General features: G+C 42.2%; 4 protein-coding genes and 1 long non-coding RNA gene across 34 annotated transcripts; 3 read left to right on the top strand and 2 right to left on the bottom strand.

The window, feature by feature from the left end:
• Positions 1 to 62,132: 62,132 nt before the first annotated feature.
• GRB10 (growth factor receptor bound protein 10) lies at positions 62,133 to 211,564 on the top strand. Of its 2 annotated transcripts, none has more exons than XM_052786984.1 (17): positions 62,133 to 62,264; positions 99,691 to 99,788; positions 123,899 to 123,992; positions 152,055 to 152,271; positions 155,166 to 155,307; positions 184,714 to 184,870; positions 190,710 to 190,825; positions 193,652 to 193,726; positions 196,860 to 196,997; positions 197,609 to 197,719; positions 198,776 to 198,874; positions 201,925 to 202,002; positions 202,670 to 202,786; positions 203,653 to 203,719; positions 204,746 to 204,833; positions 207,540 to 207,633; positions 208,429 to 211,564. In XM_052786984.1, the coding sequence occupies exons 2-17, from the start codon at positions 99,738 to 99,740 to the stop codon at positions 208,573 to 208,575; spliced, it is 1,791 nt and encodes a 596-aa protein (XP_052642944.1). In that variant the 5' UTR covers positions 62,133 to 62,264; positions 99,691 to 99,737; the 3' UTR covers positions 208,576 to 211,564. The 2 variants fall into 2 exon arrangements, with proteins under 2 accessions (XP_052642944.1, XP_052642945.1); XM_052786985.1 differs by lacking the exon at positions 62,133 to 62,264 and adding an exon at positions 62,494 to 62,589.
• LOC128141814 (uncharacterized) lies at positions 105,318 to 106,110 on the bottom strand. Its single transcript, XR_008235182.1, has 2 exons — positions 106,032 to 106,110; positions 105,318 to 105,943 (listed from the first exon to the last, which is right to left on the bottom strand). It is a non-coding gene; the product is annotated as an uncharacterized LOC128141814 (long non-coding RNA).
• A 6,053-nt stretch (positions 211,565 to 217,617) lies between the features above and the next one.
• DDC (dopa decarboxylase) lies at positions 217,618 to 297,954 on the top strand. 7 transcript variants are annotated; one of them, XR_008235296.1, is made up of 15 exons: positions 232,960 to 233,459; positions 239,351 to 239,587; positions 249,067 to 249,180; positions 249,859 to 249,978; positions 255,958 to 256,092; positions 259,531 to 259,674; positions 267,879 to 267,945; positions 270,060 to 270,154; positions 271,992 to 272,059; positions 276,717 to 276,793; positions 280,591 to 280,610; positions 281,345 to 281,443; positions 288,759 to 288,860; positions 290,267 to 290,411; positions 293,064 to 293,152. XR_008235296.1 is itself a non-coding variant. In XM_052788094.1 (15 exons), exons 2-14 carry the CDS (start codon positions 239,387 to 239,389, stop codon positions 293,277 to 293,279), a joined length of 1,458 nt encoding a protein of 485 aa, XP_052644054.1. In that variant the 5' UTR covers positions 232,968 to 233,459; positions 239,351 to 239,386; the 3' UTR covers positions 293,280 to 293,306; positions 297,877 to 297,954. The 7 variants fall into 7 exon arrangements, 6 of the variants coding, with proteins under 6 accessions (XP_052644052.1, XP_052644053.1, XP_052644055.1 ...); XM_052788094.1 differs by lacking the exon at positions 290,267 to 290,411 and adding an exon at positions 297,877 to 297,954 and having other exon boundaries at positions 232,968 to 233,459; positions 293,064 to 293,306; XM_052788092.1 differs by lacking the exons at positions 232,960 to 233,459; positions 290,267 to 290,411 and adding an exon at positions 217,618 to 217,765 and having other exon boundaries at positions 293,064 to 297,520.
• Positions 297,955 to 298,080: 126 nt separating this feature from the next.
• On the top strand, positions 298,081 to 341,459 carry FIGNL1 (fidgetin like 1). Of its 4 annotated transcripts, none has more exons than XR_008235295.1 (3): positions 298,893 to 299,040; positions 301,475 to 303,948; positions 341,193 to 341,459. XR_008235295.1 is itself a non-coding variant. In XM_052788068.1 (2 exons), exon 2 carries the CDS (start codon positions 301,483 to 301,485, stop codon positions 303,556 to 303,558), a length of 2,076 nt encoding a protein of 691 aa, XP_052644028.1. In that variant the 5' UTR covers positions 298,081 to 298,156; positions 301,475 to 301,482; the 3' UTR covers positions 303,559 to 310,522. The 4 variants fall into 4 exon arrangements, 2 of the variants coding, with proteins under 2 accessions (XP_052644028.1, XP_052644027.1); XR_008235294.1 differs by lacking the exon at positions 341,193 to 341,459 and adding an exon at positions 323,415 to 323,460; XM_052788068.1 differs by lacking the exons at positions 298,893 to 299,040; positions 341,193 to 341,459 and adding an exon at positions 298,081 to 298,156 and having other exon boundaries at positions 301,475 to 310,522.
• Positions 320,228 to 392,675, bottom strand: IKZF1 (IKAROS family zinc finger 1). Of its 20 annotated transcripts, none has more exons than XM_052788074.1 (9): positions 392,654 to 392,675; positions 378,594 to 378,647; positions 370,679 to 370,798; positions 342,692 to 342,751; positions 340,313 to 340,573; positions 334,410 to 334,577; positions 332,305 to 332,430; positions 327,713 to 327,847; positions 320,228 to 323,457 (listed from the first exon to the last, which is right to left on the bottom strand). In XM_052788074.1, exons 2-9 carry the CDS (start codon positions 378,631 to 378,633, stop codon positions 322,751 to 322,753), a joined length of 1,617 nt encoding a protein of 538 aa, XP_052644034.1. In that variant the 5' UTR covers positions 378,634 to 378,647; positions 392,654 to 392,675; the 3' UTR covers positions 320,228 to 322,750. The 20 variants fall into 20 exon arrangements, with proteins under 20 accessions (XP_052644034.1, XP_052644033.1, XP_052644032.1 ...); XM_052788073.1 differs by lacking the exon at positions 392,654 to 392,675 and adding an exon at positions 391,964 to 392,142; XM_052788072.1 differs by lacking the exon at positions 392,654 to 392,675 and adding an exon at positions 391,352 to 391,459.
• Between the last annotated feature and the right edge of the window lie 50,741 nt (positions 392,676 to 443,416).

The following is a 443,416-nucleotide window of genomic DNA, read 5'->3' as shown; positions in this document are numbered from 1 at the left end:
CCGTGTCAGCTGAAACCCTGCTGTCCCCAGAGCCCCCAGGCTCACGCAGAAGCATTAGCCATGTCTGAAAAAGCGTGGTGTGTCGCTTCTCTGTGCCTCACCCCTCCCAGGCTCCCCCTCCACAGCCGGTGAGAGTCCACGGCTCCCCTCTCTCCTCTGCAAATACTGCTCACGCATCAATAAATATTTTCTTCTCTTCAGGTCTTGACTCCCAGCCCAGCTTCATCCCTGGGTCTTGCGCCACGCCTTTTAAGCCAAAGACTGAGGTTTTCCTTAGAAACTCCCTCCCTAGCTTCCCCTGCTCTTCCTGGCAAGCAACCGGCTCGGCTGCCAGGATAACCCTGGCTCCTTCTGGAAAACAACCGAATGAGCCCGGCTTTCTTCCTCCTGGAGGCGGCAGGTCTTTCCAGCTGCCCCGGATGGCTCAGGCTTCCTAGAGGGATTTTTTGGATGCTCAAGCAAATCTTACAGGGGGAAGGAGGAGTCACCAACGGAGCAAGGTCAGGCGGCCGCCTTTCCAAAGCAGCCGGGTGCAGCGTGCCGGCCTCCTGGAGCGTGGTGGGGTCTTTCGGGGCGGCCTGAGAGCGGCTCTCGCTGTCCCGCAGCGAGTGGGTTCACTGGCGATGGCCTTAAGCCCTTTTTACACACGCAGTCCTAGAGCCAGCTGGGATCTGAGCTGGTTTCTGGAGTAGTTATGGTCCTAAGGCATCGTTTGACAGAAGACAGTGAAAGGAGCACGGTGAGAAGCTGCTCATACTTGGTCTCGTCTAAGCACAGTCCCAGTAGCTGGGGGTTCGTGAAGGAACAACCGTAAGTGCACTCCGTGACCCGGAGCAGCCTTTCTCCTGCCCTACCACGGGCCGATCAGTTAAAACCCCGCCGTGGTGGGTTTGCCTCACAAATCAGCTCTCCTGAGAGCGTAAATCTTGCCCTCGGATCGTAGAGAAAAGTTTGTCAGTGGCACAGCTCGCATTTTGCTCCAGCTGTATATGGATTGTTTGTGAGCTGTCATTCCCTTTTGCCAGGCCTTGCCTATGTGTTTGTCATTAGCTTGTGAGCTTCCTAAAGCAAAATGCAGGGATGTAGAGCTGGAAAGGGTCTTTTCACTCTGCTGCTGCAAGCCACACTTACTGTTATCCATTCACAGATCATCGCTTTTCCAGCACTAAGGTTTGGATCCTTAGTAGCAGCTGAAAGGCTGTTTCAGTCCTTCCTTCCCTTTTTTAAGCCTAGTCAACGTGTGTTCATGGGCAGTTTATATCTCTTCTACCCTTTGGAAACGTTGGAGAAATGCTGCAAAACTTGCAAGTTGAAAAAAGGGCTAAACATTGAGTTTCATTGACTTCATCTTCAACCACAGTGAGCTCCCAGGTGTGGCCCTGCCTCTCCTCTGCAAGTTCAAACCTTATCCCTACGGCAGGCAGCTGCGGCGGCAGGACCGAAGGGGTGTTTTCTCCCTTACACCAAGATCTGAGCTCGCTTGCAGCCGTGTAGCCGAAGAGCATATTTGCGCAGCAGAATAGCTGGTAGCTATTGTGGTAGAAATGGGCTCTGTAGTCTGCTCAGCCTTACAGGTAAGTACCTGCCTGCTTAACAAGCTGTTGTTTTGGAGCAATTTTTAGGATCATCTTGTATTACAATAGTCCAGGCTTAAAAGCTTTGATGTCTCTGTGATAGAAACTTCTGCTCAAGATGGGGGTTTTGCCGCCATTATTATTCTAAAAGTGCATGAAGAAGTCCTAAAAGGTTTGCTTAGGTTTTTGACCTGTAAGGTAGTTTTTTGATAGCCTTGTTCATCCCTGCTGAGAAGACTAATGAAGTGGATTGGGAGATTTCTCCACCGTTTGCTGAAGAGTCAAGGTCACACATTTTTTAAGAAAGCTTCTCTCTCAACTTCTGGGAGTTCAGTGTGTATAAACAAAGAGCTGGGCACATTTGGGTTCACCTGCATGATTGCTTTGCTAGTGGTAGTGGTACTCCACAGGCTGTCCTGCGACAGGGCGTAGGTGGTTGGCTTTCCCCACGTCCTCAGTGTTCACATCAAGTAAGACAGCAAGAAGCACACCTGAAAGTCTGAGCTGGAAGAAGAAAAAAAAGAGAGAGAGAGAGAACCTCAATCTCTGAGCTAAAGTTAAAATACATAAACAGCTTTCCTATCTTTTATGAGATGAGAGAAGCGGTCGGGCAGGTAGACTGGATATTTTGTAATGGTTCTCTTTAAGGCCTTAAAGGAGTTGAATAGAAGGCATGGTCTTATATCTCTCTTTCTTTTCTAAGTATACTGAATATAATAAGTGGTTTTATCTGATTAAAGAAGAAAAATCCTGACAGAAGGGGAAAAGAGGTATCATTTTCCAAGGGAATGCTCCCTGCTGGTTTTTGTAGCCCCTGAACCAGGCTGTAAGCCTTTGGACATGATAAACTCTGTGACCTCCTCATGGGAATTAAAGGTGGTTTCATTTTTTTTTCTTTTCTTTTTTTTCCTTACTGCTCCAAGCGATATGAAGCTTGGCTGGAGACATTAAAGGACATTAAATTACTCAGTTACCAGAGCTCACTTTCCTTCTTAGAAAGACTGCTTCCCTTTTTTTTCCAGCTTGATAATTTGTTGCTGCTGTCTGGAAAAAGGTCAGGCTTGCTCACATTGTACAGCATTTCTTTTAGGTTTCTGGGTATTTTCTTAGATGGGAAAAGGCTCGGTGCTGTCACCCTCCATGCTATACACGTTCTGTCTTGCACTGAATATTGGAAAAACCTCTTATAGTTGCATTAATAGGATTGAAGTCTATTTGTAGAGGAATATGGCTCCGTAGAGCGTTTGCAGAGGTGATGGCTGTATCAGATAGAGACGACATCTTAATTTCTGGTTGTGGACAAATCCTCTTCTTCTGGAGTAAAAGCAGCCCCTGCTGAGTCAGCCTTTGCAGCCTCCCTGGCCTGGCCTGAACTTCCCTAACATACTCCATCAATTCTACATACGGCAGTGGCTGAGCTAAAGCAGGAGCTCTTTCCAGGCGGAGGGAGCAGCGCGATAGCTTGGGTCCTTTCCTTCTAACACCAAACAAGGAATTGCATCAGGAGGAGGAAAACTGTGGTAACCTGCGTTACCCCACAGTCCCACCGATCGGCGCAGGTTGCTCCCAAGTGCCTTAGTGCCCACCTCCGCAGTGGCTCGGCCAGGCGTCTGGTCAAGCAAGCCGTAAGGCGGCTGAAGGCCAGCAGATGCTGCTGACGGGGCCAGCTAGCTGGGCAGGGCTGCCAGGGTTGCCGTGGATGCTGTCTACTTTCCAGCCTGGGTCAGCGCCGCGGGATGCCCTGGCAGTCCCGTGGCTCTGGGGAGAGCACACGGTCCAAAAAGGGGTTTGCCCAACCTGACATGAATTTTCAGCATAGGTGGGTCCTAGGAGATGTGACCTTATGAGGGAGGAGCTGGATAACCGTGTGCCTCTTCTCCCGTCGCTCCATCCTGCCTCCAGACTCTACATCTCCGCTTGCAGCCGTGCCGCTCTTTGGTCTCGGGTATGTTGACTCTTTCCTCCACCTCCTTCGGACAGTGTCCCCCATCCTCCTACCCTTCCCACCTCAGCAGCCTGTGCCTGCTCCTTCTGCAGCACCTTGCACTGGTCCAGCCAAGCCAGCAGGGATGCCTGCCCCACGCATCAATAAAACCTCCCTATTTAAAGAAGCGCAACGAAACCTCCTGGCTTTTTCCTGGAGTCTCTGGCACTTAGCTGCAATGAAAGCAGCTCTTGCCACTTTCCTTCCCCCCATACTCCAGGAAAAGCGCTTCCCCCCGAGTGACCTCCAGCACTCAGGGACATGCTCCCTTGCAAATCCACACCTCCTGCCACGCACACGTGCGAACACACGTGCGAACACACGTGCGAACACACGTGCCGTGCCCCTGCACATCCTCCCTCTCCGCACAAGCCTCGGGGCCGGCCGCAGGGGTCTGTCCTCGAGTCCAACCGCGGCACCGATCCTGCCCAGGGCTGCCCTGGTGCCTGGGTCACCTCTCATCTCACCGGTGGGCCCTGACTCCTACCATCACACTTTCCCCAGGATTGCTGGAACGGGGTTTCCACTGACTCCGGATGAATACTCGTACTTCTCGTGTGATTCAGGATCAGGAAAATACTTGAGCTTTTGAAACGAGATTGAGAGGTATGCTTCATCTCATCAGCCCAAGTAAATAAAAAGTGCATTGGGAGTTATTCTCCCAAATTAATGAGCTTAATTTAAACCTCTGCTATTTTAAAAGTACATATTTTAGGTTCTCTGTTTCTTTTCCAGTTTTGGAGTCCTTTCAGTGCAATTGGGAAGGCTCAGAACTACCATTTCAAAAATGAAAGTTGGGCTTCAAATGATATCACTACATCCAGGAGATGGGCTGAGAACAGAAAAAGAAAAAAAAAAACCCCAAACCCATAACGCAAAACTCGTGATGAGATCCTGAGCTGTCGACATCAAATACTTCAAGCTAATTAGAAGACCAGACGCGTCTAGCCCAAACGGATATTTGATTTGCTGCGTACCATCGCAAAGATATACTCATGGGTCGTTTAATCACTGCTTCTGAAGCAAGGTAGAGACAGTAGTAACTGCAGGCAGGCACGGTGGGTGGTGGGGATGGGGACGGGAACCTCTTTCTCTTTGTTGACTTTCAACAGAGAGGCCACCGGGGAGCACGATGGGAGTCGGGAAATGCCGTTCCCATCATCTTTCACTGGCACTTCTCGCATCTTTGATAACCAGGGAACCACACGGCTGAGCTTTTTGCGGCACTCCTGTCCTAAGGCATTTTGGGTGGGCCTTGGTGCTGGGTGTAGCCTGTGCGTAGGGACAAGGAATGGTGGTCGGGCTGGAGTTCCCTTGCATGGAGCATCTGCCCAGACCTACTCCTGGTGGCGGGACCACGCAAGTTTGCAAGCAGCAATGGAAGAAGTCGCCACACAAGAAACACGGAGCTCTGTGGCGCTTGTATCGGCTTGGTTTTAATCCCAGCTCTGCTCTGCTGCCCCTTCCTCAAGTCCACGGAGAGCAGGGAGATGCTCTGGGGTAGGTGAGGCACTTCTGCCTCAGGAGGAGGTTGGGAGCACGGGCAGGGGCTGGGCGTCTGGTGTGGGACAGGGCTCAGGGCCAGGCACGGGGGCTAAATGAAGTAGGAAGAAGGTTTTCCACCCCCCAAGACAGTAAAGTGAGAAATTAAACCCCCGCGTGAGCTGAGGAAGAGTGAAGTGATGCTGGGCTGGGACAGGACTGGGAAGCCACCGGTTATGCCCCAGCCCTGAGCGAGCCCCCCCTTTCTTCCCTGGGGAAACACAGGGAGGGGACGGGGATGGGGACGGGGACGGGACAGGCGGTTTGGCGCTGGATCTGCGCGGCACCGGCCCTCTGTCCCTGGCAGCTGTGCCCTGGGGGGGGCAGACGGGACCCCTGGCCCAAGGGGGCAGTGGGAGAGCCAGGGGGGAGCGGTGGGAGGGGAATGGTTCCAGCGAGGGCCGTGGGAGGGAGGCAAGCCCCAGCGAAGCACTATTTTCAGTCCGTACTGTCAGGCAGGATTTGTTCAGGGACAATATATTTCCCCATCGTGACAGCTCTGGCAGACGATGCAAGCGTGGCTGATCCGAAGCCCTGCTCAAGGGCTCGCTTCCTAATTAGGAAGAGAATTTAGGAAGAGTTCTTGCTTTTTTGTTGTTGTTTACCAACACCCTGGTGGTCACCTTGGTAGGGCAAAGCAGTTCTGCAACCCGGAGACCTTTGGTAAAAAACCTGCCAGAAGGCGGCTGATGGAGAAAGTATTCGTGGTACGAATGGTCACAGAAAGACTCTGTTTGCACACAAAGGGATGCATAGTCTCAGAGCTGACAAAGGAGACAAAAAAGCAACGATTTTTGAAGACGTAGCCAAAGCAGAATAGTGAACCTTATAGAGGAAGAAGCCATACTCAGAGTGCAGGAACGGGAGAGACTCAAGCAAATTAGGAGGCAAATGTAAGTAAAATACAACTCTTTTAAGGAAGGTGCTTTATACACAACCAATAATTAACTTGTGGAACTTACTGCCCCAGCTGCTATTATTGAGGTCAGCAGAGAAATAAGATTCAAAAAGGTCCATGAATAATAAAAAACACCAAGCATTACACTCAGTAGAATAACAAATTACAAGGGATATAAATCACCATGGTTGAGATCATAAATAACAATAAATTGCCCAGTGATTAGAAGGCAACTTTTGCTAGGGGCAGGTTCCTTAGTAATTGCTCATTTTAGCACTTCTTGCCCTTTTTTTTCCTCTGAGCGTGTGGTGCTGGACGCTGCCTTGACAAGAGAAAAGGGTTTAGATGGCAAGCAGGCATTTTCTGTGCATGGTGTATTGTAGTGAAGAAATCCAGCTTCTTCTCTTAGATAAGAACTATTTAAGAGGGAGTTTCCCTTGCAGAAACACTACAATAGCAGCTGAAAACCTGCAGTATGCTATTGTAATCTGTAATGTTGGGAAAAAGCTTAAAATAAATAAATTTTGAATTATTTTAGTATTTTTAGCCTTCCCAGGTTAGTTCCTAGTTTTTGTCGTAATTTTGTTTGTTTATTTGTTTCGGGCTTTTTTAAGTAAGTCATAAAACAATTTCAAGATGAACGCTGTGCCTAGACTACCGTATTTTTGTGGCACCTACTTTTGGCTGCTCTGTCAGACAAGCTGATTTATAGATTGGATAAATGCATGTTGCTTCAGTTGACACACCAGAAAACCTAAGTTGGAGCTATTTAGATTCCAGCCCCTTGCTAATAGAGATTAATACAGTTCTCTCAGTTAACATCTAATTTCTGGGCTGCCAAAAAGAAAGCAATCTGAAGCAGCTAAGAGACAGTCGTGGAGCTGAGCTGGGTACAAATTGAATCAAGGCTTTCAGAGCTCCTCTCGCTGAAGCGTTGCTCCCTGGCTTGCTTCCTAGCAGGGTGCAGGGCAATGTTACTGGCACAGGCGCTCTACAAAGGCATTTTGTGCTGCTTTCCTGTGCTGAGGTTTTCCATATGCTTTCTCCATGCTCAGTAATTAAGGAGGGCTCAGGTGGCACCACCTCGCTGCCCTTGGGATGAGGGACGTGTGCTCGGGTCAGAGGTTTTGTAGCTTAGGTCTATCCGTATAGACCAGTGACTATTCTGGTACCACTCAGCTCTGCAGGGCATCTCTACGGGGTTTTTGGCCTTTCAGCACGCGTAGACCACAGTTCTTCGTGTTAACAGTTTTTTTTCCTGTTAACGATTCATTACTGCCGCCTTCTTATTTTGAAGAAAAGGCAATTGCATTACTTTTCTGTCTCCCCCCACCCCAGCACCCCCTGAAACACAACACTTCACCCTTCTGAGTATCTCTAACCCTTTCCTCGAGCTCCGCTTCCCACCAGAGCAGGCTGAAGCCAAGCTTGGCCATCTCCCCTTCGCTGGGCAGCCACGTTGTTGGTGTGGTGAAAACCAGACTGCTGCATGACACCAAAGCTGCTCCGAAACGGCGTCTGCCCATTCTCTCCATAGGAAAGCATGATCAGTCCTGCCCCAGAGAGAGAGACTAATAATACAGTCTCCACTGTTTTGGACCAGCTGCTTTCCTAAAATTAAATGCATTGGAGTGCCTGGCGTTTCTTCTGAGGAAGTGTTTATAAATGTTAGGCAAGGACTTTACACCACCGGTTATCATTTTGCAGGATGTGCTAATAAGGCAATGCTCAGTAGAGCGCCTATATCACTCCTGCTGCACAAGCAAAACTGGTGGCAACATTCGTCTCCTCGGAGGGAAAAAAGTGAACGACCTGGTGGCTTTAGGTTCAGATAGCAAGGAAACTAGAAAAGATGTACTTGCGCTAAAGGCAGCCTGCATCCTAACTCTGTACTGAGGGCATGATTTTCAGTTTTTCTGTAGCATTTTTCATACCTGCCCTATTTTTCATACGCAAACACACATATTTACTTTTTGGAAAGGTGGGATAGTCACGATCCTTTAATGACTTTTTGCAATTCAGGCCAGCGCAGTACAGTACTGTCCTGGCGCAGCCCTGGCCAGAGCCAGCAGCTGGCTCCTGCGCTCTTCTCGGTGGGAAGGGGACGCAAAGGGGACCGGCTGCGCTCAGCGTGGTGACCTCCCGGTGCCACCTTATGAATGGACAGCATGTGCCCACGTAGTATTTACCTGCGAGCACAAATGTTTAGCAAGAGGCTTTGGTTTGCTTTACGTAAGGTTTCTGACTCACCACAGGGCACTTATCAGCATTTACCTGATTATTCGGTGTCAAGTGGTTCTGCTAACTTTATTCAGCTGGGTTCTTCTCAGGGCAGGACGGCTGTTCCCATCCACTGAGTCCTTGACAGAGCAGTTAAGTCAGCATGAGCCAGCCTTTTTTCTGGGCCTCCAGATAGCGACAAACTAGATGAAAAATAACAGAGCCTTGAGACCAAAGGGACGAGACGATTATTGAGGTTAATGATGTCTTGGACTGAATCGACACAATTTCAGCAGATCGCAGGAGGAATTTATGGTACTGGGGGATGAGACTCTGCGCCCGCTAAGGCAACTGGGCATTCCTCCCACGACGGTATTATGTGGCCCGCTGTGCGGAGCACGTAAATCCGCCGCTGGTTTTCCGTGCGAGGAATCCCACGCGGGACCGAGAAGGCTTGTGGCGGTCATTTCCCTGGCCCGCTCCTCCTCTTCCAGGATGGCCGGCTGTCGGCGGCACCGGCGAAGCGCGCGGAGCTGCGGCGCGCACGCCTGCGAGCGTGTGCGAGCGTGCGCGCGCGCTTGGGAGAAGGCGTGCGTAGCATTTACAGAGATTCTGTCCCAAACGCTTCCTGGGGCCTCTTCCCTCCTCTGCCGCTGCTTTTTGGTGCAGCTCAAGAAAATCTGCCTTTTCGCTGTTGGCTGAAAGTTATTAGGGATATTGTAGCATACGGCACTGCAAACCAACTTAGAGAACATGTAGAGACAAAACACCGTCCACAAATCAAGTAAAGGGGGTGCTTTAAAATGATACAATTAAATACTTTTTTTTCCTAACTGTTTTTAAATGAGGTTTTCTCCATGACAGAGTTTTGTTGGAAAAGGACTCACTTCAGCTGTTGATTGCAAACAGATTACCCCCAAATGCTCGCTTGCTTGTTTGCAGACAGAACCTCATTCCCCCCCTTGAGAACAGGTAAACCGGCAAACCGCTCACGATGACTATTTGCTCATCCTCATTTAAGGCCTGTAATTGATACGCTAAATGACGTGATATGTTTCTATTCCCTTGGTGCTGTGATTAGATGACTGTATCTCTTTTAAACAGAACAATAATGAAATAATGACTAGTGAATAATAAATCCTTGTTTGCATGCTAATATTCTGTTGAATATCAGGTGCGGTATAAAAAGTGGCTATTCCCCAAACAATTTGCTCAAACAAAACCCTTGTTCTGAATTCAAACACTGTTCCTGCCATATCCAGTCATCTGTAGCCGGAGGCTTCGCAGAGAAAGTGTGTTTCAAGGAATGATTTAAATGAAAATGGGCGGCTGCTTGGATCATAAAAGAGAGAAGGTGTTCCAAGAATGAGAAACAGTGTGGAAAAAGGGCCAAAATCACAAAATGTAAATTTGTGCTTTTAGGAATCGTTCGCTACTTTTCAGACAAAAGGAACCGCTTATCTGCCGCTCGCTGGGAAGCGTGTCCCCAGCTCTGGGAGAAGGGGAGGTTGTGAGTTTGATGGGAAGATGATCGATATCGTAGAGGGGGAGCTCCAACCCGAGCACGTACTGCGTCTTCGTCCCTGGGTTCAGGCTACGCAGGGCTGTGCCTGCATCCCCGTGCTGCTGGCAGGCCAAGGAAAGGCTCCAGTGCAAGCCCAAGGACCTGTGCTTCTCCAGCAGGACGCGAATTCTGCACCAGCGTGGCCTGCGAGGATGGAGATTAAGGAGGAGGGTGACTTTTAAAAACCATTACAGAATACGTGCACATGCACGAGCACCCCGCATGTAGGTAGCAGATACGGCGTGCCTATGGAATGCGGGTGCCTGTGTGCGCGCACGTGTGTATAAAGCGTCAGATTGACAATTGAAGTTGGTTTCTAAGAAACCGTGTGTTTCTAACACAGTTTGGTGATGTGATAAGCCTGACTGTTTGCTGAGGCTGAAGAGTTAAAATAGTTGCATGCTGTGCAAGGGATTTTTATATCGTTATATTAATCTTAAATTAATTTTAATAACTTTGTTATATTTACTTAGGTATCTATCATCTGCTTTGTTTGCTTCATTGGATTACCCATTATGAGGACTAGATTTCCCTCAAACGTGGCGATACGCACGTTGCCATAGCTACCCCGGTCCCGGCTATTTTTTCTGTAAAGCAGGAGTTCTGAACAGCCTTCCTGTTCCAGCATCTGAAACGGTTCGCCCATAATTTTTGTATTCACGTGTATCTTGCGTTTAAGACTTCAGGAGTCTGTGTTTCATTTGCCTCTTGAGAAATAGTCAGGACCTTCATCTGAGGACATTTAAACGTCACTTAGGTACAGGAGGGGACAGAAGGTGTTTGGAGAACACCTTTGAAATTAAGAATTCACAGAAGGGACGGTGAGGGAACCCTGGGGAAGGAGAAGTAAAAGCCCTCCTCTGCAAGAAATAACTAGTGGAAAAGTAAAGAGGAAAGGCCAAAAACTAAAATGCAGCAGAGGTGTAAAAGCCCAGCGGTCAGACAACTCTCTATAAGGTGCCATCCACCAGGAAATCCTAGAAACAGGGGGGGAAACACGTACAGCTTGCTTGTGTGTGCTCTCCCGCTGGTGGAGGACATCACTGGGACTTGCTTCCTACCTGGACCAGGGAGAAATCCGACCTGAGGTTCAATTTCTCCATGCGAAGCCTCACCAGAGAGAATCCTCTGGAGATGTTCTCTAAACACAAAGGGTCTAATACTGTCTGTCTAGAATGGTCCAGGTGCACACCGCGGTCCACGTTCACCAGCAACCCTCTGATACTTGTGCTCAGGTGAGACTCTAAGGGAAAACGGAGGGGCGAGCAGGCGGGTAGGTGAAGGAAGGTGTGAGGAAGAGGTTTTGTGACTATTGTGCAGACAGGGCAGATGATGAAATTTTACTGCCTTGGCAACTACCGTCTATCCCATCTGTCCTTGTGGCCACAAATCACCTCTAAGCAGTCCTTCTTACATGGCTGCTGACGTTGCTTCACCTAGAAGCCAACACAATTTATAGCTCAGAGTTTCTTATGCAATGTTCATACCAACGGGCTGACTGAGAAATATTGTAGAGCCAGTGGCACAAATGCAGAGCGTGGTGTCAGGCGGTGCACCAGACTTTCCCTATTTGTGCTGGACGAGCGGTGTAGACATAGCCTAGAATTATCACCGTCCTCTACTCCATCGACATCTCTGGTATTTCCTCCAGGCCCTGCAACTGGTAGCACTGGATTCTTATTTTACCTGGCATCTGTTGTTTCCTTCAGACCAAATGGTAGCCAGTGTGTCTCATACACTTTAATATCATATTAGCAAAGCCCCAAAATATGTTCGAACACTGGGAATGTGGTTTCCTAAGGTTACACGTTGTCAACTATTTTAAAGCGCAGTTCAAGGTTTTTGGGTGAGGTAAACAAAATAGGGGGGAGAAGAAATTTCTACCCAAGTAGGACTTTTTAGCTTTCAGTCTGCCTGAAAATCCTTGAAGTTGGTTCAACAAATAGGGAGGAAACAGGTGGCCCTGTGAAGCATGCCCTGCCCCTTTGCAGTGACCGAATGCCTCACCTCAACCAGCCCCAACTGTTTGGACTGAAGAACTGACAGCTAACCTTGATTTCACATTTCGTGAAATGCCAAGTCCAAAGGCTTTTATTATTCAACAGTTCGTCTAAGCAGAAGGGTGTGACGCTGCAGAAACTGAGATTTCAGACGTGATGAGTATCAAGTTACACCCTTATCGCGCATTGAATTACTTTATGATTTCTAACAGCACAGGGTAGGCTGCCCGGGATGTGCAGTAAAATCTCACCATTCATCAGCAAATACTATAAATGTGACCTTATGTTCCTCGAATGAGCTGTAGATGCAGTTCACATTTCCCTGACCCCATCTGTCACCCATCTCGCCTCTCCCGAGACCTCTCCCAGCTCCCTGAGGGCTCCCTTTCCAAGTAGGCAGGTCCCTTCACTTCTTTCTCAGTTACCAGCTAATGATCTCCTTAATTCCATCTGCAGGCTATACCTTCACGCCAGCTGAGCACGACACTTGCCTTTTACATGCTGTGGGACCGCTGCCTGGAATTCAACTCATGCTTTGGGTGGGCATAACTCGAACAGCCCTTTCTCTGGAGACCCTGGTTGCACTTTGGGCTCGGTGTCTCTGCATGCCAGCTTTTGCAAGTGACAGTTTCCTCCCTTCCCTCTTCCAGGAATCAGGCCCTTAGCAGATCACTGTCTTTCAATTGCTGTCCTCTAAGCTTTGGCAAACAATCCTGCCGCTGGGCTGAGGAGCATGGACCGAGGAGTCACCTTGAAGCTGTAAATCTGTTTGAGGGGATGCTGCTTAGTTAGGGCACTGCTTTGATCTTTCCTGCACCTTTTTTTAGCAACCACTCATGATCTAATGTTAATCATTCAGATAAGGATACTCTGCCACACAGATACACTGAGGTTATATTATATGAAGCTAAGTAATACATATTGAAGTTCAAACTTTGTGCTAAGATGCTGACGATCAAGTTATTCACGTCAAGGACACCTTGACCTGGTAGCCTTAATAGAGACAGCTTCCCTTTTACCATGGGCACGATGCAGGCAGCTGTGCTCATGTGCCAGGTCCTAATGATCTTAAAGCTTTGCCCAGAGATCACGAGTTCTCCTTCATCTCCCCCAGGCACAATCTTGGCCATTACCCGCCACCCTACTTAGTCAAATGCCTTCTGGATATCAAGATTCAAAGTATACAGAATGTGCATCAAAAATCTGTATCCTGCCAAAATGTAGCAGAGACTGACTTCTGGAATCTCTTCTATACAGCCATCCTCATCAATGTGTTTGAAAAACAAAGGTAAGAAAGCAGTGGTGCCTTTCCCAGCCACTGATGACCTTTTGTCAAGAAAGCTATTGCCTTCCCTTTTTTACCCATGATAATTTCACGTCCGCTTTTCTCCCACTCTCCCCTACTGGCATCATTTCCTTTGAAACCAGTTGATCTTGCTGTTACCCTCTTTTTTATTTTTGTTCCCGTACTTGCAGCCTTATAGTACAGAGCACCTTACCTCTCTTTTATGCTCAGGAGAGAATCCTTGAATAAGAAAGGATTAAAAAGCCTGACCTTCCATTTCTCTAGCTCCATGGATTTAAATCTGTTTATACTGGTGGGGTCTCCAGCACAACGTATCTGCTACGTGTTCAGAGACTTTGCTCATCTCAGTCCTCACTTTGTAATCTGTATTTTGAGAACTAGCACTTTGCCACTATCAAGAAACTATGCTTAAATAGGGAAATATGATTTATTTTGAAGTTCAACTGTATGGGATATTCAGCACTAAACTGTTTAAGAATGATTCTGTTTACCTTAAGTTTTAGAAACAAAGAAAGATATTCTTCTTGTTTTCTTAAAGTAGCCCATTGTGCAATTCAATTAACTGCTCCAAAATGGAATAATAACATTTAATTACACTGGGATACACCGAACTCCCAGCACACTTGTTTAATCAAAAGTAAATGTTGTATCTGCAGAAGTTTTTTAACAACGTGTTATGACTACAGCATGTGATATGTTATTAAACACAATAGAGAAAGTAATATAAAAACATCTGTTCTGTAGAACAATGATATTTTAACACAAATATCTTTCTATATTACCAGACTGCTACAGAAAATGAAAAACTATAATAAATATGACTGAATTATCCAATGTTTTACCTCCTTCTATTTTCAAATTTGGCTTTGGCATCTTTCAACTTTCAACTACTGACTGCTCAGCGTGGTATTTAAGTTACCCAAAGACATATTATATAATTTATTTATATAAGTGGTTCCAGCAATATGCTGAGTGTTGTTTGAAGCACAGTGATAAAAACAGCTCTCACCACAAATTATTTACAGTCTGGATAGAGGCATGGTCCAATTCCCTCACAGCGTAAAAGCTCAAGTCACAAACAGCCTTTTAAACTGCTGAGGATTGCACCGGTTTCCAGAAATTTCACTCAGTACTGGCAGGCTGACTGTGTGCCTTTTGCCCCAAATGCCTGCCGTCGACAGCAGTGTTACGCGGCGTTACCTTTCACTCTGCCGACCCGACGTCTTCAGGCACCCTCAGTCTCTGGCTGATGGGCTCCAGAACTGGGCAAAGGTGATTTGGGTTGTGACTCACCTCGTGTCCGGGTCTTGCACGCTGGAGTGCAGGAGTTTGCCTGCCCAGGAGCGGGGCAAGGGACCTTCTCCACTCCTTACACCAGTGAGGAAAGCCTGTGTAAACCGTGAGGGGAAGGGACGGTCCCTGCCTCAGAAAAGGAGCCTTCCAATAAGCACCGCGAATCACATAAAACACAATAACATGGCGGTTGTTAATTAAACCATTATGCAAAAAGGGGTTGCTTCAGCAATTTACTTGCATCAGGCATTTCTAAAATATATGCTGTCCCACCCGGATTTTTCATGAGCTGCCATCTCGGGACATGTCTCTCTTCCCAGCTGTGCAGGGAAGATAGCATTTGTCGTGCGGCAAATCAGAAGCAGACGAGACAGAGATGATTCCTGCAAGGCAGCTTAAACAGGTTATGGTACCTCACGCGACACCACGAGCAAGCCTAATCACAAGCAGAGCTCTGCACGAAGCAAAGCTTCAGGATCACTGCTGCTTTATTCTTACATGAACCAAGTATCAGCTGGCACTCACCAGCTATCTCTCTCTCCGAACAATGTTTAATTTATTGAATTGTTTCATTTATCACAATCACAAGGGTGCTTTAAAGCTTGAAATGTATTATGTCACTAAGAAATGCATGCTCAGAGAGGGCAAACTCTCCTGCTGTTGCTGTCATCACCACGGTTGTTAAACAAAATGGTCAGAGTTTTAATTGTTCTCCTAATCGTTGCATCCTATCTTGTTTGGGTTAGGGCAAAATGCTTTATGGGCTGGTTGCTGTTCCAAAAAGTGTCAGAAATCAATCATCTGCTGTCTCACTGTGGTCTAGGGACGCGGACCCTAAGGAAAACAAACCACAAGTCACCTCTCCATCAACACACGAGGCTGCTGAGCTCTTCGGCTCCAGTTCCCCAAGTGCTGGGAGGAGAAGTGGGCCTGGCACCACTGGCGTTACTAGGGCAGCCCTCCACCTCGAGAAGACCGACAAACACACGACCCCAACGTGTGCCCCTCGTCCTCTGCCCACCAGGGACCGGGATGCAACGTGAAGAGGACCCAAAGAACAGGTTAGTCTTCTTGAGGGCACTGCCCGAAAGCTGAAGATGAGGCCATATTGGTTTTAGATGGCAGCTTTCCAGAGGGAGTCGGCATGGGTTTTATCTGGCCAACTGCCTCAAAACAAGTTGCTCTAAATCAGTCCCCTGGAATCCAGGCAATGTAAACCTTTCCTGTCCCCAGCACATGCCAGCATTCACAGCTGCTGAGATGTGGGCATACTCCTGCATCCCAAAAATAAATCGTGATCATAGCCGATATACCCAGCCCTGCGCCCGGGGCTGCAACTGTCTTAGAGGCCAGCTGTGGAGAATGCGAGGCACTTAGACGATTAGGAAATGCAGGCTATAGAAGGGAAGAGAACACAGCAAAATGTTTCTCATAACTTGTGAGTTGAGAAGCCAGGGAGACAATAGAGACGAGTTAAGACAGGGCAAGCGCTGAAGTGGACAGAATAGAATGGGTTTGGAGGGCAGAAGGCACTGATGCATGGAGGTATCTCCAAACCATTGCCCATGTCTCCTCCGGGTGGCTTTGATGGGGCTACGCTGAATTACACCACCCGGAGGCTCTGACCCGTGGGGTCAGGTCAGCTGAGAAGGTTTGGGCGATAATCTCTTAGTCTTTACGAGAGCCGAGAGAAGAACGGGAGAGTGGCACCCTACTGCAGCCAGGCGAAGTGCCAGGTCCTGTGAAATGCCCACTGGAGCGTCCCTTCGCCTCTAATGTGGTGTCTAGGGACTTTGATCGCCGAGTCATTGGAACTTAGGAAAAATGAAGGAGTGGTGAATAGTGATTTCAGATGGACACGGCTCAAACTATGAATGTGACAAAAACTGCCTTGTAGCTTAAAGAACATTTCAATTGCAGGAAAAAAGAAATCATGCCCACGGCTCCGTATTCAGCCCCGGCTGTCCTTTGATCCCAAGAGGCGGGATGATTGCCAGACTCCCATTTTATACTGGTAAGGGCTGAAGCTGCTCAGCACTTCACAGAGGCAGATCCTGTGGCTGTTTATGAGGAGCATTTGCAAGTAGTGATGATCTTAACCACTAGCTGAAAGAACACTGCAGTCTGCCACAGTCCCAAATGCATCAGATAAAAATGGTAGTAAAAGAAGATGATTTGCTGGGACTGACTGTGTTTAAATACTCAGTTCTCCAACAGAAAGGAAATCTGCATAAAATACAGCTTATAAACCGATAATATATCCTACATGAATAGCCTAGACACCTTTTGTAAAAGACAAATGGTTTAATTATAAACTGATGCTGCTCAGAGTACATTCTCCTATCTTTACTACTGTGATTCTTGGAGCTGAGGGTGTGTGGTTATTCTTTCTAATTTTCATTTTGGGTGGAAGATAATTCTGTTCAGAGAAGAAACAGAAAATAAATGAGGTCAGGGAATTTAAGAGAAGACATCACACAGCAGCTTCCCTCCTCCTCCCAGTTGTGAAATAAATTAAGTAATAGGTCCTCTACGCTCAGTGTTCACCTTTCAGAGCTAGGGGTGAGTGTTACACAGACAAGACCACAGGAAACTCCGTCTCTCTATAAAGTAAAGAAAATGACAGGGCAGGTTGCAAAATGCTGACACAGGCAGTAACTTGCTGCTCAGAAAAAAAAGACATGGTCAAAATGTGCTGGATAGAGATCATCGAAGGGATGATTAGTCAGTTTATGAACAGCCTGAAGTCTAAAGGCCGTGTTCGATGATGTGCCCCCTTTCACGTGTGCCCTGTTGTCCGACTTCTCCCAGACCTGTTGTCTAACCACATAAAGTACTGCTTTTTTTCCCCCCACACACCTAGACTGTATAATTGGCAGCCAGTAAAAACTTCCTGAGAAAATAAACCAAATCTCCATTTCCAAATGGCATAAGAACCATGAAGCTTAACGGAGGATCCTGAGAGAAGAATTTAATTTCACTGCATATGCTTAAATCCATAGTCTGTTTAAAACATGGCTTTTAACCACAAAAGTAAACTTTAAAATATTTTTCAGTGGGAAGGCCCATATCCTAGTATTATATGTACCAAAGGGCTGTGTCACTTGAGATGTGACGTGTAGAGCTATTTATACATTTGGAAATCAAGTATAGATCAGGAAAAATTGAGCCATTCAAATTAACGGCAGCATCCGCCTTTTTTTCCTGGGTATAAGTGACTATGTTAGCACTGTGTGCTGTAAAGGAATTGTTCGGTTCACTGCTGCTCAAAGACTATGGCACCTTGTCTTATGTTTGGTATTGTCAGTAACTTTGAGTTCACCCTTTCGGTACCTCAACTTGCCTACCAGTAAATCTGAAATAATTATACACAGTCACTGCATACATTCAAGCAATGGTAGAACAGTGATACTTAATAACATTTGGGGAAAGGCACCAAGCAAAAACCCCAGGGTCCAGCCATGCTGGCAGTCTGCAGAGGATTTTATTTAATCCCTGTTTTCATTTACTCGGTCCACTTGCCGTCTTATCCGCCAGTCTCGTACCCTTCCCACATCCCCGGCAGCGCACGACGTCTCCCCTGCCAGCCCCGCACGGGGTCTGGGCGTGCGGACCCGGCTGCCGCCTTTCCTGCCCCAACTACCCGCAAGGATCCCTCGAAATAATGAGGTGATTACACTGAGAAGGAAAATTCTGGCAGAGCCACTGCCGTTGTACTACCCCTAAAGAAAGAGCCGCCTGGTGCTCAGCTGCCTTGCCCCTCCTAGCGCGACTAGGTCAGTCCACTTCAGACCCAGCTTGTCCCTTTCTTCAGGCCCCGTTTTGGATAGGACCAGGTGAGCTTGCTGAGGTTTGGGTACTCATTTGGTTTTTCACTGGAAGGTTAAGAGTCTTGGGCTCATCACGACCGGCATTGTAACAGGCAGATAGAAAGAAAGGCTGACCACAAAAAAAAAAAACAAAACAAAAAACCACTGGCCTCTTGCACCTCTGGGTTTGCTTGGAGGACGCACAGCTGCTTTAGGCTCCTGCTGACTTCACAGATGGGGCGTGTGATGAGGTTCCTCCATGAGGGACTCATTCACTGAAACACCTTAGCACCTGAAGAGAACAAGTCAGGCTGATCAGCTCTACCTGACACGGAGACAGAACCAAGAGGGTAACGTCGCCTGCGCATGACATACTGCCCAGTCTGAAATGTAAGACTGCACAAAGCAGGAGGACGTACTGTGAGTCTTATGTTCACATGTGACACAGGATTATATCACCATAAATTATTATGGCTTTCTTTTTTATAGTTCTGACAGGTATAGATATGAGTACACAGGACGACACAGGTCATTGAGCTTCTCTGCATTTGTACGTCATAGATGTTCATCTCCAAAATCTCCAAAGATTATCCGTTTCCTCTTAGACCATCTGCAACATCCTAGAATAAGCGCAAAAGCCTTTTAGTTAAAACCTAACATAAAAGCTCAGATTCTGCAAGAGGCAGAACAAAGACGACCCTGATCGTGGCGTTGAATATCTAGCACAGATGATCATCTTGGCTTCATTTCAGGAGGCTCTGAGTGTACCATGCAATTAGGCAAACTCTTACCCATCACATCCCAGCACTGGAGCTCTACCGACTTGTGTCAGATGCAGATGATGCTCTGACCCTGCAGACCAGCAGCCTCCTTCGAACAGAGCAAAACTAAAGCATGGCACTTTTCTTGTTCTCCCTGCCGTAGTTTTAGGAAAGATAAATTTCAAAGCAGATGAGAGTAAATAGCACCATTTTGTTCTTGCTCTAGATGTGATAGCTGCTCTTTGCTTCTGTGCTAAGCAGCTGAAGTCTCGTGGGATGGTTTCTGAGACACAGAAGCTGGGAGCTGAACGCAGCAAACTGGATTGGCAGGCGGCTTGGGAGATTTTGTCCTTTCCTAAACTGGGACAACACTGGAGAATACAATAGGCATCCTATTTCCCTTAGCAATAATCACATTCCCATGTAAGGGCAAAACTATTCAGCCCTTCAGCATTCATAGTTTGTTCAGTCAGGAAACATATTATTGCATCATTTTATGAGACACCTGTCTTATAGTCCATTTAAATATTAACAGCAGCGCCATAGAATTTAACTGTAATAGTTTTATTATAGTAAAGTTCTGGGTAAATCTTGTTACAGTGTAGTGTGGATGTCAACAAACAGAAAGAAAGTATGAAAACATGAATTTTATACAAAAATTGCAGAGTGATGTGCTTCGGACAAGAAAGCACGAAAAACTGAATTTTATACAAAAATTGCAGACTGATGTGCTTTAGACGCCACTGCATCTTTATGGCACAGGTAGCAGTATCAAGTGGTCCTTCATCCTTCAGTGCTGTGCTATAGAAATGGTAATGCTTATTGCTTCTGAAGTATCTTTTTTATGAGCAGATATCAAAGCATTTGTCTAGGACTGCAAAAGGCCTTTGCAGCATCCTTCTGTAGCCGAGGAAACCAAGGTACAGGCGGCACCTGGAGCCGGTTGCATCAGCGGCAAGAAAAGCGCTGCAGAAATAGCCCGAGCACCCTGGCACCCGCTCCCCAGCACCCTCTTTTATCCACTTAACGGTGCTTGCTATAAAAGGGACAGCACACCGCGTCTACCGGCGACTTATATCCCACGCAATCCCATTAGCTCTGCTGCCTGGCTCCTGACCTTTGTCGGCAGAGTACGCCAAACTGGGGCTCTGCGAGCCTTCCTTAAAAAAGCCCCGTACTTCACTCTTCCCCGCTTCAGCCCGGGCAGGAAGCTGCAGTGCAGGAATACCGCGCCAAAGGCTATGCCGGCCGCTTTCCACGCCTGACCCTCGCATCCCTGTTCCTTGTGGATAAGGCTCCAGAAGCCTCCGGGTCGGGCTGGGAGTCTCCAGGCTTTCTTGGGGGCTTTCCAGTCGGTCCTGGGTTTAGCTGAGCTGGGAAATCTGCAAGAATAGCTTTTGTCCTGCCGCTGCTTTATTCCTGTTTCCCAGCCTCGCTGAAACAAAAGAGGCACGGGCAATATTTTTGGTGTCGCGGATGAATAAGATTTTCCTGGAACAAAAAAAAAAAAGGTCAAATTTGGTTCCCATCACAACTCCTGCACGTTTCTAGCTCGTGGGCCCCTGCCTAGGCGCAGCTGCTTCGTGCTCCAAAGCTGGCCATTGCCTTTTTGCCCAGTGTTAGTCCTTTGTACAGTAATTCCTTTAAAACACCTAAGCAAATAAATGGTTTATGTTAATTTTGTGGACCCAAATCAGTGATTAATGCCATAGACATGAAAGACAGAAAACCACTGAAGACTCAGTCTTGGGGTTTCCTCATGTTCCTCAAACAGTCCCAGAAGGCAAAGCTTTCAGACTAGAGTAGGGGGAGATATCCTGGGCCAGGTTAAACCATCCTTAATGTGCTCTGCTCACTCCAGTGGAATCCAAATAGTGCAGCCTGGAACACAGTAAAAATTGAGCTGGGAAACAGTGACTTCAATTGAAATCTGAGAGTTCATAAGCCAGTCAATAAATTACAAATTACCCCAAATAATTGGTAATAAAGTCTTACCTATACAGTACCTTCATACACTCTCTGTATGTTATTTCCTAAAAAAAAAAAAAAAAAAAAGACGCCACTTTTAGAAATAATTCAGAGAAGTCTTTATTTAATATTAGTGCTATTTTTCATGTGACTCAGTCTGTAGTAAATTCAGGCTTTTGTCATACTATGCATCTGTCATACAGGCCTTGAGGGGGAAAAGAAAAATTATGGTAAGTTCTGGAAAGACAAAAGCTGCCTGCAGTATGTTTTCCATACGTCATAACAATCCTTAAAGGGAAGGAATACGAGAAGGAATATGTAACTGTCTGGTCTCTATTTCTTGCCTTGCTAGAGTTTATACCTGGGTATGGTCCCAGACTAAACAGTGTGTGGGAATTGGAGGGAAAGAGGGAATTCCAGCGTTAAGGAAGGACATGTTTTGCAGAAATCTGGGGAGGGGTTGTTAACAACGCTCGGTGTTTGAAGCTGATCAGGGGCTTCTCAGACTCACTTCCAGGACAGACACTCAAAGTTTTTTTACAGTTAGAGGGGTCTGATAAACGCTGTTTGGGACCATCCCAGGAACTGGCTGAATGATGAGGAGAAGTTTTACAAATGTATGTGTGAATAAAGAACCTTACAGCTGCTTGTAAGGTAGCAGCTCTTGTTGCTTGAGCTGTTTGTAGGGTCACAGTATTTGTTCCTTTAAAATATTTATCTGATCTGAAATTCTAAGAGGTGGCTGGTTTACTGGCTTTTTTTTTTTTTGCTAATTGCTCTTGAATGTTATCTTGTTAAACTTTTTCAGTCATCTAGCCCAGGTGCTACAATTATGCAGTATAACCCAGCGTGATAAAGCCAGTAAATAACCATTGCAAAGTAAATATGGGCAGACATACCGTTCACCCAAAACAGCTAGCAAAGTTTTGCAACAAGTGACATTTACAGGCAAACGTAGAAAAGATCTCTTGACTGGTGTACAGTCCAGAGAAAAGACAGAATGTCACAGAAATTTATGCAATGCTGGCTTCAATGATCTTAGTAACTTTTCTTCCAATATATGTTATTTATACACTGTTTATTGAAGTTGGCCTTAAAGTAGAACAAGAACCCATCAAGTATATTCTGTACCTTACAGAATTTATATTCTGTCATTAAAAAACAGTATTGATACATACTACAGTGTTTCAGATCATAAAGTTCAATTCTGGATTAATAAGGAGCATGTATCAATGTTATATTATACTTGAACAGACAAATTTAAAAGGATTTTCTTTCCACACAAGACCAGTGTCACATTTAATACCACAAAGGTCTCACACGTGTCAAATATGAACTTCTTTAATTTCTGAAAAAGCTGTTGCTTAATAAGTTGTTTATACATAGTTAGGAAGACAAAAAGGGGAGACTATGGAGCTGAGTTCTTTGTAACTGCTCTGAGGCTGAAAAATGTAAACAAATAAAAAAATAGAAGTAATAATCCAGTTCAGTTGTGTCTAATGGCAGATAATGTTGATGATAAGTACTGTAATATGTTCTGCCTTCTTATCTGGAAAGACCACAAATAATGACTAACTACTGATAAAAATAACAATTCCCTTCGCAGACTGGCTTTTCCCCCTCCAACAGTGTGTGGACTCTGTGAACAAGAGCCTTGTGATGATGATGGCTTCTGAGTAACTTAAGTGTTGTCTTGGAATAAATTTTTAATTTATGACTGTGTTGATTACCCTGGCTGAAGGGGGAAAACTTGGAGCTCCCAAACCCCCACCTCCTCTGCTTTTTCATCCTCCGATGTTTTATTTTCCCAGCAGTCCAGCTGTACTCTCCTCATACTGTGTGTATTGTTGGGATTATCTTCAGCCATGTGAACTATAAACACGGCTCACTGCAGCCCAGCTAACGGAGTGGCAGAGGGCCAAGAAGGAAAATCATCCCCTTCGTCTGAGAGGCATCTGGAAAGTGGACCCAGGAAAGGTCTTTCCCTCACTGTGCTGGAAGACCTCTCACACCACAATGACAAAGTAAAGCCCCCAAAATAATGAAGCAGATGTTTCTAGGTGATGGGATACTCACGGGGAATCATGATGACCACGAGGATTTCTTCCTCTTTTTTTTTTTTTTTTTTTTTTTTTTTTAAGTTATGAGGGAAAGACAGACTTGTGCCCATTTCCCACCGGACATAGGGATGTGCTTCAGCAACACATTTTCAGAGACCAAAAAGCAGAACTAGGGGCACTCAGTTTCCAATCACTGTGAATTTGTGTCTCAGGTTCATCACATGTAAACATGGAAAGCAAATCCTCCCACTGGTTTGTAATGTGTCCTTGTAGCTGTAATGTCCAGTGCTGAGCTTAGTGCTACAGAGAAGTATTTTATTTTACTGAAGTCTACTGAAGAGTAAGGATAAGGGCCACAAAGGTTTGAAATCGCTTAACACTCCTGTGGAAAACTAACTCTCTTTAAAATTATTGGGTAGTAGAGACCAAAGTGGGAATTAAGAACATAAAGAGCTCTCTGTATCTGTGTCTGTGGTGCTACTGATATAATAAGGAGTACCAGGGCTAGTCCCTAATTAAAAGAGAATAGTTGTCTGATTAATGGGCAGCACCAGATGGCATCAATGGAGGTGCCTTTTTTAGCTTTACTTAGCCATTCTTCAAAAAAATGCTTATTTCAGGCTGTGGTGAAATTCTCTTCCATGGGGTATCACCTATAAATGTATGCTCCCTCTGCAAATTCCTCAAGTGCCTGGGAAGTGACGTTCAGAATGGAGCAGCTTATTAACCTTAACGGGAGCTGTCATTAGTGCTCGAACCGTATTTTTGCTTCCTTATGTCACATGCACTTACTCTACAGTTTGGTGAAAGAGAAAGAAGGGCTTCACCTCCAGCCCCGAGTACTGATGCGCTGCGCAGCCATGCAGACGCCGGAGTCAGCAGTGTCGGAGCACGTGGGGGAGTCCTATCTCCAACCACCCCCGGCACGAATCTAAACTTTAGACTAGATTAAAGGTCAAACTTTGCTTCTGCCTTTTTTTTGACTCGGAGAGGCAATGTCCTTGGGCAAGCAAGCTATTATGTTTTATTTCATCAGTTAGTGGAAAGCAGCTGTACTGCTTAGCATAATTAACGAGGAGGTCAGACAGTAATGCTTTGTATACAATAGTGTTATATGCGGCACTAAGGCAAGTAATTGCCCATAAAAACGGTATCTTGTAAAAAGGGAAGGGAAAATCCACCTCCCTTGAAGAAAAAATTAGGAGCGCAGTACTTCCTTCTAATCATCGCTAAAAATATTCCCCCTTCAGGTCCTTCAAGGCCAGAAAATCATTTACTAAAAATATTCAGGAAGTAATCCACAGCAATACTCACTACTGTTTACTGAAAGTTTGCAACTGACTGTTGCAAATATACATGAAAAATATCCATGTAAAAGGAAGGCAATTGCATGCAGTGCTGTATTTACTACCCCCCTGGTGTGTCCAAAGGTAATTTAAAAGATATTGCAAGTTGATGTCCCAACGGTTTCCTGTATGTTCTGTTGTGGACGACATTTGTTCAGCTCTTCTTTGACTGCAAAATAATACACTTCTACAGGCAGGTGGGAGAAAAGCCATTGGTATATGCTCAGTCATGATATGACATGGGGCATCGACCGTCTCTCTAGGAAGCCCGTTCCAGTGTCTGTAAAGAAATGCTTCCTAATGTCCAGTCTGAACCTCCCCTGGCGCAGCTTTGAGCCATTGCCTAATTTGTCTTTGATCTTTTTTTGGTAGAAATGCAAGGTGGCTTCTGAAGAACCCAAAGGTGGTAAAACTGAGGATTTGTGAGCAGCTGTCTGATTCACTCCACTGAAGAGGTAATATTCGGGTCCAGTGAAAGGCCTCTGGCTCACTACCCTGAGCATCTTCTTTTTTTTACAGCAATGATAGACGGTAACACCAAGTGTTTCTCCGATGTCCCTTTACTTAAGAAAGCTGGTTTTCTCTTTGCTGTAAATGTGACACCTGCAGACTGTTCTGCCAGACTTTCTCATGCTGGCTAGTAACCTGCCTGCGCACAAAGGTATTCAGCAGAACTGGAGGATGCCAGGAACATAATGTATATTACATAGGATACAGCTTGTATACAAAACTTCAGTATGGAGCCTTGCTCTGTGTGAATGCTGTGGACCAAATGGCAGGCAGCACCTTACTCCTTTTACAGTTTCACTGATTTTGGTGAGGATGTTCCCAGTGCAATATTGATAAGTGCAGGTGATCCGAAAAGATCTGGTCCTATATAAAAATGTGAGAGCCCCGTATGAGAATGTATATTAATATACAACTTCCTCTGGAATATTCCAGTTTATACATTTTGTTTGTATGTATCAGATGGTACTAGCTGCAGGTGAACCAAGCTGTCTAAAAGTAAGAAACGTAGTCCTGTCTAGTCTGTAGGGGAGGTCTTCCCATGCTAAGGTCCTCATTGACTATAGAGGCAATTTAGACAATCATTTTTTATTAGATGCCTAATCTTTGGGTGGCCAAAGCTGGTTGAGATAAATCCCCTCCATCCTGTCGGTAATATTTTACACATACACACATATATGTAAAAACATTTACATATGTATGTATGTTATATATGTTTTAACATATTTATGTTACAGATATCTTTTATATATATATTTCAGCATTTATCGAAATCCGTGTAACAAGGTATTTCCCATGTAGTATACTACTGCAAATGTGGATATACCTGGCAAAACTTGTAACACACATTTAACAGTGTTGGTTTTTTTTTTTCTGATTCTTCTTTTGATCTACAGAAAATTACCTGGTATTTAGAACTAAAAGGAAAAATAAGATAAAATAAATAAAATAAAGTAAAATAAAAAGTTAACTAGTGCTGACTGGCTTTGAGAAGGGCTACGAAGATGTAGACCATAAGCTACACAGCAGGAAGGTTACCGTCTCCCCGTCCCCAGTGCAGGGAAGGCGGCTGTCCCTGGGCAGGTTTTTACATTCGCTTTCGCATCTGCGTTACCCTGACCTCTGCTCACCTTAGCTGGGACACCAGCTCGAATGGAAGGAGCATCTGGAAGGAAACACACTTGCCATGATGTGCTCTGTGAATATTTTACATTAGAAACACGCTTTTATTTCACGGCTGTTTTGGCATGTCAGTGACTTCCTTGGGGACGGTAGAATCAAGCTGGTGCTTGGGTTGTGGGGTTTTTTTGCTGTTGAAGCCTAGAATATTAGGTAAAATCTTCAGGTGCGTTTTTCAGTGCACTGAAGAGACATGCTAATACTTTAACCTAAGACACAACATTAATAATATCCTTATGGCTGGCACTCGGACTCCCTCCTCGCAGAGACAAATGCTACCCACACATTCCTTCACCCGATACACAGACAGTCATAACTTGGTGATTAGCGTGCTTCCAAGGCCTACTGAGATAAATCAGAGAGAAGCGCCACATTGCTGTATATAGACTAATAACTTGAAGCAAGTTAGGAATGCAAAGAAAGCCGTAGGAAGGGATATTTCTAATGAACAGCGCTCTGTCAAAGATAACAGCAAGGAGCACGAGTGACGGATGGCACAAGCAGAAGACAGAACGCAGGAGAACCAGGGAGGAATCTGAAGCCCAAACAGCCGAAGATATAAAGGCAGTTTATAAATTCTCAGCTGATTTTGCCATCTCTGAGACGTGACTAATGCAGAGACAATGACAGCATGTGGATGTCTCAGGGAAAAAGAAAATGCTGCTGGGAGGAGAAGCAGAGTTTGTAATTTCTGAACTGAAAGACAGCAGTGACTATTTCTTTTTTTTTAAATTAAGCATCATTAACACAGGGACACTGCTGATTTTCAGAAGCAAGTACTCTCCTGGGAGTGGCAAAAATTGATAGCACGTACGAGCAGCGTCCCTACAAAAAAGCAAAATTGCCACATAGGAAAAAAGGAAAAATCAGAGCATTCATTTGGCCCTCGCAGGACATCTGAACACATGAAAAGGATAGTTAACTGTCTTAAGTATAGAATAAAACCGAGTTGTATTTGGCTTATCTACAATAATGCAAGGCTCACAAAACGAGGGAAAGAAAAGTGTTGCTTTTATATAGGGATTCCATATTTTGTTTACATCCCTATTGATTTGAAGTGTTTTCTACTAGATTTTCCCTTCCCAGAAACAAGGATATATAAAACATTTCCTATAGATTTATTCTGATTGCTGCTTCATTGATTCTGAAGCTGAAATAATGTGCCCTCCAAAACCACTAATATTTCTATTGTGACCAGACATGTCCAGAGTTTTACAATCCTAATTAGTTTCACAGTTGTCTTCTTGTTTTCCTGTACTCCCCCTCTGTCTGCTCATCACCATCTGCTGTTGTCCACGGTAAGATCTTAAAGGAAGGACCATCTCTTTGTTCTGCCTTTACACAGCACTTCACAGAAATAGCTCATTATGGGAACCCAGGCCTGAAATTCCTAAACACCATGGCAATAAATGCAGTGGACAGAAAGAATAATGAGTCTCAGAAACAGCAGAGAAATGCCCAACTCCGGGCTTTTGGAGAGCATCTCCTGCTTTCTGAGTCTATCTTTTGTTCCTGTGCCGTTTCTGCTCAGCCCGTTACAGGAATTGCTAGAAGAAGGAGTTAGATGAGCACACAGAGCTTGATCACAATGCAGGCAGAATTTGGGAGGAAAAGGCAATGATGGATGTGGGAAAGGGAAAAGAACACCAGAATAAGTCCTCTTCCAAACTCACACAAGGGCAATAGGGAAACATGACCTTTGTCTGTACCTGTACTTCAGACTGTCTGTTTGCGGGTTTGGTTCTGTTTTTATCAAGTTAGAAACATTTAAATGAAGACACGTTAGATGCCAGTCTGTCCCAATACAGAACTTTCAGTGGATGTGGTCAGTGGCTGCATACTGAAATGGAGCATTAGCCCTAAGGATCTGCTCTCCTCCTCCTTCAGCAGCTCCTTCTCTCTCCAAGAGCAGACAGTAGCTCGGCGTAATACTCAGTGCATGCCACCTACTTACTGCTCCTCTGCCCCTGTTTCCCACAAGAGCTTTATGTTCGTTATTTATATGTACTAAGAACATAAGACACTGCTTCATTCAGTAACTGAAAGAACTGATTATGTAGGAACAACAAAACAAAAATATCATTTCAGATGCTAAGTGATGGGTGACCAGAACTGGCAACTCTGCAATCGAGCTCTATTGTAAATTTGTGTGTTTTGGGGTCAGAGGGATTGCTTAGATTTATGATGAACGATATGGAAAATCTGAAAGAAACGGATACTTCTCCACTACTGCTTAACAGAAAAGGCTAAACGCAGCGGAGGCAGGTTAGTTCAAAGGCCTTGCTTGGATTGGATGTGAAATGTGATCGAACTGCCTCCAAAATCTAAGATTTGTGCCTATTAGATACACAGCAGTTTGGGAGACAGTGTCTTGAACCTCAGTGAATGGGTTTTGGCACTTGAACAATTCAACATAAAATGGTGAGACTAAATATTCAGGAGGACTGGTCTTTCAGAATGCCTTAACAGACATTCATTTTCATAGCTGTTCCTCTTAAATTGTGGTCCGTGGTGTTCAGTTGCTCATAAAACTCTTCTGAAGTAAATTGCATTTTCAAATAACGCTGAACTTGCTATTTATAAAGGTTTATTAAATTAGTTCAATTAATGCTTAATCAATTGTTATAAAGTTCATCAAGTCAGTATGTTGCTTATATCCACGATTCATGCCCGCTTTCAGCATTCTCTCATAAAGTACTTACTCTACAGAGTATGTTCTTTTACAGGACCATCATGTCAAGCCTGTAACATTCTTTTAACCCTATAAAAAGTCTCTAAATGCATCATTACTATAAAATATCACCTTAATAGGAATTTATTTTTAGTGTTTTGGACATCCACCTTTTTAAATGAGTGTCCAAATCTGTCAAATTATTTTAAAATTATATGACCGATGATGTAAGTTACAGCCCTGTTTTAAAGAACTAGACCTTATCCCTGCAACATGTGCAGTCTGTCTTAATGTAGGAAATTGCCAGGTGCTTGAGCAAATGCTTAAGTCATACTATTTAGTTATTTAAGGTAACTTTAAAAGACCGAGATGACTACTCAGAAGACAACAGTGTTCCCAGGGTAGTCTCTAGCAGGGGTAACACAGCAGCCCATTGTGCAGGGCAGCAATTAGGAGTTGCAGCGCTGATTGGGATCCTGGGGCGCATTGTTCTTCCCAATTTTCAAGTCATTCCACCCAATGGGCAGATGCTGGGGAAGTCATAGCAGAGATTATCAGTTCGGGGATGCCACTTCAACAGCCAGCCACGGCTAAGTGTGGGATTTGCACTCGTCTGGACCCTTTGCTAGAGGAAATAACTGCGTTTGAGAGGAGAGGAGAAGCTAACTACGATGAACACACGTATTTGGTGTTGTGTTTGGGGAAGTAATTGCCGGTGTGCCTCTGGCACCTTGGGGGAGCCATCTGGGCTCACATTCCTTTCCCTCCTGACACCCTGTAATCACTGGGGTAAAGACTGTCATTACCTGCTCCCTGCAGAAGTGTTCCCAGGACGTTCTGACCTTGCACCTAAAGCCTATAGATACTTGAAAAACTTCAGAGCAGCAGTAAATGGCCCAGAAAATGTTTGCGAGCAGTCTGGCAGGCCAGCTTCAGGCAGATTCCCGGGAAGCTGAACGCCTCGGATACCCACCGGTCTGTGCTGGCGGTTCTCAGAGGTCAGGGTGTTGCGCTCGGTGGGGTGCGAGAAAGTAGGAGTTGGAAGTGAAAGGCCTCCAAGTCCTGCCACAGGGAGAGCAGCTGGTAAAACTGATCTTTTTTGTGAAGTAGGGCCCCAGTCAGCAAGAGAAGTCAACAGTCGGCGCCCTGTATTGAAACGCTTCTTGGGGAGCAAGTTTTGTTGAGCGATATCAGCATGTTCAGACCATCTTCCTCCACCTGGGATGTTTCTCTCTTCCCCTTGCCGCTCCCTTGGACCAGACCAAATTAGGGTCACCTGTGTATTCTCCTTCCCTACCTTTGCCTTATTTTTTCTCCCCATTACAGCTGCCGTAGGCATTTCCCGGTAGCAGCGTCATGACCGTTGCCTGTGGGGTTGATGCGTGGTCCTTAGCCTTCACCCTGCGTCAGGCTCCTCACCAGGTAAGGCGGGCCGGTTAGTAGCGCCTGCTCCCACTGCCGAGGGATGACTCCCGTATATCGCAAGAATAAAGCAGGCAGATCGCAGGGAGGCAGCATTCGGGAGCGCGGTGACCTGAACAAAGACCAGGAGTAGCGGCACACGGCTAACCTGACCGCGTCTCCAAGTGCGGTGTTGCTGTGAAGAAGGCACATGAGAGTCCTTAGGTGGATGAGCGAGCTGGGGGAGACCGAGCTGGAGCAGGGAAGAGAGATTCCTGTGGCTGCCTGAGGCAATACAAAGACTGCGGCTGAAAGACTGAGGATTTACACTAGAAAAAGGGCACTGAAAGGTTGGAAAAGGTCAGAAAAGGGCAACAAGAATGGCTGGGAAGACTTTGCCTTATAGCAAGTGACATAAGGATGCTGATCTGTCTAACTATTTAATAGTGAATGTAATCAACTTTGGGGGCAATTTACTGAAGAACATGGTCAAATCTAAATCACCTGGTATCTTTAAATCAAGCTGGCTATCAAAAACATAAGAGGGCTGAAAAAGGACTTGAAATGATGAAATAACAAAACGATGTCCTATACCCTGTGCGCTGAATAATCCAGCGATGTTTATACTGGCATTTCAGAGCTTAAACACGCTCTGCATCTTCATTAAGTGCAACACAGCATTCTTAGCTAAACCAATACCTGCGAGTTGAGCAAATTCCTTATGCTTATAAGAAAATATCTCTAATTTCAAGCCAAAACTTATTTTTTGTGCCTATGTTTTGCAAATTTTTCCATTTGCTGTACAACAGGTCATGAGGAGGCAGGGAAATTTGTGATCAGGTTCCTATATGGGTGTATAACAGTACAGTGGTAATGTATTTACTTGCAGCAGATGGAATGAATATGGGAGAACATCTAATGTGGTAATTGACGCTAAAATCTAAGGCATTAATTAAATGTGTGTTCTACTTAAGGAGTCAACTGAATGATGAGTGACAATTAAAAATGATGTCTTTATAATTATTCCAACTCCTATTTATGAAAGTAGAGTGTGACTGCATATTAAAATATGATTGAAGGTTTTATGACTCCTCATTCTTTCACAGTTAAAACGTTTGCAATTATTTCTCCCTCAGATTAGAGCAATGCATAGCAATGTAAAGTAAAACAGCGTAGGCTTGATTCTCCAGTCATTTACACAGGTTTTATATTGGCATATGGTGACTCCCTTAAGCAGAGCACTCCTCAGTTAGTTAGGGTGATTTGAATGGACAATTAAGCTCAGCATGCTGAATACTCCAAATTCAATATGAACATCTGGGCATGCATGTATGGATCAATGATTCATTTTTTAAAATAATATTTGGTCAGGTTTGGAAAGTCTGCTGCAGCTGTAAGGGTGGAGATTTCTCCTTCCAGACAAAGCAGTGGGAAAAATCCCTTTCCTTTGCAGGGAGCGAGATTAGCCCTTTCATAGAAGTCAGGGTCCTTTCCCTCAATCTGCGTGTGTCTAATGTATTTCTTTGAAAATACTTAATTAGTACAGCAGATTCAAACTTTGAAAAAGGGCTGCATACAGCTCTCTGGATTAGGTTGACTAGAAGTTGTAATTGGTTGCAATACCAAGAGACGTTCTCAACCCAAATCTCCTACACTTCCACAATGACTCCCTAAGACATCAGACACTGGAAAATTCCCTTCTCTCACCAAGTTTTTGAAAACTCCTCATAATTGCAGACAGAAATATTTTTTTTTCTTGTCCAATATGTGACCATTAATAGTCCTCATTTTCGTTTATTTTTCAGAAGTTGTATTGCAAATGTTTTTATTCAGCAACAGAAGTTTGATTTTATATTACACCCAAGAATCACAGGGTAGAGAAGATGAGTCCTTCCTTTATTTGAACTTTATTTTTATTTATTTCTGCTGCGCATATTTTTTTGCCTTTCTTTTGCCCTCGGTACTTGTTGTGGATGTGCCGCGGAACCACCGGTGCGTATCTTTGAGAAGGCAGTAAGCTCAAAGATAGCTGGCAAAGCCGTTGATTATTTTTACTGCAACTCTGAAAAGAAAGAGAACAAAAACAGTGTGTGTGTGTATGCATCTACACGTTTATATACACACACACTAGAGATAAGTATTCAGTGAAGCTTTAAACCCGGTGCCAAGCTTGAGAAGCTGGTTTTTTGCACTGGAGTCTCTCCTAGCACCCAAGGCAAAGGACTGTCTCCCTTTGGCTGCAGAGCAGCAGCACGGCATCCTCGCAGCCCCTGCGCTTGCTGCTGCCCCGGGTGGAGAAGAGGTTGGCCAAAAGCCTGCTGCATCTGTCTGCTTTTCTTCCTCTGGTACTATTATCAAGCCTCTCTTTCCAGTCTCCACGGCTCTCACCTCTTCTCCTATTTAAATCTGCTCAGCATTTTGCAGTAAACATGCTGGTGTCCCTCCCCTTGAGCCTCTCTGTCGGGTCCCCCCCTCTGCTCGACACTAGTGCCTGCTCCCCAGTGCTGCTGCAAACACCCTCGCTGCCTGCCCCGGGCCTTACACCCTGCCCAGCTCTCCTTATTCTTTCCAGGTGCTACGCAAGCATTTCTACGTTTTTATGTTGTGTTTCTGTCTGGAAAACATCTTCTCTCTTCCAGTCCATCAGCAGGTCTCGGACATCTCTTTTGTGTCGATTCCCCCAGCCAGCCGGTGCATTGCAATAGGTTAGCTTTTCTATTTACCTTCTTCGATTAGTTTTTATTCTGCTCTGTATTGGATTTTAGCAGCCCATAATTTGTGAGTATTTAGAATTAGATATATTTTTGTAAGCCGTTTGAAAAACAAGGATATCAAGCTTCCAGATGGCATAAAATACTGGTTTCTGGATTTAGTACTTCTCAAGATAGAACCTGTTAAAATCATGCCTGACTGGAAGGGTGGAAAAAAAAGCAAGAGGGCAGTCCAAGTGCTGTGCTTCTGGGTTTGGGGTTTTTTTTCTTCTTTTTCTTCCAAGTGGGCCTGTTACAGGTGACAGTTACATGGAAATAAGCAGAGAGAGCCGGGCAATCAGTTCCCGTATGCAGAAGATACATCCAGAAGGTGGTTAGGATGTGCACAAGGAACTCACCAGAAGCTCAGAGCCTTCTTGATCCTCTTCATGTTAAACAAGGTGAAACGAGATGGTGGAAGTGCTGACATTGTTATTAGTGACATTAGTTTTATTCACACATAATGCAAATTCACTAGTATAATCCTATTAATGATAAACAGCTGTATAATCTAGGACTTTTTTAGTTCAATAGATGTTCATGCGGTGAATTATACCTAAGTGCCAGAATAAGGTGATTTTTAAGGTCAGCTCTCCACAGCCCATTCAACCCTTAAAACAAATCTTTATTTTTTTATTAGTGCCACTCCATTTAGATCTTTTCCTGCTTCTAGCTTCCTTCTTACTTTATAAAGCTACCGCTCGTCAGCTTATCTCCCCTGCAAAGCTCCCCACACCTTTAATCTGTTTAGCCCATGTGTCATGGACTTTCTCCTTTTTTAATAGGTGGAATTCAAATATTGTCACCGACAGCCTATCTTTCTCTGGGAAGATTACATTATCTCAGGATCTTATGGGCAGAATTATGAATGGGGCACAAAATCCACATCACAGCTTGCTCCTGCTGTGGAGGCTTTCCAAGCGCTGCTCCCTGAAGATCTCTTTGCCCCAGAGCAAAGGCCTTGGTATCGTGCCTGGCTTTCCTCCAGCAGAAGACCATCGATGAAACAATATGGGAAAGAAAAGTCTAATCTGAAAGTTCCTATCTGGGGAGGGGAAAAGCACTTCTACCACATATGGCAGGCGTCCAGAGGAAGGCAGGTCTTGCTAAATATCAAAAAGAGTAAAGCTGCAAGATTTTGGACACAACGGAGAGTAAACGCTGGGAGAAGTCCATCCCTGGGCTGGCTACAATATGACAGTGCATGGAGGAGAGAAAGCCACCGACTGGTAATCCCACCGAGCAGATGTCCTACCAGAGAAAGTCCCTTATCTCTGCACCTGCTGCGTCAAAAACTCCTCTGACAGCTCAGCACCGAATGCCCACAGGAAGAATCACAACAATTCTGTCTGCCCATGCGCTGTGCGTATACCAGGCCAGATGTGAACCCCTGCCCCAAAGCCCCAGAATATTGTACACGAGCTACACGACCCCAGAAGCACGTGCTGTCGCACAGCTGGCAAAACAAAGCATGTATACAGCAGTCTTTCATTCAGCGATCTTATTTTATAATGTTGACAGAGAAATGTCTCCGTGTTCGTTTGCAGGTCTGCTGCCAGTATTGTGGTGTTTATATTACAGATGCATTTACACAATATTTACGTATTAGTGCTGTTTTCATTAACCAGCTTTTCCATCCAGCAGTTGGCAATGAGGCTGGCACCCAGTGGCTGTAGATTTAAATGGAACTGTCGTGCTCTTTGAGGAGACAGGTACATACGGTTTTGGTGGATGTAAAGGCCAGGTAGTAAGGTAAGTATGTAGTAGTTACGCTTATTTATCTATGCCTACATCCTAGGCTAAGGGAATCTTAACAAGTTTAAAAATCTATAAAGCCTGATTTTTCTGTCTGGTGGCAAGTCAGAGAATTGCTAACTTTGAGTAGAGACTTACCACTTCCAAAAGTTAGACGTGCTGACAAATTACTGCTCTAAACTAATAGCAGTGTTGAAGACCTCTCTGCTAACACTATCAGATAAATACATCTACAATCTCTGCTTCCCACATTTGACACTTCTTAAGGGCTTGCCTACACAACAAAGTTGTTCTTACATTGATTTTAAAAAATGTCATTTGGTTTATGAGTGATTTAGTTCAACCTAGTTTAAATAGGTTCTTTTGAAAAATATGTGTTTATATAAAATATTGCATTTATGCAAGTATAAAAGCTCTGCAGAAACCAACACCATCCAGGTTCTGACTTGGATAGAAATTGGAATGTTGTACATTTTCCAGTCTTGGACTCAGATGAAGGTTTGTGCTTTGTTTTGTTTTTTAAAAGAAATTAAAATGTCTCTAGGCATTTTAAATTAATGCTAAATTAAAAAAAATATGATTGATATATATGTGTGTGTGTGTATAAAACTATATATATATATACACACACACATATATATACACACATCTTACTTCTGTTGGCATAACTAGCGCTTTTATTTAGATGTCCTGATCTGCTTAGAGGCACTTTCACTGAATAAAATGAAGAGAATTATGTGCTATATCTGAGACACTCCCTCATATAATCCTAGTATTTCTAGACTGAAGCGCTTTCCTCCGTGAAATACAGAATGTTTAACAATTCCTTATCATTGATAGGGTTGTAACTGATGGGACACATGCTTTCTCTGTTGCCCATCCAACGTTCTAACACTAAAGTTAAATAAGAATTGGCACAAATGGGATTTCTCTTGTTCTGTGATGTAGAAGAATAGCCAGTCATGGTTTGTATAAATTACTTCATAGTCATAGTTACATATGATATAGTTTCCTAATGAGGCCAATTCCCTAGGCAACAGCCCAACCCTGTAAATGTCTAAGCCCAGGAATACAGCCAGCAGGATGTCTAATTCAGTTGAATTCAATGGAGGTGATCTGGTACTCATAATCACCTCACCTCCATGAACTGTACGCCTGTTGTAAGTAGGGTATTCAGAAAGAACAAACTATTTAAATACTCCTTCTTGAGTGAATTATTTCAAAACTTCCTCATTTTGCCTGTGTATTTTACCATCCATGTTTTGAAAAACATTTCTCTCCTGAAATTCAAAACAACCTTCAAGAAAAACAACTAATAAATTATACTGAAGAAGCCTTAAATGTATTTAATACAGTGCTTTGTGGTTTGAGTAACTAGAGAAGTCTGCTTGTGACCATTTTATGTTCCTGAAATAAAAATAAGTTTCAGTCTTTCAGATCACAGGTCACACAAGCTGATCTACTTTTCTTTTGGCTTGCCTATCCGTCTTTCCACCTCTTCTCCCCCACATCTCTATTCATCTGTGTGCAAAGCAGTGTAAAAATACTTCCATTGCAAATCAGTGGAATATTTTTCTTTTGTTAGTCCTTTCAGGCAATTTCACATGCACTTTTGCATGTGTCTCAACAGATGTATGTATTGCAACTCAATCAAAAGTTAGGCCTAATTGATTTCTTACAAGAAGGCTGGACAGCAATGAGATAACTATGCGTGGTGATGATTTAGCTCATTTTACATGCACTGTATGTCTGGGGCACCACGAAGTTTGCCTGTGTCCTGACAATATCCACAAACCTGAAATCCACCATCTACTGGAGCTGATAATTGCCAGTGTAGGTCACTACAGTGTTATTGTGAAGACCTCAGTGAAATGGCCCCGAGATGGAGGGAAAATAGACTTTGAAGTTATTTCTGTATCACTGCCTTCCAGCCATGCCCGGTGCTGCTCAGCCCATCCCTGTGCAGGAACCTGGAGTCAGAAAAGCTCTGCAAGGCTAATAAAAAAAGCAATCAATTTTTACTCCTCCTAAAGGACAATGCAAAGCGTATATGCCTCCAAACCAAGCTTTAAAATAAAGTAGACAGTGTGAGGGTTTCACTGGGTCGTAAATGTGTGATTCATTATAACCTGGCTTACGTGATAGGACAGAGCTCACCTATGTGTTGGTTGCACTTTCGTTCCCAATGAACCCACCGCAGCATGTAATATTAAACTGCTAGGCACACTAATGAAAAGAAGCTTGAGGAATGTATGGGTACATTGCTCCCTCTCTGTCAGAAAACTGCCTAGGAAAATGAGGTCAGCTATCTGCTCAGAAATTGTGCTTGAACATGAGGGAGCCTAGATTTGTTTCTGTAAATTACAGGGGGGTTGGCCTTGCTTCCACCGAAAGCGAAGGAAAATTCCTTATGCACTTTCATTAAAGTAGGGTCAGCAGCTTTAAAAAGCACAAGGATACAAGAAGCATAGGGACTTGCTATTTGAGCTGAATACTAAAGTTTCTTTTAAGTGTATGTAGCGTTCAGTTGGGTAATGGTAAACGGAGGACTGAAAAACTCACCTGTTTGGTTTTGCCTGAATTATCCTTCCACTGCCTTGCATTGACCCTTGATTATACTACTGACAAAATCATATGATTCGGTGGAGAGATATTATCTGATATAAACGTATGTTATCAGGAATAAAGAGAAGGGACTTTCCTTTAGCTGTCTAGAGGGACTGGTAAGGTTTTATGCTCAGAGTTTCAGCATGATTTTGAATCTCCTATTCTGGACATTTTCTTTTCTGCTCGGGTAGATTTGAACTGCCGTTTAGTAACACGGGGAGGAAATCCTCCTAGCTATGGCTAGTGTCTCTGCTGGACCATCGCTTTTGTACATGAACTCCTTTTAGCTAATTGTGAGCTGGGGATAAAAATAAATAGCTGTTGAAAGAAAGCCTCTACGATTAACGCTGTTTGGAACCAGAATATCCTGGACCTGCTCTCTCCTGTGTAACGTGTGAAAAAACCTGCAACTTGCTCCCCCTTCTAACTCCTATAAAGATAAGAAGGAACGAAGTATCTTCTTTTACATAAAATTTAATAGGGGAGGTTAGGGGGAGTTCTCCAGCAGATACAAATGGAAGATGCTGTTGAGGGAATGCCCTTCCACCTAAAGGCCTTTAGCGGGAAGTTCCGAAGAATTGCTACAGAATCTAGACGGCTAACTACCGAGGCTGTCTGAGGACTTAACCACAACACAACAGAAATGTGTAAAGTCTGCAGGGTCTAAGAACTAACCATCATACAAGGAAGAAACTGATTTCCATTTCCCCCATTTAGCTTTTTGGGGTAGTCTGCCACTGAACTGTGAACAAGCCTGAGAAAGCTGGGACTCTTCCATCTCTCGTGTTTAAAGTCATGCTGTCCAGCTCCGGATTTGGGTGGAGAATGAAGCCTCTCATTCTGGGGCAATTCATTGATGGCTGGAAGACATTAAAGTTGTTGACATCTGTAAAGAATTTCAGAAATTATGAGGATATATAGTGATGAGCAACACAGAGACCACATCAGACCAGAGCTTCATGGTCACCCAGGAGTTGCGTAATTGAGGAAGATACATGGATTCTTTCCAGAAGATGTCAAATCTAGTCCATCTGTACTGAAGCAGGACTGAAAAATGTGCACTGTGTTCAAGCAGCCATTCAAGCAAAAACTCAGTCAGAATTTCCCTTTAACAGCTCGCTCTGATGCGTAGTTCTGCCTTTACCCTGATGGGCTCCTTTACACATCTACAGCAGTACATTTTTCCTCGTTGTCTTTAACAAGGACAGACTTAAATCCACATATTAAATCCCACCTTCCTTGCGCTGATTCTTTTATTATTGTATTTGCATTCTTCCACAGCACTCTCCCTCGCTTGTCTTTGTTCTCTTTCCTAGGCAGGTGGGAGAGCTAATTAATGAATACTCTTATTATTGAGAGGTAGAGACATGTAGCTGAAAAGCAGGGCCATTACAAGTGTTCAGCTGAGGTATTGTAGGGACTGGGTGGGAAATGCTTCATCAGAAGCCTGGGACCTCATAGGTTTCAGGCAACAACGGTTTCATCCTTGGGTCCTGCTGTTCCAACCGCTGTAGGAGTTCCCTGTTGGATGTCTGGTCCCCCATGGTGAGCATAGAGGGATTCTCTGTTCTGGGTTTGCAGGAGCCTGTGCTGTTTTGCAGGATAAGAGAAGGCTTTTTTTATGCTGAGCTGCTACTCTTCATGCCGTATTTTGATTGCATCTCACTTCTTTCCTGCGCCTGCCCCATGCACTGATTTGTTGATTGCAAAGCTACCATCGTAGCTTGCCTGGTGGCTTACATCCATGTAAATGAGGCATAAAATCCCAGCAAACCAGGCTGCCATAGATTTATCGATGTCTGATGAACACATTGATGAGCATGGGTAACGAAGACAGAGGAAAGCAGTGACGAGACTGGAGAGAGCTTACAGGGGCCAGTGTTGCACAGGTGTTAATTGTGGCATCATGCTTTGATTGTACAGCAAATTATGATCTCTCTTTCTATTACTATAGTGAAGAGTTTCCACCTCTCTCCCCGTGGTTCTTGCATTTTTTTTCTTTGCCATGGGTCCTCTTTCCTGCATAAAAGACATTAACTAGAAATCAAATTCCCTTTTTTTCTCCAGAGTGAACTGGAAATATGACCACCTGCAAACCCATCCGTTTGGGGGGAGGGGGGGTTTACAATCATATTTGCCTGTCTTTCTAAATTTTGTTTTCTTTTACACAGTGTCATGAATAGGACTTGCACAAACAAGGAGCACTGACTAACTAAAGAGTAAAGACGCTGAAACCTAAAATATCAAGAGAGCTGTCAAATGTAGTGAGTAAGTGGGGAGGAGTAGAAATTTTCTTCTAATCTCTTTCAGCTATTGTAAACACATCTCACTTGCAAGAGCACATCTTATCAACAGATGTTGGCTGTTCTTGTCTTTAATAGCTGCTGTCACTTCAGCTTCTAGCAGTTCCTGCTGCTGCAGCTCAGTCGTTAAATGGACACTTCCCCACTAGCTTCTTACTGCTCCAGGGGGGTGTGGGGGGGTGTGCTTTCTTTGCAGCTTCGCATCCCTGCTGCCGCGCTCGCACCGCAGCGTGGGTGTGCGTAGGTGGCGGGTGTAATCCCTCCGTGCTCAGACTGCACCGCTGACTCAAGAGACGAAAACTGTTGTCTCCCATCTGGTCCCAGTCCCGGGCGGCCGCAGGAGAACTGTGTGGCAGGTGCGAGTTAAAGAAAGCTCTTCTCGTGCTCAGACAGGATCCCCTTTTTATCCTGCATAAACAGTGGCGAAGTGTTTTTCTCCACATCATCCTCGCAATTCCTGCCTCTCTACTGCTCTTCTTTTCCTACCCTTACCGCTGCCTCTTCTTTCTCCCATGGGACTGGCAGAATCTCAGGGGAAATAAGTAAAGCTTTCCTAATATAGAAGCTCATCTTCTCTGAAACCACTTCTCATTCTGTTAATGGAGTTCTGGAAATGTTTCAGTTCTCTCCCTACACTAATACTTTATTCTTTTCCTCTGATAGCTGTCCAAGCACCGGTGTCATCAGTTTTCCTAGCTTTATTAGCTCGTTTTGCAAAGAAATGCACAGGCAGTCTTACAAAATAATAATAAAAAATTGGCTGGAGAGTTTTATAGCTATGTACTCTCTTTAAAAAAATAAATATGCATCTAGAGACGTCTTTCTGAGGCCATTCCTTTGCTGGGGTTTTACACTTCACAAATATATGTGCTCTACAGACAAATATCAGTGGAAGATAACATAGGGTGCTTAATAGATTTACACATGTTCCTTCCCCCCTCCTCTCTTACCCTGACATATGTTTGGCCCAGGGCTCTTCTTTCAGACCCTTTCCACCTTTGTGGATGTGACATCAGTGCTGAATATTTGCAAATCCACTCTTAAAATTTTATATAACAAAAGCACGAAGCGCCTGCAAATCCTCCGCGTGGAAGGGAGTGCTTTTTCTGTGCCTCCCTCCCCCACAGTTACACTCGTTCTGGGGAGAAGGCAGGGAAGCGCAGAGCAGCAGACGTGGAAACGCTCGTGTTCTGCAACGAGAATAGGGTTTTCCACCCGGGAGAAGGTGCGGATCTGCCGTGCCCAGCGCTGGCTCTGCAGGGCGCAGCAGAGACGGAGGGAAGCTCAGGCACCCTCCTGTCCCCTCAAAACACCAGCCTCAGCCTGGGAGGGGGGGGGGATGAGCAGGGAGCCTTCCGTCCTCAAAATAGAGATTGTGGGGAGCAAGGAGGCACTCGGCAGGAATGCTTGGGAGGGTGGGAAGTTAGTGGGAAGAGGAAGAGAAGTTCTTCAGAAAGGTGGCATCTGAGGAGGCTACAGCCGAACACAGAAGTACGGGCGGCCGGTAATAGGAGAAATGCCCACAGTCACCCTCGGAGAGAGCTAGTTATAGCGAGCGTATGAAGCAGGCTCAGTAAGCGCATGCTCAAAATACTCCGCCTGCATTTTGGAGGCATCCACTGCCGCCGGCGACCTTCCTTGTGCTTTACCCTGGCTTCCCAGGGCACACTTTCCTGCCTATCCTTTTCCAGACGCAACACTCGCGAAAGTGAGAACGGACTGGGATAAGCACCACGCAAGACACGGACAATTGCTGGCAGGCAGTGCCCTGTCTAAGTGGCTTCTCCCAAATGCACAGGAGCGGGGATAGGAGAAGAGTCACCTGGGATGGGCTTCCATTTCACACAACCTCTTCCAGGGCAGATGAACGGGCGTCCCAGTCAGAGGGTGCCCCAGACCAGTACATACGCTTTCCAGGCAGGTTGTAGCATCTGGCCTGCTGGGTATCCCGTCCCTTCACGACCCACGAGGATGCCAACAAGACAGTGGCTTATCTGCGGTAGGGTCCCCCCAAAACTAAAAGCGAGGGCAAGAAAAAGAAAGCGGATCCCTGCTAGCGCAACTTGGTTGTATGAAGTGTGGTTTGGGAAACGAATTGGTCTTGATAGAGGCTAGCTATTCTAGCCTCATAAATTCCGAGTGTGGATTTGGTGATAGCTGTGTGCGCAAAGTGCAGAGACGGCAAAAACCTGAGCCAAAAAAGTATGTTCTCCAGCAGGAACACGGAATTAAGGTGCTACTTTTATGCTGCATTTTTATTAGTGGCATCTCAAAAATATCACTTTCAGCATGCCTTTTTCACTTCTCCCACAGAAGCATGAAAATTAACATCAGCTAACAACATTTTCTATTGCTCTAGAGGAAATGTTTTTGGGAGGTGTTTATGCATTATTTGTCTCATTTGCTTTTTTTTTTTTTTACATTACCAAAGTCCAGTCATAATGAAATTCCTGGGTTTTTTTTAAATTTTTTTATTTTAAGGCAGGATTTAATTCTTTCCCCCCCTCCCAGAGTTTAAGACACACACACACCCCAATGAGCAAAACACAAGACCCTTCACGCAGAGTCACTTCCCATCAAATTTCACACTGGGCATGACATGCCAGCTCAGATAAAATATAGAAGTGAAAGCCACGTGGTCCGGCACACAGCTCCCAGGCGCAGACAGCCGGCTTGCCCCCGGGGCGTCTTGAGAACATCTTCACCGGCCGGGTTCTGCTGCGCGCAGAATAGCTGTGCTGCTGGTGGAGGTGAGGCGGGCTCACGTTTGGGGGCTGCAATCCATTCCCCGCCTGTACTTTACGCCGAGGGGGAGGTGTCTGAGCTCATGTCTCCTGGCTCTGGAGAGGTCAGAAAGGTCCCGTCCCCACCACCTCTGGCCTCACCTTCCCCCCCAGCGCCGCTCCTTCCAACCCAAGGGGGCTGAGGAGACGTTGCCGCTGCACGCCCGGGTGCACGCACCCCTGCAGCGAGCGCCGGAGGAGAAGGCAGGCGCGAGTCCTAAGCTTCTGCAGCCCTTCCCCTGCTCCCCAAAAGCCCAGGCCACCGCACCTGCCTCCCTGTACCCGCTCCGTAGCTACACAGGAGCCACAACTAGTTGTTTTTCCCCCAGGCTGAAGTGCTACCACTTACAGGTACCTTATGCAATCCCGTACGTGAGTTCGCTCTGCCCCAAGCAGGAACCTAGTCAAGGTGAAGGTCAATTCCTGTGAAAATATCCTATGCTGCTGCTTGGTCTATCGTTCAAATTACTCAAGGTCAGTTTTTATTTAATCATGCTTCCTTCCACGATTTTTTCCCTCCAATATTAAAAAAAGGCAATTAGATAACGAAGCATATGTAGCTTGTTTTCTTGGATTGTTTCTCAGCTTTTTCCCTAAATTGTCACTGCCCCTTTGGACTTCGGCAGTGGGGTGGCTGCCAGGTTTCCACAGCGATGCAAACAAATTCTATGCAATAAAATATCATCTCTACATAATTTAAGCCCCAAATGTACATGGTGACAGTTTTATGTTTGAATAATATGAAAATCCGAGATATTGGATGTGAGTATAATTTAGGATCGAGAGCTGCAAATATTTCTGTGCCCTGGAATCCAGTTAAAATGCACCGTTGCACATGCTGTGTTTTGGTGGTGAAGTATTGCTTGCCTCTGATTGCTGCAGGGCAAGAGCTTTATTTTCCTAACCCGTGATTTAGTGCTTTCCACCCCCTGTAAAGTGTAACTAACAATGCCCTCTATGTGAGCTCTGCTAGCTGAGGGGACAAGGGGGAGATGGCCGCAGTGGGGAGACGGGAAGGGGAGAGAACAGAAGGGGAAAAAAAAGGGATGTCTGCAACGGGCAAACACATCCGCAACTTGCCTTCTTAAAGAGCTGACAGCTGGATATTGGGCCAAAACCCCGATTAGATGGCGGCGGTGGAGCTCCGCTGGTTTTGAAGGAGCTGAGCCAGCCTGAACCAGCTGAGAAGCTGGCCAGCAGTCTGGCGTTTGGTGCCCAAAGTGGTTGGAGCAGGGGAGGTTGGAAACTGTACTCCTCACGTACCGCGGAGGGGCCTGTGGGAATGATGTTTGCTTTGGCATGGAAGTCGGTCAGCGTAGACCTAGCAGGTCCCGCAGTGAAAGGCTCCTTTCTGCTCTGAGTGATGGTAACTTCCATAAAGAGAGCAAATTCATTCGGAGATACGGCTTAACCCACATCCTTCTTTAATTCATAGGTCCTTGCGCAGCGCAGACCTCAAGGCGAGCCCGTGTGGATACTCTAGTCCCTATTTTCATCACTGGATGTCCTGTGTTTCCCCGCAGGGCACAGACCTCGTGGTGTTTTCCCTGGATACCTATTCCAGACTCCCTCTTTAGGTACCGATCAGCAGAGAGAGTCTGTGTCAGGAATCGATAAACTCTGATGCATTTGCAACGTCTCCTTCCACAGCTGTGGGTCTGGGTTAGGGAACAGGAGCTGCTGCATTTCCTCCATCTTCCCTTTGCCGTACAGAAAGTCCCCGAGAGGAAGTCTGTGCTAAGATTTTCCCATTTCTGGCACGCTTTCTGAAATCTGCTCTCTTCTTCCCTCCTGCCCTCTTCCCTTTTCCCGTGATACCGGCTCTGGCTCTGTCTGGTTAGAAAGATTATCTTCTCCCAGCACGTGAAATTACGAAGTAGCTGCGAGGAAAAAGTGGAGGTAGATAAGAGAGTTCTCTCACCACAGGCAGCCCGGTGCAAAATGTTTCAAGCAGCGCAGGAAGGCCTGAACGAGGGAGGGATGCAGCAGAGCTAACGTCTCAGGATCCACCCCACAAAGGCCACCTTCGTTCAAAAAGATGACTAATGGGGCAGAGGACACGTGGACAGGGAATGGTGCCTGATTTCTGTTCTGATATAATAACCAGAGGATATCAAAAAGGAACAGCAGGCAACAGGTTTAAAATAGACAGCGATACTATGTCATGCAACTCATAATAAGTGGTTTCCCAGTTGAATCACAGAATTTTGTGAAGGCCAAAAAATTTGTACGGGTTCAAAAAGTGATTGGCAAATACATTAAATTAAAAGAAAGTAACTCTGATGCAGGAAATCCCTGAGGCACAAAACCTGGAGAACAGGGAACGGCTGAGGGAAATACCACTTTGTGTTTGCCCTGCTGCTATGCTCTCCCATAAGCATCTACATACTGGAAATCTTCCCAGGTAGGACACAGGGCTGGTGGGCCTGGGGCTGACCCAGTACCCGCACTGCTATGTTCAAAGGCCCAGCCAGTCAGGTGCTAAGTGCCACCAGACCTGCAGCACTTTTCTCTTCAGGAGCTCTGAAAATAGCAAGCTAGACCAACTTTCTAACAAGACCAACTACTGCCATGGAATTGGCAATTCCAGATACTCTGGACGGAAACTCCGAAGGCATTTTCCTTCCAGGTAGAGAAAAATGAATGCCCATGATAAATACTGACTGCACTTACCTACAAAACCGCATCTAGTTGATGCATATTTAGTACGAGAGAGTCCTGATACATACGCGATTCAAAGGTACGATGGATACGCCACCGGTCCTGGAGAGATACGTCAGTCATTCCTCGTTCACTTCGTCTGGGCTCATGGTGTGCTGACATTCCTCACCTCGCTGCAGCCATGGAAAAGCATGACAGGTAAGAAAAAGAAGGCATTTTGAAAACCAGCACTGAATGCGTTTTGTGTGGCAAAACTCCAAAGACAACTTTTTCCCATTAGCAATTCAGAAGGGTGGTGTTGGTATGGATAAAGGACACACGCTCACCGTGTTCTGGGGTGGATGCTGATCCCTGAATGATGGCACTGCTTACTTCTGATGCCACATGATCTCTCTTCCAACTTTATTACAACAGACCCCAGAAATCCTGACCCAGAACACATGTCTATCGTCTTGTGGAGGCATTTCAAGCTGCTGCAGTACCTTGGTTTTGTTGCAGGCTCGTTAATGGCAATCGCCTCTCGATTGATATTTGGTGATGTTAAATGTGGCAACCTGAGCAAGACTCTGGGCTCTCAGTTAGAAACGCTTTGTCACCAAAGGAGTTTCTTTATTCAGGTTAGCTGTTATGTCACAGCACACCACACCGCGATACTGACAGGGTGCCATTCAGGCTTCTCAAGATCTTAGGAATGTGAGTAATATTTACCATTTAAAGGCCATGCTAGTAGCATGTCTGTTTTTTTGATAGCAAAACCTCTGCAGTTCTGTCTTACAAGTATCTAGGATGTCTTTTTAACAAATGCAGAGCAGACACCACAGCTTACTGCTCACGGTTTCTTCTAAATTATAGAATCTATGTCATGATGTCAAGTCTGCTTGTTAGGAATAATTGGAAATATCTCACTGCTATCTGTCTGGAATAAACATCTCATGCTCTGAATGCCCCTGTGTCAGCTAAGGAATATATTAATATTGAACCTGTGAACTTATTAATTCCCAGCTGAATGAGGATTTACGGCCTGATAGCACCTAACGGTGGAACAGATCATTCATCACAACAAACCGATTATGAACATTTATGGGAAAATGGGACAGCATACAAAAAGTCTAGATCCTGTTACCCTCCCTCACATCCAACCCTCCCTCGGCGAGCAGCCGTAACACCTCCTGCCTTCCAGGGCTACTCCAGGTGCAGTGATTGCTCAGTGGAGCACCAGTAGCATATTTACAGACAGGGGACCAGCGATGTGTTGCTTCCACTCCCCAGATTCTCTTGCTCCAGCTCCCTAGTTCTGGATACGTAACACAAAACAGAAGCTATATTAACCCCAATTCAGCATGTTTGAATTGGCAAATGTTGTGTGAACTATGAGCTGTTGCTTTAGGTTTTTGGGGGACCTACCTGAAGTTCCTGAAGCTAATGGGGACAAGGAGGGAAAACTGCTTTCTTTCAATGGATTTTATGTGATTAGTTTCAATGGGATCTTCAGAGATTCAATTCACACTACTTGCAAAATCACACTACTGCATGAAGAAACACCAGACTCAGAGGAAAAATGTATGACTGAATTAATGTATTTATTTAGTGGGTCTCAGTTCAGTGTTGAGGTCTGTTTAATTTAACTACATGTTCGCTCCCTTCATCCTTTTTTCTGGTTATTACTAACTGTTTGTCACACACCCCTTTTAAGAAGGTGACGTCAGGTTCTAGGACTTTGTACACCTTAACATAGACATCTATGCAGCTGGTTTACCTGACGTGGTGACCATTGCTCCATCAGATCTGATATTAAACCTTCAGAAATAATCTCGTCAGACTGATCTTTCTACCTATTTGATTTCTTCAGTATAAATTATATACCTAATTGTCACAGTAGTTTCTGGACACTTCATAACTATAGTATACTAGTTATCCCTGTTAGCTTTGCTATTGTATATAAGAGAGTTGGAGCCTACCTCTGAGAAAGAATTAATTAAGAAGAGAGATGAAGATGTCTTAGGGACAAACTCTCAAATACCGAGAAGATGTCCTGACGCACAGTCTTTTATGCAAATTAACTTACCCCATTCTGGGATTTCAGTAATTCTTTGGATCTTGCCGAGTGTGATATGCGAGACTGCTACTTGCTTAAACTATTCTGTAACAAATCCACTATTTGGTTGTTTGTTTTTGTTTTCATTCAAGTTCTCACTGCTCTGTAAGTATAGAAAATAAAAAAAATCCATTAATGTGGTTTGAGCATGAGGATTAGACTGGATGACTACATGGGTCTAAAGGTGCAAAGATTTTGAATATTTACTTTTTTTTTGAGTAAAACCCATCCAATCTATTTTAGTTTGGTCAAGGATGGATCTGATCTCATTTCTACTTATATTACACAGGAGTTTATCCACCGCTTCAGTGGGCAGAACCCTCTACTATGGTCAAGAGTAGTATAGTAAAGTTTATACCAGAGTTCCCATTTCAGCTTGATTTTCAAATCTTTTCATTTTATGTGTCTCTAAAATCATGATGTGGTATACCGAAGAGCTGACTCCCTGCAGGTAATAAACTATTTTGCAGAGTTTTATTTGGGGGGAGAGGGATAAAAGGTACAGGACTTGAACTGTAACTGTCAAAGAAAATGGGAATTTTACACTGGGATGAAGGTAGACTTAATTGAGAGACATGAGGGAAGAGGAAGGAGTGAGAAAAGGGAGAGACATCTATGTGTACTGGGAAATAAAAAAAACCATGTTGTATAGGCCAATACTGCCGTGAGAGATAGAGGATAATGAAGAAGTTAGCATTTCCTTAATCCTCCTGGTCTTTTTTAAATAAATCACTGTTTCATATGGTGAGTCTCACTTTCTTCACACCCATTTCCATCATACAGGATTAAGTAACAAATCGGTTGTCTTCTCAGGAAGAAATGTGCCAAAACACACACTAAATCCATGAATAAAACTATGAGACACAAGTCGTCTTCTTACTTCAATCTAGATATCCTCTATTTTCTAAATTTGAACTTGCTGTCTTTGCCTGCACAGTACTGTTTTCTGGAAGAGCTTGGATTTGTGAACATCACAACACGTCCTAAGCTAAATTTTGTTTTCCTCTAGTTATGTTCTGTTTCACTACTGCTCAGAATTGCAGCCATCTCAAGGTAATATCTCCAGAATGTTTAAAAGACAAGTTAAAAGCCTGTACTAGCTTAAGATCCTATAGCTATCTTACCCTTCCAGCTTTTATTTCCATCTGAGTTTTCATCCTTTCTCTTTTTCATCAAAACCCGAAGATGGGGAGCAGAAAACGTCTTGTGGTAGAAAGGAGAAGCAGCAGTTCTGTGGTACCTGTTCTCTTTGATCTCCTGCTGGTTGGCCACTCATCACAACCGCTCACACGGCACCACGTATCTGTCCTTCTGCCCCTTCTTGTCCTCTTCTTCCCAATGGCAAACTGCCCTTCCCTCCACAGACCATCTCTTCCACCTTTTCAGCTCATTCTGGTTACCTTCCTTTCTTACCAATGTAGTTTCGCGGCTCGACTATGCACATGTTATTTGCTCTAGAAACACAAATTGATGCGTATGGTCTACCACGTGTTTACATTGACTTTAGAGAATTTTGGATGTAATCCTCTCCTGCAAAGTATGGACTGTAAAGCAATATGTTATTTCTTCCTTGTTGGTTCTAGAGTGTTCCATGTAATACTGCAAACTCAGTCCTCGCCTTGCACACAGCATTCAGAAAGTTGCTGAATGTTGCTTCTGTACTGTACATTTATTGACTGAAACATTTGAGTTGTTGCTTTTCACACTGGTAATTTTAGAGCACAGATGCCTAGCATGTTTACTCACATACCAGGGCTCACATTTAATGAGCAAAATGTCAAGTATATTGTTATCCACCATAAAAACTGTGAAAAATATCCTTGCCATCTGCAGTGTGCCTTCTGCTTCAGCCTAAAAGACTTTTACAAGCAATTATATTAAATTAACATTAAAGTCAATATTTATAAATGGAACCACCTCTAAAGGGCCGGATCTTCTCCCCTCCCACACCCCCCGTTCCTCCGGGAGTTAACGAGCTGGGGAGGAGGCTGGGTGCAGGAAGGGGAGCCGAGCCGCGCTTGGCTCCTGGTTGCAGTCAGCCGGAATAATCTCTCCACGCTAAGGAAGAAGCGGAAACAGAAGAGTGGCACTAAACGGTATTGACAGTGTCCGAGGGCCAGACCCCGTGCTGATGTCAGTCGGCGTAACTTCATTGTCTTCACTGAAGTGACGCAGCAAGCATAAATCAGCACGGCTCAGCTGACTTACGTAGCACGATGTTTGATTTGTGCCAGCTGAGGATTGAGCCCAAAATAACATTAATGAAATGGATGGTGGATAGCAAAGCTGAAACTGGGATTTGATAGACTGCCACAGAACAAGATAGCATCTTCCAAGAAAATATTTGCTATTTCTCCACCAAATGTAAGCCTCTCTGGGGCAAGAACCAACCATTTGTTCTAACTTTTTATGGTGCTGAGGACAACGGAGATCTCATCTGTCGCTAAAGCCTCTAGCTTGTCCTGCAAGAATAATAAAATTAATAACTACTACAAAAATGTCCTTTTCCAGACAGGCTATGACATTTTTGCTCTTGCAAAGCCTTCCGTCCCAGCACGATTAGTGTGTTGCAGGACTGAGATTTAAACACATTTTGAAAAAATGCTGTTGTCCACTGCTGTTATCCCAACCTCCAGAAGCAGCTGAAATTCCAGCCGGACCTTTATGGGGCAGAGCTGACGAACCAAAGCCAGAACATGCTCCCTCGGAGAGGCGAGCAAAGATAACTTTTGCCATTTGTTCCAGCTGTTCTGCCAAGTCGCCCACATGCCCTCGGCTCCACCAGGCTCATCTGAACTGCAGTCTAGCACGGACATCATGAAAGCTGGCCGCTCCCACGACTGGAGGCTAATGAAACAGAGAAAGGTAGCATAACCATATAATCGTCACTGCCTTGCCTTTTCCCTGTACACATGTTGAACAAGAGGATCAGGGAGAAAATTGCTGCAGTAATTAGCAAACATAGCATAAATATTTATCAAGGAAACCCCAGGTCAAATGGATTTTAAAATTTTTATTTAGAGTTGTTTAGATGTAAACATATTTCCTTAATTGGACTTTAAGAAGGGCACTCACATGCTTCCTTTTGAGCATTTTTAATATAATCATCTCTTGGGCAATTAGGCCACTCGCTAAGCCACAAATCTTATCTTTCACACTGGTGAGTCATAAATAAGGACTGAGTCACAAATAGACCAGACAGACAAATGGTGGCAGGAAGGAAATAAGATTGGCTGTGAATATATTTAGGCTGGAAATTAGAAGATGGCTGCAGACTACCTGAGGAGTGCAATTCTGGTACAGTTTTCTAACTGGGAGGAATTGAGGGGAGAGAAGTAACTTAAATTGCTTTACCATTTAGCTTGATAAGCTCATGAAAAGGATTGTACGCTAAGTAGGAGAATTTCTTAAGACTGAATTGGACAATAGGAGCCCCCAAGTATTCAGCTTCTGCCTGCCATGACTATCTGCAAAGTAGAGGGTTAGCGGCCTGATTACCCAAGTCGTCCCAGCCAGTGCCATTGCTATCAGTGGTCCTTAGGACTCACAGCAGGGACTTACAGCCCCTTACGGCAGGGGCAGATGGCCCAGGTACAGCCATGCCAGTGTCATCACACATTCAAGGCTCTATTTAATGCAGAATCTAGCGTTTGCATTGTGAGTTTGCAGCGGTGCGGCTTTGGTGCAAAACCCTCCTGTCAGAGGAAGGGAGAACAGCTTGACTTCTTACGATTGCATTCGAGGTCAAGTTCAATTATGGGTTATTCAATGATGGGCTGCACCTAATAAGATGGAGATCAGCTAATAGCTCTATCAGCTAATGAAATGTTTTCCACTGTTTGACCAGCACAATGACTTTCTGTCGTGCAATCAGAGTTCCTGGGAACTGTTGTAATACAAATAATGGGACTTAGGATGTTGGGCTACTCTTTACTGGCTTCTGTATTTTTCAAGGACAAAGGGAGACTGGGATTTTTGCTGGTCATGGAAGACAATTTACTTGCTTCTTTTGTGTAAGTAACACTGAATATGCTGATGTACCAAATAATATAGGCTGGAAGGGTGTCTGAGTACATGAATGCTATCTGTTAAATGAACAAAGTCCTATGTCTGTCAAAGCATGGGTTTCACTGCGCCTTCCAGTTCCACACTAGCTCTGTTCTGCACCAGCAGCCTTGTCTCTAAATGTGATCCTTGCTTTGCTGTGACATGGTGTGTCTCAAAAATGTTGTGCTTTTAATCAGTCCCTACAGCACGGATGCACATCGCGTACCATATTGGCCACATCAAGTGTTTTTACCGGTATATCCAGGGCACAGCCTGCTCCCTCTTGTTCGCTTTCCTGCATGCCCTTTGGTCTCTGTCCTATCACATGATACAGGTACTGGTGTTTCCCGAAGATATTCATGCTTGGTTATGCAGGAGGAATGCATATGACATGATCTTGAAATTATATAGCCATATATGATTATCATGTGATACCAGATGACTGCATTTTCTTACGATGAGGGCCATGTTCCCCGGCCAGTGCTCTGCGCATCTGAATGAAAGGATCCTTCGATTGCAAGTATCAGGGCTATCTCACCACAAGGTTCAGTACTAGTATTTTAGGGTCAGTTACTGCTTGTTTTCTGCAAACTTACAATTAGGTGATGTTTTACTGTCCTGAAGAAATAATTCTATTTCTTGCTGTTTCTTAACATTTGGTCAGTCCACACATGGCAATAGAAAGGTGCCCTACCTCATTGCCTCAACGTGTGAAAAGGCTTTAAGTAGACAAAAACCATAAAGACCTCAACGTATCTCACTTCAGTTTTCTAGAAATAAAGAACAATTAAAATATTAGTATGTAAGAAATTAAAATAAAAAGTGACTTTTAACTATACAATATGCGTTGCAGAGTTTACAGATGAAGAAATCAAGTCTGACTTGAACTTGCACTTTGACCTCACTGGGACCAGACTTGCATGCTAGTATATAACACAGCCTGCTTTCTTGAAAAGTGGCCTGTCAGGGTATGAGCGTCAGCATTGAAATACATTCAGATTAATACATTAATTAAATTCTATAAAGCAAAAGACCTTTTTTAAAAGTAAAGCATATTTGTTGTTTGCATACTAACTTTCTGAACTGCTAGTTGAAAAAAGGGATTTGCCTCTCCAGAAACTTGTCTTTTTTTGTCTCCTATGTGGTTTGCCATTGGTTCAGCTTTCTTTTTCTCCTTCGCTAACCTACATGGTGAAGATCATTCTAAAAGGATTTCTGTTTTGAAAGAGTCAACTTTCAAAAAATCCCTGAGAAATCACCCTTCCATAAGCACGAAACGAAATCTTTGTGAGCTGAATCCCCACTTTAAATCATGCCAAAGTTCCCAAATCTAAGTGCTATTGTGAGCTTTGCAAACCATGCCACGTATCTCACACCACACACACCTGAAGATAACGTTTGGCTGATACGTGTTTTTCTAGCTCCAGTTCTACAGTGAGTTTATACCCACTTAAGATCTGCTGTTGCGGATATGTGCTGTAATTTACAGCAGAGTTGTTTGCTGTGTGCCCAAAGTTGTTCGCTGTGTGCCCAAAGTTGTTCATGCTAGAGGGTTTTCCTTTTGATCTCACTGTGTATAGAATAAGGTCTGAGGAGCATACAACCTTTCTCCCACAATCAAAGTAACTTATTTATACCGTCCCCCAACATTTGGGCGGAAGTTCTTCACATTTCAATATCATGACTGTATTGGTTAATATATCAGTGTAAGAAGCAGGAAAATCTTCCTGCTTTTTCCATTGTAAAAATGTCTCTTTCATTACCGAAGAGTTTGCTTGGCCCTGTCTAGGGAAGCATACTGACTGCCTGTTCGTGGGGAGTTTCATGGTCTCAGCAGTTTCCCCATATCCAGCTGTGCTGCAGGGTATAACGCCTAGCCGGCATTCGCTTTCAGAATTTCAGTTCCACTTTAAACAAGTGCTTAACTTGTCCAAGAGGTGCTTTGTGTTGGCAAGTAGTTCCAGGAGTATCCGGGTACTCCCGGTGGGCTCACAGGGTAAGCCTACAGAGCACAGCCCAGAACTGAGCTGCTCTGGGTCCTGGTCCTGCTACACGCTTTCTTCCGTGACTTGGGAAAGTCTCTTTTTGCCAATGGCTTTGCCTCTAATTAGCATCCCTTAATTTCACATGCTTGGTGTTTGCATGCCAAGCTTGTGGCAGAACGCTGGGATTTTAGAGAAGCTGATTTTTCTTCAGATGGAGAATGGGATCTCTTGGAAAACTGTGGGCATGGGAATGGTGCAAACATAACTTCCACATGCATCAGTTCCCCCACGTGCTAAAGCAGAGAAATCCTACTCACTGTGCTACCAGGGCACTATAAAATTACATTTGTTACTGTTTGTAAAAGGCAGCAGGTTTCTTAGATCAATACTGCTACTGAAGTACAAAGTAATAGTACTTCTTGAGGAGGAAGAGGATTGCCTTTTGAGTTGCCATCTGCTCCTGGCCTGACTCCAATTGCTTCCTGGTGAGTAATCTGAAGGCAATTTTTTAGAATCAATTTTCTATCACATTTTCACAATATGACATATGTAGCTCTGGTCTTAAAGAGGGAGGAACAATCCACTAGTAGTCCGCCTCCCACTGTAGAAGCAAATCCTCTAAATTAGAGGATAGTAATTAGACAGATTCATTGATTTGCTGTAAATATCCTTGCTGTATCGTCACCCCATTGTGGTTCACAGAATGAAGTCTTTTTTTTTTTTTTTTTTTTATATGGCATTTTCTAAATGATCTCATCCCTGAGGCATGGGTGAAATAAAGGTCAGTTCAAATGCTTCCCAAACAATAACCAGTGTAAGAGGATCACCAAATCTTTGGGGGGAGGAGGGAGAACCTATAAAGCGATCAATGTAAAGACGAGAAATGTGTCATCTGCCATCTCAGAACAAGGGCCGCGTGGAGCAGAACCCACACGCTTGAGGTGGGCACGCGCTGTCAGAGGAGCCACGTTCCTGCTTCACGGGAGCATCCTCACTGGAGCCCCAGTCCTGCTGAGCCCTTCCAGCCGTTCAGCAGCACGTCTGTGTCTTCTTCATGGGGTAGTGTGTGTGAGAAAGGTGCTTGGTCACGGAGAAAGGACTGATCTTGCCTGGTAGGTGTAATTGTCCCGAAAGTCTTTTCTGCAAAGATATTTTCTGTTCACTTTCACTAATCTTTTTCAGCTCCAAATGGCTTACGGTATTAGGCAGAAGTGCACCTTTATGCTACTAAGTTTAGAAAAACAGAATAAATCATAGCTAAGTCTTAGGCTATTGGTGACAAGCTTGCCTGCCCCAAACTTCCAGCTATAGACGGTGAGAAATTCCTGAGGAGCGCCAGTGGATCTCCTCTCACCCGCTGCAGTAGCTCCTGCGAGACTCCCTTAGACTTCTCACTGCCTGTGGACCTGCAGTGCTGCTGAAGATGAACGTCTGGGCTACTATGTTGTATCACATCTTTGTTTTTCTACGTCACACCTGATAAAGCATGAGAAGAAAACAATTAGGGGCAACTCGACCTTAGTAACTTTAATTACATTATCTGATAACCAAATGAAAAATCCTCCAAAATTTACTTCTCAAGAATGTTACAAATCACACTAAGAATATATGCAGATCGTTTGCATACATCTGACAATCACAGAAAGGACGTCCTTTGACAAAGAACAGCCTTCGCAGTTTTGAGAGGAGAGGAGATCTGCCTTCTGTCAGGATAGCAGCTCCAGGGCAGTCCTTTCTGTTTTGAAAGATTGCTCTCTTAACAAAGGATGTATATCACAAGGAACAATTTGTCCTCCAAGTTTTTCGCTATAATAAAGATACGGTAAATGCCTGCTTCTGGCCGGACAATCTGAAGTGCAAGTCCCATCAGGATTTGCAAATGAGGAACGCAGCCTCTGCTGACAGAGGCATTCTCTGAGCACACCTACCAGATTCAGCCTAGTACAGATAGTGGGAAAAGATGACAGATCTGGCCATCTCCTTCTTACAATTAGATCAGATGAATCTTATCAGGTGGAGAGAAAACATAGTTTAAAATCTCTTCTTTGCTTGAAGTGGGATACCCTTCCAAAGAAATTGGCCCTCTCCCCAGGTTGGATGATATTCTGGCATGAGATTCTTTCAGTCTGTCTTTTTAAAACAGTTTTGCATTAGATCATTAACTGAGAAGAGCAGGAAGTTAAAACAGTACATGACAGTTAAAACAGTACTTTGGAAACCTTTCTTACATTGGAGAGTGAAAGTCAGGTCTCTCCTGTCCTAGAAGGGTGTGCTAACTGCCACGCCTCAGGGTCATTCTAATGCTCTCTCCTTGGCCGATTAAATATTTTTCCAAACAAAAGGAAATCATTTAGACAGGAGAAGGACTTCTTACTCCTCTTGTATAGCTGAATAAATAGACAAGGCTTGTAGAAAATGTAATTTTGAATCACTGCAGACACAACTTGTATTTTAACGCAAGTTCTCAATACCCTGCATAAGCAGCCTACCCACTGTTTGCTGTGGATGGAGCAGGGGTATCTCCTCCTGCCAGCTGATTTCCGAGAAAGGTTTGGCTTAATTGGCTAAGGAGAGTTTGTAAGAGGTTACAACTTTATGACAAGGGATTAATTTAGATGAGAATGCAGTGTACATTTGGTTTGGTTTGCTGATTTTTCGGTAATTCCTGCACCAGGAAAGCAAAATATGACCTCCTTTGGAAACAGCAGTCTAAATACAAGAAGTCCGGCCCAGACTTGAATTGACTATTAGACATCTGCGTTCTGCTCACTTAAAGCCACGTGATGGGAATGCTCTCAAAACTCCACATTGGCCTGCACTGGAGAGCGGCGCGAGACGTGACGTGGCTGCCGTGGAGCGCGGTGGTGCCTACGGGACACAGGGAGAACCTGCCCAATGCACGCCCCAGCCCTGCATCCCTCCCCGACGAGCCAACAAAAGGCACGCCGACACCTTCCCAGGCTGCGCTGCACCGAGGGGCACTTCACTTCGGAGGATGCTGGGATCTACACGCAGCCCGGCGCGCAAACCGAGGGAAGATCTGGTTTGGGTCCAGTACAGCTAGATAGCTGTGTCTCTTCTCTCAGCTTGGTAAAATCTACTTCTGTGTAATCCCTTCTTGTTTACATCGCTGAAAGGTTTCTGGTTTTCGGATGGCACTGGCTCGATGATCCTGCTACGGCAGTGGTGAAAATATGCACCTAAAAGCTTCAGCATGCAGGGCAAGTTATGGCATTGAAGATTTTCTTGTTGTCTTTATTCTTATTTTATTCCCACCCTGGCCTCCCCCCCCCCAGGAACCAGGAAAAGACTCAAGATGAAATCACGGTCGCGCTAAGCTCCCTAAGAGTTTTGCCACTGACTGTAGTGTGGCTGGATTTCATTCTGAGTCACAGCTCTCATTGCGTTCTCTCCTCCTCTGTGGCAAACCTGTGAATGAGCACTACATGTTTTGAATAAATCCCGACTTCTCATGTCAAAAATGAGAATATATAGTATAGCTTGAACTGACTCTCCTCCTATCGCAGTATAATTTTGAATTTTTCTTCCCATCTAGTGTTATCTGGCATCCTAGTTGAAAACTTATTATGCATCTGGAAAGCAGCTGACACTGATTTGGAAAAAGTGGAACACTTTCAACATGTCATTTCGCTTAACATCTTTGATGTCCCTTAAAAGTACCCATTTTCTTTATCACTTTATCGGAACAGAGAGAATACAGCAATTTATAGTTATTAATGTTGAATCAGTCAATGTATTAATTGTGGGGCTAGCACTAGGAACAGATGTGTTTTTGTAGAAGGGTGGGCTGAATGTATTCATCTTTTTAATGCTGCTTCTCTTTGGATGATCAGTATCTCTTAAAATTCCCTTCTCTCTACCACCTTGTGTAACTGCTCTATTTTGTACAGCCCAGAAAGAGCACATCTCTCTCACTGGAGCTTAGGACTCCATCTCAAATTACAAAATGTCCCTGACTATTCAGCCTTTTCAATAAGCTGTAAATAGAGATATAACTTACCTAGCAACAAAAAGTAGATCTCCACAATGTAGTCTATGAACACATTGAGTTTATTCAGTTATGGTCATGCCATAGCTCTTCTTTTTCTGTCGCTAGTGTTTTAGAGACCGACTATAGAAAAAGTCTTTTCTATACGCAGCTAATGTTAGGAAATCCTCTCGATAACAACTGGGCAGAAGATGAACTATCTAAACTTCTAAAATTAATGTACTTGATGCAGTTTCTGCTGGGTCAGGTAAAAACCAGAATTGAGTGACTACTGGGGGAAAACACATAAAGTTTTGAAAATGTCAGTCTTTTGGTGAATATTGAAATACAATCTGTAACCTTTAGCTCATACGGCTGCATTTAGTGAACGTTTTTACAAACATGTTTACTTTCTTTCTTGGCGCTTTCCTTTCCCCTGTCAGCTTTCAACCTCCACCATACAGTGATATAAAAAGTAGAATGGAAAAGAAGGATGTAGATGGAAAGGAAGGAGAATGTTTCCCCACCTCTATCTTAACATTAAAAAGACATAGTTTTTTTCTGGATAGCTTTTAAAAATATTTGAAGCATTTGCTTCAGCTATAGTACAAGCAAAGAAATATTAATTTCCAGTTGGTTTTGTTCCGGATTAAGCCTTATTAAAATTCTAATGTGTTAGAAGACTTCCTGTCTATTTAAGGTGAAAAGCCTTGTCCATGACAAAAGAAACTTATTACCATTTCAAAGGTTGGTCAGCATTTTTGCCTATATACCTACTAGGTAATAATGACCATGTTGACCCTTTTTTGATCACTGAAGTCTTTTATCAGTGCATTCTACTAGTTAAAGATGATGCTCAATGCCGACTTTCATATAATGCTTTCATGAAAGTGCCTTTGAGAATGAAAGCAGTGGCCAGATTCTGATCTCTCCTCTTCAGATCTTCTGCTATTGGATTTTCATTTCCTAAATCAACGTAATAGAAAAGAAAATTATGCCCGTTCTCAGAATATATATGAAATCTAAGAATGTTTCTAAAGAAAACATCGTATCTACTAGACAGTTTTCATTAGTCAATTTAATAAAATTTTAAAATGACCTTTTTCGCTCTTGGAGCTAACTGAATTGTGAGCTCAGTGTCCTTTGGATAAGTTCCAAAAAGGAAAGTCACCCTGCAGAGTTCAAGTCTCTGCGGAAAGCAAACCAAGTCCGCTGTACTTGAACTCCAACAGCCATTTATTATTAGGTCTTGAGTCTTAAACGTAGCACTAAACAGACAGAGAATGCCTATGTTCTGCTTATATTTCAGAGCTGTTTCTGAAGCCTTAACACATGAGAAACTTACGTTAATGTCAGTTTTCTGAGGAGTAAAAATGGCAAAGAGGGCATTTTCCGGGCTTTCCTGGTATTTTGAGAGTAGTAAATTGGAGACTAAATTGATGTCCTAAGCCCAGTTGTCCCACAGGCTCCGAGCTCGGCAGTTGCAGGGTAGCGAGACCCTCTCCAGCTAGGAGGGGACCGCACGCCCTGTCCTCTTCTCCCCCGGCGCGCCGATCCCCCGAGCACGGCCGGGGAGTCCCATTAGTTCTTCCATCAGAGGTCAGCGGAGTCGGTCTTCTCTAACCTGAACCTTAACCACTGCAAAGAAGGAGAAAACGGGGAGCTGGGACAAACTTCTCCTGGGCACGATTCCCTGGCACCGATGTCCTGAAGGCACCGAGGCTTCTGCGCTGGTGTTGGCCTTTACTTTTTGGACTGTCCTTGAGCAGGAATAATGTTTACGCAGTCGCAGAATGTTATTGCCGTCATTATTTCTTGTGTGCTTTTTCTTGCAGAAAACGACAAATTTTTTCCTCTTAGAGAAAATATTGGCATTTTAGGCTGTTATTTTCATGATATGGCATACTGTAGGGTTTTTTCAGAGATCTGTTAGTTAAGGGAAAAGAAGATGACTATCATAAGTATGTCCTTCACTGCCATTGAAAGGATGAGTTGCTGCTTCTACATTTAACAGTTTTAATGGTGCTATTTTGGATAAACAATTTTATGACAGTACAGTTTTGTCTTGAACGACACAGCTGTAGTCTAGGAAACTAAACATATCTTTCCTAGTGTTTTTCTTTGTCAGAGGAGTATTTTCAATACTCATGTGTATCTATTTTTTTTAACCCACCACAAAATGAAAAATACTATACTGTTAAGAGATGGGCAGTCTCTTATTTTTGTATGTATTAAGAAAGAAACTTAAGTACAGACACATGCTTAATAATAATCCAATTGAACTTTTCATCATTGTCAAAGGCATTTGTAGAGGAATCCATCTACTCTTCTGATTTCCATACAAGTCAATTTAACGTCTTCAAAACGTAACATTAATGGCACTCAGTGTACACACCGTAATCCTTTAAAATAATGTACATGGCAAACGGATATGTTCTCATGCATTAATAATTTAAAAGTTAATTTTAGGTACTTACTCAATATGATTAACTGATGGATCAGCAGTCTTGCACAGAGAAACAGTGAGCACACTTAAAGAGCATGCTGGAAGACAGCCAGGTAGAGCCGCCTGTGCGACGGTTCAAAAATACCTGGGCTTTATCCCCCCAGTTTCCCCTTCAGCGTCGGATGCAGCGCATCGCAGCTGTAAGGGTGGTCTCTGGTTTTGAGATTAAAGGTGCGAACTGCCTTTGAGGTGGAGGCAGGAGGACTTTTGGGGAAGAAGGGGGATGTTTTGGAAGGCGGGAACCCCTGCGACGCAATCCTGGCGGTGGCTGGCGGGCCCTGCAGCGCCGGCCCAGTTATATAACTTCTCTCCTTTCACTTCTCGCTTTTTGAGGACACCCTGTGATGCCGGGCTGTAAATCGATATTCCAGGGTGGAAATACTACGGATGACAAAGTATAACCGTTTCATTGTGCAGCTAAAGAATGTGCCGGGGCGAATAGCATTAAACAGTACGTAGGAGAGGCGTGCGTTGAAGCCCTCGGCCGTGCCTGTGGCAGCGGGCTCCGCGAAAGCAGCAAGAACCGGGCATCTATCGCACAAACCCCGGTCAAATCGTACAGGTACATGTATGGCGACAAAGAGGACGGAGGCTCTCTCTTCGCAAGGAGCCACAGGGAGCGGACGAGGGGCAGCAGGTACAAGTTGCACGAGGAGAGGTTTCATCTTGATACAAGCAAGAAATTTTTTACAGTGAGAACAATCATCCACCGGAGCAGCGTCCCCAGCGCCGTGGCGGAGTCCCCATCACCGGAGGTTTTCAAGATGCGATTGGACAGGGTGCCGGACAATCTCGCCCAGACTGCCTTTCCCACAGAAGGCTGGACCCAGTGATCTCTGGAGGTCCCGCCCAACCCGGGCCGCCCCATTGTTCTGCACAATCTGTACGGGCAGAAAGTTTCTCGTGCGAGCACGTGGGGCTGCGATGCCAGCCCCGCTGGGCCTGGGAGCTGGCAGGCAGCAGGTGCCTCCTCACCTCCGGAGCCATCTCGGGCAGAAATCTGATATACCACCCGCCTCTACCCTTTCACCGGACGGGAGCCTTCTGCTAGCGCCGGAGAGGAGGCAGCTTCTTTCTCCTCCGGTGAGGTACCAGCACTCCGAGGCTGGACCCCCAAAACGCACGGTCAGGGGGAACGACGGCTCACAAAAAGTCAGGGCGGACCAGCTCGGCGATGGGAAAAGAGGGGTGCACTGGGGGGGGGGGGGGCTGCGAAGCGACGGCACGGGGAGCGAGCTCCCAAAGGGCCGGGCTGCGGCGGGCCGGGCGCGAGCGGTGCCGGCGGGCCGACGGGCAACGCTCAGCACCGCGCCGAGCGGCGAGGGCCGAGGGGAGCACCATCCCGGGGAAGAGGCCGGGGGTCTGGCGGCACGAGGAGCGGCGAGCGGCACGTGCGTCCGAGAGGGTGAGGCGACGCGCGCGAGGAAACCGGAGAGACGGTCTGAGGCGTCAAACAGGGCGAGGCGAGCGGCGAGGGCAGGGCGAGATCGGAGCCGGGCTGGGAACGCGGGGACGGAGAAGGCGGGCCGGTAACAAAAACATTCCTTTAAATACAGTAAAGAAGAGCCACGGAGGGAGAAAGAGCAAGAGCGAGGAAGGTGTCGTGTTACATTTCAAAATATATTCAGCTCGGGCGCTCAGCCGCAGCGCTCCCATTAGCGTACACCCGTCCGTCCTAGGAGGAAAAGCCCAGAGATTTCTCCCGCTTCTGCTTGGGCTCGATTTCCTTTTATAGCGCTGACGACTTTCTTACGAGAGGTGTTTTTGCGTCTGGCGGACCGAATATTCCTCTCCCCCCGGGAGCCTGTACGCTCCCGAACGGTGTCTCTTAGGGAAGCCCGCAGTTTCACTCCTTTTTATTTGGTTTTTTTATTTTTTTTTTTGGCAGTCCCAAGCTACTTGCAAACAGGAATGCTTGGAGCTACGGCGGAGCTCTGGCGATCCGCGGAGGGAAATGCCCGAGGTCCCACGGCACAGAAGTTAGGGGCAGCGGTCCGTGGGAGTGCTGGTGGCAGCCGGCGGGTCCGGGGGGGGGGACACGACACGCGAGGCTCCCCGAATAGCCCCCCCCCCCCCCCCCCCCCAGCGGGGCTGCAGCCCGCTGGGCGCTGCCTGGCGCGCAGGCAGGAGAGCTGGGGCACCTTCCCCGGGCAGTTTTGTGTGGAAAAAAGCGGGAACAGGGTGGGCCGACGGCGTCACCGAAGCCCACGCACGAACCCCTCGCGCTCGTGGGTGCCCCCGGCGGCTCTGTTGGCTGGATTTTCAAGAAAAAGCAGCCTGCTTCTCTCCCCCCCCCCCCCCCAAAAAAAAAAGTAGCGCCGGTGCTACCTGTGGGTCAGCTTTTGTTACCGGGTAGGAAGCCCCCCCCCCCAGCCTCCCACCCTGCCGCCCCCAGCGCCCCTCGCCCCGTGAGGGCAAAGGAGAGGAGGGGAGGGGAGGGGAGGGGGCCCTGCCGCCCGCCCCCCGCTCTCGGCGGGCCGGGCCCGGGGCCGGGGCTGCGGCTGCGTGCGGCGGGGGGCGGGAGCGGGGCGGGGCGGCGCCGGGAGTCAGCTGGGCGCGAGGCGAGAGCGCGGCGCCGTTAGCACCGGGAGCCGGCGGCGGCGGCGGCGGCAGCGCGGGCGGGCAGAAGTTTTTCTCCGCAGATCCCCTCCCGCAGCCCGGGGTCGCCTTGCGGAGGCGCGAACGTTTCCGTCCGCGTTGGGTGCGTTTTGCCTTTTTTTTTTTTTTTTTCTTTCTCCTCCTTAACTGCGTTTATTTTTTTTAAATTTTTTTTTTCCTTGGTTTTTTTGAGGCGCGTGGCTCCCGCAGCTTGCCCTCTCCCGCCCGCGCCCCTTCCACCCCGCCGCCCGGAGGGACACCCCCCCCCCCCCTCCCGCCTCTCTCCCCGCCCGCGCTCCCGTCCCCTCCGCCGCGCACGACCCCTTCCCCGACCCCCCCCCCCGTCCCCGTCCCCTCGTCCCCGCCCGAAACTTGGCGGGTCCGCGGCGCCCGGCGGGGAGGGTGCCGGCCGGCCGGCCGCCCAGCAGGTAAGGAGCCGGGGACCGGCGGCGGCGGCTGCCTGTGGGGAGCCGCAGCGGGGTGTGTGGGGGGGAAGGCCGGGCCGGGGGAGGGCGAGGGCTCGCCGGCTCCTCTGTGGCGGAGGCCGGCGGGAGGAGGAGGAGGAGGAGAGCAAACTTCCTTTTCCTGGGGCCGCGGGCGAGCCCCCCGCGCCCCCTCCTGCCGCCCGGCTGTGGGGAGCCCCCGGAGCCGGACCGGGGAAGGGGGGGTGTGTGTGGGGGCGGCCGTTTCCCCGGTCTCGGGGCTTCCTCGCCGCGTTGTGCCGGCTCGCCCGCTTCGCGCCCCCTCTCCTCAGCGGTGCCGGGAGCCGGGCTCCCCCGTCGCCCCGCGCTGGAAGGGGGGGAAGACCTGGCGGTGCTGCCGAAACTCCCCCGCGGTTGCCCCCGGTGTGTGTGTGTGTGTGTGTCCCGCCATCGCCGTTGAGCGTTTGCGGGAGGGCAGTTGGCAGAAATGCCCCCCCCCGGGGTGCTGCCTCCTTCCTGCTCGTCTGGGGAGCCGCGGGGGAGCCGGGGCCAGCCGTGTGAGGGAGGGCAGACCCGCCGCCTTACCCCCCCCCCCCCCCCCCGGCCGTGCCGGAGACCCCCGGCTAGCCCAGGGCACCCGAAATGGGGGATGTGGGGTGGGGGGGTGTGGGGGGGTGCTGGGTTTCTCCTGCCTCCCCGGCGGGGAGAGCCGCGCACGCATGGGTGTCTCATTGTGTAACTGCGGTGCTGCACGCTGGGGCCGAAACTGTGGCATCTCTCTAAGAGCAGTTTGCAGTTAATTGGTTTGGCAGATGAACTCCTGAAAAATCCTCTTGCCCGCTTCTGTTGCTTAAGTGCCAGCCCCCCCCCCCCCCCCCCCGCCTTCCCCCTTTCCCCCCGCTTTCCTTTGAAGCGTCACATAACTCTCTATTGCCAGCAGGATGGAAAGTGCTGATTCAGCAGCCTGGAGCCCCGCTCCATCTGAAGTGGTGGTCTGCCTGAAATGTTCCCATTTGTTGAAATGGGAACATGTGTTGCTGGTATGTCAAAGCAGCATTGATCAGGTCTTCTAAAACAGCCCTGAAGAATGCGGTTTGCTTTTCCCTTCGCTAAAGAAGAATGAATTAGGTGTTGGGCGGGGAAGTGAGAGGGGGGTCGGAGGCACCTGGGTAGCTGCCACCTGAAGTCATGCTTCCGAGGGACAGCTGAAGCTGTGTTGCCTCCTAAGGGTGCCGAGCGATTACTCATTTTAACAGAGGTTTTGTAGGACGTGTGGCAGTGATGCGCTAACACTCCAGCTCGATCTGCTCCTGCGTCTAGAGACTAGTTGTACTTAAAGCTCTAGAAAAGGTACGGAGAAGGGCAGCAAGGCTAATCCTAGGATTAAAAGGAGTGAGTTACGAGGACAGGTTAAAAAAACCCACCGCGAATGCGTGGAGATTAGAAAACCTGCATGGAAAAAGGAAGTACGATGGAAACTTTAAATGGCAGCTCTGGCTGTGCTTCACGATCGTTTTGGGGCTGGGGAAGGGTGCAGGGGGTCAGCAGGATGCTCTTCCCGTGCGGCGTTAGTCTTCCCGGGGGGCTTGCCTCACAGTGCAGCAGAAGAGGGAGAGCGTTCCAGAGCCGTGTTCCTCTGGCCGTCTTTGTACAGTTATATGCTAATGTCAAGGCTGTTCGGGTTTTCTTTCCCCAAAGCCGAACTCTTTAAAATTCAGCACAATGTAGAGCAAACAACAAAGCCTGAAGAGCAATGTTTGGTAGCCTTGTTGCGAACGGTAAACTGACGGAGCAGCAGACCCTGACGCTTGCCTCCAGTGATCATTTTGCCGTGTTATACTCTGATTTATTTTCTTCGCTTGGACTTTATTTGTTCTTAAAGTAGGTCTTGTTTGCCCTGGCTACGTATTAAAGATCTTGTGGTACTTCCATGGTTTTCCTTGGTTTTGTTAATCAAAATATCCCCTCCCTTACCGCTGCGTGAGTTGGCTTTCATCCTCCGATACAGCCACACCTGGATTTCAGTAGTGTATTCCTGTGTTGTTTACTAGGTAGTCCAAAAGCGCTGCCTAAATGCAAAATGGATCTCTGCGTTTCAGTTCCGCTCAAGCGTGGACCGTGCGCTCTGCGAATAAAACAAGTATTTGCAGCCCTCTATCTTGCGAGCACTTAAACGACTCCAGCGAGAATTGTCACAAAGGTTTTTTAGAAATCTTTGGTCGCGTCCTCAGCTGCGCTCAGGGTGTAAATGGGCAAAAAGTATCTGGATCTCTCTGGTGAAGGGATCCTTCCAAGGCGGGGAGTTCCCAGCTGGCAGAGGAAAGGCATAGCTGGGTCATGTGCCACTTCTGCCAGCAGCATGAGAGTGTTGCGCTGGGAGTTTGTTTTCCGACAGCACCGAACTAGCAGATGTCCCTCTAGACTGCGAGGCACCGGCAGCTTCCCCGGGCGCGCGCCGCGGTGGCAGCGGGCGAGCCGGGGGGCTCGCGGGTAGCGTGGCAGCAGGTGGGACCCTGCTGTCGCTCCTCTCCTCCCTTCTGCCGTGCCCCCGCGCGCGTCGTTACGGAGGTTTGCGGCGACGGTGCCGAACGAGGCCGGATTTCTAGGCGAGGCTCTTGCCTAGGCCAGCTGAGTGCCGTCTTGGGAACGGCGTGTGTGGGAAATGCGCTCGGGTGCTTCCGCAGACGCCTGGGAGCCGGAGGTGGGGAGGGAGAGGCGAAGGGGGATGCCTTCCCATGACCAGCGGGACGTGGTTTTAGGATGCGCTGAAGTATTTGCGCAGGTAAAAATTTCACTGGTTACGGCGAACGCTGTGGTGCAAAAACCTTACCGGTTTCTGCCGGCCTTTTTACTCTGAGCCTCTGGGTGAACTTTATTAGTGGCATCAAGGCGAAAGCTTTTCTTCCTTTTAAGCCAGCGTTTCTGTCCAAACTAAGACTAAGAAAGCCTGCTTTTCTTTGGATTTGTCTCAACTGTGAGGGTATTGATGCCAGTTCACAGTGCAGCATTTCTTACGTGTGGCCACCTGGCCCAGTGTTTTCACAAACGAGGAAGATAACTCTTGAGACCTCTGCCTCTGTCAGGCTGGCATGAAACTTGCCAACTGGCTTGGCTAGCGTGATTGCATAAAATTCCTTCTGTAGGAAAGCAGGCTAAGAAGTTAGGATTGTTTTTCTTGGAAACTGGGCCTGCTCGTGGGCATGTCCAAAATATACCCGTCGTGACTCTCCACCTGGGGAGATCTAGGAATGGAGATCCTTTTCTGAAAAGGTGAAACTCCACAATCTGTTTAGGAATTACGAGGAATGAGGTTGCCAAGGAATCCCTTTATAAGCATGGAACTTTATTTACAGGTTTGCTATCCTTGCACTGCCTGCTGGTCAGGCGAGCACTTTGCGACCTAAACCTGGATGTGGCAAAGTAGTCTTGTTTCCCATCGCTTTTTCTCCCAAACCGGTAGTTGTTATGAAACGTAATATTATCAAGTAAGCAGATGTTACCTCGTTGACTTTTCTTTCTTTATACTTGTTGAGCTCTGCACTTCTGAACTCTAGTCCCGTGCCAGGTCTTTCCTATTCTCGTGCCGTCTGTTGAATTGGATGATCTTTTTGTGCAGCAGTTCTCCCGTTAGCTCAATGTGGCTCCTCTGTTGCGTTGTGGATGTGCAGAGGACTATCCAAGGAAGCCAGATTCCACTAGGAGTGCAGCATAAAAGAGAATTGTTGATCAGTATGAGGCATCCTGTCTACAAACAGACTGTTAATCTCTTCAGTGGTGGAACAATCAGAATAGCCCGACTTCGAGATGTGGTTGGATACGCTCTACAATCCCTTTGCTGGCATGCTTTATTCCCCTGGGTACTGTCTCTTCAGCAGATGCGAGAGACAGACAGGCACTACATTTTTCATACAGGTACACTCATCTGAAAGTGGTGGTGTTTGTGGTTTCTAGCAGCTTTTGGACTTAGGATGTGGAAGGGAGTGCTGAAGATGGAAGGATTCATGAAGTGTTGCCACCAGTGCCAAGTTATCCTGAAACTCTAAGATTTCTTCACATTCACACGGATGTGCGTGCATTGCCTGAAAACTCATCTCCCCCTTTGCTTTCCTAGGGTCTTTCATCAGTCGCAGATGGATCAGTTCATGCAGAGCAAGCAAATGGACCTGGCTAACAGGACCAAAGGCATTTCAGGCTCAAGCCCTACTTTAGAGTAGCGCCCTTGTGAACAGTTCTGTCTTTCCTGGTCTCTGTAACAGAAAAGACCAGCGATTTCTGTTTAATGGTGAGCAGCCAGTGCTGCCAATGAACTTGAAAACTTGTTGGAAGACACTCATGAAAGCATGAGGTCTTGAGCACTGGGTGAGCCATTTTCTGTTAGGAGAAGGCGGTGGCTACGTGGCTGCTTGGGTTTTTACAGGGAAACAACCCATAGTGGGAAGGACCAGAGACTCAGGTGTGGATTGAATGAAAGTATAGGCGGGGTGAATCACATGGGTTCTTCAAAACCCAACATTAATGCTCATTTACAAGCCAAGAGAGCTTTTAATGAAACCCGCTAATTGTATCCCAGTTAGTTAACCCACGGGGAGATGCAGATTACCACTCCTGAAAGGCTACAGCAAAAGCTGGCCATCATGAAGATTGGTTGTTCTAAGTGGGTGATCTTTTTAGCAGAGTAGGAGACCTTCTCCAGCAGCATGGATAATACAGGATGTGACTAATACTGTAAGTTAGTGTGAGGGACCTTTTCCTTCCTGAAGCCTTTCAGAAACCTTTGATAAGTCATTTTTGGTAAGTCATTATATCTTTGGGTATCAGATGATAACTTTGGAGAGCGGAAAATGGTAGAGGAAAATGCGTGTAGTTCTCTGATGTATGGTATGAAGTAAAATTACAGGTTGTAGATTGCTAGACTAGAGCTGGCATAATCTAGGCACGTAGCATGAAAGTCTGCCTCGTTGATACCGAGAGAGGTGAGGCGTGTCTCTCTCGGAGCTCTTTGCAGCTTTCAACACTGCTGGCTTTGAGATAATGCTGGTTCAGGTATGATGGGATAAGGCTTGTTTGCTAGAATAGTTTGACCTCTTCTTGGAGAAAGGATCGGCAGTGAGAAATTTCCCCTTTACCACATGAAGGTAGGACAGATTTTGCTTATTCTTTCCTGAAGTGAGAACTGGGGAGAGAGTGAGGGGAGTTGCAAGTCTTAATTATACTGCACAGTGTGTTTCTGAAAAGAGCTCTGGGGCTGTGGTGATAGTCGTGGTCCTTGGGTGCAGCGGTGATGAGTGCCCTGGACGTGCTTGCTGGGAACACCACGACCGCCTCCGCGTTCTCTTCTTGCGGGCAGATACTGTAGAGTATCTGAGAGAGAAACACGGTGTCCTATTTCTGTTGTATTCTTTTGTTGGACACCAGGGGAAGGCTGCAAGAGGTTTTCCCATTATCTTACCCTCCTGCTGCTAAGCTGTCATCCTCAGGCCAACAGCAACAAGTTGAGCAGCGATGTTGATCTTAATGTCCAACAGTTGCATTAATGATTACAATATTAACTATTGGACAGTTCTGTGGCTCCAGCAGTACTATTCAAACAATGTATTTCTTAGCGAGTCTGTTTCAGCTTTTTTGGAGGCCAAACCCAAGGAACATGGGCAAATTCCAAAAAGGCAGTTTTACGCAGGCAGGTCATGATGAATGGGGTAATTGTAAACACATGTTTGGTTAAACCACTAGCAAACCAGCCTCTGATTCTTCCCAGCCTCCATCAATGCCAGCTTCTACTAGTTCTCAACAGGACAAAAATAGGAAATGACTTTCCTGGCAGGCAAACTGTAGAGGAAATGCCATGCCATCCTGTTGGAATAAACCTATAGCCCAGTGGGAAGGAACTCTCCTGCTGAGCAGCGGTGGGGATTTCTACATTTGTTCACAAAGTAAACTTCAGAGCGCAGTCTTTGCGCTCCCTTCACGCTTAGTGCTGCAGAATTTGTGTCAGCAGAGAAATCGGAGAAACCGAGCGGCTGCTGTGAAGCCGAGCCTGTGGTTGCTGAAGGCTGCAGATAAGTAAGGGTGGATAATACTCTATGACACCAGTATCATTCTTCCATTATGCATCCCTGGTGAGAAAATCAATAAGCAGGGAGAATCTCTAAGTCCATAGACTCTTTTCATGGTGGAGATTAGCACTTGATGAACACTTGAAAACTTCTTTCAATGCCCAGGATCTAAATTCTGCCTTTCTGATGACTTGATCAAGTGGCTGCAGCTCTGTCCTGACTCACGTTGTTGGTTTGTAGCACAGACGTAAGTTTTCAGAACCTCTTTTCTTCCTTTGATCAGCTTTATTTCTAGGTCATCTTCAGGTGCTAATTTTGGTTTTGAAACCATGGGGAAGGGAACCCTTGAAATGTCACGCAAGTCTCTTTCACTGCACATGCTCCCGTTACAGAACAGTTTGACACTTAAACGTATTCTTGGTCAGGGAGTTGCAACTGGACTCTGTCATATGTTTGGAGAGTGCTTCAGATTTCAAAACTAACTGGCAGCAAGGATTTGGATCCTTTTCTAGAGGAGAAACTGCTAGAAAATTTTCCCAGATCTTTATTTTAATGGAGGACATGGAGGACGGTAGGACAAGGTAGTTTTATATTAAAAAGGGTTAGAGCAGGAGCTTTAAAGAGCTGAAATAATAATGGGGAAGTAAGTAGTTTTTTTTTTTTTCAGCCCCCCCCGCTTTCTTCTTTCTGTCTTTTCCATGATGTTCATCTCTGCCAAACTACTAGGTACAGATTCAGATAGGAGAATGTTCTCTCTGCTTAAATGGGAATTGGGAGAGGGGGTGAGAAGGACTGGGGGAAGGTAAAATCTGTGGGTTGGTCTTGCTTAGTGTACTGTTAACGCTCTGAGCATCCTTGGAAAGGAATGAGGAGCTTTTATTATATCAAAGCGCAAGTGTGGAATTGAACTTCAAGGAGCTGGAAAAGCTAAAATTTCAGAAGCTCGTGATATTTTTGTCTTGTGCCAAAGCCTTTCTTAAAAGGCCTGCTTTCCTGTCTGGCTCAAATGTATTAAAGTCCATTTAGGAGAATGTTAAGGGAGAAATATGTATTGCAAGGCCATTGATTCTTCTTGAATTAATGTCTTGTGGGTGATCATTCTTCATTCTAATGGCTGCTCGTGCTGACATCACCCGAGATGTCAGGGGATTATGTCAGAATTCAAGCCTTGATATTTTGCAGAACAATGGCTCAAGTGCTGGCAGACACTTTCTCGGTGGGTCAGGTTGCTTTTGCTTTTCCTATCCAGTTCTGTGATGTTCCAGTTACTGTACATACTCACAGCAAGGAATGTAGTAAACAATTTCCAAGAGAAGGATATCCGTGCAGCAATTGCGAGGACAAAGTACTACTTGCCGCTGAATCTTATGCTAGAGGCAGATTTGCCATCAGCATCTATACTCTAGACACAGAATGCATGCATTTTTAACACTTAACGAAAAAGCTCACCAGCTTTAACATTGTCTTCTTCTGTTTTGTTTTGTGATGAAATATTTCATTCCAGGAATCCTGAAGTCCAAAAAGTTGAGGCCAAAAGTGTGTGTGTGTGGGGGGGGTTGTTTGGTTTTTCTTGTTTTTCCTCCCTGGCTGCTGGGCACCTAACCTAGTTTTAGTTTTTATTTTTAAATGATGGTTCTTAATGAAGGCCCTGTAAGGGGAAAGCAATCAAAATATCCCATTATTGTGCTCTAGAAATGATCAAAATAGTGTGTCACGGATTATACATGATTTTCATGAACTGATAGCTTTTGATATTATTTACTGCTAGGCTATTATACCATTACCTATAGTCATGACATTTAACATTTGAGAGGTTTCAGAAGAGGCTTTGGGGTTTGTTTGTTTGGTGTTTTTTTTTTTTTATAAAAGGCTTCAGGAGAATTGAGCAAGAAGGCTACGAGATGAGCCGTAGGAGTGCAGAGCAATTGCTATTTGGGTTGCTGGCATCTCTGAAGTGTGCTCAGGCTTGTTTTGCATTTGGCGTGCATTTTTTGTTCTAGAGCTGATGCTGAAAAGGTCAGGAAAAATCTCTGTGGAGTTCCTTGCTAGCAAAGGTGGATTACATTGCTAACACGTAGAAAGTCAGAGGAGCATGCAAAGACTGTTGCAGCTGATGCTGTGCATGACAGGGTGAGTTTAGGTGTGTGATGACACTTCCAACACCTGCTTGAGTTCTTGTTGGGTACCCTACCTCCCCGAGTGACCTTTGGAAAATAGTACTGCTGATACAGCCTTCAGTAGGAGAATGGCATTGCAAGATGTCTTGCTAGTCTTAGCCTTAGCTAATTTTGGCAAATGTATAATTTGTCCTGGTTTACTTGCAAATAGTTCAACTCTTTTTCCCAGGATCAGGAGAAGTTCTCATGGGTGTTTGGAAAATGGGTGATTTTGAAAAGCGAAGTGAATGGAGTCCTGTGCTGTAACAGCCTGACTTTCAGTTTTGCTTGTGTTTGTCTCTGAGAACTTCTTGGGCCCTTCACGTCCACCAGTCCAACTCTTCCTTATGAGGGCTGTTCCCCAGGTCTCTCATTTAAAGTTCAGATGAGCTAAGGTGATGTTTCTTTAGGTGATGTGAAGCAGCCTATCAGGTCAATTTGGCAGTGCTCAGTACATTTTCTGGGAGACAGCTAGTGTGCAGCCATCAGTGATACAAGTCACTTTTTCCTTTTTTAGAGTGCTAAAATACGAATTTCTGTTGTGAAAAATCTGCAATGCGAAGAGGCTTTTCCCCTGGAAGAGAGGCAGGTCTTCATTTCTCGAAAATGTGGGCCATGCTAAGAGCTCACTGCTACTGAAAGGTGTAATTTTTGTCAGAGTGTTTGAATCTCTTACCTTGGGCCAACTTGGTTGTTCGCTACACATGTTCGTGGCTGACTCTCTAACCGGGTAGAAAGCTGTCCTGCATACTTGTTTTTCTGGGATTGGTTTTCTTCTGGGTTAGAGGATGGGATCAGCTCTCGGAAGCATGTGGTGGGGCACCTGAGGTCAGGTGCCCTTCCAGGGAAAGGAAGAGAAAGAAATGGGAAAGAAAAGAACGGGTCCCCTCTCCTTTCGGTGGTAGCAAACTGCCGGGCCAGCTTGGCTGGGGAAGCCTACTGATTTTTCTGAAGACCCAGCATGGGGTTTTTTCTCTGTGAATTCCAACAAGTATTACAGAGCTACACAAGCAAACAAGCTAAAGACTAGACCTGGCTTTGCAGAGCATCTCCAGAGCCTGCCTATATTTGCAAGGTTTACCTGTTGAAGGGAGTTTTCCACAACGGGTGGGGGGATTGGGGAAAAGAACTTGTGTTAACCTTGTGTCTGATCCATATGCTGCCCTGAAGTGTGAATCTCAGCAATGGTGTCCTTATTAATGGCTTTTTTAAATTTTTTTTTTTTTAAGAAAATGGACATGTGTTGTTGGGTTGTTTTCTTAAAATGAATATGAAACGTGTCAGTGGTGGGTGGGGTTTTTTTATTGAGCAACTCAGCCGTGACAAAAATGTTACTATTGGTCTTGTACATTTAAAGATAAAAATAGCACCTTGACTGTTTCAGAAGATTATGTAAGGTATGTGTAGCTGTATCTTATTATACGATCGTCATAAATCAGAGCAACTGAGGAAGTAACTAGTAATAAATCCATCATTATTCATATTATGAGAAATATCGAGCATAATAGCTGTTTAAAGTTATGACAGTGCTATGAGGAACACTGGAGATTTGGTTGACTTGCCCTGAAATGTTGTAAAACATACTTGTTTCAGGCCAGTTACCCGCTGAAATGTTTTTTTCCGGGAACGTCTCAGCTGTTCCCAGTCTCACGGTCCCAGAGCTGCCTGCGAGCTGGTTCAGCCACACCGCTCTGACGAAGAGGGGTTTCTATAGCCAAAGTCAAATAAAGGCGTTGGAGGTGACTGCTCTTGTGTCTACTAGGAAATGGTCTTGGTGGGCAGATCTCGCCCATAAACTCCTGTGACTCTTGAGGAGCTGCCTTGGATAGAGCTGCAAATTTCTCAGCCTTGCTAAAGCTAGTATGCTTTAGCCTGGGGGGGAACAAACAAACAAACAAACAAACCACCCTGCAAACTGAAAACCAAAATAGGTTCTTTAGTAATTTCAGTTGTTATTCTTGCCTGTGGTAAATGTGGAATCATTTTGGGGGCAAAGTGACATGTCATGGCTTTCCTTCATTTTACCAAGCAGAGCTTGGGAAGACCTGGAGTTCGAGTTCTTGGGTTCTGGATTGCATAGCAATGACTGGCATTTCTCTTCAGAAGCACTTCTGGTTGTTTTTTTCCATAATTCTAACACAAAAAAGGTTGAGCTAATTGACTAGCTCAGTCTTTCTGGCTGGGTACCAGGTCCCTTATACGTGAACTCTTGGATGGACTGAGGAAAAGACCTTTTCTGAGCCTTCATTACAGGGGTCTGCCTCTGTCTAAAACCAGTTTCTGTCTTTTGCAAAGTCATTTGGAGAGTGACAAAACACGTATTGAAAGTTCTCCCCATACCCTGTGTTTTACTTCAAGCACTCTATACCAGCTGCTGAATGAAGTTCAGGTTTTATAACAAACGCTACTCATAATGCTTCAGTTGCTTTGCATAGCTGTATTAGGTTTTTGGGCTGTTGAGATCAAGGAAGTAATAAGTGAGAAAGAAGTAGTTTTATGGGCATGCTAACATGGTTGCGTACAAATACCAAATTTCTTCCTCTTAGGATATCTGGCCAACTGTATGCTTGACTTCAGCCATGTCGTATCTGTACTGACTTTGGCAGTAATTCAGAGAAGATTCATTCAGCCAGAGAAGCATCCATGGGACTACTTATTTTTTTATTTTAAATTTTTTATTTATTTTTTTAAAGTGTGTGGGGACTGAAGCTTTCTTCCTGTGCGCAACTGCGGCTTGTCTAAAGTCAATGTTTGAGTACGGATCTACGTTCAAGCTGTGTGGTCAGAGTGAATTTTTGCCTAAACCTATGGTTGAGCCATAAATCGTCGCACTGTGTGGGCAATGATGCTTTCATCCATCCAGAGCTGGTCTTAGTTCACCTCTTCCTGCCAGTATCCTCTAATTCTGCAATTATAACTCTGTGAAGCCAAGCGAAGAAGCGTGTGCTTTGTGCGAGGAGCTTGCAAACTCTCCTAAATCCTGGCTTGCTGCGCAGAAAGGCTGGAGGTTCCCAAAGTGGCTTTCTCTGTTCCCCCTCCTGTCCGGTGGCCAGGGCTGCCTCCCTGCAGCTCGCTCATCAGCAACATCACCTCCTGCTTCCAGCAGCCCTGTGGCCACGCTGTCTCCCCTCCCAGCTTCCCAAATACCCCATTTCTCTCTCGGGGGTGAGTGGGGTGTACGCATCTCACGGTTGCGACAACGGCCCGAAGTCCCCAGCGGTGACTCGAGTACGGGGAGCTGGAGTTGGTGGTGAGCACCAGTATTGTGAAGTAGAAGCAGCAGCGTCTTGAAAAGGTCTGCCAAGAGGGTGACAATGTGGCAGTAGGACCAGTTTGCCACTTGTGCTTTGCACTGCCTTAGCCTGCTGTACCAACACGGTGAGTTAAAGTAGGTTTTCATGGTAGAGACCGTGTCTGTGGTGCAGAGTTTCTGGAATATCTTGTGGATATTAAAGACTTGCTCGTGAAGGATCTTTGATGAGCGTTGACGTTGTTCAGTGGTACGCTATAGTTTGGATCAACTATCTGGCCTATACCATAGATAAAGCCGACTATTTACGTGGCGTGGGATGATGAGGGAGAAAGTGAAAGGAAGAATGTATTGCTTCTCAAGGTCAGGGTGACGAACATCCTTCTGCAGGTCAGGATAGGGCATCGTCAGCATGTTTTCAATTGAAATTTATTGGTTTGGTGTACTCTGACTATTTTTACTATATTATACAGCCCCTTTGTGGTGTCTGGGAGGGCTGTATCTCCTCTGTAGTTCAATGCATGCCGCATCCCACGCGAATTCAACGCTTCGCTGGTACCCCCGGGACCTTAGGACGAAGCCTTTCCGCAGCGTGATGTGTGCGGGGCTGGACTGTGTCAGCGTGTGCGATGGGAGCTGTAGTTCCAAGCGGGGCCGCGGGGCTCGGCGCTAGCGTGGAAGCTTTGCAGGGTTGTGGCTGTATGCAGAGCTGAGGGGCTCGGAGGAGAGAGCTTCAGGTTGTGTCTTCCTCCGGTCTTTTGGGATCCTTTTAAAAGTACTGCTGTTACGGGGTAACTGGTGCTACCTGCCACCCTAGCCATGTCGAACGAGGTCCCTAGAAAACCAGTGGACTGAAGGGACTGCATTAAAAGTGGCTTTCACCCGAGATGCTGCCTCTGAAATCCATTAGCAGTTTAAAATTAACCAAATACTTTAGGTAGCTTAAATGAATCTTAATGACTTTCTGCCACTTTTATTAGAAGAGTCTGTTTACAACCTTGTTGCCTTAGTGCAGCCTGGATTGCAAATGTTTTGGGGTTTTTTTTTTTATCAATGAAGATGATTTTGCAGCACAGCTGTAATCTCGCTAAAGGTTTGTCTGGTCAATTAAGAAATAACAGGATTTGTATAAACCAAAGCAGAGCAGCCCAAAGTAGCTATATCTTAAAACTGACCTAACCTATAAAGCTTTGAATTATGATGTCATCTTCCACCAGGGAGCAAGTCTCCCTGCCCTTTTGCATCCTGTAAGAAAGGACTGAGCCATCCCGTTGTTAGGGAGCAAAAACTGAATGCAGATTAAAGACCTAAAATTTAACTAAGAATGTCACTCTTCCCTGGATTTTGGATGTAAAAAAACACCAACTAAAAATGGCTTTTGTTTTGTTTTTATTATTGTGATACCTACTGTAAAAGAAAGATGAGAAAACACTCCAGTCTATTTTTGAGGATTTGATTGACATTGCCTAAGTGACTGCTCTGCTCATATGTGTGTTTTCCAGCAGTGGAAGGGAAGGGGAGAGGGAAGGCTACTTTAAAGGAGAGAGTTTGGGAGACGTAGTGAGAGCCTAGAAGAGAAGGCACAAACAAGGGCAATATTGACACAACTCTCAACTTTTTAATTGACTTGATTTACTTTTTTTTTTTTTTTTCCCCTCCCTCCCAATGCACCCACTTCTCAGCAATGTGAGAGGAGAAGGAATCAAACTGATTTCCATAGCCATGTAGGTATTTCTAGTGTGATGGAGGGAAAAGGCAAAGCAGGCTGCTCCCCCACCCCCCAGGTGAAGAAGGTGTGGTGGGTGGGGGAGTGTCTTGGCTCACAGCATGGCTAGATCATGGCTCTGAAAATGATTACTGATATGATTATCTTTTCGGAGTAATGCTAACATGTTCTGGGACCTGCTGTTGGGTGTCTGTATGGGAAAAGCCTGCTGTTTCTGGGGCCTGTGTTTTGCCCATGTGATGGCTGTATTGCTCTGCGTTTGCTTCCGCGTCACAGCTTGTGGAAATTAAATTCTCAGAGATGATGACTGCCTCTTCAAAGGTGGAGGAAGTGTTAGGAAGAAAAAAATCGTGAGAGGACAAGTATTTATACCACAATGCATAGTAAACATCCCACTTGTGATACAGGTAGCTAATTCACGTCTAAAACTTGGCCTGACTTCAGTCCTGGTCTAAACCACAAGTGTTACTTTTGAGTAGATGTTTATTTGCTGTGTCCTGTGGTCTGGTGGCCATTTGGACAGCCGGGGATTCCAGGGTTTACCGCACGGTGAGGCGCCTGAGCAAAAATGCTTCTGCCCTGAATGCAAACAGTGTCACATCTAAACTCCGTGAAATGGCAATGCCTGCTCAACTATCTTGACTTAAAATGTCTACGCCTATTGATTTCATTTATTTTCCCTTCTTTTTCGTTTCCCAGCCCTCTCATTCTTTAGGAGTGACTAGTGCTTTGCCTTCGTGGACTGTCAGCCTCGTACTCCCAAGATCCCGGTATCTGCAGTTGTAAAGATGCAAAGTGGGGAGCGGACAGGGAGGGAAGGGCACTGGTGCTAATCCTGTAAATCCACAGCGGGCCCCTCCTGTGCATGGAAACCTGATCTTAACTCTTAGATCCTCCTTGCTGTTGCTGTGATATTCACATATAATTCCTGCTTCTTAAAACAAGAGGGGGTTAGATCTAGTCAGATTTAAGGAAAACTGCATGAACTAGCCTTATAAATATTTATCCCTGCATCAGCATCTTACTCTGGGATACTTAAGAAAAGATGGCAAATGACAGTCTTTTTGATACTGTACGATATAAAGCAAATGCAATTCTAGAGCCTCCTTTAAGCCTCTGTGGCATGCTTAAATATCTTTCAGTTGCACAGTTAAAGGCTAAAATAAATCTTGTACCCAGGAGCAGTGGATTTGGGAGACTTGCGAAATGCCTGTCCCCAGCTACTTCCATTGATGCAAATGGTGGCGACTAAACTGTGGCGTGTGGGGAGGTGAACTGGAGAGAGAAAATTGGCTGAATAAAATGATAATGCTTGCAGTTATGTCTAATCGGAGTTCGTTTCCTGTAAATACTCCCAGAGGTTTTACATAGTGAGAACAAATCCAGTTTGGAATATGCTGGTGGGTACAGCTCAATGCTTACAATCCATGAGCTAAAAAAAAAAAAATATTGAAGGGATTGAGGTTTTGGTTTTTTTTTCCTCCCAAACCTCCAGAGATGCTTGCTACTGAGTAAGCATTAATGCCAAGCTGCAGAATGATAGGGTTGCACCTTACAGTACCAACTTCAGTTAGTTGTGCTGGGGTAACCATGTATATATGATCCTCTTCCTTGCTCTTCTGGAAGAAGAAATTTCTCCATTCCTTGTACCCTTCAAAAACCTGACAGCCAGCAAAACCTTAAGATTTTCATCTACAGCTCATAGATTGTGGCTAAGCACAAATATTCAAGACATTAGAGTCGAAGTGTTGTTTCTGCTATTTGTCCTCTAGAGTGAGACTGGAGAGCAGAATTCCCAGCGCTGCTCTCCACAGGGTGTTGGCCACGTGCCTCTCTGTTGTCAGGTTCTAGGTTGTAGCGTTAGGACATAGTTGGATCCTTGTATCAACAGAGGCAAGTACATGGGTTAGACTTTTTTAAAAAGATATTTTAACACGTGAGGTTTGCAGTGGGTTGGTTTTGGTGTTGGGTTTTTTTTTTTTAAGACATTTCAGCTCTGAAGCTTACAGTTGGCATGTAGCTTGTTGGTATTCTTGCTTTGGGTAATGTCCTTATAAGAAAGAGATGAGACAACGCATGTGTGTTAAGCTTATTTTTCTTGTAGCACAGCCCTAGATTTGGAGAGGAGACTTCAGAGAGGTCAACTAGTCAATGAAAAGCTGGAGTACAGTTGTGTTTTTGACAGCAGTTTGGTGACAGTGATGGGGAGAGTCCATGTACTCCCCAGACAGTCTGTCTGTTGACTCATTGGGTTTTTTTTTTTCCTTTTAGCAATTTTGACTTGGTGTTTTGCTTTCCTTTTTCCCCAGTGCCTTCACACCACACCCTCTCTGCCACTCCACCCAGTAATGTTTTCCTAAATCTTCTTTGTTGCTTTTTAAACCTTTCTGTTTCTTCTGAAAGTTGCGGGCATGGAGCACAGATTCTTCACTCTTTCCTTGTAGCAGGCTTTCATGTATTTGAAAGTTACTGTCATGACCCTTACTTTCTCTTCTTTTGGCTGAGCTCCAGTTCATTCTGTTTTTTCTTTTTTCCTCCCAGATGTCATGTTTTTCTAATTCTGTGATGTTCCTATTGCTTTTGCTTGGATTCTTTCCAGTTGATCTTTTCTGAAATTTGCTGAAAACTGGATACAGCGTCATGCTGGAAGCTTTATCAGCCATGAGTGGAACAGAACTGTTGCTTCACGATTCTCACATATGTTCATCTATACATTCCTATATGGTATTTGCCTCTTTCTCAACAAAGAATTTTCCAGTTTCTAAAACTTGCTTTGAATTCAGTCTTCCAGCAAGCTGGCAGCTTTAAGTTAGCAGCTTCCCCAAGTTTAATGTGTGTCATTTTCTCCTTCATTATCTAGAGCATTAGTATTAGAATAGTGTGGGACCAGGGCAGATCTCTGCCAGAGGTTAGTCAGTATGTGAGGCTATTTTGTGAGTCTTTCCATTTTTTGGACTCTGAGCAAATGATAAGACAGTGCAGTTATCCAGTCACTTTCAAATCTGCTGTAAGATGACTGTTTGCATTGATAACTGTATGACAAAGTTTTTGTAACTTTTCATAAGAATGCGGTTTGAATCTTTTGACATGGTTTTGCTAATGTCAAGATTCAGTGTCTACTGCTTCGATGTTCCTAAAATGTATTATTCTGCCATAGCAGGAAGTTGAGTTGGTTTGACCTGGCTTATTCATGAACAATCAGTTTTTGTTGAGTTCAATTTTTTTTTTCTCTCTCCTCTTGGTGCTAGCAGATGGGTTTAACAGCAGTCCACGTGCAAATAAGCAACAACTGTCATTCTTCACGTTCTTCTTTCCACTCCTTTCCCTTCCCACTTCTGTAGGATATCACTGTTTGCCATTCTCCAGCCTCTGTTACCTTGTCAATCTGCTGTGAACTCTCAAAAATAACTGCTAATGGTTTGAAGCTTTAGGAGAAACCCAAACTGTTCAACGTGTTCGTGACTGAATTTCACGAAAACCAGCTAATTTGAGAGAAAGTTGATTAATCTAATTTTTATTGATTCAATCTAATTTTTTTTCCTCTCCTCTGTCCTATCATGACTAGTATTAGGGCTTTTTTTGTTTTGTTTTGGCCTTGTTACCTGTAGCTTTCTTGAGAAAGTGATGAGTGGACTGACCTTTCCCTTAATGATTATTTTATCGCTGTGGAATTATAGAATGAGTTTTTGATATTTTTGATGTCTCTTGCTTCACCTTCACTTATTCTGGTACTGCAATAATTGTCTTCGGGCAATTGCTCTTTTAGTGGAGTGCAGATGAATGGACTTTGCTTGACCTCTTTAGCTAGTGAGGGAGAACAACTAACTGTTGCTTGCTTTTGGTCATGTATGGGCAACAGCAAAACTTAAAACATCTTGGGTCTGAGGATTAACTGGAAGCCAATTAAAAACTGGAGATGAGAGAGAACGAACAGTCAGTGGCAGAAAGCTCTTCAAATACAAAGGCAAGTTCTTTCATCCAGAATCAACCCATTGAAACAGTTAATGGGCAAATGCCAAAAAGCCGAATCTTCACCTCAGCTGGTTTTGTCACATTTGGGTTTGAGAACATCATGTAGTTGGTGCCCCTGATCAGCTCTGCCATAATTCAGAAGCCATGTGAGGTTTTATATATGGTGCTTCTGCTGCTCTCCGAGACTAAAATAGTTTAAAATAGAAAGTACTGAAATATACCAATGAACCCAAAATGGCTAGATAATCATATGATAAACTAGAGGCTTGGTCCTGTGTCACCACCAGATCTAGAAGTGTGTTGGATAAGGGGATGTTTACAGAGCGGAGACAGTGAACAATGCTAATACTGTTCACAAAATAAGAACCCCTCTGAAAAGGAACGTACAGTTTCGAGAACAGATGGTCTAGTGGTAATAGACACTAACAAATTTCTGTTGGCTGGCAGCCGACTTTCAGGTTAGGATCTTGTCTTGAAAGCTCTCTCGTAGAGTTGACTTCCTTTCTGCAAAGTACTTGGTAAAAGGGCAGAGTAAATTCCTCACGGGGAACTTGTTCTTCCCGGTCTAACAAAGACGAGCTTGTGGTGAAAGCACAAGGTAAGAGGCAGTAAGCTCGGGGAGGCAGGTAGGCTTTGTTGGAGCAGCCTGTGGCTACTTCAGATTTTGTTCTGCTCTCTGTGCTCCAGAATTAGCATGCTGCAGGACGGTTGTCACCCCTTTGATGGAAGGTGGGAAGACTGACTTGGAAAGATGCACAAGTCTTGCTTTGATCATCTCATTTCTTCCGCAGAAGCAGCATATTGTTTGTGAGACAGAGCTTACATAATCCTCCTTCTGTGTGTGTGTATAAACATATTTAACACAGGCCTTTTGTTTCTTGACTGGTTTAAATTTATCCATAGTGTATGTGCAGTGTGGAAGGGGACGGAAGAGGGATGAGTTACAGCATTTTGGATTTCTCCTCTCCTCCAGTTCCCCAGACCTTGTATGGACTCATAACAAGCAAAACAGAGGTGAAATAACCCCATTCTTCTCCTCTATCCATGCCCTACCTTGCTAAGAGCAAACTGACTCTTCTTTAACTAACCAGTGGTATCGCAACCCTTGCTCTTTCCTTCCTGGGTTGATTCTCTTGTTGCACAGTAGCTGGTAGACAGGCTTTAAATGCAGAATTAGCATATAAGCCTGTGCCACTTTTGGCTGGCTGTTAGTGTTTAAAGTCTTTAAAGTCACCCACTAAAGACAATGCAGAAGAACAAAAGTCGGCCTGGATATGTGGCGTGTGTGTTCTTGTTTAATATCGGAATTCCTGGTATGGCCAGGGACGCATGCCAGCTTTGGCAGTACAGGGCACAGTTCAGATACTTAAGTACTATACTAAAAATAACGGGACTATTTTAGACTGGGACCCAATTAGGGAGAGAATAACTTGCTGCTCTGCAATCAGTAATCTGAAGTAGCAGGCAGGCTGCAATGTGCAAGTAGACTCGGCTGTTTTGCTTGCAGAGTTGCCAGTTTTGGTGCTGCTTCCTCGCTGTGTTCCTTAGATGCTTTTTCAGAGGTTAAAAAAAAAAAAAAAAAATCCTCCTCTTGAGGCAGACTTCGTGTGCTTTAGTTCAGATTTTGATATTGAGGTGTTTAATAGCATTACAGCTCCTAATCCTCCAGCAGTGGCTTGGGAAATTCCTAGAAGGCAGGGAGCGGGAGGCAAGGAGCCGTGCGGTGCCCTCTCCGTCGCAGTCAGCAAGCTTTGTCCTGCCCTGCGGAAGGGCAGCAAGGGTGAATCTGGGCAGCCGAGAAGCAGAGGGGCTGGTTTGAAGGCAATCACTTTGCCCCTGGTTTGCCGACTGGGGTTGGAGGAGAAGGGAGTATGGCTCCCGAAATGTGCTGCTGCTGCTTGCTTTCCTACGTCAAGAAGCACAGTGAAAATAACTTGCACGTTTAAGCGCCTGAAACAAAGCATTACTTCACACTTCAGTAGTTTCTCTCTGACGGTTTTATTTTTGGTGATGCTGCTTGCTCCCACTTTCTATTAGGTCGCCCCAATTTCAGTGAAGCGGGTTAGGGGAATCTGAATTTCTCCATGCGCAGGGCATGTGGGGCAATGGGGAAGGAGCAAGCAGGCTCCAGCATCCAAATCCTCTGGTCTTGGAGGACGTTTAAGTGGTTGGCTGCATTTGGTCCCAGTTCTCTGCTGCCCATCTCAGTGGGGCTGTGGGTGAGGGAACGCTTTATGGAGCCTTGAGCAAATGCTGCTTTGGATAGGCTTGTGCTGATGCTTGACATGAAAGCTAAATGCACCTAAAACTTCTATTTTTGTAGACGTCTTTCTAGCACGCTATTTTGAGAACATGAAAAAGCCAGAATCTTTTTGGTATTGTGACTCTCGTGCTATTTTGAAAGTAACTTTGCGTTTTATTCAAAAAAGAAGCTAAGAGATGTTCAAGGCCTTGTTCAGCTGTGGTCTCTTAACAGCTTTCAGTATGGTGTTGGGCTTATGTCGTGATTTCGAGAGGACTTCATCAGATTTGTGCAGGAAGCTTCATGTTCTTTAAAATGTTAGATTTCGATTTGCTCTTGTCCTGGCCTGAAATGCGAAGGAGGAGACTTCCTAGATGCCTATTAGGAAAACGGCTCCTTTCGTATTCAGTGCTGAAAGGTATTGCATCCTGGATGTAGTAAATTCCCATGGAAATAGTGGGAGAGGCACCCTGGCGAAGCGCTTCATGTTTTGTGTTGTAGAAAGCCAGCATTTAGGCATGTGCTTGTCAACTCGCAAGCTACATGTATTCTACCTTCTGCATACTGCAGCAGCCTGCGGGACTTGCTGTTAAAAGTAAATGTTACATGGAGGATGCCTAGCAACTGTAGTTTTTAGGTCTGTGCCAAATTGTTAAAGGTGCAAATCTGTTAAATTGATGCAGTGTTTTCTGGAGCGTGGCTGTGCTGAGATTGTGCTTCTGGTCCTCTGTGATGTGGCTGTCCCTCCAGCTCTCCTTCACCATCCCCGTTAGGTTAACGTCTAGCGCCCACAATTGAAAGCCAGGAATATTAATTTTAAAAAATATATTATGTTAATTTTAATTGTGAACTTAGTTCATAGGAGAGGGCTGTTAATGAGCCTAGCTGAGGGGCAAGTAGTCTCCTGTCTCTGGTGGGGGACGTTACCTGGAGCAGAGGGACCTGGGGCCAGCAACTGGGAATAGCGATGTCTTGAATGCAGTGCTCGTGGCTTAGAAACCCGCCTGCTGCCCCTGCCTGTGTGTGGGGTCTGCTGGATGACCTCCAAATCCTTTTCGGCTGTCTCGGTTTCTCTGTTTGAAAGTGGAGTTGGTACGGGACTCCTTCGGGGAAGAAGGGCAATAATCTGCCTAAGAGTGAGCGTGGTTTTGGCTGTTCCTCTCTCAGTGTAGCTGTAATGAATCGGACCGCAGGTTGACCAAGAATAGTTTTACGTGTCTCTGGGCCGTCGGTAGCAGTTGCTTAGGTAGAAAGCCTGCAAGGAGTTTCTCCTCTCCTTGCTTTTAGAAGGGCTTTTAGGCCCTTCTGCTTCATGGTGAGCTGTGCTGCAGTTCTCTGGAGTGTGCATCTCCATTACTATAGTCGCTATCCCTTGATAAGCTTTCTCCAGTGCTTCGCCTAAATTATTATTTTGACACATTGATAGGTCCAGTTACCCCATGGAAATGATTTTCATGTTACCTACCCACTTCAGATCTCTTACCTACCCCTTTCTTTTGAGAGGGAATGGTCACGCTCTGGGCACTTCATGCATGTGCTCCATAACGGACTAGATGTCTGTCGTCTTCTCCTTCACCTGTCTCTCTTCTCCACGCTGAATGATCCCGGTCTGTCTTGTTTCTGCTTTAGGAATCCATCTTCTCTACTCTCTCTCTCATTCTATCTTACCCTTTCAGTGTCATAACAGCCCACAGTTTTGAAAAAGCGCATGTGTCCTGGGTTTAATGAATTGTCATGATTCTGCTTTGCTTGCAGCAGTTCCTTAATTCTTAATACTGTATATCCTTGTGAGGTACCGTCTGCTTTCCCCTGTCGTCGTTCCCCCCCCTCCCCCCCCTTTCCTAAGATGATATTTTCAAACAAGACTTCAGACTCCTGACACTTACTTCAGCAGTACACACAGGCAGGGTCACTTTTCTTTTTGCACGTTGGCTTGAGTTTGTGGAAATTAAATCAGCGTTGCCCTTTTGCTTGCCCATTTGCTCGTGATCATGAGATCGTTCCACTGTGCTTTGCGTGAAGCTCCAGCTCTGACTGCACACGTCATACTGCCAGCAAGCTTTGTGTCATCTCCCTGTTTGTCCAGTTTCAGAGAGCTTATGGATTTGTTGAGAAGAATGGCCACCACAGTCATTCTTGAGACTCCTTGTATGGAAAAAATTCTCTGTGTTTTCCTACCCGTAATTCTTATCCTTCAGCTGAGTGTTAAGGGGGAACCACTCCTACAAACTACAGCAGCTCAGGTGCTTTTAAGAGTCCCTAGTTAGAGCTAATGTCCAGATGTGTCTTTGTCCATATAGTATCATAAACCTTGGGTAGGTGTGAATCATAACTTCTGCAAAAGCTGTACTGACTCTTCCTCATGCCATCTTATTTATTATTCATGTCTATGTTATCTGGTTTTAACTAGTTCTTTCAGTAAAGAAGTCACCCCCTGATTTTTCAGTTGCCTGGATTTACCTTGAACTCACTGCTGAAAACTGATGTAACTTACCATCTTTCATGCTATGTCCAAATCAATTTAGGTGTCACAGGGTATATACAGCAATTAATAGCTTGGCAGTTTGATGTTTTCCTTCAGAAATCTTGGCTGAATTCTTTCTGTTCTAGCAACTTATTACAGTCTTTTGATGCTCTTCTTAAAATGCCGTCTGTCAGCAGTTCTTTAGCATATATGCCTGGTGAACTTTTGGAGGTTGGCTTACTGATTTAATTTTTCTTACGAATGAACATAACATCTCTTAAGGAACTAAACCAAAAATGATCCTTATCTTTTCTTCCTGTCAAGAAACCTTGAAGATACTTGCAGCCGAGGTGAGTTTTGGGGTCGGGAGGGTGGCTAGGTGGGGGAAGACGTGATTTCCTGTATTTTGCAGTAGAACCGATAGCAGATGCCGTTCCACTCTGGTCTTTGGGTTCAGCCTTATGTCCAAGTTCACTCTGGGCATTTGTTTGAAGGTAACCATAAACATGAAACTGATCTTCGCTATCCTGCCTTCTGGGGCTTTCGCCTTAGGTTATAGGGAGTGCCTGTTGCAGCATCAGTACGTCCTGTGTTTCATTTCTAACTTCAGCGTCCCTCCTCTGTGTTGCCTGTTCTCAAGTTACTGGGACACCGAGTTAACATCTTGAAGTACGCTTGGCAGAACAAAGTCAGAGGAATGTACTTCTTGGTTAGAAAACTTAGTCTCCAAGTTCTGCAGCAAAAAGATGAATACAAAATTTCCACGCCTGAGCACGAAGTTTCAGGAAAAGCCTTCCACGAGCAAAGGAAAAGACCTGGGAAGCTCTCGTGTATCTTTTGCAGCGTTCCTAGCACGTAATGAAGTGCTGCTTTCTTGTCTGGTCTGAGAACTTGTTTATGAAACCTAATATTGCCCTGTGAAACTCAACACTTTGCTGCTTAATACTACAGCCTGAGCGATGCTCAATGAGGTGGACAAGGTGCTTTCTGTATCGGCTGTTTCAGGTGTCGTGAAGTCTAAATCCAGCGCTTCCTTAGCTGGCACCTGGAAGCTTCACCTGCTGCCAGGGAGGGGAAAGAAATCACGGTGTTGTGGCACAACCATGTAGCAGATGCATCCTCCAAAAAAATAAACAAAACAGCCGAGTCATTTGTTTGTTCTTTTTCTTCCATGCTGCTGGCCAATCCCAATACCCTTGTATTTCACACAGGAGGGAGAAGGCAGACAATACTGTCTTTTATTACTCGTACCCTGCAGGACACGATCTTCTTCACAAAATACGGGCGGCGTCTGTCTGTCTCCACTTCATGGGAAAGATTAACAGCAACTAAGGTCAACAATTAAGGTTGTGAAAACCTTCAAACGACTGCAACATCTGCTCTTATACTAGAATAAATAAAATAAAGCTGGAGCTCTAATTGCCAACAGAGTACGTGCTCATATCTGTTTTGTAATTGTGGGCTTGTGAAACCCATGCTGTTAACCAGTTCCTCGTCGACCAATACAAATGACCCGCAGTCGGTGCCCGTAGTGGTTTGGCCAAGAGCTCCGTGCTGAAAATGAGGCTGCAGGATGAGAAGTGGGAATTGTGCCTGAAATCTGGGGCGGTGTGAACCTTGCCGTGGCAGCGGTGGTCGGGTGGCTCCCGCGGCAGCCGTGGGACGTAGCTGGTGCCTCACCTCGGCCACGGCGTTTGACCCCCTGAACTTCCCAGTCCATTTCAGTGTCACATAAAACCGGTTTTCCTAAACTGCTGTTGACTGTAACTGGTTTTACTCTTGCTTTGAGACAGAATAGGGTTGTTGAGGGGTAATTTACAGTGTCTCAACTGACTTGTTTTTTTTTTCCATAAGCTCCTTACATTTAATGGCAAGAGAACACCTCAGTGTGTTCTGAGCTGGACATTTCTAGAGGTGGGCATTGAGGCAGCACTGGCAATAACTGACTTCTTATAAAGCCTTTTGCTAATATATCAGGAAAAATTTACAAATTAAAGAGAATGTCCTGAACTTCACTTTAGGAGTATTCATTCAGATAAAGCCATTTTGGTATAAAGAAGTATTCTCCTATGAATGGAATAGAATATTTCAGTTGGAAGGGACCTACAGTGACCATCTAGTCCAACTGCCTGACCGCTTCAGGGCTGACCAAATGGTTAAGGGCATTGTCCAAATGCCTCTTAAACACTGACAGACTTGGGGCATCGACCACCTCTCTAGGAAGCCTGTTCCAGCATTTGACCACGTTCTTGGTAAAGGAAATGTTTCCGAATATCTAGTCTGAACCTCCCCTCACACAGCTTTGAACCATTGCCACACATCCTGTCACTGGATACTAGGGAGGAAGAAGTTTTCCAGTAAGTAGGAATCGCATATTAACTTAATTTTGTCTGACTATACAGGGCAATTTCTTAACTTTGCTGATCATTTGATCTGCAGACGTGTTGTACCTTCCTTCCAGAGAATGAAAACCTCAGTGCTGCTCAAGTGCTGGGAGCTGGAGCCTAGTCTTTCTTGGTTTTTTGGCCTCTTTTTTGGTCTTTCATGGGAATGGTTTGTGTTCTGACTTGGTGAAAAAGTGGAGTGATTCTGCTCCTTCTGGGGCTTTTTTCTGTGCTTAAAAACTTCTCATGGGGCATTAAACCTTAAAAAGCTTAACCTGCTAGACAGAGATCTGTATCAAAAGACTGTTAGGGATCTATCATCAAAGTCTGGTAGAAGACAGCCGTGCTTTTCTATCCCTCAGACCATGGGAGAAATTCAGGTGTGTTGTTCCTTGGTTTGCTCAATTTTTCTCCTTCCCCATCTATTAGTAGTGGTTTTCTACTACCCCGCGCTTCTTTACTCTAGCTGCAAGATCTATTCTGGCCAGTGCTGCTACTTGCTGTCATGGGAAAAATTATATCCACGTTATATACCTGCCGCTTGCTTCACTGTTCTGAGTAGTCCCACCGAGACTGACCAGAGTGCTGTATTGGGCAACGTGGTGTTGCACTTCAGCAGGAGCGGAGTATGAGGGTATGCCTGTAGTTCAGGAGACAACACTGGGGAGGTTTACAACTGGGAGCTTCTCTGGGAACCACGGCTATCTTCATCTGCCATGGAGAGAAGAACGCTTCTTCCCTATGGAGCAGCCTCTTGAACCAGGCTCTTAAGAGGCATCCAGCTTCAATGAACTTCTGCTTCTGTCTTGTGTGTTGGAGGGAAGCTTTTTGGGTTTGTATAATGAAGAGGTTCTCGTTTAGTTAAACGAGTCCTCATGAAAATTGCGCTGCTTATTTTAGGCTATTGACTTATATGAGTTATTGGACTAGAAAAGATGCGTAGGCAAAGATGTTGCAGAAAACAAATGGGATAGTTTCCAAGCCATAGTGTAATTTACCTAAGACCAACAATGCCATAAAGAGGAGAGAGTATCAGACATTGGTGGCAAATTCTGTGGTACTGCTGCCCATTTGAAGAGGGGGGGAGTATTGGAGATCTGTAAGCATCAGAGCCTTAGGTGGAGGAAATACTCACCCTCTTCCAGTGACAGAAGGTAGCATGAAAGCCCGTGGTAAGTATTTGTGTAAAGCAGGCAGTTGCGTAAAGCCATCTCTTCGTGCAGAACTGGATTTTAATAAAATAGTACTGCTAATTAGTGAGGCTGAAACGAAAATCGAGAGTTTTCTGATGCATCTGTCAAACTGATTGTATTAACGATGAGTGAATGCTTTTATAGATCAAAATACAAAGGAACAAAAAGGAAACTTCTGAATTTTGATTTCATCATTAACAGTAGCAATTGGAAATATCCAATTTCTGATACTCAGAGAGGCTTTTGCAAGAGAGCTTATCTACTGCTTTTTTGATAAATCTTTTGTTTTATTACACTGCAGTGTATTTTGGGAGGGGGAGAACTTTTTGGAAGAGCAAAGCGCGAGCAAAAAATCTCTGCTTCAAACAGCAAAGGAAATTCAGGGAAGAGAACTAAGCCAGATTTTTTTATTATTTTCATTTTTTGTGAGGTGGAGCATTCACAGTGCTGAGTTCTGCCATGTCGGCTGAAGGAGTTCTTTTTTGCATTCTGTACCGCTGCTAAAGAAGCGCTTCATCTGCTTATTGAGTTCACATACACATATGTAAGTGCGTGCATATGACATGTATACGTACACACACGGAGAGTGAAAGTAAACCCTAAAAGTTGCTGGGAGAAGCCGAAGCTTTGTCAGGATTTGCTTCTGCATTACAGAGGTTAAAAGCCTGGGGATATTGTGGGACTGGTCCGGCATGATCGTCGGTCTTGTCCAGAGGTGCTGAGAGTCTGAAGTTACGGTGCTGTGTAACTTCACAGTTGCACTAACTTCACTCTAACACAGAAGTTACGGGGAGGGATCCCTCCGGCTGGTTTTGTGCCTCTGGATCACGGATGTCTAGGTCTGAGCCGGTTTTCTAAATTCCCGTTGTGGTCAGCGGAGAGAACCGGGTGCTTCGCCGGGTCGCGTAGGTTGGAAGGGGCCCCCCGAGGGCGCCCGGTCCCAAGGCTGGCGTTCTCTGACCTCCTCGAGAGAGCCGCCGCGGAGCGAGACGAGCTGCGCCCGAGGACCGCCGCCGCTTCTCCTCGCTCCGCTGGCTGCTGTGACGGTGCCGGGGCGCGCGTTCCCCTGTACGCGGGCTGCCGCACGCGGTACTTTGCTTAACTTCCTTCGCGCCCTGTGACGGAGCGGTGCTCGGCTCCGAACGTAGCCTGGGTGCCCATTGGTTTCCGCGGGCAGCGTACCGCCGGCCCGCAGAACGGCGGTGGGCGCGGGGACGCGCGTGAGCTGTCCTCTCCATCCTTCCTGCTGCTGCCAGCGCCAGCTGGGCGACCTCGGGGGTGGGAGAGGGCAGGTGGGACCCGCGTGTGGGTTCCAGGCCTGGAGTACGGGTGTTTTCTGGGTTAAAGTACACCACTAGATAGGGAGGGCACCTTGGGAACATCTGGAGCCTGCACCCTTTGAGAAGAAACGTTCCCCTTCAGCGGCTCTGTAGTCTGAAGGTTAACTAGGGATGTTTTTCCTTTAACGCATACCTGGTTAACCTTCAGTGCTGGCGACGTTCACCGTTTCGTGCCTCTGTTAAATAGTCTTGCAAGGCCTGAAACAACACATTTCCTTCGTGGCATCCTGAAAGAACAGGGAAGTAGCTCTTAATGTAGGTGGCTTGGCAAAATATTCTAGTCAAGTCAAGTATTTGGCCTGCTACCCAGCCTTCGATATGTAATCTTTGGGTGCTGCCAAAATACCATTCTAATTAAGTTGACATAGTCTATGAAGCCTGGGTGGTATTACTTCAGTTTTCTTTCCTGTGCTTTTCAACATGTGTTTTGAAAGGGTCGATGGAAGCTGTGACACTTGCAGACTCACCAGAGTCTTCATTAAGCTGGGATTTTGGTCACCTTGTGACCTTCAGGATCAAAGGAAGGAATATTCTCTTTATTCCTCTCTCTGCAGGTGCAAGTTAATAGCAGTAAATAAATGTACACTAATGCACGTGGAACATGTGATCAGTTGGCCAGACTTCATCTTTCCGTTGAACATTAACTCATTAACCCTTCTACAAGGTATTAACCTATTCTGTAAGTTTATTTTCTGTTTTGTTTACACTGAGTCGGAAAAGCTATGCCCTGTTTGTCCCAGGGTGGTATATTTGTAATACTTGCTTTTGAGTTGTCAGCTTGAAACTGTTTTTCAAGGGCTGAAAAGCAAAAGGGGATAAGAAAGACTTCTGCATTTTCTGTCTCTCTCTCTCTCTCTCATTTATTTTGGTTTTTTTTTTTTTTTTTTTTTTTGTAAAATTCCCAGCCTCAGAATTCAAGAATAGAGCACCAGTAACATTCTAGTTGTGTCCTGGAAGTCAGTCAGGCGCTGCTGCAGCACTGATTGCCTGCTGCTAACTGTAAGCCACCCCGTGGATTTGGAGCTTGTGTGTTGCATAATACCAGCAAATGCATCCGAGATTACAAAATGGTCTCTCTGCTCTAAGAAGAGGTTGTTGTGATTTGTTAGTAAGGCAGTGTTAAAATATACAAGGTATCTATGATATCAGTATCTTAAAGCTGCAAGTAGTCTTCTGCAATTGAGTGTGCTCTGGCACTGCTGGTGCTTCGTTGCATACGAGTGAATGAGTGCAGCCTCCAAACTGCCTACTCCAGGCTGGACTGGCACAATTTTTATGTGCCAGTCACTCAAGGGTGTATGTATTGCTTTAGGTTTCTTTAGGTTATCCTTTGCACTTGTTGTGCTTCTTTATTGTATCCCTCTTGAATAGATGAGATTTTCTGTTTGTCTCCAGAGCCACGTAGTATTTGTTGGACTTGCCTCCTTGCACTCTTTGCAGCTAAAGCAGAGTTGGCTGTCATCTGCTTCCTTGGGGTTGATGTAGGCCAGGGCTCGCTTACATGGTTGAGTTACTCATGGCTTTAACGAGTTATCGCTTACCAGCTATACTGTGGTAACTCCCACCGTGCTGTGCATGAGAGGTAAAACGGGTTTGCTTGTTTATTTTTACGACTTACTACTGTTACTTCCTTGCTCCTTTGCTGCATTTCAGCTGATTTTTGGTGTCTTTATCGTAATTGTTTGAACAGTTGAATTCTTTAGAATAAACTGTATTTGGGAATATGTCACGGCAAAATTCTTTGGAGGGTGAATTAACATACTGTTGATACTGGGGAATGCGTCTCTGCTCACAGCATGTAATTTTTTCAGAGGCTAAGCAGAAAGGCTTTCTTTTCAGTGTTCTAACTGTGCGAACAAGAGGTATATTGAGACTAACCTGTGCGCTTAAGTGTACCTCTTATGGTATCTCAAAAAGATACCATCTTAGTAAGTAGCCTGCTGTTTGAATTGAAATGTCTAAACTTGCCTTCCACCTTCAACCGTTTATATGGTATTAGACAATGTAAATAAACAGTGCTTGTTCACTAACATAAATTATAGATAACTGTAAAAGCCTCTGTCAATTGATGTGCTTTAAAAACGTGAACCTTGCTGTCTAAATAAAAGCTTTTAATAATCCTAGTTAATAACTCTTCAAAAACAATCTTGTACCAAGAGAACAGCAAGTGACACGTACACTTTGTTAACTATCAGTATTAAACCTTGTAAATCATCAAAATGAAAAACCTGTCTAACGTCCTTGCTCCGCAATGATGTTTTTTTTAAATCCAAGAAAAATATTTTAACTCACCTGAAAACTTTGGATGCCAGGAGAGACCTAAGGAGGGATGTGGATGGTATTGATAGATACCTGCCTATAGCTTTCTGTGCACGAGCGTGGGTTTTAGTTTTGAGGTCAGTATTATGGTCAGCACTCTGTAGCCAGTACTGTGTTACAAAAACTAGCAGGTTCAGTTAGAAGCTTTACTGAGCCCCCTGCATAAATCTTAGAGAAGGAAACTTCCTTGTAAAAAGCATCCAAGCAAAGAAAAACAGGCTGTGAATAACTGTATTGGTTGATGAATGGATCATTTGGATGAAACAGACTTAAAATGCTTGAGAAACTGATCAGTAGGTCATGCGATAAAAGATTGCCTTTTGTTCTTTGTTTCTTTTTTTTAATATATCTTTGTCTCTTGCATCAGTCAGAAGGGGAGGAAAGGCTTCTGCATGCTCTGGAAGATTCTCCTCCAAAATGGAGTGTTGCAGAAGAAACAAGGGAACAGAAGTTGGGGACAGGGTATAGGTGCTGTAGATAGCTACTCTGTGTGTTTGAGAGTACCTCTGTCACTCCTCTGTGTGTGTGTGTGTGTATGTTTCAACTGTTTGCTCTTCTAACTCTTGTTGTTAGGAGGCTGTAAAAGTTACAGCTGTGGGGAGCATCCTACCATCTTGTCACCTTAGTAAAAGGAAGTTGAGTGAGCCGGGTAAATCTTTCCAGGGTAATGCTTAGGGATAGGCATATAGATTAAGCTGTGGTTTCAACCAGAATCTGTAACAATCTGGCTTCCTTCAACAAAAATGCATTGTACAAAGGCTGATGAACTTGCTCTATTTGTATAGGGGTTGGGTAGAAAAATGTCTCGTGTGTAGTTTAGTCTCTGGGTTGGGGGTCTAGAGCCACTGGCTTTCAAATTCCACCCCTGTGCAGTGCGAAGGACCATTCACAGCAGTGGCAGGTTGAAAGCATAAAGGCTTATTAGTGTTGGATGCAAAAAGCAATGTTTTGGTAAGTGTGCAACAAAAGCGGACTTTAGCTGAGTCGGTACCACAAGGGGAAAGTAAGTGCCTTCTAGAAAATGCGACTTTACATTTTGTTTGGAGACTTAACCAAATGTTTACCTTCTGTGAGGTGCCTGGAAAGCAGTAATTCTCAGGGACATGCAGTAGGAAAGGCTTGCCAGCTCCTAATGGAGTAAACAAAGAAAATGAAAGCTCACAGATTGCCTTGGCCAATGTAGTAGTTTTCTGCCACCGGGAAGGGGTGATCCTGTTCCCTTCCCCTCTTGCTCATGCTCTCCTGCCATTCACATTGTGCCAGCTGAGCTGGTTGTCAGATGTGAGTTTATTGCACTTGCTTCCTTAGCAGAAAACTAACCCAGCAAAACAAATGAGTTAATTAACACAAGTTGAACTTATTAAGGATCATACATGGCACAAAAGGGGGAGAAGGAGGGAGTGCCATGAAGTTTCTGGGAGGAAGTGGAGGAAGAAAGCAGAGCAAGGGCTGGTGAAGAGTGGGATGTCTGTCCTGTTCTTGGCAGTAACAAGCTATTAAATCATCTTAGCTGTTGTATAACTTCACTCTAAGTCTTCAGGTTGGATAAAAAAAGCCTAAAATAACAGAAGGAAATAATTATTTAGACTGCTTCCCAAAACTACAAAACTTTGGATTCTGTGTTATGAGAAATGTGACTAGATGGGGGGGGGCAAGAAAATGACAACACAGAGGATAGAGGCAGTATTTTTTCGGTTCTCTGGAAGTGAACAATGTAGTGAGGAAGTATATATACAAAATTAGAGACCATTAGTCACAGCATTTTCAGCTGCAGTTGTCCTTGGGCTGCCTCACTATGTACCTCTTGTCCCGTCATGTCATGCACCTATGGACCTGCCCTACTTCTGCACATGGCTTGCTGATGGGATTGTCTGCTGTGTACTACATAGGTCTTTATTTCAGTTTCTGTCTAATTAACATTTGTTTAGACTTGGGTACAGTCTGTTAAGTTGTCAATGTTCCTGCTTCAAAGCTATGGATTTAGCTATTAAGAGGTAGAAGAGGATTTTCAGTGATCAAGGGAGATAGTGAAACTGCAGAGTTTCATAAATATTTCCAAAGTTCATTATATGTTTGTTTTTTAAACTGGAATACTTCCTTCAGGGACAAGGGGAAAAATCCTTACTTAAATGGGCTAGGCGCAAAGTAACTATTTTTCTCCCAGAACTTTATCCTTGCTGTCAGCGAGGCTGCCCTGTCAGGAGGTGAATATGAATTCACAGGCTACGAGTCCTGAGGAGCCTTTTCAGAATTTTAGGCAGCTTCAGGAAACCAAAAAATGCTGAACTGCATATATTTAATTTTATTTGGCAAGACTTGAAGTGGGATGGCATCAGCTCTTCTGTGCTTCTTCTGAAGTATGTATCTGTTTTGGCTTTCAAAAGCCTGAATTGCTGTTGCCAAGATTCTTCACTTTCTGGCAAAATTACAATGGCAAATGGCTTCCTTTACAAGGTGTAATATTTAGACTAACAGCTTTGCAATTAAGAATGGCAGAGAATTATATTCCCTTTTTTTATAAGACCAGATTTTTTAGTATGGAATCGTGGGAGTGTTTGGACGTAACTGAAGTGCTTTTGATTGATGATTTATATTTTGAACAGTGCTTTTCATTTTAGTGCGCAACACTCACTTGAAATTTTAACTAGAACAATGCTTTGTTTTCAAAGATGTTCAAAGTATTACTGTAGTTAGGCAGTTGCTCTGTATCATAGACTTGCAAATGCCTTTTGGGTATGTATGTGTAACAAAATGTGTGTGCACATACCAACTTGTGCAGGGGAAGTGGGAAGAAATTGGGAAATCTGCAAGTATTCTTAAATAGTACCTGCTGCTAATCTCAGTAGGCCATCAGGATGTCAACTATCGTGTCATTGAGTCTTCTGCGGTTGGAGAGTGATGGTGTTCTGGAGTGTTTGGGGAGGTGTTCTGGAGGCAAAAGAACTTGTTTGAAGGGAAGTCGCCCAAGTATTAGTTTTCAGCATGGGAAAACTGGAGACTTTGGGTGTGGGGAGGGATGTTCAGAGCTGGGGAGAGAAGCAAGCGTGTCTGGAGCAAGTCAAATGGGGAAGTGGACAATAAAAGGTTTGAGATGATGAATCCAGTCCTCCGAGTGCCTAACAGAGCAATGCTGTGTTGTTCCTTGTGCAGGAAGCTCCCAGTATTGGTTTGAAGTCAGAGTGTTTTGGCTGTATTTGTTTGGCAGCCTGCACTAATGAACCTTTGAGTCCTGCTGACCAAATGATCACCTTGGGGGTGGAGGGCATTCTCAGTCCTGACACCTGACACAGTCTCTACCTGAAACCACCACCAAAAGAGGGGAAACTGCCTTAGAAATCCTTATACGTACTGATTGCTAAAGCTGTGATGGAGTCTGGTGGCAAACACGTGTGCTGCTAAGGGTGCTTTAGGATCTAGTCTCCTTGGTCTGGCCAGCTAGGCGATCTGGTGGCACTTTCTTTCCAGCCCACGTGGTCAGGCTTCCTTCTTGCGAGAAGTTGTGTGGATCTTGGCCTTGCATAGAAAAGCACATCTGGGTCCTGTGGTTTAAATGCAGCTGGGGACACTGCTAGCTGTCAGGTCTCGCAACTACAGAAAATTCACTGGCATGCCTCATGCTGCTTGTATCCAAGTCTTATTTCCATTGTAACTATGGCAATCGGAGTAGACTAGTAAGAAAGTGTAAATGTATGTGTCCTCATGCCCTGTGTTGGTGTAGAGGGTTGCTAGATGCATCCATTTAACTACCTTATCTTGAAGCCATGCTTCAGTGAGAGATACATATATATATACACACACACACATACGTGCACACACATATATATATGTCTGCAGAAAAAAACCAAAGCCACTTTCCTAGATGCTATGAAGTAGTGGGGAGCCTGGAGTCAGGTGGGTGGGCAGCTGAGATCTTGCAGGTGGCTCTTTGTGTGGACCGACAAGACAGGGTCTTTTTTCCCTGGCTCTTCAAGGTGTTAAATTGTAAGTCCAGTAGAGTTGACCCAGAGAGTCCTGAAGGTGACTTAGGGGAGAATATTGTATGAACTTAGTTGGTTTAAGACTGTGTTCTAATTTCTTCTAAAAATCCAGGTTTGGTCTGCTATGCCTCATGCAATAGTGTGGGGAGAAATGAAGTGGTGACACTGAACGTCTGAGAGAATAAAAGATATGTAAAAGAGAGGAAAAGATTTTTAACCTGTATGTTAAACCTGAAGTCTTGGGGAAAGGTCTTTAGGTAGGTCAAGATTTAAGGCTATATTGAAGCTTTTTCCCCCTCTTTCATCCATAGTAGTTCAGTTACAGAAAGCAGAACATTACAGAAGAAAAATGATGAAATGCCCACGACTGGAAAGGGAACAGTATTCAACAAATTTGTTAAGTTACCTTTCATAAAAGAGCATAACTCCAGTTTTCAATAGCTCTGGAGCTTGTCTTGCAACTCTGCCAGGTTAAAATCTTTTCTTTTTTTTTTTTTTTCCTCCTCCTGTTCCTAACTAATCTGCAAGCGATTGCGTTTTAAAAATTATTTTTCTCTTGAATTTAAAGACTTTGACAGATGGCACATGTAGAACCTGGAAAACTTCCTGAATTGGCAGAGTGACCATACCCCTGCCATCTTCCTACTGCAGTATCTGTAGGTGCGTAGGCTGTGTGTGCTTCCAGAGTGCTGGGTGAGATACCAGAGATTCCTCTGCTGGGAATATGCAGAGAGCAAGTGATAAATCAAAAAGCATACCTGGCGACAGGTTTAATTTGCAGTTAATAGATAACTTAATCTGCTGCTTAGGTGGGTAATTTGATTGTGACTAGAAACAACTGATTTGGAGCAGCAGTAATCTCCAGGGTGCATACCTGCGACGTTTTCCATGTGGGATGAATATCAATCTTTGTTTAGATGATGCGAGTTGGTTTAACACTTTTGAGAGATCGAGACGTCAAACCTGTGCCTCACAATAGACTATTCTTTAGGCTAGAGACTATCATACCGAAAACAAATCTTAAGACCTTTGAAACTTGGTTTATCGTGACTGTCCTCCTTTCAGGTACTCTGTCCAGGGAAGACCTCTTAAGCCAATAAAAGCACATGAAGACGCTTGGTTTTGAATGTGCACAGGCTGTCTGGCTCGATGCTGCGTGACAGTTGTTCTCGCCACTGAATGTCCTGAGTTTTGTAGCAGTGATTGACTACAGAGCTTGTTTTCTATTTACAATCCTTTGGAGCTTCCCTCCTCCACCTAAGGCGTTTCAGAAAAGGGCAGTAACTTGGCACTTAAATATCTCTTTGCGATTTGTGCTGTTTAACTTGCACGGAAAGAACATGTAAGTCTGTATGCAGTTACAGTCTCTGAAGAGAACTGACACACTAAAAATCATGTTTAAAGACAATAGCAAAGAAAAGCTGATTTATTTTTTCTTTTTAAATCCTAATTTTTTATCTGCTGAACATATGAATTGGTATAGACTTCTGTCCCTATAAAATTTATTACTTGTTGATGTGGTACAACAGGGCCTTCGATCTTAAAGGTGAGCAAAGGCTTTTTGTATTCCTGGGGTAGGACTACTTTGATAAACTGCTTTTAGACAGACAAAAGAGATGTGATCTTAAATCAGTGTTAATGTGTGACTGACCAGGAATGATATCATCTAGAGATTATTGCTTTCCTCTGTTTCTGCGGTGTTAACAAATGAATACTCAAGAATGTAGCAGTGAAGCAAATGGGTCTTGATAAATTATGCAGTCTTGACTCCAACTATTGTTCGAGGTAATTTATGATCTTCCATTGGCGTAGTGGGGCTGTGGCATAAACTGCAGCACGCCCTAGAGTAGACAAATTGGTCTGGTATTGTTTAGGAACATATTTAATCTATCTTGCTATAAGTGAATCGGTGCCTTTTGCTGAAACATCTAGAGAAAGACCAGTATTTTGATACTCAGTCCTAGATAACCTACAGATAAATTTAGAGTAGTCATGCCTTTTCCTGTTCTCTAAATACTGAAGTGATAATAAACATAAAACTGCTGCAATATAAGGCTGAATTCTTTTCCCTTATCCCTTTACCTAAATTTTTTTAATCTTGGTGGGTTTACAGGCTAATAATACAGTTCTCTTTGTTCTCAATGCGTTGTACCAACTTCAGAACATCTATTCCAGTGGCTTGCCTAATTTCACTTTAGGCGCACTTACAGAAGACTGTACTCCCCAAAGTGAAAAACTTTTTTTCTTTTTTTTAATACATCAGCCAAGATAAGAGGTTTCCATAAATCTGTGCTTAATTCTCCCAGAACAAACTGGGTGAATGAGGCAAATCTTGCCCTGAAAATGAAATCTTCAGATCTGTCTTAAAAATATGCTGCAAACTTTTAGGTGTAGAGTAGGAGTTAGATGGCTGTAGACAACTGCTTAGATGTTTAAAGACTAGCAACAGTACAAGTTGGGTATCATGCCTACGGTTAGATGTTTGAGGTGGTCTTCACCCCCTCCCCCCACAATGTGAATCCTGTAAGATTTTGGTTTTAAACTTAAGTAAATGCTATGGGAAAAAAGTATCTAGAATAAACAACTTGATTTATACATATTGGGTTAAATAGATTTTCAAACTTGCTGTTGCTAAAAACAGTTTCCTCCCAAGGTAACTGGCTATATGAATTGATCCCAGAAAGTTGCTACCTCAGGAAAACTACAGAAGCCCAGTAACTCCTTCCTGGAAGGAGGCTCCCAGGAGTTTGCATGCCTTTCTGATAGAGGAGGAGGCTACCATACCTCAGCCAAACTTATCCTGGAACTAGATAAAATAAAGCTTCCTCGATGAGTGCATGGTTTACATGGACCATAGGCTGCAACTCCTCCGGGAGCAGTTTTTCCAAGATGTCTTTTACCCTTGTCCATGACTTAACTGTCCCATAAATCTTGCTGGGAGCTTTGGTTTGGTGACAGTTCATGCCTGCTAGAGAGCTGTAAACTCAAGACTTTTGTTTTGAATACATAATTGATAATTAACAGTGAACAAGACAGGAGCTCGCTTGTGGTGGGAGTAAAAGGTCTGGCTCTGCTTTGCAGTCTGCTCGCTCTCCCCCAGGCACCCTTTTTTTTTTTTTCATCTGCTCAAAGGTGGCATCACTTGTCTTATACTGCAGGGATATCTCCAGCTGAACGCCACTGGTTGGGAGAAATGCTGGGACTAGCAAACAGTGCTTTATATATTTATATGCTTTTGTTTAGTTTTGTTTCCTTTGTTATGAAGCAGCAGGTAAAATCAGTTTCTTGACATTGGCTTAATACTGCCTTCTCTTTTATCGTTTTTAGTTCTTTGGCCATATGCACCTCTAAATTTGTTTGCAGTAGATTTCTTTTCAAGCTCTGTCTGGTCACGGAAGTGATGCTTAAAAGAAACACTCACCTTGCAAAGTTGCTGCTAATAATCACTTAGAAGAGGAAATGCAAGACTGGAATGCAGATTTGCATGGGACACCCTATTTGCTATATTGCGTGAGAACAAAGCCATGAGAGAAGGCAGGCGGGAAAGGGTAAAGGGAAGAAGTTGTTGTGTAACTAGGTGTTGAAGGCTAATGCTGCATAATGATCTCAATGATCTTATGGGTCTTTTCCAACCTAAATGATTTGATGATAAGTGGCTGTCATCTTAATTAACTCCCAGATGTCAATGTTTTCTTTCCACAATTGAAAACATAGCCTCAGTTGGTGAGAGCCAATCTTCAAACGGTTAGGGTCTAGGTGTGAAGAGAGGTTTCCTTTTTTGCCTGGACTGTGGAAATAAAGGAGAAGCCATCCAGCCTGAGAATAGTGATGTTGGGCTTTTGAATGAAATATCAGGTCGAACGTGTTTTCTAGGCTACAGACAGCAAATGTGCAGATTTGCTACTCCAAGTTGATGCAAATCCTCGTCACCTCATCTTGCTCTTCTCCATCTTCCCCCTCCAACTGTTTTCAATAATAAGTTGATGAAATGTCTTCAGTATGGTTTCTGACAGTTTGTTTGTACTCTGCAGGTCCTGTGAAGCAGTAGATGTAATTTGAAGAAAATTTGAAGGAACAAATGGCTTTAGCTGGCTGCCCAGACTCCTTTTTACATCTTCCTTATCGGATAGTAAGTTATGAAACTGCATGTTCCTGTCAGCTTGTAGCATCATATTGCTGTGTGCTAGTGATTGATTGTGCATTCAAACTTTTCATCAAACTGCTAATAGCTGTCTGGCAATTCTCTGGGTTTTGCTAATGTTTGGGAACAGAGCCTCTGTTACCATCCTGTGTTCAAGCCCTGCTGCTGAAAAAAATGAGTCACTAATATATACTGATTAAGACTTGATATCTGTCCTCAAAATAACCAGTTCATATTTGGGAGAAGGCACTTGTTTCCAAAAAAAAAAAAAAGGCAAGCTACGATACCAGTGAAATGCCTTGCACCAAAAAGTATCAATGTTTGCTGAATGCTATATTTGTAGGAACAAAGGCAGAGATTTTTACACTTGGTTAGATCTTATGTTTGTTGAGTCATTGTGCTGTATCTAAGCAGCCAATATGGCATATTACAAAAAATATATTAAAAAAACCCTCAGCTCAATTTAAAGGTGCTAGGCAAAAATGTTAGAAGTTAGAAGCTTAGAAGTTTTTTGGGTTTTTTGTTTGTTTTTTTTCTCCAGGCAGTTGTGGTTGGCATAATGCGTGCTTTGTATTTTTTATGGAACTGCAAATTTGCTGTTTAGGACATGACCTGTTTTTTGCCTTTTTCTCTCTTGTTTTCATAGTGTCCTTACTCCCCTAAGGATTCAGTTATGATTTTGGGCCCTGCAGATACACAAATAATTAAACAGAGTATCATATGACATTGAAACCTTTATCTCCCAAGAGAAACATTACTAGTAGTGATTACTACAGTCATGCTACTCATTTGAAAGAAAAGCAAAAAACCAAACAAAAACAACAACAAAATCCCCAAGACACCTCTATAGGATTTATACATCTGTTTCGTAATATGTCAGCTTAGTTTTTTCCCCAACAGGAAACTTCAAATTAGTTAAAAGACTAATGTTGGTATATGCCAAGTTGTCAGTTCAATGTACCTGAATGCTTTTCCTGATAACAGGAAAAAATAACAGTTCCTTTATAACTGCTTTTGCAGCTATAAAAATAGAATGGACTATGAGAAATCGGATGTCCTGAAAATCTGTTACTATACTTGGATCTATGATTTTAAAAGAATATGTGAATAGATGTGCCTGGACTTCATAATTTTGATGCACTGTGAAATTATGCTTCCAATTCATTTAGAGCATCATCTGAGTCATGATGTGAAGCTGAGGGAGAGGAGAGCTATGTAAGAAAACTTGACATTGTAGGCAGTCATTTTTGAGCTGCAAGTTCTTCACTGGATGTCAGACTTTCTCATGAAAATAATGACTTTAGTGGTTCATAAGCAGTAAGAATGTGAATTTTCCTTGGTACTTCCCCTTGCTCTTGCAAACCCTGTAGATGATACACTTTAGTCTGGGGCAGTCAACAGACTAGAAGTGTCAAAGCAACATGGGTGACTTAAGACGCTGGGAAAATGACTTCCTGTTAATTAATTATTTTTTGTCATAGCTTACTGGGTGTTAACTATCCTAAGTGCTTGTAACCGGTTTTAAGACTAGCTTTGGAAGCCCATTCACAACTACTGTGCCTTCTGTCAGAAGTGAAGTTCGCATTAAAAAAACCCCTGAACATCTGTTTTTCCACCCCTACTAAATCTGACTTAGAAGCTTTCATCAACTTGTCTTTCAAATTTGGCTACAGTGCCAGTATTGTGTTGGTAAAGGGCTGAAAGAAGGTTAAACTAAATATGCTCTAGATTAGAGTGTGAAGCAGTATTCTATTTTTTTCAGTACATTTTCTGACTTAATATGAATGGAAGGCTATAGAGAACATTCCTCCAAAGTCCTCAAGGTTGGGACCTTAATGCTGTAACTTCAGTGTTTAGGATAAATTGATGCATTGGAGTTTGGGATTACATTCAAAGCAGACAGCAAGAGAAATGAGAACCTGGATAAGTGAATATGCACTACAGAATATCCTCTAGGATGCCTTGTTGCCAACCCCCCTCTACTCTTCCTTTTTTGGGGGAGATGGGCAAGGTATAGATCTCTGACTTTCTTACTGGCCTCTTTGTTTGCAGTGTTTGCTTTCAGAAGCCTTTGGGTCTTGTTTAAGAGTTTTGTTTTGTTGTTTTTTTTTTTTTAAACTTTCTCAGGAGTTAGCACATAAACCAGTCACACTGAGTGCATTCTCCTAGAAACAATCTCTAGCTTTGTGGAAAAAAATCAATACTACCTTTTAGTGGCTTTCAGGAGCTCTTTCCAAATTCTCAAACTCTTCAATAAAAATCCGGCAGTGAGAATTGGCAGTGTTTGTCTTCTGTTCCTGGAAATTCAGAACATAGTCCCAGAATTTCTCAGAAAAAATGGGATGATTTACTGTGTTTCCGTTCTTTTGCAATCTGTAGTCACAACAGTGTTTATGCACAGTGACTTGAACTCTTGGGGAAGATTTAGTTCTTTAACCCTTTGATGCATGAATTGTACAAGTCACAGTGACATAAATAACAAAGGATGGGTTTTTTGCCTCAGTTTCTGAAGATAAAATTCTGGGCATGTGGGAATGTTCTGTTCATCTTCTATTTTCTGCCTCCTGTTTATTTCTCATAACCAAGATGCAGGCATGACTTTAATAATTAATAGAGTTTTTTTTCAGAGAGCTGAATTCTTATTAGAGAAAGGACTTGTTCACATCATACTCATAGTCTAAATTGGCATAAAATGCACTGCAAGCACTTGGTCACAAACTAGAGAGAAAATTGAAATTGCTTTCTTTTACGTGTACAGAGCTGTGGATTTCAGGATTGATAATAGTCCTCTTGGCCAGATAAAAGAGCAGAATATTGCACATCATACTTGAGAAGCATTGTGCACTTCTTCAAGAGTAGTGAAGTAAATACCTAAGAGAATTAATCAGTTAGAGGCTAGCTACTCTAAAAAAAGCCTCCTTTTATGATGTCAGATTTGTGGATGTGAAGATGATGTACTGCTGTTACAACAGCCATGTTTCTTTGCCTTCAGCTGGAGGAATCGTTAGGCACAGGTTCTCCAGGTTTTAGTATGGCAGCTTTGATCCTTGTTTTCCACAGTAAGTTGGAAGACACCTTTGGAGGTAGTCTGATCCAAGTCTGTGGCATATTGAGGTTATACTTGTTTTCCTAGGGTGCTTTGTCTCGGTGTGTGGGGGTTTTCGGGAGACTTGCTTTTTACATTTTCGGGGGTTGTTTGCTTTGGGTGGTTAGGGAGGGTTTCTGTTTTAGCAGGAGAAAAAGAAAAAGATGTTGTTTATATTTAATTCAGAGTTACCTTGGTGGATGCCATAATCCTCATCCTTATGAAATCCAGAAGCCTTCTACGTGAATTAGTCTTATTTCTCCCACTTTAAAATTGAACAGTCTGATACTCAGTGTTAATATAGGTATACATGCTGCTGTCCATGTTTGCATGAATAAAATGTCTTTTGTCTTAAAAAAACCACAACATGAAAAAAAAAATCAATTGCAGAATTTGTGTCCAAGTAGACTGAAAAGACAGGGAAGGGCTGTCAAGACCTATGTTTTGGCCCTCGTCTGCCTGACACTCTCTGAAAATCTTCATTCACGTAGCTATTGACAGTGGTTTATCAAGACTATGGAGATCTTTCTTATGATTTGTAGTGGGTTGACCCTGGCTGGATGCCAGGTGCCCACCAAAGCCGCTCTATCAGTGCCCTCCTCAGCTGGGCAGGGGAGAGAAAATAGAACGAAAGGCTCGTGGGTCGAGATAAGGACAGGGAGAGATCGCTCACCAGTTACCGTCATGGGCAAAACTGACCCAACTCGGGGAAATTAATTTAATTTATTACCAATCAAATCAAAACAGGATAACGAGAAGTAAAACCAAACCTTAGAACAGCTTCCCCCCACCCCTCCCTCCTTCCTGGGATCAACTCCACTCCCGATTTCTGCTCCAGTGTGGGTCACAAGCCCTGCCAGCAAACCTGCTCCAGCGTGGGCTCCTCTCTCCATGGGGCCACAGGTCCTGCCAGGAGCCTGCTCCAGCACTGGCTTCCCACGGGGTCACAGCCTCCTTCGGGCACCCACCTGCTCTGCCAGAGGGTCCTCCATGGACCGCAGGTGGAGATCTGCTCCCCCGTGGACCTCCCTGGGCTGCAGGGGGACAGCCTGCCTCACCATGGTCTTCCCCACGGGCTGCAGGGGAACCTCTGCTCCGGCGCCTGGAGCATCTCCTCCCCTCGTTCTGCACTGACCTGGGGGTCTGCAGGGCTGTTTCTCTCACATGTTCTCACTCCTTTCTTCCAGCTGCTGTTGCACAGAAACTTTTTTCCTCCTCCTTAAATACGTTATTCCAGAGGTGCTATCACTGTTGCTGATGGGCTTGGCCTTGGCCAGCAGCAGGTCCGCCCCGGAGCCAGCTGGCGTTGGCTCTGTCAGATATGGGGTAAACTTCTAGCAGCTTCTCAGAGAAACCACCCCTGTAGTCCCTCTGCTACCAAAAGCTTGCCATGCAAACCCAATACATGATTTTTAAGATTCAAAATAGACGGCAGCTTAATTTATTCTCATTAAGCTTAAATGTACAAGGATGCTGCTTGTATAGAATTTGGCCCGGAATCTGCGTTCCTCCTGCTAACGGGGCAATATGGAAGGACCAGAGTGCACAAGCAAGCTTTTAAAGTCCTTGGGCATAGCTGAGTAAAAGAATGCCAGAGGCGTTATTGCATTGCGTCATTCTTCTACATATTGTATGAAGAAATGAAGCTGAAATGTTGCTACTGTCAATGCAGAAAGTCATCAGATTTGTGAAATATGGTGTCAGTCAACAGAGATTTTGTTGATGATGCTCTTAACAGTTTACATGTATGTGGTGTAGAGGGTTGACGGACTGCAGCAGACATAAAGTACAAAGCAGTGAGAACATTAGTGAATGTTTTTTCAAGACATGTTGCCTCCAATATAAAGTTATGAAATCTGTCTCCCTGAGTGCAGCCCGCAAATGTTTTTTACAGATAGAGCTGATGCTGCTTGGTAGTCTTTGTGGAAAAGCAACTGGAGCTGGGTTTCTAGCCTCTGTCTATTTTTCTTGGAAATAAATCTGTTTAAAAAATTGTCACAAGCAGTTGTTTTCACAAACATTGAAATAAAAGTGTGGTGCTTACCTCTTAAAGAGGCCATTGGAAGTGCACTTGCCCCAGCTATTGAGTGTCATCAGGATATTGTATATGAAGCAAAATAACGTCAAAGAAATTTGTATCTCGCACTAAGCTTTTATACAATTGATCACGGTTTCCCTTCTTACAAGAAATACCCATCAATTACTTTTTTTGCTGTACCAGTTTACCTTTCTACAATTCCAAATGAAAGTCTGTACTTAACTGTTTGCACTTCCACTTTTGTATTCTAATCCACACAGAAGTTGGTTGGCAAAACATGAAGTGTTTTTTGAAGGTGAATGTGAGCAAGAAATTTCAAGTGGCTAGGTCCACATTTCTCAATTATGTAAGATTTTTCAACCCACCAAAAAAAAGGACTCAAAGCACTCTCATGGTCAATCATACCCTTTACTACTTACGTTCCTAATAACAGTGGTGAGGAAACAATGTAGGTGGTGCAAATCAAGTGGAGAAATTACAAGTAAAGCAGCTTAATTTTGCATCTTCCTGTTAATGGTTTCATGCTCATGCTTGAACAGTAGACTGAACCTATCTTTTAATGTTGTTAATGTCATTATTACATACAAGCATTCTCTTAAATTTGTCCCTTGATTTAGTTCTAGTTTTCATACATGTTTAGATCTACACTTCACTACTTTTTTACTTAAGAGAAGGCTGAGGGGGCATCTTGCGAATGTACATAAGTACCTGAGAGGAGGGTGCAAAGAGGACGGAGCCAGGCTCTTTTCAGTGGTGCCCAGCGGCAGGACCAGAGGCAATGGGCACAAACTGGAACGCAGGAGGTTCCCTCCGAACATCAGGCAACACGCTTTCACCGCGAGGGGTGGCGGAGCGCCGGCACGGGTTGCCCGGAGAGGTGGTGGAATCTCCGTCCTTGGAGATTCTCCAACGGCGTCTGGACGTGGCCCTGGGCAACCGGCTCCGGGTGGCTGTGCTTGAGCGGGGGGGTGGACCGGGTGACCTCCAGAGGTCCCTTCCAACCTCGATCATTCAGTGATCCTGTGAAAATCAAAAGCAGTGGACCTCTTTAGGTTCTCACTTGCATGCAACTTTGAAGATGCCGCTTCCAGATTGTAAAAACACCCACGTTGATAAAAACAGGCCGTCTTCTGGTGTTTTCTCACAAAACTTCATGAGACCATTCTGAAGTAATGGTAACAATCAACTTAGCAGACTATAGCACCAAATGAAATCCTGTATATTTTTTTCTTATGAATGGGATCTTTTCCAAATGAGTAAATATTTAACAAGCTGTTTACCAACTGGTTATTTTGGAGAACTACCAGTACGAGTGTTTTCATGTTAGTAACAGCTCTCACTTAACAGAAGAGAGAAGTTGATGTACCAGTCCTAAGACAGCTTCATACTTCAAATGTCTGTGTAAATATAAGAGAATAGAAACTTGAAACGTAGGAGAATGGAAGTCGGGGTTTTTGTGTTTTTTTTTTAAATTGGCTTGGTTATAGTCAACTGGAATTACATTAGTGATAGGTTGGGGGGGGTGTTAATGAACCTTCCTCCTACAGATGTTCTGTGCTCTACATATGAGTAAATAATAACCACTGGAGAAGATTATTTTGTTTTTTAAGAGGAAGATAAGATTGCTGTGCATTTGGAGCTGTCACTTTTCAAGAAAGTGCTGTGGCTCGGATAATTCTTAGTGTTGCTGTCCATGCCAGTTGGCTCAGACAGTCCTTTTCTATCCTTGGAAAAGACCAGTGATATAATGCTGTCTTATACTTAAGTATTTCCAAGAAATATATCTAGATACAGACTTTGCTGAAAGTTATGCCCAACAGATTTTCTTGCCTTACACAGTCTAAAGGGAGACTGTGATCAAAGGAAGGACAGTATTTTATAAGCACTTATGATTTCTTCTTTTTTTAAGTTAAAAAAGGAGGGGAAAAGAAACCCCCCAAAACAACCCCACAACCAAAATCCTGTGATTCTGCATGAAGCTGTTTAAGTGTGATCAACTCAGAGGAGAATTTTTCTGTTTCTAAAAAGAAATGGTGGGTACAGTTTCCAAACTTCATTGTTAATGTGATGTCTCATGGCAGGGATCATTTTGTTTCTACACTTGCAGACCATCTAGTTGTAATGCTGTGGCTGAGTCCTGAACTGAAGCTGCTGATTCAAACAAGAACAGATAGCCTAAGTTCACTATGACTTCGGTGGTGGATGTGCCACTTAGTTTGTAAAGCTAGGGATAAATACATCGAGTCCACCTAGCACTAGCTATGACTGAAAAGGATCTTCACCTGCTTCCTTTGCATCCTCTACAAATTTTTCGTTCAGTTTCTAATACAATGCAGTCTGAAATACTCTTTCAGAAGTCCTCCCTAGGTTCCCACCAAACTCTGCTACTTTTCAGGTGTGTCTTGCATTCCTAGCATCGCAGGTACGTTCCCTTCATGGAGATGCGGGATGGAGAGCGCGGCATAGAACAAGGACTTTGTTCTTGAAGTATTGGCTTTGCTTTTTCAGGATGGAATTTTACCAAATTGATTAGCTTTCAGGAATCCTTCATGTAGAAAAGGCCAGATTATTGGTATTAATGGCCTTTTATGCTAGATAGTATTGATATTTTAATCGAGGCATTAAGATACAGTGTTTTTCTTTCTGGTTTTGAAAGAACAACAAGCAATCAAAGGTAGAACACAAATGCCCAGCAAAGCTTTCAGGCTTTACTGCTATTTTAAGATAGCTTTGGCTTGCGTACTGCTAAAACCAGTGTGCATATTTGAAATTCTAGCCTCTACAATGAAAAGACAAGCCTTCGGAAACAGCCAGTGGTTTTGGAGCATGCTTGTCCTTTGCAAGCTGAATGTTAAACAATGACTTAAGACTCTGCTACACACTGGCTGTAGCTCTTGATGTCTTACACACTGGCTCCATTTTTTGACATAATTTTGGCAAGTGGGGGAACCTGGCAATCCTTCATGCTAGAGGCCTTAGCTCTAATAAAGCGCTTTAGTTATTAGCACAAGTAAATAGTTGTCCATTTGTGCTTCATTAATGCATATTAGTCATACAGTAAATACTGTCATGCTGGCAAGTTCCCCAGAATACTGAATACTTCTGCACAGTTCAGGAGGGGGTTTCTGACAAAGTGGTGTTGGCACCTTTCTTGAAGAAGTTCCTGAAGCTATTAGTGTAGGAGAGTGACAGACCATTATTTCAGCTCACGTGGGTTTTTGTAAAACTGATACTTCAGTGGAGGCAAAGAAGTATTTTTGATGAATTTTATGCTGCTGCAGTAGGTCCTTCTCAAGTTAGCAGTTAACTTTTCCACAGCCTTCAGCTATATCTGAGGGAGGTTGCTTTGGGCTGTGGGGACTATGAATGAGGTGCCTACTTTTCTAATGAAAATAATTAGATATTCTAAAATCCCATAAGATTGTCCAATATTGTAAAATTGTAACTATATCTTTGAAGAACCTAGCATGTGCAACGGTATGAGGAAGTCAAAAGGCAGCACAATGATCCATGATCTGTTTTGGTTTCTTGAGAGATAAGACCTTTAATATAAACAGTATAAAATTGTGAGCTGAAATTTCAGGTATGACTTGTTCTTTGGAACAGCCAGCATAGATTTACCAGTTGTCTTTTTATCCTTCGTGTGCCTGGCGATGACTTCAGGAGGACTCGCTCCATAATCTTGCCAGAAACTGGGCAAGGCTGACCAGCTTCTGGTTCCTCGTATCGTCATCCTTGCCCATTTTGAAGATAAATGTGATTTTTGCCTCTGCAGTCATCAGGATTTTCCTCTGATTAGTGACTGACTTTTTGAAGATTAAGAGGGAGTAGCCTCGCAGTGGTATTGGCCAGCTTCCTTAGCACCTTCTAACGAGTCCCATCTGGTCCCAGGGAGTTGGTCCAGTTAGCTTGTGTGATCTGTAGCCTTCCTTTGCTGTGAGTAATGGTTCAGTCTCCCAGATGCCAACACTATGCTCAAAGCACTGGGAGGTGCGAGGACAAGCTTTACTAGGAAAAATGAGGTGAAGAAATCATTGATCTCTTGTGTCCTTAGCTGCTGGGTCCCGTGCACAACTGAGCACTAAGTAGACTAATATTAGCCATCCTTTTGCCCTTGCTTACCTGTAGAAGCATAAGCATTCCTTATTTTTTCTTGGCATCCTTTGCTTGCTCCAGTTCTTCTGCTTGGGCAGTATCTCCGTATTCTTTCCGTGTAACCGCTTCCTGTTTTGACCTTCTTGGCATTTCAGCATTTGAGCTGAGGCAGGAGTTGCCTGTCCATTCACCCTGGCTTTCTGCTGTTCCCCTGTGACTTTCTGTATGACAAAATGGAGCATTTTTGAGCTTTGAGGAGGCTGTCCTGGGAGATCAGCTTGTTGTCCTGGGCCTCATGGTCCTTCAGAGCAGTCTCCTATGGCAACCTGACAAGCAGATCCTTGAGGAAGCCCAAAATCTGCTTTCCCACAGTCCAGGACTGTAATTCTGCTAGTAGTCTTGCTCCCTTTGCTTACTCTTGTTACCTTCGTCTCAGCATGGCATCAGGCTGCCATCAACCTCTACCTCCCCAGCTGGTTCTTCTTTGTTTGAGTTGACTTTGCTAGCTTGTCGGTCAAGCAGAGTGCTTCCCCGGTTGGCTCACTGATGACTTGTGATGTGAAGTTATCTTCAACCCACTCCAGAAATCTTTGTAGCATCCAGCTGGAACTGCACTGTTTGCTTGTGAGTGGGTCAGAAATGTGATTTAGCTGATCTCCAGTTTCTCCCCATCCCATGCACTTGGCTGCAAAAATGGATTTGTTTGGCCTAGGCAAGACAGGTACTCTGAGCTTTCATCTTCTCCACGATGATGGGTGCCTCTTTTGGAAACAAGCATTGATGTGGAAAACGAGGGACTTGCCAGTGTGACAGAAACCAAGGAGAACCTAGTGGTGCTAGCCAGGAGCTCAGGTGTCTCCTGGCCCACTTCTGTCCTTCGCGGCTTCCCAGCCAAGCTGTTGTACTCAGTCTCCTGTCATGGTACCCTCCTCCTCCTCCTGTCTTCCCTGGTGTTCACTCTCTCTCCCAAGGTTTACATCCCGGTGGGCTGTTTCCCATGCTCCCTTCTCTGAGGAGACCTACTGCCAGCTATATCTTCCCCAGAACCATCCCTGGGGCAGCGTGGAGAAGCTCCCCCTCGCTAAGTGCCTTGTGAACGTCCACCCTCGGGTCTGACTGGTGCTGCTGTCCTTTGGTCACAAGTGCCCCTGGCTCCAAGTCTTCTGCTGGGGATAGGCATGAGGCACTGGAGTCCTGGCCAGATGTTGCCCTTTCCTCTCCACTGGGGGCCCATTGCAGAAGAGATGCCGCCGTCCATGCCCAGTGCACAAAGAGGCAGTGGTGGGCCGGGAAGTAAGGGCTGACACAAGCTTGAAATGGACGAACTGTTTTGTTGGTTGTAAAGGGACTGTGCCCACCCTGGCAAGGCCAACATCTCCCTTTCCTACCTGTGGGTTTTCTGGCTCTTCCACCCCTCTGGCAGAGCCCTGAGCTGCCCAGGATTTCCTTGAGTGGTTGTCTGCGGGCCGATGGAGAGTCGTGCCTGGGGGAACTTGGGAGAAGACATTTTGGCCCTCCTGGAAGGAGGTCACTGCCTCTTTCTGGAGGACGTCTTGGCAACGATGATGCCAGGAGGCAGTGACTGTACCTGTGGCTGGTCCACCTCCGTGGGCTCTCTTTCCTCATTGGCCTCTATGGGCTCTGGGTCTTCTGCCACCCAGTTGAGCGAAGCCCTTTAGTCCTGCACAGTCCTTCCGCGTGCTTTTACCCCGTTCCCCCGCTGCGTATCCTTCTTCTTCCAGAGCCCCTCTCTTGGGCTTGTCCTTCCCGCACCAGCAGGGAAGCAGAACCCCTTGGCAAGGCAGGAGCGGTTGCTGTGGTCGCACCGCCTTGACCACTTGTCGTGGCCTGTTGGAAAGATTTCTGAAGCAGGTAACTCTAGGATTGTATGTTACATAGACATTCTTCAGTGTCTCGTGTTATTTGTACTTGTTAGATCACTTCAGCTAGTCTCCTGAATGTAGCAGATTACCCATTTATTAAAGCAACTTACAGCACGTTTACCCACCCACACACGCACACTCAATTTATGTGAGATTTTTTCCTGCAAATTCATGACAGATTCAGAATTTTTCAAACCAAATATTAGTGTCAATATTGGAGGAGGTCACCTTAAGCCTTTTATAGCTGGAGGCACTTGTAGAGCCTGTTCTCGAAGGTGAAGGCAAATTAAGACTTCAGAGTGCCCATTTCTCTACTTCTGACCATACAGAAGTGTAAGGCAGTGTGTTGCAGGTTTGGGAAGAATGCCTTCCTACATGCGTGCCGATGAAACTTCTGTACGAAATATGGTGGGTTTTTTGGTTTTTTTTTTTTCTGACATGAGCAAACGGTTAACTAAGTGTGCCAGAGATGTTCTGAAAAAGGCATCTCTTGCGATGTGTTTTTTTCTGGAGTCCTTTACGTCCTCAAAATTATGACAAACTGCTGGCTGTTGAATATGAATTGGCTGGATGGTTTAGTCGCAAACCATAACTGCTATGCTGGATGAGAGCAGGTTGGAAAAATAGTTTTCTGACACCATATCTTTTCAAGCGTGACTTGCCCTGGAGATTAAAATAAACCCAAACCCACAAGACCAGAAACTTCTCATCAACTGTCCCACTAGTGTCTTCTGGAACATGTGTTACTAGGATGCAAGATTACACACATGCTGTCAGTATTGTGGTGGTGTGCTAATGAACTCCAGGTAATTTGCCACAGTTAATTTTCTTGTGTTAGCTAGATGTAATGGTCTTCAGTTCAACTGTATCCAGAAGGTGTCTTGTTCCTCTCACCCACAGCTTGCTTCTGAAGCCTAGTTCAAAGTTTTTCTCCTTTCTTCTTCATCGCATGATTCAGTTTTTTATTTGATCTCTGGTTTGACTTTAATCTCGGCAGGAATCTTTTCCACTAGCTCTATTCCACAGATCTGCATTTTTGGGTTAGAAAGAATAGCTCAAAACTGGAGGAAGCAGTATAATAAATACTGATTGTGCGGTAAAAGTTACCACCCTGAAGCCTGGAGTTAATCACCATCTCAGCTGAAGCACGGTAGCTGCTCATGTGCAAGCCCCTTGAACTGCAAAGTAAATAAATCACATTCCCCCCCACCCCCCATCTTCAGCAGTGGTTTCAAGGAAGACAAAAGAAGAAAGGTGTTTTAAAGCTGCTTTAAGACTGAACAGCAGTTCATCTGATTGCATCCTATCTTCCTCGGAGTGAACAGTAGAAATCCATTGTCAGAAACGTTCTTGTCGTTAGTAGCTGTAGCATTTCAGCATTGCTAAAGCCAGCACGATCAAATATTGTGCATAGGGCAGTATTATAACTGTGGGATTTCTTGAACTTTTCTTCTGGCTGACCAGCTTTGCAATCTCTATTGAAATCTCTCCCTGTTTGGAGACCCCGTACCCGGGCAGGTCTTGTTTGGGGTGGTTTGCTTGTTTTGTTTCATGTGCTACCTTGGCAATTTTTGGCACAACAGACCTTTCCTCTCTTAGCATACTGATAGTTATGAAAACTCCTTGATCTGTTGAGGCATTAATGTAGCCCAGTATTCAGAGGATTTGTGCAGCATTAAAGTAGCTGCTGTTACTAACCACGTTGAAGCATTGCAGTGTCTGCTCTGATGTGCTGTGGGTAACTCTGTTGGATGTGTCCAGTAGGTGTTGGCAAAAAGTAGGGAGAAGCTGTACAAAATGAAGCGGTCACTCAACACACGCTGTGAACAACTAGTTATAAAACAAACCAAAACGAAAACCTTCCAAGCACGAAGAGGTGGTTGACATGCTTGCTTTTAGCAAGCAGGTTTTTTTCCAAGCGCCAGTTTGTGCAAAAACTAAAGATTTACACTTTGTAATTGGGTTTTCCTGGGACAGCTTGCAACTTCACATGTAACCTGTTACTATTTAAATGCAAATTGCTGAGCTTTTGCAAATTTTCTTCCTTTAGAGAATGTTAAGTCAATAAAGATTTTCTGATAAAGCCATCTTCTTGATGCAGGATAACTGGTAGAGCTACCTGCAATTAGTTTAGCTCACTTTCCTCAAGGAGGGGAAAACATGGCAGCCACCACATTTAGAGAGAGATATATATAAAACCATATATATTAATACTGGAACAAATGTAGCTAGCAATTAAGCACATTTTATATTGTACCTAGATTTTTTAAAATCAGACAGAGATAGGTAAAGTATCCAGAGCATTGAGAGAAGTTCTCAGGCTACAAAGTACCTTTGAGCTGCTTGGATTTTAGTATAGTCAAACTAGTTACTTCTTTTTTGTATTCTGATAAGAACTCTGAAAATGTAGAAAATACTGTAAGTTTCTTTCATTTTGAGAAATGGGGATAAGACACCGGCACACTGAAATATCCAGGACAACCCCTGTTGTTAGTCTTAGCTTAATTTTTGTTGTGTTTTCTTTCCAACTGTTGTGAATTGACAATTTGTACGTAAGCAGCACTGCAGCATAGTTTGTATTAGAAATATTATCCAACCGGTGCTAACACTTGGGGACAGTGACTCTATGAAGTCTAATAGAGCATCACTGTTGACAATTTTTTTAAAATTTTTTTTTTTTAAGGAAAACTTTGGAACATCAGTGTGAAAGGTGTAGTGATGTGACTTTCTTAAAACTGAAGGTCAAATGAGATTCAAACATGATTAAAGAAAGAAATGCAGAAATGTGGGCATCTTGGTTTATTGATAATAGTTGGTGTTTGTTTTTTTTCCGAGGGCTTGCAAAGTAACCTATTACTGCAATGTAAGTAGTACAGAAGAACTTTTTTTTTTTTAAGTACCCGTATATTGTAGACTATTTCTTACACCATCATTTTCTTCACATAAATTACGTTACTGATTTGCTCTGAGAGTGTGGAACCCTGCCGTTTGGTTAGGGGAGAGCACAGTGGTCTGTTCCAATACAAGATCTGTTGCTGGGTTGTTAATCATGAAAAGGCATGATTGCTGTTCTTTAGACATGTGTCTGTGATTTCTGTGGTTTTTTTTTAATAGGTTATGGAGCTGTCAACTGAGGTGTATAAATCTTTGCCCCATGTCTGAGATTCTTAAATATCTTCTTTTTGGTAAGGCTTGCTGTTCTGGAGATGTGTAAATAGAGTTAGTTCTGTATCTAGCTGAAGGCAAGTCACCTGAACTACAACTATCCTTGTCTGAGTTGGGTAATTAGTTCTGGGGCAGATTGCACCATGTAAGAGGTAAGCGGTCCTTCACCTAAGCAGGAAGGTGTGTGGTCATTAATATTTAGGATCATAGGTTTGATCAGACGGGATAGCCATTTCTAGACGTAGTTAATTACTTATCTAGTGCCAAGGATCGCTCTTCAGGGAAGGAGGGGAGGGGTATCAAGCACACCCTAAATTGCAGCAATTGAGCAAGTTGGCTAGAAAGTGGAGAGATAAGGTCCGTATCGCTGATAGTTGAAGCAAGTAAGGATAGAAAAGTAGTCTTGTATGAAGTTGTTCAACACGACACTTGAAATTAATCAGATTTTCAGTTTGAAGACCTGAAGAACAATTTCATTAGCAATCTAAGAGTTACTTTGCTTGCTGGCGTCTGCTGAATTTTAATGGTCTGTGTGAGCACAGTGGCTCTTGCCCCACAGAAGGTTTGTCATTTTATCAGCTCTGTCAAGGGCTGTGAAGAATCATCTTCGCCTATCGGCGTTCAGACCCTCAGTTTGAACCTGAACCATCAAGAAGACAAAAGGGCATAGCACTATTGCCTTTAAGAAAGCAGACCCACATTCAGATGGGATAAATTCCTTTGCTCTGTGTTCCATGCTGCTTTCATTCCTTTGTTAGAGTTTCATCAGTCTTGAGTTTTCAGGGCTGCATAGCTGTAAGGGTGCATAGACTTGAATGTAATTTAGGTTTTCTGCCTGTGGTTGCTGCTTCCCAAAGTGTAGAGACTTGAATATCTATTCTTAAAGAGAATGTGCTTGTATGGAAATAGAGGTTCCTGCAGCCTGGGTCGCATCCTGTGTTCCCTCCTCCCTCCCCTGGCCTGAGACACACAAAGGTGTTGCAGCAGTGCCGGGTCCCAGAGCCCACCAGGTCATCCTTTCAAGCGCCGAGCCTGCCAGGGTGAACGCGGGCGCCATCAGCCTGCCCTGGGACAGACTGTCCAAGGCGGTTTGCAGAATGTCTCCCGTCCGCTTGGTGCAGGGGTGCTGTCAAAACCTGACTCCCAAAGCCAGTGCTCTTGGAAGCAGCTGGCCAGCAGCTCTGCTATAACTGGAGCTCTGGTATATCGGATGCCAAGTAGAACAGACGAGCTACCTTGTATTTCACAGGTCTGAGCGTGGGGAGGGCAGTGGGTTGAAAAGGATCAAATATCCTGTACCTGCTTTCTGCGTGTTACGACTTCCCCCCAAAGAGCACGAAGAACGTGTGAAGACTTTTTATTTTTCTAGTGCAAGCTAAAAGAAAATTTTGAAGGCGCTTTCTCAGAATGGACAGGTGTGTTAGCAGGTGCGTGAAATGCTGAAATTTTCCATTGCACCTGGGTAAAAATATTCCCATTATATTTCTTTTCATCTTTCTGGTGAGGAAGGAATATAGTCTGACTATGCACTTCAGAAACCTGGACAAAACGTAGAAAGTGACCCTGGTAAGGATTCTAGAATAGGATAAAGGTTTTATGAGCGACAACACATCATTATGGGTTGCGTTACTCCCTTAGATTGTGTGAGCACCATCTAGTATGGTAGTTAACACCTATGGATTGCTAAGTTCATTAGAGCCTTGCTGTGCTTTTAACTCAATTTAAGTAGTGTAATCTATTAAGTATCAGCTCTTTGATAAGAGAATGATGCAAAATCTCACTGAAAAGCCTCTTTAAAAGAAGAGGAATATGACATATTACTTTAGTTTACTTTATACTTTCTCAGGGTAAGAAAATAATTTTTTTCTGTTTAATTCCTATTGGTAAATACAATTCTCTCTCATAGAAAACAGATTTTTCAGGGACTTTATTGATTCAGTCAGTATTGACCAAAACCAAAGAGCTTGGAACATGCAGTAAATAAGGGTTTTGGTAGCTTTGTCAGTGGCAGTCCCTTGCCAGTGAGAGTGACTTGCTTTGGAGGTAAGGCTAACTTACAATTAAGTACAAGCTAAAGATACATTATCAGGATCTATGGGCACCAGCAGAAGAAACAGAATTTCCATATAAGCGTGTAATTTTCTACTGTGAAGAATTTGCTAATATAAACTTCATTTATTCAGTGGTGTTTTGTTAGAAATGAAAAGGAACCTAGTTTATGTTTTAAAAAAAGAAGCAAAAGTTACTTGATCAGAAAGTAACTGCTTCATTTTTCATCAGAAAGTAAGTGCTTTCTAGCTGAAGACAGCTCTAAGAAGTGATTGTTTTCACCAAGAACCTTGTGCGTTTGGGTTTTTTCTGTATTTCAAGTCTTGATTTTAGCTGTAAACTATGTAAACTGTCTCTAACAGCCACGGTGGTTTTAGTCTCATTAAAAATAGAACAAAGCTTTTAGTATTTCTAAGCCTGTCAGTTGGATTCCCTCCTTGCTAGCTGATTAAAAGACAGCAACCATGATGCATTGAATTTTCTTCTACCATAATAAATGGCAGTCTGGTCCAAAAAGTGCACACTGTGCAATACACTATCCATTTTCTCTGTGCAGAGTACTGGGAGACAGCTAAATTCTTGCAGAAGCGGTTAGTTTCTAAGAGAGGACTGGATCTAGTGAGAGAAATTTAATTTGACGTAGTTCTTGCCAAATTCTGGTTTCAGTAGTGTTGAAAACCCTGCTAATGCCAATTTTGCTCAGACCAGCCTAGAGAAGCTCAATCTGTAATGCTAGCGTGTATGCGTGCTGTAAAGTGTATTGCTGAAGCTGTCAGCTAGCATGGTATGCTCACTCCTGCCTTACTGGAGAAAAGCCTTTTATGAATAAACTGCTGCTACCAGATACTGTTGGAGGTTGCTAATCATGGTCCAGCTGTTGCCAGATTAGATTTATTTATTTCCTGAGGGGCCAAAGAGCCACTTTTTTTGAAAGAAAGAAGCTGGCTAGTAGCTAATTGCAGGTTTTGGCATGAAACAATACTGCCCTGCAATTGCAGTACAGTATTGCAATAGAGTGCAGTTGCAGTACAGATAATGACAATCACATAACTGGCAATACTCCTTAAAATGAAGGTGAAACACCTTCAGAAAAACAACTTTCCGGCTCAGCTATAGCAGTATATTGTATAACCATATCAGTCCATGTATTTAAGAAAGCTTTTTTTTTTTCCCTTGGTGTAGGAGAAGAAACACTTCACTGACTTGGGGTACACGCTATGGGGTTTTGGTGTTGACAACAGGGTCCAAACCCCCAGTTTTTTGCTGAATTGAAGGACTTTCTGGTCAGTGGGTTACTGAAACCCAGACGGGGGTCGGGAGAGAAGTTCCTCCGCCAAGGTCAAACTGGCAAGCCTTTCTGCCTTCCCCTGCATCATGGGATGTAATATAATTCCTGTGATTCATTTAACAAATTCCCTGCTGCTGCAGAGACATAGACCACGGACGCAGGTCTGTCTTGTCTGTCCGTCTCTCTCATTTTCCTTCTTTCTTTGCTAATTCCTGGTATGTTGTGTTTCTTGTGGCTGTTGTGTGGCGGGCTGGTAAGTCTGCTGAGGATTGCATGAATGCGTGGATAGCAGTGGGTCTGTGCGCCCTGTCAGGTTATCGCATGGTTTTGGTGATTTGCAGCACTGAGGATCACACGTACTGCGGTGTGTTGGGAGGAACCTGCTGCTGCCTCTGCTACTCCCGTAATCCCAAGCTGGGTTTGTTTGTTCCTGGTCTCTAGGGTTATCGCTCTCGGTCTTGATAGCCAGTACTGTAAAATCAGGAGGATTCCTGCAGTTAGTGGCTTTGCTACTTCAGGAGAGAGAGACCGACTTTTGACAAAGCTAAGTGGCTTTATTTTAAGCCCTTGTTTGTACAAGCTCTCTTAGCAGTGGGAATGCTAAAATTCTAGGTTCACGGTTACTCTGTTGACTTACTGAGCCTTTCACTTGGCTCTTACCTAGTCAAATGACTATAGTTAAGAGGCAGGAAACCTAGTTACAGGTCTTTAATTATGTAATATGTGGGTTGTCTGAGAATGCGCTTTAAAGTTTTTTGCCTGGTGTGCAAAGCCTGTTTTTTCTTTATTTCTGTGACATGTTAAGTGCTGGCCCAGGGAAGATGTGATTGGAGCTCTGGAAGACAATAAAAAAATATGAACTGTGTTTGAGTAAACTTGAAATCATTTGCAAAGCAGGGACTTTGGACAAACCCAAGAGATGTGCTCTTCCCTCATGACTGTACTTGGGACAAATTTCATCAAGCTCTGGGGTGTTAGCAGGCTGAAAATGCATTGTACCAAACAGCTATCTGGTAGGGGACTGTGCTGCTGTATTTAGCCACTAAGGCGGCCAGTGACTTAAATCGTTTAAGAAAGGAGTGTCATATGCATTACTAATTGATCAAGACTGTGAAGTTTGGATTAGAGCTTGAACATTGGTCTGGATCTGTCAGGTGGATTTCCTCCTGCAATAGCCTATGTGTTTGCCTTCACAGGGCTAGGAGTAAAATTGAGTGACAGAACAGAAATTCTGTGGATGGCTGTGGGTACCAGTAAGCTATAGGAAAGTTTACTTAAATTAATAGCTGCCTACTTGACGCTTACCATAATTGAGTCTGTTCTCCTCCTTGTACATTTGATGCTTTAAGTAAACCAAAGCTGCAAAATGATGGTATAAAGAAGCAGCATAGCTTAGAAAACAATGCAGAAGGTTACTTTACATAAATGCAAATAGTCTTTTGTTTGGGAAGTGAAGGATCATATGAAGCAGCCCTCAGAAGAAATGCTGCCTAATCTGTTTATTGCCTAAGGAAACTCCAGAAGCATGTTAAGAATGGCAGTACTGGGTCAGATAAAGAAATGTTCATCTACCTCTGTGTCCTTTGTCTGAGAGCAACAAGTTGCAGCTACAAAGAGAGTGTGTAATTTCTCAACGTATTTACTTCCTGCTTCTGGAGCGTGGAGCTGTGTCCACTCTTTCACAGCCCCTGGTGGACACCTCGTCAGTGAATTTTAATAATTGCTTTTTTTGGAAACCACTTACAGGTGAACACTTCGCGATAGTTTCCTCGGTCTGCGCTGGCAGCAGGTACTTCATTTTGCTTTACACGAGTTGCCTGACCAGAGTAAAGCTAAGGTGGCTCAAGTAATGACTTAGCTAATTTTCTCTTCATGCTCGGCTAGTTTTTGGACACCTCCCTTGGTGTGATAAAGTAGCACCAGCAGGTAGGCAGCGAGCTCCTGGCAGGGCAGGAGTGCCTCTGTGCAACCTGAGGCGTATCTGCCTCGATAGTCTCCTAAACCGCAGCGGGGCCCATCGGCACGTCTGACTTGACTTTCTGTTGTGCTGGACGGTGTACAAACATCAGAAGTATGTCATGATCTTAATTTGTCGCTGTGGGACTGCTGGCATGAGTACGCGTGACTCTTGCTCAATTGAACCTTTTGTTCAGGGGCATGGCTGTGTGGGTTTGCAGACAGCTACAGTAAATCCAAAACCAGGGACTGTCGTCTTGGTGGTCTGGACGTCCTCGGTCTGGCCGTGCTCCCAGGAGCTTCCGAGAAGCTGTGCTGCCACTTGTAGCCTTCCTTCATCTCGTAAACTTCCAGCAAGTGCTGAAGTTGGAAAAAGTTGAAGCCTTCAGTAGAAGGGGATTTCCAGACCCCTAGAGAAGGCTACTCTGTCTCTGCTCATGGCAGGTCTCTTTGTTTGCAAAGAAAGAAAGAAGGGAAGTATAGATGCAACTTTATTATTTGTACTTTTGGATCTGCTTCCTCCCTCCTCTAAGCCCTATTTACTTGTAAGATTATCCTAAATGACTGACTGGATAACCTTCGCTGAAGGGACCAGGGTGAGAGAAGCAGCAGGAGTAGAGTGGGAGCAACATGCTGGTCAGCCTAATGCTGTCTCCTACTGATAAATACTCTTCTGAGCTAAACTGCAGGTGGGAACTGTAGCACTTGGAGCTGAAGAAGTGATTAAAGAGCACGTGCAGACAGCAGAGCTGCTGTAGTATATGGCTGTCTGATTCTCTGATTAGAGCACCAGGTTTAATGTTTTCTTTGATAACTGAAATGCTTATCATGCTAGCACAAACAGCAGCAAACATTGTATGTCATAGTTGAAGGAGTGCAACTTGAAAGGCTTGGTTATAGATTGAAAAATAAATCCAGATTGTCCTGGTTACTGATATGTAGAGATAATGCTGTCTATGAGTGGACTTTGGCTCTTAATGCGATGCAAGCGTGTTGCACTTTGCGTCATGCAATGCAGGTTTGCAAAAGGACACTGAAATCTAACCTGTAATGATGGTGTGTTTGGCTATATGAAATGCAAATGCTTTAACGGACTGTAAAAAATTAACACTGCTTCAGATCCTTCTAGCACTCTTGCTAGTCACTCGATTAAATCATCCTTGGTCGCAGACGCTGGCTGACAGAGAAAATAGTACATGCAAACAAGTCAGCGAGGGCTAATGCTCAGCTAGCTTCTAAAAATACTATAATAGCTGGATGGTACAGTAAGTTAAGTAACATGCTTTAATTTCATATTGAGAGCATTTATTGGAAGAGGAGGGAAAGCTGGGGATTGAAATGCGGAGCAAACACATGACTTACCGGGAGCCCGGTTTCAGCGGCGGCGGGGGGGTCCTGATGGACCAAAGCAGCTGCCCACCTTGCTGAGGGCATCGGCCACGGCCCTGAGCCGCAGCGCGACAGCGAGGCCGCTGGCACGGAGCAATTATATAACTTTTTTTTTTTTTCCCCCTTTCTTCTTTTAACCTTGTTCCAGTGTCTGTCTGATCTCTGCTGCAGCTGGCCAAGTGCCACTGTTTGTGCACAACGGACACAAACAGATTCTGGAGGGGTCATGTGAAACTACCCCGAGCTCTTTAAATCGCACCGCCCTTACCTTTTCTCCTCTGCTGCCTGCATTGCTTTAACAGGTGTGGTTTTGTTTATGCATGGCTGTTGCTTTACTTTAGCACCTGGGTTCTGCTGGCCCTCAGCACCTGGAGAAAGCCTTTGGTTCCATGCCTTGCTCAAGCCGCAGGAGAAGTCTGCAGACTTTCTGGGCAGGGGTTTGCACCTGAAGAAACAGGCAGGGGCAGCAGCTTTGTGAGAGCAGCACCGGCAATCATTTGTCATTGAAACCTCTGCTGCTAAAAACTTCGGTATATCTTACCATGACCTTGGCTTAAGCTTTGTGAATGAGGCCTGTGGTTCTCAGCATCTTCTGTACAGCTGTAAGGTGATTCCAGAGAGGATGAATCTTATTCCTGTAAATTATTGGCAATTGCTAGTTAAAAAAAAAAAATCTGCTTTAATTGAAAAGTTATGGGCTTGCAGCCAGCTTGTAAGCCTGAAATAAGGTCTTCTCAGTTAAGCGTTCACATGTTACTGCTGTGGGAAACCCAAAGGTAGAGAGATGCATTTTGGCCACATCTCATCCTCTGTTACTGCATAGTACTGCACAAATCTTGCCTTCCACTAGGGACTTCTATGTCTCGGGACAACTGAAAACACATTTAGGTGTGTAACAAATAGCTTATAAGTGGTTTTTGTGTTCCACCTTTCATTACTGTTGGGATGCCCTGTTGCTCTTGCCAGCCGAAAGGCAATACGCAACTGCATCCACACGTTGGATGTCAGGACTTGTTCCCGGGAAGTGGAACTGACGCTGCTAAACTGCGTCAGCAGGGTTTTACCTGCACGATAAAAATACGTGATTTGGAATTGCATGGGGGGAAACGCACGAGGAAAGCTCTGCATTAGGAGGAAGGATGTTCTTCTGCTTTCTTCTTCATGCCTGTGATGTTCACCTCTCAGCCTTTGTACTAGGTTTGAAATAACTGAAGAGCAATTGACTTCAGCTTTAAGTTTTGACTGAAACTTTTCCTAGATAAACATCTCCTCCCCCCTGGTGTCCTTGGAGCCTTTGAAAGAATTATGCTAAACTTTCTGGGGAGCAGACTCTTAATTTTGTATGTGCTTTCTGCTTCCTGCAGTGGCCTTCTCGTGCTGCAAGTCCCAAATTTCCTGCCTGAATTTAAAACTGAGATGTTGTGGGCCAGGTCAGCGCTGGCTGTGTGGTATCCCAGGGAAAATGAGATACATCCAGTGAAAACGACTAGTGCTCCAAAAGTGGTAATAATGTTAGGATGCGGTTCCAAGAGATTTGACAGAGACAGGAGCTTATGAGTCGCTTGTTCCTAACACGTATTCAGTTAGCTCCAGTGGAAGAGCTAACAAATGTTGCCATGTTTCAAGAAAGTAAAAACAAGTACAGTCATGCTGACAGGAGGTCTGATTTTTTTTTTTTCTTGATTCTTAAGAAGCAACTAAAAAACTTGTGTGAGATTAGCTAGATGTGGCTCATGAAACAACAGCCAGTGTCACAAAAAGCAGTGGCAAGGGTGTAAAGAGCTGTAAGGGGAAGTGGCCAGTATGGAGGCAGAAGGCTGAGTGGTCTCAGTTGTATCTGGCATAGATAGATGGATGCCATATGTATCTTATCATATATTGTTTACTTGTAAAAACCTCCCTTGGTCATACCACTGTTGGCAGTTCTTGTCTTCTAAACGCCTGTGGGCTCCTGAATTGATCCCTGATGGTGAAGGCACTCAAGAGTGGTGCTGGAGTATTTGAATCAAAGCTCAAGTTATCTGCTGTTTGAGACAGTCTCTCTGAATAAGAGATAATATAATTTATTTCATATCCTGTGTAACTATATACAGTTCTTACACCCAAACACTACATCCATTATGGTTTTGAGCATTGGCTTATATTCTGTAGCTGGAAATGTTGGGCTGAGAGCTCACGGTTGCACACAGTTGAATTGCTACTCACTGCGTGCGTGTTATTGCTCTGCCATTAATTACAACGTCATTTGCTGTGAAGGTGGTTCCTATGTTTTCGACATAAATGCGGATCATGCTGTTGTGTATTTATCCCACACTTTGGGCAGGAACATGTATACAGTCACGTATATCACTGCTACAAGGTTTATGGGCAGTGATATATTAATGTAGTCAACTGCATGCACTTGCTTTTGTTTTTCCGGTATATGCAAAGGTATGCCAACTTTGTAAAACTGTGTACCTGCTCTAAATTTCCTTCTTATACTTCTAAAACTCAGTGTGACTTATCTTGCTTTTCTTATTATATTTTCATTTTCCTGCTTTCTCCTAGTCGTCTTTTTTGGCAAGTTCTGTGAGAAACAGTGGTATTTTAGACTTAGCCAAATTCAGTCTCTGTTAAAACTTCTTGAAACCTGATCTTGTGAGAGTTCTAGTATGAAGGAAAAAAAAAAAAAATACAGGTTGGCATCCAGAGCTATGGATGTTTATCTAAACTGAACTTCTGATTCCTCTTGAGGTTTGGTAGTTCACTACTGAATCTGTTTCAGTCCAGTTAATTAGTTACAAACCCCTAAGCCACAGACTTGGAATTAAAGAAAACAAAGCCCCAAGCCTCCACATAACTTGATGCAAGAAGAAACTTTTGTTAAACCAAGATGTGCATTTATATCACTGTTTCCCAGTTTGAAATGCAAAACTGATGTACAGATGAGCCTACAGCATAGTTATTGCTTCTGGATTCGTGCCACCTGTATTAATGTGTTAATCTAGTGTCTCCCTGTAGTCCCCCCCTCACTCCTGACATTGGTTTCTCCTTTCAGAGGTATGACAGGGATTTTTCTTTTTGTATCAGTGGTTTGGCTCTGTGCAGTGTAGCTTATAGGGAGTACAGAATGCCTTTTTTTGCTAAGAATTCCTGCTCTTCTGTTTTTAGGACAATGTAGATCAGACTTCGGCTCATGGTCGGCGGGATCTGGTGGAACCAGGTTTCCAAGAACCATCTAACCGCATCTCCCTGAATCACCAAGGTAAGGAACGGTGGGTGGGAATCCAGGCTCCTCGGCGGAAAGCCAGGGCGCTCCATAAGCAGAGATAGTTTTACCTCTATGTTGCTGTTTCTCCTTCTCATTTAAAAAAAAAAAAAAAAAAGTAGTTCTGGGTGGTTGGAGGAGGAGACCTGAGAAATAGTTTTTTGTCACAACTGTCCTGTGAGCTGTGGATGAAGACAGTGAAGAACTTGTGGTGCATCTCAAGCCTTGTAGCCCAAACTAGGATTGCTAGCCTGGGTGGCAGGTACGTTCTCCTGGTTTTAGGAGGGGGGAGGAGAGAAGTACTGAAATTGAAGTCAACATCTGTAATGTTAAATTTGCATTTGAAAAATCTTTGATTGCTATAAGAAGGGTTCAGGGCTCTGGCTCAACTTTAGGAGGAAAGAAAAGTATGTTTGCTTGCTTTGCATGATGGAAATCAGCTCATTCTGGGAAAAAAAAGTCCTGAACTAGACATTGTAAAATAAATCTTAAAAGTCTTTCTTTGCCAATATCTGTCTGTTCAGATACCTAAAAAAAGACAGTTACTATTATAGCAGGGACTTTTTAGCTCAGCTTTATTTTTTTGGCTTTGAAATAATTAATGATGGAGAGTGCCATCTTAACCAGTGAACTCCCTTGCTCTCAGGGTTCGTGACGGCTTAATTTGGAACCAAGTCCTTGAAGGTCATCTTCAAATGTTTCTTCAGTGCAACAGCTAATAGTATTGCAGTCAGTGCAAGGCTATGGAAATAAAAAAGATCGTAAACTTGTTACTTAAGCATGTCATATTTGGTAAATATTTTAAGTTTTCCTTTCAAAATCCAGCTGCTTCTGTTTGCCAAGGGCAGCAAGACTAGAATTTTGACTTGTAGATCCTGAAAACTATTTAAGTTTCATAAACAAAACCCAGAATGTAATAAGGATTGTATTTTAATTCACTCCCCTCCCCAAGTCTTCCAGTTTTTTAAAGCTTTGCTTTCAATTGAAGGTAACATGTTGCCATGTTATCCAATATAAAACTTCTAGTAGCGCAGGCAGTGTGTTGTGGCATGCTTGCATGCTTACAAAACAGAGTTTATAAATGCTATTTTTCATTCATACTAGAATGGTACTGTTACATTAATTTCACCTACCTTGGGATGGGCAAATCCTGGAGTAGATCTATACAGGTGACTTCTTCTGAACCTATTTGTAAATGCCCCCCTTTAATCAAGGGATTTTTTGGGGAGGGAGTGCATCCTGTGAGGTCTAAGTTCATGCGTGAGAGTATGTGAGGCTGCTGCTTATGAAGTCTGAACGTTTATTGAAGAGATAGGTAGTATTGCATTTTGTAGCCTGACATTTTCCTTATAGAGTAACACTTCATTTTCAGATCCTCCTTTTCCTCTATCAATATTGTAGTACTGCAGAAGGATCCATACAGTGTTGCCTGATGGGTGGCTCTGCCTCAGCTACTTTGATACAAATGTCTGTATGCAAACTGGTCCAAATTAATTTAGGAAACAGCTATCTTTAAAGAGAATGCTTTTTGTAGAGTTACTGGCTGTTTAAGGCCTGTTTATAAAGAAGGACCCTGTTAACGGTTTTCCCAATAGTTTCTGAAATAAAGATCTCTTTTGCACCCACAAATTTTGGGGGATTTTTTCCTACGTCAGCTGACTGACAGCAGTCAAATCCAGTATTTCTAGACTCTCTTTGATTTTGTTGCTGAAGTAGGTATTTAGCACATTATTAATCTTGCTTACCCCTGTGACCATGAAGCGCTGTTACGTTAGTGGCGTGGATTAAGAACTGAAACCTGAATGCCCAGAAGTGGTCTTTGATGCTGTGCTGGGCTGTAGTGCTTCTGTCTTTTTGCAGTGTTGGGGGGAAGTAACATGCCTTACAAGCATGATACCTGCTGCTTTGGTATCTTCTTGAAAGTGGAAGTGACCATAAGCGTGATGTTTTGTCATGTCTTGTGTGTTTGTTCCATCCAAGTGTGAGCTTGGACACTCTTTCATACACTCTTTCATAGAATATGAAATACACATTCTTGTCCAAGAACTTGGAAGTGCAAGTATTTTAAGAGCTGCCACATATTCCGGTAACTGATTAATGAATAGTACGTAGAAAAATATAATATGAACAGCTTCAGAGGGAGTTGTGACATGGTCTGAACTAGCTCCCATGCAGTCATATTAGTTACACAATAAATAGGAAGACTAGATTATTAACATAAAGTGGGTTTTTAAGTTCTCTGGCAGCCGTTTGCTTTTTTACTCTTACACTAAACTGTATTATCCCTTACTTTCTATCAAAGCTTTGCCGGCACTGACTTTGATGAAAGGACTAAACCTGTATCCAGAAGTAACTTGCAGGACCACTGGTTGCATTTCATAAATGAATCTGTTTGGTGGTATGTCTTGATTACATTGATGATAAAGACATTTGCAACAGACCGTGGCAAATTTTGCTTCCAGTTATATACAACATTACTTGCTGACTTCAGCTTACACTGCCTAGCAGATCTAAAGCTTTTGCTCCTGTGTTTCACAAGACTTTTAAGGAAAACTGACAGGCTTGCAACAAAGGTGTTTTAATACATATTTAACATGAGCAGAAATTGTGGAAGAATTAGAATTGGCTAAATATTTCATGTGTTAGGTGCTCTCTGCCTTTTTCCCTTTAGTGTACTGTGCCTTAAATGCTGCAGCTGAACTTTGAACAACCGTACTTACTACATTATTTTATGTATACACTTCCAATTCATCCCTGACCACGTTGCTCTGTGAGCGCAGCAGATTTGCCAGTTTCTGTTGAACATTAACTTATAGCCCTTTGCTTTTCACTGGGAGAGCTTTGGTACGAGCACTTGCAATTCTGAACCAGACCTGGCTTTCCACAGCCTATGAAAATGGTGATTAGCTTCCTCCTAGGCATGTGAGTCCCTTCAACACAAGCTGGCAAAAGAGCATTCAAGTGGAGACTGAGATATCCCTGCCAACTGTCCCTGCGTGAATAAGCTCTTTCTTGTGAAGGGTGTTTCAAGTACATGTTTCCTGCTGAATCACTCTTTTTACACAAGCAGATGCTTTATAACTGTTCAGCTTTTTATTTTAAAAGAATATCTTGTAAAGATTGGGGAGCAGAGAATACTTTTTGTAAAGGGAGGAATCTCTAAAATAGTCAGGTTTCATATGAAACATACGTAAAAAGTTGAGTGTGGATGGAATAGTATTTTTTCCTAGAAATAGTTCAGTAACTGCTTATGTGTAGGTATGCTGATAAACTCGCTTACCTTAACAATAAGTATTTTTCTCTAAGCCATTATTTAGTATTCACTTTTCAATGATTCTGCTAGTTGGGCAAATTTTGTAAAGGTACTAAACGCAGAGAGCAGGAACTAGGATTTCTCACCTCTATTCCCCAAAAGCTACTTCATAAATTAAATGCAACAGGAAAGAGCAGGCTTCATCCAACTGAAGAATACTAATATCCCCTGATGTAAAGGAACAGATACGCTTCAGCTACCTATTGAAAGTTATAGAAAGTTAACAACAGCCAGCCAGGATTTGGCATTTAATTAACAGCAAGTCAAGTATTTCTCAAGCAGTCCTTCCAGAAGCTGTAGTAAAGCTTCTAGGCATGGAGAAGAAAAATGTCTAAACTGTGGCATTTTCTGAAGAGTTCAGGAAGGAGATGAAGCAGCAATCAAAACAATTATTTACCATCTTTTAAAACACCAAGAGAAGGAGGAAGTGAGAGCTTGCATAGGATGGGACAGGTATTGTTATTTTTCTAAATTTTTTCCCTTCAGGAGTGGAGTGTGGAGATGAAGGAAACTGTAGCCGCCTCAGCCACGTCTCCCTTTGCAAAATATTTAGCACTCACAAATGTTCAGTATTTTGCAATGACAGGTTCTCTGCAGTGTGTAGCCTGCAGCGTCCCTACCCTGTCCGGTAGCGAGGGGCAGAACTGGGGAGCATAGTGGCGACTGTAGTCAAAACGCTTGCATCCACATGGCGATGCCATTCTGAGGCCCTTCGCAGAGGCGGTGGGCTCCAGCACTCGTCGTCCCTGTCCCATCCCAAAGGAGGCTGCTGGTTCTCCTCTCTCCCCGAGCACCCTGGCAGCGCAGCCTCCGCTCCTCCCGGTTGAGCGCGGCACCGCGCGGTGCCGCCCAAGTTAACCTCCGGAGTGTCTCAGTAGCAAGACAAGTCTCTCCTATGGATTTCCCTGTGCTGCCTGGGAGTGGCCTTGCCATATGAAGCGTGACAGCAAAATACACCATGCTACAGAAAACCGTAAGCCCAGCTGAACTTGTTTACTGTCGGACTTCGGGGGGGGTTAACCTGCCAGCCCTGCTACCGCTGTTTCTCATCTTGCTCTGGGTTTTTCTTTGTTGAGGCATGTTTCGGAGCTCATTTTTCTGTTTGTTTTTCTAGCAAGCAGCAAACAGTCCCAACTCTAGTCCCATCCGTGAAGCTTATGGGCAGTACCTTTTATTGGTACTTGACGTGTAGTTTTTGAGATTGTGCAGCTACTTCTTATTCAGGATTTCGAAGCCAGGCATAAATAAGATACATTCTGTCACCTTGACTTTCAGTGGAGGCATTAGATATGCAATTCTGGCACTTTCTGTGTGTGTGTGCTTGCGGGATGATGGTTGGTGTCTGTACAAATGTGTTTTGCCATGGGTCTGTGACGAAAGACTTATCTTCCTTTTATTAATGCACTCGCATGCAGCCTTCCTCTCCTGAGGCGCTCCCAGCTCTCGTTGGACTTGATGCTTTTTGTCGCAGCAGTTCGCAGACAGAGCCGAGCCGAACCTCTGACTCCATAGCCAGGTAGCTTTGGCAACAGAAGGAAATGGTGATAGGAGTTGTTTTAGCCAACAGCTGTCCTTTGTCAACAGCCAGCTCATCCTTTGGTCCTTCTTGGTTGGTCACGGTAGGAAATCTTGCTTACAGTGAGACGATGAAGATGCTGTGGTTGCAGATCAGTTGGCGTTAGGTTTCCCACCTGTACGTACAGACGACTTGTTCCCACTGCAACTGGAGGGATCCAGACCAGCTGCCAACTTGCATCGCACTGCAGCCTGCTCTTGAGGTAGATGCTCTCCTGTACCTCACTGGCTAGTTACTAATACATTAACTTTTGTAGAGATGCTAAATCTCAGCAGTGGTGGAAACTACCCTTCTAGCACACTGCCTGGGTCCAAAAAATACAAGCCCATGCAAATATGGACAGACTTTTGCATGAGTATAGGCTTAGATGAAGTATTATGATGCCTAAGATTTAGCCCAGAGAAGTAATCTTGTGTAGCACTTTTTCTCCCCCACTGTTGTTGTTACTTGCTTTTAGTATCTTTTCTTTTGTGTCTGCCTCAGGACAGGCACGTGAGGTTGAGGCGATTTCGTTATTCATTCTGTAGCTAAGGAGGAGCGTGTTTAGTAACAGCCGGTGCTCCTTCCGATACGCTTCAGTTGTGGGATCTGACTGGGATGAGTCGGTTATTTGGTGTATCAGAACTAACCCATGTTTTTGCAGAATCCAGCTGGTACTGAATTGAAAATGTAGAGTGAAAAACAGATAGTCTTGTTTGCATTGCAGAGACAATACTGCCAGACATTCATGAATTCTCATGCTTTGTATAAATGTTGTTGTCATTGTCCAGCCTTAGAAAAAAAACACCATTAGTGCCAAAAAGATTTACACTGACTACCCTTACGCAGAGAGCGGAGCCCCTGCTTGCTGCCTAGCTCATTACAGTACCTTTGTCTTGTTTTGGAGAAGGCTTCCATTATATTTGGTGATGAATCTTGTTAGCAGAGCTACTAGGAGGGCACTCATAATAGCTCTGTAGAAGTTTAACTTCCCTCATTATATTAGTTCCCAAACCTTTGGGCTGACAGAACTCTGGAAAAAAAAAAAAAAAGACAAAAAGAGAAGACAAAATAGGTTGGTGTTTAGTACAGATAATTTCAGAGATTTGCAGCAAGCTACAGGAGGACAAAATAGACCACCTGATTGAGTTTAGCAGGAAGACTCTGTATATAATAAGGCTCCTAATGAAGATTGAGTGAAATCAGTAAAATGAGAAGAAACAGACCAAAAATCATTTAAAATGTTGCATGTTCAGAGAAACATATTTGCAGGTGACAGATTTTCTTTTATTAGGTTTTTTTTTCATGTATCAGCTCTTTAGTATCAGTTTCACAAATCTTCAGTTTTGGACATACTTAAAATTAAATGTGTTCCTCTGAAGCCACCTGACATGAATAAAAAAAGCTCGAATATCTATCTCATAGTTGACAAGCATGGGATTTTAAGCTGTTTATAATTTCTCAGGATTCAGTGTGTCCTTCAGGTAAATTTCTCTGAGAAGGTAGGATTCAGCGCAGGGAAGGAGACCTCTGTCTTGGTTGCACAGGGGGCAACATGGTTTGCCTTGGGGCCTTTATACATTGGAATTTTACAAGTGGAGATGTAGAAAAAATCGAGGATTTTAAAGTAAGCCTAAAGCAAGAAGTATTACAATATTAAAAATTAATCTTCCCTATTTACATGGCTGGCAAAGTAAATTTTAAGTCTGTTTTCTTCCGTGGCCTATGGAAAAATGGTAAATTTATTACCAGGTTTGCAATGAACTTCTTGCCACGTTGGAGGGGAGATGGTTACTGGGGCAGAGTGGTTGCACTGGGCGAGCAGGTGGAGCTGGGCTGGGGAGTTGGTTCCTTGCTCAAGATCGTCCATGACCCGTCCCTCTGGGACTGAGGCTGTATGGGTGTATGACGTCTGAGAAAGGGGTTTGGTTGGTTTAAAGGGGTTTGGTTGGTTTTTCCTACTGAAGATAGAGGGATTGTGTTCCTCCACCTTCTCTTTCAAGATTTGTATCTCCAGTTATCATGGGCAGGGGTGGGGTGGGGGGAGTCGAGTCACAGGGTGTGAATTTAGGGTGATTAGAAGCTCGATGCTTGCTGTTACTGTTAAATTCTTGTCTAAAGCTTTGGGAGGGGAAGGTGTAAATGGGGCCCCTGGGCGGTGTGATTCTGTTGCTTCTTTCCAGATCCTCCTCAGAGCAAGAGGGCATTTCCCTCCCTCACCCCTCACGCCTTACCTGTTGGAGAACAAGTTAGCGTAGTACTAGTGTAAGCCTGAAGTGATGACTCTTTAAGAAACCCACCACAAATCAAATAGGGAGAGGGGAGGCACTGTGAAGAAGATTGCGAAATCCAACGTCCTTCTGAATTCACTTTTGTCCTTAATATTGAGGGATGTGCCTTTCCTGCTACCAGGGAAGCAGAGCTAAGGCGTCGCTGTCGGAGCAGCCGCCGTTGGCATCCTTTGGCCAGGTAATGGAAGGGGCGGATGGGGATGCCCTCCCTTCTTGTGGGGGGGGCGAGCGCTCCTGGGCACCCCGCGGAGGACTTTCTCCCCGTGCCGCAGCCGTGGCACCAGAACGGGCCGAGCAGAAGGGACCGCGGCCGGGGAGGGAGGCGGGTGCCCTGAGGCGAGGCGATGCCGTCGGCCACGCAAACGCTTTCCGCGCCGGTGCGGCTGCTGCCGTCGCGTCGGGGCCGGTGGCCGCTCGCCCGGCGCCCGTCTGCCGGCAGCCGGGTGCGACGGCCTCGCCGGGGGCTGCTGGGGGGGGAACGGCACCTCGCGTGGGGGAAACCGACCTGCGAGTCCTACGGCGAGACGATGCCGTTCGGGCTTTCGGGGTTTGGGGCTTGAGCTCGTGAGCCCAACGCTTCTGTTGGAAACGGCATGCTTGGGGAAATTCAGTGCCTCAGTAAATACCTACTCGTGATGAGGTGCTTCTCCTTGGTACCCGAGCTGAGTTCCTTTCTTATGGACTTACATCTTTCGTGAAGAAAAAAAAAAAGTCCAAAATCCTACAGGTAGCACGCTCTCTCCTCTGTAGGTGTATTTACTCAGCAACTTGTGTCATCCCCATCCTCTCTGTAAGCAGATTGCTAAAGCAACCAAGTGCGATAGATTCCAGTATTTTTTCATTGCTTTGTCTACTGATTTATTTACTGCCCAACAAGTATGGGGAGACTTGTGGTCTCAGGTTGTCCTCTGCCTCCTAGGCGGCTTATTTCTTCCGTTTGAGTTAATGAGCTTAGTTATCCCAAATGCCCTCTTCTAATTTAATCAGTACAAGTTAACTGTACAATCTTGGGATGAGCTCATGTGTTTTCTGGAATAACTTTTATTGCCTTTATGCTTTCTTTTGTAATCTGACTAAATTTGTACTGTCGAGATGTTAGGAGGGTGGAAGGATGGAAATTAATACTGTCAGCAAAGGCTGTTGTGATAGGTTCTGGATGACATTGTTAACACGGCTGAGTTGAATTCTTGCCTGTGCCACTCCACCATCTTCCTGCACATCCTTGGGTTCTGCATATTCTTCCCTGTTAGGGGGGCATGTTTCAACTGTATTTGGTTTTATGTAAGAAGCTTTTGAACCTTTCAGTGAAGGTGTTATAGCCAAATGTCAAAACATGGCTGTGGGCACTTAAAAATAGTCTCAGTACTAATGAGCTTTCCAGCTAGGAAAGTTGATTTATTACGTAGCCTAGTTTTTAATCATGCCATAACAATGGCAGTTGTTCAGTAAAAACAATGTCTCTGCAGCATCAGAATATTAACTTTGAATTCTGACACCTTAACCAAAATAAAATCCTAAATTTCAAAGGCAGTTTGACATGTAAAGGGGAAGGGTATATTTAAAGATGGAAACAATCCATACTTACTGCAGCTGTACTGCCTGTTAGGAAATAGTGCTTAAAAGAATGTTTTCAAAAGTGTAAGTATCTCTAATTTTTGAGATAAAAGTGCAATGTCACTATGCAAGGTCAGCTTTAATGGAGAGAGCACTGCCGTTCAGTATCTGATTACATGGAAAGCTCTAGGGCACTAATCTGGTTTCGTGACTGTTGTGTTCAAGTCTGAAATAAAGCCATTCTGCTTATTTGGATATTTAAGGGTGTCACCTGTAAATAGATCAGAAATTGATTGCCATTTTTCTGCAATGCACCTAATGTTTGGAATTACTGTGACTGATTGGGGGGGGGCTGTTTTCTTTTCTAAATCTGTCTACTTTGGTAAAATCTGTATCAAGAGCACAGTGTTACTTACTGTACATCTCTGTGCTTTCTGAAGGAAACGGGGGAAAACAGACCCCCTTTCCTATGAAACTTGCTTCCCAGAGCGTGGTGGCAGTGGTGTGGCAAAGCGGAGGCAGTTGTAGTGCCAGAAACTGCTCCCTGAATTCTTGAGACTGGCTGGACTTGAGCTTCGCAAGAACAGCCTTAGTTCACCAGTACATTTAGCAATTTTGAGACTAGATAAAATTCTTAGGGTGTCCCCCCCTGCAATGAAATCCATTTAACTCCTTCAGATAAAGCCCTGAGTTACTCCCACCCTTATTTAAAGCACACTGAACTGATTTGTGTCCTGTCTCTGATCAGCCACGCACCTTTGATCTCTGTTGTGATGGCAGATAATTTCTAAGGGCTGACACAATGCAGCCCTCTCGTCTGCAAACAATTCTGGGAGACGTGTATTCAAGTTTTAGGTTTTGGGGTTTTTTGTTTTCCCCTGACCTTCAAGGTTATATTTTTGGTCTCTATCAAAGTAGTGAGAGGGCGGAGAACAGGCAGTACAGCTCTTGGTTTCCTTCCATTGTTTGTCCTAAAGATAAAAGTGTCCTAAGCCTTGGTTTCTGTCTCTTCTTTCCAGTGCCTCAGGTGGAGCAAAATATAGGTTAATTTACCTTTTTATGAGCTCCATCCTCTAAGCAGAGCTTTTATCATCTTAGGAATGAAGACAAAAATTCACTTTGCTCCTCTTTTAAAAAAAAAAAAAAATTAAATAAAAAAATAACCAAGCAATGACTAAATCTGTAACATTTCCAGGGGTAAGAAACAGAATGAGGGCGAGGTGAGACTCATTCACAAGAGTGAAATGGGGCATATTCGTAATACAGCAGTTCACCCGGCAAAGGCTTCTGTTGCTTTAGGATTCCTTCCGATTCAACAACTTGATGCCCTCCCTTGTCTGTTGTTAGCTGGTCTTAATTAGAGGAAGAATTATAAATGCTAAACAAAAGTTGGCTTTGTACTTAAAAATCCAATGGATTTTAAAAGTTGGCTGACACTATTACAGCGAATTTAGGTTAAGAGGTCTGGACAAGTATAGAATTAGTTTAAGGTTTTAGTATCCTTTTCTGCATACTAGGACAATTTTCGGGAGCTTAAGTACTGGAAAACTGGGATTGTCACATGAAGATGTAGCACATCTTACAGTTGAGAGGAAAATGCCCAATTCAAGTTATAGCTTAAACATCATCTTTCTCAGAAATGCCTTTTCTAATCTGTTTATAAAAGAGATTGGTTCTGCCAGATGACTGGGAAGTTGAGGACTGCAAATTTTAAGATTTTTCCAGCATAGGAACGTATTTCCTTTAGTCAAGACAAACAAGTTGCACTGGAATGTGCTCATGGTCTGTATCAGCAAGTACAGCTTAACTTAGTTATGTCAAGAAGAATATATACTGTGGTATATCTGAAAAAATGGATGTCACTAAAAATACCTGGCTAATAAATTTCTGTGGTGTTGGATGAATGTGAAAGTAGGTTTTCTTAGTGGCAAAGTTGTGTTTATTTAAGTATCAACATGATTTTCTACGCTTAAAAAAGTGATTAAAGGTTCATGACTGAGGTCAGAGTTAAGATAGGAAGAACAGTGTAAAATGGTACATGGTTTGATTACAGCGACGTGCTGGTTCTTTCTGTAAGCCCTGCGTCTCTGCAGAGAGTACTGCCCGTACCCACAGCCCGTCCTCGCTGAAAGAAGGCGATTTGAAGGCGACGAGTGACCTCGGCCCAGCTGCCTGCTTTGGTAGCAGGGTCTTTGTTGGGTGGACGGTTCCTTTTTCACTCATTTTGGAAGTTGCGTGGGGTAGCAAACCTCCGAAGTCTGCACTGCGGGGTTGCACAGAGACTCTTACGCTCACATGCAAACGAGTGATTGCGGACTATAGCGGTTAATGATGGCAGCAGCAGACCGGACTCCCATGTGTTGTTAGTTAGCCATCCATCTGTACCTCGGGCAGCTATCAGCTGCTCCCAATAATTGGACTCAGCCGAGGTTTTGATGAAACTGGACCACAGAAATTGTTGCAGGACGCTGCTAGGTGTGCGTTTTTTCAAATGAGTGCCCAGAAGCGGCGATAAGCTCTCCACTCCACGACCCCCCCCAGCGGGAGTTGGGAAATACTTGCTGAGGTTGGCCGCTGTGCCTGTGCAGAGCGGGGCAAAGCGTTAGAAGCACTCATTCAACAAATTAGTTGTTACGTGGGATGAAACAAATCACTGTAGATGTCTACCTACATTTTCCCCATCAACAAAATGAGGATATTGCTATTGCAAAACTTCCGTCAAGTATATGGCTGAGATCTGCTTCATAGTGTGCATGCTATTTTCGAAGATGAAGTCCTGCTTTGTTCATGTCATTAAGTTGAGAGCCAGTTCTGAAGAGATGAAATCAAGATTGAAACGTGAACATGCATGAGATTTGTATCCTAATATATTGGGTAAACCATAGACTGTTACTTTGATATGGTGGGTAGTCTTTCTATGCATTGACTTGTTTGTATGTAGCATATGACATGGAAGTGGTGAAAAATAATGCAGCTTCTAAGTACTATAAATGTGCTTCGATTGAAGGTGCATAATTCTTGACTCACAGTAGGGAGGGCGTCAGTGAATTAAGCTGAAGGGTAGTTGATGCTTTCTCTTTGTGTGCATGGGGGTTGAAATCAAAGTTGGGAACAGTGACTAGCCTTGCAAGCTGACCTTGGAACATTTACTTAAAAAAAAAAAAATTGGCATTAAATGTGGGATAACGAGATAAGGGAAAACCACTTGAGGCATAAAGCATGGTGAAAAGCCATGGAGTTTAAGATGGTTTTAGTATGTAGCTGAAGTGAAACTATTGAAAGAGATGTAATTCATTTTCATTACTGTAGGAGCCGAGATGTCTACTAATACAGTATTTATGTTTGTGGTAATATCTTTCCACTATTGTGTATCTCTATAAACCTTCTGTTTAAAAAAAACCAACCAAACAAAGCAAAACAAAAAAACCCTCTCAACCCTCCCTCCTTGGGCCAGGATACATGTCTCCTGCTGTGTTAGGCTGGTGAAATACAAAACAGAGAGATCTCTTTCTGAAGAGCAAGTTTAGAGATTAATCTGGCAGATTGTTGGCTCCAAGGCAAATTGAGACTATCGGGGAGAAATTTGTTGAAGGCAGGGCTCGGGTGAATGCCTCCTTTCTTACAGTGGGGGTGTTTGAGCAAGAGGACTTGGTGATCGCAGCGCTGATGACTTTGCCCTGAAAAAAGATGTCCTTTCAAGTAGGCTGTTCTCAGACCATTTACATTCCCCAGGGTCTAGTGTCTCCCAAGGGTTTGGTGGTACAGCTGTGCTGGCATACTTCCTAATGTACTTGTAATAGCAAAAAAACCCCACTTTCTCCGAAGGAAGTTTATTCTAGTTTGACAAGTGAATTGAAATGCAGCCGTAAAAGCATTCTTAGACACTTATACTGGGCTAGAAATACAGATATTTTTAACAGGAAAAACAGTTGAAATGTGGAGTCATTTCTACTGAACTGGTTGTGAGCAACCTTTCCTTGTATTTCAGGCAAACGTGCAGACCTATACAGAGTAAGGGCAGTGAATTCAGGAGGTTAACGTTGAATGTTGCATGTGTCTCAGCTCCAGCCTGAAATGAGTCTTTTTGATCTTTGTGCCATACAAACACAGAGGAGGGCTCAGACCCCCGCCAACAGATCTGACACAGAAGGGATAGAGAAGAAATGCTTTCGCACTATTAAGTTGGTGGTTTCAAATCTGAGAGGTGGAAGAGAGATTTTTAGTGCTGTGGGTTAAATAGCTTTTAAATAGGCTTGGAAGAAACTTAAGGGTTAATCTACCCCCAAAACCTTTGTGGATATAGTGTTACCACTATGGATATAGCATGGGTTTGTGATCCCTTTGCAGTATTTTATACTTGTAATGGGTCCTTGTATATCGATTCAGTTGTCCTGGAGAAATGCTGCTGTTTAGCATACCTCACTTTATTCACTGACCTGATAGAAGCAATGTGAGTGCTTTTCACACGTTAAGGAATGCCTGCCTGAAAAACGTCGGTCAAAATACTTGACATGTCTCATGCAGGCATCTAGATTACTGCAAGATACATTTTATTGAGAGCGTGTGGGAAGAGAGAGTCTGTTAGTGCATCCTCAGTTTTGGAGGGGCCAAAAGACTAGCTAGTGAGGGCAGAATCGAGGGATGTTGTTGACAGAGTGGACATGTCGTGGTTTAACCCCAGCCAGCAGCTGAGCACCACGCGGCTGCTTGCTTACTTCCCCGCCACCCAGTGGGATGGGGGGAGAGAATCAGGGAAAAAAAGTAAAACTCGTGGGTTGAGATAAGAACAGTTTAATAGGACAGAATGGAAGAAAATAGTAATGATAATAGTAACAATAATAAAATGGCAATAATAATAAAAGAATTGGAATATACAAAACAAGTGGTGCATGATGCAGTTGCTCACCACTCGCCAATCAATGCCCCGTTAGTTCCTGAGCAGGGATTTCCTTACCCCCGTCCCTGGCCAACTCCCCCCAGTTTATATACTGGGACATGACGTCACATGGTGTGGAATATTCCTTTGGCCAGTTTGGGTCACTGCCCTGGCTGTGTCCCCTCCCAACTCCTTGTGCCCCTCCAGCCTTCTTGCTGGCTGGGCAGGATGAGAAGCTGAAAAATCCTTGACTTGGTATAAACACTGCTCAGCAACAACTGAAAACATCAGTGTGTTATCAACATTCTTCTCATACTGAACCCAAAACATAGCACTGTACCAGCTACTAGGAAGACAATTAACTCTATCCCAGCTGAAACCAGGACAGGACAATGTAGAGGTTAATATGGTAGAAAAGAGCGTAAGTGGCTCTCAGTGAAATGGTACCCACTGTGGTGAAAGAGGAAGATGGTAAGAATCTGAAATTTATTTGAATCAAGTACAAAAGAAAGTGTTGCCCTTCAGCTGATGCAAGATAACTCTCCAAATCAGTTCACTGGAGGTTGAAAGGAAGCCCATGTGGGATGTCCACTCTGGAGGACTGTTGGGGACGGAGAAAACTTTGAAGCGAGTTCTAGTGCTTTACATAGTGCAGAAGCTGGTAGTGCAGGTCTTTCCTGTTCTCAAGCCATATGTTGGGGTTTTATCCATTTTATGATTAGAGTTAAGAATGTATTGGTGCATAAAACACATCAGAAAACAGGAAGAACCTTCATTTATTTTCTACTATTAAAACTTTAAAATATTTTTAGGTAACTGTACATTCTGATGTTATGCTGCAGCTGCTGTGGCTTGTGCTTTAAGTTGTACATTTGTCAAATAAGGAAACAAAGTCTGTGCTTGTTTGTTTCTTTTTCTAGTCAGATGGTCCTCAGGTTCCTCTAAGAAAAGATTGAGGAACAGCAACGAAAGTATGTTTTCATTCCAAAGAAAATTCTTTTGAATTTTTCAAAGAGGAGTAAAATAGCAAAAGATAATACTGTAGTGTTGCATTATTTATGGTGCCTCTAGCTTTGAAAAAATCTTGCGGTGTTAAGACTGCCCCAAAATGAACTGGAACAGTACATTTCTGTAACTCTGATTTCTTACATAGTCTGTGAAGCACATATACTAAGCTTGGGGCTTGTATTAAGCTCACATAATAAGAGGGAGGAGAAAAAAAAAATCATATTTCATAGCTTATTAAAATAAGCAAGATCTGCAGAAAAACAACTCTGTTGTAATTTGGTGTCAGTTCTGCACTAAAATTTTTCACCACAGTGCAGCATTGTAACAATAAACCTCAGTCATCACTGTCTTTGAACTTATCTGACTGTGATAAGTAGTACAGTATTTATTTCTGCCTTTATGTAAACACGGTGCTGCAAGTGGTTCATGACAGCACTTCAGTATGGCAAGCTGTGTCATGTGAGGATACTTTAGAAATGCATAATTTCAAAGCAGCTGACATTCTTGCATTGAGGATGAAGAAGGTTGCGGCACTTTTCTTAAAGCCAAGAAGCTTCAAGGGGAAGATCTGAATTTGTTAATTTATTTAAGTCTCTTTGTGCCTATTAAAAACAACAAGATTCTGTCAAGCTAGTTGTATTTTCAGCTAAAAAAACCCAGACTTAAATGGGGCAAACCAGCTAAACAAAAAAAAAAAAAAAAATTAGCATGAGAGGTAGCTAAATTTGGAGTTCTTAACAGTAAGCAGCTACTTAAGTAATCAAAGTATATAAGGTGCTACTGACCAAAGCAATTAGTATGTAATTTCATTAATGGCATTAGGATTGCAGTAACAATATTGAAGTCTTTCTGTCCAAATCAAGATTGCGGGCAGTTTGTGACATGTACAACATGAGGTTAGAAGCAGTGCAATGTTACGGTATGTTACAGCACCGCTGTATGAGTGGATTTGTAACTGTGCAAGAAGGTGTCTTAAACCGGCTGTATATCTTGTTAGCACTCCTAATTGGTATACATTGCTTGCTAGTTTATGTATACGTGCACTTGTAAATTTTTATTAGCTTGTGTGTTTATAAGCATATATATGAAAAAAGGCTTCATGGGGGCTGCTAATTTTTTTGTTTATCTTTGCGATTCAGTTATGAGCTTGCTGCTATTCGACAGCAAAAGAGAATTACTCTTTTTGTATATGTTTTTGTGGTTTGTCCTTAAGTGGCTGAAAAATCCTGGAGAGCTCAGGCAGAGTAAAATATTGCAAGTCCCTCCGAAATCTGAAGTGCTGCAGATGACTGGTTTCTAAACTACAAGGTCTGCAACTCAAAGGCAAGTGGATGCTGAACCCAGGGACCACAGTTAGGTAGCTTCTATCCTCGAGAATTAACCATAAAGATTCTTCAGAAGACGACAATCAGTTTTAGAGACTAGGTAGAAAAAATAGGCATCGGAGAGTGAATCCGGAATATACTAAAGTCCGAATACAGGTCACCTCCAAGGCTAGGGTAGCATCACCGAAGAATCATTCGGTCAGGTAAGCGAAGCAGTGCGAGCTTGCTGCTGGGACACCAGTGGGTGTTACTGCCGCAGTGGCTAACCTGGCGTCGCCGACGTTAAAAAGCCATCGAGAGGAGTCCTTCAGAGCGTTAAGGCTTTACAGCGACACTTTGGCCTACCTTAAGCTCCGTCCTGTTCACGCGTTGCCTCTTTCTAGGTCTATAAATACGTGGGCGTGCTTTTGGCGGAGGAACCAGTCTTCTCTGCTTTTCTGGGCTGTACTTCAGCTGTGAAATGGAGCGAGGTCAGCAGGTTGTCGAACCTCTTGCAAACACCGAACCTGTGCCCGTGGGTTTTCGGGGCGTCTTTCCGAAGAGGAGCGGTGGGGGTGATTTCGGGAGCCGCGGTGCAGCACATCGGGTGCCTGCAAGCTCGTCGGAGCGTACTGACGACATCCTCGTTACGCGGGGTGAAGGAGATGAAGACCGCTCCATAAGGAGCGATGGTCCGTTAACAGAGTACCCCTGGGGGAAAACGTCTTGTGTCCCGCGTCCAGCGTTGTTTCGTGAGCGAGCAGGGAGGCGAGTTTAGGTGGGGGCTCGGGGTCCGCACCCACAGCCTGGCCAAAACCCACCAGGTGGAGAAGAGCAGCAGGCTGGCTTCCCAAAACCGTGGGGCACCCCGAGTACCTCAACCAGGAATGCACACACCTTGTGAAATCAGGCGTGGGGGTCTCGTAAGGAAAAAGGGCGTCATCGGCGAGTTGGTTTTGACTCGCGTCAAATTTTCTGCGTCGCACGCCGGTGGCTTTCGCTTTTGGGTGAGCCTGATACTGACTGACTTTAACCGGTGCGGCTTACCTGCGGGGTGTTAAATCGTGGAGGACCGTGCTTCCAGTAGCTGATTTAAAAAAGGAAACTTGAATTGGTGAGTCTAGAAGAAACATAAATACATTTCTGTTTTTCTTAGGCCTAGGTGAATTTAGGCTGATGTGATCGCTATTCATTGAAGATTTCAATGGTAAATTCAGATCGGTTTTTCTTTTGTGTTGTTGCTGGTCTTGGGTGATTGACTGCAATGGTTTGGTTTCGTTTTGGTTTTTTTTTCCCCCCAGGGTTCGAGGGGTTTGGGGTTTTTTTTCCAGGTTTTTGGGGGGTGGTTGTTCTTGTTTGCTTTGGGTGTTCAGGGTTTTGTTTGTTTGTTTGTTTGTTCGTTTGTTTTAAAAAGGTTGGCTTTCGGGAGGTCTTGGGGCCGGTGCAGTCACGGCAGAGGGAAGTGTCGCGGAGCTTTTATAAATGACTGCGGTGTGGGGTACGGATGCCTTCAGCAGTGGCTCCACACAGCCATTTGGGATGCGACTGCAGCAATATGCTCCGCCATCTGGGGATCCATGCGGCAGGACTGTGGCGTTCCCTTCTCATGCAGCAGAGGTTCGCGCTTTGTTACAGCAGTAATTCCTCACAAATTTTCCACCCTTTGCTGGCAGGGCCAGGGGAGATCTCCTTGTTCCACACCCAGAAGGACTATGTGATTTTCTGACACAACAGCTAGGCTCGTGTGAAAGGAGAGCCTAAAATAGAGAGCAGACTCAATGACCAAGTATCTGTGCGCCGATGAAATTAAATGCATGCCCCAAAACGTTGTTCCCTTAGCCAGGCAAAGAAATGTAGGGAAAGCTTATATCGAGGTGCTGCCAAGGCAATAAGAGGATATCTGATGGCCGCTGCCTCCATCTATGAAGCGGAGGTAAGGTAGGCAAGCATTCTTGTTATTTGTCAGGTGCCAGGTTTGAAAGTCCCAAGCTGGGGGCTCCGAGGGGGCTTTTTTGGTGCGGTGTTGCAATTCCAAACAACTCTCCCCCAGTTTAGTCTCTTGTAGATAATTTACCAAAATGACAATTGGAGTTAATATTAAACTATTAAAGCAACTGGTAAAAGAAGCCAAAATTACCCTGGTGTTAAAGCATTTTACTTTTTCATAGGACTTCGGTTCTGTTAACTAAACTCTGACTAGAAGTACCTTAAATATGAAATATTCCTGTTGTCTCCTTTGTAAGTACATCGGTCACAGCTAGGTAACTATTATGTGCTGAAAACGCAATCTTTAATTAACTCGGAGGAATAGCTGATTCATTAATTGCTGTGTGCAACTTTTGGAACTTGTATGACATCCTCTTAAACATGCTTTTGAAGCCAGCAATAAACCTGTTCAAAGCAGATTTTAAAACTCATGCTTTAAAGTTAGTAGGATTAAAGGTTAGCCCAGGTATCAAGTGATGAGGTATATGCCTAATATAATAATAATGATGATGATGATGTTTCAGCATCAGCTCTGCGGACCCATCGCTTCCTGAAGAGAAACGCTAACGGACTCCTTAGGTTAATCCAACCCCTTTTCACTTGAGAGCTTTGTTTAAGTTGTCGCGGAGCAGCTTTGAAGTGAAACCCCGACGCAAGAAGCCTGGGGTTTGCTGGCCGCCAGGCAGAGACATCCCAGAGCAGGCAGGCAGTGCTCTCGCCGGAGCAGGCAGGGTGTTGCGGGCTTTGGCTGGAGCTACGCAGCGGCACGTTAGGAGGTTACGCACGATGTTTCCCAGAGCGGGGATAAACCTTGGGCTTTCTTGACAGGATGGGAGGGACTAATCCGTGCAGTGCTACTTATATCGATTTGCAGGGATTGTTCAACTGGGATTATTCAGCTGGGTATTATGGCGTTTAATCAGGGAGGGAGAAAAACAGGTTCCCTGAAGGAAAGCAATAGATACTTTGACTGTGTTTTAAACTTTGCCTTTAATAGCTTTAGACTTGTAAGGCACGTGGTAGCTCTTCTTGTCTGTCTGAATTTTTAACTCCTTTTTGAACTGTGACTTGTCTATTAGTGTTGTTTGTTTGTGTATATTTGATTTGCACTCTTTTTTTTTTCTCTGAACGGGCAATGAGAAAAAGATATCTAAGTAAAACTTTAGAGAAGCATTATGAGTAGAAATGTGTATATAGGAAATAGTAGAATAAATTTTGAAAAGTAATAATTTTCATTCACATAAGCATAAGGAAAACACAGTATTCTACAGCTTTTTATTCAGTTTCCTTAATGTAAAAGTATGTAATCTTAATAAATATGCAACTAAACCTGGCCTTTGCTGTGTCAAATTGCAGCTCTCGCTGATACAGGATATCCTCTTAAAGCCATTCACCCATAAATATGACTGTCTAATATAAGATGCAGTCTGCCAAGCATTTACCATGTGGCCAGCAGACAGTATTTCAATTCATCTATCCATCGCCATCCAATATTGTGCTTCCTGAGTTCTGACTTGGAAGTACCTTAACAGCTCAGTAGGTTAACATGGTTTTCCCCATTATCTGGAAAGCTTAAGTGGATTTTCTGTTTGGTTTTGTGTGGGCTGCACGGGCTAGGAGCCGTTCTGCTGCCCAGGTGTTGCCCTGACCATGTCCTCTTGAAGGATGTGGCAGTCTTTCTGTAATCATCATTTGGGATGTGTTGCCAGAGCCTGCCTTCCTGGTTTTGCTGTAGAGGTGATGCATCAAGATTGAGGCATCCAACTAACCTTACCGGGAAGAGAAGACTTGAACAGGGAATCCCTGAGTCCGTCAGTCTGCCTGTGTCTCATGCATTTACTCGTGCTCACTCTCTTTCTCTTTTCCTTTTTGTCCTGACTAAAGAAAGGGCTACAGTAAGGCTATAGGTGCATGACTATTCCTTGCACAATTACGACTTAAGCTTTAGGTTTCCCTCTGTTAGTATCTCCTTTTGGGTCCGGAAAATCAGTCTGGCCGGCTCACCCTGTGGTGTTACCGCATCCTTCACCGATGCAACTGCTCTGTCCTTCTCAAAGGTTTCTTGAGGATTAGTCTGCTCCAACCCCAGGTTTGCCCTGGGAAGGAATACCCCACTCTGCCCTCTGTGGTGCCGCTTCTCTCCTCAATTAATGTTATTTTCTATCCTCTGAGTAACTTGGGCTCTTTTGGGTTTTCTTCTGTCTTGATAAACCCAACCAAACAAATGCTTTCCTTTTAAGGTCTTTCTCAGTCTTTTTCTTCAACTAATGACCTAAAAGTAGGTGACAGGAGAAAATGGTACGGGGAAACCACTGAACCTTATGGTCATAGAAGATTGCTGCAGATGTTACCAGTTTCTTGAAAATGAATCTTCTGACTGGATTTTGTAATCAACTCAGGAATGACAATTTCCCAGAAGTCTACTTAACCTCGGATTCTGCTTTAAGCGATCTGTTCACTCCGTATTTACTATACAGCAGTGGTTCTGCAAGCGTTGGCCTGCAAAGAGGGATTTGAAAGGCTGGCAGTCGCTGGTAATTGCTGTTATCAGGAGCTCTGCCATAGGTGGTGGCTGGACAAGGGTGCGTGGTGTGCTTCCCAACAGGAGCCGGCCAGTCCCACCGGCTGTGCAGTCGCATGGGATCAGCTGGTGTCCTCTTTGACTTTGGGTTCAAACTGAACTGATGCTTCTTTTAGGAACGTATGCTTTTTTCCTACTTTTTTTTGGTTTTTTTTTTTAAAGCTGCAAATTTCCTGCTAGAAAATGGGTATTGGGAAGATTGAAACCCAACTCTGTGTTCTGTAAATGGGATATGGCAGTCTGGAACGGGGACTGGCCATAACTTACATATTTTATATTTTATAGTTGTAATAAAGCTGGTATGTATATGCATAATCATTCTAGATGTTTTATTAGACGTTTTGCTTGGGTTTCAACCCCTTTCTCATAGCGATGCCATTAGTGCTTCAACACCTGCGTGTGCCTTGGAGTAAGCGAGGGCTCAGTGGTGGCGATACCCACCTGCAGCAATCGTCTGTCGAGGCAACCAGCGTCCCTCCACGCCACAAAAGGAACATCGTGTACAGTTCCTGGGTTAGAAATGGGAACATGCGTGATGGGAGGTGCTTCTGAATGTTGTCTGTGAATCATTGCAGCCTCATCAAAGGGCAAAACCGCTAAAATCTTTGTCAGAGACGTGCTTTACCTCAGTCTGTCTCTGGAGTTAAACAAACCCTCCTTATCTGCTCCCCTCCCCCCAGATGCCTAGCTTTCATCATCTTTACTCTTTATGATATCAAGTGTTAGGTGTGTGAACTGGACAAGAACTGAATTTTCCATTTTTTAGCCCTTTATTTTTTTTCCAGCAGAATTCCTGAAACTTGCTTTATGTGGTAAGGACTAGTCTGAGGGTACAACTTTATGCCTTCCTGCCATAGGGCACCTGTAGCCGGTTGCTCCTGTTACTCAGTAATGCTTTGATTTTTTGACTTAACACCTTTCATCTGTAGCTTATTCATATAGTTGTCACCTAGCAACATTAATTTTGTTCATTTCAGTTTGTCTTCTATTTAAAGAAATCTATCAGGTGTGTTTTAAGAACGTTTCTGGAGTCCAACCACGAACCTTTAGTAAAGAGGTGCTTATAAAGTGAATTCTCTCCAGCATCTGTAATTAATGTACATACATTTGGTGTTAGCCATCCCAGCCTGACAGAAATGGGAATAGAAGCGTGTGGGATTTAAAAATTACCCAGAGAATACTGGAGAAGTTACAAGCTCCCTGTTGACTTCTCTGTGTGTCATTTCAGTATGCTCAAAGAGCGTAGATACCTGTCTCAATTTCATGCTCTTTTACTAACCAGCATCTCTGCTTCTTCTCCTTCTTTCCACAGCATGGTCCATTTAGCATTTTGGAAGCTGCATATGCACTGATGTGACATTTTGTAGGCCAGCAACCATAGTTACAGTGCAAAGTAGAGGATTTCACTTAAGCCAATGAACATCAGAAAATAATAAAGGAAAAGATTCTTCAGAGTCCCATAAGGGGACTTACAGGGTACATAAAGTTCTGGAGTTTGGGGTGCAGGCTTGTCATTTTTAATTCAGACTATGACCACTCTGGAGTTGGTGATGTCTCTGGGACACAGAGTTGGGTTTGTGCCTTCACCCGAAATGAACAAAAAAACCTCTAAGCTTCTAGTGTTCAACCTAGGCAATCTTCATGTTTTTATAATTGGGTCTGGCAGCAGACCTGGAGAACAGTGTGAAAGCATAGGGTTTGCAAATTTTTTTTATATTGTCTTTTTGTTTCTTGTGTAAAACTACCGTCTGTATGTAATTTTTAATAATGTAGGAGGGGAGAGATTGCATAGAACTGGAGCTGGTATTGGGAACTGGAGGGTGTCATTCAGCTGCAGCATAGCTGTAGAGGTCACTGTGGCATTTTTAAAAAATTGTAAGAAATCTGTTTATTATTGTCCAGCTTCTGTCGCATGTGTCTCTCGGAGGTCTAGAAGCTGCCAAGTACTAAATGCATGCAACCGTAGGGGGGGCTGTAGGTAACTGTTTCAGTGTACAAGAACTGCAAGTCCTGATAGGCAACTGGTGCCTGTGGTGTTAGTGGAAGCTGAAACGGTATGGAGGGAGGTGAGACATTTGTGTAAACATAGCAAATGTAGGTAGGGGCTCAGAGGGAGAAAGTACCAGAGGAGTGTGAGTGTTACCTAGAGCAGACTTATTTGTGCATCATTACAACTGTGTGTTGTCAGCAATGGTACGTTTTCAAAAAGTTTTAGTGGTTGGAATTTCTGAAAAATCCTAACAAAATGGCATTTGGACACAGCGCTGGAGGTTCATGCTGCAGTGCCCTTGTGCAAGGCATCCCCCTTAATAAGCAGTTATCTTGTAAAAGGAGTTTGTATGCATATCTCACTGTCGTAATCCTTACCTGCATTTTTGATCATAAAACATGAGATTTCCACAATACCAAAAACCTTGCAAAACATACTTGCATCACCAATATGAATCAGAATAACTTATATGTGGTTTTAGGAGATTTGAAACAGGATATTGAGGAGGATAGCACAAGTATTTTAGATGTTCCTTTTTCCCTTTTAAATTCTGGTCAAGTCCTTCTGTTTTAATGTAAATGTATTTTCCCCTGTATTACCTATAATTTACATAGTGTTTCACTGCATCATCAATGCAGCATGTTAGGGTATATGCAACTGTACGTTCCTTTTCATTCACTGTTCCCATCTGTCTCCTTGAGGGTTAATTAACATGTGCAGGAGAGCCTGCTGACCACTTCGATATCACCCTCTACTGAGCTAAATTTGAGTGAAATCTTACATTAGTTATATCTCAGCTTCTTAGCTTTGTCAAGCTGGATCTTGAACGTGCTGCAGTGAAACTCATTTTGGGGAACCGATTGCCGGAGTTAGGCTATCAAACAGGGATAGGTGATCAATCAACAGCTGCCTTACTGTAATATCAAGCACTAGTTTATATACGTGCTGTTAGAATTCATATAGTATCAGGCTTACTTCCATGGCGACAGAGAAGTGGTATAGCCTTTTTCTAAATCTTCAGCTGAATTCCTAGTAGCATCTGAGTAGCACTCGCATCAGTCTTCTCTGTGAACTGATATGAGGGATAATGCTGGATAATTAAATTCTGAAATGAGCAAACAAGAAGGAAATTATTTATGTATGTATACAGTTTTAAAAGCCTCTTAAATCACAGCTCACTTAGGTGCTGTGATGTTTTTCATAGTATTCCCTATGAACTGCAGACCATATGTAAAAGGGAAGGGTGTTTGCTGGGGTGCTATTTGGAGACATGAAATGTGTCCTGGTCTGTAGCCCAAAGCTGCGATTCTTTCCATGTTCAGCTTTTTTTTCAGTAAACAGAATTTCTGCAGTGCAATGAGCCCCTTGACAGCCATGGAAACACCTGCCTTCTTTGGGAGGCTGGCACGGATGAAGCTGAGCAGGGCTCACTTCAGCTTTACGTTGCTTCAGAATATGCGTGATTCTGCTTAGTCCTGTTAGCTGGGCTTGACACGTGAAGGCCAACAACAACCAAAATAAGTAAATAAATTAGGATCTGGGGGATGGAGAAGGGCTAGAAGCAGAAAGACAAGTGGGACATGGTTAAGCACAGATAAAGTTTGCTCAGGCCTAATTTAGGGGTTATGATCCCTCCTTATGGTATGCTTGAAAACATTCAAATGGTATTCAAAGTGCTTTTGTTTTTGTGGAATGTGATAGCTTAGCTCACTGGCTCAACAGAGGTTTTATAACAAAAGTTTTCTTCTTTCCTTGAATTGAACTTTTAAATTTTTTCTTGTAATTGAAATCATGACTTACTTTACCAAAAATATTACTTGCAACATCCAGTGGAGCTGGTTTGTGAACAAAGCCAAAGTTTAACATGTTGTGGGCAAAGAAGCAAATGAAGTTCAGACGGCTGCCAGTGCGTGCACTTTGGTTCTAGTTTGGGAAAGAACATTGCTCGCAGGCGTACCAAGTATTTTCTTACGGTATAAGAAGTCTACAAAACTGCCAGTACCCTATCCACCACCAGAAGTATGTCAGAGCTAGGTTTTGCCAGTGTTTGCCTTTAAAAATGACTTTCAAAAGCAAAAGGCTGCTTGCATGTTTGTGCATGGAAGAAGTGATAAGCTAGCCTCTATGCTGTTCAATGGAGAGAGAAAAAAACCAGACCTCAAATATACACTTTCATACTCCTTGATCTTATGGCAGAATTCAGTGCAGATTAAGGAAAATAGCCTTTTGTATCCCTGGAAGCATATGTCTGCAAGATAGCTGGAGAGCTGGAGGCTCCTCAGCTACTTGCAACTCAGCCTGCTATAACCTACAAAGGTGGTTTCTTCCAGGTCAGTCGCAAAATTTGTGTGCGCATACTTAGAGGACCAGTGTGATGCCATACTGGCTCAAAGCCCAATGATTTGTCACTTTTGCTGTTAACTAGCAAGCCTTCTCAAAATCAGTTTTGTCAGCTTTTTTTCCTCCATGTATGATCATCTTGATAGAGGCTGGATCCTGCTGGTTGGTAGACAAAGATACTTTGAAGGATTGCACGGTATATGAAATATCCTTCTGAATAGTATACCTGCAGATGGTTAAAGTGGCTTAGAAATCCCATGGATGGCTTATTTAATTTTTATTTAGTTAAGCTCTCTAGAGAGCCATCAGAAGTAACATACTGGATTACTTGGCAGGCTGAGACATCTGCTGGCACTTCTGAGGTAGGCTGCAGCAGTGAGGTTTCCTATTGCAGCATGCTGAAATCTCTCCAAAACATAATGGTATTTAGTAGTAAATGCTATTGTATAGAGATGAAATTGTATGAAATTCAAGATTGCAGGCTTTGTCTTCAAAAAGCTTAAGGATCTGCGCTCCTGCAAAAGTTTTATAGCAAGACTGAGGGCTATTATTAGCAGTGCTGCACCCGCGGAGAAAAGGAGCTGACAGAGGAGTGAAACCAGATTCTGGACTTCAGTGCAACATATGATTAGGAAAACTCTATATGCACCTTGTCAGTGCCTGTCCTGTTGGAAATTGAATTTAGGTGTGTAATTGATATGCTTAAAAGCCTGCTAATGGTAATTCAATGCTTTAAACTATGTACTTGGTTTGCTTAGTATTTTGCATGAAGTGCCTCATTTTATGCATATTAGACTTCATATTACACCTTTGTGCCTATTTGATTATTCAGGGATAGCTTGAGCTGACTTTTAATCATTCCTCCCATGTTACAATCATCTGAAAACTTAATGATCTTGCACACTAATAGCTTTGTCTAAGTTCTTAATAAATTAGCACCCTCGGGGACCAAGCCGTACAGACTTCCACAGAATGTACGCCTTGACTTTCTTCCCTTTCTGCTTTTCACCCTGCTAAACAATTGCTGTTAGTTGCTGTAATTTACTCCCTGACTCTGTGGCCAGGGTTTGTCTTTTATGTCTCCTTCATCCAACCCCTAAGCTTTTACTTGACAGCCATCTGACACCCTACAGCTTGGTCTTCTGGTACTTTAGATGAATGATAAAATTCAAAAGCCTTGTAATTCAGCCTCTCCCTCTTTATACTCCTTCTGCTGTGGTTCCCTTGTGATTGCTCAAGAAGCATTTTTGATATGTCCTCTCCAAACAGGATAAGAATCTGGAGGATGGAATGAAATTTAAATTGCAACTCTGTCTCAAGTTCCCTAAAAATAGCAGGAAAATTATTGTAGACTTTGTCCAAGCAAAGCAAAGTCTAGATTATTGAAAATGCATGAACTAGCTGACAGAGAAAATGGTGTAGCTTAGTGAAGGTGAGTCTTAGTAGTAGGGTAGTGGCTGTTAAGTACAGAGACTGAGGGAAATAACCATAAAGAAATGAAAGGAAGAAACCTGTTTGTGGGTTGATTTTTTTTTTTTTTTTTGTTGGTTGGTTGGTTTTTTAACACATGTTCAAACCTAGAAATTCTATGAGTACTTTTTCAGTGAAGGCTAAGTGGCTTTTACTTTAGTAAAGGGCCTACCAACTTTCAGTGAGGAACATAGTATTTCAAGTCATTAAATAGAGGTCGGACGTAGGTACATGACCAGCACCTATTTAATTCTGAGCAGATCTTTGGTTCATCGAACACTGAGAAATGGGGTCATCAGCATCCAAAACAATTGCCATGTAAATGCCGTGTTCTGATCCTGTTACGGTTATTGAGGCATGTTGTTGGTGGACAGAAATTGAGTGGTGCTGTTTTGGATTATATCCTCAAGAAAAGTAATATTGGTACAGTATTGTTTGTGGTCTCTCAAAGAAAGTATGGTAATTGGTTACAAGCTGAATGGCTGCTCCTGGTGGTTCATTTACCTAGAAAACATGGCAAAAGAATGGGTATCAGAAAATATTTGGGGTGAAAAGCATATTTCGGCTGCATAGCACTGTGTAAATGTTTGCTAGCTCTATTGCTTGACTCTGCTTTCCATCCGTGTCATGAAGAGTTTTGGAAGATGCAAGGTTTGCAGGCAGCAATGGTATATTTTACCAGGCCAGTTGATAGAGCTGGAAAACAAGGGCACATTTTTGGATGCACAAAGTTGTGTTTGGTCTGAAGTAGCTGTTCAGGCAGTGGCTGTGCAGTAACCAGAAGCAGATATCGATGTGTGTGTTCGTCAGCCCGCTGAACTCCTGATAGGGAGTGACGTAACTTGTGGCTAGGGAGTAATTACAGTACTCTGCAATAGGAGTTCAGAGAGTGGTTAGTGCAAAGGGCTCCCGGAGTTTTGTTGTCTTGCAGAGTAATTACGATCATTAAGGAGGAACGAATGAGCACAAGTTACTTACTGTGAGGTAAGGTGGCATATGTAGAAAGGTTGGGGCACTTTTTAGGGACTGATGTTCTTCCAACCACCCCCACCACATCCCTGGTTGATATACTTCGGGCTCTTTAAGGCAGGGGTGTCTCTGTCACATTGCAAGAGCAAGGATACAGATCTTTTTACAAAGTCCTTGGAGTGACAGTTAAAAGCTTGCATTGCCCTTCAAAATACCGTATCTCAAAAACACGCAGAAATACAGACAGGATTTTTAACAAGCTATAATGATCGCTTTTCGACATGTACAGCAGAGGACTGTGTCTTTCACCTATTGACTTGACTGCAACACTGTCTTTTTCCTTCTAAATTACTGGATCTTGCAAAATGTTTATTACTGTGTTTGACAGTCTGAACTTGATACATTGACAAGCTGGACAGAGGTATTTGTAAGTGCTATGCTTTTGAAATGTATGTCAGTTTATTGGTAAGTGGTGCTTCACATTAGCATTGGCAGCATTAAAAATCCCACCAAATTTTGGTTGTATATATGTGTGTGTGTGTATATGTATATATGTATATATAGTGAATACTGTAGTAGAAGAATTTCATTCTGTGTCAGCAGCTTTTTGCCAAGAAGACAAAATAGATGTCCACTGCTGGCTATTATTAGCTGCATTTTTCTGCTCTAAAATCAATAAACTTCTGCTACAAAAATTTGCACTGTAAAAATATAACTATAAAATTATGTGATAACTTTACTGAAACTTAGTCTTTGGTCTTCCCAGACTTCCTTTATCTGGGACTTCCAGATGTGTTACTCTGCCTTTATTTTGTCTTTCAGATGACGATGTGGACCTAGAAGCTTTGGTAAACGATATGAATTCCTCATTTGAAAGTTTATACTCTACGTGCAGCATGCAGTCGGAAACCACTCCGCTCCTTCAAAATGGTCAGCTCAACCGCAGTCAGTTGCCGTCCTCAGGATCTGGTGGACTGCAGCCCATGTCTCCAAGGCAGAAGGTGCAGCGGTCTCAGCCAGTGCGCATTATGGCAGTCAGGTAGGAACAAGGGACTTGCCTGCCTCTTGTTAAATTGTCTTGAACTAGCTTCAAAACAACTACAAAAACAATTTTAAAATAGGAGATCGACTGCAGTAGGAGCCTAGTAGCGTTAGACTGGACTTTTGCGTAGATAAAAAAAGATGTAGCAGGTAGGTGAAGGACATGTATTTTCCATGTGTTTTGTAAAATGCAAAAATGTCACATTTTCACCATTCTTTTAATCAATGTTTGATGTACCTGTAGTAGCAGACATGTGTAGAAGCGTATCATTGGTACCAATTTGTAGAAATGATGTCCATATTTGGATTTATTTCCAAACTGTTAAAAACTGTTCTCTCAGGTATGGTGCCTACTGACAGCTTCTTGGTTTTATAAAACATAAGAGATCACGTAGGTAGATGAGGGTGTATTCAGCTAGTTTTGATATACAAAAAATACCTCTCTGTGGAGGTTTCCTGAACAGTCCAAGACAAACAAACAAAAAAGGAGCACATCCTAGTTATTTAACTGTTCTTCCTAGAGCACTTTCAGCTCTTTCACTCGAGTGCATTATGTGAGTCATTACAAAAAAAGAAGTGTTTAAGTTGTCTCGCCGTTGTCAGGATGAGCGCTTGAATTCAAGCTTAAAGTGGAATGCTCTTGGAGGTGACGGGAGAGTCTATAGGTGATGCTGAGGTTCTTAAAATCTTCGTTTTGGGCAGCAGGAGGAAAGGAGCTCCTGTCAGCCTGGTAAATTGCCTGAATTGGAGAGATTTGGAGTTTTCCTTTCCTTCTAGTTAACAGTGTCTTCTCCAAAAGAAGTGAGAAGTAATAGTAATAAAAGAAAAATCCCAGATGCGGAAAGGGTTGCTCCTGATTCTTTACACTGGTGTATTTCCTATAGGAATGGTATTCTTAAGACAGGCAACTTTCCTATGTGAATGGGTAGTATGCAGTAACTGCAATACAACCAAGTCAGCTAATGATGCAATCATTTTTACAAGTATCTCATGTTTAACTTTGAATAGGGCTGTACAAGAAAATGCACTCTAGAGTACGATAACTGTCGATGTTTTGTAAATATCTCAGTCAAAACACTTCATTTAAACTATTTTTGGCATTTCAAAACTTAGCAACTCTTTTTTGAGAACACTCTGCCTTTCTGAACTCTGTACTTCCATATGCACAAGAACATTGTGTGTTTATCGTTAAAGAAAATAATGGCGAAACTTTCATTCAGGGTTATCTAGAGCCCTCTCCCATAGAGGGGGATGGCTGTGTCTTTTTTGCAGCCAGAACAGAATGGTCGACTCTGGTAATTCTCTTAAGAGCACAGTTTTACGCGTGTATCAGCCATGAAGTAAATGATGCACTGCAGCAGTATAGGCAGAGCAGAGCACAGCATAGTGAATTCTCATTTTAAGAAAACCACGCCTTTCTAATTGTGTTGAATCTGTAGTTCCACTTCTTATAATGGAGGTCAGTCAAAAACTTGCAATACAGAGCACTGTTACACAGCTGCTGGTACGACGAGTCTGCTGGGCTGAAGAAATCTTGCACCGTCCTTTACCCTATGCTGTAGGGAAGTACAAAAGGGAAGTACACGGGCAGCACAAAAAAAATCAAGCAGGTCAAGTAGTTGTTTGCACGGCTCATAGTTATGGTCGGAACCTGCTATTTATAGCAAAAACCCAAATCTGTAAGGCTCGTTCGTGGAACACCAGGGCAACTAAATTGCAGGGTAGAGTTACCTGCGGAGCAGATTTCCCAGTACGTTATTTTATCAGCCCCCGGGTCCTGGCACAGGCAGAGCCGGCGAGCGTGCCCCGAGTGGGACTCGCTGCCAGAGGCAAACCCAGCGGTTGTCTCCCAGCCGGCTCTCCTAAGAAGGCTCTGCTTGCTGAAGGCGTGGGGAAAAAGCCAGAGCAAATTGAGTTTTTAATGATTTGCATTTCAAATCCAGGAGCGGGTTGATGTCTCTGGAAACTTCCAGGGTTGCCACTAGATGGTGCCTTCTGCAAAGGCGTTGCAGGCCAGCCTGCTTCAGGGTCACCCAGCGGGTCCTGTCCTCGCTGGGGGTCCCCTAGCAGTAGGGCAGCCTAAAGCAGCCTGCGTGGCCGTCAACAGGTCCGACGTCTTTTCAGGCTTTTTCCGTGGCGCCTGGTAGGCTTTAGTTTTCCTTTTGTTGATGCGGGCGGTGCAGGTGCATTACAAACTGGAACTCGAGCCTCTGTTGGTCCTGCGTAGGCTCGTGAGGCGTAGCTCAGGAGATGCAGATCCGTCTGAAGAGTCACCCTTCAGCTAGCACAGGGTGGGAGGGTGTCATTGCAGTCTATTGCTCAAGCTGAGTCTTTGCATTTCCATTTCTCCAGGAAATGCCGAGTTGCTTGGAGATGGAATCTGGTATTGTAATGAGGTGACAATATTGGTTTCGGTCTCAGCTTTACCGGGGTAAAGTCAGTCTCAGGGGCTTTACAGGGGTACGCCTTCGTTTGCAGATCGGTGTGGAATTTGGCTCCAAGTGACTGCCATTGTGTTGTCCTCTTTCACGTTGGTTTGGAAGAGCTTAACTGACTTTCTGGCGCACAGAGCTCAAGCTTGTAAGTTAGTGCTTACAACAGCGAGCACAGACAGATATTTCTATATATTTTATGTGCACAGTTACCTCGGTTACTCACCCAAGTAATCAAGTTACAAGCAACAAAACAAGAATAGCTGCCTGGCTGGTCATTTTTCACATGCATTTACCTACTTTGTGCTTGCAATTGCCGTAACTGTATGGTAGCTGCTTAGAAAAAGAGTGGTTTTGATTCCTTTTCTTTAGTATCATTATCACAAATGGTGGGGCAGGAGATCCAGGTCTAGTGATGCCAGTTTGCTCCTCTTAATGCTTAGTGCTTCTATGTTTATAGGCGTCTTCAAGAAGAAGAACAGCAATTCAGAACATCATCTTTGCCGGCCATCCCAAATCCCTTCCCAGAACTTTGTAGCCCCGCAAGCTCTCCAGTGCTGGCCCCTGGATCTTTACCTCAGAGTCAACCTGCTAGTAAGCATGTGAGTATGGGACAAAGCTTTGGGTCATCCATTCGCGTTCAAACCAGCAGTGGACTATTTCGTTTTGAAGACAGAAAGAGAGTTTCAGGATACGTAGAAACACTTGTAGGCTTTGTCTGTGAGTAGGGCAGCGCTGGCCGAGAGAGTGTCTTCAGACAGGCTTCAGACCTTTTTAAAAGGTTTGTAAGAATGAAGTGTAAAAATAAAGCAAGTCTCTTTCAGATACGTGCCTGTTGTGAATGAAGCAGTAATGCCTAATATCTTCCGGATTTTGTTATCCAAGGTAATGACTTAATAATTCAGAAGTCAAGTTAATTAGCTTAGAGTGGGACGAGGATCTGTGTGTGTTATACTGCGTGTTCTAGGTGTCACAAGGACACTGAACAGCTGTTTTCTTTAAGGACATGGTGCTGCTTTATTTTGCTGATCTTCATGAAGCTGCTCAAAAAGCAAAGTAATGTTTTTAGAGCATGTAACTAGGCACAGCTCCTTGTAATGGGGGCTTAAGGGGAGCACTGTCCCACGGAAAGCTGGGTGGCTCTCTGGGTTGTTGGCAGTGAAGACAGCACAGACCGAGCTCTCCCATAGTCCAGAGTGATAACCTCCGTGACACTGCAAACAGTTTTTCTTTCCTATTGTATTCCACTTTCTGAGAAGTGACCATCCTGTTTTCTGTCAGTCCTTGAGCATGGTTAAAGAATAAGGCTGGGCTCAAAAACCTTTGTTTTGTATACTCTGCTGACTTGCGTGGGGATGAAAAGATAGGTTGCTCTTACTGACTGTTGGCTTAGAACAGTTCTGTGCTTCAGTACCCAAAAATACGATGGTGTTCTGTATCACTGCTCAGTTAGTTTGTAAGTAGCTCCTGCATCTGCTCTGACCGATAAAAGGGTTTGGGTGGACAGTTCAGCTACAAGCACTAGACCCTAATGTACGCCCTCGCATCGTCTGTATTGCTTTGCATCGCCATAAACAGCAGTCTGCTTTCTTGGAAGACACAGTGCATCTTCATTGGTTTCGCTGTATTTTTTGTATGTACAAGACAGATAACCAAATAATGCCCTAGGAAAAAACTGAGTCATGCCGTCGGGGATTTAGCAGGACCTCATCAGAGGCCGGGGTCCCGGCTGAGCGGAGAGGCTGTTTTGCCAGGGCAGCGCTTATCTGACTCTGGGGAGCGACGGCACAAGGCAGGGGCAGTTCTGCCTCCCGGCGCTTCCCAGCAGGCCAGCGGCATAGCTGCCTTTCTGAGACACGCTGGAGCTGCTGACGAGCCTGCGCTCACCTTACCAAATACTCCCCGGTTCCAGGGATTCTTTGGCTTTTAGCTTTACGTTTTACTAAAATTGACCAAGCCACCCTAAAGATGGCTCTGTAAAGCCTTAAGAACCCTAAATGATCTGTGTGTCAGTTTTCGATGGAGTTTAGAAACTAGTGGTTGAACAGCACGTAAATATAAAAGTGAACAATCTTTTAGTGTACATAAGAAGATGGCTATGAAGAGAGAATAAAAGTAGATTTTTTTTTCCTAAATTTTACTTTAAAATTAGGCAGAATAATTTTGTTAAAAAATTATAAAGTTTTGACAAGCCTTTTGAAAGCCTAAAATGAAATAAATATTTATATTGCATAGATATGCTTGCTGCTGAAGTTTTTAATCAAAGACAATCCATTATAGTGGTAAAACCTTTTAGGGTATGAGATGAGGAGGTAAAGCATGTTGGACAATAGTGGCTGCTTCTGTTGATGCAGATATACCGTTCAGTTTATCGACTGATTGGAGGTGGATGAGAAACACTGGCTCGGGGTGAGGGAAGGATAGGGAAGTATTATTTTCCTCTCTAATGAGTTATTTTCCTCTTTTTAATGAAGGAATAGAGGAACAGAACTGAAAAAAAACCCTCTAGTTTTAAAAGTATTGATGGACAAAAGTAAGAAAAAAAAAGAGTAGGTTCAGTTTCTTCATGAAGGAAGAAAACTTTATTTTTAATACCTCAACTCTAAACATGGAGTGTTGTTGGATAACAAAATAATCTGTCTGTTCAGCCTCCTCATAGGGTGTTAGTTGTGTTTAATCCAGTTCTAGTTCCCTTCAATAGAGTCTGCTAAACATCATGAGTAAAAAATGAGTAACTTAAGAAATGCTATACATCTTTCTGACTTCATCCCATTAAAAAAATGTAAAGTTTGGGAAGTTGAGTAAATTATTTTAGGACATGCTCTTGCTTAGATAAATGTCCATAGATACAATATAAACTACTGGATAACAAAATTAAGTGATGAGCTTAGTTAAAGGACTGCAACAGCTCATTTTAATGGCTGGCAGTTAGTGAAAATGAGCTGTGTTTTAAGAAAAATATAAATACAACATAAAATGCAAGCCACGCTTAAACATAATGATGCTTAAGGTTCAGGTTCTCTGCTTGCAGATTGTAAACAAGGATTAACACTGGAGATGGGAATGAGCCATTCTGATTACGCAGGATATATGAGGTGTTAGTGAAAAGTAATTCCCTTCGTGCCTCTCGAGCATTTGCGGGTAAATAGGCAAATAGCAGTTGCAGCCGGCAGTGCTGCAGCTCTGGTCGCGCAGGGCATCGCAGCACACGCGTGGCGTGGAGGAAACGTTGCCTTTGGTCGGCTGGTGTCCCGGGACGGAGAGGGACCCCGGTTAATGTCGTCTTAGGGAATTTCGGAAAGGAGCACGTATTTTGTTTGCTGACTGTGTGAAGCTGGGATGTCCGATACGACTTCATAAGAAACAAAATGTCATTAGTATTGTTTCTCATGGAACAACTCAGTCTTATTTTTTAATAATCTTAAAATACAGCTCTGCAATGACAAAACCTAGTAGTGGTCATGCAAGAGGAATTTAAAGAACCGGTCGTGTTAAACACAGAAGGGTCTCATGACATATTGCCAAACCTTGGGCATAAAGAAATGCCAGCTCGTTCAAGTTTCGCTAAATTAAAACTTCTTCCCGTTATATTGTTCCCTATTGGAAAAGGATGCCTGTGTGAATGAAAGAGTGAGCAAAGGAGCTTTCAGGTCATAAAGCTTGAATTATATTTGCGGCTGAAAAAATGGATGTTGTCTTTTCTCATATGCAAAATTTAATTCATGTAGCTGGAGCTTAAGACATACATTTCTTGTTAAGACGCTTCTGATCCTTTTCCTTATTTTTTTCATGCAGTTGCCACCGCTTTTTTTTAATAAGCGGTTCGCAACATCGCTTATGCACTGCTCTGCATTTGTTTCATGCTCTTTCTTGGCTCAGCAAAGAAAGGTAAAAGCCATAAAGCAATGAAAAATAGCTGTAATAAACCTTTTTTACTTTTTTGCGGTAGATTTTTTTTGTTTGTTTTCTCATGATGATGAAGCATTTTCTTTGTCTTACTCAAAAAAGTGCACATATCAGGAATAATTTCTTTTTCTGATGTATTTTCTGAGATCTGCTGGGTAATGGTACCGATTTCTCCACAGCAGGAAGCAGTATGCCACCTCTAGCTCTGCTGTCAATCAGGCACTGAATACTGCTTTTAAAGCTGATGGCTGCAGGAGCATACTGCAGCTGCTCCCCAGAAGACAGAGAACAGTGAGAAATAACGGGTCTTCTGTACTAGCACAAAACTAAAAACATGTGTAGGCAAATGGGATAGTCATTTAATGGGAGCATCGATATATCAATCTGGGAGGAAAACCAGCTTATTGAAATCATTGAAGATTTTGGGGTTTTTTATTTGACTCTGGATAATCTTCTCTGGTTTAGAAAAAAGCCTAAATTAAAAGATTTTGTAGATGCTTTTCTTCTTTTTCTTTTAAGCACATAGGCAGGTTGAGTAACTGACACATGATTTAGTAGTAAAAGACTTAGAAGAGAAATAACTGTGAACCTTTAGGTTACGTTTCAAAGGCTGTCCTGCACTGGGCAACCTCCACAGTGGTGGGGTCTGGGCTTATACAGCTGTGTGACCAAACACATCTGGCGGTAGAGGTTAAGAAATGACTTGTAATTAAACAGGTATATGCTCCTTGGGAGTTCAGCAGTTCTGCAGGTGGAAACAGCCCACTTTGAACTAAGTTTTACAGTGAGCAATGTTAGATGTCAACCTGTTGATAGTGAACCGCCCGTGGTTCTGTAAAAATTGGCACCACTGAAGTTTGAGTAATGCGGTCAACCAGGTGGTTGCCCGGTACCTGGGCGAAAAGTACCAACTAGCTGTGCTGTTGAGTCAGTATCTACTTCAGCTACTGGTGCGGTGAGCGAGACACCCCAGAGGTCTTGTGTTTGGAGAAAGCATGACCCTTCAAGCAATAGCTGCCAAGGAGCTCTCCAAGTTCTTGAGTCAAGAGCAGCACTGTCCGTGAGCTTGGGCAGGAGGAGGCTGACGGTGCGTGCCCAAGCGTTCCCTTCTTCATCCTGTGCCTCCCTGTCCTCTAAGTACCACCCGTCTGCCTCTCGCCATGGAGCCCGACCGCGAGCCGGGAGAAACTTCAGCAGACCCTGTGAGCATGTAAGCGCTCCCACTTTCCGTGCTGGGAAGGGCAGGTAAAGGTGGGAGCAGGAAGGACATTTTCTGGGTGACACCATGGGGCATTGCAAGACCATTTGATTTTTTTTTTTTTTTCCCCGCTTTCCCCCACATCTTTGTTCGTAAGATGCATGCACACCTACAAACACGAGATCACCCCACATCTGGTGGGGACAGTGATTGTGGGCTGGGAGAAGGGACAGCTGAAAGTTTTTAAAGCATCATTTGCTTAACAGGATAAATATGTTTGTCTAAGGAAAATGGAAACCAGAAAATTACACCAAACCAAGACCAAACATTTGTCCAAAAGATTGCTAAAAACATCAGACAGCTAGGTTACCGCTAATTGAAGTCCATCTTTGTGTTGCTGGTATAAACTAAGAACTGGTTGGTAACTTAGGTTATAATTTCTGGTTGTGTACAAATATTTTGGAAAAAGCATGCAATAATTACATCTAGGTCACTGCAATGCCACAGGATATTAGGCTAAAGTATCTTGTGTGAGTCAATGAAGCTTTCAACTGTAAAAATAGGGCAAATTTCTCACATCCCCCCTCTATACAGCCCAGGCAAACTTCCAAATAGCAGTTTGATGTACCAAAATTATTTACTCTCTTCTAGCAAATTAAATTCACAAATGGGTATGAATTAATGCCATTCTTTTTTCCAGATTTAGTTACCCTTCAAAGGAACTCCTGTAAAGAGACTTCTTAGTTTTAATTATTTTAATTACATGTTATGATGCACATTTTTTTATTTTTCTTCCCAAAGAACTTTTATACTGGCTCTTTTGAAGACAAGAATGTTGATTTCTGGAAGAGCAGCTGTATAAAAATACAAACTTTTGTATAATGAAAACTTTATGTACTAAGTTAGATTTTGCAGGTGTGACAGCAAATTTTGTACTTAATCCTGCAGTCGAATAACCTTTAGCAACAAGACATTTTGAAAAAAGTACTGACGTGAGGTTGAGTCAACAGGATTTTACTTCTCTAAACAGGCCAAATCCTGTAGCTGGATTAATCTGGACAATTCCTTAGATCCAGGTCCAGGCACTCCCTTTGGCCCAACTTTAAAATACAGGTTTTCATGGGTGTCTGCCATGATATATCATGTTGTTTCTCTCAAATCTTTCTTTGAAGCAAGGCTATTGAGCTAAATAACTAAATCATACATAGATTGCTCTGTGGCATGTTTAACTCAGATGCCTTTTTTTAAGAAAGTTGCGATTGTGTTTGGAAAAATTGGGGAAGATCAGGCCTCCGCTGCAGGGCTGCGATCTAACTGTATGAAAACAGGCCTTGCGCTTCCCTGGGTGCCCCTCTCTCATTTGGAGAAATAACGCTTTCCCGAGCTAAATGAGCTAAATTTGATGGACAGTGCAGGAAAGACGTTGCATTACTTGTCCCCTGTGTCACGCGAACATGTTGTCCCATTACTCCTGAAGAAATCGGGGGGGGGGGGGGGTGATCTTGCACGGTTTTGAAAGTCTCATTTGCTCGTTACTGAAGAAGAGAGTAACGAGTAACTAAAGACTAACGAGTCTGCTGGACTAAGCTAAGGAGAGGCAGTCCTCCGCGCCGTTAGCGCTGGGTGGTCGGTGGGTCTGCAGGCTCTTCAGCTGGAGCCCCGCGCAGTCTGCCGGGGACCGGCATCGGCACGGAGTCAAAGCTGCTGTTTCTCCTCCCTCGCGCCCGTTACAGCGAGAAGCTTGGTGGTAGAAAGGAAGGAACCTCTTGGTTCTTGCTTTTGGAAAGCGCCAGAACAGTAGTTACGGGCCCAACATGAATTACTGGAAATACTAAGGGCATCTCACGCTCAAACCCGAAAGTATGTTATTTGTTGGGATTTTTTTGTTTTTAATGACACAAACCTGGCCCCGCTCCCGGGAGCGTTTTGGCTCCCTACCCGTAAGCGATGCTCCGAAGCGATGCTCCGGCAGCAGGAGCGTGCTGGGAGGAGGGCTGCGCGGTCAGGACCAGCGGCAGCGTGCCGGGGACGCGGCGCCCGGCCGAGGGTGGTCCGGCACGCTCTGCGGGACGGGGCCGGCCAGACCCAAACCTGCCCTGCTGCACACGCGCTGGTAGCCCCGCCGGGTGCTCAGCCACACAGTAATGCTTGCAGTCGTTTTAAAAAGCTGTTTTACGGTAGTAACGCCGTTGCAATTAACCTTTAGGACTGCCTTGTATAAATACCGAGCAGTCTGTAGCATATGCTGCGGTAGCTTTGCATTAGCCTATTCACACTAGATTTTTGCGCGTGCATCTTAGTTACGCGTGCCCTTGCACGTTTTTGTTGTGCAGCGTTGCTCTTGCTGTGTTTTATTAATGGCACAGTGACAATGTAACTTAGCTGTTCTATGCTTTGATCAGGAATTGACAGAATTGAGAAGCTGTCGGGCTGAGAGTGCAGGGAAAAATGGGAAAATGTAACGTGAGAGAAATTCTAATTCTCTCCGTGCCTGGCGAGGCAGGCAGGAGTGGGTTTGGGTGTAAACACCAGTGCAGTAGGGGATTAAAAAAAACCCAGAACTGTGTTGAATGATTGTAATTATACCGTAAGTGAATGGTTGAGATTAATCAGAGATGTCATAATTTTATACTGACAGCCTTTAAGGAGTGACTCAACATAGTGCAAATAGCTATGCTGAGTCTCAGCTCTCCTTGCCGTCTGTGCTGTCTGGACTCAAGGTGTGAGTTGTCGCCAACTTCAGACGTTTTGGATGAGAAACCTTGTGGGACCCCGCTACCCAGTAGGACAGGTGCAAGAAAGCACCAACTCATAGGTGAGAGCCTCCGCTGCGTATCCGACGCGGCGCCGTGTTGCTGCCGGCAGTCCGCAGGCGAGCCGAGCCCGAGGTCCTTTCTGAGGTGAGCCGAGGCAGCCCTTGCAGAGCTGGGCTGGCACCCACGGCTGAGCTGGGGGTGATCCCCCGGTGGGTGCTGTGGACGTGCCTAGTGCAGGGCTGGGAAGATGCCCGATTTTTTTGCTCACCCGCCGGCACGCGCTTCTAGGGACGGAAGGCAAAGCCAGTGTTTAGTTTGTTCGTTTCCAAACCCTCAGCGCAGTGGTTGCTTAAGTGTCAGGAGTAATGCTGTTCATTCACAGCAGGAAAAAGGCTTCTTTGGGCTTGCTGTGATTACCTGGACAGTGAACTGTGCCCACGTCCGAAGTGGAAATCTGTTTGAAACGTCTGTCTTCGCTTAGGTGGTGTTTGTGTCTGGACGCACCGGGGAAGAATGAACTTGCAAGTTCATTGGTGCGGTAATGGGATGTTCATGCATTGCCCCAGAGCTTGCAGATACGGTTTTATTACCTTTCCTAAACAGAGGGGATGTTAGTTGGAATTTAATAACATTTTTGCGTTAGAAGAATACCGCTGAGTTAATTAAATCATTGTGGGATGAGTTTCAATTCTTCGTGCTCTTGATTTATAGTCTCCTTATTGCTATCAAATTCTTACTGTAGTATTCTTTCTCCTAGTAGGAGTGCAGAATTACTGTACTAAAAAGTGATTTTGTTTAATTAATGTAAGCACCTTCAGTCTTTGCTTCAGCCTGGCTGTAATCTGAACATCGTTTACAAAACTTACACAAAAGCGAGTTTAATCCGGACTTGTTAAAAGGCAAGCCATCACTGACTAAAAGCTACATGTCATGTTTCTCCGTTGGCTATTAGGATTGCTTATTCTCTCCAGCGGTAGACCCTGCTGCTGCCAGGATTACTGGAGCCGGTTTCTCCTGCTGCATTTCGGGAAGCGACAGGGTTGGAAATATCGTTGTTATGCTTCATGCCATAGGTGTTTGGTTTTTCTCTATTGCTGAAGGGGAAATGAATAGCAATCGGAAGCAAAATGGATTGACTATCAGCTGGGAGTTCGGATGTGAGATCCCATGTTGAGCACAGGATGTTTCCCGGGAACGTGGCTAAAGCAACTTTGTCTCAGCAGACATCGTACCAGTGAAATTTCATTAACAGCAAAGCAACAACTGTTCTGCAGGTTTTTATGGAGAAAAGGGGGTGCAAGTGGGAGAGACCTTTAAAAGCTGCTTTTGTTCCTCACCAAACAGGTGCCACTTTAAAGCACCCAGACCTTTCCAGCCGCCCCTTTTATCTGCCTAGATCCTTGTCTGGCCAGAGCGAGGAACTGCTCTGCTTTTCGGGGATATTTAGATACGGACTACGAGGTCGCCGCTTGACCCCGCGCACACCCGATGTCACCAGCGTGCACCCGTCCAGACGTCCAGGAACGCCGTGCCGAACGGCCCGCGGCGTCGCGGGAGGCATGGGGCTCGCCGCAGCGTGCTCCGCGGCCGCAGCGGGCCCGAGCGGCAGGAGACGGCGTCGGGTGCCGGCCCTGATGTCCGTGCCCTGCAGCCGCGGGGAAGGTTGGCTGCCTCGCCGCGCCGTGACCTTGCACGTGTTCCTCCTCTTGCCTTTTAGGTTCACCTTTAAAAATCACGTTTCCCTGCCATGCTTACCGGAGTAGGTAACAAGAACAGGAACAAGCCACCCCGAAGGAAAAAATGTTACTTAAAAAAACCCTAAAGAACAAATAAGGTGCAAAACATTATGGAAAAGAGTATTCTAAGCTAAACAACAGCGTCCTGATAGTAAAACACCAGGATTTAATTTAACAATTTGCCCTTGGGCTTCCGTGAGCCATTTTTGAGCTTGTTCTTGCCTGCAAACTGTTAAGAGCAGCTAATTACTCTGAAGTAACTTGCTTGTCATACTTTTGCTGGTCACGATTATTTTCCCTATTGCTCACTAAAATCCACTGAAAGCAAGCCAACCACAGTATTTCTAGACCATATAAATAGCTTTACAGATGTTTGCAGCAATTCCCATTCCCCGAGTACTCAGTTATGTAGACCAAGCTATAGACAGGATCTTTGGTCAGCGTCAGGTATCAGGGACACAGTTTTAGCACTGAAAAATACCTGTTGTGCTTCAGGTTATGAATGCTCTTTACTGAGTTGTCCCAAACTCCAGAGCAGTGTTATGTTTAAGTGCTTCAAGTATATGTGTGTCTGTGTGTGTGTGTATATATATATATATGAATATATATAGGAAAAGATCAGAAGATTGCTTGCAAATACTGTCACACACCTTGTAATGGATTTATGGAGCAGCTTGAAAAGAAATAGACATTAAATATATAAAGATCACCCTCCTCTTCATTAGGCAAAGAACTGAAAACTAATGTTACAGGAATAACAGCATCTAGTCATGCAAATAAAACCTTGTATTTGATATTCTCAAAGTATTTTTCTGCATTATGTGCTGGTTTGTTCTATGCATTTTTTTTTTTCCTTGGCTGACCTTTGAACTTTTTTCTTTTACAAACTGGCTTGGCAAAGCTTTGTAAAGCTCATCCAAGTGAATCTGAGCCTTGCCTCTTGTGTTACAGCCTTGTCAAATGAGCGTCCTCTGATAAGCAGACTCAAGTCATGTCTGGCTGAAAGATGTCCTTGCTGTGCTTGAAGCTAGTGTCATTCCACTTGTAGCATTTCAAAGGTCCTAAATATATTTGAGAACCTACTATTAATTTCCTCTTTTGTCTACTTCACAAGAGGTGCCAAGGCTGGGTTTTACTCCTGAATGTGGATCCAGTCAATGTTTTAAATGCTATTTGGTGAAAGTTTTGTTTATGCTTTTTCTTTATCTTTGAGAATACTAACCCATCGTGGTTTGCATCCTAGTCTGTTGGGATGTTTGGTTGGTTTTGGGGGGGTGGGGTGTTGGGGTTTTTTTGACTGCACAGATGGAAAAGGTAATCCAAATCATTCACTGTCTGCAGAGAGAGGCTGTCATGCCAAGGGGAGTGGAGTGCTCGTCAGCTGGGTGGGCAGGAGAGCACCACATTCAGCTCCAGAGATAGAGAATGTCTGTTTCTAACCATTTGTACAGTGTGACACATTTCTTAATATTTTCTGGGATATTAATAAGAAAGGAAAATCAGGAGGCAGCCAGCTATATTTGGGCAAATGTACCTTCAGTGTAATTTCCCTTTGCTCTCAGTGAACATTTAGTTCTGCGTTACACTGCATGCAAGTTAAAAATGAGCATTTGCTTACAGGCTAATTAAGGATAGCTTAGAGCAGTACTTAATTGCAACACTTCAAGCAATACAGAGGAACTTCAAGCCGATCTGGCTAACAATAAATTAACTTTGTGTTCTGCCCAAGGTTGCGCTAGCTGCTGTGTCTGTAAGGTTTCATTGCTGCCTGCCCTCTGTTGTGCGCATGGGATAGCACTTGGGCAATCTCCAGAAGTCACTTTTTGTCTAGGAGAAACCTTTAAGTTTTAAACTGTAGCAGGAAATTCTGCAGGAAGTGAGGCAGGGCAAGGACGTGATGGAGTCTTTTAGTGAGTAGGGAAATTGCTTGTGCAGCAGATGCTGGCTTTGAGTGTTTCTAGCAGTTCATCCATCGAACAGATGTCCAAAACGGGTCTAAGTTGAAAGACTGCTGTATTGATGTATAACCATTAAATTGAAAGAGCTGAATGAACTTTACAGAAAGCTTTCTGTATGTTACTTTCATGCCGTAAATAAAGAAGTGATCTAGTAGTTCTGAAGATGGTGAAATAAGTTTTGCAGCACTGTAAACACGCTCGCATCAGTTTCTCCTCTTTGCCTCTTTCTCAAGCCTTCTCTAACGTGCAGCTGTAAAAGCTGTGGTGGTGAACTGACTCTTGTCTAGCAAAGTGGTTGAGGATGATGTGCATGCGAAGGGCTTGTTTTTCTCCTAAGCCAGAGTCTTGGAAGTGCTAATCACCCTGCATTCAAATAGCAGCCATTAAGGAAGGGGGCACCCTAATAAAACGCCAGCAAAAATAATATAGAAAATGCCTGTAGTGTCAGACATGATTCACAGTGACTGCATTCCATTATGAGTTTGCAGCAACCTCTGCTTTCTACATAACTGAGTTCATCTCTACTGCAATTATGTCTGTTTTGAGGAGTGTCTGGAGGTGCAACTTAGAGGCAATATCTGAGTATGAGGACTGATGGAGTGTAGAGGAATTAGTTGCTTTTCTTGGTGGACTGCTTCGTTACTCTATATTGAAATCTGTAAATGTAGGGAAGTAGAAACTAAATTTTTTTCTCTTGTGTGACAATATTTAACTAGGATTTCAAACCAGTAAGGTCTCACCGAGTTCAAGAAATGCATTAGAAATATTTGAAGAGAAGGTATTTAAAGTCTGAGCTGATAGCAGCTCACATTGCTTGGCTTAGACTTGCGTGTCAATGCAGAACTCTGACCCCGATATGAAAGGACGACTTCCATTATTTGTGTACAAACCCACTTCTGTTGGTGTAAAACTTTTGCAAGGCCCGTTTTCCTGCAGTGACTTAGCAGATCTTTTGAAAGGTTGTTGAAGAGCATTTCTTTATGCTGAGCAATTCTCCTTTTTTACCATGACCATAATAAAGTATTTTGGGGAGGACATACTTGACTTTGCCTAACATGGTTGCAAGTTAGCTTGTATGCTGCAGCTAAACTACCAATATCTGGAATTAAGTACCCGTATTGATTGCACATTGAATTATGAAAGGTGTGCATTATTGCAAGACAAACTTGGAGGTCTTTACGTACAACAGACAAGCAGTAGGAGTGGCCATGCTTTTCATACTGTTTGCTATGCAGTGGCATTTTTTTTTTCGCTGCTGGAAAATGGCATGCAGACTAATGAACATACCCAGCATAGTTGTTTTTCCCAGCTATAGGCAGCCCTTTCTCGAATCTCAGCTTGCAAGAAGTAGAGATGAAAATCTATAACTTTGGAGGAGGATACTGGGATTTCTTGCTGAAGATAATCTTCACCGTTTTGTGGCTGACTTGGTATCGTGAATGCTGGTATCAGGGGTTGGCTCAAACTCAGATGTACAAGTCGCACATAAGCTCTGACACAGAGTTGGGTTTAATCACCCTTAGGTTATCAGACCCCTGCTGTGTCCTTCTGCTTACAGACCTCATCAAGTAGCTGCTTGCTTCATGTTAAAAACAACTTAATAACAGCAAGTGCTTTTTTGGAAGGTGTTGCATTCCACATTTTGCTTGATTAGACTCATGTCTGACCAAGGGACCTTTGCGTGTGCTCTGCTCCTCCCCACCCAAAGTTACGTTGCTCCATGCAGGAACAAAAATTTCTTTACAGAATTGTATCTACTTGCTTTTAAGTTTATTCTGTAGTAAAAAATACCACTACTGAGCAAATCTTAGGTAATAGTTTTTTTACATTCCCTGGTCTCTTTATTATTACATGTAATATTAGGCAACCGCTTGCCAGAGTTTTTCACAGTGTCAAGAAATACGATCACCTTTAGACAGCATTTGGGTGGGAATTATTTCTGTGAAATACGGTTCCATAAAAATTAAATCTCTCATTTGGGTTGCTTGTCTGGCTATCTCCAGTCAGTGGTGAGATAGAGGAGTACCTTTCCAGTACATTTATGCCATCTTAGGGTAGCAAAACTATAGAAGATGATAAATTGCACTGAAGTGCCTCTTTTTCTTTCTGTTGACCACAGTGGGAACTTGAATGATTAGTGAAGACTAGATGTGCTTTGACTGAGGTGGCTAGTGACAGCTGACATGACTACCACCTCTGTGTAGAGGAATGCAAACCTTAAATGAGGTAGTGATCTGTGATGGAGAAGATCCTTTCCTTCCCCTGAGTTACCAAGCTGGTTTATTAGGACCAAATCTGGCCTTGTTTCTAAGTGGGAAATTTTTGTTGACCATTCGCCTGAACAGCCAACCTCCTCATCAGTTACTCCTCCTGAAAGAAACAGTAGAGTTTATTTATCTGGAGAGATGCTGGCAGCTGCAAGGCTGATTTTTTTTCCATCATCTGTTAAGGGCCTGTGAAAAACGATCCATTTCTCACCACATTCTTGTTGTGCAAATTAAAGTCAGTGCTCCTCCACACGTCTCCTTAGTGTTTCAACTTCAGTATGCAGTGTTCAGGCATCTGAGGTGGCCATTTTCAATAGATAAACATATACAAGATTTGGGGAGGGAATATAGACTTGCATGGACAGATACTCTTAGCCATTGGTACATGATACGCAATAGCGATGCCAATTCTTGTGAGATTCTTGGGGTTTTTTAGGAACAAATGGGAATCTGGCAGCGGGGGGGAACATCTCCCAAGAGCCAGTAAGCCCATAGGGGAGAGTAATAGCAGGAGTTTCCAAGGTGGAGGGTTGTGGAATTGGACAACTATTTCAGAAAGTGTATGACCTCTGATCTGCCTGCTGATTTTGTACTAGGGAAAGCTACCCTCAGCTTTTGTTTTAAGTAGAAAACCAAATGCAACAAACGTTAAGTTGGTTTGTGAAGAAGGAAGGAGGGTTAATTTCCCCAAATTAATTATCTTCACAATGGACAGTCAAAGTCATTAGGATGTCTCTCTGATGTTTTAGTTTTTAACTTTTTTAAAGCTGAATTTGTCATCTCCAGGTGGTTTCCATGTTGAACTCCAGAATGAAGCTACCTGGTAATTTATCTAATCCAGTCTGCACACATGGAAAATAATGGTCTTTACAGGGAAGGTTAAGCTGTTAAGCTTAACACAGCACTGCCTGTGGAATGGAAATGCATTATATGACACCTAGAACCAGATGCACCTTTTCACTTGTTCTTTACATGCAGTTTTCATGGCCTAGCTTGAGTAAGTTCATGCACTAGCTATTTTGTTACACTTTAAAAAGTGAAATTCATAGAGTGGGTAGGTTGGCAAAGCCTCAGTTGATGTGAGCCAAGCAAACTTGGGTTGTTTTCTGTACAGCTGGGTGCACTGAAAGAAGAACCTGCAGAACTCTGGCAACAAATCCACAAACCCACTTATTTCTTACAAGTTACACTTTGGGTCTGATCGGTGTCTGTTATGTTGAAGGGTGTATGAGCAACAGTTGAACTGAAAATAGTTTCAGTACAGAGTATTTTTTGTTAATATCCTGCAGCTAGCCAAAAATTTTTACTTTCGCCATGTGTAATCTTGTGCAACAAGATGGGGGAGTTGTGGAAGAAGCAAATGTTGTGACACTTTTCTACATTGTACAAAAGGCAAGATAGATTTTTCTCCAATAAGAAACCTTATGGTGGTTATGCTGAACCACCATCTAAAGACACAACCTTCTGAAGCTGGGAAAGGCAATAAAGTTTTTCCCGTGTGTAGAATTGTCTCTGTGTGAATGAATGAAGAATGATAGAGTGACATTTGCTGAAGTCAGCAGCTTTGTGTTGGACACAGAGTTAGAAATGCAGTAATAATTATTAATAGCTAATAATAATTAATTATCATTGCCAGTTATAATTATTAATGCATTATGGTTTTGATGGACACTTTTCACTTGAAAATAAATTAGTTTTGACAAGAGCAGCTGTGTCTTTAACCTAAGAAATTCTACATGGTGATTGAATGGAAGAAGTAGGTGGTGTAATTTGAAATCCATAGAATGAAATTTGAATACAAGTTACCAGTTTACATAAATGCAAGACTGCAATAAGCATATAGTCTAAAGGAAGCAGATCTTAATATTCAGATTCATACCAAAATCAAGCAGGTGGGGGGGGGAACACTGTTTACATTCCTATTTATTTAGAGAGTACAGTTTTGTCCAGAAGGGACTATTAAATTATTATGTTGCCCGGAATTCTAAACTGAGATGTTTACCTATTTTCTGTTATATGTTGATCCAAGTTGTACTTTTGTCCTTACTTTTGCCCTTTAAGCCTAGCCTTCTTATATAGCTGGGTCTATTTGCCAAGCGCACAACATTTTAAAAAAATGTTTTATTTGGGATGGGAATAGAACTAACACACTCGTGGAAATAGAAACTTCAGAATAAGAAAGATGTCTAAAGGTTGATCTACCTTCTGCCAGTCAATCTGGAAAAAAAATGAGCTTGTGAAAAGACAAAATAAACCTGACATCAGTGTCTCTACATTCTCTTTCAGTTTCTCTGTGATTCAGTTTAAGAAGGTTTCAATGACCTAGATTTTTCTCAGCATAATTATTAAAGAAGATCCATGATGTAAACACAGAGCCATCAAAATTTAAAAAAAAAAAAAAAAAATTGTCATTTGTGCCAGGATGGAAATAAAGTTGCTGGTATCTTTGCATGGTGGATTTCTTTAACTTATTGCCAATAACTTAGGGAGAGGGGGAAGGGGAAGAAGGGAGCATACTTGAAGGTAATGACTGTTACTTCTTATCTATAATACATAAAAATACAGAGTCAACTCCCTTGTCATTGCCTTTCCGAGTCTTGGAAATGGTTGATTTCTCCATGATCAGCTACAGCAGTAAGGCCACTGTTAAAAGATTTCCCATTTAATACCATGCAGAATTGGTTTCTAGGGAGTGTCTGTTGTCTTAAAGAAAAGATTTACCCAATATTTGGTCTTTTCCTCTGGGGATCTTTTTCATATTCATTTGTCTACGCTAAACAAAGGAACTGGGCATGTGAGCTATTTGAATATAAATGTCTTTCTAATACAGCTAATTATTTTAAATGTTTAATAGGAGCCTCATGGAAATTGTTGCATAAACTTTTCAATTAGAGAGAAGGCTCATTGATTGCATTTGTGCAAGATGTTTAATTGGGTGGACAACACAGAATAGATACATTTGGAAATTATCTCAGATTACCTACTTTTAGGGGTATGCCTATAGGGAAGAGAAGGCTGTGCTTCCAATCAACTTCAAAGATAAGATAGCTTAATTGGAAGCTGACTGTGCCTTGACAGCTTCGGCGCAGCAGTGACTTCCATGCAAAATAATCTGAAGCAGATGCTGAATGAAGAAGTAGCATTTTCTTTCATGCAAGCTTTGGCATCAAATCCCTAGCATTATGTCATCTAGTTCTATATCAGGAAGCGTTTTTTTTATTGTCACATGGGTTTCAGCACACTACCTCATATTTAGACTTAAACAGCTAAGTTCATCGGCCTTTGACAAATGGACTTCAAGTGTTTCTGAAACACTTAACTTAAAGGCAACTTTTCCCAAGCCATGCCACAGTGGTTCAAATACTGATGAAAGATCCTAGGAAAAGACCTATTTAGAGTTCCTAAACCGTGATGAAACTTCACTAGATTTTTTTTTGTGCTTTTAGTTAGTATCACGGTATTTATGTAACTCCGCACTGTTTGTATTAGAGATTACAGGCTAGAGAAACGGGCTGCCAGAAACCTCATGAAGTTCAACAAGGGCAAGTGCAAAGTCCTGCACCTGGGGAGGAACAACCCCCTGCACCAGTACAGGCTGGGGGCCGCCCAGCTGGAAAGCAGCTTGGCAGAAAAAGACCTGGGGGTCCTGGTGGACACCAGGTTGAACATGAAGCAGCAATGTGCCTTTGCCACGGAGGCGGCTGACGATGTCCTGGGCTGCCATAGGCAAAGCGTTGCCGGCAGGTCGAGGGACGTGATCCTTCCCCTTATTCAGCACTGGTGAGGCCATGCCTGGACTACTGGGTCCAGTTCTGGGCTCCCTGGTACAAGAGAGACATGGATGTGCTGCAGAGCATCCAGCAAAGGGCCACAGAGGTGATTAAAGGACTGGAGCATCTCTCCTGTGAGGAAAGACTGGGAGAGCTGGGACCGTTTAGCCTGGAGAAGAGAAAGCTCGGGGCATCTTGCGAATGTACATAAGTACCTGAGAGGAGGGTGCAAAGAGGACGGAGCCAGGCTCTTTTCAGTGGTGCCCAGCGGCAGGACCAGAGGCAATGGGCACAAACTGGAACGCAGGAGGTTCCCTCCGAACATCAGGCAACACGCTTTCACCGCGAGGGGTGGCGGAGCGCCGGCACGGGTTGCCCGGAGAGGTGGTGGAATCTCCGTCCTTGGAGATTCTCCAACGGCGTCTGGACGTGGCCCTGGGCAACCGGCTCCGGGTGGCTGTGCTTGAGCGGGGGGGTGGACCGGGTGACCTCCAGAGGTCCCTTCCAACCTCAACCCTTCTGGCATCCCGTGATTGTTCTTAAACTTTTATAATAGAAAAAAAGGTTAAAGGCATGATGATTTTTAAATATATCATCTGTGTTATGTCTTTAATATTAAGTTTGGAATTGTGAGGATAAAGCTCACTGTTAATTCATTTATAACTACTGAGTTGCTAAGAAGAGTAATCTTTTTACTTGCCTAGTGTGTGCCAGCATTATCAATGTAATCCACTTGCATATCTTGTAAGAATTCTGTTAAAATTTACTTTAGGGGGGGGATTTCTGTGTTGAACGTTTGAATCTTATTTGACCATCAATAGTACTGAAATTAAGCAGTGGCAATCAAAGTATACCTAAATATCTGTTCTACTTTGCACATCAGCAAAAATAGAGAGGAGCCTGTCGTCTGATTTATAAATGCTGAGAATCTGGACCAGACCACTTAGAAGATGATCTGTTCTCATGGGAAATCCTCAGCCTTGGAGGCACTAAAAATGAAATCACTCAAATGCTTATTCAACTAATCATAACGGATAGCACAGCTTTAGAATAAAAGATTACCAGTTGGCAGAAAAGATGATGGAAAACATTTAAGAGCTGTGAAATGAGTTCTATATGATTCAGTGAAGCTTTGCACTGAAATCTGATAAGTGGCAGTGGAATACTGATAATGATGCAGCCACAAAGGTGAAAGCCTGGTCTAGGAGTATGATGTGAATCGCTGGGGGAGGAGGGTGTATTGATGTCAAGGTAAGAGGAGCTGCTTTCAGACAGGCAGCTGTGTTGGTCAGAATAGAAAGCAACGCTCACGTCTCCGCGGCGTGACCTGGGATGGGAGATGCAGAGAGCTGACGTGTTAGTCTTCAGGGATGGGCTATGGAGGGGAGTTGGAAGAGAGGAAGGACGGAGCGGTGTGTGATACTTCAAATTAGGCTGCTGAAAACAGCGTGGAGAACGTGAGAGAGGAGAGGCTCTCGCTGTTCAGAGGCAGCGATGTGGCCACGGGTCCTTTAAAGCAACTTGTGTGCGTGTCTTCTGACCGTCTTATTCGTTGTAGCTTTAGCAAAGTAACCTTCTTTTCAAAAGTTGGAATGAAGGCTGCAGACTTCCAGCCAAATAATACCATCTATAATGAGCTAACTACTTTGCATTTGAGCCACTGCTGCTCCAGGAATTAGTGCTTGGAAACCTTGGTACACCTAGACGATAGGGGAGAGCTTCTAGAGGACATTGTTGTGAGTAAGATTGTATAGAGGACCATTTACTTGCCTTTGTTTCTCAGCTTTTGGTAAAAACTAGTTGAATCCTTTCAGTTCCTAATAGGCTGTGTTCAGATACTAAGCCCTGTGTTTCTATAATGTCAATGTATTGCTTGTTCGGCATCTTTTTAATTAGTGACATTTTATTTAGTCCAAATTAAATATGCCAGATGTAGCTGATTTAGTGGGTAACAATGATGAGTGAGGGGAGGGAGGGAGAGCTAACATTATATAGCCGTCTGTTCTCAGAGAAGTTTTGGTTGTTTTTTTTTTTTTTATTTCTAGTTCCACAAGAGAAGTTGGAGTGGTAACCATGGCAGCAGGGAATTTGTCCCTGTAAGCTAAGCAAAGGGTTGGTTTCTGTGGGGGTTTTTGTGTTTGTTATTTTGTTTGTGGTGCCCCTACTAGGAGAAAGGGGTGTGCAAAATAATCTCGAGCAAGCCCTGGAGAGGGAACTCGGAAATAGATAAGTTACAGGCGCTTGCCGTGGAGTTAAAAACTCATGCGTTGGTCCTGCCGTAGCATGCATGGATGGATGGGTGAAGCAGAGCAGTGAGAGATGTGAAAATTTCTTGGTGACTTGGATCTCTACACTAGGTGTTTTGGGGTGGGGTCGTTAGACACTGTATGCTAATAAATCTTTTGTAGGGTTGTGTTTGGGTTTTCACCAATATTTTTCTCACTTTTTTTCCACTGAAAATGAGTAATTCTCAGCAGGTTGGAAGGGAGTGAGATTTGCATGGGGCTAGCTGCATTCAAGAGAGAATATCCGGCTTAGTCATGGTGACATAACCCCAGATTCTGCATCAGCCCCAGAAACTTTTTGATGTATCATTCCTGAATTTGGGGAAAGCTATTGTTTTCCTCTGGTATCTAAATTTACCAAAAATTAAACGGCAGAGCAGTTTTAAGGAGCAGTTTCTTATTAAAGCCATTGCTGAAAATGAGAATTATACACGCCTTGGGGAGAGGATAACGTGAGACCTCTTCTCCCATTGACATAACTTTTCCTGGGCTAAGATCTGCAGGGGGTTAATTCTGGCCACACAATCGATGCTTACACAGTTGTGCAGAAATACTCTCCCAATGCAAGCAGCTCTGTTAAAAGCATTTATTGTGTGCGTGTGACAAACTGACCCATAAAACATCCTGAACGTTGCAGGCAGCAACAATTAGCCGATACTTGCTGCTTGAAATCGCCAGCTTCCAGAGCCGGTAGCTTGGGAGACGGGAAGTTCAGCAATACTGCTGAATACTGTACAGCGAGGAGGCAGCTGACGGCCGGGCATTAGGGATGCTTTGCCATGCTGCTGTAGTCAAGCCTGTCACCCACTCGTTATAAAGCACCCCTCTTTTATTGTCAGAGCAGTATGAACTCAGCCCTATTGGGAAAACCTATTGTGGGTTGCGACCGATGCTATCGGAGTGCGGGAAATTTATATTTCCAAGGTGTGCTTGAGCTTTTGGGATTTTCAGCACCTGGAGCCTGTTAGGCTGTGAGTTTCAGAGTGTATTTATACTTCAGAATCCCATCATTAAATGGTCATAATTCCTTGAGTGCCTGGAGGTTATAGCCAGTCTTCATTAGGAGTCTTTCTCTGTGTTTTGCCTTTTTTTCCATTAGCTTCCATTACCTTTTTCACTGCCCTAAGTTGCTCTCATCTTCACACTTCGGTTGGTTGTAGCCCTGTATTGTGTCTCCGTGTGAGATACCATACTTGATTCTTCTTGATCAAGCTACACATATTAAGTTCATGGAGTTTTTCTTGAAAAGTTTCATTTTTTGTTTTGGTTTCCAGCTTCTCCCTCTCTCCTGGTAGCTTTGGTGTAACTGCCTGGTCTGGGATGTCAGTGTTGGTTCATCGGGATGCGAAGGGGAATAAAGGGACTCTTGCAAAGACAGATAATTGATTTTTTTTTAATTTTTTTTTCCCCCCAATCTAGTGCACCTCTATGTGTTGTGAAAACTCTTTTTATCCTTCTGTTGTCAATTCTGGCAAGGCTTGTCAGATCTAGGAGCTGGGGCTTCAGCTAAGAACTTGTTTTCATTAATTTTTTTTTAATTTATTTTAGCCTTCAGGGCTGCAGAGAAAGCCTTAGGAACTCTGTACTTGCAAGCACCAGGGAACAAACTCACAAGTCCTTAAATCCTTGGCTTTTTCACTCCTTGTGATTACTTTTTTGGGGAGGAAGGAGGAAGAAACAGGAGTGGGAAGAGGGTCTATCTTTGTCTTCCTCTGTGCTGCATTCTATGTTTGTAATTTCTGTCCAGCTCTGCATCTTATGCTTGCTTAAATTCCTTTGCTACCAGACTAAGTAAATTGGATTGCAGTTGTTAAAGGCAAATTTCATAACTACCGGTTCTTAAAATAACGTGTTTGGTTTGTCATGTCTGGACATTCCAAATACAGCTTATTTGGCATCGTCCCTGATTGTTGGACTGTTGCGGTTTTATTTTATTTCTGTCATTATATCAACCACAGTCAAAATCCTGAGGTCCATTGTATCAGATAAGAGACAGTCACTGCCCCAAAGGTTTGCCCGTGCATTAAAAATGCACATCAAATACTAATCCTCAGTTTCCAAAGGCACCTTTGAAAGTGGTCTCTGATCCCTTTCCTAATAATACGTGGCTGGACTGGCGCATGCAAATGGAGGGCTGGAGCCAAGTCTAACTACGTATACCACCCTTAATGGTATTCCTGTTTTCTGCTCTGTAACCTCTCTGCTCCTTTCCCCTCAGAAGAGCGTACGAGGGCAGGGGAATTTTGTGGACTGCCCATGTAGAAGTTGTAGTTGGACAATAGTAAGTCGGAGCGAGAAGCCAATTGTACATTGCCGGACCCTATGCTGAAATAGCTTTCTGGCTCATAGGGTGGCCTGGGCACTCGGACGGCAAGTGCTTCAGCTGCAGTTGCCACAGTGTCCTACTGGGAAAGAAGGAGCCATGCAAGTCCTCGGGACCTGCACCATTTTTCTAAATCCTATGGGAAGCTGCTCCCTGGAGCCTTGTTGCACTGTCTGCCAAGCTTCAAATTAATGTGGTTCTTGTGGTTGAAAGCCTGTGCAGCAAGGAAGATGTGGTAATAATTCCTTTTCTACAGAGTAATTTATAATGGCAAAACAATTTAAAATACTCAGTAACTAGCTTGGTTACTTAAGAATTTTAATCAAGAAATTATTATGGTTTTTCTTTGTATTACCCTTTCTAGGGTTGTTAGTGACTTAAATTGTGTTTGCAAGAACTTTTCTACTAAACCTTTCTCTTGGAGCAAATTCAGACAATAAATAATGCATTCTGTAAGCACAGCTGAGGAAGATTGCAAACTATCTAGGCATAAATTGCACAATAAAATATATGAAAGATAAAGGTTAATGCCAGCAACACCACTTAATGTCTCTCATTACATAATCAAAGGAGCGTAACAGTGCCTGTAACTATTTTTTTTTTTTTCTGCACATAAAGGATCTCGAAACTAGAAAGGATTTTTGCATGAAAAGCAATTGCTGTTGGGAGGAGCTGTGTGGAGAGAAGGGAGCTCATTTACAGACTTATAATCAAAACTAATGGGAAATGCGGGGTGGGGGAGGACGCAGGCGAGGAAGAAAATGTAAGCTGTCGGTGCTGTGACCACAGGAAGAGTCTGGACCCCCAGATTTGGGACTGGGTGAGCTGGCTGTTGCTGGGCTATGTTCCCACTGGTGTGGACTGGTACTGTGTCAAAGCCTATCCAAACTGCTTCCCAAGCTTTCTCCATTCCAGCATCCTTCAAATACCCAGAAGCTTCAGCAAAATTCATAAAGGCCTATTGTTACTCTTAAAAGGATTGAAAATTAGTCTTTCTCCTTTCTTTTACCTAAAAATGAGAGGCAAACAAGGAATCGAGTGGGAAGATGTGAAAATGTCAAACGGGTCAAATGATTTATCTGAACATGTGAGCATTAAACCAAAGTGGGAAAGAGTGAAACGGCTTTTGGGGATACTGTCACAAAAACAGTGCGTTGTCTGTATATAGGCATGTACCACTTAAAAACTGCATTCTGCTATTTATTTGTAAAATATGGAAATTATAGGGTAGCAACTTACAGTTTCCAAACCTTCAGCTTCTAAGTATGTGAGCACACGTTGGAATAAATGTTTTATTCATGCAGGCAGTGGTTATGTCTTGAAAATGTGCTCTGTACAGTCTTTTCTTAAAAGTACATTGCACAGTTCACACCGTTTTAAGTAAACAGCTGAGATTTTTGAAGAAGCTTCGATGCAGTTGCTCTGCAAGCCTAAGCCTGTACAGAGGGCATTAGTACTTTAAGTTTTGAGAAAACAGAAACAGTTGATAAGTATAGACTTCATCCGGTGTCTCCGTAACAAATAGCCATTTTCACACGTAGTTTTGAATGAGAGGAGGAAAAGCTTTGGCTTGTCTTTACGATATACGGGTTTTGAACTTTAATAGTACCCTAAATGTGCTCGCTGTATATGTTCCTTTAAGTGTGGTTTGTGTATATGCAACATCACACACTTTGCTTATTTTTTTAAGCTCAAATGTCAACAATTGCAGTGTGTAATTATGCCAATAGTGCAGAGAGACATGTTTGCTTGATTAGTCACCGCGGCCTGAATTCAGCCAATATAGCTTACGGCATCCAGCTGAAGTCCAGAGTCAGGAGCCTAGATTCCCTCTGCAGCTAGCAGACACACACAAATACCTTTGTCATGCGCTTTACATCTTAAGTTACCCCATCTCTCTCCCTTAGCTTAAGAAGGAATTTAACTCTCTAAAATTACCTGGGGTGAGCGTGGGCCTGTGCGTTCATCCATGACTGGTTCGGAAGTGCTAACCCTCCAAATATAGATGCTGACTTGAACCCAGCGCTAATCCTGCCCTGCCCTTCTCTGCCCACGCCGCTGTGATTCCCAAAACCTGTCTCGCTGGTGCGACCCTCACAGGGTTCATGACTTTAGCATTGGTGTTTGATGACCACTGAACATACGATGATACTGTGATTCCCCTTCAAGTTATTCCTCTGACTCTTGGAAATGGGTTTAGAATTCAATAGCCCAGCAAAGAGGGACAGAAGCAGGGTTTTCCAACATGGCCAACTTAAGTCCTTTTTTTGTTTTTTGTTTTTGGTTTTTTTTTTTTAAGATTGCTGTTTTGAATATGAAAGTCAAAGACTAAGATCTTGATCTTATAACAGTTGTTCTCCTTTGTTGTTCATAGGCTTTCAAATGTGTACCTAAATATAGTATATGCCAGAGGAGAGAGTTAATGTTGCTATGAGAACCTTAACCTCAGCATTTCCTAGGGTTTTATGTTTATATGTAGGGAAAAAAGCAATGATCAAATAACTGAGAGTTGTTTTTCTTTTATAAGAAAGTACTGTCTGATGCCTTGTATATAAGTGATCCTATCTGCAATGTATTGCTGTTAGTGCTGCTGTTTGAAGGGCTTTTTTCCTGCATGAGCTGTGCAACAGAGGAGGCAAAAAGAGCCATAGGGTTGACCTATATATTTATTTCATTGCAGCACTTGAAATTCCCGTGTCTTATAATGCTGCCGGGCAAGTAAGGGGGGACGGGCTGGTGCTCCAGTGTGTAGATGTGGTTGACCGAGTTGCTTGCCTGTCAGGTGTGCACAGAGCGTGCTTAGAGGCTTTTATTTATCAAAGGTTTGCAACTTTAGGAAGCAAAGCCTTCCTTTTTTTGTTACCTTTTCAACTAGGCAAATAGCAGTTCCAGGGTAACCTGCATGCAGAGCTTGAGTCTTCAGCAGCTTTGGGTTGACTGATCCTAGCTGAAAGCGTCCCCGTTCCTCCAGTGACTCTGGCTCTGCTCTTGTGAGCCCATGAGCTTTGAGTATAGAAAGCTTTCAGAAGAATGCTCTCATCAAAACAGGGTTCCAGTGAAAACAGCAAGTTACCTGCGTGGTACGTAGGTGCCCTCTGCAATAAATCACTCCTCCTGCTTGCATAAGGTACATGCATTTCAATTCAATTTTCTTTCTGTTTACCTCACTGATGGTACAGTTCTCATGTCTGAACAATCTTGATGAGTGAAATGGGATGAAAGTCAAAACTTGCTGGACTGATTTTCAGTCTGTGCAGCTCTTGGTAATGACTCTTCAGTGTATTTTAATGGCTTTCTGTGATGTCTCTGATCTTCGAACCTTATAAAGTGAATCTCTTGAAGAACTAGTGTACTGAAACCTTTTATCTATTAGATTTCAGTCAGAGGGCCTTCTCAAAATGGGTACTCTCTCCTTATACTTAGTTTGGAATCATAATCCAGGATAACAAAGGTTGGTTTGCACTGATACAAATTACACCGTGATTCATTTCCGTTTGTAGAATGCAAATTTGGATCTGTTTGATGCTGAAGATTTTCAGCATAACGTCATTTAAAAGCGTGAATTTTTATGATAATTATATATAGTCGTAGGTTTTCTTTTGCAGAAAAAGGAAAAAAAAATAGCACAAATAGAAAGTGGAGAAGTAATGTGACCGTGACACAACTGGGTTGGGTTTTTTTGTGCTCATTCCTAATAATGTTTGCATTACGTGATGCACACAAAATACTGCAGTGAGGCTGAGGAACTAAGGCTGGAAGATGAAACAGCCATGAGGGTACTCAAGATACACAACCCATTATATGAAACCACTGAAGTGATGAATATTAATGTTCTTTTAAATTTTTAATTTTTAAGTCTTTCTGTCTTTCAAAAAAAGAAAAAAAAAAAGCTTGGGGGAAGAATTCTTCCCAGAACAATGGTGCAGTCTGTTATCTGCTCCTTTGCACTGTAAAGCACTGAATGTTCAGCCAATATAGTGCTCTGGTTGGCTTAGCATTCTTAACCTTAATTTTGAATAGAAGGTGCCTTGTGCTGCTGACGTAATTAGGGCCTTTTGTAAATCACTGTTGCAGGCAGTCTGCTGTTGCATTTCACTGCATTTCTTGGAGGGATGCAGGGCAAAATGTCAGACTAACTTTCTGAACCCATCTTCAGGCTAGGTGTTTTCATTATTGGAGCATTTCGTTCAGAACGAGTTCTTCATTTTCCTTTGTAGATAATAAGCCCCAAATCAGTTTTGCAAGTGAAACAGTGTTTCTGGTGGAAGAAGTTTGAATAGGGAGCCCTTAACATCTTAAAGTAGGAGATGCTTTCTTGAATAAAAGACAGGGCAGGGAGGGGGGCGGGAAGAGAGATGGGAAATGTGAGAGGGTTGGATTTGACCAGTTGACTTTAAATTAAGTCCCCTCTGTGATAAAGGAATATTGCAATCTGCCTCTTTTGTCACGGCAACCGTCAGAAAGCTTGAGCCGAAGCTTTGTCGTCGAGCCGGTTCCGTATTCGTGGTTACGTGTCATTCTCCGCCTTGCGTGGGGGCATAAAATCCCGTTACCTTTCGCGTAAGCCTCTTGGGGACCGTTGCACTCTTGCCTCTGCAGAGGCATGGGGTTTCGCCTCACTTCGGTCTCTCTCCCGTCCGCTGGGGCAGGGTTCAGCTCAGGCCATTACATCCCCCGCGATGCAGTCTTTTATATCCGTGATGTCAGTGGCGATACGTGGCCTTGCACTGTCCTTGATGGCAAACACAGCACTATTAATAGTCAGTGAAGTTAACTTGAGCATTTCTGCGTTCACGCTGTCCGCCCGCTGCACTCCAGTCCCTGGGCTTTAAAGGAATCCTTAATCCCCCCCACCGCTGACCGGCCCTGCGAATGAACGTACCCACGTTTGTAACGTGGCTCCCGTAGTCACGGTGGTGTGGGAATAGTGGGGGTGCGGGGCCCGACGGGCCGGAGGAGGGAACGTGGCGTTCCACGGAGCCGCGCACCGGCCAACGGCCGTTGTGCATCCCGTACCCGCTCTGGGGTGCTGTGGTACTTCAGGGTACCGGCTCAAACTCTGGGCAAGGAGGGGGAAGGTGGGACGCGTCCCCCTGACCCCTTCACTTCGTACTGAGGGAGCAGGGCCTGAACGAGCGTCGAAGACTGCTGCAGCCTTCTTCCAGCGGCCGAACTCCCTCAAGTCTTTCCGTGCTTGGGAGCAGGGAAGAGTGTGGCGGTTGTCTTAGGGCTCTCTCTTTTCCACCTGCAAGGGCTTGAGAGGGACCCTCGGCAGAACAGCGTTCCCTCTCTTCTGGGACTTGGCGGCCGCAAGGATCAGGTGCGACCTGCCCTGTTTCGCTGCCTCCTTCCCTGCAAAGCCGCAAGGAAGGAAAAGGGGGGGGGTTGTGCTCCAGATGTTGCAAAAGCGTCGATTCGTCTGGCGTGTGCCTGGTACAGGCTCCCATGCGAAGGCTGAGGCAGAGAGCACGGAGCTGTGCCTCTCCGTGACTGATGAATGAATGAATGATGTCACCAGGTTGGTTCCTGAGGCAGGAAATCCACCCGAAATAGTTCAGTTTCGATACGGAAAGTGGAGTTAGGTGCACACAGACTAAGCCCAAAGTAGAAAGGAGTTCTTTCACCGCCACCTTTTCGGTCATGACGCTCCTTTCCAGTCTGTTGCGATGAAAAGCAGTTAGAAAAAAAAACAAAACCGAGATTCCGGCGGGTGTTAGTCCCTCCCCATTCCCCGCTGAAAGCAAATACAATAGCAACTTTCCGTCTTGTGGAATACTGGCGTTCCGCCGTGCTCGCACGCCCGGGGAGGGAAGGCGAGAGCCCTGCTCCCCCGTTGCAGCCCGGTGTGGGGCTTGGGCTGGGGACCCCGGCCGTCCCCGCAGCCCCGTCCCGCTCGTCCCCCGGGGGGCTGCCGGGGGTGGGAGCGAGCTCCGTGCAAACTCTGCTCTGCTCTGCAATGGGTGCTCGTTCCAGAAAACAGGCTCGGTTAGGCGTCGGCAGGAGCGGGAGCGCAGCTGTGGCATCGTACAGCGCGCACACCGTCCCTCCCCAGAGCTGCAGCCGCCGGGATTCCCCGCTCCTCCTCTCCTCCCGACTTCGGGAAGAGCTGGCTCAGCCCTGCTGTCAGACGGAGCCGTTTCCTGAACGCGCGGCTTTGACTCACTCGGGCCGGAGGAGGCTTTAACTCCTCCCTCGCTGGGCTTGAATTTGGACGGAGACGGGCCGGGCCGGGGGGGGGGGGGGAAGCCGGGCGCCGGTGGCTCGGCGCTCCCCGGCGCCCCTCGCCCGGGGCAGCCCCTCTCCCGTCCCGTCCCGGCGGGAGGAGAAGTTCAAGTGCCGAAGTTGCCGGCGGATGACCTCAGCCGCTGCCGGGCCGGGCGGGCTCGGCGCCGGCGCCCGGGGAGGACGCGTGTCTGCGCCGGCGGCCGTTCGGCTCCCCCCGCCGTGGAGCTGCGCGGCTGCCGGAGGGGTCTCCGGCGCCCGCGGGTGGCCGCAACGACAAATTTCCTTTGTGATTTCTTTTTTTTTTTTTTTTTTTTTTTTTTTGGGGGGGGGGGGGGCGGGGGTAATTTGGAAGTCTGATAGTGTGTGGGAAACGATTACATCAGTCGGAGGGAGGGCTAGGATTGGTCTACACGGTGTGGTTTGATTCACTACCGCAAAGATTGCGTGTAACCCTTTGAGTGGAGCTCCGGCAGAGTTGTTTCCCTCCCCAGAAGCAGTCCCCGTAGCCGGGGCTACGTGACAGGTACGGCACCGCCGACCGCCGGCACCCCGGGCGCCCAGCCGCCGGCCGGCTGCCGCCGAGCCTCGGCGGAGGCAGAGCCCCAACCCGCTCCCGAGAGGCGATCCCCGCGTACAATGCCATCTTGTTCTTCCGACTGCTGCCTCTTACGTGCCGCCGAGGTAAGGCTTTTCCCTGCCCGATTTCCCTCCGGGGTGGGTTTTTGGTTTTTTGTTTTTTTTTTTTTTTGTTTGCTGTTCGATTCGCCTCCTCTCGCTAGGATGCGACGCGGGGCGTTCGCAACGGGGAGTTGGTGGAAATCTCGGACCCGCGCGTTAGCCCGGAGGAATAACGTTGTGGCAAGCGTCTCTCGCCTGAGCAGAACAATGCAGAGAGGAAAGCATCTGTATAGTGCTGGAGGTGGGGAGAAGGTTCCTGACTTGTTCTCTCACCTCCATTAATACTTAGGGGTGGGCAGCGTAGGCACGTTCGGTTGCAAACTACCCTCGAGCCGGAATCAAAAGAGAAGTCGGGACAGGGAGAGAAATGTCCGGACGGTGCTAGCTAATCGATCCGCCAGCAAACTGCAAGCGGGACTTCCCCGAGCGAAGCAATCAAAAGTTAGTGGGGAGCAAGAGAGCCATTTTCAGTCTTCAGGGTCTTGGCCTGCTCCTCTGTAAATGTTCGGAGGCCTCCGACGGGACCGCCAAGGAAATTGTGTGTTTGACCGGGTGTCGTTTCTCTCGCCCGCTGTTGCCGAAGCGCTCTCTCGATACTGTTTCACGTTCGCTTACCTGACGCGGTTTCATACGGAGCCTGCTCTCTCACTTTCTCTGTGTGTGTGGTCATATTAACCCTGCTGAATCTTTGCTTAGTGCAGGGAGGTGTTGGGGAGGGGGGGGGGGGCGGGAAATAGGGCAAGGGGGCCTCAAGAGAAAGTGTTATAAAGTGAATCATCCATGTCATTTGTCCTGGCTGCCAAGGTGCTTGGAACCATCACGCCGAGAGGATGCTTTTCTACGGTAGCTGTGTGGTTTGCCGATGTTCAGAGCTGTTGATCTGTAAGTGTACCCTTTATGTTGCAGGATGTAAAAGTCTTTAGTGAAGATGGAACAAGCAAAGTGGTCGAGATTCTAGCAGACATGACAGCCAGGGACCTCTGTCAGCTGCTCGTTTACAAAAGTCATTGTGTGGATGATAACAGCTGGACTCTAGTGGAGCATCACCCTCACCTAGGATTAGGTAGGGAACGGTCAAAGGGGTGGCATGGTTACCTGGGAACATAAAATATGTGTAATTCGTATTAATGTGCTTCCAGCCGGAACGTTTTCTTTCCACTGTTTTTATTTGTACAATTAGCTGAAGTCACATACGTGCTCTTTGTGTATTGCAATTTGATGTGTTAAGCGTTTAAGCCATTTTAAGTCCTCCTCTCATTTCCCATCCTCTGGTTTTCTGTTATAAAAAAGAAAAATAATTGTCTAATCTCCACGCTGGCATTCTGTTGCTACCTTGCTGTGTCTGAAGCTATTGCAAATAAACAGCTTAGGCAAATTAAGCTTGATCCTTAGAGTACCGGTCCTGTGAAACAGCTCAGCTCATCACCAGCTGGGAGACCTGGGCGAACAGACTCAGCTTTGCATACCTACAGTAATGCTTATGAAAGCTAGGCATGCTGAGGGGGGGGAGGGGGGCGGCTAAACTTGACTTCAGGCAGGGAAAAAATGGTGGCACCACCTGCAAATCCATGGGCAATTTCTGGACCAGAGGTGGCATCTGCTCTCCAGGCAGCAGCTCTTCCACCTGATTGAAATTAAGGTGTCATGGTTACAGTTTCAAGAAGGCAGCAAGAGGAAGAACTGTGGGGAATTAAATAACACCGTGAATTGGTTTAATTACAGTACCTGAAAGGATCTCATGTTATTCAGTCTTGCTCCTCCTGTTATTTTGTGGCACTGATTAGTTGCAGGGTTCTGCTGTGCAGCTTGCAACTGCCTATTGCTCAGATACGCTATCTATAATTCTGCGTAGCATACAATAACGCTTTAGAAAGTGTAGCATTTGGAGTATTAGTCGATATACTTCACGGGGAATTTTTTTCTAGAAAATAGAGGAAGACAGATTAGAAGCTGTGATCACCAGCACTGGAATTGTGAACGCTCTCCTAACGCAACTAACAGAGGGGGTTTTTTTATGTCTAAAAATGTAATTCAGAACCCTTACAAATAAAAAAAAAAAGGAAACAGTTTGCTGGAGATGTACTGCCCTAAACGGATACTGTTAAATGCAGATAAATTCACTGCTCTACAGAGTAGCACGCAAAAAAAAAAAAAAAAAAACCATAGGATATCCTGATTATTTAATGGTTTTACTGGTTGTCTCTCCCAATGCAGAGATATGTGAAAAAATTAACATGAAACACTCATTTGTATATGCCTGTGATATACTTTCAGTTCTGAGGACGTAGGACGAGGTGAGGAATTAAGGTATAAATTACAGAATCTTTATCTCCATAGCTTAATACGCCACATGCGCGCTTCTAACAACCTTTACAAATTTTCAGTTTTATCAATGCTCATTAAACTACCAGGCTTTTTCTATATTCTCTTTCCCATCATTGCTGATTACCAAGGTATTGTGTAAACAGAAGCCTTCTCCTTTGTAACCAACATCCTTCTCCTGCCAGATTCATTCAATGATGCCACAATTCAGTGTTTGTGACATCACAATAGCTTCCATGGTGACTAATTGTGCTGTCAAACTCTGGTGTGTGACATCTCTGAATGAATCGGGCAGGAGGCTGATTAGGAAATCAAAAGCTTCTGTTTACACACAAATAACTTGGTAATTAACAATGATGGGAAAAGAGCAAGATACTTATCGGGCTGCATTTATATACATGGGGACCTGCCTGCCTTGGACCTCTGTTTTACACTGGAGCACAAAGCGGGGCCCCGGCTGTCCCCGAGAAGCGGGGTGTGCAGGTTGGGGCTTCAGCAGCCACCAGACTTTTTTGGGCAGGGACTGCTCCGGGGCTGTCCTCCGCAGGCCACGCAGTCGAGCTGTGCGAGAAGTAATGCAGCCTTTGAGGGCGTAAAGCGGACAGACAAAGGAAAAAAGCATCCGAAGCGTCAAAAAAGCTGTAGTGGTACAGATTTCACGTATTTGAAAGGATGTGGACAGAAAAGGGAACAGAAGAGTTCATTTAACGGGAGACGACAGCAACGTCCAATTTCTTGCATTTGGCGGCCAAAGTATGCACTGTGACATATTCAATAAACTTTAAATACCAGCTTTCACGTGTCCACCCAGTTTTGGTTGCAGTTTGAATTTTTTGTTACACGGCTGCTTATTTCTAGCTTCTCAGTAGCTTAAATGCTTCCCTGTATTTCAGAGACTGTCAGATCAAGGTAGTAATCTGTCTACACCTTAGGTGAAGCTATCATCAGGTGTCTGACGTTCCATATTTTTCCCTCTAGAAATAAAGATTGCTAGTATAAATATGAAACAATGGTGAACAGATACTTAGCGGTGTAGGGAAAGAAATACAGTTTAAGAGCAGTGAGAATTCTGTGTTTCCATAAGACATTATTTCTTACTCAAGACATGCTTGCTGACTTAATGCCATAGGTGGTAATCTTGAAGCCCACCAAAAGAGGTGAGTTCCTTCATTAAGTTCACTATCTTTCCCCCGCCCCGGTCTTGGCCGATACAACTTTCCAAAAGAGCTGAGCTTGCAGAACCAGTTCATCTTTTTACTATTGGGCAGACTGAGGACAAGAGCAAATTTTTGAAGCCAGCTGCATATTTATCATTGTGGTCATCTTCTAGGTCCCAGTTTTTAAGGAACCTACACCTGACTGCTTACTTTGCACACGTAGTCAAGTGTATTCCAAATAACAAGTGTGCTTGCAAGTAACTTCAAACGGCTATTGGACCGCACAAAGTACTTATGTTCTCACTGGAGGCAATGGTGTGACAATTTACCATCAGACTTGCTTAGATTTGACGTGTGGAAGTGGTTCCTGCCGCATTGTGCCACTAGTACCTTAAAACACTTTGTGGTCAAGATTTAAGCAGTCTGTGAAACTTGGCTTGGTCCCATTATTTCATTTGCAACTAGAAATACACCTAACCTGCTCATAAAATGTGGTATTCTCCCTATGGGCTACTCCATGCTTAACTATCACCAGTTTACGATGGGGACTGAGATATCTGTATTGGACATTAACAGAAATAATAATAATAATAATAATGATGATGATGAAAACAGACTGTCATGATAGGATGTGTCTGGACAGTGAAAGAATCCCTACCTACAAACCTCATTTTTCCAGCTGCAGAATTGACTGTACATCTTACTTAATATAGTTGAAACAGGAAAGAAAAGTAGTAGGGCTCTGAGATATATATGGGGTTAGAAGAAAGAATTGCTGCATAGTTTTATGCATAGATCTTCTTGTTTATATGTACATTGAGTTTGATTTGCCTTAATCTGAACGAATTAAAAATGGAACAGTTAGACACAGCGCTTGCTAAAATACGAAAGCGGTGTGGGCTATTTCACACTTTGGTCCACCCGTCATTTGTAGTGATTCTCCAATTGGGAACTTGGGGCCATGCCTGTGAGTTGTTCATGATGAAATCCAGCTCCTTTTCCCATCTTGTATCACTTCTACAGTTCTGCAGAAGTTCAGATAATAATACAGGGCAATTGGGTGTGGCGGGGGAAGTCTGTCTTGTTCTTCTAAGTGTGTAGAGGAGACTGAGTTGAGCCTATCAGATAAACTAAAAGGAGACATTTCTGGTCACTTCAGCAGCAGTGCCACTTGAAGACAGACTGACCTATTGAACTTAATAGACTGACATCTGTCCTTCTAGTTCTGTAGCAGGAAACTCAAAGCAGGACTGAGGTTGAGTTGCTGGTGTGTCAAGTGGCAGTTCATCCCACTTGTACTAACCAAGTGCAAATTACCAAGGACTTTCCAAGTGGACAACTTCATAGAAGTAGTACCGAACTGACCAGGACTAGCTTCCTTTGTACATGCACGTGCTATGAAATGCTGCACCTTTTCTTCAGGATGGCTTTCACCATCAAAACGAAAATGTAAACATTAAATCAGCGGGAGTATCACCACACAGTCTCAAAAGGGTCTTGATTTAGTAAAGAAAGAGATCTAGGTCAGTTGCCTAAAGCATCTAAGAAACAGTCACTGGGTATATTTAAACAAACTAACGGTCAAAATGCAAAACAAATTGATAAATGTTCACCCATAACTGCATTTCCTCAGGCAGGACAGAATGAACAGGACGTGGTTTGTCCCTGCCCTTAGGCGAGCAATCTTTAGTGCATTAGGAAAGCGAAGACCACAACTTTGTGCGATGACAGAAGCGGGCAGTAGCAGGACGTGGGCTTTCGGGGTTCATACGGTGATGAAGATTCATACCAACATAGTTAAATGTTCTTTCAGAGGAAGCATAATTTAAAAAGCAGAAAGGCCCTCCACCCTCACAGGCCCACCATCCTCATCACAGTGTGGAGGAGGTTTGACATAACCAGTTGCCTAAAACCCTGGCAGCAGCAATAGACCAGCAGCAATACCTGAAACTTCATCTGTGAAGCCCCTAGATAATGTGGAGGTCTAGGTGATGAATGCTCAGGTGGTGCAAAATGTCCTTAATTAACTGCTACCAACAGCAGTATTTTGTCACGTGCATTAGTCGAAGAACTAACACCCTTAAAAGCGGTGTTAGGGCTGATGCACTAAGAGGCAGCTCTTTATTTGAGAGCAGCCCAGTATGCAAAATCTTCAATGTTAACCCCTTGAAACACAACCTGTAGCAAGGCTGGACGTTGCAGATGCACGGTAAATGCTGAAGTCATCAGTGAGCTGGTGATGACTGACAATCTAAATGCAGGTGAAAAAGACAATGGGATCACACAAAGATAGGTTAAATTTTCAATCAAAAAAATTACATTAATCTGCTAAGTTGAATAATTCAAGTGATGTTCAAGAGCTTGCTACTTTTTGAGATGCCAGTGACTGCTTGCTTTCTGTCCTGAAAACACCCCAAGAGAACTTGGGTGGCAGCCTGATATTTTTAACCGTGGGAATGTGAGGATGCAGGAACATGAAGTGGGGAAGAGAGTCTCCGAACTTCTTTGGCCAGCAAGTCACACGCATTTCGGATAGAGCTTTGCGAAAGTTATTTTTTGTTTGACCTCATTTTTTTTTTCCCTATTATATAAGGGATGAAAATACTAACTATTAAGACTTTTGAAAAATACCTGAATATTTTCTCAGAAACTGTGGAAGATTTGCTGAGATAATGAGTTCCTGAAGTAGTGCACACTTAGCCCAGTTGCCTTCTTTCGAGTTCCTGCTTTCAGTGAATTGGATTTGTTAAGCTATCTGTTCATGCTTTGATGTGCCATTCTTTTGACCATAGAAGTGGTGGTTATAGGGAGTTACCTTGTAACCAAATCTAGAGCAGAAAATTGCCCTGTCATGTGTACAAAACATTTGTCTCTGTCAGTATTCCTGTAAAGTAGATCCTGTGACCTCTTTCATAATAAACCCCATTGTCTAGCATCTACAATAAAGGCCTGAAGTTCACCTTGAAATGAACTGGTTTCATAGAGTGTGATCAAATAGGACACTGTATTTCTGTGATAGTTCAAGACCTAACGGTGGCCTTTCTGCAGCTTTTTTCCCCTTAAATCTGTCCACCTTGCCAGTTCCACAGCGTACAGCCAGCACCAAGAGGTTTGTGTGTATTATTTAAGCTACTGCACACAAAAAATCTTACATTCTTTTCTTTCTGAAAAGTCTGTGCTTATGAAACCCTGATGTAGGAAATATTTGAAGAATGCTGCCATGTAACATTCGATTTTGCAATGCTTACACCCTAGTTCCTTTAAATGCCTCATGGCAGTATGGTTTGAAAGCTATAATATGTTTTGTTAACTTCTTAAAAGGTAATGGAATTACACTGGGTTGTTTTACTACTGTTCTTTGGGAGTTGGTCTCGCTGCTTCTGCTGGTTGGCTGTGTGATGACATCATGTTCTTTTTCCACAGAGAGGTGCTTGGAAGATCATGAGCTCATAGTTCAAGTCGAGTCCACAATGGGAAGTGAAAGTAAATTTTTGTTCAGGAAGAATTACGCAAAATATGAATTTTTCAAAAATCCCATGGTGAGTCTCATTACTTAGTTGTTTACACCACAGAGAGAGGGATGGATTGCAATAACATTGCTGGGCGCTGTTATGTCTTTAAACATCTATTTAAAAAAAAACAAACCAACCAACCAACAGAATTCTTTCCAAAGAATTTTAACCAATGTTTAAATTCCTTGTACTGTCCTCCCAGCCTAAAAACCCCAAGTGTTTTCAAGTTACCAAATATACTTGTTTCAAAATGGCTATTGTTATGTTGGAGAGTGACCAAGACAGGGAAATATTTGTTGGTTTAAGAAAAACAATCAGAAGTGCAATTTACTCATTATCTTCAGAGTTACTTGATTTGAAGCAAATTGATTGCATAGCATGCAGTATCCAAACCTTTTAATTTCTGACAGTAATAATTTAAAAAAAACCCCTTTGGGTAACCCCTAAAGCCCTTAACTACATACAAGGAATTTCCAGTTTATTGTTACATATGTTGAACAGTGTCTCACCTGTGGCTGTGCTTTACTAGTGTGCTCTGCCTTCTTTACTGATCACAGTAACTCGCCCTCTCTATGGCCCCGTGTATAGCCATGCTTGAAAAGTATTGTATGTCATAGCTGTACTTATTTCTGGATTTGTAAGATCCTTTGAATGTTGTAGTTTTAAACTGTTTGCAGTGTAACTGCTTATTTGGGGATGATTTTTCACATTTTACCTAAACAGTTAAGTTGGAACAGGCTGTTGACATGAACCGATGTCAGCTGGTGTGACCTATCTAGGTAGCTGAAGGAGGATAATCCAGAGGTGGTTTAGGTGAGAACAGATTTTGGGTCAGTCGGGCATTTGTGGTGCCAGAAGAAAAAAGAAACATGAGGTCACACGGAAAGCTCGTTGCTGAATTTACCGTGGATGATACATTCATTCCTTTCCTCATAGGCGTTAATGCACAGTTGCTGCATCCTCACACGTGTGCTTGCACGTACATTCGTCATCTGCTAGTGCTTGTTTCGGAGACTGTGCCTCGACTTACTGTGTGAAACATTTCTGTACATGAAGTGTTTGTAATTTTTCACTTCTGTTGATCTTCCCATCTGATAACCTAGGAACATCTGAGTGTTGTACAGAAATTTTGGTATCATAGGAGCTAGCACATTGGATTCATGTCGTATACTTTAATTAATAACAGAGCATGGGAGTAAAACCCAGAATGCTTGGCATTCAGTCCCAGGCTCCTGCAATCAGAGAATAAATCATTCCTTTGGTGGTGTAAGAATGCGAAGGCTCCCTATCCGTTCCATTAGCTGTTGCCATATGGCACTGTTTCTACTCAAGAGAGGCTGGTAAATGTCAGCTTTCATAATTCATTGTGCAACTTACCTGGCAGAAGGGTGATTCCTCTTCAGCCCTTCTCTTTATGCCCCAAATACTGAAATTTACATTGCCTGAAGAGCGACGAATGTTCTGAACTGGAAACGTTTTTGTTGTGATTCGTCTTGTTATAATCAGTCATTGTTTTATTTCAGGCATTTCTGCATGTCTTCATGCTTCGTATAATGTTTAAAAACTTGAAGAATGACTTAATGTAATTGCTGTGTATAGTAAATTCAGTGAACCAAATTATACAGGCATTTTAAAACATGGCAAATGAAAAGGGGAACTGGAGGAATAAATCTGATGTCAAGTCATCGATTTAACAGTGAGAAAACTGTCTGACCTTTGTCATGCAAAGATTCAGTACGAATGAGATATTGTACCGGATGCCTGAAATCGAAAAGCTCTGTAGAAGCACCTGTTTGCATGTTTAACAGCATTTGCTTCTGTGTTTGTGGGATGGGGGAAAGGAGGGAGATGTCTGCTTTGAGATTGTTAAAATCTAGCACGTGAAGCGGGACATACGACACAGAGCTAATTATTGCACGTGTGTCCTCCTTCAGTTTTTATTATTTCATTTCATGGAATGTGTGCTGATCTATCCTTACAAGAAAAAAACACTGGGCTCTGTTATGTTACCCTGAAATATAAACATGTAGGGGTAGATTTTGCAAAGGGCTTTTCTCTTGACAGGTTGAAGGGTTTCAAGCCCTGAGCATAACCTGTCTGTTGAACAACCAAATGAAGCATCAACAGTCACACGTGAGCTCTTTCTCACTAATTAAGGTCTGTGAATGGCACTTCGTTTGGAGCCTTCTGAGGGACGGAGCAGGTTTAGGGTCAAGCAGATACAGCACTGAAGCACTGTATTTTGGATAGAAAGAGAGTGCTATCAGAGGTAAAGGTGTATGTACTGGAGATCCTGCAGCACCCCCGCCTGAGACTTCTTCTAATGCACTTGCATCCAGTTTACCCCTGTGAGGGTAGAGAAAACTTGTTATTCCTCCTGCTCTGCATCGTCCGCACGGCAAGTGGAGTTACAGAGGGTTTGTTTGCTGAACAGCCTTTCTGGACGGAGAGGGAAGCCCAGAAATTTGGTGACAGAATATGCAATAAGCAAGGAGTCACTGCGTACCCAACCGCAGGACCATTCATCCTGTCCTTTCCTAGAAAGTAGAGGCTGTTAGAGATCCCCAAGAGCCCTCAAAAGAAGGGGAAGCGATGGGAAAATGCACTTATGAAATGCTGCATATCAGATATTTTAAAAATCCACATTCTGTCTGCATGGGCGTTTGGTGAGCAGAAGGAAGGGAAGAGCTACACTTGAAAGCCCTAGTATTACTTTCTGTGTCAGGGGATCTCCAAACTGATTTAAGAGTGATAGTTTCAAAAAATTAATGACTGGAAGAAAATTCCACTTGTTCTATGTAAAAGTGTTCAAATATAATGTGACTTCCAATTGTTTTCTCTTTCTGTGTCTAGAATTTCTTTCCAGAGCAAATGGTTGCCTGGTGCCAGCAAACAAATGGCAGTATCCCACAGTCACAACTTTTGCAGGTACTGTAAGTTATCCATATGGACAAAGAAAGTTTTGAAGCTGGAGGGGAGAGGTTGAGAGGAAGGAAGGGAGAATTCAAAGGTCTGGAAATAGCTGGTCAGAGAAAGATCAGTGTAGTAAGTTAGCATATGGTACTAAAGTTCAAAATATCTGACAAAGATCTTCTCACCCAGTGGCATTGAGGTGTAAGTTACAAACACAAAGTATTCACAGTTACGTTCACACATATTTGTTCCACTAGTATTCGACTTACTCTGTGGGTGTCTGGTTTGGCCACCTAGTGTTGTTCCTAAAACCATCTCAGCAGATGTATTTCTAGAAAAACAAATATACCTCATAAAAAGCAAAACAGAAGTACTCTTCTATACTCCACATCATAGCATAGGAGAAAGTGTAAAAATGTGCGTGTATATTAGAAGACGGGCTTGAGATGGTGAGAGGTATTGCTTTTGCTTTTTATGTCCCATGTTTGTCCCTGGCGAGAATTGACAATAAGGACCAACTTCCCCATGGTTCAGGCAACTAGCTGCTCTTTTATAGAGAAAAATAATAATTCCCTAAGAAGTAAGTGCAGGTAGTTACAGAAAATTGTACATAGTAGTTGCAGAGTAATCCCATTTAAAGCTCCCCAAGTTAAATTACAGGGGTGTATACCTTATGCATATGTGTTGGTAGAGCTGGGCAATCTGCATGGCCGTGGCACATGCACTGAGTTTATACCGAAGTTTTGATGTCGCTGTAGTTTCTTGCTTGCTCATGAAGGAACTGTGGTGGTGGCACGGTTGGTTGGCCTCCAAGGATGGTGCTGAAGGGTGGGCTACCTCTGTGACAAGTAACTCGTTCACTTAAACCTCTCAATTTAAGCACTCCGATCTGAAACCCTGGAGTCTAAATCTTTTTCACTTTAGTTGTTTTCTCAAATGGGGGACATTCAACGCATGAGGCCAAATTAAAAACACAGTTTATTAAAAGAGTACTATATTAAGAATATAAGACTGTGATGCCTGGAAGACAGTAGCACAAGTTACAGGCAAACTAAAACGCAGAAGGCACAAATATATGAGAAAGTATACATACAAATAACTGATTTTAGCTTGACTTCTGTCATTTTGCATGTTTGCAAATACGCACTGGCTCTCTTTTTAAATACAACAAGTTTCCACTGACTTCTGAACCAGTGCACTCATTTTGTCCTGTAACCACTTCAAAATCCATTAAGTACTGGCTCCAGGTTCACTGAGAAGAATTTAAAACACCACCATCCACTCTCAGATGGGAAGCGAAACAAAAATCAAAGCAGTTTCTGGAATTAAAAATGAAAGTCACTTGCAATGATGTTGCAATTGGGAACCAAAACTGGTGAGAACAGGCATTGCCACAGACCGGTAGGAGCAGAGGTGTGCACACCTTGGACCCTTTTTTCCCGCAGTGTAAGTAGAAAATTGAGTTTGCTTGTTAACACAGGCAGCGGGACTCCCTAAAAGAGCAAGATGTTCTTGAAGACAGAAAAGTTTTGAACCTAGGGTAACTCAAGCAGTAGGGAAAGGAGAACCTGACAACCTTGTGAGATACAAGAGTTTGCTTCTGGGAGGGCCCAGTTAGGTACAGTCCTGGAGAAACATAAGTCACAGGGGTTAACAGCGTGAGAGGGTGGAGGAAGGAGGATGGGTACATTCTCCTTGGTTCATTGTTTAACCATAAAAAACAGTCTTCCTTCAAGCGTTTATATTAAATACCCCTTTCCTTTTAAAAAACACACAACCATTTTTCATTATTTCAATGACAGTTGTAATTTGTTGAAGGTAAACTTTCTGCAGTCTAGCAGTCACTAAGCGTGTTGCATCTGAGGCCACCTCAAAGATTGAGCAAGTACACTGTTTTTAATTACACATGAAATAGGGAAGAATATTAAATATCATCTCACAATATCATATACTGCATTAAGAACTAGTATTTTTAGTCTTAATAGCATTAAAAACAGTGGGAACTGTTTTCCCTAGGATCAGCCTGGCTCAGATATGCAAAAAAGCTTGCATCTTAGTTTACTTTTGGTTTATCTAGCTGGACAGAAAGAATATATTCTCCTTTTGGTCTTTCCCTTTCACAGTTGAGAAGTGGATTCATAGTACGAATAGCAGGAAAATTGACTGTGCTTTTCCATTCTGTTAGTTGAGATGGGAAGGAGGACTGGGAAAAAAAATTAGGTTTTAATGCAACTAAGAATTCTGATGCAGGGCACTGATTTTTTGTTTTGTGTCCTGTGGCCATTGTCCACCAAATAACACCAGAACACAACTTTCAAGAACTGCAGAGGCATCTAAGCCAACCGGGTTTATGCATTTTTCTTCCTACTATTGAATTTATTAGTTTGGCATTTAACTTACTGAGCAAGCCCTCTGTCATTTAAAAATCTGGCCCATTGTAATAAGGGAGCAATCCATCAATTTGCTAACCATAGTTAATACTTCCTTCCTTTGATGTATTGCAAATCAAACAATTCCATATGTGGTCCCTCTAATTGTGTCAAGAACTTAAATACTTCTGGATCCTGAAGTCTAGTATAATTGCTGACACTTATTTGACTGCTCTACGTTTCATTTCCAGTTAAATATTCTGTTGTTTGTCATAACTCTCTTGTCTTGGGACAGGTGCATGTGCTATATAAGACTTTAATGTGGGAAAGCCTGAAATAGACTGTTTCCATTCTAAAATCTTGGGATAAAGTTGCGGATTTTGGCCATTGTTTCCAAGTTAGATTAGTTGCCAGAATTGTTGTGACAAGGTATTATTTTAAGAATTCATAAGCTTACTTTGTGTCCCTTCAGGCCAAGTGCAAGAAGAATGGGGATGCAGAGAAATGGTTAGCCTTTTGGAGATCTAAGTATTGACACGCAGAACAGGAAAATGCCAGGGGCAGGGGGAGTTAGCAAAGTAGATGTAAGGGGAGGAGCAGGAATACCCATTTTGGTCACAAATCAGTTCAAACATCTATGTCGGTTTAAGGATAACGTGAAACTGCACCCCAAGTCAGCAAAGTCATTTGCCGTTTGCTTCTCTGTTCTGCAAATACAGTGACAATTTTATGATCCATACATAGGACACAATCCTCATTTACATTTTCCTCTCCAACAGAACTTTTTAAATTCCAGTAGCTGCCCTGAAATTCAAGGTTTCTTGCATGTGAAAGAGCTGGGTAGGAAATCATGGAAGAAATTGTATGTGTGTTTGAGGAGATCAGGACTTTATTGTTCTACAAAAGGAACTTCAAAGGTAAGGTTAAAAAAAAAGTTGCACAGTACTAGCATGTGAAAGCATTTTCTGCTTTTACGGTGAGTATTTTTTGCTCTGGTTTTTAGATATCTGCACACAATGTTCCCTGTTTTTTATCGCATAGAAAAGGATAAACAAGCCATGATCAAATGACAGTCAAGCCCTGGGCTCTCAATGCATGAAAATAGCTATATAGCATTGTTATATAATAAAACCAAACTAGCCAGACACCACCATTGTGGCCGCTGAAGTCGTGCTAACAAGGTTAGCAAGAGAAATGCTCTCCAATCACATGGTTCATGAATTTAGTTTAAATGATACCTTAAACAATATTGTATATTATCTAACTTTCAGATTTCTCTGGAGCAATGTAATAGGCTATGCCACTTTTAATGTGATGTGTGTGAATAAGTATTTTGTCAGCTTCTTGTACAAAGCACCTTCTGCTAGTAGGCTGATATTTAAAAGGTGCCGTGCTGTGTCCACTGCAGGCTGCCGGAGTGTTCATACTGTGCCCTCTGTTGGGGGTTGGTCTTGAGAGACTGCAGAGCTTGCAGCAAGATCTCCCAAAATCTTACACTTACCTGTGATAAAACACATTATTTCCCCAGGAGCCAAGACATTTGCAATTGTTGGCTGACCTAGAAGACAGCAACATCTTCTCGCTGATAGCAGGCAAGAAGTTGTACAGTGCACCTGCGGAGTATGGATTTTGTATAAAGGTAATTCTTCTCATTCAGTTCCTCCAAAGTTCAAGACAGTGTTGGTATCCCCAGCCCCCAGCTAAACGGGATTTGTATGTAAAACTCTGCAAGCATTTCTGTCATGAGGACTTGATCTTTAATGTCTTTCGTTTGGCAGGCATGTCCTGCGAATCTTGCCATCGTTTTATGTGACACTTTTAACACTTTATCTGGTGCTCCTTTGGCTTGGGAAATTTCTGGGCAAGATCAGCTCAGTGCTGAAGCATGGTGTGCCTGTGAGGTGGCCTTGGTTCACCTCACAGATGAAATTTTTTTTCCAAGTACTCTAACTGAATAGGAAGGTTTCTCTGGACAGGAGCACCAAAACTATACAGCAACAAAGGATCAAGCTTCGATCGGGTGTAATTGTACCATTATTGTGGGCCAGAGGTTTGCATTTATTTAAAGAAGAAGATGATTGTCTTGGAAAATGGAAATAAGACTAAGCACTTGCCTTTGAGGATTTTAAAAACTGTTGTGCTGAGAGATAGTTTGGAAAGTATTTCAAAGCTCCATGTAATTTTCTGAGAAGAAAATAAGTCTGGGAGCGGGTTTTATTGACAGCAGTGAAGTCGTCTTTTTCCTAGCAGCCGAACCAGAGCTGGACAACATGGGTTTGCCTCAGGGAGTAGAGACCAGCTACAGGACAGATCCCAAACTGGTGGAAGCAGACCTTCAGTAACCTTCAGTTACGGAAACTTGGGTTCTTAATCTCAGAATGGGGGCTCATAAAGCTTCTCATAGTTCTAAAAAAAAACCCAAACCCAAATGCCTTGGTTCTGGTTCTAGCACGGCCTAAGGACCTTGTTCCTGTAAACTGCCAGAACTGCAGGGTATTTCAAAGCAGACACTGATGTTTATCTTAGTGGACCCAGCTGAGAAAGTGATTTCTTTCAAAGCATGCTCAGCCTCTCCTGAGCTTTAGTTCAGGGTGGTGTGAGCTTTTTCTGGCCAGTTCTTGGACTAACACCGTACCTGTCTTTACTCTGTTGCGTTTCTACTGAATATAGCTGACTTCCCTCTAATACTTTATAGCCCAACAGAGTGAGAAATGAAACAAAGGAACTGAGGTTGTTGTGTGCTGAAGACGAGCAAAGCAGGACGTGCTGGATGACGGCCTTTCGACTCCTCAAGGTACCTAATCTCTTCCATGTGAACAGAGCTACACCTATAGTTAAGTTGCACTCATTATTTTGTTCATGAGGAAATACCTATATGTTCTTAAATGTCATCTGCCTCCAAAACGATACAGCTAAGAGCAAAATGCCAGGTAGACTTGTCCCTCCTAAGCTTTTAAGCACAGGACTGAGCTCAGTTCCTTCCACATATGAATCAACTATAATTTTAGTTTTGGAGCCAAATTCATGATATGTGAATGAATCAAAAAAAACGCTTAACAAGGTATTCGCAAATTATCATAAAGCTAAAGAAAATGTTTTGATAACGGTAAGTGGTTATCTTAACTAGAAGAGAGCTCTATCTAGAGCCTTTGCAATTTTTTCAGTTTTCTTAAGGTTCTATTAAAAAAAGGAAATAAAAATAAGCAACCCTACCTCTGGGTGAAAGTTACTCATATGTGAGAGCAAACAATGAGATTTCTTCATAATATTATAGGAGGCTTCACAGGTTTTTTGAAACAAAATCACCGTGGAAGCAACTGAGGAGAAAGTTGACTATTTTGCGCTCTTTGAAGCAGAGAACTCACTGACCTTCATAGGGAAATGTGCAGAAGTTTTGGGTTGGGTTGGTTTGTTTTGGTTTTAAATCTTCGCTTGAAGATGCTGCCTTGAAAACTACTGTGTTCTTCTCTGTACCTTACTACGTCCTCCCTCGTGTTAAAGGGAATATACACATATATAAAAAAATGTACAGATAATGTGTTACCCATGAAAATCCCCCCTCTCTTCTGCGCGGTTATCCTACCCTCTAATATTCTGTGTCAAAGCGTAACATACAAAATGTGATAAAAAACAGAGGCATGCATGAAGCCGTACTGCGGTACTTGATACTAGATACACGTCCACCAAAATAGGATGGAGAACCTTGAGCTCAGTCACCTTTGGCTCTCTCGGTAGCAAACAGATAATGTCAGATTTGGAAATGAGGGCACGGCTGTTCCCTCCGGCCGCTGAGGTCAGCGCACCAGCGTCCCGCTGGCGGCTGCCGCCTGCCCGGCTGCGCCCAAAATGGGACGCATAACCCGGGGGCACGGCGAGCGCTCCGTCTCCCTGTCCTGAAGGAACAGAGTCGCCGTTCCTGCCGAAGTAGCAGCCCACGTCAGCAAAGCCTTCACACCCCTCTCTGCCAAAATGCCCTTTTCCCCACCGGTGTTTCACACCCACCTGCTGAAGGAGGTGCATTCCTGCAGCACGCGTCCCAGGAGCTGCAAGGGAGCGGGTGCGTCAGGAGGAGTACGAGGTTTTGTCGCTCTCCGGTCCACGTGTGGCGTTGACTAGGAGAAGCCACAGATACTCCTATTGCTGCAGGACCATTGTTGATTCCTCCCTTCCCTTTCAAAAACGTTTATCATCTCGTTTGTTTATCCTCAAGATATGAGAAATGTTTGCTACCATTGCCTGTTCCTCTCCCTGTGCAGACTGTCCATCACGCAAAACCCTGTAAGCGTGGGGAAAGCAAATCAGACTCCCAGGGCTGCGGGTGTGAAAACGCAGTGCCTGTTCTCCATCTACATTAAGTGGTCACCTTCCAAACCAGAGCACATCTCTTTGAATGCTCTCCAAATATTATCTCATTTGTTAATTATAAGAGATTGTGCGTTGCAGGACCAAAATTCCTATTTTAAGTTGCTACAAAAGCAGGTGCACTAGCCATAGTATAGGCCAGGATGCAAGAAGCAATCCCAGTTACAAGACGCATATTTGATTTCTGTGGAGCTGATACCTCTGTTGGCTATCGTAGTCTGCTCTCCGGTTACTTGACTTGACTCGTGTTTAATACACGCTAACAATTATGGTAAGAGTCTTAGTCCCCAAGCAATTCTAAGTGCTTCTTCTCAGCTGTCCTTTACTTTCCCTACTTACACAGAATTTTGCATTGTGGGGAAAGTGCTCAAACAGAGGATCAGATAATTGTAGTGAATTGTGCCTTGAAGATACCACTTGTTCTGAAGAAATTAGTTACACTGGTCGAGGCACTAATGTTCCCAAATGGCAAGAAAAATACTTCACAGTGTACAGAATTGGCTATTCTTACCAAATATGTAGACATGCGTCTTGCTGTGACCGTTCAGAGGAATCTTTCTTTGCAGTGCAACCTGTGCCAACAATGGGACTGTATGGCAGGAATTTCTGTATACTGGCATAGAACATTCACCCTTAGGCAGCTAACACTAGGGGAAAAAAAAGGGTTTGTTTTTAAGGAACACTGAAAGATGATTAAAGGTGTATAGTCAGGGAAAATTAAGGCTGTGCCTCAGGGCTGTGGCCGTGACCCTCCTTTTTATTAACCTACTGATTTAGCTTTCCATACTCATATATTACCTTGTTTACAAAATTATATATACCATTTCAATTAGAACATTCAGTAAGCGATGTTGCTATACTTCAGCACTGTGCCCCTAGGGAAGGCACTGAGTAGGTGTTTTCCTACCATCCTAGCTACTAGTGTTGCTAAAGTTTATCACGTTCAACAAGAAGCATGACTGGAATTCAATCACCTTATTTTTGTAAGGATGAGAAAAGTACCAAAAGTGTTATTTCCTGCTGAAATTTATTAAAACAGGTAGTGAATTAGAAAGGTTCTTATTTTTTATCATTATGAAAACTGAGTTTGAATGTCTTATGCAGAATTTTTTTTTAAGTTCACATTACTAGAGGGTAAAAAGCGGGGGAGTTAATATGTGTGTTCTGACCTCGAGTGAAAGCTTGTATTCTATAAGGAAAACATGGTGATAGCTGAGGGTGGCAGAAGTTACCTGTGTATTTCACTCAGGCTTGTAAAAGTGCTGTCTTTTAAATAAAACTTGTCGTGCATATTTACTGCTCGATTGCCACGTGCCAATCATTATTACTTAATGCAAATTGCTTTGGGACAGCTTCTGATCATGAAAAAAATAAACTGGTGGCACCTTGCTCCAGTGTAAGTAAGTGGTATTATGAAATCACTACGTTTTTTTTCCTAGGGTATATATTTGAATAATAACATCCTTGCATTTCTGTTGGCAGTATGGAATGCTACTGTATCAGAATTACAGAATTCCCCAGCAGAGAAAAGCCATGCTTCCCCACTTTTCCACTCCAGTAGTAAGTAATGAACTTTACCTCATTAATGTATGATGTTGGAAAAGATACATTTGCTTTTGCATTTTAAAAGTGGAAAATTTTACGCTAAGAAATGTAAATTGAGCATTGTGTAGCAAATCATTGTAAAGTTCACGTTTCACATGAGTATAGTTTACGTGGTTGGCTCTCCATTATCTTAGGCTTACATGATCCACATGATTGAAAAATCTTGGATACGTCAGGCACTTTTGAGATGTACAGTACTGAGACATCTGGCTGTCTCTGCAGAAGCCAGCTTAGGTCTGGCAAAACTAACACGTAAATTTCCTAAAATATGTTGGGCCAAGAGCTGACTTTTTAGCTATCTAAAAGTGAAGATCCTATATTTGGATCCCAACTGGCCCTGAAAATGACTGGAGTATAGCAATAGGGCAAATGGGCAACTTGAGCAATACAGATTTTATTCTCAGCCTTTGAATCCTTTCCCTCTCCTACGGCCTGAAAAGAAAAGCCATCCATTTTTGTGTCTGTGAATCTTTTGGAAGGGGGAAAAAAAATGAGATGTTTTTTCTGTGCTGTTGAAGGATAACTTTGGACAGTCTTCTGAAACCAAAACATTCTGAAATGAAACTCTCAAGCTGGTTTTTTCTTTCCCTGTTTTTTGAAACAAGTGAAAATTCCTTTTCAGAGAAGTGTATCTGAAAACTCACTAGTAGCAATGGATTTTTCGGGGCAAATAGGAAGAGTTATTGAAAATCCTGCTGAAGCACAGAGTGCTGCCTTGGAAGAAGGACATGCTTGGAGGGTAGCTATCTTCTCTTTTCTATTTTTGTAACTAGTAAGTGTCTGTTGAGAGCCAAAACACAGAGTGTGCTATGATGTTAGTGCAGTGCTGGTCACAGTATAGCTTAGCTCCGACCTGAAGCAATCACACTGCAAGCATGCAGATCTGAAAGTCAATATCCATCTTTAGCAAAACTGTCACATTCACAACAACCTTCTACCACTGCTTCTCTGTCCCCCTAGTGTCCAGAGGAAGGTTGAGGGGGAAAGCAGACCCACCAGAACTTTACTGCCAGTTTGCAAAACCAGTCTCTGAGGAGGAATATGTCAAATTAAATGCTTCCCCACATGGAAGAGGCTGGGGCTCTGACTAATGGCTTGCTCCCAGTAAGTTTAATTGCAGAATATACAAGAGGCAGGACCTCTTGCAATGAAAACTGATGTAACTTGTTTATAGTGTCTTGTGGACAGACAGCTGCAGTACAAGTTTTCCCACATGCTCGTCTCTTAGGGAATAGGAGTCATTACTGAAGCACTAGCTGGTGCTTTATGTACGGGAGGGAAATACTGCTTGATTTACTGAGTGCCTGGTGTTTTGCCTGAGCAGAAACATATCAGACTTTTCTTTTTTCTGTCTTTTTTTTTTTTCTTTTTTTTTTTTTAGATACTGAGCTTTCATCATTAACATCTGGCTTGTGTTTTAAGCCAACTGAAATGAGCTGCTGCTTGTAGATTAGCCCCCTTCAAAGTTGCATTTCTTTTTCTCATCCTTGCATTAAACTTGCCCAGCCCCCAGTTTCCTGTAAATTAAATCTGTATTGCATGTGCAGTAATTCTCTTCTGTTGAGGCTTTAGTGTGGATTTAATGGTAATTCATTTTCTCTGTAGAAACGTAGCACAAGAATGAACATCTTGGGTAGCCAAAGTCCACTCCATCCTTCCACACTGAGTACAGGTAAATTCTGCTGGTTTGTAAGCATAGTATCAGAGGCCTCTGTGGGTAAATAAAAGTTACATTTCATATAGAGACAGAGTGCAGTTGCGTAGTATTAATGCCTTGATGTCAAATACAATGCTTACCAGTAGTTTGTGTCATTAACATGCTTACCCATACAGACACAGTAGAAGGGACTTGTTTTCCTTTGAAAGCACGCTCAAGCTTTTCTTCAGGATTAATCTTTTGAAACTCAGGTTTTATAGAGACTCCATAAATCTTTCTGTTGAAAACAATCCAGAAGTCAGTTCTTGGTTTTAGACAGGGAAAGTCAATGAGTGATCTGTTAATCTTAGAAGAGTAAAAATGAGGGTCTTCAAAATAGCATTCAATCCATAATAACTGAATAATGTAAAATACAGATGCCTGTAATGTGAGTCCTGAACATCTCTCTGAGATTGTAAGTTTATCAAAATAATAGGAAATTGTTTATTAATATCCTGGACTTCTTAGAGGAAACACAGCTATTCTCTGTTTCTATTCTGTATTTCTATTCGGTTGAACAGAATTTTAAAATACTATTTAAAAAACAATCAAATAATAAACAGAAAAATATTTGGGGGTAACTCTACCCTTGAAAGCACAAGCTAAAGTGCTTTTCATTATCGAGAGTTAAGGGGACTTGGTTCTGACTCATTAGCTTATACATTGTATTCTAAGAATTGTTTAGTCCCAACATTTTCAAGAAGCTATGAAAAGGCAATATTATAAGAGATTTCTCTTGTTAACCTAGTCGTACATCTGCAAAGCAGAAAAATACATGGAGATAAGGCCCGTCTACTTGGTATATTAAGTAGATGCAACAGCTGGTGCATTTTTTTCATATTTATTCATTTTTTGCATAGATTGATGAAAGATATTTTATATTCTGTAACAAAACTATACCCACTTTTAAAATGTTTAAATAATTAGTGTGTGGAAAAAAGTGTTGCACGTGTTACCGTTTTTAACCATCCTCTCTTTCCCTCTTTTCCCTCTCGCCTCCAGTTATTCACAGGACACAGCACTGGTTTCATGGAAGAATCTCCAGAGAAGAATCTCACAGGATTATTAAGCAACAAGGGCTTGTAGATGGGTAGGTATTCCTGTTGCTTAGTATTCATGATCTGATGGTAAGCGTTACAGACAAGAGCACAACTTCTGCTATAAGGTTTTACAGGTTTGTGAGCACTTCTGAGAAACCTGATTCTTGAGCAGTCCCATTATAACCTCCCTGGATTTCAAAAAGTCAGAGTTTGTGTTTGTAGGAGTGGGTTCTAACTCTTAATTTGAAAAATAAAATATTAAGAATACACTTAAACTTTTTTCTTTTTTCCAACAGAGGCAATCAAGTTTTAGAGAATGTTAGAATTTGAAAATAATTAATTCCTGTAATCTGCATTGAGGACATATTTTTCAGGCAAAGCTGTACCTAGCCACTTTGCCACAAATTTGTAATCAGCTATTTGTGCTCTTTCGCATGAATCAGAGCAGTTAGTGATGATTTCTCACTATTTATTTCTGTTCTAGAGCAAAGAAATGAAAGTACCTGTTCCAGTGCTCTCTAAAATGTCTGTAGTTGAGATTTAAGTACGTTCTGAGCATCTCTGTTTCCTGTATTTATATGTAGTTACAGTTATCGAAGGGAACTTGCTTCAACTGCATTCAGCAGTTCTTTATTTGTGGGATGGGAAGGGCGTAGTTGCCTTCAGTTCACTAATCTCACTGCTGTCAGGGTTAAGGTAGAAACTTCCATGTTGGCTTCTCAGGAGACAGTCAAGTTCAAACCTTTCTTCGGCATTATCTGGTTCAGGAGCATCACAAGTCTATGTGAAGAATGAAATACATCAGAGAAGTAGAAATTGCTAGTGCATGTACATATTCATCAAGCAGTGGGTTTTTATTGTTTGGGGTTTTTTGCTGGGCTAGGGCTATTGGCTTTTAGCTTAGCAGGTCAAATAGAGAAGAGAGGCTGAGAAAGCAAAGGAACACTGCTGACTTGTTGGGTTTCTGGTTTTCTCACACTACAGATCTTCTTTACAGTCTTGGGCTCATTTTGACTTGTTGCCTTAGGAATCTAGTGGCCCATCCTCCTTGGGGTTTTCATAAATGTGTTAATGCCTTTGAGGTGGTGCTAAACTTGTGCCTAGCCAGCTTACTCGCTGTGGAAGGTGAAGATTGGTTAGTCTGGCTGTGGTGAGGTCAGTCAGCGGTGGCAAAAGAGCCATGTTACTTACGTGCTCTGAGATCTAAAGATCGTGGTTTTCAGGACAGAAAAGTCTCGCCTGTGTTTTCCTGCTCTGTGTGTTCTTGAACAAAAGCAGGTAGAAAGCTAACAGATTTTTGATGGCTCATGTAAGATGTTCAATGTATATATGCAGCTGATACCGCTACCATTTGACTGTTCCTGGAAGCTATTGTTGAGGATGCATCTGTCTTTATAGTCGTTGTTTATGCAGACAGCCTGTTGCTTGCCAGAGGTTGAGTAAACACTTGCAGGATCAGTTGTGCTGAGCTTCGCTTTGTGCCCCCAGCTTATGATACCATGCGTTATCTGAAATGGCTAGATGAAATACGATTTAGAGATATCTGCATGAACCGCAGTAACCACAGGGCAGGTAAGGTCTTTCTCCCTGAGACTGATCCTAATGTGTGAAGTCTTTGGTCCCTTTTCCACACATCTGGTCTTGCTAGGACTGAAAAGGAATGTTCAAATACCATGCATGGTTTCCGCTGATGGCAAGACATGCCTGTCTCCGAGTATTGGACTGACCCTGGTTATGATGGTGCATTTTTGTGGTATTGACATTTCTCAATCGGTTCTGAGGAGCTGCAGTAACTTCTTTTGGGTTCACAAGACTACAAGTAGTTCTTGCAACTCAGCCTTGGAAAAGTGTGTTCCTGGCTTAGTGGTTAGCAATTAAGAGGGCTTGAGGCCTGCCCCAGTACTGTGCTTGGCCATCTCACAAATCCCCTAGTGATTAGCCCTGTGAGCCTTATGCCAAAGGTATATTCTTGTTTCCTGTAGCATGGAGAGGTTCTCCTTCCTTAGTTCATAAATGTCAAGGGGAGGAAACTTTTTGGCTAGATTTTTTTCTCCTCTTCTAAGTACATATTTAACCATTTCAGTTAGGGCTTCAATTTTGTGGGTCAACTTAAAAGTGACAGTTGTGTAGTGTATGATGTTGCTAGCTATACTTCTAAAGTATATTCTTTTCCAGTGATGGTAAGGGAAAAATAGTGTGTCTGTTTCAGAGGAAAAATCAGTGTCTTATTTTCCCCATCTTGATAATGTAGATGCTACTTAACAACTGATAAGTCGTTTTAAGAAGGTATTGAGCTGTTTCTGTGCAATTGCAGCCATTTAAATTAAATGTAATTTTGCTAACACTGGATTTTTGTAAACTGATGCAAGATACTGGAGAGTGGGAACAGATTCTCATGTATTACTTTTCCATCTACAGAAATCCAGCTTTGCTTTGGAGTTAAATGGGAACATTCTCTTCATGAGAGTACATATCAGTAATGGAAAGCTTGACTAGAGAGACCCTTAAAAAAAGCCTCATACATACATTCACGGGGAAGAACTACTGTCATGTATCTTTCATTTCTTGTTTCTTCATCTATAAGTGTTGCATAGCCATGGTATAAAAAATTGAAAGCAAATTGCCAGTTATGGAATCGCCTGTTAATGCAACTAAAGAACAGTTAGGCAATAGCACAAAATAATGTAGTAGTTCTCATTATGTATGAAGAAATGGATTGTGGTATTCAGTGTGTACTTAAAAATGTTCTCTCCTAGACTGTTTCTTCTCCGGGACAGCCAAAGCAATCCAAAGGCATTTGTACTTACACTGTGCCATCATCAAAAAATAAAGCATTTTCAAATCTTGCCGGTAAGTAGATTATTTTTGATACTGATCACAAAAAAAGAAATTTTAAATCATAAAGCTTTGCCAACATCTGAAGAGAACTCTTCTTAATTACTGATGTAATTAAGAGGGATGTTTCCATTAGCAAGTGTATTGGCAAGTATTCTTTAGAATTGTCAAATCTCTGATTAAAATTCTTTGTTAACATTGCCTGGAAAACTAGTGTAAGTCACTTAGGTATAGAAGTAATGCACAGAACTTGTTCTCTGTGACTGACAGCAACCACAGCGGCAGTTGTCTCCCTGTCACTTAGGCAAACATAGAATAACTTAGGGAAACTTTAAAAAGTTTTATTCTGGAGGTCACCCAATTACATTGAGCTTAAAATAACATTACACTGAGATGTCGAGAACCTGTTCGATTTTTATCTTGATCAAAAAGACTATCAGAACTTTAAGATGATGTACACCTCTTGATTGGTCCAAACCCTCTTCCCTTGCTTCACCTGCCAATTTTACAAACCGCTAACAAATATTCTGGGGGTATTTTTGTTTTATGTAATGAAGACCAGTGCTGTCTCTACAACTTTCAATTACTCTGCCCATGAGCTTTCACTTTCATAAACAAAACATTTCAAGCTGGGTTAATGTATGTTCTTTTCCAGTGCTGTGCACGGTTTCATGAAGACCTCTGGGCACTAGGGTGTTTGGGCAGTGCCCACCATTTATCTTACATCACACAGTGGTACTGTTTATGTTTTGCCGCGTTTGCGTCTCTTCATGTGCAGTCTAACTTGAAAACGATGTTTTGTTTCCCCAGTGTGAAGATGATGGACAGATATTTTTCAGCCTGGATGATGGGAACACCAAATTCAGTGATCTAATCCAGCTTGTTGAATTCTATCAACTAAACAAAGGAGTCTTGCCCTGCAAACTGAAACACCACTGCATCCGAGTGGCCTTATGACCTCAAATCTGACTCTCACTGAAGACTGGATTTGCTAGAAGAGTAATTGTAAGAGAACGTTGACACTGGGGAATTGGCAGATTTGTAAGTTGGTAAAAATAAATAAAAATATTATGCACCTTGGGACTCTGAAAGGGATGGATTCGACAGGTGCCAACAGACCAAGATTGCTGGTTTGTCTAACACCTAAGAGTGATTGCTGCTGAGTGTCCCAGCATCCCAAAAATGGGGGGAGGGTATGTAAAACCATGAGTAAATTTGAAACAAAACTGGAAACTATCTTGGCTGGGCCACTTAACAGGAACAAGTGTGAAGAGAAATCTTTGAAAAGAACTCTTGCCCTGGAATAATCTTGACAATTAAGACTAGTGTGTTTACTTTTTGTATTGATCACTTTTTTTGCACTCCTACTTTGTTTCGGATATTGTATGCAGCCTATATTAGGAGCTGATGTGGCTTTTAAAATTCATGCAGGAGTTGGGTATTAATCTGCACCCTAAAATGTATGGAATGCTTCAGCCTAAAAGGATCTAGAAGAAAATCAAGAAGTGTGTGTGTGTGTGCGCGCATGTGTCTCAAAACTTCTCTGGAGACCTGAGGTTTGATGATCTGCAGATGTCTTTGAAGAAGCAATGAGGATACAATTTTAAAAGAACATACCACCATATACATACTCTTAAAGCTGTTGACTTGTAGCATTATGGCTGTAGTATGTTGATGGCATATTAGTGGCATCCAGTCATGCAAAGACTGTATTAGATTCTATGCACAAATTTTTATTATTGAAGTGGTGGTTTGTTTTTTACAGCCTTTTGACTGTTCTCCTGAGGAAACTTACTGTTACTAAATAGAATAGGACTGAATGACTACACTTGTATTTGAAACCACCATTTTTTGTGAGAAGATTCTTCTGCGGGTAGTCTTAGTATGACAAAATAAAATAATAAAAAAAAAACACACAAAAAAAAAAACAAACAGTGGTTTTAGCTTTATAGCTCCTTGAATTTTCAGACTGTTTCAAAGAGCTCTTTCCATATAGTAAAGCTACAGTGACACAAAGCTCTCCTGGGGAATAGGGCATAAAAAGAAATTAACCCCTTCTGCTTTCTGTAGGGCCATGAAAGTTTACATGGTAAGAAAGAACATACTGGGAATGGAAACACATTTGATTGTGAACTAGCTGCTGGCAATATCATCCGTCAAGGTAACTGGTGATCCCTGTGTTACACACGCTAAAGCATGCCAGTACCTATGGCAGACAAGCATGTATCCTGCTCTGGTGCTGGTCTGTCATCAGAACTACTTTACTGTTAATGTTTAAATCAGTTATTTAATGTTTACACAATAACTCTTTCTGATGATAAATCAGTATTAAAGTTAGACAAGTCCCACCTTGATCCTCCAATTGCAAATACCATTCTTTCAGCAACGCGGTTGGTGCAGGAACTGTTACTGAATTAACTTCCCAGTACTTCATGCAGTTAGCCACAGTGAGAGGTATTCCACCCTGGGAACTTGCAGAGCGTAGTGCAGAATGGAGCATTCTTAAGATGGTAAATGATTTACGCAGGCTAGTTCATCCTTACTAATATTTGCCACTGGGTTTGAAATCCTAGCCATCTGAAAGGGTAAAGAAGGAAAACCAATCCTACACCTTTAGGTCTTCATGTAGTGTTGAGAATAGCTTAAGACAAACCATAACCTGCCTGAGTCGTCCATATCAGCTTATAACTATGTCAATGGTATAGAAACACTGTATTTTAGTTTACAGAACACATTTAGTATTTTTTTTTCCATTTAATGTCTAGATATTAAAAATGAAGAAACTTGATTTTGTTTTTAGTAGAAGCTTTTTTTTTTTAATTGTACATAGTGAAATGAGTGTTCCTGCTTTCTAGACAATGTATTTTAAAACCTTGAAATTAAGCTAACTTAAGTCTGACTTCACTTTGCATGCTTCTATTTGGCCCCTATTAGGAGAAAAAAGATACTTGTATTGACTACATTACCAGTTTAATAAGACCATTTATGCTGTAGTTTTAAGTTTTTCTGTTTACATAGCTTAGTGACAACCATGCATTTTTCCCAGTAGGCGGATAGTATTTGCAGTGTTTCATATTTATAAAAAAAACCTTGCATCTTATTTAAATTGAGAATAAAAGTTTGACTATGAATCATGATTTTTGTATGTAGATGGTTGACTTAGTATTTTGTACTTTTCCCAGCTAAAGTGAGCTGTTTTGAGAAAGTGACCACCTTCAAAGTGGCAACAATCTTACTTAAGCAGATCACTGCTTTGTCTTCTTTCTGCTGGAAAACAGTCAATACCACCTTAGTTTTCCAACAGATTCAGCTGGCTGCCAGCTCAGAATACCAAGGACTGAAGGACATTTGACTCTTATTTTTGTATTTAAATGACATGAATGTAAAGGGGATGCTCAGGGTTGTTTTGGAGCCTGTTGAATTTTTATCTTTTTGCCTGTGATTTTATTTTCTAAATAAATACTTCATGTAGCAATCTTGAATATGTTGAGAAGGAAAATGCCAAACCATTTTGGTAATGAGGTTACTAGTTAAGTTATGTTACGATAGGTGTTAAAGTACAAAAAACTTTTTATTTGTTAATTAATCTTGAAGAAACACGTGCCTCAGTTTAGATGTTTTGTCTTATCTTTTCTGCACTAAATACCTGACAGTTTGACCAATCAATGCACCTTTCCAGTGGCAAGACTTGCTTATCATAAATTATATTGTCACAATGCAAGATTTAGTGACTGTAAAATGGAATAAAGTTTAAAGTTTCAGGGAATGCAAAAGGTATTAACTTAAGAGACAAAACCTTTATTCAATATGCTTTGCTTCATACTGTAAATAGCTTTTTGGCTTGTGAACCTAATTGTAATCTTTCAGGTATTTTTGTACAAATAAGGGACTGATATTCTGTTTCTTGTAATTAGAAATAAACGTTAATACAATGCTATTCATTTTATATTGGAATTAATGTCGTCTTTTGGATACATCTGTACACCAGGTATGTCTTGCCTTAATTCTGCGTTATTTGGGGTGGGTTATATTAAGCAGCCTTTAAGAAGAGTTAATAGGAAAACAGAATCTCCAAGGTATCTTTATTCTGGCTGTTCTGTCTTATGATTTAAGACAGACCGTCCTTTATTTAAAAAAGAACTTGTTCACCCCTTTTGTTTGAGGAAAATTATTGGGGATATTCGCTATGATATTTACAGTATTCATTTGGGAAGGTTGCTAGAATCAAATCAGGAAATATACCATGAGCATCTTTTGGGTCATAAAGCTATAGCTCACTGAAAATGTATACTCTGCATAAAGCACTTTATTGGCCTGATAGCTGTTGGATCAGAAAACTTCTCAATAGTACTTTCAGAAAGCAATTATTTATCCCTGTAATCCTTGTATTCAAGTGGTCCATCAGCATTTGGGTGGAAAAGCACATCTGCATAAAATACGTTTTTGCTTAAAAAAGCCATTTTGGGGAGGGAGAGATTGGTGGTTCTTCTGGTAGATAGAATAATAAAAGTTTGGAAATGTTTCTCTTTTTTGTTGGACACAATCCTTCCCTGTTTCTGCCTTGCTAATTTGTAGAAGCCATCAAATGCATTCCACTTCAAGCCTTAAGTCACACTCTGGCTTCTGCATGCTGTGTTTTCATGCGAGTTGGTAGTGCACTGGGGCATGAGTTGTATGTTAGCGTTATGAAATTCATTCATAGGCACATAAAGGCAGAGTACTTATCTTGGGCTTTGATATTCCCCAACATTTTTCTATTTGGAGGTGCATGTTGAAGTACTTAGAGTTCACTATCCTGCATGCAGCAACTTACTCTTTCACTGAGTTGAACAAAGGGGACTGCTTGCTTACAGAAGGTTTGAAGATGCCTGTTTCTTGCTTAGCTGAGGAAGCTGTGCTAACATTGATACTGCCCCCCTCTGTAATCATTAAAATTTAGACCATAATTCCATACAAACCTGTCAAAAACAAACAAAAAAACCAACCCCCAAATGCTACCTTACTTTATTGTATATATTACATTTGGAACAGACAAGAAGATGGCGTGAAAAAGCAGCAGCATGGTAAAAAGGTGCTGGTAAGCCTGCCTAATGGCAGGGCAGTACTGCCTGCATGTTTGTCCAGACTGCCCACAACGGTGGCAAGTGCGAAACGATACCTGTGAAATCTGGCCCTAGACGTTAACAGCAGGTACCTGTGCTGTCAGAACGTCACCAGTACAAAATTAGTCTGGGTCGGGAATGGGTATATGGTACAGATTTAAATTAATTGCCTGATAGAAGGTTTGTGCTGCTTTTACATTAGTTGCAGGACAACAGACGTAATCAGACATCTGATCCCACATGAAGCCTTCCAGCATGAAGTTCACCTGGCAAAACAGCTTAGATGCATTTGAACCTGAGAGTAAATTTGTATCAGACTAGTGTTTACAGCATGTGGTTGCAGCACTTTTATCCTGATACACAGAACCCTAAAGTTACATTTATTTTAACACCAAATCGCTGCTTCAGCCTGTACCCGCCAAACCAGATGAGAAAAACATCACCAGATGAGCCATTTCCCTTCAAGTAAGTCGAACTTTAGATGACTTCGGGTTTGTGTTATTGCTAATTTAGTGATGCTTTAATCTGGTTTGCTAATGTCCAGCTTGTATATTGGTTTGTGTCTCTGGCATTGTTTGTCTAACATCTTGGAAACTTCAGTAACAGTATCGGCAGATGGAGAAAAGAGATATCTTCTTTGAAATATCCACATTGCCTTAATTTGGATTGCTTCTGCATCCTAAATCTTACGTCTTCCTTCCTTAACTTGGAGCACAATTTAATTAGTATTTGAAAACCTAATATAACCACAACTATGTCCAAGAGCTATATGATTTTCATTAGATATTGCGATTAGTCACATCTGAGACTTCAAAATAAATTAGTTCATGTAACACTCACATTGCAAACTCTTAGCCCGAAGACATTCTGCTCTAATTGCTCATCATTTTGCACAGATACTAGCAGATGTTTTAGTGAGAGAGATCGGATCATCGCAAGACACTGAGCTGTGATTAACAGGGTCTTAGGACACTTGTTGGTTACCCATGGTTTTCTGCTTTGCTGTAATCAGGTGTTTTCCATGTGATGGCTGCAACAGTCTGGTGCCCCAATTGGACAGGAAGGTGAAATTATAAACACAGCTGCCAGCTCTGAGTCAAAGTACAGCCTGGGTTTATGGGCTCTGAAGCTCAGCTCAGCTGCAGTCAGAGGTATGACTCTTAAGAAAAGAGAGCTCAGAAGAGCTAGACTGGGAGGGAAATGGAGCGGAGAAAAGAGTTACTCTTGGGCGGTATTGTCCAAGTGATGGTTTGGGTGCGACTAGGAACACAGTGAAGACAGTGGTGTGATGCCCGAGTGCTGCTCACCAGTCCCTGAGAGTCAGTTTCCCCTCCTCTTCCCTCAGACTTGTGAAGACACTTCTGCGTAAAGACTCCCATTCTATTTGCCTTTTGAAACCCATTCTCCAGAGGTGTAAGGATTGGCATTTTGGGTTATCAAGCAGAGAAATAGCTATGGAATTGGTGTTCTTACAACCTGCCCGTTTTCCAAAACAGCCTGTCCAACTGCTGCCAAGAGAAAAGGAAGGTAAAAGTATGGTTCTGCCAACAATGATGAGAATGGTTAAAGCAAATGGCTAAGCTCAGTACTGAAAATGTACAATTTAATTGCCCCACAAAGAATGCTAGATTCATCCTATTTTGAAGTACCTAGAGCGTTTGACCTGCTCTAAAACAGAGCGCTTCAGAGAAGAGGGTACGCCTGAGAAGGCATTGCATCCTCTTGCTTGTATGCACACCTTCACAAAGAAAATCCTAGAAGCTGCTGTCCTTGAAAGGATAAGGGAGCAGGAACTCCCAGGACAGGAGCAGGAAGGGAGGCTTAGGATGCAGTAGAAATGGAAGAGATACAAGGAAGAGCAAACAGGATGGTCAGAGAACAATCAAATATAGTAAGACGGTTCAGCTAACTAGAAAACAGAGACTGAGGGTAGTATAATAGACTTACAGAAAAACATAGGCAGGTGAGCAGAATACAAAACATTTAATTGCGATCTCTTCCAATACAAAAGTCGCAGAGCATCACCTGAAGTGTGCAGGGACCCAGTTCAGGAAAACCAGAAATAATTTCTTCATAGACTGCTCGTGTAAGCTGTGGCGTGCTCCACCACAAAATGTAGCACGTGGCAAAAGTTCACATGGGTTCACAAAAGGCTTAACCATCATGATGGAGAAAACTCAGCTGATGGACGTTAACTACAAAAATACTATCTTTCGCTCTGGAAGTCCATGGGCCATGTGTCACCAAGTGCCAGGAGCAGTCTTTAGGGGAAGAATCATTACTTGACAGCCTGTATTTGTACTCTTTCTTCCCTACAAGTCCACTACTAAGTATTAGACAAGGGCTAGAGAGATTTTTTATCTGATCCGGTGCATGTGTCCACATGAGGGCCAGCTCATACAGAAACAACTGGAGGTAGCACTAACAACTGAGGAAGGACCAAGAAAGCCTGCGCTACAATCAGCCGCAGGCTCGCTTAGGCTGAATTAAGGCTGCCCTTAGAGGAACAGCCATGTAAGCATTGAATTTGCTCCTTACCACCCCAGAAGGCGATGCCTCCAAGGCCCGCAACAGCTGTCCCTCCCAGCTTGCTGCCGGGACGGTTTGCAGGGGGCACGGGGGCTACTTGGTTCAGCCAGAACAAATTGAGCAAATTCAATTTGCCCATTGGGGCCCTGAAGCTGTACAAGGGTAGTGTCCAGCTTCCTTTGGCCCCGAAGCAGGGTGATAAATGATGGGGACTGAGCTGAGGTAATGCCTCATCCTCTAAAATGACCGCTAGGCTGGGAGTAGATGCTGCTCACTCGCAAGGCAGGAGCAAGTATCCCAAGACTTGCACAATAAATGGTTATCTCCGGGCTTTGTGTTCAGCTTTGGGCCCCTCACTACAGGAAAGACATGGAGCTGCTTGAGTGTGTCCAGAGAAGGGCAGCCAAGTTGGTGAGGGGCCTTGAGCACAAGTCTTATGAGGAGCGGCTGAAGGACCTGGGGTTGTTCAGTCTAGAAAAGAGGAGGCTGAGGGGAGACCTTATCGCTCTCTACAACTACCTGAAAGGAGGTTGTAGTGAGGTGGGTGCTGGTCTCTTCTGTCAGGTGTCTGGAGATAGGACAAGAGGAAATGGCCTCAAGTTGAGGCAAGGGAGATTTAGGTTAGATATTAGGAAAAATTTTTTTACTGAGAGGGTTGTCAGACATTGGAATTGGCTGCCCAGGGAAGTGGTGGAGTCACCATCTCTGGAGGTATTCAAAAAGCACGTAGACAAAGTACTCCATAACGTGGTTTAGTGGTCACGGATGATGGTTGGACTCTATGATCTTGAAGGTCTTTTCCAACCCAAATGATTCTACGATTCTATTTTTTTGTTTGGCGGTGCACAGGGGCCCGTCGTGAAGGCTCCTCCCGGGTAAAACGCAACCTCTCCTCCCGCTGCGTGGGAGCCGAGGAACACGAAAGGGGCGCGCGCCTGCTGAAGCCCAGCGTTTTTTCCCCACTGAAAGCTGCGGCGCAGCCGGAGAGAGAGGGCTGTGCCGGGCTGGGCGGGCAGGCCAGGCCCGAGGGGTACCGGGGCGGCCTGCGAGGCTCTCCCCGTCCACCCACCGCCGGTCGGGCCGGGAGGGAATGGGAAGAGCAAACGCTGGCCCTCGCCCCGTGACACCCCGGAGCCTCCCCGCTCCCCAGCGGCCGTCCCGGCAGCCCACCTCAGAGGGTGGCTGGGCGCGGGGGCCGGCCGGGGGGGTCTCCCGCCACGGCGAGCGGCTGCCCCGGGGCCGCTGCCGCCCTGTGAGGGGCTCTGAACCCTTGCCCCCAGCAAACGGGAGCTTGCGACGGTGAAATCCCGTTTTGCTAATTCCCTGTCTCCGTTTCTGACCGGTTTAAACCCTGGAGTGAGTCAGGACAAAAGAAAAAAAGAGTAAAATCAGTCTTCCGAAAGGAAAAAGAAGTAAATAGATAGATATGTCTGTCACACGAGTGCGGCCCAGCTGAAATAAAGCCTGGACTTTGCCTCATTCCGCAGCTGAAGGAAGGCGGGCTTGGCGCGCCAGAGAGCGGCAGGCAGGGAGGGCCCCCTCTCCCCTGCCCCGTCCCTCCAGCCCTCCGCCTCCTCCGCCTCCTCCGCCTCCGGCGGCCGGGCCGGCAGAGGGCGGCCACGGCTGGGCCGCAGCGGGGAGCGCCGGTCGGTGGGGTCTCGGCGTCCTGCGTTAAACAAGCGAGGGTTTGGGGTTTGTTTTTTGGTTCCTAACCCCCCCCCCCCCCACACACACCCCCACACTTTGTTCGGTTTGCTTTGTTTCATGTCGGCAACCGAGCGGGGCTGCACCCTGGGCCTCGTCCCCTGTAAAACCGCTCGAGGCGAAGGCCGGGGGTTCGCCAGCCTCCTGCGGGCCCCTCGCTGCAAATGGCGGCGCTGGCTAACGGCCGGCGGGGCCGCCCCGAAGGCAGCGCGGTGCCCTCCGCGTCCCGTCCCGTCCCCCGCCAAGGGGAGCACCCCTCCGCTTTGTGACCCTGAGGGTCTCGGCCCTCGGCCGTGCAGGGGGCAGCCGGCCAGCCTCCCCCCCGGCCCTGAGGCGGCCGGAGGCGGGAACCGGCGGGCGGCAGGCCGCGGGGTGCCGGGGCGCGGGGCTGGCCGGCTTTGGCGTGTCTTGTCCTGCCGGTTCTGTGGTGCGAGCGGCCGGGATCTTCGCCAGCGTCGTTCCCTGGCTTCGAGTCGGCGGTGTCTTTTCACCCGAGGCTCTGCAAGTGAAACGTCCCGCCTGAGCCCGGCAGGTTGCCGCTCGCCCAGTTCACAAGTTCTCCCTTCTTGCCGTGTCGAGAAAGAATGACTGACGAAGCTAATGAACATAGCGCTACGCGGGGTTAATGTTTAACGAAAAAGTGCAGGGCAAGCGGAGAAGCAATAAAGACCAGACAGTTACTGGAAAAATCCCTAGACGTTTCATGAGGTTAAAATTCCTTGGCTCTGCCTCACAGGACGGGAGGATATAAGGGAACTACAGAAAACACCGGTTTCCAGAGTACCTGGAAAAGGAGTGGAATCTCCAAACAGGTAAGGATAAGCTCACTAATGCCTGAAAGTGAAGTTACCGCTGTACTTTCACCAAATAATGCGATCCCACAAGTCCACGTAATTCGTTAAGTATTAAGCTAGCGAGCGTTTAGAAATGCAGCGTAATACGCCAAATGTAATTCTATTTTAATTGACGTGTGCTTAAGCCAATTTTGTTGAAATAGTCAAGAGTTCATGAAGTATTTTAAAATCAAAACTTCGCAATTCACAACACCTATAAGAGAATCTCTCCTTAACCGCTTCTAAAGATTGACTTGAGGGCACTGCTGGTGAAGTGAAGCAGTCTGGAGGAATGGCAGGACCTCTGAATGATGGCCTACTGGGCAATCTTGGAGCTGAATCCCAGCTGACAAGGGAAATTTATCAACCTTTTCAAATTTGGTCAGGAAAAAAAGTTCTTATTGGTTTGAAAATTCAGTTCTCCTGTTCCTGTAGCTTGGTTTCATGGTAAATGTGTCACACTGGGCTTGTCCTCTTGTAAAGGTCCTGTTTACGGCACAGGGACTAGAGCAATCCACATATGTTGACATTACAATTTTATGTGTGGCTAAATGTAGAACAGCAAAAATTATTTCAACGCTGGTGGGATTCAGAGAGCAAGAAGATGATGAAATTGGAACTATTGTTCACGGAGGTATAGTTGGAAAAGGAAAGGGGAATAACATGACAATTTTTACCATTTACCATTTATGTTTCGTAAATTTACCATTTATGTCAATGGTAAATAAAATGAAAAAAAAAAAACCCAAAACCTAAATACCCTAATGAAAGTGTGATGAAAAAAATTTTTCCAGTATAACTGTGATGCATGCTGAAAGGTTTCCTTAGGAGCGTGACACTTGAGGGAAGAGCATCCTGGAAGTCTGACATTCGAAGTGTGCATCCCCCACCAGTAATGCAGACTAAAAGCAAAGTGAGGAAACTGGAATGTCTGTTGCGGGAATAGGGGATTTACTGAGACCAAGGGGGTGGACTGGATTTTTAATTATACAGCTGTGTCCTTCCTGCACACATAATGGGGTAAAACTGTTGCTTCTCTGGTAAAACAGAGACTGTCATCTCGCCTATCTGTCCCATACTGTAAAGTTAGTAGAGTGAAATAGCAGGACAGGGCTAGGTGGAAGTTTCATCTGTTTAGAAGATAATATAAAAGCTCTGTTAACAAAGAGGTTGCTGAAGCCTCATGTTTGGGAGTAAGGAGACAGAACAGGGCAGTTTTCAAAGGTGGCTGCAAGCTGGCATATCAGTCTTGTGAAAGTGCAGAAAACTTGAGATGTATTTTGCCTTCCCCCTTTGCCAGTCAGCTGCCTTCTGTTGAACTTCTGTTTCGTGGGAAGCGTGCAGTCCCAAGACGAGTAGGTGAGGGGATGGATAGTGGCATTTGAGATGGTGAGTTGTTACACTGCAATGGAAAGAAAATTGCTAAAGGTTGTTTGAAGTTGTCAGAAAGTTTCCTGGGATGGTCAATTGATACACATCCCTGGGAAATTTCCCTGTTGCTTCAGTCTTTCCCATATTCTCCCGTTAGTATATGTTTCTTACCCTGTTCCTTCCATTACACAGCAAAAAGTGGTCGCTTCATTCTTCTGAGGCACCCAGAATGATATATTTTTTTCAATCACAGATAATATATTGCATTATCAGCAAAAATGTATGGCCAACAGTATTTTGTAATACTATCATTTGTAAGTGAAAAAAAAATCAGTCCAACCTATACAACAAACTCAACCTTCTTCCAGTGTATCCTAATCACAATCCTGTTATTCAGCTCAACTAAGTCTGATGCCTCTGCGTGTACGCAGGCCTCCAGTGTTCCTCCAATGAGTTGTCTCCCCATCTGACTAATGCTCGTGCTGGTTACATGTTTTATCTCTTGGCAAATATATCTTTCCTATAGAAAACGTTTTGAATGCAACAACTGTTTTGTTGTACATTTTTCAACTTCTTTCTTGATCCTGCACAGATTGTATCTCCGTCTAGTCACAAACAAACAAACAGGAGAAGAGATCTTATGGTAAATAGTTATTACTTGAAAGGTAAATTGGGATTTTAGTATCAGTTTCTTTGTCAGAGAGCTGGCAAGAGCATTGCGCACTTATAAGGTTGCTCTTACAGTTTACAGCTAAATAATACTATAACATTTTTTCCCCTCTTGCTTTTGAAAGGAACGTTTGTTTGCAAAATTCAGGGAAAGTTTGCTGAGCTCTGTGAAGGTGTAATAGATTTTCGTTTTACCCTTCCTGGCTATATGTTTTCAGAGGAGCTGGGTGGTTTATAGGGAGTCAAATGTAGTTTGATGTTGTTATTTGTGTATTACGTCAGACATATTACTTTATTCCTGATTTTATTCTTTGCGGTTTCAAAGGCAGACAATTAGAGAGATTCTGTCTCAAAGAAGGTGATGACTGATGTGAGGATTAACGGCAGGCAGCACATGATGTTTTTTTCCAGTGTTTCTCCATCAGTGAAATGTCGTGCTGAAAGTCTGGATGTAGGAACATGGGGTGACCTGAAGGCAAAGATGTGCAACTGCAGTACTGTGTGACCTATCAAGCGGTCTCTATAGAGGATATATATCCCAGTCTGTTAACATACAGCCTATCTTTACAAGACTGGATATGAAGCAGAGGGGTTAGGAAGGTTTTGAAGTGGTTTGAACAAAGATAAAGTGGAAAGGTTTCAGTCACTGAAAGGCGTATAAGGAGAGAGGACATGGGACTCTTCTGATCTTGACACTGGAGACAACTGAAGCCATAGTAGCAGTAACTCTGCATTCCAGTAGAAGCTGGAATACATGTAACACTGAGTGAGGTTTATTATTAGCATTTCAGAGTTTCAAGCCAGTCTTGCCAAACTTGGGTTTGTGACATTCCTTATGCTTCAGAAAATTCTTCTTCTTATATACCAAGTACCATCTACTGTCTGATTGCTAGGGTAACGTCAAGCACTGGTGTTAGCAATACTGTCGTGTAATTCGGAGTTCAAGGGATACAGTAACATCTTAAAATGCATAGAAGGATGCTACAAAAAGGAAGGGAATAATCTCTCCCTGCTTGGTGGACAGGATGTAAAGTAACAGGCTGAAATTAATGGAAAAGAGATCCTAGGAAAAAAATGCACTGGAGTTTATTGTTTAGGAAGGCTGTAAATTCAGTGTCAGAGTAATGCTACTGTTAAGTTGCTTATAACACCTCCCTGTGTTCTGCCCTCATTTGCACTCAGTTGTGCTGCTGACAAACTGTTTAATTTAAATGAAAAAAAACCTCACAGTTTTTAGATTTTCTTTTCTCTGACACATGACAGTGCACGTACAGTTAATGTGGAAATAACAGGAAGCAAGCATCATTACTATGACTACTTAGTCGTGTAAAAAAGCGAGATGGGAAATTACAGAAATACTACATATGGCACTTTCTGCTTTTAAAAACAATCTGAGCTCAGAAAATTAGAAACAGTCCAGCTACTCATAGAACCAGGTATATGAATTTCAAGGTGAATATACATTTCCAGATACATTGGGCAGGCTGAAGGCTGCTGAAATGTCAGCATGCTGGGGAGATGGCTGGCAGACACCTTTTCATCTCAGACAGTACCGTAAAGGAACTGGTCTTTCAGTGGGGCTCATATTGTCCCTTTCTGTGCTGTTCCTTTCAAGGGATGGAGAGAGAATGAATGCAAAGGATTTAGGAGGAGGTGACATTTCTTTAATGGCATCCTGTGGGTGCATTGTATTGCAGAGACCTTTTCCTTTGTATTTCACTCTGATTAGCACATTTCTTTGTGCAGTTTTAAAACGCTTGGACAGTTTTCCCTGAAGAAATACATGTGCCTTCCAGCAGTTTTAAATTGCTCTTGATATGTTTGATATCCTTATACATCTGCAAACCCATCAGAATCTTGCTGAGTTCTTGACTGCAGTGTTTCCTGTGGTAATTATATTTTCTGCAGTTTTAACCACACATCATGTGAAAAAGTGTTTCCTTCTGTCTGTTTTTAATCTGCTTTTAATTTCACTGAGTAGTCCCTCTTGGGCTTTTGAAATTTGAAAAACAGAAAGAAGTTCTTTATCTTCTCCCTTTACTCTTTCTTTCCCTTATCCTTTCCTTGGCTTCCCTCATGTTGTTCTGTTTTCAAAGCTAACCAGGCTCACTCATTTGAATCTTCCCTAGAGGAAGGGTGAGTGCCTTTGAAGAGAAATCTTCTCTTAAACTCCAGGAGGGCAGTGAAGTCTTTTTGAAAGTGAAAATCTGAGAGAATATTGAATATTCCAGAACTGTTCCAACAATTGGTCAAAAGTCACTAGAATATTTTTCATACAGTTCACCAACTTGTTCTTATTGGATCCAAACTTCTTGCTATTCTTGATCATACTACTTATTAAACGGAGGTTTTCATTCAACAGTGCCACTGAGGTTGCTTAGCCTAAGTCCATTAGTTTGGCCCTTAAGATTTTTGGAGGCTGAATTCCACCCTCCCTCTGTATGCTGTGTTACTTCAGAATTAATGTTAGTGAGCTTCCTGAGACTCTGTACTGACTATTCAACATGTGACATTCCCAGCTCTCCTACCCTGTTCCTGTGTCTTTCTCTTTAATGGGATTAAAAAAGGGGGGGGGGGGGGGTAATGCGATGGTGGGATGATGTCCTTTCACTGCAAGCTTTCATATGCTTACTAACAAATACAAAAGGCCACAGGTAACACGGCTTTCATGTGTTTGAGGCAGCTGATGTAGAGGAGTCTACCAAGACTTCTACCAGGTCTCTACCTCTACCTCACCAGGAACTGCGATTGAGATGGGACATAGAAAGAATGGACTGGGAGGAATACTCACTGTTAGTGATGGCTGCTGACAGGTCTGAGATGGGAGATGATGAGTAAGCCTGGACTGTAATAAAAGATAAATTAACATCTAAGAGAACTTGTGGGAGAGAAAGAGGAATATTGTGTGTATCTTTTGTCCATGGCAATTGACACCAACTCAAGATGTTCCGTAAGATGATAATATTTTCTGCCCAAGCATAAAAGACCAGCTAATTTTACAGAATTTGCATAGGAAGTGGAAACACCCAGGGAACGAAAGAATGGATCTTTGGAAAGAAAGAAACGATGGCTAGAGAATATCTTTTTGAAACATCTGTCATGAAAGGTAGAAACTAGTAAGGTGTTAACAATGTCTTTATATTAAATATTAAAAGGTTAATAATTAAAAGCACCCTACTGATGATCTAAATCTGTGAGGAAAACCCCCTCATATCAGTAAGTTTCAAAAATACTGTGTAAATGAAATTTAATGTTACAATGTAGATGCAGAGGAAAGGCTTGATTGTAGGGAAATAGCTTGGAAATCTCCGTATGACTAAACTTAATGCTATTTAGTATTAAGGACCAATGATAAACTGGGCTATAAAGTCAAACTTCATAACAAATGTAGATACAGAATTATCATTGCCCAGAAATTTGAGTCCTGAGATCAAGTAAACTTTCTGGTATTCATTCACCTTAATTAACCAATTCAACTGATTAATTCAAACCAACCAATTACATAATAGAAAACATTTAGAAAGCTTTGTAAACAATAACAGCATAAGCATAGCTTTAAGGAATGTGCATACTCAAACAGAAAACATTTCACACCCCAACTAGGGTGCAAGTACAGGTATCCCTAGGCAGTCACTAGCTAGCAGCAGGGCCCTGCCACAGTCCTGAGTGGTTTTACCACTGGCGACGTGGCCTGAGCCAGCAGAAGAAACAGCCAGCTCTAACTGGATGCACACATTACACATACTCCCATGTTTTTCCTTTCTTTATGTTTTTTAGTGTTTTGATCGTTTCTCTTCTGGCATAATCTTCTATTTCTTCAGTATTCTTTTTCCTCCAAGGAAATTTATATTTAATGTTGGCATCTGTCCCTAGAATCCTTCTTTTTATCATGTCCTAGAATTTATTTAATTATTTAGTGATATCCTCCTTGTCATGTTTGTTGAGGATAATGACATACTACTGTACAGCCTTTACTCAGGTGGGTATGTAAACACATGCTTACATACGTTAAGCTCCTGTTACAAGATCTTTCCAGGCTCTTCCAAAGTCCTTTATTTGCTGGTTGCTAACATGTCAGGTACCTCATGCTCTCTCTCCTGTCTTCTGTTGCCTTGAACGTGCCAGAAATTTTTTCTTGGCACTGCTGATTGGGACGACAACTTGTCCCCTCCTGTGCCTGCCTCACCAGCTTTTAAATGGGCCCATATTGTGCCACTGTCTTTAGATACCGGGAGACCAGGTACGTAGGTGTTGGTTCCTGAGTAAGTGTTGCAGGACCACAGTTCTGAGACCTACCACACCTGCCGGGATAGGTGCCTTATTGTGCTAGGCTACTGAAAATAACATTTATTACGATGCAAAGTTTAAATTAAAATATAAAACCCAGAGCCTTACAAACGTGGTTTGTGTTAATGAAAGATAAGGCACACAAAAAAATTAGCATACATTATTATGACTGTATGCAAGTGTAAGGATTCTCTGTAGCTGCATCAGCAGCTTCGCCAGTTATAAGGCTGATCTCAAGAATATCTACCCATGGCACACAACTTTTGTGTGAATCCGTGCCCTGGGTTGTTCTTGCGCCTACCTCTACCGCCTCCCATTCAAGGTAATTGATGCATATTTCTATTTTACATCCTAATGAGTATGCTCTTGGCTTTGGGTGATTTTCTTTCTAGCACTGTCCAAGAATCTGAGATACAAACATATTTTTTGCCCATTTAATCTTCCTTTTTAAAAAAAACTTTTTTACCATTACAGTAATTTGTTACCATGTTGAATGTTGTTCTGTTCAGCCCAGTAATTACTTAGCTGCATACTAGTCCTTAAATGACTTTAAGATTGAATGGTGAACTACTCATTTGCTACTACTATGGCTTCCTCACATGTTTCCTTCCAAGGTTTAAAAAAAAAACAAACAGAAAAAAGAAAAAATCTGTCTTTGTTGCGACAATGTTTTCTTTATTTTGGAGGTTCCTTTGGACAACATTTTTCTAATTTTTCAAGAGCAGATTTCTTATCCTTTTAAATACATACTTCTTAAAAATACATTGTGCCCTCTTGGAGCAACAATTTTTGATGTAATACCTCTTTATGAGTAGTCATTTTAAGGGCACATAAATTTAGGTGAAATTTCATAGCTGGCAGAAGGAGTTAGGTATTAAAGGTGGTATAGGGAAGCCAGTGTTATTAATCTTACAAAATAAAAAACTGTATTACAGATCAGTAACCACTGTCTGTTAGCACCTTCTTTCTCACCTGTTCTTATTTAACCTGCTGTTGGAAATGGCTGTTAAAAAACACGTTTTAGTTACCTTTTTATTTAGAAAATCATCCCTAACTCTCATGTTTCATTGGTTTTGAAACTTACAGTGATCTTGATGTTCTGCAGGTTCTGTGGTAGACCTGTTGGCTTGTTTGTGCTGTTTTACTAGGAAAGGCATGTTTGCACACCTTTGATTTATCTTTCTTGTTCCTAGCATAAAGTGTAGCCTCCACAGCCTCGTTCTTAAAAACAACTTGTGATGGAGGCTATTTGCTGCACATTGCTTTTAAGTATTTCTTTTTAGTGTACATATGTTTGGTACATAAAATGCAAAAATATATGTGAAGAAGGGTGATCACTATTCTGAAGCTTTGAACATTATTACATCATGTTATTACAACATTATTACATTACAAAGAGTATCACATCTAATATAGCTGACCTTGCCACCAGGTATTGATTTGCCATCTTTTTGCAGTTTCTACTGCTCAGCACTACTCCATGTTAGAAGTGAATCCAGTACTTGTTTTCAGAAGAGGATTGGTCTTTTGAAAAAATACAGTTCCTACAGACTACTGGTAGTTACTTTAACAACAGAAGCCTCGGTAAGTAGTGAAGATGCTTTGAAATTACTAAGATGATGCATCAAAATTTTTTGTATCCAAAGCAGCATTAAACATCCTTTCGCTCAAGAAAAGTATCTGTAAAAGGAAACCAGAAGGAAAATAGAACAAATGTAGACCTAGAGGCACCATTCATTTATCTGAAAAGCAGCAAGAAGGTTATCTTTTCAACCAGATAGGAAATGGTATGAATATAAATGGATTATTCAGTAGGTATTGAACAGGACGAACATAGAGAGAAATATGAAATGGGCAGTGCTAGACGATGGTGTGTAGCTGAGCGGTGAGTACAGGAAGTTGCATCTTCTGCTGTAATTTGTACGTTATTCCCTGCTTCACTGCACAGTGCCTCTACACTCCTAGTTCAATCCCAATCCCAATATTCAGCCCATTTTTCCTGGAAAAGAATAATTAAATTTAGATGCCTGATGAGGATGTGAATACAGCTTCATTGTAAGAAAACCCACAGCTCCACCTATCTCTATTCCAAATTCAATAGGCAGAGCCATAGCGAATGTTTTGAGTCTTAACACATGTTCTGGATCCCTTATTCCCCAGTCTTCTTCCACATGCTGGTTGAGGATGCTTCTGGTCACCTTGCCATCACAGTTTTACAGCTTGTCTTCCTGGGTAGCAGCAGTAGCAGCCAGCAAAGCTGTAAGCTGCAGAGCTGAAGAGAAGTATATTGTCTTGAGGATCCAGAAACAGTGTCGGGCTTTTCATGACAACTTGCTATCCTAGGATTGGTAGAAACCAACTGGTCTTAATAAGTATCCATTAAATATATAACACTATTTCTCATGGTTTTTTTAGTGAATAGGAAGTTTCTTCCTTTGTAGGGAGCTCATGTAATTCATCTCTTGTTTAACATAGCATGGAGTTATTTCCTTTATCTTACCAATGTTGCAGGCTTGAAATATGCTTGACATGCATTGTACTTGCAGTTGAAGAATCTTGAGTTAAGCATTATTTTTTTATATAGTAGATTAATTACTCCAGTTATTTTTCTTGAAGACTGCAGTTACATAACATGTAGACTACTGACCTGGGTTGTACGAGTTTATTATTCTGTAAGATACAGTAAATAAATAATAATTTTGATGAAAGGTTAGTGTGATTTTATATGCCAAACACACATATTAAGAAACAGAATTAGCAACGAATGTAAAATATTAACTGCTTGTAAATAATTCACAAGTCAGAGAATGTAGATGCAGAGCAGTTCTCCTAATTTTTGCTTTGGTGGGCAATAGGAATAGGTTTAGACTGGAGTCTTGTTGAAAGAGAGAAACTGAAAATACCATCCCCTAGAATTCAGCAGAAGCTATAGGCAAGTAAGGTATTTTGCTCTATTATATGTTGCAATGTATGTGACATAAAATGTGGTAGTGATTCTCCTTCCCTCAGCATACTTTCCCTCCATTCTGTATTCTCTGAGCACTGAAGAAGAGTGAAAAATGACATTTCTTAACCACTTCTGCTGACAAAAGTTAGCATGGTGGTAGAGGTGGAAGAGACGTCTCTTAAGACTACACAAATCAACATTGCTCCTAAATAAAAGGGAGAGTTTTTTAAAGGGTTAGCAGGAAGGAAAAAACAGAAATCTCAAAACTCCTGAATGTTTCCTAGACTGTCTTTCAGAGAACTATGCAGAATGTCAGACTGCTGTAAAGGCAGGCTGCTTCTAGACTGGCAGCATCTGACCTCAGTACACAGAGGTTCAAAATCTGTGCCCCTGACCAGAGACAAACTCTGCCAGAGTGTGGGTGGGGAGGTGCTGCCACTTTAAACCTGGCCTAGATTTAGGTCATTTGGATTCCAAATGGAGTTGGAGCCAAATGTAGTGACACAGAAAAATAAGCTGGGAGAGAACAACTCTTCCTAGCAAAATACTTTATGGACTCTGCCCCTGAGGACTTACCCAGAATTGCACAGCATACGGCAAAGACTTGCACCTGTGCTTGAAAACAAGAACTTGAACTAAGGTCTCTGAGCACAAAGGTAATGAATGCATTGGACTATCCTTCTTATTTGATTGCCTGTCTCCTCCAGTCACATGTAAATCCTGTCTAAATGAGAGCCTGTCTCTCCTAATGGTAATGTGGAAGCTGTGATTATCTGAGGTGTGGGAGTGAACAGTATCATAAGGAGAACAGATGGCAGGCAGTTCTGAGTGGCGATACGGCTGGCTGCGCTGTGGTGAAGATACCTGCAGCAGCTTAAGCTGTTATCTTTCCTGGCTGGCTGTTTTGCCTCCTAGCTGGAGATGATTGCCCTTCTTATGGAGTTGGCAGGATGGAGAGTGTTAACACTTGGTGGCTCTGTCACCCAATGCTACAGGGACAGGCAGGTTCTTTTAGGGACCTTTGGTAGAATGAGGACTGGCTACAGGGTTGTGTTACAATTAGAGCGTTATTATTGCATAAAATATTTAATTATCAGCATATCTTACTGTTATCTACAGTTTCTAGCATTTCGTTTAGCTTATTGCTGCACAAAGTTTTTATCAATTATCATACTTTCAGTTAAGCAAAATTTCTAGTAATCCGTGTAGCTTTCTTACTATCTAGTCTTTAGTCACCTAGACTTTTAGTCACCTGGACCCTCTGCAGATCGGGTCAAATTCTTAATAATCAGTGCATGATACAATAATCAGACTTCACCCAAAAGAACATGAGTCAGTCAGTCTTTGGAGGAAGAGGACAATGGTGGATGCATCCCAGAGCACTGGGGGATCACGGGTTTTGCTGTCCAGCAGCAGGACTTGCAGCTGCTTGATTCTGTAGGCAATATTTCATGTGCTGTTACACTTCCCCTGTTCCGTAACGGGTGTCACCACATCCTGGCAGCAATGCTTAGCGGGCAGATAGTCTTGTCACAATGCTGACAGGGGATCTGGCTGTTCTATAACGGGGGTCATCACATCTTGGTGACAACCACAGTGTTGAAAAAGGGAAGAGAGAAGGAGGTGATACATGATCAGCACGCTTACATTTTATGGCCGTTTGTCTTAGGAAATGGCATTGCTTTTGCTAACCATATTACCAGGAGTCAGGAGCAGGGCATACTGGTCCCATGGCTCCAGCGCAAAGCTTCATCTTAGTGTAAATACATCTCCCTAAGCAAAATCACACACTGCGCTCAAGCGGTTGAGACCTGTACATGTATCACTGCCAACTCTGACACAGAGACAACAACCCACAGCAGAAGGTAGAAAACATTACCTTACTCATCACTTCAGCTGTGAATGTGTGTCTGTGACCAGGGAGACCTGTGGATGTGGAAGATTCAGCTCCCACTCAGTTCTCCAGAGCCCTAGGTCTGTGATATGCCTAAAGTAATCTCTCTTTCTTTGAGGAAGTCCATGTACTCAGTAACTTTTATGTTATATTAAGCGTAAATTCTCCAGAAAATTGGCATTGGTCTTTTCTAGAAAGGTGCTTATGTTGGCACAGGACTGAAGGGGAGCCAAAGACACCTTTGCAACAAAGCTGTCAGGGAGGAAGGGCAAGAAACACCAGTATGATCCCTTGCCATAGGACTTGCTGTAATCTCAGACAATTGAGCACGAACGTGCTCTTGATGAGGAGACTCCAACGTTGTTTTCACTCAGAGCTTTTATTGGTGGCAAATGCTCTTCCAAGCTTATTGCAAGCAGTGCATGGTAGTACATGGTCATCGTGACAATGCATTAATCACAGCCAGTGACAAAATGTCTTCTGGACCAAGCGTTATGTGATCTTTGATATCTTTGTAAACAGTAATCAAATCACATAAGAACAAGCACTGCAGTGTGTTCCCTCTGTATCTCAAGCCATCTTGTTCCTCATGCCTCACCTGGGTCTGTCTTTTCACACACGCAGTGGACTACTCCATTCATAAACTAACTGCTCTAATTTGCTTTTCTGACATGAGGTCTTAATGACACATTTAAGCCCTGATAGCAGTTCATCTATCATCAGCCACAGCTTCTGTGAGGCTCACAGTGGTCAATGCTGGAGAAAATTCTTTCTGTGAGCAATATATGGCTGGATGAGTGCCCCAGCAGTGCCTACACCCCCAGGTAAGCACATCTTCTCAGCTCACAGCAGAAGCTATTCCTATCTCTGTATTGGAAGAGCCTGCCTACTGTGATTGCAGCCTGCTCTCACTATCTCTGTGACTCTTCACAGCCTGTCAGTTTTTCTGTTGACATTTTTTCAGTTCATCACAACCTCTCTCTTTCCTGTAGGCTTGCTTCCATAAGACTAAAGTGCTTAGGCTGCCTCGAACCAGCAAGTGGGATGCTAACTCCTCCGAAGCTGTGTGTTTGAGTCTGTGTCCATGTTCACTTCGCTAGCAGTTCCTTTTTATCCTTTGGTTTACCTTCAAATGTTCACACAGACAGCAATACAGAACTGAACAGGGAAAACAAGTCACACATAAAATATTCATGAAAGATAAGACAGATACTTTCCCAGTTTGTCAGCTCTGTCTGAGATTCATCTCCTGGCTAATCTGTTGCAAAGTCTGCTTATGTTCTGCAGGAGACTTAGTTTTTATCCTTGTATGATGCAAGTAATCCATCTATTTGTGTCTGAAGGCTTTATTTAATTCTTACTTTCTTCCAAAGGAGACGTACCCTGTGTTTTATCCAGAAAATAGTTGCACATTTCTGCTAAAATATTCTCATCTTCATGGCTCATGCAGATTTGGACCTTGTTTATGGAACATGTAAGGACTTTTCATTCCAATACATCTGAGTGATTCTTAGTGGTTTTTTCTTTCCTTTTCTTTTTTGTAGATAATTTTCTTTTCCATTACTGGTATTATTACATTCATGGAGGAATATATTGGGGAAAAAAAGGACAAAGACAGGGTTCTACTACTGGTTGGTTTTTTTTTTTTTCTGAAGAAGCAACAGGAGGGAAGCAAGAAAAAAGGCCTGTAGCCTCCAAATAGCACCCTCAAACTATGGATAAGGAATAAACAAAATACTAAGCAACAAAGCAGCGGTTTTTCTTACACTTAGGCAACAGTGACTGTTCCTTTGACAGCAAATGTTGAAAACAGGCACAAATATTGTGCTAGTACGATTCCTAATTAATTGTTTCGGGTTATTTTCTCAGTATCCAAGATATTGATGGTATCTGAGTCAATTTAAAGCTCTTCACATGATAGCTCAGAACAGGTTTGTTCAAATAACGTTAGGCTCAGTGACCTACAGCACAAACACATCTTGACCAAATTCAGTAACTAGAGCCACACTGGGAGGCTAGCATGAGATGAGTGTCATCCTATTCAGGTGAGGGAAAAACAAAACGGGGAGTAAAGCCTTCTAATCCTAACTGGACTGAAGCCCTGAGAAAACTGCCTTTTAATTTCTAATCTGCATTGTATAATGATGGAAGAGGTGAAAACTATTGGGAAGTGGGTACGAACTGTTTTAACTCCCTCTGCTTTAATCCGTGTCCCTGCGCATAGACTGGCAATGGGACTGCAAAGTGACTGATAACACATTGTCTGCATCATTCTGTGGTTCTGTGCTGGAGCCTTCTGTTTAAACATGTTATCTCTCCCACCTTGTTTGCAAACCAGAGAGTTCAGCAATGGTAATGAATTGGTACCATTACTGCATGGGCACAGCATCATTATATATCATCCTCAGGGTGACATACCTCCATGTGCAAAAAAACTACGTTGAAGCCTGCCTTGTATTAGCTGTGAATAATATGATCTGTTGGTTGCTTACCAACAAGCCCTGGCCTTTAAACCTTTTAGGATCATCTTTCTCACACACTGGTTTCTTGAATTTTGGAACAGTTTGGCAGTAAAGGGGAGATCTCTATTCATTGTGTTTCAGCAGTAAGAGAAGTTCTGCTCTGTGAAAGAGCATGCTGAAGGGTCGGGAACAAATTCGCAGGGTCACAGCAGGTCTGACTTAGCCAGGACCTATTACAGAAAACGTAATGTTCTTGCTTTTGTCCACCACAGAAAGATTCTGTTAAGCAAAGATTTGTGTTATTGCCCATGGCTGATGAGGAGAATTATTAAAAGTAGTACGAGCCAAAAGAATTATTAGAGTCATAGAGAGACATGGGATATGCTTTTTAGAAGGGCATTTAATTCCCTTTTTCCACCTTGCCTGTTGTACCTCTCACACTTTATTTCCTTTTTCTTCCTGAAAAATAAAAAAAATATCATTTCAATAGAAAATGCAATTATTGCCTGGTCACAGCAACTTTTAAGATAACTTACAGGTACAGCAGAGAAATAAAAACACATCAGATGACTTTGAGGTGGTATTTCAATACTCTGATTGATTAAACCAGCATTTTAATACTCAGATCTTAATTTTAGTTTCCATTTTTAATTTCCTTTGAAAGTTATTTACCTTTTGCAAGCCATTTGGATGAAACATTAACGTTAGATTTGAGTTATCTTTATGTTTACTAGAGACATCTTCAGTTTCTGCATCTCTTATACTGTTATAACATATTTTGAATTTTCAGCCTTTTCAGTCGAATTCAGGGAGAAAGAAAAAAATAGGAAAAATCTCCAAACCCTTTTTTTCTTACGGGGTCCCAATTTGTCCAGGCTGTGACCCTGCCCACTCAGGAGTTGATGTGCAGTGGAAAACAACTGAGAGCCAGCTGCAGCTGACTGGGTTTCTTGATGCTTTCAAGATTATAGACATTACATTATAGACATTACAGCAGGCACAACCCAAGAACTGAAAATGCAAGTCAGGTCACAGAGTAACATCAAGCACAAGTGCAGTGAGAGCCTCAAGCTGACCTGTGGATTTTAGGTCCTGTTTTTATTTTGAATCAGCTCTTTCAGAATCGTAGCGGAGTTAAAATTGGCCTTATTATAACAGCAAACACAGCCATGATAGTTTTAAAATACATGACAGCCAGAACTTCTTCCTCCTTCACAAAAAGGTTGGCTGTAATACTGCAGTGCACTAGAGACCAGTCTGGGAGCAGTGGCTGTCCCAGATCTCCTGCCACACTACCTGGCTACAAGCTGTTCAGGATTATGAAATGCTGGTAGTATTTTTTAAAACAAACTCAAACTAAATAAAAATGCCAGGCAGTTACCTGGATTCATCTAGGAAAGAGAACTCCCCGTAAAACTTTTGTTTTAGAATAGGGGAACAAATCTTGAACATTTACTACTGCTTTTAAGCATGTGTATGATGAAAGAGAGAAACTGGAAAAAGTTAGATACAGCATATCCGAGGATGTTAATCCCACATGTATACCTGTTCAGAGCTTGCAGTCACTTGAGTGGTATTTCAACCGTACCTGTGTTTCTCTCCTGCAAATAATGTTTCACAGAAGCGGTTCAAAGCACTTGCTTCTACAGCAACAGCCACAGCAGAAATGTCCTGAATTGTGTGTGTAACACAGACCAGGAGCCTGTGATCAGACACTCGCTGTCAGACTCGTTAATGGACTTCATGGAAGGAAACACACACCTCTTCACAGTTAACGTAGGCAATGGCCGTTTCTCGGTCAGCTCCATCTGCCTTTCGGGTAGCTTTTTTGCTAAGTATATTTTGGAGGAGGTGTGGGAGGAGGGGGAGATGCTGCTGCTGCATGTTGAATGCAAAGCGCTCAGCTGTGATAGGCTGAGGGGACGTGGATACGCTGCCTATGGACGCTGGCAACTGCATCCTCTGTGCTTTATAGCTGTCACAGAGGAGGAAAGAAAGACAGCGAGAAAGACAGAGGAGAAGGAAAAACCTTACCAACTCACTGTAAGTAACATTCTTTGTCCTTCGTGCTTTGTCGTTATTGAATTCGAGTAGGTCCGTTTGGATTAATGCAAGAACTGGTTACTTAGAGTGGGAGCTCGGCTAATAAACAGCCAGCCTGTGTTATTTTAGGGATAATCCATGATACTCAAAAAGCGTTTCTTTTTAACCTAAGTTTGCACCATGTACTGGGCACCTCTCGTTTTGTGTTTGCTTGTTTTTACATATGATGTATGTCAGCTATAACTGTTGATGTACATTTATGCCAAGTCCCATGTATCCAAAAGTTTGTATCTTGTCTTTCCAAGTGCAACAGTTCTGACCAACCAAGAAGACCTTGGGAAATTCTCTGCCAAATATTTTTAACAATAGAATTTTCAAGATAAATTCAATGCATGACTTTTTAGGGTGGGGTTTTCCTCAGAAATAACACTTTCCCATCACTGTAATAAGACCTCAGAAGGGAAGATTACTAAGTTGCAGACTGTGCCAGTGACAGCAATGAATAAAACCAGCAACTTCTAACTGGAAAATGAAATTTTTAAATGAAATGTAGGGCCTGTGACATATATACCTAATTCTTGGCTTGTGCAAAGGTAGAAATACAGAGTAGATCCAGCTCCTTTTTACTCGTGCTCATATAAAATTCATCCTACAGTCCTTATTCAGGCAATACTTCTATTGCTAATAGTAGAAGTTGAGCTTAACAGTAGCAACAGCTGCAAAAACCTTCAGTTGGGTTCAATAGCACAGAAAGTCCTCATGGCTTCAGCGGTGTCACTGTAGCACCACAAGCCTTTAAATTACATTATATTCTGCAACAATCAGTTGGCAGAATGGAGAGTGCACTTGTCTCATTTATTGGAAATATACACAGTTATTACTTTTTTTGAGACAATGCGGCTATCGGTTTAAGGTGCTATTAATGGGTCTATGCATTCTTCCTTTCTGTATTTAATAATAGGAGCTGCTAAAAGATTTTATTATGTTAGCCATTCTTTATTTTACTTTGATGAACTGGAGAACGGGCACTCATAAAATTATAATACGTTGAATATACGTCTCTCCTCATTTGTTCTCTTTTTCCCCTTTTTCCCCTTTTTCCTCTTTGTTCCTTTTTTCTTCCTTATAACAAATATCCTAGTAGTATTTAGAGATCTTTTGCTTTATTATTTAGTTAATACAAAAAGCAGATTCTAAAATTATAGACAATACTTTTTAACAGAAATAATGAATAAGCTGAGTGTTGTCTACATAATACAATATTATACCTATAAATGTATTTAATACTTAATTGTGCATAAACTGCTCATTTGTATGGTTCAGTTTCAAATAAAGTAGAAAACAGTTTGCAAATGAACATTATACTGAACATACGATCTAAAGACCAACAACAATTTTCGGTAACTTCACTAAAATAAAATGTTGCCGTGTTCTAATTTCAGTGCACTGAGGCAGAAAGAGTAGTTTAAACAAAGCAGCAAAGGATATGTCAACTTTAGATTGTGTAGTGTAGTTGTCCTGTGACAAATTCCAGCAAAATTAAAGAGCAAAGAGTTTATGTATTGATAAAAAAAGATACGTCGATAACATTTAAGGTTTAACATGATTGTTCTTGTTTCTACCTGAAGTTAGGAGCAAAACTCAACCTTCTCCAGTAAAGTAGGGCTTGATCTGAAGAAGTATGCAGTGGTGACTATATCCATTGATTCTTGCTGGGAACAAAAGTACTCAGACATAATATATGTTGGTAAAATTGTATTTTATCGATCATAGAGTGAGGCTGTTGATGCATTTGAATACAGACTGTGCTTACAAAGCGGTAGAGGTTGATAATTAGGCAGGGTGCCTCCCCAGAAGCTATGATCTCCTCAGCTGGCAGATGTTGAATATGCTGAAATTCATCCTGGGAGGTGTGGGATCCCTGCAAGCATGGAGCCTTTATCACTCTTATGGGCCTTCAAGAAAATAGACCGCTATTAAATACTTTAGAGAGAGGCTCAGTTTCCCTGAAATTTCCATTTAGTTTCAGAAAAGTGGCCTGCATTATTTTGCAGTATAAGTCCCTTTGACTTAAGTGGATATTTCGAGTACACACAGATTGTAACGTTCAGCCCTTCAAAAAATATGGATGCTCTCAAATAGTATTTTCATTTTAAACCCTAAGGGCTGAGTTGACTGAGGTATTTTGCTTCTTAGAAAAATCACATTCTAGATTTTTAAAATACACTGGCATAGAGGGAAGCTTGCTCTCTATGCATTCTGTTGTTGCATTGTACATGTGTTGTATATGCATGTTAGAGGTAGAAGAGAGAAATATTCTGTACTGGTAGAGGTGAAGTAATTTGCATTTTTATAGTACTAACTAGTAAGCATTACAATTGTCAGATATTCAGTCTACTGGATGTGGCTTCCATAGCAAGTAATACTTTCAAGCAGATGAAGTGAGATCTATAATGAACAGTTGAGGAAGAGAATAAAAATAGGGATGAGAGTGTAAGTGGGTCTTGTCACTCGCAGAACAAATATAAAATAGGAGGTGAAAAGGAAAATTTAAATGACCGCTGTGTTCGGGCAAGGAGTATGCCTTCACGGTTCCTGGTGAGATATGTGTATTACAGTAGGTAAGCAATTTTCAGGCAGGGACTTTTAGGAAAGAAGATGCATGGATACATAAAAATAGATAGGTGTTTAGATAGATTTTAATTTCTCAGCATTGTCTTTGGGGGAAAGAAGAATGAAATACTTTGCTTCAGATTGAAGCAGATTGATGTATTTCACTGGATCAAACTGAATTGAAAGTTCATTTGAGGTTAGCTAGATACTAGTCTATATCAATTTATAACACTGCAGCAACTATGACAGATTTGGGATAGATGGTTCATCCTCCCATTCTTTATGCTTAAGCTTCCTGGTTCAATTACTTCTCCCATGCAAAACAGTGGGTTTCCCCTGTAATGTAATTCTTTATCCTGAATTTTGAGAATGCTATTGCAACAGTGATTTATGACAGAAGTAGTGCAGCCAAAACAACATTAGGATGAACCAGTGGACCCTGCAGTTCTTGGGAAGAACTATAGTTGGCAAATAACAAATAAGATCTCAGTGATTATCTAAAATGTGTATTTTGTCAAACTGAGTTGACAAATTTCATTTCCATGGTCATAGGCTGAAACCATAGAATGTGTATCTGACGCTTAGATCTAAATTTTATTTGCTTATCCTGATATCCAAAAAGAACTTGGTCCGAACTGCTAATAATAAAATGACAATAAATTATATCAGTATACTATATAGGAACAAGATGATGCAAATATTACTTGGAATAGAAAGAAACTTCAGATCCAAAAAAATCTAGGTGGTAGAAAAATGGTCACAAGCTATACATAACGTAGTATCTATGTTGTGGTAATATGATAAAGTAAATTTATTTTTGTCTGTGTGTTTGTGAGTTGTTTCGAGCTTACACACAATGCTATTTAATTTATGCCATTTGATTTATATTTTGGGAAAAGACCAAGCTATCCACAGAGTGTTCTATGTTAAATGATGCCCTATATTTGACTGATACAAAATAAAGCTAGAGTAATATAGTGATACTATTCTGACATTGTACTGATGGTCCATTGGACCCACAGCTACTGAATGTTCAGCTCAGCTGAACTGATCCATGTGTAAAAGTCAGTAGGGATAACTGTAACTCAGTGGTGAGCAACAGTAGTGCTAGAAACACCAAATCCTCAAGTACTGAGTCAGTTCAGTCTCATGCAACTCCCACTAATTTGGCAGTCATGGGTTAAATTCTTATTTTCACAGCTTTCATCTCTGAAACCAGAGGAAAAAAAAAATAACAGATTACCATGTGCAAGTTCTTCAGAGCACGCTATAGCAATGAACTGATGAATGAAGTAGCATGAAAGAAATAATGGTAGCATAAGTTAAGGGTTAAGTTAGGGATACTTTGAAAAAGAAGTAAAACAGTACAATATTTAGATTTCTTCTGGCAAAAATATCTAAACCAAAGAACTGAGCCTTGGGGTGTAATTATATTGCTGCCACAGAGATACATATTGATTGCTGCTGTTCATGCTGACTTATTTAGAAATTTTATTAAAATTTTGAACTACAATCAAAGATATGTTAAATAAAAAAGCACATAAGATTTAGGGGGTATTGAAGAAATGGAAACATCCTGATTGTAAAGGAGTAGAAACAAAACTGCTTGCTTAAACACAGTGTTTCAAAGGGGAGATGACACACAAAGCTGCCCACCAGAATCCTCTGAGGACCATAATGACTACTGGTAATGTGTTTCCGGCAACTTAGTAGCAAGATCTGAGAAAGGTCCTAATTCCCCTTTCAGAAAGGCATAGAGGGAGCCAAGTAAACACTTACATGATGGTTAAAGAGGGTAATATTACTCTAACAAAATAACAACAAGAACAGCTATTCTGTGGGGGGCTAGAAGTCCCTACTGTGCAGATCCTTGTTTTCCGAAGTGGTTCATGACCTCCAGCAGCACCCTGCCTTCTTAAATAGCAGCAGCAGCTGCTCCATACAAATCCCAGATCCTCTATTTGTAGCAGCAGAGATGTCTCTAGGACGGTGTTTATCAATGATGTCTTTCTTTTGTCATGTGACAGTACTAATTCAAATATTATAAAGCCCAGAAGGATCTCTCTTTTCTCAAAATGATGTCCTCAGTTACAAATCCTTAGCACAAATAACTGATATCTAAGAAATTGTCTCTTAATTACATAATATTCGCATTGTGCTTAATAACAATTATTTCCTTATAAAGTGAAGATCTGATGGTATGTGAGCTAAGCATAGTAATTCTTTACACCAGCAGTGACTATCTTTGTTTCACTTGCCAGTTTTCTTACTAGATCCCAAGGAACAGTTTCACTCACTCAGCCTGAGTGTATAAAGACTCTTGGATGCTTTTTAGGCACTGTGGTCTCAACCTTGTATTCACTGAGCACTCAGAATGCACAGCCACATACAGTAAAAAAAGTTGGGTGGGCCGGGATGGCAGGAGCAGGCACCCTAGCAATATGAATTTATGTTTGCACAGTACTTTGCAGGCAAACTTCAGCTCACCTCATCTGAGCCATGTATCGCCTTGGGTGTGCTCACACAGTCTCTGCCTAGCTCAAAGCACACCTAGAGCTCCAGCCCAGCATCTTGGAAATAGGGACAGCCCCAGACAGACTTTCCTCACATCTTCCTGCAAAATACAGTACACATCAAGTCTAAGTGAATTCTAATTAAAACCTCGGTAAGAAATAAGGTTTTGTAAATAGCACAGCGTGTGCATTTACAGTGAAAGAGGAAAGAAGCTAAATTTTGAGGCAAGACAGGAGGCAAGAAGTAGATAAAATGACAGGGCAGCACAGTGGATCACTGTGATAACTATGATTATTATAGCTTGTTATTATAGATTTTAATAGAGACACACAGCATGCTGTTTTCTAGATCTCTTCTTTATAAGGCAGGAGGCAGTTGATTATGTGCCACATAACAGTGCCACATCCTTGTGTCAACCAGCAGCAGTACAGATTAAATCTGTGATTTCTGAATCTTCGTTGACATACCTCTACTGCTCTTCGGTGCTAAAGATACAGCCTATCTGTATTAAGCTAATCTACATCATGATCTAGGCATCAAAGATTTAAGAGTGTGATTTACTTCTATACAATGTCCAGCTAGTACCAGAGTGGGGTAGAATGCAACACTGTATGGACATTGGCCTAATATGCAGAAGTAAAAGAGCATATGGTCTTTTCAAAAAGGCCATAAAAGTGATCCTATAAATCATCTGAATAACAGGTTAAAACTAGTAAAATTTTCTTTCAAAAGTGACTGTTCTTTTTTTTTTTTTCTTTTTTTAGGGTTTTTCTGATAATAAGTCCTAAACTCTGATACCCATGGATGCTGCAGAGTTCCGCAAGAGAGGGAAGGAGATGGTGGACTATATTGCAGATTACCTGGAGAAGATAGATAAAAGACAGGTCTTCCCAGATGTGGAACCAGGATATCTAAGACCCCTCATTCCAGACTGCGCACCCCAGGATCCTGAGAGCTTTGAGGATGTCTTTAAAGACATTGAGAAGATCATTATGCCAGGGGTAAGAAAAATGGATCTGTAGTGTAATGTTCAATACCACATTTAGGTTTTCAAAGACTTTGAGGAAAGTGTGAATTCAAGGCTGTGCAGCTAGACCTTACAAACACAAGTACTCACACTGATTAGCTTTTAGAAGGCAAGAGTCTGCTTTATATCCATAGTTAAATATGATCTAACACTTTACACAGCTAATGTTTTCTGTTCTTGCTGGAAATAATCAAATCATTCTTTTGCTTCATGCGAGGCTTTCTTTTGGAAATAATCCCTTTTCCTGTCTTGAATTGGTTAAGGCAAAGCTTCATAACTTTCAATTTCATGTGATATTTTTGCTACTTGCAAAGCACAGTAAATATTTTATAAAATGGGATTTTTATTAGTCTGCTGTGCCTAAAGTGTTCCTTCAAGCTGATCTTTAAATGTTAAAATTCTCTTAGGAGACTTCTTTTTATTACAGAGTTGGCTAGAAAGGATTCTTCCCAATACTTCTGCTGTTGACTTACTCTCCTAAATGTCAACTTCTTCTAGTACCTTTTAAGGCAGATGGCCACTACCTAAATATTAGTCCTTGGATAGATCAGCGTTGGACAGACAATGCAGAACAAAGTGTCTGGCATTTGTCCAGTTCTGAATATTTCTTGTTTTTCCACTCATGGTATACCTTTTTTCTTTTAAATATATTCTTGTCTCCTAAGGCCTCTAAGTAGCTTGAAGAGGACTGGTTTATTAGTAAATGTTAATGAGGAATCCCTCCTTTGGATCTCTGCAATAACCACTTTGGGTTGCTTCTCTGGATGTAGGTAGGTGATATGATTGCTATGTGACTGGACATGGAACCACTGCTCTGCAAATGTGTTTAGTCAGTGTACTATAATACCAATTCCTCTTCATTGACCAATGTAAATATTTTATATTCAATATGACTTTATCTTGTTTCCCTTGGAGCCAACCCTGCTGTCATTTCACAGGCAAAAGCTCCACTGAAGTCAATGGAAATCTCTCCACTCTTCTCAAAGACTTGTGGATGAAGTCTTAAATCCAACAGAATTAAATCAGTGCAGATTAGATAAGATAATTATGTCCAACACATGCAAATACTTTCATTGCTGCTCATAGATATGACAGTCTTTTCTTTTTCATTGGAGGAAAATAGTAACCAAATTTTTTTGTCTGTGAAGTAGAATAGAAAACACTTTGCTTTGAACACTTGAGAACATTCAATAAAATATCAAATTGAAAAATAAGAGATGAATCATTTGAGAATAGAAGGTGAGACATTGAATTCCAATTATGTCATCAACATCTCCTGTTCCCTCTTTAACTAAATAAATTTTTTCTTGATATTTACATGCCCTGCAAATAAACTTACTTTTACAGTGATATATTCTGAAGAAGAAATATTCTATCCAAAACTTTCCTCTCGTGTGAAGTGTTAGTGTTTGGGACACAAAGAGCACAAGTACATAAATCCCAGTTCTTACAGTAACTCTGATTCTGCCTGTGTTGTTTATACTAAATACTGAAGACTCACATGAGCACAGAATCACAAAGTCATAGTATAGTAGAGGTTGGATGGCACCTGTGGAGATCATTTAGTCCACCCCCATTGCTCAAAGCAGAGTCAGTTAGAGCAAGTTGCTCAGGACCCATGTCCAATTGGGTGTTGAATATCTCCAAGGATGAAGTCTTCACAATCTCTCTGTTGTCCGGTTCCAAAGTTTGACCATCCTCACAATAAAAAAGCTTTTTCTTATGTTTAAGTGGAATTTTCTGTATTTCAATTTGTACGCATTTCTTCTTGTCTTGTCACTGAATACCACTGAGAAGAACCTGGCTTCATCTTCTTTACATCCTCCCATGAGGTATTTATACATTTTTATACATTAACATACATTAACATAATAAATTATACATATTTATACATTAACAAGATACCCCCCGAGCTTTCTGCAGGCTGAACAATCCCAGCTCTCTCAGCCTCTCGTCATATGACAGATGCTCCCATTAATCATCTCCATGGCCCTTCACTGGCATCACCCCAGTATGTCCAAGTCTTTCTAGTACTGGAGAACCCAGAACTGGGCACCGCAGCATTCCAGGTGTGGCCTCACCAGTGCTGAGTAGAAGGGAAGGGTCACCTCTTTTGACCTGCTGGCAACAGTTTTCCTAACATGGCCCAGGATGCTGTTGGCCTTGTTTGCTGCAAGAGCACATTGCTGGCTTATGTTCAGCTTGTCCACCAGGACCCCCAGGTCCATTTCTGCAGAGCTGCTTTCCAGCCAGTCAATCCCTGGCCTGTACTGGTGCAGGGGGTTATTCCTCCTCAGGTACAGGATTTTGCATTTCTCTGTTGAACTTCATGAGATTCCTGTTGGCTCATTTCTGCAGCATGTTGAGGTCCGTTTGAATTGCAGCATGACCATACAGTGTATCAAACACTCCTCCCAGTTTTATATCATCGGCAAAACTGCTGAGGGTGCACTCTTTCCCATCATCCAGGTCATTAATGAAGATGTTAAACAGTACTGGCCACGGTATTGTTTCCTGGGGTACACCACTAGCGTCCATATGGACTTCATGCCACTGATCACAACCCTATGAGTCTGGCAGTTAGCCAGTTTTCACTCCATTTCACTGTCCACTTATCTAGTAAAGATGTTATGGGAGACAGTACTGAAAGTCTTAACAACATCCTGTGCTACCCCCTTGTCCACCAAGCCAGTCATCTTGTAGAATGCTGTCAGGTTGCTTAGGCATCATTTCCCCTTCATAAAACTTTGCTGCCTAGTCCCAATCACCTTCTTGTCCTTAATATGTTTGGAAATAGCTTCAAGGTTCCGTCATCTTCTCTGGGATTGAGGTGAGGCCTGTAGTTTCCCAGATCCTCCTTGTATCCCTTCTTGAAGGTAGAAGTGACATTTGCTTTTTTCCAGTCCTCAAGAACATTCCCCAGTTGCCATAACCTTTCGAAGATATTTGAGAGTGGTCTCAATGACATTGTCTAGCTCGTGCAGCAGTTGTGAGTGCACCCCATTAGGCTCCATGGACTCAAGTATGTCCAGTTTATTTAAATGTTTCCTAACCTAATCCTCCTCCAGGTGAGGTCTTCCTTGGTCAAGGCTTTTCCCATGAGTCTCAGGAGCCTGGGATTCCTGAAGGCAAATTTACCAGTAAAGACTGAGGTGAAAAATGCATTGAGCACCTCAGCCTTTTCCCTGTCTTTTGTCACCAAGTCCCCAACCCCATTCAGCAGCAGACCTACATTTTCCCTACTTTCCTTTTAATGCTGATGAACCTGCAGAAGCCTTTCTTGTTGCCCTTCACATCCCTCACCAGATTCAACTCTAGATGGCTTTGACTTTCCTAACCCTGTCCCTACATACTCAGACAGTGTCTTTATAGCCCTCCTCTCCTGGGTCACCTGACCCTCCTTGCTTTTCTTACAAGCTTCCCTCTTACATTTGAGCATTGTCAGGAGCTAATTGTTCATCTGTGAAGGCCTCCTGCTGCTCTTGCTGCACTTCCTGCATGTGGGGTGCATCATCTGTGAACTTGGAGGAGGTGTTCCTTGAAAATCAACCAGCTTTCCTGGACCACTCTTCTTTCCATGTCTGTTTCCCATGGGATTCTTCCAAGCAGGTCTCATAACAGGCCAAAGTCTGTTCTCCTGAAGCCCAGCGTTATGATCTGCTTTGTGCCTTTCTTCCTGCTCTCATGATTCTGAACTCCACCATCTCATGGTCACTGCAGTCAAGGCTGCCCCTGACTTTTACATCCATGACCAGTTCCCACAGCGTGTCTCTCCTCATCAGTTCCTCCACAGTTCCCTGTGTTAGGAAATGATCATCAATGAACTCCAGAAACCTCCTGGACTGGTTGTGCCCTGCTGTGTTGTCTGTCTAGCAGATATCAGCTTGGCTGGAGTCCCCTGTGAGGACTATGAGCTGCGAACATGAGGTTTCTTCCAGCTGTTTGAATGCTGTACTCACGTACTTCTTCCCGATCAGGTGGTCTGTAGCAGACACCCACCCAAATGTTGCCCATCTTGGAATCTCCACCAGTCCTGACCCACAAGCTCTTGACTGGCTCATTGTCCATTCCTAGGCAGTGCCTAGGAGCATTCCTGCTGTTCTCTTGCATAAAGGACCACTCCCCTGCCTCGCTTTCCTGGGCTGTCCTTCCTAAAGAGCCTGTCCTCATCTACTGCAGCACTTCAGTCATATGAGCTATCCCACCACATCTCTGTGATCCCAGTGAGATCACAGCCCTGTAACTGCACACAGCCTTCTAATTCCTCCTGTTTGTTCCCCGTGTGTCATGCCATAGCATACAGATGCCTCAGAGAGGCACCCACTTGTGCTGATTTCCCAGAAAAGATAGGAGAGCTTCCCTCCATAATGCTGTCCTCTCAGCACTTCCTTATTTATGTGCATACACTGGGGGCAGGTCTGCTTTAGTCCTATCTTGTTTTCAAGATCTCTCTTGTCCGCATTACACTTCACCCTTTGCTTGCCACCTCAGTCCACCTTCCTCTCTTGATTGTGGATTTTCATCTCCTTCCCTGCATCATTCCCAGTTTAAAGTTCTCCTTACCAGGTTAGCCAGCCTGTCTGCAAAGCTATTTTTGCCCCAGTTGTTCAGGTGGATCCTTCCTAGGAGTTGATCTTCAAAGAGGGTCCCACTGGTTTTAAAACCGAAATCCCTGTTGTCAATACCAGGGTCAACACTCAGATTGTTTGGGTGCTTCACTAGACACAGCAGGGCTCCCAGCCCCTCTGCAGCTAGGGCACTGAACCTATTCTGTAGCTGCAGATCTGCAGGTGGAGCAGAAGCCTTCCTCCTGGTGCCAGCAGTTGCAAGCTTCTACCCTTCACCATCGTGGAACTCCATTTTCTAATCCAATAAGCAGAGACTCTGACTGCCCCTCCTTTGGTACGTTTTGGGGTTCAGGCTCTTGTATCTGAGATGCCTTGTGTTATGTCTCAAGGAAGATCCACTCTCTTTTTTGTCATCTCTGATACTGCACAATCTGCTGACCTCCTCATACTGCGTAAAATACAGACCATCCACCAGTGCGTACCTCCTGCAGGCTAGAAGACCATCTCCCACTGCCCCCGCCTTGGCAAGACGCCCCATCATCCCTGCAATCCCAGGCCGGCAGAGCTGCATACTTCCTAGGGAGCTTAGTCTGGGTTGAGAGATGTGATGTGCCAGGGGTAGTTGTTCCAGTTGCTGCTGGGGACTGTGCCCTGTGGAGCGTCACCACCACTGCAGAGCCCGCGTACACTAACCTTAGCAGGGTTTCTGGACCTCTTCTGTGCATAGTGCTGCACAAACTGCTGCATCTGTTGGCCGCCTCTGTTAGCTGTGCTCACAGAAACTGAAGTGTGAAAATGATGGTGCTGTACAAACATGTGGAGGCAGGGAGTATAGGAAGAGCTTAGCATAGGAAGACTTGGTCACATTTGGTTTAGAGGCCTTTAAAATTATTTGTAATTTGTTTTAGGGACTTTTGAAATTGGCTATAGGGACAATCTGCCCCCATTATATTTTCCCTTAATCTTCCCATCTTTTTCCTGACAAGAATAACATTCATAAGTACATCTAGTGTTTTTCAGCTATAGTGCTTTCCCAGTGTTTCACCCGGGAATGTCTTATCTCTGTTTTATAAATGAGGAACTGGGCTTCTTCAGAGAGAATAAGTAATATGACAGAGGTCATAAAACCTTGTTTTGCCCATAAGCTATCAGTGGCCCATAAGTGATTCTTGTTTCCTTCATGTTGACATCTTTACTGTGTTAGTTGCATTCAGATATTTGCTACTTATTGGATGATTGAAAATGTGAAAATGGTATTCCTTCAGAGGAGCAAGGATCAATTAATTGTGTAAAGCAATAATGCAGTATCTATCGCTGTCTTTACCCTATAGGAGAACAAGCATTCGTGAGTGGTAAAACTTTATGGAGACTTCTTGTGAAATTGGAGGTAGACCTGCAAAGGGCAGTCCCCTATATGATAATGACCATAATGGTGCTAAGTTCCTAATGTGTAACACAAGGACTGAGGGGAACCACTGCTGAACTTTGATCTCCACAGCAGGAAGCCAAGGTGGAAAGGATCTGCATATAAAAATATCAGTGGGAGTCACCTTTCTCTCTCAGACTTGCTTTGTTCTCTTGAAATATATCTCCCCTTTTTTTTAGAGCCAAAAATGATCAAGTTTAGTTATAACTGCAAAGAGCAGTACTGAAGATTGGTTCTATTAATCTATGAACTTTCAGCTGAAGTACCTATCCTTAGTGTGTGGTAAAGGAAGACTCTTAGACTAAGCAAGCCACAGAAAGACAGACATCCTTAGAAGAAATCTGGGAAATAAAATGTCTCTGAGAAGCATTAGAGTGGTAATTACTGAACCCAAGACACTTGTGTACCACTGTTTATCAGCAGAGGGCTGAAAAAACAAACATCAATTATGTCACACTCTTTGCAATATTTGACTAAACGTGTCTGTTCCAACGTGGTGAAAGAAATGAATTTTACAGCTGCTTCAAGAGAAGGGGGAAAGGGAGGCAGGAGGAAGAACCGCAGCTGCACTTGCCCTAGGGCTTTTGGCTTTTTCTCTTTGTGTGAGTGGTGCAACTGGAATCTGCTGTGTTTTATCAAACAAATGGCTCCCAGCAAGTAGGCAGTTTAACTTGATTAACCCAAGATAAATGTCACAAGTCTTACAGATCACAGAGGATTAGAGTTGGGGAGATGAACAGTGGCAGTCCTGGCTCATTATGGACGTCAGTGGACATCTGTGTGTGGGGGTCCTATCATGGACTGCTGTTTACTGGGTATTTTTTTATTTGTTTATCATTTTCCTGTGAAGAACCAAGTGCCATCCTATTTTTTTCTGATTTGTGAAGGAAGGTGTTTGCCACAAGTGCTCTAAAACTTTGTGTACTGGGCTTGTGTGGTGGGGTTTTGGTAGTGGGTTAGGGGCCACAGGGCCGGCTCCTGTGAGGAGCTTCTAGAAGCTTCCCCAGCTCCAGGTGGGACCCACCTCTGGCCCAGGCCGAGCCCGTCAGTGAGAGTGGTAACACCTGTGGGAGAGCAGATTCAAGAAGGGGAACCTGCAGTGAGTGAGGGGAGTGGATGGGATGTGAGAGGAACCCCTCTGCAGGTGCTGAGGTCATTGAGGAAGGAGGAGGAGGAGGAGGAGGAGGAGGAGTGGGGGAGGAAGGGATGCCCCTACAGCCTATGGTGGGCAGGCTGTGCCCCCAGCCCATGGAGGGGAGCGGGGGAGCAGGTGCCCACCTGCAGCCCGGGGAGGAGCCCACGCTGGAGCGGGGGATGCCCCCCAAGATGGCCGGGACTCCATGGGAAAGCCTGTGCTGGAGCAGTCTGTGCCTGAAGGACTGCAGCCCGTGGGAAGGATGCACGTTGGAGAAGTTCATGAAGGACTGTCTCCTGTGGGAGGAACCCCACGGCGGAGCAGGGATGAGTGAGGAGGAGTCCTCCTCCCCCTGAGGAGGAAGGAGCGGCAGAGACCAGGTGTGACGAACTGACCACAACCCTCATTCCCTGTTCCCCTGTGCCACTGGGGGAGAGGAGGTAGAGAAAATTGGGAGTGGAGTTGCGCCTGGGAAGGAGGGAGGGGTGGGGGGAAGGTGTTTTAAGATTTGGTTTTGCTTCTCATTATCCTGTTTTGATTTGATTGGTAGTAAATTAAATTGATTTTGTTTCTTCCCCAAGTTGAGCCTGTCTTTTGCCCATGACCATAAGTGGGGAGTGATCCCTCCCAGTCCTTATCTTGATCCATGAGCCTTTCTTTATATTTTCTCCTCATCCTGCCAGGGCGGGGGGGGAGTGAGCGAGCGAGCGGCTGCATGGTGCTTTGTTACCGGCTAGGCTTAAACCATGACACTTTGTTACAGCAAAGAAAGAGATCCTGACTAGATATGAGATACAGCAAAAAATGTTCACAGTGGCTTGTGTTTGGATACCTGATTTGAGCAGGTTTGGACCTAGTGACCAGTAGAAGTGAAATCTTGAACATACTAGGTACAGGGCTAGTTTAGACAGTGGAAAATTGTAGTGGATAGGAACTGTTTTCATACGAAAGAGATAGGGCTATCTGAAATATTATATATGGTATACTACAGCAGAGAAAGTGATATCTGATTCATTGTGTACACATGAGTTAAGACAGTTTCCCCTTAGCACGGAGCATGTTCCTGAAAGAAGAGCTAGTTGTTGGCATGAAGAAGGTTAGAAGAGGAAATAAAGGGATATTTGCAGCATGCAGAACAGTGTGGTACAGCGATCCCCAAGTTAGCTCCAGAACCAGAAACCTTATCACAGGCTGGGAGAGAGGGGAGTGTGAAAGGTAAAATTCATCAGAGGTGGGAATGCAGAACAGAACAGTAAGGAAACACTGAGCTTGGGCAAGAGAGAATGTATGCTCTTGCCATCCTCCACTTGTAACAGAAGAACTCTAGTATTGAAAAAAAGAAAACAAAACAGCATAAGAAAAGGCTAGGCTTCAATAACTCAGCAGCCTCTGGACTTCCGGCCAAGGAAAGATATTATACACTTTCTGCTGAATTCTTGCTTATAGTCCATCTAATCCTCTAGAAGCACTTTGTTTTCTAAAATTTGTGTTTTATCTTGAATGTGAAAGCTGTTTTTGCCAAACATATTGTATCACATTATTTCCACTGAACACTGCAGTGTGGCAGTACATTTCCTGTTTTCAAATTTTATTAGACTGGAGTTGTGGAGCACTATCAAGTATCTCACAGATCCTTAAAACTGCTTAAACGTTGCGTAAGATAGTTCTAAATATTGCTGCTGCAAGACAATTGACTACAGTTTGTGCAGTTACTGTGTTGTTCTCTCATATTAGTACAGATAAAGTGGAATTGTACATAAATCACAGCTTGTTAGTGGGAGATGATAGTTTTATTTTCCACAGAAGGTATTGGATACTGGAATGGATTGTTTCATTTTGTGGTGAGGAGCTGTTTGGCCAGATTCAGTGCCTGAATTTTAGCAAATAACTCCAGAGTGTGGGCAAGAGAGTTCTGTGGACCTCTGCTGCACTGAAGGCACTCTTGCTAAGTCAGTCACATGATAGAGACGAAAGAACAAAATACTGGAGAGTCCCTGAAAGCAGAGGCTCAGGGACAGTGCCCTGCACAGAAACGCATGCTGCCACTGCCTGTGCAAGTCTTGTCTTCTAGGCAGACAAATGGAGAACTCTGATTTTGGATCTGTTGGGAGGTGGGGGCAAGGACTAATTTACTTCTAATTTGAGTAAAAGACAGATAAAAAATTGAGAGGAAAAAAAAAAGGTAAGCTTTTCTAAAAAATGGGATCCTACGTTACTGCCAGGTAGTCCAGAACTGTTGACTGGTCCCAATCTTTTCTGATTTTGTGACAATTTGTTTCTGCTCCCTGCATTAGTTAAAAATTACTATTTTTCCCTTAATACAGGTGACTCACTGGCACAGTCCATACTTCTTTGCCTACTTCCCTGCAGCCTCTTCCTTCCCAGCTCTTCTTGCAGATATGTTGTGTGGTGGAATAGGATGTGTGGGCTTCTCTTGGGTAAGTTTACCGGGGTATGTACGTCTATGTGGAAATGGTGCTTCACCTTGCCAAGATTTTAAGCATTTCAGTAACATTCTTCAATGAAATTATTGATTAATGGCAGTGAAGTCACAGGACTATTTTTATAGGTACATTTCCTTGACTAAATAGGTGTTTTCACATAGACACGCTGAATGACTCCAGGAATAAAAGGCTATTTCCTCTTAGAAGTTTTGCCCTTGAAAAATGACCAGCATTTAGGATTAGTGGAAGCAGTGCTAACTTACTGGTAATTCATTAAGTAGTGTGACTGTTGCCTGTCGCCTGGTGTTGTTACTTCTCTTATCATCTGGGTGAATGGAAAATTGTGTTTAAAAACCCCACATTCATATGAGATAGGCTCTTCTCAAAAGAGATTGGTACTTGATGTTGGAAACAAAAAATGCAAGATGCAAATCCTAGCTTTATTTGATAGTCATGATTTTATGTGAGGCCCAGTTTGAAATTTTTTTAGTAAGTATTAGAAACGACATGCACAAAATGGTCTTCAGGTCCCTAATTTAGCTGTTAAAGTTGGCTAGTCTCTTCCTCTATAATCAAAAGACAGAGAGAGAAAGAGTTATTCTTGCTCCGGTAGATCCCATTTCTCTTCATGGTCTAGTGAGGTTATTCCCTCTGTTCTGTTTTTCAACACAGGCAGCAAGTCCAGCTTGCACAGAGCTGGAGACTGTCATGCTGGATTGGCTAGGGAAGATGATTAATTTGCCTGAAGAGTTTTTAGCTGGCAAGGATGGCCAAGGTGGAGGAGTCATTCAGGTAAGAGGGGACATAAAAAAAGAATATGGGATGAATTTGTGGGCTTTATGATTTTGTAAAACCTTCATACCAAAACATTAATAAAGGAAAGATATATTTTTCTTCTGCCACATGGGTTCCTTTCAGATTTTCAGAAAGACTGATTCTCTGTGAGAATGTCCATAGGTTGGTAGGATCATCCATGAAAGTAATGATTTTGTTTTCAGAGCAGCTGAATTCTGAAACACTCTTCTCTGTGAAGAACTGCTAGTAGTTCAACATAGCAGCACAATTTGGGCTTAAAATTAAAATTATAAAGTTGAAAAGTCATGTAGGATGGAAACTTTAATTTGTTGATCAAGTGAAGTGAGCTCATGCTTACCAACAATGTGCAGCAATGTTTTGTGGCTGAAAACAGAAAAAAACCTTCTCAAATAGAAATATATCTGAGGATTTTGAGTAGCGGACTGTCCTGGTTTCAGGTGGAATAGAGTTAATTGTCTTCCTAGTAGCTGGTACAGCGTTATGTTTTGAGTTTGGTATAAGAGGAATGTTGATAACACACTGATGTGTTCAGTTGTTGCTAAGTAGTGTTTATACCAAGTCAAGGATTTTTCAGCTTCTGATGCCCAGCCAGCGAGAAGGCTGGAGGGGCACAAGGAGCTGGGAGGGGACACAGCCAGGACAGCTGACCCAAACTGGCCAAAGGGGTATTCCATACCGTGTGATGTCATGCCCAGTATATAAACTGGGGGCAGTTGGCCTGGGGTGTGGCTTGGGAACTAACTGGACATCGGTTAGCGATTGGTGAGCAATGGCATTGTGCATCGCTTGTTTTGTATATTCCAATTCTTTTATTGTTGTTGTAATTTTATTATTGTTATTATTATCATTATTAGTTTCTTCCTTTCTGTCCTTCCTTTCCTGACAAGGATCACGAAAAGCAGTTACAAAGGCTTCCATGAAGTCCACCTTATACATGTGCAAATGTTTACTTCAGTCAGTTTCCAAAACAGCTTTCCTTTTTTTCAGAAAAAAGTGTCAGAGATCAAGCAATGGATAAGAACATAGGAGACAACCTTCTATAAGTAGAAAAAACAGATTATAGTAGAAAGTCTATCAGTCTTTGTCAAAGCAGTTGAAATTATTTTAAGAAGTTCCCCTTATATAACAAAATGAAATATTGGAATAGTATAATAAAATGAAGACCTGCTTAAAATTTGAACCTAAATGGTTCTATCAGTAGATAACACAATTTTTAGACTACACTGCAGTATCCAAACCAGAACAAAACTCCAAACTTTGTTGACTTAATGAAATGATGTTGCTTAATGAAAGCCTACAATGTCTGAACAGAGTATCTGTATGATAATGAATATATAATCAACAGGCAAACTTGCATGCATAATGAAGCTATATTGTTTGCCAGCCATGGCTCCACTAGCGCATGGTCTTTCTGCAAATGCAGACCCTGGTCACAACTATTAATCTAACTAAAATAGATCTCTACTATGGAAAAGACTGAATTTAAAATAATTGTTCTGTGCTCCTTTAATCTCTGGCCCTGGTCATTGGAGGCCAGGGCACAATCCATTTTATTCTAAGGTAGGCTTCTAAAATACATCTGAATTACATGCTAGAAGTGGGAGCTGCTTTGATCTCAGCTGCAAATGCCTACTGCATATTCCAATGAATTCTTCCCAGCATCTTCCCAGGCAAGTATGAATTTAACCCAACTGCTATGATTCTCATAGGTGGAGCTGCACCTACACCAGTGTATTTCCTGTATAACTCTTTACTCATCTGCTTGCTCTGCTAGGATCTTTATTATTATGACTACTAGGGAGGGGGTTATGTTCAAGAAATCAAGGTTCTGTCATGTGTCTCAGCAGTACTTATTCTGTACCAGTGAAAGCGAGCAATTATGCCTGATGGTTATCAGCAGGAAATACTGCCCTTCCAGGCTGACAATGCTGGATTGCCCATAATTTTAATCAGAAACCAGTCAGTTTCAGGAATCGAAAGTGGGCTCCGTGTTCCTGCTTTCGATGAAGTAATTTGTGCTGCAGATCTTTTCTTACTCTTGAAACAATAATGATACAAATAAGAGAGCATGAGGCAAAGACAACATAAGTGTGTGAAAGTGCCAGTCATTCTCTTGGTAAATACCAAGTAATTATTGTGGTATTGGATAAAACTGAGCCTGTGAAAATTGGCTCTTAATTACATTTGAAGGTCTATGTCAATATGAAGCACTTTTGTTGTGTGCAGGATGACACGTGAAAATGGCAAAAGATGAAAGAAAATTTCAGTTTGGAGCTCTGGTGGACATGAACATCAGCTCTTGCTGATATTTCTTCCGCTTCTTGAGCCTGCTTGCCATGGCAACCTTTATTTGCTTGCGGTAAAAGGAAAGGTATCATCATCCTTCACTTAATGCAGAATGCAGCATTCAAGAGGAGAAAAAAACAGCTTTTAAAATAAGTGGGAAAGCAACTTTCTTCCTGACGCTTGTATCCTGCTGTTCATTCTAGACAAACTGCTGAAAAGTATAGCTACTTTGAATTTTAAAGAGCTTTCTTGCTCTGAAAAGAAAAAGTATTTTAAGGGTGAAACAAAATGAGACTCAGCCTATCTTTGACCTGGTAAGGAACACTGCTGATTTATCTTTCTTGTCAGTTAGCCGAGTAGTTCAAGAACCAAGGGGTTTTTGCCTCAAAAATATTTAGTGCAAGACTTTGGTGCCAAGTGAATAGAAGAGCATTACAAATCAGGTTCTGCAAACTCTGTAAGCATCAGTATAAAAAGGGTGACTTAGGAAAACTGAAGCAAGGTGAAAAAGCCTGTGCCTATCATGAGACATCCAAAATCATTTCCAAGTTGCTGGATTCGGGTACCTTTAGGCTATGACCCAGGTGTATATCAGGAGGCAAGATTCAGCTGGACAACAGGCCTTTCCTATTCATCCTTGTTTCTGTGCAAGGAAATTCATATAAGAACTGTTGTATTCGCCGAATATGCGCCAGCCTGGATGAACAGCCAGGAATGCTAGGACATCTTGTGGCATTCCTCAGAAGGCTGAGGCTATTCTTGAGCCCAAGTCATTTGCTTGCCCAGCCAGGCAGTCTCCAGAATAGTGGGGGCTTAGATTTCCAGATCTCAAATTAATGTCTTAACCTCTGGAATTTCCTACAGCCATTTTCTTTTATACATTTGTGCACATTTCTTTAATATGCGTATTTCTCACATGTCTTGGAAAGACACTAACAGTTTTATAGGGCCTTCTCATTACAGAAAAAAGAAGAAAAAAAAAAAAGCTGTTTTCCCCACATATATTTGAAAGATTTTCATGTATCCCCTTAAATATATATTTTAATAAAAGTAATAATTAGTATTATTTCCCACATATTAAATGCAAGGGTGCCAGAGCTAACTTCACTGTGAAGAACCCAGGTTTAGAAAGGTTGTTTTCAGTGACTTGCCTGATGCGAGATGGAATAAGGTCTCGCACACAGGCTTTATGTTGCCCAACTTCATTGTGAGGACATACAACTTACCTGAAGAACTGTGTGAGCATCACAATAAGTTGCAGTGGTTTGCACAAATGAAAAGTATTCTTGCCTGCTGAATTGCTGGAAAGGATATTTCAGGCGACATTGTCTGATAGTGTATGCCCATTATGCCGGTCTTCTGATTATGCAGTGTTCTTTAGAAAATTATATACTGCTTGTAAAAAAAAAAAAAAAAAAAAGGGGGAAAAACCCAGCTTCTCAGAAGATAGGTGATGTTCTTGACTAAAACATTTCTCATCTGCTGGACACCCAGGACCCAAGTCATTATATTCTAGCTCACAGGACTGTCAGGAAGCATGGGTATTTTTTTTCATTGTTACTTAGATAACATTGTGCTAAGCATGGCAGAAATAGTTTTGCTAACAAAGACATGATGACAGAAGTTTCTCATCAGGAAACTTACACTGTGTGAAATTCATCTCACATTTTGTCAGATAAAGTTGAACATAGAAGAAGGTACCTTTAGAGGAACCATTTATTTCAGTCCAGAATATTTGCCTAAAATAGATGGAATTATTGCTTTCTGGATGGGCTTACCTCTCTCCACGGAATACTAAGGGACCCTAAACAATTATTTTATCTCAGATATTTAACATTTTAGACAAAGTAAGATGAATCAGATCTTGAAAGTTCTTTATGTGTAAGATGAAGATAATTGTGTGCATGCTCTTGGCATCATGAGTTTTGAGAACTATGGACAGGCATGATTTCTTGGTGTTCAGATATTCTGATTAATATTCTGAGTTATGGTCTGGCTACAGACCATATGCAGAATAAGATTAAATGGGGAGGTTGCCAAATTGTGTTTTCTGTAATTAATGGACAGTATTTCCTTCACCACTTGCTTCTACATGGAAGTTCTACCTTACTTGACCCAAGAGGGATATTTGTTTTCCCATACCTTTCTGTATCTGTAGTATTTCCCTCAGTTGCCATAATGCTGTATGCAGCAGCAGCTATAAGAAATGCACAAAACTGCCTCCAGCTCATCTTTGTGCTCTGAGCCGGACCCTGGGGTCTACCTTTGTCAAATCCCACACCACCAGAAAGGCAGATAAAATACATTCATCATGGCAATACATTTAGTAAATATTTAGGGACTGTCCTTTTTCCTGCTTACTTGGTTCATGAGGCTCTTGAATTTCAGCTGGACTGAGTTCACTCACTGTTGAGATGTTGACATGTAGAAGGCAGCTTTGTCTCGTATAAATAGCTCAGCTAACTTCAGTATTAGGAGAAAGTCTGAGTTCACTGGGATCATTCTCATGTATGAAATCTGTAGGATCAGGCCCACCTTCAGTCTGTCTTCTTCAATAAGACTTCCCAAATATTTAAACATTTGTTGTCATTAGTAAGTCTACAGAGGTGTTCAACAAAGGGAGGATAGAATTTTGGTACAGGATAAGAAACATCACTCTAAAATTAGCTCGTTGACACTGGGGATATTTCTGAGACATACTTATTAATATAAGCAACTATTCATTGCACTGTTATGTGCTTGGCAGAGGAAGATTTGTGTGACAATTGTTCAACTTTGAAAGTACCTAAAAACTCAATCTTGTGAATGGACACCCAAACCCACTGAAATTTAGGAACATGTTTACAAACTGTTACTTATAGCTTAAAAGAGCAGTTTAGAGCACGTTTCACCTGCCTGTTCTAGAGGAAAACCATAAAAAGAATTTGTGGGAACTTGTATTCTCTTGTGAAATTTATGGAACAATTGATACAAAAAATTCCCCTCTTTGTTGTCACAGAGTATCCAAAAGGCAATTTAAACTCATGTTTTGTGAATCAAAGTGCAATTTAAAAATAGCATGTGACTGTTCCTTTCATCTCAGTGTTTTTGAATAAGAAAACATACATAACTAATACTTTGAAATGGAGTTAGCTATTTTGAGTCATAACTTTCTTGCTTTTTCAGTGTTTTTTTCTCTTTTAGCCACAATAATTGACTTGCCCAGGGTAACTCTAAATGTTTAATAAGCGTTATAATTATGCATGTTGCTTGATAGGAGAGTTGACAGATTCTGATGAAAGTTAAATGTGTGGAAATATGGAGTAACAGAAATCAACAGTTACTCTGCCATTGTTACTGGTTAACAAACGATTGGTGCCTGGTTTGAGATCCTTTTCGCATATGTTTAAGTCTATGAGTCCAGCTTTCTAGCACTGATTGCAAGGCTGGTGCCTAAACTGAACAAGCATAGAGATTAAAGAGAGCAGACAGAGGCATCAGGAAGGAGGAGACCAAGATCAAATAGAGATTCCTCCCTTGCTGTCACACATATTCTTAAAAAGCAGGAGATTGTGCAGTTTCTCGTATGCAGTTTCTGTTAATAACTTTGCAGATTCATACGGAAGAAAATGTTGCTTTTCTTTTTCTGGAATGTCCTTCTTTTGAACCTTCCTTCAATTTGTCCCACAGGGAAGTGCAAGCGAGGCCACCCTGATTTCACTGCTTGCTGCAAGAACAAAAACTATCAGATGGTTGCAATCAGAAAAGCCTGAGCTAGCAGAAGCAGACATCATGGGCAGGCTGGTGGCCTATGCTTCCGATCAGGTGAGTACCTCTCAAAAACATGGGGTCTATACTTAACATTCAGACATCTCAATAGGTAGGTGAATTAAGTATAAACTGTGTGGATTGGTGACTATTTGGTTTTGCTCGTTTAAGTCTTATTGTACATCATAAGTGGGCTGGTATCTCATGTGTGCTACCATAATACAAAGAATAAATATCCAGAGGTCAGCGTTACATAAATATTACTTATTTACAAAAAGAGCTCATTTGAAGTAAATAAGGATACTTGAGTAAGGTGTTAATTTCAGTTGTGCTGAGTAAGTCTAGACCATCTTTTGTTACATCTAGGCTTGTGTGTCCATGTGTGCACACGTTATTTTCCTCCTACATACACGTGTGCAAACAAACACATCCTCCCCCGTATGCATGCATGGGTGCAGGTGCATGCACACAGACAAACCTAGTGCATGAATATAAAGCAAATTGGTCATAGTACTTGAAGAAGCCCAAACATTTTTTTTCTTTTTTTTTTTTAAAAGAAAAAAAAACTCCTAAGATCTCCATGTATCAATTCAGCTAAGATATCTTACAAGAAAACAGAAAATGTAATCCTTGATTTCTGACTGTGAGTGGTATTTAGCAGACTGAGTTAGGCTAAATTCTCAGCAGGCCAGGACCATGAGAGGCTTTTACTGTTAATGAAAGCAAATTTTAGTCTTGGCAGTTCTGCTGCTCCTACCTTTCTGACACACTAATCCTACTGAAGGGCCAAGCAATGTTGTTTCTCTCAATAGCTGTGACATTTTCTTATCTACATGTCAATGAGATAGAAGAAACTTCCTTGGTACTTGGTGTTTAGTTTAAAGTAATATCTGATTATGCAGAATAAAATGGCCAGGTTTCAGGCTTACCTTGATTTACTACTAAGTTTATGTTAAAAATCACTGGAGAACAAGTTAAAAGTACGCTTGCTCTTTGCTGGTGGGAAGAGGGACTACACTTCTAGGGTGAGAAGAGTCAGGACAAGAAAATATGAGGAAAGATAAGCTGTTTTCAGAAGGCACAGAGGATGTTTGTCCTTTTTTTTGTCTGGGACCCTAAGGTCTGTATTGCGCAGACGGCCATCCCAGAGCTCAAACTCTGACCCAGTGATGCACAAAACCTTTTACTTGTTTTCATTTTTTGTCCCATGTAAGTGGCTGACCTGAAATGAGGACTGACAGGCCTTCCTGCCTACTGAAGGTCAGAGGATCTTATGTTTACAGAAGGATTTGCCTTAAGATATTGCTGACCTTTCAAAGCAGATTGTTGCAGAGCTCACCGGTCCTTCTGCATTAAGAACAGACCTGCATGACTCATAGGCAGTAATCCACAAAAGAAAGTAAACCAAAGCCATTCTGTGGAAGAGAAAACCATGCACTGACAGAGAGCAACACTGCAAGAATGCATTAGGAGGGAGGTAAAAAAGCTGCCTCTGGAGACTCAAAGCAGAAGGCTGAACTCGGATCTCATGTATCTTGGGAGATCATTTTAGCTTCTAGGCATTTGGGGAAAATCTTTATCACATCGAAATAATTTTGCTTTATGTTAGTGACTACAGAGCAGGACTGGCAACAAATCTTTCCCCAATAACTACTTGGGGGGTTGGAGAAAACAGATGAGGATGCCTGTCTGTTTTAGTGCCTGGGCTATCCTGGCTGAGGCTCCTCTTGCAAGGGATACTGAATGTGAGACCTCGGAGCCGAGAGGAGCATCCAGCTACCCCAGACAGTAGGCACCTGACCAGGATTGGGACCAGGACAGAGGTCAGGGTAGTTTTTTGATATTCTCAAATTTTCTCAGGCCATTTTCTTCATCAACCTTTTTTTGCCATGTTTATTTGGCTACCTTAAGCAGCTGCCCATTCATTTCACTGATTTCTGCTTGGTTCCTTGCTCTCCTCGAGGGTGGTGGGAGATTCCCGAGTACTTTGCTGAGGACAAGGAATTCCATGGAGCAGCAGATTACTAAAGATTTGTTATAATATTTGTTATAATGCAAAAACATCTTGGCAGTTTTAACCTTAAGATTGTGAATGGCTGTGGTTATCAGAGAGCCTTACTGCAATTTTGGAGGCTTGAGGAAGCAGTTCAGAGGTTCTGACTGGCTAACAACCTTAGTGTGTTATTATAGTTGGCTTATTTGCAATTCTTTCATAAATCAGCTATAAAATACCTCTTCCTATTGTACACTTGAATGAAGTATGGTATTGCTATGGTACACACATTGTTTTCCACTTCAAAAAGTTATATTTCAAGTCTAGACTTCCAAATTTTCTCAAGTTGGTGCTGAATTAGTTTACCAAAATGCTTTACCAAGAGGCACTGATGAGATACAAGTTAATAGTAAATCTGCCTTTAAAACATGTCATTCCAGGGATATGTGAAGTCGAAAGGCAAAAACTTTATCTTCATCTGGTCTTGTTCAACCTATGTTTTGGCTTAATCTTCTCCATGATTATATGCTAAATTAGAATAGAATTAGTAAGTGCTCTTGTAGGCACTAGCCAGAACCAACAAGATGAGTAGGATGGAGATTATGAATGAGAATAGTCACAATATGAAAAGGTGAGGAATTTTTCTCTTTCAAATTAATGACAGTTAATGAAATTGTAGAAGGTGGAAGGTAAAATAGCTTTTTTTGGTTTTAGTTATGCTCTAAAGGAGAGTATTTTGTGGCTAAGCATACCTTTTACTGTTAATAGGTTATTATTGTATCATACATCACAAATTTATAAGAATTTCTTAATGGTATCTTTGTTTTTATTTACTGAGATGTGCTTTTAGGTTCTAAAAAATATTATTTAAGGGGAATGCAAATAAAGTGGGTTATAAATAAAATAACATATTGGGGAATGATCCTTAATTGCCTAACAAAATGAATGAATGAATGATTGGACCACAATTTAGTCAGTAGGTGATCTAAAAAAATGGTCATGTAAGAAAATATCTCAGTCTATACCATATCATGACGTATATTTTTTTAGAGTTCAGCAAAGCTGTGCACCTTTAAAATATGCTAATCAGCAACCGAATCATTATTAGGCAAGCTGATTATCTACATGTCTTTTGGTTGATTTAGAGCCAAATCCTGAAGCTCTTAATCAATCCTACCTAACTGTGAACATGTTAATTAAAGCTCTCACTAAGGTTAATTGAACTCTTGTCTGAATGATGCCATGGCAATGGTCTCAAGAATACTTCAGGGTTTCTATTACTGTATTTTTGTGTGTGTGTATGTATATATACGAATGTGTGTCCGTCTGTGTGTCTGTATGAAAGAGGGAGAGGTATGTATCAGTTACATACCAGCAACAGTCCCAGGATCTCAAGTATTGCTTTACTTGAAAGAAATGAATTTTTTTCTTTTTAAACTCAAATGAACTTCTTACATTCCAATAAAAGGTATCTGTATTAAAACTTGCTCATTTCCTTGTAGGCTCATTCATCAGTGGAAAGGGCTGCATTAATTGGTGCTGTGAAGATTAAAAAAGTTTCTTCAGGTGATACATTTAGTGTTTGTGGTTCAGCCCTGAAGAAAGTTTTGGAGGAAGACAAAGCTTCTGGTCTTATCCCATTCTTTGTGAGTACTGGATTTTAATTAATCAGTGGATTTATTGCTTCTGATAAGCTATTTTTGACATGAATAGATGATCTCATCCCTAACAGAGGGATCAATAGGCAGCCTAGCTAGAATACTAGGACAGGTTCCATGAGTGTTCTTCACATAGCTTTCTGTGCAGGAGGAGCAACTAATTTGAGCAGCTGGTTGCACTTCTCAGCAAAAATGATGTTTTAAAAGGACTTAAAATTATATTAGTTGAATAAATGGAGGTGAATTTTGTAGTTGCAGGTAATCCTGCAGTGTTATAATCTCCTAACACTTGAATTCTTAAATGCCTCTTTTACAAAGGTATACCTTTATTTTTCAGGTTCTAACTTACTTACATGTAAAACAAGTTTAAAGGCAATAAATTAAATGATGGTATCAAACTTAAGTATTTTCAAAAAACAATAGTTTCCACTCCTCACTATTTCAGCAAATAAATGAACCTCCATAATACACCCCAAATAATCACCAAGATCAGATATTGTCAGACAGGTATTTGTGAGTATATGACTTGTCTCTATGAGGTGAGCTATAGGGAATCTAGCTGTGGAAGCTTTAGGTGGCATCATTTCTTGTTATCTGTCCACTTTCTTTTCCAGCGATTCCTGCTTCCACAGCAGTCTAGCAAAAACAAATGTGTTTATATCTCAGTAGCTAAAGCTCATGCTCCCCCAGTTTTTGACACAGAACAGTGTTAGATTGGATAAAATTCTGAAGTTTGGTTCTACTATGATAAGCACCTTTTTGAAAAGAATATTTGCTTATTCATCAGATCTGCTCCTGCTGTCAGTTCAGAACACCACCTTATTATTTCAAGTTAAAACAAGATATTACCATTTGTTTTTTTCATGGAGTAAGTAACCTCTGTTATGTTTTTGTACATCATCAACAAAATGTTTTGCTCATTTCCAAGCATTATGCCTCTACAAAACTTGCTATAGACCATGGGCTGTATAGATCTGTTAAAGGGTATAATATGCTACCAAGAACATGTTTTTACTGGCCTCCACTGAAGAAAAATTGGAGGGAAAAAAATATTTTAGAAACCAAGAACTTCAGAAATGGGATTTTTTAAGACAGTTAAAAATATGTCATGATTTTTTTCAGAAAAGTCATGTCTGACTTGACGGTTGTTTCTTTTCTTTCATGTGTTAACATTTTGAAAAGGGCTAATGTGACTTAAATTTCTGTGAACTGTTTTCAGAAGAATTAAAAGATTAAGCTTGCTTATAGTCATGGATAAGTGCCAAATGGGACAAAGAATCTTCAATTTCACCAAGCTCTTTTGAAAATATAATCTTTTTACTCTTCCTGTTATTAACCTTTAGTGTCTGTTTTTATGTAGTGTGAGGATGACTAGGGTGAAAAGTGTTTTTTATATGTATAGAATGCTGCTAATTTCTAGCCTGCCTAGAACTAGTGAGTCTTTTGAATGACCAAACACATCCCATCAATTGCTTTCCAATATAAGAACACTATAACTGAGAAACAAAGCATCTCTAGGGCTTCCAAAATGAACTTTCTTCTGTGGGCTGCACCTATTGAAGTGGAGAAGTGCCATAAGGCATGTTTTATTTCTCTGTTACATGGTACCAGCTCATAAGATCTTATATAGGATCCTACTTGTTTATCTCACTGTTAATTTATACAATTACAAGTACAGCACTATATCACATCTCTGTGCACTAACTACAAAGTTAATGTGTTTTTTCCTCACCTTTTGTCTATTAACAAAAAATTGCAACTTGCCCCTGATAAATATTCATTCGTTATTAATTTTTCTATGTGTAGCAAAAAGAAATAAAAAATTCTGTTTTATGTACTCAGTGACACCTTTACAAAGGGTGATTTAACTGTTGTTTTTCTTCCTCTGTTTGCTTAGCTGTGCAAAACAGGCTTTCAAAGACAGCATAGGCTCAGTCTGAGTTAATATGGCCTGTACCAGGTCTTCCATTTATTTGTATACATAAAACATGTCAGCTTAGATTAAACTAGATCACATTATCCTTATGGTTGGCCTCTTAACTGAAAAGGTGTGTTAATTCTCTGTCATGCTGAGCAGCAGTCCGTGCACTGTATTAGTGCTCCCTTTTCTGGCTCGCAGATTTCAAAAGCCTTTCCATTTCTTTTGTTCTTGAGTAATTTGGTGCTATTTTATTTTGTCCTGGTGACAAAGATATGCACATTGCCAAGGAAACACCTTATGCCACTTTATTCCTTGTCTCCCTGTATTCACTGATCCTTCACTAAGGGGAGTGATTCAATATCAAAGCAAGAAGTTTAACAGAAGAAATTCTGCCTGAGGAGACTTGCGACAGCAGAGAGATCATTCCTAATGAAGACATCTTGGTTGCATCCAAGCTGATGTAGTCTTCCTTATCAGCAAAAAACCCAAAAGTTTTGTAGGGAATTTGTAGGGCCTAAAAAGGAAATTAACTAGATAGAAGTGCTTTGCTTGTAGAGGTGAGTGGAGAATCAGGGGTGCATTTGCTTGATGTGAAACAGGTTCTCTCATTACAGCAATCTGGTAATTATAGGTTTGCTTTTCACATACATAGGATTTGGCAGTCAGCCTGTTTTTGGGAGAGGCATTGTCTTTAAAACGAGTCTTTGAATTCCTGTCCACCATCAATATCTTTTAGCACTAGTAATGTGTATATCATTTTGTTCAGTGAAGGCTATTGCCAATTAGTGTACCCCGACGTCTAGTTTTGTTTCCTTTTTTAATTTCTAATTCAGACTTGTGTTAATTTGTCTCTCAAAATACTTTTTCAGAAATTGAAACAGAGATATTTTCATATAGTAAAGCAAGCAGACTGTGCAAACAAAGCATAGTGTCAGGTGTTGAGGTACTGAAGTTGCCACGATTTACTGAGGAGCAATTTCCAAGTGTGGCTGATATGCAGCCCTTCATCTGGCCACCAGTTAAGGGAGACCTTTAAAGCATGTACTGAAGTCATGTCCATTTTATTAATTATAAACGCTAACTGGTGGCTAAGCACATGTGTAAATGCCTTTCTCAGCTGGGCCCTATGCTCTCAAATTGAGACAGGCCTCTATGTTGGATGAACATTGACCAGGATTCTCAAATGTGGAGACCACTAAGTTAAGCACAGCTAAATTCAGACATAGTGTACACTGCATTCAAGCCTAGTTCACTCGAACATGTGTAAGTTCTTCAAGCCTGTGAGCTTTATGCTGTCTTTCATAAATCAACACGGATATATTGCAGCTGGCATATATATAGTACAACATACTTCAACAACCTCATCCAGTATAAAGCTGCTGTAAGGTGATCACCTTGCTGCTGAACAAAGGCCCAGAGTGAAATCTTTCTGATTCTAGCTGAAATGACTCTTCTGAATGATGATCTGCAGGATATTAAGCAGCAGGCTGTTTGTGTCTGGGACTCACTTGGGAAACAATAAATCAGAATTAGAATGACAGAGGATCCGTCCTTTCAGCAGAAGTTAACACTTACATCCTGACCACAGATTTCCATTTGGAAGAAGCATTCTTGAGACACGTACAGATGTCTAGGGTGACATTTCTTAACCCACAGTTTGTGAATAATTGCTGTTTCGTAAAATACTGAATGGTGGTTTAGTAAACTGTTGCAGTTTTTTTCAAGCCACAGGCGTTCTCCTGAGTACAAGCTGGCAAACAAATGAGTAGGTGAAAACAAAAACAATAAGAGAACATTGAAAGTTCTGCTTCATTTTAGTTAATTGCAAATGAAAAGCTTTGTGGCGAAACTGTGCAAAATGTGTCCACATCTTTTTCAAAAGCTGTAGAAGGTCTTCCAGTTGAAAAGATTGAGCGTCATTGCTCTCAGGCATCATAAAGATTCATGCGTGTTTCGTGACATAGCTCTTGATTTCAGGAAAGTAATACATGAGATCACTGATGCAAGCATTTTAGCTGCTTTGTATTCGCAGCCAGGGCTGAGTCAAATCTGAAGTGCACAGCCTGAAAAGGAGAAGGCCTGCAGGCTATACTGAGCCATCAGTCCCATTTCTGTGATGCAACCTGTCTCCCACCCTTTGCACAAATGTGATTTTGCCAGTGTTGTACAGATCACAAATTGAGTTACATTCATTGTGTAGTACTGAGGCAGGGTGATGAGAGTCCTGACAAGAGCACATGCTGTCACTTTAAGTGGTTTCTGAGAATTAGAACAAGTAGCTTTGAGGCTTAGGCACCTGCAGAGAGGACAAAATTATTTTAGAAACGTGCATACTTTACAGAATAAGCCATTATTTAAACAACTAAGCATATGTTTGAACTCATATAATCTCTCATTGAAGCAACATACTCCTTATCCTGATGAGAAAGAGAATACTTTAACTGCAGTACAAAACTAATAACAACGTGTAACTTTCTTTTGTGAAATCTCCATCATTATTTCAATTGATGGACTAGCCAAGATAATTTCACTCTAATCTTGACAGAAAGTCCACACCATATTATCATAAAATATATATATAAATGCATAGCTAAGTCTATAGTGCATTCTATTTGGCTGTTTTCCAATCCAATGGGTTAACCCATACTCTTTATGTATATAGAAAAATTAGAATTTTCATCATGGTATCCTCCATTTCTTGTGACCCAATTTGTAAATCTGTAGTTCAGCCAAAGATGATTGTGGAAACATCTTGGATAGACAATAATGCAATAAACGTTTTTTCACTCCCTACGTGCATGCCCTCTTAGTAAAAAAGGGAGCAAACTTACTCCTTTTAAAAAAAATAATCCTGCAATCTTTTTAAAGCAACCTCTCTCAAAGGATGATTAAACTTCCAGAGAAGTCGTAATGTATCTCAAGGCACTGTAATTATTCTGTTCTTCTCATGTGTCTCAGGAATATGGGAAGGCCCAGTATAGATAAAGATCAGATTATTTTGAGGGAAAAATGTGTTGGCAGCAAAATTTTATTAACTATGTATTCAATGTGCTTCTCATTTTCAGAACTGTATTTGTTTCAAACTCAGGTTCTTAGTAGCTTGATACAGAAAAAAATACTGAATTGTCCCTTTCTTATTTTAATAATAACTTTTCCCATAGCCAATATTTTTTATTGGTGCAATGAAACATGATCGTAGCAATTAATACTGCTGTAATTGTGAAGTTGGGGGAACATGTGGGCTGTCAGGGATAAAATGTTTTCAGGGTTTTATATGACTACATTTAACCAGGTCTGCCCAATACAAAGGCAGGGCATGACTTCTTCTAAGAGTGTACATAAATTCATATGAATTGAGTACTATCTGAGTACTTTCCATTAAACAGAAAAACTCAGCTCCCTACAACAATTAAAATATCTCTGAGGTATATGGTATAATATAGATGCAGAAATGTTCAAAAGTGTACTCAAAAGAGAGGTTTTACCTCTCTAGCAATAGATTATTGAATTAGTTCGATGTATAATTTTAAATTTCTGGCTTTTTGAATACATATCTACTTGCCCTTTTTATTGTATGTTTGTTAGTGTGGGATTTCCTGGAAATTTTGAAAAATCTAGTTTAATAAGTAGTGAAACAACCATCTTTCACTTTGCATGAATTCTCTAAAAACCTGGAACCTGCGAACAAAAATCCCATCACATTTATCCAACTGTTTGTCTCATAATCAGATTATTTTTCCAAGATGCCAGACCTTTCTAGTGTGCTGTGCCACCTTATTTCATAGAATGAAAAGAAGAAAAAGAAGCTTGATGGGAAATGTGAAAAGCAAAAACAAACAAACATGTTAAAACTTCATGAGAAGTTATTGGGAGGGCTAGTTAGGGAACCCCCAGAGGGAAAAACAACTCTTAGTCCTGAGATGTGTACGGAACCTGCTTCAAGATGTGACTGTAGATGATTTGTAACAGTCTACAATATCCAATAGCTGGTAGAAGTGAAAAAGTCAATAAAACCTCTAGCTTGAAAGCGGGTGACAACTTATGAGTGAGGATGAGTGTTCAGGGGAACAAATAAAAGGGTAAAATATTGGTAGCTATCAAGCAGCCTGTTTAATTAGAGCAGGGATAAGGGCAAATGTGTATCACCTTTTAAAAAAGAAGGAAAAAAGACCCTCCTGAAAAAGCTGGCATCATTTAACTTTTGAGTAATGAGAACTCCTAGAATTAACAAGATATCAGTGAAATGCAGGAGAGACAGCATGTGAATGTCCAAGCTAGAAGAATACAAAAGAGCATACGCTTGGCAAGTGAAACATGGTATTAGGCTAAAAGAGATTATAGAATTTTGGCAAACAATTTGCTACTGGCATAATTACATGAAATTATTTTTCTCAGAAGTGGAAATCTTGTTGTGCTAGAGAGAGAGACTAAAAAGCTGAAAGCAGATAAGGCCACATCAGGTAGCGTAAGCACGAGCAAAATCCTTTGCTACAGAAGTGCTTACTCACATCACAGTGACTAACAGAACAGGGCAAAAGTCCACCCCGTCCCACACATTCAAGCCACCAGCTGCACCTCTCAGCTGGGCACCAGCAACTTGTCCCTATCCTGCAGCAGCTCTACAACTAAGGCAGCAATGACAACAACGCATGCTGCTGTGCAATGAGGACATTCTCTAGTATAGCAGGAAGACCTACTGCACTGGACAAACTAAGCAGATGCTTAAGAAATAGAAAATATTGCTTGGCATGTTGGATGAGCCAGAGAAGTCCAATGCAGAGAAGGAACCACTGGAAACGTTTCCTGATGGTATCACTCCTGCTACAAGGGAGAGCAGTGAACTCAAAGGCCTTGCGTACCTACTCATTTTAGAGCTGTAAGACAAAAATGCACTGTATGGAGTTTTAATATATAAGTGTATCTATGTTTTGCTGTGGCAGCATGTTTGTTTCTTGAAAGCTCTAGTGGGTTGACAAGTATCATCTAGGTGTTCCTTTGTCTTCTTATAGGTCTTGTCATGAATTCACTGAGGAACGTGCACATATACACACACCAGAAAAATGGAGCTAGTTGCAGATATATAGGGAAAAACAATGAAAGCAAAAGATAGTGCATTGACAGTGCACTTGGCAGAGAAAGTAACCAGAAGTACAAAAATAAAATACCAAAATTCTGGATTTTACATATTAATAGTCATCTCCTGGCTGTACTATAGTTTGTGTGTGACCTTGGATAAATGATCTAATTCCTTTGAATTTCAATACTCTAACTAAAAACCAGCATACTTTATTTGCTATTTAAACTGTAAAGTGTCTTTTATCACGGAAAAATCCAGTACAAGTCAAAAACCACACCCAGCCTTTATTAGTGCTTACAAAAATGAGACAAGGTGTTTAAAACATAAGTGTAGCAATGAAAGATAAAATAATGTCAGTTTGTATGCACTTGGTGGTTGGTTTGGGGGGTTATAATTCTACCTGCATATTCCCAGTAAATTGCCATAGCTCGTTTTCACCTAATTTTATTCTCTTTCTACTGTGAAACTTCAGCATTTTATGTTGCCTCTGCTTCTGGCCCACTGGTCATGCAGCAGGATACATTAAGTGAGACATGAACAGAATGAAGGAGGAATGGTTCCAGTATTTTAGGATGAATTTGGGAGAAAAAGTTTCTCTGGGAAAAAATCTTGCAAGCCTAATAGTGAACATACGCTACTAGTGAACAGGTCTCAGGCTGCAGGTCCATTGAGCACAGATCAGTTACAAGTCTCGGTTACAGAGCTGTGGCTCTTTAATTCAGGCAGTAACATTTTATGATCCATTCTGTCAACAGGAATTCCAGCACCTTTAAGTTGCTGAAGTTCAGAGCTTGCTTATATACCATAAACTGCAAATCATTTTGATGATAATTGATATGTGATGTTAGTATTGGGCCACATGATGAGCGTGTGGAACACACAGAAAATACATAAAATATAGCATTAATATAATACTGTGACTATAATACATTACTTATCAGTCAATTTTAGATTAACATTCAATTTTATGCATCTGTCTCAATGGACACTTATGGGACCTTTGGAAAAAAAAAAAATTAGATTCTCAGAAGCTCCACTGAAGGACAGGTATTGGCTAAAATAAATTTATTTTGCCCTATATCATCTATTCTCTCAGTTTATTGTTGGCTTTGCAGACAGTTGGTTTTTTTCATTTGGTAATTTTCTTTGCTGTAACACTTAATTTTATTTGCCTTTGTTTTTTTGGCTCTGCAGTTCTGTGCGACACTTGGAACCACACCTTGCTGCTCCTTTGACAAACTGTTAGAACTGGGTCCTATTTGTAAGTCTTTGCTGCTACTTTCTACAGTTACAGATACCAGTTTAAGCCATGCTGAGTCATTTCCAGGGCATTGTGCAGCATCAGTGTCCAAATTCAATAAGGCTACTTATAGATGAGACCTTCAGTTACAGTTTGCTTTCTAATATTAGGTCAAGCAGCAAACTTGCATTCTCAAACCGTTAAAAGAGTACAGAGGGCATTGCCTCAAGGGTTTTTTGGGGGGGCGCATATCTTGGAACGCTGTCAGTGAAAAATTACTGTAAGTGCTTCAGCCTGTAACACTTTTCTTCAAGCCCTTCTACCTGCAAGTGCATCTAGAGCAATGTTGAAGATCAGGGGAAAGCTGAACTCCAGTTCTCCTCTGCACCAAGTGTTTTGTTTCTATCTGGTTCTAACAACTATAAAAAGCAGAGAAATATGCACCAAAAATTCACATGTATTTTCCTTAATCCTTCCTCTCCCTTCCTCGATTTCCTTCCTCTTGCAAGAAAACAGGACAAATGCCAGTGTGTTTAATACCGTGACCGAGTCACGGACTCTTCTTAAGTATTTCTGCGTTATGGTCTGTGGTGTCAAGCTTTGATCTGCAGAAAGGCTTGGTCAAAAGCACACACTTGCTGGCTGATGAAAATGCAGCAGAAGCACACCATATCTATTCAAGTGTACGTTTAGAACTGGAAATTTATAGCTATAAGCAATTGGAAGCAGCCTCATAGAAATACAGCTAGATTTGATGTTCTGTTACCTTATTCAGGTGGGGCCTAAAACATTTGGGGTTTGTGTGGTGGTGACTTGCTCTGTGAGGTTTCCTGCCCTTCAGCACAAGCCCCAGAGATTCAGCTTCTCCCAGTCCTCCTTTCTAAAAAGGTTTCTAGTAGTCTGCTTAGCAGCTAGAGATTATTTTGCTGTTCAGGTTATTTCTATAGACCTGACCTAATAAAATAGTGACACCAATGCTTTTAGGTATAGCAACTAATCATGTGTTTCACCAATTGCTCTCAATGATTTTCTGCTTGTGCAGCAGAGACCAGCAGAAGGATTGTGTACTACTCAAATCATAAGTGTCATGCTAGCTTTTCTGCATGCAGGTGAATTTTCTTCTTAATATACATGAGCAGTAGTTCTATGAAATAAAGGCAGCGTCTCAAACCAAGTGTATTTGAAAATATATAATCAGTTGAAATTTGAACATGTTTTCAAATAAACCTAAGTTGTGGATGTTATGAATAATGTTTTATTAGCCTTTTCCAGATACTTATGCAAAAAGAAAATGTAGTTCACAAGAATGCAAATTCCAGCATGAACTTGATGACCAATTGCAAATCTGAATGGATATAGCTCTGTATGTGGAAATACCCATCAGAATTATTTGGTGACCAGTGTAAAGATGTTATGTGGGCTTCAGCCATCAACTCATAGACCAGAATTATTACCATGTGCATTAATACAGGTGATCTATAGCAGAGTGAGAATACTAAATTAGAGAATACATGAGAGGCTCATATGCTAAAATATTTCTGCAGAAACCATTCAGTGACTAATCAAAACTAGCACTTTCTTAACCTTTCAATGCTTGCTCTTGCATAAGTGTCTCAGTCCTTGAAATAAAGTTTGCTGCACGTAGTTCAAAAGCATGCACATGCACATATATCAATATGTAAAAAATACTGTTTAGAAACGTGTGTTTGTGATTCATGAGTTAGAAGTGGGGAGCACAGCTAAAACTCTAGCTCCTCTTGCTGAAGTAGATAGTTTTATTACCATAGAAATGATAACTACATCTCTAGATACATCTTTTAAAAGTGTATTTTATAATGGCTTTTAAATCAAAGTAATTTAATATTTTATGTTGCTTAATATTAATACGATAAACCTAGACATATAAGGACTCTGTTCCAGTAGAAGTCAGGAGGAGGAAGAATATGTTACGTATACATCTTTATGTATTAATGGAAACCCAGATGGTAGAAACATTTAATCTCTTAATTTAATTTTAAATTGGGAAAATAATAACATCAAAGAAAAATCTCTCAGGCACTTGGTTTCATGCAAATTAATAGGGCTTTTTAATCTTCTGTTTAATTTATTTCCCCTTCAATTACTTTTTTTTTTAGGTAATAAGGAAAATATCTGGATGCATATTGATGCAGCCTATGCTGGGAGTGCATTCATCTGCCCTGAATTCAGGCATCTTTTAAATGGAGTGGAGGTGAATGAAGTGTTTCTTCTCTAGCAGCCTGCTAAAACCTTGCTCTTCCATAGAATTTACGTTTTTCTTGTGCATCCAACATTAATGGCTTTTCTAGAATCTCTGAGTACGCTGCACTTCAGTTTGCACCACAAATTACTGTATATTCTATTACATTACTTATGTTTATATAATTTTTACTGCTTTATTCTGGGAGTGTGCAAGTTACAACAATATGTAAAAGTTTGTCATTCAGAATAGCAAGTAGTAGTAAATCAACAAATTGTCTTACAAAATAGAAAAAAGGAACTTTTTCCCGAAAATCCAAAAAGGCACGTTTATAACACCCTAATTCTATATTACACAAAAAAGAAAAGTAGTTCAACAAATTAATGAGCCGCTTATGTTTGATTTTTTGCTTATATCCTGAAAGTCATATAGGATACCACCAGTAACTGTATCTCAAACAGATGGGGTTTAATAACCGAGAGCGCTAAATGAAATATTCCCCCAACAGCACTCCTATTCCTTTTTCCCCCCTTGCTGAGCTACTTGGCATTCAGTTGCTTAGATAAGAATACTTCAATTTCCTGCTGCTCCCTTCAGACAGTCAGATAAGTCCTCGTCTTCCACGTTACTGGAGAAAATATTACTGTTTGGTAAAGCCAGAAGTTTAAACACAGCACTGATAGGTAGTGACTAATGAAGAAGAGGAGGGAAAACCCCCTCACAAATAAAGCATTTCTTTCTGTCTCTTTTTTATCAGCAAATGAAGCTTGTTGTAATTTCCTGTGGGGGAATATATTTTAAAATTATTGTTATTGGTTCCTGAAGGAAATGAAACAGCATCCCTTGTCTGGGCCAGCATTTGTCATAAGAGTAAATATTTAACAACCATGAATAGGTTTCCTACCTTACATAGAACAGGGAGATAGCCAGATAGATGTATAGACAGATAGACAGACAGACAGATAATCTTCTCTTATGAGAGCAATCGTTAATTGTTTACAAGTGACAGGGAAGGTTATGAGAAACAAATGAGAACAGAAAAGTGCTATATGGAGTAGTCAGACCCTGGTGCTGCCAGGCCCCCGTCTCTCTTTTTTAAGGCTGGTGGCTTCTGCCTTTGTTGAAACACAAAACATGGATGAAGCCTTTCCCACACGATGTCTGTCTTACCTACCTGGGTTTCCTCTGATGCCACACCTAAACATATGTCAACTAAAACGGGCCCGTTACATGATTTATATAAACATGTATTGTGAATGCTTGTTCTGTGTTGGTTTTTCTTTCGACTTAGATGAAAAAATGACTTCTACTAAAAGAAAATACTCTGGCAGTAAAAAAAAAAGTCATTTCCTGGTCAGCTGTAATTTTATGAATGAATGTGATATGCAGATTCTGAACTAAATATATCGTCTCTATATATGAATTTTGTGAGTATATGTTTAATATTCTTGGAAACAGAAAGCTTAGTGAATTGTTACTGGAAATTGGGGTATGAACCACAGTGGATGTTCCTGAGTATGCAGATTTTTTTTTGTTTGTTTACCCTGAGATACGTACTTTTCCATAACATATGTATCTAAAAAGTATAGTTGTTAGCAAATGCTCAGTGTTGATAATACCAGTAACCTAACCTGCACACCTAACCTGAATTCCATCCCCAAAATAAATGAAGACTTAACCACAGTAGTTATTAAGTAAGGTGACATCAGCATGAACATTATCTACAAAGACCCAGTTCAGGAATTCATTCATAGTTAAGGTGTACTCAGACAATTTGACAAAGTTGTATCATTAGCACGTGGATCCTTCTTGTCTTTCATAATTCTGTTTTTTATTTATCCATTCTCAGTTTGCAGATTCATTTAACTTTAATCCTCACAAATGGCTCCTAGTGAATTTTGACTGCTCTGCTATGTGGTAAGTATTATAGTAAAAGGAAACATTACAAGAGACAAAAATCACATGTTAAATTAGTTTGCCTTTCTTGCAGTATACATTTATTTACATTTCTCTATTGAAATGAGGAGTTCTGGATAGCTTTAACTCTTGTAAATTATTTACAAAATTCGCTCTTTCATTTAATCCAAGGTTCAAAAAAGTAAAATTTAGAAATAGGCCTGAGCTCTGCATTATGTTCCAGAGAGAGAGAGGAATCCTGAAAAGTCTGCAGATTCATACTTGCTCCGTTTTGGGACTGTTTATAACATAAATGAAAAATCTTCATTTAAGGATATTAATGCAATGAACAACATGCTAAACAGAGCTTTTTCTTCTTTTCCATAACATTTCTTTTTGTTTAAGCCTTGATTCTTTTAAAAGCCTTTCTAGAAATGCTTGGGATTTGGCTGATGAAAAGCAGCTGATTTCAAAAAGGACTATTTATGCAATTTTGTACTGATCTTCAGTTTCCCCAGATGATAGCAGAGATGACATTTTTATATAAAAAGATGGCCAAGTGGAAACCCTTAGACATACTTTGAAACAAACCAAAGTATCATAGCATTAATAATAGCAGTAAAACCATCCCATAATAGACGATCCTATTGTGTCCCAAAATGGAATCTCTAGAACCTAGTGTCTACCAGCATCATGACTAATGATACTTATTAGCAAAATAGCTATTCAGTAAATGCAGACTATTTATCAAAATAAATGAAAACATTAATTTCAGTTATAATAGAACAAAATTTGCAAAAATTAAAAAAAGATGGAAAAACTGAATGTTAAAAAGAAGACTCTGAAACATCATCCAGAAGAAGGTCACCTTATTTAAAAGAAGAATAAATGTAAGACAGTGATCGCTCAGTTGCCTTTGCTTAACCTTCGGCTCTTTTAATATCATCAGCAAAGTTGACTTTTCCACAAATATGTAGATTATTCAGATAATACATCACATTTTTTATTTTAATAGTTTTCCTGACATAGGCACTTCAAATATTCCTAGCTATTATGGTTTTTTTTTTCTTTTCCTTAGAGTAAATGGCTTACATTTTGATCCTGATTCATCAGTAGTAGCAGTGATTAACCCAAGACTCCAGTTTATAAGTACCTCTTAACTAGCTGTCTCTCTCTGTATATGGAAATAGGAAGACGATGAAACTGCTTTGCTGGTTTCTCCCATCTTTTTCTCATCACTCAAAGACATTGTTAACAAAGTAGCCACTCAGAAATGAGACAATGCACCATCATTCTCTTTAATGTTGTTTGTAGGACAATTAGGGGCCAGAGTCTAGTCCCTACCAGTTTAATTTCTCATTAATTCTGCTTTCCCCTGTGGAAACACTGTGGAACTATGTTAAAAGTGTGTTACCTGGCTTTCCAGGAAAACAAGGTATGTACAGCCACACTGTCTGTCAGTTTATGTTCCCATCTCAGGTGATTTTAGTTTCTTCCTAGCAAAGCTTAGACTTTAGACTTAAGAAAGTATTTTTCTCCATTTTGTTTCTTGCTTTTTTTTTAGATAAGCCATTGCACAAAATGCTTGTTTTCATAGGTAGGAAGATTCCATTATAAGGAATCTCAAGAGACCCTGCACCATGTCTCCTTACTCAAAGTGAAAGCTTCACAACTATAGCCATTCAGGCTTAATTTCAGCAAGGCATTTCTGTATAGGTGTTATTCACCTAATAAAGAATGAAGTATACATTTAAAGTTAAACTCTTTGACTTGAAGCCCAATCCATTGTCCAACTACATCTAAGGCCCATGTCCAAAATTCACCTCTCTTACCAACTGTAGCACTGCCTAAATAGGTGAAATGTAATAATGAAGGATGAAGGAACCCGGTGAGAAAAGGTAACTGTGAAGGATACATGGGAAATATTAACCATGATATTTTAATAACATGGAAAGAGTTCAGTAAACAGTGAACACCATTTCAGAATCAAAGTAAGCTGAGTTCCATTGACAGGCAGGCTTCTAAATCACCCAGGCTCCTCAGCACTCTCCCCAATAAACACTCCCATTTCTTTTCCCTGCAAGTTGATTAAGATAATCTAGCCATTAGATCTGTAATGTAATTATTTAACTACTCAGTGCAATATGTAGCACTGATGTCATTTGGGATTTGGAGGCAATTTCATTATAAACCTTTTGTGAAATATTCCCAGACTTCTTGATGTACAGAAAAGAGCAGTCAATTTCCTATAAAAAGGAAATTAATATAGCCACTCCTGAGAGGGGTGTATTTTCCATATTCAAATGTTAGGGTCCTTTGGAGACTTTGCTTTGAAACTACCAGTCAGTTTTGCCTGACTTGTTTAATTGGTACTCTGGAATATGACAAAATAGAAGAAGTGTCTTCTTTCAGAGAGAGTGAAAATAATAATCTTGTGAAGTCTTGGTATTTTTGCTTTTCTGTTACTCTTTTCAGGTTTTAAATGTTAACTTTTGGTTGGGAACGTTGTTTTAGTATTTGGAAGGAAAGTGCTTACAGGAAATACTTATCTGTAGCTGGAAGTGAAATTTTCCTGTTGATTTATAATATGAAGTCACCTTTTTGGTTATTGTATCTATAATTTTAAAACAGACAGAATAGAGTGAGGCTGTTGAAAGCTGTAGATGTGCAATCCAAGTAAGTCACTTTTCAGTTTTCACTACTTTATTCACCAGGCCTTCTGTTGTGCATTTTGTATTATGAGTACTTAATATGTGAATCTGTGCCACTCAAGCTAGATCTTAGTAGGTCTATTAGTGTAACATCAAGCCTTAAAAAATTTCTAGTTTATCAATGACATTTTTGAAATATATATTCATGATCCTTCAGTCAACAAGGGGTATTTGCAAAGAAAGTTAAGGACACCACTTCTGTCCATTACCAGACCACACAAGCACTTACTGCAAAGAACTTTAAATACATAGGGTGAAATCTAGACATGGTGTAAAGAGGTGCAGCTCAACTGGTTCATATACATTGATGTCCAGGCTTTGGATTTATTTTAGTAATCCTTTTAGACAGTTTTTCATGGTTGCCAGATTAAGACCTGTGGAGTCCACAGATGGAACAGGCACCATCTTTTAAAAAAGCAGTAACATCACCAAGGAACTACAAGATGACAGCATTTTTACATCTTCTAAGCTAGGTGTTCCTGCAGAATAGTTACCTGTTCCATTGTTCAGGACAGCATATTACAGGAGAAGAAATGCAGCTCTCACAAGGCAACTAATGATATTGCTTGTAACTTGAGTTAGTTGCGTACAGAATGAGCTAGTGAAACACAAATACATCAAAGTACTCAAACATATCCAATAAACTACAGTAGAACAACTTAGGGTTTGTTAAAAAGTTATCCTAATTAAACCTGCTTTCAGCTAATAGTTTCTTCCTTCTGTCCACAGGACATTTCCAGCACACAAATAGGTTATTAATTGTGTTTATTGAGAGCATTCTGAATATCTTTTACTATTTTTCATGTGCATAAGCTTAGTTATCTTCAGCTATGTACTTTCCATACCTGAAGGCAAGTACTTGACTGTTAACCTTGGTACTTTTCCTGACCCTTAGTGAGAGGAAGGATTTTTGTTTGTTTGAATTATGAGCACAGTCTAGATGTGGATGAGAGTGAGAGTAGGTACTGGCCTGTGCATTTATACATGCACACTAAAATATTGGAAATTAGATTTTTACTTAGAAATTTACATTAACACATTAAAAACCAGAAAAAAACGGATGCACAGAAAATAATAAAAGGTTTGGACCTTTGTCATTTAGAGTGTCCCTGTGTTGACATAATTATTGCTTACTTTGTGATATATTAATAGGCCTAATATAATGATGTAGCAGTCTTTCCCTTTTTGATTTCTGGTTTCTTCTTCTTCTGCCTCTATAAACCCCAGCATTTGTGGACATGAGTCAGTCTTACACACCGAGTGAAGCCTAAACCAGGAAAGTCTTGTTATTACCCACTGGCAAAACATAGCTTATTCTCTCTAAAGGGGAACCTCAGTCCATTCACACCACCCACTCCCTGGCAGTAGTCAGGTATTCTTCTCAGTTTTCCATTGTGCTGCAGTACGTCTGTCGGTAGTTGTATATCGGATCCAGCTAAGGGCAGGGTGGTACAAGAGGGAAGCCTGAGTCTGGACTGGGTGGCTCGTCCCCACCAGCGGCTGCTGCCGCCACCACCGCAGCGTGGAGAGACAGTGGCCAGCATCCCCAAAGCCTCACTGCGGCTGTGCGCGGTGTCTAGGAAGCCACAGCTCTTCCCACACGGATTTGTACTGCAGTAATTTCAAGGCAACTTCTGTTGACTGCAAACATTAACATTGCTTCAGCTAGTCTCACATTCTGGTGTGAGCGTCTATCACCATAAAAAGATCCTCTGTGTCTGTTTCTTGTCTGTTTTTAAATATGCAGTTGTGCAGTCATGCTGCCCGTTCCTGCTGAGCCTTACACTTAACTACTTGTAAGTACAGTACTGATATGGCTGTGAAAAAGCACTGAAAATGGCACAGGCTGTGCTCAGGAAATACGCCAGTTTAAACACATTCAGTTTGCCTTCACTTCTTGTGGAAATTAAATGCCTTAAATTGTAATTCTTAAATTTCTCAATTTGTTTTCTTTCTTTTTTATACAGGGTGAAGAAAAGATCAGATTTAACAGGTGCCTTTAAATTAGAACCTCTTTACCTGCAGCATCACCACCAGGAGTCTGGTAATTTTTTAATTAAATGAGATTATTATTATTATTATTTTGTTTGCACACTATTTGATGGAAAAAAGGACTTAAGATGAAAACTGAAATTCTTGAAACTACCTAAGTTGTTTAGGAGCCTATTTCCATTTTCAGAGTGCCCTAGGGAGTTAAGCTTATTAAAGTGCAAACACATGTCTAGAGAGATTTTAGTTAGTATAAAAAGCAACTGAGAGGGAAAGCCATTCTATTAATACTTTTGTATTGGGATTTCCCCAGCTCCAGACTTACCACTGACTCTTTGTAGGAGTGTTGAGAAAATTCTTAATGATCTTTTGGCAGCCAGATAAACATATTATTGGGTGCTGTGTATCGAGTCCCTTAACCTGCCTTCCCCAACATATCTTTCTCCAGAATGGTTTCAAGATCTGATTTGTAGAGTTTCTAAAGTCTGTGACCTTTTTTCTTAGCTATTCGTGCAAGCTCTGATTGAAATTTTCAAAAACCCATGTCAGGAACAAACACTCCCTGAAACTGCAAAGAAGGGGTGAGCTGTGTTTGGTATCTGTGCTCTATTTTCAGTGATAGCTATCTGGGACATTATCCTGTTGCTTTCGTGTTCTCACGCTGATTGTAGAGAAGGCAGTAAGTGCAGGCTATCAGTCTTGTACAAAATGCTCGTGAAAGCTCTTCACAAAATGCTCACAAAGAACTTACAAATCGTAGGCCCTGTACAAAGCTCCTTAATGGATTAGTGCTGCTTCTTGCACATACCTAGCAACTGCAGAGTGGCATTTGCCATCCTGAAGCCTGTTTTCACACATTCAGTTATTAACTGATTAATTGTGAAGAAGGTCACAGCAGTGCAGTGTCAACATGTGGTACAAGTTCCCTCATAACTTTCTCAAGAGGGTGAATCACATGTGGATGTTCTTACCGTTTACTCTATCTCATTTTTTCCCTGGAATTGCTGGTGCTGATCTGTGTTCAGAAGTACATCCTGAGTACCTTTATCTTCTCTCTGTTATGGCTGTGAACTCATTGACATTTAAATTAATACCATCCAGAATTCCACTGTTCACTAAAAAGCCCTAGGAAAAATGGATTCCTGTGCCTTAATCCTGAACTGGCAGAAATTTTGCATTTTATTCCTTTTCTACATTTCCAAGCAATGCAAATATAGAACAGTTGCAATAAACAAGAAAATACAGTAACTCCAGAGCTGAGGTTCACCCTCCAAAGGCCAGAATTGTTAAGAAAAAAACATATACTGGGGTTTTGCCTTTTTTAATGAAAAATACAAGTTATAGCAAATACACTTAAGTCACCAGCTTTTACTTAACATACATGAAAAATATTTCTCTTCAGGAGAAAATATCCAACCTTAACTAAAGTGAGAATATGTTCTTGTGACAACTGACAGTGCTGATACGAGAACCTTAGGTCTTCCCCAGGTTAAATAACACCAGAAGAAAATCAAACCTTTCTTAAAACTTGGTGCTCTCGGTGAGGCCACCTAGTTGACCTGAAAACATTGTCTCCCCAGTTGGATAGTAAGTTGTTCAGCCTTCGTCTTGCCTTCAGAAGCTGTGATAGCATGTTATGCAATCTGGACATAATGATTTCAAAGAGATCAGCTGATTACTAGCATTCTAGTGACGCTAAATTTTTCTATGCTCTATTCCCATCTGATATCAATTTTCCAAAGAGCTGGACAACACTTGTCAAATGCAAATGCCTTTAGTTAAACTGTTAAATCCAATCCACACTTACGCCTTCCATAAACATAGTCAAATTTGCAAAGGTGCTAGGCTGTTACAGTCCCTCTTGGCCCCTGTGCGATTTATGGGATATCAGCACTCCTGGAAATATGACTTGCCTAATGGAGGGTCTTATTTTCTGACTATGTCTCAGGTCTGAGAATTCCCATCATGGTTTACAAGGCAAATGAAGTAGCATTTTTGAATTCACTCATCTCTCACTCAAGAATTTAAATGAGCGGAAAAATATCTCTATCTGTGAGCAATTACTCTTAATAACCATATGGCAATTATGTGTGCCCCCAAGGGGAAAGTCTTTATTTTGTCATTAATTATAATTTTATGTGATTTGCATCATCACACCAGGAAGATTATACTAGCTTGCCTGGCAACCCAGGATATAGGTCAAATCCTAATGGCAGTGTTAGAAGAATGCAGCTTTATACTCCATTGTGAATGCCACGTATGCTCCCACAATGCAATTCCTCCTGGTTAAATACAGATGTAAGACTAAGGCTTGTAATCAAGGACTAATCATTGATTGCATTCTGCTTCACAGCTTGTGAAAGGCGTTGTTGTGGATCATTAGACATAGCCCCTTACAGGAGCGTAGGATTATTTATCTATCATCAGTTGCTTTACTCTCTTTGCAAGCAGTCTTGCAGCTATCAAACAAAAATGGCTGCTACAATGCAGAAGAATATGAATGTTATCAAATTACCTCTTTACCGAGCTGAGACAACCATGTTCATTTCCTGAGGTCCGGGACAGGTTAATGATTGTTGGGTTTTGTGTCTTTTTTTTTTTTTTTTTAATCTGGAAAATAACATAGTAACAGGTTAAAGAACCAAATGGCTATATGTTGCAGGGAGGAAGGACCATGTTTTTTCCTATGTTTTGGGTGCATAAATGAGAGAACATTGGCAAGAGAGCTTGTAACACAGGAAATTGTTTGTTTGTTTTTTTATTTTTAACTCCTAGAAAATATAAAGGCTGAGAATTACGTAAATTACATAGACTGGTCAAATTCAGAAGCTACAGTTCTATATAGTACCTTACAGTTAACAATTCCAGGAGCAGTTAGACAGCACTTTCCCATGGAATTTAAGTACATACTTTTGTATGAAGCTTATATTCCACTGCAGAGTAATAAAGCAGAAAGAATAAGCAAGCTAAGCAGATGCTTCCACATTTTCCTAAAGAAGGGCTTTAAGTTTTACATCAGTTTAATTTCTGTCACTGGCTTACTGCAACTAACCCAGTTTTACATTATGGTTTCTTTTACTGTGAAATCAGTTTAATTACCTGATTCAAAGAAAAGGTAGATGCATCTTGACTCTGTGCGCTTGTATAAAAGACAACTAAATGCCCTCTACTTGCCTCCCTGGACTGCTTTGTGGCTTGGTCAATCTGTGTTTGTAAGGGGCTTTCACTATGTCAAAGGAAAAGCCATAAAAAACCACAGAATACTATTCTTCAAGCAGGAAGAGGTCAATTCTGAGTCAAATTTTCCAATCACTTGTTAGACATGCTGAAGAATTAGCAACAAATGTAAGAATGAGTATAAAAGGTAGTTAGAAGTGGATTATTTTAAAAAGTATTACCAGTTCACTAGGGTAAAGGTGGTGACATTTCACAGCAGAGAATGAGCAATGAAGTGAGCTTGGGGATTCTGCAAACTGTTTAAAACAAAATTAATGATAGCCATTTTATCTACTACTTCTTTTCCTTACAATAAGAAAATAAACAGTATTTAGTCCATCATCGCCACAATATCTGCAGTATAACAGAAAGGAAAATTGTGTTTCTTCTCCTGTAAACTGTTTAACTTGTTAGTGGTATATTCTGAGTAGCTAAGGAATGAAGCTTATTACCTTCATTTAGCATGCTGCCAAGTATCCTGCTAGATATTTAGTGGTCCTGTTGACACTGATGATGCTGAAGTTTGTAGCAAACATACAGGATAGCTACAATACAGCTTTTTCAATAACATTAGAATGATTGAAGGCTTTGACTGTTCTGATGAAGCAATGTGAACATTTTTTCTTTAACTTCCAGGCCTTGTAACAGATTATCGGGTAAGTACAGCATCAGTGTAATAATTAATACTATTACTGGTATATACTGATATTTTCAGGACTTTTATTTTCCATTACTATCATAAACCTCAAACCCTTATGTTTCTTTCCAAGAAGGATGCAGCTTGCTAAATTTTTAACATTCCTCAAGCTGAAAATTTAAACTCTTTTTTTTTTAATTGTTTACGGGCAGAAATTGTCTTGCATGTGCAATATCTCAGGGTTTAGACAGTAGGAAGAAATGTCCTAAAGATTTTTTTTTTCCTTAACATAATGAATAATATAATTTTTTTTAAATAAAAATGCATATGTGTTTTAATATTTAACCAGTAGAAACACTGTTGTTTTGAAATGGAAAAAGGGCCTGTCATTGTAGATGCTAACCCCACAACTGTAAACAAGCCAATGTACATGAGCTTCTAAGGTACTTATTTTTCTAAAGCCTTTGAGGATAATTCAGGATGCACAAAGAAAATTTGATTTCCCTTGTGACCTTTTCATTCTGACACCAACCTCCTTTTCCAATTTTAATTTGAAAATTTTGAGTATTAAACAGTCACACTAGGGCATTAACCAGGAATAGACATTACTATTATTTGACCTGCCTCTAGCAACCGCCTGTAGGCTGTGGCAATGCGGCATGCTTCAAAATCATTGCAGAATGTACAGTTTCTGCAGTATCACTGCAACGGTGACTTCTAACGTGGGTGTCCTCCCTTCTCCCTGGCTTGCAGCACTGGCAGATCCCCCTGGGCAGGAGGTTCCGCTCCCTGAAGCTCTGGTTCGTGCTGAGGATGTATGGGGTCACGGGGCTGCAGGAGCATATCCGCAAGGTGAGTGGAATTTGCTTTCTTGGGTAACCTGTGGTGGGACGGGAAGAGAAAATGAGCTGGCTACTTATCTACTTTCCGTGACTTCTGTACACGTCAGAAAGCCCAGGCAACAGCTTTTAGACAGCTCGGTTCCATAGGGGTGCTGCTCATTTGCCCCACGTAGTGTCACATTTTCATATCACGGCGGGTTCAAAACTGTCATCTGTTTTGTGTTAATCTTTAGGGAAGACAAGTCTAGGAATTCAGAATTTCTACCACGTGGGACCGTAGTTCCCTCTAAAATTAAGCCAGAGCACATCCATGGTTTTACTGCGGAAAAACATGTTTATTCATTACTTCTTTATTTTATTAATGTGCATGCAATGATAGCATGTTTTGATTATGATTAAGGGATACAGTAACTTATAGGGCATCTCTACCTCTGCTTCTTCTTTGTTTTGTGTTTAAAATACATCTTTTTTTAAAAAAGAGAATGTGTACAATTTACAGTTTGTTAACATTGTTATGAATAAGTACTAAGTTTATTCTTGATGTAAAAAGGAGGAGTTTTTTAATCACTAAAAACCACAGCTGGCACCAGTCTAAATTATATATATATACTTCCTCTGTAGCAGTAAAGTCAAATTCAAGCATACCTTTCATCATTATGAAGTTTAGGGAAACTTCTAGTGAGGAGATCCATGAGTTGGCTCTAAAAATTTACAAAAATATCCATTAGCTAAGGGTCTGGTCTAGTACACCAAACTCCCCGCAGACACACATTCTTTTCTGTTGTGGTACTAAACAGATTAATTCCTAAGAAAGGCTTTTTCCACTGCTGTAAAATCACTACATGAGGAAGTCTCTTTCGACTTGGAAAGGTTCTGGGATAGAGGGTACCCTCTTTGCTTTCCTTTTTCATCACACTGTAATTTTCAACTGACTGATATCAAAATTAGACTTTTATCCTTAATGAGGCTTTCAGAAATAAACTTTGACAACAGTGGTAATCCTGACGTTCTGTCATGCTTGTGGCAATCTGATACATATCCTTCTGATGAAAAATTGATACAAGGTTTGTTATTGCTTTACTAGGCTACCATTACAGTTTCTAGTGGAATTCTCTCTCAGGTTAGATTTCTGGGTATGTTGCCAAGTTTTTAAGTAGGGCTAAATCTCTCACTGGGAAAATAGAGGATTGGAAGCCTCATATCAATTGCATGGCCTTTTACCAGGCTGGTTTCCACAGGTCACTATTTACATTCAACAAGTTCCCTCTTTCCCTGCCTCCCAGACATTTCCCTGACTGTCCAGCTAAAAAGTGCTTGTCTTCCTATAATCATAGCTGAAGACCAGGTTTTTATATTTTCTGTGACAATACAGTTCAGGAAGGCTAAGTAAATCAATCTTTTCTTAAAGATACTGACTCCAAAATAAAACCCTAATATGTTCCCTTATTTGTAAAGGTAATTCAGACAGCTAGATCTCCAAGGGCTTGTTGAATTGAGTGTGTATGTTTAATACTTCATTAAGGACTATATTGTTCCCCAGTATACAGAGAAAATAAGTTATGACCTTATGTTTGCAACTTTGAAAGGGGAAGAGGGGTAATTAAGGGCAGAATTTGTATCTCATTGTATACACCTGTCAAACTGGAACCATTAAGTTAGTTTCTCCTCGCAGCCACCACCCCCCCACCCTGCCCCAGATGAATGATGATTCAATTCAGTGGGTTCCAAAGCAGCTTTAAAAAAACAAGTAATTTCTGTCTCCAGCAATTCTCAGTTGAACTTAAATTTCAAGAAACTATTGCATTTCATTTGCTCCCTGCTCTAGCAGAATTTAAGATATCTCTTGCGAGTTTGCAGACATGTTGCTAAAGTTATATCAGTAGCTGCAAAATAACAATTATAAATGTGTTTCATATCTTGCACATTTTCCTCTCTTCTCAGGAATTATCGTGGGTTCCAGATATATTGTGATGACTTTCCTTTTGGTAGTGTCGTAATGAAGTATGTAAACCCACGTGACACTGGTTTATCTTTTCAAACCAATAGACAAGTTTCCAAATGAAAAGTAATTTGGAATTTAACCTCACTTGTTAACTTCACTTTAGCATTGCTTATCACAGTGCTTGAACTTGAAAAGTTGCTTTCTTTTAAACACGTTGTAGCATCTTGCAAATAACAGCTTTTATATTCCCATTGCTGGCAAAGGCAGTCCTTGAAGAGAATAGCTGGTACGGTATCTTGTGGACTTGGACTTTTAGCTGGGTTTTAAGGGAACCTCTGTAGTTGCCAGAATTATTTCTGAAGCTGCATTTATTGCAGTGGGTGATAGAGTGGACATAGGTGGAATGAGAAGAGACCTAAGAACAGTGGCAGAAGCAGATATTGCAACCTTCAAGTGGAGAGCATTGTGGCTGGAGCTGGGGAAAAAGAGAGAAGTGCTCGCCCTCTGTTGTGTTATTAAGGAGTTGCCCCAGAGAAAGGGCCACAGAGTCAGGCAGAAGAGCAGATGTTTGAAACAGCTCCTTGGGCTGGAACCTGGGGAAGGGGATGCCTACGTTTGGGATGTAGCAGGCAGTCATACACCACGTAGTTTTCATACGTCAACGTATCTGCGTGTAGGGCATGTCGTTCCTGTTCATGCTATACAATAGCAGCTAAGGCGTGCCTGCTCAGATGCAGGGCTGGGCCTTATGGAGAAATTTGGGACCTAGGGTTTCAATTCCTTTCTGAGTTTATAAAAATCCCAATACAGACGCTGTGATCACCTAGAAAAAAAAAAAAAAAGACACTTCAGCTCCTAAGTCATACAAAACTGTAGGAGGATTTATCCGGTGTTTATAGACTTCTAGTTAGGCTTCTTTTGTGGAGCCAGGTGTTACTGACAAAGTGATTTGAGATTTTCAATAGTAATGAGCTTCTGACATGATATAGAGGGAAAAAGCACTGCATATCCTTAAGAAGCCACCCTATTTGCTGTGTGATTAGCAAGCTTCTATATGGAAGACCAAAGATATCTGTAACTATCTCTTCACAAACTTTTCTTTTTTTCTGGATGTAAACTGCCACAAAAAACTATTTGTCTCTCTTTTTTTTTTTTTTCTGTCTTTTATTAGTATGTTTTAAGAAAAAGATGTTTGTTATGTTTGCAACCTTAAGGTCTGCATCAAAATGACTAGATAACCACTGCAACTGGCATTTACTTGTACTGAGGAAGGCATTTAGGAACTAAAATATTCCTGGGAGATTTGAATGTGTGACTTGGATTTAGACACAGTAACTTTTTTTGTTTTCCAAACCTTCCAGTTACGCACTCTTTTCCCAAACAACATGTAATATTAACCTATTGCAAAGTATAGGTTTTAAAGCAGTGGTAAAGGGGAAGACAGTCATCTCTGAAGGATGTGGGGAGAGAAAAATACAAATTTTGGAGGTAAGTCCCAAAGCCGCAGAGATGTACAAAAAGGGCAAAACCAACAACAGTAACAGTCTTCTGGACTGATTCCAAACATTCAGAGTCAGTATAAATGTGAAACCCGAATGGCCTGTTTGTAAATGGCCCATTTGCAAACTGCTTGACCATCTTTGTTAGTTTAAGTCCTCTCAAAGAGCTCAGAAGTAATTTGAGAAATTTAGCGGTTAATGTTTTTGTATGTGATCCCCATGAACATTCTGACTCAGATGAATCCTCTGTAGGACCAGAAGAAATCAGTGTACTATGTCCTCCTTTCTTCACTGAGGATAATGAATTCCATTAGAAATTAACAGCAGAGACCAAGCTACTGTAACTGTACAGAACAGCAATGCCAGAGATAGCATTCAACTGGGGAGTGGCACAGTCCAAGTCACTGTTGAGAAGGGTCTGTAGACAGCATTTTCCTTCAGAGTGTAGTGGGATGCGAGCTATGGCAGGCAGAGAGGTGAAATCTATAGGAGGAAAAGCATGAAGTGATCAAGGCTAGGCAGGTATGCTTATTTGCATATACACACTGATGTACTGTGATGCTTCAGAGAAGCTCCTTTCAGTCAAAAACTATTTTAGTTCTTGAAGGCTTTGCCCACAAATCAAAATTCAGTTTAAACACCTCAATGCAGAAGCATTTATATTTACATTCACACATATACATACACAAATACAGATTTTTTTAAAAATAGGGACCCCATCTTAATGCCTCACAATTTTACTGCTCCCATTAGTGATTATGTAAGACACTTACCTTAATCCTGAATAACCAAATGAATTAGATCCCTTTCTTGTTTCACTTCTCACTGCAGAAGAGCAATGGTTATTTACCTGAGATAGATAGTGATACACAAAAATTCCTTACAAGCTTCTTTTCTTCAATCTGCTAAATTTCACTGTGAAGAGAAGGGCTGGTATTCTGTTCCTATATACCAAGACTTTTCAGGCAACTAATGCAGTCCATGTGATTCCACTTTGGCAACACACATGATAAAGGGATTGTCCAAATGATATTGCTAGAAACAATATGTGAGTTGGTTTGCGTACATCCACTTTGTTGTTAAAATATATAACAGCATTAAATAAAAGAATTTTTAAAAGTTAAGTAATATTTGAACGTCAGCATTAAGTTAATGGTGCTAGGGACACAGCATGACACAAATCTCAAAATCAAAAGCATTTGGAGGTTTAAAATATCCATAGATGAGGCTTGGTATGTACACATTCAGCAGAAAACTGAGAACAGCCTGTTACTTTTTACCTCTCCTCCTTTCTTATCCTTAGTTTCAGTGCCCGCAGTTCTCCAAACAGGACTTTATTTTCACAGTGTACCTGCCTGTCTTGAAAAGTTGAAGCACTAAAGCCACACATGTCCTCCTGTGAGTTCTTTCCACGCTTATGTCCGGAGCGCAGGTGCAGCTCTTGGACTCACAGAGGCAGGTGTGATACCCGAAAGCCCTTTGGTTTTACAGAGTTAGAACTTCCAGGCTTAAAAATGTATAACTTCATTGGGTTTAATTATGTTTGGTTGTAACAATCTTTGTAAAAGCAACTCAGGGTAATAGCTTATAGTTCAAAGGTGCAGGGCTTTGGGTAAGTGTGTTAAGCAAAGCTATTACAGGTGAAACCAGTTAAATCGCCACTTTCTCTCCAGTCCAGTTCTGTATAATCTAAAACACTTGGTGCCCCCCAGTGGCTTTACAAATTATTGCTACTTGTTAAGACTTGCTATGGATAAAAATGCTTGAATCCACACATGAATACAAAATACTTCCAGAATTTTGGTTTGTGTTTTACTGAATAGTGTCTATTTTTCCTTGCTTTTATGTCTTTCAAATTCCTGAAAAATCCTTTTGTGCAAAAAGTGGACATAAATACCTGCTATAAAATGTACAGCATGGGTTTGGAGTTTTCTTGTACAAACTACTCACAGTAAGCCAAGTCTTAAATTTTTGTTTTATTCAGTTCTTACCCAGGTAAATTTTGATTAAAATCAGTTGGTGATTACATTCAGCTGAACAGTTGTGAAATTCTTACCTCATTGAACATGATGTTTTTTATGGCTTTGATTTCCAAGACGTAGTATATGCAGTGTGAAATTTTGCAGAGCTGTGTAAAAGACATCAGTTTAGTTAAGGCTGTGGAACATGAGGATAGGAGGAGACAGTAAAAGATCATTACAACACGTATGCATATTTCACATACCTTTTCCATGCACTTATGCATACAAGTATCTGTATATATACATATACTTCTGGTCAATTTTCATAGCTGTTTATATTAGCAGAACATTCAAATGCCTTGGAAAGGACTAGGCATTTTATTCATCTCATTCCTGACTCAAAAGAGCTTTCAGTCTAATTTTAGAGGGAGATGGTAAATGGATGTAACAAACAGCAGAAAGGAAGTGGTAACAACAGTAAGATTGGCTGGTTGCATAGGGTACCAGTATGCCCAATATGAAGGTTTTGAAGCAATGTTTTGATTCAATATAAACAATGTTTTTCTATTTTAAGAAATAAACAAACATCAGAAAGCTATGATTAAGACTGCAAAATGTGTTGGGGTTGGTTGTTTTTTTTTCTTTTCTGTAATTTCTGTTTTGCCTTGTTCTTGCCCTTTTGGAAGAAGTTCCTGCGAGCTAAAACATTCTACATCTAACCCTGGCCCAAAGTGAAATGTTTCATTTTTGTTTGATATCTGTCCTTGAACTTGCAAAAAGACGAAGTGCAAAAGCAGGAAAAGACATGGAGACATGGGCTTAGTTGTTTGTTTTTGTAAAATTATTTGCAATCATAAATATATCAAAGCTAAGGAACTTTTAAACATCATTTTAGATGTTGCTGATAATTTTTGGTGTAGACTGGCTATTGCATGAAGACAAACTGTAATTCTAATAGCTGGTTGCTGTTGTCATTTTGGTTTTTTTTTTTGTTGTTGGGGTTTTGGGGGTTTTTTTTAGGGTAGTGAGCACTAAAATGATGATAGCCAGTGAGAGGGGGACTGGATAAGGTACTGTAGGTACCTGATGAGGATATGGGTTCTTTTTTTCCAAGAGCTTTTGAATTAATTCATCTTCTGTTTGGAAGAAAGCAAAATGTGGTATGAGTATGCAAGCATCACTAACTGATGTTAAGACTTCCCAGCTGGCTGTTAATATGCCTCTTGGTATTTTTCCTATTTGTTTGATTTTGGAAGAGCACTGGTTTCCTATGCTTCAAAATAATTTCCCTGGCTTGGTGTTCAATGCCACTCTTTTTTCCCCAGTAACTTCTAAACAGGTTGGCTGAGATTTGCTGCTCATTTTCTTGATTATACTGCCATCACCTTTCTTTTCAACTAAACCTGAGCACCCAGGTCAGAAGAGTGAGCAAGTTCTCCCCTTCTTCACAGTTATTCTCATATTCAGTGAACTATTCTAAAAAGTGTATCTTTCCAGCTTTATTTTGCACTGGAGTAGTGATCATTTTCTTTCTATATACCTGTGCATCTCCCCCTTTCCCCATAACTTTTGGACTCTTTAGCCATTCCCAGCCAAAACTGACAGTGGTAGAAAACCTAAAGAAGAATTATTACAATTATTTACTATTAATATGGTATCATATAAAACTGTGCTGAAATGTTTCATTAAGAAACAGACTAGTACTGCATAAGATAGACTGAGCTACTAATATAGTAATGGCTCGATATGGTCTCTGGAAGTCATAAACGGGATGTAAGTTAACATAAATAGATGGGGATATGTGAATATTATCACATATCAGAAGAGGGAACAGAGAAAAGAGATTAGGGGTGGAAACAATTTAGCACATCTTTTCTCTTGAATCAAATTTTTACAACGTACATACTATCTTTCTCTTCTTAGCATGTCAGGCTGTCGCATCAATTTGAACATTTAGTCCTTCAGGATGGAAGATTTGAGATCTGTGCTGAGGTTGTCTTGGGACTAGTCTGTTTTCGGCTGAAGGTAAGGCAGCTAAGACCTCCTATTTCTTCTGTCATGTTTTATAGCAATACAGTAACCTGCAATTGAATATAGTCTTTGTAGTTAATGTACTTAATTATTTTTTAAGGAAAGTAAAGGGAGTTCACGTAGATCAAAGCAGATTAAAGAAAGGAGCTTAAGACAATTTTTTAAAAAATTAATCAAATGCTTAAGAGAAATTCAAGCATAGTAGGGTATGGAAATATATAGTCAAGGCAAACAAATAGTCTAACCAGTCATACAAAAATGACCGCTTGACGGGCTTTGATGAAGGTGATTGTTTTAATGTGTTTCCCTAGATATTTGTATATGAAGTGTGAGTGTGTGCGTGTATTACATGTTTTTTGTCAAGTTAATTTTATATGTGTCTATATTTAATATCCAATTTTACATACATATATATATATATAAAAAATTACTATCATGGATGAAGATTAGAGTAGTAAACACTTTTTGTTGTTTTCTTTAAAGAATACATTTTCATTTATAAAATCCTACTGTCAGACTGGGCAAATTGGAACAAGACATGAGTAAGAAGAGGTTGCATGGGAGGGCAGCTTCCCAACTGCCCTCAGCCCTGGTCTGCTTTTTTTTGCTGAACATGACCCTTTTGCCCCTCTTGGTCTTTCATTTCCCAAAATCTCTGTAAGTGCCAAGTTCATTGACGTGGAGACCTTACCCAACAGAAACTAGAAAACTCACTCTGCACTCAGAGCATAAGAGCTGCAGTAGTTGAGAGGGCTCACTTGTTTAGTCAGACATTAAAAGGGGATCAGTATCTTATTTTAGGTAAAGAACTCATTTAATAGAGGAGCTTGCAACTAAAGCCTCTGTAAAGGGCTGGATTGTGACACCGAATCTGAACACCAAGCAATAACAATAACAGCACTGATGTTTTCTAGTTCACGTGATACCTAAGTGAGCTTTTAGCTTTTCCGAAGGCTCACAAGCACATCTTGGCTCCTTCTGGGTAGCGTGGTATTACTACTTTTCACAAATTCTTTTCTCAGTCATTCAGTTGCTCCAGTTACCTGAGTTTGATGCAATTGGCTGAAGGAGCTAACAAATCTTTAACAATAAGGTAATGGTGAATTCACCTGGAATAGGAAAATGGTTTTGTTTGAATTTATGTTGTTTAAAATAAAAGAAAAAAACGTCTGGTGCTAGGGGATCAGACAGAATGTGGAGTTTTTTCAGTAAGTAGAAGCATGAATATTATTTCTTTCCTAACAAGAACTTTTAAAAGATTTTGAGGAATAGGTTCTGTGGCTTTTATTGCTCAATAACAAGATGTTGGTTGTAGTCTGCTCTTTCACATGGAACAAGCAAACACTAGTTTTGCAGATCCAGAGACAGCTGTTACTCAGTGCTCTACATTTACTTTAAAGGAACAGTCCTGGTGAAATAGAGCATAGCAACACAGGAATTGTCACTTTTGATCAGACCAGTAGTTCATCTACATCTGTTCTCCTGTCCCTGATGATCCAGAGGAAGAAATCAGATCTACAGGGAAAGACAATTTTACAATAGGAGGTAAATATTGGGCACCTAGCTAAGAAACTTTTGGACAAGTTGTAGAATAAAGGCATGATTCTGCTGAAAACCAGTGTTGAAACAGCAGTGTTTTCATCGCTTCTCTTCCCAGTACAAAAAAAAAGAAAACAAAACTAACAAGCTTTTAAATGAAGAGTGTTTTATGGTTATTTATGCATCTTTACTTGCTTTTTAAACCACTCTCTGAAAAATCTTCCTGTGATTTCTATAATTTGTCTTAAAATGCATCTTAGAAGTAGGATACTTCTAACTTTTATGTAGTTACAGTAGGACTAAGGGACAGGGGACTTGAACTGTAATGCTGCACAGCTGTAAAAGTATGAAATATTTTTCCTTCCTTTGTTCTTGAGAAATCCTTTTGTATTTTTTTTGCTTATCTGTAACTTTTAATTTTTTGCCTTTCACACGGTTGAGCAGATGGACTAATAATCTATGACTTTCATATTATAACTATTTCACCAAATGTATCATGCCAAAGGGTTAATTTTTGGCCTCCTTGTCATGTCTGCAGATGAATACAAGTCAAGCTAGTCATTTCTCCAGAGGGGTGAGAATACCGTCTTATTGAAGCTGACAGACTCAATCAGAGCTGGCTTCTCAAAGCTCTGGGAGAGGATTAGTCACTAGTAACTTCAATTTGACGTGACACCCGAGTGTCACAGCAGCCCCTAGGTGCAGCTCTGAGAGCAGAACAGAAGAAAGATATATAAATCTTTCTTCTTCCTCCCCTCACCCCTGCCAAGGGATTTAACTTAACATCATATAACCCCTTGTATTGCTTAAAAGTTAGTGCTGTGCATTTCATATTAAAGGCAAGGATCATCACTTTAACGATAAGAAAGCAGTATATCATTGTCACCAGTGACTGACCCATAATGGGTGGGGACTTGCAAAACACCAAAGTTGGTCCTTTTCTTAGAAGCATTCGAATTGCTTAAATATCTCCTAGAAGACAAGACTAAGCCATGAATTTCAGGCTTCCATCCAAATTCCCTAACAACTTGTGCTAAGTCAGAGCAAGGTTTTGACTTGGGTTCAGCTCTAACTCGAATATGATACAAACCCATGAGAATAATACATTTATCCTCAGTGCGAATGGGAAACTGTGTCTCCCTTATATTTTGTTTTTATATGGAAAAAGCTAAGCAGGCAAGTCACAACTGTGCAGATGTGAGAGGACATGTTTTCTGATATGGATGTTTCCAAGAAGACCTATGCCGCTACAGTAACAAAACTGCTGCTGAACAGACGGATTTGTCCATCTCTGACTCTTTTCCCACAGTCAGTGTTCAGTAAGGGAACACTGCGGTAAAAGCACAGGTGCTCCTAGCATCTCTTGCAATTCTGCGTTACCAGCAGTGTAATAGGAAGAGTAAAGGCTGTAGAATAGCTAAGATACTTCCCCAAGGAATAAAATTATAGCACTCAAGATCAACATGGTATATCCTAAGCTATGATGGCAAACTGCCCAGTGATACTGAAGCCATCTCTGGGTCTGCTGGTATAAAAGTTAGACGGACGGGTTCCTTTAATTTGGATAACAAAGACTGTTAAAGATCCGCAGCTAGCACTTCATCATGTGTTGCTAAATCGGAAAAAAATCCCAAGATTTCTGGGATCCCTTCTTTCATTGTTTTCATTTAAAGCAATTTAGTACTGTTTTTGAAAATCCGATGGCATCTTTTGTTTTATTCTCAAATGCTGATGGACATGAAGAGGAAAACCATTGATTCACCATTAGCTGAACCTGCAAAAGAACCAGTACTCCTCCATGCAGTCCTATTTCTTTTGAGATTTGGTATTAAGAGTGCACAGCTGCTCCAAGGGAAATCCTCACATTCCTTATTTGAGCACAAGGAGAATGAAGTACACTAGAAGGAGATAGAATTCAATACTGCATGCATGTAGAGTCCCTCTCACTTTCTGCAAGACATTTAACATTTATATCTTTGTTTCCCAGAATGCAGAAGAGTGTTTACTTCCAGTGAGAGGGTCAGTTTACCATGTTTCTAAAATCCTCCCCCTCCCCCAAACCACTCTGTAGCATTCTGTGATGGACACTTCCTATAGAACTTGAGGCAAACACTTTTTTAGGGTTTCTACTGATAGTGTGAAGGTTAACTTATGCCAGGGATACATTACCTTAACTATTTCTTAATTAAGGGTAAGATTTCCGTCTTCATATTCAAAAGACTCTCACAGCAGCCATGCTTAAGTGAAGACTGGAAGGTTTGTTTTACAAATGTTAGTATAGTTCATTGCAAAACTTCCTCCCACATTTGTTTGATTACATCTAAGAAAAGTGTAACAAAATGGATGCAATAATGAATGCTTTTACATGAAGCTACATAGCTCACAACCTTAGGTCACAAACAAGCAGTCAGCCATCACAAATGCCCCAGTGTGAACACTGCTTCTAAACCCCAGTTAATCCATAAATCTCTTTGTGGCTGAAAAATTATCTCTTGCGCTGTCATCTTTTTGTAATCCTTTGATGGCAAAGCACTGAGAGATGAGAAAGTGGCTGCGTGTTACTGGTACTACTTGTGCTTGGCTGCTTGGTGGGATTTACATATTCCAAACTTGCTTCTGAAATTCATCACTGTATCTGTTGAATTACAATGATTTCAGGGCTCAAATGAACTAAATAAGGCACTTCTTAAAAGCATAAATGAGGCCAAGAAGATTCATCTGGTCCCATGCCACCTGCGAGAGAAGTTTGTGCTACGTTTTGCTATTTGTTCCCGCACAGTGGAATCCACCCACATCAAGTTTGCCTGGCAGCACATCTCACAGCTGGCAACTGATCTTCTGAAAACATGGGAGCAAAACCACCACCAGCAGTAACAGCAGTGAAGTAGCAGTGGGGAGGAGGTAATTAACTGGCTTTCTCTCTGTTGCCAAGTTTTATTTTAGGGGCAGGTGGGAAAGTCAAATTATGAGGGAAAAAAATACAAAACCTGTTGTTATATAGCCCAGCTGCAGTAGCAAAATCCTTGCCAGCAAGTTGTGTTGTAACCTTAGTCATTCCTTCTCTGTACTGTAGTTTCATCTTGCCTGTTTCCAGGATGCACATAGCCATGGGGACTCGAACTGTCATTTCTTACCAGTTTGTAATCAAGAGCATTTATTGAACCAGGCAGTGGAAATGGAAGGGTTAGTGCTCCCTCCATTGTCCCCATTAACCGCTAGCACACCCACTCCTTTCTTCACAGATGAAACTGTGAGGTGTTATAACCAATTAATTTAACATTACTATGACTTCAGAAAGTATCCAAGTTGGGAGAAGTTCAGTAACCTGGTTATAACACTGTTCAGGTCCTATCTAAACAGCCACGCACAAACGTTGTCATGATTTGGGGCACTATCATGTCATGACACGCTTGCTGCAATAATTTTGTAAATGAAGTTAGGACTTCAAGACTTCCTTCATTACCTAGCCAGATCAGGGGGGAGTGAGCACTAAATGAATGCTAACGGTCCTTATGGCAGGTTCTCTACTTTCTCTTAAAGGGTTTGCTTTTAAAACAGCCATTTTGTCAAATCTCAGCAAATGGGTTATGCTGGCTATTGGGTTTCACTTTGATCATTCAGAATGAGGCCTCTTAAAAGCTCCTTCTTAAGACTTTTGTCAAAAGCCATGTGCTACCTGGTATTCTATATTTTTAACCAAGTTATAAGCAGTGGTGACTTGAAAATAATCTGTAAGCTATGTTCTGTGGAATAGAGTTGTGATTTCTTTTTATGGCTACCATTCTTCTTACTTCATTGTGTGATAAATCTTTGACAAAATGTGCTAAGAAATGTGATGGCAAAAATGTTACTCTTCATTTCTCAAATTAGCTAACGAGATAACATATTACAATAAAAATAGAAATTAAGAGAACTACTCCCCAAAATATGCTGTGGTGCCCCCATTAGTGGTTTTCTTCCATTAACAGTGACACATGGAACATGAAAATATTGGAAAACAATTAACCTTAAGAGAAAGTCAAATAATGTGTACTTGACACAAGCCATTGATATGTCATCCTGTTGAATGCAGGTACAGTAAAGAGGTGAAATGAAAGTCAGAAACAATAGCTGACTTTAATAAGTACTTCTGCCATTTTAAAAACATAAATTCCAGACAGTTATTTCTATGTAAATAAGAACAAAATAAAGAGCTACTCCAGGAAAAATAATCTGTAGGATTCATTTCTACATTTGCATTTGTTTTAATCTTTTCCTTTTACTGCTCATATTAACTTCTAAAGCATCTTGAACAGCTTGCACAATTATTCAGCTTTCTTCCTCCATCCCTTGCAAGTATAATTCCTACATTTGGGAAGTTGCAAGTAGACCATGAAACATGCACCGGGACAGTTAATTTGGCATGCAGTCTGCTCCTACCTACCATCTTTCCAGAAGGGATTAAAGAAGTTGACTATGGACCAGGTGGATTTTTCTGGTGATTCTGGTGATTCCTTACACCTCACTGCTGTGGTGCAAACTGGGGAAGGATTAGTATGAATGTGTGTGCAAGTGCTACATAAGAGGTGTGCATGAATCCTGACGCTTAGGAAGAACTGACCAAGCTCTGCGTTTCCAGCAGGTCGAGCTATGCGACTAGGGGAGGCGATGGCATACCGCCCTTCTGTAAGGCTAGCCAGGAGCTATGTTATCCACCCAGATGGAAAAGCTGATTACTATTTCTTGAAGGAATTGGTTTCACAGGTAACAGATGAAGCAAGGGGTGACAAATTAATCTGGGAAAAACAAGTAAAACTCGAGCAGGTGACTGAGCCATTCCACAAGATACTATTCTCAGCCACAGTATCAGAAATTTTGATAGCATCATTCTCTTTAGCAGAACCAATGTGAAATTAAGGTTTTCTGTAGTAGCACAATGCAATAGATTGGTAGACTGAAGAGCACGGAAAATGCTGGCAGTTGTTTCCTTTCTCTGTTGTTAGTTTTTTTAAAACATTATTCAGTTTTCATGACTTGGGAAACAGTGTTCATCCATAGCACATATGGTCCACACTGATACCATTTTACAACTTTTACATTATGAAAACACTAGAAGCTAGGAGCCAGAGAAGAATTACACCGTCTCTGTGAGACCAGTATTTTGTATGTGAAATATATAACCAGGTCTGTCCAGGAAAAAAAAAGAGATCAGATTCTGATCAAAGCTATCGTAAGAGTAAATCCAGGATAATTCCACTGAAATGAAATGGAGTTGCTTTGGGCTTATGTGACTATAATTGAAACTAAAATCTAACTAATAAGTATTGGAAAAGAAATGCATAAAGTAAGGCAACACCAGACTGAATATAAGCGGATTTTGGTGGAAATCCTCTCCATGGAAACCAGAGCAGAGGTGGATGATGCATGCCTGTGTGAGCCTCAGAACTGCTGTAGAACAGGGACGCGGGCAGGATGCACATCCAAACCCAGGAGAGGTGAAATGTTCCCAACAGCCCAGGATTAGACATAGGTCCCTCTAGACATTCGTGGGAAAATGTTGCCAAAACTGACATTCAATTAAACATTTTTCAGCGTGGGTATCAGTTTTAGAAAAGACTGTTGTCCAGATACTGAAACTCCTTTTGGCAAAGAATTTAGGATAAGGGTTAATTTAAAATATTATAAATGCAGTAGAACTGTTAATTTATTTTTGTTTTTAAAGAACTGATGTAAGCAAATCTTCTAATAAACAGCAGTGCCAAGACCCATGGAATTACATTTCCCCATGGCCAGCCCAATACAGAAATCTGAAGTTCACAGTTCTAGTTTTTCTGAAATTCTGGGATGATTTGAATATGTAATTGGTGAGGGCCGCTGTCATGGTTTAACTGCAGCCAGCAACTAAGCACCACGCAGCTGCTCACTCACTTCCCCCCCACCCAGTGGGAAAAAAAGTAAAACTCGTGAGTTGAGATAAGAACAGTTTAATAGAACAGAAAAGAAGAAACTAATAATGATAACACCACTAATAAAATGACAATAATAATAGAAGGATTGGAATATACAAAACAAGCGATGCACAATGCATTGCTCACCACCTGCCGACCTGTGCCCAGTGAGTTCCTGAGCAGCAATTCCCCCCAGGCCAACTGCCCCCAGTTTATATACTGGGCTTGACATCACATGGTGTGGAATACCCCTTTGGCCAGTTTGGGTCACTGCCCTGGCTGTGTCCCCTCCCAACTCCTTGTGCCCCTCCAGCCTTCTCGCTGGCTGGGCATGAGAAGCTGAAAAATCCTTGACTTGGTATAAGCACTACTTAGCAACAACTGAACACATCAGTGTGTTATCAACGTTCTTCTCATACTGAATCCAAAACATAGCACTATACCAGCTACTAGGAAGACAATTAGCTCTATCCCAGCTGACACCAAGATATTGGTATTTTAGTATTCAGTCTCTCATACCCTCTTTTCCCCATGTGATAATTCCTTTGTAGACTATTAATGTTAGGTCATCTGAAAACGGAATCTGGGCTATGTAATCAACTCAAGAACAAGAGTGTTTAACATTTTGAAAGAAGAACCTAACTGCTGTTTCTGTTCTGTAGCTTTGCAACATAGCTGTAAGTGAAAAATACTGTATGAATAGTTAACATGTGAACCTGGATTTATTGTGCCTTGTGTGCAAAAGTTAATGCAGTCTGTGCCAATTAATACTGTTTGATGTTAAAAATAATTACCAAATCTCAGAATTGTACTTTAGTAGAATATCCACATCTCAAGGGAGACAGTGCGGCTACTAGAGAAGGAGGGAAAAAAGTAACTTTTCAGCAACCATATGTTTTTTTTTTTTAAATAGTAGAGTGCTAGTACAATGCTTACATTCTTAGTAATAATGACAGATTATGAATATATTTATTACTGATGGGGAAATATTGAAAAGATAATGTATTTATAAAAGTATTGTTAATATATTATACTCTGAACTGCATTATAATTATTAAATTTCTAATTTTCTCTTGCCTTTACATGTAAGATTCTGCTCATGCTGGTTGTTTTTTTGTTGTTGATGTCTCCTGTAAGGATACCATATTTGATGAGTAGTACCCACATTGCAGTTGCCTTACAACAGCAGTCTAAACCCTGAGACGTGTAAACTTGAATTGCTCAAAGATGGGAGCAAATGAGAAATACAACTGAGAACCATGAATCTGAGAAGACCAGGGTGGTGGAGGCAGATTAAATACCCACCAATGGATGGTATGTCCATAGCATATGTAGAGTCTGTATGACCTTAATGGAAAGATAATCAGATGTTTAATGCTTTTTTATTGTAATTTGTGAGCTGTCAAGTTCCTTTAAAATCTGTATCCAAAGCCTACTAAACAGACACGTAGGTTTTAATTGGCGGCATTAATAAATGGAAACAAAACTATGACTATTGTCTGTCTTTGCTCTTAACCAAGCTTTTCCCATTTTATTCATGCCAGATGCGCTGTAAGGGGTCCAGCTTCCCCACTCGGGTCATGTCAGTGCCCTGATTTTCACCATCCGTGACTTGTTCTCAATGTGTTCTTCGAACAAATTACTTTTCAAATGAGAGTTCCCACGGGAAGTTTCCTCCCCAGCAACACGAGTCTGAAGAATACGGGGCCGTAACCAGGGTTGATGCCGACCCTTCCGTAACGTTCCGCGTGGTCCTGCAGCTGGATCTACCGCAGGAGCCAGCCGCCCGGCTTCAGCTGTGGTTTGCAGCTCAGGCGCCGTCAGGTAGGAGAAGGCAGTGGCCTGCTCCGTTAAGCCCTGCGTGGCTGCAGCCCGCGCTCCCGAGGGGAGCTCGCATCCGCACAACCCACGGGAAATCGGGCGAGCACGCCTTGGGGGAAATTCGATAGCAGCAAGCGTTACAGAGGATAAACATTAGCCCAAGTTTGTCTTAGGCGATGGCTCGCATAGTAGCACAGTTTAACGTGCTGCCTGCACTGCTGGTGTAACAAAAACCCGACGGTAACTGCAAGAAGTGTTTCTCACAGGAAATTAAACGTTCACCCACGCAGAAGTGACTGTGTGTTAATACCAGAGGTGTGACTGCAGCATAGCGTGCTAATTTGCATCTAGATCGGTGCGCTAATTTGAGGGTGGGTCGGCCTGATCCAGCTAGGGCCTCCGCGACCAGGTTCAGTTCGCGGGATACGTCCACCCGGGCCACCGTCTTTTGCCCTGCGAGGCACCGTGTTACTCCCCAGGCAGTCCGGCCGCTGCTGCCGGGACCTTTCTCAGAGTTTTTCTCCCTAAAAGGCCCGTCCAGCAGCAGGCCCGCCGCCCGCCGAGCCCGCCTGGGCCGAGGGCGGTCGCTGAGGCGAGGGGCGGCGCCTCCGCCCCGCCCTTCCCGAGGCACGGACCCCGCGTCTATTGGAGGGCGCGCGCCTCCGGCGCAGCCAATAGGGAGCGGGCAAGGCCCCGCGTGCAGGCCTCGCTCCGCCCGCCCTCTGGCTCCCCGCCCCTCCCGGAGCCCCCGGAGCCCCCGTTCCAACTCGGCCCGCCCTCCCGATCTCGGATTGGCTGCACCTCCCGGCGCCCTGTTATCCGATTGGCGGGGCCCGGGGCAGAGCGGGCGCGGGATCCGCTGAGGCGGCTGGCGGCGGCCGTGGCCGGTGGGTGCGGGTGCGCGCGGGGCGGGGGGCGGGATTGGGGCGGCCGCCGTGGCCCCGGCCGTTGGGGGGCGGTTGGCGACCGTTGGCGACCGTTGCGCCCCCTCCCCTCGCGCGTGAGGGCCCTCGCTGCGCTCCCGCGGCTGAGCCCGCCCGGCCCGGCCCGGCCCGGCCTGGCCCAGGCCGAGGTGGCGGGGCGAAGGCCTCAGGGGAGCCCTCGGGGCTCCGGTCTCGGTTTCCCCGGCCCCGGTGTGGCGAGGGGCGAGGGGCCGGGGGGGGGGGGGGGGGGCGCTGGCCTGCGCGAAGCTGGTGCCAGCGCGGGCCCCCGAGCTGAACCGATGTCCGCCACACCTGGGAACGGTTTATGGCCGCCCGCGCAGGCGTTTGTTTTCCTCTTGGCGAGAAACAGTAAGACTACGAGGACAACCTGTAGTGAACGAGGATAGGGAGAGGATTTGGTCGTAGGAGACACTTAAGAAGAAAAAATCAAACCGAAATTTTAAACTAGCTGCCGCTGCTCGCTTGTTATGACCTTCCCTCTGCGCTGTGAGGATGGTTACTGCGTCTTTAGGAAGTGGTGGCGAACTTGAGATTTTGTATTCTGAATGATGTCAATCTATGGACACATCTCATGGGAGCAAACGCCTGCTACTAAACATCTTCTGAACCTAGCTTTTATGCTTCGTAAGATGTTTTTGATTCAACAGCTAAAAAAAAGTGATATGCACAGTGACAGTTATTCAGTGTATTGTTTAGTAGTTGCGTAGAGAAATAAAAGGCTGTGGCCTTATATCTCCTCTTTGCCTGTCACTCAGCTGCAGATGGATTGTGGTGGGAATTTGCACCTCATTCGGTAGGCAAAAGTTAGACTTCTCACAGTCCAAAAGTTGACAGTAATTTGTCAGAGGAAGTCTTATTTTTGTGTTGTTTTTTTGTTATTTTTTTTTAATTGGCTTCCTGTGTAAAGGCACTGAATTTGCAGGTAAAATTTACTTTTCTAAACAGTTCTACAAAGTTGGGCTGAAGTCCAAAAAAATCCAAACCAAAATAACTTATCTCCTTATTGTTTATTATGTGTAACCCCTCCTGCCATAATCATACTGTGCTCTCTGTTGTCTAACACTGATGCAAGACTTCTTGAAAGTAAATAGAGAGGACACCCCCCATCCCGGAATCTTTCAGCTCTGTCTCCCCAGTCTTGTATGTACATTACACCTGCACCGTAATTGCACTCATACGTAGTCTGCAGCTGAATCGGAAGAAGATTGCAAGTTGGCTTGTACCCTGTTGGAAGGGGTGCAGAATATATGGATGTCTGCTTTTTAACTATTTTCTGGCTGGACCATCCCTGTACATATTGAAGTTAAAAAAGAAGAAATTAGAATTTGATGTATTTTGGTCATATCGTATATTAGACATATGTCCCTTATGGACAGATGAAAAGATTGGGATTACTGTGTGTTAAGAGCTTTCTCCAAACCCTGTTGAGACAGTGGTAGGTTTCTCATAATTTTGCTTGTGCCTGTGTCTCTTCTGAAATAATGAATTCTTGATGTTACCAGAAATATCTCTGCATATGGTACCTTGCAGAGAAAGACTTCTTTGAAAATGCATCGTAAACATGAGCATATCTTTTCATGTCTAGCAAAATGCTCCTTCCTAGCCAAATGTCATCTTTCCTATTTAAAAAAATCACTGAAGGAATTTAAATTCTGCTTTCTTAGGCTGAGAAACAAGCATTGCTTTAAACACCCAAGAGCTTTGTTTCTCTAAAAGGGGGACCTTTTAGTATGTTCTAAATGGAATAAATAGTTTTGAACATTTGCTATGAATCTGTAAATATTTTCTTAATCTGAAAGTTTACTACACTCAGGCTTATTCGTTCCACTTTTACCTCCCCTCAGGGACTTTGCACATAGTTTTATTTATTAGCTTCATTGTTTCATTTTTATTGCCATCACTGTAAGAAATGTCATCATTCTGACAGTGATGTATAATCTGTCCTCCTCTGCACTGTGCTGTATTCTGTCAAATAAGAGTGAAAGCACTGGTGATTTCATTTAACAAGGCCAATTTTTGTTTGGCCATCTGTTACCATTCTTTGCAGTCTACTTACCTCCCCAGGAGACCTCTGGTTAGAAGCAAACTCTCTCTCTTTTTTTTTTTTTTTTTTTTTTGTCATCTTCTTTTCTTTCTTTGAACAAGGAAGAAAAGAGAACCTCAGTTTAAATGGCTTTACACGACAAGGCTGGTTGCTTTTTGAAAATGGTAAAGTGTCCAGACGGGCTAAGTAACTTACAAGACCTACTGCGCTATTTTTCTCAATTTAAAATACTGTATGTTTTCATGTATATGTATTTACAAAAAGGGGAAAGCAGCCAAAGCAAATAGCTGTGGAATGCATTTTATAACAGCAGGTATTTTATGTATGTTTCAGTTTCGGTGATGGAAACCCCCACTCACAGCACCGTGCACCTGAGCGACTGGCAGAAAAGTTACTTCGCTATTACCTCTGGCACCTGCACACCTGCACAGAAGGCAGATGAATACCGTGCCAAAATCCTGCATATTCAGTATGCATGGGCAAACTCCGAGATCTCTCAGGTCTGTGCTGCCAACCTGTTTAAAAAATATGCAGAGAAATACTCTGCAATTATTGACTCTGACAACATAGAGACTGGCTTGAATAACTATGCTGAAAACATTTTGACTTTGGCAAAGTGTCAGCAAAATGACAGTGACAAGTGGCAATCTGCCTTGACAACAGATACTGTATTTGAATTAAAGTGTGTGCAAGAGAGGATGCAGGCTGGCAAAAATTTCCAAAGATCTCAGATGGCACCGACAGATGCCTGTGTACTAGCTGGTAAAGGGGTCAGTGCCTCTGCTGCTCCAGGTCTTCCTAAACTCGGTATCTTCAGCAGTGCCAGAGAGACTGAGCTCTGTGCTGGCTCAGCAAAATGTGCAAGTCGGGGACCAGAGCTCCTTGAGCATCCTTCATCTTCAAAGTCTCTTCAAAGCAGCGTGCCTCTTGTGACCAAAGCTTTGGATACACTTCCTGCCTCTTCAGCCTCCTTAAATGAACAGGTTCCTACAGGTTTCCAGGCAACTCCTCTATTTGCAAGTAAAGAAATGGCAAGTAGTAGTTCTCTGAAAATGTCGGGTAACTGTCGCGATGGACAAAATTTGTCTCTTTCTGATCAGTCAGCTGCACCTGCATGGTCCACAAGTTCTGGAAAAAGAAAAGCATTTTATGGTCTGGCTGATGAAGGCAGCACAGTGATTCCTAGCCTTGCCCCATGCCAGGCTTCCATTAGTACAGAAACCAGTAGTTTTTCAGGGTATAGAAACAGAAATGAAGAGAGCGGTGTTCCTGGTTTTAGAACTGCAAAAGAACAGCTGTGGGTGGATCAGCAAAGGAAATCTCAAAACCTACCCCAGCGTGCACCGGTCTCGTCATATGGAGGTGTAAAAAAATCACTGGGTGCAGGCAGATCTCGGGGTCCATTTGGCAAATTTGTTCCTCCAGTTCCAAAACAAGACGGAAACGAAAATGGAGGAGCACAGTGTAAGCCTCGTGCAAGAGGACCAACAGATCCATCGCTGCCTGTAGATGAACGACTGAAAAACATAGAACCAAAAATGGTTGAACTCATTATGCACGAGATCATGGACCATGGGCCTCCTGTCAACTGGGATGACATTGCCGGAGTTGAATTTGCTAAAGCTACTATAAAAGAAATAGTAGTCTGGCCTATGCTGAGGCCAGACATCTTCACTGGGTTACGTGGTCCTCCTAAAGGAATTCTTCTCTTTGGCCCCCCTGGGACTGGCAAGACTCTTATAGGCAAGTGCATCGCATGCCAGTCTGGAGCAACTTTTTTTAGCATCAGTGCCTCTTCTCTGACTTCCAAATGGGTAGGCGAGGGGGAAAAGATGGTCCGTGCGCTGTTCACTGTGGCGCGATGTCAACAGCCAGCAGTGATTTTCATTGATGAAATTGATTCTCTGTTGTCTCAGCGTGGAGATGGGGAGCACGAGTCGTCAAGAAGGATAAAAACTGAATTTCTGGTCCAGTTAGATGGGGCAACAACCTCCTCTGAAGATCGTATTCTAGTGGTTGGAGCAACAAATCGACCCCAAGAAATCGATGAAGCTGCCCGAAGGAGACTAGTGAAGAGACTGTACATTCCTCTTCCAGAAGCCTCAGCTAGGAAGCAGATTGTCACCCGTCTAATGTCAAAGGAGCACTGCTCCCTAAATGAAGAGGAAATCGAACTCATAGTTAAGAAATCGAGTGGATTTTCAGGGGCAGACATGACACAGCTCTGTCGAGAAGCTTCTCTGGGCCCTATCCGCAGTCTTCAGTCCACAGACATTGCAACCATCATGCCAGACCAAGTACGGCCTATTGCTTTCCTGGACTTCGAGAGTGCCTTCAGAACCGTGCGGCCCAGCGTCTCCTCGAAGGACCTAGAGCTGTATGAAACCTGGAACCAGACATTTGGCTGCGGTAGATAATTGCATCCTAACTGTTCCGCAGAAATATTTCTTTAGCACCATTAAACCCACGATAATTTAGAGTGTCTGCACTTCTTTTTGTTTCTGTCTTTGAAATAAATCTTCTTACGTTATGCCAGCAGATGTCTAGGCCCTGGCCTGAGGTTTCGCCATCTGAAAAGACCATGAGAAACTGCTGGTCACGATACAAGAAACTGCTGAACACAAGCAACGGAGTGAGAAGCTGACAAAAATGACAGATAGCTGCTGTGAAAGGTGGACGAATTTCACTGATGTTTAAGGGGAAGATGGTCAAACCTCACATGTAATTGAAGGGAGTATTGGGGGCAATCTCGCAAGGCCCACTGCTGTCCTGTGTCAGTAATGCCATGCAAGGCTGAGCGGACCCAGGTAATGTTATCAGAAATACCAATTTTAGGTAGGGATGTAGCAAAACTGGGACCGATGGGGAAAAGTAGTTAGGGGTGCATTGTTTGGGAGGAAACAGGAGCGGAGGAAGGGAAGGGCCAAGGTGGATGTGGGAAGAACATAAATGGAAAAATAGAAGTGGGGGTAAAAGGGAATGGTCTCGTGTAAGCAGTGCTCTGGTCTGAGCATCCGATTAAATACTTTTACTGATGATTTTCTGCTTGACCTTGCTTTCTGTGCTGCATCTGCGTGTGTGGATGTGTGTTACAGGAGGACTGGGCACCTGCAACTGGAGAAGAGGCCATGGGTCATGGGGGCTCTCGGGTCTGAGGGCCAGCCGTGGGCTAGCCAGTGTGTTTATAACCAGATGCTGTAGGGATCCCGGTGGGCGTGCAAACTTCACTAACAAAACTCGCTAGCAAACTTCAAGCTGGACTAGCTGGCAAGTAGGAGGAAAAAAACCAGCATCTGGAAAGAGCCCAGATGTAAGCCAGTGGCAGGGTAAGGGGGCTCAGGGTCTGGGCCTGGATATTAGATGAACTTAAATCCCGTGGCAGTGTTTGAAGGCTCCATGAGCGCGGTGTCCTTGTGCAGCTGGAGCGTGCGGGGGCCTGCGTGCGTCGCTGGTGAGCTTCAGTCCAGTGCGGCTGGAGATTAGGGACAAGATTGGGGCTGTGTTGTTGGGTTTATGTCAGCACATTTGCTCTGTGTGTGCTGGTAAAGGCTCTGCTCACTCTGTCCTCGTCTGTGTGTGTGTGTTTGTGTGTATCTGCTGGTTTGGATTAGGGACTTAGCCTCGCTCCTGGCTGGACCTGCAAGCAAAAACAGCAGCAGCTGCATCTGTCAAACTAAGATGGGAGAAGCCTTAGTCTCAGAGAGCACCCCATTGGGCTCTCGTGGCCAGGAGGGAGAAATCCCATGTTCCAAAATCGGCTGGGTTCCACTACTTCTTAAAAAATCTCCATGCAACAATGCTAAAGTTCCTAGCTAGCTTGTATTTGGTGTTCTTACCTAAGGTCTGAAAGAAGTGCACAGCCTTTTCTTCACATAACCTGTCCTCGCCCACTGGCTGGAGAGAGCTGCCCCTGAATGGAAAAGAAGAGCTTTCCTTTGGATTCTTTCGTTGGTGTGGCAGAGCTGGCTGCTGTGGTGTCCATGCTTCATTTTCTGTTTCTGTAAAGCACTTTTTCTCCTATTGGGGAAAACGCAGAGCTTAAAAGCTGGTCTTACTTAGGTTTTCTAAAAATGGATAAATGCTCTTTAGCTAGCATTTTTTTAAAGCCATTTGGGAACTACAGGGACTCTGAGGCGATAGTGAACCTTGAATTCAGAATGATTTGGAAGGCTTGGCATTTCTTAGAGCTCATCCTGATTTAAACATAAAAAAGTCAGTTCTATTCTTGGCTTATGTTTTTTGTAAAGTCTGGTATGTATTAGACATTGTTTTGCAGAGATGTAAAAAATCAGGTATGCGAATTTATCTTAATTTCTGAAATAGTGAAAGTAGAATAATTAGATTATTTTGTAAGAATAAATGTGTGGTGTGGTCCAAACTGATTGACTTTTGTGCCACTTGGGTAAAGATTATGAGATTAAATCTGCTCTTACAAGTTTAGTATTGGAGAGCTATAAACATGTACTAGGTAAGATTTTTGCTCTCTCCAAACATCTCTCCAACTGTAATGAAAACGTGTTCTTTAAAATTTTTTCTCAGGCAAGTGAATGAAAAGCACAGAGAATTTTAATTGTTTAGTAAAACCTAAGGGTTCTTCCAAGGGTAATAAAACCCTTATGTATGATTAAATAATAGCCTTATTTATGCTGGGAATTATTCTGGTATGCTATGTGAGCATACTGTGCTCATCTATGTATCTGAATATTCATATTTTAATGGAAATGGCTTTACTGAAAGGACCAGTGAGAATGCACATGATGATAGAGAATAAAACGCCTCCTAAGATGACAAGGACTGGGAGAGGAATGCTGTGCCGCTGTATTTGTCTCCTGCAAAGTGGAACTTGGGAGAGATAAAAAGTAGAGACACAGCACCAGGCAGGAGTATCCGTTACTCATTACTTGAATTACACGAACATGCTTTTGTTTTAGAAAACACATGGAAACAGTGAAAGGGAACACTAGGTAAAGCTTATTCTTTTTCTTTTTTAGTAATGATGCAGGTAATATGACTATCTCTTCCGCCATCTAGCAATATTCAGGCTTTGCTGCAGGACTCACAAGTCATCAGGACTTCCAATACTAACCCAATACGTATTTCATAACCCGCTCTTAACAGTGCCACCAAACGAGATTAGATCACCGGTAACATAATTTCACAAAATAGAGAAAATTGCACAAAAGTAGGGCATGATTGTAATTTAAGGGAAATGGTGCAGATAAATCCACTTTAATGGTTCTGTTTAGTGTATGCATAAACCTATGTACTTCATTATTTATTCTTTTTGGCTGGCTGAACTTTGTAAGAAGAAATACAGGACTGTCCTCTGGTTTTGTGGTTCAGTCACATTTGGTGCACAATCTCTTAGTTTCTCTTAAATAAAGGTAAATAATTGCAGTCCTGGAAAAGTGAGGTCTTATTAATAATCAAGACAATTCAGACTCTTCATTTTCTCAGTGCATCTTGTATTTGAGTTAGCTAAACTGTCTTAGAGCAGTATGAAATCCCCAGATGAATTTTCATTTATAGAAAACTGTGGCAACACAAGTAGGTAAAAAGCTGATGAAGCAGCAGCAATGATCATCATCTGCTAATGGCAAGTGGATGAAAACCAGACTGGACTCTTAAGAGCATCATTAAGATTGTGTGTTGAAATAAGGCAATTTCTGTTTTTCTTATAGAAATTATGGAACTACTCCCAAGCCAACATGCAATTGGAAAAAAACCCACCAAAAAACCAAACAAAACCCCACTTTTCCCATTAAAGTTATAATTTTGGTGGCAGTGAGGGATTGGTCTTGGTGAGCACTGACGTTTACTAAGATTTAGAAGATGCTTTGAACGGTAGATATACAAACGCTTGCGCTTGTCTTCAAACGCATGACTGGGTATTCCTTTGAAATTTAAATGAAAGGTTGGGCTTGGGAGAGTTTTGAAGGAAGGCTCACGAGTAGTTTTCTTACCTAATGAGATACTCTGGTAGGTTAACCCTGGCTCACAGCCAGGTGCCTACCCAGCCCCTCACTTGCTCCCCTTCCTCAGTGGGACGGGGGGGGAGAAAATAGGATGAGGGAGCTTGTGGGCCGAGTTAAAGGCAGGGAGATCGCTCACCGGTTACCATTGTGGGCAAAAGTGACTCAGCTTGGGGAATTTTAACTTATTGACAACTAAAATAGATTTGGGTAGTGAGAAGCAAAAAAAGACAAACGTTGAAACGCCGCCTTTCCTCCTTGCTGTCCCAGACTCAACTTCGCTCCCCGCTCTCCTGCCCTACCGCCGCAGGGCACGGGGGTGGGAGGTTGCGGTCAGTACGTAGCAGTTTCTCGCTGCAGCTCCTTCCCCCTGGTGTTTTCCTCTGCTCTGGCGTGGGCGCTCCGTGGACCACAGTTTCTTCAGGAGTATCCATCTGCTCCAGCATGGGCTGTCTGACGCGCTGCAGTGTGGGTATCTGCTCCAGCGTGGGTCCGTTGTAACCAGCCGTGTCCCGCACGGGGCAGCCCTTGGCCTCTTCCCACAGGAGCCTAAGAGTGCCTCTCCACTGGAGTTGAGTTAGTTTGTAGGCTTCATGGGTAGGGTGGCATCTTGTGTTCTGTCGTACTTCTGAACATACCACGCTTTCCTTTGGCTACCGGTCTATGCAGCATAATCAGACATCCAAGCTAGAAATACAGCTGGGCTGTTCTCAGGCTTTTCCCCACAGCCATGTCAGACAAGCTTCCAGGAGCCGAGGCTTTCCTTAAATTGTGCCAATGATAGAAAATTCCAGTTTCAGATTAGCTTGCCTGCTTTTGGAACTGAATACTTCAATCCGAAATTTTCACTGGGCTTTGTAAGGTGGAAACACCTGGGCACGTGAAACTAAATGAGGGGTCTGCTAATGCATTGCTTTGAAAGACCATCTAGAATGGCTGTGTATTTACAGTCAGGGAAAAAAAAAAAGTAATGCTGGCTTTTTTTTTTTTTTTAGAATTAGATCACAAAATTCCAGGCAGTGGCTTGTGAAAATTCCTACCCCCTTCTTATAGGTTTTGAGTTCTGTACTGTGGATTAAAATGTAATCGAGAGATGAAATTGCCTAGGCTTCTGCTTTTAAATTTAGAGTAGCTTCTATGGTTTCTTTACTCTATTTACTTGTATTAGTAAAACTGTCTTTTGATAACTTTTTACCTACAGCAAGAGGAAAGGATGTCTCTGTCAGTTGGGATGGTCCTTCCACCTAAACCTGTTACACAGAATCATTTTGATTAATAGGCCTCACCAGTTAGAAATATCACTCAGTGGTAGTGAAGACCTACAAGTCTGTGTTCTCCTTTTCCAAATAAGTAATTTTATTTTGTGCCAGTTACAACTAGTGACTGCTTATCCCTGCAGATCGGATGTAACCAATGAAATTTCTTACAAGAGTTGTCATGAAATAGCTTGTGCTCATATACTTCATTCAATATTCTGAAGAAGGAGAACTTTGGCCTTCATTATTATTTCACCTATAGATTTTTTTTTTCCAAATATGGAAAGAAAAATAAGAAGAGGTGTGAGATACTGACATAGGGAGCTTGAATGCTCTTGATATATTGTATTTCTTGCATACCAATTATTTGCACTATAAAATGGATGTAGATTGTTATAGCAAAGGATATAGCCATGTAAGTAGAATTATAGAGACTCCTGATTTTTCTTAAATTATGGAGAATTTTTTTTCCAGAGAGGGCATGGACTCTGGAAGCTGGTTTCTGCAAGCTATTCTGGTGCCAGCTACCACTAGAAAAAAGGGAGAAAATTCAAAAAGAATCAACAGAGAAAATTGAAAGGTGGTGTGGGGATATTGATTACATGTAAAGATGCAAATAAACATGTATACTTTGAAGTTATTTCAGCAATGATAATAATTTTTTCAATATCTGTTGATGGCTTAATGTTATATAAAAGCATACATTTAGCAGTGATGGCATAAAAGTAGAAAAAAGAAAAAAATCCACTTTCAAGAAGGTCACAGAAATTCTGGGCTGGTATAGCTAAACTGGAGAGAAGGAAGAGGTAGAAAATATGCTTGTAGTGACAAAGGAGGAGGTAATAGGTAATTTGTTCCCAGGGTCTGTGATTAGTCTGTTATTTTCTGAACATCCCTTGTGATTTTTTTCACTGATTTTAATGATAAATTTAAAAGGTTTCACCCTGCTTAATGGGGTGCCTTACAGTCATATGACAGTGAGTCTTATAGTTGACTGAAAAAAATTAAATGTGCTAATTAAAACATTGTGATACCAGAAGTTGCTCCAAAACCAGAAGTTTCGCACCAAAGAAATGCAAGAGAACTCAAGATCAAATTTTCAGAAACTTTTGCTGTCGTCTGCTAAAAATATATACTAACGCTCTGTCTGTAAATGTCTCAGAAGGCAGGAACTTGAGCATGCTGGGGACTGCTCCATTGTAGTTTCATTCATGAAAACTATTTCTTGTGTGCTTTTACAAATAGTTATGGTAGTACAACTCCCCAAATAGTTATGACAGTACAACCCCCTCCTCTAGTGACGCCAGAGTAGGGATAATTTATGCCAGGGAGTGTTACCGTTTATCTGTATAACCCAATCCCCATAAAAATTTATAGCTTTGAAAGAGTCTTATTGCCATTACAGCAGTGGAAAAGGAGTACCGCCTTATTCATGTCGCTATAGAGGGATATAGCCGTTGTCTGCAGGTGACTCCTCGTCATCCACAGGCTGGGGATGTCCTTCCCACAGCGCTGTCAGCAGGAAAAATTGCGCGATGGGATACGTGAGCCAGCTGAGCTCAAATGCTTTTGCTAGACATCTGCATTTAGGACAGAGTTAGCAAGACTAAAGGGTGCCTGGCTCAGTCTATCCTATATAAGGTTTAGAAATTTATGGAGAAAAAATTATCCGCAACAAATCCGCTCCACTTCTAGTAACAGCAGTCTTTTCAAGGGACAGTAACACCTCTGTTAGTGTTGACTCGATCTTTTTTACAGCCTGCCACCAGATGGAGATCTTTTCCCAAAGAAGTCCACCCAATTTCTTAAGGAAAGTCCAAGGGTAGTCAAAGTTAGTTTCCTTGTTTTGTCACTTAAAATCATCCAGTATTAATGACTTGTAACTGGCATTTTATTAAGCATTATTGTGGATTCGTTGGGTGGACTTTGTTTTTCAAGAAGATTTTTTTGGAGGGAGCTGTGAAAACCAGCCTGACATCTCTAGAGCTCCCTATTTAACAAAGATAGGATTTTTAAAGATTAATTTTACCTTGGGTCTCAGGCTGTAACATTACACTGGGGTTGGGAAACGAGGTGAAAATCCTGATACAGGGCATTTGTGTTGAAACCTATCCTCGATCTTAGGAATTTTAATAGCAGAGTCAATGAGCAGATATGAGCAGATATGAGCAGATATGAGCAGATTCTCCTGACCCACCTGACAGAAGTCCTAGAAGGTAGAACTCCTATGTGCTGGGTAATTAGCTAACTTCCTGGGTTATCCCTCTGCTAATGTTTGACTGAGTTCTCTGGGCAGCATGAGGCATGTCCATCTGTGGTCAGTATTGTAGGCAGTTTTCATTTTTTCAGTAAAACTGTCTTTTGATAACTTTTCAAAGTGGTTTCTTCAAACCCCTCGACAGATTTCTCCAGAGAAAGAATTCTCCAGAGCTGCTAAAGACTTCAGCCCCTTGAGCACGTTTCAAGTGAAAATAGCTGATGCCATCCGTGATCTTTGATCAAGTATATTAAAAACCCATATATATTTAGAAATAGGTGGCTAATACTGCTCTATCTTCCTGAGTCCTACAGTTTCTCACTTCCCTGCTTTGTGGGTCAGATGCTTTGCAGCCAATTTACATCAATTCCTGGCACTGTTTTTAAAGGAAGCAAGGGGGAACAGCTCAAAGTCTCACTTTCTGCCAACAACAGGAAGCGTACGCTCTTTGAGTCAGGCAGCTTGTTTCAGCCATGCCTTTTGTTGAACCAACAAATTGCTGGACTACAGATTCGGTCTTCAACACGGTAGCGCCGCTCGACAAATCCCTGGAAAGGCAACGGCACAGAGCGGCGGCACGGACGGTTGGGGGGAAAGCCGTGTGCCACTGCAATTCCCTTTTCGAAGGGAGCGTTCGCTTTAAAGACCAATCGTCTGAGGGAAGAGGGAGGAAATGGTGATAGCATCTCTCTCTTTTTCTGTCCCATGAGTCTGAACATGCTGCTACCGAAATCTTGCTAGGGGTGACAGCTGGAGGACTCCCCTGTTGGGATCTGGGATGATGCCATGTAGCATAGCTGTCCTGCCTATTGAATGGAGAGAGGTGCACTCTTGGATTCTGTACTTAATTTTTGTGTCTAAAGCAGGCTAAGGTACTCTGTGGGGTCTGGGAATTTGTTATGTAGTTTTCCAAGACTTCCGTAAGTCAGTCCAAACCCCCTATTTTATTTTTTCTTGATACATAGTTAAAATTGAAACTAATATGAGGCTACCTTAAAAAAAAAAAGTGTAAATCCCTTCTGTGAAATATGCATCTTTGCAGGAGCTGTTTCCAGGCCCACTTTTTGTATGCTGGTTGTACACGGCATTCGTACTATTCCTTTTTTTTTTTTTTCTTTCTTACCACTGCAATAAAACTTTTTAGAAAGCTAACTGCAAAAGCCAGGGTTTTTTACATCTACCTTCATTCCTCCCAGTGTTTTCTTGATGCAGAGGCAGGCTTAGTCTAAAGAAGCCAAGACTGAGCAAGGTGCAATTTTCTGAAGAAATTATTTTTCATATTTTGCTGCCCCCAAACACTTTTTTATATTGTGTAAATTTACTTTCCCTTCTCCACTGCCACCAAACCTCTTTGTGTTTGTTTCTTCTAGGTATTTCCTTTCCCACTACATGCTTGCAAACTTGCTAAGGCGCGCTGTGGGGCTGCGTACGCCCCTCGTGAGGAAAAGGGGTGTCTCGGGGTGCCTGGAGAACGCCCCTGAGGCGGTTGTCTGATGGCTAAGGGCCAGGGCCGGGGTGCTGCCTGCTTTCCCCCGGCAGAGTCCCGTGCCCTTGCTGCAGCTCGGACGCTCGAGGAGCTGATGGGCTTCAGTGGGGTGCGTCGCAGGCTGGAGAAGGGCTCCGACTGACGCGCTGTCGGATGCAGTCGCGGTGGGAGAGCTTAGAAAGCAAAGACCCTGCTAGCCTACCTGGGGCAAAGCACTGATTCTGCTTCTCCAGAGGAGAAGCGCCAAGGCTGACCTCAGAAAACACTGAGCGAGATGGGCTGTTTAACTTCCCGCGTTGGCATGGCGTGGGACAGTGAAGGGACTTGGCCCTCCATGCCCGCACGCCTTGTGGAGAGGCTCTGCTGAGAGCTGCGGAATGGCACCATCCTCCCTCTTCTCACTGCCCCGGCACCTTTACCGTGCTTTATATTAGTGCAGTCTAGGGGTTGAGAAAAAGTAAGGTACTGGTATAATCATAATATTCATAATATAAAATTATGGAAGCGGCCAGAGGCTTAGTAGCAAAAGTGCCCAGCATAGTAAGATGTGGAAAGGACGGGTTTTTGAGTTGAGTATTTCTCTAATTGCAAAGGAAATTAGGCAAGCAGTTTATGTAGGAGAAGCAGAACCAAAAGGAAAGCTCTTAGCTTTCCCCCTCTGCACATACTGTTTCTCCAGAGAAGCTGTGGTGATCCTGCAAAATTTGACAAGGAGGGTGTAACAAGTCCTTCCCTATTTTCTGGAAATCCCACCCTCTTTCCACAGCTTATCTGAAGTTTCTATTTTGCACGTTGGTATTTGTGCAAAGTTTCCAGTGAGCCTTCTGTTTTCTGTTGTAAATTAGCCTGCTAACTAAAGTTTCTCTTTCTTTGGAGCATAATATTTTCATGTGGCTATTGCCCTGTTGGTTTTTTGTTTGTTTTATTATTTTTCCTGAGGTAGTTGGGAGGGTAAATAGGCAGATTTTGCATTGTGGTTTTAAGGCTTAGAAAAGCATCCCAATTTGTTAAATCAGTTGGTTACCATAAAACTGTTATTTGAACCGCTCATTATGTGTCCACAGGAAAACTGAGAGAGGGCCCTCAGTGCCGTACATCAGACTGAGAGCCCCTCTCCCAAAATTGTTTTCCTTTTTATCTGTGCATCATTTAAAGACATTTGTAAGGCAAAAGCTGTCTAACTTCAACAACTGATCATGGAAAGGATTATGTATCTTTGTATGTTTGGTCAAAATATTCTGTAAATTTAGGTAACATAAGATGTTTTCTCACACACACACACACACACACACACACACTTTGATGGAGTCTAAAGCCTGCATTCTTAGACCTGTGGCCTTTTTACAGCTCTTTGGAGTTAGTGCAAGGGTCTGCAAATATGGATTCTTGAGTTTACTACCCACTGAAGAGGAAGCCTAGTCTGTGGCTGGAAAATAAGCAAGTATTAGAAGACCTGGCTACTAATCCTGATTTTGTCAAAAACTTGTTGCATGATCTTGCGTAAGGAATTTAGGCTTTTTTTTGTGCTACTATTTCCCTTTCAGGGGAGGGGGAAGGATGTAATGGTTTCACAGTAGTGCTGCTGTTTACCAGCATTTCAGAAACTGTATCTTCAATTTTGGAAACTATAGAATAAATTTAAAGATAATATGACAAAATGATATTCCTTTTTGGTTCAGAGTAATTTCCATTTATTGTAATCTTACACGCCCCTCCCCCCCAAATCAACAGAGCTACACACCTCCTCTGTTTGAAACAAAAACGGGTATTCTCCAGAACAGTGTGTCTCCAGAGACTAGGATATTAAGAGAAGAGAAATTTTTTTAACATTAATGACAACATGAAAGGAATTGTTAAAAAGGATTTACACTATGTAATTCTCTGCTTTGTCAGGTATTGAAGAAAAAAAGGAAGTATGAATGTATAGTGAGAACACCTGCATTGGCTGTCTGGATTTGGCGGGGGGGGGGGGAAGTTGCTAAAATCCAAACAAAAAACAGTTTTAGTTCACAAATTGATTTTAGATTTAAGGATAATCAAGAGAAGAGGCTGACTCCTCCATAGTATAAAAGGCATGCAACTATTAAGAATGGTAGATTTTTTTTTTTTCCCCCTGAAATGCACTGGTTTTGGCTTTTCTTAATTTTGTGGTAATAACCCTTATGGTAGAGAGTAATTTCTTCACTGCTGAATTCGACGTGTTAATTTTTCCACCCAATCTTCTACCACCCTTCATTTCCCTTCTGGTCTTCCTATCACTTCTGGTACATTTGCCCCTACCTTCAATGACCAAATTATGATTCAGCTCTCAAGAACTATTTAACAAAACTCAGGCAGATGCCTATAGTCTCCTCCTCCTGGTTTGGGCTTTGGAATTTTGTTGAAAATGCTTAATTTTAGACTTCTTACTCCATTAATATGTGCATTTCATTGTCTTCCTACAAACCAGTCTAGCTTTTCTTCTTGTGTATTTGTAGTCTTTCTGCTGATCAGGATCCAATCTTTGTTTAATGGACAGTTAAATGCAATGTTGTTGTGACTTGGGGAGAAGCAGCATGCGGTACGTGCATGAACTGCAGGGTCTGTTAGTACTGTGTGTTCTTCAGCACCTTGATTATTTTCACTTATTCAGGTTTACCCTGGTTACTGCAGTAGAAATTCTCCTATCAGGGGCTCTCAAAATATCAGCATTAGACCTTATAAAACTGTTCTGTGTCTCAGCCAGCTTACATTTACAAAGGGATAGCGAGACAGATGTTTCCAAAGCGGAAGTAATCATTCTAATTTGTACCAATATTTAATGAGTCTAAAAAACCCCCTACATACATGTGTAAGTGTATTAAGTGAATTTCCCATGTGCATTTGCTAGACTATGCAAATAAAATACTATATATATTATTAGTCTAGAACTAAGTGACTGGATGCAATGCAAAAATAAAGAGTTTGTGAATGTTTCAGAGTAGGACTTTTGAGGTGGGGAGGTAAATCACATATGTACTGTGCTAAAAAAAAAAAAGTAAAATTCATATAACGATGCTTCTGCTAGTGCCTGCAAATATATATTTTCAGCAAGTATTTACTCCCTCTTGTTTTTCTCCAACACAATGGAGAAATGAGCCTATATTCTCTCCCATGGCTACACACAGGAATCTCCCTAAGACAATAAAGGTACTTTTTTGTACACTACAACTATCAGTGAAACAAAACCAGAGTGTTTGAATCCAGATTTGAACCTGCCTTAATGTTAAGAGCTCTTTGGATCTCTGTTTTAATTTATATGATGTGTTAAGGCTGCAGTGTATTTAGTCCTTGTCAGTGCAACAGGAACACTATAAAGTAAAAGCTGTAGTCAAATAGGCATTACTACATCCTTTGAAACAAAATAGGGAGGAGTAGAAAAAAAGAAACCCCTCCTTACTTGCACATCATATCTACGTGTTAAACTGCCCCCTCAATACTCATGTTATTTTCCCAGGTTTTTGGTAAGGTTTTTTGTACAGCGCTGGCAGGTGCAAAGGCTCTGACAGTGCAGTTGGAGGCCGCCCGCTCCTGCTCCCGCTCCCGCTCCCGCTCCGCCGGGGCAGCGGGGCGAGACGCTGAGCTCAGCTGGGGCTCTCGGCTCTGCTCTTGGTAGGAAGGAGCTTACGAAGGGCGTTAGCCTGGGCTTGCGGCGTACCCATAGCCACGCTTTATGAACTTTGGTGCATGCGAATAGGGGCAGTTAGCTCAGGCTCGGTTTTGCTGGTTGTTCATAGGATGGCATGAATTTTACGAACTTTAAATTGAAAATCAGAGCCTGCTGAAATTAGTCACTAAAATTTCAACTGACTGAACAGAGATCAGGGGGTTGGCCCCAAAAGCTTCAGCAGAGACTGGCCAAGTCCTGCCCGCCTGCACCATAGGTTTCCCTAGAAGATAGCTGAGAGCAACCTCAGGCAAGCAGTAGGTTCAAAATTAAAATTTAATCTTGTTGAACATTGAGTGGGAAACAAGAAGTGAAAACTGTCAACTGTGCCCAGATCCATTCAGATCACTTCTAGGGACAGTTTTGATACCAAATTATCCTTGTTATGCAAATTTCCTCACCAACCGGCTGGTTCCCAGTTATGCATGGGGAGAAGCAGTGGCCACATCTGCTTCCCGTTTTGCCGTTTCAGAGACGAGCCATCTGTTTGGCCTCATCCCGAACAGCCTGCTCGGTGCTGATTAACTTCCTCACCCTGCCAGCCCCAGGCTCACTGTCTGCTGCAAGGTGTAGATTTTTTTTTTCTTTTTTTTTTTTTTTTCTTCTCTAACTGCTTATAAACCAGAACCTTCACTTCTCTCCCAAGGGACAGGAAGGCGTTGGTTTGTGTGATTTGCAGCCGCCACCAGCGGCAGCAACAGCAGCAGCTGCCCTCTATCACTCACATGTTTCATATGTGTGGTCGGGACAGATAAAACCGGGAATTGTTCCGGGTCCTGGGACAGGCTTTCAAGCAGTAAGACCTTACCTTATATGAAAAAAAAAAAAAAAAAAATCAATAAAATGCTGTAATGCTAAATGCAGCAAAAGTCTCACTGCAGTTAACAGAGACCTGTTTGTTTAGCAAGAGCGGGGTTTCAGCCACGCTCGCTGCATCCTTTTTTTGTTTAAATGTGATGAACTCCTGCCATCTGAAGCCTGGCTTTGGATTTCTCACTCCCGTCTATCCCATTTTCAGTGAAACTCTGCAAATTTTTGGCCTTCCTGTTGTCTGAATACCCATCTTCTGGAAATTATGGCAGGATTTCAGAAATGCTGCATATCTGCAGCTGCCAGTGACTTTAATGAAGATTGCATCTTCAGCAGCCCCAAAAACTCCAAGTCTGTGTAGCCAAAAAAAAAAGATGCATCAAAAACTAAAATTGAGAAACTGGGATAATGGACCTCCTGTTAAGATTAAGACTTCTGTTGCCTTCCACAGGCCAGGTCTGAGGGATTTTTGTCTTTCATGTTGCATTCGGACCAGAATTTGTTCTCACGCACCATTTTCCTTCCAGACAAGAAGTTGACTGTGTTTCATGATGGTGGACACAACCTGGCTGGGAAGGATGCCTTGGAGCTCTGACCCACAAGACAGGCAGGAACAGTTTTTTCAGAAATGAAATGTTTTGGTTTTCCAGTTGCAACATTTTCAGCTTTCAAATTGTCACTGCTGCTGCTGCAACTTGAAGCTTTCGGTGAAAGCTTCTCCTTTATCTGTGACCATCTCACAAGCTGACAAAACCAGTGCAATATCCTCAGTGTATTGGCAAAGTCAGGAGCATTTCTAACCCCTTTTCCCCAAATAAGATGTTGAGTGATCCCCCCACCCCGAAAAAAATAGGAAATTGTTACATTACAGATCTGCGTGATCCAGGTCTGGCTCCGAGTTCTCATTTTGATATCTACTAAAAGAATCTTGGTGTTTTAGTGTATTTCTTGATTTCAAAGACTGACTAGAAAACGTTGGTTGCTGGGCACATTTTAATACTGTTTTGGTGTTTAGCTGGGGATTGGGAAGCCTGTTGGGGGACTTGAAGCTGAAAATACTCACCCCTGGTAGTTGTATGTTTGTGTCTGTATAACAGTTTGTATCTTGGCACCTACAACAGTTTCTGATATAATTTAATCAAACTATTGGAGTAGAAAAGAAAAAAAAAAAAAAGATGATTTTAAGAAAGTCTTTGAAACATAATAGATAGATACCCAGAATAGATTTTTAGGTACACAAACTTGCATTTAAATCTATGGATGTCTCTAATTTAGTTCAAGGATTTAATAACATTGATTGAGAATATTACATTTGGTCTATTTTTGTGATTATTATTATTTAACAGACCGTATCTACTTTGCAGAAGAGTCACCCGCTGAAACAGTAATTTGTAGTTCATTTACTGAGAACTACTGTGATGGTGAGCAAAAGAATCAGGATGTTAAAAGGTTCCTTCTTATGGAAAAGTAGTCATAGTTTATGATGAAACCATATCACAGTAACTTAAGGAAAATTTAGATTTGGGGAACCTGTAAAAGAATTGATTGCAATACCATTAGAGTTTCTTTTTAAATCTCATTTTGTTCATAATAATACAGTTTTACAAATGGAAATATTTCTAAAACTCTATAAATGGTGCTTTTTCTAAGCAAAACAGTGACTCTTGTTTGCATTAAATATGTGATGTGAAATTTACTGTGCTGGAATCTGAAGGAAACAGGGACACCCGTGGAGAAATCACCTTTGTTATGGCAAATAGTAGAAATAATTTCTCAGTGTTTTATTTCGAATTACCATGACTCTACATGCAGAAGTAATTGTGTTCTGTAATGACTTTGGCTGGCTAGTGGGAGGCAGGGGTAAGAGGAGAGGGCTGGAAGGGAAGCAACCTGCTCATAGTCAGCTGCTCGCCGGAGCTGCGAGAGTTTTGTGGCCAGCGACACTCTGGAGAGGAGGCGGCCAGTTTAGGACGTGATCTTCAGCTGGAGCTGGCTTAGCAAGGCTGCTTCACGTAGCTGGCGAGTGCAGGGTGACTGACGCAGCGTGACTTTTTTTGGCCACACAAGATGGGTTGCGAGGACAGCGAGGATGAACTCGCCCGCATGGCTGTAGGTGCGGCAGCAGAGGCTGAGACCGTGCACGATGCTCGGCGCTCCCTCGCTGCCCACGGAGCCCTTCACCTGCATCTCACCATACATCGCACACCCCCAGCCGCCACCCCCCCCACGCAGGGCCTCCAGCTGTACCGAACGACTTCTGCACCCACTAGGAGAGTGAGGGAAATGTTCTGGGGTTTGGGGTTTTTTACCGTGTTCTCTTGTTTTAAAAGATACACCTCACTTTTTGTAGACATAATTTAATAACATTTCCAATTTTTATGAAACTTGCTTGTTTTTTTTTTTAAATACAATGTCCTCAAAGAAAAATGAAGTTACAATATAAAATCGGAGCAAGGGAAAAAAATGTGTAAATACAACTTTTCTATTAGAAAAGGCAGTGCCTGGGGAAGGGCTGGGAAGCAGTTATTTTTTACATTTTTTTAAAACAGATATAAACTTAAAGCCATTCACCATATTTACTCCGCTAAACCATATCAGGGTATTGCACCATAGCAAAAAAGAGAAAAAGGGAGATTACATGAAACTAGTTTTCTGAGGGCACAGTTTGTTTTGATGTACACACACACACAACATCCTATTTTCATGCCATCCTTGCATATGTTCATAAATAAAATTATTGAAACACTCGTTTCTAAACAAGTTGAAGATGATTTTGTGCAAAAAGGAAAAAAAAAACACTGAAAAAGCAAACCTAAAAGAGCCCCTTCGTGAACAGAGAATGCTGTTTGCTTCTGCCTTTAGGCTATGCCCTCTGATACACTGTGTCTTAATATACTTACTTATACTACTGTACTGTTTAATATACAACATCAACATATTCTGTTATAGTATAAATAAGAAAACTCCAGACCCAGGAAATAAACCCACTGTGACTGACAGTGCATCATCATGTCATATGAACCATTTTAGATATATATACACACACACACATATGTATATAAAATATTAATGATACACAAAACCACAGACAGGGCATGTGCATGTCAACAAGAAAAGCGACACAGAAACTCATACACGTGCATGTGTGCACAAAGATGTTGCAAAGGCAGTGAACCTACCCAGTAATCAGAAATCACATTTAAAAGCTAAGTTCAAGGCAGTCTTAAACTCCACTGGAGCTATGCTTGTTTACATGGTTAATGAACGTGGCTTTATTTGTGTTGGATTTTAGTAAAAGCAAAGAAACAAAACCACCTGAGTAAGCTTCTGTCCCCCTCCCTTTATAGCTTGGGGTGTCTTAAAATGAAGGGTTAAAAAAAGTTACGGCATGGGGTATATAGTGGCCTAAATCTGAAAACAGTAGGAAGGCGGTGTAAGAGCAATAAAAGCAGAACGTTTCTGTACAGCCAACATCTGACTTCACACAGGACATTGCAGCAGGGCTGGGAAATTACTTCGTCCCTTGGTTGGTACCAATCAAAAGTGGAGAGGGCTAAGAACAGCTGAATGTATCCCTACCAGCTATGAAAAAATGAACCCATTTCAACTTTATTTTTAAAAAAAGTAAAAAAAGGAAACTCATTGCTGTAAGCTCCCTGCCTTGAAGGTCCCCTTCAGGTCATTCCTATACAAAATATTTGGTAACACCTCGTTGCCAGGTACGGTCTGTCTCGAAGCTGAGTGTGTAGCAGGCATTGATGGCAAAACCGTAGTTGGGGCATGAAAATGGCAGAGGATTCCTTGTGCCCACCCCCTGCACAGTGTCTCGGGCTGGAAGGTAACAAGCAATAATGTCTCTTAAGGCAACTGAGTTATAATGTGGGAGCAGAGGGGATCACCTTTGGGCCTGTAGTTTACACTACTCATTTTTGGGGGAGATCATTGGCTATCCAATGTACTAGCCTACCAAACATGTACCGGTAATTTGTTTTCACTGTTGTGTGTATATGCGTCAGTCTGCGGACGTTCATACACAGCATTCACATCTGGTGACAAAGCTACTAAATCAGCATGCACACATGCACTTTCAATGGAGAACCACCTCTGTGCCCACGCGTCATATGAAGTGTCTTACAGTTGTTGTGAAAAGCTAAGACACGAAATTGTAAAAGTATGTATTTGTAATTCATTATTTCGTCAGTATCTTTCTTCTAACTTCAGTGTTGTTGCTCCTGACTTACACCTGCAAAAATGAAAGCAGAAGAAGGAACTCTGCGTGCCTGTAATAGTATGTATATATAGGAAATGTGTATCAAATATAGCTACACATATCAGGCCAAACTGGCCTAGGTACAAGCATTCATGGTTCCACTGAATCTTGATAAAGAAATATATGTGCTTGCATGCACCTGTGAATGGAGAATGTGTAACTGTATGACAAGACTGCTAGTCTTGTTGGTTATATGATTGTGTTTATTGCAGAATATCCATTTATTATGCAGAGTGGAAGTATTGATACATTAAGTTAATAACATGGGTTATTTTTACAGATGTTGCCCAGGAAGTATTGCAGCACCAATGACAGCTTTTTATGCAGCTGCAAAAATGTCTTTTTTTTCCCAATCTTAAAGTATGAGGGTGTTCAGGGAGAGGAATGAACTATTTGGAAGAGGAAGTTAAGTAGAAGCTTTAAAAAAAGTATTTTTTTTTTTATGTCAGCTGTGTTTGGGGTTAAAATCTATTCATCACAGAAGTTTTTATTCTAACTGAAGTTAGAGTATCTGCAGCAGAAGCCACCATGGAGTAAGCTCTTGGTGGACCTTACTGCACTCTGCAAAGTGCTGCAGTTTCTGGTCTCCATTCAGCAAAACACCATTTTTTTAACCTTAAGATTAGTTACACTGAAGTAAAAGTAACTTAAAGCACATGGTGAAATGACTTGTTGAAGAGGAAGCCAGGGTTCTCAGCACCTTTGTGGGGCTTGGTCCCTCATTAAACAGCAAGTACCAGGAAAAAAGGCGGCTACCAATTTTGACTGGCTGGTTTAATTCAGCTCAGTGCTTTAAGTGCAACACTTATAAGTAGACCCACAAAACGTCCAAGAGGACATCTTCTGTGCAAGCAAAAATGGCATTTTTTTTCATATGTAAGAGAGGGACATTTGGATATTTTCCAGGCAGTTTAAAAAGATGAAAAATGTGCATAAGGAGACTTTCCCCACACGTATTTCTAGCTAGTGCTTTTCTCAACTGTACATCATACTTTTCTAAATAACTAAAACAAAAAAGAAAGAAAGAAAAATTAAATACTTTGTGACTTGCTTATGCAGAGAGAGGAGGGGTTGCTTAACAAAAAGTGGGGTTTTATTGGATAGGGAGAGAAAACATTTATTCAAAGAAGAGCCAACAATACCCTTTTTCTATACATTAAATGCAATTCATACTTCACAGAGTATATTACAAGGGTGTTTCTTCCATCTTTCACGTACCTGCTCACCTGCCTAGTGACACAAACGAGGCATGCCATGATGTCAAGCCACCAACAGCACCCTTGCAGGTGGAAATGTTCTACTTTTTACCACCAAAGCAACTCAGAACCCTCTGGCTGGGGGGTCCTGTCCCACCCCAGCTGTCTGTGAAGTCATCTGAGATGGGCCCCTCCATCTTTAGTTGAGTTTAATCTTCCCAAAAGAGTCAAATAATACCAGGAAGTCAAAAACATACATCTGGTGTAAGAGCCTTAGGCTCAGGGTGTTAAGAGAGAAAGCTTGGCCACTCCTGCCTGTTGCGTCCTCATCCATGTGGAGCATCCAGCACATGGTTAACAGTTTTGGCAAGGGAGGTTTGCAAGAAGCATCAGTTAAGGGAAGGGCTTTCAGCTATGTCACTACAAAAGCTCCTGCTTACATTACTAAAGGTTTTTGGTGATCAAACATTTTCAGTAAAAACTTTAGTACTCATTTTAGAAAACTGAGTTGCAATGCATGCTACCAAAAGGAAAAATCTTTTCTTGTGGGAGAAGGTAGCTGAACTTTCGATTCTCTTGTTACTTCTACTGTCCAGCTGACTTGTGCTTTGTTGCTGTCGTGGCTCATGCAGCTCCAGTAATGCAGCTGTTGAGGCTAGATCTGTGCTGGAGGAGTTTTAACTCATGTGGAAACGGTGCTCCCCTCGCGTTATGTGGGAAGAGAATTCGTACCTGTCCTGGCTATGGTAGCCACACATGTTGCATTCAAAAGGATCACGGAAGCCGTGGCAGCCCATATGGATCGTATACATCACGTGATCCAAGAAAAGGACTCGACAGTGTTCACACTTGTAAACTTTTACTTGCTCCCCATTGCTGCTGATCACTTTGAAAGCATCCTGGGAATTGTCAGTACCTGCCCTCAAGACGTCATATTGCCTGTTTTCTTCTTTTATAGAGATGCCATTTCTTGCATGGGGACCTATGTGGTTTGTCAGGTAAATTAAACCACTGCGTTCCTCATTATTGCTTTCTGTATCTGTTGAGTCTTGGCAGCTGTTGCTGGGAGAGGCATCTCGTTCAGAGGAGACAGATTTGGCTTTGGAAAGCAGCAACAAGTTTTCCACTGCGCTGTCCTGAGCTGTATGGTTGGAGCGAGCCTGATTGTCCCCAAGAGGTTTGTGGAGCTGATACATGGGGCTGATGACGGGTACCACCTCAGAACCGCCTGGTGGTGTTTGGACAAGGGGACGCAAGGACTCTGCCCCCAGGTAACTGATGGCGTTATTAATGGCCTGGTCTATAACGTGCGTCTGCATTATCTCATTCTCCTTCTCATAGTTGGTGGTGGCATCGTATGGAAGATCAGGCAAACATTTCTCACCTGCAGTGAAAAACAGTCAGGAATTAGAGGGTTGATTTCTACATAATTAAGGAACTGAACATCATGGATTAATAAAACAGCAGCATGGAAGAAAAGAGTTGATCAAATCCACCTCCGAAATTCACCTGAGGTATTCATAGTTCTTTAATATAGCTGGTCAGAAAAATGGTTGGTTGGTGTGTTTTTTTAAACCTGCAAGATAATTCGAGGTCTTTGGAAAAGCAAATGGATGCAAACAGATTCTGGAAATAATTACATGGGGACTCGTGGGAGCTACAGGTTGAGTGCTTCATCCACTCTCCTTTCTAACTGGACTCCCTCATCTGCCTCTTACAGTGAGCTAGGGCAGGCCTTTGTGGTTAGTGAAGACAGTGTACCAGCACAGTTACAGTGAGCCTGGCCTTCATGCTTCAGAGCATGAAGCACATTAAATTTTAGACTGGAAATCGTATGTTTTAGTTTTAGACCTTCAGTTTCTTACAAATAACCCACATCATTGGCAATGTGATCATATGTTGCGTCAGAGAAAAATCAACAAAAACTTAACTTTGCATATTGCCACCTCCCTCCCACGCCTTGTTTTTTAAATAAGCCATGTTAGACACATTACCAGAAGCTGCTCATGTTCCTAGAAATTTTGTGTCAAAAAGTTATCATCTACAGAAGCAGCCAAAAACCATGGAAAAAAATTAAGTGCATTTGTAGCTGGAATATATTTCTCCTATGAAGTAAAAAGCCCTATATAGAGCAAGATTACTTGTTACTTGCAACTTTGACTCTGATTTGGGATGCCAAAAGTAAGGGGGGACTCGTAATTTTTTTAAAATCAGACTGCACTAATGTATCTCTAGCTGGATATCCTAGTATTGAACGCTGAGTTTCACTGCAATTTCTCAAAATTCCTGGACAGACAGGACTAAGCAAAACATAGAAGTTAGTTAGGAGTGGGAGAAACTATTTAAATACACAGATGTTGGTGTAATGAACCTGAACAGTCTTCTCAAACAGTGTAAACCATCAACATTGTTATCAGGCCCCTAATAAATTTGTGCAAATGCAAAGGGTTAAAAAATTCCCACAGGTTGCTAGAGACTACCAATAACACATTGTTTACAGTCAAGATGGATTTTCCAGCTCTGCAGATCTTGGGAAATTCATTGAAAGCCACAAACATCTCTATGAAGTGCTGTCACCATTTCCTAATCAAAATGACATTTGCTGGTAGGCCTTGGAAAGTCCTAATTTGTCTAAAAGAAATGCTAATAGGAGCATGGAAAATTTACCAGAAGATCTGCAAATTAATTTATCAATAATTTCCCACCCAGTTTCTACTCAAATTGACTGTTCAAAGTCAGTGAGGAGCCCAGAAAACTTCTAATACGGCACTATTGCAATGATGGGGCTAAAATGTAGAAAGTCCTGCTGTCTACATTTCCCACAAGACACGGTTTCATGCTAGTTTGTCCATGCTCTGCAAGCACAGAAAGAAACACTCTGAGCATTGCGTAAGTTCCTATAAGGGATGTAGGGTACAGACACCTTCTAGCTGCGCCACACAAGATTCTACTTCCTCTTATTTCCTTTCCCTATTATTCTGCCAATTTGAGCACCCCTCTACTGGCGTGCATTCTTTTTTCTTCCAGATTTACCCTTTCTAATGCTAGAGTTTTCAGGCAGAGTTTGAAGCTCAAAATTCAAAATAGGCATTGTGAAAGACTCTTGAATTAAATATAGAAAAACTCTCCTAATATGAATGTATACCCTTGACTCAAGGAAAAAATGAGGTCAAAATAATTTATATTCCATGGGCACTGTATACCACTGAAAAGTGGGACTGGTCTTCATTATACACAAAATTTTGGGCATCCAGAAAGCATGATTCTAATAGCTGTTTCTTGGGTAGTATTTGCTTTGTGTTGCATAACTAGTTGGTAGTTGGACTGAGAGGATCAAGTGCTCATAAGAAAAATTTGTTTCCAAGCACAGTGTCTGAAACAGACACAAACTTGAGGTAGGCAGGTATCATTTCTGTATCTGGGCAATGCAGGTAATACTCGCACTCATTAAAAGTAATAGCTCATTTCTGTGGTTATTAGAGCATAAGTAAATTAAACTGCTAATGGTTTGTTGCACTTCAAGCTTTGCACTGCTCAGGGTTCTGTAGCAGGTACCTAAATAGTAAAAATGCACTCAGCGCATGTGGGCGCTCTTTTCTTTTCTTTTCTTTTTTCTTTGTTTGTTTGTTTTTAGCCCCTCTCTTTTCTTTGCTGCCTATTGTTTTAACATGATAAACATGTCAACCTCGCCTGCAGTTCTCACTCTAGTTTGGATGGCCCAGTTCTGCTTTCGGGTCTGGGAGCTATTCCAGGTTGGAATACAGAGAGAATTTTACAGATAACTGGCATAATTTGGTGAACAATCTCACTTTTGAAAGGTAATGAATTTAGCCTTGAGAAAAACAAGTGAAGCAGCAGACAGTCTTTCTCTTATGCGAAGGATGCCATTTGCTCCTTCTCCCTGGAATTCAGCACGGAAATTGGGATGACATGGTAATCTACAGAAGCAATAAACATGTTTTATTACCCAAAAGCTCTCCTGACCAGCCAGCCTAACCTCGTGTTAATCAGGAATGTATTTATTACATGAAGCAGCAGGTGAGGATTGGAAAGGAAAGGATTTGGGGGCATTTTCTTGTCAGAAAAGTTTGTCCTTTTGAAGGTTAGCAAATTTCCATAAATATCTGCTGTCAGTAGGTTGTCTTCCTACACCCCACCCTGAATAACTAACTGACAGATACTCTGCCCTCCTAAAACTCGTAGTTGAACTGGCTGTCTACTGTTTCTCGGGGGAGGGGGGGAGAGAGAAAAGGAGAATGAAAAAGCTAGTCCACACCCACGGATACATCACATATAGGATGCTTGCTAGTACCTTTTAAATTTTAACACTTCTGGTCTTCCTGGAGCTTTCATAGAATTAGTATTTTGCCTAATGCAATCAGTTACTAGAGCGTCTAAACGAATCAGGTTTTCCTCACATAGCTGATGTATTTTTGGTAACTACCTCTACTATAACTTTTGTCTTCTTTTTATAAGCATAAGCTTTCTTATCCTTGACTACCTCCCAGAATTGTTGCCTTTGGACTTGAAAACAATCTTGGACTTTCATTTCAAACTTTTTGTTGCACCTCCTGACGTAGCTAAGATGCCCCTTTCCTTGTCTCGGAAATACTAATTTTCCTTTCACCCTTGTGTCCTCATTGAAGAAGGTATATTTGGAATTTCTGTCCCATAGACTGGTCTTTTTTTGCCTTGCCTTTTGACTGAAGACCTTCTTAATGTGTGTTTTGTTTCAAAGACTTCAGTTTTCTCTGTTTCCTATAGAATAATATTATAAATGAATGTGCAGAGAATTATAAAAGAATCTAACTACATATGAGTATATGCTGTTCTCTGATCTCCCATGTTTTTATTCATTTAAGACTAACTCTACATAGCTGACAAAGTATTGTCTGTGGGTCTCACTATTACAAAACTGATGTAACCACTACTTGGTACAGGCTTACCAAACCAAACAATATAGGTGTAGCCTCCACTTTTATAGGTGTAGCCTCCACTTTTTCATTGTTAAGACAAAAACTACTAGGTGCAAATGGGCATGAAGTTTTTCCATCATTTATAGAGTGTACCCAAAGATCTTTTCATTTAGGTATTATTCTCAGACCTAGGTTTATTTATTTCCATGATCATTTGGGGCTGTAAAAGTATACAGAGTTTATGAAGGGGTGAAGACTATTATCCAGCCTATCCTCTACTATTCACAAATGCTTTCACAAACACCAATATGCCCAGCTCTGGATGTCATCCAAGAAGTTAATAAAATAACCCTGAAAATGTGGTCAAATGCTTTCCCAATAGGAAACTTCTATTCCTATCTTCAGGTTCTTAAGGCAACTTCAAGAGCCTGTCCAGATCTTATAATGATCTGGTTCATAAGCATTAGAAAAAGACAGGAAAAAGACTTAAAATCAATCTCCAGATGTGGAAAATCAAACATGCAGAAATGTATGCTGGAGAAGTTTGGTTGTTTTGTTTTGTTTTTTCCCCCAAAACATTGCTGTGTCTGCTTCTATAGAGATAGATATTGCTAATTTAGTAAAACAAGTAAAATCATAAGGCAAAAGTAAAAATCCCGTGAGATGTTTTTGGGGGTTTTTTTTGTTTCATTTTTTAGGAGACAGCAAACGTTTAACTCTTACCAACAAATTTCTGAGGCATAGAGCTCTTACGTTTGGCGACGTTACTTGCTAGTCTATCCAGCACGAGGGATCTTTCTGACCCTATCTTGCACAGGTCTTCAGCCATTTCACTCTGGTTAGTTTCCTCTTTTATGACTGAAATCAAATGACATCAGAAGGGTTAGGCACACTTGTTCCATTTTAATGGAACTATTGTCTTCAGGTTATTGTTTCTCAGCTAATGTCTTTTAGCTCCCAACCAGCTGGAAGGAGGAGCTCACCACTGCAGACACAGGATGATTCTGACTCTTGGTAACATAGTCCCTCACGTTGATTAATCTATGTACATGTTCATGTTTCCCTCGTCTAGGATACAAAAATGAGATTGCAACTGCAAGGCGTCTGCCTGTGTGTAACGTAATCACGCCACCCTTGTTCTACAGCCACTCTGCATTTCTGCGAGTAAATGAGGTCCTGACATTATACTGGACACAAAGCAGTTCATCTTTTCACCCTCCCGCTGTCACCCCCCACCATCCCTCTGCACCTCTCCCAGTGGAACCACCTGTACAATCATTGCTTCTTTAGCAGGAAAAATGGACAAACTCCTCAACTACAGCAGTGGAAGATGTATTTGCAAGCTATACCAACCCTTCTCCCCACCCCCTTTTTATTCCCTAGTAAATACTTCTGTACTTCCTTGATGCAATTTTAGACTTTAAATGACAATTTAAATTGCTTAAGTCACACCTGTAATGGAGCACTGACTTCCAATACTCAAACCTGTTTTCCCAACCTCCTGCTGCTGCTGAGACACTGTAGAATTAGAAAGGAGCTTAGCTGTGAGGCTCTAGGAAAGGGAAACTATTTAACTTTCACTACATTTTACTTCAGTACTTTCCTGCAGAAACAGAAGGGATGCATGAAAATGCACTGTCAAAACAATGACTATAAAAAATATATGGAAAGGTATTTCTGACTTTGACATCTAAAGGAAAGGTGATACGCACCAAGATCACAGCACAACTGGTTTTGGGGGTTTTTTTTTCTTTTTTCTTTTTTTTGGCACAGGAGGTCAGAGATGGGAGAGAAAGGGGTTGATTTTACTTTTACCTGCTACTAGGGTATGGATATTTTTCCTGAACTTGTGAGTTGCTATTAAAGGGAGAAGCAAAAGATGATTTTTAGACTTTGATTCTGCGAGCTATTTCAGTTAGGTGCACCACTCTGCTACATTTTGCCTTCTGTGCCGGCTGAGAATTTGTTTTATCACTGGATTTACTGGTTCACAGAACCCATTATTCTGGTACCTGGGTGTTTCTCAATAGCTGAGAACACGCCGTTCCTATGCAATGTTATTTTGGCAATATACCGCTGCCATAAAAGGATGATTGTGAAAGTTTCATTGTTCCTGAAAGATGTGAAATCGGGGTCTGGTGGATAACTGGAAGGAGCAGGTGAAGTGTCCTAGACAACAACACTCCGCAATACCAAACTGATGAGTACACAACGGGTTCTTGAGTCCCGGCTGCAGCAGCACAAGCTGCAGTGACAGTGACAGGGAGTCTCATGGAATTATGCCCCAGCCCCATAAGATGCTAAAGACTGTGACCAATGCAAGATACGAGCAGAACTTGGTCATGAAGGTGCCTAAGAGTAAAGGGCATTGATGGTACCTAGTCAGCACTGAACAAGCACACACCAGCATCTTGTGCTGCCTAAGGCTTCCAGCTACCACCTTCCAGATACCACTTCAGGAAGAGACTCACAGAGAATGTTTTAAAGCAGCCCTTTTGACAGGGAAACAAAAGATTGAATTCTTAGTTAAAAGTTGAAATGATCAAGAAATATCTGTTTAGGATATAATAACATTCTATTTCTAATCAGTTCAAGAGAGGGTAAGTTATGTTCAATTTTCAAACTTTCAAACTTTCAAAACTGCTATTAAAAAAAAAGGGGGGTAAAGTGAATTATGTACTAATTTCCAGCCTTTGCAACTGAAACCCCCTGAAATTTGCTACCAACCTGATAACTATTTTTCTGTAATTTGGTGTCTGTGAAGTGAAAATAAAAATCATTTTATCTTTCCAATGAAATCCACAAGTGACAGAAGAATTGTAACTGACTGTTTTTAAACTTCATAAACTATTTCTTCTGTTATTTTATATACGCCTGGCAAGACTTCAGCACGCTTCCACTCAACTCAAATGCAAAACTCCAAATAATATCTCTAAGAGAAGAACTTCACATGGACAGTGAGGTTCTAGTCCTCTAAAATAAGAATTTTGCCATTAAATTCAGCAGGTTCCTGATTTCATGCTGAATCTCCTTCTCTTAAAGAAAGCAAACAAAAGTTAAAATACAAATACAATCTCTTGTTCTCCTCCTTACTCCTCTTTGCTGGATCTTTCACTTAATTAAGTACTTTCTCAATTATATTTGTTAGATTTACAAGGTGATGGAAAGCTTCTACCAGTTTAGGTCCTTTCAACTGACATTTTTTCTATGTATACTGCACAAAGTATTTTAAAAATGCTGTAAAAAGCAATCCCACTGTAGCAGAATGTCAAATCAGGTGCCCTAGCAGATTTTTGTACCAACTTTTTTGAGTCTGAAAAAAAAAAAAGGACCTGAATTATAGCTCTAATAGCTCCATATCACATCCTGAAATAGTATAGGAGCAGTGGTAGTATAGCTACTTGCTTTTCTAGACATAATGAGAATGCACTAAAAATCCCAGAAGTTGACCCACTCATTCTCAACTGTTTCATTGTACATTTTAATCTTTGAGTTTATAAGGGAAATAATGTAAACATGGCAAAATGATATGTTTGCAGTGAAGTAGAATAGATTAGAATGCAAAATACTAGGAAAAATGCAGGAAAGTTTCGTTTTTTAGAAACATAAAGAATTGATTTATTAACTGAGTACTAAATTTTTTGAAGAGTAAAGTCTTTGGCTGGATGCAAGGTCTAAACTCCAAAGTTAATCTTCTAATTTTTTTTCTAATTTGCAAAAGCACTCCTATTTTATTAAATATGGATTTATAGGATACTTTCAGTATATGCAAGGAAGAAGTAATTCTTCCAAAGCATTCATGAATTCCCCAAGTTTTCATCCCACTGAGATATTAGATATTCAGTCCTAAGCTAGTGTAAACTCTCCTGCCATGATTTGCTAGAAACAAAGGTCCATCTCTAAAATTGTATTATTTCTTATTAAAGTTTATGATTCCTGACACCAGTTTCATCTGGACATTTTTGCTTACTAAGACTTTAGTAGTAGTTCAGCTACTCCTTCACACAGATTTTCATGTTCAGCGTGCAGGCATTCAAATCCATGTGCCAGGCACTGAAAATTCAAATCCCAAGACAGGATATTTGCTTCTAAATCCTATCACCTCTTTGAGGAATAAGTATTGCTTCCTACTGTATATTACATTGAGCTTTTCTATTTATACATTCTCCAGCCCCTCAATAAAATTAGAAGGGCCGCTGCTCTAACATGCTGTCTGCCAGAAGCATCTCAGCTGTATTCACTGCTATCATTATGTGCATATACTTTACATTATTTGATAGCATGTAAAAACATTTTCAGGTTCTGTCCAGGTATAAAATATTAAATGAGGCATCATTGCAAACAGGTCAGAGAGAATCTTCTATTTTTGTCATTTGACAAACCAAATATACTGACAGGATCAAAAAGATATGCAAGAAATGTAACTTGCTGGATGGGCTTAAACTCCACCAAAGAAGCTGGATCTTAACATTCTCTATCTAAAACTGCACATGCAAGAGGATTTTGTATGGTTATTTACTATGATCAATCCCATATAGATCTTTAGGATCTTTGTTTAAAAAAAATCCAAACTCCAGTATCTGCTTGCTCTGTTTCTGGGCGTAGTTTTAGATTTTATATTCTCCAAGAAATAGACTTTACCTTCATCATAAGACCAGTCTCTCAGAGAAGCACAAGAGCTCCTCACCTCCCCCCAGTTTTCTTTTAAAGGGGAGGTTGGGAGAAAGGCTGTCAACAAATTATTAGCCTTTTTGGACTGTCTCAGTGAAACTGGCTAAATTAAATGCCTCTGGCTTCAAGTCCTCTTGCTTGGAAGAGTGAAATTAAAGACAGACAGCTCATTCTTGTCAGATGATTTGGTCCCAGTGGTCAAGTAAGGCCCTTAAGCTGTGCCTGGGAAGGGCAGGAGATGTGCAATGCAGAAGATTCTGCAGCCCTACCAAGAACACTGATATTAAGTCTTTATAAAGAATACATCCACAAGAGTACTGCGATATAGGACTCCAAGCAAAAGGGAAAGGTGATGCAGTCATACTGTCTTCAAGATAGTGAACTGAAATTTTCCAGGTCTAGCAAGTGTTTTGCTACATGCCTGAGTTTTACTTTGGCTTTTTGTTTGAGCTAAACAAAAGGAGACAGCAGCCAAATATTTATCAAATATAGATTAAATCCAGATGCAATATCATATATATGGTGTGTGGGTGTGTGCCTCCCCAATGAAAAGATGCCACAAATGGTACTGCTGTTCCTTTTGCACTCCTTTTTCTACATACCTGACAGGACAGCGTTAATCCCCAGATGGACACATTTATTACCTGAATAAAGGCTGCTTGAGATATTCATGGTTTGCAGGTAGTTATGACAGCGTTCTTTATGTTCTTCCAAAGAGCTGCGCTGCTTATAGCTGCGACCACAGTATCCACACTTATGGGGTTTGCCAACTGGAGAAAACACAATTAATTGAGAGATTCAGGTGATGTATTCAACAGCATATTAATAATGGTAAGAACAACAGGAAAAAAGCCCACCCCAAAAATGAACCCATGCTGTGGTGAACTGAAGAAAGATTTTGTCAATTTAAGAAAAAAAACAACCTAATGGAAAACTAGTTATATATCTTTACATCAACAGGCCAATTCTGTGGGTGCTGCAAGCTGATTTCAGATGATTCACATCAGATAAGGACTGCGACATTAAATCTTCAAAAACGGCATCTACACAAGTTAGAAACTGAGACATCTTCAAAGGTCTGAGTGGAGCTGCTTTAGTGCCTAGCTGCCACAGAGACTGCCAACGGGGGAACTGGTGGTGTAGGCAGAGACACCTGCCCACGACTGGATGTCAGTTCTGAACTAACCAGAACCAGCTCAACGCTTTTAGGACAATGTTAGATTTCACATGTTTTCTGCTTCTGGAAATTCAAAAGAAAGGGCAAGACAAATTTTTTTCTGTATTACACCAATCCAGATGTAGGTAGTTCCAGGAATTTTGCAGTAATAATATGGTTTCATGGACTTCTGGCCCTGAATTTTCTGTCTTAGCATGACAAGACTGTCACCTTCTATGTGATTTCACAATTTTAGATGGTTACACAGCTTCACTTTTAAATTTTATTTACAAATTTTTGGGTGAAAATTGGACTCAGACACCCAACTTGTTTTATAACATATTGATGTCAATTTGCCAATTGCAGGAACTAATCACAATCTACAGTTTATGCATTGTCTCTTTAGCTACGGAATCCTCAGAGTTTGCCAAAAGTGTCTAGGTGTAATTTCATGTATATATGAAAAATTATATTTAAAATTGTGCAGCCATGAAAATCAGGAACAGCAAGGGAGAGGGAGGCAAAATAGTATTTTAAAGATGTGTTTTCCTGAAATGGGCCAGGACCAAACAGAAGTGGAAATTATTTTGGAGATGTGGGACCAACACTAGGGATCTTATTTAATGCATGTGCTAGAGAAGAATTTCCTTAGGTTTTGTGCAGCACAAAAATGTCACTGTGGGAGCTCCGCTTCTGCTACCCAGAACTTGGTCCCAATGCCAACTTTCCCAAGTAAAGTTAGCAGTGACAGTTCCAGCAATGTGTTGTGGAGGTCTCCTATCCAAATAACAATTTGCATTTCCAGCTTAGCTTGAGAAATTAGATGGGACAACACTCTGCTTTTAAAGGCACTTTAAAGGTGCTAAATTGGTTTTGCTTCACAGAATGTATGTGACTATGGCTTCTTTCAAACAATGAGAGGTTCCTGGTAATGGAAAAGTGCAGCTATTCAAAAATGTTTATTCAGATCTCCATATTACTGTTGAGACAAAACACTGAAAAACTCTAGCAGAGTCCTCTTTTTCAGAAGATTATCTTTCTCCCACCCTCTCCCTCCTCCCCCCCCCTTCTCTTTCAAAGTACTTGTAATAACAAGGTGCAACAAATAACTGCTGCTGAATGCTTTAGGTGGTATTCACTCCTTCGGTTGAGAATGACTACCGGACTGGAGGTTTTTGAGACTTTGTCACTTAAAACCTACTGCGTTTAGACCTTCTATTATCTCTATATACGGATAAATGCCATCCAAACCCTAAAACATTCATCAGCTTTAATTCATGTTCGTAGTTCCATGAAATGGATTACTCACATGAGGCTTGTAAGATGAAACCCTAATACAGAAACTTTTAATCAGCCAAGAAGTATGGGAAAAAACAGTTCTTCTGGTGAAGGATCATGAGCGTGAGATGTGTGTGTAGTCATTTCTTTGCCGCTAAAACACCGCCGCCAGCTCACAGCTTGGGTAACCCCAACACGGGGCTACTCTCCTCCCCGGGGTGAGAAGACATCTCAGGCTTGGTGGCCATGAACGCACCCATCTCCTCGAGAGGTGCGGTGACGGGCGCCCGTGGACGGTCCCGCACCTTCACTTACCTGAGTGAGTCCTCAGGTGTCCTGTGAGGGCATCCCTGCGGCGGCAGGCGTAGTTACACAGGTGACACTTGAAGGGCTTTTCACCTGAGTGCAACTTTATATGGCGCAGAAGGTTGCCCTTCTGCGTAAAGGAGGCTCCACACTGATTGCACTGGAAAGGGCGTTCTCCTACGGGGAGAAGGAGAAAACAGGTGAGAACAAAAAATCTTACGCAGTAACAAGAGAAAGATTTCAGTGAAAAAGTTGTTTTCTCACTGCTGCTGTGTGACTTCCACCGGCTGCAGGTTTGATATAACATGAGGCTTTCAGACTAAACCTGCCAGTTTCTTAATGCTTCACTGGCTGGGTCAATTTGATCTGAAAATCTAATTTTTTTTTTCTAAATCAGAATGGCACATCACAATGCAAATTCAAACTCATTTAAATAAAGTGACTGCAACATTTTGTGTTGAAGAGCCACTCTTCCTGATCAGCAGTTTTGGAATAAACCAATATCCAATTTTGCATGTTGTGGCATTTGGTGGGGTTTTTAATGTGGCTTTTTTCAAAGGGTCTTTAAAATATGCCACTGAAGCAGCAAAATAAAAAGGAAACTCATTAAAAATGCATTTCAGGATCACAAGTTCATTTCAGCGTTACATTCTTATATTTAAATGAAAGGCACTTCATTATAACAGTTATAATAACTTCTTTTCATTTACATTTTCCCTGTATTTTCCCTTTCAATTTCTTCTCCATTACCTGTCTGTCCCTAAGCAGCCAAATCAGGAAAGAGACAGAGAAAGAGAGAGAGAAAGAGAGAGTAAAATCACACAAGTTAAGACAGTGCAAAGGAAGCCCTGTACTTCCATGCCAAAGTCCCAACCCTTCTCTAGGTAAGGTACGAACAGAGGAGCTGCACAAATGGGCTCTGCTGGCCTACACTTTTGATGGACACAGGGGAAAAACTTGAAGAGACACAGCCTTGATTTGTCTAAACTGGTGCCTGTTATCAAGAAAGCGAATTGACTAGTTTTGCAAAAATTAATATGGCTGTTGTTTGCTTTTTAGTGCTGTTTAAAATCAATATGCTCATTTATTTGCTTACCTATTTTTTTTAAAAATTAAGATAGATGGAGGCCTTTTCTTAAGTCAGTGGGAAATAAAATATGTTTCCACTTGTACCAGATAGGAGTAAAGGAAAATTTATACATGAGAGCACTCCAACAGCAGGCACTGCTCCTGCATGCCTGTTTCTCTGTAGCCCTCAACTAAGTCAAACCAGCCTTTGAAACTCATTTGCTGAATTCTGTTTCTCTTAGGCATAAATGTAATCTGCTCTAGTAATTATAATACAACACCAGTATTAGAAACAGCCCAGAGATGACCTGTTCTTAGTTTTGATTTTCTTTATATAACAATAATATTGATTTTAAAATTTCAGTGCTGAAGTTAAAATATAGAAAAAACAAATACAAGTTAAACAATTTCTTTCTTCTCTCTCTCTCACTTAACCAACATGTATTATTTTGCACATCTACGACCAACTTGAATGTCCATACATGTGCGTATATGTGCAGCACGATCATTTTTGACTTTGGGGTAATGCAGTAGAACAGCTGAAAATCAGTTAAGACAGCAGTACAGTCCCAACCCCAAAATCTGCAAACTCTACCATCAGGGCTGGCAGTTTTAGCATTCAGCAAACAGTAAAATGAATCTATTTTTTGGCAAGTTATTTTCATTGGTCAAACAGCTTCAAGCGGGTCAGCATAGTCCCTGTGAAGCCAGACCAGCTCACTTTCTTTGTCCGTCAAGTAGCTGTATTCATCTAAACTATATCCGCAACTGGTTCAACTGGGGTGGCCCACAAAAATGCCAGCATTAGCCTTACAGGATTTTGCAATGATGTACTTCATAAGCTATGCACAGTAGTTGTTAGGGGAAAAAGAAAAATGGGTAAGAGTCTGTCTGCTTTACTTCTTAATCTTTGGGGCAGTTACTCAGCGTGGAAGGTATTTTTCAGAAATGGACTGAAACAGTAATGAAGAAGTCAGTTTGTCATGGGGGACACAAATTCAGAAGAAATGGTTGATTCTTACTAAACAGCTTTTCTATCATTCTTTTCTGTTATTTTTACTCAGAGGAGCATAAGAGGAGAAAAACAAGGATTGTAAAAGTACTCCAGGAATGAAATGTAAAGCTAAGTAAGAACGAAATGTATCTCCAGCCTACAGCTCTCACAATTACAGGGTGAAATCTTGCACTGGGTGGAGAAGACAGACAGATGGAGCATTTCAGAAGAGACTGCTGCATACCAACTATTTCTACAAAACTTACAGTGGGAGCAAACATAAGGGAACCTGCACTCACGTTGCTGTACAAGGGAAACGACACCACCACCGAAAGACCCTGAAACTACGTGTAGCTTGACGGGCCCTTGGTCATCCGTGCTACAACTACCAGGGCGGGGAATGCCTGCCTTGTGGGCCCACCAAAGCTCCCAGCCCTGCTAGGATGGAGAGAGTTGCTGATGGAAGGTTACTGGGTGTGGTGCTATCCCCCCAAAAATGGGGACGGGACAGGACAGAAAGAAAAAGTACCCAATGCATCTTTTGTTTAAACAGTCAGCTTTGTGTGTTATTTTCTCACCAGTTCTGAACAGCACACGTCTGTCCGGGGCAGATATCACCACATGGTGTGTAGCTATGGGCAAATATGGGCCCAGGAGCAAAAACTGCAATGGGACCCTGAGTTGAATCAACCACCATTGCAGTGATTTGCAAGCCTTAGTGGGAGCACGGGCCCTGGACTACTCATTCAGTGAAGAATATTTATCATCTTAATTGAAATCTTTCTCATTTCTTAAACAACACAATGACAAAATCACCTAGTACTCAGGGATGCGCATAGCACTCGCTCTTCTCTTTTTTTTAATGCTCATTCTTCAATGGAAATAGTTTTCTAAATAAATTGGAGACATTCAGACCCAACTAACAAGAAATAAGTAAACTAACCGGTGACTTAAGTTAAAGGATTGTACATATAAGGAGGGAACATATACACCTATGCACACACTCATATATATGCACATAAATATATGCGCACACATGCACACAAATAAGTGCACACTGAGCAAGCGAAGCCTGAATCTGTACCCTGAGGTCCCAGCACCAGGGAGCAGGCGGGGGTGTGTCTCTCCTTTTTCCTAAACACCAAGCAAGACAGCAACAAGCTGGAGAAAATCAACATACTGAAAGCCTTGGGGAAGGAGAGTGAGGAGAGTTGGGCGTGTGTGAGTGGGATTCGCTCCGCAGACGGGAGCAACAGGTAAGGCGCTAGGAAGCAGTCAGTGCTGTACGGCTGCTTGCAGACAGGAGGGGGCAGAAATATCAGGTGCTGCTCTGCATATCTGCACTTGGCAGGTATATTCATTAAAAGTAATTATGCCTTTTATCAGGTCAGGCAGTCATTTTATTTTGGCACTTTAGTGTGCTAGAGTTTTGTTCACTTATCAAATATTTATTTAAGGAAACCTCACTGCATATGCAGGTTTTACATGAATTAGCAGCAAAGTAATTCATTTGCGAGGCTTATTCCTTCACTGGGCATGTATTGAAATGGGCTTCAGCATAGTCAGTTAAATGTCTGTAATAGTATATCCCATTTCTACTTTAATTTTCACAGTGCAACTGAAAGGAAAAGCAGTCACCACTGTTTCCCCATGACATCCCTTTAATTTAAACTACCAGCCCCGAGCTTCCACTCCCTTGCCAGCCCCCGAAAAACTGCCTGAGCTCACCCGAAGAGGCTGCTCGGGAGAGGAGCTGAGGGCGAGGCAGGAGGGAAAGCAAAGGCTTTCTTTCCATGGAAGGACTCAGGGACGCAACTTCACACCCTTTAGTTTCATTAAGTGTAAAAGAAGGGGGTCCTGCTGAGCGAAGTGCAGCTCTTGGGGTGCTCCCACTGCGGGTTTTAACTACATTCCCTGATGAAAAAGAGGGTCCCGTTGGCGAAGGGCAGAGAACTCTCAGAGCGACAGCCCTTGCAGGGTAGCGCCCTTGGCAGGCACCGGCATCCCTCTGCCCGGCAGGCAGTTCGGGCAGATGGAGGTCTGTGCCAGGGAAACCGGAGAGGTGGCCCCCGGGGACGCTGCCCCCGGGAACAGGCAGCCCAGCTCACCCTCCGGAGACTCAGCCTGCCGGGTGCCAACCAACGCGCTAGAAAGAAAGGCAGCTCTGCCCGCCACCTGCCCAAAATCAGGTGTGTCCCCACATGGGCCATTCAGCCCTGGTGCAAACAGTGCCTCTGACCCCCGGGGACCTGAAACAGCTCCTCCGAAGCAGCAACTTTTAATAAAACAGCAGCCTCCTTAAACAAGCACAAAGACTTCTACCTCTAAATGCATTTTAAGTTGCAACCTTTTATTTGAACTACTGCAGCATCCTCTTCAAGCCCATGGGTCTGCTTAAAAGGCCTCACGTCCAAGTCATTTCCATATACATTTTATCAACTTTTAAAGGATCACAGTAACACTCAATTAAAAAAAAAAAAAAAAAGGAAACAATTGACCAACAAGCACTTTATTCTATCTAGGAAGTAGGCTGCAGCCTCTCTTCTGAGCACTAGTTATGGCTTTTCCAATAATCATCTACTCTTCCTTGACAGAGGGATTTATCGCATTGAATTGAACAGTACTTTGAAGTAGGCAATGTAACAGCATTGCTAACTATCACTAGCACTGCTTCTGAATGTGGCTAACCCATGTTACGCTAACAGATCTCACCCTTCCAGAGCTTGAACAGCTGCACTTACAATGACAGGTATTAGCACTGGGGGGGATGGACAACACTCAGGGTCTTTTCATGGATCCTCTCCATTAAACTCTGAAAACACTTTGCTAATCTCACTCCTTAGTAATTGTGGGGAAATCATTTAAGCATGATGGGGGGGATGCAGAGGAAGAAAGTAAGTGTTCACTAGCACGACTATTTCAGTGGAATCTAATCATCAGACAGGTCATTCTTACCTTAAAAATATTTTAAAATTCCCTCTCATTTGAATATTCATGCAAAAATGCCAAATACTTTATTTATCTATTTTCAAAGTAACTTGTGTAGCACAACAGTACAGTTCATTTCTTCTCCTTTGACTATGGATGACCTTAACAGTTTAGATTGGAGGCCTAATTTTTAGACAGCTTATATCAGGTACGATGAAACTCACCCTGGTCTTTACTTCTTCATTTGTTTCAGCCTCTTCATTTTTTGCACTCTTTGAGACTATTTAGAATTAGAAAATCGAGGCAAGAAGATTCACGGCACTGTATAATGAAAAGCCATTCTTATGGAGCACAACATCTTTACATGTCTCTTTTAGTGTCCCAGTGGAAACCCTTTAGTCCAGATCTGACCAGTCACAATACTTGTTTTTACTTCATGAAACATTTGACATAAAACTAACACCTTTTTACTAAGACTGCCAGTACAGCTCCCTTAACATTTATTTTGCTAATCACTTTCATAATCACTGATCCATAGTGAGCTTTGTTGCATTGTTGGAAACGTTAGAACTGGGTCCATTTCAGAGTTAGCTACAAATGGGTTTATTCTTCAGCAATTCTTAGAAATTTCTTAGAAATTAAACAAGACTTCTTTACTTTTTTTTTTTAAATTGAATTTTTCATGTAGCTTCAAACCAAACAAACTGCACAATTTCTAGCCCAATAGATGGACTTCCATCAGGAAGAAATCTCAATTCCTGTGCCGTCCGAAATGGCGTAACAGAGTAACCGAGTTCCAAATGCCCACCGATGGGGCATTATCTTACAAGAGGGAACATGTGCATAATACAGAAAATAAGTCTTAATTCCTAATACGTGGCCAATTCTTGTCAACTAAAGGAAAAACTATGGCAGGCCTTACCAGTGTGGCTTCGTTTGTGAACCATGAGCACATTGGGACCGATGCAAATTATCCCACAGATATCACATTTTAGCTTTCCGTTAGGAAGTCGAATGCCTCCAACTCCTGACATAGCCTTGCTGCCTGGGCCATTGTGTGAGCCATTCATTTTCTCTCCCGAGGTATCAAGCATTCGTAAATCCTCCGCACATTCTTCCCCATTCATTTCACAGGCACGCCCATTCTCTTCATCACTCTGAGTCTCTATTTTAATATTACCGGCTGAAAAAAACAATACAGGATGCCACTCAGTTTTGTTACAGAATAAATATGGTGGCAAAGAAACAAACACATCAAAGGAGATAATTTCTAAACAGCATGTACAATATACCTAAATAACAAAAGCTACAAATACGACTACATTTCTATGGGCAATGTGATGAGTTTGTAACACATGGAGCAATGAACAGTGAATATCAGTAAGACAAATACAGGGCATCCAGGAGATGGGAACCCAAGCAACATTACAAGTCTGTTCCTAGGTCACTCTGAGATTTTTGCATTTGTAATGTTCATTTTGACAATTCAGGCTAATTGGAATGAAACTTAAAATTAATCTACTTCACATGGATTTGTTCAAAACAATTGTGAAAGTAACTCATCAAAGACAATGGATGAAAATGAGCTGAAAATGCAACATTCTCCACTTGGCAGGAAGATTTCAAGGGTTGTACTGAATCCAAATATTTGGTTTGCAGTTCTATGGGGTAAGCAAGGACAATGGGAAAGCAAAGAGTACAAACACTGATAAAGAAACCAGGGTGGGGAAGGATAGAAGGAAGAATTGAACAGCAGGAACTAGCATTACAGGAAATTATAAGAGTGAAAATTGTGTTTTTAGGACAGCAGGATTAGGATTGCTGAGTAAGAGGAGAGGATCCTCTACAGCCATGAGCTACTATCAAAAAACAGTAAGCCAACAAAGGTGAGTGGGAGAACTGTTTTGACTTTATTGAATAAGTCCTTTGTGTTATAATCCCATAGGCAACAATCACTTGCAGCTAGAAAAAGAATTCAGGTATAAATCTGGCACAGCCTCACTACATGTGATAACATGTAGGTTGGTAAATTTGATCTGGTATGAACACAGCAAACCTAAACATTATGGAAAAGGGCCAATATTCAGATCAGTTAATGCCAGTATTCATTCCTCTTCTCTCCACAGGACTGTATGATGTTTTGTGTAGAATAAATCATCTTTACAGTTATTTCCCTCTTTTCTAATCTGATGATTTTGTTGAAAAATAGTTCTTCATTAAGCTGGAAAAGACCATTTCATTGCCCCAAATCTTACTTTCCTTTCAGTGAAAAACCTCTTCTTTCACCCCATCCCACCCCAAAAAGAGGAGCATTTACTTTAGTGGCTAGCTGAGTACAGGAGGGGTCTGTTTCACCCAGTAAAGACCAGGTCTTTTCCTTTTGTGGAATGGTAGTTTCACAGTAGCCTTATTCACAAGTGGTGGTGTAGCAATGACATAATTAAGCTATGGGCAATAATTACCTCAAGAGATGAAAGACCCTGACATTCATTTGAAATGGAAAGGTTTGACAAACTCTTCCCTGCTACACCCTGCAACCTCCCAGGTGTCCCAGGAGGATTGCATGGATGTGACTGACAAGAGTATCTGACTCAAAATCCTACTGGGAAACATGTTGAGCGTAAAGGTGTTCACATTTCTGAACACCGCTCAACTGGACACCTTTTATAAAGTCTAGCAATCTAGGCATTTTAATGATTTTTCAAATACTGCATTTTTAATTGAAATCATATGCAAGACAGAATGACTGTACATCATAAATAGCAGTTTTTCCTTTAAAATGCATGCCCTAAAAAGGGGACTACTTTAGAGATATGGGAAAAAAAAAAATCAATGACCAAACAGTGATTTACAAAGATGGTATGACTGGCTAAACAGAAGTGATCTACGCTATTCTGCAAATTTAGTGTACTGCAACCTCATACTGCTGTTTTCACCACGGCATAAAGAAGCGGTGGAACTATGTGGCTTGAGCATATGACAGATTTTCCATAATTCACACACCAATTTTTTTTCTCTTAATTATAAGAATAATAATCTGAATGTAAATCTATTTATACAAAACAATTACAGGCTCCTTGCCTGCCAGGAATTTGGAGAAGGTGGCTTTTGAAGTAGGCTTTATGTTAAGTTAAAAGAAAATACATGTGAATGAAGCAAAAACATCAGACTACTTAAGCACTTTGGTAGTGTATGCAGACAAATGTACATTACTGAGAAGCAAAATGACACAAACAAAAATCATAAAAGTAGGAACTAGATGGAAATGCTCTGTAGTGAGCTGAGTTTGCAGTATACTTACGGGAAAAAGATTTGGGAATTATTGCATGAAAGTCCCTAAAGCCTTCTGCCCCGTATGCAGCTGCAATAAAGAAGGCAAACAGGATGCTGGTTTGTGGTACTGCTAGCAGTAAATGCAAAAGAAGATGCCATTATTGTTATAAGAGAAATACCTAGGAGAAAGACAGAACTATCACCACAGAAGTAACACGAGCAGTTTAGGATGAAGCAGGAACAGCAGCAGGACAGTTGGCAGGGGAATCCTGACCTGCCCAGAACAATTCCCATTTGTAAAAATGCCCTTTTCTTCCAAAGCATCCAACAAGTTTTACTGTGTTTTCTAAATGCATAACCTCTCTTGGGTATTCCCCTTGCTCACAGGTTAACTTTACTGAAGTCAAGAGGAACTTCTGCTAAAGTGTCTCGAAAGGGTCAACAAGAGCAGAGCACCTAACACAGCCTTCTCCTGCCCCCAGGGAAACTACAGGCCCCTACAGTGCAAGCTTCCTCTCAGGATTTATTTTTTGTCTGCATGCCCTCTTTGTGTGCCAGAGAGCTCTTCTTTATGCGTCCTTATTTCTAGTCACTGCAGTTATAAAAAGTGAAATGGCATTGTTTTCTTCTCACACCTGCGGGACTTATGCAATGGAAGAAGAGGGAGTTCAATGTTTTATATATATAGATATAGATATTATCGTGTATATTGGCATATTTTTTGTTTGTATTTCTAAGGCTTGTCCTCACAATGTATCTACACAAAAGTAGATGCGCACACACACTATACCCTGCATATTATGAGTAGCCATGTGCAAATTAACATGCCATGGGGCACACCAATACAAGTAATGATGCAGTTCGTTACTTGATATAAACACTGATAGGGATATTGATCCAGTCAATTTTCACTAAAGCTCTCCGCAGCTATGCCCCTCGACCGCCATAGCTGTGCTGCTCAGTGAACGTCCCCATGCAGACGAGGCCGAGCATCCAGGACGCCCTTACAAGCACGTCCATCCGGCAGCGCTGCTCGCGGAAGGGGCTCGGTTTAGGTGTGGAGCTCACTTTGCCGGTGAGAGCTGATGGATGGTGAGGCCACCCGCCTCACCCTGGGTCCTCGTGGAGATTTTATAGGTGTAATGAACAAAGAAAATCTCCATATTCAAACTTGGCACTTTTTGCAAACCTGTTTTCCAAATAAAAATTAGTGAAAAAAGTCCCACTGATGTAGGATACGCAACAGGAGAGAGAAATCTCTCCAGTAGAAATACTACGGATTTTTATTAAATCTGAATGAGAAATGGGAAGGCAGGCTATGCAATTTTTTTGCTGGAGGCTTAGACTGAAAATAAAAATCAACAGCGTTTTCATGAGAGAGGTTCCTGTCCCTCCCTTGCTATAGTGGGGAAAATCACTCTTGGAGCACTGATGATGTGACAAACACCTGGGAATCAACCTTTTCAGATGCACTAATCAAGAACATAGTCAGCATTTGTATAGGTTTCTCAAACAGTTACTCGATATAGCCTTTGTAGAAATAATTTCTGTGCACATCCGTGTCTACCTACACATACATGCAGACATTAATTAGCTCTACAATAATTCATGGTAACAATTTCTCATTGGCTCTTCTAACACCATTAAGGCATCACTCATTAATTAACTTACTTCAGTTTGGTTGGAGATGACCTTAAAAGGCTCTGTATTTTACTCTCTTTGAACACATTATTGCAATTCAGAGGAGCTTAATCCAACCCCTTTTTTTTGTGCAAGGAGTGTGGAGCACACCAGTGTCACTGAAGCGACAGCTCTCCCCTGCTCCCTTTTTACATACCCAGAGTGTGGAAAAGGTACCCAAAAGCAGGGCACTGGGTGGGTCTCTTGTGCTTTCTGATGTTTACTGAGAGCTTCACTCAGGATTTTCTGAGGGCATTTGAAATTTATGTTACAAAAACTGTTCTGTATTCTATGGTTAAAGGTAGCTTATGCAAGTCTTTGGAAAAAAAAAAAAGAATTGACATCTCAAAGGGGAAAGAGCTGCATCAAAAGCAGCATGACCAGCAGGTCAAGGGAGGCGATTCTCCCTCTCTACTCTGCTCTTGTGAGACCCCACCTGCAGTACCATGTTGAACTCTGGGGCTCCCAACATAAGAAGGACATGGACCTGTTGGACCGAGTCCAGAAGAGGGCCATGAAGATGATCAGAGGGCTGGAGCACCTATCCTGTGAACACAGACTGAGAGAGTTGGGGTTCTTCAGCCTGGAGAAGAGAAGGCTCCAGGGAGACCTTACAGCAGCCTTCCAGTACCTAAAGGGGCCTACAGGAAAGCTGGAGAGGGACTTTTTACAAGGGCATGTAGTGACAGGACAAGGGGTAATGGCTTTAAACTGAAAGAAGGTAGATTTAGATTGGATGTCAGGAAGAAGTTCTTCACTGTGAGGGTGGTGAGGCACTGGCACAGGTTGCCCAGAGAGGTTGTGGCTGCCCCATCCCTGGCAGTGTTCAAGGCCAGGTTGGACGGGGCTTTGAGCAACCTGGTCTGGTGGAAGGTGTCCCTGCCCATGGCAGGGGGGCTGGAACTAGATGATATTTAAGGTCCCTTCCAACCCAAACATTCTATGATTCTGTGATATGATTCTATGTGATTTATCACTGAAAAGCAGTGTAGCTGGCTCAGCATGAGACTCAAACTGGGACAGTCGGGAAGGCAGGACGGAGGGCGAGGTGACAGAGTCACACTTCCCTGGAAATTGTTGAGCAATGTGGAAAGGGAAGGGAGGCATTTTGTAATGAGTTAAAGAGTCAGTAGTGGGGAGAAAGGAGAAACCAAACGGACCTCCTGCGAAACAGGACATGGAGGGTGGCTTTTAAAGGACAGAGAAATAGGCAGTGGAAAAAAAGGCATGTGAAGAATTAGTAATTTGTTTTCAATCCACTGCCAATTTACCTTCTCTTATAGCTATGGGACTCCCTCCCAGGTGTAAAATCCTTTCAGTTTTATAAGACTTTGGCACCAGCACAGGTTTAAGTACCTGGGCCAAAAATCCATTTGGAGAGGGGCATTCACCTCTCAGGTCATATTCTTCTCCAGTGGGATTTTTAAGGCAGAAAAAAGCATAAGACCTGGCTATCAAAAGAGTTTAGAGAATAACAGAGAAAGATAAATCACACTGAAGGTTCTGGGGCATTTTGACAATAGAGTTCCCTAACTCCCTTTGTTTTTTAGCGGGATTTGAGCATCTTTAGAACTTTTATCCCAGTAGGTACTTAACTGTATCTTGTGGCATATACCTGCCTTTAAGAAGTTATCCTTTAGCCTTTCTTTGAAAATAACCATGATAATCTCAGTTTTGGTCCATGCAATGTCTTGCTCATACTGTGTAGCCAACAGCAAAGAAAAGACCTCTCTTCAAGTTGCTTCAAATAGTTTGGGTGCACGTAATTTTTTGTTTGAATGGCTCATTTGTTATTCCAAGACAAATCAGAAGCATTTTGGTGATATTAGCTGATGTTTAAATGGTAGCTTTAAAGTCCAACAAGAGTTTTTCATGAAGGCACCATAACTATTCAAGCAGCAGACAGATGAAGCTGCAACAATACCTGGCTGATTTGAACAGTGGATTAGCACTGTTACGGTGAGGAGGAGAAAACCTTTAACACCATCCTTTCTACACAAATTATAGAAAATGTTGCTTAAAAGGCAGAATAAGATGAAAAAAGTTTATCAGGCCAAAATAAATCACCTCAGCGTGCCAACATGTCAATAAAAGCAGCCAGGATCTCTTCCTATTTACAAAGGTGCAAAACCCAGAAAACAGAATATTGCCAGCAATTCCACCTGTTATTTCTGATGTAAGACATAACAGCTATTCCGTTTTGTTGCAGTGTACCGAATTCTACCACTTGGCTATGACCTGAAATCCAAACTTTCCCCCTTTTCTTTTTACATCATGGTCATTTACTGTGGCATCAGCTCTGTTCTCACCACATAAGAGCACTGTGGGTGGAGGATGCCATTCTCAGAAACGTAAGGCACTGTCCTGGTTTCAGCTGGGATAGAGTTAATTGTCTTCCTAGTAGCTGGGATAATGCTATGTTTTTGACTTAGGTATGAGAAGAATGTTGATAACACACTGATGTTTTCAGTTGTTGCTAAGTAATGTTCAGTCTAAAGTCAAGGATTTTTCAGCTTCTCATGCCCAGCCAGCAAGAAGGTACAAGGAGGGGCACAAGGTACAATGGTACAAGGGGCACAAGGAGTTGAGAGGGGACACAGCCAGGACAGCTGACCCAAACTGGCCAACAGGGTATTCCATTCCATGTGACGCCACATCTAGTATATAAACTGGGGGAAGTGGGGGTGGGGGCATCGTCACTCGGGGACTAAGTGGGCATCGGTCAGTGGGTGGTGAGCAATTGCATTGTTCATCACTTGTATATTCCAATCCTTTGATTATTATTGTCATTTTATTAGTGTTATCATTATAATTATTAGTTTCTTCTTTTCTGTTCTATTAAACCGTTCTTATGTCAACCCACGAGTTTTACTTCTTTTCCCAAATCTCTCCCCCATCCCACTGGGGTGGGGGCGGAAGTGAGTGAGCGGCTGCGTGGTGCTTAGTTGCTGGCTGGGGCTAAACCACAAGAAGCACAGAAGCAAGTTGTATGTCCATGGAATATTTAAGGAGTCAGTATTCCCTGGCTAGGTTTGACAACAACAAAGACCAATTCTTTAACATAAATTATGTTTCCACTAATAGTATCTTTCCCTTATGAGCTTCTGAAGTGACATGAAGCATCATGTAGGTGTAAAAAAGGCCAACAAAAGGTCTGGGCAGAGCAACCATAATTAGTTATGCAATGGCCTCAGCCCTTCACTAAAATTCAGAAGACACAACACAGCACAGGTGGGACTGATTCAAACTAACTAGTTATTTAGCTATAGAAAAAGCGGATATATCCAAGTGCTCTTAAAAATGACTGTTCTGCCCTCTCCTTTCTACATATAGCACTGCATTGCCCAGTTAATCAAGCATTTGTGGTGTCTGCATGTATAAAATGCTGAAAGTTAGAGACAGCTCAGAATTGCCTAAAAAGTTAGAGCCTACAATGCAACTTAATTGCTATGGACAAAAGGAAACACAGCAATAAATAACAAGGGCTGTATGCAGCCCATGTTGCACAAGCTGTTATATAGGGCTTCTGTAAAACAGGACCCAGAATTCACTGTGTCACAGGACAGAGAGACCACTAGTACAGCAGGAGGTGAACGTCTGAGGCCAGTGAGGCAGCCCAGCAACGCGGCGCTGGCACCTTATCGTTTTGCTCAAGAGAGCTGAAGACTTTACCACAGGCTGCAACATGGTGAAGAGGGGGCAACAGATAAAAATGAAGGCTTCTTAATGAGAGGCTCTCAGCTGGCTTTTTAAAGGGAAACAAAAATAACAAAAAGAAGAGTAGCAGCAGGAACCGCTGGGGCACACCTGCAGGTAGAGCAGACTGGTGCCGACGGATAAGGAGATCCTCCCTGCAGGGTCCGTGCTGCCCCTCCTTTGACTCCAAGCGCCAATCAGCCCTTGGCAGCCGATTTCTTCCCTGCTCTAATTTTGGCTTTCAATCAAATGTACATTATTCCAGAAACACAGGCATCCCCAGATAAGCTATCTCCCACGGGACAACCGGTGTGAGGAGCTCCACCCGTGTCATCGCCCACGACTGCCGTTTCCTCCCGCTGCTGGGTGCCCCGCTGCCGCCTGCGGCGCGGTGCCCAGCGAGCCAGCGCCAGTGCCCGCCGGCGTGCACGGCTCGGCTCTAGCAGCAAGGAGCAGGGAGCTGTGCTCACTGCATCGCAAAACGCGTCAACATGGTTTTCCGGGGGCTGCGATGAGATCAAATCGTAGGGAATGCAAACAAGTGAACAAAACAACCAACAAAGCATATCCTCCCTAGGTACAAAAGGTGGCTTTTGCTCCATGGTGCAGACTCCCAGTAACCTCCCATTAGTTACCTATGGGAATGCTCTAATGCACTGTTAAAGACGGACAGGTTAAAGACAGATTCAAGTAATGGCCCTGAAATCTACTCACACACCTGAAGCTAGGTGCTTTTTATGTATCCTTCTGAATTTGTGTCTCAGCAGGAAACAATCTGTAACCAAGCCAAGGGCCTGATCTAGTTCATATTTGTTGTCTTCATTGTGCTACTCACTGGTACATTTTGTACTGGATTCAAGTTGTTTTTTCAAAGGACTGTTAACTACCTGGCTGTTTGATGTCTATCATCTGAATTACCAGTAAAACTAAGTTTTAAAGGTGAGAGAAAGAGCATTATCAAGAAAAGCCATGCTAAACCTATTTCTCAAGTTCCACATGTATGTGTAACCCATGCTTCCTCTATGCGAAGTGCTCTGCGTCTTTTACTGGCTGCATGATAGCGGAGCTAAGGGAACTGCTGCAGGCTTGCCAGTAACGGACTTTATTGACACTTTTCTGGTTTGAGAAGTAAGCTGGGAAGATTTTCAAACTGGAGGGAAAGGGTTGCTGACAAGCGATGGCAAGAACAGAGCTTCTCATCCTCAACACCTTTGTCTCTTCTGCTTCCATCAGATTTTTTTAAATGTGGGCATTAAAGGATGAGGAAGTACCAAAAGGGCATTTAGCAAGAAATTTTTAAAAAGCAAAGTAACCTCAAGTAACAATACACAACAGTGAGGTAAAAATGCTATCATATATGAAAACATTCCTGGCTCACACAGGTATATCACTTAAGGTGATCGGTTATGTACAAATGATGTGAACTGCAGTTAGAGGGGGAATGCCTGACCGAGAAAAACCCTTGTGAAATCTGAACACATACAGAAGGTATTGGTCAGACCTGTGCCAGCTGAAGACAGCAGTCGTTATCCCGCAGAAGCAAGCTACCGCTTGGGAGCAACGAAGTGTCCCCGGGTCTGTGGTAGGAAGGGGAGGGGACAGCTCCTAGGCTTGCCATGCAGCCAGCGTGGTGCGTGGTGGGGCACAGGGACAGGCAGGGAGACAAACAGTTTTGTATATTGCTTCAGAGCACCTAAATTTACCTTGCCCTGAATGCAAAGTTAGTCCTTGCAAATCTTCCCCTTTTCATGCCCCAGCTCAGTGAGCTGCTTACACATCTTTAATTTTGTCCTTGGAGTGGCACAGAGCTACCCTGGCTCAGGATCAGACCCTCGCAAGTCCACCCATGTGAACATTTAATGTGCTCTGCCTTTGCTGTCAGTGAGACAGACACGGGGACTTTTACCAGGGACTGTTTAGCTACCATGATGATGTTTTGAGTGCTATTTTATGCAAGTGTCCATAGTTCCCCAGCTGTCAAAGGGTCAGTAGATCTAAAATTAGACCAAGCAGCTGTGTTTAGGTTTGGGGAGGTGCCTATGGGTGCTGTGCCAAGGCTGTGTACTGTCAGTCTCCTCTTTCGAGAAGAGGTCGGAGGATGAAATGCAGAGGAACCTAGCCATTTCAGCACTTCAGGGGGAATACTTTATGACAATTTTATTAATCTTGCCTACTTGGAAAACAAAGTGCAGAGCAGAGTCCTCTGTGTCCCCCTCACTGGACAGGGGGAAAAAAGCCCAGGGATACTGAAAGTTTATTTTAGACTAAAGTAGATCAAATGTTGTCATTGCTTTATGAGTGATAAAGTAGATGATCTCTCTCGGTACTGTGCAAAGAAGGTAATCCTGCAGTAGCCTGCTTTAGATCCGTTAATTCTGAGTGCTCAGTTATTTTTCTAGAAGCATCCATCCGAGGCTATTGAAGTTTTTTCTTATTGGGTTGCAGAAATATTGCCAGAAGGTTTTGCAATGTAAACTGCTGTTTACCTGATTACAGTGTGCTCAACAGTCCAGTGAAAGGAAACACTAATCTACATCTTCTGGGGAAGAGGTATAAACTGTTCTACACAAATCCTAAAGAAATCTCTGAATATGGACATAACAGAGAGCTCCTGAGGAGAAAAATGTCAGGACAAAATTAATTCTTTCCCACCATGTATTGCAGCCAATGCTTTGCTACAGGGATCTGGAGTCCCCCTCAGGCAATCAGTCCTCTGTGCTGAAATGGCAAGAAATCCCAAATGATGCTGGGACACTCTTAAACACTCAGAGATCTGGATCATTCTGGAAGTCTGCAAACTCAGTTCAGGCCACATTTTTAAAAGACTTCTTGTATTCCCTCACTTCCTTGGCCATTTTTCATGCCTGCCGTTTCCTTGCTTTTACCACAGGAGAAACAAGCCCTCCTTCCCTTCCCTGAACAGAATCCAACCTTAACCATATTAGCGCTATGAGAAGTCATCCCTGACGTTGGATGCCTCTTCTGTGACACATCCAACAATTGCAGAGTTGTATACTGTTTCGTTGGGTCTTGGAACACAATGCTAAGAGAAAAACCTAAATTTCGCTAGCTTTCTGCAACAGCTGACTCAAAAAGAAGGAGAGATTATTTAAAAAATCCCAGCTTCTAAGAAGGATGTGGGGAAAAATATGACAGAAGTTCAGGCTAAACAATTTTCTATGTGTGAAAGATATTACATCAGGAACAGCATCCTAGCTGAACTTCCTAGCTCTGCTCTGCAAACACACTTCAGCTGTGATTTGAAACTACTGAATTTAGGAGTCGCTATTCCTGTCCTGAAGGGTATCTCCAAAAACAGAAAGGAACCATGCCACAGAAGGGGACTCCAAGCTGAGGTTTAGTTGGGTTTCTGGTGCAGGTATCATCATGCCTCCAGAGGAGAAAGGCCAATATGGCAATCCACTCAGGCGCAGCTTCCTCAAACTCTGAACAAACCTTCAGCAATGCTTAAGGCTGGTGAATGTAAAAGGGTGTTTTAAAATTACTTTACCACTCTCTTGAATGAGTAATCCAACATTTGAAACTCACTGGAAACACAGTTAACATCACAATCTTCAGTCACAATCACCACGCTGAGTATCACTATCTTACATCAAAATGCAACCGTTTTCTTAACATGGATAGATCAACAAAGCATCCAAGCCAACATGTTGCTGGCAGAGCTTCCAGGGAAAAGGCTATCAAAATAATAATTGTTGAATTAAATGTTCTCCAACAGCACCACTCTAGACTGTATTGTCATAAGTAGTCCAAAACTGACTATTATGAACAGGAGAAAACTACATAACTCAGACCACAGAAATTCTTCCATCAAGGCCTTCATTTCTGGCTGACATGTAGAACAGAATAATCTAATATGGTTTAACCAGCATTCAAACACTGCTTGAATTTTTCTAAACAATTCCACTCATTTCAATATACCTCCCAATTATTTTAACATTTGTCCATCAACAAAAGATTTTTACAAAAGCAACTGAGGTTTTGGGGATCTCCAACGTCAGACACTAATGAAACTAGATTATCAGAAAACAGATCAGCCTGGAAAATGCTGACCACTGAGAAATCAGACCACTGTCTCAAGCTCCGTATCTGAATTCTGGGCATCCAGTCACCTCTGAAAATCAGGACCACCCTCTGTTTAGCATGCACGTGCAGGCAGGCATTTGTTAGCTCCTCGCAAACTCTGTTTGCCATAACCTGTAAGTTAATCAGTGGAGAAGTAGATAACAAAAAGGACATGTATTGACATAATCTGATTTCAGAGCTCAGAGCCGGTTCAGGTATTGCTTCGCAATCTGCAGCAAAGGAAGACTATCAAACCCTTGTTCCACCGCAGCACCCCACAGACTGCAAATGCAAGCAACTGTGTGGCAGTGAAGAGCAATTTTGAAGTATCTAAATGATTTGGGAGCTTAAGTCTCCTTGACTTTTAGTGGTATTCAGATTTTTAAGACAACCCAATCTTCTCGTGGGGGGTGGAAAAACAGCAAACCCACACTGAGAATGCTGTTGAACTTGAGTCCAATCGCAGCCATAGCTGAGAAACATCACAGCTTCCCCCTTGTCCGGCTTAACAGGAAACCTCTATCTACTGTTCCTCTAACTCCTTCCACAAACACACAGAGCAGTCTGGACATATTACCCGTTTCCTCCCAACCCACAGTTGTTTATCTCCTTAGCATCTGTCATGGCCTAGAAGTTTGGAGCAAGTCCTACACTAGTAGCTATGATGTAAATATAAATCAACTGATTTGAAAGGCTTCTAGAAGACCCCAGACAAAAAAAAAGAAGAGAAGAGAAGAGAAGAGAAGAGAAGAGAAGAGAAGAGAAGAGAAGAGAAGAGAAGAGAAGAGAAGAGAAGAGAAGGAAAGGAAAGGAAAGGAAAGGAAAGGAAAGGAAAGGAAAGGAAAGGAAAGGAAAGGAAAGGAAAGGAAAGGAAAGGAAAGGAAAGGAAAGGAAAGGAAAGGAAAAGGAGAAAAGGAGCACCTCCAATTAATGGGTGCCCTAGGAAGTAGCTGGAGCAAAGTCTGTGGGAGCGAGTTTTCCCAGCTACCTGATATCACAAGAAAGCTACAGCACCGCCTCATTTTCATCCATGGAAAGCCGTTATCCCAAGTTCCGGAGCTGGAAACCTTGTGACTTTCTGTCATTTCTCTCCCCTATTTATAAATCTCTCCCTTCTTTCCCTCAGCCCTCCACTCCTGCCTCTCCACCCTGACCTGCTTCTGAGCACTCCCGGAGGTGAAACCAAAGAGCTGCAGTTGTGACACTGCAGTTTGTGTGTCATATTGTAACTGGGTTTCCACATCCTCCTCACTCTGTTGTAAAAGCACTTGAAGAGGAAGAAGGGCAAATAATGAAATATAGGAAAGCAGGAAAAGAGGAAGCAGCCGAGAGACAGCAGCCCAACTGAAATGCTAAGAATTATGGAGAAGTGACAGAAAGGGAAGCACAGACCAGGAATTATACTTGGTGGCTTAGCAGAAAAAAAAAAATTAAAACAAACAAAAAAACCATAGGCTTAGCCTTTTCTGCCTCTGCAGCAACGTTCTGGATTACTATTCCTCTCTGACTTTCACCCACTTGACCTGTATTCCCCTTCCCACCTACTTTAAGACAGTTGCCAAACTGTGCTGCTCTGTGTGCAGCTGCACTTCACCAAACCTGAACCAACTACCACCCCCCTCCTTACCTTCATATCAAGAGGTAGGGACTCCTCAAATCACTCTCAGAAAGAAAAAAGGGAAATCAAACATGAAGAAAAGGCCTCAAAATGCCTAGCGTCAGGGGGAGAAAGCTTAATTAGGCTATGGTCTTATTTGCTGAAGGCAGCCATGGAGGACAGAGTGATGGAAGTGTACAGAAGGAAATTGGCTAAAGCAGAGTAGGGATTGCCTAACTGGGCAATCCTGCCCGTCTGCCAGCGGATGGAGCAGACAGCTTAGGAAGTCCTTCCACTGAGATCATGCACTGTTCTGTCCCGCTCGTTCAGAACGAAACTTGGCCAGAGCAGAAAGTGTTTGAAATTCACATGAAGCATTTTCTCTTCTCCATTTGCAGGCAAAAGAGATACAAAGCAGAACATGAACCTCTTAAGAACAGAGCAGGACCCAGTTTTTTTACACTCTCCCATTACTCAGGGACTTTTCAGCAAGAATTTGTCTGATAAAGGGCTGAGTAGAAAGTAAAAACTTGAGAAATGGCCCTCTGTAAATACCACAACACTAATAGTTATGCATCCCTTTTGAGTCAAGCTCCAGTCTTTATCTTATCCGGTGGCTAACTGAATTTTGTAGTTTCTCAGGAAGATAGTGGTGAAATCCCGCATGTAAATGAAGACAGGTGTGTTACACAAAGGTGTACTGTGGTATAAGTGTTTGTTCATCACTGCATGAAAGCTACCCTGTTGGAAGAGCTCATTCAAAACTATTTGTGGCTATTCCCCCACAAAGGAGGCTGTCAGGAGGTGATAAGAAATGGGTATTAGTGAGGCTTCACTTTCTTTGAAACACTCTTGCACAGAGAATATCAACAGGCTCAGCTATTTTCCCTACCATTTACCTGTGAATTAGAAATATCTTCTGGACCACTCAATCAGCGTTTAGTTCTTCAGTTAAAGTTAATGTATTTTGGGAAGTGTGGGACAGAGGAGAGATGACTTTACCTGCATAGGAAGGAGTTATAAGTTTCCTCACGTGAACAGCAACAGTCCCTTAGACATTATGACTGTTGGAGACCTGCACTGCATGTCCCATCCTGCAGCTTGACTGCTCTTCCACTTCCCTACAGATAGAGCACCAATACCCCTAGTACACAGTGGCACAGTTTATACACTGCATTATTTTTCTAGGGATGGCAGGGTGGCCAAGCTGTGTAATACCCATGTACATGTATGTGACAGGGACTAGGACCATTGTGAAGGTTTTGCCTAGCTTGTCATGTCATACCTGTTACAGAGAAGGGCTGGTGTATATTTTGGGTTTGAGTGACATGACCTGCCTTCTTCTGGCTTTACTAGTTCTGGTCTGGTTTTAACTTCAGTGGAGCCCCTCTTGATTTAGTTCAGTGTTTCCAAAGACAAAAAACAGTCATGCAGCTGTTCAAGAAACAATGTTATGTCAAGTCAAATGAGTATTGTAAGAGAGAACTTAGCTATGGATGTTCTCCGCAGCAAATGGACATAATTTTTCTATTTGATTTTGGATGAGAAATGTCAAACAAAAGAAGCAGAAATGTGATCATTTTCCTGTCAAGCCAGTCATAATGTTACTTACTGTTAAACCAGGACAGCTGGAAACAGATAAGCATTGACCTCTACTGCAATCCTAGCCATAAGGAAAGGCATGAGTAGTTTGCCTGGTTAAGGAGCAATACCACAAGGGGATTTTCATGCTGATGTAAACTTGGAAAAAAGAGAACATTAAATAGCAATAGAAATGGGCAATAATTGGTCCAGGACTATTCTCAGTTTCTCACCAATTATAAATAGGACTTATCTTTTACTAATTCTTTTCCTCACAAACAGTAGCCTTCTGCTTCAGCTTCTAGAGAATTCAAAAACAAACAAAATTTTATGGCTTCAAAGAGGGACAGGGCACTTGATACAGACTGAGGAAATCTAGGTTTAATTCCTAGCTCGGCCACAGGCTTCCTGTGTGGCCATGGGAAAGGCACTTAATCCATCATGTGCCCTTACTTCCCTATCTGCACATTTTTCAATTCTTTTTTAATGGGGATAAGACTTTTTTTTTTTTTTTAATGGGGAAACTCAAAAGCTATGCTGCTGTCTAGAGTGATTCCTACAGCTGGTTACCTGCCTTTCAAGTGTCCTAAGACATAAGGCTGAAATCTGGCCATGCACTGGTCACCCTCTTGGCATGTGTCCCACAGAAGGTGACTAGGGACCATGGGGCAGGCAGCAGTTGTAGCTTGAGAGGCTACAACTTAGGTATTTGTGAAAATGCTACCCATTTTCTGTGATGTGTCCTACAGAATTGTACCTAGGTAGCATTATTGTCCAGCCTAATAAACCTCAGTTACACCCCAAAAATACTGGGTATCAAGTGCTTGGAACCCTCAGCCAGCTCTCCCTTATCTGGGATTGCTCAAGGCCAAAAGGTAGGCTTTTTCTTCCTCAGACTAATGATGCAGAAGCAGGAAAGGAATGATATTTTTCCTCAGCTGGCCTTTTCCCATGCTACCACTCTGTTCCAAGAGAGATGTAAAAATCCCAAAGGCAACTACCTCAAGAAAAAAAAGCATAAGCTGTTTAGAATATCCAAACCAGTTTTTAATTTCCTGCCACACTGCAGCCAGCACAGCAGAAGTTATCAGTGGTCTGAGAAAGGAAACAAGAGAGGGGCTCAGCCTGTACCTTTTTTGTATGAAATGACTAAATACTGAAAACTGTGTCATCTCCAGTTCAGCTTCGTAGCACTTCTCATACATGTTCAGTTATGAGGTGTGAAATCTCACTCCAAAAACAAATTGCTAGAGTATTTTTTTTTTTGTAATGCAGAAGATCTTCAGAAACATCTCAGCAAAAACAAAAGCCTGGACAAGAGTATGTATTTGACCCCCTGAAATTTGGGTTTATATCCCAACTCTATCCTCAGCTGCCCACCTTCCCAGGACCAGCCCCACTCACTGCTCTGTCACGCCAGCACCAGGCTGTAATTCCACTCATTGCACTGGCATGACCCGGGACTCCTGCCTGTACAAATCAGGCACAGAGCTGGAAATCATCCCTCCCCTTTTTCCAAAAGTCCAAGCAATACAGCGAATTGCTTCTCTGTACTAAGATCTAGACTAATTAGAAGTCAGGAAATTAATTATTTCCTGACTCCCAAAATGATCTAATCATTTGCTGCCAATATTTATTTTATTCCCTCATGTACCATCACCAAATCCTTCATTTATTTATGTTTACCTGGTTTATATTTTTCAATCTCACTTTTCAAGCTAGAGACACATTGTTTAAAACAAAGCTGAGTACTTTGAACTAAATCAATTCCACTGCACCCTGGAAGAACACACAAGACTATTTTGCTGCAGCTATTAGAAACACAAATTTGCTCTCTGGTTCCAGAATAATATATATGGTTTAGATTCCACAGCACAATTGATTACGTCTCATTGTGCCCTACCTCACACTTACCTCGCCTAGGACTTGTAAGGCTTAATTAATCAATCATGTATATATAGCCTTGATTAGATTGTAAGCTCTTTGGGGCGTGCTGTTGGTGTTTGTGCAGTGCCTAGAGCAACAGAGCTCGGTTCCTTTTCCAGGAACCCTGTGGCACAACACAAATTCATAGATAAAAAGAACAAAACAATTGGAGAGAAATGGCAGTAGAAACACCCGAAGCTTAATTCAATCCCCTTTCCAGTCCTACATAGACAGTAAGAGCTAATACGGACAGAGGACATGCAATTATATGCAACTAGAACAAGATCTGTGCGGTGAAAACTGGCGCCAGGCATTCAGAGAGTGATCAAAACTTGGCCTCCCATGAGGGTTGATGATCTGTTCAGACTATCACCACTGGCATTTCCTGCCCTCTCAGCATTTATGGAATATTTGAAAGTGTCTAGCAGGCAAAGTTTCTGTCAAACTTCCTCTCTGCTCCTAGTCGCGTGTCCTAGACAGTGTTAAGTGCCTTTTACTTGGAGGAATCCTTTTGTCGCTTTTTAAAGCATCTGCCCAGTTTTTGTTTAAAGCACTTTTCAAATATTGCAAAGGAACAGACACTGCATTGCATTTTTACCAAACATGCAGGATTCTAAGCGTAGAAACACCCAAATGTGTGTCCTAACGTTATTACGCATTAGGAAACCTTCTTCTTTCCCATGAACTACCAAGTTGCAATTCCTTGTTGCTACCAAGCCAGAGAGAGTGCATCAGTACTAGTCAATCCAGGATTCATAATGCACCTAAATTTCACACTAACATCCAGACAGTGTGGCTGGACTAAGAGTGAGGCAAATGGAAAGCGTGACAAATCTTCCCCATTAAAGTGCAAAGCAGCTCTACAGAAGTTGCTATTTCTTATTAGCTAAGGTAAACTTTGATATCTGTGCCGTAGCCATCCTGCACTGTGGAGTATAGTGTGACATCAAGAAAGGAAATTAAATCCTGCTAGCTCCACCACCTAGGAACACATACATCCAGAAATACAATTTGGGCTATTGGGTTATACAGGCTGAACCAGGTCACGGCCAGGCAAGTTTGTCAGAGGCTGCAGCAAGCGTGCAGACTTGGTCTTCAGAAAATTAACCTTTACCCAGTAAACTGGTCAGCAACAACAGACAAAAATATGGGACTGGCAAATGATGCTTTGTTCATTTGGAGGAGAGCATCTCAAGGAAAGTTGCTTCTGCCTTGTCCAACACAAAAAGACAAAATCATGCTGGCTGAATATTTCTGAGTACGTAAGGCACTCAAATCCCAGTGATCCCAGTATTCTACTGGCAGGCCTTTGGACTCTAGGAAACTGTTAGACATAGATGCAATTGTCACTTGCATCACAGCAGTGCCGAGAGCTCTCCTTGCCACTGGGACAAATGAAGCATACCTCATCCACAGCTTCAAATTCCTTTACCTCAAAGGCACCGTGGAGTCTAAGTGAAGCTGATGCGAGCCACAGGCTCACGCCTTCGGGGTAACCTGCTTTTCAAGTGTTCGTAGAAGAGAACGTTAAAAGTTTCATTTTCTGTTGTCATCTTTTTTATCGAATGAATGTGCAGCGGCTGTTAGTAGTGCAGGACCGTGGCATGCTGCAGCAAACCTTCCCAGCAAGTCTTGTGAAATTTGTTTCTGCTGATGCAAATGTGCTATTTTCTAGAGCTCCCCATTGCTATCTGATGAACTCCCATCCTATGCCTGAATGTGAAAAACACAACCCGCAGCCCAGAATGTGTGGATCGCTGTGTTCTCAGGAAGTATGCAACTAATATAACTATTTGTGCTCTGTCTCACTGAGGGTAAAAAAGAAGGGTGAAAAAAAACCACCATTGCACAGCAAACACCAGTACTCACACAGGAAGGCCAGGGACTGCATTTTGCTCAACTAGCCTGGCCTTTGTGAGGGTTGTATTTTGCATTCATCTGTAGCTCCCTGAGACATGTATAAGGAGATTCCCTGAATATCACCATCACTTTCTGGGATGGGAGAGCAGAAGGGTCCATCACTACATCTGTTACAGTGGTTCTTTTAATTGTGCTTTTGTATTTGTTAGCTCAGTTAGCTACTGAAACATCTCTAAGAAAGTTATTGAGTTAGACATGCATCAGCTTTTAGTGGAAAGCTGTATCTCAAATGATACAAGATATTATATCTGCATTTTCCATTAGATTATTTCAATACATCAGCCATCTATCCCTCTGCTGTGAGGACCAGACATACCCCAAAGCTTCACTGTGCAATCCTAAATTTGGTATAAACTGTAAAAGAATCTTCTGGAAAATCAATATATCCCTCACTCTCCATTACAGACCCTACCTGAATAACACTGTAAGAAATTAAGTGAATAAAACACCCGAACCCAGGAAGGAACAGCACTTAGGAACTGTGGGGGAGGATCCTGAGAGCCCATGTACCCCTTCACTGCTGAGCCAGCAGCAGCAGGCAGGAGAGCCTCCCCAGGGCATCGCCTCAGGCGAGGAATGCCAGCGGGAAGGATAGAGAGGGTGTGCATGTCTCTCTCTCCTTTCCCCAGCTCCCTCTATCTTCATGAACTCCTTAGTTGTCTTTCTAGTACCGTCTCCCCACCTGTCTTCACAGCTGCCTCAGCCTGGCAGCCCTACACAGACTGCAAAAGCCACAGCGGGTACAAGTGGGTCTTCCTCAGCTGTTGCCCACTTCCCAAAAGGAATTTACACTTATGTTTCTTATAGGGATACAGACAAATTAGCAGGAACTAACCTTTTCCTCTTTTAGGTTTGAAAAAAAAGTATTTTTATGACATGCATTTACTTTGCAGAGTGTATGTTTGATAGGTCTTTTCTTTCCCTCTTAAGAAGAATGAAAAGCTCAGCTTTCAAGATAAATGCTCTTTTGCATACGTATGCTGTTTTTTAGGTTTTTACACAGACATACACACAGAGGAATTTGATTTTGCAAGCATATAATTTTATGTGTGCTGACAGACATAGCTTTGTATGTACATGTGTGTTATGTGTGTGCATTTACACATGTAAAAGAGAGAACATGGAATAAATGGCTCCTGTTGGCTGGAAAATACATTGCCATTTCAAACTTCAAAGGGAGTATTAAAGAGAAGAAATGAATTACAAAGGGTTTTAGAAAGGAAAAATATTTTTGCATTGTCTCCTTAAAACCAAGGACTAAATCGTTCATTGTATAAATCAGTCTCTTTCATGGCACACTGGAAAAAGCTTATTAGCAATGGTTACATTGTATAGTGGACTTACAGACTCATTAATGTGTAATTACAGAATAAACAATATCAGACTTGTCTAGTCTGTTTTGCAAGGAGAAAAAAATTTCCACTTAACACCACAATAAGTCCATGATAGGATACCAATTTTACTAGGATCTACTAGCAATGTGGTGGTAAGATTAAACAAATGTGTCGCTACACTAGAGGTAATGCTTCATTACCATTATTCCTTCCTTGTCTTTTACATGTGTTGGGCTCCAAAGCCACTGAAGTCTTTTGCTAGCACAATTATAATTTCTCATTTTTATTTCTAATTGCCATTATGTGGACAAATTGTCAGGAAGCTCAACCCCTCCCCAGAAAAGCCTAGTTCCCATTTGACTTCTAGATAAATTGTTGTAGGTCCACACCTGCAGCAGACAAAGTCCCAGCAACCACGCTGGCCGTAAGGGCTTCCCCACATCCCCTCCAATGTCCAGCAACAGGAGGTGCCAGTTACAAAATGGTTTGGATTCTGGGAGGAAAAAGGACGAACCTGACTCAGAAAGGAAGGCACCGCATCAGTGCGGAAGGGGTGTTCTCACCTTTTCATTCATGGCTTCAGCCTGGGAAAACCAGGAGAGGTGCTCTGCTTAGGAGAGACAGAGACATTCACAGCTGGAATTGTGAATACAGACAGCTGGGGGTCGGGGTAAGGATGGATCATGGACAATTTGACACTTCCCTCAGCCACATAGGTGTTTCTTTCCCTTTGCAAATCTGGGCACAAAAACCAAGCAGTGGGTTGCAGTCCACCCCACAATAAGGCAAATAAATTTTTCGTAGTGAATTCTGTATGTGCATGTGTTGTTCTCCCCTGAAAATAAATTCTCATATGGAAAGACATGGAAAGATATCTCTGAAACCTAGCTGCAGCGCGAGGGGTGCAGAAACAGCAGTGTTCCCTAGCTGGCAGTCGCCATTTCAGTGCTAATGAAACCATCCCGCTTCAACACCAACCATTGCCACCATTTCCGAGCATTGCAACATGTATTCACAGCAGGAAAAAACAGGCTCAATAACTCAGTCCATATAACACTGAGGTGCACAGTACTGTGAATGAGAAGGGACTGATCTCCCTCCAAAAAAACCCTAAGCCATCATTAAAAATCAGAACGCAAAGCTCTTAGCTTAGACAAAAAACAAAACACAAAAACCACCGAAGATTCGGGAAGTTCAAATCCATAGCGGGGATGTTGGCTGATCACAGCTTCTTACAAATACAGGATGCTTTTAAATGATGAAATATGGAGAATGAATATTTCCTCTTCTATTAATTGCAACACAAGCTGAAAGTGTCGCCAACTTTAGTTAAAACCCACCTTTCCATTGCATTAAACATTTCTGTTACGTTACTTAATCAGCAGGGAGGGCAAAATCATGTGCAGATATTCTCTGTTATATGAAGGAATTAGCAATTCCTTTTAAAGAAGTGCTCAATTTTTTTTTTTTTTTTTTTTTCCAAAAGGAGGGGTCAAGGAGCAGGCGAGTTCTTACGTCATTCCATAAAATAATCTAGAAGTTACTAAAAACTCTGGTAAGAGCCACTTCCTCAGAAGTAACATTTCCAGTGTAAAAAAAACCTGGCTTATGTGAAAGTTCTCCTTACTCTTCAGTCTCTTCTCTTTTTTTTTTTCTCTTTAAACTCTGGTATGTGGCTTGGAAGAGTGGAGGTCAATTCATTCTGTCACATTTCTCCACTTTTGCTACATATATTACACTTCTTAAATGAGATAATTTGGGACTATCTTTGGCAGAGGAGAAACAGCAGAAATGGAAGGTGAAAACTGAAGAGCAAAACACAGACCTTAACTTTTCTTTTTGAATAAGCCCTGTTTTGGTTGGAAATTGAGAGTAATTCTGTGTTTGCTCTGCATTTACTAATTCTCTGCAAACCTTCAATGGTGTTCTTAATCCTATTTTTAGGTATGGATTTTGGCATGCTAGGGTTGAAATCTTATTTACGTCAAAGGAGTAGGAGTTACTTCCAAAAATCCCGTTTGGTGCCTGTGGTATGCCTGTTAGTATGGCTGATGGTAGAATAGATTAGATACCTTCTTGGGATCTCTTCTTATGCCTATAACTTAGACACCAAAATGCTTCTGAGAAACATGTCCGTAAAGTGCAATGGCTACAAGAACTAGGCACTATTCCTAACTTAAAAGTGTGTAAAAACCAAAGAAAGAGAATCACGCATGAAATAGGTTACTTCACTAGGAATTACATTCCCTGCATGTGCACCTTTACAACACAGAATTCACTTACTGGGGAGGGAGGGAGCAGCAGAAAGTGTCTCACATTGCAGGCTGCAGGTCTAACCTGCTTTTGGGCAGCTGCTCTGCTGGCTCGCTTGTTCAGGGTGGCAGCTAGATGAGGCAGCTAGATGAGGCAGGACAGAGTTTCCAACAAGCTGTCTCTGAAGGCCAAAATCCTGCGATACTGGCTGATCCACCTTCACAAGTTAACAGCTTGTTGTGGTTACACTTCTTCACCATAAATGACACTCTGAGAGTGAGCCTGCATTGGCTGCTATGGCATACCTACCTACTGCACGTGGGGCAGAGCTTTTTCCGGACAAACCATCTTCTGAGGCTTTAAGAAACCTCACATAGTGAACTCAATGAGAAAGGTTCGGGACAGATCTCTGTCCTGCTGCAATGAGTGGTATTTGCTCCTGGCTTTAGGACTACAGCTCCAAAAAGGAGCTCCCTGCATGCCCCACTCTTTACCATAAATGGCTTGTTCCACACTGGGGAAACCTGTGGTGGCACGGCCACCCTGTAAATACTTCCCTGCAAATCTCTAATGAGGGGATGCAGCCACACTGACACTGTGTTTGCACATTTTGCTGTGGGACAGATCCTGGGGAGGGAGCTCACACCTGAGGGGAGAGCATCACTGCAGGTCCTCTGCAACCAGAAACTATCTCCTCTCAGGGAGGCACCGTAGCAGGAGTTTAAACTACAGAAATGTGAGGAGAGGCTGAACAAAATCAAAACAGCAGCTTGTTCCAAAACGGCACCTCTGTAGAGGCAGGTGGTCCCTACACTGCGTCTCAGTCCAGTGGTTTTCACTCAGGGTACACTCCTGAAGAGCGCTCAGGCTGAAAGAGAACTTGCTCAAGGGAAAAGCAAGCCTACAGCAAAGAACAAGCAAGAAATAATACAGAATAGAGGGATGGCTGGTGTTGGGAGGTCCATCCAAACTTCTGATACAGTCATTCCCTTAAAATAACATGAGGTTTAGCAAACTGCAGTTATAGAGGTCCTCCCAGCTTTAAACATGCTCCCCTTCCAGCCAGAGCCCTGTATTTCTGAGTTGTGCTGCAGCCACGGCTGAGATCCTGCTAGATAATTTTAACTCCCGAGCTAGAATGGGGCTTATCTCTGAGGCACATCTCTTCTGCTCAGATAAAGACAGCTTCCTCTAACTGCAGATTAGATCAGCAGGCTCAGTAGCCGTACCTAAAAGCCACACAGCTAAACACACTGCACCTTTCCAGTTCAAACAACGTTTGCTGCTTTCTCAATGCTGAAGAAACTTGCACAGCTCCCAGGCTTTCCCTGGCTTTTGCACTGATGTTCCCCTCTGAAAACACAGCAGTACCCAGCAGGCCCTCATGAAATTGGCCACAGCTCCACAAGCTACACAGGTCTGGAGAAATAAGGGGAAAAAAACTCATAGTGTCACCACCCACTGCTACATTATGTCACATAGTGGCAACAGAAACCATATTTCTACCAAATAGGCTAGAAGAAAAAAAAATTCCACATGAAACTAAATAGAAATCACTGGAAAAGTACAACTCTCTTTTAGGATCAATTCTGTTCTCAAGGATTTGATTCTATCACACAATCTGGTTGCATCAGAAGAGAAATTTTTATGTGCCTGCTTACACAGTGGCTCTGGCCTGGCTTTGCATGAGCTGAGTTAACTACGCTAATACAGCGCAGCCAATGCTGGGACTGCAGCACCTCCCCTTTCCAGACTGGTTCACCCTCCCTTCGAGAAACTATTTGCAAGTTTGTTTTGAAAATGTTCACCCTCCATTACCTGCAGCAAGCATTTTTAAATTTGATAATGGAATTTGCCTTCAGTAAGAGGGCTGTTTTCCACTGGCCTTGTGAAAATTCATGCACATTTTTCTAAGTCCTAAGTCATTACATTGAGCAGAGCTTGTCTCTGGCAGTGTGGCCAATTCCTCAGCTTCCCAATGGCCCCATATACCTGGATCTTTGGCACCTCACTCTAGCACACTGTTTCACACTACACACATGCAAAACATACCTTTGAAGGCCGGTATATACCATATATGCCATACAGAATTTATAAGGGCATTCATGAAATTTGTCACATGCCTTCTCCCACTAAACCATGCCCATCCGCCTCTATACAAACTCCCAGAAGAGTTTTGCATAGAAAATGAAAATAATCCTGACAAAAATATATCTCCTGCGTTTCCCCCTAAAAACAGGTAAGTCATACTGGCAGGGTCTCAGAGCATGCAATACCAGTCCATACTGGGGACTGGTACTTTGGGACTAGAAATAGGGGCTTCAGACCAAACAAGAGGGGAGATTCCCAACTTCCCTATTTTTAAAAGTTCCTAAAATATTTTAGTTACAAGTTTTTCAATTCCTTCAGAAGACTGCTCAGTTGGACTTTCAAGCCCTGTTTCATTGTGGAGTATTAAAGACAATTCCTAAAGCTCCCCAAACCAGCCTGAAACAAATTTTCTCTCTGCTCTCAAACCCAGTAGGGCTACATTAGGTGAGACAGCAATTATCAGCAATTATTTACAAAGGCTCATCAGCCTCTACACACTTTCATACCTTTGAGCAGCAGAGATGTCCATCTGAAACCTGAGCCAGTAAAACACATTACACAGCCCTCCAGGTTACTTTCGTTCTCTGAATGATTACATGTCCACGTGCACACATGCCACACGTGCATTTCATTACTCATACACTGCCTTCATAGCCACCGAACTCCTACAGGAGGAGCACACAAAGATGTTTTGCTCTGGCAGTCTTTTTCCTCAGCCCCTTTCCCTGCCCTACAGAAGTGCTGGGGCAGCAGTGAGCTGGACCTGTCTCAAGCAACAGGACCAATTTTGCAAGCTGGGGTGGGGCACTTCCCCTTTTGGCTTTTCTCTCTTCTCCCCTCCATCTGCAGCCTTTCCACACTTTTACTCTGCCTCCACCCAGCTATGTGTGAGTTGCAGCAGATTTATGTAATAGCAAGCTGTTGTGGTTGGCCTGGTGGCCCCTCAGCAATGCTTTCAGTCCGTGCTCTCAAATGGTTGAGCTCCTTTTAAGGAAATAAAGCACTGAAGCCGCTCAGAGTGAGAACACTTGCCTGGACCAGTAACTAGCTACTTATGCAGGTTACCACCTCTGAATGCCCATGGCCAGGACGGAAGAACCCAGGATGTGAAGACAATGCCAGGTTCACAGTGATGCCAGGCACTGTGGCTCTGCAGCTACGTAGGCTTCTGCTTCAACAACTGGGTTGTGGGAGGGAGGTAACATCAGTCACTTGACATTTCCCATTGGAGGAGAAAAATGTCAAAAAGCTCTTTCCTTTTAATGTCTCTTCCCATACTAGTATCCTTTATTTTAAACAAAAGGAGAGTTTCTAACCTCATATACATCTCATCTGTCTTCTACTGATGTCTAGGATCACCTTGACTTGTTACTTTGGGCATCTTCTGTCAGTTGTCCAACAGTTTCAACCCAATTTTGTGAGATGAGTTCTCCCCAACTCTTCCTCTCAGAAAGAAGAATATCTGTACACATTATATATTCCAGGTCCAGACTGTAACCTGTGACTATGATGGTGATCACTTTTTTCAGAGAAACCTTGACTTCTGTGTTGGAAGTCTAAATGGTCATCTTCAGCATCAGACAGCTGCCTCTGCAGAAATGGTGAGCCCACAGCCTCTTTCTGAGGTCAGTAACACTGAGAAGGCTTTTGGTTTTTCACCCACCAATGGCCAGTTACGGTATGGGAAGTTATGGCTAAAGGAAGGTACTGCCTTTCTAAGGAAATGCTACCACTGCAGCAAATGGCTTTTTCCGCATGAAGTAGGGTCCGACCTACAGCTCACTGAATCACTAGCTTCCCACACATGGCTTGAATTAGGATACGGTCCCAGGGCAGAAACAGCCCTAAATTGCAACCGTCTACCACATACAGGATGTTCAGTACTGATTATCCACAAAAGGTGCACGCAACATTTAACCTGAAACTTGAATGGAGACAGTAAGAATCAGCAGAAGATATTTCAAATCAGCTCCTATGTTATAGGTTAGCATGGGAAATAGGGCTGCCCATCCAAAATAGGCTGCAAAGCACTAATTCTTAATGGAATGGAATTTCAGTGGGGTGTGTATTTCTAAATAACTTAGATCGAGATTTCAAAAGAATATTTAGGAGAGATGGTAAAACAGAATCTCTAGTGCCTTAAAGAGCTGTGAAAATCTAGTTCTTTGCTTGTCTGAAAGCATTCTCTGTGTTCTCTAGAAAAACTAAATGTAGAGCTGGTGGGTGAGCAGAGTAAAAAAATAAAATAATAAAAAAGTTATAGGTGCCAGATCAGCCTGAGAAGGAAATTCGGGGTGGAGAAGAGGACAAGGAAGGAAGAAGATCTAGTGGACAGAGCAGCAGAAATGAAGTTTGCAGGAGGAAGCTGCTCAACACATAGTGACATTCTGGGAGTTACAACATTAAAAACATAGCAAGATCATCAAGGAAATTAAGAGACATAGCAGTGACCAGAACATGTCTTTTAATGTGTTTCTGCTTTGCTGTGCTGCTTGGGGTTATTACTAGAAAATGTTGATGACTTTACTTCCACAAATGACCTTTTCACACCAGCTTATCTTTTTTCCATTGGTCAGAAGCAACCCATGTCTTGGGTGCCTCTGTCTGGGGACACAAGTTAAAGCATACATTTCATGAACCTGGACACCTCCCATATGAAATTTGCACCCTCTCTAGACATTTTAAGTGAGACACTCAAAATCTGAAGGCACTCAATAATATCCAACAAGTGAATTGAGTACTTCTGAAGTCTACTACACCTTCATTCTCAGAGCAGGAGAGAGGTTTCAAAAGGTTCTCTCTATCAATCAGGCCTATAGCACCATGTACAAGTCTCAATCTAGGGTTGGAAGAAGCGAGAAAGGAGATTTTTGAAAACACACAGAAGAGCTAGAGCCTATCTTTCTTTTCTAACAATAGCTTATTTCCCCTAATCTTTGACCTTTAAAATGCTAAATTGATGAAAAAGGTAATTAAACTTTTGACTCCAGGGTTAAAGGTTTTGTGAAGTGTTACTACAAATCTGAGTAAGCAAACGGTCATTTGAACATTTCTATCTCGCAGGCTGATTAAAATTAACAACAGATTTCTCACCTAATTTTAGTAAGATGAGGTAAATACTTACTCTTTTCATTTAACAAACCTGCAATTTCCATTGTTACCTCTATAACACTACATGTACAAAAAAGTCCTCCAGAGCTCAGTGGCCCTCCTCCATAAATGTTTCACTCAAATTACCCTTCCTCAGTGCATGCCGTATGGACAGCTGATCTCTCAGGGTGTTACAGATTAAGTGGAATGCACTGTAAATCATATGTTGAAATACAGCAAAGTGCATAGGGGATTCCCTTTTGACGAAGGAAGCAGATGGGACATTAGGAAAGTCATATAGAGAAAAATTGTTGCCTGGTCATATCTGCTCATGTGCATCGCCTGTCAGTTATCACAGGCCACAGTCTATCTCCCAGCCATGAGATATATATAATATCAGTGGGTCTTTACATACTGTCCCACCTATCTATCGTTCTTCAAACTACTTTTTCAGATCATCCTTTTCTACCTAAGTTTCATGATAAATAGAGGTGAGAAACAGATCTTAGGACTTAGAGATGACAGCGCTGCACTGAACACCAAGCCTGTCTATGCTGCCATGCCACTGCCTACATAGAAAGACAGTCCCCTTCAACCCTAATATATCTATGGGATCATACAGGCCAAACACCACTCCTAAGGCATTGGTTTACCCCTAACAGGCTTTCTTTTGACAATGATCCAGAATGTGCATGGCAATCATATGGCTCCTGATATGTTTTCGGCATGTGTTTAGACCCTTTTTGTAAAAAAGGAGAATCAATTTTTTCAGTGCACTGTTTACAAAAAGTTAGTTTAGGGCTAGAAAAAGGAGCAGTAGAAGAGGTAAAAGTGTATGCAGCTTTACAGGAAAGACAAACATTGCAAGCACTGGAGTTGATACCTACAGTTAAGATCATCCATAAAACAGAGTACTGTGAATTGTCTTTGTTTCTGTTGATTATGGTAAATGTCTCGCTACAAGATGTGACCCTTCAAAACCAAAGAGCTATGGGTAGAGAAAGTGGCTGTGGAACAAATGTTGAAGTCAGGACATAGATAATCTAATTAATTGCTGAGTGCGCAAAGTAAAAATAATGAGAACAACAGATGGAACTTACCATATTTAGGACACCAAAGATAACATTTTCTCCTTCTTTTATTACAGTAACTTCTAATATGTGTTTATATTGATATATAATTGAACTGTTGGGAGAATCATTACATCATCAGGAAATATAAATTTGATCTTTGCTGGTTCTGTATGATATTTGTGAGGTGAAGTAAATTCAATGCAATCAAAAATCCTGTTTGTTTGTTTGGGTTTGAACAAGGGATTTTTTTTTAATTATTATTATTTTTTAAATCAAGCCTTAATTATATTGTAGGGTTTAGTTACTGTGGGAGAAAGGAGGCTCAACTCATTTTACTGAGTTGATATACAAGCAGTAAAAGCAAGATTTTGTCCAAAGAGCTTTGGACTGAGAAACAAGCACTAGGTAAGTAGTCAGATTATTAAAAAGCATTTTTTAAAATTAATTTGTTCTCAAGGTATGTCAATATGCCTGTAGGAGCTGAACTTTATGCTCACACTTTTGGTAAGAGAGGATCAAATGGCAAATAAAATGAAGATGCATAACACACTGCATTCTCTACTAGCTAGTGCTGGAGTTTGGGAGTAGGGTCTATTTCTAATGCTGACACCATTCTGCTGTATTACCTTGACTTGGTTATTTTACTTTCTGTGCCTCCCTTTCCACCTACCATTCTTTATTGCACTTCCTTAGACAATAAACATTTAAAGGCACTTGAAATCTTTCTGTAAACAGTCTTCCACCCTGACCCTCATTCTTACAATAGGAATGTAAAAATGATGAACAATACTTTTATTTGTGGATAAACAAACATATTTTGATAGTCACTCCTCTCCTGAAATATTTTTATCATATAGGGCCTTGATCACAGCATTCTGGGAGTCATTGTGCTTTTTTTTTTTTTCCTACTAGCCAACAAGCATCATGCTCAAGTAATATCATCTAGTCTTTTTTAGTGGACTACGTGTAAGCTGATGCATGCAGTAGTCAGCAGCATTGCTAGTTCTTGGTGTGGAGTCTGGGATCCCTAAGAAGAATCAGCATTTTGCAAAATCATCTCGGGACAATAATTTATTGTAATCCAACAGACTTTATCAATTGTGGGCTTTTACCTAGAAGAACAAAATTCAAGCGTTTTCTAAAGTTCTCCCAGTTAAAAAAATCAAGGGTAAATGGAGATCAGATATTGGAATCTGAAACATATGAATACTATGTGTGTTCTAATATGGCATTTCTGGAGAAATCTGAATAGCAGATAACATTTAAGATAGCATTCAAAGTAATAATAAAAATAATAACAAAAATACCTGAGAGTTTACTGAATTTTTATCAAATCTGAGTTCAGATAATTTTGACCTAGAACCACATATTTAAATCTATTTCCTACGCAGAATGAAAACCATCTTTCCTGGGGAGAATTTCATGCAATCAGTCATGCTTTAGAAATAAGATAAATAGCAGGATCTTTATAACTTCTCTGTGGATGAAAAGGCTTGCTGTCTTTCAAAATGCCTTTCCTAAAGAGAAGGTTGCACAAAAACCACTAAGCACCTGAGTAATCCTGTGCTGAACAAGATGAAAAGGCACAGGACCTGCTTGTATATCAGCTTATTATATAGTACTTTAACATTATTGGCATATTATATTATGTACTAATAACTCTTATCAGAGTGGACTAGTCATCTTACCCAAGACTCTCTCATTCTTAGCACTCTGTTGTCCTCCAGTACTAGTTGAAAGGTCCTCTGGTACAGGCATAGGTTCATCTGCATCATCTGGGACATCACTAATTGGAGAACTTTCCTTTCCTAGTAGTGAAGAAAGTAGCATCAGTTAGTCATCAGAGTAGCCTCATTTTCAAATAATACCATAAGTGGGACCACAAACCAAATAAAACTTAACAAAAAACCTAAACACTACTAAAAGCATGACATTCTTAGGACCAAAACCTGCTGTCCTGCAGAGAAAGCTTTTGAATACAGGGGGGTTATGTTTGTGAAAAGAATGCATGGCCAACGTCTTTTCCAAATGTACTGAAGTCTGGATACACAGTTACCAGTCTTGCCATTTTGGATATTTGTAACACACATGGATATTTTTCAGCTGCTATGCTCAGAAGATCCAGTTTAGCCAATGTAGACAGGCAGATTACAAAGGTTATCAAACGGTTGTCTTTTGTGAAAACTCTTCTTTCTTCCACAAATGCTCCTTGCAAGCACATCTGGATTTGCTTCAATGACATAGTGAGGTCTAATCCACAAGTATTCTGGGGCTCTAACAGAACTACCCCCAAAATAAAATTTTATCTCCAGCTAAAAATTCAACTAAATCTTCAGCAAGCTTCATTAATACCCACAGATCAAGCTGTGGCTGGTCCATGTGCCTACAAGTAATTAAGTGCCTGTAGCTCCTGGGACTTCCTAAAATGGGTACAAGTAGCAGAGGTCAGTCAAAACATGACTTCAGGGGTTTTATGGTCTCCTATTTGTAAAGAGGAAACAAACCCCAGTGTCTTGTGTACACAAAGTTTTGCAGAAGAAAACAGTCTGATGCTTTAGCGTGTTATAAATATTATGGAACCGTTTTAGTGCCAAATGCAATACAATAAGGAAAATAACTCTCTTGCTAAGTATTGCACTCCCAGGAATGGTGAGGTTTCTTGGTTTAGCTCTCAGTCACAGCACACATGTCCTGCCCTCAGTACTATCTGGGTCTTGCAGAGCTTCTTTTGAAATGACTTCACACATGTGCTGGTTTTGGCTGGGATAGAGTTAGTAGCTTGTATGGGGCTATGTTTCAGATTTGTGCTGGAAAGAGGGTTGATAATACAGGCATGTTTTGGTTACCGCTGAGCAGTGCTTACACCGAGCCAAGGGCTGTTCTGCTTCTCCCCCCACCCCACCAGCGAGCAGGCTGGGGGGGCACAAGGAGTCGGGAGGGGACACAGCCGGGACAGCTGACCCCGACTGACCACAGGGATATCCCAGACCAGAGGACATCATGCTCAGCAAATAAAAGCTGGGGGAAGAAGGAGGAAGGGGGGGGATGTTCGGGGTGATGGTGTTCATCTTCCCAAGTCACCGTTACATGTGATGGAGCCCTGCTTTCCTGGAGATGGCTGAACACCTGCCTGCCCGTGGGAAGTGGGGAATGAATTCCTTGGTTTGCTTTGCTTGTGTGCGTGGCTTCTGCTTTACCTATTAAACTCTCTTTAACTCAGCCCAGGAGTTTTCTCACTTCTACTCTTCTGATTTTCTCCCCCAACCCACTGAGGGGGAGTGCGCGAGCGGTTGTGTGGTACTTAGTTGCTGCCTGGGGTTAAACTACGACAACACATCTGTAACAAAAGCATGCCTTGGAAACAACTACCAAAAGAATTATCTAAGTGATTAGTTTCATCAACTCTTACTAAAAGGCTGGTCTTTGCATTAATAGCAAAGAATGGAATAGGCCCAGAGCAGGATCTGAACTCAGTAACGTTCACATAAGACCTTTGTCTCCAAAATGGAGATGTTACCAATTTACACTGATGCAATATATTAGACATCCTGTGGCAATCAGCACATCAGCAAGGGCAGTAATTTCATGGCACAAAGTCCTAGCAATTTAGTGTTTTTTTTCTAATGAGAATTCCCTTGTTAACACACAAACATTAATTATTTCTGAAATCACTTCTCAGAAAAGGAAAAATTAAAACAAATACAGCTTACTTAAGTGACAACAGTCTGGTGATGCCAGTTATGGATTTGACCTGAAAGAAGAAAATGGTTTCCTCCCAACCTCCTGGGTGGAGCAAAGCATCGTGCTTTCCAAACTATACTGATCATGATAGGGGAGGAAATGACAGGTAGGTTTAAGTCATCTTTCAAATTAGCTGGTTTGGGTTGTTTGCACAAATCTAGATTTAAATGAATGAAATGAGTGGGTGACTGCATTTCTTAGTGATGCATCTATCTGACTATGGAATATTCTCTGAGCAGGAGTGGTGGGAGTGGCATCAGGTGAACCATCTAAAACTGCATCCAGAGAACTCAAGGGTAACGAAGGAACAGTCCTGCACTGGCAGAGGGACCGACTAGATGATTTCATAAGGTCCCCCCCATCTCCAGCTTAAATGGGCAAAATCACACCCACTGGATGCCAGTACAAGAGCAAAGGTGTATTGTGTACATGGAAAAGAAGGACTATGAATTTTACAGCAGAGGAAAGTAAAAGCAGGAAGCAAGTTCATTAAAACAGTTTTTGCCATTCACTGTTTAGCTCCTTATTTAGTTTTTCCTGTAGCTTTCTGCACTGTATTTATGGGAGGTAAAGAACTTAAAGAACTGCCAGCAACTTTCCAATGCAAGTCCCATCTTCCCAAGCTGAGGTATCTCTTACAGATAGGATGCATGGGTGAGGAGAAACAGATAAAATATTTCAGCTGTTTCAACACTTCCCCCTCCAACAAAACAAAAACAAAACCAAAAAACCCAGAAGTTTAATCAGAGGGCAAGAGACGGTATGGTCAGAATCAGCTCTCTTGATGCTACATGTAAGATAAGGAAATTTATTAAAAAGTAGTAGTAATCAAAAGCCACCTGCATCTTCCAAGGTTCAAATTGTGCTCCCAGTCACAACAATGGAAGTTGATGCTCTGACTTAGTCTAGATTCAGAAGAACACTTACCCTAAAAACCTGAAGTCTTTTTTGGCTACAAACCAGTATAAACACAGACCTATGAGATAACAGCAAGCAAAATTAAAACTTTCTTAGTATGTAATTAGGCATCCTACAATAAGCAGGTTAAGTAGGATGCTTTGAAGATAAGGCAAAGCAGACTTTTGGAATAGAAACCTGTTAGTAGATCAGTACTTTCGCAGTTTATGGTGAACTGTTTTGTCACTAAACAGATATCAACCTTCTAATTGTTAAATTAATAGCCATTTGTCCAGGTGGCATGAATCAGACTAGCCTCATGGACTTGGTGGGGCAGAAGCCGGAGATCTGGTACGCTTCCCTCTTTGCAGGAGACTGCAGTTAAGAAAACTTAGCAAACTTGGCTTTAATGACTCATTTCATATCATTTGATTTCTTCCTGTTACACATGATCAAGAAATCCCTGCATGCAAAAAGGCAGGATAAAAATAGTGGATTTAAAATAGATACATTTGTTAAGCTCTGTGTCTTGGATTCTAGAGCATATTTGTATTTCATGCCTTAACTACATCTAAATTGTTACACCATGGTAAGTTCACTACTGCATGGTAATCTTACAGATATGCAATCTCACTAACATCCTTTTGCCAATGAATTTAGAAATGGAAAGTGAGTGGGGGAAAGGAGGGAACAGTTTCTCATTTAATTTCTAACAGGTTTGTCCAGAACAATAACTGGTCGAAGGGATGGAGCTAAAAAAAACCCACCTAGTGGCAAATACTAGGGTAAATTATTAAAATGTCACATAACAGAGCAAAGTACCATAGATTTATTCCATTCCCATTTTATATTTTTGCTCAAAAATAAGAACTGAAGCATAAACAATGCTATCTAATCTTGGAGCGGCGGGGTGTCTTTTTTTTTATTTTTACTTTTATAAAGAGCCACCTGACATATCAAATGAAAAAGGCAAGGAAGCTGTAGAATTGAAGTTCTGTTTCTGGCACTGCCACTGACTCATGGTGCCCTTGGTTAAGTCATAAATGGAGATCACTTCAACTGCAGGCTGTATCATACATTCCCGCAATTCATCCTGAAGCTCTGAAAGACAGTCTCAGATTTCCTAACATTGCCATTTCTGTATGAAAATTGTCAGAGAAGTGCCTAACCTATCAATGGTGCCTGGTAAGACCCTCAACTTCTCTTTACTTGAGTTTTCTCATCTCTGCCCTAGCAATATAGTTAAAGACATGAGGAAAGAGAGGAAGGGAACAAAGTGCCCAGCCCAGTAAGGTTTTATGTATCTTTTATTCCTACCAAAGTCTGTAGCCTGGTGTTCCTTTAACACCTCCATTCAGTTCTGAGAGCAATTCAGTTCATGCCAGGATGGTGCTGCTGGAGCTGCGACTGTTAAAAAGAATGCCGGGGCAGGATTTCTTACAGAAGTCTCATTCTTTATCCTTTCACAAACTAATGTTGAATGTATTTAATACCTGAGGGTTGTTTCCTACGGAAACACTAGAATCACTGGAGAAGTCACGCAAGAAAAGTGACATAAACATTTTTCTGGATGAGAGTCACAACCCAATTCATGTCCCCTTTTCACTAGTAGAACCTCAAACATCCAGTGATGAGAGGAGAGTTACTCTGGAATGGGAGCTCTCAGGTGGGAGATACCAGCCCAGGATATGCTCACTTCCACCTTCCTAGGACCTAGCAAGAACATCAAATACAAAACTCTTCTTCCTGCTTTTGCAGAGCACGGCACAGCCTGGTCGGTGCTAGGGGATCTTTTTATGTTAGATGTGGAAACATTTGTACTGTTTTTTCACCTTCCTTAACTGTTAGGCCCTAGAAGTGAGAAAGAAAAAAAAAAAGAAAAAACGCAGGAAAAATACTGCTTGTTAAGTGAGATATTATCTGTGTTTTCTGACTCTCTTGTACGGGTGCCGGATACCGTTTGGTTAAATGTATGTCAGCTCTCTCCTCATTTCAGAACTGCAACTGCTTGCCTCATGAAATATCACTTTCAGGAGAAAAATAAAAATTGTGAACTTTGCGCTAGTCACACAGTATTTCAGTTCCTCTAGGAGCCAGCCATGCCTGGATTCCCAGAAGTGGGAATGCCTGTGTGCATGCAGGGTTTGGCTCGCTCACACTGGTTTTGTACTGTTTTGGCCCAGCTCGCCCCTGCCACACCTGAGTCAGCTACAGCTGCATAAAGTACATGGCTGCAAAACACTGCCTTTGAGCTGAGAAGACTGTTTCTAGAGACCTATTTTATTTCTGGGTTAAAAAACAAAACAAAAACAAACCCAAAGAACCCCCCCAAACTAATTTTATTTTAAATTCATTTTTCTTTTAAAACACAACCAAGTGTGCTAGTGAACCAAGTCACCTAATTCCATAGGCTCAGAGAATAAGCTACACTTGACAAGCATTACTCACAGAGCAGGAGAAATAAATAAAAGTGTTTTTCAGCTGACAAGACAATCTCACACACCTGAAACTCTGCAATTGTCTAACTGGTTCCCAACACATTGTAGAGTTCCCTCATCAGGCAGGGAAGCACCCTAGAAGCATGTAGACCCCAAGAAGAGGAGAAGGTGGGGGGGAAACTCCTTTCTGGATTCACCAGCCTATGAGAAAGAAGTAGGTTACATCCCTGTACCTTCAGATCGTCTACTTTTGAGGTCTAGTAAGAGTTTATGAAAAGCCAATATCTGTAGAACCTAATCTGACAAACTCCTATTTCCAGAAGGCTGAGTTCACACACAAGTCAGATCATAAATGAAAGTAAATTAGCAAGTTTTTTCTTTGGCCAGTTGTTCACAAATCCAGCTAACGACCCAACACAACTCACACCCTCTGTTCACAGAAAGTACCAGATGCTCAGTGACAGGAACAGCAGGAAGAGTTCAAAGCAGGTTGATTTTTTTTCTGTAACTTGTTTATGTAGGTCTACCTCTTATCAGAGGTAAAATTCCTCTTACACTGTTGTGTTTTGTTTTTTTTTTTTAGGAGAGCCCTCTCTCATCACATAAGACTACTACTCTTATCAGCATGATTTGCTAGAAAAGCTAAAGGGCACAGGAAAGTACTGCAGTGGTTCAAATCCCGGAAAACTTTGAGAGCTACAAATTATATACATAGATATGCATGTATTTACATACAAACAAGCATTCAAAATGGCAAAGTTTCTTGCCAATCTTCCCTCTTGAGGGGAGAGGCAGACCATAAGGAAGGCAAAGTGTGTGACCTACTCATCCACTCCTTGACTCAAGGCAGCATCTCCCACACTGCTCCTCTCCATGTCAAAAGAAAAAAAAAAGCAATGCTCTGGTAAGAGGTAGCAGGTGTGGAGCTCAAATTAACACCATAATAAAGAATACCACAAAGGTTAGGTGTGGGTATCTAGGGGAGCCTGTGCTGCTGCAGAGGAAGAGGAGGTCAGCGCTCCTGCTCCCAGGAGCTCACGTAAGCAGGAAAGGGTTTCTGCAGCAAGCAGAGGAGCTGGGCTTGAATCACAGCGTGGAGCAGATGTGCGGTGCTTTGTCTGCATAAAGGATTAAAACCCCACTGCTTTTTCTGCTAGGGCCACACGTGCTCCAAGCACAGCATGTATAGGACAGGTTTTATTTCATTTACAAATTGTTTCAGCATGTGACAAAACACTGATGTGTAAGTATATCCAGTTACAATTTTAAAATTGTTACCTGAGGAGGGGAGTGCAACGTGTCTCCACGGGGCTGACTAGGAATAACTTCCCTACACTAAATGTAACTGATTATCTTCTGTTGGCATGAAGGATTATTATATTGTTCTTTCAGACAGAAAATGTCTTTGATTTTCAATTTTCAGATGACACTAAAAGTTCTGGGTTCCAATTTTTGAGAAAACTCCTCAATGTTTTTAGAAGGGGGGGGGGTTGAAGAAAGAAAGAAAATTGTATTCATAGATTTCAGGAAAACCCAATGACCTAGCCACCCACACTGGACCCAGACCTTCATGATCTCTTATAGCTGGCCTCCAGGTCCTGAGCCAGCAGTGCCCAAGAGCTGCCTCTGAAGAAAGAGCCACATGCCCAGGTGTCTGCTGGGAGCGAGTGGCCTCAGTGATGGGGCTGTCATGCTCCAGGTTGAACACTAAACATGAAAACTGAAAGCCATTAACTGTTGCAGCTGCCAACATATTAGGGAAACTAGGAAAGAGACCGACTTGTCCTTTTTCAACTGTGGAGGCACAACAGTATGAATACATGTTATCTTGCTAAGCCAATCTTTTACAGAACCAATTTCCAAGGAAGTTAAGAATAAAACTCCTCATAGGAATATCAATATGGGGTAAGACTGCAAAATCCTATCCATGCCACTACAGGGCAAATTTTAGAAGCCTAACTTCTCTGCTGTTTAGAAATTTTTGGAAATATTGTCATCTTGGACAAAAACACAGTTACAAGCGTAAAGCCTCATGTCAATCCGTCCTTTTTTTGTTTTTCATTTTTTAAATGTTTATAAGTAAAACTGAATGCTCTGGGAAAAGTCAAATAACCCTATGTGGTAAATACAGTTTGTTTGCTTTTAATTAGTATTTGCCCCCTCCCACCTGGTGAACTTTGTTTGTTCTATATTTATTTTGTAACAATCAGAACTTTGCTCCCAGAAGAAAGAGTGTAGATGTGCACCTGACCATGCTTTAGGTATACGCTACCACAGGTTTAATGCAAAATTACATCTATGCTTCTATATTCCCTTGACTTCTTTATTTACCTAGTTCCTTTTAAAAAGTCCATGCACTGTTGGGCTTGATATCAAGTGATATCTTTAATTATATCTCAATTCCCACTCTGGTTTTAAAAAAGACCCAAAGCAATTTTATTGACAACAAGAAAAGCATTGTACTGTGCTAGAATGATGAGCAGAAATTTAGGATTTTCTTTGTAGAAGTATTCGTTGAGGACCTCACCTGAAACCTGGGACATATCTTGAGCCTCATCTGTTTCCATTTTCCTCAAGTTATCTGAGAAGAGAGGAAGAGCCTTAAGTTAATGCAAAATAACACACACATACACACACAGAAAAAGAAAAAAAAACCCCAACCCCACACACACACAGAAGGAGAAAGAAGGGAGAAAGGAAAAAAAAAAAAAACCCTTTACTATTTAACTATAAGATTATCTGGGAAGAATAATGTATTTTTCTCTTTATTTCCTCCCTGCATACTTGCTGGAGTATCAGACCGGCACAGACCTTGATCCTTTTAAAAACAGCATTACAAAGATTTATAAAAATATCATTACAAGCACAGGAGGACCAAATTTGTTATTTATTGTTAATTTCCTACTGCATAATAACCCAAAATGCAAACTGACTGCAACAAAATTAAGCAGAAAATTAAATGGCCCTGGGTCATTGTAGGCACAGAATTCATTCTCTTGGTTGATCCATAGTTATGTTCTTTCTAATTTACTGAGCATGCATCGATGAACCTTGAGTCAGCTTGGTGACACGCGTACAATCAGCAATCAAAAAACGAAGCAATTTGCTGAAGAATGTCTCATTTACCCAGGCAGGGCTGCATATCTGAGCAGCAACCGCCACTACCTCCATTAATAATGAATACACCTCCAGCCGCGGCAGATGGGCAGAGCAGCAGCTTCAGGCTTTGGCCCCTCGCTCGCCCGGGAGCCCTTCCTTCAGACCGCACCAGCCCGGCGCTGCGCAGGGGAGAAGTACAGCTCCCAAAAATAGCGAAATGAGCCCAGGAGGGAAAGGGAACCCGTGCCTTCCTGTTTTGCTGACAGATGGCTGGCTCCATGGCGAGGCGAGTGATACCGGGAAGCTCCTGCCCTCCGCTTGCGACACACCATCTTCCAAGGAGCCAGCAACCAGTGACCACAAGCACCAGGGAGAAGCGTGGGGAGGGTTAGTGGGGTAGAAACAGAATTCAGGTTTTTCAGGTGGAAGGGGACCCTGCAGGTCTCAGAGCTCGAGCACCAGCTGCAGACAGCTGGTGGCCCCTTGGATAATAGATGTGTTGCTGGAGCAGGTAGTCCCAGCACAACCTGGTCCCCGCCTTGAAGTATGGCACGAGCAGCTGAGGTAGCCTCAGGTGGGGAGGGGACAAAAAGCCTACAAGCTTTTTGTTCAGCCATGGTATGCTTGGTCATGTCTTTAGCTGCTGTGGCTGGCTTCACATCCTACCAAGCAGAGGAGCTGGCTCTTTGCTGTTCCTTATAACTGAGATACCTCCCCCATCCACCCCGTTTCCTGGAATTAAAGAAGATGCATTTTCTTGAGGGTTGGAAGCAGAACAGAATGTGGCTTGAGCTCTACAGAAAGATTCAACCTTATCCTAACCCTTTTAGCCCAACTTCCATAATTTATTTTGTTTCCCCAAAAAATCTTCAACCTGCTACCCAACAAGCTGCAGTGGGAAAGTGTAATAGCCATGGTCATATTTATTCATTTCATAAGTTTTATGGTCTCCTCACTTGCTTCTGAATATCATCAGTACATCTGAGATCCAATATACTGCTGCCCGCCCTTGAAAAAGCTGGCTTCCCTCACCAGGTCCATGGTAGACTTGTAAAAAGAGAGCATGAAGACTGCAGAGCTGCAGACAGGTAGGTTAGGGAACAGATTTTGGCCTATGAATTTTACAAAAAAAGTTTGGTATTCTCGCAGAGCATTCTGCCTGTTGCACATGTACCATAGCACTGCTTAATATCCAGTAATGCTGTCTTGCTTTATTCTGCTCTTAAACTTTAATTCCAGACAAGCAGTTTGTTTAACATCTATATAAAATTGTCAGAAATTACTACAGCCATGCAAAACACAATAAGCCACCTACCACTCAACAATTTGCATCAGTTCCTATGGGACTGAAGAGCTTACAATAGGTCTATTTTTAATGAAGTAGTCAGTGGGAAATGCAGCTTCTTTTGCAGGAGGGAAAATCCTATAATGGTAGCCTGCTCAATTACTGGAAACATGGTGTATTTTTGGCAGGTGGTATGGTACAAGTGCTCAGTATAGTCCCTTATTTCTCCTGCAAGCATGACTGAACACAAAGGAAGAAAAAAAGAAATGCCCATGCATCTATTACTGCCTTCGAGGGTCACCTGGCTACTGTTAATCAGTTGATTCCTACACATTTTTCCACAGAGTAGTGTACCCCAACCAACCAAAGAAAACATCCCAAGAAAATATCCCCCAGAAGGGAGCCACACTCACGAAGGGCACTTTATTCCAACTGCACCTGCCTTCTCCCTATTACTAGGCCTTCAGCAGGACTGGGAGAGACAAGGCGAGGAGGTGGCAAAGGACAAAATTCCTTCTGTTTTTGTATTCCTGAATTTACCTGCCTTAGGCATGACAAGCCTTACGTGCAGCATTTCTGCAACTTAAGCAGCACACTTCTCAGCCATACTCCTTCCTGCCTCTTGCTGCCATCAGGCAGAATTCAGCTTGGAAACACTTCCCAATTCTTAAATGGAGAGGTAAACTAGAGTACAGATTGTTTTTGTTTTGTTTTGTTTTAATGGAGTTAAACTGGAGTACAGTTTATTTTTTTTTTAGTGGAATACTCCTAGGCTTGCTTTCTGTGAAGTTGGATGATTGCCTGTCCCGAAACAGATGCCCTCAGTTCTCAAAGAGATGACTTCAGCATTTATCCTTGAATTAGGTGATTTTAGGACATTTGGCAAAGTTGATCCATTTCCTGGGGATAAAACATGTTGAGAAAATAGAGCTGGTGGAAAAGTGATGAGGGAAAGAGTTGTTTCCCCTAATGACTACTTAGAACAATTAAGCATGGTTCCTAAATGTAGATTAAGATCCACAAGCACTAAGCAAATCGGTAAAAGCAAAAAAAAAAAGAACTTTAAAAAATCCTAAAGGGTGTTTTGAATCGATCCCAGGGGAAAATTGTACTCTAACACTAGAGTATCCTGTGGTATCTGGTAAATACCAATGAAATCCCAGCTAAGTTCAGCTTAGGCTCTGTATCAGCAAAGAATACGTGACAGGACCGTCCGACCCCAATTCCGCAATGACAGCGGTGTGTTGGTCTTGGCTCTGTCACTGTTAAAAGGTTTTTCACACTGGACATGGGCATAACGTGTCTTGGGCTAAATTTTAAGTGCTAAGAGTAGAATTTACCTCTTTGCCTTTGGTATGGTAAATCTATGAATAGGAAACTATGCCCTGTTTTTCTTCCCTTTCCTCCTCTGCTCTCGAATCAGCAGAAACGTTGTCATTGACTTCCCGGAAAGCAAGAGAGCCCTATGTATGGATATAAGGATTTGCACTAAAGTATCTACTTGATATCAATTGGTGAATTAATAGATCTTTACAAAGATTTAGATAAAAGAACACTGTTTTACAAATGTTTATGACATGAAACTCTAAATAACTGTCCGTTTTGGCAAGAAAAATAATCGTTTTGCAATTTTTCATTGTAAGTTGTATCTGCAGAATCAAATTCATCAGTAGCATAAGAAGTGTGTATGACTTCACTGTCTTCAATGCAATTGCATCTATTTAGGTTAGCAGCTAACTTAGGAGCCTGCAGTTAGAAATCAAAAGCTGGGTGGGCAGCTGACCGAAGCAATCTTGCTCTCAAATGCTGAACGCGTGTAGCTCTCATTTAGAGCAGGAAAGGGATCAGCACTTAGGTGATAATAGATATTTCTTCTATTTAGGAATCCAAATGGCTTCAAAGTTTGGCCCTTTATTAAAAGAACTACAAAGCTCCCTTCAAAATACATAAAATTATTTCTTCAAGTTTTTTCAGATACAGAACTCTAACCTTTACGTTTTCCTCTTTGGACTCCAAATACCAGATTCACAGATGAAGCTACCATAATGCTTTGGAAAAAGAATCAAATGCTGCAATCTTAAGCTAGTTAACAATCAACACACAAAAAACCCTGAAAGGCTATGTTGATTTTGTTTTAAATAAGGAAGTACCTAACTGACCATGCTCACACAAAAATTTTGGATTTAAATTAGTCAGCGTTTGTCCAGGTTGCCATCTTGAGCACAAATAAAATTCACACATGACTGATTTCCCTCCTTGCAACTCTCTTGACAATATAACTTGTGCTATGTCTTAAGAATACATCAAAATACACCCCATGAATCACTGAGGTACTGCTCCATTTATACTTGGTGTCAATTAAAACCAGAACTGGATTTGGAACCTTTTAGGATTCCAGGTGTAAATAGGAAGAAGTCATTGCAAGGTCAAGATTTTCTAATCTTTCAGAATACAGCAAATTAATTATTTGCAGGTCTTGGTTTATTATTCCATCTCCTGTTTTACAATGCAAATTCAAAAGTAAACCTCCTTGTCAAGAAAATGAACGCTTAGCATTTATACAGTGTTTTATCAATTCAAACAAATGTGTAAGCATGTCAGTCCTTCTATAAACCCTGCTCTCTTAGGATATTAAAAGATCGCAAGATTGGGCCACTGATATAATTCAATGGAATGACCTAATCCAATGCCAAAGACTAGCTATTTTGTTTTCTTCTTTGTTTCCCAAGCTACATATGTACTGACTTCTCTGGGACAACACGTGCTTCACGCTCAGCACAATGGGACCTCACTTACTTACAGTATGGAAATGAAATCACAAATTCTGACATTGTGGAGCCACTTTGGACTTACACCAGCACCCCTAAACTCAGAGCTGTCCTTCCATCTACAGATAGCTCAGCTCTACTTCTGGTGCTGCAAGGAGTCCACAAACATACACCACGTCCAGCTGTATGTTTCCAGGCTATTTGTAGGTGTAGCCTTTCTGAGCAGCCAGAAAGGTCCCTGAAGGAACATTTTTGTCTTGAGTGCACCCCATAGGCGCAGGTACACTTTTCCATGAAGCCTCAGAGAGAAAATATGAGCGCTCACAAAGACTGGTTGGGAGGAGAAGAAACCTTCCACAAGGGACCTGGTGCTCTGCGGGCGCTTTTGCAAATATAAAATGAGAGGGGAATACGCGTTCTGCAGCGGTGGCGGCTCTGGGTTAACTGCGATAAAACAAACAAGCAGAGGCAAACCCCAGCCTTGCTTCCACAGCCACCGCGGGGAAAGGGCTGATTTCGCAACCCCTGCTTGTGCAAGCAGCCTCTCAGCAGGAAAAAGGACCGCTCGCACAGGTCATTAGAGCAGCTGGCCCTAACGGAGGCTCATGTGTGAGCATGTCTCGTCTTTGTGGTCTTTGACATGTCTCATTGGCTCCTCATCACATAGGCTGCAGATTTAGCAAACTAAAAATCCAAAGCAACAACCAAAAGCATAAAACCCCAACCCACTTTACAACCTAAATTGAAGCAAAGCTCCTCAAACGGGTCCTAGATTCAACCACCCACAACATATAAAGAGAAGTTTAATAAATAAATTAATAAAGCAAACCCAGGCTGCAGCCTGAAAAAAACACTACCGTTGAATAGCTATAGCCCTTAACATACCTGACAGGAGAATTTGCACATTAACAACAGTTTGGGAGTGATATGTATCATCATGTATGTGTCATCAGTCTTTTTGGTTTTAAGTTGGGAGTTGCATCTACCTGCAGAATGATAATACAGCTGCATTTCTAATTGCACCAGAGGGTCTCGACCTAGCAGAATCAAGCCTCTTGTATCCATGGAAGTCGATGAGTTTGAACCAACAACCAAGAGAGGAGATGAATAAAGACACCCCTGTAAAAGTATTTAACATTTAGTTTCCTTTTAAACGAAAGACCTAATCTTTTTTTTTTTTTAATAGACTTTTAACTTCACATACAAATGTGCTACATATGACTGAACACACAACAGGAAGACTGTTAAACACGGGTAAAAGGTAGTATGTATTGCACAACCAGTGGAAATACTTGAAGAAAATTGCTAGAATCCTACAAACTAGTTTTAATTAAAAGCATCCAATATCTCAGCAAGCAGCTGATAATTAGCTTTATTATTGTAATTTAATATGCTAGACTTCACAATCTCTGTGAATGACTCACTTTAGAACCATTTTAATTCTATTTTTAATTTCCGGCTCATCACACAGCTCAATGTAAATAATAACTACAAAGATGAGGGGTGGTCCTTTCTGAAAACTAAAAACTGGGAGTCATAATAAGCACTTTAGTGTCCTTCCATTTCTGTTTTTAAAAAAAACCCTCCAGGTCTTTTAAAGGACTGCATTAAAACAGAAAAAATGTTAAAACTAAGTGGATCAATTTCTCTCCCTCTACACTAGTTCCATATTCAGCATTTTCTACAATGTCTAGGGAGATGTTTAGTTTATTCAGTCGTTTCTCTATTCCTGCCTAGTGTAAATTCTGGTTAACTACATGAATTGACAATACAATTATGAGCATACAGACAAATTTCAATGGAGAGCTCCTGTCTGCAAAATGAAGGAAGCAATGTAATTCAACACACAAGATTAAGAAAAGAACTCTGCTAACAGTGCAGATGTGCAACATTTATATGTCTGGCACATGTACAATTAATTTCCTTGTTAGTGAACAATTGTGAAGGTGTAAAAAAAGTTGTCTCAAAGATCCTACATAATTCTTAGTTCTTCGGGAATTCTTTTTCAAAGCACTGATGGATGATAAAAAGTGCATCTTGTATGCATGTATGTGTTTTCCATATATACTATTCTTAGCATTCTACTGTGTTTAAGCTATATTTATGTAACAATGCATTGTTAAAGGAGATAGTAAAAAAAAAATAAATCTGTTCTTTTATTGACTTTGTGTGCAAATTACTGGACTTAATGTCATTGCAAATATGAAAAAGGTTCTTCCTTCTAGTTTTTGAATTGCAACCAGAGTCATTATAAATTGTTTCCACAATATGACAAAAATATGAAGGTAATTTTCCTAATTAAGGCCACATTTTATTAATTCATTAAACTCTGTCACCTTTATTCACTAAAAATCAAGCAGAAAAGTGGAATAAGTTCACCATGACAAAGAAAATGCACACATTTCCATCTTATAAATAAACTGCCTAAAAAGAGGTGAGGTGTGTAAATTAAGGCACTCAATCTAAGAACATAGCACATTCTCAAGTGGCCAAACTGAGCTCTTGAATATTCTTCCAGGGCTCTCACTCAAGAGAAGGCAAGCAGCAGATGCAAAACTGGACTTTTTGTATCCATATATATATATATATATGTGGTTTAAAAAGCATAGGATGTCCTTAGCACAGCATATTTAAATATGCAATAGAGAAAACATAAAAGGATCCCTTTATGTCTAGAATTGTTATTGCCAAATATCCCCAACAATATATCAGTAGTCAATTTGTCCAAATTATAGGAGGTTTCAATAACTCTGCTTCATGATCACAGAATTGCTTCCTAATTTCCCTTCAAACTGTTCAAGCTGTTACGGATTATTAAAGGACATTATCAGCCTGAATAAGCATATTAGAGATCTGTGTGATTTTTTTTTCCCCCTAAATAAACCTAAAAATAACTCCTAAAATTACTATAATTGAAATGAATTAGCAAGTTTCTCCACACTACATGTTTCAGTTAACTCACTCTGCTTTTGCAAATATTTTGGACCCAATCCATTATGGACAATTCCAGCTTTATATTGCAATTGCTCCACTGTTCTCTGTGAGTTGACACAAGTGGAAAAATGAAGCAATGCAGCAGGGAATCAGACCTATCTTACAGACCAAGTTTCTCTTTTACTGAGAAAGCTAGAGCAACTGGGATCAGAAGAAGAAATGTAAATCTTTCACATGAAATAAATACACTTCAAAATAAGCTAAAGAAGTGGACAGTTCCCATTGTTTAAAATAATATAATTTCAGTGTGACTGCTCTTCAAAAACTGCAGTCTGAATGGCCTTTTGAGGCGTTTATACAAGAAGCATGAGCATGCCATGCAGGTCCCAAACCTATCCCCGTGAATTTGCAATGGTACAAATAAAGCCAAGAACATGCATGTATCTTTTCAGGACTAGGACCTACCTTTGCAGTCACCACACTGTGTTGGCAGTGACCCGCTCAGTACAAAAAAACCTGCAATCTCTTCTTGTTCACCATCTTAAAGCATGGGGGAAGGTGTGTCTTAAAGGAGAAGGGTGAGGCAGAAGTTCTTGGGCTTTAATAAAGATGCATCACAACATACCCATGGGGGCTAACATAATTCTGTTTAAATTTAGGAAGCAAACAAAACTCTTGTTGACTCCAAGCTGTAGTTATGTTCATGTATAGATTACAGATGTAGGGACAACAAACCGCAGTTGACCTTGGAAGCAGGGAGTTTCCCAGCTGAAGTCAGTCCATTTTGCTGGATAGCCACTAGGGAGATAAAACTCCTGCAGCTACTTTGGATGAGTAAAAGGTATTTAAAGTAGCCTCCTGTTTAAAAGTTGCCATAAAGCTGACAAGACCGAGGCTGCCTATCTTGCCTCAGATGGAGTTCACACTCATCTCTAAATGCTGTTCCCCTCCAGCGGTGGAAAAAAAATATCTTTGGATTACAGAAAAAAATACCAGTGAGGAATAGGTTTATCCTCTTTTGACTCTTGCATTGAGTTGCAAGCATTTAAAACTCCCAGAAAAACTGACGAGAGTCCGTACCTTCCACTCCTCAACTGACATAATATATTCCCGGTATCCTTCTGAGGGCATCTAGCAACTGCATTTAACCCAACAGCATTTGTCCAGCAGCGCAGCCTTCTCCCCTCTCCCTTCTTTTTTGGGGGGAAAGGATTCTGAGAAGAAAAAATTATTCCCAAACCTTTCTTTCTGTGTGATTTTATACTTCCTAGAAAAGTGGGGTTTGTTGCTTGGGAGGGGAATTCCGGGGGAGCCCACCACAGTGCCAGCAGTGCATCCCGCCTTACGCTCATAAGGATGACAACTTTTTCCAAAGGTCCCATTATTGCTACACTACGTTTTACTACTTTACTATGTTTATTTTGGTCTAATTCTATTACTTTTAATAATAGTAGAAAGTAATGACTGGTCAAAATGTAATCAAGTACATATGTGAATCTTGACTGAAAAACAATAAAATTCGCTATGGACCCAGCTCTTCTTGCACATAAAATAGGAGAACAAAAAAATCCCACAAGTCTTCAGTGGAAGTTTTTCCTGACAAAGAGCCACACAATTAGGCTGTAATCCATGACTTTTGATATCCTCTGGACTTTTTAAGAAAACATTGCCAAAAATGATCTGCCAGAACAGCATAGGATTCATTATGCCCTTGTTTTCTGTTGCTGAAATACAGACTGGACCCATTTCCTTGTTTTCTGCAAGATTGTGGTGTTAGTGTAAGAAGTTCCTAAGCTCAAATAAAATACGTCTGGAAATGTTTTTGGCTTCATTTTGGAGTTATCCAATTTTAATGATGAGAAACAAGTTTTGCATTGTTGTAAAACTCTGCGGATTCATTCTCCACTTACATTTCTGCATTGCTATGCAGTGGAAGTGGCAAGCAAACCAGGTTTTCGGTATTAAGGTCCGCAAGGGAAAGGAAAACTGCTACAGTAACAGCAAGATGGAGACTACTGCATTTTTTATTGTACACTGCACATAGCACAAATGACAAAGGTGTCATTCATGCTTATATGAGGAAACGTGCAACCAGACCATTCCCAGAGTGAGCACTGGCAGCCGGGAGCTGAGGTGGAAAGTCACAGGTGTATGACAAGCTTGTCTCTCTACTGCAACTCCTGAGTATGGGACCTACTAAAAATACACCAACTCACTTTGCTCACTTGGAGTTAGGTAGCTGCCCTGAGAAATACTCAGCTGGGATAAATGATGCATGCAGGATCAGTGCCTAAGCTTCTCCAGTTACTGGGAGCATGAAGGGCAAAGAGACAAGAGTCCTCTGCCCTGTTTTCCCATCATTACGTTGGGCCAGAGAGATTAGTGATCCCTCTTTAATTACTGGGGTCCACCAGTTCTTCCTGACTGAATTAGGACAGTCAGTAGAATACCACATTATGCCTCTGTTCCTGTTGCTTCACCTGGAAGCTGTACCCAGGAGGTAGAGGACTCGTGCAGGTATCAGTGCATTATGTTTGAAATCCTGGCTCCTGAGGAGGTCCAGCACTGGACTTCCATTGACTTCATTCTGGTCAGTCTTCTCACTCGGTGGATAAACCTGCCTTCTCCCTGGCTTTTTATCTTAAATTTACCTTATCATTAGGGATACAATTTCTATTTCTATTTTTTTTATAAACTTGCAGTTTATAAATTCTGAGTTTAGGCTACTTTACTCAAAAAAAAAAAAGAAAGAAAAATAAAGAGCACATGGATAGTCACCAATATTAATATTTGTGAGAAAATCTTTATGGTTGGATGCGAGTCTGGGATAATAGAAACATGAACTAAGGAAAGTGCAGAGCTCTGCAGTATTTTGGACACTTCCCCCATGCAGTTCTGCTAAGGGCAGCTATCATAAGGACAGCTATCATTTTAAGAGTTCTTGGTCTTGCACTTGGTCGACACTTTGTTTCTCATGTCCACATATAGCAGTTTCAAAGGCTTTGATAAAGCAATAAGGCATACAGCCATCAAACTAAAACTTGGTAGAGCTTTGCTAAGGATTGAGTTATCTTGAGGGGGTGGGGGCATATGGCAGTCTAAGCAGTATATCTTGTATTTTTTATTCAGCTTTAAGCCAAATGTTTATGAGTTAAAGTCAAAGCAGACCACGTCAATATTAGAAGCTTCTGCAGGTGAGCAATGACACCTTTTGGAAAAGGGACGTAGTATGAACTGCTGCATGCTACTGTTATATTAACCCGTGAAGAGGAATACTGAGTGTTTTCATGGTAACATGAACAAATCCATTCTCACGTTTTTGACTTACAATTTCCCTCATTGGAGAAAAGAAAGAAGAATAAACAAAGTTACCTAAGGGCAAAAATTTGGTTTGGAAAGTTCAGAAGCAACTACATCTTCATATAAGAAAGCCATCCCATCCTTAATTTTTCTATTTCACTAAGACTCTGAACACCTTAAACTATGCGATTCACTAGCAAGGCAAGAGAGCAGTGCCGCAAGCCACTCAGAACATGCCCCTGCTTAGTTAATTCAGATAAAGTCTTTCCAAGTATTTAGAAGGAATTTTAGTACTTATTTCTAAATGCATTACATTAATATGCTTTTTCTTTACTTTTCAATGATCATTGATAATGTTCAATACAGAGTCATACTATACGGTACTGAAGTATGCATGTGAGTTACAATTGATGTGAGCAGTCAACTGAAGCTAACAAAGTGCGTCTTTTAAAGGATTTGGCCCTTACAATGCATTACAGCTTCCAATTTTAAAACTAGACTATTAAAGTCTAGCAAATGGGTTGTTAAGGGGAATGCATGAAATATAATCAGGATTAGATACCTGGTTTATTTCATTTGAGTTTTTTTTGTATGGCTGGACAGCAAATGCATATGGATGTGACCTTGGTAGCACCTCGCTATTGAAAAGAAAAATACATAGTCAGGAAGCTCTCATTCTAACTTTTGAGCCCCACACAAAGTCCTCTGAAAACACTACTTGCACTTATATGTGTAAGCAGACTCCGTGCAAGTTAAAAAAAAAAAAAAAAGAAAGAAAAAGAAAAAAGAAACAACATTACATTCCTCTGCAATAATTTACATAGTTTAAGCCAGTGGCCATACCAGTCTAAAAATTCTTGCGTTCCACAAAACATCACTTTTTGAGATAATTTGCAACCATAAGCTACAGGTTTTTTCTAACACAGTATTATTAACTTCTAACAATTTTGGAAGCAGAATGCTTTGCACAACATCTGGCAGCGTTACCATACCTTCTAGACCAAGGTAGAAAAGTAATCCAAGAAGCAATCGGGTTTCTTGAAGCACAAAATTAAAAGTTTCCTTAGAATCGACTGCTGGAGTGGGAAGTTGTTTCTTCACACACACCGTTTCTAACTACACGCATCTTCTTTAATAACGGCTACAGAGCGAAACTGTCCCTTCCCAGAGAGGATAACTTTGCAGAGCAGGGTGAAAGAAAACCTCCAGCTGTGACAGGCTGCATCGCAAGGAGGAAAACTTCTGGTGCCACCGCTATTCGGAAGTCAGCAACTTCTCTAACGCCGTTCCCCTCAAGCGCACGGGGGCTGCTAATTTTACAAGTTCCTAATGGCTTTTACAACCTCCATACCTGCCTCCCCTCCGCAAACGACAGGCGCAAGCAATTTGAACTCGGGCTTTGAAGGACCCGAAGCGCCGAAGCTGACTGGAGGAGGCGAAAACAGACCGGTCCGCACCCGCTCCTGCGCGGGGGGCAACGCTTCCACCTCTTCCCTCCCCTTTGAATCAATGAACGCCCCTTCCCGGCCAGCTCCTTACGGCTGCTCATCTCTGAAATCGTAAGGAAGCGCTCCAAAGCGCCTGGATAGCACCCAAACTGCGGCGCGATGTTTTCAAATTAAAAAAAAAAAAAAAAAAAAGCGGGTGGGACGGGGAGGAGGGGAAGGACGGGACGGGACGGGACGGGACGGGACGGGACGGGACTGGAGGACCTGCCTGTTGGGCTCCGCAGTCTCCCACTTTGCGCTCCCTCCGGCAACTTCTCGCCGGCAGCGCCGGCTCCGCGCAGCCCCTCCTCACCCCCGCGCCGCAGCCCGCTCGGGGCTGACCGCCCGCTCGCACTCCGGCGGCCGCGGCAGGTGCCCGCCCGGGACAGCCCCCCCCCCGGCCCCGCGGTACCTGCTACGCCGGGGCCGGGGCCGGGGCCGGGGCCGGGGCCGGGGCGGGCAGCAGCTGTGGCGGCGCGGCTCGGCGCCGCTCCGTGTGCCGGCGCTGCCCCGCGGGCGGCGGCTCCGCGCCCGGTGGGTCCCTCCCCCGCCGCTCCCGCCCTCCGCCCGCTCCGCACCCGCACCCGGGGACGCCGACGCCGCCGCCGCCCCGCAGGTGCCGCCGCCCCGCAGGTGCCGCCGCCCGGGACGGCGGCGGGCGGCAGCGCGTCCCGGGGCGGCGGGCGGCCCCCCGCGGAGGAGCGTTACCTGGCGTTTTACCGGGCTGCGCCGAGCCGGAGGCGCGGGAGAGGGGCCGGGCTCCGCGCCGCCCCGCCGGGCGCTCCCGGGGCCGGGACTTCGAGGTGTCTCGGCACGGCAGGCAGCGCCCGGACGCGGCGATGCGGCTGGATGTCGCACGGCGCGGGTTGCAGACATCCACCTGTAACGCCTCCGAGGCGAGGTGAAGGGGGTCAGATCACCCTCCTCTATCTCAGCCCGGTCACTCGCACCCCCTGCGAAACGTCTCCCGCGCCTCTCAAGCGCTTGCATTTAGCGCCGCCGGATCGGAACTTAAGGAACTTACTGAAAATCGGTGGCAGAGGCAGTCGCTGAAATCCAGACCTTACGCTCCAGTCCAGAGGGCACGGTGAACCTGACGGAAATTACTCGTACGCTTAAGAATTAAGCGCATATACGCTCTGTGGAGGATCAGGATCTCATTTCTGCTGTGCTTCAGTTCCTCATCTGCACGACGAGGATAGTAATACTTCCTTTCTCACATCCTATCTTTATCTGTGCTCTCATATCACAAAAAATTCAGGCATAACTTTATGCATGTGAGTAATCTCATTGACTTAAAGGGACAATTCAGAGCTGCAAAGTCAAGTAAGCATGTAAGCATTGGAAAGATCAGGGCCTTGTAAGGCAAGCTCTTTGGAACAGAAATCGCCTATGGCTCACTAGAAGCTTATACTGTACAACAATTCTCAATTTTTTGATTTTTCTCACTGCGTCTTTACAGAGATGCAGAACCCTTCTTTTACTACAACTTGTAAACAGACTTTATGGATCTGATAGGGTTGAAACCCAAAGCCACATTCTCCTCTTATGTATTCCAGAATACCCCCCTTCATCTTCCAGCATGTTTGCATGCAGGAAAACGAGCATTTGATCAGTAGAATCACATCCCGGCATTAAAAAGAAAGAAAGAAAGAAAAAAAAATCCAGAAAAAAATCCACAAAAAGGTGCCACCATATGCTTAGCAGTTAGTACCTTTCTCCAGGAAATCCCAAAGAGCTCTGCCTCAGAGAGACTGGGAAATACAGGCAGGGAGAGCTTCACCAACCACCCTCTTGAAAAGCGGAAGCTGGTTAACTCAAGGAAACGCGGCAACTTTCCACAGATACGTGGGTCTGGATATTTTGAAGTAAAAGGACCGACATTCCACTAAGGAACAGCGCCTTCAAGAGCTGTTTGCTGCTCTCCTGTGCTCCAGGCTGCTGCAGGGCCTGCAGGCCAGCAGCTCCGAGCGTACTCCAGCCTACCGGGGGGAGCTGATTTGGCACATATTTTTAAAGGCAGATTTCACACTGTGCAAGCCACGATTTCTCATTAAACATTCGGTAAGAGTTTTAAGGTGAGAATCAAGTTGCTGGACGTGTGTGAGCTGAGCCTGCTGAAGTCAAATCTTGTGAGATGTTAAGCATCCTCCACAACTACTGTGCTTACGTTTGTTAACAGCTCATAGGAGCTCTCAGGACTTAGAAGATGTTGTGAAGACCCTTTTAGGGCTGACGCCCTTGAGAATTACTAGCGGTATAGTCACAGCAGCACCAAGCTCACTGCTGGCAGCCTGCTCTCATGTACAGCAAGTTTCTTGTTGGGATAGCAGCAGTGGGTAGTCTGAAGAGAGCTCCACTGTCCCAGTGATGCTTACGAAGGCTAGAGCTACTTCAAGCAGATCCGTTAAGGGGTAGTTGCAGATATACACTTAGGCACTTGCCTGAGGAGCCAGATTCTACAATCCTTTTCTTGCAGTATTTCCACTGACATTACTGGGAATTCTGGATGAGGCAAAGTGGGTTGTAAATGATATAAGATAGAGCAATATATAGCAAAAAAACCCAAGTAGCCTTACAGGTGTCTAATTCATTGCCAGCTAAGTCCTATCTCAGACTAAATCTACTAAAGAAACTTTTCCATTGCTGTCGGGTTTACTGTGGGAATCTATCTAATGAGGCTGCACGGTGAACGGTTTCCTTCAGATTCGTTCTTAAATACAAACAGTAATTGCGATTGCAGGAGGCACAGTGTTGCTACTGCTAAGTATCACCATTTCCCATTTATTACTTTCCTACAGCAGTCTTACCAGCCTGAATCCTCAAAACGGACAGCATGCCACATTCATGCTGCTTCAGGCCACTACCAGGCAGGTGATGATCATTAAATACAAAAATACAACAGAAAAGTTCTGCAAATTGAGAATGAACAAAAAAGTTTTAAGGACAGAGCATGCATATTCACTGCAACAGCTAGAGTGCACCAGGCAGGTGCTCCTCTTGCCTTTCCACTGCAAGATTTATGTTGTAGTCCCAATTCTTCAGAAAATGGCCTGGGCACAGTGTCCAGAGGGTTTGCTGGCAGGATTGTGAACTTGTTGGGTGAATAGTTCTCATTCAGTTTGGAAAACAGAAGTTCTGATGAAGATGAAGATGGTGAAGATTTATCACCTGAAGAGGGGTAAATTTCCAGAGGCACAGAAGAGTAATGGATGTTGGTTTGTACAGCCAGAAATGTCCCCCGAACCATGATTTCTACTATAATACTAAGTGTGACCAGCTTTGTTTCACAATCCTTACCATACCTAGCCCCCCTGCCCCAAGAAACCCCCCACAGTGCTATTTTGCTCTCAGATGGCTCTTCATACTTTGCAGTGCCAGAAGTGCTTAAGAAAATATCATGGACCTCACACTAAACAGTTGATCAGCAGCTATTTGAATACAGCATAGGAAATACAGATCGCTGTTCCCATTCCATATAACGTCTAACATTTAATAGATCTTCCTTTGTTTATAATCTTTGACCCATTAAACTGTAGTCTCAGATTTTTTAACTTCTGAAAAGAACTCTGTCACCTTTTACAAAGCTCTAATGCTTTTACCTCAAAAGCATCTCAAAGTTCCATGGTTTCCTCTCCTTACACATCATGGCAAATACCACCTGTGCTACTGACATATAAATACAAAATAGCACCACCAAAATCTTCTTTTTTTCCCATCAATCTGTTCATGTCATTTTCCTCTTTGCATTGCTGTGCTGACTCCTCAGCCACTGCTGCAACATATTTATTACTCACCTCTCCCCTAACTTGTCTTACATTGGCTTCCCACTGTCCTTTACTTGATCTCTCCCATCATTCTCATTTCTCATTTACATATAAGCATTTCAGGCAATTGCCTCTAGGCTTTTTTCCCACATAACTTTTCTTCACTGACTGACCTCCTTGAACTCAACTACAAGTCCCTTGCTCTCTCCAGTCTGTGTATTTTCCACTGACTTCTACTGTACTACCGTTTTTGAGTCACCTGCGTACAATTAGAAAGCCCCACTTGTTGTTTTCTATACCTCAGCCTCTCATTTCTTTCTTTGTGAGCTTCTTATCTAGAGGCCAGAGAAACTCTTAGTGCCTTATGGACACTACCACAAACACAAGATAAACAATTGTTGTAATAATGCAAGGAAATGTGGATGACAGCTGATCAGATATGTGAGATTTTAATCTGTATGTAGATGAAAGGAGAGAAAAATCAACCGTTTTTCATCAGTGGCTTTGTTAACTTCTTTCCATTTTAGGAATAGTAGCAAAGAGAAGGGTTTTAGTTTTTTAAGAAAAGGTAGAATAATATTTTACAGTAAAGGAATGTAATAGGCTGAATATGACTGCAGACATTTTTTGGCATCAAGGACAGGTACATATTATACTGGTGACTGACTGAAGTGGAACCATGAAGTTGAATGACATTCGCTAGTCAGCAAGGAGCATCTCAAATTTATATGTACTTACAATTTTAGTGGAATTAAACACTCTGGTTATGGGTGTACACATGCACACATGCACAAAACACTTGGGAAGGGGCGTACAAAAGACATCATCAGTCCCACACATTGTATCCTATCATTGGTTGAAAAGCCCCCCTTCTAAAACTCGCTGCTTATAGTCACATCTGGACCAATGCTAAACACAGACCCAGGACACTCGCATCCAGCCTGTTATCTCCTTGTTTTGCTGGCTGATCTCTGGCATTTTTGCTCAGACAGCTCCAGTAACCTGGAGAACCTGTCGGTGGAACAACGGGCCAGGGGGTCTGCCTACAGGACAAGTGCAGCGGAGATAGGAACCAGCCACACCACCCCTCCATTTCATAGGGTAGGCACGCTGTAATTATTGCTAGTTATGTTTAGGTAGTGCACAGAGGTGCTAGTTAATAGGTGTCACTTTACCAGAAGCTGTTCCAAGGAATTTGCTGTCTTCTCAGGCAACATGGATTGCCTAGACTATCTAGCAAAATGGGACATTCTTGATTACAGGCTAATCAGTCTTGTCAAGGACTTGGTTACATACAGTAATACTTGTGTGTCAGGGGAGGAGGGAAGGACACAATTTCCTTCTACAGTAAGAAAGTTCTGTCTAGAGAAGACTACGGTGCTACTGTCAGCAACAGCAGCCTCAGCTAAGATGCAACTCAAGAGTTGCAGGAACCACACTTCTTCCTTAGAAGACCGCCCAGGAGTTACTCTGCATATAAAAACATGGCATGTAGGATTTAGTCTAATGTAACTAAAACCAAAATTCTGGCTCTCTGTTCTGAAATACCCCTTATGGCCTATGGAAAAAACTTTTGCTGCTTCAGCTATTTTAAATGATAGGTCTAGTTTATGCTTCTTTTCTGTAGCTATTTTTACATAGAATATACAAAAAATTCAACTGCCAGTTACATCTGGAGACAGCTACCAAAGTGCAGTGGTTACTCTAGATTTCCAAAGTTAAAAGTGAGAACAGAAATGCTTTAGTCAGAGCTGCAAATTTAAAGTTAATTGATATTTCTCTTACTTAAAATGCCTCAGAACAGGACCGCAATCATTTCTGTACTAATACATACCCGTAAGGTTTCCAGAACATTTTGGTCAGACGTGAGGGAAAATATGTCAAGTCCAGCACAGGGCAACAAAGACAATGAAGGGACTGGAGCATCTCTCCTACAAGGAAAGGCTGAGAAAGCTGGGACTATTCAGCCTGGAGAAGAGAAGGCTCGAGGGGATCTTATCAATGTCTAAATACTCAATGGGAAGGAAGAAGAGGGAGCCAGGCTCTCCTCAGTGGTGCTCACCGATAGGACAAGAGACAACGGGCAAAGGAAATTTCACCTGAACACAAGAAAGTACTTTTTTTACTGTGAAGAGTGTTCAAACACTGGAACAGGTTTACCAGAGAGTCTGTGGAGTCTGCATCTGTAGAGATATTCAAAACCCAGCTGGACGTGGTCCTGGGCAACTAGCTCTAGCTGACCCTGCTTGAGCAGGGGGAGTTGGACAAAATGATCTCAAGAGCCTGTGATTAGAAAAAGGCAATCATCTGCTTTTCAGAGATCATTAAATCTACATATAAATTTAAAGAGAGAAATGTCCTATCATGTTAGTTCACCTGTTACTGATTGCTTCCAAATTTGTGAATTCATAAAGTATAGCTATAGCTGTACTTCAGTTAAAATTTCTCAAGTCATTTTCCTTTTGGAAAATAGGGGTAAAACTTTTCTATGTACACAAAAGGGGCTGAGCTAAGAAGGATGATCACACTTCCCTTGTGCTACCCATTGCATCTGAGGTTCAAAGAATTTTTCCTTTTTTTTTTTTCCCCCCACATATATTATCTCACGGAGGTGCTATGGCTGTCTATCTACAGGGTGAGGATCACAGTGGTTAGGACCTAATCTACCCAGGCAGAGAGGAAGATGTCCCTGAGTCTAGTCAGACACTGGATCTATTCCAAGATCAACATTGTTAATCGGGCATTTCTCCACTAATAGAGTTGTGTAAGAGCTGACAAGTGTTCCTCTTGAGAGACTACTGCCAAAATTAATTCTACCTGAGAAGGTAGCTGGAAATAGGAAAAAGATAAAAGTCCTTTTTTGTATGGCCTTAATCTTGACTTAATAAGATAAGGAAGACATTAGAAATTCAGAATGATAGTTGACGAGCAGATGGATAGTTCATACTCTTCCTCTCTACTCTTATGATTACTCCCTAAAAATTCGTATGGACAGATTAAAAAACTTGAAAGTAGGTGTCTGATTTTCTGGCAAAGGTGAAATGAAACAAGTCTGCTGTCAGTTCAATGCTGTCTACTAAAAAGCAGGAAGCAATGGAGAGTTGTGTTAATAAACCAATGTATTGGTCATAAAGGTTTGCTTTTTCATTTTCATTTAAATCCATCTCTTAAAGTCTCTTGGCTATTTTTTTCAAATCATAAAGCTCTAATGAAGCTGGATCAGAAAGATTCAGAAGTATGTTACACTCGATTTTCAGAAAGAGTAAACTACTAATAATACTGCTAATACTTGAAGGATTGATCCAACTTCACTGCTCACGAAAACTTCAGTAACAAGGCCTGATTTTTCCAAGTTAATTTATTGCTGATAATTATTCAGTGAAGATCTCTGAACACTTGCATTGCATGGTGGTTCACCATTCAATTGTTTTATTTGATTATGTGAATTATATGCTGTTGTTTCTGAAATGCCAGTAAGTGGCAAGCATATCCACAATCTAGTGAATCTAGTATTCATTCTGTGAGAGATTTGCTTTCACTGAACTTTTCTATTAATAAAATTCAATTCAGCTTTACAATAAGTACGCTCATTTGGCCCTAGAAAACAACACCGGTGTCTATGAGGTCTGCCATCTTCTACAGGCCCCACCTTGCTCAGGAGGCTGTCCATTAAGATCCCTGTATATAGTTAGTGATGAATTATAACTTCTGATACTTGCTGCATACATGTGCCAAATACCTGGAGTCTGGAGAAGGAAACCCATTTTAAGTAAACTATATTCCTTATCTTTGTGCCTTCCTATTCCAATGTATTTCAATATAGCTGAGAGTGTACATCTCCTCTCTGGATTTTCTTATTTATAGTTAATGATGACAGGTATGTGGTCAGATTGCCTTTGTGGTCAGTGTGATCTCTGTCACTTGTTGGAAACCTGTTTTGTTTAACAGCAGTTAATACTTTCTGTTAAGGAATCCAAGGGGGAGCTTTCTTCTATAACAAACAGAGCAATAAAACAAGCTCTGGAGATTAGTGCTGCAGTTTACAAGCAAGTGGCTTGGACAGTGTTTGCTGTGCAGTTTTTGAGTGGTGCAGGAGGGTGGGGAATGGGGTGGTGGTCAGTTCATAACACTTCATCCCTGCTGCTCCTTCCTCCTCACGCTGTTCCCCTGCTCCAGTGAGGGGTCCCTCCCATGGGATACAGTCCTTCACGAACTGCTCCAGCATGGTTCCTTCCCACAGGCTGCAGTCTTTCAGGAACAGACTACTCCAGCTTGGGTCCCCCATGGGGTCACAGTTCCTGCCAGAAAACCTGCTCCTGCATGGTCCCCTCTCCATGGACTGCAGTACCTGTCAGGAGCCTGCTCCAGCATGGGCTCTCCACGAGGTGCAGCCTTCTTCCAGGCACATCCACCTGCTGTGGCATAGGGTCCTCCATGGTTTGCAGGGTGTATATCTGCTTCACTGAGGTCCTCCATGGGCCTCAGGGGGACGACCTTCTTGACCACGGTCTTCTCCATGGGCTGCAGGGAAATCTCTGTTCCAGTGCTTGGAGCACCTCCTCCTCCTTCTTCACTGGCCTTGGTGTCTGCAGGGCTGTTTGTCTCACATTTGCTCACAGCTGCTGTGCAGCATTTTCTACCCTTTCTTAAATATGTTAGCACAGAGGTGCCACCAGCATCACTGATGGGCTCAGCTTTGGCCAGCAGCAGGTCTGTCTTTGAGCTGGCTGGAACTGGTTCTGTCCAACATGGGGCAGCTCACAGAAGGCATCCCTGCAGCTCCCCTCCCTATCAAAACCTTGCCATGTAAACCCAATGAGCTGGAAGACAAATAGCCACACTGATGCTAGCTTGAAGATTCCAGCATGGCTGTCTGACTCCCAGTGTAGAGCTGCTTACTCCAGCAGATGCACCCCATATGTAGGGAACATCATGTCTCTGCCTTTCATCCAGGTGCAGGCATGCCCATTTGGCAGGTGAGCAGCTTTTTATAACTTGGGCATCTAAAAAGCTGTACTTCAGATTATTTTTATTATTTGCATTACCTGAAAACACGCAGATGCCACTCAGGGTCTAGGACTCCATCATGTGTGGCAGTGTGCAAACAGTTCATGAACTGTTTTTCTATTTAACTATTTAATCAGACAACGGATAACCAACAGCTACACACAGGTCAGGGAACTTAAGGAAACCGTGAGATATTATCAGGCAAATCGGTAGGCATGGGCTTGAAGCGCAACATCATTGCAGTTGTTAACAAGTTTTGTAGGGATAACAGCTATGAACAGGTTCAAGGGAGAAAATGAAGTAGCTGGGATGGTATGTACAGACACATCCTTCCCAGCCCCACAAGTAACCAGAGAAAGTGCCGATTTGAAAAGAAAGCGAGCAGGCTGGGGAGAGCCATCAGAGATACAAGAGCTTCCCAGCAGATGTACAGTAAGTCTTAGGCTAAACTGAGGACGGAGAGCCAGGAGTAGATACAAACTCCCAAACCATGTGCTGAGGCAATAATGTTTCCAGCATTTTGAATGGACATGAACAGGACAGCGCAGGCTTGTCTCTGACAAGGGTGAGAGACAAGGCGAAAGGTGACAGAGACACAAGGTGATGAGAATTTAAACATGAATTTCAGCTACGGGCAGGCTTTGGAAGGGCCCCACCTGGGCAAAGTCATGCAGAAAGGATGCACGGCTTTCAGGCGTATTCTTTAGAGGAGGAGACAATAGAGGCGGTTTGAAGGGAGGGCGATGTTATTTATTCTGGTCTGAAGCAACATGTATTACACATTGTTACTATGGAGTTGATCATGTCAAGAATACGTATTAACTGTGTAGCCGACACAGCTTTTCTTTGTCCCGTGCCTGCCCCTTCCCTGGGTGTGTCCTTCATAGCCAGCGCCTCAGGAGACTCAAGATGGAGACGGGTGATATTAGGGTGAAATTAGCCATAAAGAAAACATTTAAATAAAAATGATTAACCCAGTGTTAGAGCTATTATGGGACAGAAAAGAAATGTCAGAGAAAAAAAATGTGTACCACGACTGCCCCATTATGCTATAATTAGTTTATCTTTGTATAATTTATGGTTAGCTCTATGTCAATGAATTCCAGCAAGAAGAAACCCCTGGCCTGTGGCGAGGCTGAAAGAGAGGAGCTGGTGATGCCTGGATTACGCAGAATTTTTAAAGGTATTCTGGGAATTCAGATGCGCTCTGTCTTCAGAAATTGAAAGGAAACAGCTCCTTCTTGTACAAGTTCATTGACATTGAACTAATTACAAGCTAGGCACCTAAATATCTTCAGACACATATGCTTAGATTTCCAAGTTTACCTTGGTACAGGTAAATACTTTTAGGAGGAATTTGGAGGACTTCTCACTGCTTATATTATATAATCAGCCTAGTGGCTCTTGATAGGCATCAGCTGAGTTTAATGGAAAGTATTATTTATCTCAAGGGAGGTGAACAATTATTCTTTTTCTGGTTCTCTAACTCCTTCTTCCCTTCAGAGACTAATATTTGACTAGAAAAATAATCATTAAGAGAGTTTATACTGTTAGATGGGAATCTAGCCCAGTTACCTGACTTAATGACATAAACATGCAGTAATATGTATATATTGATGCCTTGAAGTGAATATCAGGATGTTTTGTCCTGCAAGGTAAATATTGATCAACATGTACAGTGTATTTTCCCTTTGGATCAATATGCCTGTTTCTTCTTAAATCAATAAGTACTTATTCTTACATAGAGGAAAAGTTTGGCTCATAATTGGATAAAAGTGGGTATATAGTAAATGAGAACATTTTTCTTGCTTACCTCCAACAGTTGTGGGGCTCAGGGTTTTAACAAAAAGTCAGACTGAACACATAGAATGCTGCATATGAGGTTCAGAAAATACTATCACTCACATCTGCTGAGCTAATATAATAAACATCCACATATATGACCCAGTTTTCTAATCAGAGAACAATGCTGCTTGCTGAACTCAGCAGAAGCAGTCAATATTCCACATACATCTCTCTGCTTTTGGGTTATTTTTAACTTCTTGGAGTATTTCTTTGTGTGTATGTTTAAACAACAGGTACGAACATCCAGGGAATCCTGGGACCTGTTTTGTGATTATATATCTTCAAGCTCTGCACCCTAACTATTGTTCAGTTGTAACTGATAGCCTGACTTTGAAATAAGAGAGGAGATGAGAATTTGACCATTATTTCAGAACCTCTGCATTTTCAGAATCTGCAAATTTTCATCTTTTTTCTTCTTTATTCCAAATACATGCAGAAATCCTTTACTACAAAAGCTTTTTCTGCCACTTTGTTGTTCTTGTGGTTGCTGCTACAGGTTATTATTAGGAAAAAAACAAAACAAAACAAAACAAAACCAAACCAAACCCCAAACTCGCCACTTCTAAACTCTATCACATAAATAAATTCCACACTTCAGTAAGGCAAACTAGCCAGCTGTGAAAGTGCTGGTCTGATGTATCATAAGTGAGAATTTGGCCTAGTAGATCTCAGTCTGAAAACTGTAATATTTCAAGGAAAAATGCATAGGGAAACAAAGTTAAGAATACTATTTAAATATACAAAACCAACCAACCAAACAAATCCCATAACGGGTTAGTCTTATGGTTAGTCTGGCAGCGCCTTTTTTTTTCCATGAAGAATTTGGAAAAGAAAGAAGTATCAGAAGCATTGTCACATTTTGAAAATTTGCTTTACCAAAGTAAAGTAACTTAAGATTATTAACTACATTAAGGCAGGGGAAGTAAAAAGATTCATGAACATACGTACCTTTTAATATATCTTATAAATAAATGAATAACTAAGTAAAGTAATAAAAAAGCTACTTTTACTCTCTAAAGAACTGCAATTCGGGTTCTCATTTTTCTCCTACTGCAGTAATACTTAACCAAAGTCAGAAGCTGTCCGCTGAGTTTGGCTTTTGAGGGGAAACCTCGATTTTCAATCTCCAGTACTGTCAGGTGAAAACACTTTCCAATTCATCTGATACATTTATGCCAGTACATTGACATTTATATTCCCCAAGTAAGTTGAGATCTTCATGGAATTTACATAGTTTTGATTGACTGCTATGTGGCAAATTAAGGTACTCTTGTTCAGACTAGTTTGCCATTAGGTTGCCATTTTTTGCCAGGATGGAATTTTCAGACCATGTAAAGTAAGGCCAGTGTATGGTGGCACAGGCTTCCTAAATCGCTTAGGCCATTTCGGGGAAATAGTCCCCCAAAATATTTTTTCCAGAGGAATCGTTAAGTATAATACACACCTTCTAGCACTCATCAATCCCTTTTATATCCCGGATTTCTGACCTCTGAGAGAGACTGCACAGGACTAAGCAATCTACACAGGCAGTCTCCCACTGACAAGGGAGGTGCAGACTGAGTGGAGGGAAAGCTGGCTGCTGCTGCTGCAGGGGCATAGGAAGAGGAACTCATCCCGCAGCCCCCAGGGTGAGTGGGAAAGCATTGAGGGAATCGCACTTTCTTTACCTATTCAGAGGCCACTGCAGCAATTGGTGACCTCTGTGCACGGCTGTTTGACCAACGCACTGCACATTGTAAGTGCATAACATTCCTTATATTGCATGCATAATTTCATTATTATTAATAAAAAAGGTGAAAACTAACAGATGACTTCAATTGCACTTCACTGTGCTATTCCCGTTCACAATTTGCAAAGGTGTAACAATTACAAATTGGCCCAGTATGACCTCTGCACTCCCAATAGCACCACTTTGCCTCCTTCATGTCCTGCAACTTTCCTTCACCACTCCTACAGGCATAAGAATTTTGCAATTATTTTCCTCTAATTCTTCCAGTTTCCCCAGTAACCCCATCTACCCTATCATCCCTCAATGTCCCTCACACCCATTCTCACTCCCTTTACTAATTTCCTGTATAATCCATCTCCCCTGCTCCCATGCCAATTCTGCAGCAGTCTCTCCCATCCTTGACTTCCCTTGCCTGTCCAGCTACCTCCTACATTTCCCCTTCATATCTGAACACATTGAGTGTACTGTCTGCAAGTACCGATAAGATTTCCTGTATTCCATTTCCACCCTAGAGTGTCTAATCTAGTTTCTGCACCTTTTACTCCACTGAAATTAGGAACAGCTGAACTTGGTGAGACCAGAGGACCATCTAACCCAATATTCTGCCTTACAGAGGGGCCAAAACGAGATGCCTGTGAAGTGTTATCTGTATGGGCAAGGATATAGTGATATTCTCCCCACCACCCTCAGCTGTTCTGGTCAAAATCTCTAGTGATCACTTCCCAGCCAACTTTCAGAGCCAGAACTTGCTCATTCTTTTCCTTCTTGCCCTGTCTGCATCTTTTTACATAATCTCCTTTTTCTTGATGACTTCAAAACCAGTGCTGGTTTTTGGTTCTCCTCCTAGCTTCATCACACTTTTTCGAAGCCCCTCTTGTTCTTTAACCATTTTTGCTGGGCAGGCTTCTGGGCTCTGTCCTAGACCTCTTCTCCCCCTCCCCCTCCAAAATAAGAAGATGCAAGGTGCTTTTGCAATTACAATTTAAGCTAACAATTCCATGTTGATTATTGACAGACTTATCAACCAGACTTTCCTGTCTGGTTTCTGTCATTTTCTGTCCAAACTGAAATGTCAGCCTTTTCTAACATGTCTTTGTGAACATTTCTCTAAGCCCAAGTTCAGCAGTGCCAAAACAGGTGTCATTCCTCTCCCTTGAATCATAGTACACCAAATCAGCATCCTGCCTCTTTACTCAGACTGTCACCCAAAAACCCCATCCTCAACTTGGAACTCTCCCTTGCTTTTCACATTCAGACTATTGCCGATACTCGAAAACTATTTTAGAACATTTCTAAAAATGATCTCAGCTATACATCCAACAGTTATAACAGCTAACTCCAAGTTCTCATCCTTTTGTATCTTGATTACTGCAATATTCTTTCTTCTAATCATGACAAAAATCATCTAGCTGCAGTCATGTTCATTCAGAGTATGGCTACAGAGATCATTAAGCCTGCCTGCCCCTTTAACCAAATCAAATCTTTTCCGAGATACCTTCATCTGCTATTCATTCTATCACTTAAAAAAAGAAAGAATCTGGGGGGGGGGGGTTGAGTCCTTTCTGGCCTATAATCTCTCATTGTCTATCAAAGTGTAAGCCCTGACATTCAGTGGGCCTTTGAAACTTGCCTCCACCATCCAGCAATTTATTTTTCAAACAAGAATCTTTGTTCTCTCTCCCATGCTGCTTCTCACTGGGAACAGCTCCTGATTCTACCCTTTCCTTCACTGTTTCAAAGTTCTTACCTATGGCCTTGTGGGAAACCAGAATTACTGTTTCTTGAAGTTAAAACCAACAGCCTGTTTTTAATAGTCATAAAACCACTGAAATTTATATTTATAACATAGTGGGAAAACCTTCATGTGGACTACAAGGTGGTTATTTGAAGAATAAACTGTATGGTATTTCCAATCATAAGAAATCGGTATATGGATACTTCCAACATTAGTGTAGCCTTACTTCTCTTGGTAAAACATCTATTATTTCCAACATTTATAGACATACAGGCAGCACTATAAAGGTCCTCAACAGAGAACAGTGATGATCAATGCAACAAAAAATTCTTGATTTTGCATTTCTTTCTTGCAATATGTGAATGATTTTCCCAAGAAAGTGAAATACTAAAGATTTTATACTAGTCTGAAACCAGATTATATGAACTCCACTTCCTTTTTTTCAGTTGGTGAGGGCACTATTTAGTAGTGAGATGAAGAATAAAGCCCAAAGCAATCAAGAAAAACGTGAACGATGGTGAACACTGTGCTTGGGGCAGAAAATGAAGCCTCCAGCTGCTTGTCCCAGCACTGCAAGAATCACTTCAGTAGGATGAGAGAAGCCAGTACTGTCTTGATTAACTGGGTGTGTAGAGTTTTGGGGGGGGTTGCTTTTCTTGAAGCACACACACAAAACACAAGACAGAGGAAATCGTATCATTACCCACATGAGCCTGTGGTTTGGAAAGACGAGCGGTTGGCTTCCGGCAGCTGCAAGGAATGATGCAGAGTCAGATAGGGCAGGCTGTCACACACTCCATACACTTTTTCACTACAGTTTTTCTCCCCATTTTTTTAAAATGCAGTAAGCATGCTGTCCAAGTCTGCCAGAAAAATGAATTACATAGGTGTGCCCTCACTCAGCTATCAAATCCTTCTCTTCCAACCTACTAAATAAAGAGAGGGGCTGTTGCATTCATGAAAAAAAAAAAATGAAAGCAAGGTAAAATCGTTTTCATGCAAGCCCATACTAGAGAATCAGGAAGGTATTCATTTTATTTTGTGTATCTAGACAGTGATTTTAATGTTATGTAAATGTAGCAGGCAATTCCTAATCTATCCTGAAATGTATGTGTCAGAGCTCTTGTGTAGTACAGGTTACTGATGATAAAAACAAGATGTGTTTTTATACAAGGAAGGCGCATGATTACTAGCTTTAGAATTTTTCCTTTCATTACAAATTTAAAATAGGACAAGCCAGTGCAATGGAAACTGAGGGGTACCACTCAGAAAAAGCTAGTGTCTTTTCAGAGTCAAGTTTGACAAGCATTGTTTGCCTCTCTCCTTGAAACCAGAACAGCTAGACATGGTAGCAGCCTCTTAGACTTTAAAACTGATGAAGTAGAAAAACTTCTATTAATCTTTAGTGCACCAGTGTTCCTCATTTTTCTTTCTTCTTTTTTTTTTTTTTTCTTGTAAAAAGGAAACTTATCTTGTCTAAAGAACGTTTCCAAACACTCAGTCAAGTTGAGGTTGTCATGATAAGGCAATCTTCACATCAGGAGACTTTTTCAGAGAGGAAGAAGCAGCTCAGATACAGGCAGTGTCCAAGCCTCAGATCCAACTGTCAAGGAAGCTGATGCACAAAAGGTCTTAAACTGACATTTATGTTGGTGTTACATGCTTAGGTATCTTGGTAGAACAATCCAGAGTCTCAAACCAAGATTCATCTGCCACCTCAATCTAGCAGCCCTTCAGTTTCTGTTTCCCCAGTGAAGTCAGCACCCTGCTTTTACCCCACAATCCAGCAGTTAGACCATGCACACAGATTGTGCATCCACATAGACATCTCTTCTCTGCCTGAGCAAACGCAGATTTACTTGTGCACCCTGCTGGTTGAATCCCTGCAACTCTTATGCACTCCTGTAGAGTCATGAACAGCACTCAGCTGCAGGACCTAGCTTCAAGCCTCTTCCCCACTTGTATAAAGCTGTTAGGATTTAATAGGCAAGACAGAGACAGCATTACCCTGAATGATCAATACCTCAGCAGTTCAATCAACTGGCAATGTTCTCTTACGGCAAATATAGGCTCCTTCCTAGATGGGGAACTTGAACCCAGGTCTCCTGTAGCTGCAACAAGGACTATCAGATAAAAAATTGTGTGGGGAGAGGAGGAACTTCTGCTGTGTTTTGTCAGAAAAAAGCAGACATCGTAGGGTAAAACTGAACTATCAAAGGAGATTTCAGGGCTGTGACTATCAAGTACCAGCTTGTGATTCCCAGCAGGCTAGAGTTATATATGTGACTGATTAAGAGAAGGACCATAAGCTAGTCAACATGAGCAGAGCCAAGGTGCTTCCCTCCTCGTGCACTGACCTGGCTGGATCCTGTTCTGAGAAGTTTGGCAACACTGCCCAAGTCGTCTGTGGCTTTTGCATCAAGTGACACTCCAGCTCTCCCCTCCAACTAAGGTTGATTAACCTCTGAGTCAACTTAGAAAGCCTCCACAGACCCCCAATGATGGTGTTTTCCTTACTCCTGGGAATTAGGCAGCATGACACAGAGACAATAATATTTGCCCTACCTGGCAGCATTCTAGGGAACTTCTGAACTGTCATTTTAATTCAACACTGCAACATCTTTGTGTTGGAGACAATTTCTCATGAGGCCAAAGAAGGCACAGGATCCAGATATGGATCTCAAATTCCATTTCTAACCACATGAAAACTGAGGATTCAATTCCACCATCCGTCGGCATGAGGTAAACTGGGAGAAACTACACAGAAGTATCAATATAATCACGGCTTCACTTGTAAGTGATGCCAGTCAAAGGATTATCCTTTTGTGAGAATCAAGGGAATTTTATTGGGCCCAGAGCTTCTACTACCAGGTACAGTATACAACTGTAAGCAGAGAAAACTTGAGCAAGGTCATATGGGACACTGACCACCCAAGACTGGCTAGAACCCAACCCAAGCAAAAGCAGAGAAGAAACAAGCCACAGGAGTAAGGATCTGCAGCACAAAATCAAGGAAAATGCCTCCATTTTTGCAAATTGCTTCATCTATCTGACATGCAGACAAGCCATCAGTTGGGTCTACAGACCGGTCCTCAGTCAAACGCACCTGATTCTTACATTTTTGGGAAGCTTCATTTTCCAAAGTCTCTTTGCTACCTGGAGAAGTGATCATGGACTCTTTTTTTTTTTTAAAAACTTTTTTTTTTAAAGTCCTGTTCTCATAGTGCCTGAGGTATAGAATTTGAGATATACATGTGAGCTAAGACTGTTCTATTTAGAGCCCTCCAAAATCCATAAATGAAAAAAAATAAATGTAGATCTTTCACAGATTTATGTTCTTATCCCTGATAATGTCATATGGTGACAAATACTGCAGAAATTTTCCAGAGGAAAGGACGATTTCTTCTTTTCTTTCCTTTGTTCCTGTGAGTGAATGGAAATGTCCATTTCAGAACAGAATGCGCTTCTCATTTACAGTCAGCTTGAACCCTTAGCCCACCTCAATCTTCCTTCAAAACTGGTTTTAAACTTATAAACAAGGATTTATGCATCCAGCGTTTGCAGAGGAATGGTAACTAGCATATACTAGAATAATCCCAAAGAAAAGGTTTTAATGGCAAAGCAGGGAACACACAGCATCCCTTACGTAGGGATGCCTCACAGTGGCTAAATTGTCCTGGTGAAATTGCATTCACTTTTGAATGGCTAGTGTTCCACATAGCTCTCGGACAGAAGGTTGAAACTCCTAAAAATTACAAAGGACTGAAATACAAGCCCATGTTTGAAACTGAGCCTCATAAGAGAATTTATATTGCTACCTACGATGGTCAGTTTTAGCCTCAAACCTGTACAGAAGACCCAGGGAAACAGTAGATAAGCATGTGGAAACTATGTATTTAGACAGCAAAATTGTTCGCAAGCATAAATCAGCAAAGGCTTACTAAAATCAGCTGGCACTGTGCAAGGAATCTGTAGGTCCCATGCTGTTACCAGAATGCATACTTCATTAGCCCAATAGCTATACCAAAATTAGGCTCACTACCCGGCCATATAGGGCTTTATTTGCACAAACAAGCACAGGGTGTTTGATCTACTCGTGTTCCGCGTTAGTGAAAAGACAGTCATCTCTCTTCCTGACATGAGCAAGAGTTTCATTCTCAGGACAAGAGAAGAAGCTGTGCCAATATCTTGTGTGTAAACAAGCAAGCACTCTGATGATGCTAATCCTCATTCAAAAAATAGGAGCAAGAAGAAAAAAAAAAGAAGTTCAGCTTTTGTGAAAGAGACAAAAGAAAGGCATTTTCATTTCATCAAAATGATCATGACTATTTCACTTTAAGATCAACACTTAAAATATTTACTCAACATTACATCAACATTCATAATGTTTTAAACAAGTTTTATGCATGGCCAAATAATATGTAGACATTTGCAAAACAATTTGTGAACACTGCCTCTGAGGTGTGTTTTAATGAAAATGTGAAATTTCATAGAAAAATGTTTAAATGCAAGCTTTCCAGAGTAGTCAATAAGAAATTTAGCTGAGCAAAAATACTACATTTGAATTCGAATGAGCTGTAAATACACAGTATCTAGCAGGAGTCTGTAAAAGCTGTTTAGTAAAATAAGCAATATTCTATTGCAATATGTTAAAAATTAGCTGTTTGGGGGAAGCTAAGGCATCTTGAGTCTGTTATTTTATATGAGCTGTTACCAGGGAAGGCTTAGTTTGGCTGATGGTGTCAATGGAGTTATCAGAAATACAAGCATTTATCTAAGTAATTGCATAGTAGAAAACATTAAGAACTTGGCACATGTTAAAAATGATTCCTAATTAAAATGTTATTTAATAAACAGGCCCATTTTATTACTCATGGACTTAAAAAAAAATTAATAAGTAACTGCTAAACAAGTAATTATAAGGGTAATAAAGCTCTCCATTCTGATTAGGGAAAATACTCATTTCATGACCATCCAGTGATCCATTTTCTACCACAGCTGTCAAAAGAGGCAGTCTGCAACCATGCAGAGATGTACTATTGTTACTGTGCTTATGTAATACTGCCATTACATTTTATAACAGTAATAATGCTCTCAAACTAGTTCTTAGGGTAATTATAGATCAGCTTGCTTATACATTAACTGCTCTTGAGTCTTCCTTAGCTCACAGGTAAGCTGATGCAATTTTACTACTGGGGTTGTGAGGCACAGGGTGGATTTATAGCTTTCTGCCCCGCATCAGCATCACTCAAAGCAGTCAGCACTCTGAGTCAGGTTGAGGCGAAAGTGCTTTCCACCTGCTCTCTGCCTCCAATCATTAAAGTCTTGGTAGAAGGGCCAAAACCTACAAGATGCTGATCACCCGTCCTCCTCACTGTTAGCTGATGTAGCTCACCATCCCTGCAGGCACGCCTGCAATATGCTCCAACAGTTTGAGAGATGAAAAATTGCAGGGGGGGATAATAAAAAATTACAGAACAGATTTAACGCCTGGTAAACTAACAGATTTTCAACCTAACCAGAGATCAGGGAGCCGGTAGGTTACCTTCCTGTCACTAGTTTAAGACCCTGTTTCCCTTCAATTTTCCCTGTTCAGGACAACCCCCCCATAACTGTCTGCACATTTTGCCTTTTCAGCTCTTTCAGGCAAAGGAGACCTGGGTACTACTACAGTGGGAAACTGATCTGGCCTCCAAACCATTTTCTGCCTTGTTTGTCCTACCTAGACTTGGACTTGTTCAGTCATTGAGAAGACTAATTTCACTCACAGAAGGAAGTGCTTCCCCAGCAATTTTTAAAACAGGCTGTGAGCCATCTGTCTCATCTGTGTGCATTGGTGGAAACGAGGTAAGCCACGAAAACACATTTCATAACTGAGATGGCCCATAAAAATATGCTATCAATTATTCTCTATGTTTCCCTTCCTTTTTCCAATAACTTAATTATGCTTTGTGATATAACACAGGTGAGCAACTACACTTCAGCTCCACTGACACTCAATATTGATGCTGTATTACTAAAGAGGAATAGTCAGTGTCCTTCCTGAAAACAGTGTCACAGGAACAGGATGTGTTGTAGTGGGAAGTTATTTTTCCAGTGTTATTAGTAAGGCATATATTTACCTTACCTAGTCTACATGGAGATTATCTGCATTTTTCTTGCCTTCAGAAGATGTGATTCGTTTGAAACAAGGTTGCAGTATTAGTCCCCTTGCACTTGAAGGAGTGTCAGAGCAATGTTTGAATTCAGACAGCAGGTGTTAACGCTTTCTCCACAGTTAGCCTTTATGGTACAGGAGCCCCCAAAGGCCCCTGTCAGCACCAGAGTTCAGCTGGTAGCTCATGAGGAGTCTCACCGCACAGAGGAAGATGGTACAGTGGTTCTTGCTACTCTTGTGTGATAAACGGCAAAGGGAACGATTGCATTTTGTGAGGCAGAAGCCCAGCTAGCGCTCTCCCTTGATATCCACATCTTTGCATGGCATCAGCCAGTGGATTAAGAGATAAAGGCTGAACATTTATTATCTCACTCAGCAAAAACAGTGTTTTTTAAAAATCACTCACAAGGCTTCATTTCAGCTGAGAACCACAAGACCTGTGAGTGATCCATACTTCCGGAAAACATCAGGTGTAAGATAGGATTGTCGGGAAGTTACTGTACAATTTTCATTTAAAAATAGACTTAAAAGGACAGCTGTGGAAACAAAATTAAAATTCTGGAAATAAGTCATTTGTTGGTGATGGTTTAATCCTGCAGTTCTCAGTTCTTACCCATCTGGGCTAGGAGGAATGGGGCGGGGGGCAGGGGGAGGAAGAAAACAAAAAGGTAGGAGGTGAAGCCCTAAAATGCTAAGACATCTATTTTTATTTGATATACAAATGATAGCACATATAAGTTTGGTTCAGAACTTGGGTACCATGTAAGGAAGGTTTGCTTTTCAACTGAACTACCTTAGAGAAGATTATTAGTCCTGCTGCCACACCTGAAAGGGAGATTGCAAGTGTTACAATCTTTATTGTGAAGTACAAAAAAAAGGGAAGAAATTCTTAAATATAAAATACAGGAGATGAATTCTCAGAATTAGCAACCTCTTAACCAATGTCCTCATTCCCAGTACTAGATGATATTTAGGAAGTGACTCTAAGATGATATTTATATTAATGATTTTTTGTGTATTAAGGGCCTTACTTGTGTTCCTCCACTGCGTGCACTGTCTGTTCTGCCATTCTGAAAAAGTATCATGAAGATTATCAGCATAAGAAAAGAACAAGGGCATCTAACAGCGAAACGCAAGAAATATGCTAGCTGCCTACACTTTTAAAAGTTACTTGCAATTTTGGGTGTGTTTTAAAAGCACTATCCCTTAAAAGCAATTTAAGAAGGGACAACTTAAAAAAGAATTACCCAAACACACTGGTTAATCTGGAATAAATTTAGACAATAAAGCACTCTACATCATATCCTGTGGGATGGGCTGGAAAACCAAAAGTATCCAGATTCTCTCTCTTTTTTTCTGCTTTTTCTTTTTTCTTTTGAAGGAAAAATAGTCCAAGTGAAAAATACAGTCCCAAGCACTACTCCGGAGAGAATGAGCGCAGGTGTTCCATTTCTCACTCCAGTGAGAGAACAGGACACAATTAGCATTCTCCCCTTTACAAGAGGATTGTTTGTTCCTACTTTTTTTCTCCATTACAAACCTGGAAGACTAACTTGCCTTCTTTAAGAATTTTTAATTTAAGGATTTTTAATTATTGTTTAGAACATACTGTATTTTGCCAGGTAAGACTATAATGAGAAATTTAGATCTTATTTCCAGGAGCATCTTGGAAACTAAAGCAATTATTTCTCTAAATAGACTTCAGTTCTCAATTGCATATCAGCAGCAGCTGCTCACTGTTCAATACAATAGCTGCTCTAGCCAAAGATCCATGCTTACACAGTTCAAAAGGGACAAGAGATGTTCTTTTATTCAGGTCTCCCGTGTTCCTATCATTGCACTCTGCTGGTGTACTTTTATGGGGAAAAGCGTAGGCAGCTAGAGCCCTCCTCTTCCACCCCCTTATTGCCATAGTATTTCCCCCCCTCTGAAGCACTAGATGTTCCAGATGAGACAGAAGACTCCGATGAACAGGAATTTCTTGTTCTTCAGACTCTATTCTTAGACTAGATCCTCCCAAATTCACACCCACTTGCTGCTTTAGGAACCAATGGAGGATTCACGTGTGAAAGCCACCCTGGCTGCAAGGGCTGGATGTACTCTTAGAGGGTCATTTCTATCAATCACCCTTACCATCACGATATTAATCCCCCTCAGCTAAGGCCCGTGCCTTGAAACACTGCAGATTTCATATGCAGCAAGATTACAAGAAGACTCCTACAAACTCTACAATCGTAAGGCAGAAAAATTCTTTCTTTACAACTTTAATATCCAAGATGATGTTTAATAAAAAAAAGCATACGCACTTTAAAGAGGGGTTTGCTAGTTTAACTAATATGTAATGTGATACTGTAGTATGATATAATCTATGGAATCTAATAATTTTTTTCCCTAGAATTCTACTTGGAAAACCATCGAGATCGTAAGTCATTCTTCGCATTCCCATGCAAGTGTTTCTCACATCTAATCACTTCCTTTAATAAGAAGCATAAGTGAGAAGGTATGTATTAATATCTACATAAACAAAATAAAAGTATGGACTTAACCAAGTAAGTGTATACTGCAGTTCCTCCCAGAAAGTAGCTTAATTGAGGGAGAATTTGGAGTGTTTAGTAGGATACTGTATATAAAATTGTATTTAAATTCCACCTAGTAGCAATTCAGGAACCATTGCTGATTAATAGATACTCTATACATTACAGATAAAAGATCATTTTTCTCTGGCTATGGGTACATCAGTTTCTTGCTCTGCATAGTAATATCTGATAGCCATATATTAATTCTTTAAAACATTTTTACAGGAAGTGTGGTCTTCAGCAGCTCAGGGCCTACTGGCATTTAGTTAAACAACCACCATAGCAGTTTTGTAGTGAACGCTGTCAGGATTGGTGCCTGAAAAGCAGGAAATCCTGGTAGCTGTGTCTGACCACTACCATTACCACTGACAGAATTAGACATCCGAGAAATACTGGATTTGGGGGTTGTTATTTTAACCTGAAAACCAAAGTAGACTAGATACTTATGTTAGATACCTGAGGACACTACCATTCACATGGATCCCCACTCAGCATCATAGGAGACACCAGAAAGACTCCTCTTAAAATGAAGTCATACAAGAAACAAGCCTTACTCTACAGAAACTCCAGGTAACAAGTTCATCTTTACTGATTAAGAAGATGTAAAATAAACCCTAATAGCTACTAGTTCAGTCCAGACAAGAAAAGAAGCCCTGGTAGCAGGGCAAATGGATACCAGCGAAGAACACATGTGCAACAATCCTAATCCAGTATCTACATTGTGGAGCAAATAATGAAAAACGGAAAGAAAAATGCCCGGACATAAGGCAGGAGTGGAAGTGACAAAGGAAAGCTAACCACTTCACAGCCTGCATTGGAGTCCCTGTACAATGAACTGTCAAACCTCACAAGAAAATGCATCACTGAACTCAGAAAACTTTCATCAGTCAGAAAATATTGACATTGACTATGGACCTGCATTGACCCAAACCCACCGATTATTGAAAAGAAGTCACTGATCGTTACTGATGATAAGATACTTGTATCACATCAAAGAAGATGACAAGTTGAGATGAGAGGATGAGACACTAAGCATCTGCTTGGTGACACTCTGAAAAAAAGATAGGGAAGGGACAGATTCCGGTAATAGCTTCAGTGGTCCTGCCTTTGACCTCAGAAGCGATGATTCAGTCCAGTCACTACCTATGAGAAAGTGTTGTAAAGAAGTCCCTGTGGTGTGGATCCACACAGCTGCAACCCACACATTTGAAACAAAAATGCTATGATGAAGGGGTAAGGCCATGTCAAGCCAAGCCAGCAGTGATGACAGACACTCTGAGCAGGGCACGCTTTCCCAGTGAAGAAACAGACAGCTGTGGAAAAGGAGAGTGGGTGTATTATCTTGCGACAACGTATCTCTGTCTCCCACTGAGGCCCCAGGACAGACAGCGTGACAAAGCAACAGGCGGGAGAGGAGTCCGAGCAGTTCAGAGCTGGCGATGTTTCCAAGATGGGTGTCTGCTGACCAGAGGGAGCTGCCTGCTGCCTGGCAGGGTGGACTTGTGCTCGGGAGGTAACTGGGTCTCCAGGGTGAAGAGGAACCCATCTCAGCAGGTTTAAGAGCAGATGCCAGCTTGGCTTTGTATTTACATATGGAAATATGCCTGACATGAGCTAGGATGAGAGCATGTCTTTTGGCCTCACATAAAGAACCTGTTCAGACTGCCCATGAAACACTGAGACACCCACAGTGATTGCAGAAGACCTTACAGCTCATCTAAATCTGCTGTTTAAAACACACCCTGGGAAGAGGTTGGAACAGGGTCGTTTCCTCGTAATGCCTGGAAAGGCGCAGGCTGTCCCATGCCCCCAGGACCACCAAGAGCACCCTGTGACTTCCAAAACATAACAGCCAAGGATGGTAGCTCAGTCCAAGTGCACGCAAATGGATCTGTAGCCTTAAAATTTGTTGCAGACAACACCTACCGTTCTTCAGCATGTAATGCATGCAGCGATGGGAGGGGGGAGATGTATTCTACTGGGGGGGGGCATATTTTGAAAAAGAACTGATGTTGAATCATGTGAAAAGAAGCTGAGAATGTCAAATTGTCCATGATTGCCAATAGGCGTGCAACACGTTCTGTAAAGCGCTTGGGTAACAGGAAAAGAGAGGACATTATGCTATCATCAGGAAATAGATAATGAAAGAGATGCCAAGTAAAGAATAAAAGTTGCAGCCTAATAAAAGAGTTCCTCTTTTCTACCCTACTTTTCCTTTTTTCTTTTCTAATTCCAATACATAGTGTTTTGTCCAATACAGCAACTCTTTTTTCATTCATTGGGTTTGAAAGAAAAATTCACCCAATGAATATACTAGTCACATGTATTCTTCTGAAGTATGAATGATACGTAAATTTTGCCTGTTTGACAGCCTAAACTGCTAAAGATTCCTTGAGCTGGAAGTGGGTACTACCCAACCCAGCAGAGCCTGGTTCATAAACAAACTCACAAATGTTCCTTGAATTCTGAGAGACCAGCAAAGAAAGGATTTTCAGCTAAGAAAACCTATATCCAATTCCTCATTTAGCTTTTCTTCTGTGACCACAAGTATTTTCCCATTGTAAAATTAAGATGATGCACATTCCTTCCTCACAGAAGGAATCTCATCTACCTGAGAAAAAGAATTTATTTTTGAAAAGCACATGCCAAGTTATGCAGAAGTTGCTTTAATCCTTTTTCAGTGGTCATGGTTAGCCACCAAACTTATCATCTACAGGGAAGATAAATTGCAGGTCCCATTCAAAGCTGTGTTAGCATTCCCCTGCAATTTCACTGTTTAATACATCTTTAATTTAAACTCCTTATTTAAAAAAATATTAACACACCACTCATTTCCGCACAAAGTAGATGGACCATTTGTCTCTGAGCCTCCAAGGCTGAGAGATGCCCAAAGCAGGGACTCCTCCTTTGCACCTGTTTGTGAAGCACTCACCTCTTCTAGAAAGGAGATCTCAGTGCAAGTAAGAATCAATCATTAGTGCAGGTAGAAACTTTCAGTTTTAAAAAACTTACTTTGTTAAAAAAAAACCAACAAAACCCCAAACAAAAAAAACTGTTCAAAAAAAAAAAAAGCATTAACTTGAAATTTGTGTCTTCATTACCAGATTTCAACTTGAGGGGAGGAATGTTCTCAGCATTGAGGAATGTTGCCTGGTCAACTATATAGATTATAACAATAATGCCTATTACAAGTGACAGATTAACCCAGCCATGACAAAGCTTTCAGCCATGGGAACTTTCCTATCACATATGGCTACTGGAATATATGACTCTTTCTACATCATTCCTGCACAACCCATATGGAGATTGTCCCAGCACATGCTCTGCCAGCTCACAAAAAGGAGCTGCAAGCATATTCACAATTTCCTTTAACCCGTGTCTTTCAGTCCCACCTTTCCTCTGCAGCTTCGTTCATACAGATCAAGGTTCTCATTTAAAGCAAACGCCCCACTCCACCTCCACACAAGTATTAGCAACACTTATTTTTGCACCACCTCTTTGCCCTTCACTCCCAGTGACAGGTTTGCTGGATGTGATGGCCAAAGCTGACCCATCTCTTCCCAGTGCCTCCCAGCTTCAGGATGCACCAGCTCACTCCCACACGGCTCATTTCCTCCCCCATCTCGGTTTCAGCACCTCCCACTGACCTCAGCAGGAGAGAATAAAGTCTTGACTATATATAGTAAGGTGCACAAACTTTTCTTACATAGTCTGCGTGAGCAGCAGGTGGGAGAAGAGAACACTGAGCATTGCACCCTGCTATCTAGGGAGCACATTCAGACTTGCCTCAGAAAAAGTTGTGCTTCCTAAGCGTCAACAGTTTTAGTGTAAATACTTCAAAGTATACCCTCATCTACGGAGCAACTCTTAAACTTGAACCATTATGCATCTCTGAATGGTCTTTTAATTATGAATGCAATGTTTTATTATCCCCAAATGGAAAAGGTAGTTATAACAAAAACTACGTATTGCTCTAAATTTGAAGTTGCTTTTAGAGGATATCTTAAACATCATTTACTATACGTATCATATAAGTAATGCCAATTCTCACAGTACCACTCAACTACAGACCTTACTGGGAAAACTGTTTTCCTCCTGAGGAACTAATAAAAAAACCCAAACCAAACAAACAAAAAATCCCACCACAAACCAAAAAGCTTTTTAATAACAGATTTCAAAATTTGGAATCTTTCATACATTGTGTTTTTCCTTTTTCAGCCATTCTTTCTCACCTACTCCACGCTCCAAATATTCACCAGAAATGGACACAACTCTTTTTCTTGAGGTAGAAGGCAAAAGCCTATCCAGTGACCTGCAGACCAGAGACATTCAGGAGCAGACTTTCTCTGAAGCATAGATACAGTATGAATACAAGTACTTTGGCAGTATCACCTCAGTGAGCTGTGTGACAAAGACGGGGCAACACACAGATTATGAAGACTCATCCTTTAAAATCTGATGGTTCAGCTGTTGACTGCAATAGCATTCTGGCTTCTCTAGGAACAAATGCAAGCCATAAAATAGCACTCTGAGACAAAGATAGACCTTTTTAAAAAAAAATTAAAAAACCCATCCAGAAATCATGATCAGCTACCCTCTTATAAGCTGACCTTATCAGGGTTGAGTCACACCAACTATAAACTAATCTCCAGGAAACAACCTCCCCCATTACTCTTGCTCTGGAAACTCTTTGCGAGCAACACCTCATTTTTGCCTGTGTAAGTGTCACATAGAGACCATGTGAAACAGTAGGGAAAGCAAAACTCAACAGTGAGGCATCAGCCAAAGCAGCTCAATAGGGTGAGGTACATTCTGAATTACCACTGCTTTATTCTTCAAACAGATATTCCTCCAACAAGATAAAATTTAGCTGGGTTCTCCATCCAGCTACATCCCTTGGTACTGCTTGTACAGCACAGAGTGAGCCACAAGAGCTTGTGGTTTCTCCCCAGAGAATCGCCCTCTCCGCAGGGATCCTCCACAGCTGGGAAGCTGACAGCAGCTTCTCTTGTTCCTACGGCAGCTTTACTGCCTCCTGCGCTGGATCGAATGCTACAAGGCATAGTGGAAAACTATGTACCAGGGATGTGGGGAGGAAGCATCTTCAGGAGGAAGCAGAAGCTTTTCAAAGGAAGAGAGAATGAAAAGGCCAGGTAGCAGATCACTAGAGAAGAAAATACACTGTACCTTTAGGTCTTTATATGATAAAAACAATGTGCAGAAGCCACACAGCTGTAACTAACTGTTTTCAAGGCACAGAGAAAAAAAAAATCAGGCTTTAGCTGATGTTTAGAGCAGTTCCTGGCAGCTAGCAGAATTAAAAGCATTGTAAGAACCACAACAGACTCATGTACTTAAAGAGACAATATTGAAATGCTACACGATGGGCAAAGAAGAAAAAAAAAGTAAATTTGCCATAGGAAGAGAAGACCAAGGGCATGATGCAATAAGCTTCATTATAGCCATACACCTGAGGAATTAGCTACAGGTCAGATTCAAAAATCAGTGCTTAGTAAGTTTTCTCAAAATAAGTTATGGAAAGAGTACACTGATGCACCTCCAGATCAGCCTTGCACACCCTACCCCACCCCCTGCCCCAATTTAAGTTACTATGCTACAGATTTAATACTAGGTTAATATTTTTGTGTCTTTCCTGAGCACATGGAGGAGAGCTAAAATTCCCAATGTCTTGTCTCTTAATAGACCCCATGGAAATCAAATGCAGAGGAGAGTGCATGCACCACAATGTCTGTATTGCCAAATACTTGAGTGTGAAATACCTCCAGTGGAGACTGTGATCTGCTTATGTATTTCCTATAGTGGATTAGGTGATTATATACTGTATCATGTGGCTCTGTGATGCCATACAATTATACAATTACAATTATATATCATATACATACTCATGGAAAAGTATGCATTTTTTATTTTGGATTAAAATCTTGCTCCAATGAATTTGCTGTCCAAGTTCCTTCCAATTTGAATCAAAAATTTTTTTTTTCTGCAGTATTTTGTGGTATTTCTCATTTTTAGCTAGTACAAATCTTTGGGAATGTGCAATACAGGCAAATTTTAAGTGCTGAGTTCCAAAGTCAGACTTTGGGGGCATGTAGAAAGAAAAGTCAACACACAAAGCAGAGCTGCCTTTAGTGTTAAGCCTCACTAGATGTGTGAATTTGGGAAAATATCTGCTTTTTGCCTTAGTTTCCCTAAAACTAATGGTGGGATCTATTGATGAAAAGTACTGCAAATACACCAAGGAGCTATTATTGCTGTATACTAATTAACCCTTCAGGGAACCATAACCAAAAAGCATAAAAAGTGACCTGCTTCTCATCTCTCAATTGGTTAGACTTGAGTCACTTTGGCAGGGCAACGTAGGAAAGCTTTGGGCTAGATTCACAAGAGGTACTGGGGCACACAAATCCAGCATGTATGTGCTACTGGTATCCATTCCACTCAACAGCTGCCTAACCCTACAGGTACTTTTGTTTCTTCCAGGCAAATCCCCGATCTCCAGGCATGCCATACAACTGCTAGAGTCCCAATTCCTCTGAGCAGCTAAGCACTTCACTCCTGCCAAGCCATGGTGGGATTTGTATTACTTCTAGGTCACTGGCTCGTAGTACAGTGAGTCCTATACAAAAGAACAAATGGCAGTAGTAGGATCATTTTACACATATTAAACAAATTGCTCAGCTAGAATACAGAAAATGCAAGTTTGGGCCCTACTCTCAGAGACGCAGAGCAAGCACTTTGAATCCACTGCCCAGGTCTGCTGAGGAGACAGTTTCCCTGGGTGTGAGGCACATACGTTGGTCTAGAGGAAGAACGAGAGCGATGTTTGCAAATTGGTCATTGCTCATGGTTTCCATACCTGCCCTGCCTTGGCTTAATTTACAAGAAAGAGAAATGGGTTTGATGTAAATATTTAACTCTTGGAGAAGGAGCATGGGGCAGTTTCACCTCTCTTTCCATCTTGAAAGATTTGAGAAGGTTATATCAATACTAGTTTAATCTGTGTCTTTGCTTTCAGATTCCTGAAGCATTTCAGCCAAAAGAATTATCTACAAAAGCAAGCTCATCTCTCTCCAAGGCAGTTTTGGAGTTAGTTAGGGCCACATCCTTGTACACAAACTGAATCGCAGATGTCTTACATGGACACAATGTCAGTTTTGAGAAAGTGCCCTTACCAATTCTACAAACCCAGAAATGTGTAGCCAGCATCTCTTTACAGTGCTGCTCTGGCATCCATTCTAATAAATTCTCTAGTAAAAGACAAGGAGGCCACAGGAGGGCTTCAAAATTAATGAACAGGTAACTGCCTTCCAATTTGAACACTGAGCTCAAAACTTCCAGGTACACTGTGTGTTCACACAGTGTAAGCCCATGTTTCCATATGACATCTCACATCACTGAAGCTGGAGTCAATTTGGGCATGTGTGGAAGTAATGGGAGGTTTGCAGTATGGGTGGTCATACGCTGGAAATGCAGTATCACTTGTCCTGGATAAAATCAGAGTGCAATGCTGAATGTTACATCAACTGGGACTGACTGTCCAGATACTAATGACTGCTTAACTGGCATTTCCTTGATTTTTAGTGCATCCACTGTTAGGAAATCTGAACAAAATTAACCCTCAGTTAGCATGTTATTTTTGATGGAAAAGTATTAGCCTCACATAAAAAAAAAAATTAACAAATACATTGTTATAGACATTTACTGAATTCAGTAGATCTCTGCAGAGACAGACATTATCTCTTTGCTGCTGTGAAGAAGGAAAAAAAAGTTGGTCATTGATTTAACCTGTCAGTTTGCCTTAAAAAGCATGAAACAGCAGAAAGAATAACTTTGAACCTGTCTCTGCCTTCTCTCTTTGCCTCTAATGGTTCCTCAGGATGACATTGAAAGTTTGATTGACCCCCTTCAAATTAAGACCTTCCTCATCATACTACAAGAGACCAAGCATCTAGAACCAGAGAAGAACAAGCACCTCTCTTGTTACCAGTGATCAGATTTGTTACTGAAAGTTGTCTGTAATTCCCACCACGGTCCAGTCAGCTTTGGAGAGTGCAGAATCATTTGCCTTCGCAAAAGCCATTTCTGGCCATCCTTTGCTCATGGTTGCTACTGATAGTATGTCTAAATTTTTCTGGAGAAAGAGAGTGACACTTTTTGATTGTTTTGCCATCAACATGTAATTAGTAAATGAGTCAGCATCTTCTTGTAAAACAGTAGTAACTTCAGTGTGCTGAATCACAGTTTCAAAGGTACTCTAAGGTTCTCTTATCTGCACAGGCAACACATTTTCTGTTTGCTTCAGCAGGGAGGCTATTATTCTGAGGCTGAAAAAAATGGTTTTGTGGTCTCATGTCTTATTCTGAGATCAGAATTCAACTGTTTCAGTTCATTGCATCTGTACCTTCACATGAGAATTTTAATTCATTTTTCTAAGTGATGGTTAAAATCTTCCTGAGGAAAATGTACGGCCCACCCAAACTGCTAACTCCACGTTGTTACAGTCTTGGCTAATGAGTGTGGGCAAGGAAAGGTCATGTAAAAAACAAACTGTGAAAAAGAAACAGAATGTTTAGTTTTGATTTAAAAAAGAAAAAAAAAGTTCTTTGAGTATGAAGCATTGTTTCCTCTGGAATGAAATACCCTATTCTTCCCATGCCCCGCTCCTACAAACCCCAGCCCCCCATACGCTACCTTGACTTTCCTGTGTGCCTCTCTGTCCCTCTGCCCTCCCCCTGCTCTCTTCCCATGTCCCTTGCACACTCAGCCGAGAGGGAGGCGATGTGCTCAGCGGCTGCCTCTGGGTGACGCAGGTCGGCAGCCCGGCGATATGCACACGCTGGCTGGTCACCTGCCCTCTGCCATCAGGCCAGGCAGGGGCCAACTTCTCTCTGCTTTCTCGCAGTTCAGGCTCTTTTCTCCATACAGACATAAATTCTCTAGAAAGGCTGGTAGGAACTTAATATACTTGCGATCCCTACATCACATCAAATTTAGCTGCAAGTCACCAACCAGTTTGCCTGCTGCCTAAGGTGGTGTAAGAGCACAGCCCCATAACCCTCATGTCCTTAAGAAGGAGGCCAAGAAGGAAAAGAGATCAACTCTAAACTCGCTGCAGATGAGGACCATGGTAAATTTAGGCACTGGAAAAGTGAGATTAAAGTTCAGCAAATGTGTTAATCTTACATTGGCTAAACCTGTACTTCACAGTCTTCCTTAATTTCCTTGCTTTTCCTGACAAGATAGGAGCAGCACAGCTCTAGAGGAACCAAGAGGAATACGTGCATAGGCTGTTTTTTCCTCCCTCTCTACAAACTGTCCTGTTCCAGATGAAAACAAATCCAGGTTTTTTCACCCCACGGTGGGACTTCATTGTATCACAGCTTTTCCTTTCCAAGCCAAACCCTCTTTGTATTGAAACCACTGGCAGGACTGACTTCACTGGGAGCAAGAGGTTCCTACATCCACACTGCCAAGTGAGTTCAGAGTTGGGGCTGTGAAGCAATTTTCAACAACAGGGCTCATTTCCAAACTCATGAAATCAATCCCATGCAATTTTCCCACCAACCTCGTGTATGGAAAGAACAAACACTTATTTCCCTGTAGAGGTAGAAGCATGCAATCACCCTATCTACTTTTAAGGTATAATAAAGTTTGCACTTTAGCATTCATTCCATAGTCCAGTGCTTTGGTATTAGTCATTTTGTTGCTTGTTTTTTACTCAGGGATTACTTTGGTAAAACCTTTCCTTCATATCCTCAAAGGAAACCGGAATAAACGATTGCCAAATGCCACATTTCCCATTGGGAAACGGCATTCTCAACCATCTGAACACTTGGTGTACCACTGAACAGCAAAGCTGTGCTACAGATAGTATTTATAGTACATTTTATGAGACCAAAAGTTGTCAGTTAAACCACTAGAAACTAATAAATGGGCCTAGTGTCATTTGACTTGTCAACAGGATATAAGCTGATGTAAGGGGAACACCTACATTTTGTAGGCTTCTTTTGCACGAATAAATGTACGGTTGATAGTCATGCTTGACTTTGTAGGAATGTTTTGAGTAAGGAATATAGTAATTTCCTCCATTGCAACAGCAATGATCATCAGATCACTAAAAGACATTCATATGTAGGCATGCCTAATTCTTGAATATGATGATGCTCAGTGACCTCTATTTTACAGTAAGCATTCTCACATACAGCAGTTTTGTTGAATGAGAGAGCTAACAATAGGAAAATCACAATATTGAAAGCTGTCTGTGTGCTGCAAAGGGTGGATGTTAAAACTGACAGAAGAGGGAAATATGATTTCATTTCATATACAGAAAACCCCTTTGAATTAAATCACATTTTACAATGCATTAAAGCCAATGAATGCGTTGTCCGAAGCATTGTGAAATTGCATTTATATATGTATATATAGGTTCAACAACAGCAAAGCACTCTTAAAAGGAATCAAATTCTCAACCGATAAGATTCCATTCATTGTTTTTTCCCCCCAGATCATGTGCTGTGAGAGTAACTATTTTAAACAGCTGCTTTGCAGAGGTCGGTCAGTATCAGAAGCAGAGGTTCTCATCACCCTTCTATCATAAATACAGAGCACCAAGAAACTATGGATGAAATGTAAGCCTAACTAATGACAAAGGCTTGACCACAAGGTTTGGATCTGCTAGATTCAGATCAAGTACTCCAAGTGCTGAGATATAAATCTATTTCTTTGTTTGGTTCTACTTCTGGTTATTGTTAATACTTATCTACATGATGAAAAAAAAATCAAAATTGATTACAGACCCCTAGGATAAAATGCAGTTTAATCAGTTTCTGTAAGTGGAAAAATCTCAAATTTTCACTGACAGAACAGCCTGACATTCTTACATGTTAAAGTTTTGAAAGTTTAACACAAACATTTAAGTGTACCTCATCCCTTCCTGGAATTATGAGATAAAGCGCAGATGGCACCCCGAAAACGTAAATTACTATCTGCTCAGAGAACGCGCATTTAAACAAAAGCAGAGATTTCCCTGAAAAGAGAGGCCAAGGAACTTGCCTGTGCACACACTTATTGAGAAGAAATCTGTGCCATGTTCTTTTCGGTTTGGAATAGGAAGTGTATGTGAGAAATACATTGGGAAAGATTTTTCTAGAAATACATCAGGCTGTTTGAAAGAAGGAAGTAGCCAGAATCTCAGTAGGTAGCAGCATTTTGAAAGATTTCTACTATTAAAATTTAGATAGGGTTCCGATAAAAATCTGAGTGAGCCTTTTAGCTATGCTTTTCCTCATTAATTCTCTCCTGTTCAATATATACAGAAAGAAAACACTACACTGTTCACTATGAGCTCTGAACTTATGTCAAGTTGATCTTAAAAACAGAGGCAGTTTGAGGAAACTTGTATTTAAAAGCTGGGAAGGACAAGTTCATCATCAAGAGCTTCTATTCCTATGATTTACCACAAACATACACAATGACAAAGAAGAAAGCCAAATCTCAGCGATAAAACAAAAATTTTAGACTTCTTCAACACTGAAATTGAGATAATAAAAGAAAACACAAAGAGTACACTTCATTCTGATACAGTAGTATGTTTCCAGCACACCTGATATTTTGCAGTGCAGGCTCTGGCCTTTGGTCGGATCGTGCTAAGAGTGCAGCTGGGAGGAACAACTGACATTAAGACAGATCTGCTGGGATGAGGGAGCTCGTCAGCCCCTCTAACAACTTGCAGGGCATATTTGCATTTGCAGATGGAGATACAGCCTTCTAGCAGGGACTGACCTAACCAAGACAGCTTCAGCCTAGCAGTGCCACAACAGCACAGACTCCAGTTCAGGCGTGCTCTGGCTGCCCCTGGGACCCCAGGCAGATCTGTACAGCCCACGTCAATTGGATGTTTTGCTGACTTGGTTACAGTGGCACTGGGTACTTGAGCTCAACTGAATCAAGGCAGAGCAGAGCTAGAGCTGTGATCACGCACAGCACGTCCCAAGTGCACAGAGTCCATACAGCTTGCTCTGGGCTCGACCGATTCTGCTAGTAAGAAGAAATCTTCTTTATACAGCACTTCTCTGGCCATGGCCCCTTCTTCACTGGACAGACAGTACAACAGAGCTACTTTGCTGGCTCCACTCCAACCTAGGATTCCTCTGATGTGAAAGGAACTGCTGAGTTGCAGGCTTTCTTTGGCACTCTGGCACGGAGGGATGCAGACCAGCTCGATCCCATCTGATCCATTCCTGCATCTAATGTGAAGGCAAGGTGCTTATCAAAACAGCTTCATGGGAAGCCCTGGCAGTTTAGGTCAACTGTGAAGCTGGGTGGCCCTGGGGATTTGTGCTTTGCATAAACATGTAATTTTTTCATAGTCAAATGAACACAAATGTGTTATTGCTAAATATATCCTTTTTTTTTCTTGTTCTTTTATATTCCTTTGGTTCTCTTTGCTCTAGAATGAAACACAGATGCCCTTATGCTAGTCATCTTGAAACTAGAAATATTCATTACTAGATACAAATGACTGATATTTAAAACTGCATGCTACTCCTCATTGTGTACCTAACTGGAATGAGTCACTATCCAGGATATTTATCCTACATCTGTAGTCCAGTTTTTGTTTGAAAGCCCCCAGGAAGGAATCGGGATCTCTCAAAAAAATACCCAACACCAGAAAGTACTTCTATCCCTAGAAGGAGAATTAGGACATACAGACAAAAGGCTAGACTTGAAGAACAAAGGCACTGACACATTCACCTTGCAATCTAGCAGAGTTTATTGCTCTGACTTGGGCACTCAAAATCCCTACACAATACATGCAGAGAAGTTAAGTGCTCAAGCACGGGACCCCACAAGAATCAGCAGCTGTCTAGAGCATGCAAAAACTGCCAAGGAGGGGAGTGCAGCTACAGCCCCAGCTAGAAAAGCATGAGGTATTTTTCCTACAAGGAGAAACCTCTCCGCTTGCCCCGAGAATATGCTACCTAGTTGTGAATTAGGGATCTAAGCCAAGCACCTCTGCAGAAGGTGAACAACCTTACTTGTAACTAAATGTTTACAGGACTTTTTCAGAACATAGAAGTTTTCTTCATCTGTGAGGACTTGAAACTGCTTCTCTAGTGAAAGTCCCTTATTGATCAGACCATAGGTCAATTTGTATCTAAAGCTGTCTTAATCCCATGTTCCATTTTCAATGGACTAGGGAAATATTTGTGGGTCAAAAGATGGATCCCCAACTTGGAGCCTCTAATGGCCACTAAATATAAAATGATCAAACATTCTTTTACTAGATCCTTTTTTATCAAGCTCTAACTATCAACTTGAGCTCACACAAGAAACATTTCCGTGTGCTTTTAGGTATCTGCAAACTGAAGACTATGATGATTCATTTTAATTTCTTCACTTGCAGGAAATTTATTTGAAAATAAGACATCTAAAAAGAGATCACTGGAATATCAAATTGCTTATAGAAGAGGAAGAAAGTGAATGTAAGTGTGAGTGAATACCCATATAAAAGGGAAGTAGCAAGAGAAAGAGAAAGCAAGGAGAATTTCAGTACATTTTTTTACCTTTTCCTTTATTTGGCTAGAAAGATGGATTTACTTTAAAAGTAACTGAGTTTTCCATGGAAGAACTACCCTAAGCAGTTATCTATCTGCTCTCTAGCACCCAGCTACCAATCTACTAGTTTGATTCTTTTTCACCCACTCAATATCAAACCACAGCATGCACTTGCACTGCTTGCAGCACACCGACTGCTCCAGGGATTTCACTGCCTGAATTCTGTGACTCTAGTGAGAAACTAACTGGGCAATCTTCTTTATCAATTGGCATCATAGTATGATATTATACCTTTGGCTCTGATTTCAATGCAGACATGGTTCAAGTACCTGATCTACCTGCCAGCAAACAGGCCTGTTCCAAGCCCACTGAAGTCAGCAACAGTCTTTCTGCTGGTTGGCCACATCGGAATTAAATCAAGTTCTAAGACAAGTAAATCAGAATATTTAACTGGACATAAGAACACTAACTAAGAACAGACGTCTCTTGGGGAGGCTTTTTTATCATCATTTTAAAGTCATGTCTTTGGGAGAAGAAGAGGTAAGGCTTTAGGCCACAACTATGTAAGTCTACCTTACATCCAAGTATTAGTCATACAGTTTATCATCTGAACAATTCTTTTTCCAGCTCCTAACTACAGTGCATGCCTGGAAGAAAAGACTACTCAGTCCCTAATAGCCTTTGTTTTGATTCATGAAGAAGAATACTTAAAAATAGCAAGGTGGTAATCAAATAACCCACTGACCATACAGCCAGCAGAGTTCAGAACAGTAAGCATACCAGTTACTATAGATGTTCATACCAAACAGTATGGTGGTTACTGGGACTGAAGCAGAGTCTCTTCCAGTTTTAGTTCCTAGATGTACGATATTCTTTTCCTCCACCTCTTGAGGCTGATGTCCAAAGCAGAAAACAAAACAAACCCCAGACCAGTTCCTTTGTCTAGCTTCATGACATGTCAGACAGCTTAGTGAGGTTGGGGTTTTGGGTTTTTTTCCTGGTTTGGTTTGGTTTGGTTTGGGGGACTTATAAATTTTTCAGTAGAGCTGTCTCTAGGTAATGTGAGTGGGATTTTCATGTGGTTAGTATTTACCTAACTTTACACTCAATGGTTATCAATTAATTAGTAGTAGCAAATCTCTCTATAGCTGTTCTTATTCTTTCTGCAAACCCAAGACCATCTATTTATAAAGCCATGGGAATTTTGGCTTTGCCCCTAGTAGAAAGAAACTATTACCTAATAACCCCGTACACCTATCCTTTCCTACCTGCTTACAAACCCAGGCACTTGCTTCTCTTCTTTGACAAATAGATATTTGTGCTCTGCCCCTTAACTCAAGTGTACCTCCACACCGCTTCCCTTTACTGTTCCCCTGCTGTCACCAGCCATTTTATCCTCATCTCCACTTCTTCCTCCAGTCATTATATTTTCCAACCGCATCTCCCTCTTTCTCAAAAGTTGTCAAGGTTCCCCACTTCGGTTGCAATCTTTCCCACACCATCAGTGTGCTCATTTCCTGTCCTTCCCCAAACCTCGATCTTCCCTTACTGCTTCTTCCTTGAGTAGGGAATTTGCAGACAAGTAATAACGATTCAGGGATGAAGGCTATGTCAAATGTGGGGCACAGCTGGATTTTCTGTTCTGGGGGGTTTTCCTGGAGCAACTATATGGCACGGGAAGGCTTGTCAGCCTGGCTGTGCTGATAATGTCATGGAGGAAAGCAGCAATGGGTCCCAATCTTGAGTTTCCCCAGCACTTGGGAAAGCTCCCTTCCCTCAGGCAACCCTACAGCCTCATAGGGGCCACCCCTCTCCCTCACCAATTCCTCTCCAGCAAAGTCAAAATATCAGAAAAGGGGATTATCTAGCCATTTGCTAGGCCTGCTTATGTACATGTTTACTGGAACGAGCAACACTATTGCAATTAACAGAAACCTCTAACGTGATGAAGGTAAGCACATGCGTAATTATTCATAGAATGGGGCCTGGCGGCTGCCACCTCTTTGGAAAATGGCAGCACTGCCCTGCGCTTCCCTGGCAGGACTTCTGCGGGAGGCTCCAGGAAAAACAGTTGAAGAAAAAAACCCCAACCCATCCTATATTGTATCAGACAGCCTCAGCTATAATAAAACATAATTATTAGATCAAAACCCACAAACTCATTTACTTAATGACGAGAAAACCAGAACCGAAATGAATTTAACTCAGAGAAAGCCTTAAGGAAAAATCTGTTATAGGGTAATTTTTTATACATTTTTTTTAAGACTAGCTTAATATAAACTTCTAAGCAACGTTTTCACAGCCCCATACTTTAAAAAAACACAACACAGAGCACATACCTTTGGACAGCTTGAAGATCCGCGCTGCTTGGGACGAAGCCTCCCGCCCTCTGCTTTCCAGCGCCAGCAGGCCTGACCGAGGGCTAGCAGGGACCCGCCTGCTGCCCCCCCAAAACGCCCCTTGGCCTTGCACAGCGGCGGGAGATGAGGCCGCCCAGGGCCTGACGGCGGCCGTGCCCCACGCAGCTGGGCACAGATCTCCGAGGGGCAGCTCCGCCGGGGCCCGGTGCGGAGGGAGGCCCAGCTCCACAAGCCTGAGCTCGCTGTGGGGCAGCCCGCCGGGTGCCTGCGATGGAGCCCCCCCGGCCTGTGGGCGCAGGGGCAGGTGAAGGCCCCGGGTGAGGCTGCTCAGGGCCACGAAGACCCGTTCGGGCCCTGACATCATTTTACAGGAACCGCCGCCAGAGGGTGAGTACCAGCGTGGGGTCTGTAACCGCTGCAAAATGGCCGCCCCTCAGGGCAGCAGGAGAGCCCGGGTGGCGTGGCAGGGCCTGGGCTGTGGTACTGCCCCGGCGGCTGCGGTGAAGTGCCGCTGTCATGGCTGTGGCTTGCCCCAACGGCTCCCCGGGAGCCAGGCCGCCGCAGGGTGAGGTGTATGGCTGCGACGGAGCAGGCAGGCAGGAGGTAGGCCTGCCATTTCCACCCGGGGAGGGGGCTTATGCTAGAGCCAGCGTGCTTGCTGTCTCCTTAGAAAGAAGCAAGATGAGAAGCTGTCTGCCCTTCTCCCCTGCGTGAGAGGCAACTCGCTTTCTCATAGTTTCCAAACCTGCCTTTCAAATCCATATTCCACCCAAAACCGTGCTCCCTCCAGACATGCCCCCAGCCGCCCGCAGTGTGCGGTGACCGGCTCTGCCTCACGTGGCTCTAGCCAAAGAGTATCCTGGACCACGGGTTTTTACGTTGTTGGATTGTTTCGTGAACGATATCCTGACATCTTCTGAACACCAGGTGCCCAAAGACCTCAGGCAGAGAGGCGAGGCTCAGCTCTCCCAGGAAAATCCCTGGGAGTCCGGTCCTGGCTCTGCGCAGGTGTAGGGGATGTCATCTTTCCTTCTCTGACTAAAAAAGTGACATCAAACTGCTCACTCTTTTAGAAAAAAAAAAAAAAAGAGAGAGAGAAAGAAAGAAAGAAAGAAGGCAAGGGCACCCACCAGGTTAAAAAATGGTCTCTATCTTTCAGTGGAAGTTAGGATTTTTGTTAGATGCTGAAAGGGTACAGCATACCCTGTTGCATATTCTCATTAATAAACCAGTCTATTAAAGGAGCGGTATCCCCCTACGTGTCTCTGTTAATGTTGTGCAATAATTTCCACTCTAACCCACTCTTTTCGGTCACCCACCTAAACCACTCACTCAAATTTTCACCCTTCAGGTTAAAAATTTCCGCACCTGGCCTCTGCGTGAAGCTACAACCTTTTGGAAATGTGAGGTTAAACTGTCTTCTGAGTACAAGGGGAAAGGAAAACACACTTCTCTGTGTCAAAAAAACCCAAAACAGAATAAAAAAATCTTACTGCTTTTTCACAGCTCTGGGGATGGTGTAAGATGAAAAAAAAATCATTGTAAAAAGAGTCTTGTAAATTTGTAAAAAGCATATTTCCTAGGCTTGAAGGCTGCTGGGTTGGACTTGACAGCAACATGCACCTGTACATGCCTTAGTAAACAGCTGAAGTGTGTGTTTGTATACTTTTTTATACATAGAGTGTATAAAGTACATACTTTTTACACTATGTATACTTTTATATATATATATATGTTTATACTTACATATAGTAGAAGTGTGTAAGTATGTATAAGTGTGCACTGTCCTCCATACAGAAACTGTATATGTAAGTTTGTAAGGTGCCTATAGACAATCACATGTTTGAGAGCAGGCGATGCAGTGCCCAGCAAAGGCACAGTTAGGATGCCATGCACTAGCCAGGTTCCTATCTAGACTGTCTAAGGTAGAAAATGATTTAGAAAGTACAATTAGGAATACTGATTGAGGGCCTGTTGTATTTCATGGTTTTTCCTCTACTTATTTTGAAAGTTTTAGAACTGGGATTTTGTAAAGACTGCAAACACCTGTGGGAGAGAGGCCTTGGTGTGTATGCACAGATGAGAAATGTACCTCCCCCAGCTGCTCATCTCCTTAGCTGCCAAGGCCCCGCTTTCTGAAGCACAGACAAGCCAAGCTCACTGTTTAGGCAAGTATCTACCAGGCGGGATCTCTTCTCAGAGCAAGGGATTTTTATGTAAGCTGGTGGACTTTTGGCAAGTTTCAGAAAGTGAAATAATTCCTTTTAAACTATTGCTTTTCTGTTTGTTTTAATTTCCTAAGAAATTCTGTAGAATAATTTTGCTTGTGAAGCTTGATCATGGTTAAAAATTGAGGAGAAAATATTTTCCAGTGGAAGTGTATCTACGCACTTGGAAGAGAAATAACCTGAGCAGAGCACTGCAGCAGGCAATGTCTGCTATAGCCACCGACACTCCGTCTCGCTTCCTCCAGCCCTGTTAGCTGTGCCCCCCCAGGTAAGCTGTGACCTGGGAGAGATGTTGACTCCAGTGACGTGCAGTCCCTTCAGACTGTGTAAGAGCACATTGTCATATCCTCCGTACTTCCGCTGTTATTGACTGGCCCTTTTCTGCATTTTGGGGCATTCTTACAAGTGCAGTTCTTCTAAAAAACAACTACTTCGAGGTGAGGGCTGATGTCATTGCTGACATTATGCTCTTTCCATTTTACATTGTGTATCTATGGCTGTAACTAAAAATGGCAGGGTTTTACCTTTAATTTCAGAAATAATACTGAGTCATATAATTCCCTCCTCCTATTTACAGTTTCTTAGCTTCTCTTCTGCAAATATGAAGAGTGTGCCTTTGACAAAGCTGTTTTAAGAGAAGACAGACAGAAGCTATTTTCAAGCAGATTATCTGAGGCACCAAAGGTTGGCCTTATTCTATCCCTACTGAAATAATTATTTCTTTGGTTTTAATGTCTTTCATTTAAATAATAAAGACTAAGAGAAAACACAGTCTGATCAGAAGTCCTCTGTAGCATCTAGAAATGCTCGTCAGACCGTGGGTGGTCAGGAGCCCATGGGCTTTCTCCAGTTCCAGACTAAGGCAAAGTCCTTCCCGTCCTGACTGCGCTCCTAACGGGGTGTCAGGCGAGGTTCTGGCCAGCCTCATTTCTAGAGTGTCATGTGGGCCTCCTATCCTTGGAGAGGGCACTTTAATCCAGAATGAAAATGTGTCCTAAGAGAATATTTTAAATCAGCACTAGCTCTGTTTGAGCAACAGTTATGAGGTAGCCGCAGATGCTATTCAAATTCTATTGTTAGATCCTGCAACTTGCAGATACTTGTCATACACTCTCAACAGTTTTGTATTTTTTATTCTCTGACTGTACAACCTCATGACAAATGGAAAGAAGGAGAAGTTGTCTTAAAATATTTAGCAAAACGTCAAACAAACAAAGAAGAAAGAAGAAGAGCAGGCTTACAGAATTCCATTGCTGTAATTCTCTGGTTGAAATGTTATTAATAAGGAGGTTCAGTGATCAAAGCACAGCTTCTGGACTTCATAGAGAAAGGCTGTTCAGGATTTTAAAATTTTATTTTTCAAAAGACCCAACCTTTTGGGCATTCCTGGTTGTGCTCTGTGTGTTCTGCTTGCAAGGTATATATTCTGTTGGTTAGAAAGAATGCTTTCTCAAGGAGAGTAAACAGTTTTATAGAGATTAATTAAATTAATCTAATTCTAAATCCCATGGATTTCTGTTGAAGTAATCAAATGCCCAAAATTAAACATAAGTTAATCACCTTGCTTAATTGGGATCTCAGCAACTCCTTCATGGTTCTATCAGTTTTTAAATATTATAAGCAATTTGTATTTGTGAATAGGACTAAAGAGGCTTTCCTGGCCGATGGATTTGAGGTGGAATGGGCTGATAACAAAGGATCTATTAAAACATCATTGGAAAAAGCTCTACAGTTCATGCATTGGCTCAGTTAATCTCTATAGATTTTTTAATGCTGTTGCTGGAAGGCTGGTGTTGGAGAGGGGGAGAGAAAGAATGCAACCTTCTTTTTTGTACTTCATGGATCCTTAACCCTTATTTAAAGACGACTTTGGATTTTAGACCAAATAACTGTTCTTGTAATTATATCAAACAGTTAAAAAAAAAGCTAGTTAATGATGTTCAACATAAGTAATCATGTTAAATAGTGAAATTTAATTTCTTAAAAACTTAAATCCTCATATCTTTTGGAATGCATTGTACTGTAGGATGTCTGAGTAAATTAAATTCTCCCCTGCACACTAAAGCATCAATTTCCTTATGGTAATTATCTGCTAGATTGGATCTGTCAGTAGCAGGGAAGCATGCCTGACATTATACCCTTTTTACAAAAAATGATTACAAAAAATTAAGACGAATGAGTAAAATTAAGGCTGCGGCTGGTAAGCCTATATAAAGCTCTCATAGATCACTTTACATAAGCTACCATTGTACTGGATACTAAGCTTTTAATGACTAGTTGCATAATGAGGTGAAGGCCATTAAAGAACAGCAGAGGTAACCGATCACAGAGATAAGAGCTAAAAAATGATTTTCAGCCAAGTAGAAGCAATTTATTATACACAAAAACACAGCTCTAACTGAAATGTCTGGATAGATGGGGAACTTTTGAAAGTTGACAGGATTTCCTTACTGGGAAAGTTTTACAAACATGATGGGAGCCTGTCTCTGTCATATTAGATACTTTTTCTCAGCTATTCAGTACTCTAGAATCGGGGTGGTGGGTTTTTTGGGTTTTGGGGTTTTTTTAATATGGCTGGACTGTAGCACTGCGTTTCATTAGCTCACTTGAAAGGTAAATTAGAGTGAGGCGTAGCTGATGTAAAGTAAATTCATAGCACACTGCCAGCGAACGGTGTATGGAAGCAGGTTAGTTGTTGCAAGTCAATTGATACCCTGTCCTGGGCTGAAAAATAGCATCCATGTTACAGAACTGCCTCTCAGGAAGTGGGTTTAGGGTTGCAACGTAACATATTGCTCCCGGGGCAGTGCAAAAATGAGTATGTAAGTAAATTCTCTTATAATGAGTAGTCACTCGAGGCCAAACCAGAAAAAGAGCGTAAGTGCCTTAAAGGTAGCGCAGCGTCAAATTTTGAGGTATCCCCATCTCATAGGGGAAAACACATCTCTAATTTAGACACAGGGAATGTGGGAAAGAGTGCCTAAGGAGAGGCAGGAACTGCATGTGCAGGTGAAAACCTGTAGCTGGGCTGTCTGAAACACTTGGTGTGTAGCCACTTTAACCCAGCCAGTGGGAGATATGCACATATGTATCCATATATTTAAACACAAACACACACACACACATATACACACGCACACACACATACACACACACGCACACACATATTAGCATATTTTCTGTGTCTGTCTAAAACCCTATTGTTTACTGAGGAGTATAGCCTTTACAAGAAAAAAAAAGTCTATAAGGGACTTTCTAATCAAAAACAACCTGGGGAAGCTACTTTCCCTTCTTTCCTCCCTCTTTCCCACATCTCCTTTATTTGGTATGGAAGTTCAGTAGTGTCCTAGCTTAAAGGATTCAATAAGGCCCGATAAACCATAAGCTGCCTGGAGATAGGGGAGGTTACTACTGACAAACTGGAGAGGGTCCAGAGGAGGGCCACAGAGATGGTCGTGGGGCTGGAGCACATCATCTAAGGACTAGGCAGCTGGGTTACTTTAGCCTGAAGAAAAGGAGTCAGATGGGAGGGTGTAATTGCAGTCTTCAACTAACCAAAGAAAGGTGACAGAAGAGCCAGAGCCAGATGTTTCTGTGAGGTACAATGCCAAGTGGCATGAGGCAATGGTCACAAACCGTAACAAAGACAATATGAGGAAAAGATGCTCAAAGGGAGAGTTGGGAAGCTCTGGAACATGTTGCCCAGAGAGGTTGTGGAGTCTCCATTCTTGGAGATTTTTCATAATCCAGCTGGGCAAGGCCCTGAGCAACACGATTTGCCTTCACCGTTGGCCTCATTTTGAACAGGGACTTTACAACCTCCACAGCTCCACTCCACACTACATTTTCTGTGACTCCATGATCCTTTTCTGAGGCTTATGGCCATCTTATTCCCATTGCAGTTGTGAATCCTACCCATATCTCTTCTTCCCAAGGACATATCCTAATTCCCAGGGGACAGGTTGCTTGGGGAAACTGTTTCTTTATTGTTATTGTTGGTTTCTGGAACTTGATCTGGCTTATGTATGCACTGTGTCAGGTAACTCTGTGCAAGCTCTGAAGCAAATTTCTGCAGCTACGGCTATGTGAGCAAATTAAACACTTTTGGGGACTGTTCCTGGCTGTACAACTGGACCAGCTATACTATTAGATTTTTAGCATGGTATCTGGCATATTTTGGTTCATGCTGAACAGCATTCTTCTCCACCCACCCAAAAACATCTCAGACATAAATTTGGAAATTGGCAGGAGTTACCAATTCTTCTAACTGATGGCGTCCTTGTTTTGGAGTCTTGTCAAGTTAACAGTATGCATATTGGCCGTTCCTTGACCCAAGTGCCATCAAGTGGCCCCTGATGTGTTTTAATTCACCAGTGTGGACACAGCCTCAGTGTCTAGGGAACTTTCAGGCCAAAGGGTCAACTTCAGGATGCACTGGCAATTGTGCAGTTTGATGTATATTGTGGGGAAGAGAATTAATCTCAGCTTTTGATTTGAGTAATTAAATCCCACCCGGCTTCTGCTTTAGGCATATATTGGCCTCCATGCACCTAACCTTTAGCCATTAGAAAGCTGCAGCCTGATTTACATAGCACTGAAGTCAGTGGATGCTTTTGCATTTTTTAAATTTTTTTTGTTTTTGCTTGGAGCTTGTCCAGTTTACCGATAAGGCACATAGTTCAAGTTACCTTGCATTTAGGCAGCTTTATCAAGGCTGTCATTAAGACTTCTCTTTTTAATCACTGACATTTGTGATGTGGCTTGCCTTCTACGAAATCTTCAGTCATTCCAGTCATTTCTCCTTTATTCTCTAATTATTTTAAGTGTAAATTAGTTTGATTTACACCCTGCTGACTGTGTCATTATTTGAGATGTGTACATACTAGCATATTTACTGTGTCAAACTGATGGTGGCTAATACAATTATATGCTTTTTTCACTGATATCTGATCTGCTAATTAACTGGAAAATATTTTGATTGGGGTGACTGCTTACCCAAATTATTTAATTGTCCCACACAAGGCTGTCAGCCAAAAAATATGGAAATGAGCCTAGGAAGTTCTGTGAGATTTCACACTAACAGCCCTTCAGGTTAGGGCTGGAATTAGACAAATGGAGAAATAGCAAGAGCAACGTGGAGCCTGGAGGAGAAGAAATTAGCTCACATTTTGGTTTCAATACAGAGTAATAGTAAGAGCACTTACGTTTTGTCTATCCCTTTTCCTCGATTTTCTTACTTCTTTACAAAGCAAGGCACTCTTATCCCCATACTAAAAGAGTGTGTGTGGAGGAGATGCAGGTTAAGAGAACTGAGAGCATGATGTAGGTAAATTGGAAAGCCCTAGCTCTCTGGTCTGTGCCTGGTTAACTGAACTGGACTTCTTTCCAATCTTGGGTAGACTTTTTATCCTGAATTGACTGGCAGTCACTGGTGAACTGAACATGAAAGAAAGCTGCAAGTAATTTTATCAGCTGAGAATTTTACTTTTACCCTGTGCAGAATATATTGGACATTCTTTCTTCAAAAAGCATAGAGGACCTGTAAGAAACTCAGTTCAGTTTTTAAGAAGAAAGTCTAAGAACTTTTTTTTTTAACTAAAAGTAATGGACTCACTGAATACTCAAAGGTTCTTGTTAAAGGAAATGTCTGGATTTAATAGATACATCCTTGCTTTGCTGAATCAATACAATATTTGCATATTGTTAGACTTCCTATCAGCAATGAAACAGTTAACTAGTTTAAGTGGTGTTGAGCGAGTGATCTATAGGTTTTTTAGTGGTCATTGATATAAACGAGAAGCTTTACACCACAAGATTCAGCAAGGTGTGTGCTGTTCTAAATTTGAGAGCCAGCAATGTGCTTGTGCTCAGCTTTGTCTGTAAGTACTTTGTTATATAGGGATAATTTCTTGAATCAAAGGGCCACATCAAAGATGAGACAAGCTGCACAAATGTAATTTTATTCATGTGAATAGTTCCATTGAATTCCTTCATACCGCTACTTGTGTGGTTTAGATCTTTATTAGGAAGTCCTGGAAATTTCATTTTGTATTCCAATTGTGAGAATGCTGAAGAAATTCACAGCAAAATCCTAAACTAATGAGTGTACACATAATTTACACATACAGATTTGTTTCATGCAGAGTGACAACAAGGAGCCATACAATGCCTTTTATCTAAAGATGGAACCTGATTATTAATCTTTTTAATGGCAGCAGAGATAGGACACTGTTTGAGGCTTGCAGTATAAGCCACAGTAAGAGGAATACCACTTAGAGTGTTCTAATGTTACCCAGCTGCTGCGTTAGTGATGCTCCAAAGTTGCCCACACAGGCAAACAAGACCCCCAGTCAGTGGAACGTGGGTGCCCAAAGGCCTTTGACTTTTAGGGCCTGCATGTATATATATATATGTCATAAACTTACTACATATGCTTATTAGTAGCCTAAGTAATGAGCGCACAGCAGCAGCAATGGCTTTGTCTGGTCCCATAAGCAACTATGCTTAGGCCTGATTCCTATTTCTCTAAGAAACTTCCAATGAAAATCAAATTTAGTAAATGAGGGGATGATTTGGGCGGCTATTTTCCTCCTCAGCCTTTACTGAGACACATTTCCTCAGGCCGGTCTCAGAGCTGCCGTTTTTGAGAGAAGATATGAGGCGCAGTCTTGACTTCTTACCGTCATTAAATGTCACACAACAGTATTTGCAAAGGAAGGGGTATCCTTGCTCCTTACTAGAAAGCCAGCAATCACATTTTCTAAGTACAAATGGGCCATGGATGAGACGATAAGCAGCTGTCCTGCCTCAGCACAAGACAGGTCAGTATTTTGGGAGCAATCTCCTCTGGGATGGCTTGACACACACTTTGCAGGGCTGCTTTGTATTCCCGCACACTGGGGAAAACAGAGTCCTGTTCTAAAGTGTAAGCCAAGCCTCTCGAGTCTCACATTGCTGGGGGGACAGAAAAGACAGCAGTGGCTGAGAGATGCTGATACCTGAAGCCACCAGTGGAGGGGAATACCCCACTTAAAACTTTGTTTTGTCCTCTGCTCTGCCAAACTTCTCCAAGTAAATCATACTTTCTCTCTCAATTTCTGAAAGCAACACAAATTCTCTACTTGATCACGATGTTTTTCTATTTTTAATTGTACTTTATTAAATAAAAAATGCTTCCATCTACAGCAAAACAAAACAAAGTTTCCAGTTATTATATGCTTTTGGTTTCTGTCTCCTCTATAAGTACCTTATTTTCTCCAGTCATTTTCAAGATTTCAGGCTAGGATCACCACAGCCTCTTATATCATATTATTTTCCTACCATGAAGTTGTTTATGTGTTTACCCAACAGACATTTCTCTTTCACTTGGTATATTCATTACTAAATAATTCTGTGAGAAGATACAGGCCACTGATTTTTTGCAATTTGCATCCCCATACTCTAAGCTATGTTGAAAGCAAAGCTTTTTGGTCTTCTTGCTTTGGAAGTACATTAATATTTCTATGACCTTTACTAGATGGCAGATGAGAAGCATTAGGAATAAAATAACAAACAAACCAAAGGAAACCAATTTTTTAAAATGCCTATTTCTGAAAGGAGCAAGAGGGAAAAGAATCTAGTCTAAAAAGATATGAACTTTAGCTAGAGTTATGATAATTGTTCTATTGTAGCCTATTTTTCCATGTCAAAATGTTTCTTTATGATCAATCCATTCAACATAATGCAAAAATGTATTTGAAGGGGTTTAGTAGCTATGCATACAAAAAATATATAGATATTATTTAGAGATATTTAGAAAGAAATAGAATAGTTTAAGACATGTTTATTTACTGTGTACATTGATGTGATCATATTAAAAGCATGGTCACTATGCTAACAACTACTTTACACAAAATGACTTCAAATCATTTAACTTCCAAAGCCTGCAGTTTATAAAGAGAAATTCTGTGAAACAAGCTGCAAATGTAGTGACTTTTACGTGGTGTAAATGCTCTGCTTTAGAAGACTATACTTTCCGAAGCCTTTAGAAGATTGTAGAAGGAAAACCAACTACGTTCTACCCAGGAAACCATTTCTCTCACGGCAGCATTGTTTTTCAGTTTTTTTACTACACACCGGAAGCCAACTCTGTTCCTGTTCATCTAGGTGTCGATGCCATAACTCAAAGGAACAGATCCAAAAATGATTTTTAGTGACTTGAAATTTGACTGCTTTATGAACATCACATATAGATTAACAACATCTATGATTCAGCAAGGCGTTTAACAGATGGAAAGCAGAACTGTCCCATGAACTAAAGTATTTGTTCACTGGTTTCCAACTGGAGGTAAAACTGAGATTCTTTAATAGCAACCCTCTTTCATATACATCATATACCTTATATCATATGCTGCAGTATCAAGTGAAAGGATATTCGGGGTAGGGGGTGGGGGGAGTATTTCTCTTTAGGATAGTGTGGAAGAGTCAGAAAATTTTAAAATAGCAATAACCAGTTCACCATACCATGAATCACATGCATCCAGAAGGGTTCAGATTAAATCAAGTGGTGCTATTTATAGGATTGACATGATGGCAAGAATCCCCTTCTGTCTTTACTACTGAGAGCAATGCTACTACTGCAGCCAGCAGAAACAGGAATAGGCCTTATATTAAATATGTCACGTACCTATTTTTTAATTATTACTTTTGTAAAAGTTCTTCTGTTTCAATACATGAAATTTTTCCCTCCTTGAGGTTTCAAGGAATACTATCTCAGAATTTTAGGATCAAAATATAGATTTGTTAAAATCAAATAACTTCTTAATGGGAAAAACAGTTTGAAAACATGCTTTTTGTCATTTTAATTAGTTTATTTTAAGTGAAATGAGGGACTTCTTTATAGTTTGGATACAAGCATTTCCCTTCCGTTTGCTCTTTAAGCCCAAGAGCATGTTGCTCTTTGATCAAGTTTTCAGAGAAACTGAAAGTAACTAGAAACTGACTTTAAAAAATACCTCCCCCCCCCCCCCCCCGGTTTATTTTTTTATAAATTTCCTCAGCTTGGTCTAGCAGTATAGTGAAGTGTAAATCATCCTTACATTTTATTTTTACAATTTTGATTCATCTAAAGGATTTCTAATACACAGCTTTCACTCATTAGATGTAGAGATTCTGTCTCTTAACCAATCTGTAAAGTCAGAGAAAACTATGCCGAGTTATCCAGCTGAGAACCTGCCCCATTTTAAATACAGCTCCCATCTCCTTAGATTATTGTGCTTTAATTATGCCATGTGTAAAATGTTTTTATACATAAAGCAACCAATCTGAACTTACTGAAGCAATGACATCAGTCTTTGCAGTCAATGTTCTCAGCCCACTGCTGGTTTAAAACGTGCTCAGCTTTCATCTGCTAGTTTGAGTGGAATTTAAGTTTCTGTTCAAGACACAGTCTTACATATAGTCCTATTTTAAATCTTACTTTCTGGATATATGCAACGTGCTGAGAGACAGATCCCTCCAGCAGCTGTAAGAGAGGTATGTTCTGCTTCTTGCCTCTTTTCAGCCTTTCTTGGACACACACAGTTGCTTCACAACTAACCTGCACACTGTCTGTGGAGAACTGCCATGAACATGCTGAATGCATTCAAGCACATAAGGCCCTGTGGTGCCTTGAGGTGATGCTGGAAGTTTGGCTTTCAAACCTAGAAAAAACACTTTGCTGGCACCATGGTGTGCCTGCTTTAGGTGCCCAGTCCTCACGGTACAGAATACTGGGATGGGCATTAGAAAATATGTATGCTGGGGACTGTCTGCGAGGGAACAATTTATGCTAAACTTCTGATACTTTTCTAATCTTTTACAAGAGGCGGCACTATAAATAATCTTATACCTACAACCTAAGTTAGTGTAGCCCCTCTGCTGCAAAACACCTAATCAAAAGCAGGGCTGACACAGAACTGACCACAGAGTCTTATGCTCACTCACTCTCCAAACACAAAATATTTTCTTTTGACCTAAAGATTGCTTTTGAAATCTCCAAAGCAACTTGCTGAAAGGGTGCAACCCTTCTCTCGAAAATCAAACTAAATCTAGCACTATCTTAATTTTACTATGGTGAGGCCAATAAATTTCCATACAACTCATGGTGCCAATGGATTTGTGTTTACTGGGTAGAAAAGGACAGTTCATTTAAACACAAAACAAAAGAACACATAAAACATCCCTTCCTATGCAAAAGCTAAACAATGCTGCCAGAATTTAATTGCACTAAAGGACTTTGAAACCTAATTTTCTGACTTCACCTTGGGACTACCTGGAAATAAAAATACAATAAAAATACATCCATAAAGCTTGACATATTAAAATACTATTCATATTCAAAGATGAAGAAACTGTATTTTTTCCATTCTATATCCCATACAATCCTGTTGAGTTCAGAATGCTTAAAACACGTATAAAGGATTTTGCCCCACATACTGTGGAAGCTCCATGCAATAGAAATACAGTGCAGAAGTAGTTGCATGCTGCCTGGGCTATCTGTTATTGTTGATACTTTTGACAAGAACATTTATTAGACCATGTTAGCAGTAGACAAGAGACTCCTTCTGATACCCATAATTGTCTTCAGGAGACTGACCGTATATTGTAGAAATGTCAAATGAAGCAGCTATAAAAACATCCACCACACGCAATCACTTGCTATTTTCTGAGAATTTATTACAGTAATGGCTTGAGAATGATCAAAGAGAGAAAAAAAGGGGTCACCATTTTAAAAACAGTAAGAATGAGATCACATCCTACATGGAAAGCACATGGAGGTGAATTGGGGTAGTCTGACCCCAAATTTCAGGAATAACCTCTCTTCTCTTCACCTCTCCACTACAGTCTAGCTTGACCTGTGACCACTGAAATCAGCAGGACTTTTTATCATTTATTTTACAAAGGGAAGGAATCAAATGTTAAGCCTCTCTCTTTTATGGGCATCGCTAACTAATGTTGGGGGGGAGATTCCCAGCATCCCTAGTAGTTTTACATAGCACTTTCACAGAGGGCTGCGATCCTCCATCTTAAGTCAGTGAACACTACCTTACTCCACAAGCAGGCCTAGAGAAAGTAAAGTAGGACTGGTACAATTTTGCAACCAGGGGTACCACCCTCAGGGCAATGTACCACTCAGCTCAGAAAAAGGGTGGTAAAACCTCGTCTGCAATGTCTGGGTATGTTTATGCTTGCTATCTGTTTCCTACACACCTTTCTTCAAAAAAGTCAGGGGATTCTGTCCTGGTTCTGGAAAGTATCCATTAGCGCAGAACGAGAACCCTGTTCTTACTATCCATTAAAAGCTAAGAAAATTCATCCACTATGAACTACACCCACAGTAACACCTGTACAAAGTAAAAGGAAGTAACAGATGTGTTTTCCTTTCTTGGATCACAGTGGCGCCTGTCTTTTTGCTCTTGAAATCTGGTATCTGTCTGAAGTCTGTCAACGATCTTTGCTAAGATGCATTTGCCTTT

Source organism: Harpia harpyja, chromosome 5 (genome assembly GCF_026419915.1).
Source record: "Harpia harpyja isolate bHarHar1 chromosome 5, bHarHar1 primary haplotype, whole genome shotgun sequence".
NCBI lineage: Eukaryota > Metazoa > Chordata > Aves > Accipitriformes > Accipitridae > Harpia > Harpia harpyja.
The sequence above is the reverse complement of the archived record's forward strand: the minus strand, read 5'-3'. Positions and strand labels throughout refer to the sequence as shown.

Excerpts from the sequence above, each read along its gene's own strand:
- GRB10 (XM_052786984.1), top strand. The coding sequence starts at position 99,738 with ATGGCTTTAGCTGGCTGCCCAGACTCCTTTTTACATCTTCCTTATCGG. Across the intron at positions 152,272-155,165 it reads GTGCGCATTATGGCAGTCAG|GCGTCTTCAAGAAGAAGAAC; the intron begins GTAGGAACAAGG and ends CTATGTTTATAG. Across the intron at positions 155,308-184,713 it reads GTCAACCTGCTAGTAAGCAT|GATGTAAAAGTCTTTAGTGA; the intron begins GTGAGTATGGGA and ends TTTATGTTGCAG.
- DDC (XM_052788094.1), top strand. The coding sequence starts at position 239,387 with ATGGATGCTGCAGAGTTCCGCAAGAGAGGGAAGGAGATGGTGGACTAT. Across the intron at positions 270,155-271,991 it reads ATCTTTTAAATGGAGTGGAG|TTTGCAGATTCATTTAACTT; the intron begins GTGAATGAAGTG and ends ATCCATTCTCAG. Across the intron at positions 281,444-288,758 it reads TGCAGGAGCATATCCGCAAG|CATGTCAGGCTGTCGCATCA; the intron begins GTGAGTGGAATT and ends TTCTCTTCTTAG.
- FIGNL1 (XM_052788068.1), top strand. The coding sequence starts at position 301,483 with ATGGAAACCCCCACTCACAGCACCGTGCACCTGAGCGACTGGCAGAAA.
- IKZF1 (XM_052788074.1), bottom strand. The coding sequence starts at position 378,633 with ATGGAAACAGATGAGGCTCAAGATATGTCCCAGGTTTCAG. Across the intron at positions 370,799-378,593 it reads AGATATGTCCCAGGTTTCAG|GAAAGGAAAGTTCTCCAATT; the intron begins GTGAGGTCCTCA and ends CTTCACTACTAG. Across the intron at positions 342,752-370,678 it reads TAAGAATGAGAGAGTCTTGG|CTGCATACGGGGCAGAAGGC; the intron begins GTAAGATGACTA and ends TCTTTATTGCAG.